Source organism: Ctenopharyngodon idella, chromosome 14 (assembly GCF_019924925.1).
Source record: "Ctenopharyngodon idella isolate HZGC_01 chromosome 14, HZGC01, whole genome shotgun sequence".
In the NCBI taxonomy this organism is placed as follows: Eukaryota; Metazoa; Chordata; class Actinopteri; order Cypriniformes; family Xenocyprididae; genus Ctenopharyngodon; species Ctenopharyngodon idella.
Window position 1 is genome coordinate 19175022 of NC_067233.1, and position 464127 is coordinate 19639148.

Sequence of the window (464127 nt, forward strand, 5' to 3'; positions counted from 1 at the left end):
CATTTTAATTTAGTTTAATTTGATGTACTAAAATAAACAAACTGAAAATAAAATAAATGTAGCAAATTAGCTCAAAAGAAATATGAATAATTAACTATAACAAATTATAATTATAAATTACAAATATTTACACTTTCAGACTGTAGCAGAATTAAATTTACGATTATTTAATCAGCTCGTCCAAGCAAACACAGCATAATCAGTTATCAATTCTAGGAAACAAATTATCTTCCTGGCCAAGAAAGAATAAATTTTTCCAACATTATAAAGTTCTAGCAGGGTAATAGCATGTAGCTAGATCAAAACGTTTAAGAGACTTTGATTTGTGAGCATCAACACAGAGACAATAAGCGTGGATATAATGGTTTAATAATCGAAACTACGTTAGGCTACACACACAACTAAACTAAGCAAAGATTATATACAGAATAAAGAAAGTGAAGGAAAGTAAAGAAAGAGAGAGAGAGAGAAGAGAATGGCAAGATTACAACAGTTAACCACAACCTGCGAGAAACATCAAAGAATCAGGGTCACCTTAAAGGGGGCACAATAACTTGGAAAGGCTGCAAACGGTTACTTGCATTGACTTTGTTTGCTGAATAAGTCCAGATGCAGTAGATTCTGGAGATTCCTGATGATTTTGTCAGGAGTGCGCTGAAGCGTTCGCTTTTGTTCTTCTGGGTGGTCCATGTTGAATCCAATGAAGTTAACTTGAAGATAAAGTTGCCGGAAAAAGACGGGAAATGATGGTCTCAAAAGAGATTAAGCAAAGGTGTACCTGATCTGAGGACTCTTAAAGGCCCTATCAGTTAACCTCACCTCAGTTTCGGTGAGGTGACCAATCAAAGATGACCGGGAGAAAGAAAAGAGGATTCTTTTGATACCAAGAAAGATGGAGACTTGAAGGCATTCAAGCAGTAATACATACACCTGGATTTGGGCATTTGATGTTATTCTGACATAACTAAAGAATCATAATTAGGTCTGAGAGATCTGGAGACCTGATGACAGGACCGGATGACACCGTAGGTCTACTCCGTGTGTTTATCTGCACAAGGCCCGAGCACCCAGAACGCGTTCTTCCCAGCCCTTGTTCACTCCGGCGCCGACACACCACAGACCATGGGTGCTTCAGCAGTGGAAGGCGCAAACTAGGCCTCGGGCCAGGACCTCTCCCTCTCCGCCGACCCCGGTCTTCGAGATCTCCACGCGAAACCGCTTCTCCCCACTCCGCGAAACGGAAAGTGACGCTCTGGTCATCGGAGACTCTATCGTCCGTCACGTCCACGCTACCTCAGCTAAAGTTACGGTGTGCAGTCACTGCTTTCCTGGTGCTCGTGTTCTCGATGTCGCTGCGCAGGTACCAGTGATCCTGAATGGTGATGAGAGCATCGGAGCTGTAGTCCTGCACGCGGGGGTGAATGACATCAGGCTGCAGCAGACAAAGGTTCTGAAGCAGGACTTCAGGAGCCTGATCAAGACGGTATGCAGCACATCGCCCACAACGACAATCATTGTGTCCGGTCTGCTTCCAACGTACCGACGAGGACATGAAAGGTTCAGTAGATGATTTGCTTTAAATGAATGGTTAATGTCTTGGTTTAATGAACAGAAGCTGCTCTTTGTAAACGATTGAAATCTTTTCTGGGAGCAACCTAGGCTTTTCCGTGCTGATGGCCTGCTCCCCTGCAGAAACGGAGCAGTATTCTGTCGGACAACATCTCCAAGACGCTACGCACCGTATGACAAGTAAATCATACTTTTAATCACAGTCTTTGTTGTACCCACTTAATTGATAGAAATGTAAGTGTAGTACAGTCTATAGAAACTGTGTCTATTCCCCGAATAGTGAGGTCAAACAATAAATCTTTAGAATCTAGAAAAAATCTGATTGTGATTAAACCAGAAAATCTCAAAATTACTGAATAAAAACAATTTCTAAAGCTAGGGCTCCTATGTTACAAAAACAGCCTTCTTTTACCTCAGAAACATTGCTAAGCTACAGAATATGTTATCTATTTCCGATGCAGAAAAGTTAGTTCATGCATTCATGATGTCTAGACTAGATTACTGTAAAGCATTACTAACTGGTTATCCTGCATCCTCAATAAACAAGCTATACAATTAGTCCAAAATGCAGCTGCTAGAGTTCTTACCAGATCAAGAAAATATGATCATATAACACAAATTTTATCATCTTTACACTGGTTACCCATTCCGAGGTGACTAGAGAGTACATCAGCTCAAGTTTTGGATCCAGCCTCTTATGAAGACTTCAGATGCCTCAACACCTGTGAAGAGATGACCCCAACCCCTGTGAGGACTTCAGATGATGCAAACTCTGGATTTGGACCATTCAAAATTTTGCCATATATCCTAATCATTGTTAACATGTATTTATTACTTCCATGAGCTCATTGTTTCTACCTAAGTTAATACATTGCTTAAATTGATACATTGTTAGCTAACAGCGTGATTTGTATATATGTACATTTCTGAAATTAGCCTACATAATTTGGACAGTCACCTCTGATAACAGATTACTCTAAATTGTAATGTTGACATGCATTTTCTGTAAAGCTGCTTTGAAACGATGTGTATTGTGAAAAGCACTGTACAAATAAATGTGAATTGATTTGAATAATGAGTAACCATGACAACAAATGATGGTGGAAACATAGACAAGTAAACAAAGACAAGCAAACAAAATGTCCATAATGAAAATGAATGTGAAACAAAGGCAAAACGTGACAATAACAAAATTACTTTAACTAAAATTTAAATAAAAAATACAAATAAAATCTGATTAAAAATATTAATAAAAACTACTGTATAATAGTATCTCAATAACACAGGTTTTTGATCAAATAAATGCAGCATTGGTGAATATAAGAGACACATTAAAAATCTTAACGACCCTAAAAAACTTTTGAATGTTAGTGTAATTATGCTATAAGTTATTGTCTAATTTCAGGAGAACACTGTAGCAGATAGATGACCTCAAAGCTAACAGACATGAAATACAAGCCACAAAAGTCAATTTTCTGTTTTATTTTCTCCATCAGTGACATTTAGTTTTTCTCATAGTGACAGTTTTGAAAGGAATGGTACAGTCAGAAAATGTCACAGCATAGCATGTCAATGTGGGCAAAAGTTGTTGATGCTGATATGAAATCAGTCTTATAGTGATGTTACTAGCAGTGGTGATATTTTAAGACGGGTGGAACAGTGTCTGACGCTGGTCTAGGATCAGCAAAATGTCCACCCAGACGGACGCTGGGAAGTTTGCTAAAGGGCAGCTCTCCTGGGATATCTGCCATCTCTCATCCAGCTGATGTCCTGATGCCGGGTACAGAACCACAGGAGAGGCAGAAAAATAGCACTGCTCTGTAAAAATATTTCTTTTATCATTTTCTGTGCACATTTGAATCAATGTAGGTGTTGTTTGACAACACTTATTATAAATATAAAAGCTTTTTTCCTGATTTATCCTGTTAACTAATAATTTTCTTTCCTACACTATATCCTGCAATACATTCTTATTTGTATTTTGCTTGTTATTAGAACTACTCAGCTTCAAGCATAATACTAGACATGTTAACCTACCTTATCTCATCTCTGTACCTAAGTACAGCATAATCACTTAATGAAGCTCCTAGATGTGACCGCAAGCCTGTCATTTGGGTACCATCCTCAATCCAATGGGCAGACAGAATGGAAGATTCAGGAAATTGGGCGCTTCCTCCGAACCTTCTGCCATAACCACCAGAACTCTTGGAGCCAGTATCTCGCCTGGGCCGAGTATGCACAGAACTCTTTGAGCCAAAGAAGCACCAGGCTAACCCCTTTTCTGTGCATACTCTGCTATCAACCACCATTTTTCCCATGATCGGGAGTACCCTCAGATGTTCCATCAGATGATCACTGATTCCAGGAGAGTGAGAGGGTCTGGGACTCAGCTCATCACCATCTGCAAGGAGCCATCCAGAGATAGAAGAGCCATGCCAATGTCCGCCGATCTGCGGCCCCCACTTACCAACCCAGACAAAAGGTATGGCTCTCGACCAAGGACATCAGGTTACGCCTACTTTGCAAGAAGCTGAGTCCCAGGTACATTGGCACTGAGTCCTGTATCCTTTCAACTAAAACTTCCAGAGCACTAACGTATTCATCCAGTTTTCCATGTGTCATAACTCAAGTCCTGTCACTCACCTGTGTCATTTTCTTCCACAGAGCCTGGTGATGGTGACAAACACCCCCCACCCTCACACAGTCATGCTGGTCACCATCTCCAGAATGCTAAATCCCAAAGTATACTTCAGCCATCCGCATTTGTGCACCGTCCACATGACTTAATTTTCGTCATCCGGAGGGCCCGTCCGCATGCAGCCCAAATTTTGAGACCACGCAGATGGTGTGCGTACAACAGCACATGTGCATGCAGGACAGAAGAGTGCACTAGGTGGCAATACACACAGTACTGAGCACAGTGTGCGGTCGTCGAAGAAGAGTGTGGAAAGAGCGATTCAAAAACAAGACAAGTAAACTTAGAAACATAACCTTCTCCATCGTTTTTGATTCCTGTTCTCATGGTGTATCTTCTGAACTATGTTGCAATGGTGAATGGACTTTTTTCTTCTCCAATCATGCCCAGCGAATGTCCCGTTGATGACACAATGTCTTGTAAGAGTATAGGAAAAATTTTACTGCGCATGTGTTGAACTCGGTCATCCACACGCATCCGTGGTTGAGTATACTTTGAAAGATGCGCGGACACGACTGCGCATGAGACACGGTCTGGGCTCAGAAAGTGAAGTATACCCAGGCCTTAATCATCGCCAGCTCCAATCACCTTATCTCCCCAGCACCAGATAAAAGGACACTCCACACACACAAACTGTCTGGTCTTGTCTATGACTAATGTTACTAATGTTGGATTATGACTTACCTGAAGTGTACTTACCTCCATGTCCTGCTCCTTGCTCCTGTTTCCTCGTCAAGTCTCCTCGTTCATTCCTGTGTGCCCTCATTCCCCAGTTTTCACGTGAACACCTGCAAACCCAAAGGAAAGTTAACCTTGCTTATTAGCCATTTTTATTAACTTGCTTATTACCCATTTTTGTTAACCTTGCCAAGTGTGTGTGTGTGGTTCTTCACCTGCATATTCCTCGTCTTCTTTCACAGCCATTGCTGCCTGTTGTTTTTCACTCTGCTAACAGATCTGCTACGCAGCTGCTGCTTTTATTGTTGCTGCTGCACTAGGTTATTTCACATGCTGCTATGAGCAAGAAGGACATGTTGCTGCTGTACATTATATCGTTCATAAATTACCCCCCAACAGAGCAGGTGACATGATATTTGAATAATACAAGCCAAGTTTACTGTAGGTAAGCAAATTAGCTCAAAGGGAATTATTAATTAATTTATATGGAATTGTAAAAGAGTCACTTATTTTACGACCGAGCAACTGATTTGTCCAGAGTGATTCTGCCAAGTGATTCTGACTGATATAACACGTTTGATGGCCACGCTCAGGATCAACAACATGCCCGTGATCGGCCACACCACCCACGGCAGCAAAACGCACCGTAAACGGAAAAGACAGACATTCGCCAGGGCGCACACACACAGATACCCAGTGGATTGTTTGCCAAAATTATATATTACAGCAGGGGTGCCCAACCCTGTTCCTAGAGATCTACCTACCTGCAAAGCATGGCCATTCATACCTTGGATTCAGGCATGGAGGGCTGAGGTTAACAAAGGCAACTCGTGATGAGATTAGCCTGTGATCAATGGGCCACTGATGTCATCTTTCCTGTCCTCCACCTTTGGCAGTCCTGATTACAATATTCATTTAGTTGTCGTTGAGGGTCTTATCACACTCTTTTGTATTAATCAAAGTGGGACAAAAGGATGTCTGTTGTGAAGCTCTGGTGCCATCACATCTGCTGTTTACTACAAACACCTCGGCTCTGTCCCCGCCGCTCACTCCATGCGGCTCATCTTCCACGCCTCGGGCTTCACCTCCACCAACTCCACTTGAGACTCCGCTGGGCTCCCTTGTCACTCCAGGTCGGCCTCCGGCGGTCGATTCCCAGCTTCTGCCATGGACTTCCAGGGTTTCAGCTACACCTGCACCCCTACGGAGTCATCGGGCTCCTCTCTCCCTACAACCTCCCCGTCATCCTGCACTCGTCACCCCAGTCATCCGAGTCATCGTCACCGCCTCGGTCCCACGAGCCAGCAGCTCAGCGTCAGGCTTCCAGGCCTGTGATGTCGCCCAGGTCCGTCAGCCACGATGTTCCGCCAGTTCCTCCACTCACCATGGTTCCGCCTTCGCCGATCTGTCCCAGGGTTCCGTCCGCCCCTGCAGTCAGGACTCCACCCTGGCTCCTCCCACCGTCGACACCACCATGGTGCCTGTGGCTAACTACCCCAGGCTGCTGCCCATCACCAGCTCCACGCCCTCCACCGAAGCCTCCGCCCTCTTTCCTCATAATGTACGGTTTCGGTCACAGCACGAGGACGCGCCTTTCTGAGGGGGGTGTTATGTCACGTGTATGTTCTGTTTAGTTCATCTTCTGTCTTGTCTGTATTAGTTCTCATTAAACACCATGGTTTCTAATTAGTTAAGTCTTGTCAGCTGTTCCTGTTTAGTAATCATCATCTGTTTATTTAAGTTTCTGCCTGTCATAGCTGCACCAAATATCATTATTTATTTATTAATATTATATATTATTATTTATTTATTTGGGGTTAAATCACTAACCCCAACAATCAGTAACATATATGCAATAAGCAGCATGCAAATATGGTACTTGACAAGTTTGATCTTCATTTTAGGATGTTGCAGTCAGTCCCAGAGAACAAGCAAATTACAGATTCAAATTGCTAGAGCTTACTCATTTGATGTCTCATAGAATATTGCATAAAAACAAATTGATTTCCTTTGTGTATGTGATTGAGGGTGATGCCAGGAAGCCTATCAGAATGACATTCTGTTTACGTGCATTTGCTCGTAATTGTCCTTGTGAAGAAGTGTTTTCTTGCAGAGGAATCTCCACACATCATATTTAACTGGAGGTGACACATAATTCACAAATGGTTGGATGCCTGAAAATGGGATTTAAATAATGCAAAGACTTCTCTAGGTGCTGGGTCGTTTGGTATGCTGACATTTACTTGCCGACAGTATACAGCCAAAATGAAAATCAAGTAACTAACCAGGAACGTGCAAGAAATATAAAATGATGTCAAAGAGCAGAACTTCTCGATGCAGGATTCGGCCCACAAACCATTTATCCACACTGGGTTATAAACACATGTGCTCAGCCAGAACCTCTCCTCCCACGCACCATATTTGCTATTGCTGCATGCATGGGTAAGCATTCATCTGCCTCTACTTCAGCATATGCAGGGGATCAACCCGGCTTGCATTTAGGTCTTATTCTTTACTGGACAGAAAAGCAGTGCAAAGGATTTTCTTTCTGTGTGACTGCTAGCTTCCTGGTTTCTGCTCAGCAGATTTCTGCAGTTTTTCCCAGAATGCTCTAGTCTGGTGGCCATGCTTTTAATACAATCTTAGTATCCACCTTATTCCTGACAAGCCTACTGTGTTTTAAATTATGGGTGGCACTTGCGGTTTGGGCAACTTCCATTCAAATAGACTGAAATTAATCATTTCAAAATATAAGCTTGCACCACAAAATATCATTATCTGTCAGTTTTGACTTAATCAGCTTTAAAAATATTCCTTCATGTTTTATTTTCAGACGTCAAGATAATAACTTAACGCTTAGTGTTTTGATGTGACGTGGTATCACAAGAATGTCTATGTCAAGAGCTCTTTTCAGTCGCTGCGTTCTTTTCCTCCGGATTATTTTATTTTTTCCTTTGTATTCCACTGTATTGAAAAGACAACATACACTCTGCATTTGTGGTCTGTTTTCCCAATTTAATTTACAATATATCCCATGAATAATTCACTGGAATGCATCTCTCATTGTGTCTCATGCATCTTTCTCCCCAAATCCTCACATCTCTTTCCAGGTTTGTTTTCACATGGATGCTTTAAAATGTAATTGTCTCCTCTTTTTCACTTCTAATCCCTTTTTACAGCATTTACTGGAATGTTTTTGAAGCAGGCAAAAACAATTTATTATCTGTCAAAATGATGGAAATCACTTTGAAATATTATCATTAATGAACATTTTTGATTAAGGCAATGTATGTTACATGAAATATATATATATATATATATATATATATATATATATATATATATATATATAATTATTCACAGTCTGTTGGATGTACTTTGTTGATGCTTTTAGACATTTTTTTATTTTTTTAAATTTACACTTTTCCTTTTAATGTTTGATGGTTGAATGGTGAGTGGAATAATGTCATGTCATTGTGCCCAGTTTTTTAAAAAAGCATGTTAGTGCATTCAAAGTTTAATGGAAGTTACACCCATAATTCACACAGAGCATCATGGGGCATAGGATAAAGGTGAATATGATTTCATGAGAATTTGTAGGTGTTAATTTGAGGATAGATGCACAAGTATGAACAGTTTCTGCAACATAATTATAGAATATATTCTGAATCTAAAAAAATCAAATACTATCAAAGCAATTAGATGAAACTAAACACCTACACAAGTATAAGTCTTTCAGTTTCATTATAATCCATTCAAAGGGGAAAACTTCGAAATAATTTTGTACTGTTATGTAAACATGGTTCATGTAACATAAACTACAGTGAATTATAAACAATAGAGAGTGTTATTCTTGTTTTGTTAAGAAATTTTACAAAAGAAAATATTGTATAATGCTACCTGATGTTAGTGTTTTTTAGGTCTGTGTTTTATGACTGTTTGCTGGGTGAAAACCTTTGCTAGAGTTCTGGAAGAATGAGTTGATTTGAGACATGAATTAAGTGTTTTGGTAGATTTGGTGCATTTTGAATGTGAAATTAACTGCTGTGCCAAGATGAAATTTGGTTAGGAGAACTGTGTGAAGAGTTTGTAAATGGGCCCATAAAGCCCAAATGGGTCCAGTACAGTTTTAATGACCCATCCTTCAATAACAGACTCAATGCAAAGTCTGCATCATATTGGGTTTCTGGTGTTTAGGAATAATTGTATTTTTCCAGCTTTCTCCTGACCATGTGTTCTAGAACTTTACATACAAATACTTAAGAATACGTAATCACATTCATTAATCTTTGAATGCTTGTAACATTCTAAACATTTCTAAAACTTCTGAACTGTAAATGTGTGTGGCATTGGTGATTGAGAATGAACCAAATCTGTACCTACTTCCAGAATAATGTACTTCAGTAGAGCATACTAATCATTAGTTGACATGTCTGAAAAAAACACATTTTCTTTTGTGTGTTCTTTAGGTGATGTACTACATGTCTGTTGAACAGAATGTTTAGAGCAGAGCACATAAAGCCACTGAAAAACTGACATGGTTTCAGCTGTCCTTTGGTGATTTCTTCCACATGCTAGAGCAAACACAACTGTTAATATGTCTCTGTGTGTGTGTGTGTGTGTGTGTGTGTGTGAGAGAGAGAGAGAGAGAGTGTGTGCGCGTGGCGCTATCAATGGCAGCAAGCGAGAATCCAATGCAGCACATTGCTATAGGCTGATCCTGACATATTGATTTGTCTTGCATGTTGGGTGTGTGTGGTGTGTCTTGCATACTGAATTAATGTGTGTGGGTTTGTTTTCCATGCTGAGTGACTATTTATCCCAGCAGTGTCCACAGATATTGACCGTGGAACCTCCAACAAGCAAAACCCACCTCTGTTCTCCTCTAAAATTTTCTCCCCTGGCCTCCAGTTTCTCTCTACACACTAAATAAGATTTTGTATTTAACAAAGGATGGCTCATCTTGTCTTGTAAGTCTCTCTCTCTCTCTCTCTCTCTCTCTCTCTCTCTCTCTCTCTCTCTCTCCCTCTCTCTGTGTGTGTGTGTGTGTGTGTGTGTGTGTGTGTGTGTGTGTGTGTGTGTGAGGCTTTTGCTGGCCATTCTCCCTCCATATCACTGTGCCTTCTTCAGATGAAAGCAAAGTAATTAGCATGTTAATTGTATTCTAATTAAGCGAGCCCATTTCATTTATCCTACAATGGAAACTCTAATAATCCATTCTTTCTCCTTTTCAGTTAGAAATGGATGGACATTGTGCAACAACAGTGGGCTATATAGACATATGGTGAGTTATTTAATATAATTCTTCAGTAACACAATATAAGAATAAGTCACATGATTCTCCTTATTTCATAACTTTTATTGAGGAAACTGAGTATTGAAAGCTCTAGAACTTTGCACCTAGAAGGTAATAGTAAAAGTGTAGATTAACCCCATCTAGAAATGTCATAAGAAGCTTTTCTTCATCACTTCAGGCAGAGGAAACCCTCCATAACTTATGTGAAAGAACTGATGTACATAACTTTACACAGAGAAAATTAACCGTCCGCATCCATTCTCACAGAATGATGCCCAGACAATTAGTATTACCTCACATGTGAGATGAATTTAACCTTTGTGAGTCGACCACAGCAGAATTTATGAGACGTACTCATATACATAATGCTCATATTGATGAGAAATCAAAGAGGCTCAATAAAAGTTGAACATGCATGTATTTGTTATGCAAAAACAAGAATATTGTTACAAATAGGACTAGGGTTGTCAAACATACCATTACTACTGGCACCAGTCAGTACTAAAAAGAAAACCTGCCGTACCAGCATTTCTGCAGTACCGGTAGTACAGAGTACCAGGTATATTCAGTTCACAAGTTCGCCCGAACCTACGTTTGGAACTACATTATATTTGTGTAAATTCGTGTTTGTTTGAGCACTCTCTGGATGTCAAAGGTTTCTATTTACAATGTGCTTTTACAAGCGTTGAGCATTGTAACCAATCAAAATCATATCTGTTGAGCATGTGAATGCAATGGCCTATTTGAAATTTCTGTCATTAAGTATTCACCCTCATGTCGTCCCAAAGCCTTAAGACCTTCATTCATCTTCGGAACACAAATTAAGATATTTTTGATGAAATCCGAGGGTTTCTGAACCACACATAGGCAGCAACGTCATTGCACCTTTTGAGGTCCAGAAAGGTATTAAAGACATAGTCCACGTGACTACAGTGGTTCAACCCTAACGTTATGAAGTGACAAGAATACTTTTGTATGCAAGAACAAAACAAAAATAACGACTTTAACAATTTGAACTGTTGTAATACACATTTGACGTAGTGACCGCAGTTCAGTGCTTCCGTGTTTATGTCCAAACGCCGGTTCAGTATTAGACGACATGAGGGTAAGTACTTAATGACAGAAATTTCATTTTTGGGTGAACTAACCCTTAATTCTGTACATGTTGTGTACAAGCATCTGATAAATGTCTCTCAACATTGCGTAATAGCTTATGCTTTGGGGAAACTCCTTTCTCTGAAATTGCTGAAGCCTGACTGAAACATGCTATTGCACTTGCACACTATTGCACTTAGGTAGTGCTGAGTGCCAAATTATATCAGAATCTTACTCCAGCAATACTGCCTTAGAGAAGCCACCTATAGTTCACCATTGACGTATGCTCTTCAGTGGACGGTGCCTGGATTGCCGTCCTCTACAGCTTTCTCATTATCATTTAAGCAATAAGCAGCCCCTCACCTCAGAGTGGCAGTCAACTGTGCACAGAGCACAGAAAAGTGCCAGTCGCTCACTCATTCACACCGAATAAGCAGTTCCCTCCACTCCCTTCAGGGACCAGGTGGTGATCTTGTAAGCACTGCCCCTGGAGGATGCAGACCCAGACCTTGCGTTGCTGTGTTCCGCTCGCACCTGTGTTTGTATGTGGACCACACGCAGAGCTTCAGACCCTCAGAACAGCTCTTTGTTTGCTTTGGAGGCCAGCAGAAGGGAAAGGCTGTCTCCAAGCAGAGGTTGTTCCACTGGATAGTGGATGCCATCATCTTGGCGTACCAGTCCCAAGATGAACCATGCCCCCTTGGGTGAGAGCTCACTCCACTTGGAGAGTTGCCTTCTCCTGGGCATTGGCATTAGAGCTGCGGGCTAGGCGACTCCTAACACATTTGCAAGGTTTAAGAATCTCCTTGTAGAGCTGGTTTCCTCCCATGTACTGGCTACAAGTAGCTAGTATGGTAGAAGTCCAGCTCGGTGCCTCACTTGCAGTGCCATTCCTCTCCAAGGATGGGATACGAGCGCTCATCTTGCTCCCCAGGTGAGTTCCCTGCTTGGCGAACCCTGGAGGGAGTTCCTTCAGCAACCTTCGGCAGTTAGACGTGGCGGAGGCGTCTGACGCCAGGTCTAGCACTTGTGTGTATGCCCAGTTAGTCAACCCCTGTGTTAGACTAGGTGCCCGTGTCTTTCCCTTGGCAGAGCTCCTCTGCCGTCTCTGTAATGGTTTTGACTCCATCCCTGTTTAGGCAGGATCTACCTCAGAGACCATATGTAGCACTGCCCTAGTAGCCAGTCCATATATATTCTACACATGTTACTTCCCTACAGGATGTGGTCTCCATAGCATCCCTTTCCATCTGGCATAGGCACGCTTTCCCAGTGTTATCCAATAGTCTCACTGTCTAAGGTAAGAGGAACAGCAATGATCGACATTCTCCTTGCAAGCCCTGTCCTTTCTCTGCCCCAACAGCGGGATTAGGCAGCTTACACGGGGTGCTGGAGATGCAGCGCTTGTACCGTTTTTCTTAGGGATCACAAATTCGTCAGTAACTGATGTTAACGTTGAACGTAACTGACCTAACCCCAGATCCCTGAAGGAGGGAACGGAGACGTTTACTCACGTCGCCACAATCCCTGTGACCACCACTGAGCAGCCAGAACACTGTCATGGCTCCTCAGCAAAAACTTAAGTGAGTGTACGATTGCATGCTTCCTATTTACCCGCAGTGCGGGGAGTAGTTCGCGATGCAAATCTCACTTTCCAATATGCATTGGCTTGTTTTGTTATCACTCGAAGGTGATTGGGCTCTCAGGCGAGATCCAAATTCTGACGTTAACATCTCCATTCCTTCCCTTTAGGGGACAGGGGTTACATTAGTAACCTAGACGTTTCCCTCCACTTTCAATTGTTTTACTTCAATGATAGGTAAGAATTTTGTGAATTTTTTAAATGAAAGATCAAAAGGATAAACAATGCAGATTTATTTTCACAGCCATCTTTGCTCATATATACCAAGGGTGCCAATAATTCTGGAATTGACTGTATTGTCTATTTTTGTATATTGTTATTTCCTATTTACTAATTCTATTTTTATTAGGGCCCGAGCACCGATGGTGTGAGGACCCTATTGTAATTGCTCGGCCAATTCTTCTTCTCCGAGATGAATCGCATTTTTGATGGCCTAAACATGTTTGAAAACTCATGAAACTTTGCACACGCATCAGAAGTGGTGAAAATTTACGTCTGATATGGGTTTCAGAATTAGGTGTGGCAAAATGGCTCAATAGCGCCACCTACAAAATTTCAATTAAGCGCCCTTCGCGCTACGTTTCATGTATAAGTATGAAATTCAGTAGACAGACAAAAAAGCCTCTGGGTGCAAAATCTGTAAACCCAACAGGAAGTGAGATATTTAGAATTTTCTCTGCAAAATTTTGGCAGTTTTTGCCATTTCCACACGTTCTACTTTAACAAACTCCTCCTAGAGTTTTAATCATCATATTTGGTCAGTCTAATCTAAAGGCCTTTGCAATGTAAATTGCAGAGATCTAGAGTTTTCGCCTCCTGGGGGCGTGTCCGTGGCGGCCTGACAAAATTCGATGTTTCGCCATGAAACAGGAAGTTGTTGTAACTCGGGCATACAATGTCTGATCTGCCCCAAATGTCACATGTTTTATTAGAGTACTGGCCTGAAGACATCTACATGGCAATATTCAGTTATAATAATAACGCCACCTGTGGGTAACAGGAAATGACATGTTTTACACTGATTGATTAACTCCTCGTAGAGATTTAACCAGATCAACATCATATTTGGTCAGTCTAATCTAAAGGCCTTAATGATGTTAAATTGCAAAGATCTTGAGTTTTTGCTGAAGGGCGTGTCCGTGGCGGCCTGACAAAATCTGATGTTTCGCCATGAAAGAGGAAGCTGTTGTAAGTCAGGCATACAATGTCCAGTCCAAACTTCACATGTGTGATAAGAGTCCTGGCCTAAAGACATCTATATAACAATATTCAGTTAGTCATAGCGCCACCTGCTGGCAACAGGAAATGGCATGCTTTACACTGTAATTGACTCCCAGAAACACATTTCAATATGCCATGAAGTGCCAAACATACTAGAAACACGTTAAATCATGCAACACCTGGCTAAATGCTAATGTATGCGATTAACGCCACGAAACAGGAAGTTGTTGTAACTCAGGTATACAATGTTTGATCTGCTCCAAACTTCACATGTTTGATAATAGTCCTGGCCTGAAGACATCTACATGGCAATATTCAGTTACAGTCAAAGCGCCAAGTGTGGCACTTTGAAAAGACTTTGCCATATTTCCCTTGTATTTACTCGTTTACAAGCACGTAGCCCACTGTTCACTGTTTTCCTGATGCCAACGGGTGGCGGTGAGCCCGGGTGCGAGGGCCCTTTCATCGCTGCTTGCAGCTTTAATTCTTTTTATTATCTGTGTCTTGTCACTGACATTCTATTTGTGCTGTGGAAGCTTGTCACCAAAACAAATTCATTGTGTGTGTAAACATATTTGGCAATAAAGCTCTTTCTGATTCTGATTTTGATTGAAACAGAAACTGCGATGATTAACAGTGATAAACAAAAGAAAAGACAGTACCTGAAGTACTTACTTAATTCAACAGTTTTTGCTCTGGTACTGAAATTAGTAACAAGAACCACAAAATTTCACTGGTATTGGTTACATCTACTGAAACGTTGGTACTGTGACAGTCCTAAATAGGACTACACCAATAGAACATCCTAGACTATAAGGGCATGTAGAAATATTAAATTCTGTTTAATTATGATTGTATTTAATGATAACCTCTTCAGTACCATTTACGTGCGATTTTCATTATTCTAATTATTCACTAAGAATTGTGGTTATTTTTACTGCCATTATTCACATATCCCAAGAAACACAAATGATGAACTCACATATAAGTGTGTTACTGGCCACTTTTTTAAAACTACTTATGTCAAATACAAAACATATTTCTATGGACATATTTAATTTTTTGGTGGCGCACCTAAAAATGTCTTCATTTCGATGTTTTTGACCATACTGCAATCACATCACATTATGAGGTTGCATGTAAACGTAGTCAATATCAGAATCGAAATGAATTAAATCAACATGAATCAAAATATACTCACATTAACACTTTGATTTGAACAGAAACAAATCGTATGAATTTTTCTGTCCCAGCCCTAGTAAATACCCTGTTTGGACACACTTGAATGTGCACATAAAATGTATTTTGTATCTAAGCAAAACTGAAACATTCCCAATAATCTAATCAAACTGAATAAGAATCAACAGGAAAGAAGACTTGGTGAATCGGAATCGATCAAATGTTGATACCAAGGCCTACTAATAAATGCTTTACTAGTCAATAGTTTGGACACACTTGACAACGTTTATTGCTCATAAACCTTTAGATATAAAGGTTTAAATGCTTAAATTCTTGAAATTAGTTTTGAAGATAAATTGTGCCTACAACTAATACTTAAATTTTGAGTCCAAATGCTTTTCTTTTTTTTTCCATTTCCTGACTTTTATAATGAACTTGAAAAGGTTTTCTGACATTTATCAGCATTTTAATGTATGAACTTATTCATTCTGACACACTTGTCATGTTATATAAAGAGCTCTTTATTCTCTGCATGTGGCTTTTTGAATTTAATTCTTCACATATGCTTTGCCACAACTCCGCTGTCATAGGAATATGTAGCCCTGACAACTGATATACAACAGATACATGGCCAGACTGTCATCACAGAGCAACACATGTGACTGCAGGAACCAGTACATGATATCAGACCACTCATCAGACAGCAAAGGCATCATAGCGGGGTGACAGACTGATCTGGAGGTTAGGACGAGATGAAAGTGATGGACACTGTGGAGAAGAAACTCTACACAGCATTATACTTTCAGCATGGCAGCTCTGATCAAAGCCTGGAGCAGTGCAGAAACTACTCAGCAAAGGGAGAGGGAGAGACCGAGACAGAGAGTGAGGTATAAAAGACCAGTGTTTTTGTTACAATGGCATCTTCCCTTTCACTGCAGACCTGGCACACAGACATACAGAGCTTTTGTATTTTTCTACCTCATCCTCCAGGATGTGAATGAGTACTGCTGGCTCTGGGTCCAGTGATATTCGGGACCAACTGCTTTATGGTCACTGCGTTCACTGTTAATATGCTGTATTGTGACATCCATCCAAAATATTTCAGTCCAAGGTCTGCAGTGTGTTATAAACTTCCCATGCCAGCAGTTCTGTGGCACAGATTGGACCAAAGTCTGTGATTAAGTGTTCTTAAACTCAAATTCTGCCCTGGAGTATCAGAACTCGATTGTATCCAAGAAGATCCATTATTAATACATGTTAAATTATGCAAATCTGCCCACTAATAGAATTTCTCACATTCTAGAACATTCTTTGGGAAATGTGTCCAACTGCGTCTGTAATTTCCGCCAGGTCTGAATTTCAATCATTTTGACTGATGAAGGTTTTATTTTTAGAGATCAGGGCAGGACCATTGGTCTGTGGTAACATAGGCTCATTTTTAGAACATCATCAAATTCTCTGTGAAGTCTGTGTATTGTAAATCAAACAGAACCCCAAAATGTCCATTGTTCCATTAGAAAAGGACTAATTAACTGGTTCTGGTTACTGATTGGTCAGTTCCATGTTTTATAATCTGCAGCAGTAGTAGCTATGACATGACATGTGAGATAAATATATCATGGCCACAAAATTAACAATTCATTGCCTTGTTTTTGTCATGATTATGGTCTTGTGTTTCCCTGTCTTGTGTTTAAGGACTTTTATACTGAATAATTTTTTCTGTGTTTACTTCCTGTGTTTAGTTCCTGTCAGAGATGGTCTTATTATTGGGAGATATGAGGGTCCATGGAAAAAGTGTAACGTCTATGGATCACGTGTGCCTTTATAACCAATCACATTACAGTTGTGCGACAGTCAATCACTGTTTGCACACCATAGAAATGAATGAGAAGTCGCATAATATGAACCATACCTGTCGCCCAATTGTTCGTGACTTCTCTTATAAAACAGCATTTTTTCGGTGTAAACTCTAAAAACATCACCTGCGTTTTTGATCATTTTTACAAAAATTTAATGGCCCCCAGAATATTTTGTTTAATGAATATCTGAACATGCAATATATCAAAATGAACAGAGCCTCTGCTTTTAAACAAACGTACAAAAAATTTTGAACAAAAAGCTAAGAAAATCGAGTTTTATTTTTCCAAGACTACAGCGTGCATAAGCAATGCTTTTATCGCTTGCGTAAGATGCAAAATAACTCCCCCTACCATATAAAAGTAAAAACATGGAAAGCCGGCAAAGCATTGTATCATACATGATGGAAAATTCTGTCAATGGCGGAAAAAGAGTTAAGGAAAAACATGTTGAAGATTAGCTGATGAGCTGTCAATTCATTAAATGATAAGCTATTTCCTCACAAAAGCGAGTTTATTCACAGTATTGAAGCATCTCCTACATTGACATCCATTAAAAAAACGGCCTCTTGTCTCCTTCCCTGCGTACCGCAGCATTAGCAGGCATTAAGCTTTTTTCGCCCACGCACAAGCGCAGTATCAGGTGACTGAAACGGAACCTTTTTGAAAACTCCTGCCAGGCTGAAGATTTTCAGGAACTCCGGTTGCAGTGTTGTCGTGTAGCCGGTGAAACCGGAGATTTTGGCTTTTGACATCGTAGTGCACGCTGTTATCTCCTTTGTTTGACATCAGATTGTGTGCTGCTATCTCCTTTATTTACATGAGGCGAGACAATGGCAGACGTAGCCAAAATATTGCTGCTAATAACTGTGCTAACAGGGCTTTGATTGGCCAACATGTCTTTACGTTAGGGTTATATCGCCACCTGTTGGTTTGGCATGCTCTTGACAGCGCTTCATAGTGTGTTTTTGCGTTTTCATGTGGATGGAGATTTTTTTTAAACCGTGCTTGTGTGGACGAGAAAAAAAATTACACAAATGAAAAACAAAATATCAATAGTATACTATAAACTTTGACTGTGAACATAAGGTAGCTACAAGTATGCAATTGAATCTCAACATAATTATTATATTATACACTATATGCGGTTAATTTTCAAAATAATTAAAGGGTTAGTTCACCCAAAAATGAAAATTCTGTCATTAATTACTCACCCTCGTGCCGTTTTACACTCATAAGACCTTCGTTGATCTTCGGAACACAAATTAAGATATTTTTGTTTAAATCCGATGGCTCCGTGAGGCCTACATAGGGAGCAATGACATTTCCTCTCTCAAGATCCATAAAGATACTAAAAACATATTTAACGTGACTTTGTTGCTCTGAACTGCGTATTCGACATGCTGATTCATTATGCTCCGAAGCTTCCTGAAGCAGTGTTTTGAAATCGGCCATCACTAAATAATTCGTTATTTTGTTTTTTTTGGAGCACCAAAAATATTCTCGTCGCTTTATAATATTAACATTGAACCACTGTACTCACATGAACTGATTTAAATATGTTTTTAGTACCTTTATGGATCTTGAGAGAGGAAATGTCATTGCTCCCTATGTAGGCCTCACGGAGCCATCAGATTTTAACAAAAATATCTCAATTTGCGTTCTGAAGATTAACGAAGGTCTTACGGGTCTGGAACGGCATGAGCGTGAGTAATATATGACAGAATTTTCATTTTTGGGTGAACTAACCCTTTAATATATTATACACTGCAGTTAAGTGCGATCTGCTGTGACGTCACAATCAAGTTGAATTGTGGGATATAGAGACACTTGAAGTGTACATCAGAGGATTGATTTGTGCCTTGTTTGTTCCCATAGTTACCCTTGTTTGTTTACATGACAATCACTTGCACCTGTCTCTTGTTAGCCCCTTGTTATCTTGTTAGCTCCTCTATGTAATAAATAGCTTTTGTGTTTCCCTTGTTCCTCGTCAGTCAATGTTTGCTGTAGTGTGTAGATGGTTCTTGTTTCATGTATTCCTGGTTCTCTATGTTACTTAGTTCTTTGTTTCAGTTTATGTTTTGTTTGTTTATTGTAATAAAACCCCTTGCACTTAGATCTGCTTTGCGGATCTCTTCTGTGCCTGCCAGCATTACAGTTTTAATTAATTCCCTCAATTTAGTTAAATTGTGGCCATGTTGTAATAATTTGTTCCCTTGTTTGAGTTTAATTAAAAATAAGGGAACGAATTAGTACAACATGGCCATGATTTACCAAAACAAGGGAACAAATTCTTAATTCGTGGCCACAGTATGATATGTACTTCTAAATTGTGACACATTTCTGAGTGCAAGAGGATATTCAACAAGTAAAAACTAAAGGCCTTTATGTTGCATTATTTGAAACTGGGAAGGGGATTTCAAAATTTAAAATTCCTAGCACTCTTTGCACAGGACTGGACCAAGAGAGTATCGCATACTCTGCGCAAGTACTTCTTTTGAATAAGTACTTATTTCATGACTGTTAAAAAAGTATGTTCTATATAGTATGAATGTGTGTAGTATGAATGTACTACATTCCTCATGTTGTCATTGTCATGTGACCTACAAGTATCGGTTGCATTGCTACATGGCCACTCACAAATCCTCTCCCGTGGCCTCATGATAGTAAACACAAGTGGATGACACTAAATACCGGTGTAAACAGGGGTCTAAAACGTTTTAAGCTTGTCCACTTTCAACCACTTCCAGAGGTAGTTGAAAACGCATTCGACCGGATTGCCGCAAAAGACCTGCCTACTCTCCGCCTACTGACCTAATGTGTAAACATTATGGGAAGCACGATAGTCTAACAGGATTTAAACTTTGTCAGCTGAATACCCTAGTTTGGTTTGAATATGAAAAACGTACCAAGCACAATGTTCTCTCACCATTCCCGATTTCTGACATGCATTCACAGCGTTCGGCATGGTCTTGTGGCTATCAGAGCAGAAACGAAAGCTGATGCTCTCCGTATGTTTTTCCGTCGTCTCCATTCGCGTTTGTATGTAAATTGCACAAGCTTCCAAAATGCATCTAAATACCAGGTGTAAACAGGGCCTGAGGTTAGGATGAGGATTGGTATATATGCATAATGCTTAAAATTACCTACATTTAGCATACCATTGTTAGGTAGTAGTCAACTTGAAAGAAATTCTTTTGAGTTCAATTTGTTACTCAATTCAGTTAGATTTCCACTACACAATGTTTTTAAGTCCACATGAGTCCACATAATATAATTAAAATGAAAGAGAAATTCTCAAGGTTGGGGTTGAGGGAAGAGGTGGGGGAAAACAAGACTGGACACAGGACATAAGACAACAAACTTGCACAGGACTGCAAACACAAGGAGAATAGGGAATAGCAATAGGGAAAGCAAACAAAGCAGGTAATGAGAGAGGACAGGTGGGGCAAATGAACCAATAATCAAGGGTTAAGACAATAGACAAGAGAGCACATGGCACATAGAAACAAACGTGACAAGCCATGTGCTCACACCAAACAACACAAAAACATACATGGCCAGCGAACACAATCACAAGCCATATACGTGTTCACACAAAACATAACATGAAAGCCGCAGCCAAAAAAAAAACAGAGCCACATGTTACATAGAACACAAAAAAACATGAGCGTTTGGCCAATGAAACCAAAACAGGCGCTCACAAAACACATAAGACATGAGCACACATCGAGTGAATGAACACACAACTGTGCGCTCACACGAGAGACAAAACATGGAGCATGAGTGTCCGAACCCAGACACAGAACCAAATCCAACTAGACATGAGTGCCAGGATCCGAACACCATGCTCCGAACAAGAAACAAGGCATGCAGACAAGAGAGCACATGGCTCATGCACACTCAAAACTGCACGGGCACACAAAGACAAGACAATACAGGAGTGTCAGGGCTCTGTCTCGAAACCAAGAATAAACCAGACCGAAGTGACAGAACCATGACAGAAACTCGCTTCCAACATGGAAATCAAGTGTAGCGTTAGTTCTGGCAGGTCACGTTAGTCAAGCTCGCATCAGCTGACGTTCAGTTGATCCATGTCTACCTATAGGAATACAACACCTATCACAGCATCCCTATATATAAAATCCATTCAGTATTATCAGCAGTTTTATCGCGTTGCTCAGGAGCTAATTAAACAGCTAATTCGGCAGGCAATACCTCATCATCTCACTAGGAATTGTGCAATCGGGAATTTAGCTAAAGGAATTCATTACCCACGCAAATTACACCACAGATTCAAGTTCATGAACTTGAACACGCAAATTCGCTGCATTGATCATAAGCTGCTTGATTTGGAGTGACCTGAGTTAGCATTGCTTCTTGCATCACTGCATAATTGACATGGACTCGCTGAAGTTTAAAATAGATCTGCACTCCCCTCATGAAGAAGGAGATCAAGCATCTATATCACTGCTGGTTATATATCACTCTCCATTCATCTCGGAATGTCTTCATGAAGCTAAGCTAAGTTTCCTTTTTATGCTCATTGCTTAAAAGCTATCAGGTTACTGGCAACATGTTTGTTGCTTAAGGCTATCGGGGTACCAGTGTTGCTTAAAGGGTTAGTTCACCAAAAAATAAAAATTATCCCATGATTTACTCACCCTCAAGCCATCGTAGGTGTTGTGGTAGATTTTCCCCTACGCACCTGACTTAAGTTAAACCGGGTGTCCCAGACACCTATGAATTTATACTCTACTAAGCGTACTTCAGTACCTGTTCGAGTCGGCCGACATCTCGGCCTGTTTGGGCACTATCACCTGGTAATAAGCTCTCCACTAAACACTATCACTTGAGTATAGAAGTAAGATCTCTAGTGCCTAGTCTGCTGCGCAGCCTAAAAAACAAAAGGTTGTCTGCCAGAAGCTAGTTATTTTATTTATTATTAGTTATTTGAAAGAAATGTCTTTATTTTTGGCTTCAAAACAGGTCCCCATTCACTACTATTATAAATCTTTGGAGAGCAATGATATTTTTGAATATATCTCCGATTGTGTTCGTCTGAAAGAAGATAGTCATATACACCTAGAATAGCTTGCGGGTGAGTAAATCATGGGATAATTTTCATTTTTGGGTGAACTATCCCTTTAAATCTTATCTAGTTGTTTTTTAGTAAAATGCTTGTTGCTAGGCTTAGGCGATCATATTGGTAATGTGCGTTACTTATCTGTTGTCATTGGTAACATACTTGTAACTACCAACATGCTGTGCTTAAACCTATCAAGTCAAGTCACCTTTATAGAACTTTATACAATGCAGATTCAAAGCAGATTTACAGTGATAACAGGAAAATAACACTTCAATGATGTAAACAGAATTCAATTCTGCTGTAAAGCAGCTCTAGGGGGACAATAGGGGAACAGTCATTGTTTGGTTGAAATCAGTTCAGTGTTGATTCAGGTATTGGCCATACACTTGTTCTTAAGACTACCTAGTTGTTGGAAACATGCTTGTTTTAGGCTTATCTGGTGTCATTGCCAACATACTGTGCTAATCTATCTGGGTATCAGCTTCATGCATGTTCCTGAAGCCACTAGTGTGTATCAGTAAGTTTATTCAGGTACTAGCAAGATGCTTGTTCTTAAAGCTGTTGTTGTTGTTATTGGAAACATGCTTGTGCTTAAGACTCATCTGGTTATTGGAAACATGCTTGTTTCTTTATGATTATCTAGTAGTATTAGTAGTAGTAGTATTCATCACTCGAAAGAAACTGGAACTTGAACTGTGAATATACAAACCATAAGCGCTTGCTTGACTGATGTTGATCACTTAAACTTCAATTTCTTCATTTCAGATGTACGGAGCCCTGGACATGACATGCAGGAAAAAAATAGTAGGCTAAATCATACGCATGATTTATTAATTCGTTCCCTCGATTTACTAAAACGTGCGCACGATTTATATTTCGTTCCCTCGATTTACTAAAACGTGCGCACGATTTACTATTTCGTTCCCTTGATTTATAAATCATGCGCATGATTTATAAATCGAGGGAACGAAATAGTAAATCGTGCGCACGTTTTAGTAAATCGAGCTAACGAATTAGTAAATCGTGCGCATGATTTAGTAAATCAAGGGAACAAATTAATAAATCGTGCTATGATTTAGTAAATCGAGGAAACGATTTAGTAAATCGTGCGCACGATTTAATTTTATTTCTTGCATGTCATGTGCGGGGCTCCGTACAGACAGCATGTCATTTATGGAAAATTGCATTGGAATGCTCAGAAGAACCCTTCTGTGTGTGCCCTCTTGATTTTGATGTTTGCTTGCTTAATCACTTGCTTTTTCTTCTCGTGCTGTGGTTTGCTAAGCTGAAGTCAGTCTCTCTCTCACCTACAACTCTGATGCTGATTCAACATGCTCAATCGACTGAAACACTTTTCTGCTAATATTGGCAACATGCTTGTTGCTTATGGCTTATACAGGTATTGGCAACATGCTTGTTGCCTTTTTGCATGTAATTTTTGCATTTAAAGGGGCATGCTGTTCTTCGCAGCTGCTTGTAACTTCTGTAAGGGGCACGCTGCCCCGAGTTTTTGCTGTTTCAGAGGGACATGCTGCTCCTTTCCAAAATGTCCTACTCTTATCAGAGTCTTACTTTTTCCAGTACCAGTATGAAAAAAAACAATATTGGCATTCAGATTTTTCGCTTCCAGTTTGTGTTTGGGGAAATCAGAATATGGTTTTGTTTTGGGGGGTCATCGCTGCTCTCCCTGCTCTTATCCATGCTAGGCTGCATGGATGGGCAGGGAGTTCTTGCCCAGAACAGAACCATACTGACATACCATGACACCCTCCTTCATCCCCAGCTCCTCCTCTCGTCCAGTCAGGATTTGGCTTTCTGATATTCCACTTTGCCTCAGACTCATTTTTCTTGAATTATGTTGTACATTAAATTACTGAACATTAGTGATATCTGCAATACATTTATGTTGGTTCTGTTCTGTTAATCCTAAGGGGGGTTTTCGCTGCTCTCCCTGTTCTTATCCATGCTAGTCTGCATGGATGGGCAGGGAGTTCTTGCCCAGAACAGAACCATACACCAGTCCAAACTGTAGGCTGATTGTCAATCATCTTTGACGATTGTGGTCCTGACAGAACTACTGTCCACAACAGTTTTTTTTTTTGGTGTAGATCATTATTTTTGTTGCATAATGCATACTTAATGCATTTGCTCATTTTAATTTATTTTAATTAAATAGCTTGATTTTTCATTTTTAATTTAATTTAATTTTTTTGCTTAATAATTAGATTTTTATTTATATTTTCCTTGTTACAAAATGTCACATCTAATGTCAGATATGCCCTTAACAAGGCATCCTATTTTCCAGCAACACACTGCCATTTATGCCTAGGAAGCAAAATTACATTTGAAAGATGACTTTGACCTCTGCTGACCTTTACCATTCATTTAGACCCTTGTTTTGTCTTCAGGGAAATGGTACTATATGCACTGAGTCCCTGTTTATACAAGAGCTGTCAATCAAATGGGTACATCTGAACGGATAGAGCTGCTGCATGCCTGCGGAATTACCCACGGCATTCCAATTGTCATGTGTATGCTACAAAACATACATAGAGACAACAGCATGATCAATACATTCAAAGGTTATTCAAACATGCTACATGTGTTCTGTTCTCTTGACTGTTTGGATCAATGTAATAAGTACACAACAATAGACATACTGTATAAGATTCTTCTTTCTAATTTTCTTTTTTGCTGTAATAAGTGCACAAGAATTGACTCAAATATCTGAAATGGGTTTCAAGGACATCATGGCGTCCACTGTTATTAGTGAATGCTGTTTCATCCTCGAGTAGTTTGAAAAGGAGTTCATGAAACATGAAAGAGCTCTCAGAAGCTCAGCTAATGCACAACACTGGAACACTGAACACAAACAGAATGTGCCACAGATTTACAGACCTGCTGTGAAATGCAGCATCTTCCAAAGAATGAACCAACAATTCTGCATCAGATCTCTTCATGACTCTCTTCAAATACAGCTGCCTAATTTTGGTAACACTTTACAATAAAGTTCCATTAGTTAAAGTTAATGCATTAACTAGCATTAACAATGAGCAGTACATTTGTTGAACAGTATTTAGTCATCTTTGTTAACGTTAGTTAATAAAAGTACATTTTGTTTATTGTTAATGTTAGCTCAGGTTTATTAAATAATACAACTTTTTGTAACTTTTTATTAACAAATACAACTTTTAATTTTAATAATGCATTATAAATGTTGATTAATGAATGCTTCAGAAGTATTTTCATTGTTAATTCAAGTTAACTAATGTTAACAAATGGAACCTTGTTGAAAAGTGTTTCTCTAATTTTTAAAGCATTAGCCATTTTATTTCTAATAATTATTATTAAATTATTAATTAATTAAAATTATATAAATAATTTAATATAAAATAAAATTATTATTATTATGCAGTGTAACAGCTGTATTATTAATATTATAAAACATACAATGGAAAAAAAACTATTATTAATTTTTCAATGTATCTGTTTTTGAAACAAAAGACAAAATGTCTAATACAGAAAAATTAAGCAACTATATATTACCAGACAGTGTCAGTGATCTGGTGCAGAAATGTTTGTTCATTCCGAGAGATCTTTCTCGTGTTATGAACTATTTGAACTACTATTTTATTATTATTATTATTATTATTATTATTATTAATAATAATAATAATTTCAAATTATTTAAATATAAAAAATTAAATCCTATTTATTTAGACTACGGGGCTGTTGAATGCTTGAATCTTTTTGGTTGACAAATGTTCTAAGATGTGCAATTATTTTCAGGGAAACGCATGGCTAAAGTAGTTCCAGGAAGGTCTTGACCACATTACAGTTCCATATCACTTCGCCAAATTATTTCAGTTATTTCAAACTAAAGGTGCTTACAGCCTACAACAGCAAAATAACCAAAACTTACAATGACACTAACCAAGCAAATAAATAGGAACAATAGGATATTAACAGTAGGATAAAAATGATACATTATTTCCATCTTTTTGCCTCAAGATTACGTTTTAGGCTATTATGTACGGAAAGCGCATACTCTCTCGCTCTCTCCCACTCAAACGCACATACATACAGATACAGTACGGACACTCGCACAGAAATGTGTTGTCACTTGTCAGCGCTGCTCTGACGATTTTATCAGTTTACCAACTTAAAAGCTATGACATTTCTCACTAGCAAGGTAATAACGGCACTGTTCTTGAGCAGATAAACTTACAGTTTCGCTATTAGTAGAGACAATGCTGCCGAACACTGTTAAGAGACACACATCCTCAGGTAATTCACATACGCTGGCAACCACCTACAGCACCAATGGTGATGAGTTTTGCACAAACAAGCACTTCTTTACAAATTGTATAAAAAATATCTGGTCTTCTATTTTTTTTTTTTTTTTTTTTTCTAGCAGTCTATTTTTTGCAAAATATCATCTGTTTTAAATGCCACTCCATCGTTTCCTTTATTCTTCTTAAGTTGCACCAATTCCTTCGAGTAAGGAAAACTCCAGACTTGTCCATTTTAAAGTCTTTAGCTTCATCTTTTTTTCTAAAACAGACACACTCTCCTGAAACATAAACTCGGGAGTCAAAGCAATGAAAACTCAGTCTGCTCTCATAAAGAGAGATGCCTTGAAATTGCTATTGATCGTTTCCTGTGAGGCAGTGAGAACACTGGAATTTAACCCACTAAATGTGTTGCAGTCGCTGTTCGAGAAATAAACATTTCTCTTAATATTCACTCCACAGGGGGACCAAAATTCAGTCCACATCTCACGGTTAGATCAGAAGACGTCGTTACATCCTGTGGAATGCATGAGGCCTTTAGGGATAAGACCAGAGTGTTTTACTGATTAGAAAATTCTGTTTCTAATGCTTCCAAAGGTAGTGGATAGTAATCAGCATCTTCCCTCAAAAGATCTCAGAACTTGGAAGTTCACTTCAAAGAACAACGCATGAATTAAATACACATCAAGATCAAAGCAAAGAGGAGGCAGAAGTCTGTAGGTAAAAACCTGTCTGGTCCAGGGCAGCAGGCATCTCAGAATCTTTTCTTTTTTTTTTTTTTCTTTATTGCTTTCATGGTGAGAGATCATCTGAGATAGATTGGATGGCCTTTAATATCAGCAGCAATGTGTCCCGAAATTCCCTCCAGTCACTTTAATTCTGTTTGTCATCTTTTGGTATCTTGTGGGAAATAGGCCCACTTCTTGGAGCAAAGCAAAGGGCAGTACACAGGTGATAGACTAGAAAGAGACTGAAGGACTCAAAACATTTCTGGTAATGTGGCATATGTTTTGGGAAGACAGATGAAATAACACTCTAAAAGGTCTCAAATGGAAAGAGAAAGGAATATGAGACTATAGACTATGAGATTATAGAGTAGAGTAGAGTTTAGGTCTCACAGCTTTATAAACACAAAGATATGACTTGTTTTCTTTCTTGTGTCGAAGGATTTCTTATTGGAACAGGAAATTAGGGTAGATCATGGTTTTGTTTTGTTTTGTTTTTGTTTTGATTTTTTACAAAATGGCCAGTAGCGACACATCACAATTTCACAGCATGAAACATTATTAGTGATGTTTTTAAAACAGCAGCAACAGCTTTATGATAAAGAGTTAAATCATTTTTGCTTCCCATTTTTTTCCTCCAAACCAGCAAGTTAACAAAAAATAAAAGGGTAACACTTTATAATAACTGCACACTATGAAGAATTAGTTAAGCATTAGTAAACAGTCAATTCATCATTTATAAAGCATTAATAGACATTAATAAGCAGTTTATAAATACACCTATAAATGCTTTGTTCTTGATTTGTAAGCATATTTATAATGTGTTTAATAATTGTACTTTCATACTTTATTAATGATCAATTTATCATTTCTAAATTAAGTATTACATTATTTACAAACCAGTTATTTAGGAGTTGTCAGTGGTTCATAAGATCATTTAGGAAATGTAAGTAAATAATTAATAAGCTATTTAAACATACATTTATACATCTTATTATTTAGACATATAGTAATAGTTACTCAGTGTGTTAATAAATGCTTTATTAATACATGTTCTTACTGTAATTCATGATTAATTTGGGTAGTTATAAAACATTTAGAAGTGGTCAGTTAACTATTTTTGTCAGCTCGTCTAAAGTGAGGACTATTCATGCCTCGTAAAGCTTCACAAAGGAGATTTAAAGGCTCAGTGATCTTCTGCACTGCTGTTCTCTAATATTTTAAAGTTAGTACTGAGGTAGTTTTGACACTATGAAATATTTTATTACATTATTATTGTTTTATAAAAAACATTATTTGTTGTATTTTGGCACTCCTGTAATCCAGTGTTGGCACTGGTAATTTTTTTATTCAGCAATGTTTACACTTTACAGAAATTTATTTTTATATCAGATTGCAAAAGCTTAGTTTCATTTTACTGCACAATTATTTTTTCTGGAGGAGTACAGGGATTTTTATTTCTTTGAAATTGCAGAGGTTTACTTTTAATCAAGTTACCTATCGTAAAGTTTCTTTTTTTTTTCCTTGAAATAAATATTTATATGTTCTGTATCTCTTAAATCTCCTTTATAAAAGCTTTACGAGGCATGAATAGTCCTCACTTTAGATAAGCTCACAAAAATAGTTAACTGACAACTACTAAATGTTTTATAACTACCTGAATTAATCATGAATTGCAGTAGAAATTTGTGTTAATAAAGCATTTATTAACACACGGAGTAACTATTACTATATGTCTAAATAATTAGATGCATAAATGTGCATTTAAATTGTTTATTAATAATTTACTTACACTTTCTAAATTATCTTATGAACCACTGACGACAACTAAAGAACTGGTTTGTAAATAATGTAATACTTAATTTAGAAATGATAAATTGGTCATTAATAAAGTATGAAAATACATTTATTAAACACATTATAGATATACTTATAAATCAAGAACATAGCATTTATAGGTGTATTTATAAACTGCTTACTAATGTCTATTAATGCTTTATAAATGATGAACTAACTATTTACTAATGCTTAACTAATGCTTCATAGCGTGAGTTATTCTAAAGTGTTACCAATAAGGGAATTAAAAATGTTTTTGTTCATTGAAATGAAGCTGAAATAAAATAGAGTAAAATATAAATATAATAAAAACAAACTATTAAAAGTGAAAATTGGAAATGTTGCCTTTGCAACTAACTGAAATAAAATAAGTTGAAGTAATACAATTACTAAAAATGAAATAAAAATAAATTAAGGTTAAATATATTATGGAAGTTGTTTCCACCACAGAATAAAAAAAGTAATTTATAGATTTTATAACTCACAATTATAATTTCTCATAATTTCTGTCTTGTGAGATATAAATTAGCAATAATGAAAAAAATAGTCAGAATTGTGAGACACAGTAACCTTTCTATTTTTTTTTATTCCGTGGTGAAAAATAAAATAGTTTTTTATTATTATTATTAAATGATGAAAGCAAATAAAATTACTATTCAACCTGTTCCTTTCCTCACATGACATATCCTTTTCTGCTTGTTGTGAATATATCGTCTTTGGCTCTGAAAAGTGTCTCTCACACTGAAGCCATCACTTAATTCAATTACTGAGGTTCTGTCAAACTATAATTTAACCCAGTCACGTGTAATTCATCCCAGTATAGACATCACATGCTATGAAGTTTATAGCAGCTTGCTTTACCCTTTATCTCAAAGTGAAGCTGAGATGCTAAGTATAGAGCATTGCCCTCTCAGGCGGAGATGTTCTTTATGTCCCATACACCAATGAACTAATCTGTTTGAGTGGAGGACTGTTATTTTCTTTGTCAGGTGGAATCTATTCTCAGGAGTCAGGATGAATTTGTGCTACATGGCGCAGAGAGCTGTGGAAACTGAGCTCTCGTCTATGAAGGTTCAAAAGAGCAGAAACAAATTATCTCCACACTGTGATTTCATGAACATGCCAATTAAATTGTTGCTGGGTTTAGTTGAGCCAGTGGTTAGTGCAGCACCACCAAACTTAAAATACTAAATTAATGAACATGAGAGGCCATGATTTGTCTTTGGTGGCACTTCAAAGAAGTTAGGAACACACACACCAAAAAAAAAGGCATCTAGGGGTTGACACAATTTTTAACTTAAATATAACTGAATATATGAATACTTCTCAGAGCCGGTTTACTTTTGAAAGTCAATTTCTGTACAGGAAAACATTACAAAATGTCTACAAAAATAGTTATTGCCGAAGAAAAAAGATGCAGTTATTGAACACACATAAACTAAAGACAATAACAACATGTTGTCACATTACATGGGATAAGTTAGTTGTCACAATGGGAAAAAAATTAAACATAATGTTACCTTAATGATATAAATGGTAACATGCAAAATTTCAAATCATTGTCTTGGTAACTTTTTAATTCAAACATAGCCTGCATATAAAAGTAATTCTGTCATGACAACTCTTGGAGTGTTTGGCTAATGGGTATGACAATGTTGATATGTTTGGTCTTGGCAGAATAGATCTGCTACACTGCTGCTGCTGCTGCTGCTTTTATTGCAGCTGCTGCTCTCGGTTATTTCTGCTGCTGCAGAGCAAGTACAGGACTTGCTACTGCCAATACATACACAACATAATGCTGAAAGCAAGTAAGACATGCTGCTGCTGTACAATATAGTGTACATGAATTACCCATAGCAGATCTATACAGGTGGAGCTGGGGAAGGTGGAGGGTTTCTGAAAGAGCGCTGCAGTGCTAAGTAAATGCTACCCAAGTATTTTAAAGTTTGAGCACGCAAGCTCATTGGCTACTGATACAGCAGGAAACCAATCAGCTGTGCCCTATAGATAATGATGATGAGTTAAAGGACCTATTAGCCTGCACCATCTAGAGTTTCATGACACAACTTTGTATTTATAACATAGACTGTAAAAAAGATGGTCGACGCACCTTCACTCTCTTCCACTGTAGTAACTGAAGCCGCCAGTGTGCCAATATGGTGCTGACATCTTGAGTCTTGAGTCTACGCATAGTGAACTTGGAGCCCGAGTCTGCACAGTAGTGAGCACGAATTGGAGCAGCGATATCAAGGTCCTGCCCACACTCAGAACAACTCATTATGTCTGTGTGAATTAAACAGTTATGGAAATGTAGGAATTAAAGTTAAAGCTCCAATCTCCTCGTGAAGATCCAGAAAAAATGTCGGTTGGCGCCTCAGTGACTACTTCACTCAGAGAAGCTGTCAATCTCAGCTGTCAATTATGAAGTCTCACCCCGTTTTTATAGCATCAAATAACTAACTAAAACCAAACTTATTTAAAGAACGAAAACTTGAGTTAACACCAGCTTGATAAAAACTGCCTAAAATGACAGAAACTGTCTTTGTAAAAAAATGTTTGAAGTGTAATTTGATTGTTTAGTTTGTCTTGCGTCCCATTACATTTGATGGAGAGGGCGGGGTTTATGACCTATACTGCTTCCAGCCATCTGGGGGCGATCAAGACTCTGTGGCTTCACTTTTCAGGACTCGTGTGGCATGCATGATTTATACATTTTTAAAATGTGTTTGACAACATTCCCCGACCTGTCAATTAAATAAAAACACTGCATTTTTGCATTTTGAGTCAGAACTTTATAGTTACTCAGATACAGCACATATGACAACTAGCCTCTGTATGTATCATGTTTATGGGACTTGATAAGATTATGCTCTTTGTGATGTACATCTCTCCTTGGCTCATATAATGAATAATGCTCTTTTATGAAGTTTTTAAAACCACATTAAAAATGATTTATTCATACTCTAAGTAATGCTTCCCATGATTGATATCATATGTCTTTAAACCAGTAATGACATTTTACAGCTCTAAAATAATGGGTTTTTCCACCCTTATTGACGTTACATGGTCTTGGAAACCTCAAAATAATGGATGGATTTAGTTCCATTTATATGTAAAAGAATTCTATCTGACTTTTTAGTGCAAGTAAACACCAGAGTAAAGCAGAAAAGGATATTGGTTGCTATTGACTGGATCAATTGTTCTAGACTAAGCTGGTGTGGAACAACCCTGTAAATCAGAATTGTTGTGTCTGGAACATGGAAACATAATCTAAGAAATCGTAAGTGCATGTTAGTGAGAAGGCACCAGAAAGTCATAGACTGATCGATACGGCTGCTCACTGCACTGTAGCACAATGACAGCATGCCAATGTTTTGCTCATACACAAGAATCAGCAGATGTTTTGAGGGATGGATGGTTATTCAATCCCCTTTTTACTGGAATCAACAGCAGAGCGTTTTGGGAGCTGCACAGATTTGATTGGATGGCCTGATTTTGAGGAGACGCTGCACATGAACAAAGATACGGCTGCTCAGTTGAAAAGGAAATTAAATCTCAAAGTTTTGGAGGAAGATTGATTTTCACGTTCTTCACGTAGGCTACTTTTATTGAGAGCTGTATAATATCAAAGCAATAAAAAGGCAAATTCCTTTTCATGCAGAATAAGTTATATAACATCCAGACCGTATAATTACCACAATTAAGAATTGCACAAAACCTAAGGAAAGAGTAAAATCAAATTCATATTAATACCCAGCTAGTCATTTACTGTTCTCAGGATATCAGCCTTTAAAATGTATGAATCCAGATACAGTTGGTCAATGATTATTCTCAAAACATGAATCACTTCAGATAGAATTTATGATATTATGCGTCAAAATATAGCGCCCATTATAATGATAGACAGGGTGTCGATAAAACAGTTACATTCAAAGACAGATTATGGAATTACAAGATAATGTCTGAATGGACATGCAAGTGATGCAAATGCAAGGTATTAAGTTGCAATTGGACACATCATGTGCGTAATACATAACAATGGGCAACATCACATATTCAAACTGGTGTGCCGCATTCACTTATGACACAAGAATCAATTGCACTGTTGAATGTAAATGTTTGCATTCCACTAGCTCCACAGAAAAAAAACAGCAAAGGAGGAATCACATTTATGCATTCCACTTCGCTACTATTCAATTTAACTCAATTTTTCAATTTTTCGCTACTATTCAATGTAAACGTGCGCTAGACATATGTATTTGACCGTTGCACTTGTGTCTCATGTCTTTTGCAGCATCTTGTACGTGATCATCTCCATCTGGAGACTTTGCTTTTTTTTCCATTTCGCTGCTCCCCTCTCATGTTTTTTAACGCAAAAACACATTCTGTTTGTATGAAAAAATTCAATCTCTAGACATAACCACCATAAGCATTGAGGGGGCCAAATTGTTCCCCCCAATATTTGAAATTCTTGCACTGCTGTTCTGCACTTCATTATGCCACGCTCTGTATGTTGTTAAGATGACAAAAAGGTTTAAAAGTTACATTTTTAGTCTGGTCTGCCGCAATGGTCTAACAGCGATCGTCAATGTCAAAATGATTGTAATGGCCAATCAAATCAAAGTAGGCGGGGTTTATTATTTACAGAAGCAGAGCATGAATTTCAGCGAGAAGCGTCAGTTTAACATTGAAAGAGTGAGGTGAGATGTAAATAGCGAAACATTTAATACGTGAACTGTTTTACGATAGTAATGTTAAACAACTGACAGTAACATCCAGTGATGTAACCTACTTGACTTTTTTCTCAAATATGGCCGTTTTGAATTGAAAAAGTGATTCATGTAATTCCTAACTGAGTGTGACGAGACCAGAAACGTTTTAAACATATTAGGCATACAAATAAAAGTGCATGTGGGCATATTTTAATGCAAATTAATGCAAATATTATTTGCAAATAGTTCAAAATGATTATTTCTCAACTAGAATTAGACCTAGAATTTCTTTCACTGTTCTAATTCTTTATTCTTTACAAACATTATAAAAAAAAAATGTTACTTATAAACCTTTAGACAGACAGCTGAATTTGTGGTGAAAAAATAACTACATTACCCATAATGCTGTTCTAAAAAAATCCACCAATCAGAGAGTTGCGGCGAGCAAATTGTGTCAAAAGAGCTTACAGGGACACCCTCTCTTCATGAAGCACTGCAGATGTGACAAAGTTGGTCTCTCTATGCTGCAGTAAGTCCTGCAAAAACAGCCTCTAACATGACATGAGGATGAGTAAATAACAGAATTGTCATTTTCATGTGAGCTATTCCTTTAAATATTAGCCACTGGTCTTTGATTAGTCTGAAATTTGAACATCCCCGCTGAATGACTCTCAGCAGTATTGTGATGTGTCAGCCTTTCCACTCCAAATTGGCTGCTGTGCTTTGTTTAGTGCCCCATTAGGAGGAGGCGTCTGCTCCCACCGAGGCCCGAAGAAGATGGATTTTGTTATTATCGCCTTTCTGCCAGTGCAGTGTGAAAGACTCAGGGAAATCAATAGGCTCTTTGGAAAAGGAAAAGGCAACACCTCTGATGTACAATAAAACCAGAAGACATCAGCTAATGTATGGACCTTTAACATGTGTTTCTTCTTTTCTTAAGTAGCACATTTCAAAGCTTAAATTAACACTCTTTCTCTAAATATTTTTATCCAGTCAAATTCTGACTTTCAGAGTTCGCTAAGTGCTTAATATGTTCATGCTGGATATTAAATTTCCTATAATAATAATATTAATGGAATAAACAGTGCCTCAGGTTGCTGGCAAACAAGGTCTATGAAGAGGACTAACTCAATATCCATGGCAGAGGTGTAAAGGCTGCAGACACAATTGGTGGACAAATTCAATTACCTCTAATCAAATGCTGGTGGTCGTTATAACCACTAGCACAGCCCAAAATCGTGCTCGAGAGGTGAAAATGTTCAAATTAATGACTGTTTATCTTGAAGACACAAAGTGCAATCTCTGACTTCTCAGTTATTGGCTGAGAAAAGTTTTCTAATCTGTGGCACTGTAATGCCACTCTGTGAATTCTGATATTTGTAAGAATGTGTGAGGTCAGAAAAGGTCAACATGTGCATATGTATGGAATAACTGACTCTGGACTGTATTATTATTATTTAAATAATCTTTAATTATTAAATTAGTACTTAATTTTCAGTAATTCAACATTCCAGCATCAACTATTCCTTTCTTAATACCTTAGAAGCTCTGTCAGCCAATCAGAATCAAGAATTCAGCAGCGCTGGTATAAATCATTATATCAAAAGCATTTTTAACTTGAACAAATTATGTCTTCAAGCATTAAACCACCTGACACAGTGCAGTAATGTTCACAGACTCTTCAGTCTCACACACGACCTCCTTTTAAACAATAACAGCACTCGAGACAATGATATGAGCAAAGCATTTGCTTGTGTCAGCGCTTCAGGCTTTTATGTAGGTGTTTAGATGACAAAATAGTGCTTATAGTTGATGATCAACACAATTTCTCTCTTTCTGTTTGTGCAGTGAGAAAGCTGCTTTATCGCACGCTTACAAACAAAATCCTTTTCTAAAATAAGATGTTCTATTTTTACACTTGCAAGAAAAGCAAGTGGCATGTGGCTATGCAAAAGTCATCAACATGATGCTAGAGTGTTGTGGACGGTTGCAAGGTCGTTGCTATCCCATTGTTTAGGTGTTCAGAGTGTTTCTTTAGCATGTGCAAAAAAAGCCTATTCTGGTCCCTATATAGCTCAATGTAAGTCTTTTACACACTTTATTACCTGCCAGGTGAAAATCATACATTTCATCAATAGAAAAAGTAATTAAACAATCTCACTCTTATAAGAAAAGTTCTATATAGAACCCTAAAGAGAACCTTTTTGGCATAATGTGTTCTGTAAAATTTAGTGAAGAACCCTATTGTTCTAAATAAAACCCAACTGAACCATTTTTTAAGAGGGATGCTGCATGATTCAAGTTATCATTCATGTTTGTAGCATAAACATCACATGATGAATTTCATTCCTAGTAGAACCAAATTAAGATTTAATGTCTCTTTTTCTTTCTGATAAACCATGGAAAAATACACCTGCCAATAGGCCTTCAATAATTGATGAGTCTGCGTTCCCACATACTCTTTTCTCAGGATGTGAGTGGTGGGACTGTTCAACAATGAACAGGCTCATAAGTCCAGAATAATATATTAGCTGGAAACAATACCTCTGGTGTTGACTCATAATAAAAAATTGCCCACTGTGGCCCTCGATCTAGGCTATTCGACACCTCGTAATGGCTAGTTCATAATAGACTCAAAACAGGTATTGAGGTATTGTTGCTATTTGCAAAATGTCAAAGCCCTGTTACTTTTAGTCTTGGTGGTTAATGGCAAGCATTAAAATTGTAATCGGCTAGAAGAACGAATACACACTTGCAAATCACACTGTTTTCTGAGGTATTTTGCACATTAATAAGAATGAGTAAGTGCTATTTCGTGCTAGGCAATTAGTGAGCTGCTTTATCTGGGCAGTTAAATGCCCACGGCGTTGTGCCCTCATAACAGAACAACATGTGAGGCTGATGCAGCAATAAATGCTTTAACCTTGGGAGACCATCACTCGCATGGTGCGCTGGAATAAAGGTGTCTCTTTGGCGCCCTCTACAGACCACCACAGAACTGCAGCTAATTACGTGAAAAGTCAGAAGTGAAGCGTGGAGAGGATGATAATGGCACACCGGCCCTAGACAGAGCCTGGAATACAAAACATGCAATCACAGCAGGATTTTTCAAGTGCTTATGATCATTAGAGCCTGTGTTCAGATAGAGGACTCTCACTCCAGACTAATTTAGACTATGCTTGGAGGAAAGATTAAATGGCGTTTATTAGATTGATGAGACATCATCATAACAACCCAATAACCATTTCACCTTAATGTGAGATATCTCACCAAACTGAGATATGTCAAATATTGTAGAGTTGAAGTGAAAAGTCTAATGATAATAACAACAACAATTAAAAGAAGAAGAGTGTAAAGATAGTTATTGAAATAATAAAAAAATAAAATAAAATATAATCTCTTACTGTGTTAATGTACTGCCTGGTTTCACTGAATAGCACGATACATTTTTTTCATGATCAAATTAACATTTGTGAATATGAAATTTACTTTCATTATAATTTCAATCATTTCAAAGCAAAGTTTGTCCATGTCTGTAGAATGTCTGGTGACGGATGGTTGTAGCCGCTATGTGTCGCTGTTTGTGTTCAGTTCAGATGTACTCAGAGCCGTAGAAGAAGACGCGTGTGTTGTTCCTGTGTGTCTTCAGCTTCTGTCCGCACAGCAAAATTAGCATTTTTCAATCATGTCTATTGAAATAGAGTCTGCAGAGTAAGTAAATTAAATTGTGTGTTTCAAAACATCACATGCATGCATAATTGTGTAATTTAAACGAGCACGTCTATTTTAGAAGGCAGATTTTTGCACTGTTTAGGTGTTGGGTTGTTTCTCTAGCTAGCTGCGTTAGCATTATGAGGAGATTATGTTCTGCACACAGTTTAGATATAGAATAGTTTTTTTCTTTAATGTTTTTGTATTTCAAGTATTGAAGCGCAGCTGCTAAGTATTTTGTCTGGTTTTAGTAGGTAAAACAGTCCTCCGTTTTCTTTTAATTAGAAACAAACTGACCACATGCAATATCATTTGAACTGCGGTTTTAAACAATTTAATGTTTATATTGTGGGTATCGTGTGTCTTGTTTTTATAATATATATATATATATATATATATATATATATTTGTATAATATTATGTTTATAGACATTGCATGTTTTTTGTTTTTTTGTTTTTGGGGGGGTGAAAAATTCCCCTGCACATATCAATGTGTAAGCATTGCTTATGACTTTCCAGACAAAACCATTAGTTAATTAAACTCTGCGCTTGTAATATATTCACTCACCGAAGTCTTTCAAAGTAACTCTTATTATTAAAATGCCTTCTTTTGTCATGTTTCTCCAGCGTGATTCGTCTGATTATGCAGTACCTGAAGGAAAACAACCTGCATAAGACTTTAGTGACACTCCAGGAGGAGACGACAGTGTCCCTCAACACGGTGGACAGTATTGAGAGTTTTGTAGCTGATATCAACAGCGGTCACTGGGACACTGTACTTCAGGCTATACAGTCCCTTAAACTCCCTGACAAGACCCTCATTGACCTTTACGAACAGGTAAGAAGCAGAAAAAACAGGACTTTTATAAGTCAATTGTAATGGCGTGGCTCCGTTTGAACCTTGATTGATCTGTGAATAATTGGACGACACATAAGTGGTTTTTTTTGGTATGTTTACAGGTTGTTCTTGAGCTGATTGAGCTCCGAGAGTTGGGAGCTGCCAGATCTTTGTTGAGGCAGACGGACCCTATGATTATGCTCAAACAAACCCAACCTGAGCGATACATCCACCTGGAGAACCTTCTGGCTCGCTCATACTTTGACCCCAGAGAGGTGAGGGATCTGCAACAATGCACTGAAAACACCGGGTCATGAGCTGTTCGTGTGAACACAGTGCCACACTTTGCTCTGAAACACACAGTGCAATAGACTATATAATTATATAAATCGCAGCCTTTTGCAATTTGTTAAGTGCACTAAGCCATATCATGATTTTGATTTTAGTTCATTTGACAGATACTTTGCCAAAGCAGTGACACAAACACAACATTAGAGAGCTTTTATGTAATGATAATTGTACAAATATTTTTGGTTCGTAATGAAACTGTGGCATGCCTCAGGCTTATCTTCAGTACGCCATAACATTGTCTCTGTTGGGCAGAAACATATCTCCTTATATCTCCATAGCCAATAATGACTTAAATAGCCTGTGCATAGCACTTCGTCTTTAATAACATGAGATTTTAGCCCAATGACAAAAAAACTGAGCGACCACATTGCTACAATAAACTTTACAACCTGTAAGTTGATGAAAATGTAACGTGATGCACTTACTGCCTCAGATATGACCATTCTAGTGACGGACAAAGCACATTCACTGGTCAAAAAAAAAACAATTGAAAACACCGTATTGAATTATTTAGAAAATACAGACCTGGTTTCACAGACAAGGCTTAAGTCAGGAGTGTAGGCCTTAGTTCAATTAGGACATTTAAGTAGCTTTTATAAATGTGCCTTAGAAAAAAAAACATTACTGGTGTCCATCTTGAGACAAAACAATGGCACTGACATATTTTAAGATATGTCAGTCCAAGTTGCTTTCAGTTAAGACAGCCCAAACATACATTTTAGTCTGGGACTAGGCTTAAGCCATGTCTGTGAAACCGGCCTACAGTTTTGTTTTGGTTTTTTTTTTCATTTCCTGAAAAGTAGCAGTTTTGGACATATGAGTTTTCCACCTAACAGCAACAATATTCACCTCCATTCTGGATGATTTCTGACCTGATATATTTATTTTTAGGCCTATCCTGATGGCAGCAGTAAGGAGAAGCGTAGAGCAGCTATAGCTCAGGCTCTTGCTGGTGAGGTCAGTGTGGTACCACCGTCACGTCTGATGGCTCTGCTTGGACAGGTGAGCAAAACTTCTCTTGCAACGGGATATTAGTGCAGTAATGCATTAGTGTATTACCGTACACTGATCTGAGAATTACACTTAAAAGAATAGTTCATATTACTATATATTTGATGGTACTGTCTGTTTCTCTCTCTGAAGTCTCTGAAGTGGCAGCAGCATCAGGGTCTTCTGCCTCCTGGTATGACCATTGATTTGTTTAGAGGTAAAGCAGCTGTGAAGGATGTAGAGGAGGAGCGATTCCCCACACAGCTGGCCAGACACATCAAGGTACACTGATCAGAATCTGTCCTCTAAAGTGACATGAATGAATGAAGATTTGTCACTCACCTCTCTAGTTTTTTTTTTTTTTGTAGTTTGGTCAGAAGTCTCATGTTGAGTGCTCACGCTTCTCTCCTGATGGCCAATATCTGGTCACTGGATCTGTGGACGGATTTATTGAAGTATGGAACTTTACTACTGGAAAAATCAGAAAGGTCTGTGAATCTACCCTGAGACTTATTGATTTGCATTTGTGATAATCTTTTATTTACATGTTTATTAATGGATCATGTGTCTCTGTTGGACAGGATCTGAAGTATCAGGCTCAGGATAACTTCATGATGATGGATGATGCGGTGCTGTGCATGGCTTTCAGTCGGGACACTGAGATGTTGGCCACAGGAGCCCAAGATGGCAAGATTAAGGTCTCATACACAATTTATTGAAATCGGACAAATAAATAAAACCGTCATTAAAGGGTTAGTTCACCCAAAATTGAAAATTGTCATCATTTTCTCACTCAAAACCCACAAGACTTTCATTCATCTTCGGAACACAAATGAAGATATTTTTAATGAATTCTGAGAGATTTCTGTCCTTCCTTTGAAAGTCTATACACCCAAAACTTTAACTGTTCAAAACATTCATAAAGAGATTGTAATATAAATCCATATTAATCTAATGGTTATCCAAGTCTTCTGAAGAGACATGATCACTTTATATGGTGAGCAGATTTAATTTAGGCTTGTATTCACATATAAACATTGATCAGCGAACAATGTTTACAACATTCAAATTTAGTAAATGAAAGCTCAAACATGCTTGCTTGACGTTGAGAATCATTGAGGTTTATTCTTGTGTCACGCCAGCACATTTGAGCTTCCACAAGAACCAATGAGGTTTATTCTTGCATGTCAACGCTTTTATTTCACATATCAATGTTCACTGATCAGAAATTTCTGATTTCCTTAAAATATCTTCATTTGTGTTCCAAAGATGAATGTGATTGGAACGACATGAGGGCGAGTAAATGGTGACAAAATATTCCTTTTTGGGTGAACTGTCCCTGTAAGTGCTGGCTAACTGATTGTTTAAAAAATACAATACTGTACATAAGTGGCTTTGAATGTCACTATGCAAAGTTTTTACACAAAGTTCTTTTAATGAATGTTTTTTAAAAACATTTCACCAGGAATAATCTTAAGTTTTTTTTATCAAATATTGAAATGAAAAATCGTATATATAATGTGTGTTATATTTACAGTTGCAATCAATGCAACCCTCTTAACCTGCAAGACATTTTGCTGCTGATAACATTTTATGAAAAAAAATCATCAAAGGCATCAGAAAACTGTTATACAAAGTTTATTAATACACATTTGAGTGATTCCGAGAATCTAAAGTTGATGAAAAATGAAAAAAAAAAAAATTAAACTGGGTTTTAACATGTACAAAATTATGTCTCTCTTTACGATTGGGCCATTGAATCATTGGTTCACTTGATTGATTTGCTCAAAATGCAGATTCATTCAAAAACAAAGCATCGGTGTGTGTTGCTCAGAGACATACAACAATGTCAAGATTCATCAGGCTCTAATTGTGAAAGAATGGTTAGGAGGGAGCATGAAGAATCATTTTCACACATGAATTGGCACCTCTAAGTCCAGATTTTAAGGGTGCTTTCACACTCCCAGTTTAGTTCGAAACGGGGCACGGTTTGCATGAAAAATCGCTAATGTGAAAGCTGTCATGCGAACCCGGGTGCACACCAGGGTACCAAACCCAAGACTACCTGAAGGAGGTGGTCTGAGTTCGGTTGCACTCGAACTGTGCCGCGGTTCACGTGAATATGAAAGCAACACGGGCTCAGGTGTGCACTTTTCTTGAAGTAAAGTAACCTGCACATGCGTTTTAGCCTATTATAATATATTTTCTAAAATAAAACACATGTAAGAGATGATAGTGTTAATGATTTACCTTGGATTCGAGCAGGAGTGAGCCTGCAGTGTATTTGCACTTTGCGAGTGCATTTAGAGCGGCAAATGAATGGTAATCAGCTGTCTCCTCAAAGTAGTCTGTTTGCAAGCAGCGGAAAACCATCTACATGCGACGCACGTACAGTAAACTCAAATGTCATTTACTCTGCTGCACACAATAGCCCAAAATTAATTAAAAAAAAAACACATTTTACTGACCCACATTCTGTTTTCTGTCATGCACCGTGCACGTCTGTGATGATGTAAGATGAACGCAAACGCACCAGGGTTCGATACAATCAATTTGAGTGTGAAACCAGACCAACGCTGCAGGGGGCACCGGGAACAGTCGCGCCCCGGCTCGGACCATGGCAAACGAGTCCAGTGTGAAACCCACTTTAATTCATGGGATGTGCTGGAGTAGACTTTACAGAGAGCTTCACTCTTGCATTGTCAATACAAGATCTTGACCAAATTTTTTGAACATTTTTCTGAACATGACATTTGCTGCATAAAATGTAATTTATTTTGTACAGTAGGAATGCTGATGTATTGATTATTTATAAGGATTTATTGATGGATTGTGTTGTTTGTCCAGGTGTGGAAGATTCAGAGCGGTCAGTGTTTGCGGCGTTATGAGCGCGCTCACAGTAAAGGCGTCACCTGTCTCAGCTTCAGTAAAGACAGCACTCAGATTCTCTCTGCTTCCTTCGACCAGACTATCAGGTGAGTGTCTGTTACCACTGTCCTCAGCTTTCACAAAAACCACAGCAAAATTAACTTGTTTCTCAACAGGATTCATGGGTTAAAATCAGGCAAGTGTTTGAAGGAGTTCAGAGGTCATTCTTCATTTGTAAATGAAGCCACGCTTACTCCCGACGGACATCATGCCATTAGCGCCTCATCTGATGGAACTGTGAAGGTAATGTTGTAAAAATTATTAACTAGTTAAATCTGTTCTCAAATCTCTTAAGTAAAGAGCTCATAAAATGTAAAGCTGAATATCCAACTTCTGACTTCGCATTTTCTTTCTCCCAGATCTGGAACGTGAAGACCACAGAATGCACCAGCACATTCAAGTCTCTAGGCACCTCTGCCGGAACCGACATCACTGTTAACAACGTGATCCAGCTCCCCAAAAACCCAGAGCATTTTGTTGTGTGTAACCGATCCAACACTGTTGTCATCATGAACATGCAAGGCCAGGTGAGGATGTCAAGACTCATGCTAATGAAACAAGAGATGACAGTATTGAAATTATTTGTGTCTGTCTGTGCATTATGAATCTCTGAGAAGTCTCCATATGGTTTTTCTGTTGCAGATTGTGAGGAGTTTCAGCTCTGGTAAGAGAGAAGGAGGTGATTTTGTGTGCTGTACTCTGTCTCCACGTGGCGAGTGGATCTACTGTGTCGGAGAGGACTTTGTGCTTTACTGTTTCAGCACAGTCACGGGCAAACTAGAGAGAACCCTGACCGTAAGCACTCTTTCAGTCCATCTTTCCCTTCATTCAAAAAAGAAAAAGTCTATTTAAAATATTTTAAATCTTTTTTTAAATATTTATTTTATTCATTTTTTTTACTTCCATCCATCAATACAAATATATATATTTTTTTTTAATAAGTATAAAATATTTATTTAAAAAATATTAACTTTAAAAAAAAAATTATTAAAATGTATTCATTTAAATTATTTAAAATATTGATTTAAAATTTATTTTAAAAAGTTCATTTAATTCATTTATTTTTGTTTAAATATTTATTTAGAAAATATTTTTTTACTTCTATCCAATAAAAAATATTATTTTAAAAAATATGGAAAAATAAGTTTAAAAAATATTTAAAATATTTAATTTAAAAAATATTTATTTCAAAAATGTTTATTTCGTATTGAACATGCACAAAACGAGTTATAGATGCTAATTATTTGATCTGTGTCTTCACAGGTTCATGAGAAGGATGTCATCGGTATCGCCCACCACCCACACCAGAATTTAATCGCCACATACAGTGAGGATGGGCTCCTCAAACTCTGGAAGCCATAACAACACAGATGTGGCATCAATATAGGGATCCTGATTGGTTGGGGCAGGCAGGAATATACAATTATAAAATTGTTGCCTACTTTTTAACCCTTTTTGTGTATATACAAGTTTTTTTAAGTGCAGTGAGTAACTTTTTCATTTTTTTCTACAGATTAAAAATGGAGCAAATGGAAGCTTCTGTAATTTATAGTAACAAGTTTTGTTCTTTTGATCCAACAATAGATCATTTTCAGTTGTTTTTTTCTTGTAATTCTGTTGCTTTGTCTCACCATTAAAACATTTGACTGCAAGTTGTATCTGGTGCATGTTGAAAAGCTAGAGCAGTAGCTTTAAAAAAAAAAAAAAAAGTCAAACCAATATCTGATTTAATCAAGTAACATTAAAAGTTGTAATCATAAGAGAATGTTCACGTTGAAATGCCATAAAGACAGGAATTTAGATATTTTATATTATTACAATTTATTTAATGGGTAACACTTCACAATAAGGTCTCATTTATGTATTAACTAACATTGAGCAATACATTTGTTACGGTTTATTCTTTGTTAGTTAAATTAATAAAAAATACAGTCGTTCATGTTCACAGTGCATTAATGTTAACAAATACCACTCTTGATTTTTATAATGTATTAGTAAATGCTGAAATTAACATTAACAAAGATTAATAAATGCTGTAGAGGTGCAATTCATTATTAGCTCATGTTAACTAATGTAGTTAACTAATGAAGATTATTGTGAAGTGTTACCGTTTAATGTTATGTTTTGCTAAGTGCTATGAATGAAGGCCAGTATCATTGATAGCAATGCTGATGGATTTTTTTTAAGGGATGAAATGAGCAATTATAGCTACAAGATTACAGAAAAATTACAAGTCAGGCCTAGATTAAAGCAAATATTATTTTCCCTGATCAAGTTTATTTTAACCTGACAAAATGGACATCGGTTTGGATTATGGGACTTAACGAGAAATTAAAAAGATATTTATCTGAATAAAAAAAAATAAAAAACAGGTCACTTTAGATTAGGGTCCAATTCTCACTATTAACTACAACTTTTACTCCTAATTACTGATTATTAATAGTAAGGTAGTTAAGTTTAGGTATTGGGTAGGATTAAGGGATGTGGAATATGGTCATGCAGAATAGGGCATTAAGATGTGCTAAATAATAGTAAGTACTAAAACAACCAATATCCTAGAAATATGCATGCTAATAAGCAACTAGTTAATAGTGGAAATTGGACCCTAAGTGTTACCAAAAACACATTTGCTCCAATTCTTATATACTGCTCTGAAAATAATACCAAATATAATTGATTGTGAACAATATATAATTATACTAAAGGATAACTACAGCTATACAATGAAGCTCACAAGACAAAAAACATTTTATAATCTTTAATTCTTCCATAATATACCATAAAACAATGTAAATATTTTATTTGAATAATAAAAAATAAAAAAAAGCCTAAAGACACATGCAAACTATTTGAGAATGCTGAGTTTCCACTTGATGGTGTTTCTCATCTTAGGAGCAGTCAGGGCTTCTGTGTCTGAGGAGTGAACAGAATAATTGTAGATTTAACCAGATGACATGAATGAAACATCCTCACTGAAAGTTTACAGTTACTCTTTACCTTGCTGAGGCACAGCGGGTCTCTGTTGCTGAAACGATGCCATAATACTATTGGCTGTTGAGTCAGGACCTGTGAGCTGGAGAGAGAAGAAACATGATTCACAAGTCTTTTAATGTACATACTTTATGCTTTCAAAATTCATGTTAAATTTATGGTTCTTTTTTCACATGGGATGAGGTTAGCCAGTCATATTTAATTTTAGGCAAAATTAACAACAGCCAAGTGCAAAAAAATAGGCTTTTGCAAATAAATAAAACAGAAGAAAGTACATTTTAGAACCTAATTCTAAGGGTTGGAGAGCTATAAGACAAACGAGCATGTAAAATTAAATAGTAAAATTAAATAATAAAATAAATTAAGTAACTTTGACCAAAATAGTAAATAGATTTGAAAAATAAATATGAAAATAATACAAAAATGTTACAGAGTTCCAATAACCTCAAAAACATTTTGTATTCGAACAATACACACTACTAAAAACTTTGAGCTAAGCTGTAAAATGCTAAAACCGTTTAACGAGAGCCTGTGTGTGGTGTGTGTGACTCACTGGAGTTTGGCCCTGCTGCAGGTTCACACTCCAGATCTCTGGAAGGGCCGTCTCCATGAGCTGTAGCAGGTCACTGTAGTCTCTCTGCAGGCTGCTGGCCGGACCATCAAACTGGAAGAGCACCAGAGCTTTTAGCAGGCTGTGAACTTCCTCTGCAGGGTCAGACAAGAACAATCATCAGTGTGAATCACATGTTGTACACAAACATACAGAATACAACTAAATAATGAAAATGATCATATTCATGTCAATTCTGTAAAGCTCTGAAGTTACATGGAGTCAAACTATGCCAAATTTAGCATTAAACTGCTATCCATACATTTATTGATGCTGCCTGACACTGTCTGTGACATGGCTTTCTGTGCATGCTTCAGATATTTAAACTTCCCACACAGCGCACGATAATTGTGGTCCCTTTCGCGTCTTCTTGTGCTTGAATATTTAAATTGGCATGCATGTGATGTTGCAGAACGGGCCTGTAAACTGTCCGGAGCATTGTTCATGTTTGTTTATGTTCATGTTCTCACAACATTGCATTGTTTGAATTCATAAAAATGTGGCTGGCCAACTGGCAATTGACACCGTTTCATATACTCAGCAACGCCAATTTTTACTCTCATTTGACGCTTGGCGAGTGTCTGACAACAGCCAGTATGCTCCACAAAGAGATCTGATCTCACCATCATCGAGTCCATCTGGGATTACATGAAGAAACAGAAAAAACTGAGACAGACTAAACCCAGAAGAACTATGGCAACGTCAACAAGCACTTTACAGCATTTTTACACAAGTGCCTAAAACTTTTCAGAGGTATAGAGGTACTTTTTTTACTTTCTCTTTTTACTTAAGTTCCTAAAAATTATCTCAGATCTCTGTGTGGAGCGTACCCGCTGTTGTCAGACTCCTTGTGCATACAGAAACCTCACTGGATTATTACAATTAATAGCAAAATGGAAATGTAACTGATATTTCCTACTGACTTTTCCCCCCCGCCTGTTATGTCTTCGGCTCACCTCTCATCTTATCAACAATGGTGATGATTTGAGTAAGTGCGTTCAGGAGGGCGATGTCCTCAAATGGACTTCCCTCCTTCAGACTGTGTTTCTTTCCCTCCGCTTTCCTTCGATTCTTAGATGACCTCCTGCAAACAAATTTCAATTTCTACATCAGACTTGGCTTGACATTTGAGTTGCTGACACAGTTGTTGAAACATTTCAATCAGTGGTCTCAAACTCTGCTCCTGGAGGCCACTGTCCAACCAGCTCCAACACACCCGCCTGGAAGTTTCAAGTAATTCTGATTAACTGGTTCAGGTTTGTTTAATTAGGTTTGGAGACAAACTCTACAGGGCAGTGGTCCTCCAGGAGCTCAGTTTGAGACCACTGATTTAAGTGAATCACAGTGTTTCTGTTTTTGTGTTTGCAGTGATGTCACTCACGATGAAATGCGAGAGTTGCTGCGGGAGTATTTTGAGCCAAGATGGCTCCCGGTCAGGACGCTGCTGGCCTCCGAGTAGAGTTCAGCATCCGCACAGTCAGCACCATCCTCATCTGAAATAGAACAGGAAGAGACTGTCAGTGAGCAACAGGAAATAATTTAAAACCAAGCAGACTGATGAACATTTAATGTAATTTAAGGAATACATCAAAATATATGTACACTAACATAAAAACTCTTCATTAAAAATATTCTGTGAGATCAAACATCTAATATTCTTAAGGACGCAGAAAAACAAATGATATTAAAGGATATAAATAAAACTTCCTGTTTACCAAATAACTCAAGTTTGGCCTTGGCTTTAAGTTCTCGGACCACAGCAAGGCGGTTTTTGTGGCGGATGAACAAAGCCTTCTGGGACTCTAGGAAGGACGTCTGATTACTGTGAGCTAAAAGCAACCAAGTATACAGTTAAGATGCAGAACAAAATATGATACAAAGTAAACATGTCAATGCCAAGATATGATGTGATCATTTACCATCTAAAAGAGCAGACTTCAGATTTGTCTCAATGATGTCCTGTCTGTTGTACAAATAAATCTGAAATAAGAAATAAAAAAGAAAAGAAGTTATGGTACACGCACACACAATATACAGTATATAAAATATATACAGTATATAAAATTATATATATATATATATATATATATATACACGTACATACAGTATGTCACAGAAGTGAGTACACCCCCCATTTTTGTAAATATTTTATTATATCTTTTCATGTGACAACACTGAAGAAATGACACTTTGCTACAATGTAAAGTAGTGAGTGCACAGCTTGTATAACAGTGTAAATTTGCTGTCCCCTCAAAATAAGTCAACACACAGCCATTAATGTCTAAACCGCTGGCCACAAAAGTGAGTACACCCCTAAGTGAAAATGTCCAAACTGGGCCCAAAGTGTCAATATTTTGTGTGGCTACCATTATTTTCCATTATTTTTGCCACTGGAGTCCTCTTCCACTCCTCCATGACGACATCACGGAGCTGGTGGATGTTAGAGACCTTGCACTCCTCCACCTTCCATTTGAGAATGCCCCACAGATGCTCAATAGTGTTTAGGTCTGGAGACATTCAAGGCAGTGGTCGTCTTGGAGGTGTGTTTGGGGTCGATATCATGTTGGAATACTGCCCTGCGGCCCAGTCTCCGAAGGGAGGGGATCATGCTCTGCTTCAGTATGTCACAGTACATGTTGGCATTCATGGTTCCCTCAATGAACTGTAGCTCTCCAGTGCTGGCAGCACTCATGTAGCCCCAGACCATGACACTCCCACCACCATGCTTGACTGTAGGCAAGACACACTTGTCTTTGTACTCCTCACCTGGTTGCAGCCACACTGACAGGCTGACCCCCCACCCCTTCAACCTCTGCAGCAATGCTGGCAGCACTCATACGTCTATTTCCCAAACACAACCTCTGGATATGATGCTGAGCATGTGCGCTCAACTTCTTTGGTTGACCATGGCGAGGCCTGTTCTGAGTGGAACCTGTCCTGTTAAACCGCTGTATGGTCTTGGCCACCGTGCTGCAGCTCAGTTTCAGGGTCTTGGCAATCTTCTTATAGCCTACAGCATCTTTATGTAGAGCAACAATTCTTTTTTTCAGATCCTCTGAGAGTTCTTTGCCATGAGGTGCCATGTTGAACTTCCAGTGACCAGTATGAGAGAGTGAGAGCGACAACACCAAATTTAACACACCTGCTCCCCATTCACACCTGAGACCTTGTAACACTAACGAGTCACATGACACCGGGGAGAGAAAATGGCTAATTGGGCCCAATTTGGACATTTTTACTTAGGGGTGTACTCACTTTTGTGGCCAGCGGTTTAGTCATTAATGGCTGTGTGTTGAGTTATTTTGAGGGGACAGCAAATTTACACTGTTATACAAGCTGTACAGTCACTACTTTACATTGTAGCAAAGTGTCATTTCTTCAGTGTTGTCACATGAAAAGATATAAAATATTTACACATATATATATATATATATATATATATGGGGTGTCAATGGTAACGCATGCGGTTAATTCAAAGTTCTTAATGCGGTAAAATTACGCACACTACGTTTCTCGGCTGGAAAAAGCAAACCAGCTTCTCGCAAGTAAAGTTTTGATGGATGTGGATTGTAATCAAGGTAAAGACGATAGCAGCCAGTGACATACAGGAGTCCTACAGTAAGCACGAGTCTGTTATATCGATGTGCAAACAAACCCTGTATGTGCGCTCTCGACACACTGATCACCCACTGTATTTATGCACAGACACATTTCAGTATCTTCACTACATTGTTTCCACACACATTCTGGATAATGTTTTTATCGGTCACGTTATGTGTATGTTGGCGTGTTAGGTAATTCTGAATGGATCTGTGTACTGTAGTAGGGCATATAATGTCTGGTCAAAGCGTTAGCTTTTTTTTGGCATCTCCATGTGGTTCTGCTCAGTATCGCAACTTCACGTCTAAAATGTAAACAAGCTCTTTGCTGTTGCACTGTATACATCCTGAACACTGAATTCTGAAAAGTTTTGTTCTGTAATGTTTTCTTTGGTGTGCATAAATTTGTGAATTATAAGGACTCCTTATTTCACTTGATTATTTGGTGTCTTTTTGGAGTCTCAAAGTGTCCATTTTTAGAAAGACACCTAAATTTACCTTAACTTACCTAACAATAATAAACATTAAACCTGATAATAATAAATGGTAAAGAAGGACACGCATAAAAGAACAGGCTCACCAATCTCAGTGCTTCTTCCCATGCAGCTCCCTGTATCAGAGCGGATATCGCTTCCTCACAGTCCTGACAACAAACAGACATTAGCACAGCAGACAACATTCTTGCAGAGTCTTTTTTGAAGCAATAGAGAACAGAATGACTATGTCTATGAAATATACCTTAGCATACTGCTCCAAACACAGGGCGGCTTCTCTGTGCCTTCTGGCCTCCAGAAGTTTCTCTGAAAACATTACACATACAAGATGGCTTACGGATATTCATAATCTCAGTAAGAAACATGGATACACAACAGAAATGTCTACCTGCCAGGTCTCGGGCAAGCAGTGCCAGCTGTTCTGGTGGCAATGGGATGTGTGTTGCCACGGCGAGGGCATGTCTCCAGCTTGTACAGCTGACGAAGGCCTGCAGGGCACGGGCCGTCTCTCCACATCTCCATAGTAACAGTCCTGCCTGCTCCGCCTGCTGCTGCTCAACTAGATGCTCTCCATAGGCCACGCTAAGGGTCTGATGACATCATAGCGGTCAAGATCATGTCAGCATTGCTATTTAAAGTTAATTTAATAATAAAAGTCACGGGGCAGTGTTGACAGCTTTCAGTGCTCCTGATTCTGTCTGTGCAGCAGTGCGATCTCCGATTTCTGTGAGCGAGTAATGTATGTGTGTATGCGCTTCAATGAAAGCAGCATGGTGATTAAACTGACTTGGAACTAGGGTTGTCACGATACCATAAACATATCTTACAAAAATATACCAGATGAAGCATCACGATACCAAGTAGTATCAAAATACCATGCAGTATTGCAATAATTCACAAATCAAATCTACAAAATTAACCAAAATGTAAATGAAAACAATACTTCATAAATAAGAATGAATAATTATTTTAAATATAAAACCCTGAATATAGAAATATGAAATGTTGGAAAAAATGAAATATTGGGCCTGCATTTAAATGGGAAACTAAAACCGCCAGTAAGTGGCAGCAAGTCTTAATGATTGAGTAACTGAATCATTGAAACGATTCGATCGAAACGGCTGATTTATTCAGGAATGAAGCAAGTGACTGTTTTTATGAATGGCTCAGTGAATCACTGATTCGCCCGATTTGTTCGAAAACAGATTAATTCAGAAACTAAACAAAACACAGCTGCTCAGAGAAGTGCAACAGTTCTACTTTCTTTAGAACTATTTTAGTTGGTGAAATAGAGTGAAAACATCAATATTGACAATGTTGTGTCTAAACAGTCATTTCATAAATTGTTTATTTAACTGATGTATTAAATCAATCACATTTGCAATCGTGCTGATTGCAGAAAGGTAGCGGTACTCAAAAAGACTCTCTTGTAAATGTTCTTGCATACATGCATGTTCAAATGAACATTTTAAATAGTGTACCTGCTGCATATACAACATTACTTACAGTACTACCGTATTGATACAGATACCACCGTTTAAAAAAAAAATACAGTGGCATCGCCAGTATTGTGAAGCTTTAGTACCACGAAACTAACGTAGTACCGGTATACCATGCAACCCTACTTGGAACTACCTGCGCATTAAATGGTTTTATTGCACACCTTCCAGCCAATCAGAATAGAGTATTCAGACAGACCATGGTATAAAAATATACATATATACACTAACGGATTTCAGTGAAAAATGTTACAAATATAAAAATATGGACCATCTATAAAACTTGCCTTGTATTGCTCACTGTCTGAAGGATAGAGCTCAAGAGCATCACTGTACAGTTTCTGATCCTTCACCAAGTTTAACAACTCTGTGAAGTGTTCTTCACCTGGAAAACATGATGTAGAACAAGAGAACTAAACATGGAGACAACGGAAGATTTTTGGCGTTGTATTCACTTGGCACATCCTACAAGGCCCTTACCACACTTGCTGAGGTGATGTAAGGCCTTCCTGTATCTTTTGAGGTGTTTATCAATAGTGTAGCGCTGGTAGTTTGGCTCCAGGGTTTTCAGCATGTTCAGGAAGGGCAGGTACTCTTTAGGGTCCTACATGTTTGAGAAGAAATAGTGACAAACCCCTGTGAAACAGTGTCTACAACAGACGTGTGCTTAAACTAGATCAATCTCATTATCAAAAAAGCGGTTTACTCTGAAACTGCTTATTATAGTGTGTTATGAAACCATGTCAGTCAGCTAATGCCCAATTTCTATTTTTAATGTGTTGTACATTCATTTTATAATATAAAATAATGTAATATAAAATAAAATTATACATTGTAGGAATACAAATATGTGAAATGACTGCTTATATGTGAAATTATACATTTAATTAATTATTTATTAAACTGTATTAGTTTATTTTATAATATAAAATAATGCAGTTTAATATAATACAAATTTGTGAAATGGCTGCTTATGTGAAAAGTGAATTTTACTCTGTGTTAATATCATATACTATATTATAATATAAATATCAAATGTGAAATTGTATTCATTATGTATTTACTGAATGGTATTTGTTAATATTATAATATAACTTAAAGTTCAAATGTGAAATGGCTGCTTATAAATACTGTAATATAGTAATACAAATATTTGACATGGCTGCTTATGTGTGAAAAGGTGAATTTTATTCCTTATGTATTTAAAGAATTGCATTTGTTCATTTTATAATATAATAAAAATCTAAAATGATGATATAATATATACTAACAGTTTCAGAGTGGGTATCTTTTGACTGACCTTCTGAGATTTTTCAGCCACCATGAGCACAAGGTCAAAATCGTACGTGCCGAGGGAGTGCTCATACAGCTCGTTCACGTTGACGAGGAAAAGAAGATACTTTAGAGCTTCCTCTGCGTTCACGCTGTTGGAGCCACTGGGTGGGTTCACTAACCACAAAAGCACACAGATGTAACAGACACATAATCAAACATGTTTGTTTAGAGGGCTTGAGTGAACTGAGGCTCACCTCGCAACTCATGGACCTTCTGTAGAGCGATTTCCAGTTCTGGTGCAGTTTTTTTCACGTGTGATGTAAGAATACATAAACAAAATCTGTAAAGAGATTAAAGCATCTCAGAGGAAGAACAGGGTTTGGCATGCACTGCGTGTGAAATGTAATCTAGTATTATTTGGAATCGAAAAAGGAATTAAAAAGGCTATACTATACTTCCTGAAATTTATTAAAACATATGTAACATTTATAACTGAGGAACTGACTTCTGTGGGTCGAGAGTCTCCATTGTGGACCGCAAAGCATCACAGATGATGTCCACCTTCTTTCCTCCTTTACCTGAAGCAGAACTGGAGTCTGAGCGTGAAGGACTTGGGTACATTGTTGTGGTGGTGTCTTCCTCTCTAAGAATGACAAATTATTTAAATTAATAGATAAATCATGAAAACAACACCAAAAGAAATTTAATCAATGCTTTTGTATTAAAGACTTACTTGAGTTCAGTGAGAAACAGGTTGATGTGGTTGATGGAGTCAATCTGTTTCAGGAACATCTCAATGTTGTCAAGAAACACCTGTGAGAGGAATCATGGGATGGAGGTGGAGAGCAGTGGTGTTATTCATTTAGTAGTATTCTCTGAAAGAAAATGCAAATCTCTATATTTCCTTCCTAGCGGAGGTCCGGACAATACTTTTTTGGAACAGTTACACACTTCCATCGGGGCACCGTAGCACTTTGTAAAAGAAAAAACCCTAAGCACTCAAAATAATCATCAAATATGAGAATCTTGGGTCCCGAGAGCCAAATCAGTGGTCTAAGAATTTTTACCAATATTTACCAAAAAAAAGTAAATATTTATCCTAACTGGATATGAATATAAAAAGGGTTAAATCAGGCCATTTTTTTTCTTTTCTTTTTTTAAACGGCAAAATGTATGGCAAATAGAAGGCCTTGGGATTGAGAAAACATACTGGGGGTGCGGGGTTTACCTCCATAAATGTATGGACCATTTTTATAGTTTGCTAAGCCAGGCTTCTAAAAACAAAAAATTGTGCATAGTCTAATAATCAAAACTCTCATCATGAGCAGAAAAGAAAGTTTTTTGTCTTCCCTTGCATTTCTAAATAATTTTCCAAATTATAATACTGTTTATTATGAAATGCACTTAATATGCTCATTATTAATACTAAATGTATGGAGAGAAAAAAAGGTCTAAAGGCACCATGCATTAACTTGTCACAAACCTGGTTTAGTTAAACGGTAGAAGTATAAAAATATTTGTATTTGCTGCATTCTTGTTTTCTGCAGAGTTTTAGCTGAAGTATCTCTTTTGCTGCTCACCAAGTTGTTAAAATAATTGCATCATCTGCAGCTCTTGATGTGGCGCTTTACATCTTTAGATAGAATAAACACGCACAGAGCGGAAAAGGATTAAATGAAGCGCATTTGGATAAAAATATTAGATGATGTAGCGCCGAAAGATCATCACCATGAATGGCCCTGAGTGCTTGTGGTGTGAACAGCTCTGTTGTTGTGACGTGCTGCTCAATTTTAAACTGTAGAAACGTTAAAATGGCGCAATTATGTCCAATGATCTGGATGGAAACAAGCCGGGGATTAGAACCGGACCGCAGTCCGCCATTTCAATACCACAGGTCTAGAAGAATGCATTATGTTGTTACTGTAAAAGGAAATGACACAAGAGTGAGGTCACTCACAGAGGGATTGTGGTCATAAATGAGGTTGAGGTTGATCCTCAGCTTCCTCATGCACTCGAAAGCATCTTTAAATCTGAGACTGAAACAAACAAAACATTAAAATGATTCAAATTAATTCAAACCAGGTTCACTTAAATTCAGTTCCTAATTTTTTTTTTTCAACAAATTTAAAATAATATATGTACATTTTAAAATGATAATACAATACTTTATGAATAAAATTAATTTTTTGTTTTGTAAAATTTTGTTTTAATGTAAAAATACCCATCAAGCCATTTTCTGAGCTGAGCAAGTACAAGAGCCCGATGATGAATGGTTTCCAGGTTCCCTCGTGGCATCTAACACACAACAACAACAAAAATATTTAAAAACACACCACAAAAAATTCCAAAATAACCAAAAACAGACATGCATCCACCTACAACCATACATATACAATACAATATTTTTATTGGAGAAAATGTGAATGGTGCTTGCCCACAAAACTTGACACCACAATGCCAGGATGCTGCTGTACGGTTTCTAGGTGTTATCAATTTTTAGCAATGCAGTTGCAAGGCTATTTGCTTACTGCTCAAAAGATCCCACCACCAAAGTATCTATAACAATCTGATCCTTAAATGTGGCTCAGATCCCATGTAATTTTTTTTCTAGAAAAATAATTACGTAACTACTTGTACATTGTGGAAAAAATCACTGTTCACCTGCAGTATGAGTCTGGTGTCCTGGGGAACCACAGAAACGATACGAGAGCCTCGTTCCACCTTTCTTACGGTCTCATCATTCTGATTGGCATCTGAGCTCAGAGCTGACTGCAGACCTATGCAGGGACACCAATAACATCATGCATGCATAATTACATTCATTTATCCCTACATTTATATAAAACACTGTTCAAAAGTTTGGGGTCAGTATGATTTTTTTTTTTTTTTTAAAGAACTTAATACTATTATTCAGCAAGGATACATTAAACTGATCAAAAGTAAAGTAAAGACATTTATTATAATGCTACAAAACATTTGTATTTCAAAACAAACGAACTTTCTATTCATCAAAGAATCCTGAAAAGATAAATGTATCACAGTTTCCACTAAAATATTAAGCAGCACAAATGCTTTCATCATTAATAATAATAAAATAATAAATGTTTCACAGGAATAAATTACATTTTACAATATATACTAAAAAAAAAAACATTTTAAACTGTAATACTATATTGCAGTATTACTGTTTTTACTGCATTTTCCATCAAATAAATGCAGCCTTGGTAAGCCTAAGAGACTTCTTTCAAAACAAAAATCTTACCAAACCCCAAACTTTAAACAGTAGTGTATATTTATTATACTATATATTAATATATTTATATATTTTTTTGTCTTTGATGTGTTCACATGTACCTTTAACAGAGAGCATGCTTAGGTTGAGACAGTGGCACATATGAGAGTGTGTGGTGAGCAGGAGGAAGTCGTCATAAACTACAAATGAAGAGATATTGGAAGCCACCTGTGGAAGTAAAACTCTGATGAGATTAACAGCCAAGATTTTGTCACCAACACAAGAAATGTAATGCAATTTATATTCTTGTAATCATTTTTTGGGATCCTAAAGCCAGGGACACACTAAGCCGACGGCCATTGTCGTTGTCGTTAGAACCGTTAGCTCGAGTGGGACGCCGTCTGTTTTTTTGTCTTTTGGTTGATTCAGCATGTAGAATCTGTGTCGGGCAGTCAGTGAGAGAGAACTCTGATTGGCTATTCAGTTTAGAGAACGAGTCAGTACACGAGAATAAGAGCAAAAGTGAAAAGCGAGCAAAGAAGTCATGACGGCACAGACAGAAGGCTGTTCTAATTTTACGTCATCTTACCTTAGCATTCCACTGCGCAAATATTTTCATAGTAACTTGAGAGGAGTGGAATAAAGAATGTGATCAGCATTACTGGTATTCAAAAAGGTAAGCAAGCATTGCTTTCTTTATGGTTTGTATACCTGCAGTCTTAGTTTCGCTTTCCATTTTTGAATGACGAATATATCTGCATAATAGACAATTATCTCCTTTAAACGCAGGCGCAGTTCTTTGGTGTCGGTTTTGTGTGTCCCTACCCTTACACCTACCAGTGAGTCACCGATGTAGAGTTGTGATCTCTCAGTGAGGCCTATCAAATATTCCTATTAAAAGACAAATTAATATGAAGCATTTATGGTAATTTAAGGACAAAGCATGACTGAAAAGTCAGTTTTGGCTGGAGAATATATATTTACTTCTCCATTGAGGGAACACAGTGCCGTCTGAACACAAGGCCGGGGAAAGTTGATGGTATTGCCAGTAGAATCCTTCCATTCAGTTAGACTGAGCTCTGAAGATTCTGTATGGAATATTCTAGCATTAATAGTCTTTATATGTATCATTTAATTATGTATTTTCAAATTACATTAAAAAAAAAAAAAGACAAGTGATTAAACATAAATTGTGTAGTAGCCAATTCCAGTTCCTGTCATAATTAGTGAACTGACTGACCCATAAGAAGTTTCCGGATCTGTCCATCTTCAAGTTGCAGGGCCACAGTGCCATTTCTGAGGCTGTGGCATAAGCTGATCACATGACCATCCACAGGAACTTCTGACCTGAGAAATGACCAACACCACGAATTTAAGAAAAGGCACTGTAAAAAGTGCAGTGTTTAAAAAATTCACAAGTTTAAATAATTCTCAGCCCCTGAGCTCATGTCTATGCTTGTTAGATCACTCTGTCTTTGTGAGAGCTACACTGAATACAAATGTGAACAAGACCAGAGTAGTTAGTTATTTTAGCGGCAGTACCTGATCTCCAGCGTGTCCTTGGGGTCCTGGCTGTCTGATGGGGTGAGTTTCAACAGGCGTGTCAAGCTTCCTCTGTGGGTCACAGCCAAAAACAAATCTTCACTTAACCACAGCAGCAAGCACAGCGTCAGAGGTTCTCCCTGATCCACGGCGACCCTGCAGTCAGAGTCAGAGAGTCAGAGTAGCTTTATCATCATTTTAGCTCTATACAGCCTGTACACAGTGAAAAAAAACAGAGTTCCTCCAGGACCATGGTGCTACATAAGACAAACATTGGATACAGAACTACAAAACTAAACTGTACATAATGAAATTATATTAAACAGACTAAACAAAAGAGTTAAATAAGAGCTAAAAAAAAAAAAAAAAAAAAAAAAAGGGAACTGAAAATAAGAGCTACATAAGATGATAATAAGAGACAAGGCACAGTAGTGGGGAGTTTTTAAATGTAATACACATCTGCAATTCTGCATCAGTACACCGAATACAGGCTGCATGTTACACAGTAGTGCTCAATAAATCTGCTTGCCTGACTGAAAGGCAGCAAAGAAATTAGCAAAAAAATAATAATAATCCATAGCACTCAAGCACGTCTTAAAAATATTTGATAGTTTTGCCTTTAAATCACTTAAATTTAAAATACAGCTGTATTAAAACATACAATAAATGCAATATATTGTACACTACAATTCAAAAGTTTGACATCAGAACTTTAAGAAATAAATACTTTTATTCAACAAAGAATGCCTTACAGATCAAATGCGACAGTTGTTTTGAACTTTCTATTCATTAAAGAATGAAAAAAATTTTAGTTTTCACAAAAACATTAAGTAGGATTGCTTTTTAAGCATTGATAATTAGAAGAAATGTTTCTTAAGCATCAAAGCAGCATATCAGATTTATTTCTGAAGGAAACTCAAAATTATCCTGTACCTGTATGTCTTTCTTAAGACTAATGGTGCGGAGATGACTTTAAAGCCAGGAACTCTGGGTACACCTCCATTTTCAACTCCACCACCTGTATAAATACAAGTGGGAAATCCTACATAACATGATACTGAAATTACCAAACTTCAGATATAAGTTTCAAATTAGAGTGTGACTCACCTTCACCATATACATAAATATGCCCATCGGCTGTGAGAGCTGCAAGCTCATTGGTCCTCTGGGCTTTAGAATGGAAGGTGACCAAGTTGACAGGAACAGGAAGTTGAAGTTCAAATGCACACATAGGTGGAGGGATCACACACTGGCGGAATGTTGTCACGAGAATTTTATCTGTAAAACACATGTTAGTTAAACACTGAAATCATTCACTTCAATCAATTGTTAGACTTTACTAAAATGCCTTGTTTACTAAACAAATGATAAATAGTGCATTGTTTACAATATTTCAGAGATTCATCAATTATTCAAAAGTTGGACAGTGGCCATGCCTACCTCCATCAATCACTGCCACATTGGCATTGTCATGGCAATCATTGCCATGGCTGCGCTGAGTGCTCCAGCCCCAGTCGTAGGTGTAGCTGGCCCATCCTCGAGTCAGGAGGTGGAGACGCAAGGGCTTCTCCGGATCCCAACACACACATGCTGGAGCCCTAAGGGGCTCATTGCCGAAATGCAAACTTTGCTTCAGATACCAGTGATAATTCCCAACCGTCCACAGCTGAACTGTGAAAGAAATGGGTCAGAGGTTTAAAACAAAGCCCTAATTCTGATAATGAGTATTATCACAAGGGCTGAATGATTTTGGGGGGGTGGGGGAATGTAAGTACGATTTTCCTGATAAAAATTTGATTGCGATAAAATAAAATAAAATAAAATCCCAGGTATGCTGTGCTTGTTTTTAGGGCTGCACAATTTGGCCAAAATCTTGTGATTATATATATCAATTTAATAATAAAACAATATAAAAAAAAAAATAATAATATTAACAATAACAATAATTATTTTTATTACCGAATATATAAAAACGGTAAATAAAAACGAAATAAGAAATATAATAAGAAAACACTAGTGTAATATTCCACTGTAAAATAAAAAAAAACGGGTATTTACAAAAATAATATAATAAAAATACTTTTATATTACATTACAAAATTAATATTTATGGATGTCTGAAGTTCCTCTCATTACAAATATGGGAAGATGATTGGAACATGTTGCTTTCCAAAATGCATGTTAAAGTGACTCAAAAGTGACAATGTGAGAATGAAAACACTGGCAGATAATGACTAACATGTAAAAACACCCTGAAACATGCAGCGCATATATTTATTTAATTAAATCAGCCTTTGTGATGTGATAATCGCACTAAGCGATTTCAGTTTTAATCATGCAGCCATAATCAGCACCACTGATTATTACTGGCCCCATCACTGAATATGCAAAACAGTTTGATTTGCATCATACTGTATGTGTTGGGAGTGTTCTCTCCGGGCTTCAAGTCCTCCATCCAAACACCCAGTACAGTAGAGTCACTGTTCCATAGCAGCTCCTTCACCTGAAAAACACGCAAACCATTTTTATATTCATTCCCCATGATTTATGGCTTGAATCTTTAAAAAAAAAAAAAAATCATATATAGAGGAGTTAATATCTACCTTGACCTGGTCCTTTCCAAAAGGCAGAGTAAAATCTCCATGCAACAGTCCGTTCTTTTCCATAAACACCACACTGTGTTTGTTCAGGTGCCGCTGTGTGGAAGCGATCAGGCTGCCAGAGGGTCTACAAGAAAAATACACTTCAGAACTAACAGCACTTTAAAGGGTTAGTTCATCCAAAAATGAAAATTCTGTCATTAATTACTCACTCCCATTTTGCTCTAAACCCGTAAGACCTTCGTTCATCTTCGGAACACAAATGAAGATCTTTTTAATGAAATCTATCTAGCTATCTGAAGCTATCTGGCCTCCGAAAGACTGCTACACAATGACCACTTTCAAGGCCCAGAAAGGTATTAAAAGACATCGTTAAAATAGTCCATATGACTACAGTGGTTCAACCACAATGTTATGAAGCGTTTGCTTTTTGTGTGCAAAAAAAAAAAAAACACAAAAATAATGATTTTATTCAACAATTTCTTCTTTCCCATGTCAGTCTCCTATGTTGATCACATAGTACACACAGTGCAGCGCTTCTGTGTTCTACGTCAGAACACCGACTCAGTATTGGCCAACGCTGTTCAAGTGAGCAGCATGATGCATGCGTGTAATGCTGACACAGGAGCTGGCCAATTATGAGTCGCCGTTCTGACGTAGAACACAGAAGCGCTGCACTGTGTGTACTACGTGATCAGCGTGGGAGACTGACATAGGAGAGAAGAAATTTGTTATTTTTGTTTATTTTTGAGCGCAAAAAAAGTATTCTCGTAGCTTCATAACATTACGGTTGAACCACTCTAGTCAAGTGGACTATTTTAAACAATGTCTTTACTACCTTTCTGGGCCTTTAAAGTTGTGTTGCAGTCTATCGGAGGCCACAGAGTTTACTTATTTCATCAAAAATATCTTAATTTATGTTCCGAAGATGAACGCAGGTCTTACGGGTTTGAAGCAACATGAAGGTGAGTAATTACTGACAGTAATTAATGGGTGAACTAACTAACCCTTTAATTGATAATGACTGATAATGAAATAACAGGTGTAAGTGTGGGAAATGGCATAATTTCACTTTCCCTAAATGGTTTAAAAAATTAAAAGATATTCAGAATATCTTACTTCCAGCAGAGCGGATGTTCCAGACCGTTAACGACCTCGCTGGTGGCCTGCAGGACACATTCTCGGTTCCAGATGCGAACCTTTCGAGCACCTGAAACAAAAATGCAGCTATGTTTTAACAGCCACAAACATTTTCCATGTAACAACAACAGTAAAAAGGGAAATTCTCACCAGTATTCGGACAAACAGCACTGACGGCAAAGAACTGCCCATCGCCACGCCAAGTGATTCTTGGCTTCCTGTCGTCCCACGGCAGGGCAGGCTGCACTTCCTGTGAAAGTGGATCAGAACTAGGTCAGAAGGATTATAGTCAAAACAGGTCGTAATGCCAATGGTCTCCTGATGATCCCCAGCTCAGTATCATACTTGCTGGGTGCAGTGGGTTGGTTTAGTAAAACAGAACAATACTAAACACAACAAAAACTTACTGCTGCTTTGCGCTGGGCGGCCTGCTTGCCTTCAGAGCCATGAAACTGAGTCTCTTTCTTCCCCCAACCAACTGTGATGAACTTATCTGATGCACAGAAGCAAAATCCCCAATCAGGCACTATATCTGCTCATATGCAGTGAACACAAGTCACCTGCATGAAAGCATGACATTGAGCATTAAATAAAAACTTTTATTAGCTATACCTTCGCCAAAGTCATCCTGATTGATTGCAACCTCAGTTATTGGCTCAAAGTCCTTGGTCATCATGATAATGGTCTCCTGACCTGATATGTCATATTAGACACAAATGGACACAATGCAAAATTATTATGCACTTCTAAACAGAACTAATTGAGTTGCACAGAAATATGATGAGAGGTAGGGTTAACATGTTAACCATAGTTAACATTGTTAGAGTATCTCAATGATTTGAAAATAACATTGCTAGAGATACAGACCTGTGGTCAGAGTCACCAACTCCTGGTCTGGGCTCCAAGTCATACCGGTTAGACCACTGTCCACACTGCCAACACACTCCAACTGTGAGACAGAAATTAATAAAGCACAGTAAGAGCATGTTTTATAAAATCATTTTAAATATAAGAGCATTTAGATCAAATGAATGATCACCTGACTGGTGTTGAGGTTGTAGAGAATGACATCACCATTGGCAGTGGCCACACACACGGACTCCTGATCTGGCAGATCTTGTATCGCTACTACAAGTCCACTACCATCCTCTGGGAGATAGTCATCTGTCGTCAGTGAAACCTCTTTATAAATCTATGAAAGCACATTATACAGTAAGATTAATGTATAGCTATTTGGACTAGACACTTCAAGTCAGTCAGTCAGTCAGTCAGTCTTCTGGGGTTTGAACCCATATGGAAACTTACAGGGCTAGTTCACCTAAATATGCAAATTCTGTCATCATTTACTCACCCTCACGTTGTTTCAAACATGTAAGACTTTCGTTCAACTTCAGAACACAAATGAAGATATTTTTGATAAAATCAAAACGATTTCTGTCCCTCCGTACCACTTTAACGCTCCAAAAAGTTCATAAAGAGATTGTAGAACTAATCCCTATGAATTGAGCAGTTTAGACCAAATTTTCTGAAGAGACACAATCGCTTTATATGATGAACAGATTTAATGTAGGCTTTTACTCACATTTAAACATTGATCAGCGAACATAAACAGACTTTTTGGAGCATCAAAGTGGTAGTTGCATAGCTGGACAGAAATCTCTCAGATTATTTAATTTTTGGGTGAACTAACCCTTTAATTTTAATCTAGAAATACCTCTCCGCTCCGTGGGTCGTACTCTGTGATGGCAAGTTCGGAGGCCACCAGCACTGTTCCAGCCTCGCTTCTGATGGAGAAACACTGTGGGGATCCCGGGATTGGAAGATCCACACATCTCAAGCGCTGCAGCAGATTGAGGTTTCTCATTTTGGGTGGATGCTTTCATCAAGATGAGATCTGAAACAACTGTGCAGTTTTTGAATTTTGTACTGATTGATTTGATTACAAGAAATATTCTAGCATGCATGACATAGTGGCAAAGGCATTGTATCCACCTCAACTTCATGACGTGCATCCTGGGATGCTTTTTAAACAGATACCAATGTATGCTAAAGATTGTTGATCACTTCCCTTTACTAAAAAAATTAAGTTTGTCCAAACTTTTAAATGGTAGTGTATGCCATGGTATGGTATTAAGTGATTACTAAATTCATGTATCATGGTATTTACAAGGTAACTCGAGAAAAACAAACACATGATATATGTCTAAAAAAACAAGTTATTGCCATAGTGCAAATACAACACATGGTTGTAATTTCTCAATACAGTGCTATCAAACTGGATAAAATAGATCTGTTTAAATAAATAACAAGTTCTTCTTTATCCAGTAAATAACATATTTCAATACAAGAATAATGTATAGGACTATAAAATGGAAAGTAAACGTTGACTTTCAGTCTGTCTTTATTAAGGCACAAAATCAAGACAGTTAATGTCTAAAAGAAGTACGTTACCCAGCAAACGCTGCTGTTTTTCATATATAAAAACACAACGATCAGTTACACTTACCTTGTTGTGTTTGTATTCCTTTCTATATTAGGTAAATTATCATTTGCAGCATATCCATTCACAACACATGCACGATGTTGTCAGTGCAGCCTTTGACATCGTAGAAAAAGTGGCGCTGTGTGGTGACATGAACAGATGCGCGCTCTACCGTCGTGGAGGAACCAATCGGGACGTCAGATTCATTTCCGTGAATCGGTTCTTTTGAACTAGGTTCGTCAAAGAATCGGTTAAAAAACCAAGCCAGCGATTCGGAACCACATTCCCCAAAACGCTAAAGAAGCAAAGACATATAACGTTAGGCACTTTTTATCGATTTAGTGCTATAAAATAAGGGTGTAATAATCTCATGACTCTTAGGTCAGTTTGTTGAAGCCATGATTAATCTTAGTAAATAATACAGTTTGCATTTACTTTATAAACAATACTAAAATTAATTTATTTGTTTACTTATTTTTGGCTGCAAACGTTTAAAACGTTTTGTTTATTGGCAAAACTGTCATACAGTCAGTCAAGGCGCAAATATAAATGCTCTTACGATAAGCTCACTTTATCGGTTGATTAATTGGTCACTGGAAGAAGAAAAAACATTACTAAAAAGGCGGTTTGTGAACCTCTTCAACTGATTCTTTGAAAATATGAAAAGATCCGACCAAAGGGATTCACTTGTCGGACATAGTTAGGGGGAGATTATATTTATTTTATGTACAAAATATGTTTTATGTACAAAACGCCCTGACAGTTTATAAGCTTCTGACAGGTTTATCCGACAGATAAATGGTACGCACATACATTTGAAACGAGTGTTTCAAAACAGTCTATGAAGACGATTACATTCATGACACGCCTGCCTAAAGACGTCCGCAATACTACCGAAATTTACATATTCCTGATGTGACATTTCCTGATTTCCTTACTGCTGGGACTCTGAAAAATATGAATCATCCATGAAGGAAGTGTAGCAGTGTGCGAGTTGTTTGTCTATAGTACCGCATAGACGCGCCCTGGACAAACACATGGACTAAAGAACCTTTAAGCTTTTTAAAGACAAGGTATGTGATTATTATCAACTGCTTTTGTGTTAATAGTGTGTTTGTTTCAGTTTATTTATCACAGCTGACACCGCGAACAGTGCGCGCGTGTGACTACCAGGTGTAGAGCCTACCTATTTTATTTATTGTTTCATTATTAACATTAACTTACATTATATAATGTTTAACAGTCCATTAATGTTCATTAAAATAATTTGAAATGCCATGCAGCTTACAATTTGAAACTATATTTTTCTATTTGAACGTATATGGTGTACTGACATAAAGTAGCCTATAATGTTTGTAAATGAATTATTAATAAAGTTTACTTTAAAGAATTAACTGGAGTTGTATATAAATGCTGTTGATATTTAATGGTAAAACCTTTCTGGAAACTGAAATGAGATAGCCTAGCTGTGTACTGTGCAATGCGTTTGAGAGTGGTATTTGCATGCCATACAATGTATAGTTCTCCATTTTTTTTTTTTTCTAAGTAGGATAAGATGGGGTAAGATGTCCCAAGATGACCTTAATATTTTTCTCTTGACCATATATATATAGGCTAATTGAGTTAAATCATTCAATTTGAATTCAGTGTTGCTATTATGACATATCTTCAATTAAAATATTGGCAGTTAATATATAGTATATAGTTATATATGTCATAGAATCAAGTTAACTTTCAAATTAATCTCTTTTACTGGGATTCTGCTTTGTCTCTCATTAGCTATTCACTTATTCATCTAAATTGTCAAATCACAATTTTAAACAGAATAGCTGATTTAGTATGTAACTTTAATGACTTATATATGATATATTTAATATTGCCTGATATATCAACATCCTGCACATACTAAGATTATATTTAAATATGTTTAATTTTTATGATGAATACACATTGTTCTTAAGCATCTTCCACCATCTTACCCTAATATTGATAGTTGTTCATTTAGTGTATTAGTAATAGTATAGTATACATATATTTTACTGAAGCTATGCTGATGGACATAATTTAATTACTCGGAGAACATTTTTTTCTGATGTCACTTATTCTCTTTGTTGAGATAACCAGATGGAGACCAAGGGAAGCTCCAGCACTCCACCTCCACCAGACTTGCACAAATCTCCAGCAGATGAGTGTGTCGGCGCTGAGGAGCCCCAACAGCAGAGTTTGGGCCAGTCAGATGGGTCACATGATAAAATGGACACCAATATCCATGCTGCTCAGCCTGATGGGACCTCTGCCATCTTCAGAAGGACACCCACTCAGTCCGGCACTAAACTATGTGGCTACCTCAACAAGCAGGGTGGACCTCTCAAAGCCTGGAAGTCCCGCTGGTTTGCCTACGAGGAGAAGAGCTGTCAGCTGTTTTACTACCGCATGGCACAGGATATCAATCCTCTGGGTAAGGTGGATCTGTCTCGTGCCACGTTCAGTTACCCGTTGCAGGGAGAGGAGGGAACCTTTCATATACAGACACCAGAGCGCACTTTCGTTCTCAAGGTAATGTTATCACATGGTTTGGTTTGAAATAACAGGCTTCCATGAACTGTGATTTTTGAAGCAAAAAAGGGGGACAAGCTGCTTGGGATGGAATCAATGAGAAGAACATGGCAACTATACAGGGAGAAAAAATTAAATTATATTGGAGGGAATATGTGCCTCATGGTTGTGAAAATTAGGAATAAAAAATGACAATGTGACTTTCATGTATTTTATCTTCTGCTAAATATGAAATGTTATTAGGTTAAAAACCTGGGAATGTCCATGAAACTTCTATTGGACTAAAATGAAAGAAAAAAACAAAAGTGAAACCAAGTTTTATGATTTCTAATGACAATTCATGATGTAATATAAAAGTTTCTAAAGGTCAGTTGCTGTTCAGAAAACAAGCTTCAGGCATTTAAATGAGGGAGGAATATAAAGCCTTACTTATTCTTTTTTTTTCTTCTTCTTTCTTTCCATTTCCTTCTTTCTTGTCTCCAAAAAGCTTGCTGTTATCAGTAGAGTCAGACAGTCCTTACTTTGAAAGGGCACACTGATCACATGATTGCACTTCATATTTCAGTGCATCACATACTTGAGTATCAACAGTGCTGAAATTAGGTCAGAGAGTACACATTTTGATAAAGTGTATTCTGAACAGAACATTTTTCTTAATTTTTAAAATAAGGCCATCCTGAATATTAAATATGTGGGACTTCTTAAAGGGTCTCTCCTCCTCCTTTGATTGATTAACATTGGGGTTAAGTATGGAGGAATAACAGCCGAGCATCTTCAGTAAGACAACAATGCTTTAGAAATCCTCCTCAATAGTGACCTGGTGTTTTCAAACATCATTCTGTTTTCAGGCAGCTAACAGAGATGCGCAGATGTACTGGTTGCAACAGCTGCAGATGAAACGTGCGTTATACAGGGAGCAGCAAGTTGAACATCAGCCCATGCCAAAACCAGACAACCTAACAGTGGAAAGCACACCATCAGCAAACTGCCCTGGTAAGACTTTGAACTCTTCAGCTTAGTAATACAAGACCTTGAGGAAGACAATACGAAACCTACATGAAAACTGAATAGCACTTACTGTACTTTGGAAATTACACTGTTTATGAAATATGATCTGAGAGTGAATGTACTTTATTTTTTCAAAGGAAAGTTCAGTTTGGCTAGTCATGTGATAAGTTAATAGAAAGTGAAAGATCCACTAACGCAGTCAGAACTTGAGGATTATTCTAGAATGCTTGGAATCTGTGCACCAAAATATTGTTTTAACTGACTGTTTTTTTCGCCGGAGGAGTTTCTTCACCTTCAAACTATTATAAATTCTTCATTCAGATGATAATCTATTATATGTTACTATATATAAATATACTTGCTAACTACATTTGGTGTTCAAAATAACATCCAGGCCATTGTTACTAAACAATTACTAAACCATAGGCTCTGAGCATGAATACAGGGCAGAGAGGAAGAAAAGCCAAGGATAAAGTGGGGAAAGCACAATATTAGCTCAAATGGGGCAGCTGGAAGCAACCAATCAGATAGCATATTACTCAGCTAGCTGCATTGCTTTAGTTTAGTCATCCATGTTCTTTAGCCCAAGGGGGAGGTTGCAAGTTGCAACACAGTGTGATATTTCATTTGTAGAATGTTCTGCAGGACTCATACAGTCTCCAACTATGTTTGTGCGTGTACTGTCTAGCAGATCTACTCATTCTGTTATCTGCCACAGCAGCAGGGTGTGACAGGAAAGGAAATGTCAATCTGCAAGTTTTACATTTTTTTAAAGTTTAGTAATTCTGGGAAAGGGTGGGATGAATGTCAATATCCATCTTATTCACTATGTCGCAGGACAGCTGTGCAACTTAGCATCGCATATCAGTGTTGCATAGCACTTAGATAACAATCTGGGGTTAGAACTGAACACAAAATGACTGCTGAGCTCAGTTCCCCTGTGCACTCAACCCAAGAGGAAGCATTTAAATGACTGTGCAAAAAGCCATTATCCACTCTCATTTGTTGAAAAAAAAAAAAAAAAAACTTTACTATTACATAATGCTTTCACAGATCAGTAATTTAAATAGGCAACATGACATAAATACAACATGACATAAATATAGAAGTATACAGTGGCAAGAAAAAGTATGTGAACCACTTGCAGAATCTGTGAAAATGTTAATAATTTTAACAAAATAAGGGAGATAATACAAAATGCATGTTATTTTTTATTTAGTACTGTCCTGAGTATGATATTTTACATGAAAGATGTTTACATATAATCCACAAGACAAAAAAAAATAGCTGAATTTATTAAAATAACCCCATTCATAAGTATGTGAACCATTGATTCTTAATACTGTGTGTGGTTACCTGGATGATCTACGACTGTTTTTTTGTTTTGTGATGTTTGTTCATGAGTCCCTTGTTTGTCCTGAGCAGTTAAACTGAGCTCTGTTCTTCAGAAAAAATCTCCAGGTCCTGCAGATTTTTCGGTTTTCCAGCATTTTTTGCATATTTGACCCCTTTACAACAGTGACTGAATGATTTTGAGATCCGTCTTTTCACACTGAGGACAACTGAGGGACTCAAACACAACTATTAAAAAAGGTTCAAACATTCACTGATGCTCCAGAAGGAAACATGATGCATTAATAGATGGGGGGTGAAAACATTGGAATTTGAAGATCAAGGTAAATTGTATTTAATTTGTCTTCTGGGAAACATGCAAGTATTTTCTGTTGATTCCGAAGGGCAGTACTAAATGGAAAAAAAATGATATTCAAGCGAAATAAGAAAAATTTGGACCTCTTCATCCTGTTCAAAAGTTTTCACCCCCGACTCTTAATGCATCGTGTTTCCTTCTGGAGCATCAGTGAATGTTTGAACCTTTTTTAATAGTTGTGTTTGAGTCCCTCAGTTGTCCTCAGTGTGAAAAGATGGATCTCAAAATCATTCAGTCACTGTTCAAATATGCAAAAGATGGTGGAAAACTGAAAAATTTTTGGGACCTGGAGGATTTTTTCTGAAGAACAGAGCTCAGTTTAACTGCTCAGAATAAACAAGGGACTCATGAACAACCATCACACAACAAAAAAACAGTCGTAGATCATCCAGGTAACCACACACAGTATTAAGAATCAATGGTTCACAAACTTTTGAACTGGGTCATTTTAATAAATTCAGCAATTTTTTTGTCTTATGGATTATATGTAAACATCTTTTATGTAAAATATCTTACTCAGGACAGTACTAAATAAAAAATAACATGCATTTTGTATTATCTCCCTTATTTTGTTAAAATTTTGCACATTTTCACAGATTCTGCAAGTGGTTCACATACTTTTTCTTGCCACTGTATAATATATATATATATATATATATATATATATATATATATAATATATATAATATAATAAGTAATTATAAATTATTACCAGAAACATTAGTACATCTTGAGTTACAAAATTATAGAGCTTTGTGAAAACCCCTGTGACAGACTTCTGCTGAATATATTCACATGCAAATGATCTTTTTTGAATAAATGCCGGAGTGTTGTTATTGTTAACTAAAACTATTTAATTTGTGTTTATTGAAATAAATCAGAAAATACAATAAAATATACCCTAATTTTTATGTGACATAAAATGACCAAAGCACATAACAAAATATACTAAAACTACAATTAAAATGAAAACTGAAAATATAAAAATAAAAGTTCATTCAAAACATGGTCTAACTTTTTATTAAGTGTTTTTAACTACTATGTACTAACATTTAAACTAATCATTTGATACAATGCACTTATTGTGTACATACATTTTTACATCATACTTCTATTTAAAAAAATACCTGCATGTAATTACAGCTGCAATTCATTTCTGTAGTTACATCTATAAATATGTTGACCCTTCCTTTACCCCTTAACCCACCCTTAAAGGGTTAGTTCACCCAAAAATGAAAATAATGTCATTTATTACTCACCCTCATGCCGTTCCACATCCGTAAGACCTTCGTTAATCTTCAGAACGCAAATTAAGATATTTTTGTTGAAATCCGATGGCTCAGTGAGGCCTGCATAGCCAGCAATGACATTTCCTCTCTCAAGATCCATTAATGTACTAAAAAACATATGTAAATCAGTTCATGTGAGTGCAGTTGTTCAATATTAATATTATAAAGCGACAAGAATATTTTTGGTGCGCCAAAAAAACAAAATAACGACTTATATAGTGATGGCCGATTTCAAAACACTGCTTCATGAAGCTTCGGAGCTTTATGAATCTTTTGTGTTGAATCAGCGGTTCGGAGCGCCAAAGTCATGTGATTTCAGCAGTTTGGCGGTTTGACACGCGATCCCAAAAGAGTGTGACCCAAAAGATTCATAAATAATATAAGAGTATATAAATAATACTAAAATAACACTGGTCTGCTGCAAATGTCCCACAAATTAACTGCAAGTTTGCTTAAAAAAGTTTTGAAAGGGTTTGAGGCAAAGGAACTTAATGCTTACTTGTGATGTTACGTAAAAAAACTATTTTTGTTCAGTAAAAAAATGTTATTGTAAGGGATAATTTGCGTTTCTGTTTGTGTTTACATGTGTTTAGTTCTGTTTGCTGTGTTTCTGTTAGTTACTATGGTTTCTCATTGTTTGATTATTATTTGCACCTGTTGTTTATTTCATCGATTGGTTGTCTGTGTATTTAAGCTCTGGGTTTCTTTCCGTTCATTGTCAGGTCTTGTCGTGTGTATAGCGGTTATTTGGTTTTCATAGTGTTCTTAGTGTTTTGAGTTTTGTTAAATAAAGATCCACACTACAGCGAAAAGATCTTTTTTCACCTTTATTGCGACCCGGAACGTGACAGTTATATGGTTGAGGAAGTCTTTAAACTGATTTTTGAGGCACAGAAACCTTTTGGGAATTATAGTGGAAGTGTGGCAGCAGTAATTTGATATAAAATTTCTTTCTAATGTATATCTGCTATATGCAGATGACTGTCTGCTATATGCAGATGACTGGATTGACTTATTTATATTGCAAATCACTCCCAGTCTCTTCTAATTTACCGTGCATAAATGGATCATTTACAGGAATCCAAATAGGGTTGGGCTTGTCGTTGTGCTAGAAGCACTTGCATACCTTTTACTCAGACACCCCCTTCCAACCACAAGCTCTGGTATTCAGGCATTAGGAAACAGCTGTTGGATGACAGAGTAAAATGCAGGAAATGAGAAAAAGAATGCCTGAGCAGCTGAATCTGTAGAAAATCTGAAATATTGCTCCACCAGGCAAATATAGCCTAAAAGTATTATCAGACACAGAATTCATATTTTTTGTTTTACTCTGTGCTAGCTAGTGGTTAGCATATCGATCTTTCATACTGATTGAGCATTCCTCTTTTCCACATGATTGGCCTTGGGCCAGTAACCGGCCAGACTTGCCGATTCCGAGCTGGTCCGTTTTGTTGCTAGCGGAGTAGCGTACTGCACAGGCAGTAACGACAGTTGCGCATTCTCGCTCTCTTCTCTCCAACGGTGAAGTGACACACACCCGCCTCTCACTCACTTGTCTCATTCGCTCCGGTTAAATAGTGCTTGTATTGCGCATAACTCTACTAATTTCCGCAGGTTTCGCCTCACAACAAAAAAGTGTATGTGCCACTGATCTATTTAAAGGGGTCATATAATGCCACTTTTACAAGATGTAAGTCTCTGGTGTCCCCAGATTGTGTATGTGAAGTTTTAGCTCAAAATGCCCCACAGATTTTGTCACTTTTTGAGGGTGAGCAAAAACGCTCCATTTTTGTGTGTGTCCCTTTAAATGCAAATGAGCAAGAAGAGGGCGGAGTTTCAAGAGTTTGTGTTAGCAGCTCCGATTACCTCAAGCTGAAAATGACTCACTGAAAATGTTAGAAACTGTTCAGTCTTTTATGTTCAAACCGGAGTCGGACAATGATGGAGAGACTCAGGAAGAAGTGACAACATGTAGAATGCAACAGGACATTTCTGAATGGTTAGTTGATGAATGTATGTAGCTCATGTGGAGTTAACTATCTTAAAGTCATTGATTAGCATATTCTGTCATGATAATCTATAAATTGCTCGTGTGGGAACTGTTCTAAAATGCCCACAGAGCCAGGGAATATATGCTGCATGAAGACAGAACAAGTATAGTTTAGTTTAATTACAGTTATAACTTATGTTGTCATCTTGCTTTTATGACATGCTATTGCATTTGTGTTATGTACTGTATTGCAATAACATGGCCTCACCCCTTTGTTGCGTGTTTTCGGGGGCAGGGTTTATGTAAATTTTAGGGTTAGTGATGTCACCAGAGAAGAAGCTCTTTGTAGTCCCTACCAGCCGTTTGTTGTAGTCCTTAAACAGAATTCTTTAAAAGAAAATATCCCCCTTTGCATTCAACTTTGAGCATCGTAACTATGCAGATGTTGTTTGTATGCACATGTACTTCACCCTGTGATAATAAACACACAAAACAATACAACATTGTTTGCTTGTGTCATTAATAGAACTAGGTGGAGCAAGACAGAACAGAACATCACGATCAGAGTTTCCAAAAAGACAGGAAGCAACATAACTGTTTTCAACAGGTGGTAATAATAAGAAATGTGTCTTAAGCACCAAAATCAACAAATTAGAATGATTTCTGAAGGATCATGTGACACTGAAGACTGGAGTAGTGATGTTGAAAATTCAGCTTTGAAATGAATAAATTATATTTTAAAATATATTAAAATAGAAAAAAGATAATTGTAATAATATTTAACAATATTACTGTTTTTACTGTTTTTTGATCAAATAAATGCAGCATTGGTGAGCATAAGAAACTTCTTTCAAAAACATGAAAAAAGGTTTTTCTTACAAAACAAATAAGAAACAAGTCTCATTATCTGAAAGCATCTAGTTATACTGGACTATCAGATGTATTTAATGCAATGGGTTTTGCTTTCTTTTACACAGCTGACTTCTTGCCCATGGTGAAGACGCCTTCTGGTCTGGTTGGTGAAGAAGCTGCCAGTCTGCCGGCACCAGGATTAAAAAGCCCCCTCAATATGTCAATCAAACATCCGCTAATTGAGCTACAGTGAGTACATGTACCTATTGTTTTTTTCTCTGTCTGATCTTAAAAAATGGACACTGGCATCATGTCATATTTCTAGAGTAAAATGAAAATTAGGTCATGCTGGAAATTTGCGTCAGCAACTTCCAAAAAAAAAAAAAAAAAATCGGTGTTATCCAAATTTCTCTAGAATTATTATTTTAGGGAAGTTTGACTCTTACTCTGTGACATAAATTGTGACGCATATACTTCCTGACATTTTATATGAATGAGAGTGACCAAGCTGTCTTATGGGGTTCTCACATTAGACAACATCAGAAAAGAGGGATATTCAATTAAAACATTAATAAATGATAATAAAATATTTATTATTTATTTACAAATAAATAAAATGAAAAGAAAAATGTTAATGCACCATATAAAAAAAAAGAAAAGTAAAATAAAGTAAAAAAATAAGATAACAAATCTAAAATAATTATATTATTATTAATATTATAAAAGGTATTACTAATAAACCTAGAAAAATAAGCTTGTTTTGTGGGGATTGCACCGTATAGTCTGTCTAATATAAGATTAGGAAGTGATTGTAGTTTCACATCTGTCTCAGTGAGGAAGTGGGAAGTTGCTTCTATTTCTGAATAAAACACATCATCACAAACACTGTTTCATCATCATCTGCAATGACAAAAATCATTCAATTGATTATATAATAGACACACAAAGGAGGCATCGCTTTTACTATTGCTTATACTTGCTCAGTTGCTTACGACTGATTAGTTCCAATATCAATCCTAAGTATTAAACTTCAGCACAACTTGTCTTGCACCATCTGTGCTATGGATGTGATCCAAATCATGAGGTTTGTGCTTTTACTTTTTTTAAGTGATTGGACTTACAATTTTCACCTGATGGTTAATAAAATGGGCAATGAATCCCTTCAGACTTTAATTGGAGGGACCCAGCTGTATCTAGAAACTCTAGTGGGCTCTGTTGATTTGATCCAGTAAACAACCACCTAACAAACACCTAACATCCTTGTAACCACTCAGAAGACTTAGAACTCCTTAGCAACCACATAGCAATGCCCTAGAAACCATCCACAACACACTTAGCTTCATGTTGCAACTTTTACACTGGCTTTTTTCTTGCAAAAATGTAGTTGTTATTGTCATTTCTTCAGAGGTGTCTCTGTGATTTATTTACAGGAACACAATGCACAGTTTCCGTAACCGGCAGTCACAAGAAATTAGACAAAGTGTTTTCCATATTGACGACCCAAATGTCACCCAAAAAACACTCTCATCTAAGACATCCAGTAAGCACTACCACTTTCTCACCAGAAAAATTACAAACAATTGTTTTAAATGTAAATGCTCATAGCCACCTTCCTCTTTAGCTTTAGCAGTCCCCACATCCGGTTCTTCTCAAACCCCAGAATTCCCTGTTAATGCCAAGTGTGAGGACCTGCAAAAAAATCATCTATCCACAGTGTCACAAAACAGGAAGGGTTACAAAGAAAAGTTCAAACCTCTGGACCTAGACACATCTCAACATGAAAAACTTTCCCTGGCTGAAGAGGTCAAAGCACAGAAGGTAAAGTGAGAACATTAACCCCCACTTCACCTTTATCTTCCTTCTGGATTATTTATTACTCTTATAATCAACTAAAACCTGCATATGCATGTTTTCAGGAGTTGGTGTTGCTGCTACATAAAGTGCTGGAAGATGCTCAGCTAGAGAAACGTACCTGTGCTCAGTTTCTAGCTGCGGAGGGAGAGCAGGAGCGCTTGGAGCTCCTCAAACACGGTGAACGACGTGCAGCCGAATTGCGAGACCATCTGGAGTCACTGCAGCAGGAGAATGAGAGCCTACGGAGGGATCTGAACCAGAGGGACTCCCATATTGCTGAACTCCAAGAGAGTGTCAAGCTCTTGATGCACAAGAACCAGGCCAAACAGGAAGTGTTATTGAAGCTATCTGAGAAGTTAGCAGCCTGTGGGGAAGACCAGCATTACACCAATGGGCTGGAAACTGAGACCTTCAAACAGCTAACACTGGAGAATGAGCATTTGAAAGTGAGAAAATAAAGCATTTTACAATATCTATCTATCTATCTATCTATATATATCTATATATCTACATATCTATCTATATATATATATATATCTATATATATATACAATGACGTTAAAAAGTTTGGTATCGTTAAGATTTTTAATGTTTTTAAAAGAAGTCTCTTATGTTCACAAAGGCTGCATTTATTTGATTAAAAATACAAAAAAAAAATAAAAATAAAAAAACAGTAATATTGTGAAATATTATTACAGTTTAAACCTAACTTAGCCCTAACTGTTTTCTATTTGAATATATTTTAAAATGTAATTTATTCCTGTGATGCAAAGTTTTTCAGCGTCATTACTCCAGTCTTTAGTGTCACATGATCCTTCAGATATCATTCTAATATGCTGGTTTGCTGCTCAAGAAACGTTTCTTCTTATTATCAATGTTGAAATTAGTTTGATGAATAGAAAGTGCAAAAGAACAGCATTTTTCTAAAATAGAAAGCTTTTGTAACATTATGCACTACCTTTCAAAAGTTTGGGGTCAGTAAGATTTTTTTTATATATACTTTTATTCAGCAAGGATGCATTAAATTGATCAAAAGTGACAGTAAAGACATTTATAATGTTATAAAAGATTCTATTTCAAATAAATGCTGTTCTTTTAAACTTTCTATTCATCAAAGAATACTAAAAAAAAATTTACACAACTGTATGTACAGTGCACATACTGTAATTAGGGCCCAAGCCGAAGGCGAAGGCCCTATTGTGTTTTTTTTAGGAAGATTAATTTTTTTCGACTATTCAGGCATTTTTGCAGGCCCTTACCATGCTCAGAAACTCTTGAAACTTTGCACACACATTGCAATCGTCGGCCATCAGGGCCGGACAGAGGCTGGTACCCGGGCGTGGCAGGGGGGCTCGAAAGCGCCCCCTTGAACGGGGTCCGAAATCTTGGTCCATATATCAAACAAAAAATTCGGTACACATGTAGACCTTATAGAGGTTGTCTGAGGAAAAACACAGACATGGAAGATTAGGATGATATTCTGCAATCATTGACCTATGACATTCTATGACATGAAATTCATCTAAATTTAAACATGGATGTGGCTGTTGTGGTTTGTGATCATATGGGCACCAGCTGCTGCAGTAAATGTGTTGTATTCAAATGACTTTGACATAGTCCTTTTATGTTTACCCATTTTAAATGCCTATTTCCCGCCATGCACAGTTGCCCTGAAGCCACCGGGTTGACAGTGCCACCGGGCTTGGGCCCGTCATCGCTGCTTGCAGCTATATTTCACATTATTTTTGTTGTTTGTCAGAAAGAATGAAGAATATCTATCATTCAACAGTTTTAATTTTAACCACAAAAATATTAGGCAGCATTATTTTCTGTCTTGTTTTGCAATCATGACTTACACTACCATTCAAAATGTTTCTGTTTTGAAGAAATTAATACTTTTATTCAGCAAGGATGCATTCAATTTCTCAATAGTGACAGTGAAGACTTTTATATTGATGCAAAAATTCTATTCTGTTCTGCTGTACTTTAATATTCATCAAAGAATCATATAAGGATCATGTGACACTGAAGACTGGAATAATGATGCTGTAAAAATGGCTTTGCCAACACAGGAATAAATTACATTTTAAAATATATATTCAAACAGAAAACAGTTATTTCAAGTTGTAATATTTGACAGTATTACCATTTTTACTGTATTTTTGATCAAATAAATGCAGCCTTGGTAAGAAGAGACTTCTTTCAAAAAAAGAATTAAAAATCTTACTAACACTAAACTTTTGAAAGATAGTGTGTGTACACATATGTAAGTCTGCAAAAACTATGTGTTTTGTTTTCAAAAAAAAAAAAAAACTTAAAATGTGCATTATTTATGAACAGTTTATTTGCATTATATGTCAATTCTGAAATGACTGTGCCAAGCATGATTACAGCTCTGCTGGAAACACAATCATGATCATATCTCTATTTCAGGATGATTTGAAAGCATATAAAACCCAGAACCAGTATCTAAACTCTGAGATCTACCAGCTGACGACGCTTTGGAGAAAAAGTTCAGAACAGGAGCAAAGTCTGATAGTAAAGGTGAATTTTTTTCTGTCAAGGTTTCTTGCACCAAAACAAGCATGTACTTGTTGCTGTACTTAAAAGACGTCTTTACCCTTTGTTCTGCTTGGCTAATCTCTTCATCTGAACACTCAATAAGGCATTTATGAACTGAGAGATTTGTGTTTTGAAAGTGTTTAAAGGAAAACTTTAAAGGGAAATTACATTTTTAGAATAGGAACCTTATGGCATGATTGTTTGGAAAAAAAAATTGATGGTAAATGTCACAAAGTTTGAAACAAGATTTACTATAGCTTTACTTTGTGTGTATTAGTGTGCTGTTTTAGAGGCCAATAACTGTCAGATGGAAAGCAGATACCTGGGAATCCTCCAGAAACTCCTGGAGAGTAAGGAATTGAATCCGGAGCAGAGGGAAGCAATCAAGAAGGTGATTAAAGATGCAGTTCAGGCAGATCTGAACACAGTCATCAAACTAAACCCCATCAGGTAAACACTGTCCCATCAGTTCACCCACAATTCATTTACTCACCCTGTTCATATATTCTTTGGAGATCTCAATTCTCATTCGCACTTGCACACATTCATCTGGAATAGTAAACCATTCCAGACTTCATTTTTGGATGGAAATAAATGACTTAGGTTCATTGACATCCTGAGATTTATAAAGAAATGGATCGGTTGTTGCTTAGATAAGTATCCTGCTAAAAGAATGTTGAAGAAGAATGTAGAGCTTCAATGAAATCATGTTTATTAGGAATAATAGGGTAAATCATAGAACAGTTTGCCATATAAATGTTTGTCAAAGTTCTGTTTATGTTGAAAAAAAAAATCACAATTCCCAACATTCCACAGTGATTACGATGAATATGGATTTAGGATCGCAATAGACTACAAAGTTGAGGACCTGAAGCTCCTTTCTAAGATCCAGGCCCTGGAGATCCGATCCCAAAACCTGCTGAATCAAGAGGAATGTGATGGCCCGCTGTTGGCTCGTTGCGCTCAGCTCCTGTTCGGACGTCCTGAAGCTGAACTGTCTTCATCAGCAGAAATGAAGAGTCTACTCCGGACAGGCTTACCACGAGAGTACCGCGTGAAGTTTTGGCGTTTTATGATACAGACTAGAACCAAGTCAGTAAGGGGGCGTCATCCCAACCGCTATCAAGAGCTTTGCGAGAACAGCAGAACCTCACCGCACCTGGTGCCCAGACAGATCCAGCTGGACCTGGATCGTACGTTGACCTCCAATCAACTCTTTTCCCCTCCTTCAAGCCCCATGATTCAAAAGCTGGAGAGAGTTCTTCAAGCATTCTCATGGCAAAACCCCACCATCGGCTACGTGCAGGGACTCAACAGGTAATTACAATCAAAGTAATAACAAGAATTTATGTCAAAGTTAAAGTTTAAATCTTAAATGTAATTTAATTTAAATAAATATTATATTTATATTAAATGTATATTTAATTTAAATCTAATCTTGAATATAAATCTAAACTTTTTGATATAAAATACATGAGGCAATATGAAAGACATTTTTTTGCTAAATTTACATGCTTAATTTTACCTTTAATGTGTCATAATTGAGTACACCCCTTTGACATTACTAAACACTACAAAGTAGCACAGAAATGACATATTTTACCATCAGTCTACATGCAAAGTGATATCTGCTATGCTAAACTGCCAACAAACTATTCAGTACCAACATTATACTGACCTTATATAGACCATTTCATGTGATATACTGACATCTAGTGGTCATTTGTTTACAACTTGCTTAAGAAGGTGCCTTACAGGCTCATAAGATTAGGGGTGAGTTTACTGTAGGGCCATGACACCTATATGCAAAAAAAAAAAAAAAAAAAAAAAAGGTAAATACCAACATCTATGCCACTGTGTGCAGACTGGCAGCCATTGCTCTGCTGGTACTACAGGATGAGGAAGATGCCTTCTGGTGCCTGGTAGTGATTGTGGAGTACATCATGCCTCGCAATTACTACACTAAAGACCTGCTGGGCTGTCAGGTGAGAACTTAAAAATTGCAAATATTTTGCATAAAGGGTTAGTTCATCCAAAAATGAAGATTCTGTCACTTATTACTCAACCTCATGTCGTTCCACAGCCGTAAGACCTTCGTTCATCTTCGGAACACAAATTAAGATATTTTTGATAAAATCCTAAATGTATATGACTCGTCCATAGACAGCAATTTGACCAACACTTTCAAGGTCTAGAAAGATACTGTAAAGACATTGTTAAAACAGTCGACATGACTACAGTGGTTTAACCTTAATTTCATGAAGCACCACTGCGACGAGAATATTTTTTGTGTGCAAAAACAAAAACACAAATAACGACTTTATTCAACAGTCTCTTCCCTTCCCTCTCATTATCCTTACTCAGTTGCCGCAGTAAGCACAGTGAAGGCTTCCATGTTTATGTCCGAATGCCGGCTCAGTATTGGCCGACGCTGTTCATGTGAGCTGCACGACGCATGCATGTGATGCTGACGCAGGAGCCGGCCAATAATGAGTCGGCGCTTGACGTAAACAACATATGAGAATGACGCAGAAGAGAAGATATTGTTGAATAAAGTTAGTTTTGTTTTGTTTTTACGCACAAAAAGTATTCTCATCACTTCATAAAATTAACCACTGCAGTCACGTCGACTATTTTAATGATGTATTTAGTACCTTTCTGGATCTTGAAAGTGTTGATTATATTGCTGTCTATGGACAAGTCATATACCTCTCGGATTTCATCAAAATATCTTAATTTGTGTTCCTAAGATGAACGAAGGTCTTATGGGTGTGGAACAACATGAGGGTGAGTAATTAATGACATTTTAATTTTTTGGGTGAACTAATCCTTTAATCTTAAAATACACTTTTTATAGTTTTACTTTAATACTTAATCCTAAAACTTGCTGCTTATAGTCAGTTTAAATGTTGATTTTCAGTCCGACTATAAATATATAAACCGACAACATACTTTTGTACACTACTGTTTAATAGTTTGGGGTTGGTAAGACTTTTTTTTAAATGTTTTTTGAATGAAGTTCCTTATGTAAAATCAGTAATATTCTGCAATATCATCGCAATTTGAAACAACTGTTTTCTTTAATGTAATTTATTCCTGTGATGCAAAGCTGATTTCTCAGCATCATTACTCCAGTCTCCAGAACCTTTAGAAATCATTCTAATATGCTTTTCTAGTTCTAGTTTTTTCTTGTTTAATATATTTTAAACTGTAATTTATTCTTGTGATGACAAAGCTGAATATGCTGATTTGGTGCTCAAGAAACATTTATTATCAATGTTGAAAACAGTTGCTGCTTAATATTTTTGAGGAAACAGTGATCTTTTTTTTTTCAGGTTTTATGAATGAATAGAAAGTTCAAAAGAACAGCATTTTAAAATATTTTTTGTAACAATATAAAAATCTTTAGGGCCAATTTTTGGAGCCCCTAAAGGGACCTTTGCAAAAATAAAAATATACAGACTTTCGCGTGCTCACGAGAAACTCTTCACGTGCGCACGTTATAATTTCCATTTTATGTATACTTTACAAATTTCCTTTGTGCGTTACTGCCATTTTACTATGATGAAAATGAGAGTATGGATGCACATGAATTAATAAAGCAGTATTTGCTCAAAATTTGGCTATCATTAGGGCAGAATAGGTATGGCAGTATAATATCACAGCCTTATGTCCGCTTTAAAGCATCCTCTGTGACGGCTGTAAAATGTGCTGATGTTTTGAGCGGAAATGTATATTCCTCAAACTCTAAATGGCCCATCTTCATTTTACTGTCTCTATCTCTCACACACTTCTTCCAACTTTCTTCTTCTAACTTTCTTCTTCTCATCTCTCCAGGCCGACCAGCGTGTACTAAAGGACCTCATGTTCGAGAAACTGCCTCGACTCACAGCCCATCTGGAAGCGCTAAAAGTAGACGTATCACTCATCACTGTTGAATGGTTCCTGGTGCTGTTCGTGGAGAGTCTGCCTACCCGCATACTGTTTAAAGTATGGGACGCCTTCCTGTATGAGGGCATCAAGGTACCTTGGATCTATGATAGAGCATTCTGGGAAATAGTGTATAGATCAGTACTGGGTTCTATTGAATTACTGAACAGATTACAAACTAAGAATAGTTTGATGTTTCTGAATACTCTGCTGAATATTTTGCAATAGTTTTAAGGACTAAATCCCCCATTCTTTCATAGGTGATATTCCGATATGCACTGGCTCTTTTCAAATACAAAGAGGAAGACATCTTAAAGATTCAAGACAGTGCCGAAATGTACCAGTATCTCCGCATCTTCCCAAACACCATTGTAGATGGAAGGTAAGATGAAGGATAGAAAAGAAAATACTGTAAACTGAGTGTGTATAAAAAAAGTAAGAGTAACGTAAGAGTGATAGATAGATAGATAGATAGATAGATAGATAGAGTAATGTACAGCAATGGAAGTTCTTCTACAGTGTAGAATAGTAATATTTTCTGTAGTTGATGCATTCTAAAGGTGTTATACAATAAATGTATTCATAAAGCCTTATACTATACCATATAACATTATTCATGGTTACACCTTTAAGGATGAATTATATCACAGGACATACCATTACATTTTGTGTGTATCATGTTTTAATGCATTTTTTGTCTTTTAACGTATAGGCTAGTATTATAATGTATTATTTATGATAAAACACAATGGACAATTTGTATTTTAAGGCATTATGAATAGCTGTATGACATTTTAATACCTATAGAATGCATTTTTTACACAGTTAAGAGTTAAATTATTCACAATTATTTATATGCAAACATAAGATCTATTATAAAGCATTATGAATGCATCATATCATATTTTGTTCTTTTTAAATTGTACTTTAAATAGTATATATTAGTAATAATAGTGTATATTAATAAATCTAAATGTATATTTGTACCTAAAACAGGCAGCATTTCTAATTTTCATTTCGTTTAACTTCATGTACTAAAATAACTAGGATTAAAACTGAAATAAAAATGAACAAAAATTATATATAAAGACATTTTTAAAAAATCACTTTCTCTCTTCCATTTAATTTCTAAGGAGCTCCTGGTATTGTAGACAGTGTAGCTATTTTCGCCACAGTCAGACATCACCACCATATATATAATTCATTGAGCCATAGTAAAACAAAGCAGCCTGCATCAGTCTGAGCAGCAGTCATGCAAATAGAAACAGAATATGGGTCAGATGTCTCTGTGGTGTGGCTATTTTTAACATACGCCCCTGATAGTATGCGTGCCTGCCGTGCACCTGCTCATTCCTGCTTTTAGCGCATGTATGGCATGGTTTCAAAAACAAAGAAGAGAAGCTTGCTTGGGGAGAGTCTTTTCCAAACCACAGGCAGTAGTTTTCTTAGATATAATCAATATACCTCATCTTCCTTATCCACAGGAAGCTGACAAGCATTGCCTTCAATGACATGAACCCACTGCCCATGAAGCTACTGTGGAACCGTCGCGGCGTGCATCTGGAACGTCTCCACGCTGAGATTAAAGAGCTGGAGAACTTACAGAAAGCATACAAAGCTGAAAACGTCCAGTGCAAAGACAAAGAGCTGGACACCCTCGCTAGTGAAGATGAAGAGGAGGTATAGAAGAGTCAAACATAAGCTCTTGATGCATGTGCAAAACGAGAAACACTAAACAGAAAGAACTCATCATTTACTCACCCTCATTTTGTCCAAACTCATATGGTCAGTCTTTTCCATTTAGTAAAACTGAATGGTGCCAAAAGGTCTATCATTGGTCCTGAAAGCTGTCTGTCAGGGTGCGGGGTAGGGTTAGAGGTTGTTTCTGTTGTAGCAATTCACCTTTCGGCATGCCCATTAATCCGACCTGCAGCTATCCCTGTCTCGAAAATCTTGCCCTCTACCTCTCAACTACTTTTTGGTGCTTTTCTCAGGATGACATGAAGGTGAGTAAATGATGATTTCATTTTGCGAAAGACAATGCACAAATGGCTTGAACAAAAGGATACATTTTTACAGTAGGGGCAGCAGAAAGCTGCACTGACCTCAGCATTGGGCATGTTGAGGCCCTATGTATTTGCACAGATGCGTATTTGCATCTACGCTACTGTTCAAAAGATTCAGGTCAAAAAGATTTGTTTTTATTTAATTCAGCAAGATGGATGCATTAAATTGATCAAAAGTGACAGTAAAGAGTTTTACTTTGTTACAAATATTTCTATTTAAAATAAATGCTGTTTTTTTTATTCCTCAAAGATTCAAAGACTTTAACATTGATAAATGTTACCTGAGCAGCAAATCAGCATATTAGAATGATTTCTGATGGATCATGTGACACTGAAGACTGGAGTAATGATGTTGAAAATTCAGCTTTACATCCACTGGAATAAATTACATTTTACAATATATTAAAATAGAAAACAGTTATATTAAATTGTAATATTTCACAATATTACTGTTTTATTGTATTTTTGATCAAATAAATGCAGCCTTGGTGAGCATAAGAGACTTCTTTCATTAAAACATCTTATGACACCACAACTTTTGAACAGTAGCGTATATGTAACCCCCTCAGTAAAGATTTGTTTTTAAATTTGTTTTCTTTTAAGATTTTGTACTGCACTACTACTGTATTTAACACATGAATGCATATATTATCAGCCTCATGCACAGTTTAGAAAATCCAATATGACATTGTCCCAATAACATGCACATAATAAATATTAAACTTTAAAACTCCAGTTTGTCTTCATATTTGGTGAAAATCCAGTGTAAAATCTGTCTGAACAGCTGACACTGAAGAAACATTGTCATTTTTTCCCCATTTTATTACTTTAAAAAACAGGATACATATGAAATCATAAATATAAAAATCAAACAAATCAACAAAAACTTAGTTCAATGTTACAAACAACTTTACTGCAGGTAAGAGCTAATAGCTAATATCACACCAGAGGAGTAAACTGATGTATTGCCTATCCATGACTTTATCTGATAACAGAATCAGCCTATTCCCCCGTGTGACAAAAACAGAAGCACAGTTTCCCAAAATAAAGAGGAGAAACAGACTCACAATCTCACCTCGAAAAATAAAAACAGTGGCTTGTCGCATAATAAAGCTATTGTTCTATCAGTGTTAAGTCACATGTATTCTAATGCCAAACAGTTCACGTTCCTACAAAAATGGCTCATTGTTTTAAAGAGTTAGAAAAATCCCAGGTCAGGAGCATGCAGGTCATCTGTGTGTGTGTGTGTGTGTGTGTGTGTGTGTGTGTGTGTGTGTGTGTGTGCGCGTTTTACTAGCTTGCCTCTAAGCACAGCTCGTCTGTCTCTTTCTAATACACACTGACAGGACTAGCGATGTCACAGCTGTTACTGAGATGTTTTCAGTCATTTCGAGAAAGAAGAAAAAGGCTGTGAACAAAAACAAAAGCTAACTGGTTTTCAACCAGGTAGCATAAGAGAGAGTTTGTGCACTGCTTACATAACCTTTTGTGCACATTTGGCAATATAAAGTGGAGTTGTGAGCCAAAGCCAATGTTTGAGGCCAAAAAGATCCTGTTCCAGTGATTATGACAATGGTATCCATAAAAAAAAAAAAAAACACTTGGGCAGTAAATGCCCATTGTAAGGTCAGTTTTCCTGCCCAAATCCCAAGGTTCAATAATTTTGAGTTTAAAAAAAAAAAAAAAAAAACTGATTTTAGTTTAGCATTAAAAGATGTATCTCACAAAACCTGTATTTTTGCATAAACAAAACTTTTTTTTTTTTTTCATTGTGACATTATTGTATGACAATTAAGCACAATTTTCAAAATAATCAATTAAAAAAATGGTTTATTAAAGTTTATAAAGGGTTACACACATATATATATACACACATTATATATATATATATATATAATGTGTGTGTGTGTGTGTGTGTTTGTATATATATAAAAAATGTTCTAAATTTCATTTATACCTCTCAAGGGAACATATCCCTGCCTTTGTGCTGATTTAAATAAAAATAATTGTTAAATAATAATAATAATAATAATGTAGTAATGGCCAAAACCTTAAAATTAAAACATCCAGATGCATTACAGTAAGGAAAATTAAGCACATTTTCCCTCCGAATTCTCATAAAAATAATGTCACAATTACAAATAACCTTAATGGTTCTAGTTTTCTTCATGCAAAATAATTTCTTGTTTTCTTTTTTTTTTCCTTTTGATTTTGGGGTAACATGTTTTTGTGAGATTCACCCTAAAAGGCAAGTTCCACTGTTCATCTTTAATCACAACCTACTTGTACAGTCATCAAGTTTATGTTACCTGATAAAACTGTGGGTTGCGTAACCAGAAACTGCAACGTCAAGCATTTAAAAGACAATTTTGTTGACATTTTCTTTAAACATTTATGAAACATCTCTATATTGAATGCGCTATAAGACGATTTGAACTATAAATGTTTTACAGATATCTTTAATTCATCTCTGTGTTTAATGGATGCCATCTTAGTGCAATATTTAACATGCTTTCAGCATAAGTTGTGTGTGGCAAATGTTAAATCTCCTAGATTTTTTTTTTCTTAATTCATGCTCTTAATATCTCATAAGTACATTGTGTTCATTTCTGAACCCTCCCAAAAAGATCCCCTCATTTTAACACAATTCACAACATTTCCCTCCAATGCAAGACACGAAAACATGGAATTAAAGTAATAAAGAAAAAAACTCTATTCCTCAGTCAATATTTATCAATATGTAACATGACATGTTCAAAACATCCATACAAAAACTGCACACACAGACATTTTTGCTAAATCCGACATTTGTTAGAAAAAAAAAAAAAAAAAAAAAACAGACTGCAGATTCATCTGTGCGTAAATAAATTATATATTCTCCTCAGCCGCATCTACCACGTTCTGTCATTCGATGGGTTAGTTAAATTACTGTGAATGGTTAGATCTGTTTAAGGCTTATGAACGGTTTCCATTCCGAGTCCTGTGTTGCACTAAACTAATCTATGTAATCCAGCAGGGGGCGACATTCACTCAATTGGTTAAGGCAAAATGCAAGTTTTGTGTGACTCTCTTCATCTCCCACTGTCTAGCAGAAAATAAAATGACGTTTCCTTTCAAGATACTTTGCACGACTAGGAAGACTTAAGTTTGATGCAGATATGAAAGTCGGTGCCCCTAGACGTCTAGCTTAATGCGACCAAATTCTCCATGGGTTGCAAAGCAAAAGAGGACAAATGAAATTAATTACTTGATCTAAAGATAAATCTGTAAAACTATGTAAAAGCTAACATTAGTACATATCTCCCAAAAAAAGAAAAGGCAACATTTCACCATTTTACCCCTACATGTTGGATGAGGAATCGCACCCAAGGAGAGATCAGTGCTTTATGCTGTGGATCACCATCATAGATGCTCATGCATTCAATTTCAGTCAAAGGAGGCAAAGTCATGTTACTTTAACTACCACAGACAATGTCAAGCCACATTACAGCACCAGAATTGCCCCACTGCTGATTTACGAACAGGAGTCCTTGCATTTTTCTGAAGGATGAATTGCTATGAATTAGCTGTTAAGCTAACAAACCATTTCTACGTGCACTACCGGTCAAAAGTTTGGAATCATTACAATTCTTTTTTTATATATATATATATGTTTTTGAAATAAGTCTCTTATGCTCACCAAAGCTACACTTATTTGATCAAAAATACAGTAAAAACTTTAATAACATTTTACAATATTACTATTTGAAAAAAAATAACTTCTATTTTAATATTTTAAAATGTGATTTTCAGCATCATTACTCCAGTCTTCAGTGTCACATGATCTCAGAAATCAGAAATCATTCTAACATGCAGATTTGCTGCTCTAGAACCATTTCTGATTATTATCACTGTTGAAAACAGTTGTGCTGCTTAATGTTTTTATGGAAACAGTGATACACTACCATTCAAACATTTGCAGTAAGATTAAATAAAAGAGAAATGAATACTTTTTTTCTTAAGGATCCATTAAATTGATCAAAAGTTACAATAAAGACATTTATAATGTTACAAAATGTTTCTATTTCAAATAAATGCTGTACATTGAACCTCATATCCTGAAAAAGTGACACTATTTCCACAAAAATATTAAGCAGCACAACCGTTTTCAACATTGATAATAATGACAAATGGTTAAGCATCAAATCAGCATATTAGAATGATTTCTGAAGGAACATGTGACACTGAAGACTGGAGTAATGATGCTGAAAATTTAGCTTTGCATCACAGGAATAAGGACATTTTAAAAATATTCAAACAGTATTTTTTTTTATTATTATTTGTAATAATATTTCTCAAATATTACTGTTTTTACTGTATTATCTTAATGATTCCAATCTTTTGACTGGTAGTGTAACATATTGTGTAATATATTTCTTTGTTTTTTTGTATGTGCTTTTTGTTGTAAATGTCACTCATACTCAGTTACAGCAACTGTGGATTGTAGTTAGAAACCATTAACATCTTCCTCCCAGTTTAAGGTAACTCGACCCAGTTTCTTCCGACACTAACAGTCACAGCAGTAAAAAAAAAAAAACCCTGACCTTTACAGTTTCATCACAACTCAGAAACAAACTAAAATCACCACCATTGGAGGGAAAGCAACCAACCAGTCTTTTTACACAGAAGTGAAAGGCCCTCGGACTTCATTTTCAGACATGGTAACGTTATTTTAGTAAAATAACACAACCAAGCATTTTTTTTCTTTTTTTTTTAAATTAAGAAATAAAAAGCGTAGATGCTTCAGTATTTGGATTAAAAGAAATAAAAAGAACAAGTGCTGCACTGCAGTATGTGGGTTTCTCATAAACGCAAAAAAAAAAAAGTTTGTTATGAAAAATTGACATAATAAAAACAGTGATTCTAGACATTATTAATACTGTGTTTCACTAGATGGCAACTGGGTTTTTTTAGTCTTATAAAAAGGACATCACTACGAAAAATGCATCAGGCTTTTTAAAATATGCAGCGCTCCAATATAAAGTGCTTCATTACATTGTTATTTCATTTTTTACAGTTTCTTATTAAAATATTGTATTCCCTGGAGTGAAACCATAGTAAACATGTTACACATTGGTAAAAATAAACATTTTGGAATGTCTTTAAAAAGTCCCATGGGCTGATTTTGGTCAAGCAGAGCTTGTCCCAGGAGCCTACAGGAAAAAAAAAAAACACGTCATTAGTCTTATTACTTCCAAACAAACCAACAACCAATCATCTGATCTGGATCTGGAGGTGTTAGTCCACTTCATCAGTTTTCAAGGAGCAGAATGGCAAAAAAATGGGTTAAAATGGCATTGCAAAAAGCAGGTGTAAGAAGCCATGCATATTGACAGGGTGTTATGATGGATGGTAAAGGCTGTCTTGAAACCAGATTCTCCTCCGTATAAAACACACCAACAACAGTTATAATAACAGATTTCAGGAATACAGAGAACATATGGGTAGTTGACAAATAATGTGAATTTTTAAAATGACCATGAACTTCTTCAACATCAAGAGTTTAGGGTTAAATTTATATCAATTTTATAAGAAAAAAAAAAAAGTTTATATTTTAGGCATATTTCTTGCAGATATATCTCTCAATTAGTGTCAGGAAAACTACATGTCTAATAATAGTACAAAAACTTGAAAAGTGCAGTTTCAATTATCTTCCCTCCAAAGAGCAACATGGTGTTTTTAAGGCCACGGATATAAGTACAGTTTATAGCCGCCATATGAGTTCAAGACAGTCAGTAAAAAAAGAAGAGGCAAGAATGGAATGAAAAAAAGATTAAAAAAATAATAATAATCCACTGATAAAAAATGCTCATGCACTGTGCGATGCATAGAAAGATGGATGAAATGATAGAAGGAGGTGAGGAAGCGTTAGTCAGCATGCAGCAACAGCAACCGGTATGTTCTGGAGCAATGTGACCAAGAAGAAGAGGGTGGAGGTGGGCAGGCAGACAGACAGGAAGATGATCATGTCTTGTGTGAGGCAGAGCACCAGATTGTGCTCCGTCAGGGCCCAGTCCAGCAGCACACACAGCAGCAGATAGTACAGGTGGAACTCCTGTAAGTCCTGCCACTCCGGCCCTGCCACACCCACGTCACCACTCACCATGGCCTTAACCTCCGTCAACTCTACCTCTTCCTTGGGACGGGCGCGCTTGCTGCGCCCCCGCTCCTCCATCGCCATTGACCTCCTGCTGTTCTCCACAAACTCCTGCAGGAGATGAAAGTAATAAATCAAACTACAGTCCCGTACAGCTGCTTCCTATAGGGTTTTTTTGCTATGATTTGCTTGATTTCTCAAGATTTCCCAAGATTTATGTGAGAAGCATTAAGACATTCTAATGATAATTAATCATGTTGTAATTGTCATTACCGTGGTCTATCTTTTTATATATTTTAATTATATTTTTATATAAAAAAAATCTAAATAATATATATTTTTATATATCTTATTTTCAATAAATAAATCATACAAGATTTTTGTATTTAAGTCAACAAATTAAATGCAGAACAACAAATAATACAAACATTATATATATATATATATATATATATATTTACACATGTTGGTAGTATTTGTTGTTCTGCCTTAAAATGTATCAAAATCTATCAAAATCTTTAAAATCTTTACAGTATTTTAATACAATAAAATTACTCTATTACAGTAATGAGAATCACCACTGAGAATAATTTGAATTATACAATTATAAAACATCTGGATGCATGATCAACTGACAATTTTTTGGGGAATATGTGCTTAATTATTATGAAATTATTATCAATATGCAAAAAAACAAATATAATGATCCTAAAATTTTATTATAGCTTTATTTACAATATGCTATTTTTTTTTTTTAAATGTCTGTCTATTGCAGATGCATAGCAAGAAATGCTAATAATAAGATGCTTAATTCTGAAAATATCTGTTGAAAATGTTGCTTTACAGTTGTTTTTGCGTGAACTACTTCCAAAAAACCATAACATCATTTTCACTTTACCTTGTGGAATGACGATTTTGTGAAATAAATGATACGTCACCAATAGCAGATCACTTCCACGAATTATGTCAGATCATCAGATTCATACCAACTGCAAATAGTATTTCACATTTCTTATACCAGAACACCATTTTCAAGCAAACTGGTGTACAGCTCCTTAGTGCGCAGTTGGAAAACAGCTTTCCCACCAAATGGTGCCAGTAATTGCAGACTGAACAGATATTTTTAACCAAAGCAGCTCTCAGAAGGAAAGCAGTTCCAAAGTCTGTTGCTGTGCTACAACCTTTACGGCTAGTGACTTTGCATATTTGAAGTGCCGTGATTCTGTGTAGCACCTCAAGGCTCAAGTCTTCTCTTTTGACTTCACAAAGCTGTTGGCTACACGATTTGGCTGACTATGTGAGAAGGAGAAAGCAGCTTTCATAAGAGTGCACAAGAAACCAGCCTTGTGTGAGTTTTTTCCCCTAGCAAAATCAACCAGCTTTTCAAAACAAAAGTTGAAAGTTGTCCAGAGAGAATATCTGGGACACCATCTGAATCTTAAAATATTAACGTATCCAGGTCAGCAGAGAGCCTGCATTCAAAAGAACGAATGAAGCTACAACACAAAACAGAAACGTGACTCAGATGGCAAGTGTGCTCTCAACACTGAGACTATTTATGGTGTTCGCATCCAGAACACAGAAGGAGACAGAGGCAGACAGAAGGAGAGATTGCACAGATAGTCTGCAACCTTCTCTTCAGCGTCGACTCACCATCAGGGCCTTGTCCATGTAGAACTCCCTCCCAGGTGTGCCATTGTTGTATTTGGTGTCGATGGCAAAGCAGAGGAAGAGCACGTCCACTACGATCTCGAAGATGGACAGGAAGCAGTGTGCCACCAGGAACGCGAACAGACACACGATGATGAGCGGCAGGACCCACTCGGTGTAATCTCTCTGATAGTTCAGCGCTAACACCCCAGCGAATGCCGTGCACGTCACGATCAGGACCTGCATGGTACCCAAATGCTCAATTAGCAGGTATAACAACCAAGAAAAAAATTCTGCTGAAAAGGTTTTAGCTTACAGCGTGGGTTACTTGACCATCAAAGCATTCTTGGTAAATCAGCTTCAACAGAAAGATGGTGAAACGGCTTAACCAGTAAGATTCTGTTAGCATAAGTACATTGGTCCAGCCTATGGGTGTCCAAACTCAGTCCTGGAGGACAATTGTCACTGTCTTGCAGAGTTTAGCTTCAACTTGCCTCTACACCTGCCTGGAAGTTTCTAGTATGCCTAGTAAGACCATGTTTAACTGATTCAGGTGTGTTTAATTGGGGTTGGAGCTAAACTTTGCAGAACAGTGGCTTTCCAGGAGCAGGATTGGTCCAGCCACACCTGCACAACCACAAGCTTGAACTACCATGAGAATTCATGCTGGTCTAAACTTGCGTAAGCTTGTGACTTGTAGTTCATGTCTGTTTGAGGTCATAAAAGTTGACAAATAAAATTTTAGCAGCAATTTAATCATTTAAAATTTAAAATGTATTAGAAATATTTTTCCTGTTTATTTTGTACACATGGGTATATACAAAATGTTTTAATAAATAAGTTTTTTTTATAATTTAACGCCACGCCAGCTACCTTGGCTATTTTCAACGGGTAAAACAGACTAAAATGTAAATGTCAAAAAAAAAAAAAAAAGGTTTTTAAAGTTTACCTTCAATAGAAAATCTCTAACTAAATCTGGCCTTGCTTTATTAAAAATCTTTTAATACGAATAAACTTTAAACAGAATTATTATTATTATTATTATTATTATTATTATTATTAATAATAATAATAAATGAGTTTTGCTGGATTCAAACTACAATTCAAAAGTTTGGGGTCAGCAAGATTTTTTGTAAAGAAATTAATACATTTATTCAGCAAGGATACATTATACTGATCAAAAGTGACAGTAAAGTTGTTTTTAAAGGCATTCAAATAAATGCTGTTCTTGAATCATGAAAAAAGTATAATGCTAAAGACTTTAGATATACAAAGATGGTGCACTCATATTATGATGATAATGGGAGAAAGTGCAACGCGCAATATGGTCGAATAAGTCCCGCCTTCTAAATAAAAGAGCCAATCATCAATTAGTAAAGTCATTGCATCACTGCAGTTGCTGTTAGAAGCTCCGGTTGCTATAGAAAAAGTCAGTGTTCTGAGACACATGCTTAGGACTGCACATGCGCATTAGCTAATCCAGCCTAAAAAAAATGCATTTTTTTGTTACGATTTGAGCGTTTAGAAACAAAATGTATCAGAAAGTTGTTGTCAGATTTCATTGGTTGTGTCAAATATGAAATTTAATTGTAATCTTGGTGAACAGCTTTGGAGAATTTGATGTTTCCTCGTTCAAAGAGATGGGAGCTGCACTTGCATGTCTAAAATAGCTACCCGAGAGGCATTTCAAAGATGGTCGCCGAGTGAAATGACTTGCCTGAAAGGGACATTGATCACGCTTTTCACAAAAATATATTAAGCAGCACAACAGTTTTCAACACTGATACTAAAAATGTTTCTTGAGCAGCAAATCTGCATATTAGAATGATTTCTGAAAGATCATGTGACACTGAAGACTGGAGTAAATTTCAGCTTCACATCACAGGAATAAATGACATTTTAAAATATATTAAAATAGAAAACAGTTATTCTTTTAAATCATAATCATATTTAACAATGTTGCTGTTTTACTGTATCAGAATAATTGATCAAATAAATGCATTCTTGGTGAAAAAGATAATTTTTTCCCCCAAAAAACATTTGAAAAATCTTACTGACCTCAAACTTAAAATGGTAGTGTATGGCAATCAGTGTTGGGTGTAACTAGTTACTAAGTAATTAGTTACTGTAATTTAATTACTTTTCCCTTGAAAAAGTAAAGTAAGGGATTACTCTTATTTTTTCTGTAATTTAATTATAGTTACTTCTGAAGTAATTGAACTAAATACTGTGTATAGACTGTGGATAGTGGATTTAACATAAAATTTTAAAGGCTAATGTTAAAAATGCATGTTTTTATGTATCCTCCTCACTTTAAATACTTTGGTGAGTTAATAAGAATAATGGTTACACTTTAGTGTCCAATTCTCACCATTAACTAGTTGGTTATTAGCATGAATATTAGCATGGGATATTGGCTGTTTATTAGTACTTAAAAAGCACATTTTAATGCCTTAATCTGCATGACCTTATTCTACATCTTTAATCCTACCCAATACTTAAACTTAACAACTACTTTACTAAGTATTAATAAGCAGTAATTAGGAGTTTATTGAGGCAAAGGTCATAGTTAATAGTTAGTTAATAGTGAGAATTGGACCCTAAGTGTGACCAGAATAATTTATGTAGTTTTATATTATTTATTTGAAAGAATGGTAACACTTTATTTTAGGGTCTTTTAACTAGTTGCTTATTCAAAACAGAAAAAAATAGCTGACTGCTCACTGAATCCAGTAAAGACTGAAAAGGTCTAGCAGAGAACATGAACAAATAATAATATAAATTATATACGTACTCTTGCAAGTTATCAGCTGTTTAATCTTGTATGTTTTTTTGTGTACGAGGATGTGTAAATGATTGACATTTGACATATTTTGTGCAAGAAGTACACTTGTAGCATGGAAAATTACCCTGGGCATCAACTAGGGTCGTCAGAGAAGATACATGAGTGTCTGCATGAACAAGCTTATCCCTCAGACTTTGCTTATCCCTTTGTTCATGTTCTCTGGTATATGTTGGTAAAACCACACATGTGTTACGCACTAAAATGATTGAACATACAAATGCAACTTGTAGACAGGATGATACGTCTCCTATTTATCGTCACTTCAATCTTGCTAAACATTCTTTGTCTGACATGATGTTCCTGGGCATCGAGAGGATTTTACCCCATAGAAGAGGCAGAGATAGAGACAAGAAATTGTTGCAAATTATATATATATATATATATATATATATATTTTTTTTTTTTTTTTTTTTTTTTTTTTCTCATTACTTTGTGCCATGTTTGTTAACTTTTAGACTCTCTTGCAGTGACACTTGTGTTAATTGATTGATACTTGTGTTAACTGATGATCATGACAATTGGATTCAGCTGATTGCTTTGACTTGCTTGTCTTTCTAGAAAGAGTGTGATTGTTTGTTGCATACTGAGCACTGAGGTTAGCAGTTTGCTGAAACGTCTGCTCATGCTCATTTGTTTTTAATTCACCTGCACTTTGTACTTTATTGCACCATGCAATTTATAAAATAAATTTTGTACTTCTAGACCTCTTCAGTCTTTATTGGATTCAGTGTGCGGTCAGCTATTTTTTCTGTTTTGCTCAAGTATTTTCTCGGCTCTACGCACCTGAAGGACAAGGAACTTTTTGTCAATTGAGAGCACAATAGTTTCCTCTGAACTTGCTGCTTATTAGCATGCATATTACTAGAATATTTGCTGTTTACTAGTACTTATGAAGCACATATTAATGCCTTATTCTGCATGACCATATTCTACATTCTTAATCCTACCCAATACCTAAACTTAACAACTAGCTTACTAATTATTAATAAGAGGTAAATTAGGTGTTTACTGAGGGAAAAGTCGTAGTTAATATTGAATATGTGTTCCCTATACTGAAGTGTTACCAAAGTAATTAGTAATAAGTAATTAAATACTTTTTGGAGAGAGTAATTTGTACAGTAATCTAATTACACTATTGAATATGTAATTAGTAACTAGTAATTAATTACTTTTTTAGATTAACTTACCCAACACTGATGGCAATATACAAAAGAAAACGACACTCCTCAAAACACTGAATGAAACAGTTTATCTTGCATCATTTATCTTTCTTAATATATTATCAAAACTCATCTGTCCTTCACCTTGCCCAGGAAGAGAACAAAATCTCCAACGGTGTTGATGGTTGCCACCCTAAGAGCGTTTTCCACCAGGATCATGAAGGCATCACGGGCCGAGGTGCAGAAACTGGTGCTGTTTATGGCCGTCGCCGCATAAGCATTCTAGAAACAGATGACAAGAATTATTAGATCACAGTTCTTTTAAAAAAGTACACAGAACATCTGAATAAGTTACAATTTCTACCTCAACTTGCAATGAGTGATCCATCAACTGACGTACCTGATTCAAATAGTTGAGGCACTTCTCCAGACACCACAGACAGCAGATACAGGCCTTCAGCATGCAGCGTGCACAAGCATTTTCCTGTGGGGTGTGTAACATGGAAAAGAATCAGAGCAAGTGAAAATGTTACTCACAGTGAATGTCTGTTGCACATTTGTCAGCCTCTTCCTTAATGCTCTAAATCTGCCTCTATAAAGCTGGTGCTGATATCTATTAGAGTTCATTATATTCCCAAGATCCCCAGCCATATATCAAGTAAATGATACGTCACCTAAGTGGAACCCGAGAGGACAGTAATAAATAGCTTGCAGCATTAACTTGCAGTGTAAAAGATACCCACCTAAAACACTAGAAAATACCAAACTAAGTATTTAGAAAAACATTTTCAGGCAAGAAAAGTAATGATCATCTGACTGCTGATTCAAAAACCCAAAGCAACATTTTTCAGTTTAAGCAATTATATGTAACTAGTAGGGGTGTAACGGTACATGTATTCATCCCCAACCATCACAATACATATTATACGGTTCGGTGCCTACAGTCAGACGACGAATACAGTCAGTCACAGGCGAACCACACTACAATCCAAAAGGGGGCGCGTGCAGTAATGCAACGCTGTTTGCTAACCGCCACAACAGGAAAAACAGCAGAAGAGTCTATCTATGCACCAACCCAAAACAGGTGAGTTCAGATGGCACGCAAGAGCTTGCAAGTAGCCTATACGCTGAGGTTTGATTCATTTTTGTGACGCACTCCACAAACTTCACGGAAAGCAAACTTAGACAATAAAAAGCGGCTTCCCGTTTGTTTTCTCGATTTTACAAAAGCACTTTTTTGTTTTTACTGTGAGTGTACACAAATAAAAATAGACCCTTTACAGTTTCGAATGATGTCCTGATCTGTATGACCATAAATGACAGTATTTTAAGTTGTTTCCGCTGTTATAATGAGAAAAAAATCATTTGGCATTGTGGCAATTTGTGTGGTCTAAGTCTCACTACTAAAGTTCAGTGATGAAATATGCATGTCCTGGAAATGGGAAGCCTCAAGTGCCACTTCACTCACTGTCTCCTCATGGAAAGGTGAAGTAGGCTCTTTATCTCGCTCATCTCTCCGTAATTTCTTGAAAAAATTTAATATTGAACTTTGTGCATCCGCCATTGTCGCGTATGTTAATGAACTGTCACATGCAAAGAAAATGACAGGTAGGCTACGCACAACACATTAATCAAACCAATAAGTTTGAAAACAGCCATTGCATTTTACCTCGCAGAATTGGTCAATCTATTAACAATTCCTTAATTTTTTATTTTAAGCAATCAGGAATCTGTTGTTGTTTTTTTTATCAGCCCTAAAAAAACATGACCTATGTGCATTCTGTTTACTGCTTCATACTTAATACTCTTATGGAGGCTGTACTGTACCAAATACCTCAGGGAGACTAAACGCCACTAGGTGTCTGTTCAAAATAAATGAAAAGAAATTTGTTGCTTTTCCTGTTTGTTGCTTTTCCTGTTGTACCGCACTTGCATTGAATCGTGACCCCAAAATTGGGGTATGTACCAAATGATGACTTCTGTGTACTGTTACACCCCTAATAACTAGTATTCTTAAAGACTGCACAAAGTAAAAATTAAGCATATTTACTGACGGTGGTTTTATTGGGCACAATTTATCAGTAAATGTTATTCTATAACATTATATTTAATTCTTCATTAAAATGTGCTCTTCATCCAGGATTATTTTTAACTAAAACTAAAACCATAAAAAAAAAAAAAAAAAAAAAAAAAATCATTTTTGTTACTAAATTACTAAACATTAAAGGGATAATTCACCCTAAAATTAAATTTTTGTCATCATTTACTCACTCTTGTGTCACTCTTTGTTTTTTGGACAACAAAGGGAGAATTCTTAAAAATGTTCCGCTCGTGCTCGTCCATATAATGGCAGTAAATTGCGATGGTGCGACCAGCATTAAGCTTTTTAAAAATACGCAAAAGTATCAGAAAGATCCCATGTCGTATATCCCAAGTGTTCTGGGGCTATACGATAGGGTTTAGTGAAAAACAAAACAAAATTGTATGTATTATTTAACAAAAATTATTTAACGAAACTTGGCTGTTGGTCTTCCGTGCTCAACGTGTGCTTTCGTGAGATTCTTTTAGGGCTGCAGTTCACTCATCTCACCAAGAAAAGGCACACAAGTTGTGAGAAATCGAGATTAACAAAAACGCATTAAATACAATCCATGTGCTTTCTTCTCTGAGGTGAATATATCTCTTGTGTTTGTCATAACAAGAAGTTATCATGTTTGCATCCGTCAGCTGTCATTCTGACTGTCATCAGACAAATGGAGTTCCGGCCCGGTGATATTTGACTCAGTGAAGAAAGTACGAGGATACTTTTTTTGGATTTCTAGGTGTTGAATTTCATGTCTTGTTGTTATTAACCTTGATTTCTCACAACTTGTGTGCTTTTTCTGGTGCAAAGAAGACCAACGGTTCGTTTTGTCTTTCATCAAACCCTTTCATATACCCCTAAAGATTTGGAATACATAGCACATCACATGGGATCATTCTGTGATACTCTTGCATCTTTTTTTAAAAAAAAGCTTGATGCTGGTTGCTTTCACTGCCATTATATGGATGAGTGGGATACTTTTTATTTATTTTTTTTTAATTCTCCTTTTGTGGTCCATCAAAGAAAGAAGGACATATGGCATTAGAATGACAACAGGTTGAGTAAATCATGACTTAATTTTAATTTTAGGGTGAACCATGCCTTTAACTAAAATAAAATATTATATATAATTTTAAAAACACATTTTATTTCAGCTAGTTGTCAAGGCAACATTTCTCATTTTTGTTTAGTTTAACTTTAAGTGTAGCTGAAACAAATAAAATTATTAAAAACTAATATAATATATATATATATATATATATATATACAGTGTGTACAGAAAGTATTCAGACCCCCTTAAATTTTTCACTCTTTGTTATATTGCAGCCATTTGCTAAAATCATTTAAGTTCATTTTTTTTTTCCTCATTAATGTACACACAGCACCCCATATTGACAGAAAAACACAGAATTGTTGACATTTTTGCAGATTTATTAAAAAAGAAAAACTGAAATATCACATGGTCCTAAGTATTCAGACCCTTTGCTCAGTATTTAGTAGAAGCACCCTTTTGATCTAATACAGCCATGTCTTTTTGGGAAAGATGCAACAAGTTTTTCACACCTGGATTTGGGGATCCTCTGCCATTCCTCCTTGCAGATCCTCTCCAGTTCTGTCAGGTTGGATGGTAAACGTTGGTGGACAGCCAATTTTTAGGTCTCTCCAGAGATGCTCAATTGGGTTTAAGTCAGGGCTCTGGCTGGGCCATTCAAGAACAGTCACGGAGTTGTTGTGAAGCCACTCCTTCGTTATTTAGCTGTGTGCTTAGGGTCATTGTCTTGTTGGAAGGTAAACCTTCGGCCCAGTCTGAGGTCCTGAGCATTCTGGAGAAGGTTTTCGTCCAGAATATCCCTGGACTTGGTCGCATTCATCTTTCCCTCGATTGCAACCAGTCGTCCTTGTCCCTGCAGCTGAAAAACACCCCTTCACTGTTGGGACTGTATTGGACAGGTGATGAGCAGTGCCTGGTTTTCTCCACACATACCGCTTAGAATTAAGGCCAAAAAGTTCTATCTTGGTTTCATCAGACCAGAGAATCTTATTTCTCACCATCTTGGAGTCCTTCAGGTGTTTTTTCATGTGTCTTGCACTGAGGAGAGGCTTCCGTCGGGCCACTCTGCCATAAAGCCCTGACTGGTGGAGGGCTGCAGTGATGGTTGACTTTCTACAACTTTCTCCCATCTCCCGACTGCATCTCTGGAGCTCAGCCACAGTGATCTTTGGGTTCTTCTTTACCTCTCTCACCAAGGCTCTTCTCCCCCGATAGCTCAGTTTGGCCGGACGGCCAGCTCTAGGAAGGGTTCTGGTCGTCCCAAACGTCTTCCATTTAAGGATTATGGAGGCCACTGTGCTCTTAGGAACCTTAAGTGCAGCAGAAACTTTTTTGTTACCTTGGCCAGATCTGTGCCTTGCCACAATTCTGTCTCTGAGCTCTTCAGGCAGTTCCTTTGACCTCATGATTCTCATTTGCTCTGACATGCACTGTGAGCTGTAAGGTCTTATATAGACAGGTGTGTGGCTTTCCTAATCAAGTCCAATCAGTATAATCAAACACAGCTGGACTCAAATGAAGGTGTAGAACCATCTCAAGGATGATCAGAAGAAATGGACAGCACCTGAGTTAAATATATGAGTGTCACAGCAAAGGGTCTGAATACTTAGGACCATGTGATATTTCAGTTTTTCTTTTTTAATAAATCTGCAAAAATGTCAACAATTCTGTGTTTTTCTGTCAATATGGGGTGCTGTGTGTACATTAATGAGGGAAAAAAAATGAACTTAAATGATTTTAGCAAATGGCTGCAATATAACAAAGAGTGAAAAATTTAAGGGGGTCTGAATACTTTCCGTACCCACTGTATATGTATATGTGTATATATATAATTTGTGTGTATGTATGTGTGTGTGTGTGTGTGTGTGTGTATATAATATAATTATATATATATATATATTACACACATACATACACACACACACACATATACATACACACAAATTAATATAAAACTATACATATTTAAACAAAAATAAAAATGACAAAAAACAAAATTACTAAAACTTTGAAGTTTCTTAAAATTTTTACATTAAAGTGAAAAAAGAAAATATAAAAAAAAAAAATCTAATTCAAAATATTAAAAACTATACTAGTATATCAATAAAGCTGAAAGAACACTGTCTCCACCATGAAATGACTTAAATGCAAAAAATATATAATGCTAGCATAATACTCCTTGACAACATCTTACTATTTAGTTAATTGCTGATGTAATTGTCCAAAGCACAACATAAGCACTTTCTTGTCCTAATGAAAACTGCCTGCCATAAGCATAAACATGCATGATGTCAGTTAAGATTCTTGCAACAAGAGAGATTTGCAATTTAGATCCAACAACCCAAGGACATGTCAAGTGAGCGGTGTCCTTACCTTGCCTTTGAGTTGGTTGTGGATGTACATGAGAATGAGGCGTGGGATCTTGACGAGGGTGATGATGAAGGAGCCCTTGGCCACAGTGCCCAGGTGATACCGCACCAGCCGCAGCACTGATGACAGGATGGGAGTCACCGGGAGTTTGGTTTTGTCCCTGAATGGATATGAAATAAATTTCTCATCTTTCAAGGTTATAACTGTGAGCTATTTTAAGAACAACTCCATGAATACAGGATTACTTTGAAGGCAAATGCAATTATTGGCTTAAACTTACTCCAGTTTATTTAACGTTTTTAGCCATAGTAGTATATAACTATTATTCTTAAAGTGGTCATGAATTGAGAAATCAAATTTTTCTTGATCTTTTGACATGTAAGAGGCCATTATAAAAACATCCTGTAAGTTTCAGAACTCAAAACTTCCTAGTTAGTCCAAAAACAGCTTTTATTGAAACCAAGCTCGGAAAATGACTCATTTCAGATTTTGTCACATTATGAGGTAATAGTGCGATGAATGAATCAGATCAACGCCTACTTCTACATCATCACATCTTTGGCCCCGCCCACTGTTGCGTTAGTGAGATGAGAAGAGAGACAAAGGATCACTGGACAAAAAATAGCATTACCCTCCAAAGGATCCTAATGATGGAAAGTGGTTATTTATTTTCAACTATGTGAATGTCTCAGTAGAGCATTGTTTGTTTGTTTCAGTACATTTCACTGGTAAATCATATATAAAATCATATGGACCTGACAGTAATGCCACAACATGTAAGTAAACATGCTACTTCTAATGCCTAATCTGTGATCAGTCATTTCTGATATGTAATGATTCATGTACAGTCAGACGTTCTTTGTCTCAAAATCCTTTATTGCTGTTTATGCGTCAGTAAATCAAGCTAGTGACTAAAATGTCAACTTCACATTATTCCTCTTAGTAGCATTAAAATAATCTGTTATTTCAATTATTTATAGAAAGCGATCAAAGGAATTTCACTTCAGGAAATATTATAAAATAATAAAAAAAGGCAGTTCATAACCCCTTTAAAGACTGCATGAAGTCAAAATTGCGCATTTCTACTGATGCTGGTTTTATGGTGCATGATTTATCAGAAAACATTGTTTTAAAGAAATTACTTTTTAACCAAACAGTTGTGGGGCACCACTGACTTAATAGTATGACACAATAGTATTTTTTCCATACTATGGAAATCAATGGTGCCCCACAACTATTTGGTTACAAACATTCTTCAAAATATCTTCTTTGTGTTCAGCAGAACAAAGAAATTTATACAGGTTTAGAACAAATTGAGGGTGAGTAAATGAAACGAATTTTCTTTTTTGGGTGAACTATCCCTTTAACTTAAAGTATTAAAATAGCTCAAACTAATAAATAGAAATTACTATAAAACTATAACTATAACTGTGAGCTATTTCAAGAACCATGAATACAGGATTAGTTGAAGACAAATGCAATTATAAACATACTTATGTTTATTCAAAGTCATTTCAAAAACTAATAGAGTATTACAAAATAATAGATGTTCTTTTAATGGCCAAATTGCATTGTAAAGGTTGAAATGTCAGACTGATCAAGTAAACAGAAATGTTCAAAGTGCCACAATTTTGTGGAAATCAACCTACAACCTTGCCTGATCATAACCCTTTTTTTCCCCAGTGATATTCCTCTGACCTTTTCTTGTTTGACTCTCAGTCATCTCTCTTTCTAGTCTTTCTTCAAATCTTCCCTTTTGCTTACTCTCTCTCCTCACGCATCATGAGTGCATTTACACACTGCTGCTCAGTCCGATCCACTTTTAACAGCTTTTTCAGAAATCACTTACTGCACCTTTAACAACAAATTGTTGACCAGTGGCATTTGAGAAAAATATTCACTACAAATACAGACCTTGTGAAATAGTAGGTTACCACAGCACCGGCTACGGTCATCTGCTGACAGGCCAGGATGAACTCACTGATCCAGATCAGTCCCACAGCGTGGTACCAGGTCATGTACTGCAGCGCTCCTGTGAGCCTGAACTCAACCACGCCAGTATCCTCATTCTTCTCCGGGTTCCCTGTGGACAGGAACGCACAAGCTGCAGTCTGAGATTTTTGCTTTTAAGGAACTTTCTGCAATAATAATACACCTTTAAAATTTGTGCTGCAACATAAATGTCCCACATTATCTGTACAAAATGACTTGAATAGAAGGCTATTTTAAGCCTTGTACATATTATGTCCTAAGAAAAAAAAAAAAAAAAACTGCAAAGCCAAGCAATTCCTACGGAGCCCCGGACATGACATGCAGGAAAAAAATAGTAGGCTAAATCATGTGCACGATTTACTAATTCGTTCCCTCGATTTACTAAAACGTGCGCACAATTTAGTAAATCGAGCTAACAAATTAGTAAATCGTGCACACGATTTAGTAAATCGAAGGAACGAATTAGTAAATCGTGCGTACGATTTAATTTTTTTTCTTGCATGTCATGTGCGGGGCTCTGTAAATTCCTAAAATTATATTAACATGCCCTTTTCCATATCTATAGTTCAAAGTACACATTCATAAGTTTAAGGGATAAATTATATAATTATATGATGAGTGATAGTATAAATCCATACTGTTTAGTCTGTTTTTAAGCAAAAATACCATTTAAACTAAATGGAATCTGTTTAAGTAAAATTAGATTTAGTTCTTTTCGAAACCTTTTGAATATACTGTTTGAGAAAAAAAAAATAATAATAAAATAACAATGAAACAAAAATAGACCAAAAGAAAAATAATACAAATAACATAATAAAAAACAAAACAATATAAAATAAAACAGAACAGAGCAAAATAAAAAAAATGCAAAAAGTAAAATATAATGGTTTTAAAACTGTCCAATTAATCAAACTGCAATAGATTGCAATTTAGTACATTGCAAGTTAGCATTTGAACCAAAAATGAGAAGTCTGACAACATTTACCCTCAAATCATTCCATTACCGATTTTAATTTCTTTCTTCCTTGGAAAACAAAATGAAAAAGTTTATACAATATTCATGCTGTTTTTTCCCCATACACTGAAAGCACTCTGTGATGAAAATTATGGAAGAAAGAAGCATGTAAAACAAAGTTGAGGGTAGTTAAATGAATTTTAGGTGAAATATCTCTTTTAAACCCACAGCCATGATCATCTCACCAGTGGTGCCGAGAAAGAGGAGGACCATGATCCAGTAGACCCAAAACAGAGAAAGAGCGAGGAAGGTGCAGAAGGGCTGCAGTGCCAACAGCGGCAGGTGGATAAACACTTTTCCTGCCACGTGGAACAGGGCGATGGTCAGGGCAACCCTCTTCCTCATAAACAACATCAGAAGCAACAAAATTCCCTGCGGGAGCAGAAAGATGGAAATTAGCAGCATGACACAGCCAAAAACACCAGCAGAGATCTCTCTCGTATTTCATTTCCTCATTTCTTTGAGAGCTTACAGTGAACACAGTCGCTGAAACTGCATAGATGAGCAGTCCTTGAGCATGATCTTTGGGGGTCTTCATGCCACCATTGGGTTCTTCTGTTTCCCTCAGATCCTTAGACATGGTCTCATTCATCGTCATTCTGTAGTCTATATATAACCACCACAAAACGCTGGTGCCTCCTGAGAAAGAACACGCCAAATTCACATTCAACACTGCAAAAACAGGTGTAAGCCTAGAATAAAACACACTGTTAATGGTGTTTGATTACGGTGCATCCTCTCTGAACAGATACATAATAATTATTATGGATGACAGTCAATATGATTATATGACGAGTGATATAAATCAATACCGTTTAGTCTGTTTTTCAAGCCAAAATTCAATTCACTCTAAATATTGGAAACGGAAGTGAAATCAGACATCAAAAATTATAAGAATTGTAAGTTTAAGTAAATTACAGTATTAAGATGAATAATTGTTTAGTACTTCTGAAACCTGGCAAAGAATATATTGTTAATATATTGAGGAAAATAACAAAACAAAATAAAAACAAAGAAAAGAAAATAGAATAAAATATAAAATAAACAATAACAAAATAAATAAAACAAATTAAAATATAACAAAGTAAAATATAAAACAATAAAATCAAAAAATCAAATAAAAATACAATAGAATAAAACCAATGTAAAATAACAATATTATATATAAAAATTATAAACAAATTAAAATAAAATAAAATATCAGACTTTATCATTCACGATCATTAAAAACTGCTAACTTTGGGCAACAACAACTGGCTAAACTGTCCAATTAATCAGATTGCACTATTGTGCTATTTTGCCCTCAGGAACAGTACATGCAAATGAAAAAAAAAAAAAACAATGTCATTCTCAGTTTAGGAAGTGAGAAAAGATCAGAGAAAGCAGACTTGCCCAAAGAACCCAGAACCACCAGTGCAGTGAGGATCCAAACCAGGACAGCAGAGATGTAGCGAATGATTACCATGAGGATCATAGACAAAACTGCAGCATGCACAAAACAGGATTAGCGGTTAGAGGAACACTCTAAAATGGATTAAAATCAGATTAAGATATTCTTAATCTTAATCTAAAAGCACTGTATTATGGAATTTAAATGTGTTGCAAATGCTGTTTCACATTATCTTAAAGGGATGATAGAATACTTCAGCCTTCATCTGATAGTGGCTCAGAACACTGCAATAATTACAATAGTGAGTTTTTTATTTAGATGCTTGTTTGTTAATGCTTAATAATGTACAACTTAATTATCCTTGATTTGATATTGATATCAGGGACCATAATTATCCATTTCAACTCATTTTACAGATAAACACATAAGAAAATTGAATCAAATGAGCCTCAGCAGCAGCAGCAACCAGAGAGCCAGAGAGAGTAGACGGTTACCTAACGCCAGCAGACACAGCCCAACAATGATCTCTTTGCTGGCCGCCACCCCGGCAATCAGCCTGTTTAACATGCTGTTATCACTGACAAACGTGACCACCGCTTCAGCAAACTTAGCATAGCAGGAGATATCCACTGGCGTGCAGCGGTTAAACACTGGAAGAGCTTTGCTGCAGAGATAGAAAAGGCCAGAAGACAGAGGACAGATCAAGGGGGAAAAGAGCTGGAGTTTATAGGGGGAGTTTGTTTGTCAAGAGTTTGCTTCATACCTCTCAGGTACTGGAAGTTTGGGACACTTATCAAAGCGCTCGGGAAGTTGTGGGTACTTATGACCAGGTAACTCGTACGAACAAAGCTCAGATCCTAAAAGAGAACAAAAAGATGCATTATATACACAACATCACCCCTATAATGCTAGCTCATGCTAGCCTAAAGGGATAGTTCACCCAAAAATAAAAATGGTCATTTACTCACCCTCAAGTTGTTCTAACCCTATATGAGTTTCTTTGTTCTGTTGAACACAAAAGAAGATGTTTTGAAGAATGTTTTGAAGTTGCTGGCCCCCATTGACTTCCATACATATTTTAGAACAACTTGAGGTTGAGTAAATTAATTTTTTATTTTTATTTTTGGGTGAACGATACCTTTAAGGTGGACAATAAACCAAACAATGGCCCTGATCACACCTAATTTTATGTGTTTTGGTCAAATAAATCAGGACAGAAGTGGTTGAAAGTGGACAAAAGAGACGGGTTAAAACACCAGGTGTGAACGGGGATGCGTCTCCCTCATCTACTTGTGATCTTAACGCATCTTAATACCAGCTGTAAACAGGGCCAATCAGTTGAGATTAGTCTCAATAAGAGAAAGATAACACAAAATAACACTGACATCAGCTACCATCAGAAACTGGTTTTATCTGGACTTTTCAGCAGGGAAGTGTAATGAGATATTAAGGTCAATAATTAAAGGATTAGTTCACCCAAAAATGAAAATTCTGTCAATTACTCACCCTCATGTCATTTCACTCCCGTAAGACCTTTGTTCATCTTCGGAACACAAATTAAGATATTTTTGATGAAATCCGAGATGTATATGACTCGTCCATAGACAGCAATTTGACCGACACTTTCAAGGTCTAGAAAGGTACTAAAGGCTTTGTTAAAATAGTCGATGTGACTGCAGTGGTTCAACCTTAATTTTATGAAGCGACGAGAATATGTTTTGTGCGCAAAAGCAAAACTACTTTATTCAACAATATCTTCCATTCTGTGTCATTCTCATAGGCTGTTTACGTCAAGTGCCTACAGGTCTACGTCAGAACGCTGACTCATTATTGGCCGGCTCCTGCGTCAGCATCACATGCACGCGTCCTGCTGCTCACATGATCACCTTTGGCCAATACTGAGCCAACATTCGGACGTAAACACAGAAGCCTACACTGTGCTTACTGCATCACCTATGTAAGGATAATGACAGGGAAGAGATAAGATTGTTGAATAACGTCATTATTTTTGTTTTCTCGTCGCTTCATAAAATTAAGGTTGAACCACTGCAGTCACATCGACAGTTTTAACGATCTCTTTAGTACCTTTCTGGACCTTGAAAGTGGTTATTAAATTGCTGTCTATGGATGAGTCATATACCTCTCAGATTTCATCAAAAATATCTTAATTTGTGTTCCGAAGATGAATGAAGGTCTTACGGGTGTGGAACGACATGAGGGTGAGTAATTAATGACAGAATTTTTATTTTTGGGTGAACTAACCCTTTAAATTGTCAACTCACTACACATTTAATATGAATGTGAGCTCCAGAAACATAATGAACTGTCCTCATGCACAGAAAACAGAGAGAAACTCCAGGGAAACAATGTCGTCATTCATGTTCTCCCTTAGTGTCAGATGGAACGTGTCAAACCCAACTGGACTGTAAATAACAGAGACACTACAGCAAGATGGGTCAGTGGAATCTTTGTTTAGTTAACTCAACCGGGTCTTACTGGCTTTGCCTGACAGGAACATATGTCTATATCTATGTGTGTGTGTTGCTCTTGTTGGAGCCCCTGAGTAAAGAACACTGTGAAAAGACACACACTGGGGGTCATGACCATATATATGAGGAATGCCTTTGTCTTTCCCATTGATTTATGTCCAGTCAATATCCTGGCATTATATCTGTGACGATGACGTTACATGCCCACAATAACTAACTGGGCGACGACTCACCATTCATCATGGCAAACCTCTTGAGGTCGTAGTAAGTCGCCAGTTCCTCGGTGGGACATTGTGACACGCACAGTGCCAAGGACTTAATCTTCCTCTGAATGATGTCTATGTTGCATGGATCCAGGAAAAAGACGAATCTGTGAATAAAACCACAAAGTCTCATTTTCAAGAAGTATCTAACCTAAAATCTGATGACAAACTAAATACCAAAACAAGTTGTTTATTTCATGGTGTCTGATCTGATACCACAGTGGGACTTAAAACACAGCACTGTGCGATAAAGATCGACTCTGAACAGCAGTTTTTTTTTGTCACAGGACTGTTCAGCCCAGTTTTTTGGCAGAGGGGTACTGAGAGCTTGTTTATGAGCCAAGCCTTCTATGTGGCCGTGGCTTTACTTCAGCTTTTCATGTGGTGTGAAGTGGGCACGGCGCCCACGCGGGGACGAGAGACCCATTGTCTTGTGTGCTCAGCACAAAAACAGACTGTCAGTAGCAGGGGATGCACACGCTTGAGGAAAGAGCACTTCAGCATTAGCACAGATCCTGTCAAAATGGTCTGGCCACAGAAGAGGTTTACTGTAAGAACCTAGCCCAGATCTGTCCTCAGAGAAGTCTAATGTGAAAAGATTTGACAGGAATAGCATTCAGATATGCAAACTACACCTTCAGCTATCTAGAACAGGTTGATCTTTTAGAATACAGGATTAGAGACAAAATTAATGTTTTTAGGTTTTTCTTCTTGAATCATGAAAATAAAACTGGAAACAGTTTTACAGGGACATATCATGAAAAATAGGAATTTCTTCTTTTATAATAAAAGTTTAATTTACTACATAGACATACACTATCGTTCAAAAGTTTTTTAAACTTTTAAAAAATCTAAAAAATGTAAAATGTTTTTTCAGTCTCTTATGCTCACCAAATCTGCATTCATTTGATCAAAAATGTAGTATAAACAGAAATGTTGTGAAATATTATTACAATTTAAAATCACTGTTTTGTATTTGAATGTATTTTAAAATGTATATTATTCCTGTGATCAAAGCTGAATTTTCATCACTCCAGTCTTCAGTGTCACATGATCCTTAAGAAATCCTTCTAATATGCTGATTTTCAGAATTCTTTGATGAATAGAAAGTTCAAAAGAACAGCATTTATTTGAAATAGAAATCTTTTGTAACATTATAAATGTCTTTAATGTCATTTTTGATCAACTTAATGCATCCTTGCTGAATAAAAGTATTAATTTATTTAAAAAAATATATCTCACTAACCCCAACTTTTGAATGTTTTGGGGTCCCAGTCCAGAGCTTGTTATATATAACTATAAACACATTACCATATAACTACCCATGTTTACATATCAACACTTATTCGGAGTTGATATGTATAAAAAAAAAAAAAAAAAAAAAAAAAAAGCATTTTAACACTGGAAACACGGATTGCCGGAAATTTTCATCAATGCTGGGGAAGGGTTGCCTCATAAATGATGGAAAATTCTGTCAATGGCGGGGAAAGAGTTAATGTGTGACTGCACACTATAAGTGCTAGACAGTTTGAACAGCGTTATAAGCAGACTTCCAGGAAAAGAACAAAATGTTAGGCCTGTAAAATATATAATTTTCATACAGACAACAGGGGAAATGAAAATAACCACTGAACCTAATCTAACCCAAAGCATGCTTCACAAAAACTGCTGACAACCTTTACGGCATGCAATAAACACAATGAACACAGGGGCAAAGATAGACTATAACCCCATTGAGCAGAGATGGATAAAGTGAGGGATCGTGGGCTGGGCAGTGGAAGCGGGCTGCTGGATCATGGTATTAGCAGCTGAGAAAGTAAAACTAAGATAAGTGCATTAACCAGATGAACCTTGCTCGGCTAACAACTTTAACATGCTAACTCCTGACACACACATAGTTACATCCCAATTTAGCATGTACTTTATCCAGTACAGCAATATGATTTCTAGCAGGGGTGTTTGATCACAGGTTTTTCGAATCGACTCAATTTACTTTACATCAAAACAGGGTCAGGAGTAGAATACAAGATTGCAGTCATTATACATGCAATAATGTACACTGATTGACGTCTTTATTCTTAAAGTGAGTTTATGATTTATGATTAGTTCAAGGATTATGAAAACAAATTAGAGTAACCATGGAAAACCAAATGAAATTAATATTTATTGCATTAATAAACCATCAATGAAACTAAAAAGCTGACATGGCAGAATATATAATTACAATGTAAAGTTACTGTTATTTGTGACTGTTACTATGTGGAGCAAAGACATATACGACAAAGTTGTTGTAATACGTCAGTGTCTGAATTCCTTGCTTTATTTCATTCACTCCTTGCTGATATAGTGCACTCAACTGCCATGCACTAGAGAGATTGGATATTAAAACAAAAAACATTAAATGTAGGTAAATTAGTCAACCATCCTGACCCATCCTTCTGTATTGAGGAAGAACAGCATTCGACATTAACTTACTCAAATAGCTAAACAAGAAGTTCTGTTTTGATCAAGTATCTTGTCAGTAAATGTAAATAGCACTAAAGTAAATAACTAGATCAAATTCCAGAGCAGTAATAGACCAGTAACAGTATCAGACCACAACTATTCTCATCCATAAATTCTAACATCAACAAAGTAGGCTAAGGTCAGATGTAAAATCCTACTAAAGAAGCACATAATTATTACTTACATGGTAAGCGGCAAGTAGAAAAGTAAACGTCCACAGAATACAACTTTCCTATCCATCATGAGTTAACACAAATTAAGGCTCAGGAAAAACAGAAATTATGAGAACAATTATGACAAGTCCAAGACCTAATGTCTTTCTCTTTCCTTTGACTCATGAAGGCACTTTCATTAGACAATGGGTCCGCAGGGAATAGCGATGTGCCACCCAGGCAGCAGGCTCATTGGAAAACCGTGCCTTTGGTGACATTTCTACAAAATTATATTACGTTGCTTCTTGCACGTTTCACAACACTCATGTAGGCACTCCAATTGAAATGCTCGTTCAGGTTTATCCGAAACAGATGAAAGTGAATTTAGCAACATTTTATTAAGTTCGTTATTGTTTATATCACAGCAATTCAGAAATGTCTGGCAAATGGTGCTAAAAGGTTAATGCTCTATCGTGTTTGAAAATATCGTACCACCTACACTAAACCCTACCATAAACCTGACTAACAGTGTTAACAAAACATTTGCTGAAGCAACCATGCAATTTAACTTTTATTGTGACTCGTGTACCAGGTGAGCTACCAAGCAAGTTTACTACGTCAGAAAAGCCATACATATGGAGCTGACTACGAACGCAAACGTCAAACTGTATTAGTTACAAATCACGTACTTTGGTAAAAGTGTTTTGAGGTCATAACATAGTATTGTGCAAGGAATCATACAAAAATAAATGTTTATTAAGGTGACAATCTGCACAGTAACCATACCAGTACCTGTGCGCACTTTGAGAACCACTGGCCTAAAGAATTAATTTAATCTGGAAACTGCAGTGAATTTTATGTATAGTTACGTTAGGTAGAGGCACGTATTTCCAATAAGCCTAGGTTAGCGGTGTGTGTATGAAGAGAAAATGATATGGAGGATAGTGTAGTTCTGCTCAGGGGTGATTGCACGTCTCTAGTGGTTCTGTATTTTGAGCCAGAGTTAAAGATGTAACAAGAGGAAGACAAAAATGAGCAGTCACGCCTTCCTGTAGGAACAACTCACTCTAAGTGGTATTTACCGCATCCGTCTCTTTTATAACATGAATAAATGAAGCAATTACTCCAAGCTATATGTTGTAATAGGATAAGCAAACACTTGGTCACGTACTAAATCACACAAGGCAACATCACCTCATGAAAAAACTACTAATGTGAAACGCCAACATGTCTGTATCACATCACAAAAAATGAGTCTGTAAATGGGCAATTGACATGACTGCAATTTTACTGTCCTCAAAGGCTATCATTTTTAACTAATATTTTCATCATGGCTCGACAGCAAAGAACTTTATCATAAACATAAAATTATCTATTCAAATTGTGCTCTGTTTTGTCAAATGTGAAAATTGCAATTGTCCCATGATGAACTGTGAAATACAGACATATCAAAATTATCAATGTGGATAGAAATGGTATTTAAATACACTACCATTCAAAAGTTTGGGGTCTGTAAGATTTTTAAGTCTCATGCTCACCAAGGCTGCAATAAAAACAGTAATATTGTGAAATATTATTACAATTTAAAATAACCTTTTTCTATTTTAATGTATTTTAAAACGTAATTTATTTCTGTGACGGCAAAGCTGAATTTTCAGCATGCTGCATTAGTAACATTTATTATATTTATTAATGTTACAAACAGTTGTGTTGCTTAATATTTTTGTGGAAACCATGATACACGTTTTCTATGATGAATAGAAAGTTTAAAAGAACAGCACGACAAACACGTCTTTACTGTCACTTTTGATCAATTTTATGCATTCTTGCTGAATAAAAAAAGAATGATGATGTTTCAAACCTATATGACTTTATTATGTATGTGGAACACAAAAAAAAAAAAAAAGATGTTTTGAAGAACACTGGGTCCAAACAACATTGGACCTCATTGATTTCATTGTATAAAAAAAAAAATATATATATATTTTTTTTTTTTTCAAATTATCTTCTTTTGTGTTCCAGAAAAAAGTTAAATGAGTTTGGAACAACATGAGGGTGAGTAAATAATCCAGAATTTACTTTTTCGTGGTAAACTATCCCTTAAAATTGCATTTGTGTGAAGTCTACACATCATTAAATACACAGGTAAACCGCATGTCCTCCGCCAGCGCAGCTATCTCTCTGACAGCTCTAGCACGACATTTTCAAGCCATTATTAAGTTTATGTCTGCTCTGACAAGCCAGTGAATACTCCACCAAATGAATCGCTTTGCCCTGTGAGGAGTCAGATCTCAGACTCATCTCTAAAAAGCTACATACAATTCAGTTCAACCACACCGATGAGCCAAAAAGCGTCATTTGACAGCGCTGCAAATGAAATGGCCTGCAATACCTGCCTCTCCTGCAGGCTAGCACCCATTAAGGGCCGCACACTGTGACAGTACCCGTCCTCAGGGCCTGTACTGAATTATTCAAGGCTCTGTGTGTGTAGCTCAGATAGTCCTCAGCCATCTCGAGGTGAAACGCCAGCCGTTTGACATTTGCATTGATGTGATAATCAAGGGCCAAAGAGCTGGAGAGCTCTGATTTCACCGCTGACCATTTTACGAAAGAGAAAAATGGATGTGCAATGAGGATGAGGAGGGGGCAAAAAAATGAGGGTAGGGGACGGATGTATGCGGGCTAAGCATAAAAACAGGTGAAAGAGAGATGAAAGGCAAGCTGACTCACTTTCTGTCAATATGGTCGAGACCGCTCAGCCGGACCCCTTCGATGGGCTCATTGCGTTGGCCGCATGTGTTCCCATAGCTGTCATACCCGAAGACGAGCCGCGCCGCCCCTCCAGTCGCGATGGTAAACCCACAGATGCCACACTGGAATGACAGTGAATTAGCAGGAATCATGGAAAGTGTTTGTTTAAAAAAACTACAGGCAAAGATGATGGCAAAACTCCTTTGCAGCAAAGGCTAAATAATTAACAGGATTCATCAAAACCTAATTATAGAAAGTTTCAACATTAAAGCAAGAGATTCCTGTGAGTTTTTTCATTTGGTCAAAAGTCAGCATCCTCGCGTACGTTGAGACATACACTAACACAATGTCCAAAAGTTTCAAGTGACAAGTATTTTGCATGTTCACGCTGCTGTGAGACCACATGCAATCACAACCAATCAGAAAATATTTGATGTATACTATACAGTTATGTGGAACAGGATTTTGAAGCTGTGAGATTTCACACTGGGTGGAGGTACCCTGCAAAACATCACAGAAATAGAAACCAAGTGCATTGCACTGGTTAGGACATCTAGTTAGGTGTCAATGTGGCATGTGTAGAGCTAAACTCAAGATTCCCATACTATTTACACAATGAATTTCCATAATGTTACAAATTGTTTGCGAACACCAGATGAATTAAAAATAATAATAATAATCACAAGGTGACAAAACCTTAAATCAATAAGGTAATTTAAAGCAAAAAAAGCTGAAAAAAAATTATGCAGCACTTGAATAAATTAGTATGGTGGAATGTTGTATTTTATGGATATTTACTAAATAAATTACCGGGCATTAATTATTGTTTTTAGTTATTTATTCTATTTTTTTGAGTTATTTTACTGTTTTATCACAAGAAACTGTGGAGTAGTGACCAGGAACACTGAACTCCATTTCTGCATTACATCATATTCCTGATTTATTCGTCTATTTATTTTATTACAATGGCCATCTACTTGTACATTATCCTGCTTTTTACAAAAATACATAATTGTAGAGTTGAGCTGCATGATTAATTAATCACAATGTCGATTCAAATGATGTTTTGTTAAAGTTCGGGAGGAGCGTGTTCAAATGATTTACCCAATCAGCATAAAAAGAGGCCTATAAATACGTAGCTGACTCACCTATGTTCCTCAACAGTTTTTCTGCATCCCTCCACCACCCCGTCTCCTCACACTTGCCTGGTTACTATCCTAACCAAAGATACGGGGGAATACTCTGGGTTCGGGCGACATTCCGAGCTCGGTGTCTTCCCCCGGACAGCACGCCAAATACGCATACTCTTTTATTCTATCTACTCATTTGTAAGTGTGAATTTGTGAAACATCCATGCAATCTTTTAATAACTGACAAGGATTCGGCTGTGTCTATTAAACCTTTGACAAGTACAATCACAGCGAACGTTCAAATCTGCATTGGCGCTACCGCTGACCCAGAGAGAGCAGTTATTATGTATAGGTATGAAACAACTTCACAGTTTTTTCAACCACACTGTATCATTATTTCTGTCTTACAAACATTCAAATTATCACAGAGGTACTGGGATTAAAGTTTATAGTTCGAATATAAACACTGATGTCGATGGTAGCGAGCAAAATAGAGCAAATGACCATTTAAAAGTAACTTGACGCTTCAAATAAAGATTGTATAGATCACATCGTTACACCAGTAGGTGACAAGTGACTGTTAAAAAATATATTTGTCATTGAGTTATTCATTTAAGGAATTCATTCAAAACACTAATTAATCCAGTAATGAAACAAGTGAAGTCTTTATGAGTGAGTCATTGAATCATTCATTCAACCCATTGTTTTAAATAATCAATTTAAAGTTAATTTAACATTTTTTAAATAGACTGCAGCAATTAACATTTTGTCAGAACCTCTAGTAAATTACATGTTTTTTTTTTGTTTTGTTTTTTTGTTTATTTGTCAACTGTTTCCCGAAACCGCTTTGTTGCAAATTTGTCGTTCAACCATTTTGAGATTGAATTAATGCCAGATTTGTTGCTATAAATTACAGACATGGCATCTGAGGACTAATTCTTTTTTTTTTTCTCAGTTATTTTGCTTTAATTATAGATTCAATCGTGGCTTGTCCTTACGTACTAGAGCAAATATGCCAATGCGCAAACTAAAAGACGTATTTTAAATTTGTAAATATTCAAAGTGAAAGATATACATTGTACTGAATATCAGCTTGCTTATTTTGCTCCAGATAAGGTTTTATGTTCTTAATAAATGCTCTTAATAAATGCTTCTAACCACAGGTCGAGATGTCGTTCCAGCCACACAACAGTGATGCCGTTTACAAATGTTCGTTGGAACTATGGTTTTGGGAAACACAGACTTGTTGAACTATGCTGATAACAACGGATCTTGCGACCATAGTTTGCTAACAATACTATTGGGAAACGCACCCCAGAACTATAAAAATCACAAGTAGTAAATCATGAAGTAGTATATCAGAATGACAGAATATTGTATATAAATTATGAATAAAATGAATTATTGACTTACCATTCCCACAAGGAACAATGTAAATAACAGGAACCATGGCAGATCCGTGCAGCTTCGGTCCTCCAAAGGTTTCCATTCTCTTTTTGTCCTCTGCAGTACAAAAACACAGTGACTCATGTTCAGTCATGCTAAAAAAAATTGTATCATTTGATTCAAATAAAATGGCTTCACATTAAAAAATAAACTGATAATCAAGTTCAGTGTTTCCCATACACTGATTTATTTATGGCAGCCTGCCACAATACACATGAGTAATATACATTTATTATGGTATCAAAAAACAATAATAGAACAATGAATAAAATCTGTATTGAAGAAACATTTGAACATAAAATGTACGATAAAAAATGACATCAGTCAATCTCTTCTTTACATAACTAGTTAACATGCTGCAAATGTTAATTAGTAATTTCATATAAATGTAACAAATGTTACAAATGTAACCTGTCAAAACATACATTTTCAAAAAACAATTTCACAAAACAAGCATCAACCACAATATATCCAATTATAAGTAGCATCCTTTGTGTAACCAGTGTGTTGTAAAAGACAGCAGTCCCTGTAAAAATGTTTACTAATACACTACACAGTGTTATGATGATCATCAGTGTGTTGCAAAAAAAAGACAAAGGGCTAACGGTTAGTCTTTTGATGCACAGGCGAAATCATCATATAACTGTCATGGTCAAATGCATTCATCGCTATGCGCGGCCGCATAGGACATAATAATAGGATTACATGCAGCGTAAGAGACAGTACAGTACTTCACTGGCCCGTCAAAGGCGATCAGCCGTGAAACAATGTATCACAGCGCGCGCGACAATGTAACAATGTATCAACACATCCACTCGAGATTCGATACGCTGTATCACGTATTGTCGCGGGCAGCATCGCTTACCTCTGCGCTTTCACAGCATCCCATTGCCGGAGGGAGGTTTGGACCGCAAAAAAACTAAACGCTACACCGCAGGAAAACAATAACCCCAACTTGCAGGGAGTTGACGGTGTGTTTTTTACCCTGCATTAATCGCGCGCGTCGATCACATGAATCTAATCGGAGGGCTTTCCCCGGATACACTGCATAATAGTGTTTGTTCGCTCCTCTCGCTCCAGGTAAAAGGGATTATTACTTTAGGATTTATCGCCCAGCACTTCCTGGTGGGTTGAGCAGGTGTAGCCGGAAAAGAACGGCAGCCGTCCATTCACAGCACGAGCTGGATGAGGCGGAACTCGCGCTGAATGTAGGGATGTTGGAGGAACCCGGGAAGTTTAAACCGTTCTGGTTTCATTCGGGAATTTGTGTCTATAATAAAGCTAGTTTAAAAAAGCTTTTAAATGGTTTTAATTGCATTTTATTAATATTGTTTTATTTAATGTTGTGTTATTAACATAATAATCATATTTTAAAAGTTACACTGCTTATTTTTAAGAAATAATAATAAAAGATTCTCAAAACTCAAACTGTATGCCAACATTTCTGACCTTAAAGGGATAGTTCACCCAAAAATGAAAATTCTGTGATCATTTACTCACCCTCAAGTTGTTCCAAACCTGTATAAATGTATTTCTTCTGCTGAACACAATAGAAGATACAGTATTTTGAAGAATGTCGGTACCCAAACAGTTGAATGGCCCCATTGACTTACATATTTTGGGGAAAAAAATACTATGGAAGACAATGGGGCCCATCAACTGTTAGGTTACCGACATTCTTTAAAATACTATATCTTCTTTTGTGTTCGGCAGAATCATCATCATTTTGAAAAACATTTTTTCAGTAATCACAAACAAGTGGAAAAGTCATTAGTAAAAATTTGTGATTCCTCAGATTGTCACAATGGAATGTTTTGGAGAATCTCTACACACTTTTGAAAAAGCCACAAATAACCTATTGTGTATAGGAACGTCATTACATATTCCAAGTGCTTTCGAATGACGTCACTGGAGGAACCATTGAGAGTCTTGAAAGAATGTATGGGTTTAATTTTTGTACGTTCCTCAAAAAACTGTCCATTTGGAAAGAATGTTGAGAGGTTTTCCAGAGGTTTGAGCCAGTGTGTTGCAATCTGACACTCCCAAATGGGGCCTCAAATATCCTTTTATTTTTAAAACACGGAAAGATTTACTGTCTGGGAACTAAAAAAGTGTGGGAACTACTGTAATTCTTAAATAAAATAAAATAAAAAACAGTGTTTTATAACATAGTTGGGGCTACAACAGTTTTACATTTGTAGCATAACAATAACGCATATAAAGCATATAAAGTTTCTAGTTTCATAAAAATATATATATATATATACATCATAAGCATTAATATCTTCTGGTGATATAAATATTTCTCTTTGGCTGAGAGTAATAAAAAAAAAGATGACTTCGACCCCAAGCAGACCTCGATGCATACAGATTGCTATAAAAACAGGAGCAAAAGGTCACTGATGCTTGACCACTATGAGCAGCACAAAACACAAACGTCAGTCCATATGGTCATAGTCACCACCCAGTTGGGAATCTGCGTCACTGCTGCCTCTCACTGTGCTAGTCACTGTAAAAACTACACTAACACACAATCATTTACACAGGCACTCTATTCCCACCCAAACTCTTCATATGAGATTATCTGCCTATCACAATTTTGGCTTTGAACACCAGTAAACAGTACTATAATTACTAAATAAACTTTTAATAATATTTTATATAAACTTCCCAACACTTTAATCGCTGCCTCAATTTCTAAATTAAATAAAAGTGGTGCAAGTCACAACATGCTTTGAAAGTTTATTACACTTTTTGACCACTTTGAGTTTAAATACTGATTGAGAAATCCCGTAAAATCGAGTAGAAATTACAGAAATTATTGTGACAGGTTTAATAATTATTATGATACTATTTGTATCGCCTTGTATAAGACAGACCTTCCTTCTAGAATAAACGAACCCAAAACAGAAAAATAATTTCTCGATGCTCTATTTAATCTTAGAAGTCGCATTTTTTTTTTTTTTTTTTTTTTTTTTGCCTGTTCTAAACTCGTCAATCACGTAAAATATATCACAACAATGTCCCACCTTTATCCAGCTGGACTTCGGCCGATAGGAGCTGGATGTTGACCGTCTCACCTCGCTCATCTTGCGCGGTGTGCAGCATCACAGCGCTCTGTCTGTGAGGGGTAGAGTCTCAGCTCAGAGACGCCAGCCTGGACCACAGAACAGCTGCATTGTTCCATTGTTCTCTGTAGTACCAGGGAGAGAGTGAACATAGTGAGTTATTGTGTGCGCGCGTGTGTCACAGAGAGAGATAGGGAGAAAAAGAGAAGGAAAGAGGGGAGAAAAAATCCTCCCAGATTACTGTAAACAACAAGTGATTTTGTTGTCAAAACTGACAGCGCTTTAATGTATCTGTCCACTAGAGGGAGCTCAGACACAACAAATATAGTAGGAATCAAAACGGACCATTTCTACTGGATTGCTTTTCACAACAATACCTGTAAGAATAGCCAGGTATATAATTTTAACATGTATCATTATATTTTAGATTTATCATACATTACCGTTCAAAAGTTTGAGGTAATTAAGTTTTATATTTATTTAGATATTAATCAGCACAACTGCTTTGAGCATTGATAATAATAAGAATGTTTCTTGAGCAGTAAATCAGGATATTAGAATGATTTCTGAAGGATCATGTGACACTGAAGACTGGAGTAATGATGCTAAAAAGTCTAATACATACTCTATGTAGTTCACCATACAGTGTGACACAGTGTGATACAACTGATTCCCCCTCACTCTCCTTTCTTCTTTTGCCTTGCCATCTGAACTAGAACTTTGTCATCTCAATTACAAATCTAATTCTTCCACATGTTTACTTTATCCTATACCAACTCATCTGGTAAAAGCCTGTTTTCCTTCTCTTTCTTCTCTTATAACTCATATTATTCACACCTCTCTTAGCTCCGGCATTGTTCCACCATCTTTTAAAATAGCTGCTATAACCCCAATTCTTAAGAAACTAGTTACAATAGTTTCTTACGTGGTGCAGACCCTAACAATCTAGATAACTTCCATCCCATTTCAAATCTTCCTTCCAATATTCTTGAAAAAGCAGTAGCAGCACACATCCATGCTCACCTTAGTAACAATAACTTATATGAGTGTTTTCAGCCAGGGTTTCGTTCTAAACATAGTATGGAAACCGCCTTAGAGAGAGTAACTAATGATCTGTTAATGGCTGCGGATGGCAGGTCCTTATCTGTTCTTGGTTTGCTTGATTTGAGTGCAGCTTTCGACACCATTTCACACAATATTTTGTTGAACCGTTTATCCGCTATTGGTATCACTGGTATTCCTTTTGCCTGGTTCACTTCATAGCTTTCTAACCCTACACAGTTTGTACAACTAAAAAAATTTAAATCCCAACCTTTTTCTGTTAGCTGTGGTGTCCCCCAAGGTTCTGTCTTAGGTCCCCTATTGTTCCTAATTTACCTTCTCCCACTTGGTAATATCTTCTCTAAATTTGGTATTAAATTCCAGTTACGCTGATGATACACAACTCTATGTATCTACAAATCCTGATTCCATTTATCCACCTGCCTGTCTTACCAACTGTCTTCATGAAATAAAAGTTTGGTTTTCTGCCAGCTTTCTTAAACTTAATGGCAGTAAGACTGAAGTACTGCTTATAGGCACTAACTATATTCTTTCTAGGTCCTGCAATTTTTCATTATCCATTGATGGTTCCTCAGTTTTTTCCTTCCTGCAGGTTAGGAACTTGGGGGTCATCTTAGACAGCACTCTTTCATTTGAAGCCCACATTAATAGCATAACCAGGTCTATTTTCATCTTCGTAATATGGCTTGCCTCCATCCATTAGCTCACCACGAAAAGTACTGCTATTCTTGTTCACTCGCTTGTCACCTGTTGCATTGACTATTGTAACTAGGTTTACCACACATGCTTCTTCATAAACTCCTGCTGATTCAGAATTCTGTTGCTCGTATCATAACCCGGACTCCATATATACAACATATTACTACCCCATCCCTTCAACAGCTTCATTGGCTTCATATCAAATTCTGCATTGAATTCAAAATTCTCCTCCTCACTTACAAATCTCTTCATAACCTCGCTCCACCTTACCTTTCAGATCTCTTACAGCCCTACACCCCTTCTCGAACTCTCCGCTCCCCCTCATTGGATCTCCTCTATACATCCTCTGCTCGTCTAACCACCATGGGCCATAGGGCCTTTAGCAGTGCTGCTCCATGCCTTTGGAACTCTCTGCCAGTTAACATCCGTAATTCAGACTCATTATCCCAATTTAAAGTCAAAATCAAAACTCACTTATTCACGATAGCTTATTCTTCATGATTACTGTATGTGCTCAAATCTTGCACTTTTGTTTTTTGTCATTTTTACAGTTGTCATGTTTGTAATTGTAAAACACTGTTGTAATTTATTTATTGTTATTTATTACTTCGACATTGTTATTATTGCTACTTCTTGTTCTTGATGTATGGTGACCGTGAGTGATTTAAAAGACGCCTTAAATAAATAAAATGCATTATTATTATTATTATGATTAAGTTTCTAAAAAAAAATGTGAAAAAATAAAATAATGTATTCTGTTTTTTTTTTTTTTTTTTTTTTTTTTTAGATTTTCTAAAATTTCAGTGTGATCTCAGACTTTTGGACCCCCTGTATTGTATATCATAAGTATATTACATTATAAAATAATACAACTCAGAGTATTCTTAAACCTCAGTTTCCACAGCTTAGTCATTACTTTTTTAAAATTCATTATTTATATTTCTGGTACTTAGTCAATGTCAGTATGTGAAGTTATTATAATCTCTTTCTCTACGTGCGTGGCACTGTAAATACAAGGGGTATAACCAAAATTATCTCTCACAGCTGGGTGGAACATTCAATTTGCTTTCCTACTTCATGTTTATGTGCAATCTTCAGCAGTTTAAGAGAATGTCTCATCTGTATTATCAAGCAATTAAACATTTTTAGAAGAGATTTTGAAGTCTCAGCAACATCTGTAGGAGACTGTTTTGCTTTGCTTTTATAAAAAAAAAAAAAACAGGCCTATTTCTCCTTAAACCCATGTAGCTTGAACTTTCCCCTTAAATGTGGTGAAACAGCATTGACGTGTCAGTCATACACTTCCTTAGTCAGCACTGTTTGGCTTATTTATCAGTCCAATCTCAGCTTAGGTGTTATTATTGTTCCACAAGAGCCTTTACTCTATTTTTGACAAAGAATAATGATATTTGTGTTTCATACTATTCCAGCTCTCTGCATCTAGCATTCTATGTTTCTTTATCTAGAAAGCATCAGCCTGAAACAGACGTGAAACAGTGCGAGAGCATGCCGAAGGTGGCAGGTATTTCCCACGCAGGACACACTTTACAGAGAAAAGAATCGGAATGCCAACCTCTTGAGAGCAACGTATAGGAAACTTCAGAATTTGTATGATTAATCAGGTGCAATAATAATAAAACAAATGTATAAATTTGTTTTATAATCACTATGGCATGGGTGTATTTACCAAAAAAAATCTGATTTCAAACGTTCAAATGCACACTGAAAAAATGTTGGTGTTGCATTTACATACTTTGAAACAATTTTCACTCAGCAATCGCTAGTAAACTTCACAAATAATTAGATTGTGTAGAACATACTGAATGTTTCCTGAGATTCTGAAGGATGTATTCCATTATTTCATCACCGTCCTCTAATAAAAATGTCAGAAATATTTCACAACTTCCCGTAGTAGAGGAGCTGGCAGTAGTGGGCTCTACGTGCCAACAGCTGTACTGCAGCAGATGCAATACATGAAGTGGTAATATCAGCTGACCCTTCCTCCAGATAGTGAGATCACACACAGGTTATTTAAAGGGATAGTTCACCATAAAATTGTATACCATACAGGGTTTAGTGAAAAACCAACCAAAATGTAATAAAATTTAACAAAATTATTGACCTTGGCCGCTGGTCTTCTCTGCATGATGTGCGCATTCATGAGACTCTATTAGTGCCACAGTTCACTCTCTTTCACCCAGAAAAAGCACACAAGCTGTGAGAAATCGAGATTAACAAAAACGTCTAAAAATCCCAAAAGAAGTGTCCATGTACATTCTTCACTGAGTCAAATATCACCGAACTGATGACAGTCAGAATGACTGTTGACAGATGTAGCCGTGATAACTTCTTTTTACGTCAAACACAACGGATATATATACCTTCATATACCTTCTCAGAGAAGAAGGTATATGAGTTGTATTCCATTTCATGTTTTTGTTAATGTTGATTTCTCACAACTTTCACGGAGTGAACTGTGCAGCGCTAATAGAATCTCAAGAACGCGCACGTCATGCAGCCGTGCACAGAAGACCAATGGCCAAGGTCAAGAATTTTGTTTAATAATACATTATATTTTGGTTTGTTTTTCACTAAACCCTATCATATAGCCCCAGAACACTTGGAATATACAGCACGGGTTGCATGGCATCATTCTGTGTTGTCATGAGTAAATTTAATATAGTCTGTTTTGTTCTGGTAGTATTATGAAATACTAAAAACACTTTCCCTGCAGATATCAATGGAATGTATATGGATACATTTGGATACTGAGTTCTGTATTATTACAGGAATTAAGGTGACTCAGTGTTTGTGTTTCTCACAATGCTATAATACCTTATCTGGCTTGAGAACAAGGCCAGGATTTTCCAGAATTTCACTAGCTTTCACAATGTCAGTTGAATCTGTATTGCAACACCATAACAATCCCCAAATGCAGCTTGGCATATGGCATGGCACAAGATTGTGCTTAGTTTGTACCTGGAGAGCTGAGTTTACTTAACTGGTTTATGGAAAATAGATCCCTGATAAGGATTAAAGGATTAAGAACATAAGCTCAATAATAATAAGTGTCAAATAGGTCAATACATCGTATTCTGGTCTAGTCTGACGTCATTTAGGCTATTATACAGTTTTATTTACATTCTTGTGTACTGAGAGAATATGATAGCTAGAAGATGATAGATAATAGAGCATAGAAATTTAGAAAGACATGTCATCCCCAAAGACTTTCTAGTGAATATCACATCAACCATATCCAAAAAGAACTCATTGAAGTGAAAAGGGAAAGGGAATGTGCCAAGTGTTCTGCCTGCATTCAAGACCATGAGACTGCATATAAATACTTTGTCATCATCTGTTATCATATGTACTTTGAATATTAAATCTTTCAAATAGGATTCTGGCCATTAAAAAGCAAACAAAATATCATAGTTTCCCAAACACCAGTAGAAAAAGCATGTTTCCCCCACATTGTTTTCATGGCATTCATTCGTCAGCAGATGTTTGCAGTTACGCAGTTTAAGAGCTGTTTTTATGCTCCACGTGTTGATCCAGACCCAGTTAAATGTGCAGTACACTGGATGACCGACAGTAACCCCGGCGCTCAGAGCGGATGCGCTATAAAACCACTTTAAAATCTTCAGATGCTTCTTCACACGAGCACCACCGGCGTCAGACTCCAGAGGGACGAATATACATCTGATTCATAGGGATTACAGCGAATGTCCATCAAAGATCTTCAGCTGTGTCTGGGTAAGATACATTTATACTTCGTTTTCTTTAACAACGTTATGTTTTGTACAGAATGAACGCAAACGCAACGTTTTAGGTGGCGTATTGAAAACAATACAAACACTAGAGCTATAAGAACATTTTAGTAGCTATTTATGAAGAGAGAATAAAAGTTGTCAAAGGAAATGGTTGAATGAAAGTTCAGTCCACTGGCACAAGTATTTTTTTTATTTATTTATTTTTTACATCGAAGTAATGCTTCAAATGAAATTGTGCGACACGCACTTGATATTTAACCGCATAACAAGCTTCAGAAACATTACCTGACGTTGTTTTTTTAAAAACAAAAATAACAGAAAATAGCAATTTTGTGACAACCTGTGGTTCTTTAGCAGTGGACAGAAAGATCAGAAGTGTTACTTGAGAACAGCAGAAAAGTGAATTAGACAGACAAAGGTTCAGGGTTCGGGAACATTCGGACAATTTGTTTTCTCGTTTTTGTCTTCAAAACTTAAAAACGAAGAAACCGTTCATTTATCACATATTCTAATGAACAGTGTTGGGCAGTAACTAGTTACAGTAATAATATTACTTTTTGCAGTAACTAGTAGTATAACCAATTACTAATAATATTTCAGTAATAGTACAGTTGTACAGTTACCATCCATAAAACAGCTCGTTACTTAGTTACTTTTGATGCCTCAACTTTTACTGATTTGAAATCCAACAATCCAATAATTCCTAGATATATTTTCATAATTTTGACGATTTACACAGGCACATAAAGTCACCAGTGCAGCAGGCAATCTTGGAATATGGAAAAGCTTACATTCAGCTAATGGAAATTTTGCCATTACATTGATTTTGTCAGGAGAAAGGATGATCTGAACACCATGGTGTAAGCTGTGGCATTATGTAAGCTGTGACATTACTTTACTCTGGCATTACATGGCTTGCCCACCCAAATCCTTCTGATCCCCATATAAATTATATTACTAAAATCTTTTTGGAAAATGAAACCTTTTCTTATGAACTTATGCGATTTCTTTTGATAAAATACATCATTAAATACATTAAATACAAAATCATACATGGGTAAATTATAGTTACAGTTAGCTTCAAGCTACATTAATGAGATTAATACAACACATTTACTTAAAAGTCACTATCAATCACCATTGAGTGTTTGTAATAACTTCTGACTGCGATCCAATGTGGATTTTGGTCGAAAGATGAGGCAGAAATATGTTGTAACATTTCAGAAGAATTTTATGGGGAAGATATGCAATTTCAACAACTTCTGTGGGACATGAAGGAAAAGTAATATAACTAAGTAGTGTAACTAATTACTGTTGCCAGAACGTAATAACTAAAGTAATAATATTACTTTTGAAAGGAGTAACTGGTAATGAGTAATAAATTAAATTTTTTGAATAACGAGACCAACGCTGCTCATGAACATAAAAAACTAATCTCATGTGGATTTTTTTTTTCATGTTTTTATTTTTGTTTTCATCACAGTTTGTTCTAATTCACCAAATGGAAAAACAATAAGTACAAAATGAATAAACATCTTGAATATTCGATCTGTGAGCTGGAATTAAACGCCCCTTTCCACTGGTTGGTCAACCAAACATCAAACCGCGCTGTCATCAGTTCTTTCTCACTTTCGCGTAACAGAATAATAGTCATCCACTGTACTGATTCTTAAAGCATTTATTGCAACTACATTTCATCTCTTTCTCATCAAATAACCAGACTAATGACATGACACAAACCATACCGGGGCAGAGCCTATAAAGGGCTTTCTTCTGTGTTGACATAGGTTCACTAATTACGCGTGCCAGAGAAATACACTATTATAGGTGTTTATTTCAAAAATATGCATGCACCTCGCATCTGCTCCCACATTACCCATTAGTCTACTTATTTGGCACACCACCTGTTTTATTTAGCTGGCCAGCTCTCAAAATTAGTGTGGCAAAGCTGCACAACGCACAGAACAGCGAGAAGCAAATGCATTTACATTGTATTGAAGCCCAGACTAGTAGCCTATCAAGTGTCAATAAGGCAGTCATAACTTCTGTTTTAGGCAATACGCTGAGTTTAATATTGAGTATTAATTGATGTCACTCAAAACAGTGTGTCTTATTTTCTCTGCCAGCTAAACTTCCAAAACAAAGTCACAGAACCATTGTGCGACTGACCCGCAGCATTGACGCACAGAGTGTTCACTGATCTATATAAATCAGATCTATATAGATCAGTGGTGGTGTTTAATTCCTGAATGAATCCATGTCTTTGAAAGAATTGGTTGAGTGAATGATTCAATGGCTGTGTCCAGGCACTATTAGAACACGGCAGTATAATATGGCAGTATTTTAGGGAACAGCCATTTGTAGTGGTGTCCGAAACCATGGCCCTGTCCCAAATGGCACCCTAAACACTCGCGGTCTTCCTACGAGTCCGCACTTTTGTGACGTAACGCTGCTTTGACTGTCAGGAAGAAGTCTGCTGTGGAGCTCCCTTCAGTGCGGGTTCGGCAAAAGTGTGCATTGAGGGCGCATAACGACCGCAAAGGTGACCTAAAATGAAAAATGGGACACCCTACAGTCTCATGGACGTAATGGACATACGCATGCAGCATCCATTGTAAGTCCACAAGACCGAAAGTGCATATGAAGTGTGCCATTTTTGATACAGGGCTCATACTGGACGTTATCAAGTGCACTCATTCAATCCCACAATGCACCTCAATAACGAGTGTACAACCAATGTATGCTCAATGGCTAGAAAATACCCATAATGCAATGTGAGAGTTGCGTGCCGAATTAATTCCCGCATCTGACCTGAAGATGGTGCTCGCAGTTGAATCATCCATCCATTTTCCAAATCGCTGGTCCAGTGTGGCTACAGCATAATATCGTACAGGTATAAATTCCTTTTTTAATTGATTATTACATTTAATTTAATCAAGTTTAATTAAGGTTTATACATTGTTTCAAAGACAGAGATCAAGATAAATCTTTTCATCTTACTACTGGAGCTGCCAGTTTGCTAAGTTTCAAATAATTATTAAACAGCAAGCACAAACTATGCCCTTCCTGCACACTCAGTGTCCGAATTCGCTCACTTGTTTTCATTCACTCCCTCAAGTGAACTATTTTAGTGGCCCAATGTAGGGAATAGTAAATGAGGGTATAGGGGGCCATTTCGGACACAGCCAAGGACCCATATAGACAGCCACTTGATTTTTATTCCTGAATTAATCAGCATTTTTGAGCGAATCGGTTGAATAACTCATTCATTAACACAGTGACTTGTCATAATCCAAGTATTGTTTCATTTTGTCATTCATTTAATTTTTCTCTATTCAAACGTTATCAAGCTCATTACATTATGCAATTGCTGTGTAAATGCATTTACTGCCCTCTTAGCAACTTTAAACTGTATAAATACATCTAAAAGCAACTTCAGATGCAGTTTATTTGCCACATACCTTTGCAGTGCAAAGATGGCTTTGGTTGATAGTGATTTAATTGGTAACAGCTTATAGTGTCATAATTCTAATTTAACCGACTAAAATTAAGAATTTAACATTAAAGATGACATACATATTTAATAAGGTTAGGAAAAAAATCCTAGGTAAAAATACCCAAGAAAATCAATTTGAGGGGACAATTTTTTTTCTGACAGTGATAGATGGCATTAAAATACTCTTCATTATCCATTTTTTTTTTTTTTTTCATTTGGTAAATTAGAACAAAGCGTGATATAAACAAAAATTAAAATATGAAAAAAACATGAAATTAGTTTATTTATGTTTATGAGAAGGGCGGAATAAAGGAACGGTTTCTTAGTTTTCCCGTTTTGAAGACTAAAACGAGAAAACAAATTAGAAAGTACATGGACCATTCAGGTCTCAGTGTGTAAAAAAAAAAAAACTACACAGTAAAGTTTAAGTGCCTTATAAATATTAAGAAAAATCAGTAATAACAAATTCACAACCTGCAGTATAAGTTCTGATTTACCCACAAAAACATGTATACAATCAAGTAGAAATAACAGAACTTACTGTGACAAACTAAATAGGTGGAAATATAGAGATGATGTTGTAAAAATTAAAACATTTCGTGCAGCTTTTACCATCTGCATCTGTAATGGTGAAAGACATAATATGTGCAACTGCCTGAGAAAGAAAAGGAATGAAGTCTGAATTCTTAGAACATGCAGCCTCAAGCATTTCACTGGGATCTGATCTTAAGATTATGGGAAACACCTGTAATTATAGTTGATGACAAGAATTATTTATATATAAAAAACATAGATACTGTAGCTGTTTGTATTTGTCATAAGCACAGTCATGTTCCTTCCTGATCTGCGCATGATATAGAATGAACGAGTGACATGTACTGGGGTTTGGAAGGGCCATCATACATTGTCCTGGCCACTGTGATTCATTTTGTTTTGCACTTTGTGAATTTTAGCAATAGCCTTGCGTTTTGCATCAGTACTAAAATTGTGGGTAACAATTTCTTAAATGCCTCTCCTTTAACTCCTTACAAGAGATGAAAATAGATAAAAATGTGTCAATTGTTGCATAGAGCCATAAAATTAATGTGGATAGCAGGTCAGATCATTTGATCTCAAAGAAAATTTGATGGGAATTGTCTGATTTGTCTTGTGAGAGTCTAATATATCTCATTGCTGTGTAGAAGAAAGAAGTGAGATATTTAAGAGATCTCATTTGTAATTTTTCAAATCAAATATGATACTCAACTCTTTTGAAAAGGCTTTACAGGGTTAAGTTTTGTTTCCATTCTAGCTCATCTGACACAAACCTGATCATTTCTGTTTTCGGGTTAGCTGATTAGATCACTGAAAGGATACAGACTGTTAAAACAATGCAAGCATTAGATGAAGATCACTCAAGAATGTCTAGACCCTTTTCGCATTTGAATAGCATCATTAGCATAGAGCAAGGCCACTGATTCTCTCCCTGACCTCCAGCAAATCTGTGCATTTTAAATGAAGCTCTTTGATCAAACGTGGCCATTAGGAGTGAAGCTACCTACCTACCCCAGAGACCCTAATGGCCTGTGAAATTCCTTGCTTGATGATTCTCTGACACTACAAGGTCTACCACTTCCAGGAATTATGGGAAAAAGAAAAGGCTGGCCTTTCCTAAAACAGGGCATGAGAGGAGAGATGAAAAGGGAAGACGTGAGCGAGCAGCAGAGAGTCAGATAGGAGGGCTGCACTTTGTCCTGGACTTTTGAGCTGCTCTGTTGTTCGCTGCTGGATGCCTTTTTCACTCTGTGTGCCTGCGTTGTCATTGCAGTTGAGAGCTGAGAGTGAAGAAGGACCCGAGTGAAGATGTCTATCTCCACTCAGCTGGGTCTGCTGCTGTGGAAGAACTTCACCTATAGAAGAAGACAAACGGTGAGGACAACAGATTTATTTTGTATACATCTTTCTGGTTTTCTCAATTGTCTTTTAGTCTGCTATTACTAACAAGAATAACATTTATTTAAATACAAATATCATTTCATGCATAACATGTTACACATTATGTTTTAGGAATATAGTTTACTTACAAATTAAGTAAAATTTGTAACAGTTATGATTCATTTAAAATCATGCTGCTATTAGAGGTCAAAATTGTCACTAAAGATTGTTTCAGTCACTTTAGATTTAAAATTCAATCAGCTCTTAATTTCTGGAAAGATATATAATGTGAAGATGTTTCATCGGTTATTGTAACATCATTTAAATACAGAATGCTGCTACATAATGATTCTCAGGCCAAAGCAAACTCTCCTAAAAGTGATGCAGATATAGAGAGACAGAATTTAAATCTCAATCTCCTCAAAATAGGGTATTTTACTCTTTAAACCATTTCAAAACATACTGTGTACTCTTAGAAGAAAAGGTTCTATATACCTTAAAAGCATTTCATATATAGAGCCTTTTACGGGGATCCCATCATGGGATCATTTTATGGATTTTATTTTAATGAATTCATTTTGTTTTAATTGTTTTTTTTTTTTTTTATTCTAATTTTATTAAACAGCTTGTAAACATACTCTACAGTCTCTAGTAAAAATTGAAATAACCCTTTAAACATGAAAGTATTACGCAATAATTTCAGACATTTTTCCTTATATAGAACCTTTTTGGCATAAAGTGTTCTTGAAAACTGAGTTAAGAAACCTAGGGTTCTATATAGAACACCACTGTGGCTGTACCATACCATGGTATTTTGATATATAACATAGTACTGAAATTGGTATTTTCACAAGGTACTTTGAAGAATATTGTAATTACAAAGGAATTTATTTTGTGAAATTCCAAATAAAAATATTTAAGTGCAAGATTACCATGGTACTACCACGGTACATGTCTTAAAACATGGTTGTCCATAGTACTATGTCCAAACAACCATGGTGGAACCGGATACGTTTTATATCTGAAGACTTACATGAAAAATACAGTGCTTAATTGACTTTTCTATAGTTTAATGGTTTGAAACAGTCGGATACTGATGCATTTACCTTATTGTTTAAAATAACTAAGCATTACCCTTACCCATTACCCTCCAAAAAATGGAGAAAGAGTGGTCAGATGACTTTCATTCCCCACTGGGTCGATGTAGACATGCCATGTTCCTTGTGGATGTTTCCTCTCTTCTGTAGTGCTATATCTGGAGAGTCTGATCGATCTACTGTCATGTATTAATAATAAATGTTGTTAATAAAAACCTGCCCTTGATGACATTACTCACCAGAAGCCTTTACTTTAGACATTGGAGACTGAGAGCTTTTTTCCTGAGAGCTCTATAAGTCATGTTTTGTCTTTAGTGTCTGCACTTCATAGAAAACGCTGACTGTTTTGTTCTCATGTGTTTGACTTGTGCAGCTCCAGCTGCTGACGGAGATTGTGTGGCCTCTCTTTATTTTCTTCATCCTGATCGCCGTGAGGTTGAATTACCCACCTTACGAACAACATGAATGTAAGTATACTCCACAGTTGTGTACTTTTTAACCTGTGAAAAGAGATAAAAGCATTTTGATGTGGTTGTGCTGTGTCTACACAATGCAGCATTTATCTGGTTTTGTAACATTAAATTGGCATTGGAAAACTAAATGGCTTCCACGTGTTGCACGGAAAACAGCTTTTGCAGTTCAACGTGCATATTAATTGCATTACATAACCTAAATACATGGTGCACGCAGGGGTAAAAATGCACGTTTTGTTTCATTGCATGATTCTTTATGGCGCATTATTATCAGATGTGTCAAGCTCGCAGGGTGTTTATGAGTTCTCACTGATATCTAGAGTAATTTGTCTTCTGTTATTCACAGATGATGTGTAGAAAGATAGGGTGATCCTATCAGGAGCATGCTGGGATTTAAATAGGGCCCTATAGACAAAATGACTACCATTTGCACATTTTAGAGAACATAAACAAGCACAAAATGTTTAACATTTTATTATTAGCTGTTATTTGATATAGTACAATGACATTGATGATTGCATTTATTAGCTGTTTTATTCAGTGTGTTATTATGTCTTGTTTAATAGCACATGAGCTTTTATTGTGCCTGATTGCCTTTCTAATCTCATTAGCACAGTTTTATATATAAGAAATGTCACCATGCCCTGAGTAATGCTACTCATTCCAGGATGTAAACTAGTCATGAATTCAAAGCACAATGCCTGACTATAGTGGCCTTTGAAAAGACGTACTACATTAAATGTAGTATCGTAATGAATATGATTTTGTGAGATTGTGAACTCTCTGTTCTTCTTTGTGGAATTGTGAGCCTTGGTCATGAGATCTTGTTGACGTCCAAATGTGTCTGTGTGCTGCCGCTTTGGTTTAGACAGGAAACAGGAGGTACTGAGCATAATTTCACTTCTCCTAAAGTCTGGATTTGTGTGGTGATGGACGAATAGATTTGTCATTTGTGAGTACAGGCATGTTGCAACCCCGCTTGCTGAAGTGATTAAATGGACACAGAGAACAATGTCCATCATGTTTATAATAATCAATATTAGGACTTCAAAACCAGCAATATTAAGTCCCTTAAGCTGTAAACACATAAATTATGTGGATGAATGAATCCCAAGAAATATTTCACCTCAAAATCAAAAGATAAAAGATTATTATTATTTTTTTTTTGTATTGTCATATTTTTATGACAATTAAGCACATTCTGTAAAATACTGTAATGCATGAATATTTTAATTTCAAATTAAAAGTAAAAGTAAATTAAAAGTCATACAACAAATACTACCAGTCCAGGATATATTAAAAAAAATACTTTTTTAAAACTAATTTTGGTAACTTTACAATAAGGTTCATTAGTTAACATTAGTTAACTACATTAGTTAACATGAACTAATAATGAACTGCACTTATACAGCATTTATTAATCTTTGTTAATGTTAATTTCAACATTTACTAATACATTATTAAAATCTTGTTAACATTAGTTAATGCACTGTGAAGTAACATGAACAAGCAATGAACAACTGTATTTTCATTAACTAACATTAACGAAGATTAGTAAATACAGTAACAAATGTATTGCTCATGGTTAGTTCATGTTAGTTAATACAATTTTTTTTGCATTACTGTAATAAGAAATGTGCTTGATGTTTAGGAACGAATGTTCTCAAAAATAGGCTTCATATCCTTAATTTCCAAAATATAACTTCTTATTTTTTTAGTTTAGTTTAAGTATGATCCAGATATTTCTTGGATTGGTTTTCATCAGTTTCACGCAGTTTTAAAATAATTTAAAATAAAATAAATATATGGAATTGAACTAATGGTTCCTGAATTGATTACTTCATGCTTTAAGTATTATCTTATCTTTGCTGTGCTCAGCAATGGAGCAGCTGGCAGTCTTAAGGTTGACTGATAGCAGTCCTACATATTTGACTCATTATAGAAATAACAGTGAACCTCTGGTGTGTGTGTGGGGGTGGGGGTGGGCATAGGTCACATATACCGCTTAGGTAATAACTCGATAAGGCCCCTTCGTAGAGTACGCTTCTTCCAGGGATGGAGAGTCAGATGTTAGCTGATGTTTTTAGGTCTGTGGGAAGATAAGGCAGTCTAAGGGTACACATCCATTATCTGTGCTGTATATGGGGATGGGCTGCAGCTCTAAGAGGTAGAAATAATGAAAATCTCATCCAGCACATCATGTCCATGCCGTTGGATGTCAATCTGATAGCGTATCATGCACTATCTAGAAGCCTCCACCCCCAGAAGTATACTTTTTTCGCAACTTTTTCTGATATCATCCATCTATGTCAGTGTCTTGATTATGCTGGTTTTATCGTGTACACTTTCTTCTCTTCTGCTCTCCAAGAAGGCCTTAATGTGGAAACTCTTTTCAACCCTCTTCAATGAGGTAGTTAATTTTGTCTCCCTTTATTTGTTACAGGTCACTTTCCAAACAAAGCCATGCCCTCAGCAGGCACCCTGCCCTGGATCCAGGGCATTGTCTGCAATGCCAACAATCCGTGTTTCCGACACCCAACCCCTGGGGAATCTCCGGGAGTCGTTGGGAACTTCAATGATTCCATGTAAGTTGTTGCCTACAGCTGAAGATTTTGAAATAACACAGTTGTCAGCTCTAATGTGGCCTATTATATGTAATGTAAGACACTGAGTGCAATTTGGAAATAATTCTGCTTTCTTTTTTAGAATCTCACGCCTGTTTTCTGATGCCAAGAAGATCTTACTTTACAGTCAAAATGACAACAGCTTAGATGGATTCAAGGAGCTTATCAGTGCAGTAAAAATCATGCAAAATAACACAGCTGGTGAGTACAGTACAGAGGCCTAGAGTGAAAACATTTTCACTTTTTTTTTTAAAGAAATAGCTCACCTGAAAATTAAAATTCTGTTATCATCCTCTTGTCATTCCAAACATCAAATGTCTGAGCTGTCTTTTCCTGGGAACTGAACCCATAACCTTAGCATTGCTAGCGCCATTCTCTACTGATTGAATTATATAAAAACTTACATATTCATTTATATTCAAACTTAAGTTAAGAGACCCATAAGAACCAATGTCATAAACTTTTCGTATATCAAGTTCGAGTATCCAAATTACCAAATGAGATGTACAGTAAGCACGACAGCTTATGTGAAGATTTTTTCAGTAAAAAAATCACTTAAATTTTAGTTTGTTCCTTTTTGTGTTTTACCAGAGAAAGAAAGTCATGTGGGTTTGCAATGACATTATGTGTGGTTTTTCATTTTTGGCTGAACTCTATGTTTTTGCCTAAAATGTTCATAGCAAATACTTCTAGCATAAAGCGACTCATTCGAATTATCAGTAAATCCTTGTAAATATAAAAGTAAAAGGTTGATGCCCATCAGTCTTTGAGGATTTGTAGGAATAATGCAATTTTTCCACTGGGAGAGGAGGAGGTGGGTGGCTGAATGAAGGATCAAGCCTTTCATACAAGCCGTGGCAAGTCGGTTTGTGGACTAGTGTGGGTGTAAATATGCACACACATCCCAAAATCCAGTCCTCTAGCACTGCCTGCTCTATTCACTTAGCGTGTGCTGGGTAAGCAGTGTGTACTCTCTTCCTGTTCACAGACTTCTCTTCTCACGCTAAGTGAGCTTTAATCACATTTCTCTGCCTAATGGAGGAAAGGTTGTACAGACGCCATCAGAGAACGTCTGGAGTAACAATTTGCAGAGCGCATTTAACATAAAAGTGAAGTACAATAATATTTTTTAGATCTGTAACAGTTAGTGAAATTGGTAGATGACATTCAATTATTCTCTTCAGAGCCATACAGACAAACAGAGAATGGATCCAAAACTGAGCTAAAATTTAACTATAATACACCTTCCTGTTTTCCAAAAGTAGAAGAGTCTTAAAGAAAAAGAGCCATGTCAGCCCACCTGTTCAAATTAAAACTTCATTATTGTGTCTCAGGCTGTCGTGCATGACAATAGGAATGCTTTGAACTCGCCATCCAGTCATTGTGGGGCTTATCGTGGCATCCGCATGCTGCGAACTCATTCATTTCTGTCTTTATTCTCCTCTTTTGATTACAACTAATTGCAACAGACATGAAAGAGTCGAGTTTGTTGGGTTTAGGTTATAGTTACCGCTTAAACCCATTCACACCTAGATCATTTGCTATGATAGCTGTAACACTGGATTCACAAAGAGCTTTAAATAGCTGCTTTACATTAGCTTTATAATGGGTTACAATGTTTTTTTTAAAACATTCAGGCTTAAAAAATTATTCTAATAGTTGTAACGGACATATTAATAATGTAATGGTGTTCCTTTTGGCTAATTGAGGGTTTAGTTGAGCGTATGACTTGTATATTCACCTGCCTGTTCTGATGGCACTTAAACGGTTTGCGCACTACCTGCAAAAAAATAACCAAAAAAAAAAAAAGGTCAGTTTGAGGTCAATATGATTTTTTTTTTTTGCACCAAATTAATACTTTTATTCAGACTTCTTTCAAAAACAGAAAAAAGGTCTTGTCAACCCGAAATTTTGAACAGTAGTGTAAATTTCAGACATAAGTTACAACTGTCTGAGAATTAGATTAAGGGTTTTGGAAACCCCTGCATTACATATACCAAGCATCCTGATTTCAACATGTAATTTATCCTGATTTCACCTTGTTTAGACTCTTTAAGACCTTCTCATTTTGAGCTTGCATATACCTGTCCTATCTAAAAAGGCCTTACAGATGTAATTGGCCATGACTTTACAGAAGGTCCTTGCACATGTCTTTTCAGACCCCATTGCACTCCCCTATTTCTACCCCCTTAACCCTATTTTCAAAAGAATGATTAGTGGGGAAGCAAATGAATAGTTCAGGAATCTGCCACCTCCTGGGGGTTTCGCCCCTCCCTAGCGATGGGACACACTTCCAGTCTTTGTTTCCATGAACAGCACAGAAGGAAGACATGGAGACAGTTGGGCTGCTCTGGGTGAGGGTTATGGCAGGTAGTTGTTAGCTAGGTGTGAATGGCTACACTTTTCCAAACACATCAGTTTTGACTGGCGTATGGATTGGAGGAGGTGGTGTCTACTGTCTACTGTCCTTAAGTAATATATTCCTGTAATGCAAAGCTGAATTTTCAGCAGCCATTACTCCAGTCTTCACTGTCACACGATCCTTCAGAAATTGATGAATACTTTCTGAATACAAGTATTAATTTCTTTAAAAAAACATCTAAACTTTTGAACAGTAGTGTAATGCCTAAAAATTTAGGCAACTAGACTCCCTGTGTGTTGTTTGTGGTATCACGCGATGAATCAGTCCATGTTTCTTTCCACGCCCAGGTGAACAGCACTAGCTGGCCTGCTCAGACATGCACTTGAACTTTGAAAGAGGAATGAAATTTAAGGAGAACACACGAGTGTGTAGTTAACACTCTCAAAGGCTCCACACCTGAATGAACAGTGCTAAATTTCAGCAAGTGAGCGCATGTACTGAGAACAAAAGTTTGAGGTTTTGTAAGAATGTGATGTAAATGCAAATTGATGGAAAGTGGGGTGCGTTTCCAAAAAAATAATCCCAAAATGGGGGGAGGCGGGTCTGCTGAAATTGAAAGACCGGTCAAATTGCTGAAAATCTGTAACTACATCCATTGTATGTTGGTTTTGTAAAGCATTCCTTAACATGCACACTCTAAAGAGGTGTATTTGTCCTTAGGTTTCAAGCTAAAGGACTTCCTGCGTGAAAACGAGACTCTCTCAACGTTCCTCCAGCAAAATGCCTCATTCTCCCAGAATTTTGTGAAGAATATTCTGGAAGCTGATGTGAATCTTGAAAAGGTGAGCATTATTTTGAAGAAAAAAAAACATAAATGTGACCATGACTATTGAAATTCACCCATTTCTTACATGCTCAAGCTAAAAAAAGACCCAAACCTCACATCTGCTGTGCAGTATTTACAGTGCATACAGTACGTAGGGCATGGTCATTGTTTCTAGGTCGGTTTTGATAGTTTACCCCATGTATGCTGCTTAACTGCCCCTGGGAATCAGTTAAAGAGAGGAAACCAGCATGCATCTCAAATTTTGTTTGTAAATCAACAGCTGTTAGCTGTTTGAAATGCCCTCAGGGCATGTCACAATATACAGTCCTCACAAATGACCATAGGCAGCATGGTTTTACCCTAATGTACCCTCAGAATGTGTATTCAAGGCATCAAGTCTAAGTACATTATAATGTCCCTCTCCTGATAACAAACTCAGGTTATACGAACAGCTCTGTCCCGTCTATCTCCAAACCCCCTAACAGATCACATGAACACCTCATCTGCCCTCACCCTTAGCAGTTATCACTGATGCTCCCCATGTTTTAGGTACTGATCAAAGGTTTTGGCGTCCATCTGAGAGATATGTGCAGCTCCACCACACTTGAGGACTTTGTGACCATCTCAGACAAAGGGGTGGCGGGATTCACCCAGGACATCATCTGCACGTCTCCAAATAGCTGGCTAGACCAGGCCGAAAGACACTTCAAGTCCAACCTGGATTTCCTCAAACCTATCAGGGTAAGAAAAACTGAATCAAAATAAACAGATTTGATACATGCGTTTACAAAAATCATGGTATTATCTTAAAATATTTAATGGAAGAAGAACCATGATATAACTAAATTTAACGAATGGGACCTTTTTGTAAAGTTTTGCGGAATAATGCACGTGTCATAAATTCCACACAAAAATAAAAGAAAAACATGAAAAAAGAACAACAACAACAATAATAATGTTACAATAATAACATTTCATATTATTATTTGAATGCAATTAATTATATTTACTTAAATATTACAATTGCTTTTTGATTTTTTAATTATCAAAATCTCACAGCGCAAAAGATAGGTCCTAAAACAGACTACATTGTCTTTATGCAAAATATAATTTTCAAATTTTTACACTCCACCCATCTGACACCATCACTGTTTTACTGAAAATGACCAGTCTAGAGCACTGTATGAGTCCAGATGGTGTTGCTTTATTGTCAGCAAAGGGTGTAAATTAAACTGTTGCTTGATAAAGTCGCCCCACTGTGTGTCTGAGGGTGACAGAGGTCATCATCTTATCTTCCAAACCGGCCCAATAGTGTCCTCCCCTCATCCGCTGCTATTGATAGTGGTGTTAAAACAAAATCAGGTGACTTTTTCATTGATGTGCATTGTGCTAAGACACAAACAACTCAACAACCAGCTAAATGAGAGAAAGGAAAAAGAAAGAAAGATTTAGCTGGATATGAAGAGCGTGGGAGGATGCATGTTGTTGCCTGTTGCCATACACACCTACCTTAATATATAGCCCAAAGGCACGCCTGGAAGTTACAACACATAATGATAGCTTCAGTTCTTCTGTTCTGCTTTTTCCATTTCAAAGAAATGCGACGATGTCGGGTTGACTCATAGCTCACGCTGGTCAATGGAAGATGATATTGCAGTGGATTGCTGTGGATTGCTGGATAAATGGGTCGTCTTAGTTTGATTTCGCTGGCTGTTGGCATATAGAATTCATGGAATGAATGTGATCTTGCGCAACATTTATGGTTCTTCAATCATTTACATGCAAATTAGATGCCCCAAAAATGAGTCAGCGCTAAAATGATATCATATTCCATAGAAATTTAATAAAGTACTTCAAATAGATTTATTTTAACACCCATATAAACTGAGTGACACTGAACTGAGGTAACTTACAGTATTGTGTATGACCTTTTTCTTCAGGTTTATGTATATTATAATGTTTCATTTACATAGTTGTCTTATGTAATGCTAATGTAATGCTAACGTACATAGCGCAAAAACACAAAGATAAAAAATAAATATAACCAGTATTTTAAAAAGTATATGTATATGACTTATATACATATTCCATTTTATTTATTTTAACTTTATGTAAGTTTAAAAATGTACATTTTTATATATGTGTCATGTATATATTTATATAATGTAAATTAAAACGTAGTTTTTACGTATTGTTTTACATTAGACAAGATAAATATATATATATATATTTAATAACATTATTGTAATAATTTTTTCTCTGCCTTTTACAGTCAGAAATAAGAACTAATGCCACTGATGTCCGTCAAGTTGCCAAAGCCACAGACAACCTTCTGGAGAGCCTTGGATCACTGGCTGTGGAGGTAGACCTCATATCATTTATTAAGCATTAAAGCTTTTGAACCTATTATCACTATAGACAAGGTAAAAAAACAATTGCAAATGAGAGTTTTTTATCATAATTCAAACAAAACTAACCCAGTAAGGCTCTAAACCATCCCATGAGAGTGAAAGTGACAATTAATGGCGAGGACAACTGCTGAGACTGTGACGCAGGAGTAAAGGTGTCACATTGGGCCTGCATGTGTCGATGAGTTCGGTAGTGTCTTGTTTGCCAGCTGTAGTGGTGCACAGTGGGAGGAAAAGAAAGTTGTTTCAGCTCCCAGCTGGACAGATAAACAACCAAGCACAGCTGAACAAGCATCCAGAGAGAGAGAGAGAGAGAGAGCGTCACACAATCTACTCAGCAGTCAGTATCTAAAGACTGCAATAAAGACGTTTGCTTAACACAGAGAGATGGGCGTTCATGACCTGTTTGCCCGTACAAAAGCCTCTCTGTTTTCTGCTCAACTGAAAGGCAAACCTTTGGCTACAAGTCTCACTGAATAGAGCATTAAACTCAAGCCCATTGTAATTTAGCCCCCTTAATGTTTGAGACGAATGGTGAATTCCAGTAACCTTTTACTGTGTTGATATGAGACTGAATGAATGCTGATTTGACATAGCTCACTCACTGTTAAGATTAAAGTGCATAACATTACATAAGACATATGAAAAAGTAAAGTTTTATACATTATAATTAATTAGTTAATTACATTATAATTGATTATTTTCAAATTATATATTGATTTAAAATGATTTTTTGCAGTGAAACTTGTGTGCAGTTTTCTCTGTACAGCTTTGTTTTAGAAGGGACATGAGGGGACATTATTCCTTCTTGATTTCTTCCCCCCTGGTGAGAGTGTTTTGCTTTTGCTGTAGGACATCTGTTGCTCTCCATTCTCTTTTCACTTTTACACCAAATTAGCAGCAAGTGACTTGTATGCTTGCTGAGTCAGATCCGTAAGGCTCACATGGTTTCTTCCAGCAAAGTTGTATGCTATGCACCACACCCGGTTTAAAATGAATGACCAGGAGAATCAATTCTTTACTCAGTGGACGTGTTTGAAACTATCCTACTGCTTACTACATATTATGCAGTATATACTGCATACTGCTTAAATATATGCATTTTGTGCACAGTATACATACTATATACTACAGAAATAGTAAGCGTAGTGTGCTTATCCAAACATAGCCAGGTGTGAAAGAAAAATCACTAATGAGATTTCTTTAACATCTCAGTTGCTTCTTTTAGACAGCAATGAGATTAAATGGGGACACACTGGAGACTTTTTTGTAAGTCTTATAATATAAATAAAAGTTTCCTCTGTCGTGACCAGCACAGTTTTTTTGTCAGCCACCCTCCGAAGTTGAACCTCCCAGCTTAGAAATGCATTTATGTTAGACTTCTATGTTATGTTTGACAATCCTTTGTGTGCTAAAAAAGCAGAACCAGCTTTTCATGGGAGGGTTTATTTGTCTAATGCTAGTTGTGTTCAATTTGACAGGCCCTTGGGGCATGTGCTCTCTGGATTGAGGATTGTTGGTTAAAACATAACCCTCTAACATAAGTTAGACAGTGACAGTAGCTGTCAGGGATTTGGCAAATACAGCCTGCAAATAATAATGAAAAACTAACATTATCCCTTATATTGCTTGTCAAATTTCTCTCAGATGTACTGTCAAAAGGATTGTTCTCCCAAAATTAAAATTCTTTTATTCTTTACTCAACCTCATGTTGTTCCAAACCCGTATGACTTACTTCCAGGAAACACAAAAGGAGTCACTCTTTTAGGTTCTTTTCAATTACAATGACTAGAAACTAGAGCCTTCATGCTCCAAAAAGGACACAAAAGCATGTATCATGATAGCAGTTCAAACGACTTGTGCACTATGTTCCAAGGATTTCATGGATTTTTGACTGAATCACTCTTTTGAATTAGATCTTTTCAGTTAATAATTTTTATTCAAATCACACACACACACACACACACACACAAAAACAGTATGAATCATTAAAGGATTAGTCCACTTTCAAATAAACATTTCCTGATAATTTACTCATCCCCATGTCATCCAAGATGTCCATGTCCTTCTTTCTTCAGTCGAAAAGAAATTAAGGTTTTTGATAAAAACATTCCAGGATTTTTCTCCTTATAGTGGACTTCAATGGTCTCCAAATGGTTGAAGGTCAAAATTATAGTTTCACTGCAGCTTCAAAGGGCTTTAAACGATACCAGACGAGGAATAAGGGTTTTATCTAGCTAAACGATCGGTCATTTTCTAAAAAAAATCAAAATGTATATGTTTTATAGGCACAAATGATCGCATCACTAGTCATGAATCGGATTGAACCAATTCTCAAGTGTCATTCGTAATCATTAACATACACCAATTGCTTCAATTGCTATCATATGGCTTCAGAAGAGTTAGATATCGTGTTGAATTAACTAATTTTATAATGCTTTTTGATGCTTGAAACTGCATGGGATAGAGTGACTAGTCATTCTTCAACATGACTCCATTTGCTCTTAAATAAAACCGAATGGGTTAGGAATAACATGCGGGTGAGCAAATGATGACAGAATTTTTGGGGTCAACTAATTGTTTAAAGACACACAAACTTAATAAAGAAAATGACACACACCTGTGAAACAAACCATTTAAACTAAGTAAAATTCTTGTGTGATTACATATTAATCAGCCTTATTGACTCTTGATTAAAATGGTAACCTCTGTCATTCTTTCAGTTGGCCAGCATGAGGAGCTGGAGTGATCTGCGAAATGAGATCCTGTTTCTGACCAAAAACGCCACCGGCTCACCAAGCCTGATGTACCAGGCTGTGTCCCGTATTGTGTGTGGTCACCCAGAAGGCGGTGGACTAAAGATCAAATCCCTCAACTGGTACGAGGACAGCAATTTCCAGGCTCTGTTCGGCAGCCACAATGACAGCGATGACGAACCGGTTTCAATCTACGACAATACCACAAGTACGTCAAACCTACAACTGTGTTTCTTTCTTAGTATTATTTATATAAATTTATAGTATTTATTAATACTTTTAATTAGCTTTTGTTTTTATATCTTCAGTTTTCATTTTATTTGTAGTTTTAGTAATTTTGTTATGTCATTTTGTCATTTTTTTTTTTTTTTTTAATTTCAGTTTAGTTTTAGCAATTTTAGTACAAACTATTTTTAGTCTATATTTCTAATTTCTAGTTTAGGTTTTTTAAGTTTATGATTTTCATCTAATATTGTGTGTTGTGTTTCTAGCTCCATACTGTAACAACTTGATGAGGAACATGGAAGCCAGTCCAATCTCTCGGATGATCTGGAGAGCATTAAAACCTCTTCTGATGGGGAAGATCCTCTACACGCCACATAACCCTGCAACACAGAAGATCATTCATGAGGTAACCAAAAAAACAAACAAACAAACAAAAAAACATGTGCATGATGCATGCAATGAATCGACAGTGCAGTTGGAGTAACTACCTCATTCTTTCCCAGGTCAATAAGACTTTTCAGGAGCTTGGAATTCTACGAGATTTAGGAGGAATGTGGGAAGAAGCCAGACCAAAGTTTTGGAACTTCATGGAGAACAGTGAAGAAATGGATCTTATGCGGGTATGCTATGCCTTACTGTCATTACTGTCCCTATGTGGCTGGTGGTTGCAGTGCAGGACTAGAACTTGTCAATATTACTGATATTCGAGCTAATTTCAACTTCAATCTGTTTGCTCTTCCAAACACAGACGCTTCTTCGAAACAATGCCACTGCTAGTTTCTTTAGTGCCCAGTTGGCTGGGACTCAGTGGAACGTGGAGGATGTTATCAGTTTCTTGTCTAAGCACTCTGAGGATACACGTCCCCATGGAACAGCATTTACGTGGCGGGATGTCTTCAATGAGACGGACCAGGCCATTATGAGCATATCCCGTTTCATGGAGGTCTGGACAGCGCTCTTTTATACTACCTTTTCCTTTCTTTTCTCCTCCCACACACATCCTTTCTATCTCATAATCCATCTGTCTCCCACATACATTCTTTCACATAAAACACAACAACAACCAATCATCAGTTACATAGTACACGCATGTCACAACCAGCTGGATTTCACGTTTTTTGGGAGAAAGGCACGTGTAAAAACGTGCTTGGATGACCTGTGATGACCTGTTGCATGAATTTTGTGGGATTTTGGGTTTTAATGTCTATTTCAGCAATATGATGTCTGTTAGTTTGACAAAAGGAGATCTGAAAGATAAAAAGGAAGTGAAAATTAACTTTTATTTAGGCTAAAGAGACCGTTCTTAAGTCATCGCCATTTTTAATGGGTCAAAAGTTCCCTTTTACAGTAATACAAGAACCAAACAAAGATTATTACAGGTCAAATATTTATTTTAGATCAGTTATAAAAGTTATTGATTAAACCGTACACTGTAGCATGTTTACAGTCTAATATGGTCAAATAAAATCAATTGACTATCACTAGACAGATAATGTCACATTGTGACTGAATGATTATGTTTTTTTACAGTGTGTAAACTTGGATAAACTTGAACCTGTAAGCACAGAGGAGAAACTGGTGAACGAGTCCATGAGTCTCCTGGATAACAGAAAGTTCTGGGCGGGAATTGTGTTCCTGGACGTACAGCCCAACAGCTCAGAACTTCCACCACACGTCAATTACAAGATCCGAATGGACATCGACAACGTGGAGCGCACAAACAAGATTAAAGATGGGTAAGTTTGCTTTTCTCAATTGTCCAGTAATGGAAATTCAGATTTTAATGAGTATGCTTGCTATGAAATCAGACGCTTATTGTGTTTTTTTGTTGGCAGGTATTGGGATCCTGGTCCCAGGGCTGATCCCTTTGAGGATTTGCGGTATATTTGGGGAGGATTTACTTACCTTCAGGATGTAGTTGAACACAGCATCATCAGAGCAATTACTGGGACCAAAGAGAAGACTGGTGTTTATATCCAACAGATGCCTTATCCATGTTATGTAGATGATATGTAAGTATTGCATTGTTCATAAACCTAGACTTGCACTAAACCTAGAATTACAGAGATGACAAATTATCAAGGATCATCTTTAAATCTGCAGAAAAAATAGCATGCTTGTCCAGACTGCTTCATGCTATTCTTTCAATATGTTATTTAACAGTAGGAACAATTATTGAAAAATCTTCTCTTTTCTCATAGTTTCCTTCGCATTATGAGCCGCTCCATGCCTCTCTTCATGACTCTGGCCTGGATGTATTCGGTGGCCATCATCATCAAAGGCGTTGTCTACGAGAAGGAGGCCCGACTCAAGGAGACCATGAGGATTATGGGACTGGACAATGGAATCCTGTGGTTCAGCTGGTTCATCAGCAGCCTCATTCCTCTTCTCATCAGTGCAGGCCTGCTGGTTCTTCTACTCAAGGTACTAAAAAGACATTAGTAGATCTTATTTACTTTCTGAGGAGCACACTTTTCCCCTACAAAAAACTATCAATTTAATTATCAAAGATTATTTAGATTGGGTAACACTTTATTTTTTATTTTGACTGTGAGGCAGATTCAAACTCGGAGGGAACGTGGTTCTTAGATTTTTAAGCCAAGTTGATTTTGAATGCAACACCCAAAAAAATGTAATGCCCTCTAAGGTTACACTTTATTTTGGTCCACTTTAGACATTCTACTAACTATAAGTAACATTGCAACTTCATGCCAACTAAGTCTCATTATAGTATTAGTAGACTGTGTACTTAAAGGGTTAAATCACCCAAAAATTAAAATTCTGTCATCAGTTATTCACCCTTATGTCGTTCCAAACCCGTAAGACTTTTGTTCATCTTCAGAACACAAATAAAGATTTTTTTTAATGAAATCTGAGAGCTTTCTGTCCCTCCATTGACAGCCTACTTAACTGACACTTTCAAAAGAGAGGTACCCCAGAAAGGTAGTAAAGACATCATAAAAGTAATCCATGTGACTCCATTGGTTTAAGCTCAATTTTATGAAGCGACGCAAGTGCTTTGTTTGTGCAAAAAAACATAATTGACTACTTTATATACAAAATAATAATCTCTGATGCACGTTCACGAGAGCACCACAACGCAGGTGTGTTGTGTTGATGCGAGAGCAGCGTGAGACCAGTCTACTACAGTCTACTAATACTCTAATGAGAGTTAGTTGACATATAGTTGCAAGGTTACTTATAGTTAGTAGAATGTTTAAAGTGGACCATCAAAATAAAGTTTAACCTTAGATGGCATTACATTTCTTTGGGTGTTGCATTCAAAATCAACTTGGCTTAAAAATCTAAGGGCCACGTTCTCTCTTGAGTTTGAATTTTCCTCACTTCTGTCTTAGGATCTTAAATACTAAGAGTGCTCAAACTAAACAATTTTACTATTACATTTTATTTCTATCATCCATTTGTATTATTTGATCAGAATATTTTTCTTTTTCTTGTATTTTTTTAGTAATAATAATAATGAGCATTCTTTTGGAATTTTTTTTTATCAAAATAGCTAATGACAAATGTTCAAACCACTCAGTCCGGAGATACTAAACCTGATTTCTTTTACCTTTCCAGATGGGAAATCTCCTGCCCTATAGTGACCCTGGCGTAGTCTTTCTCTTCCTCGTGTCATTTGCTGTGGTAACCATCATGCAGTGTTTCCTGATCAGTACAGCGTTCGCACGTGCCAACCTGGCAGCAGCCTGCGGGGGCATTATCTACTTTACCCTCTACCTGCCTTATGTGCTGTGCGTGGCTTGGCAAGACTACGTGGGCTTCACCGCCAAAGTCATCGCTGTGAGTTTTACGGCCACCTATGGAAAATAGCAAAACTACAAGTGTACAAGTGTGTGTGTGTGTAGCATCATTGGCTGGGCCAAGTGCATTACGTTATCGTACAGTATATTGCATAAGGAAACACATTTATACTACTTACCTTATCTAAAATTACTTAGATATGCAATGAAAATATCTTAACTGTAAAATTGCACTTTAAACCCATTGTAGGCTTTGGGTTGTTATCTGGCTAACACTAGATTACAAGGAATCTTCACTGGGGTGTTCCTGTTTAAACTAGTTAAATAGCAAGATCTGGGCCACTAATACAAGAGGTCAGTTAAAAGTGAGCAAGCCCCGAATAGTTACTGAGATTACTTTGACCAAGGCGCTTAACCCTGGGTTGTTCCAGGGTGGTTTGGTCTTGCATGGTTACCTGATTATTTGTCATTAAAGTGACTCACTGACTTATTGAATGCTGGAACAACCTGCGGTTAAGATTCCAACTCAAGGGAACAAGGGTGATAGGAAATCTCTGTCAGTACATTTACATGCACTTTAAAGAGAACATTTCATGCTTTTTTTACATTTTCAATTTTCTTTAGTATGTAATGTCACTGTTTCTGAACTTCCTGAAATGCCTCGATTGTAGTCTTGAAAATGGTCACATCACAATATTCCTCATTTAAATAATTTCTGCCTAAGGCATACACAAAATAAAGGGGCGAGGTCTGGTTGAGTTGCTTTAGTAGTGTGTTGAAACTCGTGGCTATGGTAAGGGGCGTGACATTGCTGAAACATGCCCAAATGCCCTGTTTACACCTGGTATTAGGATGCGTTTTAGTCAATCTGATCACAAGTGGACAACGCTAAGTACAGGTGTAAACGGGGTCTAAAACTTTTTGAGCTTGTCCACTTTCGACCACTTCCAGAGGTAGTTTGAATGTGTAGAGTAGTAGAGTGTTCGAATAGCCACAAAAGGATGCCTTCTGTCCACCTACTGACCTAATGCGTAAACATTATGGGAAGCACGCTAGCCAAGCAGGATCGCTTGAGTTGTCGTGGTCTTGTGGCTATCAGAGAAGAAACGAAAGCTGCTGCTCTCCGCATGTTTTTCCATTGTCTCTGGGCACGTACATATGTAAATTGCGCAAGCTTATTTTGTCCATTAGATCGAAAGATCTGAAAAAACCCATACATTTACCTGCCCATAGACCCTCCCCTCAAAGAAATTTGGACAGAAGTGGTTGAAAGTGAACAAAAGAGAGGGGTTAAAAAAACAGGTGTAAATGGGTATGTGCTTGCCTCGTCTACTTGTGATCCGATCGACCAAAACACATCTTAATACCAGGTGTAAACAGGGCCAAAGTGGTTAACAAATCATAACACACTGGTCCAGCTGACCAATCCTTCAGAAGTAGGGTCTTTATAGAGACTGGAACTAAACAGAGCATTACTGAATCTGGGAAGAGAGGTGCTGCAACAAAGTAAAATATGTGAAAAATTATGTTTAATAATATTAATAATTATAATTAATTTAATTAATTAAATTTTATTTTGGTGCAAGAAACCTTGATTAATATTTTAAGTGGACTTAAAAAAGCAATACACTACTTAATTCTAATTTGGTTGTCTCCACAGAGCTTACTGTCTCCAGTGGCATTTGGGTTTGGCTGTGAGTATTTTGCACTGTTTGAGGAGCAGGGTGTGGGCATCCAATGGTATAACCTCTTCTCCAGCCCCATGGAAGAGGACAACTACAACCTCACCACCTGCCTCATCCTCATGTACTTTGATGCCTTCCTGTATGGGGTCATGACCTGGTACATTGAGACCGTGTTCCCAGGGCAGTACGGCATTCCCAGGCCGTGGTACTTCCCCTTCACTAAATCTTACTGGTTTGGAGAGAACAGCACAAACAATACTGCAATACATGGAAAGAAGGGCAATGCTGGGGGTAAGAAACCCTTTTGATCACAAAAGTTTTTTAGTATTCTCACCTAAATGATAAACTGCTAAGAAGTTTCATGTTATCAATGATAACTGATAAATATATTATAAAAAACAAAAAAGAATAACAAAATGAACTAATTGTGTTTTGTGTTGTTTTTTAAAGCTGTTTGCATTGAAGAGGAACCCACTCATCTTGAATTGGGAGTTTACATTGACAATCTTGTGAAGGTCTACAGTCACGGCAAAAAGCTAGCGGTCGATGGGTTGACACTTGGCTTCTATGAGGGGCAGATAACCTCGTTTCTAGGTCACAATGGAGCTGGAAAAACTACGACCATGTAAGTTCATAGTTTGAAATTAGTATAAAATATTGTTATTATTTATTATTGTATACAAGGAGCTTACTATTAAAAGGTAATAGACTACAGTTCAAAATTTTGGGGTCAGTAAGATTCATTTTTTTTTAAAAGAAATTAATACCTTTATTCAGCAAGGGTGCATTAAATTGATCAAAAGTGACATTAAAGATATTTATAATGTCACAATTTATTTTTTTAATTTCAAATAAATGCTGTTCTTTTGAACTTTATATTCTTGAAAGAATCCTGAAAAATGTATCACGGTTTCCACAAAAATATTGAGCTGCAGCACAAACTGTTTTCAATACTAAAAATAATAAGAAAAGTTTCTTGAGCACCAAATCAAGAATAAATTAAATGATAAAATATATTCAAATAGAAAAGGGTTATTTTACCTTTAGGTTATAATATCTAACCCCCCAATTTTACCTTCAATCTTTTAGGTCTATCTTAACTGGCCTTTTCCCTCCCACCTCTGGCACTGCGTATATCATGGGCAAAGACATTCGCTCAGAGCTGAGTTCTATCAGGCAGAGCCTCGGAGTGTGTCCACAACACAACGTCCTCTTCAGCATGTAAGTGCCTGTTATCAGACCTACAAGAAACAATTAAGGAAAATAATTCAGAAAAAAAGTCACATATTTCAAAGTTAATTTCAGGGTTGGATAGATCAGTTCTGTGGATGATAATCCACTTTTGCTTGGTCTGGGGTATTTCAGGTTGACAGTAGAAGAGCACATCTGGTTCTACGCCCGTCTAAAGGGTCTGTCTGAGGAGAAAGTGAAGGCTGAGATGGAGCAGATCCTGACTGATACTGGCCTTCCACACAAACGCAAATCCAGGACCAGCCAGTTGTCAGGTGTGTGGCATTATGACCCTTGAAATTTTTATATGTTGGTTGTATGATTTGTTGCAAACTTACATTTTTGTGTTCCTCAGGTGGTATGCAGAGGAAACTCTCTGTAGCCCTTGCTTTTGTTGGAGGGTCAAAGGTTGTCATTCTGGATGAGCCTACCGCTGGTGTGGATCCATACGCTCGTAGAGGCATCTGGGATCTTCTTCTGAAGTATCGTGCTGGTAACCACACTATTTATTTGGTCATGAGTCCATTTTGTATTTATATTCAAAGAAAATACAACCAGAATTCATTTATTAATCATAGAAGACTGTGGGTATTTTTTTAGGTCGGACTATCCTTCTTTCCACCCATCATATGGATGAAGCAGACATTCTGGGTGATCGCATTGCCATCATCTCCCATGGAAAGCTTTGTTGTGTGGGCTCTTCGCTGTTTCTGAAAACTCAACTGGGAACCGGATACTATCTTACCTTGGTAAAGAAAAACAATGAACCTTCTCTCAGTTCTTGCAGGAACTCAAGCAGCACAGTGTCTTTCATTAAGAAAGTAAGTACACTTCAGGTTGCAAAAACAAAAAAATCAGTGAACACATTGATTTGTTGGTAAGATAATATGCTAAACACTGATGTTTCATTGGTTTTCAAGGATGACAATGCATCTGAGAGCAGTTCAGATGCTGGTCTTGGTAGCGACCAAGAGAGCGAAGCTGCCACAGCAATTGGTAAGACAACACTGGACCTCAAACTTCGAAATGATGGGTAACTTTTTATTTCATTATATACTAACTGAATCTTCACTAAAGTTTTCACTGTGTTCAATATGTTCTGCAGGAACTACTTGGCCTGAATCTCCTGTTGTTCCTGTTGATGTGGCCCTCATCTCCAGTCTAATCCTGAAGCATGTTCCCGCTTCCCGCATGGTGGAAGACCTTGGTCATGAGATCACATATGTGTTGCCGTATGAGTCTGCCAAAGATGGTGCTTTCGTTGAGCTCTTTCATGACCTGGATGATCGGCTCGCTGACCTTGGCATTTCGAGCTATGGTGTCTCAGATACTACACTTGAAGAGGTACGGTGTCTTGGGTTTTATCTGTCAACAAAAAATCTTTAGGATGTTAGCTGTGATTTTGCAAAGTCTTAATGATCTTTCTTTTTTCTTTTCTTTATAGATTTTCCTTAAAGTGGCAGAGGACAGTGGAGTTGACACAGAAATCATCTCAGGTAAATTTGTAGCTCACTATTACATCTCTAGTAAACTGAATAAGCAATAGGAAGAAAAAAATGTTGCTAAGATCTCATCTTGTATTTATAATTTTGTTAGATGGAACTGTGCCAGTGCGTAGACATAGACAACATGCATTTGGCGGTGACCACCAGAGCTGCCTCAAACCCCTAACCGATGACGATGACTTTGAGTGCAACGAATCTGATGGTGATCCAGGTAAATCTTAAAGCCCTAAAATGTGTATACTGTATCATTAGATTAGAGTCCGACAAATATCTTCTTAATATTCTTGCTTTTAAATGTGCTGTTCCCAACTCCTGTTGCTATATTTGATCCCCAGAATCCAAAGAGACAGACTATTTGAGCGTGTCTGATGGAAAAGGATCATATCAGGTGAAAGGCTGGAGTTTAAAGAGGCAGCAGTTTGTGGCGTTAATATGGAAGAGATTTCTTTATGCTCGCCGCTCAAGGAAAGGCTTCTTTGCACAGGTAGGAATGGGAAATATGATCAATAAAAAAACTAAACTGGGTGTTTCCAAAAACATCATAAGCTTAAGTAAATCATAGAGACTTTTGGTGTCAATGGTTTCTTTGATTCCAAAAACATTGTAAGCCTAAGTAGATCACAGAGACTATTGGTGTCAATGGTTTCTATGATTCAAAAAAAAAAAAAAAACTTTGTAAGCCTAAGTAGATCATAGTTCTGCTAATAGTTTATATGATTCCCAAAAACATATTAAGCCTAAGTAGATTTTAGAGACTATTAGTGTCAATGGTTTCTATTCTAGGCTTTTGTGAAATGCAGCCCATGTCAGTAAAGTTCAGTTTTGATCAACTCACTTTGATTCTCTTTGCAGATTGTTCTTCCCGCTGTGTTTGTGTGCATCGCTCTGGTATTCAGTCTTATTGTGCCACCATTTGGGAAATATCCCAGCCTGGCTCTTAACCCCTGGATGTATGAAGAACAATTCACGTTCATTAGGTATGTAAGGACAACTTGTGTTATTCAACATAAATTTAAAACACTTGCAGGTAACCATTTACATTAAATATGATCTTTCTTTGTTATAGTGATGATGCTCCACATGATATAAGCACACAAAAATTACTCAACGCCTTATTAGATGATCCCGGCTTTGGAACGCGATGCATGGAAGGAGAACCAATTCCGTAAGTAACTTAGAGTATATGAAACAGCCAAAGATTTTTTTGCAACTGTTAATATTTTCTGGAAATTTGGAGAAAAAAAACTAAGCCTGTCTTCTCACATGGTTTTAGTGAGGCTCCCTGTACAATGGGCGATGAGGAATGGTCTACACCAGAAGTGGCAGAAAGCGTGATGGACATTTTCACAACGACAAACTGGACTATGGACAACCCATCGCCTGCTTGTGAGTGCAGCTGTAATGGCAAAAAGAAGATGCTCCCAGAATGCCCTGCCGGTGCTGGTGGACTGCCACCTCCTCAGATTAAGATCAGTGAAACTGAGACCCTCCAGAACCTGACAGGACGAAACATCTCAGACTATCTAGTGAAGACCTATGCACAGATCATTGGGAAAAGGTACAGTCTAATTTTGTATCTATATGAACTGAAATAGTTCAAAACTGTCATTCAATGCATAAACAGATTATTTCTTTCAAAGCTTAAAGAACAAGATCTGGGTGAACGAATTCAGATATGGAGGATTTTCATTGGGTGCTAGAAGCACTCAGGTACTTCCTCCTGCTGAGGAGGTCGATGATGCCATCTCTAGAGTCAGGGATATCTTCCAACTGGGGAAGGTAAACCAAAAAGCTGATTCTTACAATATGAATTAAACAGCTCTTAGGAATAGTGCGTAAAGTATTTCTTCTTATCCTGCTCTTTTAGGACTCAGGATCAGCGCCCGACCGTTTCTTGAAAAGCCTGTCTGCCTTCATCAATGGGCTGGACACTAAGAATAATGTCAAGGTGAGTGACAACTGCTATTTTAAACCCATTATAGACCAACTATTTTAGATTTAAAGTCTACTTGGAGTGATCTTTATTGGTGCTTCATCGTTATTTTCAGATATGGTTCAATAACAAGGGCTGGCACAGTGTTGGAGCCTTTCTCAATGTAATGAACAATGGTATTTTGCGTGCCAACTTACCACCTGGCAAAGACCCCCGTCAGTTTGGCATCACTGCGTTCAACCATCCGCTCAATCTGACCAAAGAACAGCTTTCTCAAGTGGCCCTGTAAGCATTGAAACATTGATTAATTTTGAATAAACATTTCTTATGGGCGATCATGATTTTCTAATCTCTCAACTCTGATTGATGGCATTTCAGGATGACTACCTCAGTGGACGTGCTGGTTTCCATCTGTGTGATCTTCGCCATGTCCTTCGTTCCTGCCAGCTTTGTTGTCTTTCTCATTCAGGAACGAGTGAATAAGGCCAAGCATATGCAGTTTATCAGCGGAGTTCAGCCATACCTTTACTGGTTGGCCAACTTTCTCTGGGATATGGTGAGTGTCTAGTTTTGCTTTCATATCCCTTAATGCACTCACCTACTTGGCTGCTGATCCAAAATCTCTAATCATATTTTTGTCTGTTTTCTGGTATAGTGTAATTATGTCGTTCCTGCTACTCTGGTGATCCTGATCTTTGTGTGCTTCCAACAAAAGGCCTATGTCTCCGCCACCAACTTGCCTGTTCTTGCTCTTCTGCTGCTTCTATATGGGTAAGACAGATAAAGACATTCTTATGCAGCTAGTTTAACGATCACTTAGTCAGTGGGACGATAACTTGTGTAGGTATACTGACAATTTTCCATAAATAGAAAGAAAAACTATGAATTACATTTATAATAGAAATATAATAAAATGTGAAATAGAAAAAAATGTTTTTTGAAGAAAATGTGAAATAGAAATATAATAAAAATAGGGAAAAATTATTATAAACTACATTCCAAAAAAAAAAAACAGTACTAAATATAATACAAAATAGAAAAGAAAAATTCTAATGAAAACGTGAAAAGAATAAAAATAAGAAAAAAGTATAATGTTGCTTGCCTTTGCAAAATATGTATCTAAGATAGACTGATCCCTAGATATTGCTAGGGGTCCCACATAGGGCCTCAGTATGCTTCCTCTAGTGCAAGAGTCCACCCTCATCTGTCTATATATTCTGTTCTGTAGATATGGATGGACCACTCAGCAGCCTTTAGGGCCCCCATATGGGATTATACATTATACTTTCCAAAGTCAAAAGAGCCCACAATCTAGGAATCTTGCCCTAATGAAAGGAGCCCACCCGCACATCTCTATGATAGTGTAGTGTCTAGATATGGTTGGGGCCTGACATGGGGTCTCAATACACTGCCTAACATTTTCCCTGATGATAAATAATTATTCTTGTCTCTCCTCAGATGGTCCATCACTCCTCTTATGTACCCGGCTTCTTTCCTCTTCAAAATCCCCAGCACTGCTTATGTGGTTCTCACTAGTGTCAACATCCTTATTGGGATCAATGGCAGCGTGTCCACTTTTGTCATGGAGTTATTTGGAAATAATGTAAGAAATTAATTTTTTGGTTTCATCCTAATACAGTCCTGATATTTGTATTTTTGAGAGATAATTCACAAGCATTCATCATGATTTTTGACACCTCTCATCCTCTGCTGCAGGAGATTGGTGGTATTAACGACATCCTGAAGAACGTTTTGCTCATCTTCCCGCACTTCTGCCTGGGTCGAGGTCTCATTGACATGGTGAAGAATCAGGCCATGGCTGACGCTCTAGAGAGATTTGGTAAGATTAGCTTGCTCCACTTTAAATTTTTGGTCACAGATTATGAGAATTAGATCAACGTTCTAATTCTAATCAATTCTGGGCAACGTTCTAATCAACGAGATCAGTTCATAGTCTGACCTCATAAACTTGACTTGTGTCCTCTGTATTAAAGGTGTAGTAAGTAAGAAACACTGTTGATATTTGAAATCAGTGAAAAAGTGGGTTGTGCTGCTTGGTTCGATCCACTTTCAACAGCGTTTCTCAGAAATTGCTTACTGCACCTTTAACCGTAACTACTGCAAGGGTAATTGTTATAGATTTTGAATGCTCTCTTTCCTTGCATTAGGTGAGAACCGTTTCCGTTCTCCACTGGAGTGGGACATGGTGGGCAAGAATCTTTTTGCTATGGCTGTGGAAGGAGCGGTATTCTTCATCATCACAGTCCTTATCCAGTACCGTTTCTTCTTTGAACCCAAGTAAGCATCATCAAAACGTGATATTCAGAAAGAAACAAACTGCATTTATATGAATTGCTAAAGAAATTATGGATGAACATAGTTGATCATTTTAGAAGATCTAAATTGATGGATTGGCCATTTTCTGTAGGTCTTTAAGTACCAAGTTGAGTCCGATTGGAGAGGAAGATGAGGATGTTGCCAGAGAGAGGCAGAGGATCATGAGTGGAGCTGGACAAGGAGACATTCTTGAACTTCGACAACTCACTAAGGTCAGCAGAAAACCTCAACTGATGATCACAGACATAAATTTTAGTATTTAAAATTTTGTATAATAAATGGTGCCCTCATCAATCTGTCATCCTTTCTTTTCCAGGTGTACAAGCGGAAACAGAAGCCCGCTGTCGATCGTCTATGTGTGGGAATTCCTCCAGGAGAGGTAATTCATGACAGCTGCCTCAAGATCAGCCTCATCCGAATGAGTCACTCTTCTTCACGGCAACTGTATGACCACAAACTGACATCTGTTTTGTTCTTCTTTCAGTGTTTTGGTCTGCTTGGTGTCAATGGAGCTGGAAAGACCAGCACTTTTAAAATGCTGACCGGAGACTCTGTGGTCAGCAAAGGAGAAGCATTCTTAGCTGGGAAAAGGTACAGACATTCAAATATATGCAGTCATGAGAATAGATGCTACTTCCTCATTACAAATTAGTTTATATATACATATACAAGTCATTGGTTAATCTTAAAGTTCTGTGGTTGCTTGTTTTTGATGACACTGCTTTTTCTTGTCTCAGTATACTCAGAGAAATAGATGAAGTACATCAAAACATGGGCTACTGCCCTCAGTTTGATGCCATCAATGATCTGCTGACAGGACGGGAACACCTGGAATTCTACGCCATCCTTCGCGGTGTACCTGAGAAGGAAGTCTGTGAGGTAAACTAACACATATATAATTAAATATTTACTATTTTTGATATCATTATGGAATATGACCTTTAAGGTGAATCTCACATGTCCGGGCCATATGACACCCCAATGAAAAATAAATAAAAAAAATACTGAAATTAAATACATTAAATCTATTTCTAACCTTTGGCATGCCAATTAAGTTTTTTCATTACAAAAATGAATAAATATTTTTATACATCCTTTAGTGTATGCTTTTTAAAAAAACAAAAAACAAAAAAAAACATTGAACAAAATTTTAAACATTTTTTAAAAATACTGTATTACAGTAATAACACTCACAATAATCTCCACTGACAATAATGTGAATTACAATAAAATTATTTGTATATATTTGCATAAAAAAATGAAGCCTATTAGGACCATTAATTTGCATTTTGACATGACAATTCTCATTATTGTCGTGCATAAAGTATTTATACTGTCTTCAATGTATGCTAATTTAAAAAAAAAAAATGCAATGCTCAAAAACATGAAAAAGAGGGAAAAAATACTGTATTATAGTAATGATAAATCGTCATTTAGAATAAAAACTGAGTTACAAAACAATGGTACAATTTATGGTAATGACTATGTAAAACCTGGACATGTTTTGAACCCTAATAGGAACTTTTAAAATTGTTATTGGTTTTACTAATGTGTTGTAACCTTTGGTAGGTGGCAGAGTGGGGAATCCGTAAGCTGGGTCTCGTGAAGTATGTGGACAAAAAGGCTGGAAGCTACAGCGGTGGCAACATGCGCAAACTCTCCACCGCCATATCACTCATTGGAGCCCCCCCAGTGGTCTTCCTGGTATGTGTATTTCCTCAAACACACACACACAAGTACACACAAAGACACTTACACAACTGGCTCTAAGTCTTGTGCCTCCTTGGGTGAATGTCTGCAAACTGATCAACAAAAACAATGTAAGTCTGGATCATATGACCACTGTTTGATTATTCTCTCAGTTGGTTTTCCTGCTTTGGTTGTATAATGAGTTCATGATTCTAACACCCCTAGAGCTAAATTACCCTTAACTCTTCAGCCTTTGCCTTCTGAGAGGCTTCATAGTGGGTTGATTACACAAAGATCACATAAGAATTCTTAAGAGACAGCAAGCACGTTTTGGTTCACCTGAGTGTGCGATACACATCTAGTCATCTTTATTTATATAGCGCTTTACCAGAGCTGGGTAGTAACTGATTACATGTAATCCGGATTACGTAATCAGTTTTCAAAAATTAAGTACTTGTAATTAGATTATATTACATTTTAAAATACTCGTAATCGGATTACAGTTACTTTTTTATTGATTATATGATTACATGTTATTCTCACAATGGCAGTCAAATATTAATAATTCATTTATTTTCTCAGTATTGCAACATTGCATATCTAATCAACTCCTGATTCACACATTAATTATTATTTGAATTATCACTCAGTTTCAGTGAGTTATTTAACCATGCATTAATGTTTTTGGAAGGCTTTTGTCTTTCAAACACATTAAAATCTACAAATTCACATCATTTCATATTTACATGCAGTGCAGGGATTCCCCAACTTTTTGTCAGTTGAAATATATTTGACCCAATATATTTACTTGATGTACCCCCTAAGATTTTAATTTGTACGTTAGGTCAATAATAATAATAAATAATAAAATTAAGTTTACAGTTCTCTGATGTCGGTTAATGGTCACATGACATGCAGGCAAACAAATAATATATATATATATATATATATATATATATTTAATCTTGTTTAGTAGTGTTTTATTTTTAGTGTTTTTACTTTTAAATTATTTATTTTAATAAAATTACGTAATAGCTTTTTATGAAACTCACGAACCCCAGTCTGGGAAACCCTGACGTAATGTAATATTTAATGCACTTCATGTTATTGATAACAAAGAATGGAATACATTTTCTTTCTCTTTGTATTTTTATATCAATATGGTACAAGATTATTCTACTCAAATCAATGTGATAAACGAGTTAGGTCAAAAGTAATCTAAAAGTAATCCAAAAGTAGTCCGATTATATTACCTTAAATATGTAATGTAATGGATTACGTTACTAACTACAATTTTTGTTGTGTAATTTGTAATCAGTAACCAATTACAATTTGTAAGTAATCTACCCAGCTCTGCGCTTTATACAATACAGCTTTACAGATGAAAATAACAGAATCATTGATGAAAACTTCATCAAATATGTAACAAATTCAAATTCTGCTGTAAAGCAACTCTGAAAAGACAATCAGGTCATTATTCAGCTTAATTCAGTATTGGTTCAGTTCAATTCAGTAACTGTGTAAAGTACATCAATTACGAAACAAGTTCAATTCAGTTATAAGCGTCTTTACAGAAGTGTTATTCACTTTGAGTCAGTTTCAATGTTGATTCTATTCAGTTCAATAACAGTGTCGATGCTGCAAAATTTGCCAATCATGAAATGAGTTCAATTCAGCCATAATTAGCTCTACAGAAGACAATGGTGTCATTATCCAGCTCAATTCAGTTCAAGTTTGGTTCTCATCCGTTAATGCCAGTGCAGTCAAATCAGTAATATTACTTAATATTATACTCAAAATTATCATGTGAGGAAGAGATGCGTTTTTCCCGCTGATGTTCCGTGTGTTTCCTGTTGAACCTATGGGCAAATCTGAGTGGCTGTGCTTTTGATTACAGGACGAGCCCACCACTGGAATGGACCCCAAAGCACGACGAGCACTGTGGAACTGCATCCACAGCGTCATCAAAGAGGGACGCTCTGTCGTGCTTACCTCACACAGGTAAATTTATCAGTCTTTTCCCAATACTATCAAAGTTTATGCACTTAAACTGAACACTAACAGTACACTATTAGAGGTATTATTAAAGGGAATAGTTCACCCAAAAATTAACTTTCTGTCATCATTTACTCACCCTCAAGTTGTTCCAAACCCATAAGACTTTCATTCATCTTCAGAACACAAACTTAAATATTTTTAATGAAATCTTGAGACATTTCTGCCCTTTCAACAGGAAAGTCTGTTCACCCAAAACTCTGACATATAAACACTGATCAGCGAACATACATAGAACATGAAGAAGACAGACATAGAAGACTTGGATTAAACTGCTCGATTCATATGGATTTATTTTACAATCTCTTTATGAACGTTTTGAAGCTTCAGAGTTTTGGGTGAAAAGACTTTCAATGTAAGGACACAAATGTCACAGATTTCATTAAAAATATCTTCATTTGAGTTTTGAAGATGAATGAATGTCTTGTGGGTTTGGAATGACATGAGGGTGAGTAATTGATTTTCATTTTTTGGCAAACTATCCCTTTAACTAGTATGCTATTTGAAAACTGTTTACACTGTAACCATGAGTAATGTGACAAACCCAGAAAGCTCCTGTTCTAAACAAGAACACTAGCAGCACTGATAACATTGATGATAGAATCAATACATTTTTGTTTTCCACTAAAATGCGTTAATTTTCATGTTTACTTAGTTTAGCTTAGCTTTATGCTTAGGTTAAACTTCCACCTATCACTAGAGGGCAGTATTTAATCTAATTTCTTCCATACTAACCTGTGTCCTGTTCACTCTTAGCATGGAAGAATGTGAAGCACTGTGCACCAGGATGGCCATCATGGTGAACGGCAGGTTCCGCTGTCTGGGTAGCGTCCAACACCTGAAGAACAGGTAAGATCACCAATAATACAGAGTGCAAAGGTCAGGTTCCAGAAGTTAAAATCAATTCAATTTCTTCACTGGAGAATTGATTTTTAAAGATAACTTAAAAACCGTCAAAGACAAACCTACTGTGAGCTACGAGGTAGTTAATCAATGCTTTGTTAAAGCTGTCAGTCCACAATATTCCAACTTATTTGTTAAAAAATTGTTTTTAACAGCGTAATTCTAAGAGAGAAACTACATAACCCATGATTCTGCAAAGAAATCTCCACTAATCAGAGATCCGAAACAAGTGAATCACCCCAAAAGGATGCTAATTAATATATACAAATAGCTATATTATTTATTTATTTATACATACAGTGCTTAACAAATTTATTAGATATCTGTCAAAAACTTTAAAACTAAAATGCTATTGTCATTTATTAGGCAAATAACAAACTGAAACTAAATAGTCTTTATTCACACTCAAAAAAAAAAAAAAAAATTGGTCTCCCTCGCTCGCATATATATATATATATATATATATATATATATATATATATAGACACACTATACTGCCAAAAGTATTGGGACACCCCTCCAAATCATTGAATTCAGGTGTTCCAATCACTTCCATGGCCACAGGTGTATAAAATCAAGCACCTAGGCATGCAGACTGCTTCTACAAACATTTGTGAAAGAATGCAATAAGTCCATTCGTGAAATTTCCTTACTACTAAATATTCCACGGTCAACTGTTAGTGGTATCATAACAAAGTGGAAGCAATTGGGAAAAACAGCAACTCAGCCACGAAGGCGGCAACTCTGCAGAGTCAATAGCTACAGACCTCCAAACTTCGTGTGGCCTTCAGATTAGCTCAAGAACAGTGTGTAGAGAGCTTCATGGAATGGGTTTCCATGGCCGAGCAGCTGCATCCAAGCCTTACATCACCAAGTGCAATGCAAAGCGTCGGATACAGTGGTGTAAAGCACGCCACCACTGGACTCTAGAGCAGTGGAGACGTGTTCTCTGGAGTGACGAATCACGCTTCTCTGTCTGGCAATCCGATGGATGAGTCTGGGTTTGGCAGTTGCCAGGAGAACGGTACTTGCCTGACTGCATTGTGCCAAGTGTAAAGTTTGGTGGAGGGGGGATTATGGTGTGGGGTTGTTTTTCAGGGGGTGGGCTTGGCCCCTTAGTTCCAGGGAAAGGAACTCTTAATATTTCAGCATACCAAGACATTTCAGACAATTTCATGCTCCCAACTTTGTGGGAACAGTTTGTGGATGGCCCCTTCCTGTTCCAACATGACTGCGCACCAGTGCACAAAGCAAGGTCCATAAAGACATGGATGAGCGAGTTTGGTGTGGAGGAACTTGACTGGGCTGCAGGACCTCGACCCGATAGAACACCTTTGGGATGAATTAGAGCGAAGACTGCGAGCCAGGCCTTCTCGCCAACATCACTGCCTGACCTCACAAATGCGCTTCGAGAAGAATGGTCAAATTCCCATAAACACACTCCTAAACATTGTGGAAAGCCTTCCCAGAAGAGTTGAGGCTGTTATAGCTGCAAAGGGTGGGCCAACTCCATATTAAACCCTACGGATTAAGAATGGGATGTCATTAAAGTTCATGTGCACGTAAAGGCAGGCGTCCCAAAACTTTTGGCAATATAGTGTGTGTGTGTGTATCTGTGCATATTTTGCATGTTATTTCCATATACACGATCAGCATCTTCAAAGCGCTAGTTTTATATTTATCTGCCGTTTTAAGTAGATTTTGTCAGTCGCAATACTTTATGGGATTTTTGTTCTTTCCCTCATTAAAGCCATCAAGTACATAGCCTTGTATCTTTTGTCTTTTTGTCCAATTTTCAATCTTTTTTGCTTCAAATCAAAGTTTGTAATGTTACGATTCATTTTGTTGCAATGTAAAAATGTAAAAAAAAAAAAAAAAAATCCCTATGAGAAAAATGAATGGAAAAATACTTTAGGAACCAAAGAAGCTAAAAAAAGAGGGCAGGCACTGTTGCACTTTATTATGGTTGACATGACTGTAATCTAATTAAAGATACAGTGTCTTGTTTCTGCACACTAGCAGTGTCAAGCAGAACTGCAAAAATACTGACTAAAATAAAGAACATGAAGAATAAAACAAACATTAGTTTTTAGACATTTCTAGACTTGATGTATATATGACATCACTTGTTCATCTTCCTCCAGATTTGGTGATGGATACACCATCATTCTGCGGGTTGCAGGGCCAGATCCTGACCTGCAGCCGGTGATGAAGTTCATTGAGTACGAGCTGCCGGGCAGCACTCTGAAAGAGAAACACAGAAACATGCTACAATACCAGCTTTCCTCCTCCCTTACCTCCCTCGCTCACATCTTTAGCATCCTCGCTAAGAACAAGGAGTTTCTCAGGATAGAGGACTACTCCGTGTCCCAGACCACTCTGGACCAGGTGAGAGAGCATTTCCAACAAACAAATATCACAGGCACATTTATGATCAAGGTTCGTCATGTATGTAGTGCGGTGAAGTTAAAAAGGAAGTTAAAAAACAGTCAACAGGTAACACGTGGTAAAGTGTGTTATGATATTATTGGTGCTATGTATGCTCATATAAAATTATTTTTCAGCAGAAGAGTAAAGAATTATTACATTTTAATAAAAAATATGGAAAATAATTTTCTTTTCTTTACAGGAACATACACAGACACTTTGTGCACAATATAAGCAAGAACATGTATTTATAAATTAAATCATTTTTATTTCATGTTTAATTTTTTGTTGTTAAAGAGGCAATATTATGCCCTTCTTCCAAAGTCTTGATTTAGTTTTGGGGTCTACTAGAATAGGTTTTTATGCTTGAATGTTCAAAAAAACATTACTTTTTCACACATTTTCCATTGTTGCAGAACCTCTTTCCCAGTCTGTCTGTAACTGTTTAGTTCCAGTCTCTATGAAGCCCCTCCTTCTGAAAATGTGCTCTGATTGGTTGGCTGGATCAGTGTGTTGTGATTGGTCAACCGCTTCGAGCATGTTTCGTAAATGTCACGCCCTTGCCATTACCCAACACTACTAAAGCAGCTCAGTCAGGCCTCAACCCTTTAATTTTTGCATATGCCTTAGGCGGGAATTATTTAAATGAGGAATATTGTGACGTGTTCGTTTAAACAAGAATATAAAGAAAAAAACCCTTTGGAGTGACTGTGCTTTGTAACTCTTCAGACCTTTTTCATGCTCAGTTGAAAATATAAAAAAGCATAAAAGGTCCATACATGTTATGAATACATGTCTTCTTCTCAATCTACAGGTATTTGTTAACTTTGCCAAGGACCAAAGTGACGACCACTCAGACAGCTCCATTCGTCGTAAAGAGACAGCGGTGAACATGGCCCTCCTGAGCCCTCTGTCTACTAAAGAGAACATGGAGAAGCCAATAGAAAGCTTTGTCTGAGCCAGAGTCTCTCTTTACATTACATGCTAACTGGAGCCAGTGGATTTCACTTGTTTCACAATGTTTTTGTGGCCTTTGAGCTGCAGTCTGCTGTTCTGACCTCTGCCTGAAGATAAAGGTCTTCACCGATCAGCTGAGAGGCAGATACTGCAATGCAAGTCAATGCAAAAGAAATTGAAAAGACTTCTCGTGTTTCTAGCATGGCTGAATTTGAACCGTGTTAGTCACAGTCTTAAACTTGAAGCCATCATTTCTGGTGTAGACTGCATGGACTATATTTTGCGCAGTCGTTGACAGAGATTGATTTTCATTGTGTGAGATAACTGGGCAGATGACAAAATGCCAATGATTAATAATTCAGGGTCAGTGTCTTTATATTTTATATTCTTAAGATTAGAAGACTGGGAATCACATGCTGAAGAATCATAATTGTTTGTGTGGCCAAGGGCTGAGCTGCAAAACTGCAAATTGTACTATGTTAAAATGATTTTGTTTTTAATATGTCTTTATTTATAAACCAGCAATTGTTTTAGATGTTTTAGAAAGGAGCATTATTTTATAGGATGTTCTATCCACGAGTGCCTCACATTATCTTCATACTGCCGATGCAAGTTAAGAATTTTTGTGCATGGAGAAAACAAGGTGATTGATTTTGTAGGGTTTTTTTTTAATAAATTAAAGTTTATACAAGTAAGCTTTACAGTTACATTGTGTAACAAATACCTCAGAGTCATATGAACAACTTAGAAGGAAATCAATTTAAACATACCGATCATGTGCCTTCTTTAGTAAAAGGGCATTCGGGGTGTCCTTCACTGGATTAAATACAGAAAATACAGAAATCCACAAAGAGAATTTCCAACTGTATTTACATAGCCGTTCAGTACAGTAAGGGTGATCAATCCATACATTCAGTTTGGATTGTTAATCAGTATTTTGGTTCTCATTGGGATAGGTGACAGTGATGTCCGCCTTTCATCCAAGCACTTTACTTGCTATGTTAATTAGAAAAAAAGATATATTAATTTAATTTCCACGTGTTAATCTCTTTGCACTGGATTTTCCACAGACAATGTTTTTGCTATTTTTCCATTTACTGTTTAGTATTGGTTTGGATTCGATCAAAATAATAGAACAAAAAAAAAAAAAATACTAAAAAGGACAAAAAGTCTTAGTACCACAGTGATGCTCCTCATTAATACCTGTTTACATTTCAATTTTATGGCTGTGGAATGTCTGTTACTCGCCTTCTACACTTACTGTATTTACACAATAAAACATGACAATCTACAACCCTATTATTTGTTTGATCTGTGACATCATATTGAGGAATTCAGTGTATGAATTATTTTCAGTGTCAATCTGTTTCAGATATAACATAAAGAAGCACCATAAATGTTATTACTATATCTAATCCATTCAAAAAGCAATAATACATCGCTCAATTCATTTATTGCCATGGAAGCATTTATTGTTGATAAGAAATTTTGCATAACACTAATGATTAATATCTTAATTATCTTAAGACTTGATTAACTTGATAAACTAGTGTTTTTAGTCTTAATGTGATGCAAAGCATTATTTTGACCCACAATCATTATTTGATCATCTGCAAAAACTTAAAGGAACTTGCTATTAAATCAGTTTATCAGTCCACTTATTTCATTTACATTTTGCATAAATGAAATCTCACTCCACATTTCCCTGATTTTGAAGTCAAACCATGAGGTCATGTTATTTGATTGGTGAGAAAGAACAGGGGAACATGAGTTTGTTCTTCTGTGACACCAGGTACGCTGCACTCTCCCTTACTGGAGAAAAAATAAATAAATACAAAAGTAAAAAAGGTGAAATGTAATTTTAAAAATGTAAACAGTAAAACGAAAAATATTTTTTCCCAGAATGCTTTCATAATCACAGAATGATATTGTTTGCTGTAATGTTATATTTAAGATTTACCTGCCGCCACCACTCTGGCATCTCCATGAGATTTATGGCGTATTGCTGCCCGCTGGTCTGCACTCTCATACCACCATAAAACATGCACTGAGCATTGGAAAGAAATGTCAGAATACATATACAAAAAAAGCAGCTTGAAAACTATATGGGCCAGATTTACTAAACCGCAATCCCATAAAAGCGCCAATGGGAGTGGAAAGTTCTGCAGGGGATTTACTGAAAGTGTGCACATTAAAGAACACAGACGCTGTCGAATCTTCTCCATAATGACCAACACAGTCCATCAAGAGCAGAGCAAATTTGTGTAGGGTTGCAAACAAGCAGAGCCGATGATAATCAGGTGAATGTGATCTACTAACAACACAGGCGCAAAGTGACTTGAAGGGTTAGTTCACCCAAAAATGAATATTCTGTCATTAATTACTCACCCTCATGTCGTTGCACACCCATAAGACCTTCGTTCACCTTCGGAACACAAATTAAGATATTTTTGATAAAATCTGAGAAGTATGACTCTTCCATAGACAGCAATATAATCAATAATTTCAAGGTCCAGAAAGGTACTAAAGACATCTGAAACCAAAACCACCGACGTGACTGCAGTGGTTCAACCTTAAATTTATGAAGCGACGAGAATACTTTTTGTGCGCCAAAACAATGATAACAACTTTATTCAACAATATCTTCTCTTCTGTGTCATTCTCACACAGTTTACGTCCAGCGCTTCCAGGTTCTACGTCAGAACACCGACTCATTATTGACCGGCTCCTGCGTCAGCATCACACGCATGCGTCATGCTGTTCACATGTGCAGCTTTGGCCAACACTGAGCCGGCATTCGGATGTAAACACGGAAGCCTTCACTGTGCTTACTGTGTCACCAAGGATAATGACAGAGAAGAGAAGAGATTGTTGAGTAAAGTCGTTATTTTTGTTTTGTTTTTGCGCACAAAAAGTATTTTTGCCGCTTCACGAAATTAAGGTCGAACCACTATAGTCACGTCGACTGTTTTAACAATGTCTTTAGTACCTTTCTGGACCTTAAAAGTGTTGATTATACTGCTGTCTATGGACGAGTCATTTACCTCTTGGATTTCATCAAAAATATCTTAATTTGTGTTCTGAAGATGAACAAAGGTCTTACGTGTTTGGAACGACTTGAGGGTGAGTAATTAATGACAGAATTTTCATTTTTGGGTGAACTAACCCTTTAAGACATGCTTTTTGGGGCGTAAATAATGGTACAAATACCAGTAAATTGACCAGTAAATAGTCATTACTCCAGTCTTCAGTGTCACATGATTCTTCAGAAATCAAACAGGTTGACTAAAAAACTAAAAAATTCATTATGATATGACTTGGTAATTATTTTAAAAACATAATTGTTTTCTTGCTTACACTCACATTGATTGAGCTGTCCAAATTCAGAGTGAAAAACCCCAACTGAGTGGGCGTATCCTGATCCCATGTGGGTGCCCACTGCTGCCTGAAATGCCTTACCCCACACCGCCGGACCGCCCGGCTTCATCTGGAAGGTGGCCAGCTCGAAAACTCCTTCAGAAAACAACATATTTTAACAAAAGCCATTCAGATAAGTATGCCTGGAGTATGTGAAATCTGTATGTTCTTTTGTGAACAATTTATACATATTTGTAATGGCAGAAGGGTGAATATTCAGGAAACCCCTTTGAAAACAGTCATTATGATTGCAGTTCCAATCAAATCAATAAGTTGTTAAAATGTCTTTTTTCTTTGGTTATGTCTTATATCACCTATAGTATCAAGTGAGCAGGCATTAGTGACCCCTTAAAAAACCGATGCATCACTTGTTAATGCACATATTTCACACCTCCATCTTTGGGTGGCTTCTGAAGTTTGCTCCAGGGTACGAGGTACGTCACCTCATTATGCTGAGAGCTCAGCATGGGCATCGCTTTAGAGATGTACTGATCAATCCAGCTGGGGTCCTGAGCCAGGGCTGCCCGCACAGATGCACGCTGGGCATAGCTGTCTAAACAACATTATAGCAAAGACAGAAAAGAAGGAGTTGTATGTGGAGCAGTACTATGTCTTCAGATATTTTTTGAATGAAATATACACATAATATTTTTGCATCAATACAGTAAACAAGAAATCTTACTAAGAATGTCTAAAAAAAAAAAAAAAAAATCTAGTAAGGGGCCAAAAACAGGATGTCCTGGCTACTATGGGACACCTGGCAACCTTTGGTCAGAACTTTGTAATGTTTTGTTGCATTTTACTTATTTATGAGTCCTATAAATCTTTTAAAGAGCAGATTTAAGAATTCAGTAGTCATTCTCACCATACTTCCAGATGTGGAAAACCTGATTGAGACCCCCATATTCCACACTCCAGTATCCGATGAGCTCTGAGTGGGCTGTACGCAGTTGGATCTTCTCATTGGTCAGTTTGAGGAAGGCAGCGTTGAGATGCGGCTGGATGTTATATGTGCGGAACTCATAGAAGGTTTCATGCTGCTGCTGCGGTCCGGTGAAGATTGATGCCCTGGGCTGCTTGTCAAATGTAAAACAAACTGCTAGTGACACCATGTGGTCATTATTAGAACTGTTCAGTGTAAAATGTCTACACTTGTCTGAATCTATATGATTTCATAAAACAGATTTTTTTTTGGAGAAATGGCAGCTTCAGCCTTCTGCTTCTGTTTTTCAATTGCACAGCCCCCATACAAAACCATTAGCACATTTTAAAAACCTTGAAACTGTCATCTGATGTCAAAGATAAACTGTACAAATGTTTATGTTCTACAAGTTCAGACCAGCCGATTCCAACTTAAGTACAAAGATCAAACCCTATACCACTAATGTCTATACGTACATTACGTACGAAGCATATATATATAATTTATTTTTTAACAAGACAACTCTGTACTTAATGCCATGTTAAAAACTGAACAGATGGACACACTGCGTATAAATATAGAAGAGGAAAAAAGTCATTTAAACATGGAATATGTAAATTCCCAAAATATTTAAGAAAATTTTGCACTTTTTCTTAGTCAGTAAATGAAATAAGCAAAATGATGTTAACTCCTTTGCACAAAAGGTCAGATTTTCTTCATTTTCACAAGATGCTTTTTGGAGTTTATGCAGCTGAAGTGCTACTGTCATTAACCCTGCAAGCATGATATACAAAAAAACAGTCAGAAAAATCTAATCTTTTGAAATGGGACATTGTCATATTTGATACGTCAGACTTTTATGGCTCATATTATAGTATGATATAGGAGAATATGGAGCTCATATACTCGAGGAGGGGAAGAAACACCTCGATTTTATTCAGAGGCTCAAACTGGGCAAAAATATGCAATTTGATGCAGTTTCTGATATTAATATGGCCAAAAAGTAGAAATTCTGATAGCCTGTAATGTAAATCAATGAGATCTCAGACTAATAACATTAAATGCATATAAATATCAGTTGTCACTCTATATCTTCCAATAATGTCTTAGTAAGATGATATTTAAATGCTTAGTTTTATTATCAAAGCTCTGGTTATACTAGAAAGCTATACTTACATTTACTTTTATAAAAATCAGTAAAGATTTCACAGCAAAAAGACACATGTACATGACCTGAAGAGGGGGCATTTATAGAATTATACTAAAAGGCCTTTTACCTGCTAAAAACATACAAACTATCAATCACACAACAGAAGGCATTAAAAATAGTTTTTGATCTATTGATCATGTTAAGAATTTGAGGTCATAGAAATTTGCTTATTAAATATAATACAACAGGCTTTAAGAAAAAAAATAGAGACAACAATTTCAACTTTTCATTGAAAATGTTGTGCTTATAATGCAATTCGTAATTAATGTTTATAGTATCAATGCATTTTTATCTGTAGTCTCAGACTTTTTGACCCCACTGTATAATCAACATATGCATGAACTTCCATCATTAATGAAACACATGAATAGTTTCTATTTGGATTATTGAACTCTTTTGCAGTGATTTCATGCTTTTGTAATTCCTGACACTGCCAAGTCCTAAACAATGTAACAGTGGAGTTACATGATCATTTGATTGACAAGGGGGGGGGCGTCCTCTGATGCACCTTCAAAAACAAAACTGACGTTTGTCTTTTAACTCCATTCAAGAATCACAAAGATTCAGTATCATTAGACTTGTAAACTTACATTGATGAATGTTTAAGTCAAACTTGTGATTGATAATTAAACTCACCGTAAGTCGGTTTTTCACAGACAGAAAGTGTTCTGCGTGACGTAACGCTTTCCGGTAAATAGCGCGTAATTGTATCATTTTTCTCGATGTGAATCTGGAACCGTACCCGCAGCGTGACTGACGTGCTAGATAAGACGTGCAGCCTTGAACGAAGCTCACTCAGAGCCAGTACGGAAGCCGAAATGTATCGTTTATGTTCGCTGCATGAAAGTATATGTGCTCATTGAGCGAACTATTTTCATTTTTATTAATTATTAGCATTTAAAACTTTACATTTATAATAATAAAAAAAATATATATAGATATAATGATATGAAAGTCTCCTATATATATGCTGTCTTGTTTAATTGTATACTATTTGTACTACTTTAAGATTTTGTTGTTAACAAATGTAGAATATAATACATTTAAACTTATATTGTCTCTTTAATTACTTTAATATTATTTTTTTATTATTATTTGCCAGAATTTGACCCACAGCCAGAGTTTTTCTATAACACATGAAAGGTGTTAAAATAAGGAAAGTTCCACTTTGCACTTTTTCATAAGAATTATTTCATTTCAAAGATCTTCAAAAGGAAATTCTCTGTATGTTTTGATAGTATACCCATACATTTTTTAAGTTCAAAAGTCTCTTCAATCCCATATTCCCTGCTGCATTATGTAGTTAATTATTACATTTCATAATTATTGTTAACTGCATTCCATGTTTAGAGGAATTCCATTTATCTGGGGCCAATAAACAGGGACACACGTCCCAGCCAGACGTGTTTTGAGGGATATTATATACAGGCCAATGCATTTTGGATTGTGCTCAGCAATTTTTGGACAGACTGGAATGTTTATCCCTTAATAAAGAGAGAGACAATAGAGAGGCTCTGTTCTCACTGTTGTTGACGCGGGATGGTGGGTAGGTGGGGCGGATAGCCGTCAAAATATCAGCACCTCTCCTCCTCCTCCTCACTTTCAAACTATATGTTGCTGGTCATCAACAACACAACACTCACAAACGAGCTGGAAGTCATCAGTCACTAATTAAAAGCTCTCCACCTGAATTTACAGATCCAGATTTTTGTTTAGAAATCCAGACTTCCTTCCTTTGAGCATCATGACTGGAACAGCAGTGGTTCTGATGAGCCTGGTCTTCATCCTTTCTGTGGGTAAGTCTCCTCTACTGTAATTTTAAAAGAGAACTGTTATTATTTTAATCATTGAGGTGTGCCATTTGCAATTAACAACAGCAATGAGATTAATCCAACAGTACTAATTTTTCAGGCGCAGAGGATAAATCAAGACTCTACCGTAGAGTAAGTCCATTTATGCATGAGCAAACGCCTTTCAGAAAATGAACTGTGATGCATAACAGGCATTTATTGTAAATTGCATGTGTGCTTTTAATCTGACAGCCTGCATGTGGAGGTCTGAGTGTCAATCAAGCATGTCCTCTCAACTACTCTCCTGTGTGCGGTAATGATGGCATCACATACGTCAATGAATGCACCCTGTGTGTGCAGAGAATGTGAGTCCATTCATTTGCTTCTGTTAGTGTAGGATAACAGCATTACAGGGTAATTTTTGCCTGTAAATTCTCATACTGTTAAAGACTGTTAGTAAGCAAACGTTGTGGTATGGATGCGGGGATGTTGGATAACTGAAAGGGTGTTTGTTTTTTAGGCACACAAATGCAGACATTTTGATTGTGAAAGACGGCCGCTGCTGAGGAGGAGGACCTTATGATATCATCACTTCGCTTTTTATATCTATGTTTGTTTAAGAGTGTTGTTTGCTATGCTCATTCAGACCAGTTTTGCACTTATCAGTATACCTATACAGTAGATGTGTGAAAACCTACTGCATGTTAAAATGAAAAATACTAGTACTAAAATTAATAATATGTGTCAGTTTATCACATTTAAATGACTTTGAGTGAATAGTGCAGAGTGTTTGAATTTCTATTTACTCAGTTTGTTTTACATCAATACTGTCCTGTCTTTCCCAGCACACAGGGAACGTTCTCAGAACTTTGGCTAACATTCTGGCAAGGATTTTTCACAGTTATGAACAAACTTTCTTCCAGTAACATTAATAGAATGTTCATTCAAAGTGATCTGGTCTTAAATAACATTTTCCAAACATTAGCACAAACATGTTATTTGTACATCATTCATGGAACGTTTTTCTGAAAAATTTAGTTGGATATTAGTCTAATGTTTTTTTAAACATTACTACTTGCTACTTTTTCAGAATGGTTCAGAGAACATTCAAAAGTAATATTCTCCTAATACTTGCAAAATAGAGAAAACATTCCCTTAATGCTTTCTTTAACATTCACTAAAACAAGAAACACTTAAATATCTGGACGTTTTTAACGTTCTGAGAACATTCCAACTTTTTCATAACTTAATGGGAACATAAGCAACATTTTTTTTTTTTAGTTGGGTTAATATATTTCAGCTCTTCCATTAAGTTTCTTTCTTTTTAGGAGCTGCTCAGAGTGCAATGTTTCAAGAGTGAAGTTTTGAGTTAGGCTACAGCTTATTTTTCTAAATATGTTAAAAAACTATCTAACAAAAATGGAAATGTGACATGATGACTGTGACATGAAGACCATTTATACTTTGATTTTACATTTTTTGCTAATAAAATAAACATACTATGCCAAACAATTGTAAGACTGACCAGCTTCATTTATGTCTTGCTTTTCTTTGCAGCATATTTATGATAACACTGAAAAAGAAACAAAAAGGTTCTGCACACTGAACGCAGTGAGGTGTGCTGCACATTTTTGTGCGTGACTTTTTAAATCTCATTCAAAACTACCGACGAAACATCTCGTTTAATTTAAAATAGCATGTACAGTAATGTTAATTTTGTATCAGATGCAAGTCTTGGCTTTAAAATCAAAGCAGCTGATATTTTGTAGACTCTGTGGCGGAACGCAATTTTCAGAACTGTATTTTGAGGGACTGTTTAAAGTGACGTACCAATACAATGACCGCTCACTCACATGTGAGTTTTGACACAACATACTTCCGGTTAAGAAATAAATTTTGTGTAAACAATATAATGTTAAATATTTCATAATATAACGCGTTTTAAGATTTAAGATTAGTAGCGATAATCACTCGTTGAAGCTCTTGCTGAGACAAATAATAAAAATGCGCTTTCTGGATGTCAGCTAACCAGTTACGCCTCGCAACTATTCAGAACTAACAAAATTATTCAAGTTAAACTAATTTAATAACTCGTAACTCTGATATCCTTATGCTGAGACTGTTATCGGTGAACTTTGGAGGGCTTATAGAGCACAGGACACTCTTACGTCTTAAATTCAGCACATCATCTGTCATGGCCAAAAGCAAATTTGAATACGTGAGAAACTTTGAGCTTGACGACACATGTTTGAGAAACTGCTACATTGTGGTTCGGCTAGATGGACGCAACTTCCACAAGTAAGTGATTCTGTAAATGCTTGCAATTAGTACAGTTACAACATGCTGTTGTAAGTTCTAACACTGTCTTATGTATTTAGTTTCGTGGAGGGTAAAACATGGTATACGTGAGTTCACCAAGTACAACATGTTCCTTGATCAACATTCTAATCATCCAATCAAATTTGAGGGACAAGTTTACAGTTAATGTAAAGTGCAGGCGTACAACCAGGGTTAGGTGGCTCTACAACAGTGTTATTCACCTATCTTTACATCTGATTTTAAGGGTAACTTATGGGCAGGGTAACTAGGGATAGGGATAGGACTAAATTTTCAGACAGAAATGTTGTTCCAGGATCAACAAAATATTTTGATCCTGGAACATGTCTTATTTGGGCAAAATCACGGTGACCGGTAGAACATGCACTATGACTGAAGTAATTTCTATCATGATCCCCTCGATTGCAGGTTTTCTGATCAGCATAACTTCATTAAACCCAATGATGACAGAGCTCTGGGTTTGATGAGCCGCAGTGCCCGTTCGGTCATGGAGGAGCTGGAAGACATCACTATAGCCTATGGACAGAGTGACGAGTTCAGCTTTGTGTTCAAAAGATCAACCACCTGGTTCAAAAGAAGGGCCAGGTATAATTCTATGCTGATACAGTGCCATAGATAAACTTGCAAACTGTGCAATGCATTTCAAAACCATCTTGATGTCAAACACCACAATTGTTGACAAGAATTATGCTGTCTAGGACAAAACTTTTCAATCTTTTAGATGTCACGGACCCCCATATATGTTCATTCTCATGCGAAGCAGCCCATACTAAAATTTAAAAGGCAGCTATACATATTTTTATGTATAACGACTCAATTTATACTGTGAAAAACAAATATTATAAATGTGAAATAGTTTTTCTACACATTTTTTCCATTGACCACCTAACACTTCCTTGTGGCACCCTTGGCAGTCCCCGAACCCCGAAACTCACTCATTAACTGTTTTCTTCTCTCTCTACAGTAAACTGATGACCCATGTGGCTTCCCAGTTTTCCTCTAGCTTTGTTTTCTATTGGAAGGAGTATTTTGGGGAGCAGCCGCTGCTGTACCCGCCCAGCTTTGATGGCAGGGTGGTCCTGTATCCTAGCAACCGTAACCTTAGAGACTATCTAAGCTGGAGACAGGCAGATTGTAAGTTAATGTATTTTGGCTAACACTTTATTTTGATTGTCCCCTTTAGACATTCTGTTGACTATTAGAGTATTCATAGTTTTGTATCTTCTCAGGTCACATTAACAATTTGTACAACACTACGTTTTGGACGCTGGTGCAGAAAGGAGGACTGACCACAACACAGGCTGAAGATAGACTCAATGTATTCTCAAATATTTATGTTCTAAATTTTTTTCCATATTAGTTATCGTATATGTTTGAAGGCTGCTTGTCACTAAAGGACAAGAAAGGTTTCCACTAAAAACAATATAAACATGGCAGAATTTAAAAGTCTAGTCAAGCACGTTTACCCAGATACATATCTCAATATTTAATACTAATATAATACATTAGTACTGTCAAATAAATTAATCGCATCTAACATAAAAATTTGTAAATATATAACATGTACGTATATATATACATTTACAAACTTTTGTTAGATGTGATTATTTGCAATTAATCGATTTGAAAGTATTATTATACATACATAAAACATGCATTTTCCCCCAAATAAGTTTAATTAAACATGCCTAATTCTAGTACAATTATTTTGACTATTTAAATTCTATAGCTGTTGTGTAATTTACATAAAGAGCCTACAAAGATGCATAATTTTTCCCACACACAGGGAACACAAGCAGCGGATAAGAACGAGATCTTGTTTTCTGAGTTCAGTATCAATTACAATAATGAATCCCCACTGCACAAAAAAGGCACAACTTTAATATGGGAAAAGGTAAGAGGCAGCTGGGAAAACAGCTTTTTTTATTCTAATCTCTTTAATGAAATTTCTAACTCTATATACTTTCTCAAACTCTTTCCTTCAGGTGACTGAAACCGCAACTAAACAGATCAAGCGCCCAGATGAAGAAGAGACAGAAGTTACTGTAACACGGACCAGAAAGAAGGTTACAAGTCATTCCTGTGATATCATTGGAGATCAGTTCTGGGAAGAACATACAGACATTCTGGAAAGTGACCAGTGTTGATCACACGGTTAAAAGACTCTACCAGACCAAAAATGCGAGTTCATTTTTCCTTTTGGTATTTAATTAAAAAAACTTTCAATATTTTATATCTATTGTCTTTTTTTGGAGAAAAAGACTGAAAGGTGATGTTGCCATGTTATTTTTTCCCCATAAGATCTCTAGTGGAGATAAGGAATGACACAGGGATCTTATTCTCTCCTGCAGGGATGAGCATCTGTTTTTACCTCACCCCCACTGTGTGCTGATGATGACTTTAAAAGTCTGTTTTCTCCAGATGTCAGTCTTTACGAATTCTGTACAATAGAATCAACATGAGTACATTTAATGAAGTGAGCATGAAATCAGTACTTTAAAGGGATAGTTCACCCAAAAATGAAATAAATGAATACTGTCATCATTTACTCACCCTCAGGTTGTTCCAAACCTGTATGAATTTCTTCTGCTGAACACAAAAGGAGATACAGTATTTTGAAGAATGTTGGTAACCAAACAGTTTATGGGCCCTATTGACTTCCATAGTATGGAAAATAAATAAATAAATACTATGGAAGTCAATGGGGTCCATCAACTGTTTGGTTACCGACATTCTTCAAATTATCTTTTGTGTTCAGCAGAAGAAATTCATACAAGTTTGGAACAACTTGAGGGTGAGTAAATGATGACAGTATTTTCATTTTTGGGTGAACTATCCCTTTAAGATATATTCTGGGTTCAATACAGATTAAGGACTTGTGCACTTGTGTCATAATGTTGATCACAAAAAAGCCAAAATCTAGATTACGCTCACAATGTAAGTGAGTGGGGCTAATTTTTGTAGGATTTTAAAGCAGAAATGTGAAGTACTTGCATTAAATTTTCTGTTATAACTTGTGCATTAGAATTCTAAAGCTGTAAACCTCTAAATCTAAAAATCAATTTTTACAGTCTTTTCAGGGTTATAGTGTTATGATATTACATTGTCATGGTGAAAAAGTTGTAAAATTGATTAAAGCTGCAAGCAGCGTTGAAAGGGCCCTCGCTCCCGGGGCCACCGCCACCCGGTGGCTTTAGGAAAACAGTGAATAGTGGGCGACATGCATGTAAGCGAGTAAACACAGGAGAAATATGGCAGTCATTTCGACGTGCCACACTTCCTGCTGCCAACAGGTGGCACTTTGACTATTACAGAATATTGCCATGTAGATGTCTTTAGGCCAGGACTATCAAACTTACGAAGTTTGGAGCAGATCGGACGTTGTATACCTGAGTTACAACAACTACCTGTTTCATGGCGTTAATCACATACTTTAGCACTCAGCCAAGGGTTGCACGATTTAATGTGTTTCTAGCATGTTTGGTACTTCACAGCATGTTTAAATGTGTTTCTGGGAGTGAATTACAGTGTAAAGCATGCCATTTGCTGTTGCCAGCAGGTGGCACTATGACTAACTGAATATTGGCATGTAGCTGTCTTTAGGCCAGGACTCTTATCACACATGTGAAGTTTGGGGCAGATCGAACACTGTATGCCTGAGTTACAACAGCTTCTTCTTTCATAGGGAAACATCAGACTTTGTTAGGCCGCCATGGACACACCCTTCAGCGAAAACTCATGATCTTCACAATTTAACATCGCTAAGGCCTTAAGATTAGACTGACTAGGGGGCGGTTTCCCAGACAGAGATTAAGCCTAGTCCTAGAATAAAATGGCCCTTTAAACCAGATTAACAGAAATCTGCTTTCTCTGTCATGGTTTAAAATAGTCCTAGACTTAGTCTAGTCCAGAGTTTAATAAGCTGATTTCCTGGAGGAAGACTAGAGATACTCCAGGACTAAATTGAGGCTTAAATTAAACCTACCAGGAGGCAGGTTTAACTTCAGATTAACGTTGTGTTTCAAAGAAGACACATGTATTATGTATTACTTGGATATATATCTGATATTGATATACACTGTTTGTGTATATATATATATATATATATATATATAATAATTATTATTATTATTATTATTATTATTTTTTTATGCTGTTCACTGTATTTAAACAATTTATTTTGATTTAACACCATTGTTTCTGGTTTAAATGTGATTGCTTCATGTTAAATTGACTTGAAATGGTTACTAGATCACTTGATGTTTTCATTTTGAAATAACATGTTTCAGTCAAGTAACCCAATCATACAGGACTTTCACTTCCCATCATGCTTTGCACCGGGCTGAATTGGGAGAGTAAATGTTGAAAAAGTGTTATTTTATGCATTTTTTAGAAAGATGAGAATATGGAGAGACTTACTGTTTAATGTTCCATTATGTAAAAGTTTTTGTTATGTTAGTGTTTTTTAGAGATTACCGTTGTGGTGAAGTGTTGATCTTGTGCTTGGGTTGAGGACCTGCTAACAAGATTTGGCTTTTTATATATATATATATATATATATATATATATATATATAATGAAGCAACCACTAGTGCTTTGGATCAAACCAGTATCATTTCTAGACTGCCAAGTTAGAGGGCAAATAATAGCGGAGAAAGTGGGCAGCTCTGTGTGGTGCCTTGTAATAAGTTAAATGGTTTAGAAATCCATTAGTCCATTAGTTACAACGGATGCGATTGGAAACTTAAATAATAACTTTATCCAATTATAGTATTCACCGAAACCAAATTGATTAAGACTAGCAAAAAGAAAAGGCCATTTCGCTTTATCAAACCCTTTTCAGCATCTAATTAGCCAATAATACACGGTGAAGTTGGGCAATATTATAATAATATATATTATATTTAGCTAGCTAGTGTTATGTTGTATGCTTAATATTTGAAACGACCCAATAAATTCATTGAGCATCTATTTAAGACAGGTTGGAGGTTATCCTAACTTTAAGAAGTTATTTACGATGATTTTTAAGAACATTCTTTTCGGGAATGTGAATACTTCTTAAATTTGGTCTTAAGAACAATCTTAAGAAAAAAGGTAAGAACATTCTTAAGAAGATTTTTTTGGGAATACAAAATATTAGTATCTTTTTTCTTAAGTTAGAAAATAAGAAGAAATTGGCAGTTAAGAAGAATTTTATTCTTAAGAACGTTTTGTGAATCTGGACCCTGGACTGCAGGCAGGCCAATTCAGCACCCGGACTCTTCTATGACAAAGCCATGCTGTTGTAATAGCTGCAGTATGTGGTTTTGCATTGTCCTGCTGAAATACACAAGGCCTTCCCTGAAATAGACATCGTCTGGAGGGGAGCATATGTTGCTCTAAAACGGGTGGAGAATGTTGATTCTGGAGGGCCACTGTCCTGCAGAGTTTAGCTCCAAACCTAATTAAACATACCTGAAGCTAATCAAGGGTTGGAGCTAAACTCTGTAGTACAATGGCCCTCCAGGATCAACGTTGCCCACCTCTGCTCTAAAACCTTTATATACCTTTCAGCATTCATAGTGCCTTCCGAAACATGCAAGCTCCCCATACCGTATGCACTTATGCACCCCCATACCATCAGAGATGCTGGCTTTTGAAATGAACGCTGATAACACGCTGGAAGGTCTCCCTCCTCTTTAGCCCGGAGGACACGGGTCCATGATTTCCAACAAGAATGTCAAATTTGGACTCGTCTGACCATAGAACACTTTTCCACTTTGAAACAGTCCATTTTAAATGAGCCTTGGCCCACAGGACACGACGGCGCTTCTGGACCATGTTCACATATCGCTTCCTTTTTGCATGATAGAGCTTTAGTTGGCATCTGCAGATGGCACGGCGGATTGTGTTTACCAACAGTGGTTTCTGGACGTATTCCTGGGCCCATTTAGTAATGTCATTGACACAATCATGCCGATGAGTGATGCAGTGTCGTCTGAAGGCCCGAAGACTACCATCTTGGAAAACTGTTGAAAAAAGGCTCTGGTATGGCCCAAACCTCATTATATGAATGTTGTCCAGTTGCCAGATCTTGTATGAAACGCATCCTACTCACACAATCGACACAACATAAAATTTCAACTCATTTGTGACCTCCTCCTGGCAACCTACAACCTAGTTGCGCTGTTAATATCTGCGTAGATAGTAGACGTGGGAAGTTGAATCAGGCATCACCGGTAGAAACTGGAGGAGAAGACTCGGTGTAAATTTAACAACGGCTGGACGGAAGAATTTAATTTCATATCTCGAAGCCATAAAAGTCTTTCCTGTACTTTGATTTGGGCGCAATTAGGTGAAGTGATAGAATTATTGCTCACGCAGCTTGTAGGCTGAGCTTGAAACCACAGGGACACACATCTCTGTACGACTCTCTGCTAGTTGTTTTAGAGCCAAGGTGTATATTGTTACACACAGTGTGTGTAGTGTGTAATATGGTATCCCTGACCTCGTTTTTGTTCTTAAATTATAACAGTAAATGTAATCCATCACTGTAACAACTGTAAATGCCTTTGAGGACATATTTTTTTCAGTAGGCTATTATTTGCTAACTCAGTATGCAAGATTTTGTGCTTAAATTGTTTATGCTGTATTGCTGTTTATCAGCATGTTGTGAATGTAACAACTATATGCAGTAACAATTCACTCGTTTTCTCGATGCATCGATTACAAACCCTGATGATGCATATGCATCAATCTTGAAACGTTTTTTGAATCGTGAATCGTTCATTTTGGTCAATAATCGATGTAAAATGCTAAGAATCGAATTGCTGAATCGATAGCGATTCAGTGCTTTAAAATATATAAACATTAAATTACTACATGCGCAAATTGATGGAGACGTGCGCCCCCCTGCTGCACAGCTCTCCTTCACAGATACGTGCTGCACTCTTTACCGCCTTTCACTGGATTGTGCTTGCGCTCCGTCTGTAGCTCTCATATTGACACATTTTGAGCAGCCCACGTTTGAGCTCTCCTCAGGACGGCCACACTGCTATTCACATGAGCAGATGACAGCTCTCTATTGAGACAGCAACAGTCCTGAGTCAAACTGCTCAAGCCATTGATAAAGCTGCCAAGTCGTTAACACTAACAACTGGGCCTAAACAAAAGGCTACTTTTAAAACATTTTAAAATTTTGGCTTATGTAAATTTCCACAAATGCCAATTTTTATAGGCTATTAAAATAAAGTTATGTAGCATCATTAAGAACTAACACGAACTAACATTAACAATGGACAAAAGATTTTTTTTTCCCCCCTTACTCTCTGTCCTGCTGAAGGCAGCTGTTTAATTCTCACAGAATTGAATCAAATTGAATTAATCGAATCTTATCAAATTTTAATGTGAATCGTCTCGAATCGAATCGTTCTGAATTTGCAAAAATCATTCTTGAATCGAATCAAACACCTATGAATCGATTCGCTGTCTACCCAAAGATTCACAGCCCTAACTATATGGCATTGAAGACTTGAGTGAGGACTTTTTTATATTATTGTTAGGCCTGTTTATTTTTAAACAAATTTCAAAATAATTAATAAGACGGAGCTAGATAGATAGATAGATAGATAGATAGATAGATAGATAATTGTTTTTATGAATGGTGGAGGCAGAGATGAGGGGAGGTGCTTGTAGAGGGCTGTAAAGCCTCTGTCGGTCTCTATACAGACACACACACTCACTGACCGGTGCTGTTCATCATGAATGCTATTTATAATAGATAATAATTCCTCGTGCACGGCTTGTTTATTTCGTGCTTTTTTTTCTTTTCTTTTTTCATATTTACAGCCATTATGATGCTTCAGGGCGTGCATTATAATCGCTGCATGGTCACGGGCGTAGTGCAGTTTTTGTTTTTATTGTTATGTTGTTGTTTACATCTCTCTTTAAGATGCACTGCACATGGCGACGACATACATACTGGTGAGTCTTATTGTATTATAGTCACAATAATATAATAATAGGCCTACCGATGCTCGTTATTGTGTTGCGTTAAGTTTAAGCAGTGGAATAGTATAGAAGATGCTGCGCGCTTGAACTCGTTGTCTGGAAATTGTGTCAGATTGATTATTTATTGATCACGTGATTGATTTATTGTACTATTAGATGAACGTTGGCATGGAGATTCATCTCGCATCCATGACAACACGGAGCAATTTACCACTTATCCACAGTGGATAAGCCCAGCCAGATCCAGAAGATCTTATGTAGGCACTAAGGTAATCTCGATTGAAAATGTTTTTTGTTTTTTGAGAAGAAAAATCCATTGCAGGTAGTACTGCATCAATGTAGGTTAATTGTGCTTATATTGTCAAATTCGGACTTAATTTCATCAAATGGCTTGTTCATACCGTGGGGAACAAACGTCTAGGACCATTTTGCTTTTCTAATCCAATACAGTAGATATATAATATTTCAGCATAACAATTTTAGTGACAATTTGAACTGAAAAAAAGAAAAGAAAAAAAAAAATGTTTTAAAAAAGGCTTTGCTGTATCGTCCAGCACTAGAGCTACAAGAATTGTAAAATCTGGTGATCATGTTATCAAGAATGATCGAAACAGAATCTTGTTCTTATGCCAGAACTTCAGTACAAAGTTCAAATAATGTGTTACAATGTTGCTTATGTGATTTCTTCTTTATTTTTTACCATCATTTTAGTTTAAAATTTGTTTTCATTTTTTCACTTCCAGCTTATTTCTGTTTAAATAATGAAAAAATAATATTTTCAGACTTTTGGACCCCACTGTATATATAACAGGCTTATTATAAACCACTTGCCTCATTTATATTTTTTTTAACATTACTGTATCACCAAATTTTGCATAATGGAATTTATTGGGTAATTCTAGATAACCTGATTGATTTACCTTCCCAGCATCCATCTAAAGCAGAGGTCAAGATAACTGTAGGAGGAGAAGATCTGATTCTCCAACTTCAGAGAAATGAGTGAGTTTGTGTGTGTAGTCTTATAAATAACCATCTCCATTCAGTTTCCTCTTTTCTGTACAGCTTTACTCCACTGTAGCCACATATCATTTACTAACTGGAGATGTCGTGATATATTTGAAATGCTGTTCATAGCGCTGCACCAAAAATACACATCTACAGTATGTGGTTTCCCTTTTAATTTTGGCACAAGCAGATGTGCATGTGTTGATGGAGAGCGTTTGCACCGCACAAGCATTAAACCATATGGGAATGACATTTGATACTCCTGCTCCAGGACACAGGAAGCTGAGTGTGTCACGTGGTTTAGTGTCTCCCCCAGGAGTGCATTGCCATTAGGGGATAAGTTCATTAGTGCACATGATAGCAGGTTGACAGTCGAATATATCAGGATGATTATTTCTGAGCTGTATCATTGGTATTAAAAGGCTAGTGACAGGACTTCAAAAGACCTCCTGCTTTGCTATTTTGTGCCATTGAAGAAACTTTCGGTGAACTGGTCTTAAAAGAACCATTGCTTTCTTAGAGTGAAGAACATTTTAATGATCTTAAAAAGAATCACCAATGACCATTATTTTTAAGTGTAAACTGAAATTCACAGCATTTCAACACAACTTCTGCTTACATATTTGAAGGCTGCTATTGGATAATTGAGGGTAAACATATTATGCAACTATGCATTACCTTATATCCCAATAGATACGCTCTGCCTTAAAGGGATAGTTCATCCAAAAATGAAAATTCTGTCATTAATTACTCACCCTCATGCCATTCCAAACCCTTAAGTCTTTCATTCATCTTCGGAACAATGACGTTTTTTTTTTTGTTTGATGAAATCTGGGAGCTTTCTGTCCCTCCATAGACAGCTACATAAGTACCACTTTGATGCTTTAAAAAGTTCATAAAGAGAATGTAAAACTAATCCATATGAATTGAGTGGTTTAGTCCAAATTTTCTGAAGAGACATGATCGCTTATATGATGAACAGATTTACTTTAGGCTTTTATTCACATATAAACATTGATCAGCGAACATAAACAGAAGCTGATCCAAACCTGATTGACACGTGAGAGCAAACCTCTTGCGGAAGCTCAAACGTGCTTTGTAACATGAGAATGAACCTCACTGGTTCTCGCACGTCAAGAAAACATGCTTGAGTTTCCGTTTACCATAACTGATGTGTGAATTGATGAATGTTTATATGTCAATAAAAGCCTAAATTCAATCTGTTGATTATATAAAGCGATTGTGTCTCTTCAGAAAATTTGGACTAAACCGCTCAGTTCATATGGATTTGTTTTACAATCTCTTTATGAACTTTTTGAAGCTTCAAAGTGTTATGTGGCTGTCAATGGAGGGACAGAAAGCTCTTAGATTTCATCGAAAAGATCTTTATTTGTGTTTCGAAGATGAGCGGTCTTCGGAAAGTCTTACGAGTTTAGAACGACATGAGGCTGAGTAATTAATGACATAATTTTTGGGTAAACTAACCCTTTAAGAACAAATGGTACAACCGAATGAAGTACAGAGTTAGTAACAAACTTGCTAGTAGTTACTAGTGTGGACTTCCAATTTAAGAACTTACGAATGGCTTGTGCAGCCCTACCCTGGTCTAAGTGGTGTCACATTAGTGAAGGTCCTATCTGGAAATCAGAGCAGATGGAAAAGCCATAGGCTACCAACTGAAGAGCCACCCAGAGCACGACTCCATGGTGTCTGACTGAGATAACTCTAGGGAACGGCACCCTGCTGGTCATTTGTCACAGATGTAACCTATGTTGTAGTCTTTAGTGTGATGAAAACAATCAGCACCGTTTCACAAGCATTGTGTCAGTTTGTTTTTAGGAAGGGTGTGGCTTAAAATTCGCAAGAATTTAGTAATTTCACAAGCAATATTGAGCAACATCGTAATTCGGAGACACTTTATTATGGGACTTCAATCTGATGTAATGCCAAACTAACAGAAGTCATGTTGAGTGACTAATAGCAGTGTTTTGTAAAATAGCATCAATAGATAATGTCCAGACAAAGTAATATTTTATCAGTTCTGAGGTATTTGTGAAATTGAACTGGAAATTCAGCATTTTCAATGCAAGTATATGTCAAGAAAAAGCTAGCAGCCACCACTCTTAAAAATAAAGGTTCTTTATTGGCATTGTTGTAGAAGAACCTTTATATACATGGAATCTTTAGACTGCAAAAAAGGTTCTTTAAAGTTTCTTTAGATTATATAAAATGTTCTTCACACTAAGAAGGTTCATTGGAGAACCAAAATTGGTTCTTCTATGGCGTCGCTTCAAGAACCCCCTTTTGGAACCTTTATTTTAAGAGTATATTCAGTATTCGAGTAGCACTGAAATGAGATTTCTCTTCTTGTGGTATCTCGGCAGCACTATTTTTGTATGCCTGGGGTTTGAGCGTGATTTTCTTTCATGTGGACTGTTATCGATTAAGGCTGTTGCAAAATTAATGCAGGGTCAGCTATACCTCGCTCATCCCTGCATTCATGTCTGAGCAATGAATATGAATACAAGCTGGTTAATTGTCTCCTGCGGATAATTTCAATATTTGTGCATCAACATAAAAGCAAGGGAAATGGATTTAAAGATATTCATCTCAGTTCAAAGGCTCGGGTTAATACTAATTGAGGTCAAGTTTAGTCATTAATTATTTTTCTGTCTTTAGTGTATTTAGAGTTATTTCTAATGAATGCCTGTGGACTACACATAGTCTGTCTCCCTCTCTTTACCCTTTTAACCTCTGTCTACACCCTGGGGGTTACTGAGTAGGAAAAACAGTCTATTCTAATTAGGTTTCTTGACAGATGATTTTGACTACAAGAAAATTGTGCTAGAAATTTCCGCTTCTCTCACACTGCCGCTGCACACAGTCATTTATAATCTTTTGCATGTTGAAGTGATAACAAAGTCAGTTTGCTTTATTGACTTTTTTTTTTTAATGTTATATTACTCATATCTTTATTCTACAAATAACACATTAAATACAGAAGCAGTGAAAAGACAGCATTTTAACTAGAGACGAGAATGTCATAAAACCCAAACAACCAGTGTTATTTTAGAATTATTTATTTACTATTATAGTATTTATTAATATTTTGAATTTGCTTTTGTTTTTATATTTTGAGTTTTTATTTTAGTTTAAATTTTAGTAATTTTGTTATGTGCTTTTGTCATTTTTATTAGTTTTGTGTGTTTTAATATAATTTTCTATTTAGCTTATTCATTTTTTATTTCAGTTTTAGTTTATTATTTTATTTCAGTTAACTGCCAAGGCAACATTTTTCATTTTTATTATTTTTTATATCAAGTTTTATATTGTTTTTCAATTAATATTTATATTTTATTTTAATAGTTGTAGTTTTATTTAACAACAACACTGCTAATAACCATGGCTGGCTGTCAGTGATGTAAATGATAAGGATTTTCTGCAAAACTGTATGAAACAGAATCTCTGTGCTTTCTGCCTTCTTGTTTAGTTGTACTCCTCCTTTGCCCCATTTACAAGTGAGCGATCATGCATAGAATTTCAAAAAGCAGCTGTGAATCTCTAGGCTTCTGTAGTCAGTGGACATCATCCAGGATAGATCCATCACAGTCTGAAGGAGAAAGCTTTTGTGTGTGTGTGTTGGCGTAGACTCCAGGCTTTTATCCTAATGAATGTTTGCCCTCATGGACCCAAAGGAGGGGATTGAGTTTAGATCCAGGCAGGGCACTGCTGATTCAGGTCTTCTGAGGGTGTTGAGACTGGGGTTGCATGACTCAAGGGACTGTTTGGGGAGATATTATTTAGGGCTTGAGTTTTCTGAAGTATAGCAGGGAACCCCACAACCCAACTGATTCTTTTGAGTCCTCATTTTCTTTTGCACTCGTATACATTAGCATAATTCATGACAGACGCAAGACTCAAGAATGTCTGCTGGCCTGTCTGTGAAGTTTCTTTCACTCTATCCCTCCTGTATTTCTGTCCATTTTTTCTCTCCAGAGGGCTGACAGATCTCAAAAGAAATATTAGTCTATGGTCTGACGCCGTGTCCTCCCTAGTGGTTTCAGTCAGAATGTTGGCTTGTCTCATCAGAATGATACATAATCAGGGGATTATAGGTCATTAGTGGTTTGAAGTCAACATGAAATGTCATTCACAACCATTTTCCTTCTGTAATGTGACATATTTTTGAATGAAATAGAAATTATTTAGAGCAGGGCTTGATTTTATTCATCTGGAGTTGATTGGATTGTAAAAAGTTGGTGTTAGGTACAAAATTGGAGTCAGTTGGTTGGCAGTTCGAGTTATTTTGATGAAATATTAAAGACAAACAATCACCGTGCACCGTGAATCATTCACAATAAGTCCAGGAATATGCATTAACCCTGTAAAGCCTGACATATGAAATAATAGTCAGAAAAACAGTACATATAATAGGTACATACTGTATAATGCACAGATAAATGTTCCTCAAAAGCCTGATGGACCATATTTGATACTTACATTTTAACATGATTTTTTAAAAATGATGTATGGATAATCGAGTAAACCCAAGTTCCTTCAGACCAGTAAATGTTCATCTTGAAATATTACTAACAATATAAAAGTTATTCTTATGTTTACTTTATAAAAATCAGTCAAAATTTCACAGCAAAAAGACACATGTATACAACCAGAAGTTGGTGGTTTTTATTATACTAAAAGGCCTTTTACTTGCTAAAGTATAAACTATCCATCAGACAACAGAAGGCATGTATTAGATTGTGTGCAAAAGTTTTTTCAGCAAAGATTTGACCATGTTGATAATTTAGAGGCCTTTGAAATTTGTGTGTCATATATAGGGTTAAGTAAATATGGGCAAAATTAATTTTATGTCTACTTTTGCTTTTGTTTATTTCCTTATACATTTTATTGGCTTGTTTGACTTTCAAATGACCCCTCTGGGGAGCTGATTGGCTGTCAGTTAGAGTGCAGACCACTCGCTCGGACAGGCTTTTAGGCTCTGTAACACTCTGGAACAGAGCAATAAAAGCCACTCCATCACGGGAATGGCCGAAGCAATGCCCCCAATTACATCATCCTCCTCTCCAGCCTGTCTCCTCTTCTCTTTTTGCCCTTTCCAATCATTCTCTGTCTGTTCGTGATGTCCCTATTTCATCTTTCTCTCTCCCTCCTCCCTTGCCCTCCTTCTAGAGTGATGTCATTTGATATGAGGAGAAAATGTGGCCCACTGACCCTTGAGACGCAGCTCGTCTATACTGAAATGAGCTCTTTGTTTCTGCTGCTGCCAGACGTTCGTTTCTCAAACACACAGCTCTTCATCACTGCATCTGTCGGGCCTCGTGCCAAACCTTTTAGTGCTCTGTGGCTAGAAAATAATTCTTATCCATTTTGCATCTTTGTGGGGTAATATATAACATTATTTTCCCTTATTATACAGGGGGAAGGAGAAAGAAAGATTGCAAACTTGCAGTTACTATGCAGCAAATTTTGCTACAAAAAGTTAATTTGCATAAAATCCTGTTTCAATCGATTTTCATCAAAAGTTTGCCGCGTTGGTTTTCCAGAACAATATATTTTTCTAAGGGCTTTTATTATTCTAAACCTAGGATTTAACCTTGTAAATCCTGACATTTGAAATAATAGCATAAACGTTTAGACAAAATCTTAATAAATAAATAAATGAATTGCATATGTGTTTTTTGTTGAGTATCATATGTGATACATCAGGCATTTATGGATAGTATGATATAGGAGAATATGTAGCTCATAGTCGAGGAGGGAAAAAAAATCTCATATTCAGAGGCCCAAACATATCAAAAATATACAATTTGGTGCAGTTGCTGATATGGCCAAAGAGTAATACCGATAGCTTGTAATTCAAATCAATGAGATTCTTGTATAGCTATATAATACTTTCACAAAATGCACATGAATACCAGTTGATGCTCTATATCTCCCAATAATATGTTTGTGTGAGGATATTTAAATGCTTAGTTTCATGATTAAAGCTCTGTAGTTTTTATTGTGGGGGGCAAAAAATATAATGCAATGAAATTCAATGATTGAGAGATGTACAAAATAAACATTCCTTAAAAGCCTGATGTACTGATTTTTTTTAAAATAATGATAGATAATCAATATTACAGTGATTATTATGATTCTAGCATGTTGTATGTTTGGCAACGGTTCTTTTAGCCCTAATTGATGGTGTGTGTAGCTTTTCATTTCTTAAACAACCATGTCGGAAGATGTATCATGGTCATATTCCAGGATGACAATGTCAAGATTCATCAGTCACAAATTGTGAAAGAATGGTTTGGACGGATCATGAAGAATCATTTTCTACATATGAATTGGCACCTCTGAGTCCAGACCTTAAATTCACTGGAAGTCTTTGGGATGTGCTGGAGGAGACTTTACAGAGTGCTTGATTCTTGCATTGTCAATACAAGATCTTGACCAAAAATTGATGCACCTCTTGATTGGAAATAAATGTTGAGATGTTATTTCCATCAGGAGGTGCATCAATTTTTGGTCAAGATCTTGTATTGACAATGCAAGAGGTGAGCACCCTGTAAAGTCTACTCCAGCACATCCCAAAAACTTACTCTGAGGTTAAGGTCAGGACTCAGAGGTGCCAATTCATGTGTGAAAATGATTCTTCATGCTCTCTGAACCATTTCACAATTTTAACCCTGATGAATATTGGAATTGTTATCCTGGAATATGGCCATGATATGATCCAACATGGTTGTTTAATAAATGAAAAGCTACACAATCCATCTGTTAGGGTTAAAAGAACCATTGCCAAACATAAAAACAAAACATAATAATCACTGTAATAATGATCCATTCATAGATTCTTAAGTATTTGCCTATTAAAATCCAAACAGTGACTTTTTTTTTTTTGGCCAGGCAGTGTATTTCATAGCAAAAAGACAATATACTAAACAATCCCATTTTCATTAGGACAAAGAATATATTTTTGTAATAAAATTAATGTGAAATACAATATCATTTTGGGTAAGAAATATTAATGAGCAGTCACAAACATTGGCAAGTTAGGAGAAACATTATTCAAGGGCTCCTTGTTTAGTTAGTCTAGCTAGTTTGGACCACAATCAAAATCTCTGCATGGTCTATTTTTGCCAGCTTTTGTTTTATAGGTGTCATTCTGTAAGTGTTTGTAATCGTGTAGCTAAAACAATTGCCAAGGGGCCACTTAAGATTTCTGTTGATCGCCCACCTAGTATGGGCAACATCCTTCTTTCTGTCAGTAAAATAATACTTATTTCTGTCTCACTCACTCAATTTTTCCAGAGCCTAAGGGACTATAGCATCATGCACAGCCAGAGTCAGTTTATTGTTAATTTATGAGTCTTCTCATTGGCCCAGTCACTGTTTATGGCTGGGTTTAATATAGCAACACATTTTGGGTCAATGGGCGGCAATGTGGCAGATTAAGTGTGAGCCTTGTTTTAGTTCCCTCTGACTGCTCAGCAGATTGGACCAACAGGCATGCTTTGTTTGAGAGGGTGTCAGATACACTCAAGAACCTCCTGGCCTACTGCCCCCAATTCTGTCCTGAGTGCTTTTCCACCCTCTTGGATTGTATCTGGAAGTGAAATGACCTTGCTGGTATTTGCTGTGACTTGAAAAGTTCTGACATGGCAAATTATACACCATCATTTGTCTGTCAAAAACAAAAGTGTGCCTCCAGTAGATGCGTCTCAAATAGTCTCTGTCTGTTTAAAAGGATGGCAATGCACTCTTTTCTTTTCAAAATGTTCATTAAATGTCAAGTTCCTATACTTATCTAGATGCTGATGCTAACACATTTAATTACAGGGTGTAAAATGTTCATGCATGTTCATAAAGCACAGCTGTGTTTAAGGTGTCAGGTCTTGTAGAATTGGTGGAACATCTGTCAGCTTTGTTTTTTCAAGCCTAAGAGCTCATGCTTTCATATATTTTAAGTAAAAAAATTATACAGAGTAAAGTGGTGGTCACACTACACTTTTCGTTTCATTAACTTGCTTTTAAATGCATGTGAATGTGGGAGACCAGAAGTGCTAGCTCATGCGAAGAAGTTTCGCATTTCACTGCATTCCAAAGTTCAGATTTTGGTGAACTCTGACCTGCGAATTCGTATCATGTGAAGATGTGTGACCAATAGAAGATTGCTATGCCACAGTGTAACCTCTTAGCTGAATTAATAGAACATTTGATTTATTTTTATTTTTTATATGTTGAATTTATGTTTTTAAAAAATGCAGCTGAGTGTGACGTCATACTATGACCATTGCAGAACACACTGAGAAAACTTAGTTGGCCGACGAACAAAACTGCCTGACAGCCGACCGTCAGCTTGGTGTGTTCCGGGCTTTACATTGTTCAAACTGGAGTCGAACACTGATGGAGAGACTCAGGAAGAAATTACAACTTATAGAATGCATCTGGACATTTCTGAATGATTAGTGGATACATTTATGTAGTTGCTGTGGAGTTGATTCAATTCATCGACTAGCATGTGCCATCTGTTAATCTTTTGTGCAAATCCAGCATTGAATTGACCCTTGTTTGTGAAGCAGCTTGGTGTAAAATGACAGCAGGGCAACAACACTCTATTACAACAACTCTTCCTCTTCCTCTTCTCTAAAACAGCCCAACACGGCCTCACACCCTTTGTTGCGTGTTCCCGGGGGCAGGGTTTATGTAAATTTTAGGGTTAGTGATGTCACTAACCTGGGAAGAAGCTCATTGTAGTCCCTACCAGCCATTTGTTGTAGTCCTTAAACAGAGAATTCTTTAAAAGAAAATATCTCCCTTTGCATTCAACTTTGAGCGTTGTAACTTTGCAGATGTTGTTTATGCTCTAACAGCAACATTACACAATAACTAAAGTTAAAAGAATGAAATCATAATCAACCACCCCTTTAAACTATCAACCATCACTTCCGGCCAGTGATCCTACTCGGGTTAATCAGAGTGTTAATAAGCATGATGTAAGCATTTTCTAATCAAATTAGTACATCACATTGTCTTCATATTAACATGCTTCTGGGGTGATTTAAACTGTTAAAATGTATGTTGACACTACTAAATATGTTTATATGACCTTAAAGGACCCTGTGTGATAGTATTTATACATGTAGCATTTATTTATTTTAAATGCCCTATGTATATCAGAATGCCCGTATGACCGGTATGTCTCTGAGGGGCTCTTTGCACTCGCGTCCATGACACTTTTTCTCTCTGGCAGAGATCCAGGGTCCTGCAGGGCCAGTGCAGACTTGTGCAGCCTGGTGGGTGTTCCTGCTTGAGGGTGATGGAGGTCACAGCTCAGTAGGCCTGGACTTTGTCCAGAGCAAGTGTTGTTGGGCCCACTAATTTAAACAAAGTGTCTCTCTTTTAGATTTTGTTTAGATTTATGTTGGTGTGTGTGTAAAAGAGAAAGAGGCAGAATGAGACCACAATGTGTGGTTCGATTTAGACAGAGCAAGTCAAACAGTCACATCAAAATTATTTTTAGTGTTACAAGACAGTTTCAGTTCCCATTTTGTTACAGTTGTTCACAATGTATCACTTTATTTTTTTAATATAAAGGATAAAACAAGGCGTTACAAACACACTAATGGAACACACACTGACAGAAATGAAAAAATTCTCATTTGAATTGCTTTGTGCGTGCAGGGTTGGGGAGTAACGGAATACATGTAACGGCGATACGTAATCAGAATACAAAAATCCAGTAACTGTAATTCGTTACAGTTACGTCAAAAAACGTAGTAATCAGATTACAGTTACATTTTGAAAAAAGGAGGGATACTATCAGGATTACAATCGTTTAATTTAAAACTAAATAAATCATTATTTTGGCATAATAACACATATTAAGCGCTGCTTGATTATACAGTATTTCCTGGTTCTGTTGGCAGTGATAACTCACGTGAGCCGCTCGCAGATTGAATCACTGCTGCTAGTTGAAACGATGCTGTCCGCGGGGAAAACGCTTTCAATTCATGGAAATTTCGCTGCTATTTTGTTTTCAAAGAAGAAAATGCAAACAACATGGTCGTACAGTGCAAACTCTGCCTTCCAGCTACGAAAACACTTTCTTTATCAAAGGACTAAAAAATAATCTGTAATACCATACTGTAGCCACTAGATGTCTGAATAGCCCTTTACATATATATATTCAGGGCTGTGTATTCCCAAGTTGTGGAAATGAGACATGATTAGTTTTAATAGGTTTTAAAAGTAACCAAAATGCTAAACATTAAAAGTAAAGCAGAACAAACATAAACAGAAATGTTTGATCCGAGCTTGTTCAGTTTGGTTATGATCTGATGTCACTTTTATATTTTTAAGCTCTAAACAACAACAACGATGATAATATTGCAATAGATAATTTATCAGATTTGTAAAATATTTTTATTGTTGAGACCCATTCAAAAGTATGGAATGTGTAACATTTAAAAACTTGCAGAAATTGAGAAGAAATAAAATTAAATTTAAAAATGCAATTTATTTATAGTAATTGATCCCTCCAAAATTTCTCTCTCTCTCTTTCTTTCTTATATATATATATATATATGACCTTGAAGTAATCCAAAAGTAATCAGATTACATTACTTTCATATTGTGGTACTTGGATTACGTTACTGAATACTTTTTTTATGAAGTAATTTGTAACTGTAACGGAATACATTTTTAAAGTAACCCTCCCAAGCCTGTGTGCGTGTAATGGTTGCAGGCAAGGAAAGTTGAAGTGTAGATCTATTTGCAAAGCAGTAGGCCTATATTTATTAAATGGAAACAAAAAAACTAAACCTGCAGGAGTAGAGTAAGCAAAACCATATACATGGATGAAAAGACAAAGAATTGAACCAAACAGAGGGTAAAAATACACAGACTAAGGGGGCCGTTCACACAGAAACCATTTTTCCATTCCACTGCTCTACTTTTCCATTGTTCTTCAATGTAAACATGCACTAGATGGACGTCTTTAACCCTTGCGCTCACGTCTCGTGTCTTTTGCAGTGTCTCTTGCATGACACGGCATTCTTAAAACATGGCGCTTATGTTAAAATAAGTTCAGGTACTGTTTACTATTTTTCAAAGGAGTAGCCAAAACTTTTTTTCAGTGGTCACCAGGTAAGACCCAGCGATTTCTTTGGGGTGGCAAAAAAAAAAAAAAAAAAAAAAAAAACCCTGCTTAAAATTAAGAGAAAATCATTTATTATTCATCTAACTGTCTGTGACCGCGTAGCCTGCGTGGAATAGCCTACTTTAAAGGATTAGTTTACCCGAAAATGAAAATTTTGTCATTAATTACTCACCCTCCTGCTGTTCCAAAAGAACACAAATTCATCCTCAGAACAAAAATGAAGATCTTTTTGATGAAATCTGAGAGATGTCTGTCTCTCCATAGACTGCCTTTGTTCATAAAGAGATTGAAAAACTAATCTATGAATCGAGTGCTTTAGTCCAAAATTTCTGAAGAGACTCGATCAAGATTTCTATGATTAACAGATTTAATTTAGGCTTTTACTCACATATAAACCTTGATCAGCGAACATAAACAGATGCTCAACCGAACCTGAAAGATGCACGAGAACAAACCTCTTCCGGAAGCTCAAATGTGCTGCATAACCAGTGTGGACTAAACCGCTCGATTCATGTGAATTGGTTTTCCGATCTCTTTATGAACTTTCTGAAGCGTCAAAGTTGCAAAGGCAGTCTATGGAGAGACAGACATCTCTCAGATTTCATCAAAAAAACTTCATTTGTGTTCCGAAGATGAACAAAAGTTTGGAACGACATGAGGGTGAGTAATTAATGACAGAATTTTCATTTTCAAACGAATTCTTTCGAATTTGGCAACTCGTATAATGCATACGGTTTTGCAAACCGAATTCGTACGAATTAGCCACCTCGTAAAATATTGTATGAATTGCCGTGAGATCAAGTTGAATGGATGCAGATGGCTGCGCATTTATTTGTGCTTTCACCTATATTTGAATAATTTACTGTGAGTGAGCGTGTATAACCATGCAATATATTTGTTCATTTTGTTGCACTAAACCTTAAGTGTTTTTTTCATTCCATTGTGCTACTTTTCCATTGTTTTTCTATGTAAACATGCTCTTGATGGATGTATTTGACCATTTAGCTCGCGTCTTGCTCTGCTGTGTTTATTTGTTTATACTGCTTTGCCAAGCTAGCAATTGCAGTGTTGCCATGTCCACTTATATAAATCTTTGGGCTTGTTATTTTTTCCATATTAAGAGGTGAAGTGACAACTCAGTTCAGCTGGAGTGTGTACATTGCCTTTGTGCCAGTGTCAGGTATTTGAACTGAGAATTGAACTGAGAATTTGAACTGAGGTATTTGAACGATCAAAATGCTTGCACAACGGGTGGCCGGAGGGGTGGCTACGCCCCAGCAGTATTTTTAATCTTCTAAGAAGGAAAGTATTTATAAATGCTTTGTTAAACCCATAAAACAGAATAAAAAAATATTAATCAATCATCATTAACCTCATGCATTTGAACAAAATAGTAATGTGTTTGTAATGTGTGCATGTTTTAATAATATGTATGTGTTGTGGACAGTATTCATATTTTTTTAAGTGGCTATAATATTAATGATACTGTTGTTGGTAAATTTACAATGAGGTTTCATTTGTTAACATTAGTTAACTACAATAGTTAACATAAACTAACAATGAAAATACTTCTGAAGCATTTATCAATCTTAATGTTAATTTTAAGATTTATTATTACATTATTACAATCAAAAGTGAGATCTGTTAACATTATTTAATGGACCTGAGCCAACATGAACTAATAATGAACAGCTGTATTTTTATTAATTAATGTTAACAAAGATTAATAAATATTGTAACAAATGAATTGCTCATTATTAGTTAATTTTTAGTTAATGCATTAACTAACAATAACTAATGGGACAATAGTAAAGTGTATCCACTTTATGTTATCCAATATCCTGGGGGTACAAAACACAAGAAAATCATCACTAGGTAGTGTATAGCTAAGACAAGATTTGAGTGTGATGCAATCATTGTGAAAATCGTTTGTTAGACTTGTTGGAGGAAATTGGAAATTAAATATATAGGACCAGTTTAGCACTTAGTGGTCTTGTTTCAACCTTTGAGAAGAAGGAGTATATGCACAATAAATAGACTGTTCTCATACTGTTAGCACACTTACTGTGGATCTCTGATTCTCAAAGCATTCAGCCACTTTAGATGAATATTTAATGAGCTCATTGTCATTAAAGGAAAGAGACTTAACACTGTCAGCCATTTTCTGTGTTGAAATTCTTTGAAATACTCAATATACTCAATACTCAGTAAGGCCTCTTGGTTTCTTCTCTCCAAATAACCTGCATCTGATAAGTATCAAATCCTGATTCATGTGTGACACCAGAGAAGGAATGGAAACAAGTTTGCAGTGTTTATGTTAAGAGTTATGTTATTCCTTTATGGAAGTGATGGAAGTTGTCTGGTTAAAAACCAGCTGTGCGCAGATTAAATGTATAGCTGAATTATTTTGTCTTCTTTTTTTCTCTAAGGGAGCTGTTCTCCTCTGAATATCAGGAGATATGGTATGATCCAAATGGAAAGCGTCAGTTTTCCAGGCCTTCCAACACGGTGAGTGCAAGAGCCATTCCTAAATAGCACGTAAATAGTTTATAATAATCTTATGATAGTATATATATATATACATATATATATATATATATATATATATATATATACACACATACATTGGTTGGACAATGAAGCTGAAAGACCTGGTTTTAGACCACAATAATTTATTAATATGGTGTAGGGCCTCCTTTTGCAGCCAGTACAGCATCAGTTCATCTTGGAAATGATAGACACAAGTCCTTCACAGTGGCCAGAGGGATTTTGAGCCATTCCTCTTCCAGAACAGTGGCCAGGTTACTACGATGCTGGTGGAGGAAAACGTTTTCTGACTTGCTCCTCCAAAACACCTCAGTGGCTCGATAAATTTCAGATCCGATGACTGTGCAGGCCATGGAAGATGTTCAACTTTACTTTCATGTTGATCAAACCAATGATACACTGCCCCACCTTCAGGGTACAATGTTTGAACTATTAGGTGCACATGGTCCTCCAGAATGGTTCGGTAGTCTTTGGCAGTGATGCGCCCATCAAGCTTAGGGAATGCCATGATATTGCAGCCCAAACCATCACTGATCCACCCCTGTGCTTCATTCTGTGCAGCAATAGTCCAGGTGTTAAGCTTCTTTGGGGCTTCTCCAGACTGTAACTCTCTTGGATGTGGGAAAGACAGTGAAGGTGGACTCATCTGAGAACAATACATGTTTCACATTTTCCACAGCCCAAGATTTCCTCTGCTGTCACCATTGAAATCGACATTTGGCATTGGCACAAGTGACCAAAGTTTTGGCTATAGCAACTCGGCCATAAATATTGACTTTGTTGAGCTCACGATTAACAATTTTAGTGGAAACAGGAAAGTCGTGTTACGCATTTAATTCTGCAGTGTTTTGGGCAGCTGTGGTTTTATGTTTTTTGGATACAATCCGGGTTAGTACCTGGACATCCCTTTCTGACAGCTTCCTCTTGCATCGACAGATAATCTTTTGGGATGTAGTTCATCCTACGTGGAGGTATGCTGACATTACCCTGGATACCATAGCTCTCATTACACCACAATGACTTGCTGTCCTGGTCACAGATGAGCCAGCAAGATGCGCACCAACATTTTGTCCTCATTTGAGCTCTTATATGACTCCCATTATGTTGTGAATTGCAATATTTTATGTGCAGCTGTGCTATTGCTCTGCTAATTCAACCTTCACAATCTGCTCTTACTAATGGAATGTAAAATTAGTGAATTAATGAGGCCACGCATATATAGGTGTGAAACCTCCAACACTATATGCCAGTGTTTCAGTTTCATTGTCCAACCCCGTATATATACAGTCAAACCGAAATTTAATCATACACCTTGAACATTTCATTCATTAATATAGTTTATTCACTATAGTTTAAAAAAATGGTAATAAGTATGACAAAATCTCAGAGTTAAACTGTGTCAGAAAAAAATTATCTTAATTATGTCAGACAAAACATGGTCATTTCAAAGTGTCTGAATAATTTTTGGTTCCAAATTTTTAACAATTTTACTGGTAGTCCACTGTATGAAGAATTTTGGGGTATAATACATCACTGTTTACTTTATTTTGCTATCCTCACTTACATAAATGAACTATAGTGTCCTGCACCCACTAGTAAAAATATATCAAAAATATCAAAAATGTCTGAATAATTTTTGGTTTGACTGTAAACATATATATAGTATATACTACTTCAAAATCTCCTTTCCTCTAATATTATGTCATCTTGGTTTAAGGATCACTGTTATTATCATGGGTCAGTCAAAGGGATGCAGGGGTCGAGTGTCGTCATCAGCACCTGTGCTGGATTCAGGTAAGAACCACAGCAGATCTGCATGTGTATTGTGCGAAAAACTATATTTATTTAAATATGTTTTTATCTTGCATGTTCAATGGATCTTTAATTTAGAAGCTTGTAATGTAATGCTTGTAATTAGACACATTTTTATTGGAAGAGCCACATGTAAATGCACAGTACTTGGCTTATTTTATTATCATTTTATAGTGTGGCCTAATGGTTAGGAAATTACCGATAGGAAATGACTGAGGTGACCACGAACAAGGCACCTAACCCCCAATTGGTTATGTCACTTTTTTTATTTATTCTTTAGTTCATCAAATTTACATTTTATAGCGTTATTATCATGCAAAACTGTCTTTTATGGTTAGTAATTGTGACTTTCACAAAACCATTTTTTGTTCCAAGCTGTCAGACTCTTAGAAACTTCAGCATTAGTGATAAGACTTTGCATCATGAGAACTTGTCTTCATTGCGCAAAAGTTCCAGTTTATTAGCCCAGGAAGTGAGTTCAGCGAGTTCATTGTAGCAGCATGGCCGGGTCTCAGGGTTTCTGAGTGGGCCGAGGGTAGATGTATAGAGTCCTGTTGAGCTCCAGCTCATTCAGAGACTCAGTTTCCTGTCTGAACAGACACACATTGACTGATATCCAAAAAAAGATCGATGAGTATATATAAGCTAGAACAGCTTGAGTGAGTTGGGTTTGATTGGAGAAGGGGAAAACTTGAGCATTTTATAGTGTATACACAAGTCCTTCCAGATGATTTTCACAGCTGCAGTGTACGATTCCACTAAATAAGCACCATGAAAAAATTTTGTCTAGAGTTTTATGTATCATATGTCTTTAGTTGCCATTTAAGAACTCTTGTTAATGTCATTGAGCATTCTTTAACTTGATGCCTGTTCCTACAGAAAGTAACAACTTTCAGCATTTATAGACAGTTAACGTTCACATAATATTGCCAAGTAACTGTAAGTTTGTCTTAATAATTGGTTTGGCTTCTTTTTGTGCGTTGCATATTGTTGTGCCTTTCTGCAGTGGAAGCATTTTCATTGATAGTCTCAGGCTGTACATCTGTGGAGTGTTGTGAGTGTAACTAGGTTTGTGTTTGGGGAATACTTGGATATCCAGGAAATCTGTTTTCGCTTAAATAACCCAGTTCAGCATAAACACAAGTTAGCTATCAATTCAGTTTTATTCCCTTCTTTATTCACCCTCCCATCCGGGATAAAGATCATTTTGTGCAGTGAAGCTGCTTTGCTTCCCGTGCAAAACCCAGCTGAGAGGTTTCCATCCTGTCGACCTGTTTAAATGTCCATGATTTTCCATATTATCATTGAATCTCAAACTTTAAACATCCTCGTGATTGACATGTTGTCTTTTCAATCCCCAGGGGCATGATAACAGTAAATAACAGCGTGAGCTACATGATCGAACCGCTAGCTAACCAAACACACTCTCAGGGACATGCCATATACAACACCCAGAGCCTGAAACTGCCAGTGGGCACCTGCGGACACCGCTATGGAGATGGGAATCACACGGAAAGCCTTCAAGAGCTGATTGATGTCATGGCAAAGCCTCAGCAGACCAATAGGGTGAGAACCCTGGAATTGCTGTGCAAGAAACCTTGACCCAAAGTCAAACTAGATATCCTCTCGGATCAATTTTGAAGAGGCTTAGACCCCATTTACATTAGTGCGTTTTCGTTTTTTAACGGCGTTTTAAAATGAAAACGATCCTCGTCTACACTGGCATTAGAAACGATCTCCGTCTAAACTACACGAAAACGCATGTCACATGACCGTTCATGCACACTGGGCATGCGCGTACACGTGTAAACAGTTGCCTCTTGCGCATGTAAGTAGCTGCAGTATTTAAAAAATGCAGAGTTTAACTGCACAATGTGTGTCTATCAACCTAAAGATGACAACAAAGCCAGCAAATATTGCAGTTCAGTCTCCACGTTATTGTTTACACGGTCATCAAGGATATGCAGAGCGAACGTGGGCAGCCACGCCATCGTTTTTCAAAAGTCACTGTTTTGGTCCGTTTACACTGAAACGCAGCCCCGATGTTTTCAAACTAAAACGGGCTCTGCAGCGTTTTCGAAAGGCTCCGTTTTTGAGGGTTGAAAACACCGGCGTATTGTAAATGACAGGCGTAACCGTAGCAAAAGTTATGCCGTTTTAAAAAAAGCACTAGTGTAAACAGGGCCTTCTTGTCTAACTTTTGGTTGCTTCACCATCAAAAAAGTGCCAACAGTACTTCCTTTGAATATGGTACATTTTGGTTCACATGGCGCTTTTTAAAGTAGAGGCACATTTCCTATATTTTTTATTGTGCAAAGTATTTTAGAGAAACGAAATGTAACATAAAATGAACCTAGCATAAAAAGTAGCTAGTTTTAGAAACGATAAATACCTGTGTACCCGTTAAAATGGTGAATTTGGCCTGTACTACCTCTTCTAAATCCAAAAATTTTGTTTGTTTATTCTCATCCATTTATTTATATATATATATATATATATATATATATATATATATATATATATATTAGCATATATTTGAAATATGTTTTGGCCAGATCATATTTTTTCTGTATTTGTTTAATGTTTATAGCTAGAAATTTGCAAAAAACACACAAATGACGGTTTTACCTGTGTTTAGATCCCAATTTTGGTGTATTCTAAGTCTTGCAAAACCCTATAAAAATTAATGTAAAATAAAAGACCATATTAAAATATAGTTTAACTTCCTAAAGTTGACAGTGCACATTTCCTGAAGGTTAAGCACCTCCTTTCACTGAAAATTTGTTGAAAAAAAAAAAAAAGAGCTTATTCAGGCTCTTTTATTTTATGCCCTACTCATGGAAAGTACCAGATAATAAAATTATTATTTAAATAAATGTGAAGAGCTGACTAAAGTGGTACTAAACTAAGGACACATTGTTCTTTGCGTTGGCATACATGAATAGAGTGTCTGTCCCTAACTGAATACACAGGATGTCCCCCAGTCTCAATTAGTTGTGTCTCACAGCATTTAAATTCATAAACCCAGGTTTTGAGGCAGTGACTCAGCACTTCTTCAGTAGTATATCAAATTAGCTTATGTTCAGTCATATCTTATCTATCTCTTCCTGCAGGGAAGAAGGGATGTCAGCAGTAGCATGAAATACGTGGAGCTGATGGTGGTGGCCGACCATACAGAGGTAAAATCACTTAACTTCAGGCATCTGCTGAAAAGCAGTGTCTTCTTGGGGAGCTTTGAGAGACAAGAGACTCAGTAAATAGTTTCAAACTGCTGAAGTTGGTGTTTTGCGCCATGTTGTTTTTGACCGACATTGTACAAATGTACTCTACTGTTTAAAAGTTTGGAGTCAGTAAGTTGTATTTTTCAACTTTTTAAGTAAATAATACTTTTATTAATATTTATAATGTTACAAAAGTATTCCAATAGATTTCTTTTGAGCTTTCTGTTCACCAAAGAATCCTGAAAAAACAGTTCACAGTTTCAACAACAACAACAAAAATTTAACATTGATAAAAATAAGAAATGTTTATGAGCAGCAAATCAGCATATAAGAATGATTTGTAAAATTCAGCTTTGCCATCACAGGAATAAATTACATTTTAAAATATATTCAAATAAAAATATATTGCGAACAAGAGACTAAGGGCTGTTCCACAGATCGCGTTTTTGCTTTGAAAAACACAAGACGCTACCTGAGTTTTTAGAACACCGTGTCATACGTGAGATGCTGCAAAGGACGCAAACAGGAGCACAACGGTCAAACATGTCCGTTTAGCGCTTTTTTACATAGAAAAATAATGGAAAAGTAGCACAGTGGAATGAAAAAAAATGCATTCTGTGTGAATGGCCCCTAACATTAAAAAATCGTACTAACCCCAAACTTTTGAATAGTAGTGTATCTTTAAACAATAAATGTAACTTGTAATTTGTATATTTTTTGAAAGAAAATGTGCTTTCCAATGCAAAAGCATGCAAAAAAGGGTGTTCTGGGTGGTTGCTAGGGTGTTGCTAAACAAGGTATGAGTGGTTGTTAGCCTGTTGCTATGTGGTCGCTAGGGTGGTCTGGGTTGCTAGGTGATTACTTACTGGCCCTAATCAAATAATGCACTATTTTTTAAAAATAGCTCTTTAGCAAAGAGCTAATAATAATCTCAGTATTTATTTCTGTGATTACAGAATTCAGACAGTCTGTCCTTGGTTTTTATCAACATCTTTTTGTAGGACATTCTTATTATCACAGAAATCATCACAATTTTGTGCCAGATCGTTGCACTGGATTAAAGTGTCTAGTAAATGACAATGACAATTACCTGACAGTTCTGGAGCTTCAGATCAGTCTTGTCTGTTTGTTGACTCACTCCACCGTGCCTCTGCAGCTAAGACTCACTACCTGTCATGACTCAGAATAACTGTCTTTTGCTCTGATAGAGTCATCTCTAATCACCACCTACATGACACAAAGATCATTTCAGCCATATACAGTAAGTAGAGGCATCCTATAGATGCATCCTAAACATGTCTCTTTTTCAGTTTGTGAATCACGGTTGGGACCTTGAAAAGACCAAAATGACGCTGCTTGAAGCAGCTAACTTTGTAGATAAGGTGAGAATGTTGTGAATTGTACTGTTAAACAAATATTTTTATCGCACATCTAGACTCTAACATATTATGTGACTTGATGTTGCCAGTATTACAAAACACTGAACATCCGTGTGGCTCTGATCTGGTTGGAGATCTGGAACGATCAAGACAAAATCAGTGTGACCGACAACCCCTACAGCACCCTGAATGCGTTTCTGGCCTGGAGGAGGAAACAGCTGCCACAGCTGCCCAATGACAACGCTCAGCTAGTAACGTCAGTCTCACTGTAGCTCCTCCCACCAAATTAACATATGAGCTGATAACAATGATCACTGATAAGGATCTTGTTTTAAAAGGATCATTTTTAAAATTCTGTTATCATTTACTCACTTACTTGACATTCCAAAACTGAGGAATGAATTTCAACAAAATCTTGTGGTCAAAAATGTCCAAGCTTTTTGTTGACCAACCTGGCGAATTCATGTTACAAACTTGAACCTGATACGAAATCTGGGTAACACTTTACAATAAGGTTCATTAGTTAAACATTAGTTGATGTATTAACTAATATGAACTAACCATGAGAAATACATTTGTTTCTGTATTTACTAATCTTTGTTAATGTTAGTTAATGAAGATACAGTTGTTCATTGTTTGTTCATGTTAGTTTACAGTGCATTAACTAATGTTAACAAGATTTTAATAATGTATTAGTACATGTTGAGATTAATAAATGATCTATAAGTGCAGTTCATTATTAGTTCATGTTAACTAATGTTAACTAATGAACCTTATTGTAAAGTGTTACCGAAATCTTTGTGTGGAAATCTTTCGTGTGGATTCCGATAGAAACGACTGGAATTTGCATGCAAAAATTTGCTTAACGAACCCAGCTAACAGGGAACAATCTCAGAACTTATGCTAACATTTTGGCAAGATTCGCTCAAAGACATTCTTCCAGTAATGTTAATCGAATGTTCATTCAAAGTTATCTGGTGTTTTATAGTGTTCTCAAATTGTTAGCCCAAAACATTATTTATACATCGTTAATGGAACGTTTTTTTTTCTGAAACGTTTTAGTTCGATGTTTTACTTTTTTTACTTGTTTCAGAATGTTCAGAGAACATTCAAAAGTAACGTTTTCATAGTGTTTGCGAACAGTGTTGGGGAAAGTTACTTTTAAAAGTAATGCATTACAATATTGCGTTACTCCCTAAAAAAGTAACTAATTGCGTTACTTCATTACTTTTTTTTGATGAGAAGTAATGCATTACATTACTTTTCCGTTACTTTTTATCACCGGGGCTGGGCTTGCTTGTTTGTTTTTTAATAACAACAAAAAAGTTCTATTTTTGGCAAAAAGGCCCTTTCACACCAAAAGTGAAATGAATAAGCCTCAGGCTGAAGGAAATGCATATTTACACCTGTACTGTAGAGGGCGCAGCTCAAACAAACCTTTTAGCTGTGCTGCCATTCTGGATTAAAGAAGAATAGGATGCAGGAGAAGGAAGTTCTAGTTCTTATTTCTAAATCTAATATAAAGTATTTTTTGCTTATTAGTATGGTTAAATTAGGTAATTGAAGGTCAGCAGCAAAGACATTGGTTAATAATTGAGATTAAATACATGAAGTATATTTGTGTCATTTAATATAGTTAATTATTACAGGTTTGCAAAAATTCTGAGATTGCATTTCACTGTTTTTATTCATTTTGAGGAATACTAAATGTTTTCGTGCAAGTGAGATGAGTAAATGCTCACATTTAGTCTAAAACTACAATAACCATCATGCTTACACAGCGCACACAATACCCTCTACACTTTATTTCTCTCAACATCGGGACAGGAGAGCTGTCAGTCAATAAGTGTGAAAAAGTAACTTGCGTTACTTATTTGAAAAAGTAACTTAGATATTTTGTTATAAATTGAAAAAGTAATGCATTACTTTATTAGTTACTTGAAAAAGTAATCTCATTATGTAACTCAAGATACTTGTAATGCATTACCCGCAACACTGTTTGCGAAATGATAAAATGGAATGTTCCCTTAATATTCACACAACAGAGAACATTCAGAAATAACTTTTTCATAACTTAATGGGAACATTAGCAAAACATTCTTAGAACATATTATTGTTAGCTGAGATGGTGAATGTGACCACACGTTTACTTTCTTCTGAACCCAAAAGATGAAGTTTTGAATAAAACATGCAGCTAAAGCATAGGGCTCGAAAGCTGTAAAAAGGACATAAAAGTATAATAAAACTAGCCTATGTAACCCATGCTATATAATTCAAATCTTCTGAAGTGATATGGTACAGATATTTAACAGTGCTTCATCTCATTTTGTGTTCCATGTAAAAAAAAAAAAAAAAAAGTAATATGGCTTTGGAATGATGCATAAGGTAGTAAATGACACAATGTTAATTTTTGGGTGAAATATCCCTTTAAATATGCATATATCTGTTCAGCTAGCCATTTGGTTGCATTGGTTTGATTTGGTTCTGCCATAGTTTTATTGGTATTTAAACAGATATTTGTTGTATTTGTAGGGGCATGTCATTTCATGGCACCATCATTGGTCTTGCACCTCTTAAAGCCATGTGTTCTGAATACCAGTCTGGTGGAGTCAATTCGGTAAATTTGCCTGCAGTGTTATTCCATTGTGGTTTTATTGCCAAGCACGTCCCTTATTGGACTCACTTTTAGTTTTTTCTGCCTTTCTTTGTAGGACCACTCTAAAAGTGCTGTGGGGATCGCTGCCACCATGGCTCATGAGATGGGGCATAACTTTGGGATGAGCCACGACAGTCAAGGTTGCTGTCATGCTGAGGAGGATGGAGGCTGCATCATGGCTGCTGCCACTGGGTGAGAACCAAAGAAAAAAATGCTGTAGAATTCCAAACCTGCATGAAACCTGACAGAATTCTCATTTAAAATTGACATGAAATAAAAGTCAAACATGTTCTTTAGGGCTCCATTCCCTCGTGTCTTCAACTCCTGCAATCAGAAGGAGCTGAAACGCTACCTGAGCTCCGGCGGGGGGAAGTGTTTGTTCAACCTTCCTAACACCAGGCTCATGTATGGGGGCCAGCGTTGTGGAAACGGATACCTGGAGGAAGGAGAAGAGTGTGATTGTGGAGAAGTGGAGGTCAGGAGAGAGTTTCATTGCTTCCTCTGTCTCGTTTTCTCCCACGCTGTTGTTCCGGTTCATCTTTTATGCTCACATTTTCCGTTTCTGTTTCCTTTACTACAAAGGAGTGCTCAAGTCCCTGCTGTAATGCCAACAACTGCACGCTGAAGATCGGAGCTGAGTGTGCACATGGAGTTTGCTGTCATGAGTGCAAGGTGAATCCCTGCCAAACTCATCTCACGCTTTCTCTGTCTCAACTCCCTTTCCTGTAGTGCTGCTTCAGAAAAACTGTTTAATTTAATTAATTTAATTTTTAAGTGGTGAATTTAAATGAATAAAAAACAAACAAACAAAAATAAATAAATGGGTTTTAAAGGGATTTTTTGTGAGAGTTTTTGATAGTGGTGACTTTGGGTTAGTTCACCCAGAAATGAAAATTCTGTCATTAATTACACACCCTCATATCGTTCCAAACCTGTAAAACTTCGGAACACAAATGAAGATATTTTTAATGAAATCTGAGAGATTTCTGTCCCTCCATTGAAAGTCCATGCAACTACCGCTTTGATGCTTCAAAACGTTCATAAAGAGATTGTAAAACTAATCCATAAAAAAGTATTTTTTTTTTACCTTTATTAATATGTCTTGACAACTAATACACCAAAACTTTTATACTCAAGTTGATATCTGCTAAATGTTTTGATTTCAGTGATTGACTTGCATAGACATGCATTATAGGATATTTTTCTCACAGATGTCAACAGTTGATAGAGTCTGTTGAAAGAGGCTCTAGATGAAATCAACTAATTTAAAGCTGCTGTCCGTAACTTTTTTTGGTTAAAAATCATCCAAAATCAATTTTTGAGCATGTACATAACCAGCCAGTGTTCAAAACTATCACCTTACCTTAGCCCGATTCACAACGGTAAGCTTGTAATAATGTTTTATAATTCGGGTGGTACTGGTGGGTTTTCGTGGGAAATTCGAGCATGTCACCATTTGTCTTTGCGTCAATTCGGCAGCTAGTCGGCTATATCGCATGTGAGGCGGATCATTTATAGCCTTTTCTCACAGCAGCTGCAATAATTAAACTTATCATTTTGATGGTGGATTGTATGGTATTACAAATTAACGTTAGAGATTAGACTGTACAGAAATTGAAATCTACAGGTAACGCTAATACACACTAAATACACATAGTTACGCAATGCTGATGTTGTTAACATTAACAATTTGAGAACAAAGTATAACAATAATAATAATTTGCACGGTTTGACGTGATCTGAGCTAAGAGATCATTAGATTTAATCACCATTGGTAGCGCGGTTTACTGTAATGCTTTTTTTCCTCAGTTGGTCAGAACAAAAGTGGCAGACATGTTACTTGCTTGTTCAGATTACATTTTCCGGTGAAAATTCTTATTTTGGTCATACTTCCAAGACTACAATCTGTGATTCCGAAGTACAGTATGTATCCACACCGATGTGGTGATTGACAGCAAACATTAGATTCATCCGCGCTTTACTCACGTAAAGATGATAATTCCACAAACAACTGCAATTGCAGGTTTCAAACAGAGATGGCGACAAAGAGGCAAAACTTATGGACTGCAGCTTTAATAACTGATGATCTTTACAATGGAACTGAATCAACACTAAACTGACTTCAGTTGAACAATGTCACTATTTTTTTTTAGAGCTGCTGTACTGCCGAAATGAACTCTGTTTGCATCATTGAATCATTTTCCTGTTATCACTGTAAAGCTGCTTTGAAACAATCTGTATTGTATAAAGCACTATATAAGTAAAGGTGACTTGACTCAAAAGTTAAGTTAATACAAGTTTGTTCTATTGCACTCTTGACCAGCTGAAGAGTCCAGGTGTGATGTGCCGTCCGCCTTCAGGCTCCTGTGACCTGCCTGAGTACTGTGATGGGAAATCAGAGTCCTGCCCTGCTAACTTTTACCTGATGGATGGCAGCAGTTGTGCTGGTGGCAGTGCCTACTGTTACACAGGCATGTGTCTGACGCTGGAGCAGCAGTGCCTCTCTCTCTGGGGCAAAGGTCTGTGTCTGCTAAAGTCTGCTTAAAGTAACAATTTAAAAAAGTAACACCATAAAACCAAGCACCCAATATTCACCCAGTTTTCACAAAAAAATATTAATCAGCACAACTTTTTTCAACTATGATAATAATAATAATTGGTTCTTGAGCAGCAAATCAGCATATTAGAATGATTTCTGAAGGATCATGTGACACTGAAGACTGGAGTAATGATCCTGAAAATTCAGCTTTGCATCACAGGAATAAATTATTAAATTATATAAAAATAGAGAAAACAGTTCTTTTAAATTGTAGTAATATTTCACAATATTACTGTTTTACTGTATTTTTGAGTGATGTAGGCTAAGTGTGTTCTCATGGCTTCATATATTTCTACCATGTTTTCACATTTTCCAGTGGAAATCCACTCGGCAATGTACTGTAGTTTACAGTAGAACAGATTCTGTGCTTGGCTGTGATCTTAGTCCCTGAATGTGATGCCATCTGCTGCTCTCTATAGCTATCAGAGGAATCCTTTGAGTCCAGCTGAGATATACTAAAGATTTTAACATTCGCACAACCAGTAACTTGTGACATGAGTAGATGTTTCTATTCTGTTCTGTTCTCTATATCTTAGATGCCCATCTTGCTCCTGATGTTTGCTTTACTAAAGTAAATGAAGCAGGTGATTCCTTTGGAAACTGTGGCAAAGACCTCATGGGTGCATACAGGAAATGCACTGAAAGGTGAGATTCATTTACTCAAAATAAAAAAAAATAGTTACACTACCCATCAAAAGTTTGGAATAATTAAGATTTTTTAATGTTTTTGAAAGAAGTCTCTTATGCTTACCAAGAAACCTTCCACTGCATGCTGCTTTGCAACCACCTCCTCCCCCAGCTCCTCCTTAAACTTGTATTTAACTTAATCAGTGTCATTCTGTTGTCATTGATGCATGCTCTGATCTCAATGGGGGGATTTGCGCTGCTCTTCCAATTTAAAAAAAAGTGGGAGGTTGTCCCCAGAAGCTGCTGCTGTTCCCTGTCTTAGTTATTCATGGAGCTCATGAAAAGGATACGGAATTTAGAACAGAGCCCTACCACCAAATGTAACTTTAGCAAAATATGCCAATTAAAATTGACTAAAAAGTTTGTCTATGGTATTTTTGACTTAAGGTGACAAACGCGATTTGTGTGTGATACTGTTTGGGTGCGGGGAACGCACAATCAGCTCCCTGAGGGTGCTGGCTGTGTTCATTGAGAAATAACTCGCCGCATATAGCCGTGCGCATTCAGGTGTTTCGGTTTCGGTTTCTCAAGGGAAGAAAGCTATATGTAATAATAAAGTACCCGAGGTTAATCTTGAGAGGCTGCTTCAGGAAGAGGTCCTGACACTACGCACATACCTCTGAGGGTGCCCCCTCGGGAGCGACAAGATCTTGCTTCTCCGCGGAGCCCTCAGGAATTCCATGCTCGTTCCTGCCGCCTCGTGTGCTTTGGGACACATCGGTTTCCAGCAAACGTTAATTGCAGTGTCCACCCAAAGTCGTTGTGGCCGTTTACCTCAGATGAGGCCTGTAGAAAATTTTGTTCGGTTTCTCCTGCTGGCCAGCCGCTTCAGGGCACCGAACTCAGTACATGCAAAGCACCCGAGGTTAGTCTCGAGAAACTGATCATCCAAGTAAACTACTTAGAAGCATGGAAGCTTCTACCAAGTTTATCTCAGTGGGCCCTGCGTATAGGGGCATTTTAAATTGCAATTAATTGCATTCAATTGTATTTCTAATATATTAGAAAACAAATCTTTACAATTGTAATAATATATCACAATATTTCTGTTTTTACTTTATTTTTGATCTAAAGAATGCAGTCTTGGTGAGCATCAAAGACTTCTTTGAAAAACACAGAAAAAAATTTAGTTATTCCGGTAGCGTATGTCATCATTATTTGAGCCATCCGACGACGTGCTGTTGGTTTTCTGTTTAGGAATGCTAAATGTGGGAAGATTCAGTGCCAGAGCACTGCTAGCAAACCAATTGAATCCAACGCTGTCGCCATAGACACCAACGTCTATCATGGTCAACAGAAGATTCTGTGCAGAGGAACACATGTGTACCAGCCCAGTTACAATAAGCACAACCAGAATGACACCCTCGACCCGGGCCTGGTTCTGCCAGGGACCAAATGTGGGGAGAATGCGGTAGGTACTGGAAACACGGATCTTGTTTCCTCTTAAAGACCACATGAAATCAAAGTTTTATGTCTTTTAGCCTTGTCTCACCAAAAGGTTTAAGTCACTCAATAGCTTTGAGTGTATTGGAGGACCTCTTCTTTCATTCACTTTTCACTTCATTGAACAGATCTGTTTCGAAGGGGAATGCCGCAGTGCATCCTTCCTGCAAGCAGATGAATGCAGTGCCAAATGTCATGGCCATGGGGTAAGTCCATATTGCTTATTTCTGTATAGAGCTGGCTGAGCTTTATACATACATGGCCATTGCAGAGCTACAATTACAATGTATTTCCTATAGACATCATTTCCTCCTGTGGTATCATACATACTTTCTATGAAAAAATCCCTCACTGTTCTCACCATTATTCATCATGCAGGTTATTTATATGTTTATTTAGAAATCATTTGTGTGCAAGAAAACTGAGATGTATTTTTGGATGTACTAAACTTAGCAGACTTAGATCAGTTCCACTGAATGCAGGTCGCTCTTATGTTTGACTTTATAAGGCATTGTATTATTTTGCAATACACTGTGAATAGGGTTTAAGGAAATAGTTTAGACAATTTGTCATCATTCACACACTCTCATGTTGCTCCCAATCTGTGTGAGCAAAAAACACCATAAAACCACCAAGTACCAATGACTTTTAAGAGGGATAGATATTTAAGCCATTATTTACTTGCATTAGTGCTTGTTTCAGAATATTCAGAGAACATTCAAAAGTAACATTCCCATAATTCCCAAAAGCATCATTCCCATAAAAACTTATGTTTGTTTATTTTTTGTGTGTTTCCCTGCAGCTTTGCAATAATAACCACAACTGTCATTGTAAGTCGGGTTGGGCACCACCATTTTGTGAGATGACGGGTTCAGGAGGCAGTTTGGACAGTGGGCCTGTGATTGTGCATGGTACGTCAACAGACACCTAATAACCTGAATATTTATTTAATGTTATCTGTGATAAGTCCTGTTTTAAATTTGTCCTTTTGATGTTTTTTGTTCGGGTGTTATCTTGTGCAGGCAGCATCTACTTTGTACCGGTTCTCCTTACCCTTTTTTTTCTTCTGGTATTGGCTATCCTTGGCGTCTGTTGGCGCCGCTGCAAACAGAAGCTCCTCCCCACCAAAGGCTCCGCACTTCCTGCTACTCAAACGTGCATCAAGTAACTGCTAAATGCAAACATTATACATGCAGTGATATTCATGTCTTTGGCCATTCTTGTGTTAGAAAATGTGTTATTTCTCTTCTTGTCAGTGTTCCAGACACCCCTGAGACTAAAAGTCACACAACAGGTCACACCAACCCTGTGTTCCAGCCAAAGAAATCTCACGCTGATGAACAGGTGTGAAGTTGTTTTGTTGTCAGTGTGTGTTCGCAGCATGTCCATCCAATAGCACGGTTCCGTGCATTCATTGGGTTTTTTCCGACAGGATAGCAAAAATCTGTCGTATCCAACTCAAATCCATTCAGCTGAATGTTTTCTGAACAGCAAAAAACCACATAGAACCTAAACCCATCCATATTTTATTGTTAACTAAAACTAAAAACATAAAAAATAGTTTTCGTTAATTGAAATAAAGCTGAAATAAAATATATTAGATGAACATGTTAAAAAAAAATTACATGAAAATGAAATAAATCGAAATAAGTTTGTTGAAATTAATAAAACTGAAATAAAAATATAGATCTAATTAAATCTAATCTTCTGTAAGTTTGGACACAATGGAAATTAACAACATTTAATATACTTAAATGTGTGGGCAAAAATAGCCATGATCAATTCCAGAAGTTAAACATTGACCCTTTAAAAGAATGTTCATTGACATTGAAGGAATGTCATGATGGACATGAGCAGAGAAAAAAAAAAATCAGTTTTTCCACAATGACAGCATCTCTCTTATGTCTCTTGTCATTCATTCATTAAATACAGAATATCGACTGCACTGTCTGAACAAATGGCCGAACAACAAGATGTTTTTGCAATTGATATTGACAGAAGATGCATATAACAGTTTTTCCTTCTTCAGGCCAGTCCTAGAGTGAGTCGTACAGGTCCACCGAGATCTAGACATTCTATCATTCGGCCCACTGTGAAACCACCTCAAATCCCAGCCTACACTGCAGACAAGCAGAGTTTAAAGCATTCAGAGCTGCCTCAGCCGTCTCCATCAGTACCCGCCAAAAGAAGACCGCTACCTCCCAACCGACCCCCTCCACCCTGTCCCATGACCAAACCCTCCCAGACTGCTGAGGTGAGTGTCTTCCTCTTATGATGTGTCCTCCTGAGCAAATGCAGGTCTAGTCTGTTTTAGATCAGATAAATAACTGTGTACTGTTTAACTGACTTTGACTGCACATTATAAAGTATTTGCTGTGTTTCATCCAGATGCTGCCTAAGAATGGCCTGCCAGTGTCACGAGCCATGTTGCAGAACGGGAAATCCAATCTGATGCCCCCTACTGGCCACTTCCAAAACGTCAGGTGATCAGAAGGAAGATGTTGTATGCTGTGAAATGAAACGCTGTTAGTAATAATAATAATTTTTTTAAATAATAATAATATTTTTTTATTATATTAATTATATTTCATAGTTTTCAGTCACATTACTGGTGCGCTTAATGGTTAAGCATGTTCTTTATAATGGTTTTCTATGTAAAAATGCTTGAGAAACGTCACATTGCATTTGTATTTATGTGTGAGTGATAAGGTGTATTTTGAATCTGGTCTTTTAATATCACTGTCTTACTAGTACAAACTAGGTGGGCATTCCAATAAGGGTGTGATGTCATGTGAAAACTATGAATTAGTGAGTAATACTTTATATGATCGTGTTTTAGGTTCCAAAGGGAAGTTTCTGGAAAAAGCTGAGTTGCAGTGAAGCTTACTGGAGCGCTACATTGATCAGCTCTGCACCTTTAAGATGTCCTTTAGAGTGACCAATCAAACTGCCTCACTCAAAGAGATGCCCGCCTTATTGACTTGAACACAAAATACCTTTTAACTTCAGTGTTTGTAGGGTGTGCAGTTCCACTACTCCTGTGCCATATGTTGCATTTGCTTTTATTTATGTCTATTTATTACAGAGACCTCAGAGAAACAAAAAACTATGAAGTATGGCATTATAATCCAATAAGAGCATGGGACATCTGAAAGAATATCTTGCACCAAGAATATGAAATGTAGATTTTTGCACGCATTATTAACACATTGTACATTATACACATAGAGTGAACTGGAAAATGGGAGCAAATGAATTGCATCTGTTTCTTTGTCATAGATTCGTCTAGTTATGAACTAACTTGCACTGTCAGTACAATTTAGTTTAGTACTATGGTTAATCTGTACTCAGGAAACAGCTCTGAAAAGGAATGTCCCAAAAAAGAAAAAGATTGTTTTTATAGCAATAATATTTCAGAAACTTGTAAGAACTGTATAGCACTGGGCTCTTTTTAGGTTAAATCCTGTGTAGTCATATATACTATTTATAGTATGTACTGTATATACAGCAAGAGGTAAAAAAATAACCTGTCTTAAAGGGTATTTGTGATGATGCTGGACAAGAATGACTTCAAATTACATGGTGCTTTGCTTTTGAATTCTTAAATGAGAGAAACAAATCTTTAACTGCCTTTTTTGATAATGCTTGATTATATGTTCTTTTTAATAAGGGCATTAACCCAGGGAATGTATTGAGGTTTAAATAACCTAAAAACATGTACATGTGTATCTTAAGTTTTTCTTCTTCTTCTTCTTCTCTCTCTCTCTCTCTCTCTCTCTCTCTCTTTTTGAAAAAAATCTCTGGACAATTAATTATTTCTCTCTTAATGTTTTGGAGAACTATGACCAATGTATTGGATTACTGTCAGATTTTTTTATGTTGTAGTTAAACTGTTTTTATGCATAGTGTTAAGATTTAAAATGCAATGACACCTTAACAAAATTGTTTTTTTTACATGATTTTTATTATATAGATAATTTTTATCATTGAAATGATTATTGTGGATGTAAAGATGGTTTGATGTTGCAGATTGAATAGGAAGTCAGAAAAAAGTCACTGTATTTTTTATTTGGCTTAATTAATTTAATCAGTTTCTTTCATAAAAATAAAAAGGTTGTCCTTTATGCAAAATATGCTGTAATGCAGTGCCTTCCATGTGACTTCAGAAATAAATCTTCATCAATTAATCTTCTTGTTGTATTATTACTACTCTTTCTTGATTTAAAATGAGAAAGTTGGGGTGTAAACGATTGGAATTGTGGAATATTTAGCTTTTTGTGTGTCTTGAGTTGCATCTTCAACTGGACTATACTGCTTATGTTCCTGTAATGTAGGCTTTGATAAATGCAAAAACATCACACACACGCATTGCATAGACTTTCAATGACTTTAATGATATTTTCTATGGCCTAACCCAACCCCTATCCCTAAATCTATACCCATTACAGAAACGTGCAAAATACTAGATAAATAAAAACATAAGCCTTTTATCTAGTGAGGAAAAGTAAAATGTCCTCACTATTTGGTTGTCATTATATTTCACTCTTCAAGTATACACTATACATTTGGCCCTCATGTATAGCCAGACCTGTACACACACAAACACATGTTTTATGGGGACATTCCATAGATTTTTATATTGTACAAACTGTATATTCTATCCCCTAACCCTAAACCTACTCATCACAGAAAACTTTCTGCATTTTTACATTTTTATCTTTAGTATAATTTGTTGTATAAGTTGTTTTCCTCATGAGGTCTGGACAAAAATGTCCCCACAAGGACAAGAATTTTGGATATTGCCATCTTTGTGGGAATATTTTGTCCCCATAACCAGTGGCCTGTTGCACAAAGCCGGTTTCAGTTTCTACCCAGGTAAGTTCAAGATTAGTTTGAGCAAACTCTGGTTTTTCGGGCTTATGAAGGTGGATTGATTTTTAGCGGGGTTTGTTGCTATGGTAACTGACGCTACACGGCTAACCTGCTCTCGCTCCAAATTAAATCAGTTTATAGTGAGAACATTTTAGAGACAAAATTTCTCAACATTTGCTGTTAATTATTCATTATATTTATATTAAATAAATTAAAATTATGAATAGGCTATTTCATGACATATTCATATAATTAGGCCGATTATATTAATTAACAATATTAAACTTTGCTTTTAAATTAAAATAAATATAATACATGCATAATATATAAAGCTTTTAAACAGATTAAGCTTACATGTATTCTTTTGAGCTCTTTGTGAAACTATATTAATTATTTGGTCTATTTGTTTGATTCACATGCATTGATATAGTCAGATATTTTCTTTCAGCTGCCTTCTCAAACTTTCACTGCATCAGTGTTTATTCCTGCTTTGTAAATGCGTTTTATTTCATATTTTTCATAACGATCTCTTAATCTTTGGAAGCGACATGAATTGCGCGGCTCTCTCGCGAGAAGTGAATCAAACTGACGTTCTCCTTGTTCCGTGTGATTGGCTGTTTGCCGCACGTGTCAGACTTTCAGGTGCATGCGCTTTGCAAACTCTGGATTAAACCTGAGTTGACAGAGAAAGTTTATACCGAGCGTTGTGCAACAGTTGAAATTGATCTAAACCAGGTTGGATTTATCTGGATTTGTCAACTGCAAACCTACTCTGAAACTCAGAGTTTGTTCAACTAGCTTCATGCAACAGGCCACAGGGGGTGTTGCTAGGCTTAGTCCCTGAGAAGTCATAGGGTCAACTGATATTTATATGTTTTACGAATCATTTTCTTAGACAAGTTAGTTTACTGAAGGCTACCAGGAAAGGTAACTAAGCTTATTAAATTCATTCACGATATGTGCAAATTGCCAAATGCATTATTAACCTAGTATGATGAAAACGGCTTCGTTAATATTTCATGTCCCCTCAAATTGAGTTAACGTTACTAATTATTACATTAACGTTACATGAATCACGAAATTATACAAAACTTTACTAGTTTGCATCCCTGGTTATTTTTGTCGGTCATTTCTATCTTAAAACAGCTGTCAAAATGAAATGTTTAATTTAAGTACTTACATCTTATCTCGTACTTTATTACCGTTTACGACCCTTTCTTCTCAACTATTCTCACAGTAGATGTAAATATAAACTGGCTTGTTGAAGCCTCAAAATATAAATTCAAACAGTCTTGTTGCGGTTTCATTGGGCTGTACTGGAGGTGTGTCTGGAGTTAACGCCCTCATCATACGCCTGCAGGGTACTTTTATTCTGAAAGATTGAACTTCCTGTCCGTCATTTTGCCTGTACGCGTTGTTCTTTTTCGCTATTGGACATCCCTGCGCTAGCTTGAAAAATCCAATTTAACGACGTTTTTTCGGTGTTTTCCGACTTCTTCAGCATATAAACAACGAATATTTAATTTAATAAACATGGACCAAATGGAAGACCCTGCTGGATCGGATAATAAACGAGCTATAGAGCGGAAAAGGTTGGTTCTGTGTTGTAAACAACGGCCTGTTTACCAGCGCTTGGAAGCTTCTAATGTTTGGTTTGCAGCAATTTAAACACTACAGAAACGAGAATAAATTCAGTATATCAGATATAAATGTCAAGAGAGCTGGATTAACGTCATTATATGACATTTATTATATTACAATCATCTGTTTAATGTTACACATTAGCTGTTGTTAACAGTTAGGTGGTCATCAGACTGGTGTACAGCACATCATTTGAGGTCTTGGCTATATATGTTTACTGTTGTAAGCTTTCTGGGTGGTGATGGTTTACTCTCAAAGCATTTTAGTTCAGATTTTTTTAGATAACCAAAACCTTTATTATGTTTTGAAATAGCGCTAGATGAATAGACATGCGTCAGGTTGTTTTGCAATGTTTCTGTTATTTATAGCACTATAATAATAGACTATGATACACATTTCCCATGGGAGTGACCTGCATTTTTTGACGCACCACTGGTTACATATTAAACTGTTATTTTTCTTTATTTTTATAGGAGTTGAGGATGCCAAACGAGGACTTCAGAGAGGACAAGCTTTCAACATCAGCACCGTCCATCACTTTGTCCCTCCCCTCATACCATAAACATCACGCACAGGTGAAAACAGTGTGGTTATACTGTTTAAATAAATAATTGTATTTGTAAAGAACAAACTACAATATATATACTGATAATTTATCTCTTTTTTTCCTCCCGACAGGAGCTGGTTTAGCCAGAGTCCTCACCCCTAATACTGAGTCTAGCAGTCTCATCACAAGCATTACGATGGGTGGTAACGAAGGAGGTGGACGGGGAGGAGAGCGATGGAGCCTCTTTGGGGTGCGGCCCATCGTGCAGAAATCCCCCACTGACCCAGGATCAGAAACCAACACACCTGGCAAGAACCTCTTATATGGCTCTATTATTCTAGCTTTAAAGAGGCTTTAAATTTTAAATTTTATAACTTAAAATTTGTTTTTTTTTTTTCCTTTATGCTTTATTTGTTTGGAACTGAGACTCTGCAGATATGTGAAAATATTGAGCATGGATTTTGGTACCAAATTTTGGGGTATTCACCATAAGACAAGAAATGTGTGTTAAATGCCCCATATTATGTTTTTTTTTGTTATTACCTTTCATGTTGTGTGTTATATACTGTTTGGGAATGTAAAATCTCTTCAAAGATCAAAGTTATTGTCTCCCAAATGAAAGAACTGATTCTGAACTGCCTGAAATGAGTCGTCAGTAATTCCAGTCTTACTTCCTGCTTGAGCCTACATAGGTTTGTAACAAATTTGCATAATGCCAGCCTATGGTCTTCATTGGCTGTCCAAGAACGTCTACTTTGATCCGCCCGCAAACACTGTAGCTGTAGCCGAGACTGGAAGAGTTTGGTTTGTGTTGTCGACATGTTTAGAAGACACTTTTTTTTTTTTTTTTTTTTGAGCTGCGAGAGCAAATCCATTTTACTTGCACTTCCAAAGAATGAGGACTTGAATTGATACAGTAAAACTGTCACCATGGTTACTGTTTGTATCACTGTGTATCAAATGCTGAGGAAGAAATTCAGATATGCTAATTGGTGTTTCATTTCCAACATGTGCTGTAAGCGGTAGACCAATCACAGCAGACTGGGCCATCTGACCAATCGGAGAAGAGTAGGCTCTGAGAAAGGAGGGGTTTAGAGAGACAGAATCCTTAATTGAACCCTTTAAGACACTGAACTGATGCTATAGTGTATATTATGAGAAAATTTAAATGTTTTTTGACCTTGGGTGCATGTAAACCTATTGTAGGAGACCTCCAGAACAAAATTAAGAACATTTAAAGGGATAGTTCACTCAACAAGTAAAATTATCCCATGATTTACTCACCCTCAATCCATCCTAGGTGTATACGACTATCTTCTTTCAGACGAACACAATCAGAGATATATTTAAAAATATCCTGTCTCTTCCAAGCTTTATAATGGTAGTGAACGGGGGGCCTGTTTTGAAGCCAAAAATAAATGCATCCATCCATCATAAATAAAATCCATACGGCTCCAGGGGGTTAATAAAGGCCTTGTGAAATGTATGATGTATGATGACAAGATGTAGGAGTATCGTAAGCTTAGACGCCTCTCACGGTTCAAACAAATAGAGCTGTGCAACAAAGTGAAGCTCCTCTTATATTGAAATCCTCCAACATTTCTCTTTAAAAAATTTTTTATGATGGATGCATTTATTTTGGGCTTCAAAACATGACCCTCGTTCACTACCTTTATAAATCTTTGGAGAGCAAGGATATTTTTTAAATATATCTGATTGTGTTCATCTGAAAGAAGATTGTCATATGTCTAGGATGGCTTGAGGGTGAGTAAATCATGGGCTAATTTTCATTTTTGGGTAAACTAACTCTATAATATAACATAATACACTTTAAATGTTTTTTTTTTCCTGCTGTTTCTATGACTACAGGGGGATTCACACTGCAGTCGTACTTTGGGGTTCAGAAGTCCAATACAATGGATGCCATAAAGACCCAGATAAACCTTACTGTTGAAGATCCTACCAAGTTCAATTCTCCCAAGATCGAGATGAGTGGCGAGGAGGGAAAGAAAACATCCTGTCACAGACTGAGACACCGAGACATGAACATTCTCACTCCCTCAGGCTTCTGAACTCCACAAGTCGTCAACTCTCTTAAGATTCCTCGCCTTTTATATACACATCACAGCACAAATCGACAGATCTGTCACTTGCTGTTTTATGGTCTCTTGTGAGTAACCACATGCAAACTTAACCTGTTTCCCAATATAGTTTTAATAGAATTTCCCTTTAAATTAGATAAGAGACATAGAATCTCTTACATTAGTGCCAAGCATCACTGATAGTTGTTTTTATTTGCATTCCCCACCACCTCACTCCCCTGCCAAAACTGACCACTTTTTCTTGAACATTTTGAATGTTTTTTTTGAATTACTGTGTGCTATGATGAAGTGATTGCTTTTGATTATTATGGTTTAAATTTACCACATTAAAAACCTACATAAAATTGCAGTGAAAATATGCATAATTACAAATATGCATAATTACATATATGCATAAATATGCTTCTGTGTTTTTAGGAAAGAGATGCATTCATGAGTACATCTGTTGACAGTAAATCTGAATTTTGTGGCCCATTTTGAAAAGCTTGTGTGTGTTAAATCTGTTTCAACAGCATTTTCCATTAAATTGATGGATTTCATCAGTGACAGCAGCACATGTTGTAGTTATAAAGCACATAAACAGCATAACATACTGTTGCATGCATGTTAATTGCCACTAAATAACATACAATCTAGAAGTCAGGTTTGAGAAAACAGTCAGGTATCCATCTTTCTACATAGTTGAAACATGTTTAAGCGCCATTTTTGTGACTGAACTGAACAATTTAGTTCAGATTACTAATTTATTTTATTAATCAATGACGAGATATTGCCGTGATATTTTGTCATGTGTGGTGCCCCGTGTGCAATAAGCTACAGCATTGTTTTATATCAGCATGCTGAAAGCGCCTCATTCCTATCACTGGGTTTCACGTTGCACACAAGATGTTTTTAAATGTATTTTCTGTATAGTTTTGTGTTATATTTTCATTTATCTCACAACAACCAAGTAATATTTTGAAGCGTTGCTTTATATGCTGAAGCTGGAATCATTTCGGTTGCTATTTTGTACATTTGTAGTGGAAATGCTTTGGCTTTACAATATTCCACTCTGCTCAACTTCACCTGTTGTAGTTTTTCCATAGTGCTGGAATCTGTTTTATTATGTTACATTTAAAAAGACCGAAGTGGCTTTTGCGTCTCAGGCCAAACTGTTTAACGCCAGTCACGTGTTGTATCACATATTACCTGTTCATAATGCTCAGTATGAGTATTTGATTCCTATAATAAAACCGCTGTCAAGCACAATGAACAATTTTGATTGTGATATTTGATTTATTTTTTAATGAAAGACACATGATTTTATGTGATATCACTAAAATAAGCAAAGGACAAAGTATGACAGTGTTTCTGCAATTCTTAATTACCTTGGCATTTAAAGTCATGAATCTGCACCCTTACTACTTGCGAAATATGACATATTTCCAAGTGAAACAGAATATTCATGCAATCACAAAAAAAGTAGGATTTGACTTCATACATCAGGAATTGATTGGACCGTGAAAAGCGTCAGAGAAAGTCAGAGCAGAATGTGGATTGTGGAGAACTATTGAAATGCCACCGGCACCCAGCTTTTTGACCAAGACCAAGGTCAGAGGAAAGGCAAGTTAAGATTACTTGTAACAAACTTTAATTTCTATTTTATAAAACATCTTCAAAAGAAAATCAATGCATGTAATGGCTGTCAGGCAGTTGGTAAGGCTGTTTTCCTTACCCCATATCAACTATTAAATACAAATACTGTTTCAGCAGCAAAATCTTTCAATATCTTCAAAATAAAACATTCTTTGCGTTGGAAAAAAAAAACACTATAAAGAAATTTAAAGAAAAAAAAAAAAGAAAAGTAAAATGCTCTCAAAATGTCCTCCCATTTTGTTTTGTTTCTAAAATGTTGCTATAATACTATTGGTCAATCAAGATTTTTACAGTTATGTAAATCACAATAGTTACTCAGAACATTTAGTCAGCCAATTGACACCAAAGACAGGCTTCTAAAAATTCAAATCCGTTATCTGTAACATATATGTTATGCATACAAGAACCTTTATATGAACTGACCACCGGTTATTTGATTATTAACAATAAATATTAGATAAAAGCTTATGTAGAATGGTTGTAAATCCCTGAAAGAGGGTACACCATAATGGAAATGTATGCTGAACATGCTTAAAAACGTCTCTAAAAAACATCTCTTCTGGATGTCTTTTCTCTGTGTAAAAACCAAAGAAACAAAATGAGATTGATAAAATGGAATCTCTGTTTTCTTTGCTTCATGCTGTTAAATATAATAAAGCAATACTTTGTCAATTTTATAAACAGCCTCAAACTTGAGTCCTCGAGATGGTTGAACTGAGGTTACAAAAACACCAGTTTTGCCATCTTCAAAAAGCACATTGGTATATACCATAAATTACTATGAACAATAATATGGAATATGTATCAAGGATTGTGACGTTAAAAACAACGGCAGGTAGTCACAGTTACCATATTTCTTATACAAAGTATTACAACAAATGTGAGCAACAAAACATATGCAGTAGTATTAAAGAAATAATAAAAAACAGGTACAATATAACACAATATTCTCGCTCACTATGATGCTGTGCTTATTTAAAACAGATGTAGTATTTATTTTATTGAAAATGATAAATGCATTAATATGTAAATGCTTGCCATCCAAAACTTAAGTCTTTGGGCGTCAATTCCTGATGCTTTGTGTTTTTGCTTGTGAGTTAAAAACTACAAAAAACCAAGCATAAAACAGTAACACGTAAGAAATAAATCATAAATTACTGCTCATTAATATTCTCAAAATAGTGATCTGTTCTGTATCACCTCTATGCCAAAGCCTCTTATTTCAGGCTGCTGTTACTGTCCTGTGGAGCAACTGCATCCATGAGGCCAATCCCTGATCTTTCATCAACTCCAAGAGCTCAATTATGTTCCTCCATGAAAAATATTGACCATAGCGAGGGCTGTTTGCACCCTCATTCGACCTGCACATTGAGGACAGTCAATATTAACCAATATTATTGAGATACCGTCACCTGAGGGACCGTAAAGTCATTGAAACTCCTCGGGTTCTTGAAGAACATCAAGGCTGGGAGAGACGTTTCCTCTTGAGTTTCTGAAGCATTCCCTGCTCCTTTAAAAACAAAAGGGGATGTGAAGAAAAATATCGGCACCAGTTGAGCGGGTCGGTCCAGCATGCCCATGCAACATTCCCCGAGCTCATTACAGGCAGCTGATGGTGAACAATACTGTCATCTTATGCTCCAGGACTTAAAAAAAAATTGTATAACCCAAACAGACCACAAAAAACAAAAAAACAAAACAGCATCCACTATTTGGTTTATGAAAAAATAACTGATGAGTGTTCATCGAAGTCTCTTGTCTTTATAAAATGTAAAAATATTTAAAAAGTGAAAAAGCTGTATGAAATTCCAATATATATCACATCAATATGTACAGAAGACATGTCTCAGGTTACACATCACTGCAAAAGAACAACAAACAAACAATATTAGTGATTAGCAAACCCAAATCTAAAATAAACGTCCAAAAATGCAACATAAAACAGCTATGTGGGGCATGTGTACTGAAGCACACTGCAGTCAGTTCATTTTAAATAGGCAGTTGTTAATATTAAAGTCACACACATGAACTGTACAGACATGGTTATGGTATATTTAAGTATCATAAATGCATTTTTTACTTTTCACTGACCTTGTGCCAACAACCTGGTATTGGAAGTCCATCAGGACCCTTGAAAGTAAAAAAAAAAAAAAAAAGTGTAAGCAATTTTATTGCCATTTTATTATGTTAAAATGGCTAAAAAAAATAAATAAATAAATAAATAAATGGCTAAAAATAAATAAAAAAAACGTCAAATGTTATAATTGCCTGTAAGCACACACTGCACACAAAATCCTAATAATGTATGCAAAAAAATTTAATAATCATTGTATGCTGAATGTTTAATCTGATATTTTTTTAATAATAAATAGACTTCAACCTAAAAACCTTCAAACTCAAAGGATCACAACACCAAGAAAACTAGCTTTTTGAATGCCTGCCATTGCCAAACTCATCACAATAATGCTAAGGTTTTATGAAGTAAGCAACACTAATAAAATATTAATCAGATATTACATAATGCTCGAAAAGTTAGAATGTTTCTTATCAAACCTAGTTAATATTTTATGCATCAGTCTTAGGTTTATAACCCTTAAATCTCAGAGGTGTGTGTTGTATATGTACTACCGTTCCAATGTTCATTTTTTCATGTTTTTGAAAGAAGTCTCATCAATGCATTTATTTGATTAAAAAAAAAAAATTGAAATATTATGACATTTTAAAAGAACAGTTTTTTGTTTTTGAAAATGTTATTAATTGCTGTGATGGCAAATCTGAATTTTCAGCATCATTACTGCAGTCTTCAGTGTCACATGATCCTTCAGAAATCATTCTAATATACTGATTTGCTGCTCAAGAAACATTTATTATTAATGTTTAATAAATAGAAAGTCCAATGAAAAGCATTTCTTTGAAGTAGAAATCTCTTAACCTTTGTCTAAAATCTACTACTTTTGATCAATTTAATGCATCCTTGCTGAATAAAAAAAATGTTCTTTCAAAAAAAAAAAAAAAAAAACCTTACTGACCATAAACTTTTAAACAGTAGTGTATGTAAGTGACAGACATGGGATAGTTTAAAAGGAGTAGTTATAAAGGTGAAACAGGAAGTGTCAGAAACAGGGCACAGAGAGCGAGAGAGAGCAGGCAGATATACTGTACCAGTGGGCAGGGGGCCTCAGGGGCCGGATGCCCCATTTCCACCGCCTCTTTTTTACATCCATCAGCTCCCTGTCAGCGAAAGCACACATATACAATATACACTCCTATAATGACTAAAAACAAACAACACACACATACACACTCACTCTGGAGAGACCAATCAAAGTGAAACTGAAAAAGAACATCAGTCTATAGAAACATACAGAAGAAAGGCGAGGAAATGTGGAAAAAGGAAAAAAGATGTCTGCGATATGTCTGTGCTTCCAGATGGGATCTCAAAAGTATCTATAACACGCACCACGGGACAGGGCTGGTCCAGACCCGGCGGTCCCTGTTCACCTTTCTTTCCCTTGAGGCCTCTCTTTCCGACAGGACCACGATCTCCCTGTGAACAGGACGAACCATAGCAATGAATTCAACAAGATCATTTTAGTCAAGAACTATGTACAGTCAGTAAATCATTTAAGCATGTTTTTTTCAACATGCATGAAACAATGTATTCATTGATTCCCAGAGGTAAATATGACACAGTACCTTCTCTCCTCTCTCCCCACGCTCACCCCTGTCTCCTTTAATGCCAGGAAAACCCTACAATACAAGAATATCAAAACTTACATCGGAAAACAAGAGATTCACCAGACAGACAGACAGATAGATAGATAGATAGATAGATAGAGATAGATAGATAGATAGATAGATAGATACTAGTTCTGCTTACATCTAATCCAGGTTCCCCTTGTTTTCCCTTTGAAAGAAAAAATATATAATTTAAGATATATTTATATTTTGTGGTTTATCTGGAAAGTACCAGTCATATTAGGTTTAGGCATTGAATTTCACATTCATCAAATCAAATCAAAATGTATTTATAAAGCACTTTAAAAAAAACACAAAGTGTAGTATAATAAAAAATACTGTAAAACACAATATTAGAAGAAAGAAAATACCAAATCAGAGAAGGAGATAAAAAGAATAAAACAAACAGCACAAATACATCTGCTCAAACAAAATGGTCATTACAAAAGTTGAATTTATGATTAGTTGATTACCTTTTCACCCTTTGTGCCGGGAAGACCAACTAATCCTGTTGAACCCGGGGGCCCTTGAGGACCCTGAAGGCCCTATAAAACATAATGACAAGTATAAATAATAATAATAATAATAATAATAATTTAATTAAAAGCCATTTTTAAAATAAAACGTTTAAAGAAGGGATTTTGCTTTCCTAATGTCAGCTGGAATGGAATTTCACAATTTTGGGGCATGGAAAGCAAAGGCCCTGCCACCCGAAGCTGTGTTTTAGGGACAGCCAAGAGAGCACTCTGAGAAGAACGCAAATTTTGCTTTGTTATATAAGGAATTAAATGGTCTGCTAAATACTGCAGAGCTAAATCACGAAGTCCTTCATAGGTTAACCTGTGGATTTTAAAATCGACTCAGTACCTGAATAGGAGCCAGTGCAGAGATTCCCAAATAGGAGCTATATGATCACCTACACTAGCCCCAGTCAGGATATGGGCTGTTGAGTTTTGCAAACATTGTAATTTATTGAGAGTCGGTTTCAAAACACAGACTAATAGCTCTTTACGGTAGTCAGTGCGGGAAAAGACAAAGGAGTCTTTCAGTGGTAGTAAAGGAAAAAACTGCCATAACAACATTCTGTATATGGGTTTTGAAGGTCAAACATGAGTCACAATTGATGGGGCGAGCCGAGAAGCATTATTTCTTCTGAAAATGGTTAGCTATTCAAACAGTTACAGAGGTAAGATACATCCACAAATTGTTCTGATTTAGAATTAATGTAAATTTGTGTATTGTCAGCATAAAAATTATAATTAAGACCACGAGACCTTAATAACTGACAAAAAGGACAAACTAAAAAACTAAACAAAAAAGTAAAGGGCCAAGGACAGAACCCTGCGGTACACCAATTCAGACAGGCCAAACTTCAGATCTGTGTCCAGTCCAAGGAGATCCCAGAAACACCAAAGATTTTCAAGATGACTTAGTAATAATGTGTGTTCAGCAGTAACAAAGGCTGAGCTTAGGTCCAGAAGAATAAAAATGGAAATACCTCCAGGGTCAGAAGCCATCAATAAGTCATTGGTAACTTTTACCATAATCGTCTTAGCAATGTGCAATTTAATAAACCAAGATTGAAAGGGCTCAAACATCAAATATGTTATGGTTATGGCTTACAGATGTTATAAGTAGGGTGCGATTTGTAGGGGGGGATGTGGGGATTTCCCCTGTTCTGGTCTATGTATCCCTGCCTCTGCTGAATTATTTTTTATCCCCGGTGAGGATAAAAATTATCCCCCCGGGAGAGTCTACTCCACAAACCACCAAAAGAGCATATAAAATACCAAAAATAAAAATATTTTTTAAAACATCGGCAAGTAAAACGCTGCAACAATAAAATCAGAAACGGATTTTAACTGTTAGCGCTCCAACTTAGAGTCTGGGATGGTGTCAGTGTAGGCAGATGTAGCATCTGAATAGATCAAACACACAATTGCTCAACATCTTCCAAACCTTCACCCATGCCAGGCCCCCTAATGTCTGGCTTCCCCACTGAGCGCTATCACCATTTGCTCTTAACATCCACTTCAAAGACAGTGTTTTATCAGGAAAACACAGGTCACCAGAATCATTCGGTTTATAAAAATGGAATCTTTGCCACTAATTCATTGACAACTTCATCTAAATGAATGAACATGCATTTCCCCAGTACATCTTGTGTATTATTACTGTTTGTATATTGTTCTTTCGTATGTTGTATAGTGTTATGCATGCCTGAAAGTTGGAACTATGAGATAATGTATTTCATCTAGTTGATGTTTACTATCAAATTACCTGTTTAATGACTCACATGTTGGTGGACATCAAAATATCATAGAATGCATTGTATGTTTGTTCTATTTATCAGAGTATAAATGGACACAAACCAACAAACCCAGGCAAATGAATTCACTTTCAAACAAAGGAAATCCCCCGCCAGAGAATTGCACCTTTCCCATTGGTCAAGCCATGACCAAGCCAAGGTTTCGACTGTCTGGAGAGTTCAAAAAGCCCCCACGAAAATCACAGTTCTGTTAGTTCTTCTGGTTCTTTGTTCTTGTTCCTGTTGATACTTAGTGAGGGCCACCCGGCCCGAGCCGGGCTGGTAGGCCTCCATTTCACTTCAAGCCATGCACAACTGCAGCGACTACAAAAGAGTCAAATTAATAGCGCAAAGTTTGTCTTCAATTTATTCATCAACGCAGAAGATATTGATTACAACTTCCACACCAGCGGACCGAACCATCAAGGATTTCTCCTGAGCCTGCAGATCCGGACAGCTAAAGCATTTGCAAGTATTGTGTGAACACTAAATGGCAATTTAGTATTAAGATTGTGAACTCCTTTTAACAAAGGTGCTTTATAGTATTGAAACTGATGGTTTGTCCAGCAATTGTTAATTTACCCTTTCCATTATTTCATTCCCCTGTTATGATACGGTTCAAATTCATTTTCCACTCACTCACTGCGTGAATGGTATGTTTGTGTTTGTTAGTTTAGTTAATGTGTTTGTGATTTAGTTAAATAAAACTTGTGCGCACACTCTTGCGAGTTGATTCTGGTCTGCTTATAAACCAATGTCCCTGATAACGATTCGATCACAGCTATGTGCTAAGAAATCCTTCTTGAAAAGTTGATAGACGATCAATACTGAGTGTTCGCTGGCCGAACAGATTAATTGATTGTAATATTAATTCAGCTACATTAAGTTAATTTTGATTAACTGATTCAAATATTTATAATTAATCATAATGAGTTATGACTAATTATTAATATTTTCCCTTTTGAGCTTATTTGCTTACACAGATCAAAAACAATGTTGAATATCAAGTGTCCCCAACTAAGCAAAAACTAATTAGTGAATTATGGGATTAGATGGTTGTCTCACTTGTATTCCTGAAGCACCGATTTCTCCCTTCTCTCCTTTAATACTCTCCCCTGGATCACCCTGCGAGAGATTCAATATAGTGTTAGACTGATACAATATCAGTATTACATATGTACAATTATACAATATGTGTACAACATATGTACAACTGATACAATATGTATTCACAATACAATGCATGGAATAAAACTTTGCTGGATAAAGTAACCAAGTATGTGTGGCCAAGTATGGTGTCCCATACTCGGAATTTGTGCCCCAAGTGCACACACACACAGCACCGTGAACATATACCCGGAGCAGTGGTCAGCTATTTTTTGCTGCAGCGCCCGGAGAGCAACTGGGGGTTAGGTGCCTTGCTTAAGGGCACCTCAGTTGTGGGTAATGAGAGTGGAAGAGAGCGCTGTTCATTCACTTCCCCCACCCACATTTCCTGCTGGTACTGAGATTCAAACCCACGACCTTCGGGTTACAAATCCGACTCTCTAACCATTAGGTTTATGATGATGAGTTTCATGTCAAAATAAAAAGTTGAATAAATCACTCAATTTAGAAATCCATAAATTAACAGACTTTAGTTGCATCCCAATTTGTGTACTTATGCACTTCTAATTCCACATAGAAAAAGTACACTTTAAATACTTGGATGATGCACTTGATTAACCAAAAAAATGAAGTGTGGAATGTTGGACACTTCATGCACTCAACTGTCACAGATTTAATTACATAGCGGAGGGAGGGGGGCTATCAGACTCTGATGATGAATGACAAAATAACCTTATAAAATTCATGCACTACATGGTTGAGTACATAGTGCATAGTGTATAGTGTGTCATTTGGGACACAGCTTTTGTTTAAAGTCTGGAAATGGAATGAAATAAAATAAAATATAATAAAATACACCTACTTTGGGGCCTGGTATGCCACGATGACCCTAAAACAGATAATAACGGTCACAAACTTTGAATGATGTTATGATATCGCTTCTAAAAGTCATGATCTTGCAGATGGCATAAAAACAAGTTAAAACATATTGTTAGGTTAAGTACAGTTTGGTTGCATTTGTGAATATGATACAGATAAAATTTGAAAGAAAAAAAGCATGAGACATGATTAAAATGAGTTTCATTCATTCATTCCACTTTTATGGCAGTCAATTCTAAAAAAAAACCTGTCATCGGTCATCAAATTTGTTATCAGATGTCATCAAATTAACTGAAAATGAAAAATCACATTTGTCTAAAATGTGTCTCACCATGTATCCAGGTGGTCCTGGTGGACCTGGAGGCCCTGGTGGTCCTGGTTGTGAAATCATCTGAACCTGTAGACAGTCATAAAACCACAGCTGAAGATGACTGAACTCCTGATACTAGAGTATTAATGAATGAGTCAATAAATGTGGGTGCAATTGTACTGACCAGATTGTCCTCTAGTATAGAGTCTCCTTTCTCTCCTTTCTGCCCATCCACTCCCTATAACACAGTAGACTATTATTAACAATATGATAAAAAAATTGAAAAGATTGAGACGGAGAAAGAGATGAAGAGAAGATGAAGAGTATCTTATCACTTTGAATACGTACAGAGGGACCAGAGAGGCCCATTTCTCCTTTTTCACCCCTCTCTCCAGATTCACCAGGCTCTCCAGTGTCTCCCTTATCACCCTGATGATCAAATTAATCAAAATATTGATATGCAGTTAATTTGCATGAACCTCAGTGATGTTCATTTAGAACAAATACACTGCCTGGCCAAAAAAAAGTCGCTGTTTGGATTTTAATGGGCAAATACTTAAGAGTCTATGGATGGATCATTATTGATTATTATGTTTCTAGCATGTTATATGTTTGGCAACAGTTCTTTTAACCCTAAAAGATGGAGTATGTAGCTTTTCATTTCTTAAACAACCACATAGGAAGACGTATCAAGGCCATATTCCAGGATGACAATGTCAAGATTCATCAGGCTTAAATCGTGAAAGAATTGTTGGGAGGGAGCATGAAGAATCATTTTCATACATAAATTGGCACCTCTGAGTCCTGACCTTAATTTCATTAAAAGTCTATGGGATGTGCTGGAGGAGACTTTACAGAGTGCTCACCTCTTGCATTGTCAATACAAGATCTTGGCCAAAAATCAATGCACCTCTTGATGGAAATAAATGTTGTGATATTATTTCCATCAAGAGGTGCATAAATTTTTGGTCAAGATCTTATATTGACAATGCAAGAGGTGAGCACTCTGTAAAGTCTACTCCAGCACATCCCAAAAACTTACACTGAGGTTAAAGTCAGGACTCAGAGGTGCCAATTCATGTGTGAAAATTATTCTTCATGCTTTCTGAAAAATTCTTTCACAATTTTAACCCTGATGAATATTGGCATTGTCATTCTGGAATATGGTCATGATGTGTCTTCCTACATGGTTTAAGAAATGAAATGCTACACACTCCATCTTTAAGGGTTAAAAGAACCGTTGCCAAACATAAAACATGCTAGAAACATAATAATCACTGTAATAATAAACTATCCATAGATTCTTAAGTATTTACCTATTAAAATCTAAACAGCGACTTTTTTTTTGGCCGGGTAGTGTATAAATTAGTCTTTAACAAATAATGAAGACAATGGCTCTTGTCCTTGCTAAATTATGCATATTTATATCAAACAACTGATATTCTTATAAATCATCACCTTTTCGCCATCAACCCCAGCAGGCCCAGGCAAACCAAGTTCACCCTGTTTGGATGAATAAAACATAAGTACAAAATTGATATTTCTCATTATACTATTAATTAGATCAAACTCGGTGACTTAAATAGTCTCTGACAATCACATGTTCCAACTGAGCCACTCATTATGTGGAAATTTTGATAAAATGTAAATGAAATTCACCTTTGGACCTTCTTTTCCTGGTGGTCCCGGGGGTCCAGGAGGGCCAGGTGGTCCCTTTTTTGGGAAGCAAATGGAACAGACATAATTAAGGCTTAGAAAATGTTTTTTTGCAAAACCCACTTTGCATTTTGAGAACCACAAACCTCTGATAGACCTCATTTTATGACTGCTATAAAACAGGAAAATGTTGTTCCAATATAACTCTTAATGTGTAATCCCCGTGGGATCTGAAACTTTTGGAGTATGAAAACAACATCCTGAATGATGCTTAACAATGTTGATGGCATTCTTTGAAGGAAATATTGCTATTTTTTAGATGTATACAAACCATAATTATGGCAGATTTTTTTTTAAATTTCCTTGACACCATATTTTAATGTATCTGTACAATGAGCTTTCAAGGGTTGTGGTTCGATAAACATTTCAGTCTGATTACACTGTTGATAGAGATGACCACAAAGTCTTGCAAATGTAAAAAATAACAAATCTCCTAATTTTTCCTCCTATTTCCCAATTGCTGTGTGACAAAACTCAGACTTTCAAAGAAGGGCATCATCCAGAACATTTAAACAGACATTATAAATGTGACCACAAGTACCATTCATTAAACAACCCAGATACACATTCTCAGAACAAGAATATGCACAACAACATTTGCTACTAATTGCATCTAATTCCATAAATTTATCACGGAATGTTACATGAAGCATAGCCAAGTAAAGTAAAATTATTTGAGCAATTATTTTGAATTTTATTTTGTCAGTCATGTTTACTTCACTGTCTTACAACGTAATGTTGCATACATGCTACAGGCTTTGATAATAATAGTAGTATCAATAATAAAATTATTATACTAATACATTATTTGCAAAGTGTTACTGATGAATCTACACAATAAGCAACCATTATTGTAACTCAAATTAATTTTGGCAACTGCAAAAAAAAAAAAAAAAAAATAATAATAATAATTATATATATATATATATATATATATATATATATATATATATGTGTGTGTGTGTGTGTGTGTGTGTTTGTGTGCATGTGTGTGTGTGAGTGTGTGTAATGAACTGTTCACGCAGACACAGTGAGTATTTGTTAAGGATAAGGATCAGGCTGCATAACCCCCACAAAAAACCCCCACAAAAACACAAAATGCAGGAATGGCAACCCATGCTACAGTACAGTTACCGAGACACTGATGGTTTTGATGGCCTGCCAGAAAAGAATCAACTAATGTCAGACTTTAGATTTCAGAACACAAAATGTCATTTGGTTTTAATATAACCATGAATTTATATTCATCTGTGGTCTACATAATTGCATTACAGGAAGTCAAACCAGTAACATCAAATTTACATGAATCCAGATGACTGATTGGTAAAAATAACAGTTTTATAAGTTGTTGAGAAGTTTTTCTAGCAATTACCATCAGTAAAATCACAGCTCACCTGAAAGGCATCTAAGAGTTTGCCATTGAAGTCAATGATGTCACCGGATGCTGATGTGCCTTTATCACCAGGGCGGCCCTGCCAGGATGAAAACAACTGTTAACACAAATGTGCAAGTATTCTCAGATGTGGAGAGATGTTTCTCTGGTGTTGTTTTATAATTCTAAAGTATTAAAAATGACAGTATCCTCATTGTACAACATCACTACTGGTATTTATGAACAACAGCAGAACTGATATCTTTCTGACATTGTTTTAATGTTATTTAAAGTACATTATGATAAATACTTTTCTACATATATGTACAACATTTCAGCTGTAAACACGTTAACTAGATTGACTAGCGATGTGTTTATTCTGAAATATAATAAAATAATGGTTTGCATTTTAAATAACTTCTATCGAGTGTCATTATGTGCAGTGAGTTTCACGCGTCAAAACTTCCGTTAAGGGAACATAGTGAGCATCAATGCTCTCTGGTTTTCACAGTGCATTGTGGGACTTTTTAAGGAGTAAATGTTTCAGAAGGATTCTGCGATTGAGACCGTCTTTAAAATGGCCGACTCAGTGCCCTGATTACTGAACTAGGGAGCTGATTGAGACACACAAACATGGTCAAGATGAACTTTTGAAATTCCAACTGAGCTTCAGAATGGGGAAGAAAGGTAATTTAAGTGACTTTGAATGTGGTATGGTGGTTGGTGCCAGTCGGTCTGGTCTGAGTATTCCAGAAACTGCAGATCCACTGGGATTTTCACACACAACCATCTCTAGGGTTTACAGAGAATGGCCCGAAAAAGAGAAAATATCCAGTGAGAGTCAGTTCTGTGGACGAAAATGCCTTGTTGATGCCAGAGGTCAAGGGAGAATGGCCAGACTGGTTTGAGCTAATAGAAAGGCAACAGTAACTTAAATAACCACTCATTATTAACTACTTTGTGAACGCACAACAAATTTAACCTTAAACCAGATGGGCTACAGCAGCAGAAGACATACCGGTGACACTCCTGCCAGCTAAGAACAGGAAACTGAGGCTACAATTCACACGGGTTCACCAAAACTGGAAAATAGAAGATTGGAAAAACGTTGCCTGGTCTGATGAGTCTCAATTTCTGCTGTGACATTCAGATGATAGGGTCAGAATTTGGCATAAACAACATGAAAGCATTGATCCATCCTGTCTTGTATCATCGGTTCAGGCTGGTGCTGGTGGTGTAATGATGTGGGGGATATTTTCTTGGCACACATCTGAACCCTTAGCACCAACTGAGCATCGTTTAAATGCCACAGCGTACATGAGTATTGTTGCTGACCACGTCCATCCCTTTATGACCACAGTGTATCCATTTTTTTGATGGCTACTTTCAGCAGAATAATGCACTATGTCACAAAGCTCAAATCATCTCAAACTGGCTTCTTGTACATGACAGTGAGTTCACTATACTCAAATGGCCTCCACAGTCACCAGATCTCAATCCAACAGAGCACCTTTGGGATTTGGTGGAACAGGAGATTCGCATCATGGATGTGCAGCAGACAAATCTGCAGCAACTGCTTGATGCTATCATGTCAATATGGACCAAAATCTCAGAGGAATATTTCCAGCAACTTGTTAAATCTATGCCACGAAGAATTAGGCAGTTCTGGCAAAAGGGGGTCCAACCCGGTACTAGCAAGGTGTACCTAATAAAGTGGCCAGTGAGTGTATATTGCATTTAAGGTATACATTTTATTAGTTCATGCATTGCCTAGGAATTGAATAAAAGGCTAGAAATTGCTAGAAATTGGCTTTTATTACATTGCTTTCTGAATCACTTGTTAATGTGATTTTAATTTGTAATTTTTAATTTTTCAATTTATGTTTTTAAAAGTGCACTCAATAAAATACACTCATATCAGTGGCCTAGTAAAAGCTATTTTATTTTACACTGAGCAGGTCGCCACATTGAGAAAGACATGCTGGGGTCACATGACAGGCCAAATACGACTCACTTTATCTCAGTAACCCCAGATGACTGCTAATAGTCCATTTTCAAGAAGACTGTCTTATCAGTCCAAGACGACCATTTTATCAGTCCAAGATGACCATCAGTGGAGCATAAAAATGAACTTTTTAAGAAATGTACACATTTAAAAGTAAAGGTTACAAAAGGGCTTTTTTTTTTGTTGTTGTTGTTTTTTTGTTTTTTTGCAGTTATACCATAGAAGAACCATTCTGGTTCCCAGAAACTTTCAGTCTGCAGCTCTTGAAAGATATTTTTTTTTTTAGTGTGAAGAACACTTAAATAATCTAAAGAACCTTTTTTTTCCACTATAAAGGACATTTTTTGAGCAATGAAAAGTTTCCATGGATGTTAAAGTGTCACGATCACTGTCTGTTCCTGTCAGTTCCTGGACTCCACTTCCCATAATCCTCCCTTCCAATCACATGCACCAATCACCAATTGCCACACACACCTGCAGATCATTACCTGGACTATTTAAGACACACACACACACACACCCTTTGCGAAGTCTTGATTTGCCCCGGTGATCAACTCTGAGCGTTTTCTTGTGGACTGTTTACCCTGTTACCGTTGGATTGTTTATTCGTTGTGATTCTCTGCTGCCTGCCCTGAACCTTGCCTGTGTACTGGACTGTGATTGTTTGCTGCCTGCCCTGATCTCCGCCTGTGACCCGATACAGTTTGTCTGCTGCCTGCCTCGACTATTGCCTGTCCCTGTTTGTGTCTCTGCCTTTGCCCTGTCTACTCTGTAAAATGGCTGCAAATGGATCCTCACGCATTCGACCCATCATTACAGAAGACTTCGCCATCAAACGATCCAGCAGCTTCTACGAGCGCTTCCAGCCCCAGCATGGACCCAGCAATACGTCTCGTCCGCCTTCGGCAAGGTAATTCTACACTCGAGGACCACATTCAGAAGTTTCTAGACATTGCCTATTTATCTGACCTGCCTGACTGTGCCCTCATTGACTTCTTTGGCTATGGATTAAACGAACCATTGAAGGACTACTTACTTATTAATGGTCCCCGAGGGTCGTTCGTGGAATTTCTGGACTTTGCTCTGCTTACTGTTGGTTCACTGTTTACTGTGGGTGTCGCGGAGGAACGCGACACCTCGTTCCCCCATGTAATGGCTGCCTCTAAAGAGAGCATTCACAAAATGGCGGCCACAACATCATCACATCATGTCTCTGCTGATCTTCCAGAGCCAAGTCAAGTCTCCGTTGATCTTCTAGAATTACATCACGTCTCTGGATCTGTTTGGGAGCGGAGTGGGTTGCGTTCCAGCGTGGCTGATCCACCGCTGACTTCAGCACGAACGGCTGGCATTCCTAAGCCTCCGCCGGCCACTTCGCACTCAAGCTCGCCGGTTGCTACGCACTCAAGCTCGCCGGTTGCTACGCACTCAAGCTCGCCGGTTGCTACGCACTCAAGCTCGCCGGTTGCTACGCACTCAAGCTCGCCGGTTGCTACGCACTCAAGCTCGCCGGTTGCTACGCACTCAAGCTCGCCGGTTGCTACGCACTCAAGCTCGCCGGTTGCTACGCACTCAAGCTCGCCGGTTGCTACGCACTCAAGCTCGCCGGTTGCTACGCACTCAAGCTCGCCGGTTGCTACGCACTCAAACTCTCTGGATGCTATGGACAAGATGGCCGCTTTGCCAGTGCCCACGGGCAAGATGGCCGCCCCGCCAGTGTCTGGCAACACAGGGGTCGTTCCAGCCAGTGAGTCCACTCCAGAACCAGCTCCAGCCCGTGAGTCTGCTTCAACCCATGAGCCCGCTGCAGCGCCCACAGAGGAGGTAGGCATAGAGCCACCGCCTCAACCATGTAAACGGAGGAGGAGGAGGAAGAAGGCTTCCTCCATCCCTCAAGGTCCGGAGGCCTTCCCAGAGCCCGCTGTAGGCCCGGAGGCCTTCCCAGAGCCCGCTGTAGGCCCGGAGGCCTTCCCAGAGCCCGCTGTAGGCCCGGAGGCCGTCCCAGAGCCCGCTGTAGGCCCGGAGGCCGTCCCAGAGCCCGCTGTAGGCCCGGAGGCCGTCCCAGAGCCCGCTGTAGGCCCGGAGGCCGTCCCAGAGCCCGCTGTAGGCCCGGAGGCCGTCCCAGAGCCCGCTGTAGGCCCGGAGGCCGTCCCAGAGCCCGCTGTAGGCCCGGAGGCCGTCCCAGAGCCCGCTGTAGGCCCGGAGGCCGTCCCAGAGCCCGTTGTAAGCCCGGAGGCCGTCCCAGAGCAGTCCGCTGCCGTCCCAGAGCAGTCCGCTGCCGTCCCAGAGCAGCCCGCTCTTCCTGATACGGCCACGGAGGCCGTCGCCGAGCTCCTCGCCCTGCCGGCGCCACCCGAGCTCCTCGCCCTGCCGGCGCCACCCGAGCTCCTCGCCCTGCCGGCGCCACCCGAGCTCTTCGCCCTGCCGGCGCCACCCGAGCTCTTCGCCCTGCCGGCGCCACCCGAGCTCTTCGCCCTGCCGGCGCCACCCGAGCTCTTCGCCCTGCCGGCGCCACCCGAGCTCTTCGCCCTGCCGGCGCCACCCGAGCTCTTCGCCCTGCCGGCGCCACCCGAGCTCTTCGCCCTGCCGGCGCCACCCGAGCTCTTCGCCCTGCCGGCGCCACCCGAGCTCTTCGCCCTGCCGGCGCCACCCGAGCTCTTCGCCCTGCCGGCGCCACCCGAGCTCTTCGCCCTGCCGGCGCCACCCGAGCTCTTCGCCCTGCCGGCGCCACCCGAGCTCTTCGCCCTGCCGGCGCCACCCGAGCTCCTCGCCCTGCCGGCGCCACCCGAGATCCTTACCCACGAAACCGCCACGGCCTCCGTTGAATTCCCCAAGAACTTTTTGGGGGGGGGCCATATACCTGAGGGTGGGGAGCTTGTGGGTGGGGACCCTGCACGGCCGCGATCATCAGCGGCCTCCGAATTGCTTGAGCTTGCGGGTGGGGACCTTACACGCCCACGGCCTTCAACCGTCTGTGAACTGCTGTGGCCGGCTACGGACCCTGACCTACCGTGGGCGCCCAAGCCACCTGACCCGCCGTGGCTGCCCGTGGCACCTGACCCGCCGTGGCTGCCCGTGGCACCTGACCCGCCGTGGCTGCCCGTGGCACCTGACCCGCCGTGGCTGCCCGTGGCACCTGACCCGCCGTGGCTGCCCGTGGCACCTGACCCGCCGTGGCTGCCCGTGGCACCTGACCCGCCGTGGCTGCCCGTGGCACCTGACCCGCCGTGGCTGCCCGTGGCACCTGACCCGCCGTGGCTGCCCGTGGCACCTGACCCGCCGTGGCTGCCCGTGGCACCTGACCCGCCGTGGCTGCCCGTGGCACCTGACCCCCCGTGGCTGCCCGAGTTCCTGGACCTGCATTGGAGACCCCGTTCCCGTCTGCCAACAGGTCTCCAATGTACCCACCCCCCCTCCCTATCTGTGCCATTTACGCCGCGAGGACGCGCCTTCCGGAAGGGGGGCGTTATGTCACGATCACTGTCTGTTCCTGTCAGTTCCTGGACTCCACTTCCCATAATCCTCCCTTCCAATCACATGCACCAATCACCAATTGCCACACACACCTGCAGATCATTACCTGGACTATTTAAGACACACACACACACACACACCCTTTGCGAAGTCTTGATTTGCCCCGGTGATCAACTCTGAGCGTTTTCTTGTGGACTGTTTACCCTGTTACCGTTGGATTGTTTATTCGTTGTGATTCTCTGCTGCCTGCCCTGAACCTTGCCTGTGTACTGGACTGTGATTGTTTGCTGCCTGCCCTGATCTCCGCCTGTGACCCGATACAGTTTGTCTGCTGCCTGCCTCGACTATTGCCTGTCCCTGTTTGTGTCTCTGCCTTTGCCCTGTCTACTCTGTAAGTACTTTTAATAAACAAGCTGCAAATGGATCCTCACGCATTCGACCCATCATTACAGAAAGGTTCTTCGTGGAACCATAGATGCCAATAAAGAACCTTTAATTTTAAGTATATATCATGCATCATTCCTCACCGTTTCGCCCTGGGGTCCTTGTTCTCCAACATCTCCTTTATCTCCCTGAGAAATACAAAGTGAACCAATACAATCAAGCACACTGATGTTACCCATTTACTGTAAGTCCTGTCTTTGAAGGAATCACTGTATATACAGTAAATATATATATATAACAGAAATAGTTTCACCCAGCACTCACCTTCAAGCCTGGCAGACCATCGGTTCCTCGGTCACCCTGAGGACCTGGCTCTCCCTGCTCGCCCTGCCAAAGTATATAGAGCATTTAAATTAATATAGAACAGATTACAGAGAATAAGAGTGCAGCAGAAGATGCTTGAACAGAGCAGCAGGATCCATATGAAGCCCATTACTCTATGAAATCATTCTTATTACGCTGCTAATGATTAAGTAATGGTCAGAGGCTATGGTCAAATTGAGCATATGATCAAATCCAAAAAATATGCTTCATGGGAGGATTGAATCAAACAAAATGAAAGAGTGCAAAACAGAAGATGAATACACAAAAACTGAATAGGTTAAAATATTATTATTTGATGTCTCGTATTTAAATTCCATAATGGAGGAAAATGACATTGAAAACCTTGTTTTTTGGATCAAGATTATAAAATTTTCAATATTCTGGTGTCAAAACCAAGAATCTGACCTTTGGCCCTGGGGGTCCCTGCGGTCCTGGGTAACCTTGAGCACCAACTTCACCCTGTAAAAGAAAGTTAGAAAGATGTACAAAAATGCACGTGGACACAAACGCTGTCATACGTCACTGCTTTCAAAATGTGTTAAAATGCAACTAATGATGTAATGCAAGTACACGTTATATTCTCAGTCATGCTTGGCGGCGATGTTCATAAACTGTTTCTGTGGTCAGTTTTGAGAAACATTTTGAGAGAATCTTGCTGAACAAGTTCTAGCTAACTACCTGAATAACAGCACATCTGGAAACAGACATTTGAAGACATTTAACACAAAAACGAATGTTAAAGTTGTGATGTAACATAAGTAATCTTTTTTCTGTATTGTGACATTCATCAAATTAAAACTTTTTCTATCCAGTGTTGGGTAAGTTACTCTAAAAAAGTAATTAATCACTAGCTACTAATTACATCTTCAACGGTGTAGTTAGATTACTGTACTAATTACTCTCACTAAAAAATTGCATTACTTATTACTAAATTAATTACTTTCTAAATCCCATATCAGCCTTGACCAGTTGGACAATATAAGGCTAGACATCAAACTGCTCAGTCTCACTTTATTTTAAGTGTCTATGTTTAACTACTATGTACTAACATTTAAATTAATCATTTGATACAATGTGCTCATTGTGTACATTGTGTCATTAATATTTTTAAAAATACCTGCATGTAATTACAGCTGTATTTTATTTCTGTAATTACACCTATAATTACACTGTTGATGCTTCCCTTACCCCTTAAATCTAACCAGACCACCAAACCTGTCCCTAACCTTACTCATATCCTATCTCAGTAGCAAGTATCAAGTGTTTTGCAATACATGAACAAAGTACACAGTACTTATTTTCTTGATGTAAGTACCAACTGCTATTTTAATTCTTTCAAATAAATGTTATAAAATTACATAATTACGTATTACTTATTAATGACATTATTCTTGAATTTACCAAAGTGTTTAAAGGAAGAAGGTTACATTAAAAGCATACATTTTAACATTAGACATTTTGATAATAATTTAAATCCAGATCTGAACATAATCTTACACTCACCAGTGTTACTTCAGTATCATTGAGGTTTTAATATTTTGAATTAGATTTTATTTTTATATTTTCTGTTTTCATTTTAGGTAAAAATTTAGCAATTTTGTTGTGTTTTTGTCATTTTTGTCAGTTTTAGTTTATTATTTTTAGTTATTTTAGTACTTCAACTTAAATGAAAATGAGAAAGTGATATATATATATATATATATATATATATATATTATTTCAGCTAATCTTTATTTCAATTAAGGATGTTTTTTTATGGTTTTGGTTTTAGTTTTAGTTAACGATAATAACTCTGGCACTCACCAGAGAGAACTCTGTCTTTTCACCAGACATTTTTATTAAAAAATATGAGCTCTCAAAAAAATTCTACTGGAAACACTCCATAATTGCACATTATTCCGAAGAAAAATGTTGGTATTGGTACAAGTGTTTCAATGTAAAATCATGTATAAAAGTAATAAACTTTCCTTTTCAGCTGACGTCACCAAATCCTCCCCTTCGGCCACTTTTCAATTTTCAGATAAAAAAAAATCAAATGCACCTCTACATTTTTCTCATATCCTGTTTCACTTAGAAATAATTACATTACTGAAGTAAAAAGGGTTGCGAACACCATTTCATTCTGACTTTATGTACAACAGACCCACGCGGCTGCAAAACAATGGCTGAGAACATACTCACATGTATGTTTCTCATCTTAGTCCCTCACTCACAAACATACACATGTACTAAAACAAAACTGATATTACACATTAAAGTCATTCCAGTGAAACAGGCAGAAAATAATTCAAGACATCATACAGATGTCAGTGCAACCAGACGTCAGTGTGTTTACGGACAGCTGAAGTCAGCAAGCACTTACCAGCACAAAGGACAAAACACTCAAACATGCTGGTCATATTTATGTCAAGAGGAAATAATTTAGTCTTTCATAAAACTGCGAAAGCAAGACATTTTCCTAAAAAACAAGAAACATCTTGATCGCAAGGATGAGCACACACAGGGTTTATGTATTTTTATCTTACCGGTTTTCCTGGTAAACCTCTTTGTCCCTGCAGAGAGAGAAAACATGTTTGAAAGAAAGTAACATACAATTATATAATGTAAACCATGAAGACCATGACCATGATGATCAGAAACAGCACTGGTTATGCTCACCTCTACTCCATCTCGTCCAGGAGCACCCTAGAGAGACAGAAAGTATTTAAGAGTTACTTTAATACACCAAACTTTCAAGATGTACTGTCCATAAACATACAGTTAGTGCTTGATTGATCCCAGAGCTTTTTTTTTTTTTTTAAGGAGACCAGTGCTGGAGAACCAAAAAGTCATATGTGCCAGTCCTAAAGTGCATCATTAGTAACATTAAACGGCTCGCTGGGTTAGTGGTATGAGTTTCACGTTAAATATCAAGTTAAGTCAAGTCAAATTTATTTGTATAGCGCTTTTCACAATAGATAATTTTTTCAAAGCAGCTTTACAGAAAATCATGATGTTAATATTTATAATATTTAATGTTTTCAAGTCTCATAGTCTCAGATTAGAATTAGAATAATATAGTTTACATTTTGTGACAATACAAGCAATCAAGCAGTTGAGATGTGCTATACAGTATAAATCGCCCAACGCAAGTATACTTTACGTATGCGGATAATGTTTGACATAATTCCAAGGTTCCAAAAGGGAGTTTTCACAGCAATGCCATAGAGGAACCATTTTTGGTTCCCCATATGAACCTTTCAGTAAAAAGTTTTTTAAAAAACCCCTTTTTTTTTTTTTAAATGTGAAGAATATTTTAATAACCTTTTTCCACTATAAACTTTTGCGCAGAAGAAAGGTTCCATGGATGTTAAAGGTTCTTCATGGAACCATCAAAGCCAATAAAGATCCTTTATTTTTTAAGAGTGCAAAGAGCTGGGCGATAATATAGTTACATATAGTTACATCCCCCCCACCCCCCTTAATACGGGTCTGTGCAGAGACTGGTTTGTCTGTCATTTAACCACTAGGGGGCAGTGATGTAAAGCTTTTCACCATCAGATGTTGGGCACCAATAGCAAACACGTTCTCATCACTGATACAAGGTTATCAGATGTTTCTTCTCCTTTTATTATACAAATCAAGGTCTGTGTTTGTTTGTCATACACAGAGAGAAAGAGCACAGGCCTAGATAACTGCATGCATCTTGTGGAGGATGCCCTGGGTGAATGTATTATGATAAAAAAAAAAAAATACTCCTTAGGGTGTCAATTAAGCAATGTTTTCTATTTTGTAATTGACATTCTTCATTCTGGACCTAAATTATCTACACAATGATCGAAGTCATGGTGCCCATACACACAGATGCGTACACACAATCATGTCAAATGTAGTATTTTATGTCAAGCAGACTTCAAAGCTGGTATTCAGCCACAATACAGAGAGACATCATTTTCAGTTCCCTGTCAAAAATGAGCAAAACCAGAGGAAGCACTTGGGAAAATCAGAAGCCCTGTGCTGTTCGCTTTCCCCGTTCTTCCTTCAAGCTGTGTTTCTTAATAAGGTGGTTTTGCAAGCGAAAAACACAACAATGGAAGATAACTAGCTGGTAAGATGTCAGGGAAACATCTGTGACCAACATGGTGCAGAATTTTAGCTTTCATAAAACGTTCCTTTACATACAAGCTTGACGACAGAGTAGAGCTGTGCAAACAGAACATGTATTCTTGTATTATCCACAGGACTCTTATAAAAAGCTCTACTTCTGCCAGTACAGATACACACTCTCTTTGTGTTTATATGCATTCACTGTATAGGCTACTATGGTTTTGAGACTCATCAAATTATATCAGAATTGTGTTACTTAGTAGTGGGGGGGGGGAATACAGTAGGTGTTGGGACTGTTGGGACATTTTTTTTTATTTTTTGTAATCTTACTGACACCAAACTTTTGAATGTATAGTGTATATATAAACTATACTTCGAGGCACATGACTAAATAAATGACATTTCTCGCATGTTTGCCAAACCCCTAAATGTCATGTAAAATTAAGTAAAGTAAGTCTGGTAATTTAAAATGTCATTCAGACGGCATTCATATCTGAATGAATGATTTTTGGCCAGAAAAACTATAATATCCTGCTGATTTAGTGCCGATAGTCAAAGTTTTGGCTTGTGAAACTAACAGTCTGAACGAGAGGACAGACAGTCTTATCGAGCAGAAACAGAAGAGTATGTGTACTGGCTCTCTCATAACCTGCCACTATGCAAGAATAATTCCTGTTATTGTGAAAAGAATTGACAGTCTAGTGTGCCGGTGAGAACCAGCTCAGTTTGAGCTCTGGCATAAGAGTAATTCTTCCATGAATGCTTCCAATTAAAAAATGCCAACTTCAGATTGAAATAAAAACATTTCAAGTTCATGTTTAGTCCAAATTAAGCTGACTTTATGATAAGACACTATAAAGAATGAACTTCATTTGACGGGACCTAAGGCGAGAAATGCTGGGAGAACTGTTCCTGAACCTGGACTTGCGCCATATCTCTTTTGGGACGTTCAGGAACAGAAGAGCTCGTCAAGTACACACTGTGACCGTGTCTTACCCGAACCAGATGAGTCTTAAGCCTTAAAATCTATATTTGGTTCAGCTTTAGTTGAGCTGCAGTGCACTGGCATAGGCCGTGGTTTTCAAATGCCCCGTTGGGGGAATGATGAACTGGATTTGCCCCCTTCCCCTCTAACCTCTCTCTCTCTCCATCACCTCTGGCTGAACAAAACACAACCGTGAGAGGCCAGAGTGAAGCAACGCTAATGCCTTTAACCTTTAAAGTACAACCTGTAACTGTTGTAAACCACAGGCTGCTGTAGTACAAAAACATCTTCAGATAATAAATCCAAATCTACAATCAGGGCCCCCTCAGTAAACATTGCTGTTTGGTGCCCCCTTTGGTAGTTGGTGCCCTACGCTGTTTGTTTACTCCGCATGCACAAAAAAGCAGTTGGTTTAAATTACTTTGTTAAAATGAGCTAAAGCAACACAATTCTTAATTTTTTTTTTCACAATTTCATTTCATTATGTTCAATCCATTTAAATATGTCAACTTTAAGTTAACTTGATAATGTTTTTTGGTACTACATGAATAATTTTTGTTGACATAACTAAGGGTGTCTCAATCAGCTCCCTAGGTTGTGATATGGTGTACAAAAATTTGGGCACTGGTAAGGACAACAAGGACCCGGGCTCACTACACATTACAATGTCACAACTGGTATTTATGAACAACAGCAGTTATTTAAAGTACATTATGATAAATTCTAAGATTTTTACATACATGTACAGCTACACGTTACATGTACCTGCAACATTTCAGCCCTGAATTATGTGTTAGCTATATCAAGTTTGTACCTGTCTAGCGAATTTTATGCTGAAATTAGTTTAGTTCAGTTTATTGATTTATAAAGCACATTTCAAAACAACAGAGATTGCAACCAGAGTGCTATACAGAAAAACCCCCAAAACATAATTTAAAATGAGAAATGTATCAAATAGACATTACAAAAAGTAACTTTAGAAAATAAATATTCTATTTGATTCAACATAGAATTTATTACACATAACTTTTTAGGTTATAACGGCCATGAGGGTGAGTAAATGATGACAGAATTTTAATTTCTGGGTGATCTATACCTTTAATGGTTTTTTTTTTGTTTGTTTGTTTTGTTTTATTAATATGGAATATGACTTTTTTTTAATGAAATAATACTCTAAATAAGAAACTAAAACTGCCAGTAGATGGCGGAAAATGTCTAAATCAGTCAGTCATTGAGTCATTCATTCATTCATTCGTTCGTTCGTTTTGTTCAAACGGCTGATTCATTCAAGAATGAAGTAAACGGATCTCTTTATGAATGGGCCATTGAATCATTGGTTCACCCGATTCGTTCAAGTCGCAGATTCATTCAGAAACACCGCTGTGTTGCTCAGAGATGCACAATCGTTCTGTTATGGCTTGTGTCTAAAATATAACACAATATTAACTTCTTATTTACTGAACTGTTGTATAAAATCAGTATCACACTTGCACTCGTGCTGTTCAGAACCAAAATAGCACTCGTGTGATATTGCTTAACTATATCATGTGATATAAATATGAAACAAAAACTTATACAGGGGCATTTTTCCCCCAATATCTTGAATTTTATAACTGCATTCTATAGGCTCCATTCTATAGGTGCTGGTCATATAATTAGAATATCATCAAAAAGTTGATTTATTTCACTAATTCCATTCAAAAAGTGAAACTTGTATATTATATTCATTCATTACACACAGACTGAAATATTTCAAATGTTTATTTCTTTTAATTTTGATGATTATAACTGACAACTAAGGAAAATCCCAAATTCAGTATCTCAGAAAATTAGAATATTGTGAAAAGGTTCAATATTGAAGACACCTGGTGCCACACTCTAATCAGCTAATTAACTCAAAACACCTGCAAAGGCCTTTAAATGGTCTCTCAGTCTAGTTCTGTAGGCTACACAATCATGGGGAAGACTGCTGACTTGACAGTTGTCCAAAAGACGACCATTGACACCTTGCACAAGGAGGGCAAGACACAAAATGTCATTGCAAAAGAAGCTGGCTGTTCACAGAGCTCTGTGTCCAAGCACATTAATAGAGAGGCGAAGGGAAGGAAAAGATGTGGTAGAAAAAAGTGTACAAGCAATAGGGATAACCGCACCCTGGAGAGGATTGTGAAACAAAACCCATTCAAAAATGTGGCGGAGATTCACAAAGAGTGGACTGCAGCTGGAGTCAGTGCTTCAAGAACCACTACGCACAGACGTATGCAAGACATGGGTTTCATTCCTTGTGTCAAGCCACTCTTGAACAACAGACAGCGTCAGAAGCGTCTCGCCTGGGCTAAAGACAAAAAGGACTGGACTGCTGCTGAGTGGTCCAAAGTTATGTTCTCTGATGAAAGTAAATTTTGCATTTCCTTTGGAAATCAGGGTCCCAGAGTCTGGAGGAAGAGAGGAGAGGCACACAATCCACGTTGCTTGAAGTCCAGTGTAAAGTTTCCACAGTCAGTGATGGTTTGGGGTGCCATGTCATCTGCTGGTGTTGGTCCACTGTGTTTTCTGAGGTCCAAGGTCAACGCAGCCGTATACCAGGAAGTTTTAGAGCACTTCATGCTTCCTGCTGCTGACCAACTTTATGGAGATGCAGATTTCATTTTCCAACAGGACTTGGCACCTGCACACAGTGCCAAAGCTACCAGTACCTGGTTTAAAGACCATGGTATCCCTGTTCTTAATTGGCCAGCAAACTCGCCTGACCTTAACCCCATAGAAAATCTATGGGGTATTGTGAAGAGGAAGATGCGATATGCCAGACCCAACAATGCAGAAGAGCTGAAGGCCACTATCAGAGCAACCTGGGCTCTTATAACACCTGACCAGTGCCACAGACTGATCGACTCCATGCCACGCCGCATTGCTGCAGTAATTCAGGCAAAAGGAGCCATAACTAAGTATTGAGTGCTGTACATGCTCATACTTCTCATGTTCATACTTTTCAGTTGGCCAAGATTTCTAAAAATCCTTTCTTTGTATTGGTCTTAAGTAATATTCTAATTTTCTGAGATACTGAATTTGGGATTTTCCTTAGTTGTCAGTTATAATCATTAAAATTAAAAGAAATAAACATTTGAAATATATCAGTCTGTGTGTAATGAATGAATATAATATACAAGTTTCACTTTTTGAATGGAATTAGTGAAATAAATCAACTTTTTGATGATATTCTAATTATATGACCAGCACCTGTATACTGCCCTGCATCATATTCGTCACCAATCAGCTATGTAAGATGACCTACCTAGGTCATCTTAATACGTAGGCCACGAATTAAGAATTCATTCCCACGACTTATTAATTTGTTCCCTCGATTTACTAAACTGTGGCCACATTGTACTAATTCATTCCCTCGTTTTGATTTAACTAAAACAAGGGAACAAATGATTACAACGTGGCCACAATTAAATAAAACAAGGGGGAAAATTAGTATAACGTGCTGATGTATTAGTAAGTCGTGGGAACAATTTGTTAATTTGTGGCCACAATATACATATTTTTTCCCCGCATGTCATGTGCAGGGCTCCGTAATATCATACATTATAAAAAAGATTCTCCCTGATGTGCTGTAACCTCGGCAGTTTACATATGATGACCCCTTTATGCACAGCAGCTTTTAAGGTACCACAGAAGCGAGTAAAAACAATTGAAGCATCTTACTGAATCTCCTGGTGGGCCACGGGGGCCGTCCTTCCCAGTGTTTCCTGGGGGCCCTCTTGCACCGGGTGCTCCAGGAGGGCCTGGAGGTCCAGGTGGGCCAGCTTGTCCTTGATCACCCTGATGAAAACATACAGACATGTGATATACAGTACAATACATTTGTCGAGTAAGTCACAGGAAAAGAGACACAAACATAAGCACAAACAACATTCTCTTGAAGTATATATTTCCTTTTCTTTTGTCTTATTTAAAAAAGTGAATGAAAGAACTATGATGTTTCAAGTTTCATCAGTTGTTTATTGTATATAAGTCATTTAACTTTTCTGAATAATAATAATAATAATAATAATAATAATAATACATAAATATAATTAACAACAATTATTATCACAAATACTATTTCAGTTTTTTTACTTCAAAATTTCACATTTAATTCAATGCGTTACTTGCATCTAAGAGGAAGAACCTGAGGATTTTTTTTCACAAGTGTTATCTATATTCAGGACCATTATTATTATTATTATTATTATTATTATTGCATTGTGACATTATTTTGCATTAAACTTCCTTAAGAAAAATATAATTTCTAAAATTTTTATGGGGTAAAATATGATTCAGATGTTTTTCGTGAGATTCACCCTGAATCAGACACATTCACTGAAGCAGCAGCTTGCATGCAACGCTCAGATCCCTCACACATGGATGAGGTTATTTAATTGCAAATACTGAGACACACAAACAATAACACAAGCAATCACGCTAAATGACATAAGTTAGAAATGAGGAAGATGAAGATCTAGTAAGGGGAGTATCCACACATGCCTTGCACACATGCTACCTTCAGCATACGCCTTTGGAAACTGGGCTGATCGGCCGAGATGTAGCCATGATCGTAACGAGGAAAGACCATCTGTGCATTTGAGTCCCCCAAAGAAAGAGACAGGAAGACCCCAGAAAAACAGATGGAGGAGGAAAAGACAAAAGAGGAAGTTGAGGAAAAACAATACGAGTATTGAAAACCTCAGGCTGAGGGGTAGTGAGTTAACTGAGCAAGATCTTAGGGGCCATGAAGGGAAGACGGCCTTCCTGGTCATGGAGCAGCTTGGAGATGAAGGCTATGGCAGCAGAGAAGGGACAAACCTTAATGAGAATCTGATTACTATGCAGACCTGCATGAGTGCCATGACCCTGCGAGAGGAACAGGATGAACAGAGGAGCAGAGATACACAGACCAGTCATTAAAAGAGCTTTGAAAGAGCATTTCACTGCCACTGGAATGGGAAATATCAAACCCAGTCGAGCACCTTGCAGGAGTTTGGTCAAATTAGCTTTAAGACAAACCCTTGTAGTTTATATACATGATGTTATACATAATATGTACATAACGTATTATACATATAACGTTCAGACCAATTATTTGCCTGATATTTGGCTATTTTGAAATGTTCAATATCAACCAAACACTGGTGTACAATTAAAAGATCTGTCTAGTGACAGTTCCAAAATTTGCCAACATCCTTGTCAGTGGATAACATACTCTGTCATTCAAAAGTAATAACAGTTTACAAATTGTACACTTTTATTGATCCAAAGTGATAGTAAAGACATTCATAATATTACAGAATATTTCTATTTCAAATAAATGCTGTTAAATGTTTCTTTGTACTTTCTATTCATCAAAGAATCTTGAAAAAACAATATATCATGATTTCCACAAACATATTAAGCAGCACAACTGTTTTCAACATTGCTAATAATCAGAAATGTTTCTTGAGCATTAAATCAGCATATGAGAATGATTTCTGAAGGATCATGTGACACTGAAGACTGGAATAATGATGCTGAAAATTCAGCTTTGATCACAGGAATAAATTACATTTTAAAATATATTAAAATAGACAGCACAATATTACTGTTTTTACTTTTGATCAAATAAATACAGCCAAAAACATTTCAAAAACATAAAAATGTACTATTTATTATAAAAATTATACTATTTATTTGTTGTCATAATATAATATAATATAATATAATATAATATAATATAATTTGTGGAATGGTTCTCATTATGACTGGATCAGTTATTCAAATTCATGCCATGTCATGAAAATCAAAAACAATACTTGCAATTTTGACTTGCATGTTCTAAATGCAGACCAAAAAGGACAATGTGTCTGGACAGCCTAAATACAACTGAAATTTTAGAAAAAATTATCTAAAATGGTTGGTCTTGCCACCTTGAAATAACACTGGACAAAAACCATGGTTTTATTTTTGCTGTCTTAAATCACATCGGTCTAGACAACATATTTATGTTTGCTTTTCTCTGTAAACCACATTCAGAGGGCTGGATTATGCTGACAGAAAGCTGCTCAAGAAGCACAGAACTTTTTGTCTGCTGCAAGATATTTTAAATAAGGCTCTACCATAGAGGTGAGGACAGATGCCACTTTCTCTCTTTTTGAAAAGATTTGAGAATGGAATGGAAAAGTTTAAAGATTATTTCATAGCTATTCACCTAAATTGTGTTGCAGGAGAACAGGTACATGGCTAAGAATGAAAGTTGGCTTCAGAAATCTGAGAAGTAAAGGCTTGCAAAAGTGAAAGAGAAAAAACAGAGCAACATAGAGAGCAAGTGAACGAGTGACACAGCACGTTGATGCCAGCGTGAGCATAAGGGTTGAGTTAGCAGGGATGTGGTGACCTGAGGGATGGTTGAGGTTTCCCACACTGCTGCTTTACTCAGCACTGCACACACGCTCAGCTAACTAAGCTTCCCATTGACTTTATTGTTCTTACGTTATATAAATTACGCTAATTATATTTACTACAGACTAACCCCAACCCAAAAATAAAACTTGTGGCATTTTTAGAAGAGAATAAAAGACATTATATACTCTGTATTTTTCCTTTTTAAGGCTTTCCAACAGGGAGGTTTGTTAAGCTTTAGCTGAAGTCTGGAGACATTTTTCATTGTTTTTGTGCTCTGAAACAACACATACTACACACACACTATCTCACACACATACTACACACACAGCACACTCCTTAATATATTAAAAAAAAAAAAAAAAAAATCAATAAACTCCTATGTTTTTTCTTTTTCTTTTAAAGATTACATTACATTACCTTATATTATATTATATTATATTTAGCACTTTACAATAAGGTTTCATTAGTTAACATTAGTTAACTACTTTGGTCCACAGCCATATCACCCTGTAGCCTAAGACTGGTTGCCCACTGAAGCAAGCACACTATACTGCACTATACTGCAGCAAGCATTGTCCTTCGGATGAGACGTTAAACCGAGGTCCTGACTCTCTGTGGTTATTAAAAATCCCATGGCACTTCTCTTAAAGGTGACCTATTATGCCCCTTTTGACAAGACGTAATATAAGTCTCTGGTGTCCCCAGAATGTGTCTGTGAAGTTTCAGCTCAAAATACGGCACAGATCATTTATTATAGCTTGTCAAATTTGCCCCGATTTGGGTGTGAGCAAAATCAAGCCGTTTTTGTGGATGGGTTGCTTTGAATGCAAATGAGCTCGTGCTCCCCGCCCCCACGCTCGCTCGTCATTTCAATACACTGAGGCATATAATACAGAAGCTAACAGCAAATAAAACTCGCAAAATGGATCGTTACAAACTATTCTTGATGCAGCATATAACATAGATATGGCATGTATTTGTGGATGTTTGCTAAAATTCGATTCTGAATGATTCTTATAGCGTGAAACACGGCTAATGTTGCTAAAGCTACACACTGTTAGAGACACTCAATAAGAATGAAGATGCGTTTATGAATTATACAGACTACACGCGTTTTTGGGTTAAAAATAAAAATAACGACATGGCTCTAGTCTCCGTGAATAAAGTAAGAAACAATGGAAACTAGCCACATTTAACAGTACATTAGCAACGTGCTAACTAAACACATTCAGGAAGACAATTTGCAAACAAAACGAAATATATATGAAATTGGATCAGTTTGTATCGATCCATCTTTGAGAATCAATTTCTGTGCAAATCCCGTGTTTTACTGACGATCGTGTGAAGCATTCTAGTGTTAATGACACATACTGCTATATGAATTTATCTAGCCACATTCCCTTCATAAATAAAAATACACCACTGCGTCCTTCGTGGCTCAGATGCCAGGGAGTTTATGGAGACTCGTATGTTTGCTATTATAGCTGTTAACAGATCAGTGATAATGTTTACATAGCTGAGATGTATCACAAGCTCAGGGACGGTCGTTCTTGAGTGCTGCTGTCCTGCAGAGTTTTGCTCTGACACAACTCACCTTCCTTCACGTAGCTTTAGTAATCCTGAAGACATTCAAGTGTGTTTGATCAGTGTTGTAGCCAAACTGCGGGACAGCTGTTGCTGCTGCATTCCAGGACCAGTGTCATTTGCAAAAACAATAGCAGCGCCGTGGGTGGAAACATACAGATTTAGGGGGCGGTAATATTATAATAAGATCCCCTTCCTACGTCACAAGGGGAGCAAATTCAGAACAGCTCGATTTGTCTAATGCTTGCAGAGAAAGGCTTACTGGGTTACTGGGTTGTCCTTTTTCACATTTTCTGTGCTGGTAGATGCACCAGAGACCCAATTACAGCATTTAATCATGGGAAAAGTCAGATTTTCATGATATGACCCCTTTAAAGAGTATAGGTGTAACCCCAGTGTCCTGGCCAAATTCCGTCCTTTGGCCTTTATCAATCATGGCCTCCTATTAATCCCCATCCTTTGAACTGTCTCTCTCTCTCGTCTCCACCTAGCTGGTGTGTGCTGAGCGCACTGGCGTCGTTGTACTGTGGCTGCCGTCGCCATCCAAGTGGATGCTGCTCACTGGCGGTGGGTGAGGAGGTACTCCATAAGTGTGTAAAGCACTTTGGGTGTACAGTATTACATAGTAAAAGTGCTTGCTTGCTTGCTTGCTTGCTTCAATCATTCATTCATTCATTCGTTCATGTTAGTTAATACCTTAACTAATGTTAACAAATGAGACCTTATTGTAAAGTTATATTATATTATATTATATTGTGATAGCAAATAAATAAAACATACCTCAAATTGCTTAATTTAAATAAATACTTATTTTACCATGTATTCAAAATCACAAAAACAATGATTTGAAAATTGAAAAAGCACATTATTACATTATATTCATTGACAAGATGTTGGTACATTTTGGATCACACTACTCATAATCAATACTTCATTGGTTGATGCTGGCCATTTCAAATTAGTCAAATATCAGACAAACAATTTTGTGTTTGGATTTGAGCGTGACAACAGCAAGTGTGGGCGTGGTCATCCAAAAGAAATTGCCCACCCCAATAGAAAATTAAGTAAATTAAAATTATTTGGATTTTATTCCCATAGTTTTACTTTACTTGCCCATCTCATACATACGCTTGCACATCCTAGTATTGCCACTTCTTTGGGTGTGTGTGAGAAAAAAGAATAAAGAAAGAATATTGACTATATTAAATTAATTCAGCCTTCTGTCATACACAGTTCAGCCCTTCAGTACTGGTTTACGATGCATCATCAATCTTCATGAATGTGATTAACATCCAGTCAGGTACTGTATCTCCTTCATTTCTCCAAGGCACATGTAACATTCTTACTGTTATCTGATTGTAAGGGAAAATGTGAATATATAGATCTATTCAAGTGACAGAAATATGCAGGTACTGACCCTGGGCCCAGTGTCTCCTTGGTCACCCTAAAACACACATAGATAAGACATACAATTAGCAACACAGCACTATATAAACTACAGTAAAATACTAGATTTTTCTGTATTCTGAAAAGAATTGGAGTGGTTCTTGATTGTGTGGATGGTTTCTAAGGTGTTCTGAGTAGTGTTATGTGGCAGACTGTGACTGTTGCTATGTGGTAGCAATAACAAGGTACTTTTGTTTTAGATGTAAGAGAAAGTTTAGCTCATTTAAACATCCTCATTCATAATATAAACTGGTTTACTGTGAGAACAGTAAACCATCTTTTGAACAACAAGAGAAAAATAAATTAAATCAGGGCAGGGAATGAGCATAACTCTGTTTACTAATTACTATAAATGAGAAACACTGATCTAGGAGAAAAAGCATTCTGAGGCTCTATGTTTTTGTTTTGTTATGCTTGTTTTTTCTTCTTCTTCTTTTTCACTGCAATCAGTAAAAGACTTCAAAACGGTCTTCATTTACCACAGGTTTCTTGTTCCTCTAATTTAATGCCTGACACGGTCTACATCTCCCCCAAAACATGTGTTTGAAGACAAAAGCCAATGCAAATGAAATTTGTTAGTTGTTTTAGAAATCAGAAAACATCTGCTTGCTGGGAAGCTGAGATCGGAAACAGAACGAAACTGTCCTGTGTGTGTGTGTGTTTGGCGTACAATTTTTTTCGACACAAAAGATACTAAAGGTACCTTATCTCCTTTTGGTCCCGGCAGCCCCTGGAAATAAATGAGTTGGGTGAGTTGATTAGACAGATTGTCCAAAATGAAATATTGATATGACAAAAGTCTAAGGGAAAACGCAGTGTAGTTCAAAAACATATCTAAAAACCATGTGAACCATAATTCATTCATTCAGTCTTTAGTGTCTCAGTGTCCTCTAACTTTCACATGTACCTCATCTTCAAAGTTTTCAAAGTCTTCTTTTTTTCAAATAAAATTATAGACAGCACCTCACATCTGCACTAGATACTGTATAGCTGTAATCTTTGATCTTAAAAGTCACTTGTAAATAGGATGATCAAAAGTCTGTGAATATGTTGGACGTACAACTGACTGAACATAAAGAAAATGGTTTGAGTGAAACTGGAAATGGTATTTTAATGAGGTTGTTCACATGACCTTCTCACCGTGACCCATATCAGACGCTGGGCTGAAGCAACGAGGCTCCTAAACTGACCTACATGTTTAAAAACTTTGCTTTGAAAAAAGAGGCAATGCTAGTGTAGCTGATGTGAAAACCAGTCTCTAAGTTCACATTGAGGATGACAAGGAGAATAACATGCGAAAATTGTAATAATGATATAAAGACCATATTGTGCAGTAAAGAAAAACTCCAATTAAAATGAATTAATATGTAAAACATTAATTAAAAAAAAAAAAAAACAAGAAATACAGTTTCAACAGTAAACTATTTAATTTTTATATCTAAAATGTTTATGAAAGAAAAAAAAGGCAAAAAATTTAGTGAGTTTTATTGGCTCAAAAACCTAATAAATAAATGCGTTAAGTTTTTGAGCCAATAAAACAACTGGAATTAAAAATGTCACATGTCATCCATATAATCCATGTCACATGTGAATAAAATCAGATTCTCATTTTAGATATGGAGTATTCTACAATGCACTTTGTTATATGCATCACAGAATCCCACATTTTCATGCCTGAATGAAACCTACTGTATGATGACCTTAGACTTTCTTTCATGCAAGTCAAAACAAAACAACTGTCTTTCACAGGAAGCGACAGACAAATGGCGCTTGGAGGTGGTCTGCCTTCCAGAAGAAGTGGTTTACGTTACATTGGACAAATGGGCTTCCCTTGGCAGCGCTAAAGAGCACAGCAGGGTTTATAAACCACCGCCTACTTTCAATAGCACAAGCTAACAATGATGAATTCTCTTTTTTTGGTGTGTAATTCATTATTTCCATCTCATTTGCGGATAGACATACATGGTAAAAGGCACTTTGAGGTGTGTGACCCTATATCTGAGGTGATAAATGGCTTGAAAACTTATATAGGAGTTTAATCCCTCTGCTGCCATGCAAAAATAAAACCATAATTCCTATTTTACACAGTGCAAATGGTTGGTCTACAATATTAGATACGGCACAGTAGAGATTTGAAATTGTATTTACCTGGCTTCCTTTAGGTCCAGGAGTACCCTGCAAATAAAACAAATGTATTTCTGGTTATAATATTCATTTTCAACTTTTCTTTCCAAAGTGTCACAATGAGAAAGTGAAAATTCAGAACATCTTTTCCACACATAAATTCATGTCTCGTTTAAGCTAGGGAATACTCACAGGTTTGCCATCCAGACCAAGTGGACCCTGAACATTGGAAAAAGAGAAAAAAACAGACGATTAAACCCCAGGAGTCCACCAGACAGCCCGTCATAAAAAGAGTAAGTGCAAGGATAGAGTCTGAAATGAAGTGTGAGGGATAAATCAAGAGATGATGATCAGAAGAGAAACAGAATTAAAATGTCGGGTCCTGATGTCACTCCATTTTTAAGGATTGGATTCAGACATGTTTTTTTGATTTTCAACATAGAATTTCTGCAACCAATTTCACCAATGAGCAAAGAGGCTCAAATCAAGATTAGTACTGTCATATTGATCAAGTATCTTTACATGCCAGACAGTTTAGAAACTTGGTTACAGACTTACAAAAAACTCAAATGCTAGAAGAGTCATTAGCTATGTTTCCATCCAAAGTTGCGAATTTAACTTATGCACAAAACTAGAATTTCGCACCGTTTCCATCCCATGTGTTTAAGAGAACAAAAACGTCACTTCCCGGAAAACTGCCGCAAAATATCTTTAAGAAAAATGGAAGTTGCTGCAATCGGGGAAAGCCACTGTGTCTCGTTTGGGAACGCAATCATGTAAAACACTTCTGGAAGTTAATTAGACCAAATCATTTTGATGACAGACTTTGGCTCAGGCATTTCAGAAAGACCAAACCAACATTTGAGATGCTGTGCAATGATACTGGTCCGCTGCTTAGTCTATTTATGCCATTCCACTGTGCCCCAGTTCAGACAGAAAAACGTATTGCCATTGCGCTGTATAAGTTGACCACATGTGCATTAAGGGATTTATTTGGCAAATGTGTTTACATCATAGATTATGTGCATGTCTTCATATAGGATAAAGAATTATCTGCCTCAATTGGGCACATTTTTAGAATTCATACAAATTTTGGTGTTTCTATCCAGCATTTTTTTTAATGCGATATCCCAAAATTCGCATAAAAATAGGTAGATGAAAATCTAATGACTGATTTTGGGCTATTTTAGAATAATAGTTTTTTTGTTATACAATACAATACTGCATTATACATATGGCTAGAGATAATTAATAATTGTTAGAAGCCATTTAAATATTTAACAAATAAGATTCATAGCATGTTGAGAACTGAGAAACTAAAGTGGCTGTGCAGCATGTCAAAATTAGAAAGGATGTTCCACACTGGCAGCTTAACATAAGTTATTTTATCACTTTGGTAATACTTTATATTAGGGTCTTTTAACTAGTTGCTTATTAGCATGCATATTAATAGAAAATTGGATATTTATTAGTACTTATTAAGCACATATTAATGCCTTATTCTGCACGACCTTATTCTACATTTTTAATCCTACCCAATACCTAAACTTAACAACTACTTTACTAACTATTAATAAGCAGTAAATTAGGATTTTTTTGAGGAAAAAGTCGTAGTTAATAGTTTATGTGTTCCCTAAAGTGTTACCATTACTTTTATGCAAAACCCTTATATGATTTATTTTTGTTCAGAAGGCCTAAAGTCAAAGGTGAAAACACCGATTTAAAAGTGTCTTGAAGCACCTAGACTTGTTCTAAATGTAGCAGTGTCAAATAATTCACATAGTTTTGCATGAAGTGTAGGAGGTCATCAAAATGGCAGTGACCTTTGGACTTAGAAACATATATCTGTACATGTAGTGGCACTCTCACATCAAAAGTGCATGTTCAGTTATTCCCACTTTTTTTCTTTGTGTCAGGGTGGAGAGGCATGAAACACAGCCTGACACCAACTACAACATCCTCTCTACCTGCTCAATCTTGAACAATGAATTTAAAATCTCCCTGCCTACAGCAGATGCCAGTGATCACCTGATCAATCTGATTGGTGAGCAACAGGTGAGTCTTGATCAGCTCTCCAAACATGATTTGCTGCTTGTGCTCACAATGATCTAGAATCACAGAAGATAAACTAATGTTTAATATTTTAGGCTAGTTTGTCCCTAAGCATGAGCAACAGTGAGGCATATATTAGCAAACACCACTAACAAAGTATTAAAAATACTGTCTACTTCACACAACCTTATGTAGCTTCTCTTTAAAAACGTTCTATTTTAAACCTGCATTGATGAGAAACCGCTTCTATGTTTGATTCTTAGAAATGACTTAAATCTGGGTTAAATCATATGAATTTGCATGCCAGAGTTCACCAAATGAAAAATGTAGTGTTTAAAAATGCTCACATGTTTGTGTTCATATGAAGTGAACACAAGGTCTAGCACCCTTCAAACTTCAATGAAGTGTCTGTACCCAAAAGTAAGGGAACATCCTGGGCTAAAATAACGAACACTAAGCTTCTGCCATTGAATAAACAGACAAAAGATGTACAAGTCCATTGTGAACAATAAACAATCCCTGGTCTTAAGTGTTCCCAGAGGTATGTTAAGGACAGGACATTTGTTTTGAGGACGTGCTCGAAGCTCTAATCATACATCTGGGAGCGTTTACATGGCCTGCTCTCTGTGGTGTGTCCTCATGGTGAGCAGACACCATGTGCACAGGTCAATGCCAGCGGACTTCCTGCAAGAGAAATGAATGAATCGGCTAAGACATCTAACTCTGATTTATGACCAGAGTACTCAGGGTCTCAGACCCCTTAAGTTTATCATTGTGAGAAGGAGGTCAGTCTTTGCACTGGTCACTGTTGCTGGGTCTCAATCTGTTGACCCTCAAGGCCAAAGACTCCTACATTTGTAATTGAATAATCCATCAAAATGATTGGGGAATTAAGGTTTTCTTCCTCAAAAATCTTAGAAACATGGCCACTGTTGACTTTTGCATGGACAAACCCCACTCACATTATAATCCAATAATGTATCCTTCAAATTTCCAAATGTTCTGTTATCTGTCTCACACCTGAAGGTCCATATGGATGCCACACATGAACTAACACAACTCAATTTATGACCCCCTGAAGAGTGTTGGTAACCGTGAAAAAAAAAAAAAAAAAAAAAAAAATCAAGTCCATCCGTTATTCCTAAACCTGCTTTTCATTCTTCTCCTGCAACACAAAGAATGGCCAAACAAAGTACAAAACCTCCAAGGAAAACCTCTCATAAAACAATTAAATGAAGATTAATCCTGAATATTTTATTTTGTTGTGTGGACCACCGAATTCCAAGGAGGAAAAGCAGGAAAAAATTCCAAAGTAGCACAGATTTACCACATATATTTAACCACAAAGTGCAAAGGAGTGAGAAAGAGGATTCAGATTACCAGTAAAACCTAGAGAAAATGAAATAATGACTTTTTTGTCTGTTGCCCTTTGCCAGCATTAAAGTTTTTCAGCTTTGCTATAAATCGCAAATTCATCACAGGGTAATCGAAACGCTTTGAGTTTAGGCCTACAAAAGCATTCCTGCTAAAATTGGACTTCGTGGTGGGCTCAATGGTGCTGCGAGGGAAATCTGGGGGGATTGTATCAATGAGCCCTTCGAGTCAAATCAAGACTTAAATTATTTAATCAAAAGAATCTTTCACAGTTTTTGACTGCCTCCACCTACTTAAGATATTGTGTTTGGGTTGGACAGTGCAAAAATGTCTTTTATTGCCATAATATCTGGTTTTAAGCCTTAAAATGCACTGCAACTTTTCCAGTAAAAATATCTAAACAAGATTTATTTGAAGAAATATTGCACAAGACATAAGGCCTGGTTTCACAGACAGGGTTTAGATTAAGCCAGGGTGGCTTAGACCTAAGTTCAATTAGGACATTTAAGTAGCTTTTATAAACTTGCCTTAGAAAAAAAACATTTCTGGTGTGCATCTTGAGACAAAACAATGGCACTTACATATTTTAAGATACTTGAGTGCAAGTTGCTTTCAGTTAAAACAGCTCAAACATGCATTTTAGTCTGGGACTAGGCTTAAGCCTTGTCTGTAAAACTGGGGGTAAAGGCTGGGACACACCAAGCCAACAGTCGGCCGTCGGCAAGCGCCTGTCAGGCTAGTTGTTGCAGTGTGTTCAACACATTGGCTCTCGTCGCATTTGATGCAGTGACGGACATAAACACGGAATCGCTGAACTGCGTCAAATGCGTATGAGTCTGACAGAAGAAATTGTTGAATAAAGTCATTATTTTTGTTTTGTTTTTGTGCACAAAAAGTATTCTCGTCACTTCATAACATTAAGGTTGAACCACTGTAGTCACATTAACTATTTTAATGATGCCTTTACTACTTTTCTGGAATATCTTAATTTGCGTTCCGAAGATGAACGTGAGTAATTAATGACAGAAATTTCATTTTTGGGTGAACTAACCCTTTAAGACTTGTTTTCAGAGAATATATATATATATATATATATATATATCGAATTAAATTTTATTTATGATTTTTCAATGTTAAGATTTGCAAATTGGGTAACACTTTACAATAAGGTTCATTATTTAAACATTAGTTAATGTAGTAACTAACATGAACTAACCATGAGCAATACATTTGTTACTGTATTTAGTAATCTTTGTTAACGTTAGTTAATGAAAATACAGTTGTTCATTGTTTGTTCATGTTAGTTCACAGTGCATTAACTAATGCTAACAAGATTTTAATAATGTATTAGTAAATGTTGTAATTAACATTAATAAAGATTAATAAATGCTGTATAAGTGCAGTTCATTATTAGTTCACGTTAATTAATGTATCTAACTAATGTTAACTAAAGAACCTTATTGTAAAGTGTTTACAAAGAATTGAAGCATAAACCTCTCCAAATGTAAGATGAACAGGACAAAAATACTAAAGTCGGCATGAAATTAAATTTCATTGTATCTGTTTTGTAAAAGCATGGTGTAGATATTATTGTGAACAATTTATCCATGTATCTTTTGACATTGTCATGTTTAATCAAAATTCTCCAATTATTTAGTCCACTTAAACCCTTACTCTTCACAATCAGTTATAAGCATGCATTAATTTTGAAGAGCAATATCTCAAAATCCAATAAACAACCAATGGATAGAACCAAGTCTCCATCCTAATATATACATTTAAAAAAAAAAAAAAATCCATTACACTCATCATAATATGGAAATGAACTGTCACGACTTTCTTGTCGAGTTGTCGTTACTTTTAATAACAATTTCAGTGTTATTTTGCAACAGAAAAATAATTTAACCACTTAAAACTCTATAATATTTGTAAAAAGATCAGACACGATGTTTAATCAATATTCTCAAGGATTATGCATATTGAATAAAATTAAATATTAAATTGATTGTGAATTGATCAATGATTCACACGTTTTTTGTTTTAAACTGAGGAAACCGATTAGGCCAATTATTTAAGACACTGAAATGGATAACGGACAGAGACATACGCGGTTTCCTTTTTCTATATGAACCACAATCTCATCCCTTTGTGACTCTGCAAGGAGAGATGAACCCTCATCTGGATCCAATGTCCATGAAGTCTCCAAGTCTCTCTGTTCTCCTTTCTTCTCGGAAGGGAATATCGTTTATTGGACTGCTTTATACTTCAAGTACATGGAAATACTTTTGGGATATGTGACATTCATTTCTTTCCCACCAGCCCGCCAAGAAAGTTCCTGGATTTAAAAAAAGAAACACTACCATGTCAAGAAGATTCATAAAAAGCCTTCATATGACACATTTTGGCTCTGATGTTCAGTGACAAGAATTATGATACTAGATATTTTAGGTAAAATAGATATTCTGAAGATATTAAAAGTGGCGTATGCGACCATGCAACTGGATCTTTCTTAACTAGCAATCTCCTTCAGTAACTCAAATATGTTAACTCTTCTCACAGTTTGTGTTGGACAAATCCAAAAGGATCATGCTCAAATCCAAAGGGATCAAGCCAAAGACAGTCTCGTGAGAGGCGTTCTCGGCCACGTCTGCATGTAATACAGTCTGTTTACGATACTGCTAATGAAATCATGGCCTCAAATGAGCACCGACAGCATGTGGGCACCACCTGAGCATATGAGAACAATGGCGAAGCACCTACACACAAGTTGCGCTCATATATGCGAGTAACATTAACCCAGCACACTTACAGAACAGAATTAACCTGGATCTACCTGGATTCCATCAAGCATATATGCGTACACTTCCTGTTTGGCTCCTGTTGCTCGTCAGCTAAACTCCTCAGGCTTAGTGTAACAGTGTAAATTATATTTACTTGAAATCATCTGCTTTTTGTCATTAATAATCCTCGCCATATGACGTAAGTTAACACAAACTGTCTGTCAAACCAGTTTACAGGATAAGAACAATCATGCCGTGAGGGAGTAAAGGGGATTGTTTAAAAGACGGCGAATTCTGCTATTGCTGGTGAATGGAGTGAAATCACTAGCGTATGTTTCACAGTTGCTAGCCGAAAGCATTTTGAGATTGCGTTGTAAACCGTAAAGGATGTGGATTTGGGGCGAGTTAACACAAGCACCTGTTGCTCTGTTCCAGATGATATAGAGGCTTGGCAGATGCTAATGGACATGCTCCAGTTTAGGAAATCTGATCTCAAACATAGTGAGGTACTATGTGGTACTTCATGCCAAACAAAGTGTCAGTGCAGCCTCTGGTGTTTTTTTCAATATATACATACATTTAATTTTTTTTTTTTTTTTTTTTTTACAAAATATAGCATTCCCATTATTGCAATGCTATAAATAAATAAACATCAGGTGTATGTTTATGAAACTATTAATATATTAAACTGATTTTAATAACAATAACATTAATTACATAAAGAAATGTCCTGGTAATATATAAATTCATATTTGAGGACCCTAGATTTGAGATTTGAAGACACATTATGGCCATATTCCTGGATGACAATTCATCAGGCTCTAATTGTGAAAGAATGGTTTGGAGGGAGCATGAAGAATCATTTTCACACATGAATTGACACCTCTGAGTCATTGAAAGTCTTTGGGATGTGCTGAAGTAGACTTTACAGAGTGCTTGACTCTTGTATTGCCAATACAAGATCTTGACCAAAAATGAATGCACCTCTTGATGGAAATAAAAGTTGTGATTTCATTTCCATCAAAAGGTGCATCAATTTTTGATATTGTCATCCTGGAATATGGCCATGATGTGTCTTCCTACATGGTGTTTAAGAAATGAAAAGCTACACACTCCATCAATTAGGGTTAGAAGACCTGCCGGGATATGCATATATATAACAGTACTTTAAAATCTTTTAGCAGGCTCGTCCCTCTAGTAATTTTTCATATCACAAAATCTACTGCACTATTTTATAATCAAAACTTTTTCTATATAACAAAACATATTGTTGGACAAAGCATATTATTTGTTGACTGTTTTGTGATATAAACGATATGTGGTGACAGAAATGTATTAAATTGCAAATTACATTTTTAAAGTTAATCTATGATTCTAATACATTAATGAGTTTTTTTCTGCATAATTTTAACAATCCTGCATAATTTAGTTTTTGCATAAAAATACCTAAATAATTAAAGGATTAGTTCACTTCTGAATGAAAATTTCCTGATAATGTACTCACCCCCATGTCATCCAAGATGTTCGTCTTCCTTTCTTCAGTCGAAAAGAAATTAAGGTTTTTGAGGAAAACATTCCAGGATTTTTCTCCATATAGTGGACTTCAGTGGGGTTCACTGGGTGGAAGGTCCATATTGCAGTTTTAATGCAGCTTCAAAGGGCTCTACGCGATCCCAGACGGGGAATAAGGGTCTTATCTAGCGAAACGATCGGTCATTTTCTAAAAAACACAAATGCTCGTCTTGCACTAGCTCTGTGATTTCGCTAGACAAGACCCTTATTCCTTGCCTAGGATCGCGTAGAGCCTTTTGAAGCTGCATTGAAACTGCAATTTGGATCTTCAACCCAGTGAACCCCACTGAAGTACACTACATGGAGAAGAATCCTGGAATGTTTTCCTCAAAAACCTTAATTTCTTTTCAACTGAAGAAAGAAAGACATGAACATCTTGGATGACATGGGGGTGAGTAAATTAACAGGAAATTTTCATTAAGAAGTGAACTAATCCTTTAACTAAAATAATAAAATAATGAAAAATATAACAAACAATAAAAAATATTTTACTTTTGATTTTAGAGTGAAATATGACCCAGACATTTCTTTGTTTCAAGAATAAGTGTGTGTAGCATGTACACACACACACACACACATGTTTGTTTTTGTGAATTGTGGGGACATTCTATAGGCGTAATGGTTTTTATACTGTACAAACCGTATTTTCTATCCCCCTACACCCCTACCCCTAAACTCACCCATCACAGAAAACTGCACGTTTTTACTTTCTCAAAAAAACTCATTCTGTATAAATTAATAAGCCTTTTGAAAAATGGGGACATGGGGTGTCACCCCCTCCTTGTAATACCTATGTCACACCCATGTCATTATACAAATTTGTGTCCTGATACACACACACACACACACACACACACACACACACACACACACACACACACACACCTGTCTATAATTAGCCACAGACTTTTCCCGGCAGACATTCAAATCTGGGAAAACCATGAGTGTACCTCTGATACTAATTTGCTGGGCATGACTGACCCAGCCTGAGCCTGGCATAGACTGTTATCTAGAGGCTGATCTTACAGCAGATACGCCATTGCATATCAGTACAAACATCAGTCTGATTTTTGTAGAGATAATAGGCACAGAGACAGGAAGTGGTAATGTAATAAATAATATCTGCAGTATAATTGACTAAAGAGGCACAATAAGGCTTACTCAGAACTCCCAGACAAATACAATTCCCTATTGAACTTGTACTTCACGCCGCGAAGTGAGTAAGGCTTGTTAACTAAACATCTCTTGATATTTGGAGCCAAACCAACCAAACCAAAGGGTCCACAATTAAGGCGCAGACAAAACAAGGTACAAAGCCTCATTCGTTTTGTGACTAACCACAATCTGACCCCAGGTTCACCTTGACATGTTCCAGAACAGCCTGCTGCTTATCATTCTGCTGTCCGCTGTTCTACTGACAGCCACTAGAGGCCACCAGACCACTTCTATAGTAGATTATACAATCATAACAATGATCCAATTCAATAAGAAATCCGTTTGGACCCAAGAATTGATCTAATGTTTGTATCTACATAAACAGAGGTAGTAAAAATATATAAACTGACTGTTGATTGTTTGACTGGGGCTTATTTCATAAATGAAATACAAGATGCAATTATGAGTCACAGTTTACCAAGCAAATGTATTTTTATTTTAACACAAATAAACTATGGAGCTACTCTAATCAGCGTCCAGTTATTAGAATACAATCATCAGATGTGTGTTGTACTTCAACAGATCGGAGCACATCTGCCCATATGTCACAGTTCATATGTGATGTTTTGTCTACGACCAATTCATTTTTAAACGCCAGACTGCTTTCCCAGTACTTTCCATTTCAGGGTTCAAGAAACCAGGAAATTATAAACTAAAAGTCCTAAGTGTCTCTGGCCTGCTGTCCCGGACACAGGTTTAGCCAAGGGGATGAATCTATAGCAGTTTCAACAGAGAAACACTATTACCAATGTAATTGAGCCCAGGAGCACTTTCACTCTTTCCAGGAAACTCAGCATCATTATTGTCCATGTTGCAGAAATACCAGCGAAAGAGTTCATTCTTCATCAGACATAGAGCTTATCAGTAGAAGAGTTTGAAACTTTTTAGTGCAGATTTTTTTGACACTATTACTAATACTTCTCTTGATGCTATGTAATTCATGTTCCGTTTAAAAGATATTGAAAATATACTCTATGAGCTGCACAGATATTTAGTGAGACAGAAAAGAGAAAATTGACAGCAGCAAGTGAACTGGAGGTGATTGAAGCAGTGAGAAAAGGAAAAATAGCCCAAGATGGAGATTAAAACAAAAGAAAGAAACTAGATAATTTAAAGAACATTTACCGGGTAACCGTCGCGCCCAGGTTTGCCCTGTGCAAAGAAAAATTAGGTATAATAAATAAATATAAAACTAGAATAAAAAAGATTACAAATCTCAAGGCTCCGAAAGGGGGGTTTCCCAGTGACGCCATTGAAGAACTATTTTTGGTTCCACAAAGAACCTTTCAGTGAACAGTTTTTTAGGACATTTTAATAATCTAAAGAACCTTTTGTACAGTGGAAAGGTTCCATGAATGTTAAAGGTTCTTAATGGAACCATCAATGCCAATAAAGAACCTTTATTTTAAAGAGTATAACATCATGACAGTTTTCATAATCCAAAGAAGCCATGTTCAATTTCATAAAAAAAGAGAGAAATATTCTTAAATTCAGTGTGACTAATTAAGACATTAGATTAAAGTATTCTGATTAACCAATCAGAACTTGAAAAACAAACGTACATGTTTTAATTACTTCAAGAGAAGATCAGTTTTAACCTGTCCGTCTTTCTGCAAAGTAAATCTCTGGTGTTTGTTTATTAGTTGGATTACAGCACTTTGCAGAATTATAAATTAAAACTTCAAGTGTTTTAGAGTTTCTTCACATTGCAATAGACTTCTGAGTAAATAACCTGGACCTCTGCTCTACAGAAGACCAGAAACTAAATGTGAAAGTCAGCAAACCAATCTAAACTGTTAAAATTTTGAAAGCCGTCACACAATTTGACATCTGCTAGCATTAAACATCAATGAAATCTTCATGACAGCCTGCTAAAATACAGATTAGAAGCCACATATCTGTTTGAAACAGAGGTGTCGACGGCTTGATTTAACCTAAATCTAAAGCAGGTGTCAGACAGTCTGCAACCTGTTGTTTCACTGTGTTACACCTTTGTTGGATACCAGAACATCAACGTTGGAGTGAAGATTCTAGAACTTAAATATCAGAAGCACTGGATCTTCTAGAAGCTGCTCTGCTTTTCAGCTAAATATTCTAGAACTTTATTATATAATTTTATCATAACTTTATTTTAGAATCTCAAAAGCACTGGTGTGAGTATTCTAGAATACTAATTTTTCGGCTTAGATGTGAAGATTCTAGAAATTACAAATATTCTCAAATGTAAACATTTCAGGAACTATGAAAGATTCCAGAACTTGGAGGCAGTTTCTCAGCTTTTATGACTTACCCTTCAAACTTTTTTTCAGCCTTACCACAATACAGAGCTCATATCTGCTGCATGCCATTATTTTGAAGTGTGAGGATGGGGTACTTACTGGGGGTCCTGAAAAATAAAGGAAACACAGCAAAGAGACATGTGAAAAAAAACTTTCAGTTGAACTTAAAAACAAAAAACACACTTTTACTCTTTTATCAAAAAGGAAAACCTCTAAATAAATGTTTCCTGGTACAAAATGGCACAGAAATGTATGTCAGGTTATGACCCTCAGAGGAGACAAAGAGGTTTAAGAGGCACATTGAAGTTTTATGAGGCAGAAAGTTGTTGGTATTTACTCACGTCTAGACGCTGACAGAACTTACTTCTCTTAATAGTTTAAAGAAAACATTCACTCAGCACAGTCAAGTTCTGACCATTGTGAACAAAACAGCTTCACCAGTTGGAAAGCATTTACCCAGCTAAAAAAATGTGTTGTTCTAAGAATGTTTCACTAATGTTCCCATTAAGTTGTGAAAATGTTATTTCTGAATGTTCTATGAATGCTCAAAACACACAGTTTTTTAAATGTTTAAAACCTGTTTTTTTTTTCCTTCTTGGTTATGCAAATGTTAAGGAAACATTCAATTTTATCATTCGTCAAACATATGGGAATGTTACTTTTGCATGTTCTCTGAACATTCTCAAGATGTTCTCATTCGTTTTGAGAACATTATTAAAGACCACACAACTTTGGACCAACATTCTATTAATGTTACTGGAAGAACGTTCCCTATTAGCTGGGTAAGTGCAAGATGGTTAAAGAGAAATTACAGAATGTGAATGTGTGTGTGCTTTATGGAGCTAACTGCTGACATCAAAATTCATTAGTAAAAAGATTGATCTTTTAATTGATGAGGGTTCTAACTGAATGAGCACTTTTTAACGATTGAATTATCATGGATGTATGCGACCTGCCTAATGTTTGTGCTGATTAGTCTGCTAAATATCTTCCAGCTTTCCAACCATATTTTCTCTCTCACACTCTAGAGAAACAAACAGACTGTTGTGCAACATTTCCCTACATTGGACTCTTCCCACCCGCATTACGACCCAAACTACAACAAGCAGGCACAGCTAAACAGAACCACATCTTGCGAACTTAGTGACAAAATGACCCACTATCTCTATGTAAATAAAGTGTTCTGCCAGCGTTTGAAGTTCCTCTCCCAGGGCAGCGGAGCTGGAACAAGTTTGAAAAACAGATGTAAAGAATTGTCATCCTGTCCAAAAGCCAGTTGCATGGGAACGGCGCGATACCAGATTTAATCTAATCTGGTCAGGAGGTGAATATAGGTTCTGCTGTACAAACTGTACACATTCTTGAGGTCATGGATGTTTTCAGGCAAGACATTATCTAGACACCTTCTTAAACCTCACAAGCTGTACTGATGGCTTCTACAGAAATTGACGTGACAATGAATCATTCTGAATCATTCTGAACCTGGGGCCTTGAGAGCCACATGTGTGTCTACCCCACAGCTCACTTAGAAATACATCAGCATCTTTATTTGTATGGCCGAGTCATCATCAGTCTGAGTTTAATACCTCTGAATCATCAGAGGGACTATGGTGACTCAAAACCACATTCAATGAGGATTTCCTCTCTGTCACATTTAATGATTATAAATTAAGCATACTAGTATAGAAATTTAATAATAATATAAAGGCGCTAGACATCAAGCACAGGGAACATAAATTAAGAGATCGCACTCACCAGGGTCACCTCTTCTGCCCATCCGTCCACGTTTCCCAGGAGGACCTGAAGACAGGAGAGATATAGGATGACTTGATAAATATATTACATAAAATACATTTTGGAATTAATTTGACTCCCGAGTCTTTACTGAGGTTTCTGAACATGTCATGTCACCATTATTTACATAGCGCTTTTTACAATGCAGATTGTGTCAAAGCAGCTTTACAGTGATAGAGGGAAAAAATTGGGCTGCACAGCAGCTCTAGAAGAAAATGAAGTCATTGTCCAACTTAAGTAAGTTCAGTATTGATTCATTCCATTGTAAAAATCATTAGTTATTAATATAGTTTATTTATCTATACAGCAGCTCTGGAGAAAACAGTGATGTCATCGTCCAGCTCAGTTCAGTTCAGTGAACACATGGATTCATTAAAATGATCTCCTGATCAGATGTATGTAGAATCCCGTGTGAACGCTGAGCTCAAATAATAATGATCTTAGTTTATTTAAAATATATATTGCATATATGATGGTCAGTTTCACAAAGAAATGTCTGGGATACATTTGACACCACAATCCAAAAAAAAAGTTTGAAGTCTTTTTAGGTCCATTAGGATTTTTAATGTAAGTTTTGGATAAATTAATCTTGTATTTTTATTTGATGTATTTTATTAGTTTGAGATCAAACAATAATTGTAGAACCCCTTGTTAAAGTTAATATAACAAATCTGATTCTCATTAAAACAGAAATTTTAAATATATATATATATATATACACATACATATATATATATATATACACACACACACACAGTATATATAAGATAAGAAGATTTTTAATAATATTATAAAAATTATTATTAAATAATAATAAAAATGATACTTTAAATTTCTTTATGCTAAATGTAATTTCTTTTTTCTTTTTTAAAATTTTGTAGTGAAATACGACCTGGACATTCCGTGACAGTTTTCATGAGAATCAGAAGTCCATATGAGCCAATTGGCAGTAACTTGACCTTGGCAGTAGAAAGGTGTAAAAATACCACTACATGTGTGATGCAGAAACCAGGACCATTTGAGTGTAAACTATGTAAACGACCAGGAATAGGTGCAAATCCATTGTTCACAGACGCAGATGAAGTATGCATATCTGTGCATGAGGCACCTGGGCACCTCGCATCACTTTCTGTTCGTGTATATGTAAGTCAGAACAAAGCAGCCATGGGCATACCTCCCAGACGGTAGCCAGGTCCCCCTCCTTCCTTCCTCTCTGTTCTTCTGGTTAACCGATTAACCCTCTCCTTCTCTCCGTCCCTTGGGCACTAAATCACTTCCATCAACCTTTTTCCCTCCCTCTTCCCTTCCTTCTTTAGGTACTGTGAAATAGAAACCATACCTGAGCGAGGCAGGAGAGGGGGATGCTGGGATGCTAACGAGCTCGGGTCACAGACTCACTATTCTTGTTGGCATTATGGTTATTGTTCTAGGTTAATCAACCCCTGCTGGTTTAACCCCTATTAGAAAGACTGTCAAGAAAGAGTCTCAGGGTTTCACTTCCTCAGCATGGTTCACTTTACTAAATCTAGAGCATCCAGTATCCTTACAGGAATGTTCAAGGTTCAATACATCTTAAACTCTATCGCATCGCATTTTGGTAATGGAAAACAATTATTTTAAATTGCAATAACATTTCACAATATTACAGTTTTACTGTCTGTATTTTTGATCAAATTTAGCCTTGGTGAGACCCAGAATCCTGACCAACACAGCATCAAAACCTCCTTTTAGTGGCACTGAAATCAGACACTTTGCTTTTAATAATTCTTTTAACAAAAATGAGATGATCGTTACTGCTTTAAAAACCCTTCAGGCTGAATTGCTCTGTTGACTTCATTTATAAGTACAGAAGTGTACACACAATTTTTGTTTATTTTTACAAACTGAGGAACTTGTTGAAGTTATTATCCACGGTAAATGAGAGCATTGATGCTTGACTTATAAACTGAACTCAGAATTTGTATAAAACCTGTAACATTCCTTACCAGAGGTTAAAGGTCACTAGTGTACGGGAAGTTGCTTTGTACAAACCTGCTAAATGACTACTGTGATCTCTTCCTTTTTAGATGCACTTTCAGCCTTTGTCTGTAAATTCTATCTTACGCCATTCTCCTTCTGTTGGTCTCTCTCTCTTATGTAGTCTGTTCTATATCGGTTTTCGGCTCAACTTCCCCTACTGTAATGACGTATCAATGTTTGTGTATGATAACACAAATCATAGTCAACATAGTGAAAATAGTGAGCCTTGGCTTCATCTTTGAGCTCTTCTGGCTTACTGCACTACACAGTATTACATTACAAAAGACCAAACCACAACGGCTATAAATACAAGTGTAACTATGTTCTTCACTAACAGAGCCCATAAACACCATGAGGAACTCTGAGACACTGGGGCTGACGGCTCAATGCTGAAGACGCCAATGAAAGGGGCCTCTTGTGCTTTTTATCTGTCAGCATTTCATGAACTGTCTCATGGACAATTATCATAAAAGTAACAACTGCAAGATTAAAAACTGGAATCTGGATACAATCAAGGTCTCCGGCATCTTAAGTTCTCCTATGTTCTCCTCTATAGCTGTCCCGTTATGTTAACATTAAGAAATCATATAATTGAAGTGTATCATTATTCTCAGCTTTGACGATCTAACCACTCGCCGAATTCCGATCCTTATCCGAAAATCTGGTTCTTATAGTCACGCATAGGCTTGATTTAGCTACTGTGACATTTTGTCTAAAGCAAATGAAAACGTCATTGTTTTCCTCGGCTTTGTGTTGGGCGCAACAACTGTTCGCAATAAGCACCAACAGTGAAATCACAGAATTTGATCCTCTCGGTGCCTTAACCACAACTGGGTTACTCTCCAATATCCCTCGCTCACAAAATTAAATTCTAAAAATGGAAAGGAAATTAAATTTATACCAGAAGGTGTGTGTGGTTTGTGTGGGGCCATCACTGTGACAAACCTTTGTCCCAGGCAAATTTAAACATAATCTGACAGAAAGTTTACACATTATCCTATCTTTCAATTATCCAACATCGGTAACTCAATGAAATAATACACTAAACTAGCACCAGTTTCTTTCTATACCCATTAATAAACAATCATGAAATAGTCAAAACCACTAACTTTAAATGAGTAGTTGATTAATAACATGTTGGGTTAAAATGGGGACAAAACAATTGTATTTTAGAGGCTGTAACTAGTTACCATTTCTTTTTTCACTATTTACCATCATTTAACATGTTTGCAGTTCATGTAAGCAGTCTTGTGATGTGTATACATGTAATATACATGTAATATATCAAATTATGTAAAAAAAATAATATATAATTATACAAGAATTTAGGTAAATTGTTGACTTGCAACTGTTTGAAATGCCATATCAACAGCATATTGATATTTTAAGCAATTTTCATTACTAAGACATTATTCATAGTGCTTTAACAAACTGCTTTCATGTTCATGCAAAATGCAAAAACAGAGAGAGTTATTTGGCTTTCTGTGATGTCTGACAGGTGGTTTATGTTGACTTGGGGGGGCTTGTAACAGAGCAGGAACTCTGACTGTCAAATCAAATACTGCTGCTCCTGAGAGATCACGAACAGCCAAATAGCAGAGCCGAAGTCAACAGCTTTAAATAAGGAGAGTCGAGGTGGGTTATCTGGACATTCCAGAGTGTATGAGTGTGTTTGTGTGCACATGTATATGTCAGGTGTTAAATAGCAATTATACAGAAAGAGCCATCACACAGAGTTCTGAAGCGATTGTTGTTTGTGTACAATTATAAATTAAAGGTAGGGTAGGCAATTTGTTTTATAAACACTTTTTGTTATACTGGTTAAAACTCTCTTTACATCCTGAGAACAATCAATAAAATAAGTGGTCTACATATTAAAACATTCTGTGGAAGTCTCAGGACCAAAAATGTTCATTCAATCATTGCATTCGGTCTATGATACAATGTCGTACCTGCCTGTCAACATAAGTATATCCATACCTCCGCGCACCTTGCTCGCGCAGACATCACACGCCATCAGTGCATTGTAGACACAGTCAATGGGCACCGTAAGCAAACAGCAATCATCTTTTACAGTTCCTCGTGATCCAAACTAACAAGTTTATGCTGCGTTCACATCATGTCATAATCGTAATTACGGATTTATGCGTTTCTATGTCAACACTATCAACGCCAAAAAAGTCAGCGCTCTGTAAGTTGTTTACGTTCATTATTATTGTAGTGTTATGTGCTTTGAGACATGTGTTAATTTAACGCTGTCTCTCGTCTTTTGACGCGTTGCAAACTCTGCTGTGTGCGTGCAAGCACGAACAGAAGTGTGATTCGTCACTCCAGAGAACACGTCTCCACTGCTCTAGAGTCCAGTGGCAGCGTGCTTTACACCACTGAATCCAATGCTTTGCATTGCACTTGGTGATGTAAGGCTTGGATGCATCTGCTCAGCCATGAAAACCCATTCCATGAAGCTCTCTATGCACTGTTCTTGAGCTAATTTGAAGGCCACACGAAGTTTGGAGGTCTGTAGCTATTGACTCTGCAGAAAGTTGGCAACTTCTGCGCACTGTGCGCCTCAGCATGCGCTGACCCCGCTCTGTGATTTTACATGGCCTACCACTTCGTGGCTGAGTTGCTGTTGTTCCCAATTGCTTTGACTTTGTTATGATACCACTAACAGTTGACTGTGGAATATTTAATAGTGAGGAAATTTCACAAATGGACAGGTGGCAACCTATCACGGTACCACGCTTGAATTCACTGAGCTCCTGAGAGCGACCCATTCTTTCACAAATGTTTGTAGAAGCAGTCTGCATGCCTAGGTGCTTGATTTTATACACCTGTGGCCATGGAAGTGACTGGATTCAATGATCTGGAGGGGTGTCCCAATACTTTTGGCAATATAGTGTAGCTTGCTATTGCTAGCCTCTCTGCAACTGTCTACCCTTTAAATTGAGCATTCATTTCTTGAACACACTTGCTTTCTTGTCATGCTTTGCATGTGCTATTAAATGATACTGCTGTTTTAGCATGATCATTGTCGTGAATGTGTAAATCTGTCATCTATATGATCTCTGCTTATGTACAGCGCTGTGCTGTACTGAATTAACTGCAAAAACACCTTACTGTATTTCAACCTTAAATATGATATGCAGTTGCACAGCTTCATTGAGTTTCCTCTTATTTATGTGGCTCTGTGGTGCCGGTTTTGTATTGTTTAAGCTTTGTTGACGAGCCAAAGAAGAGAAAGCAGAGGAAACCTAGCCATCAGGCATTCTAATTTGAATAACCATGCACTATTTGCTTAAATTATTTTAATAAAATATGGTTGTTAGCACATTTTAGCATTAAACATGACAAAAACTGAAGATTTTTATGCATCTGCAGCATCTGCACACATTTATTGTCCAAACCACAGCAAAACAAACACAGTTTTCACTTCCTCCAAACACGGCCCATCTAACATTGCTTTGGTGCAAAGATTAAATCAACAATTTAAGCCGCACTGTACCAAAAACATATGGAACCTTCCATTAGCATGTAAATGTAATGCGTGAGGGTTGGCGTTTGCCCGTGTAAGTGCGGCTATTAGGAGTTTGGCCCTTGCGTGATGGAGTGTTAACTCTCTTGACCTCCAGATAAACAACTCTGTCCCTCCACCCCCAGCAGCCTGGCAGTGAAACATTTCCATCTGTTTGTTGACGCTGGAAGTGTTGGTGTTTATGAGAGGGGCCGGCCTCCACAGGGTCCCAGACACTCGTTGGGTGGCTCTCCCATTAGCACAAGTGATTATAATAGTGAACAGTGAGAGGATGTTCAGACGCACGCTCCGTCAAATGCAGCACGACAAAAGTAGCCCCGGGACCAGTTACGGGATGATTTCGGATTCATTTTAATCATTGTGTAGGTTAAAAAGTCATGAAGTAGCTACTCATTAAAACAGGTAAGAGGTTAAAGTCATTAATCACTAGTCCTTACAATTTAGCGGCACAGGAAACATGACTGCACACAAATTTATAACACATTGCAAAAACCTAATGTTTCATACATGTTTTCAAAGTCATAATGAGCTTCATAATGATATATTTATCTTATCTGAAAATAAACAAAGACCACCGTGTTGTTTCTAATGGATGCAAGTGATTGTTGTCTCTACACCACTCTGGAGCAAGTTGACCGTAAGACTGTAAGATTTTCCTGATACTGTATAAACATAAGCGGAACATTACAGTGATATAATCAAATCAGACACCACTTGCTTTTCTCAGAGGTGTTAGACCCATTAAATCCAATTACAGTTACAAAACAAGGGTCCATGGTCCAAAATTAATACCCACCAAGTATCAAATGCAAGTAAAAATAGGCTTTGTAGTACAGTAAGTAGGCTTTGTAGTGTGTAATTACAATGCCAGTTGGCCAGCAAGTATTAGGAACTGCAACATAATACATGGTTTATATAGAATTGTGAGAATAATAATCTGACCCTCATTCATTTCAAAGACATACAAGCTGTTTACTAAGATCTGTCATGAGCCATATATCTTCACCTCAGGTTACAAAAGCCTTTGACCTTTTAAACTTTTTATTTATTTATTTATTTTATTTTTTTACATTTTTCTTTAAACAATAAATATAAATTTATATACATAATAGATTTATACATTTATAAATTTATTTTTATACATTTATATACATTATATACAATTATATACATTTATTATATTTATTTTTATATATTTATACATTTATACATTATATATTTATATATAAATATATTTAATAAAAATAAAATACATTTATGTAAATTAATGAATAAATATAAATGTAAATGTAAATAAATACATTTATATAAATAAATATTAAATATATAACAATTAATTTAATAAAAAATATATTTTATAAATATTTATTTACATTAATGTTTTAAAATATTATTTTTTATAATAATATATTTTTAAATAAATATTTATAAAATATGACATTTATTTTTTATTTTTAAATTATATAATTACAAATAAATATATTAAATAATATAAAAAAATATTTATATAAATGTTTTAAAATTATTTTTATTTACAATTATATAAATAAATCATTATAAAATATAAACATTATGACTTATTTATTTTAAATAAATAAATATACAAATAAAGTTGTCAGTAATTTTAAATCCTATTCTCACAATTGTGAAGAGAACTTTCGAGAATTAAATTAATCTTATCGGCTGACAGCCAGTATTTATTCTGTGTAAAATGGACTGCAAATGGACTGTGTAAAACTGTCCACCTGAATGTCATCTGGGTTAGATCGGTGATATCTTGTGACAAACACATGTGAGAAGCTAACAGCAAACAAGTACATGATCATGTGGTCTTGATTCCCAGATTACACACTCGTATTTTGGCGCTCCATTAAACCCAGTCTAGGCAAAACTCTAGTTTGAATGAGCATGCAAGGTATGAAGGTCAGTTTAAAACGTATCAAACGTATATTTTAAAATGAAGAATCTTCATCCCGAATACTTACTTTAATAGAACAGTGTTACTTGTGATTGCCTGTTTTTAAATATTGCTGACCAACTCACACAGTCTGAGATGAAAAACATTTGTAACTTGAGCGCTAGTTGTTTTAAGTAGGGCATTACTGCAGCCTGTTATCATTAAATCAGTTTCTGATGACTGTAAACCACAAGTTCAGGTTTTGGGTAAGTGGAAATCTTTTCAGCAGGTTTTATTATTGATGTGAAAATCACTGTAATATGAGCCAAGATTTTCTAATTCCTATTTGAGGAAAAAAATTGTTTAACCATGCCTAGTGACCACAAAATAGTCTGCGGGTATGGTAATCTTAATGTATCCATTTAGCTTTGCAGCCACTTCAGTTGTTCATTGATAAAAAATGCTTGATTGTGTAGTATTTTCTGATTACCTAAGACTATAGAGGGCGATACTCAGTCTCAAGTAAGTTTATAAGTGGGACTTTATCTTATTAAACAGCATAAGAAGAAGATTGCAAGAGGAGAGGATAGGGATCCAGACTGACAGTGCTTCCTGTGCAGGGTGACCTTGGAAACATATTTACATCCATGTTGTTGCACTTGCGAAATGCTGCCAGATCACGAGCCTCTAAGCATTTCAGACATTTGGTTAAGCAGCCAAATACAGTCAGACAAAGATGACTGGCTATCATTTACACCTCTAAACACCTAACCCATTGATTCCACAGCAGAGAGTGCCAGAAGCTTCAGTGAACACCTCATTCCTCACAGGAAAACTGAGAAAGTGTGGAGAGAGTGAGAAAAAGAGAGTGACCGATAGAGATAGAGAGAGAATTCACAGCACTGTGTTGAAATTGAACAAACTGATATTACGTGTGTCAAAAAGCATTACAGTCACCAGATCAACTTGACCATCCTGAAAAATATAATAAAAATATATATTTTTAATAACATACATAATACTATATATTTTAATAATACTATAATAATAAAAAAAACACAAAAAGGTACGAAAAATGGGATGTTACCATCATTCCAGCAAAGTTAAACACTTTCCTGAACATTTTATCATGTTGTTTGTTAAAACATTAAAAAGCATAATGATAAATATAATAAAATAAAATAATGAATAATTAAATGAACATTTTTTTGCAAAATTAACATAATAGTTGTTTTTAAAAAAAATTAAAAATTAAAAAATAAAATAAAAAAAATACTTAAAGCTTAACTACAGAATTATGGGCTCTCTATCGCCATTTGTGGCTGAAACTGAAAGCTGAAAGTTAAAAATATGCATATTACTTGTGGAGGAACATTTTTATCTGAGCAGATCTGATTAGCTACACCAGAATCACTCATAGGAGAAAAAAAATTAAAAAATAAATAACCTAGAAAAACACCCAAATCTGAAAAATTGGTTCTGAGATGGTATTTTCCATAAATGTCTATATAGTAGCCAGACAATGTCGTTGTTTACTGACATAAACAGAAAACACATAAACAGTCCAGGATAAATGACTAAGGAATGAAACGTCTAGCTAAATCAAACTCGACAGCTCTGAATATAAATAATTATTGTATGTTTAACATAGTGACTTAGGCTTGAAGACATGCAGTTTTAAACACAGATTTTTTTTTTTTTTTAATAAGCTCAATAATTATTTCTAACTAGAAATCCTCCATAGAGGACCTAAGCCATGGGCAGAAACGACATAAGAGTAAATGACCACTTTAATTTTTAAACAGACTATAAAATAAATGCAATTTTTACACTGAACTTACATTTAACATTTAAATTGTATGCAGATTTTGAAAGAAAATAAAATATTCAAATCACTAGTTTAAAATAAAAACAAGACTTGACTGAAACACTATTTTTTCAAGTATATCTGCGCCAGGCACACTTCACTCAACAGGATCAGATTCTTGGCCTTTCATTGCACTGAAAGCTTAAAACCACATATGAAAACACCTCAAAAGAACCCTTCATATGTCACTTAATACGTAACTGTTACATGATGGTGAGAGAGGTCTGCATGACATAAGCAGTATTATTTTAAATTAAAATCAATAGCATATAGTTAAAACACACATTTGGAGTTCCAATGAAATGTAGACTCGTGTCGAGGTCATTTAGCTGGTCGCAATTAAGTACTTTTCCTTTGAGATATTTACACACAGGATGTAATTTTTTACTGCGGAGAAGATGTGCCAAGTCGATAATGGTGGTTGCATCGCTACGTCAAGCATTCATGTTTAATGGGACATGATGTTTGTCCAGCTTTGAAGGAACTCATCTCAATTTAGACAATAGAGTTCATAGTATTCTCTTCTGGGATTTGACTTAGACAAAAGCCTTCATTGCTGTTTAACTTTCTGCTGGCAATATTGTTTTTGGTGGCTTGTGAGATCACAGCCAAATGCAACTGAGGTTCCTGAAATAAACACTGCATTGAGGCAGAGGGGTTTCTTTAAAGCACTGCCATTGTCTTAATGTGACTTGAGGAGCAAACTAAGACATCTGAAGTCAAAACACTATACGTCTCTGTCACAATTACATGCTCAGATGCCAGATGTGAGTATGCAACATCACAACCGAATCTCTCAAACTATTACACTATGATTACCCACACAAGTGTTCAACAAAGATGAACAAATGCAGCAGTAAGCCATGTGTTTCTAAAGAGCTTCAGCATCTGTCGCCTTGGGCTAGATGTCCCTTATGACAGACTAGATTGTCCATCCTTTCAGAGACTTTAAAAATAATCAAACACAGTACATTGCTCAACATGATCTGGTGCGTGTCCACGTAAACTGAGCAGGCATAGTCGGACGTTCCTCAATGACACATTCGCATTCATTAGTGCAGTCATTTCAGCTCTTCCTGTGCTTCTTGGCCCGTATAAGATGGGAACGCTTTACAAACTGTAGTCTATTTAATATTAAACAAATGTAACATGTCATGTATGACTTTACACAGTCCGGCATCCTTTTTCCCACTCAGTTTTCCCAAATAATGGCTGCTTTCTGTGGTCGGATGTGTTCTGTTGTCCTAATGTCTTCCAGTATTATTTCTGAATAAACTCAGACCGCTCATCTGTGCTGACTGTTTTGAATATTCTTGCATGTATAATTGAGCATAATGGGCTGGTCGTCTCTTTATGCTCATTTCTTGTTTTTTATTTCTACTGACACTAATAACGTCATGATGACTCTGATACGGATACTGCTTGAAAACCCACAGTAAAGACAAATCACTCACACACACACACAAACAAACACACAAACAAATAAATAAATGAATAAATAAATAAAAATCTCTAACGCAATGAGATTAAATAAAGAACAGATTCCGGAAAAAAGGCACAGTGAAATCTCAAGACATCTCAACATTGTCTCAAACTGTGCTCAGATTTGCCAAGAAAAGTGATATCTCAAAACTCAAACATTTCAATTCAAATAAGTCCAAATTATTTTAGCTACAACCTTACTGCTCCTAATTTTAATTACATGAATTGCTGTTCGCAACCTATTTTTGTATAATTAAACATACTGTACACCCTTCAAAAGATTTTTTTTAAAGAAATTAATTAATTTAATGAATTTAATAAATTAATTCACTTTTATTCAGTAATGACACATTAAAGGATTAGTTCATTTTCAAATTAAAATTAGCCCAAGCTTTACTCACCCTCAAGCCATAGGTGTATATGACTTTCTTCTTTCTGATGAACACAACTGGAGATATTTTAATAAATATTCTGACGCAGCCGAGCTTTATAATGGCAGTGAACAGGGGTCATGAGTATGAGCTGAAGAAAGTGCTTCCATCCACTTCATAAACATGTACTCCACATGGCTCCCGGGGGTTAATAAAGGCCTTCTGAAGTGAAGCGATACGTTTGTGTAAAAAAAATATCCATATGTAACAAGTTATGAAGTAAAATATCTAGCCTCCGCCAGACCACCTTCCATATTTAAGTTATGTAAGGCGTAGGACGTAGCTAAGCTTTTTGAACTGCGAGAGTTTTACACTTTCTTCGTACACTGAATACGGAAGGCAGTCTGGATCTTCATAACTTGTTAAATATGGATTTTTATTTACACAAACGCATCGCTTCACTTCAGAAGGCCTTTATTAACCCCTCAGAGCCATATGGATGGAAGCACTTTCTTCAGCTCATACTCATGACCCCTGTTCACTGCCATTATAAAGCTAGGGTGCATCAGGATATTTATTAAAATATCTCTGACTGGGTTCATCAGAAAGAAGAAAGTCATATACACCTAGAATGGCTTGAGGGTGAGTAAAGCTTGGGCTAATTTTGAACTAATGTGAACTAATCCTTTAAATTAACAGCAAGTGACAGTAAAGACATGTATAATGTGATTTAAAATAAATGCTGTTCTGTTCTGTGAACTTTATTCATCAAGAATCCTTAGGAAATGTAGCACAGTTTCAACAAAATATTAAGCAGCACAACTGTTTTCAACATTGATAATAATAAGAAATGTTTCTTGAGCACCAAATCAGCATAAAATGCAGACTTTGCTAAAACATAGCTATTTTTAACATGGTTAAAATTGTCAAATAGCCCTGGATGTATTTACTTTTTTTTTTAAAAATATATAAAACATTTTTTTCTGTGTAATAATTAAAAGAATTAAAGTAAATAGGGTGAATTTTGATTTCATGTTGACTTTTGAAAGACCCACTTCTGAGCAATACCACATTCCACTGGGATGTTACCATAATTCAGCAAAGTTAAACACTTTCCAGAACATTGTATCATATTGTTTGTGTGACAACATAAAAAAATGCCTTGGATAAAGGGAAAAAGACAATAACACCATCAAAAAGCCATTAGAAAACAATTACACATTACCCAGAGTGATGCAGACATACACAAACACAAACCAATTTAATTACACCAGTAAATGCTCCGCTCTTGATACTGGGTCACATATGGCGGTAGTGTGGGCGGACAGGTCATCAAACAGAATGGCCTGCAGATTTGCCATCCATTAGTCGGAGTGTGAGAGATCCCCTTCATGTTGACAGCACAATGCTACACGTGTGTTCGAGTTGAAGCTGACCCTGAACCAACCACATTTTTAAAGGTGATTTATGATTCGCTAATGCCAGAAATGATGATTCGGTGAACCAGGCACTTCATCATGTGGAAAAAGGCCACACAAGGAGGCTAAAGGTCACACTGAAAGTCCACCGGAGATGTGGTTTAACACAAATCAGTTTCTGTAGGCCAATATAACAGACTATAATCGAATCCAAGTGCAACAGGTATTTCATGAGCAGTTGGTAAGGTGCTGATGGGGAAAAAAGCCTAACAAAAAATTAATAAAATCAACATCAATCCTGCAAACATTCACTACCATTCAAACTTTTGGGGTCAGTGTGATTTTTTTAAAAAGAAATAAATACTTTTATTCTGCAAGGATGCATTAAATTGATCAAAAGACAGTAAAGACTTTTATAATTTCACCAAAAGATTTCTATTCCAAATAATTGCTGTTCTTTCTATTCATCAAAGAATCCTAAAAAAAAAAATGAATCACTGTTTTCATAAAAATATTAAATTAATAGTTTACCCAAAAATGAAAAAATGAAAATTCCCTCAAGTCATTCCAAACCCGTAAGACTTTCGTAAAACTATCGTAATCGTAAAACTAATCCATATGAACTGAGGGGTTTAGCCCAAATTTTCTGAAGACTCGATCGCTTTATATGATGAACAGATTTAAGTTAGTTTTTTAATCAGATTTAAACATTGATCAGTGAACATAAACAGAAGCTCAACTAAACCTGCTTGACACACAAGAACAAACCTCTTGCGGAAGCTGCGTAACGCGAGAATGAACCTCGTTGGTTCTCGCACGTTAAGCAAACATGCTTGAGCTTCCGTTTACCACAACTGATGTGTGAGTTGATGTAAGTTTATTATGTGAATAAAAGCCTAAATTCAATCTGTTCATCACGTAAAGCTATCATGTCTCTTCAGAAAATTTGGACTAAACCACTCAATTCATATGGATTAGTTTTACGATCTCTTTATGAACTTTTTGAAGCATCAAAGTGTCAGTTGCATAGCTGTCAGAAGTTCTATGATTTCATTAAAAAGACCTTCACTTGTGTTCCAAAGATGAACGAAAGTCTTACGGGTTTGGAACGACAGAATTTTCATTTTTGGGTGAACTATCCCTTTAAGCAGCACAACTGCTTTGAACATTGATAATAATAAGAAATGTTTCTTAAGCAGCAAATCAGCATATTAGAATGATTTCTGAGGGATCATGTGACACTGAAGACTGGAGTAATGATGCTAAAAATTCAGCTTTGCATCACAGGAATAAATTAAATTTTAAAATGTATCGAAACAATTATTTTAAATAGTTATATTTTACAGTATTAAGTTTTTACTGTATTTCTGATCAAATAATTTCAGCCTTGGTGAGCATGAGACTTCTTTGAAAAACCTAGTTTTTACGGCCCCAAAAGTTTGGACAGTAATGTAAGTGCTTCCATCATTATTATGGTTTATTATGGTGGATCATTATGGTGTGTAAAACTCATTCTTTGGATTAGTGATCAGTGATATAAACAAACCCGTAACCCTAAATATTAAACTGTGGTGTGTAACTTGTCTCAGATGTGTCACTGAAACCAAAAGAAGCAAATGAAAGTGCTCCAGTTCTTTCTAAATCATCATTTCGACCAATTAGAGCTGTCTAATGCACCCACAGTTCATGCCAGTGGCCTGTCAAATTATTGCATTTGCTAATCTACATAATATTTATCAGCCTATTCAAACACATGGACCCATTTCTCACAGACAAATACAGAAAAAAGCGACGAGTGAGAAAATGTGCAATCTGCTTCATATAATTAACTTTAGCCGCTGGCCAATAGAGGCCCATTTCTTAAATATATAACAGGGGTCACAATGCACCCTGAACACTCCATATGCTCCTTATATAAATCTGTAACCGCAAATAATAGAGTTGTATGTAGTATGCAGTTAAATGGGAACATGATTATGTTAAAATTAAGTTAAAAACACATTTATCAGTTTATGCTGAACACATATGCTAATGTTATTTTAAAGACAGACCACTATCATAGAGAAAAAAAGACATAACAATGGGCATTTTTCCATTAGAAACAAGAAACAAGCTGTACCTTTAGGGTTATATCTTTATTTCCTTTGTGGTAGGTTTTTTGTTTGTTTTATCTAAGACTGACAGGTTCACGTAATTTTTTGAATTGAATTTTTGTCCATCACCCAATAGCATCAATGACACCTATATATGCATATGCATTCATTTGTGGAACATCACAAAGTTGTGAAAGTTTAGAATGAGTCATTAGTGCAACTTGTCTCAGTTGTTGATTGCTCTTTTTGGACTAGAAGAAAAATACAAGGGAAATTTGATTCCTCATGATACAGTATGACTCTTTAGAAGTGAGACCTTCCGCTGTGACCTTTAGGCTCATATGATGTCTACGTTATCACATTTTGCATACCAGCTTTGAATCCCTCAAACCATAAATTCAGATACATATGGCCCTGAGGAAATACGTATGATGGCCAAAAAGACGACAGATTATTGAATTACTGAGATTTCAGAAAGGCCTGCCCGTCAGTGTGGAAGCAGAGCAGATGCCGATAACAGCATGTGTCATGATGTGTACGATAAAATATGCCAGTCAAGTGCAGAAAACAGAGCCGGTTTGGGGAAAAATACCGTGCAGGTATGCGGCCTCCTCTCATGCATGTTTACAGAGCGCTTTCATCTCCTCAAGTGAACTGGGATGGGTCTATCGTGATCTGAAATTTCAGCTTGTACAAAAAGAGATTTGTCAGAGGCATGAAACACAAACCTTTAGTAAGAGGGCCAAAAGAAAGCTATGCACAATGAAATGATTAATTACGCATACACATTAATTAAATTAAATTGACAGTTCTGATGCAAAGCTTCTGTTTTGTAATCAACCCCACAGCTCCACGTGCATTATATGTTTCGTCGTAGTTCCTAGGAAAATGCTGGGGGAAATGGTTACTGGGAATGGTTGGAAGGGATGGATGGATGGATGGATGCTGGGAAAATGGTTAATGGTAATGGTTGGACGGAAGGAAGGAAGGAAGGAAGGAAGGAAGGAAGGAAGGAAGGAAGGAAGGAAGGAAGGAAGGAAGGATGGATGGATGCTGGGAAAATAGTTAATGGAATGGTTGGAAGGAAGGAAGTTCCTGGGAAAACGTTTGGAAAATGGTTAATGGGAATGGTTGGATGGATGAATGCTGGGAAAATAGTTAATGGAATGGTTGGAAGGATGGAAGGATGGATGGATGGATGGATGGATGGATGGATGGATGGATGGATGGATGGATGGATGCTGGGAAAATAGTTAATGGAATGGTTGGAAGGAAGGAAGGAAGTTCCTGGGAAAAAGCTGGGAAAATGGTTAATGGGAATGGTTGGATGGATGGATAGATGGATGGATGCTGGGAAAATAGTTAATGGAATGGTTGGAAGGAAGGAAGGAAGGAAGGAAGGAAGGACGTTCCTGGGAAAACGCTGGGAAAATGCTGGGAAATGGTTAATGGGAAGGAAGGAAGGAAGGAAGGACGGACGGAAGGAAGGAAGGAAGGAAGGAAGGAAGGAAATTCCTGTTGTGAAAGTAATCATAGGCTATAGAACTAAAGACATCCGCATTCATGTATGGTGTATGATAAGGCAAATTTCTTTGTAAATTTGCTTTGGAACAATTATGTGAGAAGCACAAAACAATTAAAGTTGAATTGAGCACATTTAAATTGTGCCAAAGAAGGTGACAGAATGGTCATAAATGAAGACTAAAAAAACAAACAAACACAGATTACTTATGATTTTAAAGGAGGGTTGTTATAAGACTGTGGTGGAAAAGATGGAGGGAAAAAACCCAAAGAAAATTGTAAGAAGGGTAAGAAAAGGGTAGAAATGTTTCCCAGGTGTGGTGAAGCCACAACATCAACTATGGAGCCCAAAAAGAGTCCCAAACTAATAAAGAAAAACAAAAGAAATCAAAGATCAAAGAAGTAAAAATTATATTACCAGACCGCAGATTTGGTAGACATAAAGATTTAAAAGACAAGAATGGCTAGACAATGCTGTGTTCTGACCACCACAGAGTCACACTGACCCACCACAAGAGATTTCACCATCTCTTCACCACTGCAGCTGGGATCAATGAATGTTTGTGAGTTCTCATTAGTGCAGGGGGAGTAGGAGGAGCCTAGCGCAATCAACCAATGACAGAGCAATCAGGATCATATATAACAATTAAGCAATATGCATATAAAGCAAGATGTGACACTCCAGGGGTGCTTCTCATTTCTTATCTGTGTATCCTCGCTCATGACACCTCAGGGAGCTTCCTCATTCCTCGCTTCCTCATGGAGTAATTAGAGAAGTGAGATTTCCTTCAAGATGGATGAGTTTGATCGGTTTCTGGGTCACGGGCTGGAGGACGTAGGAGCAAGAAAACGAGGAAGCATCAATTTCAGTATTGAGAAGCACCCAAGCTATAGTTGCTAATATCCTCAATATGCGATCGGAGAGGTCAAATCTGCCTCAAATCGAAGCACAGAGGACAAACATCATTTACTAAATACACATCTGTACCAAATGAGCTAAAATCTGCCTGCGCTTTAACCGCTGTCTAAGCTCTAGACATTACACTATCACCCTGAAAGAAGAGCAGCTTTAAGGGTGATGAATGCTGGAGTCCAACATGTCGGCTGCTTCAGAACTGGTGTGTGTTTACTGTTTGTGGTTGAGCTTTACATAGGATGCAACACTGTTTATAGAGGGACTAAAACTGCAGCTGACCCAAGTTTAGAAGAGAGACCACTGACACATGATCATAAAGCATTTAAATAACATCTTACTAAGACGTCATTTGGAGATATAGAGTGACAACTCATATTTATATGCATTTAATGTAAGTAGTATACTGTTAGAATGATCTCATTGATTTACATTACAAGCTATCAGAAATTCATCTCAATTTTTAGCCATATAAATATGTAAACTGCACCAAATTGCATCTTCTTGCTCATTTTTGGCCTCTGAATAAAATTGAGGTGTTTATTCCTCCTCTAGTATGATCTCCATATTCTACTCAATGAGCAATAAAAGCCTGGTGTATTAAATACGATACTCAAAAACAACAATAACCAAAATATATTTAAGCTTTTTATATCTAAAGTTTCAATAAATTGTTCCATTTTTTTTTTAAAATAGATTTTTCTAAATATGTCACATGTCATAAAAGCCTTTCTTTCCCACAAGGTCTGGATGACTGATTACAACAAAAACCCGAATTGTTGATTATATTCCTTGATGTTTAATTGTGATTATTAATTTCAAATAAAGTTTATATAATTGTGTGTGGGGCAAATGCAGGTTGTTTATGCAAGCTACACATCCAACACAAGATGAGCCAATTCAGAAAGACATTAGTGAACATCTTAAACATTACAGCATTCAGTTTACAGTAGCTGATCATCAAGGGAAAGTGCAGAGGAGGGAAGAGGACTTTTCGTGTATACAGAACAGAAGACATGATTTATAAATCAGCTATCTGAATGTATACAGATCTACACTTTCTCTAAATACATGTTTGGTATATTCAGTAATTGTTGTGGTGGCCAGAAAGGTCAAAAAGAAAGAAATAAAAAGTTAAAATTTCATTGATACACTCTTAAAAATAAAGGTTCTTTATTGGTATTGATGGTTCCATAAAGACCATTTAGCATCCATGGAAACTTGTACAAAGTTCGATGGAAACACAAAAGGTTATTTATAATGTAAAAAGATTCTTTAGATTATATAAAATGTTCTTCACACTAAGAAAAACATGGTTATTTTAAGAATTGTTCACTGAAAGTTATTTGGGAAACTAAACATAGTGGTTCTATGCCATCCCTGCCAAAACACCCTGTTGGAACATTTATTTTTAAGAGTGTAAACTAAATACTCTTGAAAAACAAGATTATAAAAAAAAATTAAATATGGACTGAAAAAAAAAACCCAGTAATTTCAGTTGTTGCAAATGATGCACACTAGATGTGTAACTGATGCTGTGTCTGTGTATTTTAACCCCTGTGTGTTGCCACAGAGAATGATGGGAAATGTAGTCGCACAATGTAATGAAATGTAAAGCAGCACAACCCTGTAACCACATAAACCAGCTCAACTAGTTTTATTTTCTTGAAACTTTCATCAACAGCACATAAAATACAAATGCAACAGATGCCCCAGACTCAGAAAATCATTGAAGGCAGTATATAAACTGGAAAATTTTTTTTGAGTAAACAAACATTTGATAAGTCTATTAACCATTCTAAACCATCAAAACTTCTGACTTAAAAATCTTCCAGCAACCTGATATACGGTATGAAATGTCCTTTAAAAGCATATTTCTAAAGAAACTGAGACATATAAAGGTATGTTTGTTAGAAATGAGATGACCATATCTGTGGCTTAATAGCAAAGAATCCCATTCCATACACACTAAGCACTGGAGACTACTCCATGTCCTTCACGGCTCTTACCCCAGCGACCTCCATCTCCTCAGGGGGAGCAGCTGTGTCTCTGTCCCCTGTCTGTCTCCTCAAGTCTGGGATTTAAAGGGTGCCCCTTCTTACCCCCCTGTGTCTGACAACTGCTGAGTTGAAAGTAAAGGCCTTGCTGCGTTTGATTAAGTTATTTGCTTGCTATAGCACAGGCTGAAGGAAGTTCCCCACTGCCAACTTCTGTCAACAATCTGTGCTCCGCAGAGCAGACCGCATGTCACAAGCACAGGCCCAAACAGTCACCAGCATGTACATCTGACATCAGAGACATGTAAATGGATCCAAACTGAGTATGTGAATCGATCTTTTAGTCTATGCTGTTTTGAGTTGATGTGTGAACAAAACTTCCCTAAATATTTTAGCGTGTCTCCCATCCAATAATCACTTTGATATGAAGTCTCAGCTTTCAAATTCTGTCAACTTTTTTTTTTTCAGTTTTCAAACAACAAATACCGTTTTGGCGCTCTTTAATCTGTCATGACATATTGAGCGCCTCAGATTCAAGTGAAGCAGGGAAGAGGACATGAACTGATAACCTCTTCCTGTTTACTACTAGATGCAACACAAAATAAACATGAATGAACATCAGAAGGTATGTTGAAAAATACAGTACAACTTACTGAAATCTGTATCATGTCTCATGTAATCGTTCAATCAGTGTTTCAACCTTGTAAAGACATCAATAAAACTTAAAAGAGTTAGTTCACCCAAAATTGAAAATTCTGTCATTAATTACTCACCCTCATGTCGTTCCAAACCTGTAAGACCTTTGTTCATCTTCGGAACACAAATTAAGATGTTTTTGATGATATCCGAGAGGTATCTGGTACTCCTCCATAAACAGCAATTTAACCAAAAACAAAACAAAAATAAATACTTTATTCAACAATATCTTCTCTTCTGTGTCATTCTCCTACGCTGTTTACATTCAGCGCTTCCAGGTTCTACGTCAGAACGCTGACTCATGTGAACAGCGTTGGCCAATACTGAGCCGGCGTTCTGACGTAGAACCTGGAAGCGCTGAACGTAAACAGCGTAGGAGAATGACACAGAAGAGAAGATATTGTTGAATAAAGTTATTTTTGTTTTGTTTTTGTACACAAAAAGTATTCTCGTCGCTTCATAAAATTAAGGTTAAATCACTGCAGTCATGTGGACTATTTTAACAATGTGTTTAGTACCTTTCCGGACCTTGAAAGTGGTGGTTAAATTGCTGTCTAGGAGGAGTCAGATACCTCTCGGATTTTATCAGAAATAATCTGTGTTCTGAAGATGAACGAATGTCTTACGGGTTTGGAACAACATGAGGGTGAGTAATTAATGACAAAATTTTCATTTTGGGTGAACTAACCCTTTAATGTTACATTTACCTCAGGAAAGTCATTCAATGTCCCATAGTTCGATAGTTAGCTAGAAAAATTAACTATAGAGAGTAGTATTTTGCTAAATATATGCACTAAATTACATATTAATTTTATTTTTACTTAACCTGTTATTTAGTATTTAATGTAGCCTATATTTGAATAAATCCGTCCTAAAAACAAGTTTTTATGACAGACACCATTTAACTGTTTATATTTTAAAAAACTAACTGGGGTAGAAACATTAAAAAGTTTAAACTATATAAACTGCCTTGTGTGCATTTAAATGTATGTATACAAATCATTCGTCAATTTTAACACTTAATATTATAGTAATGTACCAACTGACAGGGTTACCTAAATGGTTTACAGCTTTAGTTGAGAAAGATTGTTTTCCTTGAGAAAAACAGGGCTTACCTTACATACTATAAAGTGTATACATAAACAAGGTTTCCTATGCTATATACTGGATCTGCCTCATTTAGCAAGAATCTACTCAAATTGAGTGGTCAAAGTCTTAATTAGTCATGCTGATTTAACCTCACAATAACAATCTGGGAAAAATACATTTAAAACTGAAAGACCATGTGAGATAAACCACACAGTGAACCAAAAAAGATTTTGTTTTACATGCTGAATTTTTTTAGAAAATCCCACTTAAACCAGCTGAAAGTGGTTTCTAGCTGGCCATTAGTTGGTTCAGGCTAGTTTTAGATTTAGGTGGATGGTCTACCAGCTCTGGTTAGAGTAGGCACAAAGTAGGAAACTGATTAACCATGTTCAAATGCTTAATCACCTTAAGCAAGTTAGCAGGGTGTGTATTAAAATAAAGCTGACATGAGTACAGGTCCACTGAAATCTTACAACTATAGTTCTTCAGGGCAAAATCTGGACAGCGACATTTGCCTTCCAAATCACTCCATCTGTTCTCATATATTCATTCCATACTACACCTCCTAAGAAAACTGTTTTTTAAAGCCACAAAAGAGAAAGAGAACAACAGAACAAACAATAGAATGAACAAACGAAAGAACTAATGAAGATTAGAAAGAATGAACAATACACAGAACAAATGAACAATAGATAGAAAGAACAATTATACGAAGCGGCAGATATTGATTAACTGATTGATTGATTGATTGATTGATTGAAACAACTGATTGATAGGTTGAAAGATAGATTGATGGATAGACAGACAGACAGACAATAGAATGAATGAACTGTCAATAGAATGACAGACAGACAGACAGAAGGACAGACAAGTCAAGTCACCTTTATTTAAGTCACGCTTTATACAAAATTGTGTCAAAGCAGCTTCAAAATAATAAAAAAGAAAGTAACAGACTTGATGCAAACTTAATCAAATATGAGACAAGTGAAAAATTCTACTGTAAAGCAGCTTTAGCAAGATAGCTAGTTTTAGATTTAGGTGGATGGTCTACCAGCTCTGGTTAGAGTAGGCACAAAGTAGGAAACTGATTAACCATGTTCAAATGCTTAATCACCTTAAGCAAGTTAGCAGGGTGTGTATTAAAATAAAGCTGACATGAGTACAGGTCCATTGAAATATTACAACTATAGTTCTTCAGGGCAAAATCTGGACAGTTTGACATCATTCAGTCTGCAGATCCAAGGGAAGGTAGAGCCTTGGGAGAGAGGAATGGAAAAGTTTTGCGCTGGTGTACAGTTTCACCTTACTTGCTACAGGTCAGTACAATAGGCTCGTCTAATTATGTCCTGCAGGTATTGTCTGAATGGAAACCAAAATCAGATCAGCTATTCAATCTGTGAATAGTTATGATGGAGTCATCCAGTACTAACAATAACAGTAATAAAATTTAGTTATTAACATGAAAAGCAATTTTTTAAGACCTGAAGGTAAACTGAGTGTATATGACATACTGATGAAGCTAATGAATGTTTCAGATGGCTCTATCAGAAAAGTCAACACAGATGGCCTGGACTGCAAACCTTTGCTCAAGCCTCATTTCTAAGTCATGCCAAGAAATAACATAGAAAAAAGACACTAATTCAACAAACTGAATGCATAGAGAACAGAAGTGCTTAAGGTGCATATGAGTGACAGAAGACATAACCAGAGCTCTTCCAACATTCGCTTTCATTTCATTCTGTGTGCATGAAATGGGATTGTGTGTGTATCCATGGAAAGAGAGCATGCAGATGTGTAAAACAACGTTTTCCCAGGTTTGTCCCTCTGAGCCCAAGTGCTGGCCACCACATTTGTCTTCCAAATCACTCCATCTGTTCTCATATATTCATTCCATACTACACCTCCTAAGAAAACTGTTTTTTAAAGCCACACAAGAGAAAGAGAACAACAGAACAAACAATAGAATGAACAAACGATAGAACTAATGAAGATTAGAAAGAATGAACAATACACAGAACAAATGAACAATAGATAGAAAGAATAAATAAATATATGAAGCGGCAGATATTGATTAACTGATTAATTGATTAATTGATTGATTGATTTATTTATTGATTGAAACAACTGATTGATAGGTTGAAAGATAGATTGATGGATAGACAGACAGACAATAGAATGAATAAAATGACAATAGAATGACAGACAGACAGAAGGACAGACAAGTCAAGTCACCTTTATTTAAGTCACGCTTTATACAAAATTGCGTCAAAGCAGCTTCACAATAATAAAAAAGAAAGTAACAGACTTGATGCAAACTTAATCAAATATGAGACAAGTGAAACATTCTACTGTAAAGCAGCTTTAGCAAGATAATAGTGTCATTATTCAGCTCAATTCAGTTCAGTTGTGATTCAGTTCATACTGTGTAAAGTTAATTTATTATGAAGCAAGTAAATTCAGCTATAAGCAGCTCTACTGAAGATAATAGTGGCATTATTCAGCTCAGGTTCATTGTTGATTAAATTCAGTGTAATAATGGTTTGATGTTGTAGATAGATAGACTATAGACAGACCAACAGACAAGAATGAATGGTCAATAGGTACAGATTGATAGATTATACAATCTGACCTAAAGGAGTCATGTATATATTCCGATACATCTCACCTGTTCCTGAGTATTCCTAGGAAAAATATGTCCAACTTTAATGCACTAGAGTGTACTGGATGTGAGAGTTGAACCCAAACGCCCTTCATGTTTATTTATGTTTTGAAAGATGCTAGGTACAGTTCGTGTTCTGTGGCACAGGCCTGGGATCTCCCACATGGTCTAAGCACGTTTAGGCCGGAAGGCTTGAGCGCTCTATTTAGAAAAAGTTTTTAAGCATGCTACATATTACTTGCGACCACATAATTCAGCATAGTCTTCTGAAGGTTCGCCCCACCTGTGTAAACGTCAAGAACGTGTCCTTGATTACTATCAAAACAATACCATCAAAAGGGAAGGGAGTCCTACAACATAAAACAACTCACCTAAGATTCAATCTGTAACACTTCAACATGTGAGGCTGTTTAACAGCTGGGTAAGTGTGTAAGACTGCTACGTTAAGAGATGACACCGGAATCCACCATAAGTGTTTGCTAAGCTGTCGCAATTCAAAATGCCACTGAAAAACTACTCAACTGGGCCAGTTACATCTGACAATGCTTAGCGTTTTAGTGCCCTAAAGAGACCCAGTCACTTTGACTTAAATATGACTGGCAGAATTTTTAATTGTTATAAACGTTGATGCCTGTGGAAGGAATGTGATGGCAGTAAAATGACGTAATGATAATTACGACAATTGGCTGATGGCACCACAAGAATGCACACAATTCTAAGCTGTGACATGAAAGGCAGCAGGAAAAATATCAATTTAATGCTTTAAAGAGCCCTCCAAAACAAATCAGGCAATTTAAAGAAACATATTCAAATTAAATTTTTATTTGCCAGAATACAAAAATAATTCCCTACATTATCATGACTACATTAATGTATCTCTGGCAAAATATTCAAAAGTTAAGGAACAAAAAAAGTTTGCGAAATTTGCGACTTCACTCATATCCATCAAAATGTTTCCACATGCCTACCTGTCTACAAACTCTGGGAAAACTGCTGCTTTTCTCAAACAAAACCTGAAATAGGAGCATTAGTGAGTGAAAAAGAGTCTGGTGAAGGGGCGAATATCCGCCGGGGATGAAGGTGTGGGAAGAGAGGGGGCAAGGTCAGGGTTAAAGGTTACTAAGTGTCTGGACCAGGTCAAGCGAGAGGGCAGATATCCATTAAAAGCACATCCTGTGCGTTGCTGTGACTGCAGACATAGAAAAGCCTGTAGATATAACTTTAAAAATGATCTTTTTAGCCTTTTGATTTTTATGCATTCTAAATACAATAATTTATTTCATATATAAATTCATAAAACAATCCTAGAAAAAATGTAGCATAGTTTTCACAAAAATATGAAGCAGCACAGCTGTGAAAATAATAAGAGAGGAGCACCAAATCAGCATATAACAGTAGAATTCTAATAGATAGAATATACAATTATATATAACAGTATAATGGGTCCATGCATCAGGTCTTAAAGTGACAGCAGCAGCCTAATATACCTGCTGCCAAATTATGAGATAATATTACAAATATCTATATGGCAGTTTTTCCCATGGCATCGATGTCAAAATTGTGGCCAGTGAAAATGTTGGGTGGCTAGTAACTTTGGAAAACCACTAGCCACAATGGCTGGTGAGCAAAAAAGTTAATGTCAAGCCCTATATATATATAAATATATATAAATATAAATATATATATATATATATATATATATATATATATAAATATATATATATATATATATACTGTGCAAAAGTCTTTTGCCACCATTAAATGTCGTTTTAGCAATGATATAATGACCATATATAATTATTTATGTCTCTTTATTCGAATATAACCAGACAATACAGGAAATTTGTAATGCAGTATAAAAAATAAAGAAAAACAGAAAAAAAAAAAAAACTTCTATAGCCAAAGTGGCAAGTATTTAGTGACCTTCCCTTACACTTGAGCAATAGCAGGAACCTGGCTCTCTTAAACCTAAATGGAATGGAAAAGAATGGGAAGGCCAAGAAAACTTTTAAAATATGATGAAAAGTTTCTCATTTTTTTTTCTTTAAGAAAATGGAAGAAGTCCAGGAGGTCACACTAAATACTGATTTTTGCTTAAAGAAGCCATTTTGTTCTGTTTTTTTTTATTTTTTTTTTTTTTTTTATATTTTGTTTACATTTTACATACGGCCCAAACAAATAGTTGTGAATCAATTCGCTGAAAAATAATACAATATTGTTACATATAATATCACCAGCAAAATCATTGTGAATATATAGTGAATATTTACCCAGCCCTCCTGAAAACCCACAACTAAAGTTTAATGTAGTTTTAATATAATATATTTTTTATATAACACAATATTTCAGGGAGATAATGTATATTGGTTTGTTTAGACATGATATAAGTGGTGTGCAAAGTACTTCTGTTAAGGTTAGTGGTACTCCAGAAAGAAGTAAAGGGGCAGAGGTCATGTGAACTGGCTGAACTGTTCGCTGTGGTTTGTTTAGCAGAAATAATGTTCTCTGGTGCCCCCAGAACCTGCTGTCACAGGTGAGTCAAAGGTGGGTCAGGGGATGAGTGTCTGTATTTGTACATGTGTGCTTGGGAAACAGAAAGGAAAGCAGTCAAAACATACAAAATTGACAGCACTTTTCTCATGCATTTTTGGGCTTTGACTATATGTTGTTTACACTAGACAAGTGCAAAGAGAATCTGAACATCACATACTGACAGATGCATCAACGTTTTTGTTCGGCTTGTTGTGAAATTACACCAACCAAAACAATACGCCGAACTGAGACAGCGTGAGATAAAAATAGATAGCAAAAGAGAAGAACAAATAGGCTTGTTCTCCATCTGAAACACAAATGCACCCCGTTACTGAAAATGTCTGAAACCCCAGACGTTTTTCATGGAGATCAGAGAGATAAATAGCACAATAAACCATTAGCCAGCAGAGTGAAATGAAGAGGAATAAACACAAAACGTGAGGAAAATATTTGTAATGCCTCTGTTTAAGACTTCATTATATCACAGCTGGCCAGCAAAATCCCTCCACCTGTTTTGATTATCAAGAGTGAGAAACTGTCTGTGTGGTCCAACGCACAGACTGTAGAGCACAACAGTGACCATTCACCTTTTTAGCAGCTTTGGCTCCGTAAGTACAAAGACATTATAACCAAACCAAACATCTTCAAAATAAATCACAACATTTGATTAGAAGTACAATATATACATATATATAAAGACAAACAAGACTGCTCACATCAGAGTTCCCAGACCTTATGACCAGTGTTGCAATGAATTAATTACTGTAATTTAATTACTTTTCCCTTTGAAAAAGAAAAGCAAGGGATTATTCTTAATTTTTCTGTAATTTAATTACAGTTACTTCTGATATAATTGCATTAAATACTGTATAGACTATAGAACAATTCTATATAAAACAATAGTAGATTTAACATCAAAATTGAACATCTAATGTTAAAATGTATGTTTTTAATTTAACATTCTAAATGCTTTGATCAGTAAGAGAATAATTTATGTAATGTTATATTATTTATTTGAAAAAAACTAAAAGAGCAGTTTCATGTCTATTCTAATTGGTTGAGGTTGATATGGGATTTAGAAAGTAATTGGTAATAAATAGGCCTAATGCATTACCTTTTAGAGAGAGTAATTAGTACAGTAATCTAATTACACTGTTGAAGATGTAATTAGTAGCTAGTCTAATTACTAGGACTTTAGAATATGCATGACACTTCAAGTCATTCTTGATTACTGGATAAACATTTTAAAAATCCTGTTTTACAGTCTATGGTCTGCGCTAAAAAGTACAACATCTAGCCAATGTAATGTTATAGACCTGAGAATAACTAGAAAAATATAGAAAATTTCCATGATACAATCTGGGTTTGCTCAAACAAGAAAACTGACCAATCTGAGAGGAAAAGACAGAAGTTATAAAAGACCATTCTTAAATAACAAAAACAGCTTAAACAATTAAAAATTACCCTGCATCACTGATATTTAAATGCTTTTCATTGCGATTTCACATGCGATTTCACTTTTTTAACTTTAGTTAGTGTGTAATGTTGCTGCTTGAGCATAAACAGTATCTGCAAAGTTACAGCGCCGAAAGTTCAATGCAAAGGAGATATTGTCTTTTAAAGTTATGGCAGTTTAATGCCTACAAAAACGACCGGTTTGGACTACAACAAGCTTCTTCCCGGGTTGGTGACATCATAAACCCTGCAATTAACATAAACCCTGCCCCCGGGAACACGCAACAAAGTGGGCGAGGCCATGTCGTGTGGCATTATGGAAGCGGAAGAGTTGTCTATACCGGACACGCACGGCGCAACGCGGCGCCTCAATAGATAATAGAACCCATTATAATCAGTGATATTGTCTACACTGGATGCAGCGCGGGAGACAGCTTCCAGAATCTACACAAGTTCAATGCTGTATTTGCACAAAGGCTATTACTGAAAGATGCAGCAGTTCCCACTTTAAAAGCAGAAGCTACTGTTTATGGGCCCCTAACTGTAAGTATGTTTTATTGTTTGTACATGTCTTTTAAATGTATTATGTGCTATTTTTTGGTTGCATCAAGGATGTAAACAAAGACCAACGCGTTTTTGCTTCGCTAGCCAGGTAGCTAAATTCTATTGCATCCTTCTCCAACAAACGCCAACAAACACCAACAAACTTCTATGTTCATAGACAAACAGTTGTTCATGCTATAAATTAAACGATACCTTTACAAAAATGCTACTACTCAGTCATGTATTCGGCTACAGTAAAGCTTTAATCAGGATAAAACCATATATTGAATTTCCACTGAAGCAAATGTAACAACTAATGGTAAGGGGCGTGGCGTTTCCGGATGCTTCAGCGAATCACAATACACTGGGCCAGCTAACCAATCTGAGCTCATTGCTATTTCGGAGGGAGTGGTATCATAGAATCAGGAAGTCAAATGACAATGGAAACAGCGGTGTAGAATAAAGGTAAAATATATGAAAAATACAGTGTTTTTTTAAAAACAAAGCATTAAAGGAACACTCCACTTTTTTTTGAAAATAGGCTCATTTTCCAACTCCCCTATAGTTAAACAATTGAGTTTTACCATTTTCGAATCCATTCAGCCGATCTCCGGGTCTGGCGGTACCACTTTTAGCATAGCTTAGCATAGTTCATTGAATCTGATTAGACCGTTAGCATCTCGCTCAAAAATGACCAAAGAGTTTCAATATTTTTTTTCTATTTAAAACTTGACTCTTCTGTAGTTACATCATGTACTAAGACCGACAGCTATTGGTCTCATCAGATTCAATGAACTATGCTAAGCTATGCTAAAAGTGGTACCGCCAGACCCGGAGATTGGCCGAATGGATTTGAAAACGGTAAAACTCAACTGTTTAAAAATGAGTTGCAGTTGGAGTTGGAAAATGAGCCTATTTTCAAAAAAAGTGGAGTGTTCCTTTAAGACATGTTAAACTGCGCCCCATAAACACAAGCAAGCCTAGAAGAAAAAAAAACAGTGAACCACCCCTTTAAGATAAATAAAATCTGCACGTCTATATTGTCATCTGCATTTATTTTAACGCCACTGCAGTCTCACATGAGGAATGTAACACCCCCCCCACCCCACCCCCAGTAGAGACTATGAAGGAAAAACCACCATATTATCATTCAACAATCAAAGAGACAACTAAAAACAGAAAATTCTCTGATGAGATGCCAAAATTCATGAGAGATTCAGAAAACGAGATTTACGAAAAGAAAAAGCAACATCCCTAAAGACCAGCTGTTTTTGTGGATTTTTAGAGGCTTAACAACACAGGCTTTAAGCTTTGTAATCTTTGTAATCTTAGTAGTTACGTTCTATTATAACTAACAGAAACTAGACAAGAGAAGATGACAATATGTTTTCCTTCTCTCTCTTGTTAGATGTGGTTCATGCCTCATCTAGTCAAAAATTAATTCATAAGGTTTTCCATTGTTTAATACTTGTTTTGCTCAGCACACAACAAATGATTTGCATGATTAGGGTGAGAATCATTACATAATCTATATAATACAGACTTTAACTACCATGTGCTTTGCTATTTTGATACAGGAATTTACAAAAGCTAAAATTATCAATACTTCAGTTTTATGTGAAAATATGAACGGTGCTTGGCATGCAAAACTTGTGTTGTGGACAGTTGCCAAGACATCGCTATATTGTTGCTAATGTGTTCGGCCATTGCTCGTTAGCTACTATGGTGCAGTGGGTAGTGCCTAGGGTATTCTGGGAGGTTACTATGGTTTTTTGTGTGGTTGCAAGGGTGTTCTAGATGGTTGCTATTGTGTTCTAAGTGGTTGCTGGTGGGTTCTAAACCTAAGTGCACACTGTAAAAAATATTTTTCGAAGTTGAATAAAACAAATGCTGCATCCCAATTCGCCTACTTGTACTACGCCCTAAAAGTATGCACTCTTTTTGTGAAGAAAAAGTAGATACTTAGAGTGTTTAGCAGAAGAGTAGACAAGCTTTTGGACATACTACCATGTCATAAATTTGTGTCTTTAACGGATGCTCTGTCGCATAGTTCTGACATTCTGTCACCATAAACTGGCCTGTCAATCATCTTGTCAATCATCCTCCACATTTCATTTATTTCCCTAGCATACCGGAGAGAAAAGTAGCACACTGATCTGCCAGTCATGGGTCTTTCATGCAGAGAGCTCTCCTCATATTTTTGCATAATGATGCTTTTAAAAATTAATGGCCAAACAGATCTTTATAAAAGTTCACATTGTTGTTGCAGATGAAATATAACATGAATAATATAAAATAAATATTTTTTTATCAGGTTATACGTTGATTATTAGTCACTCAAACCCCTTTTCCAAGCCTCTATATTTAATTGTTGGTCACGCACGTCCACCATGTTTGTAGTTTTTTTAAACAATTTATATTTATGTTTGTAGTTCTGAACCTAATCCTCCTCCAAAGCGCAATGGGTTTTGGGCAATATTAGCCATTATAGTGTGCACAGATCCAAACTTCGAAAATCCACTGGAAATAGTAGACATTCCGGGTATGTTTGGCATACTCTTTTCAACATACTATGCTTTGGGACACAATTATTCTAATCTTACTTACTATTTAGGATGGACAGTATGCAAATTAGGATTTGGGGGGAAGATTATTGGTGTAAGTTTTACAAGAAAATACAATTTAAATCATTCTACTTCAAAATGTAATGTTTAATTCAATGTATTACTTGTATCTTTGTTTTATTATTCTTTGATTATTTGTTAAATTTACAAGCAATTTATGAATGAAAATTGTAAAAGTAAATCCTACACCACTTTCTTTTTTCTTTTTTTTTTCAATATATGAGTAATAATAATTAAAATACACAATACAATTCTATAATTACAAATGGTGAGAAAATATAAAGCACATTCTGAACCAACCAAATAAAGAAGCTATCTCTGAAGTTTACTAAAGTGGACAGAAATTTATGTAAGAGTTAGCGAATCAAAGACCACGGCAAAGCAAACAGCTCCCTGCTCAGAGAAGTGGGACGGTATCAAATTCACTCGCTCACATTATTTAGCATGACAGGTCATTATGGTTCTGCTGCAGCAAGACGGCTGTACAAATAACAAGAGAAGTTCTGATCTCTTGGTGGGTCAGCGCCTTCAAAACACACTCCCTGCTCCCCCAAGCAAAGGTAGTGTTTGCCAGAGGGGTCCGGTAACCCCTGTTGCCCATTTGGAACCTGAGAGGCAGCACATCGCCCAGATTTAATTAACCTGCCAATGAGTTCAGTTCAGTTCCTTTACAGAAATCAACATCAAACCAGCTGATTGTAAGTTATTGTAAGAAAACACTGAAATGCGTTCAATAACAAGACTTATAAAGGTCAGCGCCATAGCCTAGTGATTAGCACATTGGCTAAAAGTGCATTGTAAAACCTAACACTCAAATTGGATTGGATTGAGTAGGACAAACTTAAATTAAACAAATTAGTTCAGTTAAATTAACTGTTACGAGTATTTAGAACTTTCTTTTTCTTTTGAGTTAACAGCACTGACATATTTCAAGTAAACTGAACCATTTCATTGTTTTGAGTTGTATGAACTCATTTCTTTTAATGTAGACTAACTTAAGTTTAACTGAAACTGGACTGGGATTTCTATTTCCCAGCATGCTTTGCCCATGACACTCAAAAGGGAGAGTAAATGCTAAAATTAAGTCTTATATAATGTTTTTGTGCAAAATTAATGGTAAGGGAGATTTAGTAGTGATTAAAGTTTTGTTATGCTAATTTAGAGGAGTTTCTGTTTATGTGCGTTTTTGGAGAGTTACTTTAATGTGGCACATGTTGCTTGGTTTGAGAGCAGGTAAGTTACATGTTTTAAGTTGCTGTACTCATTCAGTAAGTGCTATCCCATGCTATTATTAACATATTAGCAAATTAGCAAGTTGGCATTTTCTGAATTAGTTGAAGTAAATAACATTTGATTTGCAAAAACTCAAAATAAAAAAGTAAATTAACTAATTATTTTATATTAATCGCAATCAAAATGTACGAGTCAGTACTTCAAGTTAGGAGTATTTAACATGCATGAGTACTACAATCTCAAAACTTGATAGTTCTGCTTACTTAAAATTGGGAACATTATAACTCAAAAAATTTGATGTAACTGATTACCTCAAATTTTTTGAGTTAGCCCAACTTATTCGGCTTTACAGTGTGGCAAATAGGCTGAAAAAACAACAACAGCAACCTAATCGAACTGTAGATTTGGCCCAGCACTTTTTACGAATGGTGTGCAAAATAAGGTTTGAAACAAAAAATGTTAAGGTCTTTGGTTTTTTGTTGTTGTTGTTGGTATTGTTGTTTTAAATGGGACAGTTTAAAACTTTGATTTATGTTATTTTGTCATTTTCTAGCTATAAACACAAAATAAAAATCAATTAAATAGTTTTTGTTAGAAAATATATCTAATGGGTCAGAACAATAAATGTGGAATTTGTGCTTGTAAAAGTCATGGGACACCAAAGTGTACCATATCCTTAGTTAGTGTCAGAATGCAGGGTAGCTATCTAGTGGCCATCTTGATGAAGTCTAAACACACCTGTTCAAAACCACTACATGCATACTACACGTTAGACTACATACATAGTCATACTTGAAACACACAAACACTTCTACGCATCAACCTCTGACCACAGCTGAATGGAAGATAACCCGACTTCACTACTCACAAAATCACATGACTCAGATCAGGTTGCTCAGTCTCTGCCATTGAGAGGAAACCCTGTAAGCTCATGCTGTAAACAAGCTGGATATTTTAATTCACAGCTGAGGTCATGTCGAAATGTGTGTGCACGTGTTTTTGTTTTTTTTAATGCATGTATCATAATTCACACATGTATAGCCAACACTTGGTAAAATGTGGATTTGGAGAATAATTACAAAATAATGCATGGTTGAAATTGAAATTTATAAAAAAGATCTGTCTGGTTATTTGCAAAAACCTATTGAAACCTCAAGACAAAATTTAGTATTTTTATTTTTAAAAAATGTATGAATTAAAATTTCTTTTATTCAAATTACATTTTTTTTTTTATTCTGTTTGTCACCTTGGTTCAGGAGCTGAATTGGAATTTAATCTTGAATGGCACACAACCCTGCATATGTTTTGCATGCAGGAAAACACTGGCAGAAACGGCCCACAATAAATATGAAAGGGAAACAAAGAGAGGGGAGGGAAGACAAATGAGGAGGCATGCTGTAATACTTTGGGAGAAAGAAAGTTTTGGCAAAGCGAGACTCAAAGGTGTTGGAAAGATTCACTCATCCTGTTTTCCTATGCTTGATTCTGAGCCAGCTTATAAACCTTAAGCAACAACTGAAAATGTTTTCAAACTCGGTAACCTTCGGTTCATCAGCGTGATGAATAGATGCAAATCCTTGAATTCATCAGTTTATTGCTCTGGATTGTAATGGTTATGTGCAGACCATCTGTAAAATGTACGCAGATTTGTATCAAAAAATGAAAATGGTGAGAGAGAAGAACATTAAACGGTGACATCATTACTCCGAGTACATCTGGAGGCAACACTGTGGCCTTGTTCTAACAGCAATTAATCTGGTCCAGGAGTGAGTGATGAGTGTAGGTTTGCATAACACCATTTTATCCGTCCTGTCTTTTTTCTTCTCTGCCCTCTTTTTCCTTCTCCCTTCCAAAGGGTCAGGCAGTGAACCAATAAATAAAAACTGCTTTATGACTTTAAGCTAAAGAGAACAAAATCTGACTGAAAATTTACAAAAATGATGTAATTAAACAGTGAATTTGAAGTACTGGGAAAAGTGTATCTTCCTGAGTAACATACAGACTATAAACAACACCTGGGTGAACCTCACAAACCCTGGCAATAACCCCAAAATCAAAAGAAAAAAATTATAGACATTTTGCAAGAAAAGAAACATATTCTTAAGACTATTAAGATCCTATTGCAGTCTAATATTATTTTACAAATTCTCATTTCCATAATCTTAATATTAATGGAATGAATTATTTAATGGGAAAAATCAATATTTTATTGATACTATGGAATTATGGCCTCTGTAACTCCATCTGTGGTTCAACACAACATCGCAAGTTACATTATGCCCTTCTTCACGGATGAATCAGATCAGGATTTAATGCATTTTATATACATACTCAATAACAGATTTTTTCTGAAATTATTTGTACTGTTTTATTTTTAATTTTAAAAATATTCCATAAAGCATCTTTAAAGTGTATTTATACATCACATTTCTATTCATACATTTAAATGTATGTAGATTTAAATTTAAAAAGGCATTGCAGTATTTTCATTACTGCATGGGAATAACTAAAAAACTTAAAAAGTGAATCTCATTCAAAATTCATTCCAGTGGCCCCATAAACAGGCCCTGACCATGTGTGTACATGGGCGAGGAAGTGAAGTTCAAACTTATCAAAGCCATTTGTTTCTTAACTATTTTAAGTACCAGAAACAGCCCATAATAAGCTGTAATGGGCAACATGATATTCTCTAAATAAAGGCCATACATCACTGCCCCATGCTTTAAATCAACTCTTTGTAGTTTCCGGAAGTTAAACAGCCACGGATACTGTGGCTGGAGAGATGTTTGATATGATTCAGAGTGTTTACTACTGTTACTCATGTCGTAGAGGACTACAGGAAATATGAGGCACTGATGTTGTGTAGAACAGATTTCGAGTGTGGACTAAAAAGCTTATTGGATTATAAGAATGTTCATTAATGTGATTTTTTTTTTTTACATGAGTCTAACATGAGTAATTTGCACAGCAATGAATGTAACATGTAATCAAATTACCATCAAATACACTAAATCAGACTCTCTAAACAGAAACACACATTTGAATCACAAAGAACACAAGAGGCCAATTTACCCCACGCATACTCTTTCCCAATTTGAATTATGTACAGCAGTGCTTGAAGTGAGCCGGTACGCAACAGTATGTAGCACTGACACTTCTTTATTTTAATCTGTAACATACAATTATGGCATGTTGTAGCTCTAGTTTCTAAATGTGTAGGTTGCTATTTATTGGCTAAATTTTTTTCCCATGTGTAAAATGTGTTCTGCTAATAAAGACCTGGCTTTCAGATATTCCAAAAGAAGACAGGAAATTAACATTTTCAGTGTATGAAAATTTAAAGTAACTTTAGTTTGACTTCCCATGACACTTTGTAAACAAATAATTGTTAACTAGGCTATTACTTTATTGCAGTTATGTTATCAACAAACATTGCATGTGTGGATGATACCACAGAAGACTATTTTGCAACCTCACGAGGAAGCATGACCCGGGACCCTGCTAAACGGTTCACACTTCAACCCATGACTAAGATGAAATGCACAATCCAAACCCACATTCCTGAATTCATTCAGCAGCCTACCAAAATCCTTTGGTTGAAACACAGGTCTGGAGAAATAATTTACAGGCTGGGGCCCTGGTTGTGCGACGCCTGAGACAAATCAAATGATACATTTGATGTATTATAACAAACATTCTCTAAGGCTGTGAAAGCCTAAGATAAAAGTTTGTAAATTGTCTTTTATGTCATGCATTTGAAAGACTAATTGACGCTTTGAGAGGTACTTGGCTGTTCTCTGCAGTTTATCCAACTTTTTATTCCACGATTGAAGTGTTTTTATAAATATGAGCGACGCTTTTGCTTAACGGGCAGTTTATAACTAGCCGCCTTCTCGCTGGTATTACTGCCAAACATATATTACTATTACTGCTTTGTATATCTGATTCCGAGGTGAAGAATTTGCAGACTGAACAAGACGCTATTGCTGTTGACAAACTTAAATTATTTCAGCTATCATCTATAATCATTATCTGAACATACCAGCTTAAAAAAAAGAGCAAATGCATGATGGAAGAAAGGGAACAGGTGGTGCAGTTTTATACAAAGCTGAGAGTGCTTCTAAAATTAGTATGGAAATACTTAATGCTTGAATCATGTCTTCATTAAACCCCAGTGCATATACAGCAGGCATGTAAAATGGCCATATTTTGGACACATATGTACTGCCTTTCTTCTGTGAGCAAGTATGCACTCCCACACACAAACAAACACATTAAGACCTAATTTAGAGCCTATGCCTCTTTTATTTCTAAATTACAATGAGAACGGTTAAAGTCTGTTGCGCAAATCATTATAATTGAATGCATCATTTAAAACCAGACTGAAGCGGACCTAAAAAACAACAACAAAAACAAAATGTGCCTTTTAAATCAGCCACAATCATTTTACACGTTGTACGCAGAATTTAATTTTAAATGATTAATAATGTTGCCGTTTTGTAACTTTTAACTGCACATGTTTTGTAATTGCTGGTCTTAAAATCCAACACTTAAAATGTGACAAACATACCCAAGCTCTCCCTCTAAAAAAATAAATTGTATGTGGATAAAAAACTTGAAGTTAGTAGACCTTAATGAATAAACCACATGAGAATGAGTGACTACAACTCTCCAAAAAAAAAAAAAAAAAAAAGTTTTACATGCCTTAAGCTGATTATCCATATCACCCATGAAAATAAAAATTAGTAAATGCTACTTTACACTTTGTTTCTCCTCTCATTTAACCAACATTTCTGACTGATGACCACCCAGTCATCTTGTAAAAACAGTTTTTGGTTAATCCAGTTACTCAGCAGAATAATCTTTACAGAATCAATAAATCTGTCAATTTAATCATAAGCAGCAGTAACAGACCATAAGGTGCACTTTAGCATCACAATCCCCTCAGAAAAACTACAAACAAAGTACAGTAACATGTCTTCAAAACCAAATCACCTGAAATGTAGCAGTACTAAAATGATTGGTGTTTAGAAATTACGAAAAAAGTAACGTGAAGCATTCACTCTATGAAATAAAACCAAATACATTTTTAGCGATACTACAGGTGAACTAACAACTGAAGATGTCTACTAGAATGTGTGTAACTAGAACTAGTAAAATGATTGGATTATCAATGACTGTCAAATGTCATTAGCACCATGCAGCATTAGCGCCATGCAAACCAAAATACATGAAACATAGCGATACATCAACAACAACTGAAGACATACCTGTATAACAACTGTGTAATGGTTGATGACGTAAATCAGTAGTGCAAATGGTTTCACACATAGGTTAAATTACAAAACGAAAGAAAGCATAGCAAGTGGTTTCATATAAAGGCCCCAATATTCTTTGAGTGAAATCAAAGAATGAACTGGTGAAGAATGATCATTTCTAACAAAATCATTTCTGGATTTTGAAACAGTTTGCCAAAGCAAACTTTCCAAAAAGGTTTGCTCAGACTGGTAAACACCTTCAAACTATCATTGGTCCGAGGTGATTATGTAATCTTCTCCGGTTCATTTCTTCTATTCAGTCCGACAAGGTCAGACGTCCGTGAATGAAAACATGAACACACTGGAGAGCTGCTTTATAGCAGAAATTGAAATTGTTATTTTAATTGAGAGATACTGACATGAGATACTCCCCATCATTGACAGAATTTTCGCTAATACTATACTGCTGAAAATGTATTTCGAACTTCTTTTTACCCCTAAGTGAAGAATGAAAACGAACTCTGCCGTGAGTAGATCGGTGCCTTAACGTGCCTCTGTCAACAATTTTCAACGTTCAACATACCTAGTATTTAAAACCTTCACCAGTCCCATAAATCGGGATCTACAGCTAATTGTTTAGCTGTAGGACCCGAAGTACACATCTTTACTTTCTCAATATAAAAACATATTCGCATTTCTATGATCTACAACGCATCATAATTAAAGCGTACTGAAGCCTGCGTTAGGCACCACATGGCCTAGTCAGACCCTATGTCTCCTTATAGTTAAAATCTGTAGACTAGGTTAAGGAATGGCCGTGTTCAAGCAGGGAGGAGTTTATTATTGAACTGTACGCAACGGCTTTTGATCTCACACTACGAAGATCCCTGTGGCGAACTCCCAGCATCACTCAACTGACACAGCAATGCTCCATAAAGTACGCTAAACTGTCAAGCTCTCATCGCCACGTTTGTACAGCTGTCGTTTTACAACCTTTTATTTGGTTTCATGTGTAACGCTAAGTTCCCTCGCTGAGCCAGTTTTGCTAGATAACCATATTTCTGTTGTTTGACTGACAGCTTGTTGTAAAGCCTACCCAAGACCATGTCCACTGATGCTAGCTTGATCTGGCAGCAGGCCACTTTTCTAAACATTTTTTTGCAGGTTAAAGGTGATTTCCCATTTTCCTTAAATGGACCATCATTGGCTTCGAGTTTGTTGTTCACTTGGTGGCTGGCCAACAAGACTGCTTGCTGTTTTCACTGTAAAGAGGTTCAGTTGTGCTTCGAAACAAGTTGTCCTCTGTGTTCTTTGACTGTAAGTTCGTAAAGGTTAAGACCACACAGAAAGATTATTTGCAAAGAGATCTTATCACACTTTTTAATTCTTTGATCTCTGAAAAATGCTCCCGCTCAGTACTACTACACCCCCTCGGCAATTTGTGGGCGAACGCCAGTCCTATACCTTGTTTTCCAAGTGAGACAATGTAATGCAGAGTTTAACAGATGCTAATCAGCTCTATTTTTGCCAAGCTATACTAACGCCTGTGTGTCTCTGGTGAGACCGTGTGGACAGACGTCCCCAAACTGATGACAGGAGGAGGTCGTAGACCCAGCTGAACTCCCACTGAGTTCACCATAACTCTTGCAGTAATGAGGAGTGTGGGGAGGCATATCGGCTGTGACAAGATCACACCATGAGTGAGTTTCTATGTGTATGTACACATATTTTTAAAAGTGAGTGTAAGAGCAATTTAGTGAGGTTTGCTGAGGCAAACCATTTGTGCTACAGAAAATACAATCAAGTTTTGCCTGGTAGGTGATAAAGCAGGTGAAAGAAAAACAAAGACTTGGACTGAAAGAGGAACCTGATTCATTCCAGTGAATCAGTAGTTCATAGGAGATTCAAGAGTCTCTGTTCAGCATTTTAGACCTTGCTATATAGCAAATCTTGACTGTGTGATTGTTTATATAATTGAAAAATGTAAATGGCTGTATATCATTGTACATCTTTATACATAAAGTTGGATATATAAGTATATAGAACTTTACCCACATACATACAGTATACTGATGTAAAGTGATATATACTATATTGCATATCTCAACTGCTTGATTGGTTATATCATGGAAAAGTGCAAATTATATTATCACCCAGCTCTAATCTGTTAAATGTGACCATAAGGCATTAAGATATTAAGATATTAATAAGGGTTAATATAAGTAAAATGAAAATTATGTCATTAATTATTCACCCTCATGTCGCTCCACACCCGTAAGACCTTTGTTCATCTTCGGAACAAAAATTAAGATATTTTTGATAAAATTCAATGGCTCAGTGAGGTCATGTGACTACAGTGGTTCAACCTTAATGTTATGATGCGACGAAAATACATTTTGTGCACCAAAACAACAAAATAATGGCTTTATTCAACAATTTCTAGTGATGGGCGATTTCCAAAACGTTGCTTCATGAAGATTCGAAGCTGTTTCGAATCAGTGGTTTGGAGCATGTATCAAACTACCAAAGTCACGTGATTTTAGTAAACGAGGCTTCTTTACATCATAAGTGTTTCGAAACGTTTCGAAATTTCAGTGGTTCACCACTGGGGGGCGATGAGCTCTGTGATCAGCACCATCATTTTCTGTAAAGCTGCCTTGAAACATTATGTACTGTGAAAAGTGCTATACAAATAAATTTGACCTGACTTGAATTTTATAGCATAATATTTATGTAATGTTGCCACGAATGGCGGAATCACATTAGAAAGGTCACGCGTGACTGGCGAAAGTACCGATCCAGTGTCTACAAAGTGAGAGTGCAAAGACTAAGTCAAGCGACCTTTACAAAAAAGGTAAAACAATGATGTTGGACGATTTTGAAGTTGTGAAATGAGATGAGTTTTTCGCCCTACTGCGGTACTTCTGTCTACGTCACGTGTGACCTTTCCACCATGATTACGTAATGCTCAGCGCATCGCAGAGCTAGTGCAAGATGAGCATTTGTGGTTAAAAAGTTTATACATTTCTATTTTTTTTAGAAAATGACAGATCGTTTCGCTAGATAAGACTCTTATTCCTTGGCTGGGATCGTGTAGAGCCCTTTGAAGCTGCAATGAAACTGCAATTTGGACCTTCAACCCGTTGTACCCTGGTGAAGTCCACTAAATGGAGAAAAACACTGGAATGTTTTCCTAATAAACCTTAATTTCTTTTCGACTGAAGAAAGAAAGACATAAACATCTTGGATGACATGGGGGTGAGTAGAGACATTTTAATTCTGAAGTGAACTGCAGTGTGTATGTAGCTAAGCATACTTTTAAAGTAGCTTCTAAAACACTGGAAAGCAATCACTTAGCAATCACCCAGAATATACTATGAAGCAGCTTGCAATGTCGTAGCAACCATATACAGTATCTCACAGAAGTGAGTACACCCCTCACATTTTTGTAAATATTTTATTATATCTTTTCTTGTGACAACACTGAAGAAATGACACTTTGCTACAGTGTAAAGTAGTGAGTGTACAGCTTGTATAACAGTGTAAATTTGCTGTCCCCTCAAAATAACTCAACACACAGCCATTAATGTCTAAACCGCTGGCCACAAAAGTGAGTACACCCCTAAGTGAAAATGTCCAAATTGGGCCCAATTAGCCATTTTCTCTCCCCGGTGTCATGCGACTCGTTAGTGTTACAAGGTCGCGGGTGTGAATGGGGAGCAGGTGTGTTAAATTTGGTGTTAGCGCCTCACTCTCTCATACTGGTCACTGGAAGTTCAAAATGGCACCTCATGGCAAAGAACTCTCTGAGGACCTGAAAAAAAGAATTGTTGCTCTACATAAAGATGGCGTAGGCTATAAGAAGATTGCTAAGACCCTGAAACTGAGCTGCAGCACAGTGGCCAAGACCATACAGCGGTTTAACAGGACAGGTTCCACTCAGAACAGGCCTCGCCATGGTCGACCAAAGAAGTTGAGTGCATATGCTCAACGTCATATTCAGAGGTTGTGGTTTGGAAATAGACGTATGAGTGCTGCCAGCATTGCTGCAGAGGTTGAAGGGGTGGGGGGTCAGCCTGTCAGTGCTCAGACCATACGCCGCACACTGCATCAAATTGGTCTGCATGGCTGTCGTCCCAGAAGGAAGCCTCTTCTAAAGATGATGCACAAGAAAGCCCGCAAACAGTTTGCTGAAGACAAGCAGACTAAGGACATGGATTACTGCAACCATGTCCTGTTGTCTGATGAGACCAAGATAAACTTATTTGGTTCAGATGGTGTCAAGCGTGTGTGGCGGCAACCAGGTGAGGAGTACAAAGACAAGTGTGTCTTGCCTACAGTCAAGCATAGTGGTGGGAGTGTCATGGTCTGGGGCTGCATGAGTGCTGCCGGCACTGGAGAGCTACAGTTCATTGAGAGAACCATGAATGCCAACATGTACTGTGACATACTGAAGCAGAGCATGATCCCCTCCCTTCGGAGACTGGGCCGCAGGGCAGTATTCCAACATGATAACGACCCCAAACACACCTCCAAGACGACCACTGCCTTGCTAAAGAAGCTGAGGGTACCTAAACCCTATTGAGCATCTGTGGGGCATCCTCAAACGGAAGGTGGAGGAGCGCAAGGTCTCTAACATCCACCAGCTCCGTGATGTCGTCATGGAGGAGTGGAAGAGGACTCCAGTGGCAACCTGTGAAGCTCTGGTGAACTCCATGCCCAAGAGGGTTAAGGCAGTGCTGGAAAATAATGGTGGCCACACAAAATATTGACACTTTGGGCCCAATTAGGACATTTTCACTTAGGGGTGTACACACTTTTGTGGCCAGCGGTTTAGATATTAATGGCTGTGTGTTGAGTTATTTTGAGGGGACAGCAAATTTAGACTGTTATACAGCTGTGCACTCACTACTTTACATTGTAGCAAAGTGTCATTTCTTCAGTGTTGTCACATGAAAAGATACAATAAAGTATTTACACAAATGTGAGGGGTGTACTCACTTCTGTGAGATGTAACACATTTAAAACCGAGTTTTGCATGAGCAAGCACTAACAATTTCTTCAGAAAACATTGTTTTGTGTCTCTCAGTGTTCAAGACAATAAACAAAAAGAACACACATCGTCCTCAATGCATACTTCATTTTTAACACTATTCCATTAGTCACCATTATGTTTTAAACAGAAACACACTTAGCCTAATTTCACCACATGCTGTAGTGTAGACCATGTACTCCATCAGAGAGACACATTAGCAACGATGCAATAAGCACTACATATTTAGCAATTTGTCACGAACAGACAACACAAAACAGCTCCCTTCTTAACAAGTAATTCATTTCCTCAAAGCATGAGGAGGAGGATATTTTTATACAAGGTGAATAACATCACAGCAGCTCTCAATGAAAAGTCAGTCAGACGAAAAAAATGAACGATTGTATCCAGACTCACTGCAATATACAAATCACTTCCATATGAGGGAGAAATACCGCAAAGACTAAGACTCTCTTTTCTCGATCAAATTAATTTCCAACATGCTTAGTTCCTGGTGAATGTCTGACACGACCTTTTTAATTGTTATCGGAATTTTATAGTATAAACAAACCATTACTGGGCACAAAAAAAACCCCTTTACCCAACTACAAAAAGTGAGTCAGAGAGAGAGTTGGTATGCTAAAACCAAAGTAACAAAGTTATTTTCATCTCATTTTTTTCCCCCTGAAGAAAAGGAGTGCAAAAGACACTTCTGTAATATATGGTCAGGGCCCTTCTTCAATGTAAAACTATGGAATAGATTTTGCATCTGCCAGGCAAAAATTGTAAGTCTGATTGCTTAGAAAAGCAGAGGTCCTTTTGTCAACAAGTGACGTGATTTTGCCCTTATTCATGTCTGTAGCACAAACAGAACAGCAAGTTACACGCTGAAGCTTAATAATCCTTAGGGGTTTGTTCATACTCATAAGTAATAAGTAATAGTGATAGTCAAAATCAGCTGCCTGATACATGTTAAAAACAGCAAAAAACATTCTTGCAATACTTAACACTATAATATGACTTCACCCACCACTGCTCAGAGGATTTACTTTTAGTACAAATAACATATTACATTTATTTACACTTTGTCTGAATAGCATCTATCACTATTTGCATGTAGTGTAAACAAGATGCTATTTGTTGCTATTTACACTTGGTGCAAACAGAATCTTCCACTATTTACACTCACTGTAAGTAGAGTCTACCTTCATTTACACTTAGTGTAAATACCTACTGCCAAATATAAATATCATCAAGTTTGATTTTATATAGTTTAAAGTATATTTTAGCTCATTGTGCACATTGAAGACTTAAACATAATGCTCAGAAAAGGGAGGACACAGGGTAACCTTGCTCACAGTTGAAGAACAACAGCAGAGGGGCCCATTGTAAGACTCGTGACTGCATGACACGCCATAAATTGTATTAATTCCCAGTGATGGACAGCTGCTGACAGAGAAAGAGAATGACAGACACAAATAAGATAGGACTGAAATACCTGGTGCAGAAGCAGGTGGATTGACCCAGTGAAGCCACAGCCAGTGCCATGAGAAAAGAAAGAGACAAAAGGAAAACAATTAATAATTGGACAATCTCTTCATATCACAAACTCACAAAATGGATGGATGGATGGATGGATGGATGAATGGATGGATGGATGGATGGATGGATGGGTCTGTACTTCTTCTCTACATACTGACAATAAAGCTGAATCTAATATAATCTAAACTAACAAATGCACCACCAATATCAATCAACTACTAGAGAAAGTAAGCAAGAAGAAAACAGCGAATCAAGAGGTAGAAGAGAAAGGGAATAGATAGAGACTGGGCAAATATGACTGTGTTTGCAGTAATGCCAAGCGTGTGCCCTTTGACTGAACCCCCTCTCTCTTTCCCCATCTCTGCTCTGCTCTGCAGGATCCTGTTTCATGAGACACTCACACACACGGCCATCAATCACACACACACTCGCCACGCCACTGTCTTCCAGCAGCTGCCCGGCCCTGAACCATCTCTCAGATTGTAACACAATAGTGAAGCATGCCAGGGGTGTGTCTTAATGTGTGTGAGCACTCGTCCCGAAATGCTCTGGCCAATACAAAGACATGAGATTTACAACTCTCTCCTGTTATCCACCCGGAGTTTGTGCTGCAAAAGGGTAAAAAGGGCTGCAAAAAAAGGAATGTTGTCCAGGATTTATCAGGAGGCATATTCATCATAAATACATGATAGACATATCAACAATAACATGAAATCAAAATTTACCCTATTTATTTTCATGATAAATGTCCCTGGTCTTATTTTGAATCGTAATAAATAAATAATTAATAAAACAAATGTTTATGAGATTCTTGTTTGTAATATTCTGATCTTAAGATAACTAAATAATAATAATAATAAATCATAAGTAAATGAACAAATTGATTTACATGACATCTTTGCGCCCCTTGAAGAGACAATTTTACAAATTTCTGAGATGAGTCTGTGTGTGTGATAGAGGTGTGTACACAAGGGGGAGCCTACAGACAAACACACAGGTAAAGTGGTTATAGGTTGTAAATGTACTTTTTGTTTTGTCTATTTTAATTTTTGTACATCAAGTTAAACACTAAAATTTAAATAAAATGAGAAATGTTGCCTTGACAACTTGCTGAAATAAAAAAGAGTATTTTATATACTATTTGAGTTAATGTTTATTTTATTTTAAATAACAAAAAAATGTGTTATATTGCTTTATTTCAGTTTTAGTTAACTATAATCAGGGCCCGTCCTTTGGGCTGTGCAACTGGTGATTGGGACGGCCCTTGGGAATATCCCTGTTCTGGGGAATACAAAAATATTTTTCTTTATCAGTATTTTTGTCTTGTGTTCCAGTAAAAACATCAAAATTGCATAAGATATTAAGATATGTATTTAAAGAATCTGTTTCGATTTAAGTTTGTGTTTCTTGTTTCAAGCACACACACAAAAAAAAAATGTGATGAAAACAAGAAATTCGCCAGTGAAGTAAGAAAAACAAACTCTTAATGTCTTACAACATTTTGCTTCTAAATGCATCTTGTTTTAAGGATGTTTAGCTATTTTTACCGGAAAACAATACAAAAATACTGATTACGAATATTATTTTTTGTAGTACAAAAAAAATGTACATTTCACCAAGGTTGTTTACAAAACCTCACTATTTTCTCTCAGTTTATTTTTAAATTTGATTAGTTGTTCATTCTGTTTCATTACAAGAAAATTAGTTCTGACATTGTGTATTTTTTCTTCATTTGGCTTCTCCTTCGTTTTCAGAGTGTTGTGGGCTCTGCGATCAAATATTATCAAGCAAACGCCTCACGTCTGTAGAGAAGATGAACATCACATCCAAATCAAACACCATTGTTGTTTATTCAGGATCTAACTCCCCTCCCTCCTTTCTTGCGTATCCTGTTCGGTCTACCCCCAAATTCCCATGATACCTACTCTTTGACATCTCCTGCTTTCTGCAAACCTTCAAATCCTTCTTTCCACTCGGCATCCCACCCCTGGGCTGCGTTCTTCTGCACTCTCTCCGTCCAACACTGACTTTTATGTGTTTATCTTTGAAGGGCTTCTGCAGACCCAGCTGGACGACTCTGATGTGAAGGTCCATAAGACCACCTCTGACTCCAGAGGGTCTCTAGCACAAGCTCTGGCACGGCCCATAATGCAAAGCTGCATTGCAGTGACATGAGCCGTTCATAGCAGTGATATGGAATACACAATGAAAAGCCCAATCCGCATTCAGCTTTTAGAGATTTATTCAACTCAGACTGAATTTAATTCATAACCTGAAAATCTGCTTTTTGTAAATGTAAATTGAATCCTGGGCAAATTTTCAACCTGAAATGGAACGTTGCTCGACACAGTCAGTAAATCGTGGCTTTGAGGCACATCTTTTTAAGGTATTGGACTGAAGACTTGTGCAGACATCTTAAGTTTGGGTTTCCACAAGACTGATTTTAAAAAAGGAAGTCTTTGTCATACAGATTTTCATGGAATAATTGTTAAATTCTTTGCAAAATTCTATGTTTTCTGGAGTTGTGCTTATGGTGTCTATTAAGTAAAGCCTTGATACTCTCTTTTCACATACCAATTCCACTTTTACTTTTTCCCAGCATTTCTTGTCGTCGCCATATCATTGAAATGGTCAAAAAGCTCAAAAATATAAGAATGAAACCACATCACTGCAAACTAAAACCCAACAGGGTGATCAGAAACGGTGCTGTGCTGACAAATGTTTCTCATTGTAATATCACACATCAAAAATGTTCAATTCATCGTCAGGACAATAACAACATAGTACGCATGAAAAATTTCCAAGTAAACATCTTTTTTCTTTCTCTGTATAATTTTGTGATTACAAACATCTTGTCTTCATCAGAAGCTGACCAGCAATGCTCATACATATGGGCGGCATAGACATCTAAATTACCATAAAAATGAATTGCTATTAAAAACATATTTGTATTTGGATATGCAGCAAATTTTTTATTGCTGTTTTTCCAATGATAAATGTATAACCTCTAAACTGTATAAAAAACAGCTTGGGTAAAGTTTAAAAAAAGAACATGAGCCACAGATTATATGCTTTATACAAACTTTCCACTGCAAAACACAATCGCAAGCACAGAACAATAGCGAGAGAAACTAAAATAGACAGACAGACAGCAAGAGGCAGAGTAGGAAGAGCTCAATCTGTCCCTATTTCTTCCTTCACTTCTACCTTCATCCCTCAACCTTTCATCAACTGCCCCGCTTGCATCTTTAGTTTCAGAATATCCTACAGTGTGATGTGCATCACAGCCATGCATCATTATTCCCCCCCTCAGAAATCAAATTATCTGCCCAGCTCAGGAACAGCAGTGCTGTGGATCTGGTATCATTCTATTTTGACTGTGTTTTAACCACACATGGATCATCAAGACTTCAATGCAGAACACTTTGAACATGCTCGCCATCTGAAGCTGAAACTAATTCAAGCCAGAGGCTATTATAACAACACACACCCTATACATATGCATACACAAAACCAATTACAAACCACTGGATTGAGCTATGAATCTATGCACATGAATGCACAAATATGGGTGTTTTTCTTTAACTAAGGGCACGTTTGGGCCTGTGGACATTTAATAATCTCCCTTAAAACACACTCTCACCAGATTCATTCATTTATCTGCTATAACTCCAATAGTAAACATACATGCATCACTAGAGAAGTAATTTTTCTGAATCCTCAATCTTCTGACTGAACAAATGTCATTTCCACCACATCTCAAAGTATGAATTGTGTCTAGTAGTACTCTGAGATGGAAATGACAGATGTGGGAATTACATTTAAAACATTAAAATACAGACCTTGTCATGTTAGGTTAATGTTTTAAATACACACAATGGATTTTTTTTTTTTTTTTTTTTGTTGCATAATATGACAAATCACAAGTTGACTGGAAATGCAAGGACAATGATTAAAATAAGTTATATTTACCTTTTTTTTTTTTTTTTTACTTTCTTCACCAATCACTTCCCTTCACTGTTAGTGATCGGTAATTTCTTTTGAAAAAATTTATTTGTGCAAAATTATTGGACAATTACTGGAACGGTTGGAATTTATGTAGAAACAAAAATTTCATTCATTCATGCATTCTCTTTTTAGATTATTAAATTGTAAAAATGTTAATATTTCATATTTCATATTTAATATTTCATAGTTTTAAAATCCATTATGATGGATTTTAAAATGGAACGCCTGGTTCTTTTATAATGATAAAACAGAATAAAATTTGAAAAGTATTTTTAAAAAAAACAAAAATAAAAAAAGTTGAAATCTTTTTATTTTATTTTATTTTTTTTGCATATGACAAAATTACTTAGCTTAGTAACTTATAGCGTGACTGGAAATACAGAAAAAATATTAAAATAAGTGATATTTAACTTAAAGGGGACATATCATGAAAATCCGACTTTTTTGGTGCTATAATTGGGTCCCCGGTGCATCTACCAACCCAGAAAACTTGAAAAAGGACAACCCAGTAACTTTGTTTTGGTAAGCCTTTCTCTGCAAGCGTGTGAAAAAACGAGCCGCTCAGATTTCGCTCCCCTAGTGATGGAGAAAGGGGATCTTATTATAATATTACCGCCCCTTAATCTGCACGTTTCCACTCACGGCGCCGCCATTTTGTTTTCGTAAAGTTGCAGATGAAGAAAATGTAAGTATTTTTAAGTCATGCAATGTGTTTCTTTGGTTCAGGCAGCTCCACTTTTCATGTGCTTTCCCTTAGCCTCAATATGCTCTATTATTTTATGCTAGCACAAACAGAAGTTGAGTTTGACAGAAATGTATCCGTGTTACTTATGACTCACCCACAAAACAACTTATACTACTAATGTGATGTCATTTTACGCTGGACTGCTTCACAAACAAGGGTCAATTCAATGCTGGATTTGCACAAAAGATTAACATGAAGGCACATGCTGGTCAATGAGTTGAATCAGCTCCACAGCAACCACATAAATTATCCACTAACCATTCAGAAACGTCCAGTTGCATTCTAAAAGTTGTAACTTCTTCCTGAGTCTCTACATCAGTGTTCGACTCCAGTTTGAACAATGTAAGGCTGAACACCATTACTGACAATCTTCATTTTGGCTGCGTGAGATTCCCCAGCTTTGTTGTTTTTGAGCAATCTAAGCATGAGCTGGTAAAGCTCTGCCCTCTTTAGAAAGCGGGCTGGGAGCAGCAGCTCATTTGCATTTAAAAGGACACACACAAAAACACGTGTTTTTGCTCACACCCAAATAGGGGCAAATTTGTCTATATAATTTGAGCTATATAATAAATGATCTGTGGGGTATTTTGAGCTGAAACTTCACAGACACATTCTGGGGACACCAGAGACTTATTTTACATCTTGTGAAAAAGGGCATACTAGGTCCCGTTTAATTTTCTAGTCTCTTAACTGCTAGTTCCTTGGCAAGCACTTTTAAAAAAAAAAAATCTATTTGTGCAAAATTGCTGGACAACTGTTGAAACAGTTGGAATTGAAACAAAATAAAATTGTAAATCTAAATGTAGCAAAAATAAATAATAAAAACCAAGACAGTATTAACAAAACAAAAAGAAAAGTTAGTTTTAATGAAAATCCACCCCTGAGATATAAAAGTACCCATAGTTAGAAAAACACCCATACACAAGTGCACGCACACACAAGAACAACAACAGCGTTTCAATGCACCAGGCCAATAACCCTAAATAAGCCAGGCCCTGGAGATTTTATCACTTGAAGTTCCTCTCCCCAGTGGGCTAAAACAACATTGCACAATATGTGTCCTATTTCGCAGGACTCTTTTGTGCTCTGGTGTAGGCTAAACACAATGGGGGGTTCAGAGTCGTAATGTGGAGCAGACTGCGAGAAGAGTGGCGGCTCTGGACGAGTAGCGAGTGCCACTACGGTGGTCCCGCTAACTGCCACTGAGGTAGAGTTTGGAGTTGGCAATGCAAATGTGAACTGACAGGCCTTTGGACAGGCCTATTTTACGTTAATGAGAGCACACGGTCCACATCATGCGATTAAAGACTGAAGCTAAAGTAAATACAGGAATTCAATGAGGTTTTTTGTTGTCCTCTTGAATGGAAATAAAGATATCAATATGAATATGTGGTTTGGTTACCCTGCTGAAAAATCCATCATACTGTAAACCAGCATGAATTCCATGTCAGTCTAAAGTGGTTTATGCTGGTTAGAGCAGGTATAGAGCTGGTATAGTCCTGCTGTTCTCAAGCAAAACTGAGCTGGTGTAGCTGGTCTACTAGCATAATTCATTTTTTATTTTGATTACATTTTATGAATGAAACAGTTCGTAAACATACTTTATCGCTAGAAAAATTTGAAACAACCCATTATACTTGAAAGTATTATGCATTAATTTAAGACATTTCTCCTTACATAGAAACATTTTTGGCATAAAGTGTTCTTAAAAATTGAGTGAAGAACCCAAGGGTTCTATATAGAACCTCACTGAAACTTTTTCTAAGAGTGTACCTTATGCTGGTGATCAGCAATGCTGGATTTTTCAGCAGGGTATATAGCTGTAAATTAGTTCCATCTCAAGTTAAATTAATAAAACAATGTTCTCTCATACCAAATCAGCCTGTCCAGCCAGGAACAAACACGCTCAGGACAATTTGTGAGTCTTGAAGGGTCTGCTCACTGTTAGGACATTACGTGGTGCTCTTCTGAGAAGTTTACTTCAAGTACAGAGAAATCCGTTGGTCTGTTTGTAGTCTGCAAAAACAAGCATGAGCTGGATGGAGTTGGATTCTCAGCAGATGCGACGCTGGGTCAATGTGGTCACAAAGTCGTGGATGTGATGCTTGATCAGAACCAAACTAAAGCCTACCATGAGAATACATTTGGTTAGATGTCCATAAAATCAAATTCTTGATAAGAATAAACCAGAGGGGAAATGATAAGGACACTACGAGAGCAGAACTACACAAGTCTGTCTTTGATTAAAGCACATTTAGGAATGAAATACCAATCCGTCTATCTTTAGTCTCATGAGGAAAATGGAAAATGAAACCAGAGAGAGAAAACCAGAAGGATGAATTGAACTAAACCTGTCAAGAAATGTCTAGTCCATAATTCACCTTAAAAAACAAAAGTGAAACTAGAAATTCTATTTTGTTCATAGAAAATGGAGACTTATATATGACTCTATATATATATAATTTATTGTTGGCTACAAGTATTCCCGTGCGACTTATGACTGGTTTTGTGGTCCAGGGTGGTCCCAGGTCATATATATATATATATATATATATATTTAAGGGGAAAATATCCTTAATTGTCATGAAATAGTTGTCTTGATAGTCCTAAAATAGGCTTTGGTTTGAAATACGACCTGAAAATTTTTGGATGAGATTAATGCAGAAATGAGACAAAGGCATTCAAACCAGATTTCCTACAGTCCTTTAGCTGACACGCTATGGCTGGTTTCTATGTAACATGCAGTACCTGTATTGGAGTTGATATCTACACATGTGTGCGGATGTCTCTTGTCTGACTTTCTGGCAGCTCGGGTGGTTGCCACGTGCCTTGTGTTCGGCAGCAGCTGGGCTGACAATTGTCTTACAGGTTTTTCAAAACATATGGCACATCTGGCTGCCCCAAACAGGGACTCCCTCATCAACCCCTATGGAATTTACTGTGCTGATTGGAAAGAGATCTTTCATTTTCATTTTATGCCCCTCCGAATATGATCAATGAAGAAGAAAACATGCCAAGGACCTGTCTTTGATCTTGGCTGAGAGATCCTGAGAATCATGACATGGCGAGATTACACTTCAAAGAGCTTCGCCAGCAGACTGTTTAGAATTGCTCGGCGATAGTCAATATTAATTGCCACATAAATATTTAAAGACTGTAAATGGTAATCGAAAAGTTACATATGGTTCAAAAATTTGTCATGCTATATCCGTTGTGATACAACCACACTAATTTAGTACACTGTGTCCTAACCAAGACATTTCCAGGGTCCAGTAAATTTTCTGCCCTTAATGAAAGCAAAAAAGCTGTGTGAAATGACATAATCCCAGTCAATCAAAATGTATTTGATGTGTAATGTAAAGCTATGTTGAGTCCAATGAGATTTCATGGTGGGCGGGGCTTACATAAAGAGAACCCTTGTGTCCAGTAAAATGTCTTGTTCCAGCCAGTAACAAGCCTTGTCACATGTTGCATCTAGTTAAGCCCAAAATAAACATGAAATAGTTTTGGCAGAGTTTAGGAATGGTGATATTTCCAACAGGAGGTGTTAAGTGAAAGTGTTGCATCCAAGCTTTATCAGAGCATTTCTGTAGCAAACTACAACCATCTGACTCTCTTTGCTGACTCTGCTCTCCCAAACTGGTTTAGTTAAGCTCAGGGAACACAGGCAGGATAGTTTTGACAGCGCTAAACAAACTGACCCGGATAGCGGAAGGCCACTAATTCACCCTGGTTTTAATCCTACAGTCTAAAAACATAACAGGATCTGTTGAACTCGGGCTTTGACTGTCTTCAGCTTTTTACACATATTATTCCTGACTGCTAAAAGAATTAATATCATATAAAGCAAAACTGTTTGGTAATATTAACATGTATTAAAGCTATATGCAGTGTGCTCTCACTTTTTCCTGTTATAGGTCTATTGTAACACTTGACACTTGTAAATATAGCTACAAAAACAAATATATATATACTGTATTTGTATACATTTTCATTATTTTTATTTAATAAATATTACATATTTAATAAAAATGTTCAAATATAATTATCTAATTAACTCATATACTCATTCATTGAAGAGTGCACTGTTATTTTTATGGTTTTAGTTATAGCTTTAGTTAACTATAATAACCCGATAAAACCAATATAATCACAGTGCTTTCAACAATGCATTTTCTTCTCATCAAAATGTATTTTGAGCCTTTTTAGAACTTGAAAAAGCTCTGCGGACAGATGTATCCCTATTGTTAGTGCGGAGATGCAAACAAAAGAGCTGAACAATTCCCATCATATGCTTCACCAAAAAAAAAAGGATGATTTGCTGTGACAGACTGATATACAAGACCAGACCAAAGGCTGAACTGAATCCAGACACTCATGATGGTTGAAGGTACACTGGGGAAAGTAGCGTGTGTTTCTTCCTCAATTCTCTCAAACCTACAAACAAACAAGTACAGAAGGAATACCATGATGCAAACAATTACCTCAACCGCTGAATCAAAGGCCTGGTCTTAATTTCCCTGTATTTCAAGACATATTCGGAGCTCTGTTTGGATAAATAAATAGCCTGGCTTGGGAATAACTTTTTTTTTTTTTTTTTTTTGGTTGGGGAGGGTGAGTAAGTGGTGGCCATCAATATCTTCTCATCTTTGAAAAACCACACTATACTTCCATGCAGATTTCAGCACGGGGAACAATATATCTACAGTACAATAAGACACCACAAGATGCACTCACACGGATACACATACACAAAAGACCAGCACAGAAATTGTATTTAAGCCAAGTAAGCTTAAGTACTCTGCATAAAAAATGATGCACAAGACCATTTATGTTTATGACTAAAACATTATAACAGGAGGAATCAACATATAATATAAAGGTTGTTCTAGAAAAGGTCTGTGTTCCACTATAGGACAATCATAGTATTGCATGAAATTACTCTTGGCAGCACTTTCTATTGCAGAATGGATATTCGCCCAGACGCGTTTAAAGAGAACAGCGCATTGCAAAACAGAACCGAGTATTTATATTAACAGCATCTTGGAAAGATACGTCCAAAACACAAGATAAATACATGGATAAACAGAAGAACACAAAGCTTGGGTATTCAATAAACACTTTTATGTTATTTGCTGTAAACCAGCAATCATTTTCAAGCACAAAAGAAGTCAAGTTAAAGGTCAAGACACAACAAAACATGCCTGAGTAAAGAAAAACAATGCAAAGAGGTCTTTTCTCATTAGTAAACATAATGAGGACGATGAACAAGTCTGCTGGAAAGAAAAGCTACTTTAAAACCTGATTTTGTTTAGGCTGTGTGTTAAAATTCTGCATGCACTGGTAAAACCGCTGTTAAACAGAAATAGTTTTAAAACATTTAAACAGTGGCTTCTTCCTGAGCTCTAATCTGCCACTAGATAACGTGACTGGAGCCAGAGGAGCAGCCTGAGAAGACGGTGAGAGATCTCTTGAGTTGAAGAGGTTTTGTCTGAAGTGCACCTGGCTCTGGTCGACGCTGGCACAGGTGCAACACAAACATCGACGCACAAACAGGAAAATACAAATGCGCTCCAAATTTATCCCTCTAAAATGAGTGCAGTGTTGAGAAAAACCCCACTGACTCACTAAGACGATTCTACGAAAATAAACAGCCTCTCTTCTCTAGCCAAAAAAGGATCGTTGACTTTCACACAAATACTAAACAAATGGAAATCAGGTTGTGTACATTCACAGCTTCTCTGTGTTTAAAAAAAAAAAAAGGTCAAAATTTGGCTGGTTAGTCTAGAGGCTGTAACTACGTCATTCTGGGAGCATGATTTTTCCATTGACAGCCATCAATGCATCATGTATTCTGCCAACAATCATGTATTCTAACTAATAATTTTTTATATTATATAAATTGCAAATATTATATTATATTATATTATATTATATTATATTATATTATATTATATTATATTCATATTTTTTAAAGAAGTCTATTATGCTCACGCTGCATTTATTTGATCAAAAATACAGTAAAAATAGTAATAATGTGAAATATGTTTACAATTTAAAATAACTTCTTTCTATTTGAATGTTTTAAAATATAATTTATTCCTGTGATGCAAATCTGAATTTTCAGCATCATCACTCCAGTCTTCAGTGTCACATGATCCTTCAGAAATCATTCTAATATATTTGCTGCTCAAGAATCATTTATTATTATTCGTTGTGCTGCTTAATGTTTTTTCAGGATTATTTGATATATAATAATTTCAAATAAATGCTATTTTCTTTTAACTTTCAGTCACTTTTGAATAATAAAATAATTAAGGCAATGGATTTGCACTAAGTGCAAATATCAGTAGATGCTATTTACACTAGGTATAAATAGCGACAAAAGTATTTACTTTAAACTAAGTGTAATTAGTGATAGATGCTATTTACACTGGGTGAAAACAGCAGTAGGCCTATTTTATTTACACTAAGTGTAAATAGTTGTTAGATGCTATTTATACTTAGTGCAAATAGTGGCAGATATTATTTGCACCTCAGTATATTGTAGTATATTATAAAATGCCATGCCGCCTTATTGGGACATTACTTGTCCCTATCCCTAAAGCTCACCCCTACACCTACCCTTAACCCTACCCATTAAACACTTTATTCCCACTACTGAATACCCATTAAGCATTCTTTTTTCAAATATTTTCTTAATTTTTATTTAAATGAAACAAAAATGAGCCCGGTAAAAGACGGATTTGAACTTGGGTTGGTTAGGTCGTTACAAAATCAACATTCTTTCTTTTGTAATTTCCTGGCTCAAGCAGACATTGGTGGACAGAGTTAGTGTAAATAGCCTCTGCCAACAAGGCAGGCTATTTGCACTTGGTATAAATAGACACTCCGAATAATTAATTTCTTTAAAAAATAATCTTACTGACGCCAATATTTTGAACAGTTTTGCCTTACAGAAGATTAAATGGGTAAAAAAAAAATATGAATCACATATAGACATCAGTAGGGCTGCCCCCCTAATAGTCGACTAACCGTTTATCGACGAGAAGAGGCTTAGTTGACCAAAATTTTATTAGTCGCTTAGTCGCAGGAACAAAATCCACAGGAAGTGGTGAAGTCACGCAGTCTGTGACGGACAGATCATTAACAGCTGGACATCCAAACACTTGCCTATCATTCATCGACCTCAAATATGGCTTATTCTCTCAAACATGTAAGTAGCAGCAACTTTACATGCTGCTTGCTTTAACATTAACCTAGAAAAATGTGGGCTATTCAAGTATTTGTGTGGAGTGTGAAAGCTGAATAGTAGCGCACTTACTGCATGGAGGCGCCAGTGTGATCACTTGCACTTAAATTCCTCCATCATTTTTGATCATACAGATAAGAGTAATACATCTTTTGAATTTGTGAAGAGTCTTTTATTTGTGTGCACTCACAATAACAACAAAACATTTTCCTTTTGTAAAATGATGAAAGAAAATGGTGCGAGCCAAAAAAAAAAAAAAGAACCGAAACTCCATGTAAACTTGCCTTACAGACATGAAAAAAATATATAGAAAGCGAAATGCCTACTTTTAAATGAACCAGTTCAAATGGAAAACAAATATTCTCAGGTTATGTAATCCACATGAAACGTGCATAGGTGCGTGCACTAGGTACTGCGGAGATGATGAGTCAGCATCATCGTTTTCATCATTGCAACCGAAAATACAGAAAATGCTAGTTTATCAATTAATTATTAAAATTATTTAAAATTTTAAATTTGCTGTTTTTCCTGGATGCATTCATAATCATTACTTCTGCCGGTGTGCTGTTCTTTTAAATTGGGCCTGTGAGCCCCACTCACGTTTCTTCTTTATCAAAAATGTTTTAAAAATCTAGTAAAAATCATCCAGTCTCCACGGTGGCGAGAGTGAGGCACCCTATAGGAGTATCCTTCCTGTTAATGCCTTCAACAAAGTCCTGAAGGATAAACATTACATGTATGTGCAGATCTGATAAAAGCACACATTTGAGAACAGCATAATACTGCAAGTGTTAAATCAAAGATCAGTTAAATTGTGCATATTCAATGCTTTTTTTCCAAATGTCTTGGATGAATTTTGCGTTCTTACTGGAAATGTTCATTCTGCTTTCTGTCCTTATGCCTAACAATTCCCTATTATTTGTATTGCAAGATTTATTTATTTTTTTCCTCTTAAATGTGCATTGTGAGAGAACAAAGCAACAGAAGGAGCTCTCAGTTAACAATGTTTGTCTAAAGTTAGAAAAAGACCATAGAACAAACTGAAAAATGTCACAGTGTCTGTGTTTTAACATATGTCTTTTTCTTCCAAGCTGCTAAATTATATTGTCGCTGTACACCTCCCATGCTGACAGCACACCGCAAGACCTGTGGGTCTAAATCTAAGCCAAACCTTTTCCTCAACCTCCACGACCTGCAGGCTTTGACAATATTAAATGAACCTTCATCATGCAACAACTTCCCACTGAGCCATAGTGGCATTTATTCACACTCCCTGCAAAAACCAAATCAACATGAGTCACAGACATGGCGACCTTTGACCCTGTGTCTGCCCCTGTAATCCTGTCCCAGTTTATCACTGCTGCTCAGTGAAGGGGAAGGGAGAGGAAAACAGCTGATGTCATAAAGGGAAGTGCAGTGAGGTGTGAGAGGAACAGGAAATGAGCATCAACTCCACACTAAGCTGGATTTCAGGCCAATCAGATTGCTGGCAGGACTCCACCGGACTGAGCAGAAAAGATGGAAGCGTCTGTGAGGTTAGATCAGAATATACAAAGTGTAGCCATTGGACTGATCTGTCTAAACCTCTCTTATGTCTAAAAAACAAAAAAAAAAAAAAACAGGATTGGCCCCCTGGAGTATATCTGAATCACTCCATTGATGTGAAACCAGACAGGATAATTAAGACAGAGTTTCTAATAAACATTACTGGGTTTAGACCATCTTAAAGGAACAGATCACCTTGAAAAAGGGACTTTTGTAGTTACAAATGACTTTCTTTTTTGAAACACAACAAATGACAAAGCTTTTGTATGACTTGGAATATAGTGCACAAGTCGTATGGATATTTTTGTGGTGTTTTTGCATCTTTTTGGAAAGGAAAACATGACAAAATCCTGCACAGTACTAAACTTGCATCATTACAAAATTTCAATTTGCAATATTTCAGTCAAGCCTGAGGAAAGCTGATTGACCAAAATTTTGTAATGACAGAAGATTGAGTAGCTTGTGGGATTTTTTTGAGGCTTAAAAAGCTTGTAACTGCATGGAAAACAGCAACCAACTACATCTTCTTTTCTATTTTACAGAAGAAGGAATGTCAGGTTTGGAACAACAAGAGAGTGAGTAAATGATGACAGGATTTTCATTTTTGGCTAAACGGTCCCTTTAAGACAATGAGGTATAATTTTACAAAATTGTGATCAATTGTTGGTTGCTATAATAATACCTGTCAGTTTGGAGTTTTGGCTGCAGTTGCGATGAATATGCCCTAGTTCTACATTAAATCCAACAGTCATGGTCGATACTCTCTCCCTGGACGGCACATGTTTACCCAGCATTCCCTTGCTAAACAGTAGAGTTCACCACGGACAAAAGAGAGGTTAAACACAGCGCTTCTTATGCTGCTGCCTTCATGCGGATCCATTTCATTAAATATGGCACTGAATTTAGTAGAAAAATAAGATATGTCCCTATGGGATGAAAATTTCCCGCTCCAATGAAAACAATAATATTCTCGCTCAGGGCTAGAGTGATTTCAAGAAAGCTACACATAAATTTACATCCTATATCTGGTCTACAAATGTGAAACATAATATAGGGAAAAATTCCAGGGCATCTTACGCAACATAGCATCACTCTCCTCATTAATGAACTAAAGAGCATACGGATATATATGGTTGTTGAAATTACAAAAAAAAAAAAAAAAAAAGTCAGCATAAATACTAAATCTTCCAGACAAAATGTCCATATTCCATACCATCATTTTTTAAAATCTGGAATATGCATGACAATATTGACGACAATAAGTAATAATAGCTAAATTTTTTTCTTTATTTTTAAGATTATTTTTAAAAACAAATTACAATTTTTTTTTTACCATAATGCAACAAAAAATTTGTTTTGAGAAATTATTATGTGAAACAAAATGATATTTCTATCATGAGAATTCTCAGAGGATTTTAACATGGTAATGATTATTGCTGCTGCTGCAGACCAAGTACAGGAACTTGCTACTGCCAATACATACGCTGATACACTGCTGTGCTTATGTAAGATGTACTGCTGCTGCACAAATATAGCATAAATAAAATTACCCATAGCAGATCTATATAGGTGGAGCTGGGGAAGGTGGAGGGTTTCAGAGGAATTCTGAAAGTGTGCTGCAAACTGCTACAGTGAATGCCAAACAGCCATTTAAATGTTGTGAGCAGCAAGCTCATTGGCTGCAAATGTGACATGAACCAATCAGTTTGTCCAAGTAGTTAACGCTGAGACCTATCAGCCTGCGCCATCTAGAGTTTCATGATAGAACTAGGCATATTATTTAATTTGTACATTATTCATAAAGTACACTGTGTTCCAAATTATTATGCAAGTGACATATCAGTAGGATTTCAGTGCAATAAACATTCAGATTTTAGTTTTTCTAAGAAAGTGTTTGTTTGTTTATTTATCCATGTCTTTTTAGATAACTGGTATCAATCACAGACAAAATAATTTACCAGGTCTACTTAGGTAAATGGAAACCCTACTTAGAGGTTGTTCCACATTATTAAGCAATTCACAGTTCACATGCAATATGGGGAAGAAGAAAGATCTTTCTGAAGATGAAAAGAATGAAATGGTGCAATGTTGTGCAAAAGGCATGAAAACAACTAATATTGTGTGAAAACTGAATGCAGATTATTGAACTATCATAAGATTTGTGAGTGATTTAGAGCACAGCAGAACTCGGTCAGATAAAGGCTTATTAAGGAAAGTTTCTGTCAAACAAGTTAATTGTATTAAAAGGGCAGCTATAAAAAAGCCAGTGTTGAGCAGCAAACAGGTATTTGAAGCTGCTGGTGTCTCTGGAGTCTTGAGAACCTCTCCATGCAGGCTGGCAGTTATGTGTAAAATTGCATTTTAGCCACCACTAACCAAACCTCACAAAGAGAAACATTTAAAGTGGGTTTAGAAATACATTTTCAAACAATATTATTGCTGTGGTGTTTTTTTTTGTAGCATGGGATAGTGCATAGTGCATTGTATTTCAGAAGGCACTATCCTTCTTTTTATACCATAGCTGAAAATGGCCAGTTATGAACTCCACATATCTTGATGAAGTCATTTTGACACCCTCAGAGACCCTAAAGGGACCTTCCATCTCACTTCCCAATATTCCAGCCCAAATCATCACCCACCAGCTCCCTGCTGACATCTTGTTGGAACGTGGTGGCCATTCACCAACCATCCAGAAATCCATCCATTTAGACCATCCATTGTAGTATGGAATTCGTCAGTGAATAAAACTATTTAAAAATGAGTCTTTATGTATTTCTAAACCCACTGTAAATGTTTCTCTTTGTGAGCTTTTGGTTAGGAGTGGCTGAAATGCATCTTTATGCACAACTGCCAGCCTGCATGGAGAGGTCCCAGAGACACCAGCAGCTTCAAATACCTGTTTGCTGCTCAACACTGGCTTTCTTTTATAGCTGCCCTTTTAATACAATTACTTTTTTTGACAGGAACTTTCCTTAATAAGAGTTCTGCTGTGCTCTAAATCACTCACAAATCTTATGATAATTCGATAACCTCCATTCAGTTTTCACACAATATTAGTTGTTTTCATGCCTTTTGCACAACATTGCACCATTTCATGCTTTTCATCTTCAGAAAGATCTTTCTTCTTCCCCATATTGCATGAGAACTGTGACTTGCTTAATAATGTGGAACAACCTCTAAGTAGGGTTTCCATTTACCTAAGTAGACCTGGCAAATTATTTTGTCTGAGATTGATACCAGTTATCTAAAAAGACATGGATAAATAAACAAACAAACACTTTCTTAGAAAAACTAAAATCTGAATGCTTATTGTACTGAAATCCTACTGATATGTCACTTGCATAATAATTTGGAACACAGTGTATATCTTATATATTTTTGAAATTTACTGCCAATTTCCAAGTAAAAATGGCTTCTACACTATCTATTTTTTTAATCACCATTGTGTCTACAGAGTTTTATGTGAATCTTTAAAAAGAAATCATTATCTTCATGATCTTCAAAATAGAATTTCTGATTTGTTTTCTTATTTCTTTTATGTCTCGATTGTGTGGTAAAGTTTGATCTGGCCATGTTTTCATGAGTTTCACCCCAAAAGCTGTTTTCTCACTTGCTTTTTGAAATGTATATACTTTGCTTTTAAGTGTTGATGATTTCAGACTTTTTGTGACCCATGTTACATGGCCTACAGTTATTTTGAGGAAATCGAAACCATCCTTTGAATCTGAAAGATCATGTTCTGCAGGTGGGAAGGTTCACTGTTAGCCCTGCACCTCATCCTCAGTCAAACCTGTTTCTGCTTCAACATCAAAAACATGCCAAGGAGAGGCCAATTTAGAAAGAACTCACTTTTTCAACGCACGCACACAGACATGCATCCACGCACACCACCACAAAGCATCACCTTTGCATGCAGATACATGGTCACTGCAAATGATTCCTGCTCCTCCCTGACTAGAGAAAATAAGAGAGAGCTGAAAGATGCCTCTGTGAAAATGGAACCATCTGCTGACATTTGCCTACTTCAAAAGATACTATAGATGTTGTGATGAAGTGACTGAATGCAACACAAATAAACATAAAAAGAAGATAAAAGCTATATGGCTGTGATAATATAATAATCGAGGAAAAGCACCTTTCATCATGCACTGTAGTCATTAATTTTGATGTTTTGTGGGTAGGAGGGTGCTGTATATTATGTCTGTTGGATACGTAACAGACGTGAAATTATGTTGTGGTGGAACTGGAAAGTTCAGTATCACAAATCTTATCTCCTTACAGACAAAATTTACATTTCTTGCGTTACATGTACACTACCGTTCAAAAGGTTAAGGTCACTACATTTTATATGTTTTTGGAAAAAAAAAATCTCTTAAGCTCACCAAGGCTGCTTTGATTTGATTAAAGCAAACATGCGCTGGCTCTCGTTTAATAAAGCATTCTGATGTAGAACCTGGAAGCACTGGACGTAAACAGCATTTTTTTTTGCACACAAAAAGTATTTTCATCGCTTCATAACATTAAGGTTGAACCACTGTAGTCACGATGATTATTTTAACAATGTCTTTAATACCTTTCTGTACCTTGACAGTGGTACTTACATTGCTTTCTATGGGGGATAAAAAAAAAACCCTCGGATTTCATAAAAAAAAAAAATCTTAATTTGTGTTCCGAAGAAGAACGAAGGTCTTGCGGGTTTGGAACGCCATGAAGGTGAGTAATTAATGACAGAAATTTCATTTTTAGGTGAACTAACCCTTTAAGTGTACTGTGAATAAATATAGGTGAAAAGTCACGTAAAAGGGGGTGGTGCCTCTGTGTTACTGTGATGGCTGATTATCCTCTGTGTTGCTTTGATTGGCTGATTATCCTCTGTGTTGCTGTGATTGGATGATTACCCTGTCACTGGGATTGTACCCACCTATCATGCTTGTAACCGATCCAAATAAACCTAAATGAATCGAACAGGTGAAAATGAAAGAAATAATTATAGACTAAACAGCACATCCACTCAAATATCACCACTTTCGGTCACGGCTGAATGATAATGATCCTGAAATACAAACTGATTTGCGTGTGAGTCGATTATTACCTCTGCGCCTGCAACTACCATGATTATTGACAGATTTGTATGGTTCAAAATAAGGTAAATATCAATAAAAATGGGCAAACAACAGTTATCAATAAAAACTACACAAATAATAATATAAAAAAGTAAAATAAATAGATAAATAAATGAACTTGATATGTTTCTTGTTGATAGTGTACAGTAAATGGTGTTCCATAAACCTTTAAACTGTTTATGCATCAAATGGAAAATTAATTTACATTATGCTTATAGTTTTTTCCTGCTTTGGAGGTCTCCAACAATAGATTTACATGCATCAAAAGTCAAAAAAAACACTTTATTTTTCACATAATATACATTGCACATCATCTCATTTGTTAAAGAGTCTGAAAACGGTTCGTTCAAAGAAAAAACGGCTGAAAATGGCTCATTCTTTCTTTTAGGAGACAATAACTGTATTTGTTATGCACTTTGATCTTTAAAACCTTGCAAAGCTTTTACATTCACAAACAGCTTACATACTGTATGAAAGGTAATATTCGAAAAAGCATAATAGGGGCACTTTAAACTGCAATAAATAAATATGCAAACACAGACAGGAGATTTTGTCTCCTCATCTCAGAAGTCCACCATTCACAAATGATGTACAGTAAACCAGCCAAATACAGACACTTTCCCAGGGAACCTTATTAAAACATCTCAAGAGCTGTCAAGATATTGTTGCTATTTGCACTTGTGAGAAGTTCCTGTTTGCATGGATTGGTCTCCTTCCAGGTATACTGCACGAGTGACTTTTGAAAGCTTTCGGCTTTGCTCTCTTTCCTTGGAGCAGATTTCTATAAACTTCCACAGGTGCATAATAAAACAAAAGGGCTCGAACCCAGTGAGATTTACGTACAGTAAATGGTTTTACTCACAAAAACAAGTAGGATTGCTTACATTAGGGAAATAAATGAGAATTTTGGGTCATAAAACTGAACTATTTTTACCACAATACAGTTTTGCCCCATAGGCACCTATATGAATATTTACTCACCCTCATGTTGTTCCAACACATGTCACATATGACCATGAATCACAAAAGGAAACATTTAGCAGAGTTTTCCAAAATGCTCTTTTCCATACAATGAAAGTGAATGAGGATGAGGGCAACAAGCTCCAAAAAAGTTCCATAAAAAAAATGGTACATACCAGTGTAATTTTTAGTATCATAGAAATACTATTACTAGTTTTATTAATATTTAGTTTTTTTATTTAATATTTTTTGTTTAATTATTTAATATATATAGGTCTAAACTACTGTTCAAAAGTTTGGGGTCAGCAAGATTTTTTTATGTTTTTGAACAGAGTGTCATTTATTTCATTACAGTCTTATTTATTTGATTAAAAATGCAGTAAAAAGCAATATTGTGAAATATTGGTCAGAGAAGAACTGGCCCATGTTTTTTTCTCTCCATTGTCACCTGATGGAGTCACCTGATGCAGTTTGAGTTCCTTGCCACTATTGCCGGCTTGCTTAGTTGGGGACACTTAATATTCAACAATATTATCGATTTGACTGCACTGACGCTATTAGATGAGAACTGAACAAGTCAGGGGTCTATACAAGTCATGCTCTATATTTCAAATTATTTTGAAGCCATTCAGTTTTTTTCAAAAAGCTATCATGTGGCTTTTTTGGACCAGTTTTATAATCTGTCTTTGTATGGAATGAGCTGTGTAAAGTTTATTCAAAAAATATTTGTGTGTGTGTGTGTGTGTGTGTGTGTGTTACACTGAAAAAATTATAGTATGGTTGCAGAATTATCATTTTTGGGTGAACTATCCTTTTAAAATGATTGAGTGTAAACTGTATTCATTTCTTTCTTAGTATAGTTCACTCAAGTCTGAATGCAAATCAAATCACATTCAATACAGAAAATGTGGTTTTTGAGTTTTCACAGCAAATCCAATCCCCACAACCACAACAAAAATGAGAATCAGTGCCAGCCACGTCTCACTTCCAGCTGAAATCATTAGGGTGAGTGGATAGGGACAGATTGAATGTTACCGCTAATAACTCCAGTTCTCTTGTCCCTCATGGATGAAGTCTCGATTTAAATGCAAGAAAAGAAAACACAGAAGCCCTTTTCACTCCGAAAGGCCCTGCACAATGTGTTTTCACTTTTTGGAGCGTCAAAGAAGAGATCTTTTTTCAGTTCAAACTGGATATAGTATTATACCTCTTCTGGACCTTGCAGAGCATCTGGATTTTCCTCATTGATAAAAATGCAATTGAGAAAGCTCTGAATATGAAACTGACACATGCGGTTCTAATAAAGCTACATAGGCCATAAGTGACACTTAAACCCTTTACTCATTAACAGTTCACAAATAAGTACCAAATGGTGCTGCCTGAATGTCTCGTCTGCCTGACGTTGAGAAACCAAGGCCAGCGACTTACCGTTGTCTTATCACACGTAGCCATCTCACAGGTCCCCATAACACGTCGTGTTTGAGACGATATCTGCATCACCCAACCCTTCCAGAAGGCCAGAACTCCCTTGAAAACCACAAGCTCTTGCAAGATGACCCCCAGTGTAATAATGTGTTCATTTTAACCTGTGGTATCACCACGCACTGAATCCAGCCTTTCTCAGAGGAACGCCTGTGGAATGTATTTGAAGAGGTAATTGTAACTGCATCTGAAACTTCTCAAGGAAATTGATTTAAAATGCTGCCAGAGAATCACCTCTGCATCTTGCTGATGGATCAGCCATGAATGAAGCAAGGATTGTGATCTTTATCAATACACTATCATCAAAAACTTTAAGGTTGGTAAGATTTTCTAATGTTTTTGAGAGAAGTCACTTATGCTCACCAAGGGTGCTTTTATTGAAACCAAGCTCACTTCGGATTTTGTCACATTATGACCGAATTTTCTTATGGTAAAGAAAAAGATTTTGCACATTATTAAGACTTTGGGAACAAATGTGCTTTACTGTCATGAAAATAATCTCATAATGCTAAATATCCTAGTGATCTTAAAAACATGCAAAAGAGTTCTCTAGGATTTGAGGGTGAAATATGATCTGGATATTGAGAATATGAGATTCACCCAATTGATTTTTTTTGGACGCAGAAGCCATAAAACTATTCTGTTTGATTTTTTCATTCATTGTGAAGATAAAGATGGATCTTATTAACCTGAACGCTTCGTAAATGTTGCTTCAAAACAAAGGCAAAATCATAGTATGATAATGCTCATGCCGTGTTTGCTTTCAACTTTGGCCTGCTCTTACAAATTACTATGTAAATCAGTTTTTGGTAATGCCAATTATCTCTTAAAAGAGAACACAGGAAATGCTTATCTGCATGGCGAGGAAGGAGATGGGGCTACAATGGCCACTCTCACACATATAGTGAACAATCTTCATGTTTCATTTATATGAAAAAAAATGATTCTCAGGTGAACATAAAATGCAAAAACTGGTTTAACTTGTCAGTAACAAATGATTGTGGTTGGGATATAGGTGATGGACTCAGCAGAGCTACAGCTCTGGGTCTGCTGGTCCTTCCAAGCCTTTAAACAGGATCATGCACAAACAATGGCTAGCATAACCCCACTGACCCTTTAGACACCCGAAACCCCCTGCTGTCCCAGACATATATCATCACAAACACACCACATAACAATAATTACTCACATCTGTCCAGCAGAGATCAAACACACATTAATTAAACACATTTTTAGTTTACGAGGACACAATTTAAAAAACGTTATTACATGTGATAACATTGGGTTTATCATCCTTTAAATGGGATAATTAAATAATATTTACTTCAGCTGACCTTTGACTTGGACTTTTAGATTTACTCAATGATAAGTACCCTTGAAGCCAATGCACAGTCCAAACTTGAGCGCTACCTTCATGTCACTAGGACGACAAATGTACCGGGCCAAATTTCAGCAGAAAAAAAAATGCATACAGTGCTGTGGTGCAAGATCTTACATAATACAGCATTTTGTCACAAACATAACAAGATATATACATAAACATAACAAGATCTATAACTAGATTACTACAACAAGATGAGATGACTTCATTCTGCACGTTACATAATATTTAGTTTAGTGAAATGGCTCAGCTGTATACAATTGATATCAAAGTTAGCAGTGTTAGAAAGTAACTAAGTAAAAGTAGTTATGCATGCTACTAATTTTCAGTAGCATGGCAGTAGCTCCGATGATTTCAAACAAAAACTGATGTTTTTCTTGTGACTTTTTTTTTTCAAAACTAGTAGTGTTACTCACATAAACCAGCAGTGTTAGGAAATTTGATTCATTTTAGTGAATCAGTTCATTGCAATAGTTTTGTTTTTTTGTAACTAATTTCAGCTATAAATTAATGTTTTCTAGTTTTAATATTTGTAACCCTTAACCTTGAGACCCTTATTGTTTGTGTTCCAGAAAAATAATTGAGCAAATTGTTAAAAGAAATGATTCGGTATCATTGATATACAGTCAAACCAAAATTTATTCAGACAGACTGAACATTTCATTCATTAAAACAGTTTATTCACTATAGTTTAAAAAAATGGTAATAAAATATGACAAGAAAAAATTTATCTTAATTAGATAACACTTAAGCAAAACATGGTCAGGTCAAAGTGTCTGAATAATTTTTGGTTCCAAATTTTTATCGATTTTACTTGTAGTCCACTGTATGAAGAATTTTTGGGTATAATATGTCACAGTTTACTAAACTATAGTGTCCTGTACCCACTAGTAAAAATATATCAAAAATATCAAAAACATCTGAATAATTTTTAGTTTGACTGTATACAGTTGCAAGAAAAAGTATGTGAACCACTTGCAGAATCTGTGAAAATGTGCAAAATAACAAAATAAGTTTAACAAAATAAGAGATATCATACAAAATGCATGTTATTTTTTATTTAGTACTGTCCTGAGTAAGATATTTTACATAAAAGATGTTTACATATAATCCATAAGACAAAAAAATAGCTGAATTTATTAAAATATGACCCAGTTCAAAAGTTTGTGAACCATTGATTCTTAATACTGTGTGTGGTTACCTGGATGATCTACGACTGTTTTTTTGTTGTGTGATGGTTGTTCATGAGTCCCTTGTTTATTCTGAGCAGTTAAACTGAGCTCTGTTCTTCAGAAAAAATCTCCAGATCCCAAAAATTCTTCAGTTTTCCACCATCTTTTGCATATTTGAACCCTTTACAACAGTGACTGAATGATTTTGAGATCCATCTTTTCACATGGAGGACAACTGAGGGACTCAAACACAACTATTAAAAAGGTTCAAACATTCATTGATGCTTCAGAAAGAAACACGATGCATTAAGAGTTGGGGAGTGAAAACTTTTGAACAGGATGAAGAGGTCCAAATTTTTCTTATTTCGCTTGAATATCATTTTTTTTTTTTCATTTGATTTTAGTACATTTAGTACTGCCCTTCGGAAGCAACAGAAGATACTTGCATGTTTCCCGGAAGACAAATTAAATACAATTTACCTTGATCTTCAAATTATAAATGTTTTCACCCCCCATCTATTAATGCATCATGTTTTTTTCTGGAGCATCAGTGAATGTTTGAACCTTTTTTAAAAGTTGTGTTTGAGTCCCTCAGTTGTCCTCAGTGTGAAAAGACGGATCTCAAAATCATTCAGTCACTGCTGTAAAGGGTTCAAATATGCAAAAAATGCTGGAAAACTAAAGAATCTGCAGGACCTGGAGATTTTTTTCTGAAGAACAGAGCTCAGTTTAACTGTTCAGGACAAACTCATGAACAACCATCACAAAACAAAAAAACAGTCGTAGATCATCCAGGTAACCACATGCAGTATTAAGAATCAATGGTTCACAAACTTATGAATGGGGTTATTTTAATAAATTAAGCTATTTTTTTATTTTTTTTTTTGTCTTGTGGATTATATGTAAACATCTTTTATGTAAAATATCTTACTCAGGACAGTACTAAATAAAAAATAACATGCATTTTGACTTATCTCCCTTATTTTCTTAAAATTATTAACATTTTCACAGATTCTGCAAGTGGTTCACATACTTTTTCTTGCAACTGTATATTAAAATATATTGCCCCCTTAAATGCTTCACTTTTAAAGTTAAATAATTATTTGAATAGTTTTCCTACTTTTTTTGTACTACAAAAACTATTGCACAAACAACATCAATGTCATGGGTTCCATTCCCAAGGAATTAAATACTTCAATGCATTGTAAGTTGCATTGGATAAAAGCATCTGCTAAATGCGCATATAAATTACTATAGTTAACTACTTTAAATTGTGTGTGGCTTGGTATCGTTCACTCTGCATTAGAGCTCATATTTCAGGTAGTCACAATTCTAGTAAACATCAGAGGTGTGCATTATACCTTTGAGCATTATTTCAGTAGGTATGGAAGGTATGGAAGAGGATATTGGAAACTATAGATTAACTAATCGATAAATAATGGCATTTAACGGTCATTCTCAATTATTTCACGATGGCTGGCCAGCCTAGTCACGCTCCTCTGATAGCCAGCGTCCCGCCATCCCAGAGGGAAACATCTGGAACAGCGCAGGGGAAGAGGCCCCCCACCCTTGGTAAAACATTGCAGCACTGCACTAATAAGAACCACTTGCATCATTTAGCCAAGTGCTGATGAATGACCCCTGTTTCAGTAATGCTCGTTACTTTTAGGAGAGCAGGGGCGTGCTTTGACACTGGCCATGAGAGATAGTCTTATAGTCAGGTCAAAGACAGGATTCAATGGTACCTGGTCTGATTAGTTGGATAACAGACACTGTGTTCATTAACAAAAACATAATTACTTTTGTCATGAAACGGCTACTGTGAGTTACACCATATTTGACACAAAATGTCATACTTCATACGTCTTGTGGCAGATCTGTCCTGACAGTGCCTTTTAGTTTACTTCTATGGTTTCATTACAAGTTAAGCTCTATTGGCATGCAATTTGTAAAAACGTCTATTGTAAGTATTGCATTTACAATAGAAGTTTATGAGGCAAAGCATTGTAGAATAGAAAAACACCATTATTAAAAGTTTCAAAAGTATAGCCATAGACATAAACAATATCCCCCAGCCTAGTCACAGAGTAAAATGCATATTTGAGCTGTTTTAACTGAAAGCAACTTGCAATGACATATCTTAAAATATGTCAGTGGCATTGGTTTTGTCTCAAGATGCACACCAGTAATGTTTTTTTTCTAGGGCATGTTTATAAAAGTTACTTAAATGTCCTAATTGAATTAAGGCCTAATCCTGGCTTAATCTAAGCCCTGTCTGTGAAACCAGGCATTTATGTTTTTTTAACATATATGATAAAATCTCTTACTGGCTTAAACGGTTAGTTCATTCAAAAATGTAAATTCTGTCATTAATTACTAACTCTCATGTCGTTCCACAACCGTAAGACCTTCGTTCATCTTCGGAACACAATTTAAGATATTTTTGATAAAATCCGATGGCTCAGTGAGGCCTCTAATGCCACCAAGATAATTAACACTTTCAGATGCTCAGAAAGCTACTAAAGACATATTTAAAACAGTTCATGTAACTACAATGGTTCAACCTTAATGTTATGAAGTGTTGGGAATACTTTTTGTGTGCCAAAAAAACAAAATAACGACTTTATTCAACAATATCTAGTAATGAACGATTTTAAAACACTGCTTCATGAAGCTTCGAAGCTTTACGAATCTTTTGTTTCAAATCAGTGGTTCGGAGCATGTATCAAACTGCCAAAGTCACATGATTTCATTAAACGAGGCTTCGTTACGCCATAAATGTTTTGAAATTTCAATGGTTCACCACTGGGGGGGCGTGACTTTGGCAGTTTGATACACACTCTTAACCACTGATACGAAACAAAAGATTCGTAAAGCTTCGAAGCTTCATGAAGCAGTGTTTTGAAATCGGCCATCACTAGATATTGTTGGATAAAGTCGTTATTTTGTTTTTTTGGTATTCTCGTCGCTTCATAACATTAAGGTTGAACCACTGTAGTCACATGAACTGTTTTAAATATGTCTTTAGTAGCTTTCTGGGCATCTGAAAGTGTTAATTATCTTGCTGGCAACGGAGGCCTCACTGAGCCATCGGATTTTATCAAAAATATCTTAATTTGTGTTTCGAAGATGAACGAAGGTCTTACAGGTTTAGAATGACATAAGGGTGAGTAATTAATGACAGAATTTTCATTTTTGGGTGAAATAACCCTTTAAGCCAGAGCATCTTTTGCATAAAATGTACAAAGATACCAGAAAGGAAACATAAATAAACATAACATACATAAATCAGTTACACTTTTTACAGGTTACAGCGATATGCCAGAAGGCGGCGACAAGTGAAGTCTTTAGAATTGAGTCATTGAGTTTTGAAACGATTCATTCAGCACCATTTATTGACTCAGGAACAGAAAATTGACTCTCCTAGTACGCACGTCCTGATTTTGCAGAGTTAGACACGTTCCTGGAACAACATATTTTGTTGATCCTGGAACAACATTCCTGTCCGAAAATTTAATCCTAACCTTATCCCTATACCCCTAAACCTAACACTGCTTATAAGTTATCACTAAAATCAGAGGGAAATGATAGGTGAATAACACAGACGTAGAAGCACCTAACCCCGGTTGTAAGCCTGAACTTGACATAAACTGTAAACTTGTCCCTCAAATCTAATTGGTTGATTGGAATGTTGTTCCAGGATCAACAAAGATGTTGATCCAGGAAAATGTTGCTCTTGGGGAAATCAGGTTGGTTCTGCCGCACAGTATATTACTCTTACTGTTTCTGTTGTATAAAAAGATATGCTAGAAATAGTAAGAGCAATATTCTATGTCTTTGTGAATGAGTCACTAAATCATTCTCTCATTCAAAAACAGTGATTTATTCAGGAACAAAACACCTCAACTGCGTGATGCTCGGAAACGTGAAACGTTTTGCTGTGGCTTTGGAGCTATTTTCAAGCTAAAATTGTAATGTAACTGTATTAATATTGTGTCTAAAATGTAAGTTATTTTATTTTTAGATATGCCTTTTTGCCTTAGTTTAGATAGGACAGTAGGAGGATAGACAGGAAATGAGAGAAGAGAAGGGAATTGGACCAGGAAAGGACCTCGAGCCCGTGTCACCGCACCGCACCTTATGTCAGAGCACTTGGCCACACAGCTATGGCTCCGACCTGAAATGTAAGTTAATCTTACTGTTGTTCTGAGTACCATTACAACAGGACTCTTTTTCTCTCTTTCTTTCATGCTCACACAGGCAGGCACACACACACACATATCAGCTTCTTGATCTAGTTGTCTGTGCAGTCCAGCTGTGAGGTCAGATGTTAGTGGGGTTGATTACGAACAGTGAGCATCTGTCTACACCATCTGATAAACCTGCTCCTTCCACCTCAAAAAGGCACATGAAAATGAAAAAAGGGGGTGTCATCACCTTACGACCACTCAAGACCACTCTTGTCTTGATACGCTGACCTCAGGTCTGTAATAGGGGGCGGCACAGAGCACGGGGCAAAGGCTAAAGCTGCCTGAACATGTCAATCAGACGAGTATCGAGCACATGTGCCATGTTGATGAAATGACCTGTCAATCACAGTGTCAGTGGATGTGCACAGGTGTGCAGAGTGAGAGAAGAAATGGCATCGAACACCATAAAACACTCACACATGTGTCCACATAGCATGATAGAAAAGGCCACAGTTCACACATTCCCAAATAAAGTGCTTGGGCCTGACAATACCACATCTACAGCAGTCTGAAAACATGTGTCAGCTTAGACAAGAAACCTTACATAACTAAAAATCAAACATTATTTATTACAGACTAAATCATTTAAATGTTTCTTTTTTTATCTTTTGATGCACAATGATATTCCAGTATTTATAAAAACCAGCAAATTGGAAAAGTTATTTAAGACTAGATCTTTACGGTTTCTGTGTGTGGTTGCCAGAGTGTTGCTATGTGGTTGCTAAAGTGTTTTGGGTGGTCTAGGGTGTTGCTCGACTGTCAAAAACTCAATTTCAATACAGTAAGTCAATGTAAGTCTATGTAAGTCTTCACCTGTTTTTATTGTTTGTATGGCAAAAATCATACATCTAATCACTTTTAGATACAAAATATTTAAATATATTTAATATTCATATTTATTTAAGAGTATATATAGGCTATATATTTATACAACAGTTAGCTGTATGCTTTCTAAAGGTAATATGCCAGTAGGTGGCGATAATGGACTGTCTTTATTGTCTTTATAAGTGAGTCACTGAGTTATTCAGTCAGCTGATTCCTTCAAACCTACTAATTCATTCAGTGAATGAAACAAGTGACTATTTATTGTGATTCACTGAAAAATATGAAAAATTGCTGCTCAACATTCAAATATATGGTCAATGTTTGCTGTAGCAGTTTGCAGCATGCTTTCAGAAACCCTTCACCTTCCCCAGCTCCACTTGTATAGATCTGCTATACGTGTAATATCATGCATGCTTTTTGTGCAGCAGCATGTCTTACATGCTCACAGCAGCATGTCTGTGTATGTACAGTGGTATGCGAAAGTTTGGGCACCCCTGGTCAAAATTTCTGTTAATGTGAACAGTTAAGCAAGTGGAAGATGAAATGATCTCCAAAAGGCATAAAGTTAAACATGAAACACTCTGGCAATATTTTAAGCAATATCAGTGTAAGTTTTTGTTTTCTACAATTTTAAAGTGAAAAGGGGGAAAGCAGCACCCTGCAAAAGAATGGGAACTCCAGGAGACTTGAGCTCTTAGATAACTTTGACCAAGGTATCAGACCTTAATTAGCCTGTTAGGGTCATGGCTTGTTCACAGTTATCGTTAGGAAAGGCCAGGTGATGCAAATTTCAAAGCTTTATAAATACCTAGACTCCTCTAAACTTGTCCCAACAATCAGCAGCCATGGGTTCCTCTAAGCAGTTGCCTAGCACTCTGAAAATGAAAATGTTTGACGCCCACAAAGCAGGAGAAGGCTATAAGAAGATAGCAAAGCGTTTTCAGGCACCGATTTCCTCAGTTCGGAATGTAATTAAGAAATGGCAGTTAACAGGAACAGTGGAGGCCAAGATAAGTTCTGGAAGACCAAGAAAAATATCAGAGAGAACTGCTCGTAGGATTGCTAGAAAAGGAAGTCAGAACCCCCGTTTGACTGTTAAGCATGGGGGTGGATCGATCATGCTTTGGGGTTGTATTGCAGCCAATGGCATGGGGAACATTTCATGGGTATAGGGAAGAATGGATTCAATTAAATTCCAACAAACTCTGGAAGCAAACATAACACCATCTGTGAAAAAGCAGAAGTTGAAAAGAGGATGGCTTCTACAAATGGATAATGATCCTAAACACACCTCAAAATCCACGATAGACTACCTCAAGAGGCGCAAGCTGAAGGTTTTGCCAAGGCCCTCACAGTCTCCTGACCTAAATATAATTGAAAATCTGTGGATAGACCTCAAAAGAGCAGTGCGTGCAAGGCGGCCCAGGAATCTCACAGAACTGGAAGACTTTTGTAAGGAAAAATGGGCGAAAATCCCTCAAACAAGAACTGAAAGACTCTTGGCTGGCTACAAAAAGCACTTACAAGCTGTGATACTTGCCAGAGGGGGTGCTACTAGGTACTAACTATGCAGGGTGCCCAAACTTTTTCTGTGGGCCCCTTTTCCTTTTCTGTTATTTTGAAAATGTAAAAGATGAAATTGATTTTGTTTTTGTTGATTTTGTTTAAAATATAAAGGGAATGTGTCATCTGTAACTTTATACCTTTTGGAGATCATTTCATCTTCCACTTGCTTAACTGTTCACATTAACAGAAATTTTGACCAGGGGTGACCAAACTTTCGCATACAACTGTATTGGCAGTAGCAAGTCTCCGCTCTTGCTCTTCAGCAGCAGCAGCATAGCAGATCTATTCCGGAGAGTTGTCATGACAGAACTTTTGTTTAAAAGCAATGTCATACTCACATCATGCTGTTTGTCTGAGCATGAATATCTTCTGAATGAGAAAAAAATGACAGACCAGTGCATCTTTTTAGTTTATAAATTCACTAATGTAAATTATTTGCCATCTAAGAAATTGCCTAAGAGAAGAAAATACATTATGACATACCAGACCCTTTTCAGATCCTGTACTGTCAATTTTTGCCATGTGCCTGCTGAATATTATGAACATTAGACGCTAAAAGGTAGTATGTTACTGATCCAGCAAAGCTGGTTGTTCAGACTGCTGAAACTAATGCATTGTCCATCAGAGAGATTATCATCTACAGTCCTCTGGCCACACGCACAAGCCACGAACCAACGATACCAGCACAATCCTCGGTTAATGGACCATGATCCACTCAATCTGATTTGAGAGACTGCAACAAAAGCCTGGAATTGTTTGGTTCAAATGATACTTCAAAAGCAAGGGATATCATCTATGCAAGACGCATACAATTCACATAATCAAGATGAAGCTCTGTGCCAGCACATAACAACATGTTTACTGGAGTAAATATATAGGCCAACATGTTGAGTGTAAACTTGGCATTTATAAGGGTTACAGTTGACGTCCAAGTCATGCCTCATAGAAAAGGTTTAATGTGAAGCAGTCAAACTTGTGGATGAATCTGATGGAGTAGATTTTGTAGGCATAAATTCTGAATAAAAAGAATCTACACGGAATAAACATAATATTCCACATGAACATAAACATCATCCAAAAAGAATCTAAATATTCAAATACTCCAAACAAATCATGTAATGTACACTTAAATGTACTCTGCTAGTTTCCATATAACTAACAAAGAGACCAGACACAATCTCCAAAAGAAATAAAAGTGTAATGTTTGATTTGGGCATCAACGGTATTTTGAATCATGGCTTGTTCTGAGCCCCGTAGCAAAGGCCTGAAGAACCACATCATTAACTTCTTACTTTAATGAGCTTATGACTTCCTCCTTTTGGGGCAGGGATCCTGTCTATTGAGGGCAGAGGATCTCTGCAGGGGTATTGCACAATGTGTGTATGTGTGTGTGTTTATGCGTGTAGGATGCTAGAGGCTGTAAGCTCAGGGTTTTATGAGCTGGTACCTCCTGTCTGGCACAAATTTACAGAAAGAAATGTTTCCTGAGGCCCACACTGCCAATCAAACAATTCCTAAAAACATATACACACATACTATATACGGTTTCCACAAAAATATTAAGCTGCAACTGTTTTCAACATTGATAATAAGAAATGCCTCCTGAGCAGAAAATCAGCATGTTAGAATGATTTCTGAAGGATCATGTGACACTGAAGACTGGAGTAATGATGTGAAGTAATGATGAAGAATAAATTAAAATATATTAGAATAGAAAATATTAATTTTAAATTGAAATAATATTTGATATATATATATCAAAAGTGTTTTCCTGTATTTTTTATTCAAATAAATGCAGTCGTACTGAGCATTAGAGACTTGATGATAAAAAAAAAAAAAAACATTCAATTTTTGCCACTAATTAAAAAAAAGAATGGAACACCATGAGGGAAAATGTCTTATATGACAAATTACAGTAACACAAAAGCTAATTCTGTTTAATTGTTTTGGCAACGTTTAATTAAAATTTCAATGGCAAGCTCTATGATTATACCAAAAAAATATATGAATCCCCCTCCTTCTTTCCGCATTTGGTACATTGAAGATTTCATACATCATCCTAGGTTGGCGTGACACTATACAGCTGCTGACAAGTGAGAAAGTCCCCTGGAAAAACCTCCATTCCCTGATCCTCATTAACCTCTCCAGCCACAACTCTGGCCTTTCAGGCAGTATCAAAACATGGCCAATGATTAAGGCAAATCTGCCATACAGGAAGTATGTAAACCTGAGGTATGAGTACACATGGTCAAGGTGATTAAGGGTTTCCCAGCACAATGTCAGTGTATGTGCATGACAGAAACGCAGGACATTTCACTGTGGAATTCACACAGTGGAGATGGAGTGACACTTTGTTAGTAATTCAATATGTTCACTGTGTATATTTAAATAATGTTTGACCAACTAAACCCCCCTCTGCCATGGGACAACATAAACTAAGTGCCAAGCTAAACAACATGGCTTACTGATGCTCCCATAAATACAGGGTGAGCAACCAGCATATATATAAAATGTCCTCTGCATTTTACCCATCCAAGTTAGTGCACACACATTAGGAGTAGTGAGTAGTGAACACACACTGCAAACCGTAGACACACACACCCGAAGCAGTGGGCAGCCATTTTGGTATGGCACCTGGGGAGCGATTGGGGGTTAGATGCCTTGCTCAAGGGCACCTCAGTCATTTTCTGCCCGGTATGGAGAATTGATCCTGCAAACTTCGGGTTACCAGTCTGACTCTCTAACCATTAAGCGACTGCCCCAAGTTAATTTAAAATTACAAAGTTAATTTTAAGTCTTTTCAACTGACAACAATAGCCCAAGGACTCAGAAAGTCCATGTGGTGTAGTGTGATTTCTTTGACATGTCTGTATAATTGTATAATGTAATGAGTAAAACATTTGATCAGCTGTTGAAGAGACTCTGACAGTGGTATGAGAGTTTACTGACCTCTGTGAGGGGCTGTTGTTCAAAACAGTCCTGAGAGGAAGCCAAACTCTGTCCTCAATGAGTGTAGGACAGCTGTCCCCACACCCAAATGGACAGGATGACCTTGGGCCCAGTGTATGTCCATGTACATTCTTAGCTATAATTTAAGGGGGGAAGGGGAACTGTCCAAACCTCACTTTGTGGACACTTATAACTTCATAAATAATATACACAAGTAAACACTTCAATTTATTATTAATAATTTTAAATCTAAAAATTCAAAACATTTTCCTTCAGCTATAGGGTTACAGCATGTGTACAGCAGTGTTATTTATACCATTCAGATACTATTATAGTTTTTATTAATATTTTGAATGTTTTTACTTTTATATTTTCCATTTTCATTTAATTTTAGTCAAAGTTTTAGTAACTGTTGTGTGTTTTTGTCATTTTTAAAAGTTTTTTTTTTTTTTTTTTTTTTTTTTTTAAATATGTCTATATAGTTTTTATTAATAATTTCAGTTTTAGTTACATCTTAAACTAAATGAAAATGAGAAAGGCTGCCTTAGCTGAAATAAGCTTTTTTATATTTTATTTTATTTCAGTTAATGTTCATTTTTTAAAGCAACATAAATGTTTTTTTTTTTAATGGTTTTAGGATTAGTTTTAGTTGATTATAATAACCCTGGTCTGCAGTATGTATAATTAGCTTTATATAAAATCAGTCTATGGTCTAATGTTGTTGATTTTATTTTATTATTTTTTTTTTCTGTAAAATAATTAATCTACACTCATCAAAACAATATAAAGGATACTACAGAACAACAACAACAACAACAACAAAACAGAGAGAGAGGGATAGAGAGAGACAGTGAAAGAAAAAGAGACAATGAGGAATAGAGATGGTATGAGAACAACTTACTATAATTCCCAGCTGCTACATGCCAGAACAACTTTGGCACTGCTAGCTTTTCACATCTGAACTCATGAAAATGGTTTTAGAGACCACTTCTTGTCCATAATATTACACACGCATCTTGCATTCCTGTAGAGCAGAGGTCGGCAACCTATGGCACGCATGCAAGCAGAGGTGTAATCGCTGGCACGTGAGCAAAAGTGAGAGTGGTGTATGTATTTCATTCAGATAAAGTATTTCGTACCTGCATACAGATCTACATTTTGAGGTAACCATTCCTCACAGTAACACAGCTTGTTTTATTAAGTTACGAGTCATAAATACTATTAAAGTGTGAGAATTAAACTGCAAGTCAATGAAAGCGCACAACTTACTGACAGCTTACAGCTTGTTCCGCTTTACATGGTTAATGCTATAAATTTCGGAGATATCCAACCAAGTATACTGAGTCCTATTAAAGGTTAAACTCTGTTTATGTGTAACCCAAAGGTTGCGGGTTCGAGTCTCAGTACCGGCAGGAAATGTAGGTGGGGGGAGTGAATGAACAGCGCTCTCTTCCACTCTCATTAGGTACCTTGAGCAAGGCAAGAATCCTAGACATCCTGAAGCTCAACAAACTTCATTAAAAGTAGTGACACTAAAATATCGCGGTCTTTGATCTTGAAATTGGCTGATGATAAATAAAATGGAGTTCATATCTTGCTTTCTTTGACATGAACTCTGTTAAACTTGCATATAGCGCAGGAATTGAAGATTAGATTTATATTTGTTTTGCGGAGACAGAAATTTCAGAAATATTTAAGGCTCTCCACTATTCCTGTGTTAGCCTTAGTGAATATTTAAAATATGTTTGTGTTTATACAAATGGGGGGGTTGTGACACAATGATTAACTAGGAAACTTAAAAATGGCACCTCATGACAAAAAGGTTGTCGACCCCTGCTGTAGAGCATGGCACTGGCAAAACTAAGGTCATAGGTATGCTGATATGCTATGAATGCAATGTAAATTGCTTTGGGTAAAAGTGTCAGCCAAATGCATCGAATTGACAGAATCAAGCCAAAAATGTGCAGACAGAAAGACCCCACAGACCCCCAATCTCTAACAAATGATTACGACCAAAATTCAAGATGTTCTCAGGAATTTCTGAACAGATATTTGAACTTCTAATCATGATGTCCTCAGTTATATAACTATGGAATATTGCCATTAGGTGTGTCATGTCACAGTCACACCTACATTCACTCCACTGGCTCCCTATCTCTGCTAGGATCAAGTTCAAAACACTTGTCAAGGACATCAACGGACATGCTGATGCCTATAGGGCCATTTGCCCCCTTCAATTGACCATCATGGCAGGCACACACTTTTCTGTCCTCATACCCAAATGTTGAACACAACTTCCCCATACTGTATGTGAAGACTGTATGTGTATAGCTCTACATGCGTGTCTTCTAAAAACTTCAAATGAGATTAAATAGACAGACTTTTTTGAAAAAAAGTCAAGATACCAAAGTTCGATATGAACAACATTTTTCATCTAATTTTTCCAAGACCAAAACAATCATTCATTTTATTTCTCAGTGCACATACTGATGGCAACAGTTGTCTCAAAAGGGTCTATTTCTATTTCTCCTACAAAATTTGAGGAGAAACATCCGTGACAAAATTAATACTTGACTGAAATGAAACATAACTGATACCTGATTTAAAAAAATAAATAAAAAAATGCATGGCAAAAAATGAATTTTAGGTTTCAGCCGAAATGGTTTTGGAGAGGCAAAATCATTGACTGAAACAGTGTGAATAGCGCATGTGAACCAATCATCTATTCCTCTTTACCAATAGATAGAGCATGAAACAAACATGAAAGAACATCAGAAGGTATGTTAAAAAGATTCATTACAACTCATTTAATCGTTCAATCAGCATTAAAATAGCTTTACAAAACTTTTGTAACATAACATTACATTTACCTTAGAAAAGTAATTCTATGTCCATAGTGCATTAGTCAACTAGAAAAAAAAAAACTCTAGAGCTAATGCAAGGGCTAGAAATCAATTTATCCTTTGCTGAAACTTCCTACTCCTCGTGGAGAGCGCAGTTGCATAGCAACGACAGATGCAAGCGCTTTGGAAAGAAGGAGAAAGCGGTGCGGGCGTGCTTTCCACGTGTTTTTAGACGCGACGTGAACGGCCCTAAATATAAATGAATATTCATTTATATTATAAATGAATATTCATTTATATTTTACTTAACCTGTTAGTGATGTCTGTATTAGGTGTATTTAATGTATGTTTGAATAAATCTGTCATGAAAGCAAGTTTTTATGCAGCCACCATTTAAATATCTATGTTTCAACAATGAACTGGAGTAGAAACATAATTATACTATTAAAGATTGCAACAAAAAAAAAAAAACCTGCATTATGTGCAAATTAAATGTTTATATACAACTCATTTTTTATTTGAGTGTTTTGAATATTAAATAAATCTGATTCATTAATTAAACAAAGTTTCTTTTTGGCTTCAGAAACATTTTGGTGCATCACTAATGAAGATACATAAAGATTCAAATTTAAAGTTCATTATTGTAACTAGCTTGGTGGTCTGAGTGTTTGGGTCCAAGCATTCCACACATTCTTTGTCTAACTATCACACCAAGTGGCAGTTATCAACAGAAAGAGAAACATCTTAATATAACCATCATTGTGCGTGTGTGCAGTGGATGCATGCAAACAGTACTACAATGAATCACACAACACCTTCCCTCTCACGCTTACCTTGGTACCCTTTAAACACACTGCTCACGAAATACTGTTTTCCTGGACATTTCCTCACATGCAAGGAGACAGGATGCACCGTTCTGTGCTGTATGAGCTTATCAGTGTCAAAATGACCCGTCCTGTGGATTCACAAGGCCTGGAGAGCATTTTATAGTCGTGTTACGGCATCAGTACAATCCCATAATGCCTTAGACATAAGGCAAATTCAGCAGAAAATCTGAGAATCTGTTCATGCAGAACTAATCTAGCAGTTAATCATTTCATTTTGTGATTATGGTGTTGGATAGAAATCTCAGAACAAATCAAATCGATCTGAATACAAGTTTAGCGATTGTTTATGACATCTGGCCCTGTGGCAAGTCTTTAAATGTGTCCTTCAAATGAGAAAAATGCTTCAATGGTTTACCAAACTGTTACAAAGACAGAGTGCTATTTAAAAAATGACTAACAAACTGCCAGTGCTTCATTTATTAACATTTTCGCTGTGAGTAACTTAACGATTGGCCTGTTGTAATCTGAGAGATCTTAAGACAAAGTGGGTGGCAACAGGGTTGCGGTTTTTGGAGGAACCTGCATTTCAAACCCCAAAGCTCTTTGGTTTTCATCTGACATATTACTCAGTAGACAAATAGTTGTGTAAAGTATGCAAGCCAGCCAAAAAAAAAAAAAAACACACTGAAATGGATATGTAGTCATTGAAAAAAGTGAAGGCATTGCAAACTACTATAGCAAACGCTAACAAGCTATTTAAATGTTGAGCAGCAAGCTCATTGGCTGCAGATGTGACAGAAACCAATCAGCTTGGGCTACGTAGTTAACAATGTAAAAGTCATCAGGTTGCATCAACTGGAATTTCATGACAAAACTTGGTTTTTAATGCTAAGAACATTTTATTTAGCTAAAAGAATGGTTCAGAAATCACATGGGCATAAAAGCCTGTCTATTCTTTCTGTACATACAGTCAGTGTTAAATCCAGCGAGTTCTTTACATATTTTTATCCCACTATAGCTGTCATCAACCACGGCCACTGCATACTAAACTGAGCTCATTTATATATTTACCATCAGGTGCTACACTGTCAGTCACTGGAGAAGCAGTTAAATATTTGATACCCAGTAGGAAGAAGAGGACTATAGTAACGTCACAGCATACGTTAATTCCTAAAATCTCATGCTGTGACGACCAGCACAGACCCCCCCTCATCATTTCCCTGCTGTGTCAGATTCCTGTCCGGGCCGCCACCTTTGGATCTTTCTAATCTCCCTTAGGGACTGACGGCTGTCGGGTCTCAGACTTCCGTAATCCGTTTCGTGACTGTTCCCTCCGACCCTGGAGGTGATGATCCACACTCATTTCCAGCACCAGTCAGCGTGTGACAGGTTTAACAAGTTTAAATTAAACCCCGGGTGTAGTCTAAATGTACGCTAGCTTTTGAATGCTAAAGTTAGAAATGAGATTCTTGTTTGCAGTGGTTGAAATGAGACGTATCTTAATCCTGACAATCAATTTAAAATAGTCCAAACAAGGAGCAACAGAGGCCTGATAGTGAGTGACCTTGACATTCCGGCAATGACATAAGCACCGGCCAGCTGGACTGGACTGCACTGCCTGTCAATCAAAACAAAACAAAATGCTGAATCTACGTTGGCACTGCTGAATCTACAGCCCACCCCCAAAAATAAGTCATATTCACTAGAGTTTGCAGTCTGAATTAAATTTAATAAGATAAAAGGGTGTGTACTACAAAATAATTGCAAGAAAACACGTTTGATTTGTCCTTGCAAGCTAAACGCAATAACATACAACACAACCTGTGCAGTCCAACTCATGAACAAATGACTCTTAAAAATTTAGTCAATCCCGTTCAGGAACAAATTACTTGTATGAAAAAATTTATTCTTTAAAATTGTTCAAATTAAACAATGTATTCAGGATTCATTAGTATGAAATGTCTGGATCTCAGACACATGGCAACCACTTGGAACCCTTGTGAAAATATAGCACATTAATGAAACACAGGGATGCTGAATCTAAGAGAAAAGCCTGTTCAAATCTGCACCAACTGTTTCTTTGAGAACTTCCCCTGGCAAGTCAAACAAATTAGACATATCAATGAGTGATTTAAGAATAATTTAAAGTGCCGTATGATTTCATCAGATGCTCATTTTGCTGTTCTGAGGAAATCAGTTCTTGTTTTTATTGATTTAATGAAGACTGCATGTTCTAATGATGAGGTTGTCTGCTCTTTCCGCTGTATTCCATTAAGACGCTGCTCAAAGCCATTAAACCGGATCTGTCGGTCACATCTTTCTATTTTCATGTTTTGCTCCCTTTCTGTCAATTCTTTATGCTTTATGCTTTCTGTGTTTTTTATTTATTTAATGAAGACTGCATGGTATGATCAGGAAGACGTCTGCTCTTCCTGCTTCCCTCATACAAGGAGTCAAGGTTTGAGTGGTTAGCATCAAAGGGTTCTATAATATCTGGAGAAAGTTTTCCATCAGTTTTCATCTTAATGGCAGTTTCTTGGCTGTTGAAGGACCCCCCAGACATATTTGATTTGAAATCTGCTATCTTTGCTAAAGCATGCACAAAACTTCAAAAATCTTAAGTTAAAAAATGGAAACTGAATTCCACTGACCACCTACCTATGTTTTGTTTACTTTCTGTGAATTTTTTATGCTTTGAGTACTTTATTTTTTTCAGAATTATGAACTGACGAAATCATTTAAATTATTTAAATAATTCCTGCCCAAGGCATACGCAAAATAAAAGGGATGAAGCCTGGTTGAGTTGTGTTAGTAGTGTGTTGAAACTTGCAGTTATGGTAAAGGGCGTGATATTTAAGAAACACACTTGAAGCAGTTGACCAACTAAAACACATTGGTCCAGCCAACCAATCAGAACACATTGCGTTTTCCAGAATGAGTGGGCAATGGGCCTTCATAGAGACCGGAAATAAACAGTGTTACTGACAGACTCAGAAGAGAGGTGCTGCAACAAAGTAAAATAGGGAAAAATATGTGGGTTTTTGAACATTCAAATATGAAAACCTATACAAGTAGCTAGACCCCAAAAACAAAATCAAGACTTTGAAAAGGGCATAATATGGCCTCTTTAATGGAACAGTAATGCATCATTTCCAAATCTCAAAAGACATGACGGCAACATGAAGAGAGAGTGATTACTCAAAGACATGCCAAACTGAACAGTGCCTTTGAGGTGGGCAAAATCCTGATTTTGTCCAACCTGAGGCTAAACACAATAGCGGGAGTTCACTGAGAATGAATTGCATGCTTTGTCTATGTTGTTTCATAAATGATTTACTAAAGAAAATATTCAAATGACATGTGCAAAAACCCCTCCAAAAATCTGTGCTAAAATGATATTTTACATGCTGCAACTCCCTATATTGCAAACTATTTCCTAGTGTTAGACTGTGTTGGTTATAGCAGACATGATTTACTTGCGACTGCATCAGCATTTTTTATAGCGAATATATATTGATTTTTGTTTTTTTAGCAATGGAAACGGAAGTTGGCAGCTGCTACGCATCTCAGAGCAAACACACAGCACTGTTTTGTTGATAAATGAATTTTGAACGAATCGAGTGAGTCAATGATTCAGTGACCTATTCATAAAGACATTAGCTGCATCTCATTTCAAAGGCTGTGTCCTCCGGAGGTCCCTTTTGAAGGCTGCATATGTCATCAAGGCTGTCTCATTTAAGAAAAGTAACTATTAGATTGCAAAGTAAGTAATTACAGTATTTCACACCTTACGAGGAATAACAGTCAATTTTATTGCGGTTACTTTTCTTAAATAAGACATCCTTGATGACGTATGCACCCTTCAAATGTGACCTTCGGAGGACGCATCCTCTGAAATGAGACGCAGGTAATAGGTGTCAGCCATTTTGAACGAATCGACTGAATGAATGATTCAGTGACAAAGACAATGACTTGTGGCTACCTACTGGCAGTTTTAGTTTCATTTTAAGGCATAATTCCAATTATTTTAATCATTTAATATTTCTAGATTCAAAACTTTGAATAAAATTAATTTATTTAAATAAATATAAATGTAAGAATTTGACCTGAAAGATGATACATTTAATAAGGTTTTAAAAAAAATGCCCCTACAAAGGTAAATAAAAAAAAGAAAAAAGAAATAAATTTGGGACAAGCATTGTCCTGTAAGGTGCTCCTAAATTGTTGACTGTGCTCCTAAATTTTTTTAATAAGTGCTACTAAAAAAATATTAGCATAGAGCCCTGTGTATAGCACATTTAGCTCCTGGGTAAACTGGATTTTGGGTGTTTGGCTATTAACACACATTTTTGTTCTGAAATAGTACACACAAAAGTGAAGCAACTGTTTAAAAAAAAAACACTCAAAACTGTCTGTTTGCATTTTCTTAAAGTGAACTACTCACAAAAGTACCAGAGGCAAACATCCTAAAAGGATGAATACCATCACATTTTATTGTTTTGTTCAGTGCACAGCCCAGTTAAGCAATCACCCACCGCTGTCTCACACGCAGCACTATTAGGGCAGTAAATGGTGAACTGCTGATGGACAGTTAGCAGTAGCTGAATCCTTAGAGGACAGGCCAGGGTAATGAGGTCATCTGATACAGCCTGTGCGCTGATGGAGGTCTGGTCCTTAAAGAGCGGAGAGTGGGGTGAGGACAGCGGGTTATTGGGTTGGGGAGGGGTGCGGGGGGAAATGGAGGGGGTGTTGCATCGGTCTAATTGTCCAGTGAGGGCTGCAGGAGGCCCTGAGGGTATGTGTTCAATGCTGACATGTGAGACATATTATAAACACCATCATCCTGATGCATGAAGTTTCAGTGTAACCATCAGGAGATCATAAATTCACCTTTGATGCAATAGTTTTATTTTATGAAAGTATATAACACCATACAAACAATTTAATATTGTAAACAATCAAAATATATTATGAAAACATGCCAGTCAAAAATAAATCAAATTGTAGTATTTTAAAGAAGCACACAGAGGTCTCAAGAACGTTTTATCTGTTTGCCACTTGTAAGGAAGACTTAAACACCTATAAAGTAATAAAAGCAGTACACTTTTTTTCGCTACAATATTTTATCTGAGAAAATGTGATTTTGCAGTCTGTGTTGAATGTGTTGATGACTGTGTACTGTGAAATAATGGCAAGAAACATCTTTCTGTTGAATTGTTCTCATGGCCTGCATGTATAAACAAATGTATTGTGACGAATATGTTCTGATTCACAAACAAATTACTCTTATGAGCCGGTTCTTCTAGCCAATGAAAAACATATGCAACCAAGTCTGATTCTCCAACAAGTGACTCTTATAAGCCAATACTTTTTAGTGAATCAAAAACATACAACCAGTGTAGATTGATTCATGAACAATCAACACTTTTGAGCTGATTCTTTTTAGTGAATGAAACACATACAAGCAGACCAGTATCTGATTCACAAACAAATGACTCTTTTGAGCTGATTCTTCTAGTCAATGCAAAACATATGTGTTCTGTGTAGTTTGATTCACAAAGAAATGGCTCTTATGAGCCAGTTTTTTCCAGTGTATCAAACACATGCAACTTGACCAGTATAATTCGATTCACAAACAAATGACTCTTATGAACTGGTTCTTTTTATTGAATCAAACACATGCAGCATGACCAGTATAATTCGATTCGCGAACAAATTACTCTTATGGCCTGATTGTTTTTAGTGAATCAAACACATAAAGAGTGACCGGAGTAGTTTGATACACAAATTACTTTTTAGTGAATCAAACATATCCAGCGAAACTAGTGTAGTCTGATTTCCGAAACGAATGATCCGATTTTATTAATAATTAAAGACGAGTTACTAGTTTGAATCAGTCTGAAATCTTCACTGAACTGAATCAACCATATCAGTTACTGAATCAACATCTGATTCACTTACTAAACTCCAAGTTATCATTATTTTCAGTCAGTATTTTTGTGTCTATATATATATATATATATATATATATATATAAATGTAATCTCATTAAGAGATTACATTTGTAGACACAATTTATATGTCTACAAAGCTAATTTCAAACATTTAAGCTATGAGATCAAAAGAAAAAAAAATTTTAAGATCATGATTTTAAGATTTTAAGTATTATCCAAACCATAGTTCAAGTTTGAAAATTAGCCATCGTTATACCCATAATGAACAAGAAATAAGTACTTTTTGGATGTCTTCGATGGGCTTAAAATATCTTGAACTGAGTGTCCAATAAACAGTCAGAATGAATCTTAGACAGACAACAGCTGACAATCTGTCGGCATAGCAGAGTTACTAAATATACTGGACAATTATTCTACCACACAGGACGGGATCATTTTCTGTTTTCCTCCAACTGTTGACAGAGCATTATCCTCCACAGCTCATCTGAAGTCCAGAGAGAGTAACAGATGACTGTAACTCACCTTCTATAAGGTCAAAACACCTTACAACAGGAAATATACAGATGAGGGTTAAAACAAATAACATTTGATTACTTCTGCACTACCAAACAGCAGGTATCACAAGGTTAAATGTAATAATTAATGCATTTTCTTCAGTGGTTTGCCACAACGTTTGCTGCCAAACATACACTTAAAATCTAAACCTTACAGTCTTGGGACTCTGGGACCGCAAATACTCAGGGTTATTGGCTGACTGCATACTATAGAAATTGTGTGGTTAAGAGCTATGTTCAGCCAATACACAAAGAGAGCTATGGGCAACATCTGGAAAAATGTAGGCCTATTGGGACCTGCTGTTTTACATTTTTTTCACATTTGACAAAATCAACCTGGAAGAGCAAATAGCATCTTTAAACATCATGAGATTGGGACAGGGTAGTTAACTAAAACTACAACTAAAACCATTAAAAAAAATAAAAAAAAAAAAATATATATATATATATATATTACTTGGAAAAAAAAATGTTAGCTGAAATAAAATAAAATAAAATATAGAAAAATGTAAAATTATATTCAGCTTAATGCCAAGGCAACATTTCTTATTTTCATTTAGTTTAACTTGATGTACTAAACTAAAACTGAAATAAAAATGAATAGAAAAAACTTTATATACATACTTAAAAATTAATTTAAAAAATGACATAAACACAACAAAATTGCTTAAAACAGAAAATATATAAATAAAAATTCAAAATATGATCAATATTTTGTTTGTTTGTTTATTTATTTGAGAAAAGAGATTTTACTTCATTATATTATTTTAATAAACATTTTTATTCCTTTTTTTTCTTTTTTGTCTAATACTGGGAGCTTGATTGCATTACCAACTGTAACTCAAGACCATTAATGATTATTCCAGTCTCATTTAAAGGGATAGTTCACCCAAAAATGAAATTCTGTTGTCATTTACTCACCCTCAAGTAGTTCCAAACCTGTATGAGTTTCCTTGTTTTGCTGAACACAAAGGAAGATATTTTGAAGAATGTCAATATCCAAACAGATCTCACCCCCGATTGACTACCATAGGTATTTAGTCTGTTTGGTTACTGACATTCTTGCAAATATCTTATATTTTTGGGTGAACTATCCCTTTAAGACAATCCACAGAGAAACAGCAGGGTCTAATCACAGTAATTGCTCATTGAAGCCAGTTGTTGCTATTAAAACACATTTAAATGGATTTTTGGCTCAATATCAGCAAGAAGGACTTTGGCAATGCTGTTTTGATTAAACGCTCCCCTACTGCATTTCATACCTATAGCATATCTCTCTCATTAGCTTGCTCTTGTTTTAGGCCTATTTGCTTTTAGTCTCATTTCGTCTGATTTATATCATACATTTGAGAACAATACTACACATATTATGAGGTTATACATAGCCATTTAATGCAAGCTTTAACATCTGACTCCATTAAAGCATTCATTGGATCTGTTTGGGCTACTGAACTTGATTTACTCATGTCTGTTGTGTTGAGAAAAGGCAAATTAATGACGACCCCTGAAAGCATGATGCCACTCGCTGTAAACTGGAAGTTCATTCAGCTAACCCAGTTTTACAGAGGTAATAAAAAGATTATACATCCCATAGTATTTCCTCAATTCCCACAGACAAAACAAAACATGTGGAATCCACAGAGGATATGAACCTATAACCCTGCTTTAGAAAGAGAGAGAGAAACAAAATAATATATTTTATACACTGGACAGGTAAGCAAGCACTGAACATATTTTAATACTTGCTGTCCGTTTCAATTGTCTATACCAATGTGAAGAGTTTTACAGAGCTCAACTCTTACAGAACACATCTGGATCTATGAAGTACATCACCACTGCACTGAGATGAACTTTCAACCAGTAATCAACTGGTTTTCCTCTGTTTAAGTAAATGATAATCTTCTATAATTCGATTCAGCATCACATAGCATTAGATGTGATTTAAAGATAAAACAACTTTTTGAAAAATGATCAACCTGTCTTTAAAGGGTTAGTTCACCCAAAAATGAAATTTCTGTCATTAGGTACTCACCCTCATGTCATTCCAAACCCGTAAGACCTTCATTCAACTTTGGAACACAAATTAAGATATTTTTGATGAAATCCAAGAGGTTTTTTTTATTCTCAATAGAAAGCAATGAAATTACACATTCAAGGTCCAGAAAGGTAGTGAAAACATTGTTAAAATAGTCAACGTGACTACAGTGGTTCAACCTTAATGTTATGAAGCGACAAGAATATTTTTTGTGCGCAAAAACAAAACAAAAATAATGACTTTATTCAACAAAGTCTCTCCCCTGTCAGCCTCGTATGCAGTTGACGCAGTGAATGCAGTTCAGTGCTTCCGTGTTTACGCGTGAACGCCGACTCATTATTGGGCGGCTCCTGCGTTAGCATCAAACGCATGCGTTGTGCTGCTCACGTGAACAGTGTCTGCCAATACTGAGCTGGTATTCTGACGTAGAAAGCGTGGAAGCGCTGCAACGTAAATAACGTAGGAGAATGACGAGTCGTTATTTTCGTTTTGTTTTTGCGCACAAAAAGTATTCTCATCGCTTCATAACATTAAGGTTGAACCACTGTAGTGACGTTGACTATTTTAACAATGTTTTTACTACTTTTCTGGACCTTGAATGTGGTAATTTCGTTGCTTTCTATTGAGGATAAAAATACAGATTTCATCAACAAACATCTTAATTTGTGTTCCGAAGATGAACGAAGGTCTTACGGCTTTGGAACGACATGAGGGTGAGTAATAAATGACAGAAATTTCATTTTTTGAAAACTAACCTTTAGTTTCAAACTTCAAACTAACCTTTTAATAAACTTTAATCTACCACTTTTTTCCCCCCCAAAACGCAACAACAGAGTAAATGTACAACAAATCAACTTTTAGAAATACACAAGTATTATTTATTTAATACAAAATTATTTATTTATTTAATTAATTTATTTATAATACAATTATTTATTTATTTAATTAAAAAAAAAAAAAAAAAAACCCTGTGGGTTCATAAAGGAACTGCAAGGGGTTAGTGAGTTGATAAAAAAGCTAATGATTAATGAGAATGTGTTGTTAAATTATTTAAGTTAAAATCTCAAAGGTGTACTGTGAGTAAATATTTGAAGTCAAAGGGGTTCGCCTGACAAAAAAAGTATGCAAATCCCTGACAGGTGAACACTAATTTAGAGACAGAACTCAGTTTGCTTAATTGCTCTGTACCACAAAATAAATCTGGATCTTACTTACCTTACAAGTTCAGTTTTAAGTATTTTTCCTTTTTCTTTTTACTTTCTCTTTGTGTGCTATTCGAGGCTATGAAGAAAATCCCTCACACATATACATGCATGCAGACTCAAACACACACATTTACACACTGAGAAGAAAGACAAGCGCTAACTTTTTTTAACAGGTGGTGAAAGATTCTCACTCAGGCAGAGGTCCAGGGCAGCCCAAACTACAACCTGAAAGTTATAAAAGTGCTCCTGATGCCAAATGGGATTTTAAAGGTTACGCTGAAAGTTTACGACAGAACGCTTCACTTGACTGTGGTTAGGGAATGACAGGATAGATCGATATTTAATTGTAAAAGGCCTTAAAAGCGGTTGGGAAAAAATCTGAGTTCTGTTAATGTTTAAAGTGCATATCAAGGGAGCACAAATGGCTTGAATGATTTCAGGAACGAAAGAAAATGTCACTGTAAACTGTGTCTAAATCAATTTTCTCTGTGTTTATTTTTAAATAATTCAAAAGATCTAATAATACCATTTACTTCCAGGCTGTATCACTGGATCTTAAATATGGTATTAATTCATTTAAATGATGATCATTTATTTGATGATACTGTTAGGTTGGATGGTTTGAATGATAGAGGCAGATGTGACTACCACAGTAATATTTCAGCTCAGTTTGGGTTTCGGTCCACTGAAAACATTCACAAACATTTAAGTAAATGAGAAATGGTGAAGACATTTTTACATTTTATTTGTTTTTATGTTTGCTTGTGTTAATTTTTTACCCTGATTCTAGGATGTAGTGAGTGGTTTCCAGGGTGTTGCTATGCAAAAAGTCAAAAGTTTTAATAATATTTTCAGGTCCCTCCATTAACATAGGAGGCCGTTCACACAGAACATGTTTTTGAATTCCATTGTGCTGCTTTTCCATTGTTTTTCTTTGCAAATGCGCTAGATGGATGCATTTGACCATTGTTCTTGCGCATGACAAGTGAAAAAAATGATCTCTAGATTTAGAGGGTTGGGACGTTGACTCCACTGACATGCATCTCTTGTTTTTAAATCTAAAAATGCATTCTGTGTGAATGGGATGTCTGTAAGGGAAGTTTTTGCCCATTTTATCATCCACCAAGTGAAAATCTTGAATCTAGGAGGCATGTTTATTTTAATATTTTCAATATTTTTTAAGATCTAGAAGATCAAGTGCGTGTTGCTACAATACAAGCAGTTCCTTTTCCCAGTCTGGAAACAGAATTGTGTTCCGTATTGAATTCATACAGGATGGGATCCGTATGGGGACAAATGCCAAACAGCTGCAGGGATTGGAATTTAAATTAAGTTTTGATATTTTGAACAGGATTTGTTAGTAGTGTGAGAACAGCTCCCCACGATTTAGACCGAGAGAGACAGGTGTGTGTGATTGTTGGATAAGAGCAAAATCAGAAACATTCACATGAAGTCCAGTGGCATGTTTTATGTGTTTTGTTCATTAAAAAAGAGTGATAAGTTTTCAAGTTTCGCATGTGTCCTTCATGCTGTAACAGCAGACTGACAAAAACCAAGTGAGACACAAACCCACGATCCAGTGCTTGGACTTTTCATATAAACATCAGGGACTTTTTATATAAAAGTCTTGTCACAGAGTATACTTATTGAATTTCAAATTAATAGACATCTTGCCCTACTTTATGTTTGCATTCATTCTTGAGGTCTATCAAACATACATTTTCTTCACCATTAACTGTATTTAGGGTTGCAAAATTCTGGGAATTTTCAAGAGATGGAAACTTTCCATGGGAATTAACAGGAATATATGGGAATTAACAGGAATTTATAGGAATTAAAGGGAACAAACTGGAAATTGCATTTTTTTATTATTATTATTATTGCTAATGTGTGAACAGCTTGCAGTGAAACTTAAAAAAACGAGACCTTCCCCAACTTCCTAGGTTGTCTATGAAAGCCGACATGAGGTCGGTGAATCACGTTCAGTCACTGTTTTGGCCGAGGCTCGCTCGCATACAGAGTGTATGCGAGCACGAGCAATAAGTTGCTGGCTGCAGTTCATTTAATTACCACCGGTGTCGGTAAAAAAATGTAGCCTTTTTTTAAAAAAAGAACTTTGAAAGAAAAAATCCAGGAAAAAATTACACTAATCTAATAATTCAGTGTATATTTGTGGTCAGCACAAGTATAATGCCTTATAAAAAAGAGACATCCTTGAGTACCGCTCTATGCTCAAACTTCCCACTTTTTTCCCACATTTACCGGAAATTTTCCCCCCTTTTGCAACCCTAATTGTATTAAATGTATACTGTGATAAATGTCAGTATCAAACCATATGGAAAAGAAAAAAAACGGTTGTGGTTTTTGGACATATTGCACAGCTCTAGTGTAATCCAGAAAGATTACTTGAGAAAGTTAGTAATTTCTGACAAATAATAAATGAAGCACACAAACATGAATGACAGTTTGTATGACAATTATTTATAGTCAAAACTGACAATTAATCGTCATAATCACAATTATTTCTTAGGGGCCATTTACACGACACTGTTTTCAACTAAAAACAGAAAACTTTTTATGCGTTTTGGCCGTTCATTTACATGACTATGGCATTTTTAGTGGTTTTCGTGGATCCATGTGAACGGGGATCATTTTGACAATGTTGTTGTCTGTGCATGAAAAAAGCAAAGGAAAAAAAATTCTATTTTTCTGTTTTTAGTACATTGTTGTCACGTAAACGTACCCTTAGACTAGGTCTTCAACTCTGCTCCTGGGGACCCACTGTCCTGCAGAGTTTAGCTACAACTCTAATCAAACACATCTGAAGCAGCCAATCCAGGTCTACAGGATTGCCTCAAAATTTTAGGCAGGTGAGCTGAAGCAGGTTGGAAATAAACTTTGCAGGACAATAGGCCTCCAGGAGCAAGGTTGAATGAGTAGGTCTTAGACAGTTAATCGTCAGCCAAATTTCATAATCGTGACAGCCCAGTAACATGCGACTGATTACAGATGCAGATCCGATGGTCTCTAGATCTGTTTCAAGGTGGGAGTTCAAGGAGAATCCATTGTGTGAAGGTGGTAAGCCTCTCAAAGCAACTGATGCACACAAGCGTAAAGTGTTAACCATTTTTCACGCTCTCCCTCGTTAAATTTAATGGCAACTTTCCATGTCACCTGTAACTCTCAATAATGAAACTTAACGCAATATAATCACTTCCATTCCCCCACCCGTGCCTCTTGTTCCCAGCAACACCTTGGAATTTTGTGACCTACAGTAAGAGCGCTGTGTCAGACTCCACACGGGGGAATGTACTTCTGGAATGCGGCCCACTCGTGGTCACACATCTGATCAAATTAAAATCATTTTCAATAATTATTTAAAATGCCATTAGTGAAACCTATCAATGTGTGCTTTCATCAATGATTACATAGTAGATACAGTCAAAGACCTTAACAGAGTGTTATTTGAAATTCATTTTCCATGGCGTCATTGTTGAGTCTTAAAAAGAGAGATGATACATGCTTTAATAAATTCACCCCATTATCGGCAATAAACTCCAGGGACAGTAAAGGTCATCGTGCACATGAGGGTTAGCAGGACTTTCTATTTTAGTTAATACCGCAAGCTATGCTGAGAGACTGTTTGGGATGTCACACTGCAAATCTCATCCATGCCAAAGACAAATTATACACAACTTCTTGTACAGTACAAGCCTAAAGGCAAGAATGTATTGAGAGATAATATTACTTGTTCGCTATTATTGGCTCAGTCCAAATGACAGAAAAATACAGTTCAGAACATCACATGCAATTCTCTAATCAGTCCACTGTAAAAAAAAAAAAAAAAAAAAGTTTGATAAATGTGTATTTGTTCATTTTTAAAGACAAAATATAACAAAAATTTACTCTCTACGCTATAAAAAGTTAAAGTGTGACCCTTAAAAATACTGTTTTGTTAAGCCAAATGTAGTCAGGATGTAAAAATGAATAATATTTCTCATTGTTCTTTGGATGTTACCACAAAAAGCATATTTTTACAATATATTGACTTTCTGAATGTCGCTTATTTTATTGTTCATCTTACAGTGTGTAAGCTCTACGTTATTTCCCACTGGATATTGTTTTTTAATTGAAAATATGTCACATTAAAGAAGTGAAATGCATTTGAAACAGTGTTTCATGTTTTTTTAAACCATAAATCTAAGCGCACCACCTGCCCCAGTGAACCGATAGCTAGAAATGTTTTATAAGCGGTCAGGGTCACTACGGTTGAAGTATTCTGACTATGTTTAAGACCACCGCTTTACACCAACAGGCTCGTGAGCTGTTTATTTTCCAGAGGGAAGAATGCACAGAGTGTGGTTTTGCAAAGCAAACTTTAATAAGATGCCTGTTGAGAGACAAGTAAAGGTGAACATTGAGGCAGGTCATGGAAATTGGTCTGGTTGGGGAGCCCGTCATGCCACCCATACAGATCTAGAGACAGTGCTCAGACCCTTCTGACTGTAGTGCAACCCAAAACACAAGTGCTCTATATAATCAATATCATCAATAATATTACACCATAAAAGATGGTTTAACATTACATTTTTAACTGCTGGGTTGTGGGCCAAAAATGCAAGACAGTAGGGGAAAACATGCCAATAATAATGTTCACAAATATTAATAAGAAAGAAAGAAAGAAAGAAAGGAAGAAATGAAGAAAGAAAGAAAAGAAAGAAAGAAAGGGTCCTAAAGCACAAATTTTATATAGCAGTTCTGCAGAGCTTGTGCGTGTGTGCATATAATCGCATGCCACTGGACAAGTGTGAGTATGTGTGTAAGAGATGCGAAGTCCTAATTCCTAGTTGCATGTCCTATCTCTTTTGCACAGCCGTGGGTAGCGTATCTAATTGCACCACTTCCTAGTGAGATATTACACATATGCACATGCTCCGGGCCGGATATTTTAAGCCGGACCTTTTGGAGGGATGAAAGTAAATACAGTGCTGAGTCCATCAGATCCCGCTGCCACACCCAAAACCTTCTCTGATTTCCGAATGCTTCTAAAAACTCGTCCAGATTAAGCCTTTCTGACACCTTTTGTATGTTAATACCACTTACAGTCATTAACAAGTCAGAGATAAATTATTCACTGGTGTTTAATATTACAATCTCTACCAGACCTGCAAGAGGAATGAAATATGAAACGCTACATCTTACCGTTGTTTCAAATTATATGAGCCCATAGATATCCAATAGCCATGCCTTTGATGTGCCTGATAAAACTGTGTGACTATGGGCATAAAGTCTGGTATATGCTGCAGGTTATCCTGGCCACACTGTCCATCCACTTAAGCTGCAGTCACACTACACTTTGAGCATGTGAAAGCAAGTCTGAATTCACCAAACTTGAATTTTCAAATGCAATGAAATGCAAAATGTCTACATATGATCCTGTGTTTCCAGTCTCTCAAGTTTGCATGCATATAAATGGACATCACAAGGGCTAGGGTTTTTTTTTTTTTTGGCCATAAAAAGATTGTTTGACCAAAAGTGCTATTAACTTATTTAAAGCTGCAGTCCGTAAGTTTTGCCTCTTTGTCGCCATCTCGGTTTGAAACCTGCAATTGCAGTTATTTGCAGCTCCTCAATGTGGATAAATCTAATCTTTGCTGTCAGTCACCACATCGATGTGGATACTGTATTTTTAGAAAGTCTTTGAAGTATGACCAAAATAAGAATTTTCACCAGAAAATTTCATCTAAACAAGTAAGTAACGTGTCTGCCACTTTTGTTCTGACCAACTGAGAAAAAAAGCATTGATTAAATCACGCTGCCAACGGTGATTAAATCTATCGATTACTTAGCTCAGATCACGTCAAGCCGTGCAAATTATTATTATTGTTATACTTTGTTCTGAAATTGTTAATGTTAACAACATCAGCATTACGTGACTTTGTGTATTTAGTGTGTATTAGCGTTACCTGTAGATTTCAATTTCTGTAGCCACTCCGCAATCCGAAGTCTTTTGCTTTTGACTACGGGTGAATCTCCGTTGATGAATCTCCTGAATGAATCTCAGTTGTCACTGATGATTGTCATTTGGACCTTTCTGGATTACAATCTGCTGTACCGACCAGTACCACCCGAATTAGAAAACATTATTACAAGCTTTCAGTTGTGAATCGGGCTAAGGTAAGGAGATAGTTTTGAACACTGGCTGGTTATGTACTTGCTCAAAAATTGATTTTGGATCATTTTTAACCAAAAACAGTTACAGACTGCAGCTTTAACATGCCATTTTTTGGGGCTGATTTATTGGAAACACACAATAATAGACCGTTTAAAAATAAAAATCTTGTTTTGGCAAAACAGAGTCACTGCACAGGGAATGGCTGTACAGAAAACTGAATAAATAGCAGAAAACTGCATGACTTTGTAATCAGTTTCTGTCCTTCCTAATGTAATATGTCTCTGAATTCAGAAAACACTGAACTTTACACGCTCTGCTACTTTATACTCCGCTAGTTGAGCTACAGGAACACATTTGATGCTATGAAGCATCAATCAGATACCAGCCATCAAATCAGACTAGAGGTTGACAGATCAAGAAATTAACTGCTTGCCATTTTTCTCTGCAACATGCATCAGATGGCCAGTGGGTGGTCCATCGGCATGACTTTTGAGGCTGAGACTAGGTAAAACCTGGACTTCATTCATGCATTTTGCAGATGCTTTTATCCAAAGTGACTTACATTGCATTAAAGGCACACATTTTATCAATTCATGCATTCCCTGGGAATTGAACCCATGAGCTTGATGTTTCTGATGCAATGTGGTACTGTTTGAGCTACAGGAATGCTATACACAACAAATTGGACACAGATAGACCTAGTTCATTTACACAAAGTATTAGTGTGTTAAAATGAGTCAATTAATCAGCAATTCTTCAAATGAACCGGGCAGTAAACAAGACGAAGACAACCCTGGCTTCAGTCAATCACTACAAAACACACACCACACCTATAGCTCAGATGTTTCCTGAATAGACCTGGGCAGGTTGCATGGTGATGACTTTCAAAAAAGGTGATGAAAGACAATAAATCCTTAGGGCAATTAAATCTTGAAAAGGAGAGAAATGTGTCCCTGACCTTGTCCAAAATTTGCAAGGACTAAATAGACAGAAGGAGAGCACGCAAGCCTGTAAAATGAGACAAGAAGATGTGACAAAGTTAAAGACCTCTCGTGCTTTCATTTGAGAGTTACAGCTCGATGTCAAACAGGGCCTGGTGTTCGGTGGAAATGGGTGATAACAGATGGGGAATCGTCTAGCATGCAAGGACAACCATCTCAGTCGACAGGTAATTATGGAGACCTAACTCCGCCGTGGAAATGAATAGAGGAAGAAATGAAAGAACCTATGTGTGGTTGAAGAAGGCAGGAAAATAAAGACATGACAGGGACCTCCTGCAATGCTTAGTGCATTTCTATAGTTCTGGTAAAATTTAGAAAGAAAAAAATCACGATTGTGGTCAGAATGTTCAATACTTTTCCATTTTTATATACGCTACTGTGCAAAAGTCTTAGGCACATTAGTATTTTCATCCCAAAGAATGGTTTTAAGTTATTTATATCTCTTGCTGTAGTGTGTCAGTAGGAAATATCAGTTTACATTTCCAAACATTCATTTTGCCATTAATTGTAAAAATTCAGGTATATTTTTGTATGCACAATCAGTCTGACAACAGCCGGTATGCTCCACACAGAGATCTGATCTCACCATCATCGAATCTGTCTGTGATTACATGAAGAAACAGGTGAAACTGAGACAAACTAAATCCAGAAGACCTGTGGCAACATCTCCAAGACGCTTGAAGAAATAATAATAATAAAAGGGTAGCATGCCCCCATTAAGAACAATGTGGATTTACTTTTAAACTGTAACATATTTAAATATAAGTTTAGCATGTGCAGGATGCTGAAACATTTTCTAATTTAGTTGTTATAGCACAAAATGTCTAATATTAAAAGAGGGGTAAGATGGCCCCTACTGAGGTTAGGATAAACTTTTACAGAATGTATAAATGACTTTTGATATAACTATTATTAATATATTATTTACATATTGTTTTTATTTTTTTATTCATAAGTGTCATTAATGTAAAATACTAAAACTAATGTACTGAAAATTCTGACAATTTTTATTTTGCCATTTTAGTCAATACCAGTAAAAGAGATTCATCTGAAAGATAAAATTATTCTATGACTTATATACAGGCATATTAATATTTACTTATTTAATTGCCCATATTTTAATTGAAGATATGTCATAATAGCTACACTGTAAATGCAAATTTCACTCAACTAACCTATAGGTTTTAATGAAAGCAAAAATGTCTGAAATGTACATGAAAAATACTGAATAATAATCCCATTAATTACAATAATTCCACAAGTTCCTCATTAACAAATAGACACAATAAACACTGATATTCAACATAATACAATGTCATAGATGACAAAATTAAAAATAGCATAGCTATTCATCAAAAGTGCTGAGATGAGATTTTGTGCCATCTAAGGTCAGGAGAAAAAAAAGAAGGTGGGGGGGGGGGGGGGGTTACCTTAATAATAATAATAATAATAATAATAATAATAATAATAAAACAATAAAAATAGCAGACTGACTTTAACCATATATTTCACAAAACATTTTATTCTTTTTTAATTAAAGATTTAAAAGTATGGATTGTCAAAGGCTTTCACAATCAATCCAAAAACATGAAATAATAATAGATAACACTTCATTTTAAGGTGACGTAGTTACATGTTACTACATCTACTTACTATAGTAAAAACAGTAAATTATGCATAATTACAACCCTAAACCTAACCCTAACTCTATAGTAAGTACATATAGTTAATTAATATACACTCAGTACTTATTTGAGTCACCTTAAAATAAAGTAAAACCTAATAATAATAATAAAACAATTAAATAAGGTATAGGTTAAAAGAATTATAGCATTCTCCAAATTATAGCAGACTGAGATTGAGCTATATATTTTATGAAACATTTTGTTTACATTTATTTTTAAGCAAATAATAATGATAATAATAATAATCATCATCATAATAATAAAGTATGGGTTGCTGAGGTACTGTGATATTTTTCCCCTCAAATTACATTCTGTTTCTCACACAGAGCTATCGTATGGAATCAGAAGACAGAAAAGAAGCACTTTTTCATATGTTTAGGGTGCTTTTGCATCTTTTTTAAAGCTTAAAAGCATCATTAATTGCAACTGCATGGAAAAAACAAACAAACAAAAATTTCAACTTCTGTGCTCCATGGAATAAATAAATTATATCCTCTCATCAGTGTCATTCCAGGCAGCTCCTGTAGGGGGCGAAACACTATAACCTGCCCAGTGGTGAGACCTTTGAGCTCACGTCTGTTGTGGAGACAGAAATACCTCTCCCTCTGATCCTTCCTGCCAGGACCGCTCAACACGCTTCAAGTTTCAGGTGGCAACCATTGCTTCTAAAATGAAAGGATCTCACCTTACAGTTCGGTGCCTCTGTTGGGCCTTCTGCGGCACTACCCACACAAACAAACAGAAATACACACTCACACAGACACATACTTGGGGCCCCTTCACACACACACACTTATGCTCAGAACCTATAAACAGATGCCTATGACCTCCCTCTTGTCCTGCGACATCGATATCTCCCCTCAGATGTGAACCCGCATACGTTTATGGAAACACTGGATTTTATAAGCTCTGTGACTCGATGTAAAGAGTGATTGTGAAAAAGAAAAAGACCGACAGCAATTCCTCAAGGTTTCTCAATGCACACAAACTCAGGTTACCACCAACCCCATGTTTAACAACCTTATTTTGTGACAGAGGAGCCCAAAAAAAGCTCACCGCAACCACCAATTCATCAATACACAACAACTCTCTCCACATTTTATTCTTCCCTCTGTATTTAAAAGAGAAGTGCATATAGCTGTATGAAAATGCTCTGATCTATAATCATGACTATTTGTAACTGCATTAAGGAAAAACATTGCATGTTTGGCAAACGCATTCAAAGTTTTAAGGCTGGTTTGACATCCTGAATCCATGCAAGATATAATGTACAGTCAACAATATTATAAAATAAACTCCAAAAGGGTGATCAGGACCCTAATTGACAATTTGACTTATTAACCAATTATTAAAGTGCCCATATTATGCTTTATCAAATACTTACTACCTTTCATGCAGTGTGTAATATAGCTGTTTGTGAATGTGAAATGTCTGCACATTTTCAAAGATCAAATTGCATGATAAAAGCACCACAATTCAGTCTCACTTCAATGTAACTAATTTGCATAATGCTAGCCTATGATCTTCTTTGGCTGCCTGCAAACAACGTCTACTTTGACCCTCAAACACTGCAGTTATAGCTGAGACTGGAAGAGTTTGGTTCGTGTTGTCGACATGTTGCACCGTGAATCCACTTTACATGCACTTCAAAAGCATGAGGACTGCTAGAATTGATATGGAAAAACCAATGCCATCATGATGATGAATTCAGATATGATAAAGCAGTAGACCAATAACGACAGACTGTGCCGTCTGACCAATCACAGCAGAGTAGGCTCTCAGAAAGGAGAGGTTTAGAGAGACTGAATCTTCAAACTAACCGTTTTCAGACTCTTTGAGAAATGAGGTGATGTAATGTATATTAGGAGAAAATTCAAATGTTTTTTTAACTTGGATGCATGTAAACCTATTAGACCTTCAGAACAAAATTAGGAAACCTTTAAAATAGCATAATAGTGGCAATTTAAATAAATGGAGATTAAATATTCATTTGAAAAAAACCTTTCAGTGACCAGCTCAGAACCATTATAGGGTAAAGGACATTTTAAAAGTCTAAAGAATATTTTAATCACTGTAAAGGTTCTTCGTGGAACTATCAATGCCAATAAAGAACCTTTATTTTTAAGAGTGAAATCAATTGTCTTCATAGTTTAACATCATTGTACGAAACGCTTTGGTTGCAAAATGCTAGTATTCATAGTACAAATCTGATATACAAAGAGTTACCAAAATCTGTGTTTTTCAGTACTCCAATCTTTGTTTCAGTACTCCAATACTCCAATCTTTCCATCTACCCACCTCTCATCCACATCACAGCTTTTAAATCACTGTTCAGGAACAAGCCATTGATAAATTTAGCACAATTTCTATCAGGTTTCATCTAGTGATGTTCCCGTGTTTTGGAATAGGACTGTCAGAGCAGATTGATGGACGTACCTGGAGGACAGTTGCAGTCTTGTGTCACGTCTCTAGCCACACGCAACTTTGGCATTGCTTCATTCAGCCTCTGTGAAATACAGAGGAAAGTAATTATTCAAATTTTGAGTAGATCAAAGGTAACATTTTAAGAATCCGTCATTAATAAATTCCATATTGATTAAGCGGTAATCTGAATATTGTTAAAGACCCCTTCAGTGTCAGTGGTGGTCATTGTGCTACTTGTTAGTTTTTTTTTTTTGTTTTTTTTTTAAAGAAGAAAAAAAAAGAAGAAAAAACAAACAAACAAACAAAAAAACTTGTGAAAAATGTGTTAAATGAATGATTATTAATTATTAGCTGTGATTTAATCAGCCAAAATTAAATTGTGTAAAATCAACATACTGTAAATGACACTAAACATGTGAAAGAGCAGAATATAGCCTATATATATATATATATATATATATATATATATATAAATCTTTACTAAGAATGTACCATTAAAATAAACATACATTGTATAAAATCAATCTTATCACATAAACGCACCTGCTGAATTACAGAATTTTATAATAATCATATATTATAGATATATTATATCTTTAAGATAAAGAGTAACCTATTAATAATAACTTGCCTTGAATAATTATAACTAGCTACTGTGATTTAAACTGGACAAAATCAGCATACTGCAGAAACATGTGAAACAGTAAAAGAAACATTTTGGATGATGTTGCAGCTTTTTTTTATAAAGGATAAAATGCTTGCCTCTTGTAAGAGTGTTTCAATGGATTCCCGAAGTTCCTGTGAAACAGAGACGTCCACAGATGACTCTTGACAGATGTCACTCATCTTTATCTCCAGCGCGCGCAGCCTGCTCTCCATCTGATGCGTTTTAAAAGTCATGAGAAAGCACACCGCTATTGAACTCAGCGATATCACTAAACACACTATGGTTGGAAAAGACACTAAATAGCGCAGATAAAGCGGTTTCGCAGCATTCTGTTTGCTTTCTGTATTTCTTTCCGCAGATGGATCCATTCTGACAAAGTATCCGATTAGTTTCCAATAGTTATATCACTTAAGTATCGATCAGTTCTTGATCGATGAGATGTAGCTGTCAGACTGAGCAGCGCTGAACAGCACACAGGGCTTTGAACAGCATGGCTGTGTTTCAAAACCTAGTAAGCTGAGCTGCGATTCAACGATTCTCAAATGGCCAAAAATGTTGCGCGCGCCTTCGATGCAAAGGAATGCTATCTAGGTAGGGTGCTCATTGGGTATTAAGACACATGCAGCCCCCTGACATTCAGCGTGGTGTGTGTGGGTTGAAACGAGCGTGAAACAAGGTGCTGGAATAACCAGAGAGCAGCCAGAAGCAGCTGTGAACAATCTGCGTGAGATTCTCTCTATTTCAGGTTGTTTTCTCCACACGTTGGCGTGAGCATAATACAATTTTTCGTGGAGCGACTGGAGCGAAACATTTCAGTTATTCAAACTATCTTTAAACTTTTTTTCTGCCATATATTTGTAAAATGTAAATCTATAATAGACAAATAATGTGAATATTTGTGTTTTGTCAGTGTTTTCTTACGTTGACTATAACAGTGGTTACCTCCTCCTCCTCAGGCGAATGCGATTTCTGTAACTTTTGTGCATTGTAAAACATTTGAAAACCATTGTATATATTTTATAAATGTAACTTTTAAAAATCATTACCCCAAACCATGTTTTGACTGTTCTAAGGTGGGTCAGATCTACTGAAGGCTCCCTTCCCGATTGTATTACTAAATCAGACCCATATATGCCGCCCTGGCTGGACTCAAACGTACAACTTGAAATGTGAAGATTTAGAGTTGCGATCTACTGCCACCAATTGACCGCATGAGAACGTTACACCTCAATGAGACAAATGATTCAGATCAGGAACTGCTTTTATTTAAAAATCAAGTTAAAGAAAACAACCGAAAAGACATTTACAAATATCACTAGGCTCATATTGATAATGCTAACAAATCTATGACAATTATACAAGTATCCTACACACCAAATACCCAAAACCCAGCCCCTTTACGGTTACACATTATAATCAAGTCATGTGATGCAGTTACAAATAAGTGGAGAACTCAAGAGCAAAAGGTCACATAACCTAAACTGAACAAGCACAATAAATATAAACAATGAGAAAAGAGCAGTGTATGATCTATACAGAGGACTGATACAGTCAACTGAAACAGCCTCTCTCAGAGAGGAACTACAGCAAAAGGACAGAAATTATTTCTTGCTCTTCTTGATACAGTTGAAAAAAGGGTGTTTGATGGCTTCATCCAGGGTAATCCTCTTTGTGACATCATATTCAAGCATCCTCTCTATGAGATCAAACAGCTGCTCATGGTCAGAGCTACTGGAGACCAAGTATTGCTGCAAGAAACAATTATTAATAACAAGTCAGTAGCAATCCAAAAGTTGTTTGTTTCTAAATGCCTTAATGGTTTAAAGCAAATACAAAACTTCAACTGACTCCAACTAACTTGACTTATAAAACATTAACTTGAAGAACGATAAACTTACTCTCAGGGGCTTGCACTGCTTCCTGACGTAACGTCCCAAGGAGCTGTGAATGTCCCAGTCCAGTTTATCATGACGAACATACCTGGTCTTCCTGCATAATGAGAAAAATACCCATTTTAATACAACAAAAGCAGCATGTGGTATCAAAACTAATAAAAGGCCAGTTCAAACAATAAAAACATTCTGCAAACAAATCAAACTGAGAAAATTAAAGTAATAGCTTTTCAGATACCACAAACAAGATTACAGATCCTTTTGACATATAATTTCATGACTTTTCTTCAGGTATCTTTAACTGAATAATTTTATAGAGATTTCACACATGAAGAGCAAATTCTAGTTGATGAAATATCATTGTTTGTTATGTTATAAAGAATAACTAGATAAATTTGAATTTAGAGTTCTAAAAATTCCTGATATTTCTAGAAACGCTGCAAAAAAACACAGCAATTAATTACTTTATTGAAATATTACCTTGTTTTTTGCAGCATGTGGGTAGGTATGGGGCCCAGCACTCGCTCCATCATGGCCAGATGCTCTTTACTGTCATGTGTCTAAAATTTTCAAAGACCACAAATTACTAAAGAAGTACTGAATCAACAAGTCACATGTACCCAAAATTAACATAATTTAACTAATTGAAACTCAAATGACAATGACCTGAAACAGAGTCGATCCCAGATAATACTCAATAAGAATGCATCCCACACTCCACACATCACAGGAATGACTCCAGCCCAGATCTGTATGAAACAGACATCTGTTATAACTCACAATACATGCAAATCACAGCATGTGTGCAAGAGATCAATGTGTCAGAGAATGCATAAATAAAAACACTGTGTTTATAGCTGCTTACCCAGAATAACTTCTGGAGCTCGGTAATGTCGTGTGGACACCACAGATGTATGATGCTCATGTTCATATGTTGCATTCCCAAAATCAACTACTTTCACATCAGGATTCTTCAGAGTTCTATCATCCCTCTTCTGCAATTCAAAACAACACTATTAATTAATGCACAATAAACAGTGGCAGAGCAAGTCTGTTATTGCTAAACTATTACAAATGATTTCGGTAACAAATTTCATTAAAATTTATTTCAAAATAAAGATTAGATTAAAAACTTAATCTTAAATTTATTTCAGTTAGATGCTAAGGCAACAATTCAAATTTTCATTTAATCTGAAGTAATAAAATGACAAACTAAACAGAAAAAAAAAAAAAAAAGCTATATAGAAAACATGAAATAAAAAATAAAAAAAATTACTAAAACAAAAACTAAAATATTAAAATATTTATAAAAACTACAAAAGTATATAACACTGGTCTGAATGGGATCAGTGCCTCTCCTTACCATTTTCGAATTGTACTTGATGTCATACTCTGAATTAACAAAGAGGATGTTCTCTGGTTTCAGGTCAGTATGTGTCAGCTTATTCTTATGAAGAACTAAAACACAAAGAATCAAAGAAAAGCAAAAGATTAAATCAGTGTTTCATCCAAAGTACACAAAAAAGATGCAATCAAACAATACCCATGACTCACATCTGACTGCTCTGATGATCTGGTAGGCCATGTGCCTGATGTGGTTGATAGAGAAGGGCTGAAAGTTATTTTCCTTCAGAAAATCATACGTGCTCAAGCCCAGCAGCTCAAAGGCAATGCAGACGTGCCCGTGGTGATCAAACCAGTCATACATCCGCACACAAGCACTAGAGAAAGGGAAGAAGTGGATGTGAAATACTGCACTGCTAATATGTAGTCTGGACATCGTTAAACCCAAGAGGCTGTAAATTTCAAATTAAGTGTGATATTTTTCACAGCCATGCATCACAGAGGTATAAATTACTGGAGATCTCCTTTTTATCTGCTTTCACAGGCACTTACTATCGTCTGTCACAGTCAAGTGAGTTAATCTGCTCCAGCACCTCAACCTCAGACAGAGCTGCATCACGATAGCGATCAATGTTTTTAATGATCTTCAACGCAATGCGTGCTCCTCCCCTGCAATAGCAACATACAGTAATATCAATAACATATTAAACAAAAAAAAAACAAAAAAAAAATTTTTTATTACTGGTTAGTAAATCAAACAATTTCTCAAAAAACATTTAAAATCTGCATAAAATGAAAATTCACCCTATTTTGTTGATCCTATTGTAAACCAATTCATCCATGCATATTAGGGGTGGTACGGTTCGCTGTAAAAAAAAAAAAAAAAAAAAAAAAAAATTGAACTGTTAGGTTCTCCGCCCACGGTTCGGCACGCGCTTGCGCCGCGGTTCATCCCAAATCTGACGACACATCTATAATATGGTTTGTTGAAAATAACGTGCAAAACAGACAGACGGATTCGGCTAATGTATGTTCCAGTCAATGGATATGCATTCTAGTTTCCCAATAAGTTACAACAGCGATGATCAAAAGAACATGGACAAAACAGTCACTCGTTGTAAACAAATGTTCAATGACGTGCCGAATGCTCTATGACCAGTCATTTACGCCGTCATCACCCGGGTGCTGACATCTCACGTTGCTATCGGTGTTTAAACTAAACTCATTTATCCGTAAGACGTAAGAACTCGCGCGCGCTGTGAGGAGATTTGTGTGTACTCGTCCGAAGTGCGTACATGGAGAGCCGCATCACAGTGCGCAAATACTCACGCAAATTCTCTTTCAAGTCTTGCACCTAAACGGACAAAAATCACACAAAAACTATGTCAACATGCCCATCTTAGCGAGTATCCTAACAAACATAGTAGGTTATGTCTTAATAGAAAAACGAGACAGACAATGCATGTGTATCAGTATCAGTGTACTGGATCTTTGAATTACATCTTAAAGGGACAGCAGTCTAATATTCCTGCTCTATGTGTTTTAATGTTAATCAAACAACAATGCAGGAAAAAAAAAAAAAAAAAAAAAAAAAAAAAAAAAAAATCACTCTTGACCAAATAGCTTTTGTTTAGTAATTATTATTTTATAATAATGTTTCATCTTTATTTAACTATTCAAAGAAGTTTATATGCAGTGTTATTTTATATTTGATTACTTTATTCAATTTCTGTACCTGAAAGCTGTTAGATACCTGAAAAACCTGTAAAGCATTATTTTATTTGTATCTTAGCTCTCATGTATTTGTGCTGTTTCTTGTAGTTAGATTATTTGTTTTTATTTTCTTTATCTTTATTTGACAATTGTCCTATTTTTTTACTGAACATAGCACATCCCGAACTGTACCGAAACCGTGACACTAAAACCGTGATACAAACCAAACCGTGAGAAATCTGAAGCGTCCCACCCCTAATGCATACGTTTCATTTTTATCCTTTCTTTTTAATTCTTAATCAAAATGTCGTAACTTCCAGTGAAACAATGTGTGCCAGACTTCTCAATCAGTGAGAAGTAGTTCACACTAAGGATAACTGAAACGATAACAATAAAGATATAGCTCTAAAAATCATTCTAAATATAAAAAAAAAAATAAAAAAAACAGTCCACACCACAACTATAACGATAACAGCAAAGAAACAATATCGTTGCAATCACTTTCAGGATGATTTTCTTTCCAGCTGATGAACAATAAAAACAATGACAGTCAATCAGAAACCAACAGACTTTAAAGAGCTTGAGTATTTAAAGCGGCAGACGACACAACTTAGAATAAACAGAACAATATCCCCCGCTGGTGTGGATGCTAATTCAGTTATCATTACAGGTGTGAACAGGCCTTTGCAATCAACTGCAAGCTCGCATACAGGAGTCCATTCTTTGTACCTCGCTTAATACATCTGAGATGATTTGACAGATACCAGATCTTCTAATCGTGATAACTGATCTCTAATTTGGTTTTCAAAAATATATGTATTAAGTTGTCTGAGATTACTGCATGTTCTTGTGTTCATCAGAAAGAGCAGATATATCAATACTCGAAACCATGATCAGCAATTGGCTGGCGTCAAGACAGCAACGTAAAGACATCATATAATTACACTGCAAAAAATGCTTTTCTTACTTAGATTTGTCATCTTGTTTCTAGTCCAAATATCTAAAATTTCTTAAATCAAGAATTTTCTAGACAAGTAAAAATTGTTGTCTTGTTTTCAGAAAAAAAATTATTTTGACTTGTGAGTGAGTGAGTGAGTTTTTCCTTAAAACAAGCAAAATAATCTGCCAATGGGGTAAGCAAAATAATCTTGTTTTCGGTTTGAAATAAGATTATTTTGCTTACCCCATTGGCAGATTATTTTGCTTGTTACAATACCAACAAACGTACATGCCAGGTTCAGTGGCTATTTTTATGGTGAGATACAAGTTAAAATACTACAAAAGATCCACTTTAGAAACCTATATAAGGTTTTGAAAATAAAGACATTACTTTTAACCAGGTAGGGTTATTTTCATACAGTGTGTGTACGTCACAATACAGAGGGAAAAAGATTTAATGCTATTTTCATTTTATTGCATTTTATTAAGTCGCAATCAGTTTTAAGAACTGATTATAAACAATATGGGTAAGGTGTAAAACACAAAAGCAATGAATTTTAACATGCTAAGATGTGACAATGAAGACTTACTTTGTATGATCAATGCACTCCACCACTTTGCCAAAGGCTCCCTCTCCGAGTGTGCACACAATCTCATCTACGGGTTTAAAGAAATACTGTTAGAAACATAAAAAAAAGACACAATAGCATCAAACCCTTTCAAAAGATTTCGCTGCGTTTTGGAACACTCAAATTAGAAAAGCAATGCATAAATAATCCACGAACATAAGACAATACTAGACTGGTGATACACACATCAGGATAAGTCTACTTGTTCTGTGACAACTGCATTTATCAGGACCCCAAAATTAGCTTGTAAAATTAGTCTGACCCCAAAACAGAAAATAAGCAGTGAAAGAAATGAAAAGATACAGAAGAGATACAGAAAAGTGTGTATTCTATACATCTTGCTCTCAGCATGTCTCCACTGTGATAGATCAGGTGCCCCTCCTCATCATCCTCAATACTCCTGGATCTTTTCCTGCGATGGCTCCTCTGGGGTTTCGGACCACCGCCATCATCATCATCATCACCACCATCATCATTAACCCATGAGAATCGTGGGGGACCAGAACGCGCCATTCATTCATTCACGAGTGGGGGGGAAGTGATTCGGCCCATTCAGATACCCGCAGAAGCCAGGCCCGGCCACAGGGAGCAGCCAACGCAAATTCAGCCCACGAGATACACACAGGGCCCACCACATCGTGTGTGTTACAGAAGAAAAACAATGGCAACATATTTTCAGATGAGAAACTTTCTCAGACCATTAAGTAGACAAATACAACAATTTATCATTGAAAAACATTTGAGAGTTTTATTCCTCCTTCATGAATGAGGTGCCTTAAAAACATTTTATGTGCCGTGGATATCAAACTAACATTATATCTTGAGTAAGAACCCATTCAATCTTATTATATGTCATTATATTAGCGTAATCATTTCATCCAACATTCTTCCTGTCATTCATTCAGACAATATTGGAAATGAGGAACTCCCACAGTCCATATAACAAGAAAGAAAAGCACAGAAAGCAAACAGTTGCCATGGCAAAGGGAGACAGAGAGTGGTCATACCGAGTCAGAGTGATGGTGCGAGCGACGGTGCCGGTGTCTGTGCCTGTGCCGGCTGCTCCGCCTGCTGTTCCCAGAGGATTTGCTGTAATGGTGCCAGTCTCTGTCTCTCTCACGGCATCTGGATTTGTCCCGATCTCTGTCTCTCTCCTTGTCTTTACAGGCAGTATGGCTGTCGTCCTCATGGTCTTTGCATACAGCTCGCCTTTTAGTTTCTAGTCTTTCATTTGAGCTCCTTGTCTCAAGGTAATGCCTATTAAGAAACAGCAACAAAATTCAATGAGTACTGACTGTTTCACATTGAGCTGTGAAAGATTGAAGATTATAAAGTAGTGCTGTAAAATCAATTAATTGTGATTAATTGCATCTTACATAAAAGTTTGTGAAATATAAAGTTTGTAATATATATATCAGTGCTTCCCACACATAGACTTTACTTGGGCGGGCCTCCCAGGTATATTAACGGCTGCCCAAGTATATTTGGAGACACATTCATGCTTTTATTATTTTTATCCTTGTATACTTTTGTATCCGCCCAAGATAATGAAACCATCCGCGATCGATTAACTAGTGGAAAATCTCCCCTCGCCCTACACGTTTCGTACCTGCTCGTTACGTGTGCGTCAGAACCGTTTACTCCCGCTAACATTCCCACGTGCGCTGCAGAGATGCGGTGGATATTTCACAAAGAGCACTGCATGTTGCAAAGTCACAAGGCGGCGCTGTTGCGCGCTCTACAGGCTCGCACAACAGTGCTTCAGACTGCTTCAAAGCATGATTCTCAATCAACAAATAGCGCAGATTTATGCCAAGCAATTGCTAATGAACTCAAGTTGATGAATTATGACTGTCTACTTTATGGGCTTTATATAATATGTTTTAGACGATTGTAAGAATCTGAAGGATCAGCCCGCAATTTTGTAGACATTTCAAAATAACGTTTCTACGTTTTTTTTTTGTTGTTTTTTTATTCTGGGCATTATTGGTGTTTTAGTTACACAATAAATTGTATTTAATTTGATTTCTATTTAATTCATAGTAAATTATTGTAGTCTACCCCACAGGAAGAAAAGACTAAGAACATTATTTGACACGTACTATATATTATTCATTATATAAATTTTACCAGTAAAATCTGTGTCCCATTCACTGAGAGAGACACACTACATGACATAGCAAGGAGAACATAGGAAAAGGAGAACCATTTAAATGCTGTAATTTTGCATAGTTTACAATGCATAATAATACATAATATTAGTATGTAATTAAATGTAATAGTATGCTATGTAATTAAAATTAATTTCAATAAATAAAAATACTGTTAAAAATCACACATTATTTGTTTGTCACATGTAGTAGACCATTTTTTTGTGCCGTGGGTAATAGGAGGATTTTTCACCCGGCTACCACCGCAAGTATATTTCAAACCTTTGGGAGCACTGTATATATTCATATATTTATTAATTTTCAGATCATTTTTTTTTTCCAGACACATTTTACCATTTCCAAACCACATCAATCTTAATAACTACTATTAATTTTGTATTTAATCATTTATAAGTGATATATAATTGTTCATGAAGTGTTGATTATATTGCGGTCTATGGACGAGTCATATACCTCTCGGATTTAATCAAAAATATCTTAATTTGGGTTCCGAAGGTGAACGAAGGTCTTACAGCTGTGGAACTACATGAGGGCGAGTAATTAATGACAGAATTTTCATTTTTAATAGAAACTCATCTCTCCTCAGTCATTTTCCATTCAGAAGTCAAACAGCGCGCCGTTTTCGGTTACGACAATAACACGTTAAAACTCACTTCAAGATCAACCTTCCCATTATTATACTTTATTTGTAGATAAAGGTCTATGGTTTTTTGTAAAAGGACTTTATCTTGCTGGAGTTTATTGCCGTTTCTAATTCGGCGTTACTTTCTGTTTGTTAGATCACAACACTGGAGTAGAGAGCCCTATGAATTGTTCTTCACATGCATAGTAACTGAAATTTAAAAGTGTTAAAAGAAAAGGCTCAAACTGCTGCATAGATATAATACATCAGTATCTCTTCCCTTGGTGCTTTGAACTTTTCAATGCGGAGCACTGCGTGCTGTGTAGGGCTGTCACGATTCCTCAATTAAATTTGAGTACTCGATTTTAAAAAACACATCGATTTCAATTTGCCCGTGTCAAGTAACCAACTAAATACTGGAAGTGGCGCATTCCATAGGTGAGAATCCATGAAACGCATTATAAGACCATTTTCTAAGGCTGCACGATATTAAATCCGTTTAAAAATCAAAGCATAATGCTATTGTGAATTTACAAAGGCTGCAATTCAATTAAATAAATGTATGTGCTGCAGGTTTAATATATATGCGCTGTAATTATTTACATGCGTGTAGGTTACCTGTGTGCGTCTCAGAACGGCTCCATTCACAGTAAATGCAGCACCACAAAAACTGTTATTTACATGAGTGGCGTGTCTCAAACTCCATCTCTGCATATGCTGTGAGTTTGGATGGCTTTTAATGTTCATCTGGAAACGCAATGTGCAGCAGTTCATCAGATTTGTAAGGTAAGTCACGTATAAACCTACCCAAACGCAGGAGAATCCATCAGTTTGTTTCTAAATGTGCTAACTGCCCATCGTGATTTAAAAATAAAAGTTTAAGCCCTCATTTAAGTCCATATGTTCTTGTTCAAGAAATTACAGTGGTTGTAGCATTTCTATCATAAAGAAATGGCCGAATATTAAAGATTAAGTGGACATTTGAAATAAATGTTGTAAGCCAATATTAAACAAGGATTAGATTGCGTTGTAAAGGGTAAAAATGTCAGGCCACTGGTGCCCTCTGCAGGCATTTGTAATAATACATAAAGTACATTTGTTATATTGTTTACAATACATTATGTATTTTGACAGTTGTTCAATAAAATCTTAAGATTACTTGCTTTTGATACTTGCTACTTGAATCAATTATTATTGTGTTATTGCTATTACATATGTATTTTAAGCCATACGCGTAAGTGAATGCTTTGTTGTGTAAGCAGCACCCATATAATGATCATGTTAGTAGTTGAACTGTATGCGTGATGGCCGCCACCATGTTTGTTTACACCGCGGTTCAGAGAATCAGAATCAAATACACAGATGGATGTAAATGTCCAGTGAACTGGGAGAAGAACAGGCTAAACTTTATAGTTGCTTACACAATGTATCTAATATGAATATAATGTGATGATGGTGGTCCCATTATAATCTAATTATAATGGCAAGGATTATTATTGCATTTTCCATAAACAACAGTGTATATTTTACAAACTCTAAATGTATTGTTACTAGTACTTATGTGTATTAAATGTCTGAAGCCTAAAATTAACATTATGTGGTTGAAAACACTGAATAGTTGTGATAAATGCCAAGCACTGAGTGCATCCGTCTCTGGCTCAGCATCAGCACTAACGCCCATGCACAGAGGGGGTGGGGCGGCGAGGGGTTTGATTACTCGGGTAATCGTCTGAATAATTGAACGATTACTCGATTTCCAAAATAATCGTTAGTGACAGGCTCTAGTGCTGTGACTCCATGTTGCTTCACGCACATCATTCTGCACACGGAACGCGTATACGCGCTTTGTGCCACTCTATGTTGGAGCCTTTCATATTAGAATACTTTTGCACAATAAACATATGACAGAAATATGATTATGTAATCACTTTAGTTATTATAAAAAACATCATTGAGTGAAATGTAAGTGTTTGTATATAAATAAGTTAATTATAAATAAGTTAATTTTAACAATATTATAGTAACGTAGTACCAACTGACTCCCATGTGTAGTTTACAGCATTAGTTGAGTTTTTTTTTCTCTAGAAAATTTGCCATGTATTGTATCTGATATAGTACATTCAAAATAATCGATATCGAATCGAAATCGTAATCAAATCAAAAGCATGTGAATAGAAATCGAATCGAATCGTGAAAATTGTGTCAATACCCAGCCCTATATTCATTTTTTGAATCCTCAGAAAGTGAGTGCACGTGATTCTTGGGTGGGGAGATTTAACCACCAGGCGTAAGGGGGCGTGGGAAATCACTCACCCCCTCCCCCTGTGGAAACAGGCCTGCCACCACAGCTGGAAAAAAATCCTAGAGGAAACACTGTGACTATATAAGCCGTCTTAACTTTTATATTAGATGCAATTAATCACAATTAATAGATTTGACAGCACTATTAGAAAATCAACAAGGTTATTGTTTTCTAAATTCAATAAAATTGTGTAAAGAAAATGTGATACAAATAAAAAAAAAAAATTAAAATAATCTTTTTAGCACATATACAAATACATTGCTACACATAAAAAGTATTTTTTTTTTTTTTGTTGTTGGTGGTGGTGGTGGAAATTGATGGGATCCTTAAAGCTGCACTGCAAAACTTTTCTCAAAATGTACAAAATTTATATAATGAGAGAGTACACCATGAATCCATTTTTGTTTTTGTCTTATCCTGAATCAATATGGTACACCTATAATAAGCGTTTATATTCAGAATATTTTAGACCGGTCGGGTCGCCACTGCTGTAGAGTAGCCCAGCACCTGCGTGACTTGTCAGACAAACAGAGAAGTAGCAGCTCCGGCTACAATGCTCTTCCACAAGCAGCATGCAGTTTTGTTTATTAACTGCTAGAGCACTAAAAGTTACGAACTGCAGCATTAATATTGTGGCCCTGATTTGTTGACAACCAATGCAAATAAAATGATGGATCTAAGTAATTAACTTATTTTTAAAACAGACACTGATATATGACATAAATCATGTCTAAATGGATATGACTGCCACATTGAGGTCACGTGATCATGTTTTCCAGGAAGCTTCCAAGAAAAGAGCAAACTTGTCAAACTAGTATTATACACTGCCAATATATGTCCACATAAGGCTCAATGGGCCCTGGCCAAAGACTGACATCTCTTAAATTAGTAACTTCCTGGAAAAGTTTAAACATTGGTACAAGACGTCCCCATAAAATTAGTTGATTAAGAGCTCAAAAGAAATACTAAGCATACAGAGAGTCTGTTCTGTTGAGGTTTCTGATTCTCACCCTTCGCTGCTCTTGTGGTGGTGATGATGAACGTGATGATTTTTTCTGTATTTATTCTCTCTCTCGCTGCTGTGCGAGTCTCGTCTGTGTCTTTTTCTGTTCTCCATTTTCTCCTCCAGACTCACCTCTCTCAGCCAGGGAGAGCGCATTCTCTGCGATTGTCTCATCTGATAAAACAAACAAAATACAATTAAATTACTTTTACATTCAATATAGATTGTATATCCAGACAAAATATAAAATATATAGGCCGCATTTCACAGAAACAGTGGCCCTTTAAATTCTTTGTTCTGAACACCTCGTGTCAGTGAAGTCTCTACACATTATTCCGTAAAGGAGTTTAAAATGGTTATATGAAAATAATAATAATAATAATAATAATAATAATAATAATTAAAACCGAAATAAAACGCATTTTGTGATACTCACTGCACACCTATGATTAACAAAACACAGTCAGTAGCAACGTCGTTAACGCTTCTAGATGGTAAAATAACAATCTATTCTAAATAAACATAGTGTGAGTGAAATAATTATCAAATAATAAATATATTCCCTTACCTGGTTTAAGAAAGTCTCCTGAATAATTGCAGTCCTGTATCGACAAAAGGAGAATTTATTTCCTCTGTCTTCACTGATGTCGTTGGTTGGATCAAAATGGCGTCCTTCAAGCTGGAATGTTCGAGAACTGCTTGCTTACATCATCGGATCCAGAGGGCGCGTGCACGCATACAGGGGCGCGCAAGAAACAAGTGCTGGGTTGTACTACTGTACACTGGCCTGATTTAGTTACTGTAAACAAGAGAAAAATCTAAAATAAACATTACACGGAATGTTGTGCCATACAAATAATGGAAATTCATCAATATAAGAGATTATATTGCTTGTTAAACCAATGATATTAGCCTGTTTTCTTTCAATATAATTTCTTTCTTTCTTTCTTTAATTGAGTTAGGGAAATTACCTTGTTCCTTGTGCTTTGTGTTTTCTTCAATCTCTTATCTCTATTTATAATAAATAAATAAATATAATTTATATTAGGCCTACAAGTTAGCTAAAAAGTTTGATGTAGTAACTTGTAATGATGCCCTAGGTTAACATTAATTTAAGCAATAGTCTACTTTACGCATATATTATACAATCATTAAAATTATTAGGGACATCAATTAAATGGCCTGGCTCCAAACCAAATTTTCAAGTATGCTACTATTGTGTTTTTAAGTATAGTTTAAGCAACACTGTGATGTTTTTATTATTATTATTATTATTAAAATAGTAGCAAAAAGGCTTGTAGTACAGAGCATGACAATTAATACATTTTTATTTTTAATGTACTGTTTGCATTGTATATTTTTTTTTGGTGTTGTTCATGTTAGTTCATGTTAATATGCATATTAACCAATAGGGCCTACTCTACATACACTAACTTTACACCATTTTAGTAACTTGCACCTTATACACTCTAAACATTGCAGCTATGCTCTTTTAATTATTACATATATTTAGGAACTTCATTAACATTTATTAAAATATGACAGCCTTCAAACCAGTACCAGTACTTTGTTGGAAGTGCCCCGTGATCCACACACTAGATGGCAGTAAGTTGTTTACATAAGTCATCACATGCGAGAACGCAAGCTGAAGAAGTCGGTTCACCCTCAAGAGTTTTGCTTCCGGTGTGGAGCTTCCTTTTCCTCTTGCCACAGTGTGAGAGATAGGGAGGATTTGGCCCTCCGACAAAATCCAACTCCATCCACCTTTATAGGTGATTCTTTCCTGCGCCAAAATGACCGAGCAGATGACAGTAAGGGGTACCCTTAAGGGTCACAGTGGATGGGTCACCCAAATCGCCACCACACCCCAGTTTCCCGACATGATTCTGTCCGCATCCCGGGGTAAGTGTCCATAGAGCCGCGCTGGAGCCAAATGAGTTTCCGAATACATGGGCAAATTACCCTGAATAATAATGCTGCCTTTACGTGCTCTCGGAATTGTCGTAAATACGAGTTACCTAGGTAAAATTGCACATGAACGTTCTCCAGTTTCGAAAGTTGAATACAATGCGCTCGTAATCATGACTTCAGAAGTGGGAATTATCAAACTTCCGACAGCACGTGAAGGCAGCATTAGTCCATTCTGCTCTAAAGTTAGTTCTGTGTAAAACTATTATTATTCTGGTTATAAAACCAGGTTAATAATGCAGCAGTAGTGTACGTTAGTAACCACTGTACCTGTCTAGAGTAAGATGCCATCAGCTGTCAAAAATCTGCAAATGAAAGCTTATAAGTCAAAGATCTGGTGAGTGATATTCTGTTGTCCACCTTGCAGATAAGACCATCATCATGTGGAAACTGACCCGTGATGAAACCAACTATGGCATCCCTCAGCGTGCTCTGAGGGGCCATTCCCACTTTGTGAGTGATGTTGTCATCTCATCTGATGGTCAGTTCGCCCTGTCTGGCTCCTGGGACGGCACCCTGCGCCTGTGGGATCTGACAACGTGAGTATTTGGAAGGACTGTCCCGGGCAGTCATTCTAAATCTATCATCCATTGGTTTTGAAGTGGTGATGAAACTCAAATGCCATCTGTATCACTGTGATGATAAAGAGGCTGTTTCTGAACTTAAAACTTTTATGTACCAAAGAATGTGGTTTTGTATATCAGGGTTTTTTGATCTTTTAGATGCCACGGACTCCAAATATGATCATCCTCAGGCGAGTAACCCCAACCCTAAAATTGAAAAGGCATCTATACAGTGTTTTGTGTAAAGACCCTATTTATACTGTGGAAAAAAATATTATAAAAGTCTAAACATTATTAGGAAAATATTTAGTTCTTTATTTCATTTTTTTTCCTACTCATTATAGCACTGTATGTATGTATGCTGTATTTATAATATTTTTAATGAGCTTTTTTTTGTTTGTTTGTTTTTGTTCAATTCATTTTTAATTTACCCTATTCTGTAAACAATTTAACATTTTATAACTGAATCATAAGGTCAGAATGTGACTCATGGGTGTTTTTTAGACTGCAAAGAAGCACCAAAATGTCAATATTGAGAAAATTCAAAAAATTTAGTCTGCCCAATTTTTAATTGAGACAACAAAATGACTTGAGATGGATCCAGAAAAACACTCTCATTTTCTTTATCACAAGTACATTTAAATAATAGCTATTTACATACACAATAATTTTTGACCAAGTTGATTTTTATCAAATATTTGCATCTATTGAATTTTTCTTTTCTTTTTTTTTTTCTTTTTTTTTTTATATTGAATGTTGAATTTGTATCTGTTAAATAACTTGTGAACCTCTTATGGCAATAAACTTACAATATACTTGCAACCAACTTTAAGGTCAGAATGATCCCATAGCCATCATCTGCCTGGAGTGTCAGATTAAAAATTAATGTAGATTGCAACAATATTACTAAATGTCAAATTGATCTGAATTTGTCCTTTTGTCTCACTTAGGGGCACTACAACCCGCCGTTTTGTTGGACACACCAAGGATGTTCTGAGCGTGGCTTTCTCTGCTGACAACCGTCAGATTGTGTCTGGTTCCAGAGACAAGACCATCAAACTGTGGAACACCCTGGGTGTCTGCAAGTACACCATCCAGGTACACATCCATGTCGTCATAGTAGTTAACGGGGAACCTTGCCCATCATCAGGGTTCTTGTGGGTCCCTAAAAAGTCTTAATGTCTTAAATTTAGTCTGATAGTTTTAATTCAAAAGTATCTTAAGAGGTGTAACAAAAGCTTTGTATTTTCTTAAATTTGCGGATGGTATTACAGGAATTGCAGTACAGCCTAATGTGATTATTAAACTGCCAAAAGTGGATTTAATTCAATAAATGGCCACTGCTTGTTCCAAACATCATCAGCAAAGTCTTCTGTATTGATATTAGTACATAAATCAATTTAAATACGTGGATTAAAACATGGGCAATTCATTTTTTTTTTTTTTTTTTTTTTTTTTGTACATCGTTTTTAACAATGCATTGTTTCAAAGCCGCTTTACAGAAAACCCTTGTTTCAGTATTACAATTTAGGAAGTATTGTCATCAGTCAGAGATGTGTATCAAAGTAATGTCCATATGGCAGTAATATACAGCTATAATTTAATGTTATGTGCTTATTGTCATGTATTCTTGCTTCTATGCCTGCCTGATGACTACTAGTTTGATTAGCTGTTTCAAGTGTGTTTAATTGTGGTTAGAGCTGAACTTTGCAGGACAGTGGTCCTCTGGGAGCAGGATTGAACACCCCTGAGTTAAAGGGTTAGTTCACCCCAAAATGAAAATTCTGTCATTAATTACTCAACCTTCATGTCGTTCCAAACTTGTAAGACTTTCGTTTATCTTCAGTAAACATGTAAACATTGATCAGCAAACATAAGCAGAAGCTCAACTGAACCTGAATGACGCACAAGATCAAACCTCTTCCGGAAGCTCAAACCTGCTGTGTAACACACAGCAGTGAACCTCATTGGTTACGCAGGTTTAGAACGACATGAGGTCGAGTAGTTAATGACAATTTACATTTTGGGGTGAAACGCGTGTTAGACAGCGATTACAATTTTTGCTCATAATTATTACAATATAAGGACAATATTAAGATCATTTTTGAAATTGCGTTGATCCAAAGTTGCCATTATCTGAAATCTTCGCAATTGACGGCGTCACCTAAAAACATTGCGAAGACTGGATCCAGACTGGAGCTGGTGCAATCTGTAATCTATAGAATCAGATGCAGCAAAAGAATTAGCGTAGCTGCTGTTCATAGTATTTTAGGCTACAGATAATCGTGTGTGTTTGGTACCGTTTCATCAGATAAAATGGTACAAGTTTATGAAAAGAATTGTGAATGCTTGGCTAAAGAGATGTCTTTAATCTTGATTCAAACAGAGCTTGTGTCTGAGCCCCAAACATTCAGGAAAGCGTGTCTTGAAAACATGCATGATTTATTTTGAGATTGTATGGGTTTGTTCTGTATGGACATACCATATTTTATTTGGTCTTAAAGATCTTTAAAATGTCATAAATTTGACTGTAAAAACTCTACAGATTCCCTAATGTTTAGATTAGTTTGTGCTGTTTTGAAGCCCTTTATTTCAACTTTCATCCACAGGATGACAGTCACACTGAGTGGGTGTCATGTGTGCGTTTCTCTCCCAATAGCAGCAACCCCATCATTGTGTCCTGCGGCTGGGACAAAATGGTCAAGGTGAGACTTCATTTTTATGTAAACTAGAATTGTTGATCTGTGTTTTTGTAATGACTTTACCCTGTGATTAAAGAAATCTACATTCTTATTGTCTGAGCTCTTGGGCTCTGTTGACAAGTCCTGCAATTATGATGGGTAATAGATTAAAACCATTAACATGCAAGTGAACAATATGGATAACTTGCATAAATCAACTTAATATTTGCTAATGCAGCCAATTTGATTTGTGCGTTTGTTCTAGGTATGGAATCTTGCTAACTGCAAGTTGAAGACCAACCACATTGGCCACACTGGATACCTGAACACAGTGACCGTGTCTCCTGATGGGTCTCTGTGTGCGTCTGGTGGAAAGGTAATACGTTCTTTTTCCTGTTATCACTACTGAAGTTAATAAGTTGGACATGACCAGGTTTAGTGTTAAAGTGATGATGAAACTCAAACTTAACGCCATCTGCATTCCATGTGATGACACAGAGGCTGTTTCTGAACTAAAAAAAAGTTGTTTGAAATCATTAGGAAGGTGATTAAATGAGTGTTAGCTTTTCAATCTGTATTTACTGTGTTTGTCCTCATATTTCAGGATGGGCAGGCCATGCTATGGGACCTGAATGAGGGCAAGCACCTTTACACCCTGGATGGTGGTGACACCATCAACGCCCTGTGCTTCAGCCCCAACCGCTACTGGCTGTGTGCCGCCACTGGACCAAGCATCAAGATCTGGGTGAGTTTATGTACATGCACCCTTCTCATTCATATTATATAATGTAAAAGACTGTATAGGATACATTTCCCTTTCAATGTAAAGGGCTTTATATTTTTAAGTTGGCATAAATTGATTTATGATTGTGTCATGCCTGTAATGACGTATATCTAAGTGAAATTGTTTCTTGAACACAAAAAAAAAAAAATTGGGGTGGGACTTGATTTTGTCGATGGGGAATTGACTGGATGATTGGATGGTTGTGTTTCTATTGGTGGATCTCATGTGAGTGACAGGTTGTCCCGCCCTAGCGCCAGTAAATGCGTCAGAAGAGATGCTGCAAGAGGGAGGGGAAGTTATTTTGATAAAACATTATGGGGGCACACAAATAAAGTGTAGTGTACAGACAAATAATTTATAATACTGCAATATTACATTAAAGAATTCTCATTTTTTATTTCATTGTGACTAAAAGTAATCGTTTATATGGGAGCACAGGGTTCAGCGATGAAACTCAATGCCGTTTGTAACTCTGATAAAGAGGGCTTTCTGAGAACTATTGGCTTCAGCAGAAATAGCATTTTCATACTGCTTGTTGCAAAGCTTGACTGTATTGTCTCAACAGGATCTGGAGGGCAAGATCATTGTTGATGAGCTGAGGCAGGACATCATTACCACCAACAGCAAGGCTGAGCCGCCTCAGTGCACTTCTCTGGCCTGGTCTGCTGATGGACAGGTGGGTTTTACAGCAACCTTTTCTGCCTGGAATGAGTTCCTGGACTTGAATCTCATCAGTCACTGATTTGGTATCTTGTGCTTATTTGATGCCTGTAAATTCTGGCTGGAGCAGCTTCCCCATTGATTATTCCCAATCACTTATAACATCTGAAACCTTATGGTGACAGTCCTGCAAATATGAGGGGGGCAGTAATATGCTTTTAAATCAATAGTGAAGTGCTTCTAAAACAATGCCTGATAATTCCTTTCTCTTTTCTCATCAGACTCTCTTTGCTGGCTACACTGACAACCTGATCAGAGTGTGGCAGGTGACCATTGGAACCAGATAAAAGCCTTTTCTAATGCCTGAATAAAAACGTTTTAAAAAGAACTATAATTGACTTTGTGTTTACTTTAATTTCTCTGCCTTTCAATAAACTAAGAACTGACATGTAACCATGTGAGTCAATGAAATAGGTTTGTAAAGCCACTAGAGGGCGCTACTGCATGTTAATGTAATTTATGCAACTGTAACCTAGCAACAAGGCCAACAAACCCGACTCTTCCCAGAGGACGCGACATGATACAGGCGCCTGAATTAAATAACTCTTTATGTTGTAGGTAAGAAAATCGTGCTAATCTTGCTTGCATTTTGGTAACTATGACTATTTGCACTTTATAATTTGAGAAATGCAGCCTTGCCAATTCAAACAACTTAGAATTTAACCGTGAAAAAGTCCAGTAATTGCAGTGAAATTGTGTAAAACTAGCTGATTTAAAGTCATGGAGAGCGACAGTCCTCAAAAACAGATGCCAGAACCTCGTATCTTCGTGGAGAGAACTTTGGCTTTAATCAAACCTGATGCCATCCACAAAACTGACGAAATTGAGGACGTTATTCTTCAATCTGGATTTACAATTCTGCAGGTACGTAATGGAAAGATAGATAGCACATTTGTACTAAATATTTTACATGATGCATAAAGGTAGAAACACACCAGGCCGACGACGAAAGCAGACTGCTGGGTTGGCTTACGTCGGCAGCATTTGTGTCCAAAGTTGGCCTTGACGCACTAAACCAACTCTCGACGGCCAAGTAGCACGTCCGTTCTGCGCCTGCGTAAGATGAAATGCCTTTCCGTAGGTGGCAGTAGCTGAACAGCCAATCAGAATGATCAGACGGACCGACGAGCTCTGACGCCGATTCAACATGTCGAATCCATAGTAGACATGAAAGTCTATGGTAGAATCGGCCGAAAAAAAGCCGACGAGGACCAACTGAGAAAACTTAGTCGGCCATCGAACAAAAACTGACCGACGTGCCGACCGTCGGCTTGGTGTGTTCCTGCCTTTAGGTTTCTGGAATAGACACAATTGCTAAATTTGTCATTTTGGAAGCACAAGACAGTCACGTGATGTCTGATGCATCTACTTTGCACTATGAGGCTGGTGAAATCATGTAACTAGTTTTAAGCCACAGCAGAAATGTACTATTATGTCAACTAACGGCTCATATTTTGTAGCCAGCCTGGATGAAAAAAAACCATAATATTTGCAGAATATTTGCTTGCTTGTGTTTCTTATTTATCAGAAAAGGCGACTTCAGCTGAGTCCAGAGCAATGCAGTGATTTCTATGCTGAGCATTATGGGAAGCTGTGTTTTCCCCATCTGACTGCCTTCATGAGCTCAGGACCGGTTGTTGCTCTAGCACTGGCCCGACACCAGGCTATTGCCACCTGGAAAGCTATAATGGGACCAGTCAGCAGCATAAAGGCTAGAGAGACGCATCCCGACTGGTAATGAATGTCATTGAATGAATCTTCTCTCTCTATGCAGGTGGTTTAATAACAAAATGGATGACTTATGAAGCTAAATTCTCATGTACTGTTGGGACAACTATCACAGTGCACCATTTTCTGTTCCTTTCAAACTCCTGGCCAAATAAATGGATACTTTTGTTGGATTTTATGCACTTCAGGCTAATAATTTACAAAGCTATTGTTCATTGCAATGCCTAAATCAATCACATAGCTCATTTCTGTCATTGCAACAAGTCTATATTCATAGACGTGTCATGTTTCAAAATAAGTCAAATTTTGTTTTGTTTTTTCCTCTTTCTGGGAAATACACTACTGGGTCCACATCAACACCATCACCATCAGTCTGAGAGCGAGACTGGGCACGTGTGATCTGCGGAATGCTGTGCATGGCAGTGAATCCTTCTCTGCTGCTGAGAGGGAGATCAGGTTCATGTTTCCCAACTGTGAGTGAATCTAACCCTAAAGTTTGATGAACAAGATTTAAGCATAGTAAAAAAAAAAAAAATTATTATTATTATTATTTGTGATCTATTTAAGCTGTGATTGAACCCATTCCTATGGGAGATGCTGCCAAAGATTACCTGAGCCGGTATGTCAGCCCAACACTTCTCACTGGACTGACAGAGCTGTGCAAGAAAAAGCCAGTGGACCCCTTTGTAAGTGTATCTTTTAATAAAAGTATTAAAAAGTAATTCTAAAAAGATTATTTAAAATATATAATGCTTTGTTTCCCAAAAGAAGCTACAGGAATTACATGAGGACAAAAAAATAATGACAATTTTCATTTTTGGGTCATTTCTTCGTCAATTCTTCGTCATTTCATTTCTTCACCAAAAACTGTAGTGCCAATTTCCTTTCCTTTGACACCCTGGGCCCAGTTGTTCAAAATAAATTCAATCAGATTTCAGCTATCGGATTGGATCAAATCTTAAAAATGGGTTGTTCGAAAGAAGAAAAAAAGTAAGCTGAAATCAGATTAGATCACATAATCCAATCATGGTTTTCATCTTAATCAAACCTTAAGTATGTGTTGTTCAAACTTTTTAGGATTGGGATACCTTTGATCAAAAAAAAAAAAATCTGGATTATCTTGATCCCAGATGATGGTTTAATTCTGGATGGATTTCAGGAACAAACACTTTAAAACTGGTTAAAATAATACAATAATAAATATTAATAAACATTTGCATCATGTAGTGTGTATATACAGTATATATTTATATTTTGCATTTGATTTGTTTAACCTTTACAGTGATAAAGTTGTAGACTTTAAACCTTTTCTGTGCAATAAAGTACGCCCCAACAGCTATCAATATCTAACAAAAGCTGTCATTTATCACTGTATATTAATTACATTTGAAACAGTCAAAAGATGTTTCTAACAATTGCATCCCTTATTCCATGTATATTTTTCTTGTTTTTGTTGTGGGTCATATGAGGGATTTGGCTGAAAATGAAAATGCAAAGGGATGTCCGTATTGATTTATTGTGCGGTTTTCTCTCTTCAAATAAAAACACTTAAAATGTGATCCCATGCTGACTGTTATATCTGTTGTTCTTTATACAGCTAGTAGCCTGCATTGTAATTTGTAGTCCCATTGTTGGTGATCCAATCTAATGTTGCTTTGAAAAACTGGCACTATAGTAAAATGGATTACAAGACATGGGATTTACAAATACGAGACATTCTGATTCGGATTAAACTTTTTGAACATCTGCGCCTTGGTTTTGTTATATATCTATATGCTGTTTACTCGGTTATTTTTGTACTGTATCATTTTTCTTTACAGACATGGCTTGCTGACTGGCTGATGAATAATAACCCTAATAAGCCCAAAATATCTGATGGAACAGTAGTGAAGCCAACTACTACTGCCTAGACTGATTTGTTTTTCAAGCAACAAGAATTTACCAACAAGTTACTGTCTTGATCTATTTTGGTTGTTTTTTCATTTCATTCGAACTGTTATGTAATAAAATTAAGTGTTGTTTATAAACTATGCTGATTTAACCCTTGTTGTATTGTGCTAAATATTTTCTTATCTAAATATTTAGCTTTAAATTGTCATGTTTAATTTAAATGTAAGACAAAATTGCAAATTTACAGTATCTTTTTGTCGATTACTACTACCGTAGAAGGCCTATTCTAACATATTCATCATCTCCCAATAAAATAGTTTTTTTTTTATACATTTTTACCCTTCTAATGGCGATAAACATTCAACTCACAATCAATGTTTAATGTGAATAACTCCGTAGATTGAGACATAATTATCCGATCTCGACAACAAAATGAATGTTAGCATGCTAATGATTCAAATGCCTATTGCAAATGTAGCTGTAACCTCTTCGCACTACTATTTTGACTAAGTATAACAAACACAAACGGCTGTTTCGGCTTCTTCTTTGTAGACTGCTTCTAAAATATATATATACACTTAATTTACAAGTGGTCAACAACATGTTTGTAAACCAGACAAGAACAAAGACTTCTTCCCCCACTCGACACGAAGGTTCAGAAGAAGCGCGTTTGGGGGAGGATTTCTGTGACGTGTAAAAGACATATTTAATTGGTTGTTAGAATGATAGGCGTTCAAAGCCATCCAATCAAATTTGCCCTTACTAAAATTCCTTTATCTTCCATCCAGTAATATAAAACCAACCGCTTGTCGGCGCAATAAGGAAGGGCCCACACCGCGGAAAGCGTTCCACGGAGACTTTTCACTTGCTGCTTTTAAGGTAAAGTATTTACGAGCAAATTATGAAATTATTAGTCCCAGTGTGCGTATTTAGTTGTGTTAACCCTCATATTTAATTCTAGGACAGTAAAGCTGTGTATTTATGAATTAGGACAACGATATGTTTACATTCTTGTTGCGTATGAGAATGCAAGCGCCGCTGTTCAAAATGGAGGTGCATATGCGTTATATAAGGCGCTTCCTTTTGTAACCGTTTCACATTTTCTGCAGTTTTAGGTTTTTACATTCAACTACCACCATGTCAGACGCCGAGCAGCAGTATATGGAAACCTCAGAAAACGGCCACGAGGGCGAAGATGATCTGAACGGAGCCGGGCAGTACGAGGAGGGCAACGGGAATGCGCAGGCCGGGGCGCAGGGAGACGCCGGTGCGGACGAAACGGCCGGGGATGAGGATGAAAATGGTGCGTCGGACGGCGGGCAAATTGACGCGAGCAAAGGAGAAGAAGATGCGGGGTATGTTAGAGGAATAATTGTGCTAAATGCTCGGACATAAAATCCTTTGTTCCTTCCGTCTTTGTTGGCGCCATGTGTCTTTTGTAGGGGGATGGGCAAATTTGGTGAATTGAGCATAAAGAGGCATTTTAAAATTCACTGGTGCACGCTGTTGTTTCCGTGGGCGAGCGTTTCTATATTTTTGTGTGTTTAAAACGCATCTGTATTGTGTTGCAGTTTATATTTACATGTATTAATAGAACGTAGGTTTTTTTAATGCAAGAAATTGGGAAATTGTAAAATCTGCGCTACCACGCCCCCTCCTGGTCTCACCCTTTTTCCTGCTTTTTTTTTTTTTTTTTTTCCTCCAGGAAAATGTTTGTTGGGGGGCTCAGCTGGGACACTAGTAAAAAGGATCTTAAAGACTACTTCTCTAAATTTGGAGAGGTGACAGACTGCACCATTAAAATGGACCCCAACACTGGACGGTCAAGAGGATTTGGGTTTATTCTTTTTAAAGAGCCAGCTAGTGTAGATAAGGTAAGCTTTGCTGCTTAGGAAAACCTAAAGTCTTGTAATGTATTTAACCATTGAAGACTCTTCATCGAATTCCTCTTCTTTGCACAGGTTTTAGCACAAAAAGAGCACAGACTGGATGGACGACAGATCGACCCTAAAAAAGCAATGGCAATGAAGAAAGAACCTGTTAAGAAGATCTTTGTTGGTGGACTGAACCCTGAAACTACAGAAGAGAGGATCCGCGAGTATTTTGGTGCCTTTGGCGAGGTATTGGAGTGTTCCTTTTTAGCTTTTTAATTTCTTATGTTTTATTTTAGGCCTGCTGGAAAAAAAAAATGTGTACAATCTCTTAAGTTTACTTTGAAAATATGCATTCATTTTTGTTTTTAAAATTAAAGGAATGATCAAGTATATATTGCCAATTCTTTCAATATTTGCACATTTGTGTCTGTAGTTGTTGCTTCTGCATTTTAAACTTGTGCATTTTGTTAACTTTTTTTTTGTTTGTTTTTTTTGTTTTGTCACTACAGATTGAGACTATCGAACTTCCAATGGATCCAAAGACAAATAAGAGGAGAGGGTTTGTCTTCATTACCTTCAAGGAGGAAGATGCTGTCAAGAAAGTTCTGGAAAAGAAATATCACAACGTCAGTGGAACCAAGGACACAAATGGAAAAGAAGGCCTTGTGAGTTTCCAGTGTGACATCCACCTTGAATTTACTGATAAATGTGATAAATTGTTGTTCATATTTTGACATTGTGCTATTCGTTTATACTTACCATCAATGTAATGTAAGATTATACAATGTTCATATGATATTCCGTGTCTACTTATTTTAAGTATTGATTTTAATGGTATATTTAATGGTTTTAATGGTATTTTTATGCAGATGTTTTACTGTTATGATTACTCTTTCATTATTCACTCAATTGTCTTTTCTTTCTCCCAGTGTGAGATTAAGATTGCACAGCCTAAGGAAGTGTACCAGCAGCAGCAGTACGGAGGTCGCTTTGGAGGAAGAGGAAGGGGGCGTGGAGGTTAGTAAAGCTGAATGTCTATCTCCTATTGGACTGTCTGAATCTGCCACTCAAATTCTAGGCTGCATAAGTCTGAGTAAAGTTTACTAGACCAGATAACGACTGCTTGCTTATCAAATATACACTGATCTACAACAGCAAAACAAAACTCAGTGCAGTTGCCCTTGTGCATCTGCATATGAATCAAATTCAGGCTAATTCAAACATGCTACTGAATCTGAATGTCTTATAAATTGATTAAATGTTAAACATTGGTAATACAAATACAATCTCATTCATAATTTATTATTGCTCACATGCAGATATTGTTGTTCCGTACATATGAAGTTTTTAGATTCAATCCATCGTAGAAACATTTGGCAGATCCAAAGCTTAAGTAGAGACCAATTGCTTTATGGTTTAAGTCACCTACAGGTATGCTGTGTTTAAAATAGTTTGTTTTGTTTTTATAGGCCAGGGTCAGAACTGGAATCAGGGCTACAGCAACTACTGGAATCAAGGCTACGGCAACCAGGGTTACGGCTACGGAGGACAGCAAGGTTATGGTGGATATGGTGGATATGGAGGCTATGGCAACTACGATTACTCTGGAGGCTACTACGGCGGCGGATATGACTATAGTAAGCACTGATTGACCTTGGGGTTTCCCCACCGTCCCCGTTGGGTTCTTGTGAATACGAGGGACTCAAGTTCCTTTCTCTGCTCTTCTCTTACCCCCCTAGACCAGGGCAATACAAGCTATGGAAAAACTCCAAGACGTGGGGCTCACCAGAGTAGCTACAAGCCATACTGATCATGTGTAGTTCAGGTATGAATTTTTATTTTTTCCCACCACTCATGGTAAGGTTAATTTGATTGTGTCGCTCCATTACCAATTCATCTCCATTTACCCAGCCGAACTATAAGGCAGATAGAACAGATCCGTTTGGGGAGGGTTTTCGAGATCTGGTAGGGTTGTAGTGGTAGATCATGATAGGCCCCATCTCTTCACTTCACTTTTTTTTTTTTTTTTTTTTTTTTTTTTTTTTTTAACAAAATACACGTATAGTAAATGTGGTTTAAAGCAACTAAGCCTCAGTGTTTTCTCTTTTTAAAGGTCGTAAAGCTACCGAGCAGGAACCAGCCGTCTGGTCACAGTGAACATTGGGGTCTTTTACTTTTGGAAGCTGGCAGAATCTGGACTTCTGCTTCATTTTGTACAGAAAACATAAGGAACTGGGGGGGTGCAAATGTCACTTGTCATTTGTTTTATAATTTTTTTTGTTTTGTTTTTTGTGTCCTTTTTACATTTCCAGAGATGGAAGTGTTATTTTTTTACTGTACTTTTTGGTACCTTTTTGATTCTAATGTATTGTATGGTTGTATTTTACATCATGGCTGTGTCTATCACATCTAGGCTCAGAGCTTTCAAAATGCTTTCAAAATAAAGAGTTTTGGTTAATTTTTCTTTAGTGTTTCTAGATTATATATATTTTTTTTTTTTCCTGTCACCTGTGCTCTGTGTTGCAAAGTTGCATGGCTTCGAGGTGAGATGAAAAGGGATTTCTAAACGATTGTAAGCTTGTCCATTAAAATGTTAGTGGCAGGTCTTGATGACTTTTTTTTTTTATTATTTTAAAAAAAAATTTTTTTTTTTTTTTTTTTCTCCCCCCTCTATTGCTTTTAAGGAGATTTCCTCCTGTATTGTTAGATATTTAAGAGTGGCTTTAATAGTGATTAAACTATACCTCAAAACATACACACAGGTAATTGTAACATGATTCTTTCTCAAAACACTGGATACACATTCCTCCAGTGTCTTGGACAAATTTCAAGAAATAAACTTGATTTTTAAGATGTCTATTGTATGTCTAATGCTTTTGCGTTCAATCTCCATAATGAAGTTGAACCATCAACCTGAAGTTTGCATTTGAAGAAATGAGTGTCTAAAATGTGTAAGATCTAACATTTTTACTGTACAATGTGACTGAAAACTAGGTCACTAAATGTTTGAGAGAGTTCAGTCAAGGTAGCTGGACAATAAATGTAGAATAGAATAGGTCATTGGTTGAACTGGGCCAGTTTGTATCTAAACCTGATAGTAGTAATTCGTTTTGGAACACAGCCTAGAGGGACATGCGTGGATAAAGCAGCTTGTTGTTCCAAACTTAATCTGTGAGAAGAGAAGTTACTGCAGCACATGCATCTTTCATTTCTGCTTTTGTTAGAACTTGAATTTCTATTTTGAGCAGCAGCAAACTTTTTTCCAATACCAGAATGTTTTTCCCTTGAGCTAATATGCAGAGGATTTTGAGTGAGTTTTAAGTTGAAACATTATAGAAGGGAGTCCAAAAGTGGCATGGTGTGTAGTTGTACAGCATCTACCAGCATGCTGATCAGATACAATACTGTTCAAAAAATACTTTTTTTTTTTTTTTAAGAAATGAATACTTGTTAAACAAAGATGCATTAAATTGATCACAAGTGCCAGTAAAGGCATTTATATGTTACAAAAGATTTCTATTTCAAAACAATGCTGAATTTTCTAGAATCCTGAGTTTTCACAATTTCCACAAAAATACTAAGCAGCACAACTTTTTTTGATATTGATGTGCAGCAAATCAGCATATTAGAATAATTTCAGAAAGATCATATGACACTGATGACTGGAGTAATGATGCTGAAAATTCATCTTTGCTGACATTACATTTTAAAATATATTAACATAGAAGACTGAAATTGTAATATTTCACAAAATTGCAGTTTTTACTTTATCAAATAAATGCAGTCTTGGTGAGAATGAGACTTCTTTCAAAATCTTATCAACCCAAACTTTTGAACAGTAGTGTACATCTTTTGTCCATGAGGTCCACTTATATCTTCTAGTATTTTGTTCAAAGACAGTCGTAATTTACTTCATGACATTATTACATAATGTCTACTTATAAATTTTTCTGCATTGCAAGCCCTGGCATTTCCTTCTGTAAATGCAAATCTAGTTTATCTAGTTAGCAGTAGAGGGGAGTTCCAGTGATTTTTGTAGGTGAGTTGTGCAAGTTTTGAAACCAAGATAAACAAAATGCAGTTTTCCAGTATGCAATTTTCTCAAAAACTCTAAATTGATCAAAAGACAAGTATATCTCATTTTTTATTTATCTATTTTTTTTTTATTGCAATCAAAATAATAAAACCTGAGGAAATCCAGGCAAATGAAACACCAGGAAAACCCTGAGGGGACACGGTGGTGTACGTCTATGTTCTGATGTGCTTTTCCAAGTGAAACACCAAAGGCATGCAACAGACATTCATTTGGCATTTAGTCGGCCTTTACCATTAAACAATCAACGTTTGCTGAGATATAATGCTCAGAAATTAGAGATTTTGCCATGGTTTTGTCCCAGCTCACACGTAATGCTACATTTTCTTAAAAAAAAAAAAAAAAAAAGTAGAAAGTACCATATGTACAATAAAGAACTTTAAAATACCGCCACTTACAAACAATCATGTTTTTTTTCTGGTAAACGTTGAACAAGTACTTTTAATCAAAAGAACAGGACACCCTTTGGGTGTTTAGCTCATTAAAAAGCCTGTTAATCTGGTGAATATGTGATGTCCGCTGATTGTGAGGTAAGCAGCATCATCCCGACAGATAAAATAGAGAGTTCTCCACAGGAGGTAGATGAAAGACTCAAATGTCCATCTCAAACTGGTTGTCATCAGCTAAAAAAAAAAAAAAAAAAAAATAGAAATAAGAGATTGGTTCTTTGAGGCATTTGAACATGGAAATTTGAAAATCCAAGCAAACTGGAGTGAACTCTTCACAAAAGTAAGGATAGTTCACCCAAAAATTAAAATTTTGTCATCATTTATTCACCCTCAAGTTGTCTAAACCTGTATAAATTTATTTGTTCTGCTGTACACAAAGGAAGATATTTGGAAGAATGTTTGTAATCAAGCAGATCTCGCCCCCCATTGACTACAATAGTAATTATTTTCCTACTATGGTAGTCAATGGGCATGAGATCTGCTTGGTTACAAACATTCTTCTAAATATCTTCCTTTGTGTTTAGCAGAACAAATAAATTTGTACAGGTTTAGAACAACTTGAGGTGGAGTAAATGATGACAGAATTTTCATTTTTGGGTGAACTATCCCTTTAAAGGGTTCCGTCAGGCGCTTCATATATAGAACCTTTTAGAGGTTCCCATCATGGGATCATTTTATGCATTTTGTTTTAATTCATTTTTTATTTTAATTAAATTTTATTTTATGAATTAAACAGATCTTAAACATTCTTTTTCACTAGAAAAAAAATAAATAATAACCTATTAAACATGAAAGCTTTTTGGCATAAAGGCTCTATATAGACCCCACTGAACCTTGTTTTCCAAAGAGTACAGAATATACTGAAATTAATTTATTTCAGGAGAAACCTGAAGGCTTAATGTTTCCTGGAAATGGTATCACAGAACAGGTTTTCTTTCTTTTTCTGGAGCAGACAGCAACTTTACCTGCCAGACCCTTCTCCTCCTCCAACTCCTCTTTGAGTTCCTGCAGTTTGGACATTGGATGGTGTGAAGGAATGGTCACCCCAGGAATCTGGGGCAAACAACAGGGTGGGGTCCGGGCAATGGGAGAGTTCCTACAGTCGAGGAGGAACTTTCTGTCATAAATGATCCGAGTTCCTGGAGGAGGGATATGACATATATTATAGCAACCAATCGGATGGCTAGAGAAAAAAAAAAAAAAAAAAAAAAAAAAAAAAAAACATATTTACATTCTGCTGCAGAGTACCATGTGTGAGGGGGGGAAAAACCTAGGATTCAAGTCAAATGTTTTAGCACTCAAAAGCAGTCGTTGAAATGTGGGTTTGAAGTCAAACATATGGATTTCTTGGGATTATACCAAACAAACAGTAATTCTAATCTATTTAACAAAATAAAAGAAAGATAGCAACTAACTTGATGTGCCACTTAACACGCCCATGCTATTGGACAGCAAACAAAGACTCAAATGTTTGACATTTTGCAAGTGAAAAGAAGCTCTCAAGCTCCCACAATGAAAATGGGGTGAACTGAATTGCTGGACTCAGCACCTCCCATTTTAGTTCTAGGAAATTTGAGCACGTCTGCACGTGAGCATGCAGAGCCGAGCCATGGGGGCACCACGATGTAGCAGAGTTTAACCTCAAGTTAAGAGAAGTTGTGAACACACTTCACTAGCCCTGGTTAGATTTTTTCTGACTTGAGAACTGTTAATGGTGCTACTTGCAAGTCTGATATATGTGATAGTCTCTAAAGCTATACTGTACCTAACAGTGGCTGAAAAACATGTTACGCAACTTTTGCTATTCAGTGCAATGTGTTCTGGACAAAAGGGGGTTGAGAGAGGAGGGGGAAGGGCAGGGTGTGGACGGAGATGATGACAGGGGTTGGACAAACAGTGGTCACAACTGGAAGCTGCTCTGGCCAGTGGAATGCGGGGAGACCAACTAACTCACAACCAACAGTTTCTGCAAGACTTTGTTCTGCTGAAGCATGTTTTGCTCAACTGCTCTTCAACATCTTAGAATTCAAGAAAGATTAGAATTCAAGAAGTTTTCATAATGAAAACTTGAAAAAAAAATGTGAAATTACATTTTGTATAAAGAAAATAAAGTCTATTTTTGCACTATTACTATAATTATATTTGCACTTGACTATAATTTTTTATTGTGACAATTTCCCCAAAATTATACTTTTGTATAATTTTTAGTATTTTTAATTAAATCAAAATAATTAAATACTTTAAATAATTATATATATTCATAATTAGTGTAGTTTCCATTATTGTCGAGGGAATTATTGTCATGATGTCAAAAAAAAAGTCCTAAAAACAGGCTTTATTTCTTTGTTTTGGTTGTGGAGTGAAATGCAATCTGTACAAATTTTGGCAGACATTCACAGTTAGCCTATTTATAGAGAGAAAGTACAGATATAAATATATGTACGTACATAAACATGCATGCACATGACTCTGATCTGTTTTTTTCATTCTTTGGTGAGGGAGCCATCCATGATACAGTGGCCCCAATGAACCCATATTCCAGAGCACATAGAGTTCTGTTATTCCTGAAATCCACAACAGCTGTGGAGAGGGGAGGGGTGTTTCTAAGAATTGCCTCCTCCTCTGGCATGTGCTACAGTTATAGCCACATGCGAAAGATATTCTAGCGAGGGACAAAGGAGATTGAGAAACATGCGGGTCCTGCCCAGAAAGTAAAAGGGGTCAAGTGTTTGTTTTTCACATGATTAGATTAACTCAATGCCTAGTATCATTTTGGGGACATGCAAGTCACAAATCAGATAACCAGACATTGTTACATAACAAGAAGCATGGCAGTTGGGCTATCTTGCTGCAGATGGTCTGCCATCAATGATTAACTTGTTGTGCATAACAAACGTTTGTGTAGCAACAAGAAGCAACATCTCAGATCATTACAATTTAATAACATAAACAGAGGTTTTATTTTTCATTTACTTGTGTTAAAATACATGCCCATCCCCTGGTTTAATGCAAAAAATAAAAAATAAAAAAATATAGCTTTATTTAAATTCATATATGGGTCGATCCTATGTATTAATGCAAGTCAACCTTAAAAAGTACTTTCATATTGCTTAAAATAACTGTGCAGTTTAACACATGGTGAGTTGTAACACCAATAATTTAACCAACAGAAATTAGTCTGAAACTACTTAGAAAAGTTTATTTTACATTTATTTTGATTTTGTGATCATTTTAATGGGATTATATATTTTGCATAAGCAAGTTCTCTTGCTTACTTTGATGTAAAACATCCATTTTAATAATTTTTTTTCTGTTTTTTTTTTTTTTTTTTTTTTTTTTTTTTTTTGGTCAACATTAAAAAAAAAAAATGAAGTGATGGTGGACGGCAAAATGTGTTACAACATACAGTTTAAACCATCCCAAGATGGTTTGCTGGTCTTAGCTGGTTAAAGTTGGTCTCCCAACCTGACAAGTGCCCAAAATCCACCTAAACCAACAAACAGACCACACTGGGAGACCAGCTAAGATCTGGGTTAAGTTTTTCCCCCTAGCAGAATAAAAACAAACAAACATAATATTCATCAAAATACATGTTCACCTACCTACAACAATAAAAACAAACAAACTGTATAATCATAAAACACTGTCTTACCCCCTGGTGTGGTGGAGAAGAGTGTTCCTCCAGGGGTCTGACTGTAGCAGTCTGGGAGCTGAGACCAGTCTTTGAGGTGCAGCACGCGCGTGGGAATGGGGCAGCTCTTGCTCTGCTGCGTGTTGGCGGACATCGTGGGTGAAATGCGCTCAAAACTTTTGACGCTAAACACGGTGATATATAAGGGCTCTAAAGGGTTGCTTCTATCCAAAAACCTGTCTATACGACGTGTCTGGTTAAGATCAAACTTGTCTCAACAAAGTTTTAACAACATAAAAAATACCAAAGATATTTTTAGCGTGTTGCAGACAGCACTGGTCTTGTGATACTCGAAGAAGCGAGACTGTCAGTCCGCAGGGCTGAGGCGCAGTGGTGGAGCGCTTGGGTGAGTGAGGGGGTATTTAACAACAGAACCGACTACGTGACTCGTATCATGTGATAAACGAGACTTGAGCAACAACAAAAACAGGCGGTGTACCATGCAGGGTTGCCAGATCTTTGAAGGAAATAGATTTTTTTTTTATCTTATTTTCTTTTTACAAATCTTCTGCCAATAATTTAAATTAAAGGACACTACTTAAAGCCTACATGCGGAACACAAACTTATAAGGTTTAAACTTAGGGTTTGTGTGATTTTACGAAAAGTTATTGATCTTAAATTGTTTCAATGATTAAGTAGTAAAGTAGTTTGTTATTATAAATAGAAACTGTTCACAGTTGTAATTTCGAATTGTAATAGTCCTGTGTAAATAATAACTTAATTTCCCATATTTGTTTGGTTTGATGCACAAATACAGATAGCGAACATCATGTACGAAAATGTTTTTGTGATATAGATTTAGAGCGCTGTAACGTTTTTACACCCCAAACAGGAGGTGTCGACAAACGCCTCTTTTAGTTTCTGAATCCGCATTAGATCAGTGAAGAGCGCCGTTTGTCGCTTGTTCGTACGCGAGCACAGTTCAGCTTGTCGTGTTATATTATTATTTACTTATAGATATATATAAGAAGTGATAAAATACTTTATTAAGGGGTTGATATATTACATCAACTGGCTTCGGTTGAGTAGACGAAGCGTCTTTTGGGGGTTTATCAGAAGGTATGTGGTGCAATTAGCTCGCTAAGCTAACAGTTTCGTTTTCTCAGTTATGCAAAACAGTTTCCCATTTATTATGTAAATATAACTATTTACTATTACCTATTTATTTTATGCCTAAATGGATCTTCTTTTGGTTTTTCGTTTTGACTGAATAGGGAGTGTTTATACATGATTGAATGGTTTAGCTTTTTATTAGTTGGACCTGTGTGTTTTAAATAAACAATATGGGTGTTTTTGACTTTATATGTTGTATGTCTGAGTTGTTTACCATGCAGTGATGCTCCATTTGAGATGCATATAACTTAATGAAATACAGATAATTTTAAAACAGATATTAGTCCATGTAATACTGTAGTGTATTATAGATTCACCTATCCTATAATTTGTGTTTAAACAGGTTTATTTCCAGCATGGCGGATGGAGAGGGGTTTGTGGTGAGAGTCAGAGGTTTGCCCTGGTCCTGTTCTGTTGATGAAGTTCAGAGGTTTTTCTCAGGTAAAAGAGCCTCTGCTTCAATCTCTATGTTTTTTTCTTATGGTTTATTCCCTGCTTGACTAATTCTGGCTAAATATCATTACAGAATGCAAAATTGCGAACAATGGAACAAGCATACACTTCACATACACACGGGAAGGACGACCAAGTGGAGAGGCGTTTGTTGAGTTTGATTCAGAGGAAGATCTTAAAATCGCAGTGAAGAAAGATCGTGAAACCATGGGGCACCGTTATGTAGAAGGTAGGCAGCTCCTTTTGCCTTAGTTAAGATACTTGATAATTCATGACAAAATGCTGATCGATTAATTTGTGGTTTCAGTATTCAAATCCAATAGTGTTGAGATGGACTGGGTTCTTAAGCACACTGGACCGAACTGCCCAGACACAGGAGGGGATGGCCTGGTTAGGCTTCGCGGTCTGCCCTTCGGATGCAGCAAGGAGGAAATTGTCCAATTTTTTGCAGGTATGTTTGATAGGAAGTTCAAATTCCCCACTTTACACACAATTAAACAGTATGCCAACATCTAAGGTGTATTTTAGCTCATCAAACCATCATTTGCACATAAATGAACTTTTTAATCAAAGTGCTCAGTTTTAGTCATTTAAACTTTAAAGTTAGGATTAGTTGAAATTTGTATTAAATCTCCAGAATTGGATCATCCAGAAGGACCAAGATGGGTCACTTTTTATCCAGCTTTGTCCTTTAAAGGGTTAATTCACACAAAAATGAAAATTGTCATCATTTACTCACCCTCATGTCAAACCCATAAGCCTTTTGTTCATCAAGTTATTTTTAATGAAACCTAAGGGATTTCTGTCCATTGAAAGTATATTCACCCAAATGTCTGACACTTCAAAATGTACATAAATAGATCGTAAAATAAATCCATATGAATTGAGCGGTTTAACCCAAGTCTTATGAAGAGACACGATACTTTATTTGATGAATAGATTTAAGTTAGGCTTTTATTCACATATAAACATTCTCGAGAACAAACCTCATTGGTTCTTGCAGAAGCTCAAACATGCAGCATAACACACGAGAATGAACATCATTGGTTCTCGTGCCTCAAGCGAGCATGCTTGAGCTTTCACGACCAAAACTGAATGATGTATACATTATTCGCTGATTAGGGCTGCGACACTAAATCGATGCATCTCGATTCGTGGATCGATTCTGATATTTTCCGAATGCATCACGATTCTCTCTCAAATCGATTCTGAGGTTAGTTTTTAACAGCAGATGGTGACCTAGGCTAGTTTTTAGCCGCATGCTCAAATGCTCACGAAGAAGAGCGCTCATGCGTTTGGCTGAGTTTGAGAATGTACTTGCACCTCAGAATGCTTTTATGACGCAAGATTACTGTAAACAGCCATGTAATTCGCTTCAACATTTTTTAACTTTATGAATTATTATTTTATAGAAGGTTCAAGTGGTGTGTGTAAGGAAGAGTACGGCTGTTAAATACTAAGCTCATAATCGATTCGAGAGAGAACCGCGATGCGTTCGGAAAATCTCAGAATCGATCCAGAATCATTTCTTGATTCACGATGCATTGATTTATTGTTGCAGCCCTATCGCTGATCAATGTTTACATGTGAATAAAAGCCTAAATTAAATCTGTTCATCATGTAAAGCAATCATGTCTCTTCAGAAGAATTGGATTAAAGTGCTTGATTCATATGGATTTATTTTATGAACATTTTGAACCATCAGAAGATGGACAAAAGTCTTATGGGTTTGGAATGACATGAGGGTGAGTAATTGATGACAGAATTTTCATTTTTGAATGAACTATCCCTTTAATGTAGTTATAAGAAATTATACATTTTAAATTAAATTGCCTCAGCCCTTTTTGTAGTTTTTAGATTTTAACTAAAACAGGTGTACAACAATCTAGGCATTTATTGGGGCTTTGCAAACAAACAGAGATGGGTTGAGACAGATGCTCAATAGGTATTTGATTTAAGTGACCCTTTTTTCTTTTTCTTGCACTAAATTATCCATAAGTTGTGCCAGAAAAGGTTCAAGTGTATTGCGGCCCCATTTGGTAGGTTTATGTAGTATCATTTCTCATTTGACATAAAGAGAAACCCATAGAGTAATATAAAGTCTTGTTAATGGGCTTGTGACTTAATTTGTCCCCCACTGGGGTTATCTGTCCTTGGGTTGAAGGGTTGGAAATCGTGCCAAATGGGATAACATTGCCGGTGGACTTCCAGGGGAGGAGTACGGGGGAGGCCTTCGTGCAGTTTGCTTCACAGGATATAGCCGAAAAGGCTCTAAAGAAACACAAGGAAAGAATAGGGCACAGGTGGGGATGGCTGGTTGGTTGCCTGGATACGTTGCTTTTCTTATGGTGTTCACCTCATTAAATCATCCACTGCAGAAATGACAAGACATGACCACAGATGATTTGATGACAAACAAAAAAACAAGGAAAATGAAGCCCAGTAGTTTATCTGTTTTTGGTGCTGAGTGAACCATTGAGCTGCACTCTATTGATTTAAAGAGGAAAAGTGTTTTGCAGATATTTGAACTTAGACGTAGATCTTAGTGAATTTTCACTCTTAACTCTCATTTTCATGGACATTCAAAGCATTTTGGGTTGGAATTGAACCGATATATCAGCCAGACTTATATACTGTCAATATATACTGTATACTGTCAATTGCTCGCACACAAGTTACTTTCAAACCGAGCAGCTGTCTGTTGGTCAGTTCCCAGTTGGGTAGATTCCTTTTAAAATGATTGGATTTCAACTGTGAAAATTTTGCTGATCAATGTTAATACGCCAATATTTGGGCTTTTGAGATCAGCCTCCTTTAGCTAATTGGCATCAGCCCTCCCTGCTTGACCGATCACATGGCCACTCAGCACTAAGCCTGATGTAATAGGAATCTGTCAGTGTTTCTGCCATTTTGAAGACTTCAGATCATGAGGACCCAGTTAAACAGGTAATACAAAGTTAACCCTAACAGTCTGAAGTGCTTTGCTAGCAGAGAACGAAAGCAGCGTGTCAGTCCAATGAGACCACATCACGCCTTCGGGTGACCATAAGAAAAGTTCTTTATAATGAAGGGTTGAATGAAACTAAATATATAAGGGTTCTTTATTTTCTGTCTCTCTGTGTCTCTTTTTTTCGGAAACTGTTACGTAAAGTCACTGAACGGAGACGCTGACTGTTAATTAGTGTCATCCCAGAGTCATTCTAACTAAGGGTGTTTGTTCATTAGACCCGTTTTCAGACAGCCTTATTTATACTGCACGCAGGAATGCTCTTGTCTTGTGCCACTAGACCCTGGTGCTATTACTTTGCCTTTATGTCCTTAGGTATATAGAGATCTTCAAGAGCAGCCGTGCGGAAGTGCGCACACATTATGAACCCCAGCGTAAGGTCATGGGCATGCAGAGACCGGGCCCCTACGACAGGCCGGGAGGAGGCCGCGGCTACAACAGCATGGGCAGAGGAGTCTCCTTTGAGAGAATGAGACGTGGAGGCTATGGTGGAGGTAAATTGTTTTTGGTGCTTATCAATATTATGCCACAAATGCTATTGATAGAGCTTAATAATGTTTAACCTGGAACATTCCTTTAATATAATGACCTGCTGTACAAAAGTTTGGGGTTGGTAACATTTTTTAAAAATGTTTCTGAAAGAAATGTCTTCTGCTCAGCAAGGCTACATTTATTTAATCAATAATATGATAAAAACAGTAATATTATGATATACTTTTACAGTTTTAAAAAACTGTTTTCTATTTTAATATATTGGCAAAGCTGAATTTTCAGCATCATTTACTCCAGTCTTCAGTGTCACATGATCCTTCAGAAATCATTCTAATATGCTGATTTTCCACTTAAGAGGCTTGTATTATCAATCTTGAAAACAGTTGTGCTGTGTAATATTTTTCTAAAAAAACCTTTTTTTTTTTTTTACAGGATTTTTTGATTAAAAGAAAGTTCAAAAGAACAGTAAATAGAATGTTACAGCCCTGTTATCTAATTATTAGGGGTGTAATGATACACTCATGTCACGTTTCTATATGATTCATGATACTGAACTCACGATACAATACTATCGCGGTACTTTAAGCCAAATGAAAGAAAAGGGTTATACTATTATTATTACTTCTAAGACATATGGTAACAAGTTAACAAAAATGTACTTTTGATTAAAATGCTAAATTAGCATGGACTTGGGAGGTGGACTTGAATAGGCTTGGATATGGTCCTGGTCCCCAGTGCACAGGTCAATAGTGACACCAGAATAAAATATTCATGATTCTGAACCTGACAAAATACAGAATTATGTTAGACACACATTTTTACACTCTGACACTGACTACATATAAATAATGTACGCCATTTTTTACTGGTCAAATCAGACATTTGGCATTATTAGGACCCACAAATTTTCCCCCATTGCATCATTATACATTATTTTCAACATTAAATATAGTAGTTTAATGTAGTACTGTCACTGAAACTCTGTAAACGTTCATTTTTTGTAAAGCAGTACACTCACGCTTTCAATGCAGGCATTCCTTGTATCTCTTTTACACAAACAAGCAGCGCACACACAGAATCTCCCGGTGCTCACTATGTCCCGCCTCTCTCTCTATTAATGCACTTGCATGTTAAGAATAAACCATCTAAAACAGTTTTAATCATCATTCTACCAAAACTAAAAATGCAATATGGTAAGTTAAAATGCTTTCTCTTCGGGGAGTGCCGCTTTAAATTATGTTTGCACTTTCAACTTGAGTGCCGCACATGCGCTTCAGATGATCAGTGACAGTTATAATCGCAAAACGTGTCAAAATGACTATTCACAAACTTTATCAGTTTATTCAAAAATTAAAATTCTCTTTTCATTTACTCACCCTCATGTTGTTTTCGTGGGTCACGCACACACATAAATTTAAACGTGTTCATTGTAAATCTGTTCATCATAAACCATTGTGTCTCTTCAGAAGACAAAAGGATTTGGATTAGACCGTTCGATTGATTATTTTTACGATGCCTTTGACCTTTTTTGGGTCTTTTAATGGGTGGGTTCACACAAAAATGATTCATTAAAGTCATTAATTACCCTCATGTCGTTCCAAACCCATAAGACATTCATTCAACTTTGGAACACAAATGAAGATCTTTTTGATGAAATCGGAGAGAGCTTTCTGTCCATAGACAGAAACTGACACTTTGACGCTTCACAAAGTTTATAAAGAGATCGTAAAACGAATCCAAGCGGTTGAATTGAGTGGTTTAGTTCAAATTTTCTGAAGAGACACAATCACTTTATATGATTAACAGTTTGAATTTAGGCTTTTATTCAGATGAAGATGAACGAAAATCTTATAGATTTGAAACGACATGAGGGTGAGTACATGATGACAGAATTTACATTTTAGGGTGAATTATACTTTATAAATACAGTAAGCTGAGTCTTGGAACACTCTATCGTGAATTATATTTTTTATATCACCAATACAATGTTGCATTGTTGTGCATGTTGCAAAAATTTGGATTTAGATTTATTGGCCAATATATCGGTAAGTGGCTTTCAAATATAAAGAATTATCGGGAAAAAAAAAATTTTATCTGCCAAAATTTTAATATCGGTGCATCCCTAAACGTAACTCTAACAAAGTTCAAGTTCGGGGAAGGAAGCGGCCATTAAACATACAGTGGGTACGGAAAGTATTCAGACCCCCTTAAATTTTTCACTCTTTGTTATATTGCAGCCATTTGCTAAAATCATTTAAGTTCATTTTTTTTCCTCATTAATGTACACACAGCACCCCATATTGACAGAAAAACACAGAATTGTTGACATTTTTGCAGATTTATTAAAAAAGAAAAACTGAAATATCACATGGTCCTAAGTATTCAGACCCTTTTCTCAGTATTTAGTAGAAGCACCCTTTTGGTCTAATACAGCCATGAGTCTTTTTGGGAAAGATGCAACAAGTTTTTCACACCTGGATTTGGGGATCCTCTGCCATTCCTCCTTGCAGATCCTCTCCAGTTCTGTCAGGTTGGATGGTAAACGTTGGTGGACAGCCATTTTTAGGTCTCTCCAGAGATGCTCAATTGGGTTTAAGTCAGGGCTCTTGCTGGGCCATTCAAGAACAGTCACGGAGTTGTTGTGAAGCCAGTCCTTCGTTATTTTAGCTGTGTGCTTAGGGTCGTTGTCTTGTTGGAAGGTAAACCTTCGGCCCAGTCTGAGGTCCTGAGCACTCTGGAGAAGGTTTTCGTCCAGAATATCCCTGTACTTGGCCGCATTCATCTTTCCCTCGATTACAACCAGTCGTCCTTGTCCCTGCAGCTGAAAAACACCCCTTCACTGTTGGGACTGTATTGGACAGGTGATGAGCAGTGCCTGGTTTTCTCCACACATACCGCTTAGAATTAAGGCCAAAAAGTTCTATCTTGGTTTCATCAGACCAGAGAATCTTATTTCTCACCATCTTGGAGTCCTTCAGGTGTTTTTTCATGTGTCTTGCACTGAGGAGAGGCTTCTGTCGGGCCACTCTGCCATAAAGCCCCGACTGGTGGAGGGCTGCAGTGATGGTTGACTTTCTACAACTTTCTCCCATCTCCCGACTGCATCTCTGGAGCTCAGCCACAGTGATCTTTGGGTTCTTCTTTACCTCTCTCACCAAGGCTCTTCTCCCCCGATAGCTCAGTTTGGCCGGACGGCCAGCTCTAGGAAGGGTTCTGGTCGTCCCAGACGTCTTCCATTTAAGGATTATGGAGGCCACTGTGCTCTTAGGAACCTTAAGTGCAGCAGAATTTTTTTGTAACCTTGGCCAGATCTGTGCCTTGCCACAATTCTGTCTCTGAGCTCTTCAGGCAGTTCCTTTGACCTCATGATTCTCATTTGCTCTGACATGCACTGTGAGCTGTAAGGTCTTATATAGACAGGTGTGTGGCTTTCTTAATCAAGTCCAATCAGTATAATCAAACACAGCTGGACTCAAATGAAGGTGTAGAACCATCTCAAGGATGATCAGAAGAAATGGACAGCACCTGAGTTATATATATGAGTGTCACAGCAAAGGGTCTGAATACTTAGGACCATGTGATATTTCAGTTTTTCTTTTTTAATAAATCTGCAAAAATGTCAACAATTCTGTGTTTTTCTGTCAATATGGGGTGCTGTGTGTACATTAATGAGGAAAAAAAATGAACTTAAATGATTTTAGCAAATGGCTGCAATATAACAAAGAGTGAAAAATTTAAGGGGGTCTGAATACTTTCCGTACCCACTGTATCATAAAATCATAAAATAAACATAAACAACAAAATGAAAGGAGCGGCAGCAGCCAACTTATGCGTATAAGCATAACAAAGATACTTGTGCACAGTTAAGTATAATAGCCAGTGAAAGGCTTATCAGGATTTTTCAATTTGTTCTTTCTCTTATTTGAATCAAAGATGGTCGTTATGGAGATGGCAGCTCCTCATTTCAGAGCACAACAGGGCACTGTGTGCACATGAGAGGCCTTCCGTACAGAGCTACTGAGACAGACATATATAATGTGAGTCCTTATACTCACAGATACATGTTTATTTCCAAACTATGTACTTTGTGTCTGTTAATGCAAAGCATTTATTCAGTTAAATTATATAGCATCCAGTTTACTGTCTGTCTCCATGTTGTCCTCACTAGTTTTTCTCTCCACTGAACCCGGTACGTGTTCACCTGGAGATTGGTCCTGATGGGAGAGTGACGGGCGAGGCGGATGTAGAGTTTGCCACACATGAGGACGCTGTGGCTGCCATGTCAAAGGACAAAGCCAATATGCGTAAGTATTAGGAGGAAATACATTCACGCTGCAAGCCTTAGTGCTCAATTTTGATTTATTACTCAGGCCCTGTGTTTACAACCTGGTATTAAGGTGCGTTTTGTTAGATCTGATCACAAGTAGACGAGGAAAACACATACCCGTTTACACTTGGTGTTTTAATCCCTTTTTTTAATTTTTTTTTTGTCCGCTTTCAACCTCTTTTGTCCTGATTTCTTCAAGGGGAGGATCTATGGGCTTTTTCAGATCTTTTGATCTAATGGACGAAATATGCTCATGCAATTTACATATGAACTTGACTAGAGACGACAGAAAAACAGAGAGAGAGCAGCAGCTTTCCCTTCTGGCTAGTGCGCTTCCCATAATGTTTAAGCATTAGGTCAGTGGCTGTTTGAACACATTCGACCACATGAGCGTCTACACTACGAAAGCAATCCGGTCAAATACATTTTCGACTACCTCTGGAAGTGTCTAAAAGTAGACAAACTCAAAATGTCTTAGACCCTATTTACACCTGTACTTAGCATCGTCCACCACAACCAAAATGTTTCTTAATACCAAGTGTAAACAGAGCCTCACATCCGATTTCTTTGTGTGGCTGTTCATTGTTTTTTAAATGTGATCAATATTAGAATTGAGTTTGAACTGGCCACAGTACTGTAATGAACCCACAAAAGAATAATAACAAATGTTATAGGAGGTCATACATGTTCATTTATAAGGTGATGCGCCATGGAAGCCTGCAAATTTGTGCACAGGTGATAAGGAGGATGCAGATGAGGATGAGATTTAGAGAAATATTTTTCTCGTATAGTTTTCCCTCAAGCTTTGCTTGTATAGAACTGTCACTGTAATACGTATAACAGATCACTGTCTCTCCACTGACTAAATCTGCTGCAAACTTCCATATTCACAGTGACCAAAAAACTACCAGAATGTACAAACTTTGGAGTGACTCCCATCAGTACAGAACTGTGACGAAAGTTGATCTCAGACGTAAAAGTAACATGAGTTCTGATATGACTTCAGACTTCAGAGGTTGCATTGTAAAACCTCAAAACTGTATCTGATTTAGGACCACATATGGTGCAAACCAGAATCGAAAAGATCAGAAAAAAAAACATTTGAATCTACGTTCAGTTTTTTTTGCCTGCAGTCTGAACGTAGCTAAAGACAAAATATTGGAATCAAATGATATTCATTAAGTTCAGGTTTTGCCAATGTGTCTTGAATGTCTGAATTCTTCTATTGAAGCAAACTGAACACCTTACTAAAACACTTGATGATAGATGATAATCTGGAGCCTAATTAACAACACTAATTGTCATGCAGAGCACCGTTATGTGGAGCTGTTCCTAAACTCAACGGCAGGAGGCGGAAGCGGAGGATATGGTGGCCAAATGATGGGCGGTATGGGTAAGAGCTCTTTACCTCTTCTTCAGAAATGAGTAACTCTTACTGAGCAGCTATTAGGAGATGCAATATTGTTGCTCTGCAGGAAATCAGTCGTCATACGGACACAGCAGCCAACAGATGGGCTCTGGATACAGCGGTGGTTATGGTAACCAGAGTGGCATGGGGGGCTACAGTGACTACAGTGAGTGTCAGCTCTTCCGTAGCTCTGCTAGCCGGTTCCATGCCAAATCCTATCGCCCTTGGACCCCTAGGGGTAGCTGTTTGTAATGCCTGATTAAAAAGCCTTTCGTGTTATCCTGTTGTAGCTGATCAGGTAAATACAATCATCATTAAACAGTACTTCAATGCAAATATTATCATTTTAATAAAGTTTGTCTGGATTTTACATTGACTACAGTAGTATCTTTCTGTTGTGATACCTAAAATAAAATGAATGTGTTCCTTCAACATCATTACATTCAGAGATTTTTACATAAAACTAAGGTGTAGGGATGTCTAACACAGAGAGCACAATTCAGTGAAAGCTTATGATTGCTGATTGGTTAGCTTACATTTAAAAGTGACAAACATTTATTTTTGCCATTTTATATATGACAATTTGTACACAAGATGTATAATTAAAGAAAAAAAATATTAATTGATGTTATGTTTTAGAGACATGTTGCTGGTTAAGATCAACATGATGCATTTTGCAATTAATAATTGGGTTCCAAAAAGAATTTCCAGGGAGTTCTTCGAGCCAATGGAATTTTTAGGGGTCCAAGTGGGGTAGAATTTGACGCATCACTGAAGGCCCCATCACATGACCTCCGTCAATGCAGGATTTCACGCAGGTCAAATGATGTAATGTTTACAGTCAAAATTCAAACAGTTTCACCTTTGACCCCACCTGAATTTTTAAAGCATTGTTATTAATTGCCAAACAATTCAACAGGTGTTTAATTTCATGGTGGTGAAATTGAAATTAAGGTTTTACAACCTTAAATCATCCTTTATGACAAATCTGCATCACTTGTCATGTGACCGGGCCTTGAGAATCATAGAAGACATGATGATTTCTTTCCGCACTGAGAACTCCCTGGTCCTAAAATGTGTATTTCTCCCTCCTGTCAGGTAATCAGGGCGGAATGGGCAGCAGTTACTACGGCGGAGGCAGCCGCGGATCCATGGGAATGAACGGCCTCAACAGCGGCATGGGGGGAGGCTGGGGGATTTAGCCTCTGGGGCCTTTCATAGCTGGTTTATAACCTACGACAAACCTTAATTTGAACAGTGTCCTCTTTCGTTTGTTTGTTCCTTGCTCCCTTCTAAGTTGTTTCATAGCTTTACACAAGCAAACTTCTTTTTCCCTGTTGACATGGTTGAGGAAAATCATTTAACTAGAGTTAGTAATTTATGTTAAAGAGAAGTTCTTTATTTGCTGAAATGTGACAGCCCATGTATCACACTGGAGAGGTGCCTGTAAATATGTTTACAGTCGAGTATAAAAAGAGGTGATTTTTGTTTCCTCATTGCAGGACACTATGGGCCAACTTTATCAAAGCCTTTAGTACAGGTTGACATCTTTGCACATGGAGGTTTCACTCTGTCAGCGAATGTAGCAAATCATATCTTAAACTTTTCGCTCCAGCAAAGGTGTTTTGCATGTATTTAATGCTTAATCCAGGCCGAAAGTTTAAAAAGAGTGTACAAGTTTAGGGGGGAAAAGTTTTGTATTATTTTAAAGCATGGTGGGAAGTGAAGGGGTTTCATTTAGATGCATGTTACTGTTTGCATTTGCTTTTTTTCCCCCCCAAGCAATGTATCACTTGTGATTTCAGTGTAGTGCATCAATGGACAGATTTCTTGATTCCTTATGTCTTCACAGATGGGTTAATACTTCAAGGCAGTGTTTATTAAACCATACACAATTCTATAAAATCTCCAGAGACTTCATTACGGCTTTATGAACAGAACAGTAGACAAGAGAGGGTACAACACAGGAAACTGTCATACAATCTAAAATATACATTTTGTATTCAGAGCCTTAAAAATTTTTGTAAAAAATGTAGATTTTTTTTTTCTTTGACTGTATGAGCAAAACAAGTTGGAGAAAATACAATCCATTTGCTCTTTAGTCTTGCATACTTTGGACAAGGAAAAATCAATTAGACTGAGTCTCATTCATGATACAAGCAGAAAAATTTTTTCAAGTTCATTATGCATATGCTTGCATTTGATAGTTTGTTTTATGAATGGCTAATACATTTTCTTTAACAATTCATACATACCCACTTACTTTATATAATAACTGGCTCCCATTTTGACTGATATGAGCTCTGGTAGTGGTGTTTTTGTAAGACATTCTGTGGATTAAATATTTATAGTACAAGCATATATGCTAAAAATGACTGATAAAGATTATAATTGTTATTACATGTCTCCACTAATCAGTAATTTACAAAACCTTTACAAATGTAATTCAGTCCTATTTTGATAAAAGGAGACACAACTAAAGACTAAAAAGCACAAAGAGTACCAAAAAAATGATTCTTCTGCGTTCACTCTTGGTGAACACCTGAAAGGCTTCTAAGTGTTAGTTCGCTCCCTAAAATGGAGACTACCAATATAAATAGTCATATCAATGTTACTGTTTCTAATTACCATAGCATCTTCCTGTCAAAGAAACTTTGCATATGATTTTGCAAAAATCAAAAGGTTTAGTCAAACGGAAGCCAGTGGTGTCACGAGAAATTAATGCATAAGTGTTAAAAATACAAAGAAATCAAAAGTTGATTAAATGTTGGCCTGTAGTTTCGCACATGATCAGCAGAGAAGTTAAACATTGTCAGGAGGCAATGGAGCTCCTCTGGAGCAGAAGGGAATGGCAGACATCACATACGCGGACAGGTTTGGGGTACGAGGGCAAAGCCAGCTCATTATTGGAGCAGTTGTTGCAGTAGATGTCTCCACAGTTCCTGCAATGGTGCTTCAAACAGAACAACAAGAGTTGATTTATTTGCCAAAGGACTGAGATATAGTGATTGACAGAGTGGAACATCACTAACTTTTCTCCGAGAGATTGAGAATTCTTTTTGGCACTGTTTGCACTGTGTTGCTTCATCATCTTTTAGCCAGGCCTGACCCTGGAGAACAGAAATTAAATCAATTACCATTGGAATATACTGAAAGTTACTTTTGAAAGAAATGAACACTTTTATTCATAAAGGATGCATTAAATGTATCAAAAGTGACAGTAAAGACATTTATAATATTACAAAAGATTTCTATTTCAAATTAATGCTGTTCTTTTAAACTTTATATTCATCAAATTGTCACAGTCTCCACAAAAACATTAAGCAGCACAACAGTTTTCAACATTGATAATAATAAAAAATGTTTCTTGAGCAGCAAATCAGCATATTAGAATTATTTCTGAAGGATCACGTGACACTGAAGACTGGGTATGTATATGAAGCGCAATAATATTTCACAATATTGCTGTTTTTTTTTTTTTTTTACTGTTTTGGGGGGGTGGATCAAATAAATACAGCCCTAGTGAGCATAAGAGACTCAAAAGCATTTCAATATCTTACCAACCACAAACCTTTGAACGTTATACACAGTACATAGAAACAAACTGAGAAACCAGATAAGCTGGATTCATACAGGAAATTTCCAAAAAATTAATCTTCATTATTTTTTTATGTAAAATATACTGCAATAAAATTTTCTTTGAAATTCTAGTTCATTCAAATTCAATGATAAAACAACATCACCTCAGTAGCAGTGTGGGTAATGGGTAGGATGAGTTACGCAGCAAAGTGTAATAAAGCAAACAGTAATACTAGGCAAGCACCACTAACCTTTGCTTGGCTGTACAAATAAACACAAACAAAGGTGAATTTGCATGAAGCTCTTTTACCTTCAAGGCTTTATTGACCTCTTTGAAGTCCTCCATCTTGAGTTTGGACCTGAAAGCAGGATTTTGGTGTAAGACTAGTGTGTGATATCAGACAGGAGGGTGACAAAGAAATGAGAGTAGAGTTGTCTTACTGGCTTAGATGAAGTCCCATCTCCTGTAGAGCTTGTTCCTGCTCCTCACACAGCTGCTGGAGCTGTTTCTTCTCCTGTCGAAGGTCAAGCAGCTCCTGTGGAAACAAAGGTGCAGAATTCTAGATCAAAGCATGATTTATTCATGACAAAATAAAAAAAGTTATTCATTCTTGATTGATTTTGTAGAATTTCAAGTCATTTATTGACTGTACTGGTTAGTTTTATGGCTGAAGCAGCAGTGTATCTGACCGTCTGCAGGCCCTGCAGCTGCTGCAGCTGTGTGCGCAGCTCTGCGCTGTTGTCCTGTTCTCTCTGTAGTTCCCTCTGCAGGCTCTGCCTCTGTTCTTTCTCCACGCTGAGCTCTGACTCCAGGCCTGCCCTGTAAAAATAGAGATGTATCTATCTGCAGGGTTTTTTATTTAATCAACTTTAGGGCTTTAGACCGTTATTAAGACCAGTACAAATAATTTATTACCATTTAGGCAGGGTAGAGAAATATCTATGGTAACATCCACCATGCAATGACTGAAAAAACGATTTAAAAAACCTTAAAGTTCAAATAATAGAGGATTTGACAAATACAAAAAAATGCTAAAGCTCACAAATCATTTCAGACTTCAAAACATGTTTTGAAGAATTAAAATCTAAATGATAAGAATCAAAATTATAAATGATTATGTATGTATGTGTATATGTGTTTGTATAAATTTAATTGCATTTTCATTTAGTCGGTAGAACGAATTCTAGAAATCTGCTGAAATGTGATAAGTTTACAGGTATGATGTTTGTTTGTTTGTTAACACCATGCCAACATCTTATTTTTGCTTAATTTATTTTAAACTCAAACTATATTTGGTTTAACTTTGTTAAAAATTTCTTAACAATAAAAAACAGGGTTAAAACCAGCACAATCTGATAAAACATGCTTCAATAATAAAGACTTCTGACAAAAAGAATGTGTTAGTGGATCTTCTTCTATTAATAAAAACTTGTGTCATCCTAAAATGGCCTATTCTGCAACGGGTATAAACAATCTGGTCTCATCGGTTTGAGAACTGATAGAAAGTTCTTCTTCCAACATTGGCGCTGATTTCATGGAATTTGTTCATAGTATATAGATCTCATTCTGTTTGCCATTTGTTATTGATATAGGAATTAATTATTGGCTTAAGATCCATAGGAGGTACTGTGCAAATTTCGAGGTCTGCTGATAATGTCTGTTTTGCGGCAGAGTCTGATTCCAAAGTGTCTAGGTACCCAACAAAACCAGATATTAAATTGATGACCCTCTATTTCAGTTTGTAAAAAATCATTACAAGTGCTGGGTGATCATTTTTAAGGGATGACACTGCAAAAGAGAAATACAGATTCAAAGTCCTGTCTCCAAGCATCTTTATGTAGTCCAATGCCAAAATGAAAGCATTTGCTTCTGCTGTAAAAATTGAGCTATATTTAGGGATGGATATTCCTCTTTTTTGGTGGTTGATTACAAATGCAGATGATACACAGTCCACATATTTTGATCTGTCAGTATATATAGGTATATGTGATGGAAACATTTCTCTGATATAGAGGAGTTATTGTTGAAAGATTTTTTGTTTCTTGTTCAATCTAAAATTATTTTTGTTTTTTTGAATTTCCAAGGGGGGATTTTACAGAAGTATGTTTTGTTACAGTATGCTTAGATCCACTTGGAGATTTTGTAATGTGATTTTATCCGTAGTCCAAAAGGTTGGATATGTCTTGGTTTTTGTTCATACAAGCTTGTAAGAGGAGATAAGAAAACAGGATGATAAGCCGGATTTCCTTTATTGGTCTTTAGCCTTACTGTGTTTGCAGGTATGTTATAAACATCACAATGTAAACATTGTCAAAATTCATCAAGGCCATATCGCGATTCTTGTTTTTGTTTTTTTTCTTGTCCCCAAATTTAAGAGCACTTGAATGATAATTCTTATACCATTTAAAATACGCAAGACGTTTTATGGCCATAAATTTGATACAACTGAATATAAGAATGTTGAGGGGTGAAACTATGAAAGCACGTTTACAGAAGCTCAATTCACACTACCTGAGCGTGTCGAGGTCAGTGAGACGCTTCTGCAGAGCGTTCACCTTCCCTTTCATCTCCGATTTCAGCTCATTCTGACTTTCATCCGTGTTCTTGCGCACATTTTCTGAATTTTGAAGCCTGAGGAGAAAATGCTCGTGTTTATGAGGTTTAGAAAAAGTACATACACATCATATCATACATATTTAACCCAAAATGAAACTTCTGTCATTATGCAGTTTCAAACCTGTATGACTCGTTCTCCCAAAGTCCAAGAAGAAAAAAAAAGTCATACAGGTTTGGAACACTTTTGGGTGAATTATTCCTTAAATTGTGCTGGCACCTCTGCTCCAGTTCTTTCATGGCAGCCTCCATCTGGATCATCTTCTTTTCCAGTTGTAGCATGTCCTCCTCTTTTTTCTGGGCCACTCGATCTGACTCCTTATGGGTCAGATGAAAAGACATACATTTCAACTGGTTACAAGTGATCCTATTCCAGTAACATGCTGTACAGACAAAAAAAAAAAGTAACACCTGTGCTTTGTTGAACATCTGTATGTTGAGATTCTTGACTTGGTCCAGTTGTTGTCGTAGTGCGACCAGCGAGTCTTGTTTCTCGTGCGTGTCCTTTTCCAGAAGTTTCATGGCAACTTCCATTTCCTGTTTTAGACCAATCTGTAGCTCCAGCTCCTTTTGCAGCTCCTGATTGGACAAACATTGCATGTGATTGGCTCTATATAATATTATATACTATCCAATACAATATTAACTCTAATTCAAAAATAACTGCACATTCAGAGCTGGATTATTTTACATTTTTACCTGCCGGATTCGTTTCTCCTCCTTGTACTGCTTCCAAACCACATTGTACATTTCATCCAAACCCTGACGTGTCTGCCGATATGTTTCCAGCTCCACCTGGCTGTCTTGCAGAGTCACCTAAAAACAATCCACATGTGAGGCAAATTTGGCTTTGCTTAGTAAATAAAACTGGCCAACTGGCAGGTAACTTTCTTTTGGAATTACTTTTTTTCCCCTCCATTTCACATGATGGATTTTAGGTTCCTTGTGACTGTCGCCTTTGGCTTGCTTAATTGGGGTTTTTGATTTGACTGCACTGCACTGACACTCACATGAGAACAAAACTTGAACTGAATTGAGCTGGATGATAACACTAGAGCTGATTATAGTTGAATTAAACTAATTTCATAATTGATGAACTTTACACAGCTAATGAACTGAACTAAACCAACACTGACTGACTTGAGCTGAATAATGACCAATTGTGTTTTTAGAGCTGCTTTACAGCAGAATTTGAATTTGTCTCATATTTGATGAAGTTTAAGACATTCATTGTAATTTTCCTGTTTATCACTGTGAAGCATAAAGTGCAATATAAAGGTGACTTGACAAAATAATACGTCTTAAATTACTGATAAACCTATTGTTAGGCTATCAGCATTTGCAGTTCAAGAAGCAAAATCATGCTTCTTACATTTTTTTCTTTCTAGTGTTTTTTTAACAAATGATTTCATACAGAGTGTTTTCAAAATACAACATTTCTATTGCAACTCTCACCTCCTCTTTCCTCTGACTATTTTCAAGAATATTTGCATTTTCTTGTTTAAGTTGTTCCTGCTCTTCACGCAGAGCGTTGATTCTGTCTGTGGCTGCTGTAAGCTGTATACAAGACAGAAAGTAAATAACAATGTCTTTTCATGTTAATTCTGTATTTAACAATGTGCATGATTTATAAACAACAAATTAAAATATGCTAAAGCACATCATAGGGCCTGTGTACACCTGGTCAATTCATTTATTTTTATTGATAGGATAGATATCTGATTTGTTAAAACGGTTCCATTTACACTTGGCCATATAAATGTGTCTCCGCAAAACGAATATACTGTAAATCTGAATATACTGCAAATTTAAAGGGGTTCACATCAACAAAAGCAAAGGATATGAGCTTCATTTTATTAATCATCAGCTAATCGCAATAGTAGAGAGAGCGCTATCAGCACTGGTAAGATCATTAAGTCTCACGACTTTAAATAAAGATGATTGTGTTTTGAGCATCTGCAACTTCTTTTCAGTTTCATTTGCAGCAGTTTGCATGTCAGTTTGCTGAAGATATATGCGGTGATACGTGTTGCAGCAGCGCTGTCATATCTGGCTATAGTATGTCATATAGCCAATAACATGGTCTCATGTTTATTTTTTAACATTTTGGGAGGAGTAAAATTTACATATGTGACCCTGGACCACAAAACCAGTCATAAGGGATTTATACATCATCTGAAAGCTGAATAAATAAGCTTTCAATTGATGTATGGTTTGTTAGGATAGGACAATATTTGTCTGAGATACAACTATTTGAATATCTGGAATCTGAGGGTGCAAAAAAAATCAAAATATTGAGAAAATTGCCTTTAAAGTTGTCCAAATGAAGTCCTTAGCAATGCATATCCACTCACAATTTTTTTTTTTGTTGATATATTTACGGTAGAAAAATGTACAAAATATCTTCATGGAACATGATCTATACTTAATATCCTAATGATTTTTGGCATAAAAAGAAAAATCGATAATTTTGACCTATACAATGTATTGTTGGCTATTGCTTCAAATATACCCGTGCGACTTAGGACTGGTTTTGTGGTCCAGGGCATATGGTGGACATATGTGGTTTCAACCACCAGATGCATTTACACTTCTCCGGTTTTGTCTCAAACCACCTCCTAAAGTGGATTAAAGCATTTCGGAGGGCATTTACACCTAACCTGATAGCTATCCGATCAGAGAAAACGCATGAAGTGACCAGGTGTAAACAGGCCCATAAAGTCCATAAAAAACAATGCGAAAGTATCTTTGTGTACAGTCTTTTCACCTCCTCAATGAGTTTGCTGTTGGTCTTCTCCAGTGAGTCCATCTTGGCCTGAAGGTCCGTCACCGTGCAGCTCAGATGCCGGTTCAGTTCTTCTATGTAGTGCTTCTGGTCAAGAATGGCTGTCATTTTTGAATCGCTGTTAGTAGTTAATGAGTCGGAAAGAGTCAAAATTACTGAACATTGTGGAGCAGAATTCAATCGTGATATTAATGAGAATCAGTCAAAATCTTTGCACAAGTTTATAACAAAATTACTGTCTACTAATACTTGTTTTTAGCCATGTAATTAGTGATTAAAGTATTTGCTAAATGATCTCACACTCACTCTTGTGTGGTCTCAGTTGCTTGTGGATCCTTTAGATACATTGAGAAGTCAATGACGCACACCTGCAGCAACAAGAATGCAGTGTTTAGTGTCAGTGTGAAAGTGCACATCTGGCAGCACGGTTTGAATGGCTATATGTTTCACCTGAGAATCCAGATCCTCTCCCTTCACACATAAATTGGCATCAATCACATTTAGACCCACCAGCATCCCTACAATCACAGCCCCCTCTTCCTCCATTATAAGAGCCCCCGGCTCATAAAACTCCCTGAGAAAGAAAAAGAGCAGGAATTTTTGGGAAACAGAATTTAATAACACTACAACTTTTTGTATGAAATCAAATAAATTCTGTACAAGGGACTAAATATTGAAGATTATTTTTCAATAACTTAACTGCTCTTACCCAAGAAGGTCTCTTCTATTTATAAGCACCTTCATGTAGTCTGCAATTTTTTTCTGCATAAGAGCCAGATGCAGCCACGCTCGAGCTCGACCGAGCCCTGTCCTAAAACAACACAAAAACTAATGAATGTAAATACCAAATGCACGCTCCTATTACACTGATTCAGACATATTATATCCAAGACAAGCGCCTGGGATGGGCACCTACTTGATTCCAGGCATATCACGAACACTGGTGGCAATATCAGCTGACTCAGGGCTCAGTTTCTCTATCAACTCCAGAGGAGCCCAGATTGACTTATTCTGACCAATGAAAGATTTCCTCACTGGAAAAACAGAAACATGCAGGATTTAGGCCAAAAAAACCTGGTTAATTTCACAAAACATGTCAAGAACATAATTTTGGAAAGTAAGACATAATTAAAAGAAATAAATTAGAAATCATATTTTACTTAAAGAAAATGTAGCCTTTATGTTTTTCTGACAATTAAGCACATTTCTCTCCCCAAAAACATATTATTAAACTCTGAAGCAGGGTAACTAAAACCATAAAAATAAAACATGTATGCACTAAAAGTTTTTGAATGGTAAGATTTTTTAATGTTTTTAAAGGGGTGGTATAATGCCACTTTTACAAGATGTAAAATAAGTCTCTGATGTCCCCAGAGTGTGTATGTGAATTTGTAGCTCAAAATACCCTACAGATCATTTTTTATAGCATGTTAAATTTGTCACTTTTTGAGGGTGTCCCTTTAAATGCAAATGAGCTTCTGCTCTTAAAAGGGGGCGGAGGTTTAGGAGCTCGTGTTAGCACTTAGCAGCGCCTCACATTACCTCACGCAGACTCACTGAAAATGTCAGAAACTGTTCAGCCTTTTATGTTCGAGACATGCAAAAAGAAGTGACAACATGTAGAATGCAACAGGACGCTTCTGAACAGTTAGTTGATGAATTTATGTAGCTGATGTGGAGTTAACTATCTTAAAGTCATTGATTAGCATATTCTGTCCTGATAATCTATAAATCGCTCCTGCGGGAACTGTTGCAAGATGCCAACAGAGCCAGAGAATATATGCTGCATTAAGATAGAACAGGTATAGTTTAGTTTAATTACGGTTATAACTTGTCATTTTGTCATCTTGCTTTTATGACATGCTATTGCATTTGTGTTACGTACTGTAATGCAGTAACATGGCCTGACCCTCTTTGTTGCGTGTTCTCGGGGGCAGGGTTTATGTAAATTCTAGGGTTAGTGATGTCACCAACCCGGGAAGAAGCTCGATGTAGTCCCTACCAGCCGTTTGTTGTAGTCCTTAAACAGAAAATTCTTTAAAAGACTAAAAATATCTCCGTTTGCACTTTCAGCGCTGTAACTTTGCAGATACTGTTTATGCTAAAGCAGCAATATTACACACTACTAACGTTAAAAAAGTGAAATCGCAATGAACCACCCCTTTAACGAAATCTCTTCTGCTCACCAAGGCTTTATTTATTTGATCCAAAATACAGCAAAAACTGTAATATTGTGAAATATACAGCAAAAACCCCTTTAACGAAGTCTCTTCTGCTCACCAAGGCTTTATTTATTTGATCCAAAATACAGCAAAAACCGTAATATTGTGAAATATTTTTACAATTTAAAATAACTTCTCTATTTGAATAAATTTTAAAATGCCATTTATTTCTGTGTTGGCAAAGCTGTATTTTCAGCATCATTACTCCAGTCTTCAGTGTCACATGATCCTTCAGAAATCATTCTAATATGCCGCTTTGTTGCTCAAGAAACTTTATTATTATCATCAATGTTGAGAATAGTTGTGTACAATTTTTTTCCAGGATTATTTGATGAATAGAAAGTTCAAAAGAGCAGCATTTATCTAAAATATAAAAATTTTGCAACATTATAAATATCTATACTGTCACTTTTGATCAATTTAATGCATCCTTGCTGAATAAAAATATTAATTTCTTTAATTTCTTTCCAAAAAAAAAAAATAAAAATCTCTTACGGAATTTTTGTTTAAAATGTTGCAGAATACATGAAGGTAGAATATATATATATATTTTTTTTTTTTTTTAAAGCACAGGCTCTTGACATTGCATGTTCAGATATTCATACAACAAAATATTCTAGGGGCCATGAAAGTTTTGTTAAAATGATCAAAATTGCTGGCCATGGCTGGCAACTTGTTTAAGAATGCTGGCGAGGAAAAGTTAGTTCTCCCAAAAATGAAAATTATCCCATGATTTACTTGCCCTCAAGTCATCCTAGGTGTATATGATTATCTTCTTTCAGACAAACACAATCTGAGATATATTTAAAAATATCCTGGCTCTTCCAAGCTTTATAATGGTAGTGAATGGGGGACATGATTTTGAAGCCCAAAAGAAGCATCCATCCATTATAAAAAATAATCCATACTGCTCCAGGGGGTTAATAAAGGCCTTCTGAAGCGAATCGATGGGTTTTTGTTAGAAAAATATCCATATTTTAACCATAATAGCTAGCTTCCGGCAAATGGTTGAACGCATTGATTTACGGCGGAAGAGTAACCCCGGACCCGATGCATGACGCGATGATGAACAAGGAAGCACATAAGATAAGCAAAACAAAACACCGCTAATAAATTAGAAGTCTAAAACGAGAAATTTTAAAGAGAAATGTCGGAGGATTCGATATAAGAGAAGAGGAGCTTGAGTTTGTTGCCCAGACCTATTTGTTTAAATCGTGAGAGCTTACACTAAGCTTACACTACTCCTACATCACGTCAGGGGTTACTCTTGTGGCGCAAGTCGACTTGCAAGGTATGCTTACGGTCGTCTGCCGGAAGCTAGTTATTTTAGTTTATAAGGTTTTAAATATGGATATTTTTCTTACAAAAACCCACAGCTTCGCATCAGAACGCCTTTTTTTAACCCACTGGAGCCGTATGGATTACTTTTATGATGGATGGATGCACTTTTTTAGGCTTCAAAATCACCCAATTCACTACCATTATAAAGCTTAAAAAGCCAGGATATTTTTTTAAATATATCTCCGATTGTGTTCATCTGAAAGAAGATAATCATATTCACCTAGGATGGCTTGAGGGTGAGTAAATCATGGGATAATTTTCATTTTTCTGTGAACTATCCCTTTAAGCTTTATGTCCCATCTCACCTTTTAAACCATGTTTAAGGCAGTGCTCCAGAACCACGAAGAACTGCTGCAGAGGTGGATACTCAGAGTCCAGTGTGCGTCCGAGACTGAGGGAGGACTGGATCAGAACCTTTATGCTGAGCTTCATCATGCTAAGCAGATTTGACCTCTCTACCACCATGGGATCCTTCACAGCTGGACAGATCAGAAACAACACAAATGGAGAAACACACATGCAAACACTTCCTGTGGCATCTGCAGGACTAATAAGCTCACTATCGGATAGTTTAACTGGTGAATCAGTGCAATTAAATGCAAATTCAAAACAATGACTCAAATATTACAGTAAGGGAAGTGGAAGATCCTGCTGGAGAAAAATATTCAGAGTCCGGAAGCAGGTGCATTATGCATTTCCTGTATGCTGTAATGTCCTGAAAACAATTATGTCATATATTGTTATTTTATAAATAGAAGCTACAAATGTAGGTTACCAAATATGTTCTGCATCATATAACACTGACTGTATTAAAATGCAGCTTAAATTAAAGCTTGAATAACGGCCAGATAAGAATAGCAAGGATTCAGTCATGAATAGATTAACCTGTTTGATGCAATAACTTGGACCTGGACATTTTTTTAATGGTTTTGTGGTGTGGTGTCTAGGCCTCTGTTACAAAACTGTACTGGAGTGGTTTGATGGTATCAAATGGTAATATCATGGTTCTTTGTCATATACAATAGTATTGAAATTTTAATATATTCATATACCTTAGTAATTGGGAGGCTAACGTGACATTTCAAGCAGTGTCAGCAGTAGATTGACATGCCATATTTTTAATTACTTTTACTTTAGTACACTGTATAATTATTATTCATGCAGTTTCATATTTCTCATCAAGCAAATGCATTATTTTCTCAGGTCAAGTACGAAAGGGTTTTTTTTAACTGGGGTACAGGGGCATCAAGGGAGAGCTAGAGGGTCTATAGAAAAGTTTACAAGAGAAAAAAGTAAAAAAAAAAAAAAAAAAAAGTAAAAATAAATAAATTAAAACTTATTTGAAGGTCTTATAGAGCCTATAGGACCTTCAAACTCAGGTCGATGAAAGGTCTCGCGGGGCCCCTTCGAATGCACCCGGGGCCGAGCTTCCAGCAACCCCCTTCGCAAATAAAATGGCCCCAACAGATCAGGGTCCCCTTCAGAACTGAGCCGTGCCGGGGGCCCCCTCTCAACCCCCGAGTCCTGAGCCGCTGGGACCTCCCTGGACCGAGATATGGGCCATTTTCTCTGGAACCCGCCCATGTACATGTATAACCGGCCGTTACTTGGGAACGGAATAAATATTTTCCACATTTCATTTAATATAATAATTTAATTTAATACACATTTTTCACAGTAGGATTGGGTATTTGTACATGACAGACAACAGATGCAGTAGCTGCCTTTTAAAACTTTAGGATGAGGGTCCCTCCTCACAAAAGGATGATTATATTTGGGAGCCTTTGGCATCTAAGACTGAAAACCCCTGAATTGTGACACTACATGCAATATTAGTTTTAAATACTCGTGTCACACTTCAGGGTTATTTATTTTGTGTAGTCATGATAGGGTGATGTAAAACATTTAAAAAAAAAAATATTCTGGTCAAAATCAGGTAAATAAATTGAGCCATTTATTAAACAAAATAAATTGATCAAAAATGTCCACCCTATATGAACAGATACAAATACATGCATTTTTGTTTACTTTTTAAAGTACTATATTATTGATACTCTAGCAAAATTTCATTGTCACTGAATTATTATTTTCTAGGCCTATGTTCTTTTGCTGATTTTATGAAATTATGGTAAAAAACTGCTTAACAGGGTAGACAACCTGATAACAGGCTGGACAAGTGGTATAAAGAATGGATTGATGGATGGATGGATGGATGGATGGTTTCCTATCGCTCGCGTACAACAGGTTACAATTTTACTTTATTTTGAACTGGATTTAGATGGGAAACAATATGTAAAACATTGCCAATGAACTTTAAATGCACTACTTCTTCAACTTTAAACATAAATTACATTCACAATCACTCTCAATGTCCACTCTGTTAGTTCTTCAGATATGAAAGGTTGGACACTAACAGGGTGGACATTCTAAAATCAGCCAATGCAGCGTGTCTGAGCAAAAACAATAAGCTAACATAGAAGGTTTATCAAATAAAGAATTGCATGGTCTTTAAAACTGTAATTTTAAAAATATGTTTTTTTCTACTAACTTTTTTCATATTTCCCTTAACAGGGTGGGTGTACTAAGGTTGACCACATCAAATTTGAAAGAAAAAATTGGTATAAAAAAAAAAGAAGAAAAAAAAAAGACAGTTAAAATAGTCAAGGATCTCACTCACTTGCCTGTTGTTTTCCCTTCCAAAAAAAAGTGATGACAGCTTTTTGATGTCATTAAATTTTTCCAACTGTCATTTAGATGGAAAGTAGTCCAAAATAACAGGGTGAACAATAAATTGAGGAAAAAGATAAAATCCTTGATTATAATTGTTAAAATAAATTTAATAACTGAAAAAAATATATACATTATAGAGAATCTTTAGTGATATTCCCAACAATGTAAAACAATTGGGGAAAAAATCATGTATAGTCAGTATTTGTGTTTATCATGAAATGGGCTACACAGGCCTGGGGACATAAGAAAAATGGAGATAAGTGGTGGTTCAAAATGCTGTAAAATGTCTCAAATTATTTTTTCAATCAACATCAAAATGCTTAGAGTTCAGCTGGTGTTGTTTATGACTAAGACAGGTTTAAAAATGATATATTTGTTCAACATTTTAAGGCAGTAAGATCATTATCTTTACTGGGGACACAAAAGGCACCGAATCCCATGTAGGCTATGTTTATATACAATATCATGGCAATACCCTGGTACCATGTCCAAAAAATATGGCAATACCTTTATACTTTTTGTTAGTTTCTGTTATTGACTAGTTATCTTAGTAAGTAAGTGCAGTCAGTGAACGTTCTTATTTAAATGTAAAACTACGGAACAGGTGTCATACCTGCTGTCTTAATGGGATCAGATGTGTCAGGGGTGTGTTGTGATGTGTCAGATCCCTTTAACCCCGCGCTGTAATGATTCACTCCGATGCTCAGCGTCTCCGTCGCTTTACGAGCAAACGACAAAATAGGCCCAGACCAAGAGCTGTCTGTGGGTTTGTCCTTCTGGACCTCGTCGGTATTTTTGGCGACATCATCTTGCCCAGGTTCCGTAGCGTCTGGGTCTTCTTCTTTTGCAGGAACGTCTTCACATTCAACTTTCGTGTTTGGGTCCTCGTCCGCCATGTTTACTTGTCAAAGCATGTGACTCGAGACCAGAGCAATCGGGTTTGATCGCTCAGGGGAGACAAATCGATTTGCGAGCTAGCGTATTTTCACTTTTAAAACAAATATTTAGCCATCAATTTAAACAAATTAGAATGACTATAAAAATAATTAAAATCTATTAGAAATTAATAGAAATTTAATGGAAAATAAAATGAAACAACAATTAAAAATGCAAAAGTAATTAAAGATAGATTGAAAGACTTACCCACATATTGACATACAGATCGACAGCTAGATTGTTAACATTTTAACAATCCAAAGTTTAACCTAAGATACACTTCAAAAATAGAAAGCAAATTTTGTCTTTGTGCTGGTTTGACTCTCTATGTAACAGTTCGAAGTATTCACTAGATGGCAGTAGCGAACGCTGTTTTGCTCATAGCTTACATATCTAGTTTTGCTTATTTGAATGGTGAAACAGTAATCACAAATATGCGTGATGCCGTTTGTTCAGTGCGTTGTAGTTCTATATCCAAAAACAGGGAAAGATGTCCCTGATGCAAAGTAGTTTTTAGGATTTTGGAACAACCTGACTTAAGTGTTTAAATTTTATTTTTAAAAGTTTCTCTTGATGTCCAATAATTGTGATGGATTACCAAAAGTCACTAGGTGTGACAATGAAATAATGCAGCCGTGGTTAAAGATGATAAGGATTAAAAAGAATTAAAGATGTAAAGAAAATGAAAGATGTAATGCAATTTAATGTTTGGTCATAAATGTTTTCATTCATTCATTCAATCACAGCAGATTGCCAATCCCAGAGAGGAAAATGAAGTCTGGTATTAAGTCAAACGCAGCTGAATCTGGTGTATTTGCTTCACTACAGAGATTTGTACATTAAACCATTAACGTACATTCATATCATCATCAGATCATTAGACAATGTTTGTTTAAATACTAGTTAGACATGTCTTAAAAGAGAAAAAGGAAAATTCAATATTTTACATAAATCTCCACTCTTAATGTGCTTATACCATACTGAACCAATTGCATGGTTCTCCTCCAAAAGAAATATAATATCATCCACATTATATTAGTCTCTTTTATAGGTTTATTACTTCTATGTTTGTTACAAACTCAAGTGGCAAGTGTTGTTTTTAACCTTTTATTGTCTTTGGATCATTTCAGTAAAGAATTCAAATTATAAATATCATATATATAGTGTGATTGTTTTAATATAATAAATGTATATAATATATGTTTTTATTTATGAGTCAAATTTCAAGCAACTTTTTTTCTTCTTATTTTTCTAGCCTTTCTATTTTTCTTGTGCATAAATGTCACAAATATGATAGACTTTCAAATAGGACCGTATTGACTGCTCCAGTAACAATTGCAATTTATTTGTGAAATATGAATGAACTAAAATTGTATCTAAACCTACCTTACTAATTTCAGAATAAGTTGTTATAAAATATATGAGATATTATAAAATGGCAAAAGTGAAGTTAACCAGGAAAAAAAAAAAAAAAAAGTTTTCAACATGTTTTATTGAAATTGTGTTATTCCATCAATATTCATAAATTAAACAAACAAACAAAAACGTCAAGCATTTTTTTTCTTGATACAAAATGTGTTACAGCTCTGAGTGGGCGTGTTCACGGACATAATCATATTTAAACGGCTGTCACTGGGACTCTGCTGATTTTTCAACCTTGACGCACGAGAGACGCTCACAGTAACAAAGTAACACTCGAAGACACAAAGTAACAATCTACTGTGATTTTAAAGGAATTAAGAGAGCGGAGAGGATTTTATTCTTAACAACTGAATCTATCGTCGTCATGACCAGAAGGGAAAATATGAAGTTTTTAACTGTTTTGCGTCTTTTTGTCTTTACCATCGGTGAGTATATCTGACAGACGGCCACTTGGTGCTGAAGGGTGTCGCATTACAATCCTGAACTAGTTATATAAGTGTAAAATGGTACAGTTTTTAACAAAATGCTTTGTATTTACTAATAGCTTATGTGGAATTTCATCGTAACATGGCTTGTTTAATACTTAACACGGACTTTTTTTACCCTTCAAAACCTCGAATTTGCCAATGAATCTATTAATGGGTCAACAATGTCATTCAGTCATTCGGTTTTAAGAATATTCTGGGATATATTTATTTTTGTCTCATGCGTTCATTCGTTAGCTCAGTGTCTGTGCATGCAAGATTTTTGTAAATTGAAGCCCCTCAGCACCCTCTAGGGGTATTAGGTAATGCACACAAACTATTATTAGTTTTAAAACATGCTTATTTGTATGTCATCAACGAGACCTTGAAAAAAACTGTTTTAATTCTATTTAAAATGGAAAATATTGGTGTGCTCTTTGCATTAATGAAGAAAAATATGATTAAAAAAAATACAATTCTGAGACACCCAGTCAGCATATTATTTACATTATGGTCAACAATCCACTTCATAACCGTAAACAATCAATCAGCCTAACTAATCAAGTTTTAATGGCTATTATGTTTTCCCATTCAGTGGCTGTCATGTCGGTGAGCTGTGCGTCTATAGAGCGGTTTGAGAGTGAGAGGCCTGCACAGACAGCTGTGATTGATCTTTTGGAAGCACTGAATGAGAAGAGATCTACTTTGGACAACAAGCAAGTGGAGGAAAGTGAGGAGTACTACTATGACGATGAAGAGGAGGATGAGTTTTCGGGAGATTATGGGCTGCCAATGGGTAATTGTTCTTTCATTTCTATTTATTTATTTTTTCTGATTTGCGTGTGTGGCGTACTTAGTATCCGATACAATATAAGTTAACTGTATATTTTCTCTTCTCTCCTACCAAAATAGTTGCGTTTTCAAGCAAACCCAAAGACCAGAGTGCAGTTTTGAATGCAGAGAAACTTGAAGATTCAAAGAGGAAGGGGCTCGGAAGGAAGAAAGGAAAAGGAAAGGGAAAAGGCAAGAAAAGGAATCCATGTCTAAAAAAGTACAAGGACTTTTGTATCCACGGAACCTGCCAGTACCTGAAGGACGTAAAGGGGCCCTCATGCATGTAAGCACTTCCCTTAAGCCACATCGTCTGTAATTTTTGTGATTTTTAAATCTATTATATTTAAAAGTTCCATTTTATAGCCATTTTATAGAATCAATGTTTTTTCTTTTCTCTCTCCAGATGTGATCATGGCTACTCAGGAGAGCGGTGTCACCTTTTCTCCCTGGAAGTAAGGACGAATGGTGATGCGTACGACCGCACTACGGCGCTCGCTGTGGTGGCTGTAGTTCTCTCTTCATTATGTCTCACCATCATTGGACTTCTCCTGGCACTCAGGTTGGTTTTTAATCACCGTCTTTAGTTTCTAGAAGCGAGTGGATGTCTGCAGTCTATCATAATATCCGTCTTTTTATCATCTAGGTTTCATAAGCAAGGCGCATATAATGTGGAAAATGAGGAGAAGGTTAAACTGGGAGCCGCCCCACACCACTAAACGAGACGGGAGAGAACGGTGAGTGAAGTCATCCATTTGTATATACTGCATAAACTCATCCAGCCTGATTTGACTCAGTCGCTTGACATCTGGGTTCTTGTTTTATTTCAGGGCGACCGTGTGGAAATTCTACCTCAAAATGAAGTGGCAAAGTTGAATGTTGTGAGGAGCAGCGGGCACAGCGTGCTGGAGGAGAGGGAAGAGTGACCACGTTTGTTTGGCAGGAGTCACGGCGCCTTCGTGAAGGGCCTGACTCACAAATGACTCTCTAAAAGGTTCGCAGGAGAGCTCAAAACCTGCCACCATCTGGAACTCTGATGGACAGACTCAGTTAGGAAGAGACCCCGAGCTGTTCGATACAGAATAAGAAGGAACTCTTCGGGGTTGGGAATGTAGTTTGAGTTTGAGGCTAAGCTTTTTCTAGTACTGAAGAAGCTTTGCCTGAAATAAGTATTCTTACAAATAAGCATTTTTGTTCATGTCTTGTGCACTGTGTATTTAATCGTTGCTGGCTATGCTTTAATTTATTTATTTATGTATATATATCTATTAATATTTATTTGGATTTAGACCAACCATGTCCAGCCCTAATGCACTGGCAACGTATTTGAAAGTCTTTGTTTTGTTGTATGTCGATGTAATATTTTATTTATTAAACAAAGCAATAGTAATCTGTGTCTATTCAGTAAGTGAGTACTGAACAATGGTAGACTGAAAATCAAAATAATAGTGTATTATATATTAAAGTATAGTATATTATAATGGTACATATGCTATATATACTATTATAGTATATTATAACCGTATGCTATTTTGATTTTTTTTTTTTTTTGAAGAGAATATTTAAGAATTATTATTTGTATTTTAAAGTCCAGGACAGTGTTAGAATGTATTTTTTCAGCAAACTTTATGAAAAGTCATATTTCAAGCTTGTGGGTTTTTTTAGGAGAGGGAAAAAAAAAATACATTTTTGGCCAGTAAAATGCACTGTTATATTAAACAGTGTGCAAATTATGAAATGTGAATTATTTTGTTTGAGCAGTTCATTTTCTGTTTATTTAATTTCAGCATCCTGCTCTATAAGACATAAAGAAATTGTTTCCTCATTCTCTCATTGTATGTATGGAGTATTTTTTTTTTAAATGCCCAGACAAGAAATTCAGACAAATAATAAAACCTCTTTATATAAAAGACCATTTTATTGTATTTTCATTAGAGATTTGTATGCTCACTATGTTCCCAAGGAGGAAGATTCCAGTGTGATGCAATGAGTCATTTCCTCATGAGAGCAGTTAGGACCGGTTTCCCATTTTGAGGATATTTTTGAAAACTGGAATAGTGACATGAATACTGTAATGTCTACGTTTTGGCTTAAGAAGTAAACTATTTGTCTAGTCTGCCTCCTGCTATCAATTCCAAAAATTTCATGTGACATGCACCTGTATCCTGAACATGTGATCTGCATTGTGGCCATTTTACATTGACAATAAACACTCTTTCACAAACACGCCCATCACATGCAACTTCTCACCTTGCATTACTCGCATAACTCGCTTGCATCATCATGAAATTGCACTTCCTCTATAGAAAGTTGCAATGCTTGTGTGTTGGCCACACTTTCAAGACTTCCATTTTATACTCCAAAATTTCTCCCCTGATCAATAAAAACTGGATCTGTGACTTAAAAGACTCCATAGGAACCCACATGACAGAGCTCATTTCCTTTTGAATGTTTGAAGTCGGTCTCAGATCTTTTGTTGGTTTTTTAACCTTTGACCCTCACTGTTTTACTGTTTTATGTTTAAACGTCTGTGGCAAACCACCTCCTCAAAAAGCATTACAAGCCCGGCTTGTTCCACACAGTGCCTGTCTGCTTTGATGAATGACTCATGCTGTTTGTTTGTAAAGATCCTGTTGGGTGACATCCTGCATACAGGAGCATCAGAAGATGTGTTTGCTGAGTCCGAACTTTATCACTATTTGTTACTGATACTAACATGAACGTTTATTGTTTTATACTTGTATAAGTTTACTCAACTGGATATTGCGAGGTCAGCTGACTGACCTGGCAGGGGATACGAGTAGCTCATCACACGCTGGGTGGCCGACGGCCCTCTTTTAGGGATGACATCATTCTCATGCTTTATGAGCTATCCAATCTAACTCAACCACATCTGGTTGGAATACTGTACATATGGGTTTGGGTCACACCCTGGCAGTACGTCGGGCTTACAGATCATAATTCAGGAAGGTTATGATGACATGCGCTCAGACATTGCTTATAGTGGCTCTGCCTTTAAGACATCTCCATTGGTTGTGTAAGATGACTCAGTTGAGTAACATTAATTGTTTGCTGGTAAAAACTTGCCTTTTCTCAAAACCTTTTTGTTGAGCAAGGTGTTTCCTGCTGTAACAATGGTTCATTTCCATCGTACAATGGAAGTGCGCACACTGACATTTGGGAATCTCATTAGGCTTCCAGAATGTGTTGGGCTAAAGGCTCATTATGTACACCTTTAAACGTGAAGGTGTCATGTTTTATTCAAACTACACTTTTCGTTCCATTGACTTCCATTAACATGCATGCAAATGCGGGAGACAGGAAATTCGCGCACATGCAAAGAAGTTTTGCATTTCACTAGGTTCCACAGTTCAAGTTCGGTGAACCCTGACCTGCAAATTTGTATTATGTGAAGTCGTGTGACCAATAGAGTGATAGGTTCATTCAAGATTTTTCTATGGGGTTTTATAATGGGGGTTTTCAATTCATGAATAAAATAAAGCCTGTGGTAAACATACCTTGATGATACTATTGATGTTTTCAAAAATAAACATCACTGCTTCAAAATTCGAGTTTTCGCTATGGGTGTGTGTAATTTACAGTCTATGGCACCACAAAAGATTGATATGTCGCAGCGTGTTTTCTTAAAGCTGGCATGAAACGGAAGTTGTGATAGTCTTTCCTTCCCTATTGTGACATATCTGAGTGAAACATCCTTTCAAACAAGAAAATCTGTAAGGTGGGACTTGATTTTGTCCATTGGGAATTGACTGGATCGTTGTCGTTGCCTATTGCTCTCATGTGAGTGACTGGTTGTCCCGCCCTCACACAACTAAACACGTCATCAGAAGAATTATTTTTATTGATTATTGAAGATTATAGAGGGCAATTGAATATGGAAATGAATATGCAATTGAAGTGGAGTAGATTGCATATTTTAACATTTTGGATGTATTATATGTTGATTTATGTTTTTTTTAAAGCGTTATGTCATATTACGTGTGACCGCGGCTTTATATGTTTTGTTTTCACTTGTTTTCACTGCTTTGTGTTAAGCAGGATGTGCGAGCAGCATTTTAATGACTCTCTGGCTTCGTCCCAATTCAGAGGCTGCATCCTTCGAAGGGCGCATGTGAAGGCCAATTGCGTCACCACGTGTTGAAGGCTGTCCCAATTCGAAGGCTCCTTCAAATGCGGCCTCCAAATGCATCCTTCGTTTAACGTGAAATGAAGGATACAAGAGATGGATCCTTCACGCCCTTGCATAACCCAGAATTCATTGCGCATTGGTGGTGACAGGTCGAGTTACACTTTTAAACATAAGTATTGAAACTTTAAATTGGTTTAAATGTTGACATACCTTACTAAGATGCGATTATATATAGTTTATACTCTTTATTATATGCAAAAATTGACTATGGTGAACATATTTAGACAGTTTGTGAACCCTGTTTTGTTTTCAGACAGTTTAATATAACTTGAAAAAAAATATATTAAAAAAAAGTCCAGTACAATTGTTACTGCCACTCATCAAGGACAGCTGTCACAGTTGCTTGGCGACAAGAACAATCCTCCATAGGCTAGACCATTCCATTTAACAACACTCGGTTCGCCCTTTGTGGCCTTCAAAGGCGTGGCCTTTGAAGTCTGCATCCTTCAAAGGATGCAGTCTCTGAATTGGGAGTCTTCTGTCTTTGGCACTGCTGAAGAGCAGCTGTCATGGACTCGGACACACTGTCACTCCGCCGGTGAAATACGAGCTGTGATGGATGAGGTGTCGACAGAACCTTTGTGATTCAACACTGAAGGTGCCTGATAGAGCACAATGAGATACTTGTTTTCAGCAGGCTGCTATGTGGTTGTTGGTGGCTACAAGATTTTGGGTATCATTCATGTACATAGCACAAATTAAAAGAGGAGTTTCGTGCTGAAATCAAAACCTTTTTTGCATGTTGTCTACTATAGTGCACGACCATTCTAGTTTTGATATTACTTTATCATCACTATTCTCTTATTGTTTTCATGACTTGTTTCCATAATTCTAAATAACTGACAAAAATAAAAAAAGTCCCTCAGAAATAATTACTATTAAGTTCTATTGCAAAGGACAGATGAATAACTATTTCAAAATAACTCTTTTGTTTAGAAAACAAAAGGGAATGATGAAAAAATTCTTTATGATTCAATTTATGCGTCAAAGAGTAAATATTTAATATTTATTATATTCATACTACATTATAGATTATATTATTGTAATATAATTATAATTATATTATTTATTTATATTCATATGTAATTATTAACATTGAATTATCCCTAGCACATGACAGACAGAGGAGTAGGACGCATGGCTTGGGATTATGGGTAGGAATTGAATGTTTACAGTGGTCACACTTCTACTGTCTCAGGGTATAACTCTACATAAACATAAACTCTCTCTCATGCACCATCTGTCTATCTCCTGGAGAGCCAGTAGTCCACTTCATCTTCACTCCTGATGGCCCATCAGAGCTGCCATCAGATTCTTTCACCGTGACCTCATGGTGCTGGACAGACACTTGTGTATCTTTATCACGTTATTAAATTCTCACCCGTCTATTTAGATCCCCTGGAGAGTCCGAGCAGGATTGTATGACAAATGTGAGGAGAGGATATGATAGCGCTGGGAGGAGTGGAGCAGAGAGGGAACAAAATGACCATAGAGCTATCTGTTTTTTGCTCTAGCTCCTGCACAAACAAATTCAGTTGCTTTTTCAGTGGATGCTATCAATAAACATTGGGAATCTGATGGCGTTCCAGGGCTGTGGCTTGTTTTGAGCATTGCCTTTTCTTTTTTTTTTACCACAATTCAGAATGCAGCCAGAAGGGAGAGATGTCTTGCCCTTGACTCACATATTTAAACAAGAGCCTACACCCCCCTCATAGCCTACCATTTCCGGCAGATGCGGTTAGGCAGGATTAGGCCAAAGCGTGCATGCCTTTCTGCCAGAATGACTCTTCCATGAGCCACTGTTCTGCAGCGCATGCTTATTTTAAATAGTTAACCAGCTTTCGTCTTACTGAAAATGTCACATCAAGTGTCAGTTGTCACTGAATGACAAAGTAATTGCAATTCATATCTCAGTTTTAGGTAAAAAAAAAAGAAAAAAGAAAAAAAAAAAAGAAAAAAGGCCAAAACACAGAAACAAGTTTGCATTTTAGCACTTCTGATTTCAGCACCCTGAAGTCAGTAAGGTCTTTTTAATGGGTTTTTGGTTAAATGCTTGAAAAAAGGTCTGTGATGAATACAAGCTCAAGATATTTTCACGTTTTATTCTACAATATAAAATACATTAGTAATAAAATCACTCTTGTGATTTTTTTTTAAGATTTTGCTTGTCTTGTAAAAAGGCAGTTGCTAACAAGTGGCTAAATGGGACTACAGAGTTTGTCGGGGACATTTAAACGTCCTCAGCTGAACAGATAAACTCATCTACTCACTAGTCGCTTTCACAGTCAGTTGTGTTTATAATCGTGCTCTTTCAAACTATTATAACTTAATCTTAAAATGTTTTTAAACAAAGACTCAATGAGTTGTCAGAAGCTTATAGTGATGGTGACATTGAAGTCATGTAGTCCATGTTTCAAAGCCTTTAAAGACTTGAAACCTAAGTCCACTTTTTCACCCTTTTGCCAAAACCCTGACGGCCCATGTGAGGCCAATCCATACCTGCGACTGCTCTCCAGAAAGGGAAGGGGGGCAATTATTAGCCTATAGCTTTTAACTTCTGCCGATTGTATTTATCAGAATCAGAAAGAATCAGAAAGAGCTTTATTGCCAAGTATGTTGCACACAAAAGGAATTTGCTTTGGTGACAGAGGAAACTTCCAGGCACAAAGACAACAACAGTACACAAATAGTAAAATAAGAAATAAAAAATAAGAAAAAATAGTAAAATAAGAAATACAAAATGTAATGAATGGAAAAAACGGAACTGGCGTCGCGTCAGTTAAGCTTCTTCCGTAAGTTGAATAGGGAAGGCGTAGGACGTAGCGTAAGCTTTTTGAAATGCAAGAGTTTTACACTTTGTTCGTAAGTTGAATATGGAAGGCGGTCTGGCAGAAGCTAGACATTTTACTTCATAACTTGTTAAATATGGATATTTTTTATTACACAAACGCATCACTTTGCTTCAGGAGACCTTTCTTAACCCCCCGGAGCCGTGTGGAATACGTTTATAATGAATGGATGTGGATAGATGCACTTTCTTCAGCTCATACTCGTTAATTCCGCTCACTGCCATTATAAAGTTCAGATGTGTCAGGATATTTATTAATATATCTCTGATTGTGTTAATCAGAAAGAAGAAAGTCATATACACCTAGGATGGCTTGAGGATGAGTAAAGCTTGGGGTCATTTTTGTTTGAAATTGAACTGATCCTTTAATAAGATGCAGGATTTTGGGCTGAAATGCTACTTAACTATTTAGTAAATTTGGCCCATTGAGATCTCATAGATAACATAGATAAAAACATCTTAGCAAGAATGATCAGGCAGCAAAAGACAAACAGCAATGTTAGAAACAACAAAACAAGTAAAAAAATTAAAGGACTGCCTTCAAGGGATGAATGAATGAATGAATGAATGAATGAATGAATGAATGAATGATTTTGAAGCCTCTTATGCTCACCAAGGCTGCATTTATATGATAAAAACAATGAAAACAGTAATATTGAGGAACATTAGTACATTTTAATATATTTTAAAATGTAATTAATTCCTGTGATCAAAGCTGAATTTTCAGCATCACTACTCCAGTGTCACATGATCCCAGAAATCATTAACATGCTGATTCCCTTTTATTATTATTATTATTATTATTATTATTATTATTATTATTAATGTTGAAAACAGTTTTGCTGTTATACATTTTTTCAGGATTCTTTGATGAATAGAAAGTGCAAAAGAACAGCATTTATTTGAAACAAACAAACAAACAAACAAACAGAAAAAATTGGCAACATTATGTTTTTACTGTCACTTTTGATCTATGCAGTCAATGTGCTGAGTAAAAGCATTAAGTTCTTCAATTTATTTAAATTCTTCTTGTTTAACCTAGGATATTCCTTTAAGTATTCTGAATCAGGTGCTGCAACGACTAAGTTTCAGTGTCTCACTCTCTAATTCACGTGTTGTCTGGTTTCTGAACAGCAAGCCACGGAGAGGAGGGAGCTGTAGTCAGGGCCTGAGGAATGTTAGGAGGGGATTTTTCATATGGTGAGCTCACTGATCTTCTGAAAAAACTCTGCTTTACAACAAAGACAGATGTAGTGATGGCAAGAATCATCAACATCCTTTAAAGGAGTTTTCAGTGATCCATTACTCTAGAATTACAGTAATGTGCAGCTTATTTTATCTGCACACAACCCTGTTGAAAAGTTTAGCACAGACATGTGTTTTTGTTTTTACTGCAGTGCATCATTTTTTTTTTTTTTTGTCAGTTTTCTGTCATGAAAACGTCCTTAAAACAAGATAAATCCTAACACACTTTAAATCATTAAACTTCTACAGTAAGCGTTCCTTTAGTCTCAGAACCCTCAACTTTCGACCTTTGCAGTAAGCGGAAGCAGTAATTAGACCACAAACCCCGATCCTGGAGTCATCGACTCTAATGTCACAGCGCATGGTTTTGCAGTTTCTTCCAGGCATGAACAAAGGCTGGCTCAGAGCACTTAAAAGTCACTTTTCAGTGTGCTCCGCACTTCTTAGACTGCTTCAAAAGCTGACTGGCTAGAAATAGGAAAAATGGTTTATTGCAAACAGTCACTTTGACCTGTTAAATCGTTAAAAATCTACTCGGTGAGGACTGATTACTCAGCCGTTTCCCCGGGGGAATGTGTAAGCATGAGTCACAGCACCCAGCCTTTGTGTCTCCATGTGAAACCTCGTCCTCTCTGTGCCCCCTGTTGTGTTTTCTGGGGCTGACGAGCAGATGAATGGGCCCCGGGGACAATGAGATGATGTAGGCTTATACGGGTCTGGCCCGTCATCAATGAACACGGATCAAACACTCACCACAATATATGCAATCTGTGAGTCAATGGATGATATAGCTCAGAGAATTTGAAACGACAACAACTGAATCACAGCTACGAACAATTAAGCTCCAGTTGACTATGCAAATACTAAATGGTTAGAGCGATAATATTGACACTGACTCCATTACTAGATAAATGTTGAGGCTCTGTCCTTTCTAAATCTGGATCCGCAGTTATGATCTGCACATCATAAAAGCTCTAAACATAGACCTGTGAATGTGCCATGGTTTATATTCAGATATTGGACCCGAGTGTGTTATCCGACAGCTTGACCCACAAAAATATCTCCTTGTGTCTGTCTTTCTGGGGTTTTATTCATGTTCTATGCAAATCTGAATGTGTTAAACATTAAAATAGTGTTCATAACCTATTTTATTTCTGGGTTCATCTGTTTGCCTGATATAAATGCATCATCAGTAAGGTGTATACTGAATTTGGTCTGTTAATATCACTGTCTTGCTACATTAGTACAAACCTGGTAAAAATGACTGGCGGGCAAAGGAGGAAAGCCTTGTTTTTCCCTCCAGGTGGGCGTGTGACATCACATGAAAACTATGAATAAAGAACATTTATTTTGGGTTAAATTGATTTTATAGGCTATTGGTTTTTGATTCAGTATATGAACAAAAACTACTGAAACATTAAGGACAGTTTCCAGACCACCTGCAAAAGGAGGGGCTTGCTGTGAAACCAATATTCTCCCACTAATAAAGCTGCACTGAAAGCAGGAACGAGAACACGGAACAGAAAACAAAGACAGACTTTTATAGCTAGTCATTATAGCTGGTGATTAAATTCTATGCAGGTGGATCTGTGGGCATAAATCACACATCTGGTGAGGTTACTGTTGAGTCTCCCTTATTCTCTGGCTCATAAAGAAACCCAATGGAGATTAAAGGAATGAGTGTGTTCCCTGGTAACATTATGGGTCATTCCCCTGCATTCCTTGAGTAGGCTGGACTGATATAATGGGATGGTGACAGAAACTAAGAAGAGGCTTTTGTTTTATTCTGCTTCTCATGCCAACCGGCTTGCTACAAGAATACAAGGTGGATTTGCCCTTCCTTGATATACTGTAATATGAAATCTTATGAAAGGTTCTCTGGAATATTTGATTCTATTTGATTAAAGAAATTATTTTATTCACCAGGCATTAAATTGAATAAAAAGTGACAGTAAAGACATTTATAATGTAACAAAACATTTATTTTACCTTTTACCAACTGTTCTTTTTACTTTTTTTTTTTTTTTATCAAAGAATCATAATTTACACAAACATATTAAGCAGCACAACCGTTTTCAACATTGATAATAATAAAAAATGTTTCTTAAGCAGAAAATCAGCATATTAGAATGATTTCTGAAGGATCATTTGACACTGAAGACTGGAGTAATGATGCTGAAAATTCAGCTTTGACATCACAGGAATACATAAATTTTAAAATATATTAAAATATTATAATTTTAAATTGTAATAATATCTCAACATATTGGTTTTTATTGAATTTTAATAAGATAGATTTCTTTCAAAAATCATTAAAAAATCTTTCTGACCCTAATACTTTTCAACGGTAGTGTATTTCTGAATAAAGACAGTTAAACTGCATATTTTATCAATGTCAGAAAAAAGGGTAACACTTTACAATAAGGTTCATTAGTTAAACATTAGTTAATGTATTAACTAACATGAACTAACCATGAACAATACATTTGTTACTGTATTTACTAATCTTTGTTAACGTTAGTTAATGAAAATACAGCTGTTTGTTGTTTGTTCATGTTAGTTCACAGTGCATTAACTAATGTTAACAAGATTTTAATAATGTATTAGTAAATGTTGAAATTAACATTAACAAAGATTAATAAATGCTGTATAAGTGCAGTTCATTATTAGTTCATGTTAACTAAAGTAGTTAACTAATGTTAACTAATGAACCTTATTGTAAAGTGTCATTTCATCATTTCATGAGCCATTAAATTTTCCTCAATCTTCTGAGATACTCAAAAAGCTGATACTTTTTGAGCTGATACATAGTACAGCTTGATGTTCTATGAAAACATGCTGTAACTTTTAAAACTCAAATTTTCCTTCACAGTCTAAAAGGCTATTTATTGAAACTAAGTTACAAAAATGTCTCACACTAAAATCATTGGGTTACAGATGTCAGATCCATGAAAAATTAACATACACACCAACAACGCCTGATCAGTATGCAGAAACTTGGCCTGCCTAGTCACATTGAGGAAACAGCAAAAAAAAGCTGTATAGATAATATTAGCGTTAAAACCACATGGGAAAGTCCCCTCAAAAATTTTAGAAACCAGGATTCAAGATCAGTTCAGTATGATTTTAATAGTTTGTGTAGAACATTTCAGTGCAGATTGTTGTTTTTTCTATCACCTGTAAAGCAGAATTTGCAAAAAAAAAAAAAAAAAAAAAAGTTAAAAACTATACTGGATATTACAATAAACCTGCAGAATGCTACATGTGTGAAGAGGCCTTTTATGCAGAAGTCTTCTAAGGGTCAACTACAGAGGGTTAACAATGGTCATTAAAAACTAAATCATGACTTTTTTATCCTTACTAACATTGCAAGTGGAAAAATACATAAAGCTGTGCTGCATGAAGCCACACAAACGTTGACGACTCCTTTCATCATTCAACAAACATTGTCAACAAGAAGCACTGACTTTATAAAATCTGCTTTTTTAGGAATGAAAGCAATTGTTTCCATTTCTATTCACCAGCAGTTGAAGCAGCTATCTTTCTTCTCCTTGTGAGAGCTATTTTTGGGTGTTTTCTTTTGAGGCAGGGTTCTTCCACTTTTTCTACAAATAACTTTAGAATTGAGAGAAAAGTGTAAGAACATTCAAGGCCAGACTCAGATAAGATGTGCTTTTTTTTTGGCATCCACTAGCTTAACTCTTAATGGATCAGAATACTGAACTGAATCATCAACAAAGTAAATACATTAGAGAGAGAATGTTAAATGTTAGTTTAAGCTTTATATACTGTCCCTGTCTGTTTTAACTATACAAGTTAAAGGGAAGGAAAGGAAGTGAACAAGAGAACAGAAATTGCCTTGCAGATTAATTTTACACTTCTTTATCTGTTACAGTAAAAAGGGAAAATGTCTAAAAGTAAATGAACAGCAAATCTTGTTTTCTTAAACACAAAAACACACACACAAAAAAAACAGTTTATTGGTGGTGGAAGTTATTTACTGATTCTTTCTACAAGTTACTGTCTTTGAGTATGTCACTGATTTGTTCATTCAACCGTTTCCTAAAAACTTTGATTCTTTCAGGAACGAAACTGTGCTTACGAGCAAGTCATTGGGTGCTTTTCATTTCTTATTTGTGCATCCTTGTTTCCTTTCCTTGCATCTCAGATCTTATGTTGGAAATTTGAATATTCTTGATCACTCACTTGGCTTGCTTAGTTGGGGACACTTGACATTTGACTTGACATTTGATATTCAACAGTGCTTTGATCTGCCTGCATTGACACTATTCTTTTAAGAGCTGCTGTGCAGCCAAATAATGTACCAGTTATCAATGTAAAGCTGCTTTGACACAATCTACATTGTAAAAAGCGCTATATAAATAAAGGTGACTTGACTTGACTTGACTCAAGCTTCACTTCAAATCGTCATCACTTGGGCTCAGAGATCTGCCCTTATGTAAGTTGAATTTTTGGCCATTCAAGAAATTTATAATAAATAATAATAAAGCAAGATGCCCTGTTGGAATATGTGAGATGTATGATTTATTTAAACTGCAAAGATAAAGCATAAATTAAAATGATTGTGACAGATGTGAAGGAGGAGGAGAGTGTATGTGTGCATCAGGTTTTTCAGCAAGAAAGACTTCCGCAATGATACAACTGTGTATCCTCTCTCATAGCTCCTCTGGAAGCGGTGCAATTAGAAAATTGAGACCTCCTTCAAGATGGCTAACTTTGATCAGTTTCCGGGTCAGAGGCTGGAGGACGGAGGGGCAAGAAAACGAGGAAGCATCCATTTGAGTAGGGAAGCACCCATTAAATCATTCATTCAACTGATTTGTTCAAAACAGCTAAGAGTCACTTTTTTAACTGATTCATTCAAACACAGTTGCATAAACATAGCCACTAAGTTAAGACTGTCTTAAGAACTCTGACCAACTGGCAGAACTTTAGTTAGGGCTAATCACTGTTACTCTTCAGATTCAATTAGACTAATCTACCTTTTCATGTAACTGACTTTACAAAAGTTATGAACAGTCTTAAAGAAAAAAAATGAGATGACTAACTTGTAAGACTAGTCTATGCATTTTATGCAATCGGCCCCTGAAGAAACAAGTGATTGTCTTTGTTTGAAAACGCTGAATCACTGAGGAAAAAACAAGTGACTACCCTTACCACCGAAGTCATTGAATCATTAATTTAACCAATTTGTTCAAACACGCAGTAATGAAAGTGGCTGTCATTACAGAGTCATTAGCAGTGAACCCAGAGGCTGCATACATTGAAGGACCGAGCGTTGTTAAATGGGACTGTCTAGCCTACGGAGGACTGTCACCTAGCAACTGTGACAGCTGCCGTTGATGAGCGGCAGTAACTGTTTGTACAGGACTTTTTTCAAAGTCATTAAACTGTCTGAAAACAAAACAAGGTTCACAAATTGTCTAAATATGTTCACCATGGTCCATTTCTGTATATAATAAAGAGTCCATCAGTTGTATCCTTCATTTCACGGGAAATGAAGGACACATTTGGAGGTCGCATTTGAAGGAGCTTTCGAAATTGGGATAGTCTTTGTTGCACAGCTGTAACGCAATCGGCCTTCGAAGAATGCAGCCTCTATATTGGGATGCAACTATTGAATCATTAACCAAATTGTTCAAACCACTGATTTGTGAAAAAACAAGTGAGTTGTTGAATTCTGAACCGCATAGCCTACTAGCATAATATCTTTCTATGGCAGGAATAGTAAAAGTAGTAATCTAGTATGTGGTTCAGAATTCAGCATCTGTCATTATGAATGAGTGAATAAAATATTCATCCAATTTGTTCAAAAACTCTGAATCATGACATTCACTCATGAAATGTTCCTGAACGGCCACAAACAGCAGCAGAATAGGGTTGTCAGTCCTAGTGCTATCTGAATCTTTAATACAGTAACATTCACACAGAATTTGGTTATTTACAGGACTGACAACTACATTCTATAACCCTGCAAAGTTCAGCTCCAACCCTGATCAAACACACCTAAACCAGCTAATTAAGATCCTAAGGAACACTTGATAATTACAGACAGGTGTGCTTGATCAGGGTTGGATCCGAATTCTGCAGGAACAGGATTGGGCATCCCTGCTGTCACTGAACTCAAACCTGTACATTTTCAGGACTCAGTAACTTGCTGTGTAAAAGGAACCGGACTGGGCTGCCTTTCCCAAAGCCACCTATGGTCACAAATTCCATTGTTAGAGTTCAATGGAAGTTGGCTAACGATACTTTTGGGAAAAGCACCCCTGGATGACTAGTTGTCTGTCACGTCATACAGTGAGAAAGCTACTCAACACCGCAGGTATGAGCTGTGTGTGTCATCTTTAGCACTATCTTCCGCCGGAGCTTCTACATCAGTTTTGTGGTCTGTATGTGTAACGGAGGCCAGCTAGTAGTCGCTATGCGAGTAAACCTCACTCCTCTGATCTCAAGAGATGCTCTAGCGACTGACGCTAGAGGTTGCAGCCTTTAGCCTCCTTGTTCAAGCGTCCAACTCCCACGCTGGAGACCCATGTTCAAGGCCTGCGCAGAGCGGGGTGAGTAGGACCTGGGTAGGGGGGTTACATGTGCGACTCAAATGCTCTGCTCTCACTGACGCTGTTGTCGGATAATTTAGACCTGAAATATAAACTCCTGCTTGACTGGACTTTTGCTGTTTCAAAAGTGATAAGAAAATCCAGTTATATGGACATCATCATATTACTTTAGTCGCTGACTCTATGGTTACAGGTGAACGGAACAGAATATGTGCTTGACTTCTGTTGCAGTATTTGTGCCACTATCGTAGACTGATATGTGAACAGGACATTTTGAGATTTATACCTGTAAATGCATTTGTCAAACCCCCAAAAACTGATTGTGTGTACATTGAATTGCATTTGTTTTTGAACCAAAGGGGTTTAGTGAATTAACTTGTTAAATAAAAACAAAAACCAAAGCATTGTTATTGTCTAGACTAGAGATATTGCTCTTCTGAATGGAAAACTGTTTATATGACGCATGCCCCGCAGATGGCATATCTCAGGAATGCCACCTACAAGCACAACAGTGTGTAATCTGTTGCCATGGGCTACGTTCTCTATCAGATCTTTATCACGTACGAAACCTTCCGGTGAGAGCTCTTGTTACAAAGCTGAACTCTGACTAATGCCGTGACTCTCAACGTGAGTAGCGTCAATGGAGGCGGTGTACAAAGGTGAACTTGAGATTCAGGAGCTTTCATGTGGGAAGTTAATCTTTATTAGGATGTCTGGGAGTGTTTGTATGTCTGTCTATAGGGAAGAATCTCACAAAACCTTTTAGGAAAAGAAATGAAAGAAACAAGATATTGTCTATTCAATTGTCTATTTTTAGAACTATTAATAATTTTTTGCACTTGACATCATTTTCTTAAATTCAGCACATCTCCCTCCAAATTCTCAGCATAATGCAAAAATAGTGTTCTCATTAATGTAGTGCAAATAATAATAATTATTATTAATTACAGCTGTAATTCCTCTGAGTCACCAAACAATGAAAATTTGGATTGAAAATGTTCTTAACACTCACGAAAATAATGTCACACTGCAAAAAAATTGTAATAGTCATAAAATAGACTCTCTTCATGCACCTTTTTTCTTTTGATTTTGGCATGAAATGTATCATATTGCCCAACTCCTGTATAACATCTGTCTGGTAAACTTGTCATCATCAGATTCCTGTCATAAAAGAGGTTTTCTTCTGGTTCATCACGATGACACCTAATGACTGATACCAAAAAAGACAGTTTTGTTTTAACATGTTGTTTCTGTTGCTCTTAGTTTCCCAGAACAACTTAACGATGCCCCCTCGCTCCAGACTTTCTGTTTGCTGCCAGTAAATGACAATCGTGAATTTATTATAACATACCGTATAAGCTTACATAGCGTGTGTATTGCATAAATCAAAAAGAGGCCATGACCCAAACTAAAGACCTTAGTGTGGCTTACCCTACCGTCTTGTCATCAAGAGCAGCTGTCCATACTGAGGAAAGCCAGGGCAGTGTACTGTATCAATGCTTCACAGAGTTTCCTGACCTTCACACAATACTGCCTGTGAAATTCCACAACGCCATGGCACTTACAGGACTTACAGCGATATCCTTCTAGCAAATGCTACATTTTATAGACTTTCTTAAAAATGGATAGTGAGAGCCAAAACACACAATAAAACATGTCTCTTGACAGTTTTTTCCATTGCTGACAGCTTAGTTTCAACCACAGATAAGAACACGAAATGTGTGCTAATATCAAATGCAGATCTGAGGTTACATCACATATGACATGACATTATTATTCTTTATTTAACAGACATTTATTTTTATCCAAAGTGACAAGCACAATCTTAAAGGGGTTACTTCACCCAAAATGAAACTTCTGTCATCATTTACTCACCCTCATGTCATTCCAAACTTGTATGCTGTTAGTTTCTGTGGAACACAAAAAGAGAAATTTTAAACAATGTCCATGCTTCTCTTTCATATAAAATGACAGTTTATAGTTGCCATGACTGTCAAGCTGCCAAAAAATTAAAAAAAAGTATAAAGTAGTCCATATGACTTTTGGACTATATTACAGGTCTTCCGAAGCCATTCTGCAAAGAAGTTTAAATTGTGATGTAGTGGAAAAACTCCTTCATATTTGAGCTTATTTTTAAATATGGTGCCTTTAGAAGCATTATGCCATGTTTGACATAATTTATGCCAAACACCTTTTGTTCCTGCATGTCATAACCAAATGTAGGACCAATTTGAGAACTCCAGCAGAAGGACAGCTATTATATGACTTCAGAAGACTTATATAGTTTATATAGGAATATTTCAGACAGGACCACTTTGGCAAGTTACTTGAGTTTATTGAAACACAATTTGTCTTTGGCGGTATGGTTCCTTATGGGGGTTCTTGCTCCAAAATTAATTGAACATACAAGAGCTTTAACATTAACCCCCCGGAACCATCAGCTTGGAAATACATAGACAATTAAGACACTTAGTAATGTCTTTAAAAGCGAACATGGTAATCGTGTAGATATGGCAGTGGGACGTCTATACTGTAGCTTGGTTATGAGGATGAGTGTCTCTCAGCAGTGAGGTCCATGCCAGCCGGGATTTGAAAGCCTTAAAGATCTGAAACAAAAGAAGACGACAACCAGAAGGTGCACAGTAATATGCTCATGCTCATAATGGGGAGGGAGGGAGGGTTGCGAGCAGTTTGAGCATACTTACCGAGCAGTAATGCTGTGTACATACGTCCCGTGTCTAATAGGAGAATGGTAGTGATTGGAGTGATTTGACAGCTGACCGTGTCAGCTGGTCACAGCACTATGCCTACGTGGCCTGACTGAACTAACGCTGCGCTCAATAAAATATAGTGCATAAAAGTGTGGTCTCATTTACTGTTAATCTGCAAAATTTCTAGGATGAAATCCAGTCATTCTAATAGGATTTTTTTTCTTTTTCTAATTTTATGTATAGGTAACTATTTATAAGAAATATATAGTCAGATGACCTCTCTTAGTAAGTTAGCTGTATATAGGTTTACACTTGCTATTACTTCCCTTGTTGTATGTCTGTATTTATGTAAATATGTAGCGGAATGACAATAAAGCTCAACTTGAACTTGAACTTGAACTTGAGTTTCACATGAGGGTAAAAAAGAAAGCCAAAATACCAAAAGAAAGCTGCTTGGTTTGAAAATAACTGCTGTGGGAGCACTGTTTTTTACATTTCAACGCTATTGACAGTGGATCTTTTTTCACGCAAAATTTCATTAATGTGACCACACCTTAAGTCATATGGCCCACATTTAAGATATTTTTTATGTTGCTTTTTTGGTCCTTGACTGTATTTTCATAGTTGGGTGAACTGTCCCTTTAAGGGCCTTGCTCAGCGACACAATGATGGTAGCTCGTGAACTTCTGGGGTTTAAACCCACAACCTGTGGGTTATAAGCTCAGACATTAAAGGGTTAGTTCACCCAAAAATGAAAATTCTGTCATTAATTACTCACTCTCATGTCGTTCTACACCCGTAAGACCTTCGTTCATCTTCGGAACACAAATTAAGATATTTTTGATGAAATCCGATGGCTTAGTGAGGCCTCCATTGAGAGCAAAGCCACTGAACCTCTCAAGGTCCATAAAGGTACTAAAAACATATTTAAAACAGTTCATGTGAGTACAGTGGTTCTACCTTAATATAATAAAGTGACGAGAATACTTTTTGTGCACCAAAAAAACAAAGTAACGACTTTTCAACAATATCTAGTGATGGCTGATTTCAAAACACTGCTTCTGAGCTTTACGAATCTTTACGAATTCATTTTTGGGTGAACTAACCCTTTAACCCCTAAGCTGACCAACCAAATTTATGCTCATTTAAATATAAAAGAGCTTATTTTTGTTTTTACAATTCCACCTGTTAGCTTCAGTTGTTAAGGGAACTGCCTGGTATAAAGGAGCTGTTCATCATGATGTGTTGGGTGGAGGTAAGGATCTGCCTAGACATGTTGGGTGCTCCCTGAGCTTTGCGACGCTCTCACAACTCTGGAATGCTGTCCAAAATTTCCACAAAGCCTAAAATGAGGCTGGTTTCTTGTACAGCTATTATTTTCAGGTTGCTTGTTGGTTTTTCTCAATAAACAGTTCCTGGAATGATTAAGGTGCTGCAATGCTGTTATATGCGGCACCTTGGACGTGACTCCACCAAGTTTTAGATAAGTGCTCTGTGATTATACAGTGATTTTGACAGTACTGTGGCAGGCGGGGATGTTTATCCAGAAACAAATGGAAGTAGCCTACTAACCATTGAACACACTGTCCCAAATATAATTGATTTAATGGAAAAATACATCAAGCAAACATTTTTATATTAGATTGTTTAATGTAACTCTGTTTAATGGTTAGATTGTGGCTTGTCAGACTTAACATAAATCCTCCTAAATTTTTCTAGAGGGAGGTTCTGAGATGCTGTTTTACTGTGATAACATATTTCATTTTGTGTAGTGCAATGGGGAACATTCTTTTGCTCTTCTCTAGCACTTTTATTTTAATTTATTAGTGGTGTTTGCCGTGGTAATGGATTTGAACAAACCAAATATCAAATATTACACTTGAGCAATAATAATAGTGACGCTTGCCTGTATTACAGTCTGTAACTCAGCAGAACGAAAGCCTCTGTTCCTTCCAAAACTGAATTTAGCTTCAACCGCCTGGCGGAGTGACAGAGGGTTTCATACTCTCATCATTGTAATGACTCTCAAGAGTTTACTTTGGCCTGAGGTAAGAGATTCATGTGTGACTTACGCCATCATTCACGTCCCATCATGTCATTCCAGATCTGAAAGCCACGCAACCATTCCTTCATACCCCCACCTAAAATGTGATGTGATATAAATACAGTTATACTTTTTATAGACATGTTATTACCAAAATGCATGAGGCAGAATGTTTATTCTTGGTATTTTATAATTTAATGCTTGTTCATTGAGATCATCTTGTTGTTTTAAAGCACATTTAAAGAGATAGTTCACCACAAATGAAAATTATGTCATTAATTACTCACCCTTGTGTTGTTCCAAACCCGTAAGACTTTCATTCATATTTGGAACACAAATAAAGACCTTTTTGATAAAATCTGAAAGCTTTCTGTCCCTCCATTGACAGCTATGCAACTGACACTTTGATGCTTCAAAAAGTTCATAAAGAGGATCATAAAACTAATCCATATGAATTGATCAGTTTAGTCCAAATTTTCTGAAGAGACACGATTGCTTTATATGATGAACAGATTTAATTTAGGCTTATATTCACATATAAACATTCATCAACTCACATATCAGTTGTGGTAAACGGAAGCTCAAGCATGTTTGCTTGACGTGCGAGAACCAATGAGGTTCATTCTCGTGTGTTATGCAGCACGTTTGAGCTTCCGCAACAACCAAAGAGGTTTGTTCTCGCGCATCAAGCATGTTCGGTTGAGCTTCTGTTTATGTTCGCTGATCAGAGTTTATATGTGAATAAAAGTCTAAATTAAATCTGTTTGTCATATATAGCGATTGAGTCTCTTCTGAAAATTTGGACTAAACCTCTCAATTCACATGGATTAGCTTTACGATCTCTTTATGAACGTTTTGAAGTGTCAAAGTGTCAGTTGCGAAGCTGTCAAAGGAGGGACAGAAAGCTCTCAGATTTCATCAAAAAGATCTTCATTTGTGTTTTGAAAATGAACAAAAGTCTTACAGGTTTGGAATGACATGAGGGTGAGTAATTAATGAGAGAATTTTCATTTAGAGGTGAACCATCCAGCTAAAATGTGTGTTTTTTGCTCCTCAGCACCAAACGGAACTGCAAACATAATGATTGTTACAAAGAGGTTTCATAAACACTAATCCCATTTGTCATTGGTTGGGCTAACAGATCGTCCAGCCCCAATCTCACACCATTGACATTTGATATTCAACAGTGCTTTGATCTGCCTGCATTGACACTATTCTTTTAAGAGCTGCTGTGCAGCCAAATAATGTACCAGTTATCAATGTAAAGCTGCTTTGACACAATCTACATTGTAAAAAGTGCTATATAAATAAAGGTGACTTGACTTGACATTGGTTGAGCCAATTTGCATGCAATTACACATTTCAAGTCATCTAGTAGCCTAATGAAAAATCATCCACTACATTGATATGCACCCAAATTATCTGTTTAGAATCATATTGATGGCTCAATCAGACTGAAAGTCTTCATGTTAACACCTCAGTCGATGCAATTGAGATTGATCCGAATGAAATTTCGATCGGATTGAAAAGGGTGGTGTAGACCTGAAATAATTCTATCAACGTGTATAAATTAAGCACTTAAATGGATTCAAAAACACCTTGCGCGCATGTGCAGTGCTATGCTGCGCATGTTTCCTGGTTAAGTGGTCAGTGGATGGGCAAAAATGATAATTATACTCGCGGTAGCTCCAGTGACATTATTGCAGTGGATTTCTCCAGTTCTGAATGCACGTATACATGCACATATGAATCGGACTGCAACGTTCATTAAACAGAACTTTCATTTGATTGGATTCATTACGATGACCAAAATGACTGCATGTAAACACATCTATTTATAAATGCAATATGAATAAAACTGTGGGTACAATTGTGTCTAAATGCATTTATTATAGTAGCTCAGTGCAAATCGCAAATAGTCGTTCCTGCTAAAGATATAAATATATATGTGTGTGTGTGTGTGTTTGCATGGTTTGGAGAGATGTTACAAAAGGCAATAAGTCTGAAAGGTAATTTTGGTTGCTCTGTCTGCTGAGATGCCACTATGACCTGATTGTGCTGGCAGTCAGGGTGTCTATGGGCTGTGACGGGTGATGACATCTAATTTCAACACCTGTCAGATAGATGCAAGCACCCCCCCCCCCCCCCCCCCCAGCTCTCAGCGTTTGTAAAGGCGAGGGTATTTGTGGTCACTGCTTGTGGGCTCGTGGTTATAGAAAGAGTGACATTTGCATTATTAATGGGACCCCTGATGAGGTTGTGAGATGGATTTATTGAGCATTCAAAGACTCCTGAAGTTCAAAGACTTTCTCTTTAAGAATTTCAGGAATCTTTTAGTTTTACACAATGAAATTTGTAAATTTCCCCTAGTTTCAAAGACAAGGCTTAAGCTTAATAAAAGACTAAAACGCATGTTTGTTTTAACTGAAAGCAATCTTAGCATATCTTAAAATATGTCAGTGCCATTATTTTGTCTAAGGCATGTTTATAAAGGCTACTTAAATGTCCTAATTGAACTAAGGCCTAATTCTGGCTTAAAGCTGCATTCCGTAATTCTGCCTCTTTGTTGCCATCTCTGTTTGAAACCTGCAATTGCAGTTGTTTGCGGAATTATCTTTACGTGCGTTGTTCCTCGGCACGGCTCCTCAGCGCGGATGAATCTAATGTTTGCTGTCAATCACCACATAGGTGTGGATACTGTATTTCGGAATCACAGACTGTAGTCTTGGAAGTATGACCAAAATAAGAATTTTCACCAGAGAATGTCATCTGAACAAGTAAATAACACGTCTGCCACTTTTGTTCTGACTAAGGAAAAAAAGCATTACAGTAAATCGCGCTGCCAATGGTGATTAAATCTAACGATCGCTTAGCTCATATCACGTGTATTTAGTGTGTATTAGCGTTACCTGTAGATTTCAATTTCTCTACAGTCTAATCTCTAACGTTAATTTGTCATACCATACAATTTGCCATCAAAATGATAAGTCTAATTATTGCAGCTGCTGTGAGAAAAGGCTATAAATGATCTGCCTCATATGCGATATAGCCTACTAGCTGGGACTCGTTCTTTATGTATACAGACGTGATGCAATGACGCAAAGACAAACAGCGACATGTTCAAATTTCCTGCGAAAACCCACCAGTACCACCCGAATTACAAAACATTATTACAAGCTTACCGTTGTGAATCAGGCTAAGGTAAGGCGATAGTTTTGAACACTGGCTGGTTCTGTATATGCTCATAAATTGATTTTGGATCATTTTTAACCAAAAAATGTTACGGACAGCAGCTTTAATAAGCCCTGTTTGTGAAACCAGGCCATTCTATTTTATATCTCAAATGGATTTAACATTTGTTTCTTAAGTGATATGCCAAAAAAAAAAAAAGAAAGAAAAAAAAGCAGTGTCCTTAAAGGTAAAGTATGTAATATTTCAATAAAATGCTTTTCACAGTCACAGAGAAAATTATATCAGATAAATGTTTAAATGTTAATGTTAAATGAATAAAAAAAAAAATAACTGAAGAAAGAACCAGAGCCAAACCATATCATAAAGACATGAAGTTCTTTTGAGCCAGAAACCTATATAGCAACATGCAAAACAACAGTCAGAATACCTTAGAAACTGCACAGCAGCATCCTATTACATGACAGCCACGACACAGTTCCTCAACAACCGTCCATACCGGCGTGATGAATACGATCCTCAATTGGATGGAACTGAAATAAATACTTTTAATGTTGCGATCCTATTGGACTTATGATAGCAACCTGAATTGTAACAAAGCACTGTTGGCCAGAGGAGAACTGGCACCCCGACTAAGCCTGGTTTCTCCCAAGGTTTTTTTCTCCATTTTAACACCAATTTGCCACTTGTCTGCCACCTGATGTCACCTGATGGAGTTTGGGTTCCTTGCCGCTGTCGCCTCTGGCTTGCTTAGTTGGGGACACTTGACATTTGACTTGACATTTGATATTCAACAGTGCTTTGATCTGCCTGCATTGACACTATTCTTTAAGAGCTGCTGTGCAGCCAAACAATGTACCAGTTATCAATGTAAAGCTGCTTTGACACAATCTACATTGTAAAAAGCGCTATATAAATAAAGGTGACTTGACTTGACTTGACTTGACTATTACATGAATACATGCATACATTTATTTATGCATTTATTAATATATTTTTTTTTTGCAAATGTGTTTGGCACTGATAATGCCACAGAAATCAGACAGATTTTACTGTCTGATTGCAGATTGATCATCTACATTAGTTTTTAAATAATTTGGTAGACAGAGTGAAAAGCTAATTTTGTTATTTTCAAAACGCCACCAGCCAATTAGCCTTAAATAACATTCACATCCTGCCTAGCATAAATCTGCCACCACTCATTAGCACACAAACACATTTATATAAACCCACACAAGCACATGAGATTTTACTGTAAACATTCCTCCTAATACCCACTAACAATCAAAGACTTAAAATAATCAGACTTATATACCTCAGACTCTAATTACTAGAATAATGTCTGGTGGGAAAAACACAAAAGCTAAGACTTGCAATGAGGCCCATGTTGGTACACTCTGTGGTCACAACCTGCACTAAGCTCTGCTGTAGTGATGGACACTCCCCCACTTGATAAATATAGCCCGCTCCCTCCTTATTATCATGGCTGGAATAGCATTAGCCAGCTGTCATGCACTCAATATACACGCCACATAAACACTCACAGACCCTGTAAGCGGCCAACTGCAAAAGCCTGGATTCAAACCCGCTGGAAACAAAAACGATGTGGTCGAGTGTTTTGCGTAAGAGGACAGTGAGTGAGAACTAAATATGATGTTGGAAGGTTGTTGCTCCCAGACTGTTTTACCCGCATTGTGCTGATTGAAGCATTGACTCATGCTGTTGGTTTGCCTACTCTTGAGAATTCTCAGAAGGAAGAAGGAAGGGGTTTCGTAAGGGGGTGGCAGGTTGTACACAACAGTGACCACAGGAAACTGATGGAAACTGATTCATTGTTCACCCAATGAACCCATAAGAAAGAAAAACTACAAGCAAGATCTCTTGACAACAATGAGAACATATGACTTTTGAAATTGCAATGAAAAATGAATATTCTGTCATCATTTAATCTCCCTCATGTCATTCCAACCCTGTATGCCTTTTTTTCTTCTGTGGAATACAAAATAAGATTTGTGTGTGTGTCCATACAATAAAAGTCAGTGCATCCAATGTTGTTTTGCATTGACATGAGGGAGAGTAAATTATCACCTGGTTTTATTTTTTCTGATGTTTTATTCTTATACAAACAAACAAAATTGATTCATAAATGAAACATAACACTGTAAAAAAAAATATGTTAAACTAAACATGTCAAAAAATATGGTGACAATGTTTCTGGTATTACAGGTTGGATTTTTGGTGCCTGTATACTTTATTTACATCTTATGCATGCATTTCATTAAGTGACGATATTTCATTACTGAAAACAAAAATAAGAATAAACAAAACTATTTAAATAGAATATATTCATAAGTGAAGTGTCAGGAAGGGACTTCTGGGAATGGTCTTTTACTTTTTTTCACAGTAAATTACATGGTAATTCATAGTTTTTACTGTAAAAAAGTATACATTTGAAATTATTTTACAGGAAAATTACATATAGTATAATGCAATGTTAAACTGTTTACAGTTTTTCACAAATTATATGGTTAATTAACATGATTTTTTTAATTTACAAACATTTTTAGTGTGAGACTCCTGAGCTATGAAAGAAAAATCTAAATCTGACAGTTTAAATAAGAACGGTAACACTTTATTGGTAACACTTTAGTATAGGGAACACATATAAACCATTAACTATGACCCTCAACAAACTCCTAATTTACTGCTTATTAATAGTTAGTAAGGTAGTTGTTAAGTTTAGGTATTGGCTAGGTCTTTTAACTAGTTGCTTATTAGCATGCATATTAATAGAATATTGGCTATTTATTAGTACTTATTAAGCACATATTAAAGCCTTATTCTGCATGACCTTATTCTACATTCTTAATCCTACCCAATACCTAAACTTAACAACTACCTTACTAACTATTAATAAGCAGTAAATTAGGAGTTTATTGAGGGAAAAGTCATAGTTAATTGTTTATATGTGTTCCCTATACTAAAGTGTTACCAGAAGAGCATACACTGCCCAGCCAAAATAATAATAATAATAATAATTATATATATATATATATATATATATATATATATATATATATATATAAGTCACTGTTTGGTTTTAAATAGGCAAATGCTTAAGAGTCTACGATTGGAGTTCTTCTAACCCTACTTGATGGAGTGTGTAGCTTTTCATTTCTTAATTTCTTTCATTATGGCCATATGATGACAATGTCAAGATTCATCAGACTCAAACTGTGAAAGAATGGTTGGGAGGGAGCATGAAGAATCATTTTCACACATGAATTGGCACCTCTGAGTCCAGACCTTAAGTTCATTGCAAGTCTTTGGGATGTGCTGGAGTAGACTTTACAGAGTGCTTGACTCTTGCATTGTCAATACAAGATGTTGCACACAAACACACCTCTTGATGGAAATAACATCACAACATTTATTTCCATCAAGAGGTGCAATAATGATCCAATCATAGACTTTTAAGCATTTTCCTATTTAAATCCAAACAGCGACTTTTTTGGCTGGGCAGTGTATAATCTTTTAATTTCAGCACAGATTCAAATCAGGATGCATCAACTTGTGTGTCGTGATTAATCCAGGTGGTTTGATAATTCTCTGGTAATGATTTCATTAATTAAGCAATTGTTTAACACTGCACTTGGACTTTCATCACTAATGGCGTCATACTGGCTAACTGAGTAAGCAGTACAATATCTGCGGAAATTAAAAAGTGTTTTAAGGTGATAACGAAGTGATTTGTAAGGTCAACATGTGTGTGTGTGTGTGTGTGTGTGTGTGTGTGTGTGTGTGTGTGTGTGTGTGTGCGTGATAAGGAAAGAGAGAGAAATAAATAGGGAAAATGTGAAAGAGAAACAGAATAGAAATAGGAAGAGAAAACAAAAAGTGAATTTCCCTGACAAGAACTAGTGATGTCATGATGTCAATGCTGTCATGTCACAGGAATTGTATCATCACTCCTTATTCATTTACTTTAAAAAGTTGATTTACTGACCGCTTTTTTTTATCAATCTGTCTCACTTGAATACATCCTCAAGATTAGACCTTGACAATCAGTCAGATGCAGCGTGTCATCATCTATTTTTCTTATACGCCTTTGAGTTGTTTAATGGCAAAACCACAAAATCTTAAAACCTTCCCAACATTCCTTGGGGCCGTGTTGATCAAATGCTATTCTGACATCAAAGTGAGGGAGTGGGCATCAACAAAAAGCAGTTTATTATTGCAGGAGGTAGGAAGAGATACCAAAGAGAATTGTGTCGGTCATGCTTTCCGAGATTATCGGCTCCCCTACTGATAAGGGTTTTGTAGTAGAAATCAACCGTGGGTGTCTCTAAGAATAACTAGTGGTGAAACATGTCACCATAAGGCAATGAAATAACAGCTACAGTGATTATGAAGGACTGCATATGTTCACTGACATATGGTTGTGATCAGACGCTATAACAAACAACATGTTAAGAATCCAGACATCCTCATTTGTATTTGTAAAAAATACAGCTGGGGATGTGACACATCAGTGTTTTTGAGGGTGATATCATAGATGAAGTCAGCATTTTGGATACACTGATCCATAAGTAAAAGGGAGACATATTTTTACTAATAGGTCACCGTGAATGTGACACACTCTGCTATTTTTTGTGTCCAGTCTCCTGTTCAGACAATCTTTCTGAATCTTTAATGTCAGCATGACCTGTTTTCATTTAATACATAACCAAATCCAACAACGTTGTTCCAGTGTGGATTTGAACTGTCAGCCATGCCAGGAAGGGGAATCCCTCCATCTGAAACTGTGTCGATGGAAACAAGGTTTCACTTTTCAAACATGGATGTTACACACACTTAATAATTAAGCCTCCTGATCTATAAGCCATTTCCATTTCATATCATGTAAGTTTTACAAGGGAATTAAGGAAAATATTTGCCTCTCTCTATCATGTTACCATGACACACACAAACAGTAGCTTAATTTCCCTTCACCTTTGTCCTGTCATAGTTGATAGTTTAGTGGTTTTATTCTCTCAACACACACTGAGGCTCTCTGGGGGCAAATTCCTTCCACCCTTTCAGGTTTCAGGCCTCATTGAGAGTCCAGTGTCCTGGGTAAAAGACATACCGAAAGTAGTGCTTGAGCCCTTACATCATCAAGTAACATTCAAAGTATGTTCAGTATGCTCTCCAGGAAAGGGAAAGTAAGTGTGTTTAGAGTAAATCAGTCAGAGCTTTAAGTTATTACACTTTTATTATTTTATTTCATTCATATTTTATTTTACAAATGGTATTTGGAAAAAAAAAAGAAGAAGAAAAAAAGAAAAAGAAAAACAGTGTCCTCAAAAGGGACACTTGAGACACTTGAGCCACAAATAAAAATGTATAAACATATTTGCATTATATAACAAAAATTAAAAACAAGTAGCATTTATTTTAAAGAAATATATCACAAACACTTTTCTATTAAAATATTGAACACTTTCTGGTTGTCAAACTTTTTGGAACACGTTATGAACTAGGCCTACACCTTTGTGGACTTCATACATCCACAAAAAAAAAAAAAAAAAAAAAAAAAAAAAGACAAGACCAGTTTGTTAAAAATGCGATGAATTTCAGACATTTTTCAGTGTGACACTTGTGTGTATTTGACTGAGGTTAATAATTAGGTCAATGTCTGCAAACAGGAATTAGAAAAAGAAAAAAAAGCCTGATGCAATCAAATATTTCCTCAGTGAAATATAACGAGGTGAAGGCTGGGAACTTCTCTCAGTTGTGGTTATGTTTGTGGGTGTGACTGCTCCACCTGCTGGTACCTTAGCAAACAGCCTCTGTTGGGGTTTGGCCTGCAGACGGAAGCATTGTTTTGTTCACTTGTTGCTATGTGACATGACTCGTCCGGAAGGGCTGCGGAAATGCGTTTCCTAATCTAACCTGTGTACCTGATCCATCATCCTGCAGGAACAGCGAGTCTTGTAAGGTTCATTCATGCCTGAACGCCTTGCTGATGTCATCTCCGGAATGGATCCATATATGGTCTGTCCCTCAAAGCAGAACACGGTACGACAGTTAACATTTCTGTTCTGTTTTTATGAGTATATGAGTAATGAGCTGTTATGTAGTAATTACATTTACTCACCTCACAAGGGCAACTAAAGTCCTCTAAGGCGGTGCTACCTTATGGTTATTTTGTCTGAAAAGTAACTAAGCAACTTTACAAAAATCTAAGGGACACCACTGCCTGTAGCAACCTAACCTGCTGAAGGGGTCAGTTGTGATAAGGGTTAATCCTTGATTTTACCTGGGATTAATGCTGCCTTCACGTGCTCTCGGAATTATTGTAAATATGAGTTTCTTAGGTAAAAATTGCACATGAATGCTCTCCTATTTCGAAATTTGAATGCGATGAGCTCGTAATCACGACTTCAGAAGTGGGAATTATAAAATTTCCCATAGCACGTGAAGGCAGCGCTAGGTCTTCATTTGTATGAGCAATTAATTTAAACACACACACACCGCACACGAAAACTTGTTTCTTATTGGTCAACCACAGCATTCTACAGTCAAATATTTTTATAATGACCATCAAATTTAATATTTGCTAAATTAATTTATCAAAATAAGTTAATATTTAATGTCCATTTACCTAGTATATATTTTAAATTAAGGAAGTAGATTTAAAATAGAATTCAAAGAAATTCATATAACTGAATTTGTTGGAATTGTAGTTTTAAAAGGAAGGTTTGTCAAGATTGATTTATTGCATGACAAAGTTTTACGTGAAAGTTGAAAAATTCTTGAAGGTTTTTTAGGCTTTACTGACAACAAGATTTGTTTTTTTAAATGTCACCTATAATAATTTGTTTTTAAATTACATATGCTTCTCGCACATGACATGCAGGATAAAAAAATAAATTAATTATATAGCGCGCACAATATAATAATTTGTGCACACGTTTTACTACTTTTTTTTTCTGCATGTCATGTGCCTGGTTTTGAAATAGTCTATACATTTATAGACCACGGTGAAAGAACACGTCATTTAACATTCCATGTTGAAATTGTAATTCAATAAATTCCACTTTTTTCTTTAATTCCTGTGGAATTTGGCCAAATTTCAAATCATGTTTTGAAATAGAGCAAATTCTTCAATTCTGAATTTTGCCCAACCTTTATATATGGTCAGCCAGTCATTTTCTCTCTCTCTCTCTCTCTCTCTCTCTGTCTCTCTCTCTCATACACATACACACACAGACAGGAAGATAATGATTGGCCAGCTGGCTGACATTAGCCCTTACATAATGTAAAATGGTTTGTAGATTTAAGTTGTTGTGTCTAAGTTCTTCAGTTTATTCACCATTCAGCACATAAGGACATACATGTTTATGGTAAAGGTTAGTACTTGCCCCAAGACACTCTCATTTTTATTTCCACTCTACTCCCCTTGGCTGCCTGCTCAGAAGATCCTAAATGAAGTCAGAGACAGATTTGAATGTCTTTGTTTTCAGTCAAACACCCAACAAACAGGGTTAAGGCCCTCTCCCCTACAAAGCTGTCTGCCCAGACAGTTTCATCAGCCCTTCTTACAGTATGATCAGAGAAGTCAGGAAATCAAATGCAGTCATTTATGGGTGCGGCTAAAGTTTGAGTGTAGGGAGAAGACTGAACTGTTTGCTCAAATAAGTGGAAACATTTTCACAAAACATCACAGCTAAGATCATGGTGGTCCATTATGTCATATCAACCATGTTGAACACCCAAATAAAAGAAATCAGCCCAGTCAAAACATGTGCTTCTTGTTTTATTCAGCTGACAAAATGATCCCAGAGGTAATGGAAAAAACAAAATTTATATACATATGCATTTAGTTGAATTATGACTGATTCTTGGAATGGTTATAGCATGTAACCAATATTTGTTTCTTCCTTTCTCTTCCAAAAAACAAAAAAAATCACACACGATTCACATTCTTGAAAGAAAGCATTAGAATGATGGACAAGGATGTTAGATCTTGTCCACTAGATGTCATCCTGAGATAAAAACGACAGCCCAGCTGTGGCCCTAAACTCA

At 36.6% G+C, this 464127-nt stretch overlaps 20 protein-coding genes across 39 annotated transcripts; 13 read left to right on the plus strand and 7 right to left on the minus strand.

Annotated features, from left to right (window-relative positions):
• The first annotated feature begins 37428 nt into the window (after positions 1-37428).
• On the plus strand, positions 37429-44355 carry smu1a (SMU1 DNA replication regulator and spliceosomal factor a). Its single transcript, XM_051918260.1, has 12 exons — positions 37429-37596; positions 38224-38434; positions 38557-38709; positions 39677-39787; positions 39929-40057; positions 40144-40263; positions 40357-40473; positions 42623-42750; positions 42820-42946; positions 43063-43230; positions 43346-43498; positions 43967-44355. The coding sequence occupies exons 1-12, from the start codon at positions 37571-37573 to the stop codon at positions 44063-44065; spliced, it is 1542 nt and encodes a 513-aa protein (XP_051774220.1). The 5' UTR covers positions 37429-37570; the 3' UTR covers positions 44066-44355.
• A 1091-nt stretch (positions 44356-45446) lies between these two features.
• elp1 (elongator acetyltransferase complex subunit 1) lies at positions 45447-64355 on the minus strand. 2 transcript variants are annotated; one of them, XM_051918249.1, is made up of 37 exons: positions 64192-64355; positions 63400-63579; positions 62725-62877; positions 62553-62634; positions 62298-62378; positions 62093-62178; positions 61836-61935; positions 61665-61755; positions 60549-60672; positions 60358-60448; positions 59386-59616; positions 59053-59223; positions 58879-58963; positions 57946-58101; positions 57644-57750; positions 57388-57491; positions 57241-57294; positions 56526-56631; positions 55833-55948; positions 55393-55466; positions 55129-55207; positions 53905-53984; positions 53677-53814; positions 53426-53511; positions 53197-53345; positions 52377-52500; positions 52184-52281; positions 50786-50987; positions 50642-50703; positions 50484-50546; positions 48224-48284; positions 48020-48133; positions 47686-47797; positions 47261-47388; positions 46248-46399; positions 45701-45776; positions 45447-45616 (listed from the first exon to the last, which is right to left on the minus strand). In XM_051918249.1, exons 2-37 carry the CDS (start codon positions 63547-63549, stop codon positions 45549-45551), a joined length of 3954 nt encoding a protein of 1317 aa, XP_051774209.1. In that variant the 5' UTR covers positions 63550-63579; positions 64192-64355; the 3' UTR covers positions 45447-45548. The 2 variants fall into 2 exon arrangements, with proteins under 2 accessions (XP_051774209.1, XP_051774210.1); XM_051918250.1 differs by having other exon boundaries at positions 63400-63588; positions 64192-64346.
• A 511-nt stretch (positions 64356-64866) lies between these two features.
• Positions 64867-84712, plus strand: tbc1d2 (TBC1 domain family, member 2). 3 transcript variants are annotated; one of them, XM_051918252.1, is made up of 14 exons: positions 64867-65240; positions 66284-66723; positions 67572-67716; positions 73696-73819; positions 75001-75110; positions 75192-75388; positions 75487-75870; positions 77858-77968; positions 78264-78436; positions 78803-79303; positions 79851-79971; positions 81824-82009; positions 82177-82298; positions 83401-84712. In XM_051918252.1, exons 2-14 carry the CDS (start codon positions 66292-66294, stop codon positions 83600-83602), a joined length of 2808 nt encoding a protein of 935 aa, XP_051774212.1. In that variant the 5' UTR covers positions 64867-65240; positions 66284-66291; the 3' UTR covers positions 83603-84712. The 3 variants fall into 3 exon arrangements, with proteins under 3 accessions (XP_051774212.1, XP_051774211.1, XP_051774213.1); XM_051918251.1 differs by having other exon boundaries at positions 64869-65240; positions 66292-66723; XM_051918253.1 differs by lacking the exon at positions 64867-65240 and having other exon boundaries at positions 66482-66625.
• A 71-nt stretch (positions 84713-84783) lies between these two features.
• On the minus strand, positions 84784-123180 carry slc44a1b (solute carrier family 44 member 1b). 6 transcript variants are annotated; one of them, XM_051918256.1, is made up of 16 exons: positions 123060-123180; positions 119440-119603; positions 116378-116467; positions 113814-113956; positions 108397-108533; positions 106438-106531; positions 106169-106338; positions 105677-105766; positions 104757-104923; positions 104470-104656; positions 103192-103360; positions 101281-101437; positions 96174-96257; positions 95918-96055; positions 91772-92008; positions 84784-90229 (listed from the first exon to the last, which is right to left on the minus strand). In XM_051918256.1, exons 2-16 carry the CDS (start codon positions 119497-119499, stop codon positions 89894-89896), a joined length of 2259 nt encoding a protein of 752 aa, XP_051774216.1. In that variant the 5' UTR covers positions 119500-119603; positions 123060-123180; the 3' UTR covers positions 84784-89893. The 6 variants fall into 6 exon arrangements, with proteins under 6 accessions (XP_051774216.1, XP_051774219.1, XP_051774218.1 ...); XM_051918259.1 differs by lacking the exons at positions 119440-119603; positions 123060-123180 and adding an exon at positions 117508-117594 and having other exon boundaries at positions 84784-89174; positions 90152-90229; XM_051918258.1 differs by lacking the exons at positions 119440-119603; positions 123060-123180 and adding an exon at positions 117508-117594 and having other exon boundaries at positions 84784-89174; positions 90125-90229.
• A 1639-nt stretch (positions 123181-124819) lies between these two features.
• On the plus strand, positions 124820-164974 carry abca1b (ATP-binding cassette, sub-family A (ABC1), member 1B). Its single transcript, XM_051859782.1, has 47 exons — positions 124820-124992; positions 130313-130413; positions 131890-131983; positions 134433-134574; positions 134696-134814; positions 137696-137817; positions 138351-138542; positions 140074-140163; positions 142933-143173; positions 143457-143596; positions 143694-143810; positions 143939-144133; positions 144721-144926; positions 145026-145202; positions 145392-145614; positions 146773-146994; positions 148615-148930; positions 149090-149264; positions 149729-149860; positions 150005-150144; positions 150225-150362; positions 150470-150690; positions 150790-150865; positions 150975-151213; positions 151314-151365; positions 151466-151585; positions 151710-151858; positions 152227-152351; positions 152441-152539; positions 152648-152932; positions 153015-153153; positions 153242-153322; positions 153423-153592; positions 153686-153863; positions 153963-154078; positions 154766-154910; positions 155024-155147; positions 155476-155605; positions 155736-155856; positions 155961-156023; positions 156129-156235; positions 156382-156523; positions 157214-157348; positions 159231-159334; positions 160145-160237; positions 162436-162679; positions 163533-164974. Exons 2-47 carry the CDS (start codon positions 130348-130350, stop codon positions 163674-163676), a joined length of 6849 nt encoding a protein of 2282 aa, XP_051715742.1. The 5' UTR covers positions 124820-124992; positions 130313-130347; the 3' UTR covers positions 163677-164974.
• A 147-nt stretch (positions 164975-165121) lies between these two features.
• On the minus strand, positions 165122-170048 carry nipsnap3a (nipsnap homolog 3A (C. elegans)). Of its 2 annotated transcripts, none has more exons than XM_051859784.1 (6): positions 169861-170048; positions 167958-168165; positions 167484-167645; positions 167039-167188; positions 165636-165722; positions 165122-165487 (listed from the first exon to the last, which is right to left on the minus strand). In XM_051859784.1, exons 1-6 carry the CDS (start codon positions 169936-169938, stop codon positions 165411-165413), a joined length of 762 nt encoding a protein of 253 aa, XP_051715744.1. In that variant the 5' UTR covers positions 169939-170048; the 3' UTR covers positions 165122-165410. The 2 variants fall into 2 exon arrangements, with proteins under 2 accessions (XP_051715744.1, XP_051715743.1); XM_051859783.1 differs by having other exon boundaries at positions 167033-167188.
• Positions 170049-170239: 191 nt separating this feature from the next.
• LOC127494278 (probable pancreatic secretory proteinase inhibitor) lies at positions 170240-172516 on the plus strand. Its single transcript, XM_051860026.1, has 4 exons — positions 170240-171020; positions 171136-171167; positions 171267-171379; positions 171535-172516. The coding sequence occupies exons 1-4, from the start codon at positions 170969-170971 to the stop codon at positions 171578-171580; spliced, it is 243 nt and encodes an 80-aa protein (XP_051715986.1). The 5' UTR covers positions 170240-170968; the 3' UTR covers positions 171581-172516.
• Positions 172517-172833: 317 nt separating this feature from the next.
• thg1l (tRNA-histidine guanylyltransferase 1-like) lies at positions 172834-175584 on the plus strand. Of its 2 annotated transcripts, XM_051860935.1 has the most exons (6): positions 172834-173312; positions 173760-173936; positions 174316-174485; positions 174581-174669; positions 175138-175245; positions 175337-175584. In XM_051860935.1, the coding sequence occupies exons 1-6, from the start codon at positions 173125-173127 to the stop codon at positions 175496-175498; spliced, it is 894 nt and encodes a 297-aa protein (XP_051716895.1). In that variant the 5' UTR covers positions 172834-173124; the 3' UTR covers positions 175499-175584. The 2 variants fall into 2 exon arrangements, with proteins under 2 accessions (XP_051716895.1, XP_051716896.1); XM_051860936.1 differs by lacking the exon at positions 172834-173312 and having other exon boundaries at positions 173870-173936; positions 174411-174485.
• Positions 175585-181004: 5420 nt separating this feature from the next.
• On the plus strand, positions 181005-214046 carry adam19b (ADAM metallopeptidase domain 19b). Of its 2 annotated transcripts, none has more exons than XM_051859680.1 (23): positions 181005-181313; positions 181497-181609; positions 182269-182339; positions 195945-196023; positions 197780-197856; positions 199236-199440; positions 200988-201053; positions 202406-202477; positions 202564-202730; positions 205007-205091; positions 205186-205322; positions 205428-205605; positions 205713-205802; positions 207454-207649; positions 208266-208374; positions 209614-209827; positions 209988-210065; positions 210662-210770; positions 210882-211023; positions 211116-211203; positions 211889-212113; positions 212248-212384; positions 212699-214046. In XM_051859680.1, the coding sequence occupies exons 1-22, from the start codon at positions 181184-181186 to the stop codon at positions 212344-212346; spliced, it is 2730 nt and encodes a 909-aa protein (XP_051715640.1). In that variant the 5' UTR covers positions 181005-181183; the 3' UTR covers positions 212347-212384; positions 212699-214046. The 2 variants fall into 2 exon arrangements, with proteins under 2 accessions (XP_051715640.1, XP_051715639.1); XM_051859679.1 differs by having other exon boundaries at positions 212248-212342.
• Positions 214047-216107: 2061 nt separating this feature from the next.
• On the plus strand, positions 216108-220276 carry LOC127494088 (putative monooxygenase p33MONOX). Its single transcript, XM_051859682.1, has 4 exons — positions 216108-216323; positions 216846-216947; positions 217051-217227; positions 218789-220276. The coding sequence occupies exons 3-4, from the start codon at positions 217116-217118 to the stop codon at positions 218989-218991; spliced, it is 315 nt and encodes a 104-aa protein (XP_051715642.1). The 5' UTR covers positions 216108-216323; positions 216846-216947; positions 217051-217115; the 3' UTR covers positions 218992-220276.
• On the minus strand, positions 220277-371103 carry col23a1a (collagen type XXIII alpha 1 chain a). Its single transcript, XM_051859681.1, has 31 exons — positions 370544-371103; positions 369794-369863; positions 268006-268050; positions 266350-266357; positions 265097-265123; positions 255171-255197; positions 255003-255029; positions 253558-253584; positions 252826-252852; positions 247951-248022; positions 247113-247229; positions 240992-241018; positions 240859-240885; positions 238739-238792; positions 238274-238336; positions 238093-238137; positions 232109-232186; positions 230658-230711; positions 230457-230501; positions 229347-229427; positions 229183-229236; positions 229020-229085; positions 228672-228698; positions 227768-227827; positions 224868-224939; positions 224537-224563; positions 224353-224406; positions 224117-224203; positions 223819-223887; positions 222748-222786; positions 220277-222166 (listed from the first exon to the last, which is right to left on the minus strand). Exons 1-31 carry the CDS (start codon positions 370814-370816, stop codon positions 222116-222118), a joined length of 1800 nt encoding a protein of 599 aa, XP_051715641.1. The 5' UTR covers positions 370817-371103; the 3' UTR covers positions 220277-222115.
• Positions 234087-238014, plus strand: LOC127494084 (uncharacterized). Its single transcript, XM_051859678.1, has 2 exons — positions 234087-235988; positions 236049-238014. Exons 1-2 carry the CDS (start codon positions 234878-234880, stop codon positions 237743-237745), a joined length of 2808 nt encoding a protein of 935 aa, XP_051715638.1. The 5' UTR covers positions 234087-234877; the 3' UTR covers positions 237746-238014.
• A 588-nt stretch (positions 371104-371691) lies between the features above and the next one.
• clk4a (CDC-like kinase 4a) lies at positions 371692-383813 on the minus strand. Of its 3 annotated transcripts, XM_051860215.1 has the most exons (13): positions 383632-383813; positions 383071-383237; positions 377973-378222; positions 377301-377391; positions 376927-376993; positions 374237-374353; positions 373895-374061; positions 373704-373798; positions 373206-373335; positions 373007-373089; positions 372821-372900; positions 372347-372437; positions 371692-372196 (listed from the first exon to the last, which is right to left on the minus strand). In XM_051860215.1, exons 2-13 carry the CDS (start codon positions 383235-383237, stop codon positions 372050-372052), a joined length of 1485 nt encoding a protein of 494 aa, XP_051716175.1. In that variant the 5' UTR covers positions 383632-383813; the 3' UTR covers positions 371692-372049. The 3 variants fall into 3 exon arrangements, with proteins under 3 accessions (XP_051716175.1, XP_051716177.1, XP_051716176.1); XM_051860217.1 differs by lacking the exons at positions 377301-377391; positions 383071-383237; positions 383632-383813 and having other exon boundaries at positions 377973-378212; XM_051860216.1 differs by lacking the exons at positions 376927-376993; positions 377301-377391; positions 377973-378222; positions 383071-383237; positions 383632-383813 and adding an exon at positions 374489-374507.
• Positions 383814-384698: 885 nt separating this feature from the next.
• Positions 384699-390107, plus strand: rack1 (receptor for activated C kinase 1). The gene is made up of 8 exons (XM_051860227.1): positions 384699-384965; positions 385399-385570; positions 386545-386692; positions 388204-388299; positions 388541-388651; positions 388880-389020; positions 389625-389735; positions 390001-390107. Exons 1-8 carry the CDS (start codon positions 384857-384859, stop codon positions 390064-390066), a joined length of 954 nt encoding a protein of 317 aa, XP_051716187.1. The 5' UTR covers positions 384699-384856; the 3' UTR covers positions 390067-390107.
• A 124-nt stretch (positions 390108-390231) lies between these two features.
• Positions 390232-393548, plus strand: nme5 (NME/NM23 family member 5). Its single transcript, XM_051860228.1, has 6 exons — positions 390232-390337; positions 390487-390643; positions 391308-391513; positions 391880-391980; positions 392075-392193; positions 393328-393548. Exons 2-6 carry the CDS (start codon positions 390500-390502, stop codon positions 393415-393417), a joined length of 660 nt encoding a protein of 219 aa, XP_051716188.1. The 5' UTR covers positions 390232-390337; positions 390487-390499; the 3' UTR covers positions 393418-393548.
• Positions 393549-394179: 631 nt separating this feature from the next.
• On the plus strand, positions 394180-397734 carry hnrnpaba (heterogeneous nuclear ribonucleoprotein A/Ba). 2 transcript variants are annotated; one of them, XM_051860225.1, is made up of 9 exons: positions 394180-394276; positions 394507-394752; positions 395103-395271; positions 395359-395517; positions 395781-395936; positions 396201-396288; positions 396741-396908; positions 397011-397096; positions 397385-397734. In XM_051860225.1, the coding sequence occupies exons 2-8, from the start codon at positions 394535-394537 to the stop codon at positions 397079-397081; spliced, it is 1029 nt and encodes a 342-aa protein (XP_051716185.1). In that variant the 5' UTR covers positions 394180-394276; positions 394507-394534; the 3' UTR covers positions 397082-397096; positions 397385-397734. The 2 variants fall into 2 exon arrangements, with proteins under 2 accessions (XP_051716185.1, XP_051716186.1); XM_051860226.1 differs by lacking the exon at positions 397011-397096.
• Positions 397735-399408: 1674 nt separating this feature from the next.
• Positions 399409-403851, minus strand: eif4ebp3l (eukaryotic translation initiation factor 4E binding protein 3, like). Its single transcript, XM_051860229.1, has 3 exons — positions 403466-403851; positions 400779-400952; positions 399409-399987 (listed from the first exon to the last, which is right to left on the minus strand). Exons 1-3 carry the CDS (start codon positions 403596-403598, stop codon positions 399956-399958), a joined length of 339 nt encoding a protein of 112 aa, XP_051716189.1. The 5' UTR covers positions 403599-403851; the 3' UTR covers positions 399409-399955.
• A 92-nt stretch (positions 403852-403943) lies between these two features.
• hnrnph1 (heterogeneous nuclear ribonucleoprotein H1) lies at positions 403944-416210 on the plus strand. 6 transcript variants are annotated; one of them, XM_051860219.1, is made up of 11 exons: positions 403944-404075; positions 404962-405059; positions 405145-405300; positions 405379-405522; positions 407236-407374; positions 408394-408572; positions 412504-412607; positions 412739-412874; positions 414207-414290; positions 414373-414471; positions 415404-416210. In XM_051860219.1, exons 2-11 carry the CDS (start codon positions 404975-404977, stop codon positions 415505-415507), a joined length of 1230 nt encoding a protein of 409 aa, XP_051716179.1. In that variant the 5' UTR covers positions 403944-404075; positions 404962-404974; the 3' UTR covers positions 415508-416210. The 6 variants fall into 6 exon arrangements, with proteins under 6 accessions (XP_051716179.1, XP_051716180.1, XP_051716183.1 ...); XM_051860220.1 differs by lacking the exon at positions 403944-404075 and adding an exon at positions 404143-404564 and having other exon boundaries at positions 414207-414284; XM_051860223.1 differs by lacking the exon at positions 403944-404075 and adding an exon at positions 404144-404564 and having other exon boundaries at positions 414207-414284; positions 414373-414603.
• rufy1 (RUN and FYVE domain containing 1) lies at positions 416159-430513 on the minus strand. The gene is made up of 17 exons (XM_051860214.1): positions 430190-430513; positions 427152-427325; positions 424200-424317; positions 423993-424094; positions 423734-423857; positions 423590-423651; positions 423266-423401; positions 421954-422055; positions 421198-421314; positions 420910-421077; positions 420719-420816; positions 420397-420516; positions 418575-418704; positions 418326-418420; positions 418195-418243; positions 417338-417415; positions 416159-417258 (listed from the first exon to the last, which is right to left on the minus strand). Exons 1-17 carry the CDS (start codon positions 430470-430472, stop codon positions 417118-417120), a joined length of 2097 nt encoding a protein of 698 aa, XP_051716174.1. The 5' UTR covers positions 430473-430513; the 3' UTR covers positions 416159-417117.
• Positions 430514-432138: 1625 nt separating this feature from the next.
• hbegfa (heparin-binding EGF-like growth factor a) lies at positions 432139-435139 on the plus strand. Its single transcript, XM_051860603.1, has 6 exons — positions 432139-432359; positions 432994-433194; positions 433311-433515; positions 433636-433791; positions 433876-433966; positions 434060-435139. Exons 1-5 carry the CDS (start codon positions 432299-432301, stop codon positions 433946-433948), a joined length of 696 nt encoding a protein of 231 aa, XP_051716563.1. The 5' UTR covers positions 432139-432298; the 3' UTR covers positions 433949-433966; positions 434060-435139.
• The last annotated feature ends 28988 nt before the right edge of the window (positions 435140-464127 follow it).

What these genes read in the sequence shown, in the direction of transcription:
- clk4a (XM_051860215.1), bottom strand. Translation starts at nt 383,237, where the DNA reads ATGAGACAATCGCAGAGAATGCGCTCTCCCTGGCTGAGAGAGGTGAGT. An exon ending in AGACATGCTGAGAGCAAGAT is followed by an intron (nt 376,994 to 377,300) that starts GTATAGAATACA and finishes TTAAACCCGTAG; the next exon opens with ATGAGATTGTGTGCACACTC. An exon ending in GAGTGCATTGATCATACAAA is followed by an intron (nt 374,354 to 376,926) that starts GTAAGTCTTCAT and finishes TTGCTATTGCAG; the next exon opens with GGGAGGAGCACGCATTGCGT.
- LOC127494088 (XM_051859682.1), top strand. Translation starts at nt 217,116, where the DNA reads ATGGGTGGTAACGAAGGAGGTGGACGGGGAGGAGAGCGATGGAGCCTC. An exon ending in ATCAGAAACCAACACACCTG is followed by an intron (nt 217,228 to 218,788) that starts GCAAGAACCTCT and finishes CTATGACTACAG; the next exon opens with GGGGATTCACACTGCAGTCG.
- nipsnap3a (XM_051859783.1), bottom strand. Translation starts at nt 169,938, where the DNA reads ATGATACAATTACGCGCTATTTACCGGAAAGCGTTACGTCACGCAGAA. An exon ending in TTTCCACATCTGGAAGTATG is followed by an intron (nt 167,646 to 167,957) that starts GTGAGAATGACT and finishes AATGTTGTTTAG; the next exon opens with ACAGCTATGCCCAGCGTGCA. An exon ending in ACAGCTCAATCAATGTGAGT is followed by an intron (nt 165,723 to 167,032) that starts GTAAGCAAGAAA and finishes TCCAATGCTCAG; the next exon opens with TGCATGTTTTATGGTGGTAT.
- nme5 (XM_051860228.1), top strand. Translation starts at nt 390,500, where the DNA reads ATGGAGAGCGACAGTCCTCAAAAACAGATGCCAGAACCTCGTATCTTC. An exon ending in CTGGATTTACAATTCTGCAG is followed by an intron (nt 390,644 to 391,307) that starts GTACGTAATGGA and finishes CTTATTTATCAG; the next exon opens with AAAAGGCGACTTCAGCTGAG. An exon ending in AGAGAGACGCATCCCGACTG is followed by an intron (nt 391,514 to 391,879) that starts GTAATGAATGTC and finishes CATCACCATCAG; the next exon opens with TCTGAGAGCGAGACTGGGCA.
- LOC127494084 (XM_051859678.1), top strand. Translation starts at nt 234,878, where the DNA reads ATGGATCCTCACGCATTCGACCCATCATTACAGAAGACTTCGCCATCA. An exon ending in GGCTTCCTCCATCCCTCAAG is followed by an intron (nt 235,989 to 236,048) that starts GTCCGGAGGCCT and finishes AGCCCGCTGTAG; the next exon opens with GCCCGGAGGCCTTCCCAGAG.
- adam19b (XM_051859679.1), top strand. Translation starts at nt 181,184, where the DNA reads ATGATGCTTCAGGGCGTGCATTATAATCGCTGCATGGTCACGGGCGTA. An exon ending in TTTCCAGGCCTTCCAACACG is followed by an intron (nt 196,024 to 197,779) that starts GTGAGTGCAAGA and finishes TCTTGGTTTAAG; the next exon opens with GATCACTGTTATTATCATGG. An exon ending in AGCCTCAGCAGACCAATAGG is followed by an intron (nt 199,441 to 200,987) that starts GTGAGAACCCTG and finishes CTCTTCCTGCAG; the next exon opens with GGAAGAAGGGATGTCAGCAG.
- tbc1d2 (XM_051918252.1), top strand. Translation starts at nt 66,292, where the DNA reads ATGGAGACCAAGGGAAGCTCCAGCACTCCACCTCCACCAGACTTGCAC. An exon ending in AAGAGGTCAAAGCACAGAAG is followed by an intron (nt 75,389 to 75,486) that starts GTAAAGTGAGAA and finishes GCATGTTTTCAG; the next exon opens with GAGTTGGTGTTGCTGCTACA. An exon ending in TACGTGCAGGGACTCAACAG is followed by an intron (nt 79,304 to 79,850) that starts GTAATTACAATC and finishes CACTGTGTGCAG; the next exon opens with ACTGGCAGCCATTGCTCTGC.
- rufy1 (XM_051860214.1), bottom strand. Translation starts at nt 430,472, where the DNA reads ATGGCGGACGAGGACCCAAACACGAAAGTTGAATGTGAAGACGTTCCT. An exon ending in TGATCCCATTAAGACAGCAG is followed by an intron (nt 427,326 to 430,189) that starts GTATGACACCTG and finishes TGATCTGTCCAG; the next exon opens with CTGTGAAGGATCCCATGGTG. An exon ending in ATAGTCAGAGGAAAGAGGAG is followed by an intron (nt 421,315 to 421,953) that starts GTGAGAGTTGCA and finishes GATTGTTTTTAG; the next exon opens with GTGACTCTGCAAGACAGCCA.
- hbegfa (XM_051860603.1), top strand. Translation starts at nt 432,299, where the DNA reads ATGACCAGAAGGGAAAATATGAAGTTTTTAACTGTTTTGCGTCTTTTT. An exon ending in TCTTTTTGTCTTTACCATCG is followed by an intron (nt 432,360 to 432,993) that starts GTGAGTATATCT and finishes TTTCCCATTCAG; the next exon opens with TGGCTGTCATGTCGGTGAGC. An exon ending in GGACTTCTCCTGGCACTCAG is followed by an intron (nt 433,792 to 433,875) that starts GTTGGTTTTTAA and finishes TTTATCATCTAG; the next exon opens with GTTTCATAAGCAAGGCGCAT.
- rack1 (XM_051860227.1), top strand. Translation starts at nt 384,857, where the DNA reads ATGACCGAGCAGATGACAGTAAGGGGTACCCTTAAGGGTCACAGTGGA. An exon ending in TGTGTGCGTCTGGTGGAAAG is followed by an intron (nt 388,652 to 388,879) that starts GTAATACGTTCT and finishes CTCATATTTCAG; the next exon opens with GATGGGCAGGCCATGCTATG. An exon ending in GACCAAGCATCAAGATCTGG is followed by an intron (nt 389,021 to 389,624) that starts GTGAGTTTATGT and finishes TTGTCTCAACAG; the next exon opens with GATCTGGAGGGCAAGATCAT.
- col23a1a (XM_051859681.1), bottom strand. Translation starts at nt 370,816, where the DNA reads ATGGATCCATCTGCGGAAAGAAATACAGAAAGCAAACAGAATGCTGCG. An exon ending in CTGGACGAGATGGAGTAGAG is followed by an intron (nt 240,886 to 240,991) that starts GTGAGCATAACC and finishes CTCTCTCTGCAG; the next exon opens with GGACAAAGAGGTTTACCAGG. An exon ending in CTGAGGCCCCCTGCCCACTG is followed by an intron (nt 222,787 to 223,818) that starts GTACAGTATATC and finishes TTTACTTTCAAG; the next exon opens with GGTCCTGATGGACTTCCAAT.
- thg1l (XM_051860935.1), top strand. Translation starts at nt 173,125, where the DNA reads ATGCTGAGACTGTTATCGGTGAACTTTGGAGGGCTTATAGAGCACAGG. An exon ending in GATGGACGCAACTTCCACAA is followed by an intron (nt 173,313 to 173,759) that starts GTAAGTGATTCT and finishes CCTCGATTGCAG; the next exon opens with GTTTTCTGATCAGCATAACT. An exon ending in TGGTTCAAAAGAAGGGCCAG is followed by an intron (nt 173,937 to 174,315) that starts GTATAATTCTAT and finishes CTCTCTCTACAG; the next exon opens with TAAACTGATGACCCATGTGG.
- hnrnpaba (XM_051860225.1), top strand. Translation starts at nt 394,535, where the DNA reads ATGTCAGACGCCGAGCAGCAGTATATGGAAACCTCAGAAAACGGCCAC. An exon ending in AAAGGAGAAGAAGATGCGGG is followed by an intron (nt 394,753 to 395,102) that starts GTATGTTAGAGG and finishes TTTTTCCTCCAG; the next exon opens with GAAAATGTTTGTTGGGGGGC. An exon ending in AAGAGGAAGGGGGCGTGGAG is followed by an intron (nt 396,289 to 396,740) that starts GTTAGTAAAGCT and finishes TTGTTTTTATAG; the next exon opens with GCCAGGGTCAGAACTGGAAT.
- LOC127494278 (XM_051860026.1), top strand. Translation starts at nt 170,969, where the DNA reads ATGACTGGAACAGCAGTGGTTCTGATGAGCCTGGTCTTCATCCTTTCT. An exon ending in AATCAAGACTCTACCGTAGA is followed by an intron (nt 171,168 to 171,266) that starts GTAAGTCCATTT and finishes TTAATCTGACAG; the next exon opens with CCTGCATGTGGAGGTCTGAG. An exon ending in ACCCTGTGTGTGCAGAGAAT is followed by an intron (nt 171,380 to 171,534) that starts GTGAGTCCATTC and finishes TTTGTTTTTTAG; the next exon opens with GCACACAAATGCAGACATTT.
- elp1 (XM_051918249.1), bottom strand. Translation starts at nt 63,549, where the DNA reads ATGAGAAACCTCAATCTGCTGCAGCGCTTGAGATGTGTGGATCTTCCA. An exon ending in ACGACCCACGGAGCGGAGAG is followed by an intron (nt 62,878 to 63,399) that starts GTATTTCTAGAT and finishes GTGCTTTCATAG; the next exon opens with ATTTATAAAGAGGTTTCACT. An exon ending in TTGGAAAGGACCAGGTCAAG is followed by an intron (nt 60,449 to 60,548) that starts GTAGATATTAAC and finishes CGTGTTTTTCAG; the next exon opens with GTGAAGGAGCTGCTATGGAA.
- smu1a (XM_051918260.1), top strand. Translation starts at nt 37,571, where the DNA reads ATGTCTATTGAAATAGAGTCTGCAGA. An exon ending in TCCTTCGACCAGACTATCAG is followed by an intron (nt 42,751 to 42,819) that starts GTGAGTGTCTGT and finishes GTTTCTCAACAG; the next exon opens with GATTCATGGGTTAAAATCAG. An exon ending in CATCTGATGGAACTGTGAAG is followed by an intron (nt 42,947 to 43,062) that starts GTAATGTTGTAA and finishes TCTTTCTCCCAG; the next exon opens with ATCTGGAACGTGAAGACCAC.
- eif4ebp3l (XM_051860229.1), bottom strand. Translation starts at nt 403,598, where the DNA reads ATGTCCGCCAACACGCAGCAGAGCAAGAGCTGCCCCATTCCCACGCGC. An exon ending in CTTCTCCACCACACCAGGGG is followed by an intron (nt 400,953 to 403,465) that starts GTAAGACAGTGT and finishes TCCCTCCTCCAG; the next exon opens with GAACTCGGATCATTTATGAC. An exon ending in GGAGGAGAAGGGTCTGGCAG is followed by an intron (nt 399,988 to 400,778) that starts GTAAAGTTGCTG and finishes TTTTTTTTTTAG; the next exon opens with CTGATGACAACCAGTTTGAG.
- abca1b (XM_051859782.1), top strand. Translation starts at nt 130,348, where the DNA reads ATGTCTATCTCCACTCAGCTGGGTCTGCTGCTGTGGAAGAACTTCACC. An exon ending in GCATATCCCGTTTCATGGAG is followed by an intron (nt 144,134 to 144,720) that starts GTCTGGACAGCG and finishes GTTTTTTTACAG; the next exon opens with TGTGTAAACTTGGATAAACT. An exon ending in GTCGTGCTTACCTCACACAG is followed by an intron (nt 159,335 to 160,144) that starts GTAAATTTATCA and finishes GTTCACTCTTAG; the next exon opens with CATGGAAGAATGTGAAGCAC.
- slc44a1b (XM_051918254.1), bottom strand. Translation starts at nt 117,579, where the DNA reads ATGGACGGCTGCCGTTCTTTTCCGGCTACACCTGCTCAACCCACCAGG. An exon ending in GCCTCAACTATTTGAATCAG is followed by an intron (nt 96,056 to 96,173) that starts GTACGTCAGTTG and finishes ATCTGTTTCTAG; the next exon opens with AATGCTTATGCGGCGACGGC. An exon ending in ACATGGACAAGGCCCTGATG is followed by an intron (nt 90,230 to 91,771) that starts GTGAGTCGACGC and finishes CATCTCCTGCAG; the next exon opens with GAGTTTGTGGAGAACAGCAG.
- hnrnph1 (XM_051860219.1), top strand. Translation starts at nt 404,975, where the DNA reads ATGGCGGATGGAGAGGGGTTTGTGGTGAGAGTCAGAGGTTTGCCCTGG. An exon ending in GGGGCACCGTTATGTAGAAG is followed by an intron (nt 405,301 to 405,378) that starts GTAGGCAGCTCC and finishes TTGTGGTTTCAG; the next exon opens with TATTCAAATCCAATAGTGTT. An exon ending in GGGGGGCTACAGTGACTACA is followed by an intron (nt 414,472 to 415,403) that starts GTGAGTGTCAGC and finishes CCCTCCTGTCAG; the next exon opens with GTAATCAGGGCGGAATGGGC.